Consider the following 576,716-nt stretch of genomic DNA (forward strand, 5'->3'; position numbering starts at 1 on the left):
TAAACCAGGGCCTTCAGTCTCGCGCGCGAACGCTTAACATACTGGACTACTGTTGGTGTCTAACATCAACCAATCCGCGAAATTGCGCGACCATCTTCCATTGTACTGAGGTAGATACCTTTCTATGCTCGACACGTATTATACTCAGAATAAAAATTTAAGTATCAAGTAATATGGATAGATAACTTCAGCTGTTCAACAAAATGGGAACAGTATAGTATAGTGATGAGTTTAGAACAACTACAAATTACGAGAGGCTTTTTAGTTAATCAAAAAAATAGCTTTTATAGATGAAGAGTTTAGGAGAAATAAAGTAATAATATTGTAAAGTGATAACAAATTATATAGAAGTAGCTAATCTATTAATGTATTCTATAAGTTATTCTGCTTATAAATCGAAAGAATAAACTTGGTCTGATGGATGAGCATTGTTTATATTCTCGAATCCTTAAGAATACACAAACACATTTTGAACAGTACCCACATATTTCCGAGTTAAGGACAGGATTTTCATCATGAATTGACATTAACTAGAATCTTAAATCATTCCCAAGTCATTAATGAATAAAATCCATTGAAAAGTGTGAGAGGTGACATCTGATTAGTTTGTTGATAAAATTGAAGGCCATCAGGTTAAGGTTTTCTTCAGGATTAATTAAGGGTTTAGAGTTGATATTTAGGGATAGTGTCAGTTTGCCTGTTATGTACAATCTGTAGGAACAGAATTAGACACTTGATACATTAAACACTATCATTATTCCACTCTATGATGGTTGGAAATAATTGTTCGCTATCATTTCAAACGTTTTAATTAGTGTCCAGAAGAATGTTTAATGGTTGATGTATGTGGTGTGTTGAATTTCGCGCACCAAACCAAATGCTCGCTTCTCGATTCTGATTGATCCTTGAAGCATACTTTTATCAATGAAGTAACAATGTTTTGTATCTAAACATTCACAGTTCAAAATAACGTGGATACACTGTTCATAACTTGTCCGTAAGTTAGTATATATCAAGCTCGAAATTTTAGAGTAATACCAATCGATATCTCTAATCAGGGAATATGCATCTCCGAGCATGGTTCAGACCAGCAGTCAATAAATCCATGAACTACTCTATTTATATTTTTTCCAATCTACTTGTATAACAGACAATGTTGGTCATCTGGACAGATTGCGGCTGAATATGCATAACATATACTAAAATTATGTAGGTCAGGGAAGGTTTATAGTTTCATCGATCGACCGAATATCTTTGCTCAGAAATATTGAGTTCCAAAGTAGAAATAATACTTATAGTATGAATGTTTTCCATATCATAAATGACTCGTTATTGTGTGCACTAACTGACTAAATGAAGTTCTTATCAGCCGGTTCCATAAAATCGATTACCTGTTTACAAGTTATCGTTTAATTATAAATCAACAAGATAATTCCATTTACAATTGAACGATCACTGGGTGGTGATCAATGTCATGTAAGTCAAGTCCTTCTTAGTGTAGATTGAATCCTATCGACTAAGTTGCAATGTGGCCACCAGTCTAGGTGACTCGACACTGCGTGCACTATGTTGAGATCAGATGATAGTAGGAGGTAGCCAACAGGAAACCACATTGCAACTTGGTCAATAGGACTTGATCTACACTAAGAAGGACCTGACATACATGACATTGATCACCACCCGGTGATCAATCAATTGTAAATACATCTCAGTCCTACAAACCAGTTGCAGCCCAGACAGCTCATTGGTAACGTCTCTGACTGTGAAGCTGGATGACAGGGGATCGGATCCGTCAGGGAGCATCAGTTCCCTCAAAATTACAGGTACACCTTGCTGACGACTGCTAAGTAGCATGAAACTTAGGTCCAGAGTTCCCTGTTGACTACCTCCATCAAGTTTCTACTAAATGAGGATCATTGAACTCAGTTGAAGTACAATATGTTTATTTACATAGCTAATTATTTTCAATTACAACTTCTATACATGATTAACAAGACTGCTTCTATCTTTTTCATCATTGTCTGTTAATTAGAGTAAGACGTTCAAGTTTATATAAAAGCTTCAGATAAAAACTTCAGAAGAATTGGATTATATCCAAGTTAGTTCAATTATATATCCATTATACAATGGTTATTAATTACAGAACTGGGCAACTATTATACAGTACGAAGTCACAGTGAATTAATTAATACAAGGCAAAAATGCATTGAAAAGTAAATAATTACAACTGAAAAAAACACAGGTTGCTAATGAACAGAATTTAATGTGAATAAATTAATACGACGAAATCGCGTTGACAGCTGACTGTACAGAAATCACCTTAAAAACAATATGTGAATCTTAATATTGATTTTCTTTTTCATCTGTTGCATTTGAGAATGCCGTCTCCACAACAAATGTGATGAATGGGTCCAACGTAATAACTAGTCTATAGTGTATACTTAGATCGTTTATGGGTGTTAACTCATATCAGTAACAAAATTCCAGATAGATTATAGAAGTCTTCGTACGAACTAGTAACAGATAGAAACCGAACATACCGGAAGTGATACACGTATCATTGATGAAATTGGATGATCGTTATTATAAAATTGAGGATGTTGCTATGTTTGGACAGATTACTAGTTCACCTAATCTGAAAACAGAACGAAGACTGTGACACAATGACAGATGAGCTAGCTATCCCGACGCGTCCCAGCCCCGCTAACTAGAGGGAGACGTTCAAGTTCGGAAGAAGGAAATAAATTCCACAAGCAACCAGAAGCACGAACAACAACAGCAAACACAAATCAAGCGTATGATATACAGCATAAGAATGTCCTTGGGAAGCGCCACAAAATAGCGTACTAAAGGATACAACGAACCAATAGCGTTTAAGATCCTCCCAAGTAGGAAATACGACATGAAGGTAAAAAATAAGCGCTTTTGGCGCAAAAACAAGAAATTCAAATTCTTAAAATGGAATTACAAAAATAGGATATTAACCAAGTGAGCTCTGCGGATCTAACACCCCCAACAGATGCGAACCACAACACACTATTTAAACTTAGTTATTCTGATAGTCATTCAACCTGGAGGTCCTAATTTCCATTCCAAATAATTTAGTAAGGTGTTTATAGATGAGAAACTTAAAGTTAGAAAGGAATATATACAGAGCTACATCTTATTTTAGCTGGTTTTCTAGCTGACATTAAGGTGTAAGAATGACTATCTTAAAATGGATTTTCTAAATTCAATGTTAGGTATTCCAAAACTTACATGTATTATGATTAGAAGGCTGACAATACTGTTCAATCATTTAGGTTGAAGAAGATAGATTATTTTAGATGAAGTGGTCAACTAAAACGTCAATATCAGAAGGGGTTTTGTGGAGATTTTAGTAATTTCAATAGTTGAGATCATGAGTCAATTGAAGCTAGACCACCATGAAAAACCTTAAAGCACTTGACGGCCATTTCGTCCTAGTATGGGACTCCTCAGCAGTGAGCATCCACGTTAATACTCTAATGTATATAGTTCATTGAACTAACCAACCACTTTGATTATGAAAAACAAATATGTGTAGAAATAATGTTCAATAATTTACAAACTTGTATAACAAACAATTCGATAGAAATAATTGAACACATAATACTATTTACATAAATTATTGATAATTTTAGGGTGAATTTACATATGGTGGTACAAGTTTTTCTGTATAATGCTCTATAACTGTATCACATAGTTGATCTGCTATTTCTAAACTGATGCCAACCATATCTTCTCTCCAAGATGAACTTTCCATTCGGCGTATATCACGAATTAAATAACTGGATTAAAAAAGTAGAAGATTATTTGCTGATATTTACAAATTTCTTGAAACAATACCACACAATACTAATTGAATTTGAGGAAGCAGTTATATAGATGTTTCATTTTAAGTACTTGCTTACTTACTTACGCCTGTTACTCCTCGTGGATGAGCAAAGGCCGATCACCAGCATTCTCCATCCATTTTAAGTAACAGTTACTTTATAAAAGAGAATGTTGATTTTTATATCGTTCAGATAAATATATGGAAATGTGTTACGAGTAATTGATGGTTTCAAGCAATCACAGGAATTACATTATCTTATTTCTTTAAATATCGATGGTAAATGTTTCACTTTACACTTTACTAGGTTGTCACAACACACCACTGGAGAGGGAAAGTTGATGAAAGTCCAGGTTAGAATATAGAAATTATAGCCATTGAAGTATGCTGTATTTCATAAACTCTTCTTTAATGGTCCAAATTACCGAGAATCCACCTCCTATTTTCTGGTTATAAAAGTATATTTTATGTCTCTTTATACAGGAACAATATGGTATCAGTATTGCGTTGGGTAGATACTAGTCAATAGCTGCTGTTTTGCTGGGATAGATGACTCGATCAGGGTAAAAAGTGAATGCCAAAGGAAACAATGTTGACACTGGATTAGATCTTAGATACAACCAATGATATATACCAGAAATGAACACAAACATACTTGATGTTATGGTGCTGTTCTGAAATTTAAATGTTTAGATTGTATTTCCAGGCATAAAAGATAAGCGTCTGCGTGATCAACCACGAATATCGGTGAAATAGGAATTATCTTTTGTAAACTTATGCAAATCAACCTCTCAGTCAATCAGAACGTAGAACCTGGTACGTATGTACATCCGTTCAACCTCTAGATAACTCACATTTGTTCCCAAAAGTCAGTGTCTATTTGCTACTCAGTAACTCTGTGTTAACTTAAGTATGAATTTGAGTACATAACATAAAAACCAGATGCTAATACTCAAAACATCAAAAAAATCGATTTCACATGAACGCTTAACCTCTATATCACGGCCAAGGAGTCTCGTACTAGGACAAAACAGCCGTACAGTGCTCCCAGGTTTTCAGTGGTGGTCTAGCTAAGATCGACTCATGAACTCGGCTGTTACAATAAATAATATTAGTTTGAAAATGATGTATGGTGTATGACTCCATAGATTTGGATTCATAACTGCTAAATTTCCTAAAATAATTTAGGTGATGACTGTAGATTTTAATTAGCCATAATACAAATATAAGTAACAAAATAAGATGTAATATACGTTAAGTTCAAAATTACCTATCATTTTGACGCCATTGTAGTCGAGTATCATACACTCGTATTAGTCCACCATCAATACGTAAGAAAAAACGTTGTAATAAAAAGAAACCAGAAGACATTGCGCGAAACTTTATATTCAGAATAGATACACCATTATCACCTAGTTCATCTTCATATAGCGTTGTATTGACAAAAAAGCGAATAGGATCTTTCCGACGTAAATACTCCATATCTAAACCCTCAGAAGTTGGAGATATACTCCAGGGACCTATAATGAAAGTAATTTACCAATCACGAAATCATTGTCAAGCTATTTAAACTGAGTGCACATTGTCATATAACCAAATGGAATACTATCGTGCTATTGATTACAATCCTATAAGTTGATATACTTGGGTGAAAAATGTAAAACCACATCAGTCACATCTGAATTGTGTGGTGAACAACACAAAGTAGGACTTGGAAAACACCATGAGTTATCTTCAAATTTACGTAACGTGCAAGAATTAAGCCCGACAGTAAGATCATAATTTTATTAAGCAGAGTGACCATCTATACATATCCCTCGATGATTTATTTGCTAACAGAAATCTCATTACGTTTATCCTTGTATATAATATTTTATAAACGACCATGTTTTACAGATAAAAGAACTGTTCCTACTGGCTAACATTCTTGTCTTTTGATAACCATTTACTTGAGGGAGGTTGCACCAATAATTTGGCCTCATGAAAAGTTATCGTTTGAACACATGGTGTCATCTGTCAGTCAAAATTTCAATAATTTGCTTTAGAAACCCCAAAACGTGATCGTTATTCACGAAACTTTCGAAACAATTCCCTAGAACGGTGACGACACGGATGCTATGACGGAGAAGAGTATATAAACGTAAACAAAACTCACCAGACAAAGTGCCTGTATACGGAGTAGTGAAAGTCCAGTCATATGGTTTATGTGGCAGTATGTCTTCTTGATTAGTAATTCGAGAATCTCTCCAGTCCTTTGCAAATGGTACCTTCGGTGTGTTGAGATTAGTATTAAGTAACTCACCTCTATAGTTATATTCTTTGGGTCGACTAATTTAAGAGCATCAAGTGCATTAAATTCAATTTTGCATATTTGTTCATTATTTGGTTGACAGAAACAAATTGATAAGGAATTTTGATCGAATATCATTTCAGGAATCGTTGGAAGTTCTAAACTTCTTTCAAACGCCTCTCTTTCTTCGCCAAGAGATTTTAAAATATGATGTTCTTTGAGAATAATTAACCAGTCATCTAGACGGTGCTGAGAAGACTTGACACAAGCTTGTTCCATTAGGGTTTGACAAAATAATCCTATCAAATAGGTTCTGAACAATACAGGATCAGTCAAGCCCGGTATAAAATAAGTACAAGAGTAACACGATCAATATCTACAAGATATACAAAGAAATTATTTAAAAAGTTACGAATTGTAAGAAACACAAACATACTTATCTTAATACATTACTATAATAAAGTTAGTACGTCAGAACCAGGTATTGCAATAAGTAGGAGTAACAAAACACATACAAGAACTTGTATAACACAAACATCCGATAACAATATATAGTTTACCAATATTACAAAAATTTTGGTATATTACATCAAAAAAGTGTATTAAACAAGGTGGGATGGTAGTATTGTGAAAGACAGAGGGTTACAAAATCAATGAATAAGTAGGTATGAACGGTAGCTAGTGAGAGATGCACTTCAATTGGGAGATTGATTCAACTTTTACGAAGAACATAGTAAAATACAACCGCAAGATTCTAGCAGGCTTCTATTTTATGTCATCCCTGTTAACATTCAACACTACTAAGATGCAAAATTAAAAAAACCAAACCAGAAAGTAGTGATGAATCTATAGATGCCAGTTTTATACAGTTATTGCCCAGAACACTAAATGTTATCAACAATTCTCCCACTTCGAACCAAACAAGATATAAATACTTTAGGAGTTTCAAAACTAGTTTGCGATGAGTATGAAATCACTAAAACTCTTACTAAGGTTATATCGATGATGTTACTTTTCAACGCTTGAATCAGCCGAAATTAACATAGAACTTAAGATAAAAATGTATCAGTATACGTTCACAAACTATATAGATACAGTGAAGAGGAATCAACAAGATAAACAAAAAAGTCAAAATAGTAACCCCATTGACCATACCTACTCACCTTACTTGCTCGTTTACTAGGTATTTAGGTGTGTTACTCTTTAAGTGTGAGGGCTGGTAACACATGGTTACTAAAACAGAAGTACGTGAAACGGGGTTCGAACCTGTGATTTAGGAGGGGAGCATTAGACGTCCTAATCACTAAGCCACTGGTCCACTAGAACTTGAGGAAATATTTTTCATTTATTCACTCCATGAAGATTGATTACTATCCACAATTGTAACATACTTATAAAGAATAAGTTCTAAAATGTACGAATATATTTGTGGAATAGAAGGTATGAAACAACGAAACCCGAAACCCAGAAAATAAGGAATGGATGCGTCTGAGCCACTTCACTACGAGTCCAATTATTGATCAAAATTACTGGCAGGACTTCGCCTTCTCAAACACAGGGAGACGAGTTTCCGGATATTTGTCATTTCAAAACAGACAGCGAAAATAAATGTTTTCCCCAGATTTTTTAAAGCCACACTAGTATATCTGAAACGATGATCGGCAGACAGTTCATTTTGTATTTAAAAACTGTTATTTCCTAGAAATGAATACTGGAAGAAAGTTACTCCAGGTCTTTATCAGACTTGCAAACCATATACCACATTCTAATACTGCTTGGTCTACTTTTCTTTATACGAGCGTTGCCAATAACGATGGTTAGTAGTCAGATAATAAAACTTAGAATTACAGGTAACTGATTTCCTTCATAAAAAAGAGACTGGAGTTTATATGTAAAATATCATCCGCTTAGATTTTAAAAAGCATACAAAAAATTACTACGCTGCCAAATATTACGGTCGAGATAATGATTTCTTAGGATATCTTAGTCATTCGAAACTACAACCTATTACGTCGAACTACACGCCTGACATAGATAAGACCAACCATGAAAGACTTGATTCTGCACAAAGGAAAATATCAACAAGGGTAATCATCGAATCGAATATATTTGATTTAGTGACTATAAGTAGGATTTGTTCACGAAGGATACTTAAAGCACCTCACGCCGACCAGAGTCGTTTGAGTCGACGTGAAATTAAAACGGCAGTTAGTGTGAAGAATATAACATCAGATCTGAAGGATAATCATAATAATACAAGCTTCAGATAAGTCAAGTTGTCAGCGATTCACCGACTAATAGGTACTATGATGATGTGCAGGTACTGAAACCAACCATCACATCCATTTACATCTTAAAAACACCGTTATCTTATAACACCAGACCATAGCTTGGTGTTTATCGCAGAAGTTATGGAAGCTATGTCGAATAACGCATGAAACCGCCCGTTGAATTCTGAAGCAGTGAGGAGGGAACTGGTAAACATTCATTTGTAAGAGACTAGGTAATAAAGTTACTCCAATCCAAGCCTTGTATATAAACTGAATGCCAACTTCTACAATGAAACCTTCCTGAAATGACCAGTAAGTTACATGTGCCAAGGTCACATCCAGCTAATCAAATTAAGCGGTATATTTTTACTATGAAAATTAGGTTGACCTGACTATCCTAAATACCCATTACAATATTGTCATTTTGGCCCAAACATCAAACTTTGCCGAGAGGAATCGGCAGACTGTTGATTCCTTTTGATATGTATTTCTATAGTATGGAAGTGTTCTATTCGATGTATTCCTTGTTGAAACTGCATGAGCGAATGCAGATTAGGCAATAGTAGCAGCGACCATGGATTAATGCAGGGTAACCACTCACAACCCAAACAAAATCAGAGTATAAGCCAAGCTGTCTTTTAAAAGAAACTTCGTCAGCTGCTATTGCTATCGTCACTGGTCGGGAGTTTCTTAGTGCACTGTTACTAACCTCAAACGTTTGCTTGAGTTTTGGTGCAGGCTTTTTCATTTCATATCCTTGGTGGGTTGACCCTTAATTAGGGGTTGTCACTGAAAACTAGTAGTGTTATACTGCAATAAAGCAGGTCATGTGTCATATGATACATCTGGATTATATTCCACTAATCCCACAGTACTTCATTGGTTATAAACAGAGGGCTTCCAGAAAAGCTAAGTTCGCTTTGTTTTTTTGGTCTGAGTGCCTTTTTAGTTGTTCTTCTGTGAACACGATCCAAGAAAGCAATACATTTTCAGGTTACAGTGACGTAAAACAGAAGTCTTTTTCCAGGTGAGAACCCAAGCAAACACCTAAAAACATTTCCACTAACTCTGAAGTCGACCCACCGAATATTCTTGAAGGAAATCTCTGGCTGTCACGAGCATAATTTAATGACTGTAGAATACCAGTAGACACTGCTAGCAGCTCTTCTAGGGCTACTAGAGGTCCCAGGCCCGGGTAAAGAAAGAGGGTTGGCGTGGGGTCAGCAACCCGTAGAAAAATAACTTGCCAAAGTACGCTAATCAGAATAAACAAATTAAACCATTCGAATTCTGTTCTTCAAGTTGAAGGATCTTCATTCAGAAGAATGATGACGTCTCGTGGTGAAAGCAGAGGTTCTTGGGAAGTCACGAGGTAAACGCCCTTCATACCGACCAGAGCAACAATTATTATAGGTACGTGGAATGTCCGGACAATGTGGAAGAACGGGAGAACCAATCGAATAGCTGGATAAATGAGGAGATACAGCTTGACGGGGCTCGTGATAAGTGAAACCCAGCGTACCCAATTCGGATAGAAAAAGTTAGATTCGGGAGAGATGTTGCTGTATTCTGGTCATGAAGAACAAAATGCTCCACATATCGAGGGAGTTGCTGCGATACTGTCTAAGGAAGCAAACGAAGCACTTATTGGAATGAATTTCTCATGGACACACGATCATTAAAGCACCCTTCAAAACAAAAATGTGGGAATCGAATGAATGTTATCCCGTGTTATTCTCTAAACAATGGTGGCAGTGAAGACGATGAACATCAGTTCTACCCGAGGCTTCAATCGATCATAGCGAAGCGCTCATGAAAGAACCCGACCACCAGGTGAGAGGTTTGAACATCAAAGTCGAAACGCATAACACCGTCCATGAAGATATCGTGCGACTACTTGGATTGGGAGAAAAGAATGAGAACAATGGGAGGTCCCAAAATTTATGTGCATTTAGCAAAATGGTAATAGTTGGCGTGATATTCCCTCACAAACGCATGCACAAAGCTACATGGTCTCATGAGATCACACTTAAGAGAACAAGATCGATCATATTTGCATGGGAAAATTCAGAAAATACATGGTAGACGTGGGAAGCAGAAGAGGAGCTGATATAACTTTGAATCACTGCCTGGTGGTTTCTAAGGAAACATTGGACAACTGAACAGGCAGCATTATAAAGGTCCAATACAGCGTTCCTTCAAGATACTGACAAACACGACAAATTTAAGACAGGTTTCAGCAATACGCTCTAAGACTTACAAGATCCGCTTGCAGAAGAAACTACTATGTAGTACAGTTGAAAAGGGATCTCAGAAGCACCAGCTTGAACGTGTCAGGAGGTTATGGTTCGTAAGAGGCACCAACAGCCGGAGAAATGCGGAGATATCTATGACATGTACCGAATACACATAAGTAAACAAGATACTGAAAAGCAGAATTAAAGATTTCAAGTAGAAATACATGGAAAATATCGCAGTGCTAGCGGATGAATCTGCAAAAGAATCGAATCCGTGAAGAGTTTATGATGCAACGAAAAAACTAGCAGAGAAATATAATAAACTTGAGAGATAAGTTAAAGATAAATAAGGAAAGCCAATCACTGCGATAGGAGAAAAATGGAACAGATTGACAGAACTCTCCGAGGAACTCTTGCAAAGACCATACACATTGAACCCACAAGACAGTGAAACAGCACTTACAAACAAATATCACTTACCAATAAACGAAGAGATCAGGATGGCCATCAAAAAAACCAACAGTGGGAAATCGGTAGCACCAAACAATAAATCAGCTGAAGCACGAAAGTCGGGCACAGAAGTAACTGAAACGTGCTACACGCTATATTCAGGAAGATTTTGGAGGATAAACAAGTGCCACCGATCGACTGAAAACAAGGATACCTCATTTAAATGTTGGTTGCAGGTAGACAACAGGAAACCCTGGGCCGGGTTTTGTGCTCCTTGGCACTCGTCAGCAAGGTGTACCTCTAATCTTAAGGGAACTGGTGCTCCCTGGCGGATTCGACCTCGTGTCACCCAGCTTCATAGTTAAAGACGTTACCACCGAGCTATCCAAACCTCATCAAGATACCAAGTAAAGGAGATCTGAGCAATTGTGAAAGCCACAGAAGCACCACACTACTAACGGTAATATGAAAAAATTTCAACACAGTGCTGTTGAACTTAATGGAACATTTCGTAAACGCCAAACTCCGAGATCAACAAACAGGATTACGTGAGAATCGATTGTATATCGCCCAAACCGCGGCACTTTGGATCATTGTTGAGAAATCAATTGAATGCAACTCGTCACCATACATCATCTTCATTTACTATGAGAAAGCGTTTGACAGTGTGGATAGGAGAACTTTACGAAACCTCCTTCGACACAATGAAGTGAGTAGCTGATTAGATCGTCAACATCATACGGAATGTTTAAGACGGAGTACACTGCAAAGTCGTGCATGGAGGACATCTGACAGATGCACTGCAAGTGTGAGCTGATGTCATGCAACGTTGCTTACTCTCATCTTTTCTCTTTCTTCTGGTGGTTGAATGGATTACGAAGACCTCAAGAACTGAGAAGTGGCTTGGAATACAGTGAACAGCTTGAATGGTGCTTGGTGGCTTCGACTTCGCAGATGACCTAGATCTTTTATCTCATGCACAAAAACAAATGTAGGTGAAAACCACTGGTGTAGCAGTAGTCTCTACATTCGTAGGCCTCAACATACACGAGAGATAAGGGAAGATCCTCAAATACACTATGAAGAGCACCAACCCAAACACACTTGATGTCGAAACTTTGGAAGAGGTGGGGGCTCCCACGTACCTTGTCAGCGTATTTGATGAAGAGAGAGGATCTGATACGGGGGTGAAGGCATTGGTTGCCAAACCAAGGACAGCATTCCTACAATTGAAGAGCATTTATAACTCGAAACAACTGTCTGCTACCCAACAACGATGTTAGAATTTTCAATACGAACATCACAGCAGTTTTACTGTATGGATTTGAAACTTGGAGAACTACATCCGTCATTAAAATTGTACAAGTATTATTCAACAGTTATTTACTCAATATACTGAATTTCCGTTGGTCGGATATCATCGGTAACAACCTTCTATTGAGGAGAACAAGTTAGCTTTCGATTGAAGAGAAATTTAGGAAAAGTTGCCAAAGATGAGTATGACATATATTAAGGAAGTCATCAAACTGTCCCAGGAGGCAATCCCTGACTTGGAATTGTGAATGGTAAAGGGTAAAATGAAGATGAAGGAACGTATTGCGTCGGTAATCGGAGGCGGAAATCAAAAGGGTGAATAGTAACAGGGAAAAACTGGAGATAGGAGTTTAGGACACAAGTGGTTGGAGAATGCTCGTGGCAGGCCAATGGTTGTCCATGAGAGGTAAGTTTGTATTTAAGTAAGGTTCTACATAACTTAGCAAGCTGATTTCTAATCCAACAGGTTAATGCACGACATTTGCAAGAAACTTTGATCCCTAAAGCTCACATGTTCCCGATACACACCGAATACTGGACGGCCGATAAGGCTCTACTTCTCGTATCTAATCAATAATGTAATGTGCAAATCTAATAGAAAGTTTGCCAAGCTATATTACTTCCATGATGATTTTACTATCTTTCCCTTTTCTTCTGATCAGCCGTTTGGCGCTGAAGCCCAACAGTGTTGTCATCTTATTAAAACATTATTCAAGCATCCCAATAACCTTTCATCATTATCCAGAAGCCCTACGAAATGGTTGCCTGCTGGACACAATAGGAGTGTTCGAACTATCAAGATGGTCTTCGCATCTGATAAAGGTTCATATTTTTGTTGAAAAAGACATGGAAGACATTTCCTGTTATCTTTCCTCTCGTTTTTTCTTTTGTTCGTTTTGAAGGCAGACCACATTTCTCCATAAAATTACTTCCAATTCTATCCGAACTTCTGTAACGTGTTGCTCCATGACAGTTTGGAGCTTTCGATACGTAAACTGTTGCTCTAAGTCTCTTAGCTTTCTCATTAATCTGAATAGAATTATTCTGGTGGAACACAAAAACTCACATAGCTCAGCGACATACATGCATCGCATAAGGTTGTAGAAAATGTGGTGACCCGCCAACATAGCAAACATTTTTCGCTAAACAGAAAGCGAAGAACACGAACAATTGTCATTTAGAATTTACCCATTCAATAATGACAGTAGTACGTTAATATCATGAACTATGTTATCGCGTTTCTTGTCATTTTGAAATAGATTGTAGTTTCTAGGTGCGATATCTGAACGCATACTTCACCTCAGTCAGTCTGCAAAGTTCCCCTTCACGAAGGCATTCCACCCAAACTGTCTACGTTCTCGGAAGGAGAGGATACATTTCTCCCAAATAGTTTACATCACGGGGGAAGAATAGAATTGTCACTTTTCTTTCACTCAAGTTTTATTAAATATCCCCAAACTCCAGCTTTATTCGGGTGTGATGAGAAATGGATGGCAGTGCAGAAACAGAAAATAAAGAGAGTCATAAGCAGTGTCTGCTTGGCAGATAAGTCTTTGATAGAATCCGTACTCGGTCACAGAATACCGTGCCAAATTCCTAAAGTACCACTGGACCTAACCCCAGCATACCTGAAAATGGCTTAATCTTACCGAATATTAGAGTGAGTAATTTGTTAGAACCTAACAACCATGGTCTAGAAATTATACATGCACTTGATTCAGAGATCGAAGGATATATTCACAGCACTCTATCAGATAACTACAGGAGTTCAGATCGAAAATTGATAAGAACTCCTCTGACCACGGCTTCTCACTAGAACTCCAAGAAACTCATCTTGAAGCCAGTTACTAGTGAGCACATGACAATTATCAGTGTAGGGTTGTAGAGATTGTTGAGTATAGAGGTTAGGCGTTCGCCCACGAGACTGAAGGCAACGGGTTCGAGTCACAAATGAGGGATCGTGGATGCAAATTTCTGAGGAGTATCGTACTAGAACAAATCGACCGTTCAGTGCTTCTAGGTTTTCAATGGTGGTCTAACATTCGTCCATTGAAACTCAAAATCGATTTGTCCAGAATATATCAGGCAAAACTTTATAAAATAGTTTTGTTAAAAACATATTTTAGATGAATAGCATAGATTCGATTACTGATATATTCATTAATTTCAGTCTTCTAATTATTTCCCTTTCTGTCATTAATTTCATTTAAAAAAGTGTCAGACTATGACATGATAATCAATTATGCATTTCCGGGAAAATTTTCATGATACATAAAGGAAATCTAATCTTATTATTATATCGATTATGAACATAAAAATACTGTGGTGTGTGCTACTTATATCGACATAAGTAGTATATGATGTTAGTCGTGAACAGAATGTCTGGCAAGGGAGAGACAAGAGTATCGAACAGTAACGAATGGAAACAGAATGCAATTTGTATGAAAATGCAGGGACAATGAAGTCTAAGTCATTTTGAGACAAGTGATGGTCGTTTTGCAAATTAAGCATTTACTATATGATTGTTAGATTTAGTTACCAAGTCTTGTAATTTTCTGTCATGTACATTCGATTGTTCTCACCCGTGATATTGTTCACAACAACACTATAGATGCTTTATCGACACCAAATATTCATTATGCTAAAACTACTCCAGCAATAACAATTTATATTTCACTAGCTAAAAATGAATTACGACATGACTAGTCTCGTATTTGATCTTTGAAACATCGGAACGTATGTTCTTGGTTAATTACTCCTGAATATTTAGTCAACAGTTGTAGAAGTACCCTAATTTGATGAAAGAAACACCTTATAGCAACTCATGTGCAATTGAGTTTGTTCACATTTAATTTGGTTAAGCCCTTTTGTTAACTTATTTAGCGGGCAGAGTCTTCCGTACTATAACAACTTATCTATATCATTGTACCTTTATTATTGTCGTGCTTGTATGAAATATGTATGCTTGAGCATTGCTTATATATATAATCCTACACACTCACGACTCGCTAACTTACTCATTCGCCTTTCTGCTTTGTGGTCTGAGTTATCTGTTAATAAAACTGTAGTTGCTGCTTCTCTTTGCTTTCTGATTCTAAACACCGTTGAGGATTATATGATAACGGTTATGAGGGTGATTGGTTAACGAAGCACAGCCACTACAACCTCAATCATTGTTTGACTGTTGATCAACGTCTTTATTACATCCAGATTTTTGAGCAATAGCTTGAAAAGCTTATATGTGTAGTTGGTCTTCACAGTATACATCTGACTACTATAATTGCATAATATTGCTAACTGAGAACTGGTTTTTTTAATGCAAAGGATGAAAATAGTCATCTGAAAAACAACTGAAACGTCTATAATATTAGAGTTTGTGATAATACATGAACCAGTTCAACTGATTATTCATAAGTTTATCTTAAGGAGAGTATATCTGTAGTAAGCGTGGACTTGGTGGGGACAATAGTATTAATATCTCGTTTGCAATTACAGTGTCTTTGTAAATTATGAAAACCATACAATAAATACTTCATTTGCACATCTTCCATCAGTTGTCACTTACATTCTTCATGATTCTTCCAATTCTGATTTTATTCCAATTCCTTTCTGTTCCCTATTCGACTTTTTTTCAGTTCAATCTTCTCAATCCCTTTTTATACAGGCATTCCACCTCTGAATGGCGTTACATACCATTTATATCTGACAACATAAGTAGTATACATCACATATTTATGAAATGTATCTGACTAATCGTCAATTAACTGTCAAATAACACACGGAGTCGAAACATCAGTTCAGTACTTAATGGCTTTTAATATTAATGTTAACACTATTTCAAACCAAATCTCTTATAATGAAATAGTAATATCAGATTTGGTGTATATTTCCATGAAGAAAATAAATATACATAAGCTGGTAATTGAATACCCAGATTTGTAGTTCTATTGTTATGATTGTATCATATTACTAGTAGTGTAATAAAGATACTTTCAAATAGGATTAATGACAAAACATCGGATTTAGGATGTATGTTATTAGTAATACATTACATAGCATCAAATGGTTAACTGATATTAACCACCCCTCTATTTTTTATTTTGTTCATCGGATCTTATAACATGAAGCTATAAAGTCAGTAAAAATGAAATGAAATAATCTAATGAGGGAATCTTTTCTTTCAAAAGTATCATTTTCTGAAGTCATACAATCTTCTTGATGGACACTCAAAAACAGATTAGTCTCTTGAAAACAATATTTAAGGATTTCATTAAATTGTAGCTTGATATATCTAACCATCTTCATTGATAATATCTAGAATATTCTTTGTATTATTTATTGTAAGTTACAGCAATTAACTTCGTGTACAATTACAATATATAAGCTGTGATTTAACTAGATATTTCTAAGTTGATCAAACTGACTCCGCCTGGAGTCCCTCCGTGGGCTACTGCCGTTCTCAAGCCCGGATAAAGGAGGAAGGTTGGGCATGGGGTTATCGGCCCCATCCCGTAGAAAACTAACTCGCTAAAAAACGCTAACCAGAGAAAAATTATTCAATCTGTCATCTTTATCATTCATTGAAGTTAGCTATAACTTATTAGACAACTTTATATAATACTAGAGTCTTTATTAAATCAGGATTGTATCTGGTAAAGGAAAATAGGAAATATAGTATTTTTTCAGTGAGGACTTTTCAACTAGTTGAACATGTATTTTAATGTTGATATTTACAATGGGACTCGAACCCAGTGTCTTTCTCTTCTAACATAAACAAGTATTATTATAAGTATCAACATTGAAATGAAGGTATATTTAATTGATATAGTACACATGCGACGAAAAGCGCTTCCGGTATTTTACTGACACTTACTACGTAACTTTAATTAAACCTTTAGTTAGATTATTATGATGATGATGTTAAGACGGTTCACTAAGGATGCACATATGTCAATGGAAACTAATCAATTACGAACCTAAACATACGGAGCAGTCCTGTGTTTTGTATTCCCAATCATAAAAATGAACATTGAAATCACAATTGTAAATTCAATTTTTAGTGAAATATTTCAATAATAATTATCATCTCCTTTGTCATTGTAAAATTTTCACATGTAGAACATTGGAGTAACTTGGAAGAATGTCCTTCGATTTATCAAAGAAATCAACAATGAGACTATCATTCAAAAAAGTTTGCTTAAATAGTCCAACATCACAGTCAAATAAACTGTGTGAAGAATCAATTATGGAGTTTCAAAAATATTCTACAATGAATAGTGATAATATTGAGAAGAAACAATTAAACTTACGTCTAAGACGCGGACATACAACTCTACTTAGCCTTATGGGATCAGAACTAAGCGATTTATCAAAATCTGATAAAAGTGAAACAGCCGAAGATAGTTATAATGACTTTACAACTATTTCGTTACCTTATGATCAAGCAAATGAATCTACAAATGCATTAATTAATGAATACATCCCAGATGTTTTACCACTAACGACAGCAAATCTTTCAAAGTAAGTTAAATATGTCAGAGATTGTTTTAGCTGTTTTGAGAATATTGTTGATGTATTTGGAAATCATATACTTCATTTTATTGATTATGATTGCTGATCTTCAGTATTAATCCAAAAGAACTACTACTTAAGTTAAATGTAGAATAATGTAAAGGAGTGTATCTCAACTATATAACCATGTTATAATTGACATCATGAACTGATCTTATCAGGTAACCATTGAAAATCAAGAAGCAGTAGACATTTGCCTCACTTTATTACATGTTATAACTTGTAGCCTATGTGCCCTGTTAATGTATAACGTAACGATACCGCCAATTAGAGCCCCACTAAATACTGTTTACTGACAATTATGGATGAGCATGAGAATGAAATATAGGGCATCTTATTGATTGTTTCTTATAAAGCAAACTGTAACCTAGACGTATAATCACAACATAATCTGTCAGATTGTATAACCATTAAGATCCGCCTTAAAAACAATCGTTTCGGGTTATCGTAAAAAATGTGCTTATTAAGTAATCCGTACAATAACTCAACGGATTAAAGTGGCTTAGATTACAAAAGTATCGCATTCGACCATAGTCATCTAGCTTGAGTTTTTATTTATAAACTCTAGTAAAGAAATCTTAAATCAAACAAAAATCTTGTAAAGTCATTTCTGAGATATTAATTAGTGTAGAATTGATTTGTATTTGATCACAGATGTCTTACAAATATTGCTTGCATCTGCTGCGATCACTGGGAAAGTAGTAGTGAGGTTAGACGTAGAGTATTAAAGAATGATGGTAAATCAGTTGAAGAGGTTGTAAGTCTTCATCGACTGAGATGGTTGGAACACGTGTTGCCTATACATAAATACCGATTACCATGACGCACAATTCTGACTTGTATTGAAGACAGTTGGAAGAAACTTAAGGGTGGCCCAATCAAAACGTGGTATCACTGCTTTAAATCACTAACCTCTAGTCTTAGACATGTTGGTAGATGACGAATACTTGGTTAGTGTCCGTGCAACTATCATAACAGAGAGTTGAAGACTGTGTGAAATGGATCAGAATCGGTCACAGTGGTGTACGCATATATATATATATATATATATATATATATATATATATATATATATATATATATATATATATATATATATACGCATATATATATTCTTTGTCTACTCCTTAAACTATGAGATTAAAATTACTTTATACCTTCCTTTTTACCAGTTAACTCTTTCTTTCTGTTTTATTACATCCTTATATGTAATCTTCCTTTTATTACCGTTGAAGTAACTACCTCTATAAATTTGGTGTTCATCTTGTAGGGCTAGTGAAGTATGACAACTTCGACCGATGCATATATGTGCCTGGTCCTACATTGTAGCCGAATGACTGATTGACTAACTGAGAACTGATTTGTAATATCATAACAAACTTTATTAATCAATATTATCGATTGTTGTATTTTATTTTATTTTAATCAATAAAATCATTATCATTTTATTTTATACTTAAATAATTAATGATAGAATTTCATTTACCATTCTGTTTATTAAGGTATATAGTGAAACAGGAGATTGTTTATTGGAATCATGTATTATCTCAACAAATTTCTATGGAATTAATGAATAAATTAAATGATGATAAAAATGTGGTAAGAGTATAATCATTGAAGAAAGTTACTTATTAAGATGGTGGAGATTTGTAGCTCAGGTGGATGATTTTGATGGAGTTTTATACTCTGAGCTGGATGGTTTGGGAGACACAACCAAAACAAAGAAGTAAACAATGAAAAATTTAAGGTCAGTAAGAAACAATCAACGTCAAGGTGTACAGAACAAGCTGTGAAACGCAAATGGAGAAATTCGAACACTTCACTTTTATCTGAAGTTTGTGCTGATGATGTCGTTAAGAAGAACGAATAAAGCTCCACGGCCAAACCATCCAGCTCAGAGAACAAAACTCCATCAAAAGTTACCTATTGTTTTTTTCATTCATTCATTGTTTTATTGTGATATGATCAATATGTTTGATATGCTTGAATATTATCACGAGTTCACCTTACTCGGTAAACGGAACGAAAGTCAAAGATACATTGACACGATAGACTATTCTTATCTGTTTTCCCAGGCTCTGCTAACTAGATCAAAAAGTCTTGATGAGGCGTACAGAATGTATTCTACAAGCACCCAAGAAATACAAGGTCACTAAACGCACGAATCAAGCTTATTTATACAATGGTAGAAACCCCCTTAGGAGAGCGACAAAATAGCGTAATAAAAAAAGTCCGTCAACCAATGACAGTCAAGGATTTCCGAGTGGGAAATGTAAGCTATAGTTTAACTAGGCATCTGTCGGTGTGAAAAAAAACATGAAATTCAAATTTCCAGAATAAAATTACAAAATTACGACCTTCACCAAGTGAGTTCTGGGTATTTAGCATTCCTAACAGTGTTGTATTCGTACTTTTTTATTGTCAACTAATTCATCAACATATGGTAGTTCTTAATAGTTTTTTTTGTTAAGAAAAACAATTGCCAACTAAGTATTGATTATATTTGGTTTCAATATAATTAATTGTATATAAAAAAGTAACTAATACAGATAAATAATATATTTTTAATATCCCAATGAGTTGAAAAATTAGATTTTCTGACGTTTCGTGACTTAGTGTAAGCCACTTCTTCAGAGAATTAAATAACCAAATTAAAAATAATCCAAGTTCTAACAATCAACCCAATGCTCAATTTATTCGAAATTATCAAACCAAACCTTGGTAATGATACCTAAAAAGTAACTAGTACCTTTAACATTCGAAGGTGTTACCTCTTTGATAAATTGAAGAGAATGTTTTCAAAAAAGACATGATCAATAGTCCTTAATTTTCAATTGTTTTCTTGTTGTTATCAATCTTTCATGAAATCCAACTTCAATTAATATTAACAAATCTACTAACTAAGCAATAATCGTATGTAAACTAGTGAATGGTTTCGAGAAGACAACTAGTGTAGTCGCAGCAAGCTCTGCATCAGTAGGCCTCAACATACACAAGGAAAAAAACAACATCCTCAAATACAACCCGGAGAACACCAATCCAATCACACTTGATGGAGAAACTCTAGATGATATGGAATCTTTCACACACCTGGTGATCAGCTGCATCATCGATGAAGAAAGGAAGATAGGATGCAGATGTAAAGAAGAGGATCGACAAAGGAAGGACCGCTTCCTACAATTGAACAAACAACATATGCAACTCAAAACAACTGTCTATCAACCAATATCAAAGTCACATTCTTCTATGAGAACTTCAAGACAGTCGATTCTACTGTATGGAGCTGAAACTTCCACAACTACCACAACCATCATGAAAAAGGTACAATTATTTATCGACGGTTGTCCATGCGAGGTACCAAACAGCAAAATGTCAATCAATCGTCTCAAACTTGACTGTTCCTTCATTTCCACACTAATCATTCTTTGTCCTCGTTCTATTTCTTCTTTGATCTTAACTTTCTGCTTCCAAGTGTTTCACTTTCTATTGACAAATACATACTACTTATTATCGATCAGCATCAGTAGCATATACCACAATCTTAGTTTCAGACTATAATTTGTTTGAGATTAATCCATTAAATTATCAATATCACTAAATGTGTTAAGATTCAATCATTTAACAATGAAATTCTCTCTCTCTCTCTATTTATAATCATTGCTAAATATGAATTATTTCTTTACAATGATGTTATCACAGGTCATTCAAATATTCTATTTCTATATCTGATTTGTTTTAGGGGTAATTTGTTGTATGAACCCAATCAATGTACTGAATGTTATCATTGTCAAACATTCTATGAACCAATCCATTATATATTACTTACTTACGCCTGTTACTCCTCGTGAAGGAGCATAGGCCGCTCATCAGCATTCTCCATCCAACCCTGTCCTGGGCAATCCTTTCCAGCTCCTTCCAGTTCTTATTCATCCTTTTCATATCTGCTTCTATTTCCCAATCCATATATATATATATATATATATATATATATATATATATATATATATATATATATATATGAATGTAATGATACAAACAATATTGCAAAAGATTTGCCAAGGCAATTCAACTAATTATTATTATTATTATTGTCATTGCACAAATACATTTGTAAGCATATTATTAATGATAGTAGTAATGGTCTATCTCATTCATGATGTAATAATTCTGTAGTCAACACGTTACCACCGATTATTGTATAATATGTGAAACTTTAAAGTAACACTAGAAATCCTAATCAAAACAATATGGACTACAATTGTCAATTCGATTGTATTGATATTCATGGAAATAATTGAGATTGAGAAAGATGATTAAATATTGATTCGATGAAATGAAAAAGAAGAAGAAGAAAAAGAAAGCATCAAACCTACATATATCTAACTAATGTCATAATATAGAACCTGACAATCAAATCATACATAATGACTCCAGATCAGAAGGTTGCGTGTTCGAATCACGTCGGGCTCACCAGATAATTGTGGTGGATCATACAATATGCGAACTCAAAAATGATAACAGAGTTATTAAGTACAAATAATAATGTTAATATATATCAATTAAATGTTATAAACACACAAAAAAGAGGGACGTTACTTAATTCAACAGGTTTGCGCGTGTTCTGATTGAGTCTGGTACCAAAAATCTACAATTATAGATGATTGATGGTTCCAGTAAGGTTGATGAACTCCCAGTGTATAACCCAACGTAGATTATGATATATTCCGATTACAGTCTATAAATGTAGACAGTATTTGATTTAGAGTTCAGTTAACACAATCACAAGCGAATGGAGAACGAGAGGTATGTGTGTAACAGTGTATTTGTTAGCAGTTAACTGAGTGTGTCATGCTAGGAATGTAACACAATGGAAGGAAGTGTCCAAGTTCAGACACTTAAACAATACGTACAATCATTTAATGATAAATGTACATGCGGTGAAAAATTGACAAATAGCATCAAAAACTATTTACAAAATTAGTTTGTCAGGCATATCTCCACAAGTGTAAACAATAGAAATAAGAACTGAATAGAGATTCCTATGCATAAATAATTAGCATATACATTAATCGTATAGTATGTACACTTGATTATTAAGACAATTATGTAAGGAATCAAGTTGATAGAATAGTTTTGTAATTAAATAGTTTATCATTTTATTGTTTAACTAGAATCTGTCTATCTATTCGTATAACTGCTTTCGTTGATATTATAGTGTCGGTCATTATGTTAAGCCCATATACCATATTCTGGCATTTGGACAGGCCAATCTATTCATTCTATTTAATCCACATTCTGACCTTGTTAATTATTCGCTTATCAATCTTCACTGTTTTTATATGAGCGCATATTTGTGTGTACATTTCTTATCCCATTCATCATATGTCTGTAACTTATTTTTGTGTGACTATAAATATTGATTAATGCTTGACTAAATGGGGTTGGATTACCCGTCATCTCCACTGCGCGTCGTTTTGCTTCGCTCTATTCCATTCGCTTTATATACAAAATATATGGGTTCAAAAGTCCATTCTCGTTATTTGACATATTTAATTCCGTTATTGACTAACACTATTGAAGTCAATGATTATATACGAGGATAGGTGACATATACATTTCGACAGCCATCATTCATAAAATCTACTTGGAGTCAGATCTCGGGCCACTAAAATGGTGAACCTTTTCAACAACATCATCCGATGTGAATGAATACAAAATAAAAGGCCCCACTAAAATATTGTTATCTATGTTCATCAGTTTTTAGCTTATTTACTGTTGTCTAGGAATACTTATCTCTGTTAGTTTTTTTGATAAAGTTTGATATAGTGAGTACTGTGTCAAATGGAAGATCAATGTTCCTTAATGAACATTAACTAAATACATTTGAGATGGCAGAGAAGATTTATAGCTCAGGTGAATGATTTTGATGGAGTTTTGTTCTCTGAGCTGAATGGTGTAGTCGTGAAGAACAATGAAAGCTACACAACTAAACCATCCAGCTCAGAGAAAAAGACTCCATCAAAAACTGAATACATTGCTCATCAAGTGCCGAACTGTTCTCTACTATATTATCTGGTAATGTAATAAACTTGCAAATAGATTTTGTATTCATTAATGACGAGACTATAATTTATGGACGAACCAATTGGATTTACGATAACAGATCTTAGGTTTTGGCGAGATATTCATTCACCCATTTGACTAAACAGAGTCTTGGTCTTTTAGCATGATGTCAGTTCGTGATGAAAATCCTAAATCTAATTCTTGACCCTAACCATCAACTTTTAAATCATAATCTTTCTTCTTCAAACTGCTTTTTAACCCTTATTTATCCCTAGTAGGTAGGTAGACATTCTCAAGGTCATTTTACTGTCTCTCAAATTGTCATCCATAAATTATAGTCTCACCTCATGAATTTACTCTATGAGCTTGCTTGCCAGTAAAAAAGGTAACAACAACATCAATATGTGAACAACTTTAGTTAGTGGTGTTAAGGTATTAATTCAAAGCTTCTGATTTATCGTGAACTTATTTTTGTATAAGCTTGATATTATAATCGTTAGTGTTGGATACTTTTGTTCACATATGTTATCTATAAGTCTGAATTCTCTGTTATATTGCTACTTAATCGTCTTATATTTCGTTGTTTAGCTTTGGTTAAATATTGTCTTAAATTACCGAACAACAAATGTTGTGTTTTTTTTTGGGCGTGATATGATCGCCAATCAGAATACGACTTATACAATCTTAACACTGTGCCAAACCAATGACGTGTTGACAAGATCCAGTAGACTAGAATCCTTACTAGACCTTCGCGTCTGGCTCTGCATGTTGAGTCAAGAACAGAAATATCTTCTCCTAATATATGCATCATATATTTCGGACATACTTGGTTTATATGCAAACAACCCAGACCGCATCACACCATAAAATAGAAAATAACAATTGTACAGGATCAAGCTAAAAGGTGACCGTGATTGTAGGAGACTGGAAGTAATATATTGGGAATATCTTAGGCTACTAGTATTTGACCACAGATCCCTTAGAAATATTGCTGGCGTCTGTTGGGATCACCGGGTAAGTAATAGTGAGGTTCGACGCAGGGTACTAGGTAATGATGGTAAATCAGTTGATGAGGTTGTTAATCTTCATCGACTGAGATGGTTGGGCTACGTGTTACGTATGCCTGAACACCGATTACCACGACGCGCAATGCTAACGGGTGTTAGAGATGGTTGGAAGAGAACTAGGGGCGGCCAAACCAAAACGTGGCATCAGTGCTTGAAGACACTAACCTCTAGTCTGAGCCATGTTGGTAGATGTAGACTACTTGGTTGGAGTCCGCGTGACTTTCGTAACCAACGGTTGGAGACTCTTGGTGACATGGCTCAGAATCGGTCACAATGGCGTCGGTGTATTCACTGTCTGTCTTCCCTTAAACTAAGAGATTAAAATCACTTCATATCTTTCTTTCTACTAACTTATTCTTTTTTACTGTACTATATCCTTATGTGCAATCTTTCTCCTATATATTACCACCTTTGACCAAACCACTCCTATGAATCCGGTGTTCATCTTGCTGTGCTAATGCGGTATGGCAACCTGGACCGATGCATATATGTGCCTGGTCCTACGTTGTAGCTGACTGACTGACTGAATATCTTAAGAATAGTAAATCGTATAATAATAGTCAATAGATCGAATAAAAGCTTATGATAAGAGGAATATAGATATATATAAACTAGTTACTTAACAGTTACGCAATAAGAATATATATAATGACAGTCTATGAATAATTCCCGAAAGTTACCCATAGTTTAATCTTCTTCGGATATGACAACAACAAACCCAATCCTGTCTGGATATTATGGAATTTAAATATTTTTGATTTCAGAAGTTTGCATGCTTTCTATTCTATTGTCTTCATTTAATTATGCGGTAATAGCCTCTTCTAAAGAATTCTTGTTCATTGATCTCGTCTTAATGGTAATGCAAATTAATAAGGTGAAATAGGACATTCCGTACTTCAACTATGTCGCTTACGACAAATAGTCTACCTATTTTAATTGAAAAAGCCTGATTCTCAGGAAAGGGCTATTGACAACTTTAGGACACTGAAGATTTATTATATAATTTTCTTGGCACTCATTTAATAGTTCAACGGCATTACTAAAATATTGTCAAAATGTTGCAAAATATTGTATTTCAGCAATAAATATGTGGGCTATATAAATCCTAAGGATTACCGGATAGCTAATATCCAAGTGGTCGTAACTTTGAGCTGATATAAAGACGATTATCAAAGAAAACTGAATTTATAGGCAGAGATGAATGAGATCTAGAAGTGGAATCAAGGATTCGCGTTTCATCCGATTTTGGACTCGTCAGCTGGAAACGCGTGACCTGGATTCCACTGCTAATTACCATTCATTTGTAGTTATAATGCTAATGGCTTAAAGTAATATTGAGGCAAACACCACAGGATGTACATACACTAAAAGAGATAGATCAGTTGCAGTTCGGAAGTTTCGAACAACTAATGAAACCGAATTTACTTCCAAATTCACCATCTATCAAATATAACAAACACTAAGAATTCAATTGCACAAATTCTATTTAATCTAATAGGTATAACTGATTTCTATCGATAACTGCTTCAGTGTGTAGGAAGTTAAATCAATTATTCATTTTAATGATCATAAAAACATCGATATTCTTAACATAAAGTACATCATATTAATGGTAAACATAAGATAGCTTTTTGTGTCCCCCTGATTTGAATCTGATTTGGATAGACGTATGAATATACTATGTGCAGAAATCTTCCATTTAACTTCGTCTATTACCTAGGCGGTAGTAAGAAACCATACACGAGTCACATTGGAGGAATTTATTTTATGCATTAGTTTATCTAAACAGACATTCAAAATAAACGGCGGGAAATCGAAGCGAAGATGGCGAGTGAGTCGTCTTACCTTGACAAAGCGTGACTCAATATTTATAGTCAAACAAAAATAAACTGCAGACATGCGATGATTAGGATAAGCAATAAATAAACATCAGTCGTTCGTCTACAACGTAGGACCAGGCACAGATATGCATCGGTCAAAGTTACCATACTTCATTAGCACAATAAGATGAACACCGAATTCATAGTAGTTACTTTAAAGGTAGTAAAAGAAAGATTACATATAGGAATGTAATAATACAGGAAGAAAGAGCTAACTCGTAAAAAGGAAGGTATGAAGTAATTTTAATCTCACAGTTTAAGGGTAGACAAAGAATATGTACAAAGACGCTATTGTGATCGATTCTGAACCATGTCACACAGAGTCTCCAAACATTGGTTACAATAGTCACGCGAATCTGAACTAAGTAGTCTGCATCTACCAACATGTCTAAGACTAAAAGTTAGTAACTTCAAGCATGAGTTAGCTGAAGCGAAACCATCATGGAAAACGTGGAAGTACTGAACGATCGTTTCGTCCTAGTGTGGGACTGCTCATCAGTGCACATCCACGATACCACTCCATTGGAATTCGATTAATAACTTCCTAGTAAAAGATATTTTTAGTAAGCAACCCCCCTTTAATAGAACATTTTATTGAATGGATTCATCAAGAAAACTAATGCTGATCTCAATTTGGCCATTTAATTTAATTCAGATCTGAACTCATTATGTGTTAATGACAGTTTACTCATTGGGAAAGTATTATTATATTTTTCATCACTAAGACCTAATATATCAAAAGTCTTCTAAAGAGTAGATTTTCAAAAGGTCCTCAGTTGAGTTTAAATGTAGAATTACGAGTAAATACGTTGACTCCAGGCTAAAAGGCAACTGACATACAAATTTATTTACTTTCAATATAAAATATATAACGAAAGTTTCCTCAGAATAAGCAAAATAATAGTTAGCGCTTGGATATCTTCACATCTCTTGATAAATCAAATTAGTTAATAATGAAATCGGCGAGACGATAATTTATGGACGAACGAAATGGGTTTACAACAGCAGGTTTTAGATTTTGGCGAGAAATTCATTCATCCATTTGGCTTAATAGAGTCTTGACATTATAGCTGATATCAGTTCGTGACAAAAAACCCTAAATCTAATTCCTAACCGTAACCATCAACTGTAAATCATAATTCTAGTTCCTTGCACTGGTTTATAACCCTAATTTGATCCTACTTATTAGGTGAACACTCTCAAAGTCACTTTAGCACCGCTCAAAGGTCGTCCATATATTATAGTCTCATCACAAAATCAATCAAATTTTAGCCATTAGGTAACAGTTTCGAATCCGTTACATTTATAACGATTTAAGTAGAACAGTATTATCGCTTTTACCTTCACTTCTGTCTGAAGTTTATTGTAATGATGTCTTTTAGAAGAACAATGAAAAAGCTTCACGATCAGACTATCCAACTCATAGAACAAAACTTTATCAAAGTCATCCACTTGAGATACAAATCTTCACCATCGCATTATCTCTAACCTTCACATAGTATAACACAAAAGATGATTACACTATCCTATACTTGGAAAGTAAATTACGTACCCAGAATAACTAAAACAAAATAATTTACAAAGAATGTTTAACATCACATATATAGTATGTAGTTGATTGACTAAATGATATACGTATTTTCTTTTTATCAATTAATGTATTTATTATAGATCACAGTACAAATGAAACAATCACAATTACAATATAAGTAGTATAGAAGGAAATCGGTTAAAAATAAAATGTCAATGATAAGTAGTCGATAAAATAAATAAATAAATAAACAAATAAATAAATAATCGATTTTCAATTTCATTTTGAAAAATTGTTTTACATCAATTTGAGTAAAATTAAATAATAATAATAATAAGATCACAATATATATATATATATATATATACTAATTTCAGAAATAAGTAGTATAAATGTTTAAACTAAAATCGAAGATTATCATATTTTAAGAGAGTACAAATCAAACTATTTTTTGTTTGTTAATAAGTCATTCATGACCATTATGATCCAATGTATATTGATTAACAAAGAGAGAAAGAGAGAGAGAGAAAATACTAAGGATTATTTAAGAAGAAATTACTGAAGAGAATAACGAACTTTCGTAGATAATATTATGTCATTATTGTTTATAGGAAATGCATTTGTTTTTATTATATTTTATAATTTATTCAATCAGTATTGACATTATATAATAGATCATCATGATGTAGGTGGTTTTGGTTTAGCAAAACCCAAATTACTTTGATTGAATACAACACTACCTAAATTACCATAACTTTCAATGACAATTTCACCATTGGTAAACTATGAATAGAAAAGAATGAAGTAAAAAATAATTGAAATAAAGTTAATTTGTGCAAATATTTTTGATGAGAAAGGGCTTTTGTGATGATTGTAGTAATTTAATAGATGAATTCGTGAGTCAATTAAACCTAGACTACTATGAGTTCGAAAGATCGGGGATACGCACTGCTGAAGAGTTTCATACTAGGATGAAACGGCCGTCCAGTGCCTCCAAGTTTTCCATGGCGGTCTAGCTTCAATTGACTCATGATTTCAACTATTGAAGTTATTAAAATCTCCACAGAAAACCTTCTGATAATAATCATCTGATCACTTGTGACTAACTTCAAGAGACATTTCCTGGAGTTCTAGTGAGAATCAGTGACCAGTGGAGTTCAACCAGGTCTGTTGTGAGATATCAGCTCACTGAAGACAATGGTGGACGGTGGTGCAATTTCGTGGACTGGTTGAAGTTAGACATTAACACCGTTGGATGGTGGTAGGCTCAGTGATCTAGAGGTGAAACGTTCGAGCGCGAGACTGATAGGTCCTGAGTTTGAATCTCGCGGGGGGATTGTGGATGTGCACTTCTGAGGAGTCCTATGCTAGAACGAAACGCCTGGCTGTCCAATGCTTCCAGGTTTTCCATGGTGGTCTAGTTTCAACTGACTCATAATTTCAACTATTAAAGACTATATGTGTAAATGTAGACCTATTTCATCGCAAGTCGGATACTACACAAATTTACATTGATATTAAGTCATCAATGATCCTTGTAACTGAATGACAATAATAATTTGCTCAAACTAGTATTTTTATGTGATTTATGAATGGAAGGTGTAACTATCCTCACGCATCCCGATTCTTTAAGAAGATTAGTCAGCAACATCGCAGAGAAGTTCCTGAAATTTCGTGATGCCATTCACTGATGAGCCTATTTTATCAATTTAATCAACTTTTTCAGTAAAAATAGCTCTCCTCCTTTGCCTAGCTTACTTTTGATTAGAGTATACACTTCTTTAAGCTCTTGTAAGGATTCTCATTTTTATTTGACCAGTAGATACTTCGTGACGTATTCACCATTCTCGTGTCATTAACAGCTATTAACGAACATGGTTTTAAACCTTGATTGACGTTGGAATCATATCTGTTGCTTGTAAAAATAAATCCTCAAAGGATACGTCTGTTTTCTCAAATGTCTCGAGTCCGGACTTTCTCTTTTGCTAGCTTATATATGCATACAATTCTCCGTATCATAAATAAACATATTAACTAAAAGTACTTTGTAGTTTAAACCACCAATTGACCTCAACTAGATCCTCACTGAAAACTTGTTAGAGCTAGATGGTTGTTTTGTCCTAGTACGAGACTTCAATGCTCTCAGGTTTTCAATGTTGGGCCTGACTACGATTAGTTCGTACTTGAACTATAAAAATTCTACATTTTCCACAAATCCTCTCATACTAATAAAAAAAAGATAAATAAAATCATTTATTTTACCTGAATATTCATACCAGAACAAGCTTCACGTAATGCTGTAAGAAAATTATTCACATCGTATACAGATACTGGATTAGATAAATCTTCATAACCGGCACCTGGTACATTCACTTGTTTTGATGGTAATTGATCACGTTTAGAATAAAGTGGATGATGAGTTAATGTAGCATAAGGTAAACTACGACATAATGGATTCCACTTTTGTGTAATTTTTACATCATTTTCATCACCCCATTTTAACTGAACACCAGGTGAACTACGTATACTAAATACATAAACAAACAACGTTGTGTACAAATTAGTTAAAAATGGGTATATTGAAAATTATTATTATTATTATTATTATTATTAATGGCTTTATTCAATATTATCTTTTTGGTACAATATAGAATTCTCAGCACAGGGTATTTCAACAAGTTGCTTACTGAACAACGAACAAATCGATTGATAGAATACATAATGAAATAATGTTAAAAACTGGCTTACATAGTGTTTCAATACTGGTAAGTCATTTGCTTATCTATAACCCAACCGTTGTTGCTACCTTGACGTGATGGTCGGGCTCGCCTATCGTGACGAAGCAACCGAACTATACTGGCTGGAACAATCGTTTCTCAAGGTCCTACCATGTCAGACAGGTCAGTTGAAGAGCGGTAAGACTAAAAGCAACAAATTCAAGGTCCGAAGGCGAAATCGTACCGCTGACTGCACAGAGGTGTGGCAGCAGTAAGGTGTTTCTTTCAGACAACCAGCATGACAGCGATGCTGCCTTCCCACAAGGAGGGGTGGGGTTAGAAAAGGTCGACCCTAACAATACATACCTCGCCTTATCCCACAGATATCCGTCTCCAGCGGTAAGGTTTCAACAAGTACGGAGCTAACACAAAAATTACTCATAAAAAGGTCGTGTGTGACCGACCTCATGCAGTTGTCCCTTGGGCGCTGCGGTCACGCTCTCAGATCACTAAGACCACCTCTAATCCACCTCTAATCTAACAGCACTCAAGACCACTGTTGTTTCACTATAATACACTATGAAATGTTAGGAAATACTAAATTTGTACCATTCCATAACATAAATGATAATCTCTTGGATGATAAGTCAGATCTTAACACAGTATATAAAACAACGTACTATAAATATATATATATACCATAAATTTCTATTTAGAATTAGTTATTCGTGATGGTCTACTTAAATATCTCGGCTACTTGTTTCTGTTATAGCAATTGAGTTTTGTTCACATTTAGTTCGATTAAGTCATCTTGTTAACTTATTAACGAACTGCAGTTATCCGTACAACAACAACAACAACTTATCTATATCATTGTATCTTTATTATTGTTGCGAATGTATGAACATGTTATGCTTGAGCATTGCTTACTGCCTACGCATATATTTAATCTGCTAGCCTTACTTATCAGTTGCTTAATTGATTCGACGATTCATTCATTTCACTATGTATATATATGTCCATATTACTCATATTCATTGCTCTCTCACTTATTAGCACTTGCTTATTTGTACTCGCTTACTCGTACTCACATTCGCTGACTCACTCGCTTGCTTGCCTGCTTGCTTTTCGGCACAACTCTTTCATGCTAGCTTAACGCACCTGTAATTTTGGATATCTGTGTGTGGTCGCATAATAAACGTAATCAACACTACGTATTCGCCTTCTGATTAATATACCGTTGGGGCGTTATCTAGTGACGGTTATCAAGACGAACTGTATGCGAAGTTTAAGTATTATATTGAATACCGACCACCACACTGTCATCTAGATATTTCAACAAAATATCTGTTTCCTTGTTTGTTTTAACAAATCATTATGTCAATTAATTGCCTTTCGTATTCAATTGCATTTGTGAAAAGTTCACGACCTTTCACCGTACAATTTACAAAAATGTACAATTAGAGACATCGTGGTTGTTGACATTATACATCGAAAAGAATATACATCATTCAGATATCGATTCCTGAACTACTAACATCTAACTGGTGACTACTCAATATATTATCGTCAGGATGGATCAAGAAGTAAGAAACGGAAACTCTCTGGAATACTTTGTGCTGAGAATTCTATATTGTACCAGAAATATGATATTGAATAAAGCTAATAATAATGATAATAATGGATTCATTTCAATGTGTAACACTCGTTATAGTTGTGTACTAAAAATGGTTAACTATCATTTACATTCAGTAATGATAATATCACAACTGTTATCTATAGTTAGCTTATAACTTATGAAAAGTGCCTGAAAATCCTCAACATACTTTCGACTAAGCTTTTCTTTCAAAGAAATCACTGTAAATGAAGTCGTAACTTTCATCCATATCATAATTAACACTTAAAAGAAATATGTTTATTGTTGTGACTTTAAATCTGATTAGTCATTATGTGATTTATTCGCCGATCGAAATACGGCTTAGTCAATCTTAGTAATGTGCTAAACTAATGACGTTCGACCGATCTGATCAGCCTAGCGTCTTTATTGGTCCTTTGATCGCTCAGCCCGTCCAACTGAGTCCAGAACACCAATACCAGCTTCCATTATGCCAACCACTTATTTCAGACATACTTGGTTTATATACCAACCAAACAGCCCGCATCACACCTTATAATAGGAAATAACAATTATACAAGATCAAGCCAAAAAGTGGCTGTGAACGTGGGAGAAAGTAATCAATAAACTGAAGATATCTTATGAACAGTAAAGCATATAATAGTAATCTATATGTCAAAATGAAGCTTATAATAAGAGGAATATAAATATACATATTCTAGTTACTGAACGGTTATACAACAGGAATATATGTATATAATATAAATCCATTAATAAGTCACAGAAGTTACTCGTAATTTAATCTTCGCTAGGATATAATATGTATTTCTTTTACTGTTTGTTCGAATTACTCATACTTTGTTAACTAAAATCTCTCCTATCACAAATCAAGATTCAATGTTGAACATTTACCAAGTTTTCCTATCATCGACTTCTCTGCTTTAGATAAAATATTCTGAACTATTCATTCAGTAAAAATTTACAATCACAGTTTCAAGTTAGTGTGGCAATAAACATATTTTAAGCCGTAACCAGTGGAGTTCGATCCGCGTCGCCCAATACCATGGGTCAGACATTAAGATCGTTGGATACCGGCCCAGTGGTCTAGAGGTTAGGCATTCGCGCTTGAGACCGAAGGTCCTGCTTCAATTCTCGTGTGAGGGATCGTGGATGCACAATGATGAGGAGTCTCACATTAGGATGAAACGGCCATCCAGTACTTTCAGGTATTCAATGATAATCTGGCATGGATTGGCTCGTGAATTCAACTGTTAAAATATTTTAAGTTATTTATATACACACAATTACAGTGTTCAGTTAACCAAAAGATAATTTATCCTTATTTATGTCTAGATACTTAATATCCGTGGGCCGGATACCATCATCAACAGTCTGCTGTGGGAGAGGATAAACTAGCTTCGACCTGAAGATGAAATTAGGAAAACACTTTGGAAGTGGATAGAGCATATATTACGGAAATCACTAAACTTCGTCACGAAACAAGAGCTAACTTGAAATCCTGAAGGGAAACGGAAAAAAAGGAAGGTCGAAGGACATACTTGGTCGAGAATCGGAAACAGACATTAAAAAGGTGAATATTAATTGGAGAAAAAAAACTGGAAAGGATTGTCCAGGACAGAGCTGAACGGAGAATGTTTGTAGGTGGCCTATGCTCCTCCACGAAAGTTAACAGGTGTAAGTAAGTACAGTATCGTTTTATCAACAGTTCATATTGCTATTATTATCCACAGAATACAAGAAAAATCAATGTGTCATTTAATTAACAATGACACCAAGTTAAATTTACCATGATAAGTTATTTTAATAAACATTTAGGGATTTCAGATACTTAGAGAATAAAACTGATTTAACCTTTATCGATTGTTCAATAAAGTAACTTAATAATATGATTGTATTTTCTATTACAAATTGATATAAACTGAAGAAGCATTAGAAGCGAGACTCTAATTTATGGACGACCTCCGAACGAAACCTGAGCGAGCTTGAGAAATATCAGCCAATCAGCAAACACTCAGTATAGAGTAAAAATATATTATACAAAACCAAGGAAACAAAATGGATACACTTCTTATACGTGGATCAAAAACTTGTCAAGGTTAGAAAGAGGTTCAGTGGTTCTAAAATCGTAATGCATGCAGTAGAGGAAATCATCCATATGGCTACAGAATAGTCGACCTCTGGAGTCATGATAAAGTCTCAAATACTCTTTCAGCCTCGACCACATGGCTTCAATAATGTTTATGTGCACTCCGGTTGTTGAGTGAACAAAATGCTACTTGTGAATAACGACACGATGAACATAACCAAGCCTATTTAGGAGACTGTACGCTCTCCAAACATTTGTATATATTGTAGTACCTGGCTGCAGCCAGTGTTACTGGTGCTTTTATTATCCAGTTCGCATTAATTGTCGTAATTTGCCTTAGTTAGGAATTATAAATGGGGTTTTCATCACGAACTGACATCAGCTATAATCCCAGAAATTTATTTAGCCAAATGGATGAAAGGTTTTCACGTTAAAATCCGAGATCTATTATCTTATACCTGATTGATTCGTCAACAAATTATAGTCCCACCGTTTTATTTGTTATAGCTACTCAATTATCACGTTTTGTACAAAATTCCTTGTGAACCGATCGTACATTAGCATTAGGCACTAAAGTTGGCGCCGTAACCTTGAAATCTCTAAAACGCCTCTGATTGGCTCGTCCATAAATTAGAGTCTCGCCGCATTAGAAATTAAGAAACACCGGTCAACTGTTTTGTCTACGTTTGGTACTTGTAATCGTCTGTATAGAATGATACTCACTATATAGTGAACTGGCTTAAATTGAAACCATGAACTAATAGATCCTAGTAAATTAGTTCAAAGGTGATAATTTTATTATGATTCATCAATATCCTAAGTTCATATCCTATCACAGTCATGAATGAAGACTATTAATGACCTATTCCTTTAAAGAATCATCCATTCAGTACTCATCAGTTTATTATAGTTTTACAGATTGATGAAAAACATCTTCCCATTGAAATAATTTTCACAATTTACTCAATTCAATCTAGTTTCATCGAAGCAGTACCCAAGGTCCTCCTAATCAATGTTGGCCCACCAACAATTGAAGAAATCAGCAGGACCAGACAACATTCCAGCAGAGGCACTGTAAGCAGACGTAGCGGTTACTGCAAGGATACTCCGCATTCTCTTCAGTAAGATTTGGGATGAGGAACAAGTACCAACAGACTGGGAAGAAGGACTTCTGGTCGAAATACCAAAGAAAGGAGATCTCAGAAAGTGCGATAACTACAGGGACATCATTCTTCTCTCAATACCGGGAAAAGTCTTCAACAGGGTATTGTTAAACAGAATGAAGGACTCCGTAGACGCCCAACTTCGAGATCAACAGGCAGGATTTCGTAAGGATAGAGTAACAGACGTAAGTAAATAAGTCATTTGATTTGAAGGATAAATTAAAAATATTAAAAAAATTAAAAAAAATAGAAAATCACTTACGGCATTAATGATTTTGCTGGAAATACAAGTGGTCCAGTTATAACACTAATCAATTGTCCAAGACCTACACGACGACTATCACGTACACGACATTGAAGAAAATCATATCTTAATATATAGAAATTTCTTTCAGTTAATACAATTAAACGTTCATGTTCATTATTCCAATGATCAATGCTACAAAATTATATTTGAAATACTATATGAAACATTTATAGTAAATCTTTTTTTTAAAAATTGTTTTGGTTAAGTACCATATTCTCATAATAGCCATGGTTACATTAAGGGAATAATTGTTTATCCAGTGATTTATATATTAAATTCAAGGTTACGACAAATTGTTTTTGTATACATAAAGGGGGGGGTAAATTTACGAAAAGCCAAGGCTTCAATAAACTTGAGAATTCGACCTTGACAATTTCTATACAACGTTCTAAAAGCTGTATTAATGTCAATTTTGTGCCCCGTTTCAATTATATGTTTCGCTATCGATGAACTTGGTTTTCTACCTCCCACATTGATCGGCTCATTTGACACACATTGATTTTGAAGCCATCTAGGCACATGTTCAGTGATCCTTGATTGCATTGTTCGATTACTCCTCCCTATGTATGTGTGTCCACACAAACATGTAAATTGGTAAATACAATGGGATGTGACGTAATCATTAGTGCATTGTTTGATTCTATTAGGAATCATGGGCTTAGACTTTTCAATCACAACCAAATGACCAGCATAATACGTATTCTCAATGGCTGCTTTCAATCTCTGTCTTAAAACTATGCTGTTGGATTTGTCTCTTTATGGTAGATTGATATAAACTTTTTTCTTTGGAACAAGAGGTCTTGGCATTAACTGACTTTTGCACCTATTAATAAACTTTAGTGGATAACCATTAGCTATTAATGTGTCAGTCAGTAACTTTTCATCTTTTTCCACCGTGTCAGAAGTACGAATTCTTTGAGTCCTCTTAAAAAGACACTTAACCAGGCCTCGCTTGTATTTCAATGGACAAAAACTATGGAAATTTAAGTATCGTCCCGTCCAGGTTGGTTTCCTATACACTGACCTTTTAGAACGTCGTATATAAATTGTCAAGGACGAAACCTTAAGTTTATTGAAGCCTTGGCTATTCGTAAATTTGTATATTAGTTTAGTGGTTCTTTGTACCTGACTCCAGTGAGATAGTATGAAATTCTAACTAGTAATCCTATGAGGATATATGAACAATCAATAAATATGATGTAATAGAAAGATAATAATAATAGATTATGCAATGTATGCAAATGAAAAGCCTTGTAATAATTTGTTAAAGTTTTGTTCTCTGAGCTGGATGGTTTGGTCGCGGAGCTCTCATCGTTCTTCTGAATGACATCAACAGCACAAACTTCAGATAGAAGTGAAGTGTTCGAATTTTTTCACATGTGGTTCACAGCTTGTGTTGTACACCTTGATGTTGATTGATTCTTATTAACCTCAAACCTATCACTGTTCACTTATTTGGTCTGGTTTTATCTCCTATTGGTCTGATTTTTGTTCCTATGTTTGTACATAATTTTCTTGATTGATTGATAAATTGGATCGATTTCAATGTGCTTGTTGATTGTTGAGTGCCAAGCTTCTAAAAATTCTCTGGTATTTTTTAAATTGCCTCTATTCAAAATTTCCACATTTTTCTTGTCCAATGTGTGTCCGCAGTTGTCCAAGTGCATTAATATAAATGAGGACATGTTATGGTGTTTGACTGTTAATTGATGTTCATCCAAGCGAAGATGAAGAGGGCGTTCGCTTTGTCCGATGTAGTGTAATACCGATGAGTTAACAACAGACTATCATATAAATGTGGTAAGATAATTAGTGGTTTTTGTCACAATAATAAAAGACAATAGAAAGGTTAAATAAAATAAGATGTTATTAGAAAAACATTATGAATAAACTCATGGGGATAAGAGAAATAATTGAGAAGAGAGGGGGGATATATTCAAATCCGTAGATTAGTTGAAGTTATATATATAGTCAATTCTTGTATATAATTATCAACTTAGGCCACGTTAGTGAATATAACGGAATTAAATAAGTAAAATAGGAGGATGAATTTTTAAATACATTTGAACAGACAATCGGAGGAATGAAGCGACGAAAACAGAACGAAACGAGATAGTGCGCAGTAAAGACGGAGTGTGAGCCAACTCCATTTAACTAAAAGTTAATTAATCATACAAAAATAAGCTACAAACATGAGATGAGTAAGATAAGATGTACTTACACATGCCTATATAAAAACGATCAAGATTGATAAGTGAATAATTGACAAGGCCAAAACATGACTTAAGAAGAACAGATAAATTGACCTGTCCAGAAGCTATAATGGGTAACCATTGACCTACTAAATGTACTATTGATAATATAAGACTCGTTGATACGAAACAAACTGTCAAGTTAAACTTCTATACAAAATGTTAGGGGGGCGGCCAAACGAAAACGTGGCATCTGCTTGAAGTGACTAACTTGTGGTCTGATCCATGTTGGTAGAAACAGACCACTTGGTTGGGGTCCGCGTGACTATCGTAACCAATGGTCGGAGACTCTGGGTGACATGGATCAGAACCAATCACAATGGCGTCTTCCCTTAAACGATGAGATTAAAATTATTTCATATCTTTCTTTCTGTACTATATCCTCGCATAAAATCTTTGCTTTATAAATTACAACATTGAGTTAACTGCTTCTTTGAATCCGGTGTTCATCTTGCTGTGCTAATGAAGTGTGGTATATTGGACCGATGCATGTATGTGCCTGATCTTACTTTGTAACTGACTGACTGACTAGGCTCAGTTAGCTAGATCAAACTAGATTTTAGAAAGAATTTCATTTACTCAGTTTATTCAACTCTCGATAAGATGATGTTACTAGCCAAAGAAATTCAAGACCCAACGTCATTCATTCATGTTGCTAAGATTTCGTAAATAATGTTTTTATGCAAGAAACAGGAATGTACACATATAGAGGATTGATAGGGCTTCCGTTAAACTTTGTGTAATAGTCACTGTAACGACTTGAACTACTACTTATATTTGTCAACATAAATAGCATACACCACAATAGGCATTAGATATGTATGTAATAAACATATTAACTTTCGATAATCGTTTAGGATGATGTAGTTACTCAAAGTTGCTTATTAATTAATCTGTCAACTCAACTTCTGATAAACACATCAAAAGAGAGGCATTAAAATAAATGACTTACAGAGTAAGAATCCACAATGCAATAAACGCTCCATCCTCTGGAATAAGAACAGATTCACCAATGTAATGAATCAATTGTTGCATATCCTCCTAATTTATCAATAAAAAAATATCAATCAGAAAAAAAATGTAGAAAAGCTGAACAACAATTATCAAAAATGCAAAACAAATTCGTAATACTGTCAAGTGAATAAACTGTTAGACGGTAATCACACCACAATTCGTGGTTTTAGTAGTATGGATAGTGTAGATCATCGAATACCAGCTCACTAATAGTGGAATAGTGACACGAACACATCTACGTTTGAAATGTCTGGGTTTAATAACTATTAGTTTTAATATAAATTCCATTCTCAGACTAAACATGGGTCATATGCATTATGGTTTTTGATGACTGTCTACTTAAAGTTAGTTTATGGTTTCTGTAGCCTCAGAAATGAGGAGTCTTCATAAACCTCACACCTAAGGGAATCTTATGGACAGAAAAATCAGCAAGTCTCTTTACCGTTTTTAGAGAACAGAAACTCCTTCGTCACATATAGAGAATCAGACCTGAGTTACTGAATGATAAAAATAGTTCCTATTTATACAAAGAGGACACAACTTTCCACGAATCTGTTATCATTAAACTCTTCATCTGACATATAATCTAATTTTCATTGACAGTATTTTAGGTGAGTAGCTTGTAAATTTAAAGAAACAAAACGTCCATATGTGCTTGACATATGTCGGAGTGATATAAGGCTAACCTCTGCTAGTCAAATGATCAATCCGTAGGACTTAACTTTTCAGCCAAAGTTCGGTTTGAAGTCTATTTTCGGTAATTACATTTTGGCCACGATAGCTCAAAGGATACCAATTTCGGGTCTACAACTAATGATACACACACTTATATACTACTGTAAGGTTTGAAAGTAGTTAAATAATACAAGCTAAATTAATTCAAAGTTGTTCACCACGCGAAACAGAAGTTCAGATCTAATTTGCAACAGTTTGAATTATCCCGTTGTTGGTATTCTTGACTGAACTGTGATCAGTGTTAGTTGGTATACATGCGGATCGCTTAAGTAGGCACCTGAAACGGAAGGCATGGTGTTCGAGTTCTTGTAAGAATACAGGACTTGGGTATAGGTATGTCCATATGGAGAACCCCAAATAGGACGAAACCCGTGTTTTCAACCCAAATGTTAGCCACAATTCATGCATTCTAAAAGTCCATTTTATCTTTTGTTGACAATTATAAACACTATGGTACTTGGAAAACCCAGTTTAATCACATGAATATTTTCTATAATTTCATATCTCTAATGCTGTCTTCACAAACCTCTTAGTCAAAAAAAGTCATATTTCTCATCAAAGTTTGTTAACAGAAACATTACCATAACCTCAAATTTCAAGTTTATAGTATAAAAAAACCCTCAAGTAGCTTAAATACCTACAAGTATAGTGTGATAAAGAGTATAGGGATACAAATAAGACTCAAAAGATTTGATAAGATAGTACAAATAAATCACATTGCCAAGACATAGTAATAATAAAGTATTTTGGGGTTTGTGATAACTAATTAAATGACTTGAGAAATAAACAAATAAGCTGATAACAATTAAGAAATAATATGCCTGAAATGTAATGATCATCTCTGGTTAAGTAATGTTACAATATAAACCATAGAGGAGTTAAAACTCGGCTAGATCCTTGATGAATAGCCTATCTTCAGTTCTTAAATATTTTCTAAGACATTCCTCATTATTGAGACCCAGTATGAACATCAACACTCGGATGCGGCTAAATCCAGTTTACGTGACCTGAATAGGACGAAACCCTCATCTTAGATTGTGCTTTTAACCACAGCCCATCTATTTTTGAAATCTTTATCATGATCACTTAATGTTATCAAATGTTTGATGTAGAAGATCAATTCCTAAATATCTAATTATGAATAGAGGTTTTTGGAGATTGTAATGTAAGGAATAGTGAAAGGAATAAACCATATTTATTATCCTTCAATACTTTTAATTGTCCTCTTTCGTTGAACAAATACATGTTTTCAGTTAATATCGTATCTCTAGTTAACAGGATGGTTAAGCATAATGTACATATATAATGGAACATTATTGAAACATTTAATATCTGCCGATATCAACTTAAAGGTTTTATATAATATTTCCTTGATGAAAGTGTTATGTATTTGATAAGGTAACCAAATTCACTGAACATTCAATAAGTACTGAGATAAACATCATTCATTGGTCACTATAATTTTTCAAATGAATGTTCAGTCAGTCAGTGGGCTACAACGTAGGATCAGGTGCATATATGCATCGGTCCAAGTTGCCATACCTCATAAGTACAACAAGATGAACACCAAATGCCTAGAAGTAGTTACTTCAGTGGTGGTAATATATAAAAGAAAGATTGCGTGTATGGATATAGTACAGAAAGAAAGAATTATTTCGTAGAAAGAAAGATGTAAAGCAATTTTGATCTTATGGTTTAAGGGTAGACAAAGGGTATATACACCGACGCAATTGTTATCGATTCTGAGCCATATCATCCACAGTCTCCAACCACTGGTTACGATAGTCACTCGGATCTCAACCAAGTAGTCTGCATCTACATTAACGTTAATATTCAAATGAATATTAATGTTATTTCATATCCAAGGTAATAAATATTGATTCAAAACTTTGTTGTTAACTCCGCCTGGAGCTTCTCTTGGGGTGCTGCCCGTCCGAAGCCCGGATAAAGAAGGATGGTTGGGCATGGGGTTAGCGAAGCCATCCCGTAGAAAACTAACTCGCTTAAAAAACGCTAACCAGAAAAAAGTATCCAAACGATAACCAGTTGTTAGGACAGTGGTTAAGATTATTGATCTATAAGAACGATTAGAAAAAGTCTATTCACTGACCAAGTTATGTCACGAAAGAAAAGATTAAGGAACCTTCAACCTAACCAATGGGGCATAAATAGTAATACGTTTTTTCATACACATATTTCCTTCAATCACCTTAAAGAGAGCAAGGACGAAGATTAGTGCATAATAGTAAATGGATTCATTTTATTTCGTTAGGTTCTCATCAGCTGTTTATAACCTAAAATATATGAAAATCAACGTTATTATCGATATTGACATACTTATTTATACATAAAAGGGTGATCAAAGATGTACCATGATGTGGTGAAGATTCCGATAGAGTTAATGGGGTCATAAAGATTGTTTGTTTTGGATAAATAAAGTTTAGGGAGGAAAGTTCCAGAACATTGAACTAGTGATTAGAACTCATGGAGGTAACAAACATTAGATGATTATGTCATGAACTGAAAATAGATTAATGATAATAAAGAAGGATATGAATTGAAATCATTTAGTTATGAGTTAAAGAAAAATGACAATGATGCAAATAAACTTCAGAAAATGTTAAAATAATGAATGACGTAAGGGGGTTTAATGTTACCAGTGTAAAGAAAGATTTATTACTTTCTCTTTTTGTATACACACATCTGGTTTTAGACGTTTGATTGCTATCGCTTCGGCAAATTTTAAAAGACTGGAGTTTGATTGTTTGTTAATCACCTTGAAGGACTTCAATGTATCGATTTCACGTCGTGTGTCAAGGAGATGTCGTACGATGGCACTGCTGACCTTATTAACTCTGTTGAAGTCTTCGCTACATCATGATACATCTTCGATCACCCTCTTATGTATAAGTATGTCAATATCTATAATAAAGTTGATTTTCATATATTTTAGGTTGTAAGCAGCTGATGAGAACCTAACGAAATAAAATGAATCCATTTATTATTCAGCACCAATGTTCGTCCTTGCTCTCTTTAAAGTAATAAATTAATTGATAATACTTATAATCATTATACTACTTATTATCAAAATCTATATTTCAATAGTTGAAATCATTAGCCGTATCGTCCTAGTATGGGACTCCTCAGCATTACGCATCTACGGTCCCGCCCCTCACGAGATTCAAGCCCAGGACCTATCGGTCTCGCGCGCGAGCGCTTAACCATTAGACCACTGAGCCGGTGTTTCCAAGTTTTCCATGGTGATCTAGCTTCAACTGACTCATGATTTCAACTATTGAAATTTCTAAAATCTCCACAAAACCCCTTCTGATATATAAATGACATTTTTCACAAAAAATAAAAGAATAAAAAGATAAACTAACCTGTGTCATATTCATTGGAGCTTTTCCTATATCTTCTTTATTATTGTTTATTCCGAATTTACTCATTTGTGGTATTTGTGGCATCGAAACTTGTGGTGTTGGAATTTTCTTTAATACTTCAGTGAAATTCATTTTCTTTGAATTTATTAAAGTAAAAATTATTTTCAAAAAGAAAAAAAAAGAGATTTTTCCCCCCTCTTTTTGTGAATTTACTTCTATAACACAAAACTTTCTGTATTGATTATGTGTAAAATATATTTTGAGAGAACCAAAAAAAATAGGGAAATAAACAAACAAACAAACAAATCGATCACTTTCAACTTGAACCCTTCAATATTCAATAAATAATGGGTGTATACGGAGAAAATCTCGATTCAGCTTTTTTTTCTTCCTTGAAATGATTTTTGTATCTTCTTTTCAAACTCATTTGACCTTTAAAAAAATTATTGATTAATTATTATACTCTATTTATGATTGGTTAGTTATTTTTTATGCTTCATTATTAGAACCAATCATTGATAAGCTTGAATAAGTTTTAGTTTCCTAAATAATTTGTTACCCCCCCTTGTATTATTGATTTAAAAAGAAGTACAAATATTGATTAATGAAATAATATGAAAATTAATAAAAAGGGAAATGAATAAAGAGGATCTAAAATATTTTTAGGTTTTACATAGAGCAAGAACAAACATTCTAGTAGAATAGCATGAATTCATTTTTATTTCGTCTAGTTCTCATTAACTGCTTACAATCTGTGATATTTAAACATCATAATTACATAATGGGTTTCAAATTACTTTTATGAGAGGGTTTAGTTGGAAGTTAATATTGAAGACACTTTAGTAGAGTATAGCAACGGTGTAAATAAATTGAATAGACTGCGGCCTGCTTGAGCATCTGGGCTACCTGTTCCTGCCATTTAGATATTTCAACAAGTTATCTATTTGTGTTTGTCTTAATATATCATTATGTTTATTGATCACATAACCTATTCTGCTGCGTTTCTGAAAAGTGTACAACCTTTCGTTGTCAAAGTTACAAAAAACTCAATAAGAGACAATGTGGTTGCTGGCAATATACAGCGAAAAGAATGCACATTATTCAGATGTTCATTTACTGAACTGCTAACATCTAACTGGCGATCACTCAATATTTATCGCCAGCACCGACCAAGAAGAAAGAAACGGAAACTTGTTGAAATACTTTGTGCTGAGAATTCTATATTGTACCAAAAATATAATACTGAATAAAGCTGATTATAATAATAATAATAATATTGTACCTTATGTAAAAGAACATTCTACAAGATTGATTGTGACAACAGTCCAAACGGCTAGAAACAATTGATTACATAATGAGTAAACATGGGTAGGAATATAATGAGTAGAGCTCAGTTGATAAAATATGATTACAAATTTGGTAGATAATCAAAATAAAATTCAATGATATGATAAGTGCAAGAAAGAGTTTAAAGAAAAAGGAAAAAAAATATTAAGATACAGCAATGGAATATTAGTCACCATCTCCTTTTGAACACATAAATCAAGCTTTTGGCGTCTGATAACAACTGTTTCAGCAAATGTCAGAAGTTTGGCTGCTTACTAATCACGTTGAATGATTGTAGGGTATCGACCTGATATCCTGTATCAAGGAGATATTTGGTGATTGCACTATTTAAAGTCTTAATTTCTCTTGTTTTGAGGCTTTTTGGAACATGTTCAAAAAGTCTGAGACATGCCCTTATTTCTGTTCGGCCGATGTAGCTGCTTTGGAAGGTACACGTAAATTTATAAATACAATTGGCGGTAACATGAAAAGGATGCTTATCAACCTTTGATTGAGTTATTGAACATGTTGTTTTATACAGAATTAGAAGTTCATCATTATTATGATATTATCAGAAGGGGTTTTATGAAGATTATAGTAATTTGAATAGTTAAGATTATCAGTTAATTGAATTTTTCCAGTTTTCTATAGTGATCTAGCTTCAAAACAACTCATGATCTCAATTATTGATATTATGATATTTTATAAAGGCTAAAGTAGGGCATATATTAATGAATTTGATAACGTTATATTGTTAACAATGTTGAACGTTTGTATTTCAAAATTGTATTATTTGTAAATTAGAAAGATCAGAATGATTTGGAGTAAAGTGTCAAGTGACAATCAGTATTATAGTAATATAAAAAAATGAAAAAGAAATGGGATCACCCTTAGGCTAGATTATTACTGTCGATACATAGATGAGACACTAAATGCATGTGATGAAAATATTGACAAAAAAGAGATGTTGAACTTTTTTAATAACATCCATCCAACTATTTAATGCACTAGTGAAGAGGAGAAAGACAATAGTATAGCTGTCTTAGATGTCGTACTTTCTAGAAGGATAGATGGTTCCATAAAAAGAAATATATTTAGAAAAAATACATGGACAGGTCAGTATACTTATTTCCATAGCTTTACACCTGTTCAATACAAAATAGATTGGGTTAAATGTCATAGTCGCAGAATCAAGCTATATTGTACTGAGGATAGCGTAGATAGCGAAATAAATATACTAAAGAATACATTACGAAATAACGGATGTCCAGATAATTTTGTCAGAAAATTCCTCGTAGAAGATAGTAAAAAAAAAGAAGAAATTGTGACTTGGTCAGTAAAAAAACCCATACCTGAAACTAGACTTTAAAAGGGAAATAGTGGGTTACATTTTAACGCATCGACCCAAAATATTTGTTGAAAGGACTTTTCACACCGCCAAGTTACACATAATTTTCTCGATTAAACTAGTACTTACACGACAAATCAAGGATAGGTTACCGATAATGAGTTTCTTCATATGTGTATACAAATCCAACTGCTTCTGTGGAGCTAGTTACATAGGCCGTACTCAGAGGGCTGCGTCCTTGAGTATTCATGAACATGTACCAGAATAGTTGGAAAACAAGTTATTAAATCGATCAAAAGTACTACTCTTTCTCTTTCGGTAGATAGTGAACATCATATCAAAATAGAGGAAGCTTTCCCTGTTTTATATCAAATTCCAAAGGATATACCTCAAGGAATTAGATGACGGTTACTCTATATGGCCGAAGCCATCTCGATCAACTCCAGAAAAACAAAATTATGTATCCAGGCCAACGACTGGAGCACCGGATACCTAAAGTGTGTATTATAAACCCCCTACCCCCTTCCCAATTTTTTGGTTACATCCTAACCTTCACATTCGTCTGTCCCAATTCACATGAATTCTTTTTTATCGTAACTACCTTCATAACACTCCTCTTATTATATATTATGTTCACACACCAATATTATTATTACGATTGCTATTATCATTATTACCTCAATTAGCAAGATTAAATTTTTCTACTGCATATTGTATTCATACGATTTTTTTTCCATTTTTCCTTCTTCTTATATTATTATTATACTGGACTCCACCTGTAGCTCTTCCAGAGTTACTGCCGTTTCCAAGCCCGGGTAAAGGAGGAGGGTTGGGCATGGGGTTAGCGTCCCCATCCCGTAGAAAACTAACTCGCTAAAAAAACGCTTACCAGAAAAAATAATTAAAACCATTTAAACTCTGCCCTGAAAGTTAGGTCTTCATTTAGAAGAATTATGACGCTTCATGGTTAAAGCCGAATTTCTTCGGAAGCCACAAGCCCGATGCCCCTTCTAACAATCAGAGCAAAACTTTTTATAGGTACATGGAACGTTCGAACAATGTGGGAGATCGGGAAGACCAGTCAAATAGCAACGGAAATGAGGAGATACAACTTGGCAGTACTGAGAATCAGCGAAACCCACTGGACCTAAACTGGACAGAAAAGGCTAGCTACGGGAGAGATGCTGCTATACTCCGGTCACGAAGAAAACAATGCTCCACACACTCAGGGAGTCGCTCTAATGCTGTCCAAAGTAGCACGAAATGCACTTGTAGGATGGGAATCTCACGGATCCAGAATCATCAAAGCATCATTCAAAACAAAGAAGGAGGGGATCTTAATGAATATTATCCAATGTTATGCACCCACCAATGATAGCAACAATGACATTAAAGGTCAATTCTACGAGCGGCTGCAGTCAATCATAGAGAAGTGACCAAGAAAGGACCTCACCATTCTGATGGGAGATCTAAATGCCAAAGTCGGAATAGACAACGCTGGATATGAAGATATCATGGGACGACATGGACTGGGAGAAAGAAACGAAAATGGAGAAAGATTTGCAAATGTGTGCATTCAATAAGTTGGTCATAGGAGGCACAATATTTCCACACAAACGAATACACAAAGCTACATGGATCTCACTGGACCACACTACAGAGAACCAGATAGATCATATCTGCATCAACAAAAAATTCCGAAGGACAATGGAAGATGTAAGAACCAGGAGAGGTGCTGACGTAGCTTCAGATCACCTAGTTGTAGTCAATTTAAAACTGAAGCTAAAAAAGAACTGGACAAGTGGACAAACAGCACTATAAAGGTTCAATACAGCCTTCCTTCGAGATACTGACAAACTCAATGAATTCAAGATAGCTCTCAACAACAGGTTCCAAGCCTTACAGGATCTACTGAAAGAAGAAGAAACTAGTATGGAGGACAACTGGGAAGGCATCAAGGAAGCATTAACTTCAACGTGTCAAGAGATTCTGAGTCTAAAGAAGCACCATCATAAGGAATGGATCTCTACAGAAACACTGGACAAGATCAAAGAAAGGAAGAACAAGAAGGCAGCAATTAACAACAGCCGAACACGAACGGAGAAAGTCCAAGCACAAGCTGAATACATAGAAGCAAATAAGCAAGTGAAGAGGAGCACTAGAGCCAACAAGAAGAAATACGTTGAAGAACTAGCAACGACGGCAGAAAAAGCTGAAAGGGAAGGAAATATGAAACAGCTTCACGATACAACGAAGAAACTAGCAGGGAAATACAGTAAACCAGAGAGGCCGGTCAAAGACAAAGAAGGCAGGAAAATCACCAAAATTCAACAACAGCGTAACAGATGGGTAGAATACTTCGAGGAACTCTTGAATAGGCCGGCTCCAACGAATCCACCGGACATCGAAGCAGCACACATAGATCTTCCTATAGATGTCAATCCACCAACTACGGAAGAAATTAGAATGGCCGTCAGACAAATCAAGAACGGGAAAGCAGCAGGACCCGACAACATACAAGCTGAAGCACTGAAATCAGACATCGAAGCAACCACAAGCATGCTTTATCTTCTATTCAAAAAGATTTGGGAGGAGGAACAAGTGCCGATGGACTGGAAAGAAGGACACCTCGTCAAGATTCCAAAGAAAGGAGATCTGAGCAAATGTGAAAACTACAGAGGCATTACACTACTGTCAATACCAGGGAAAGTCTTCAACAGAGTGTTGCTGAACCGGATGAAAGATGCAGTAGACGCCCAACTTCGAGATCAACAAGCTGGATTCCGTAAGGATCGGTCGTGCACAGACCGAATTGCGACACTACGGATCATCGCCGAACAATCAGTTGAGTGGGACTCGTCACTGTACATCAACTTCATTGATTATGAAAAGGCATTTGACAATGTAGATAGGAGGACATTATGGAAACTTCTTCGACACTACGGAGTTCCTGAGAAGATTGTCAATATTATCCGGAACTCATACGACGGACTACAGTGCAAAGTAGTGCATGGAGGACAGCTGACAGATGCATTCCAAGTAAGGACCGGAGTCAGACAAGGCTGTTTACTCTCTCCCTTCCTCTTTCTTCTGGTGGTCGACTGGATTATGAAGACCTCAACATCTGAAGGAAAACACAGAATACAATGGACAGCTCAGAATCAATTAGACGATTTGGACTTCGCAGATGACCTAGCCCTCCTATCGCACACACATGAACAAATACAGATAAAAACAGCCAGTGTGGCAGCAGTCTCTGCATCAGTAGGCCTCAGCATACACAAAGGGAAAACCAAGGTCCTCAAATTCAAAGCGGAGAATAGCAACCCAATCACTCTTGATGGCGAAACTCTGGAAGACTTAGAATCCTTCACATACCTGGGAAGCATCATCGATGAACAAGGAGGTTCAGATGCAGACGTAAAGGCGAGGATCGGCAAAGCAAGGGTCGCATTCCTACAATTGAAGAACATATGGAACTCAAAACAACTTTCAACCAATATCAAAGTGAGAATCTTCAATGCGAATGTCAAGGCAGTTCTACTGTACGGAGCTGAAACTTGGAGAACTACAACAACCACCATCAAGAAGGTACAAGTATTTATAAATAGCTGTCTTCACAAGATACTCAACATCTATTGGCCGGATACCATCAGCAACAGCGTTCTCTGGGAGAGAACAAACAGCCTTCAAGATGAAGAGGAAATTAGGAAAAGACGATGGAAATGGATAGGACATACATTACGCAAATCGTCAAACTGCATCACGAGGCAAGCCCTAACTTGGAATCCTGAAGGAAGGCGGGAAAGAGGAAGGCCAAAGAACACATTACGTCGGGAAATCGAAGCAGATATGAAAAGGATGAATAAAAACTGGAAGGAGCTGGAAAGGATTGCCCAGGACAGGGTTGGATGGAGAATGCTGGTGATCGGCCTATGTTCCTTCGCGAGGAGTAACAGGCGTAAGTAAGTAAGTAAGTGCTATTATACTGATTGTGACTTGACGCCTTATTATCGGAATAGGGTTTTGTTGATATTGTAGTAATTTTTAATAGTTGAATTTATGAGTCGATATTAACAATAATCATCTGCTCACTAGTAAGTGGCTCCAAGAGGTATTTCTAGTGGGAAGCCGTGGTCAGTAAAGTTCAACCGTGCCTGTTTTAGAGGTAATTACTCACTGAAGACAATGTTGGACGGTCGCGAAATATCGTTGATTAGTTGAAGTTAAACATTAACACCAACAGGATCAGCGGTCTAGAGTTTAAGCATACGCGCGCGGGATCGTGTATGCTCACTGTTGAGGGGTCCCACATGAGGATGGAAACGGCTGTCCAGTGCTTCCAGGTTTTCCATGGTGGTCTAGCTCGAATCGAATCGTGAATTCAAATTGACGATTTACTCCAAATCATCCTGACCTTTATTCAGTGACCTTCCTAATTTACAAATAACACAATTTCGGAATAATTATGTCGTAACGGATGTAGACGTTCACCATTTTTAACATATAACATTGTCATATTCATTAATACATGCCCTACTTTGGCCTCTGTAAAGTATCACAATAATTATGAATTTACGATTGTATAACCTGATGATGAAGTTATCGCTCAAATATTCTTCATTTTTTGGACAAAGAAGATATTAATAAGGGCTCCACACGGAATACTTTTAAATTTAATCAAGATAAAGTTTACTTATAGAAACAACATTCTATACATAATTGTAGAATTAAAATACAGAGAAAGTATGGAAAACTATTTTTGTTTTATTCATCAATTTATTTAAGTGATCCACGAAATTGCGCGACCATCTTTAGTTGTCTGAGGTAGATACTTGTCTCTGCCTAACACAGATTAGCTGAAGTTAGACGTTAACACCTTTGGATGCCGGCTCAGTTGTCTAGATGTTAAGTGATCGTTCACAAGACCGAAGCACCTGAGTTTAAAACCCCACATGAGGGATCGTTGGTGAGCACTGACGAGGAGTCTCACACTAGGGTAAAACGGCCGTCCATTGCTTTCAAGTTTTCATTGGTGGTATAACATCAGTCGATTCATGATCTTAATCGAAAACTTAACAATCTCCACAACCCCATACTCATAATAATAATTGAAGAGTAAAGAAGATGATGCGGCGAAGAAACTTTTCTTTCCAATAATTTCGTTTACTTAAGCTATACAACCGTGTTTATAGTTAGTTTCATTTGCAAACATAATTGTCTGTAATAAAATAGAATATTAAAAAAACTCGGAGTGGTATCTTGTTATCAATTGTTAACGAAAATCAGATATTGAAGGGAAGTTATGCAATAATGGACTAGTGAAAAGCAGTATGATGAGGATAATTGTTTTAAAGCTAATCTGATAATGAAATAATAGTAAATCTTCTCAGTGACATTATCTATAAACTTTATAGCTCAGAATATTCTCCAGACAGTTAGATAGCATATCTATAAGTTCCCTTGAGTTTTATTCAGTATTCACATATTATACAAATGAAATTGGCTAATAGTTTTAGACTATGGTGTACTAAGCTTATTTGTGAAACAGCTAACAATTAACTAATAACCACTCAAATAACAACTATCATGGGTTGTTTCCCTTATCTTCTTTATTTACATTGCTTAGGTCATGACCTGATCAAATAATGAAGCATAAAAGAGATCAAGTGATCGCTTAATATAATTCTATTTATTCTTAATTCATTAGCTCAATATCAACTAATTTACACTAAATAATAATAATAATAATAATAATAATAATAATAATAACGATAACGATAACGATTACAACATTGTTAGTATTCCTACTATTGATAATAATAATAATGATGTTACTTACTTACGCCTGTTACTCCTAATGGAGAATAGGCCTCCGACCAGCATTCTCCATCCCATTCTGTCCTTGGCCTTCTTTTCTAGTTCCATCCAATTCTTGTTCATTTTTCTCATATCCATCTCCATTTCCCGGAGTAACGTGTTCTTTGGTCTTCCTCTTTTCCTTTGGCCTTGAGGATTCCTTATGAGGGCTTGTCTTGTGACACAGTTGGGTACTTTACTCAGTGTGTGTCCTATCCACTTCCAGCACTTCTTCCTGATTTCTCCCTCCACTGGGATCTGGTTCGTTCTCTCCAACAGTAGGTTGTTGCTAATAGTGTCCGGCCAACAGATCCGAAGTATTTTGTATAGACAACTGTTAATAAACACCTGTATCTTCTGGATGATGGCTTTCGTAGTTCTCCAGGTTTCCGCCCCATACAGTAGAACTGTATTGACTCCGCCTGGAGTCCCCCCGGGGGCTACTGCTGGTTTCAAGCCCAGATAGAGGAGGAAGGTTGGGCATGGGGTTAGCGACCTCATCCCGTAGAAAACTAACTCGCTAAAAAAACGCTAACTAGAAAAAATTACTCAATAACGTCACTACTACTATTATTAATAATGATCATAATCATAATAAAGGAAAATTTGTTTTTAAAGATTCCATGAGTTCATGAAACTTTATAATGTAACTATTCAAAAGATATCAACACAATGCTCTTAAACTAATTTGCAATTGGAAAAATATGTTCTTTTAACTAATGTAATAAAATGAAAAGTCTATATATTGGCATTAAGAACTGCAAGAGGTATTTCCTGAAGTTCAACCTGGTCTGTTGTAGCGGCATTTACTCACTGAAGACAATGGTGGACAGTGGCTCGATTTCGTGTATTGGTTAAAGTTAGATACTAACACCATTGGATGCCGGCCGGCTCAATGGTCTAGAGGTTAAAAATTCGCGCGCGAGGACGATAGGTCCTGGCTTCGAGTCCCGTTTTTAGGATCATGGATGCACACTTTTGAGAAGTCCCATACTGAGACGAAAAGGCTGTCCAGTGTTTCTAGATTTTCTTTAGTGGTCTGGCTTTAATTAACTCATGAATTCAACTATTAGAAATCAAAGTTGTCCGATAAGGTCAAACTTGAGATAGGCTCATGATAAACTTGAACATTTTATGCTCTTCATTAGACAGTAGATATGTAAAAAATATGGACCACTATGGGCTGATATTATGTCAAGCCCGCATAGGTTATTCTAGCCTCTGAACAGAGCAATCTATTCATTCTTCTCAAGCCATATTTTTAACCTGTCACTTATTCGCTCATTAACCTTGACTGTTTTTTATGTAAGCGTGTGTGTGTATTTCTTATCTCCCTCATCACATATTTATAACTTATTTTTATCTGACTATAAATATCGATTCACTCTTGGTTAAATCAAGTTGGCGTACTCATTTTCCCCACTGCTCGTCATTTAGTTCTGTTTCTCTCTTTCTCTCTCCTCTTCGCTCCTTCACTCCGTCTTGCTGATTGTCTGTTCAGATCAATGATTGTATGGAATATACACATTCAAACTTTATTCTCGTATTTGACTTATTTAATTGCATTATTCACTAACGCAAGTTAATATCGATAATTTTATACGAGGGTATTTGGGATGTATAGTTCAGTAACAATCATTCATATAACAATCACACGACCAAATTGGAATCAGATCTCGGTACGCTAAAGATCTTTTGTTCTAAACGTTAAGAATCTTAGTTTATGCATTTTCTAAGTTTTGAAATTAAAGTATACTTAGTTGTAGAATTCATCTAAATAAATACAACTTCTGTCTTATTGGATACTTTATAAGGTTAGTTTCATAAATAGATTCCGGTGATTTTCATATTGTATATGAGTGTACACATTAATGGGTTAAGTTAATTGCATTAATAGATAGTGTAATGAATAAATGTATAACTAAGGCATTTTTTATATGATTTTGAGTAACAAATATGTAACTATCCCTTTAACTGTTTAACAGCAGATATTGGTAACATGGGACAGTAGTTTCCAACTGCGTCGCAAGGCACGTTTCCCGTTTAATAAACATTTGGCACGTGATTTCTCAAAAGGTATTCATAAAACGTCTACATACAGTTTTTATCAACCTTTCATACTCATTCATTCAAAGCTGAGTAAATCTCTTATGTATGATAATGATGGAAATTTATTTCAGTTTAACCCGGATAAATATGTATCAAATTTATCAACTGTTAGGCTTTCTGTATTCGAGAAAGAAGCTCTATCACTCGGATTTAATTTCTCCATTGCACATACCAAGATTTCTGATCTGTCGATAGATGCTCAATTTGAAAATCTTTATGATCAGTTGAACCCTCTTGTCCCAACCACCCTGGATAGGAAAACTTGGTTAAAGGTGAAATTGGTTGACGTTGCCCACCACTTTCACGGATCTCAAGTCAGACAAAGAAGTATTTTGACTCCTAAACATTCCGCTGCGTTAAAAAACCTCCAAAGTAGGTCAGATATTGTGATCCTCAGACCTGACAAAAGTTCTGGGGTGGTCGTTATCAATAAATGTGAATATAAAGACAAAATGTTATCTATACTGGGTGATCAAAGTAAATTCTTACAGGACGTTTCTTCTAATATTAATGTTAGAAAATTGGAATCCAAAGTGAAGTCCAATCTATTAAAGCTTCTTAAAATGAACGTCATAAACAACGAGGAGTTTAATATACTAAAACCCTCGGGTTCAGTTCTCCCGAATTTATATGGATTACCTAAAATTCATAAACCTAATATTCCATTACGACCAATTTTGTCTATGCGTGGTTCTCCCACACACGAGCTAGCTAAATGGTTAGTAAAACTGTTAAACCCTATTCGTACTAATCTATGTAAGTTCTCTTTAAAAGATACATTTGAACTAATTGACTTTCTTGGTGATATTAATATTAAAGATAAATCTTTGCATTCATTTGATGTAAACTCCCTCTTCACGAATGTACCGTTAACAAAGACGGTGGATTTCCTTTGTGACTATATTTCAAAAAACTTTCCCCTTTTTCCTATTCCGTCACCATTTTTGAAAGATTTACTTTATTATGTACAGCTAATGTTCAATTTACATTTGATGGTGAATATTTTCGACAAGTTGATGGTGTAGCTATGGGTAGCCCTTTAGGGCCTCTCTTAGCTGAGGTATTCATGTCATATGTGGAAAATATGACGAGCGACCTCATTGGTGAGACAACTCTATATAGAAGATATATGGACGATATTCTAATTATATGTGATAAGGATTTTGATGTTTACCGATTACTGGATAAACTCAATGGTGTTCAAAATGATATTGTGATGACACATGAACCAGAAAGTAATGGCCAATTAGCCTTTCTAGACATACTTTTAAGTCGAAGGGATGATGGCACTATTAGACGGTCCGTGTATAGGAAACCAACTTGGACGGGACAATACCTAAATTTCCATAGTTTCTGTCCATTGCAATACAAGAGAGGTCTAGTTAAGTGCCTCTTTAAGAGGACTCGAAGAATATGTACCTCTGATATGGTGGAAAAAGACGAAAAGTTACTGACTGACACTTTAATAGCAAATGGTTATCCACTCAAGTTTATTAATAGGTGCAAAAGTCAGTTAATGCCAAGACCTCTAATTTATTCAGTGCCAAAGAAAAAGGTTTACATCAATCTACCATATAGAGGCGAATCAAACAGTATAGTTTTAAGGCACAGATTGAAAGCAGCCATTGAGAATACGTATTATGCTGGTCATTTGGTTGTGATTGAAAAGTCTAAGCCCATGATTCCTAATAGAATCAAACAATGCACTAATGATTACGTCACATCCCATTGTATTTACCAATTTACATGTTTGTGTGGACACACATACATAGGGAGGAGTAATCGAACAATGCAATCAAGGATCACTGAACATGTGCCTAGATGGCTTCAAAATCAATGTGTGTCAAATGAGCCGATCAATGTGGGAGGTAGAAAACCAAGTTCATCGATAGCGAAACATATAATTGAAACGGGGCACAAAATTGACATTAATACAGCATTTAGAATGTTGTATAGAAATTGTCAAGGTCGAATTCTTAAGTTTATTGAAGCCTTAGCTATTCGTAAATTTAAACCCCCCTTATGTGTACAAAAACAATTTGTCGTAACCTTGAATTTACCTTGGTAATCCTCAAGTCATTCTATGGCCTAGGATAACGCGACAATTTCTTATTCTTTCTCCCCCCTTAGTTATTTTAGTTGTACTTTTATTTGTTTGTTTGACCTTTATTGACGTTTATTAATTTTCATATAAAAATGCCTTGACAAGTATATGTGTGACTAGATTGTTCGAAATGTATAGCGCAAATACATCACATTTTTCAGATCAACTCCGTCTTCTCATTGTTCTATCGAAATCATTCATTAACGTTTGCGGTTAATCTTACTCCTATAATCCCTTTCGATTGATAACATATTATATGTATGAATTTTAATATAATCACCAATTGTTTCTTTTAAAGAGAGAAGATGAAAATATACAGACCACTGTGATGATGCTTCATGTTTTCTTAGCAACTTACTTCCTTATTTTATCTGGTTAAGCTTTTTTTAACGAGTTAGTTTTCTACGTGATGGGGTCACTAACCCCATGCCCAATCCTCCTCTTTTATCCGGGCGTGGGACCGGCAGCAGCCCCAAAGGGGCTCCAGGCGTTCTTTTATGTCAGCAACTGGATTCGTAATTAATTTTAAGCATTTTATGAAAGTGCGTAAGTACCTGAAGATTGTTATACATCACAAATGGATTGACTGTATTAAAAAATTGGATTTGTTTCTATATGGGGTTAAGACTATATTTTCTTTATCATTATTATTCCGTTTACTTTATTAATGGTAATTTATTTTGATTACAATCTACACTAACGGTAGCTACGTTATTTAATAAACTACTATTTCTGACTGATTTATATGTTTATTTGTTATATCATCCACTCTAATGTACTTTTGCTCTAATTGTGTATGTGCTAACTGATCTGTCCTGTATATAGTTTAACTTTTGTTCTTTTATTAATCATTACATAATACAGTGAGAATTATCTTAGTTTGATTAAACTTATATTTCACTCTATTGTTAAGGTTATCTAACACATTCATTAAATCATCCCGGAGATATCCTCCTTTTTTACTTATTCTAAAAGGAGGATCAATGAACTGTAAGAAAGTATGGCAACTCACGTGCATTTGAGTTTGTTCACATTTAATTTGGTTAACCCCTTTTGTTAACTTATTTAACAGATAGAGTCATTCGTACAATAACAACTTATATCATTGTACCTTTATTATTGTTCCAATTGTATGAATATGTATGCTGGAGCATTGCTTACTGCCTATGCACATATTCACTCTGCAGCTTTTAATGTTAGTCGATGATTCATTCACTTCCCTATGTATATATATATGTACATTTTTAATCCTGTTCATTAACTCGCTCATTCACTTGCCCGCTTGCTTTTCACCACTACTCTTTCATACTTGTTTAGTGTACCTGTAATTTTGGTTATTTGTGTGTAGTGCAATAATAAAATTAATCAGCACTTCGTATTCACCCTCTGGTTAGTACACCGTTGAAGCGTTATCTAGTGACGGTTATCCGAATGAACTGTATACGATGTTTAAGGGTTATATTGAATATCGACCACCACAGAAGAATGAAGCACTTTTGAATATCTGAAGAAAAAACAAAGTGTATTTTCTCCCAGTAGCAATAAATGCAAAAAATACAATAAGCTTATGATGGAACATTTAAAGTAAAAGAATCAGATAAAGATTAATAATTCCAAATTTCTATATAAGAGTGTTATAGAGATTGTTGAATTGAACGTGCTACATAACAGATTAACTGCAACTAAAAAATCAATCAATACCGAAGAGCATTAGACAGCTATCTCGTACTAATATGAGACTTTTCAATAGTACACATCCACGAATCACAATAGAGTTAGATCACTGGAACATCGTCTCTCACGGTAAACAGTTATAATTTAGACCGTTTGTTTGGTTTACATCAATTTAATGGTCTCAGTATTCTATCAGTCATTAATTTTCATATTATAGAAGAGATTTAGTCATGAGAATCTCAGTTAAATATTAGTAGTAAAGAATTACTACAGTCTAAACGTATTATTATATTCCCTTTTTAAATGTGTTTTGCAAGAAAATTATGAAGGCGATATCCCTGAATTGTTATGAATGTCACTGAGTGATTTCTCAAGTTTTAGTATAGAGAAATAAAGAAATGTTGACATGTATTCATCTTGAAATGCTTTTTCCGTTATAGTAGGTAACAAGAAATTTCAACAAACATACTCCTAGATATAGAAACACAAAATTCCACAAATTATAACCTTTGCTGCTACATTGACGTAGTGGTCGGGCTCGTTTATCGTGATGAACCCATTGAGCTACACTGGCTGGAACAATCGTTCCTCAAGGTCCTACCATGCCAGACAGGCCGGTTGAAGAACGGTAAGATTAAAGGCAACAAACCCAAGGCCCAAAGGCAAAGTCATACTGCTGACTGTACAGAGCTATGACGGTAGTGAGGTGTTTCCTTCAGACAACCAGAATAGCAGCGATGCTGACTTCTCACAGGGAGGAGTAGGGTCAGAAAAGGTCGACCCTAAAAATGCACACCTCGCCTTATCCCGCAGATATCCGTCTCCAGCGGTAAGGTTTCAACAAGTACGGAGCTGAGACGAAAATTACTCACAAAAAGGTCGTGTGTGACCGACCTCAAGCAGTTGTCCCTTGGGCACTGAGTTCACGGTCTCAGGTCACTCAGACCACTTCCAACCCAAAATCCTTTTCAGTTACCTCCAGAAGAACCCTTTCATGGTGTGGATAACGGGGAAGTGATAACTGCCCTCATACCTCTAACAGCACTCACGATATAAATAAATTACTCTATAAGCCAAAGAAAATGTTAGCTGAAATGGAAAGAAAAATAAATAAAAATATGTCGTCTTCCAGGCGATACAGATCACAACCTAACTTACATAATATATAAACCAAACAACACTAAAAATCAATATACACATATGATCATGACTGAATCCAGATCTCTAATTAATCACTGAGTTAAACTTGTATCTTGTACCAAAGTCAGTCTTTTTTGGCAAAAATTCAACTCAGGTTTGTTTATAGTAAGATTTTAGAGCCCCTATAATAAGGCCAGCTCAAAATGCAATAACTGTGATATGATAATGAATGTTTAATTAATAAATATATGAGAAATTCAAATGTAATGGTTGGTTATTATGTCAGTCTCCAATGTTAGATCAGTAAATCAGTTGATAATATATGTATTTGAGTATTTATGTATGACTTGCAACACCGTGGACTCCGAAGACGCCCAGCTTCAAGACCAACAGGCTGGATTCCGTAAGGATCGGTCGTATAAAGACCGAATTGCAACTCTATGGATCATTGTGGAACAATCAATTGAATCGAATTCATCACTCTACATCAACTTTATTGACTAAAAAAAAGCATTTGATAGTGTGGATAGGACAACACTATGGAGGCTTCTTCGACACTACGGCGTGCCTCAGAAGATAGTCAATATCATACGGAATTCATATGATGGATTAAACTGCAAAATCGTGCACAGAGGATAGCTGACATGCTCGTTCGAGGTAAAGATCGGTGTCAGGCAAGGTTGCTTACTCTCACCCTTTCTCTTTCTTCTGGTGATCGACTGGATCATGAAGACATCGACATCTGAAGGGAAGCACGGGATACAGTGGACATCTAGGATGCAGTTAGACGATCTAGACTTCACAGATGATCTGACCCTTCTATCCCAAACGCAACAACAAATGCAGGGGAAGACGACCAGTGTGGCAACAGCCTCAGCAGCAGTAGGTCTCAATATACACAAAGGGAGAAGCAAGGTTCTCCGATACAACACAGAATAAAACAATCGAATCACACTTGATGAAGAAGATTCGGAATATGTAAAAGCCTTTACATATCTGGGCAGAATCATTGATGAACAGGGTGGATGTGATGCAGATGTGAAGGCGCGGATCGGCAAAGCAAGAGCAGCATATTTAAAGCTGAAGAACATCTGGAACTCAAAACAGTAGTCTGTAAACCAACACCAAATTCAGAATTTTCAATACGAATGTTAAAACAGTTCTACTGTATGGGGCGGGAACCTGGAGAACTACGAAATCCATCATTCAGAAGATACAGGTGTTTATTAACAGTTGTCTACACAAAATACTTCGGATCCGTTGGCCGGACACTATTAGCAACAACCCACTGTTGGAGAGGACAAACCAGATCCCAGCGGACGGAGAAATCAGGAAGAAGCTCTGGAAGTGGATGGGGTATAGATTGAGGAAAGCACCCAAGTGCATCACAGGGCAAGCCCTCACATGGAATCCTCAAAGCCTAAAGAGAAGAGGAAGACCAAAGAACACATTTTGTCGAGAAATGGAGACAGACATGAAAAAAATGAACAAAAATGGATAGAACTGGAAAGGAAGTCCCAGGACAGAGTGGGTTGGAGAATGCTGGTTGGCAGCTTATGCTTCATTGAAGATAACAGGCGCAATTAATTAATTAATTAATTAATTAAGTAGAGCAATGCCGTAAAGGTTATGTTAATGTAATCGGAATGTAAACAAGGAGTTTTTATAGTGGGTAACATACTTAGAAAATAAAATGGAATGTAAAAACGGAAATTTCGAATCTTCTGAATATGGATTATGTTTGGATAGATTAGGTATGTTGAATGAGGTGCTATTAATAACGGTCGTTTAAAAAAAATGAACTTGTTGTAACGGTTCATCAACTTGTCACATAGTATTTCAACGTAAGTTTGATAAACACCATCCAATTATAAATAACTCCGATTGTTTTACTAAAGTATTAGAACTGTACTTATAGGAATATTTAATTATAAATATGAGCTGAATTGGAAAATTTTCAGTCAAGACTGTTCAAAACTATTTGTCAGGAAGTGTGCCAATTGTTGAGTAGTATCAAGGATGAGAACTACCAAAACGAGTTACTTTGAAATGAGAAGATCTACCCCATTACCAAGGTTTAGATGAGTTGTGTCATTAAATCAACCAAAGAGACTAGTCGGTAGTGAAAACGTTTTTCAAGAGTGCTTTACGAAGCACAAAACAGTACAGTCTGGGATATGGATTGCTGAACTGCTAACTTCCAACTCTTGATCAGTAATTGGCAAGGTGGACTACTTACTAAGTTCAAACGTGTATTGTGATTGTAGTGTACTCATAGTTCTAAAATCCTGGTTAATTGATTTACGCGACAGTTGTTTAGCATCATCACACGAACTCAGTATTTATCATCTGGATCTATCAAGCAATAAGAAAACGTGTGGCGGCGATGTATCTAGATGATATGTCTCTCATCTGTGTTATCTTTATCTTGTTAATGGATCTGTAGTGACTCACTTTTATCACAAGAACACGATTAGTTTAATGAAAACAATTATTATTATTATTATAAACAATTGTACCTGTACTTGTTTAATGTGCTCTATGTTTAACTGCGCTAATGGCAGCTATATTATGCTTCCATTATTATTCTCACACTTTGATTGTGACCTCGCGCTAATTTGGTTACGTTCTGTAACTAGGTTTGTATCTTGGCACGACCTCGGTATCCTTTCGATACCACGAGATCGCCAGCGAATACATCTCGATTTGGTCCATTAATTGCCTTCTGATATTTGGCTTCCGGGGGATTTTATGGATACCCTGGCACACGTTCCTTGGTAGCGGTGTTCATAGTCAACTACGACTCGACACCACGCTACAGATTCACCGACTTTGCTGTTACCGCCTTTAATGGTTCACTTTCAGCTACATGTAGCGATTTTAATTCATGTAATGATAGCTTTTTTCATCTCTAGGTCACCAAAACGTAGTAGATTTCTGCACTTGCTCAGATCGGCATTTAGACTTAGCTTTTACCAACGATATGGGAATGTATGTGAACCGTCAACCTGATACATTATTTAGTCCTGATAACTGTATTATTTGTGTTCTACCTAAAGTATATGAAAATCTTGGAAAAAGTACACTCTTAAATCAGACAAAGAAAGTTAAATACAATGGTGTGGTAAGCAAATCCCAAAAACTAAACAGTTCTGTAAGTCTTCGACATTCATGCTAACCTCATTAGTTTTACTGGACACACTAGCTGATGGAGCTCGGTCATGGAACCGTACAAGATCATTAATGGGTACGCCGTGTTGTATATTTCTCGAAACAACTAGCCGACTTAGATTAAACACTTCTTGACATATCGAATACCTCTCAAATATATCTTGCAACTCCTCCACTCTGAACTTTTAGTTTGACTGGGTTTGGTATCTTTCGATTAAAAAAGTGCTACGTACAAAAGCGTTATCAAACTCTAAATAATCGTGACATGTTTAACAAGAGTTACTCAGAAGATAATATCCAAGATCAGACAATCATGTTTCGTACGACAAATTGAGATTTATTTACAAATTACTCATTAGAAAACACAGTGTTGCCATCTGCCATCTTAAATTAGAATTTGATTTTTATTGTCCCACAGAAACCACTTTTGTAAGAAAGCAAAGTAAAAGGGGAATAGCTCAACTAAATTTTGGAATCTAAATTGACCTAATAAACCAAGAAATTTAACATCTGAATTCGATGTTTTATTTTTACGATTTGTAAACTCTTTTATGTCACCTATTGTTCTTTACAGTTCCCTATTATTCTTTCCTGAGCTTTTGAGAGATTTTTCATGTCTCAAAGTGTTGAGAGCAGTTAGTAATGTATGTGAATAATCTTTCGATATCATTATGAGTATAGTGTAGATAGATATTTGAAATTTTACAGACTGTCTCAAAGTTTCCTTTGATCATTTACTCATCGTCCACTCCATTCATATCTTTCGCCCTGCATATCTTCTGATAGAACAAGACATCGACATATTAGAATCCGTATGTGCAGGCAAATTATCCAAGTGCCACAATACCGCGCTTATCAAATATACTATACGACGAACAGGTTGCAAGAGCTGATCCAATCAAAAACGTGTATTCTTCAACATGTTGCTAATTGAACGTTCTATAGATTTTAATCTTCTTAAAACAATTTTGTTGAATTCCAGTTAATTTGTTTACTTATTTTATGTATATATTTATGAAATTACCGACTGTTGTTTTTGTTTTTGTAAGAAAAACTTGCTGAATTGTTGAATACTGTGAATTCCAGATCATAAACACATGATATTCAGTACAGACAATAATAATAATAATAATAATAGTAATAATAATAACACTGTTGCGAAAGTCTGTCTAATGGACTGAAAGCCATGTGACTATTACTTACTTACTTACTTACGCCTGTTACTTCCAATGGAGTATAGGCAGTCGACCATGTGACTATTAGGTGTGTCATTTTCATCCTGCTAATAATCCTTCATTTATTTTTTTTTAAAAGTAGTTAAAGAAGTACACTTTACATGAGTATAGAAAGTCTTTATTGCATTCATTGTCATAACTTATATAATGGAATAAGTCTATGGTGTTATAAACACAAATAGAAGACCTTTTTTCTTTCTTTTTAAGGTTCTGTCTTTAACCACATTCATACCTAATAAGTATTATTAATTTTTATCAGTGGTGAAATTCTTCCAAAGGCAAAAATGGCCGAAAATCTAACTAATAATAGCACATTGTGTTATACATCACTATGTGATTCTTCGTATGCGTCTTACGTAGGTATGCGTCAGTCAAAAGTCTCTCATTTATTCCTTCCAAATGAGAGTAGAATTTATCGTCTCTTCAAACATGAAGGTTCAATTATCAACTATTTATTCATATTATACAATGTTTGATTTTTGATTAAAGATAACGTAATTACTTATATGCATTTGCTATTGTGTTTTTTTTTTCAAATACATTACTTTTATTTCTTAGGGTTTACTGGCGAGACTATAATTTATGAACGGACCATTCAGAAATAAGATAACAGGTCTTGGATTATGGTGCGAAATTTTTTGTGAGGCCCTTGATCTGATTCCAACTAGATCGTATGAATGTTTGTTATCTCCTATCCACGCATATAATCATCGACTTTAATCGCGTTAGTCAATAACGGATTTAGATAAGTCAAATAACGAGAATGGACTTTTGAATACATATATTTTGTATATAAAGTGAATGGAATAGAACAAAGCAAAATGACGTGCAGTGGAAATGGCGGGTAAGCCAACTCCCCTTGAACCAATATTTTTGGTTACACAAAAGTAAGTTACAGACATGTGATGAGTAGTGAGATAAGAAATTTACACACACCTACGCGCCCACATAAAAACAGTGAAGATTGATGAGCGAATAAATAACAAGGTCAGAATGTGACTCAAGTAGAATGAATAGAATGGGCTGTCCGAAAGCTAGAATAAGGTATATGGGCTAAACACAATAACCCATACTACAAATTCACTCATCCATTTAACAGAATAGCGTGACTTTGTGATGAAAACCCTAAATTTAATCCCTAACCCCAACCGCCAACTGTAACTCATAGTTATAATCCCTCACATTGATTTATAAGCCTTATTTAGTCCTAGTTAAATGAATATTCTCAAGGTCACTTCACCGTCTCCCAAAGGTCGTCCATGACTTATAGTCTCACCTCATCCCAACCTATGAGTGAATTAATTTAATCTATCTTTATCTATGATAAGTAACTAGCACATGCTTCTAAAAAAACTAGTTATTCATTGTCTTGTAGTGTATTTAATTTAATATTTGTACGGATTTCCGCCTGTTTCAACCGGGAAAGCTATTATTCATGGATTTTTGTGTATTTTACATATCAGTATAGGGTTATGAAGATTGTTGAGTATCGATTTAGATCATGACTGGACAAAGGTAAGACTGCCTTTGAAAACCTGGTATCACTATACGGCTGTTTCGTCCTAGTGTGTTCTTTCCAGCAGTACGAACTCACGCGAATGCTTAAACTTTAGACCAAAGATCCTGAGTTCAATTTCCACGTGTAGGATCGTGGAAGCATAGTGCTAAAGAGCCCTATATTTTGCATATGTTGTACCTGTTTTTATAATGACAATACAACTGATATCCCCTATTATCTACAGGATCTTGTGTTCTGGCATATCTGAACGAAGAAGCTTACTACTGTACAGTCCAGCTTTATGATATAACTGGGGTTCTGAAAATTTCGATTTTTAACTCAGGGTAATCACAAGAGCCTCATCTAGAGCCTTTCAAGAGTTACTGTCCATCCCTGGTCTGGATAAAGGAGGAGGATTGGGCATGAAGCTAGTAATTACACCCACTCAGGAAAGAACATCTCCAGAAAAATGCTAGCCGGAAGAATCTTTTAAAGCGCTTAAACTCTGCTCTGAAATCTGGAGAGTCTTAATGTAGAAGAGTTATTAAGCCTCAAGGCGAAATCGGCGTTTCTTCAGAAGGCACAAGGCCGACTCACATTCTCACAACCACTGCACTAGCTGACGTACATGGACGACGAATGAAATGTCTGCCAATGTGGGGGGGGTGACCAGGACGACTATTCATGTAGCTAAGGAAGTGGGAAAATATAATCGGGTTCTGCTTGGGATAAGTGCAACTGATTGACCACAGATCGAAAAGAACAAACTAGCTTCTGGATATGTACTCATCTATCCTGATCATGAAGGAAATCTCCCATACACACAAGGCGGTGTACTGATGCTCTCCAAAGCAGCTCAAAAGGAGCTTACAGGATGAAAAACACATTCCACGATGGTCATCGAAACATCCTTCAAAACAAATAAAGAAAGGATTACAACAAATATCACTCACTACTACGCTCCCACCAATTATGTCAGCAGAGGCGATAAAGATCAGTTTTATGAGAGGCTGAAGTCCATAGAAGGTAACTGAGCGGGAAAACACTTGATCGTCACATAACGAACTTCAACGTCAAAGCCGAGGTGGACACAAATCAGTATGATCACATCATGGGGAGAATAAACAATAACGGTAAGAAACTAATAGATTTATGGGCTTTCCACATGGTTATAGGTGGTATTATTTTCTTCGGAAAACGCATAATAAACGTTGCACGGGTTTCACTAGTCAAACTGCAGAATATGAGATCGATCACATTTTTACCAATATGAAGTTCAGGCGATTCATGGTAGACGTAAGACCAAAGAAGGAAGCTGACAGTTGCCTCACATAACGACCTATTTGTGACCAAGATGAAACGTAAACTAAAGAAGCACTGGATAAACAGAAAAGAGCCATTATGAAGGCTTAACATGGCCTTCCTTAGCGACACTGGCAATCTCAACGATTTCAAGTTAGATATCAGTAAGAAGTCCCAAGCCTTATTAAATCTACTCAGAGAAGAGAAGTTTACTATGGAAAACCACTGAAAAGGAGTCAAAAGAGTAATGGCTTCTAAGTGCCATGATGTGCTGGGTTGTAAACAATGGATCCTCAATGATACTCTTGGGAAGATTTACAAAATGAATCACAAGTAGACAGAACTTAATAACAGCCAAATAAGAGTAGCAAAAGCCAGGGCACAGACCGGATACAGAGAAGCAGAAAAGTGAAGGAAGAGAATAACCGGATCTAGTGTTACCTGAGAAATTATTACTATTGAATATGTATAAAACCTAGCAATAGCAGCGGGAAGAACGTCAGGAGGAAATATTGGGTAGCCGTATGATAAAACGAAAATGTTGACAGGACAATGCCATAAACTAGGACGGTCAGAAAAGAACAATGAGGGAGGACCAATCGCTAAGGTTGACGAGTGCCTGGACACATGGTAATGCACTCTGAATAGCCTTCGTATGGAAATACGCGAAGAGAAGGGCAAGATCCTAGGATACAACCACAACGATCACCTGGACACCATGCTTCGTGACGAAGGTCCCAAGGATGTGAAAGCATTTACGTACTTAGGTGGTATTATCGGCAAATAGGGAGCACCCGGTGCACATCAGGCGTCTGTTGTTTTTCCTCCATAGCTGAATGTGCTCTAGTATAAAGGCATTAGCTGGGCAAATTATACTACGATAGACGACATCAATCATAGCTGTACAATACTCAAAAATGAGTTTGTAATGGCATTAGACCATAACCACACAATCCTCAAAGCTAAACACGAGATAATTCGGAAAATAGATATTCAATATTTAACGCGGAGAAGTGCCTAACGATGGAGAAGGCGGGAAGAATGAATTGAATTAATCGGAGTTGATCGGATGGCATGGCTCGGCCATGCAGGACTACAACCCCTTTCCCGCATCTATTCTTACTATTCCTTAAGTAATTTTATCCTAATAACTATGGATTGGCGTTAGTGTCATGGACTTAACAAGTTTCGGTAACAGCTACAATGGGTGTCTTTAATCTATCCACTAATGTTCCTAGTCCATGTAATTTGTTGAATAAAGAATAAGGATTTGTACATAAAACTTATAAAGAGAATAATCCATCCATACGGACGTTGGTAGGCTTCGCTTTCAAGACCTGTGTTGTGTCTTTACGGCCCGTTAGTTATCACGGAATCTATTCTCCGATCAAAATATGACTTATTACTTCTCACCTAAAACTAAGCCCTCGAAACATACACTTAGATTCAGTATATCACATGCAACCAAAAAAGTCAGTGTATTGTAAATGAAATTTTTAAAAACAAAATTAAGCCAGACATAAAAATAACTTTTCCTGATACTACCCCGGATCAAAATAATCCTTCTGTGAACACAAAAATTACAGTAATGTCCATCTGCCATATCTTGTTAAACAACTGTCGACATAAGATGGGACTTGCGGCTATATTTGTCTATACTGTGCACAACCTAAAGAACAACAGTGAAAACTCGTCGCTTTAAATTAGAACATATATGTTCTGCTGCCCTTCGACGATACTTCCGTAGCTTCCCACATGTCCTGATAATACTATTCCGTAACGATGCCATGAAGTTTAGCAAGCCATTTCTCGATGATGAATGACGATAAGAACTGTGACGTCAGTGTTCCTAATAATAAAAAAGAAGAAACATTTTACTTCTCCTGCTGCCATTAAACCTCTACTTCTGAAGCGCTCTTTTCAATGAAGTCCCAAGTGGTGCGGAATGGCTGACGACCTCAGTTTTTTTAATCAGATGGTGAGATACAGCGCCCGGAAGTTTTAGAATCAACTTCGGCTAACCGTGTCACCAAGGGAATCTGGAATGTGAAGCAATAATTCAATGAAGTTGATATACTTACAAATTCGTCCTTCATGCCTTCATCCAAAGGTCATGCTTCTAACGTTTGGCGCTCCTATCAGATGACAAAAGAAACAGCTAAGTTGACTGTCAGATACCCAATCATCGTGAATGATCACTCTCATCAAACCTAGGCACTAGCTGAATAATGTTCTCACTCAAGTCTGAGATGGCTGGTGGTATTTTCTGTCAAACAGCGTGTAGTTTATCAAATCTTAGGCATTGAGTTAAATCCGAAATGTGACTTAATTGGTCGCTAAGGCACTGCCAACATGCTTCAACGAGGAAGTTGAGGGCGATTCAGCTAACTGTATTGGACGTATTTATTATCATCAAATAAAACCGTTGTATTGACCAGTTAACGGGAATACACTTACAGTATACATCGTTAATTGAAACCCATATGTTCATGAATAACTACCGAGAACATAAATATACCTAGTGACTAGGATGGAGTGGTTTCGTGAAGTAACCACGTGGGTTAGTGAATGCCCCAAATTTAGTTAATACTATTTCCCCAGGTCAGTATATAGCCTGGGCTTACTGTGTACTTGTATTAAATTATCAGGTTCGAATGAGACTGATCTAGTGTTATTACGCATTATCATTTTTGCTTATAGTCAGACCTGACGCAGGTCTGTACAATAGTTGTTCGAATGATAGTGTGAAGCCTATCATAGGAAGAGGTCTTTTCTGCATAGCGCTGGGCTATTAGCTGTGCTATAACTTGACTACTCTGCACCGATTTCTCAATCTACTTCATATTAGACTCAAAGAATCTCGAGCTCCATGTGAGCAAACATCATCAGAAAGATGCTTCGACGAATGTACATGACAACTTATTTTTCTGTCCATAACTTTATTTGTATCCCGCAAAAATTTTTATTACATCACTCCTAACAAAACAGGTTGCTCTGCTTTGCAATCCAGGATGCCCGAAGAATATATCAAAAATGCTAAACGCTATTACTTTAGGTACAACAGTTGTGGCAAACAATGTTTAGGAATGATGGAGCCTAAATAGAGAAGGAGCGGTTAACACTGTCACTTTCCATACTGCAACAAAGTTTAATGTACGACATTTATGCTGAAAGTTTGAACACAACTCAAGATTAACTTACTTATGTCCATAATCATAGATTTGTCCCTAAGTCTTTTTCGAGGGAAATCAAGCTGTTTATTGATAAGTTTCTTTTTCTCATCCAAGTATACCTTGTGGATTGGGCCTCAGGGGAATCTTTAAATAATATTAATTTCAAGTGTTTCGAAATCAGTATGGCTCTGGTGGTGAATTGGTTGGATCTGGTGATGAAAGATGTCATAGGTTCGTGGTGCATATCTATCATTTGTAAACACCATCTTTCTTTAAAGATGACCCACTACAACACACCTATTGTGGCCTGCTTTTCCATAGTTATCAGGTGTATATCTAACATATGAACGAGCAGGTGAACGAACAGATTACAGCTACTAGTTTAATAGCCATAGGACTCTCGTTTCTTTTATTACATAAATGGTGTCCGACTATAATTCATTAAATCTAGCCAACTTAGTATTCCCTCCACAAACACCAGTCATGAACAACACTAAACCTACGGGCAAATTCACGTTCTTATATAAGTCATAACTGTTGATTAGGATCAATCGAAAAGGTTAGACTGTCCACATTAATATACAAGTTTAACGTGTCGTAATTGAAAGTGCCCAACCAAAGTTCATTATATCTTATCAGGTTAGCTTTTAATCCTGGATGGTAGTAAACACCCATGCTGATGTACTTAAGTTTAACGCTTAGACACGTTCGTAGGACCCCTTTACGGCCCCTTGGTAAATCCGGGATCAAATCTCAAAACGCACTTTTCGTGCGGTCAGCATCTCTGTTGGCCTGACAGCTGATTGTCATCAGTTTCATCAGTGCAATATATTATTATAATAAGGATAGAAACAAGCAGTAATTCTATTAGTATCAATTAAGGACAAGATTTTCAATATGACTACTGCCAAAACAATACTAAGCAAAGCGAAAATGGACAGTAGTCAGAACCCTGAAAACATCTAAGAAATGACCACGCTTTGTAGATGTTGAGCGATATGAGAATATGTGCAAATAAATCAAAAGGAAAACAAAATCTGTGTGGATATAGTCGACAAAAGAAACGACAGTTTAGAAGAGAAAAGAAGAGAGTAATCATAGGGAAAGACACATGAATTTTTTCTTGTACTTCCTTGAAAGAACATGTAAACGAATTCCGAACACTTCCCTTTAGTCCGTTGACTAACAGAATCTCTTTGCCAAGCACATACGGAACTCAACGTGTCGCCTCCCCATCTAAAGTCTAGTACCTGAGAACGCACCAGGAATAAGCGGCATGTCTAAATTTAATTGCGTCTCTCCAACGGCACAAACAACCAGCCATATCATAAAGCATTGCATAATAAATGCAGTGAGACAGTCAAATGGCAGAGAATAATTCCCTGATCTTGTCTGCATAACTTACTGGAAAACAATTGAATTATGACTTCACCACTATAGTAGGTGTGAGTCCCTCCAATCAGTCCCTACTAAAAGTGAAAATTAGTTGTGCGAAAGCTTTGATTGCTTCAGATGTGACCAACTGAAGCTACTGAAAGTCGTAAGCGAGAATTGGGGATTGGAATCAGATATTTGACTCTTGATTCCTTCCATTTGGTGTAGCGCCAGTTTTGGTCCTAAATGTAAGTTATCCCGTAAGCCTTGAATAGGCTTGGGCTCAGGCCGGTTTTGTTTTCTTTTCTACCTTGTAGACTGTTCACATCTATCCAGAAAGTTACTTCCTCCAGTCACTGACCAAATATCTATCAACTTCGCGATAACGATCATCATACATACACTCAGTCATCTTCAAATCTTGAAATCCTCATCTAGTTGGATATTCAGTCTACTAGTGCTATTGGTGTTCACGAATTCACGTAGTGAACCAAACGAATTTTGTGGAACCTCCAGGCACGTGATTATGGATTCAGTTAGACAAGTTGTTACACGTACTGCTCTTGGACTTGCCGAGTATGTAACACCTATACTAAGAGAGTCTAAATTCCGGGAAACAGGAGTCATCACTCCTGAAGAGTTTGTAGCAGCAGGGGACTTTTTAGTTTATCATTGTCCAACTTGGCAATGGGCAACTGGCGATAAAGGTACTCGTCCTTATCTTCCCAAAGAAAAACAGTATCTGATTACTCGCAGTGTACCTTGCTACAAAAGAGTGAAGCAGATGGCAGATCATAACGAAGAGTTTGAGGAAGTGTTAGAGGAAGAGGATGGTGATGGTGGTTGGGTAGACACACATCATTATGCGACTAAAAGTGACAATCCTGAGATCGAAAATGCAAATGAAATGACTGTTTTGAAATCGGATGATATATTGAATCATCAGCAAACTAACACAGTTTCCGATTGTGATGAAGAAGAGGATGAAGATATGGAAGCTTTCCTGCAGAGTGGTATGTTGGATGAATGCGATCCAGCAGCTGTTAATGCCCGTACAAAGGTACTCAATACATCAAGCTCAAACCAGAAGGCAAATTGTGAAAATAACGGAATTCTGCAATTAAGAACTTATGATCTGTATATCACCTACGATAAATATTATCAAACACCACGTTTATGGTTGTATGGTTACAATGAACATCATCAACCGTTGACGGAAGCTGAGATGTATGAGGACTTCAGTCAGGATCACGCGAGGAAGACTGTCACGACTGAAGCACATCCACACTTGTCCGGTCACATGATGCCGTCGATTCACCCATGTCGACAGGCTGATGTAATGCGGAAATTAATTGAAGCTGTAGCTGATGGTGGGGCTGAATTAGCTGTTCATCAATATCTTATGATATTTCTAAAATTTGTCCAAGCTGTTATACCTACAATTGAATATGATTATACACGAAATTTCAATCTCTCTTCATTTGCTTAATGTCAGTCCTCTTCATGATTTATATATTCTGGTGGTTTTATTGACCCATTGGACTATTATGGTTAAAGCTTCTTCATAGCTCGCTTGTATTTCATCTTTTTATTTTTAAAGAAATCATAATGCTCAGATGTTATACTCCAATGCCTTTAAAGTGGATCATTTGTTGACTTTAATGATTAATATATACGGTTTGTGTAAATGCTCTTTTTTTAAATTCCAAATGAAATCCCCTACATAAATACGGTTAGCACTGCTCTATTTGTCTATTTTGTTCTTGGTTACTTGTGGACATGTGTTCCTCTCGACAAAAAACATCTGAGTTGGTTCTCGATGGATCATGTGCCGATTGGCCTCTCTTTTAAGGAGTGTAAAAGTTGGTCAACTCGAATGATCTTACTGGTCTTAAAATGACGCTGGTTTTGTCCCCTGTTTTATAGACCACCCTGAGCCCAAGACCATTTTCTTTAGTCGCTTACTGATCATCTTCCAGCTATATATTGACTTGGATTGTACATTATTAGCTAGTTCGCCAGATTCTCACGCTTGTGCCACTCAGTCTTTTATTGGAGTACATCCTAACGGTGAACATTACGGTCGCTTCTCTACAGATGAGTCATACAGCGTGCAGTATTCTGGACAGAGACCACATTAGCTCACACCCCATGATTCTTTCCGTGCTTGAATTAGTGGTTTCACCATCCTCATACTCGATCGTAGTGAGAACAATGTTCTTTCTACAGGGAATTCTGCGTACGACTTAGTCGTCTATATAAGTTTTAAATGTGATTCCAGATGGCCTTACTAGGCTTCAGCTGACTCCAGTTTTATTGTTTTCTACCTTGTAGACTATTCATCTCGGTCTGTAAGATCACTTCAATTGCTGACCGAGTACATATCAACTACGTTGAACTCAATATCTCACAATTCGTATTGCTCCTAAAAAATGAAAGGTGGTTTCCGGCCGTTACTCAATATTTCGCGTTCGTATAATCCTATTGTAATTCGGAATCCAGATAGAATGTCTAGAATAGTAAGTCAACAACTATTCATCTTATTATTTTTCAGAGGCAATTAGGATTTCTAGCCTTCTTTATGCTCCCAATGGCCGGCGCACTTGCAATAGCCACAACCTTCAAAAAGCATTCAAAGGAGTACAAGGGTCCAGAAATAGTGGAATAATGTAGTGTTTGTCAGTCATTATTTTATATAGTTTAGAAGAGACTAGTGTTTATTTGTTCGTTTATATGGTAAAATAACCTTGAGCTGGTGAGAGTTTGCGCTGAACATCTTTCATTAGTGTCCTACGTGGTTCACTAAATTCAATAATTGAAAGATAAGTTCCCTGGACAGCATTCTCCCGATATACATTAAAGTCGAAGGTTTGTCCAGTCATTAAAAATAGTATATTAGAATCTAGTGGTTTGCAGCAGGTAGCGAGTTTCACTGCATAAAATTCCCTTATATGTAATAGGGGATAGACGCGTTACTCATTTTCACGAGAGTTTAATGTTCTCGAGATTTCATTTTACACCTATTGATCAAGGATTGACAAGTCATTAATGCAGCTAAACTTTGGTCCTTCATCTTAAATTGTTTTAGCTTCTCAGTGAATTCCTTTTGTCATCTATAAGATCCTTATCCAGACTTACAAACCGTGCGTAGTTTGTCAGTTTCATATGAGTGATTTCAGTTTTCCCATTTCTAGTAGATGGCGTATAAGCGAGTCTGTAATAACTACTATTGTTGCAAACACGAATGGCCACTATTTGTAATTTTATTATTCCAGAAGAGGTAGCCACTACATAAAGTTACTTCCGTTTGTTAAGTCAAAATGTTTATGCTTAAGGCACTCTGTAGACATCCAGACATCGCACATGGCAGCTCCCGAAACCAGTCTAGCCATGTACTCACAATGACAATCCCACCAACTATCGTTGGATCGAATCAGTATAAGACTCATTCTGTTGCGTGCCTGTCCGTCATACTGGATGCAAAACCACAACAGGAACATTACTTAGAGTTCAGCTTAACAGTGGGAAGTTGACCAATCATAAAAGCGATATTCATCCCTATATAATTTGAGATAATGTCCGAAGTGCATAGATATTTATTAATGACGAAACAAAAAGCTTGAAAACATGAATTTAGGTGGCATCTATTGAAGTGGTAAGTGCTCAGAAACTTACCAGTCAATCTTCGAACACGAGGAGCGAAGGCAACATGGAGATTAACAGGGAGTTTACGCAACTATCGTTTGCTTCTTGTAGCAAAGGTAAACATCTGTTCACTCAATTAACGAAATGACCGTTTTAATCTTGAATTTCCAAGTACTAGTTCATTAAAACATTTTGAAAGGTTAAGTGGCCATTTTGGACATCTAGAAAGAATATGATTTATTTACTTTCAGTGACATCAGATTTTCAGAACTCACTAATTTGTATCGCAAGAAATTTGCCTTAGTAGCTTTCATCGTAAGAGTACCAAGATCTGATTGGAGGTTACCTTCGAATTTTTATTGGTTGAGTGAGAACACTATATCGGCATTCGGAACTGGATTGTAGTTTATAGTTTGTCTGTTTCATCATGAAAACCAAACATGCGGAGCTAAGAGTTTTTCTAGATTTAAACGTAGCAGGCGTTATATACTGAAACGACCTAGTACATACCACTTGGTCAATAGTATACAGACAAAATAGTTCACATCAAGACTTTAAGTGGAACTATATACAAAATGCATTTTCTTCCACCCAAGTGATAATTTATTAGTAGTTTCTTTTTAGATAGGAAGGACCTACATATGCAAGTCTGATTATTTACATCGAGCCGACCATATATTTATTACCACTAATAAAGACCTTAGACTTTCAAACTATCCATTAATCTACCGTAGTTTAAAAACTATATCCCTAGCGTCTCAGTCACTTATTTGTCTTAATTAAATGAACAACTACAGCAGATTACAGATATACGTGAATGTTTTTTAAAATATCCAGCTTACATCCATCCTAAGCGCGTAAAACGTCAGTAGTGTAACCTGGCTATGAATGTTATATTCTGAAAAAGTATCGACAATTCAAAAGAAAACTTATGAATATCGAATTTCAACGAGATATGGCTGCCAAACTCTTGAACAAACGGATCTCGAAATCCCTGAATAAAACGTATTACTCAGCTAAGCTCTGTATTGTTTCCTCAAGCCGGTCTACCATTCACGAATTTTCGATTTGCATCTATAAATTTAGTCGCTACCGTGGGGCATGTTACACTAGCCACAAATTGGTCACTTCCAAGCGCATTTTAGAATACTGGCCGGCGCGGCTTTTAGGAAGGGTGCAAAACAATCAGTTCAGTATATGAGCATCTGACCAACTCATGGCAAGTCGCTTCGCGAGAATCTTCCCTCAACATAATACACACTCAGAGAAACTGAGCCAAAGCCAAATAAAAAACACACTGGGGACTTACCCATTGATCTCCGAACTCTATGTGCAAACGCGAGACGTCCAACCTCTCATCCTTTATTTGCGTTAATGCCCTTATTAGGTTTGCGATTTTGGACTGTAATCAGTCATTACTTACCTTTAAAAATCCTTCAAAATTATCGCTCAGTTATTATGAACTTTATAACTCCGCCTGTAGCTCTTATAGGGTTGCTGCCGGTCCCAAGCCCGGGTAAAGGAGGAGGGTTGGGCATGGGGTTAGCGTTCCCATCCCGTAGAAAACTAACTCGCTAAAAAAACGCTTACCAGAAAAAATAATCCAAACCATTTTAACTCTGCCCTGGGAGTTAGGTCTTCATTTAGAAGAATTATGACGCTTCATGGTGAAAGCCGAGTTCCTTCGGAAGCCACGAGGCCGATGCCCTTCTAACAACCAGAGCAAAAATTTTTATAGGTACATGGAACGTCCGAACAATGTGGAAGACCGGGAAGACCAGTCAAATAGCAACGGAAATGAGGAGATACAACTTGGCAGTACTGAGAATCAGCGAAACCCACTGGACCTAAACTGGACAGAAAAGGCTAGCTACGGGAGAGATGCTGCTATACTCCGGTCACGAAGAAAACAATGCTCCACACACTCAGGGAGTCGCTCTAATGCTGTCCAAAGTAGCACGAAATGCACTTGTAGGATGGGAATCTCACGGATCCAGAATCATCAAAGCATCATTCAAAACAAAGAAGGAGGGGATCTTAATGAATATTATCCAATGTTATGCACCCACCAATGATAGCAACAATGACATTAAAGGTCAATTCTACGAGCGGCTGCAGTCAATCATAGAGAAGTGACCAAGAAAGGACCTCACCATTCTGATGGGAGATCTAAATGCCAAAGTCGGAATAGACAACGCTGGATATGAAGATATCATGGGACGACATGGACTGGGAGAAAGAAACGAAAATGGAGAAAGATTTGCAAATGTGTGCATTCAATAAGTTGGTCATAGGAGGCACAATATTTCCACACAAACGAATACACAAAGCTACATGGATCTCACCGGACCACACTACAGAGAACCAGATAGATCATATCTGCATCAACAAAAAATTCCGAAGGACAATGGAAGATGTAAGAACCAGGAGAGGTGCTGACGTAGCTTCAGATCACCTAGTTGTAGTCAATTTAAAACTGAAGCTAAAAAGAACTGGACAAGTGGACAAACAGCACTATAAAGGTTCAATACAGCCTTCCTTCGAGATACTGACAAACTCAATGAATTCAAGATAGCTCTCAACAACAGGTTCCAAGCCTTACAGGATCTACTGAAAGAAGAAGAAACTAGTATGGAGGACAACTGGAAAGGCATCAAGGAAGCATTAACTTCAACGTGTCAAGAGATTCTGAGTCTAAAGAAGCACCATCATAAGGAATGGATCTCTACAGAAACACTGGACAAGATCAAAGAAAGGAAGAACAAGAAGGCAGCAATTAACAACAGCCGAACACGAACGGAGAAAGTCCAAGCACAAGCTGAATACATAGAAGCAAATAAGCAAGTGAAGAGGAGCATTAGAGCCAACAAGAAGAAATACGTTGAAGAACTAGCAACGACGGCAGAAAAAGCTGAAAGGGAAGGAAATATGAAACAGCTTCACGATACAACGAAGAAACTAGCAGGGAAATACAGTAAACCAGAGAGGCCGGTCAAAGACAAAGAAGGCAGGAAAATCACCAAAATTCAACAACAGCGTAACAGATGGGTAGAATACTTCGAGGAACTCTTGAATAGGCCGGCTCCAACGAATCCACCGGACATCGAAGCAGCACACATAGATCTTCCTATAGATGTCAATCCACCAACTACGGAAGAAATTAGAATGGCCGTCAGACAAATCAAGAACGGGAAAGCAGCAGGACCCGACAACATACAAGCTGAAGCACTGAAATCAGACATCGAAGCAACCACAAGCATGCTTTATCTTCTATTCAAAAAGATTTGGGAGGAGGAACAAGTGCCGATGGACTGGAAAGAAGGACACCTCGTCAAGATTCCAAAGAAAGGAGATCTGAGCAAATGTGAAAACTACAGAGGCATTACACTACTGTCAATACCAGGGAAAGTCTTCAACAGAGTGTTGCTGAACCGGATGAAAGATGCAGTAGACGCCCAACTTCGAGATCAACAAGCTGGATTCCGTAAGGATCGGTCGTGCACAGACCGAATTGCGACACTACGGATCATCGCCGAACAATCAGTTGAGTGGGACTCGTCACTGTACATCAACTTCATTGATTATGAAAAGGCATTTGACAATGTAGATAGGAGGACATTATGGAAACTTCTTCGACACTACGGAGTTCCTGAGAAGATTGTCAATATTATCCGGAACTCATACGACGGACTACAGTGCAAAGTAGTGCATGGAGGACAGCTGACAGATGCATTCCAAGTAAGGACCGGAGTCAGACAAGGCTGTTTACTCTCTCCCTTCCTCTTTCTTCTGGTGGTCGACTGGATTATGAAGACCTCAACATCTGAAGGAAAACACAGAATACAATGGACAGCTCAGAATCAATTAGACGATTTGGACTTCGCAGATGACCTAGCCCTCCTATCGCACACACATGAACAAATACAGATAAAAACAGCCAGTGTGGCATCAGTCTCTGCATCAGTAGGCCTCAGCATACACAAAGGGAAAACCAAGGTCCTCAAATTCAAAGCGGAGAATAGCAACCCAATCACTCTTGATGGCGAAACTCTGGAAGACTTAGAATCCTCCACATACCTGGGAAGCATCATCGATGAACAAGGAGGTTCAGATGCAGACGTAAAGGCGAGGATCGGCAAAGCAAGGGTCGCATTCCTACAATTGAAGAACATATGGAACTCAAAACAACTTTCAACCAATATCAAAGTGAGAATCTTCAATACGAACGTCAAGGCAGTTCTACTGTATGGAGCTGAAACTTGGAGAACTACAACAACCACCATCAAGAAGGTACAAGTATTTATAAATAGCTGTCTACGCAAGATACTCAACATCCATTGGCCGGATACCATCAGCAATAGCCTTCTGTGGGAGAGAACAAACCAACTTCCAGCTGGAGAAGAAATTAAGAAAAGACGATGGAAATGGATAGGACATACATTACGCAAATCGTCAAACTGCATCACGAGGCAAGCCCTAACTTGGAATCCTGAAGGGAAGCGAAAAAGAGGAAGGCCAAAGAACACATTGCGTCGGATAATAGAGGCAGATATGAAAACGATGAATTATAACTGGACGGAGCTAGAAAGGATTGCCCAGGACAGGGTTGGATGGAGAATGCTGGTGAGTGGCCTATGCTCCTTCACGAGGAGTAACAGGCGTAAGTTAAGTAAGTATTATGAACTTTATGCTTTTCTTTTTTTCTTCATATCTGTCAAGGGGATAACTATCAAAAATTTAACCCGTAAATTACTTCCACTCTATTCTTCTCTAACCCCCGGATTATTGCGCACCCTCCCAGACCACTTTATGATACGACCCTTTCTATCCTTCTATAGAATTTTATTTACCATACAACTATAAATGCGAATGTACAACTTGAGTAAATGATTTCATTGTAAAGAAAATTCCTTCGGTGGATCTTTTTTATTCTGCCTACTAATTGTCAACCGACTTTGTTTTGATGTTTCTGAAAAGAATTCTGCATGATGGTAAAACCTAGTACTGAATAATGGATTGAGAAGTCAGTTGCATAGTTAGGATAACGGAGGGTGGGTTTGGAAAACGCTATGGCATCTTCTGGAGACATCCATTCCTAAGGCAATTGTGGACCATTCATTTGTGACATTAATAACTAATGTACTATGAAACTTGTAATACACTGAGCACACTAAATTTATTGAATTAACAACAAAATCGTGAATGATTGGTGATATTATATTCATAGTTTACGGTGCAATGAACTACGAACGGCATTTTGCTGCTCAGCTGTAGTTTCCAGTCAGCGAGCGTTAACTAAGCAACCACACACAGCAAACTTCAGGCACTACATGACGAAATAATGGTTGTAAATTCATAATTATCAAGAGCGAAAACAGATCAATTTGCTATTTGTAGTACTCTGTTGAATAGTTAAACAAAGTAGTGATTTCAAATGCAGTAGAAAACGAGATTTACAAATATCTGAGTTTGGCTTTCATGGTAAAGGTTCCACGTAATCTGGATAAATGTCGACTTCTGAATTCGGTAATTTAGACCATTCCATAAGACGATGAAATGTCGTGAAATGTGTAAGGAATGCAGATGGAATAGCCACACCTTGAACACGATAGACAACGTTACTTGAAGATCCTCGAAGATGACCTATTCGGGAAAATGAACTGATGGATATTTTTCCAATAAGGCCAGTTGATCGGATTAATGGGCCATTAGTGAAACACTAAAAACGATAAAGTAAAATTGTTGTACGATCAACAAATTTTGTGTCTAACGAATCGCCAAAAATACTATACATTTCACACAATAAAACAGAATAAGATAAATATTCCACATAATTTTAGACAAATCGCATATAGAGCATATCTTACCTTTTCGACACGTAACAAACTGTATTCAGCCTGGTGTCTAAATGAGATTTGCATTTACCGATGCATTCGCTTATTATTAACATATATGTGGTATAAGCTTCGCGCATTATTACATTGGCTGCCAAATGCCCTGGTACGGCCGAGAGTGGGAAGAGTTAGGTTTCTCGAAATGCTCTCACATGACAGGGAAGTCCTACTCACTACCTTATCGTAGCGGGAGTGTTTACGAAACTAAGGAGACGGAGAGTCCACCTGGCAGAGTTGGAAAACCCTGATTCCAAACCATTGGTGCACATGGGCTCCAGTATCTTGGAGGAACAAATGGTGTTTGAACCAATTATTAGTCACCGGCCGCAACGGGACTGCATCTCCTTACGTTGCCACACTGTCTTTTGGATTAGATCTCTAGGTCGAAAGCTAGAAAATTGCCTCTGGTCTGGGTACCCCGGCAGTATCACAGCACACACACAAGCCAACTGACCTATGAGGCACATATGTAGTCGGTGCTCCCTCGTATGAATATTTGTGTTCAAATAAAATAAATAGCCTCAATGAATGCTTTTCTATATCTGCATTTATATATATCATCACAATATAGAAAGAATTATGTCTTAACTAAACTATCCTTTAAAATATTTGTAAATAAATCAATCCAAGCTGTAAGATAATTATTTAATAGGGAATGATGATACTAACTGGTTAATTCACTGACAGAATGGTTCGGGCTTAGCAATTGATTGTTTGGTGAACAAGCTCGAAATGATTATTCACAGCTCTACGAATGCCTAAAAACTTATTTCTTTTTCTTGAGAAAATGTAACAGTACGTTACGATTGAAATGATGGGATATTTTACATTAGTTTTTTAGATCCATCCGATAATTATGACCTACATTTACTAACGTGTGACTCTATTTTGAATTAAGTCGATAGACCTAAATCAGTAAGAACCTTCACTACTTAACGGCACAGTAACCATTTTATGTCAATACAATGTTATGATAATAGGTAGAGTTTGATGTCGGTACCTCAACAAATTTCCCCACTCGGTATACAGGTAGGGTGGACCTTTCTGTAAATCTATCCTTGTTTGAAGATAAGTCAAGTTGTAGTGTATTACTACTGTCTTGATGTTCGTTGAATACATGACTAATCTGCTGTGATCTTAATGGATTGTCAGAAAATAACTTCTGAAGTAGTTCACTGTGAATTGATACATCTAAAGGTTCAAAACTTAAGTCGTCCGCAGCCATCCGTTGAATATGTGTATTTAATGCATATAATTCTTGAGGTGAAGGCGTCCAATTCTCTAAAGATTGATGTCCTGGATTAAATGAAATATCACATACGAATCCACCACTTTTTGGGTTAAGTAAAGGGAGATTGATTACACGAACATTATGTTCTTGATGAAAAGCTGTTTCTAAAGTGGCGGCTAGAAGGAGTGTACATGATTGCCAAAATGCGTTATTTGCAACTGTCGGATCATAATGAGGACCCTATCAAATAAATATAAATAAAATAGTGAACAATTGTATAATATTATTGACGGAATCCATATAAACGGAATACACCCATTATGACATTAAGTGAGGAAGAAAGATTAGTTCAGCGAAGAGTTCTCTTTTCGGCGAATTCATTTTCAAAGCTGTACAATCGCAAATATATATACTTATTTTCACAAGGTGATAATAATAATCCATATATTACGGATAGACGTTGTGTATATTACTACTTTGTTGTCTAGGATTTTTTGGAATCATCCTGTCAGTATTGCTTGCATGAATGCATTCATCACGAACTGACTCCATTTAGCGTAAACGTAAAAACTAACTAGGAATGGATATTTGTAGAGGCTTTTGTACCACAGTTCTGACATTCAGGACTACAAGTGACCGTCTTGGGTTCAGATACAAACTGATTATCAATAATTTCATACTGATTGCACAAGTTAGTGACCAGTAGCGGGTTGACATTCAAAACGAAAGACATTAGGTTCGAGTTGTGGACGCCTAGACTGAGACCCAAGCATATCTTGCTAACGATTAGTTGCTTCTTTATTTACGCAGTCTACATAAGTGTTCTTTAACGAATTCAGCTTAAGCACTGAAAAGTGTGTTGGGGATTTGTTAATCCACTAATACAACTTATGAGAAAGGAAATCAACTTAAGGTTAACTTTCAGCACATTTTCGTTACATTCATTTACCAACTTTCAGTGTTTAGTTACAATTACTCAGGTAATAAATCCTAGTCATTGTAGCTCATATATAGCCGACTAACTTAAGCGTACATTTTAACTTCCCGTTCTAGTTAGCGGGGTGGGAAAGAAAGGGATAGAAGTAGTATCGTCGGGTTTTTGAAAAATTAACCTAATGCATAAAGTCACCAGAGCAAATTGAAAAATCCCATTTCTATGCCATGGAAAATAAATAGCTTTCTAACATAAAGGGTACTATGACAGCAACTGCATGTAAACGCTTTTAAACAATTACAACAATCTGGAACGAACCTTGAATTGCACAAAATCAAGTGAGCAATCACATGACAGTGGCCGATTCATATCCCATGGATTATTGTTAACCATAGCAATAACACTTTCTTTGACCAAGATCTCAGACAAATGCTTTGCACAATCTAGAGGTGTTGATATACCTTTAGTCATTTCCAAAGTTGATTCCCCTAAAAATCCACGATATGTAACTATGACTTTCTCAACACGTGGTGACAAGTAAAGGTTAACTTGTTGTTCTTTAATTTCGTTCCATAACTGTAAACAATCACGATGGCGTGAAATTTCAGACACTTCTTTGTTCATACAAAGATTGCTACATAACCTAACACTGAGAAGCAATTTTTGTCTCCACATTTAGTAAATGGTAGTTGGAGAATCTGAAACATTCAGAAAAACAACAATCTCAGATATATATAGGGAGAGAGAAAAATAAAAATATTAATGGCATGAAAAACTGAAATTCGTCCAAGTCCACATTTAATAGTTCCAGAAGAATTACTTCACACTATAAACTAATTTCATCATCAACTACTACATTCTTAGATAATGCAAAGAGAAAACAGCGTTTAACCACATGATATATTAACGCAATACATTCTAAACAATCTGATCATGTATTTACTTGTCGAGACATCAGAAAAATAAATGCTAAACTAGACATATTGGAATACAGAGGTGATAATAAGGAAAAACGATATGAATCACGGCATTTTGAACGATAAGTTAGTATTATCAGCGTACATTTAGTGTAAATGAAAATTATTTTCGAGCATAGGCAGGTTTCCGTATGACTAACGCTCTAACAAACCCAAGTATTTGCCTTAGATAACTTCTACACAAGACTAAGTATGCTGAGTTAAGACCTATCTTATAACCTGTTTTAACCATGAGTTAGGCAATGGGAGATGTGTTTGTCATTCACCTGTTTTTATTTATTTATTAAAACATGAATAATGGGCACCTAGATACACGCTTCACAATAAGAAAACGACACTGTGACGATAGAGAAAGGTATGACGAAATATGGGATAAAAATAAGTGAGTAGTGAATAATAGAAGGAGCAGTTTAGTTAAGAAAAATACAACCGGGAAGAATCCTAATAGTTAAGGTTCTGCTTGTTTTTTATGAAAAAGTAAAAAAAAATACAACAGGGCCGCCACTAGATTCCTTTCTGAACTTTGTCTGATAACGTCTCAAGCCACTGAATTGCCCTGTATTTAGGACCCTAACCATGAAGCCGTGAAGGACCGATAGGTGTCAGTCTTGTGCAACTTTCTTTCATATCCTGTACCGTGTCCATCATCCCAGCGCTGGCTAAACGTAAATCAAAGTAGCTGCAAAAATGAGGAGTCAAATGCCCAAACGTATAGGTTTAAATATTTGCTGTAACAAAGCATTCCTCATCGCAGACATAAGAAGACTACTATCGAGCACACTGTTGGGTCCCATTGGGGATAAACCTTTCCAATTTATAACAGGTGCATTGAAATCCTCCAATATCAGGCACTGGTTACTTTTACGCCAGAGCTTAATATGTTCTAAGACGAAATCATCAACTGAGTAGATAAGGATACGATAGATGAAACATAAAAGTTGATTCACAACTAGTAACCTGCTAAGTTTCACCATCATGCGTCTTACAAGCAAAGAGATGTAAATGCAAACTCTTTAATATAATAGGAGTACTTCGCTTTCGTATCATTTGTTCTAATTATTTCTTAAGTACGTGCAACCTAAAGTGGTGGAGTAATATCAATCACACACTGTTTCAGTCACACCAGTGATGAGTAGTTTTGATACATTTGATGATGAAATTTGTTTTATAAACTGCGAGGATCAGTGAACAAAAATTCCAAAAAGAACAATTTAAGCCTTAGTAGCATCGGGTTACAGAACCGTACCACTCAGAAATCCTGAATTTCCCATATTTTTTCCCCAGATTTTGTTGGGTTACTAGCTCACTAAAAACCTCTTCAGACAGTGATTGAGTGACCAGTCCAAACGGTTAAGTTTCTTAATTATAAACCTTGTGTGCATTTTTTAGCATTATACTTCCATCCTATGTACTACCTAAAATCAACTTTAAAATTATCCTAGGCTGGATTTTACTATCAACCCTTTTTGTGAAATATGTATTGCTACTGTCATTACTGATAGAACACGCCAGAGAACAGATACTGTTAGGATCAATAGAATGGGATTTGATCGGCTCTAAGATGCACTCTTGCATATAATCAGACTAAAAGACAGTACTTTCGAAGTTTGTACTTAGTTTCCCATTGTTGACAAATTATAACTGGAATCATCAAGGCCAAGGGAAAAGAGGAAGACCAAAGAACACATCATCTTGAAAAATGGAGACAGACATGAGAAACATTTGATAGAACTGGAAGGGAAGGTCCAGGACAGAGTGGGTTGGAGAATGCTGGTCGGCGATCTGTGCTCCATTGGTAGTAACAGGCGTAAGTAAGAAGAACCTTCGCCTTCTTAAGTTTTATCAACTTTCTTTTTTAACTTAACTATTTCAATATGGGATTAAATGCAAAATACCTGGTTTCTGCACATCAATATTTTTCATCCTGACTCTCAGTTTGTACAGAGGATGTACTTTATGCGAATGGTATTTCCAATCTGGCAAGTGTCTTACACCTTTCGATTTTACGTATGACTAACCAGTACGGGTATTTTTCTCTTTCGCGACGATACACAAGTAGATGTGACTATTTGGGGTCTAATTGTATATATTTGTTGATTTATGTATCAACAAAAACTGTCACCAAATGTTCATGCTTATCGACATATTTCTCAGTGCGATGCGTAGTAACATTCATAAACGGAATGGCGTCGAATATAAAGTGATATGCATCTGAGTAACAATGTGAATAAAGCAGTACGCAAATAGGTTTACCGAACTTTTCCTATGTGCAGTTGGTGTGAGATTTGTGTTGACCGTGTGTTAAAACCTTTGGGTTCAACATACTGAATACCATTCACCATAGGGTGACAATTCATACTTTAGCGGACATATTTATAGCATGAGTCATCTGCAAAACGAAATGTGCTTTTAGAAGTGTAGATAAAGATGTGGAAATTTTCGTTACTGTTTATCGCACCTTAACTCACTAGAACTCAATGTAAACAAAGAAGATAGGATGTAATGCGTCATTAAGACCAGAGTCAACAAGGTTGCACAATCACTAAAATGGCAGTCTTCTTTAAATAGCACCTTAATAAACACGTTAACAACTTTCAAGAGAGAACTCGGAAACCAGTGTAGTTCTTATAAACTAAATATTTTGGTTTTAAGTGCAAGACAATTTGAAAATAATGCTTAGCCAGTAACTACATCAAAAGTACATACATCACCACTTCTAAGTGGTGGGTGTCTATTTAAATCAGCGTACATTTCAAGTGCTTTATCATTTGTCTCAATCGACTATAATTATATAATATAATACTATACTTCTTATTCATTTCCTATTGCTGTTTTTGTTACTGCAACAGCGTCATTGATACTTAGAAAATTTCATATTCAGTGTTGGGCTTATCCTGGATCCTAATAATCTTGAAACCCAACATACCGAATTGTCGCCGAGGGAAGGCGAATATTACCTAGAACGGCTCAACGCCTGATATTTATCAAATAACCTAAAGAAAGATGAGATTGCCGCGGATTCCATGGCTTCTATACGAAGTACATGGTTTGCTGGAAATTCCGGAATTTTTTTAGCTAACTTTGCTTTGGTTCCACAAACTAGAACGATTATTAACTGGTCTTCTTGTAATATCGTATTAAACCCGTGATAGTGCGTAACACAACACATTATTTCATGCTTAAAACCAGGGATTTAATACTATTACTTAAACTAGGGCTTCTAAGTATAATTTTGGTGAGCAGCTAAATACTGAACACATTATTCGTCTAATCGCTTGTATGAATGATCCCGAGCCTGGGAAGTAGCTCATTCAGATATCTTTCTCTGCGTCCTCAACTGTCAAAATGTTAATAATGAAACTGCTACGAAGAACCTTGGTATGCTATTGTCGAGCGTAAATAAATCTAACACTGAGTGTTAGACTTCTGTGGATCCACAGACAAATTGTTTCGAATCATGAAGTCTGATGGATAAACCTAAATTTAAATCGAATTATTGATCGAGTATAAGGTCTTGTTTTTTTCGTGTGTTAGAGAACACCTTCCCAGTTCACATCGGTTCTGTTATGCTCTTAATGCAAAATGTGAGAAAACTGAATACTGCCAGTCGGCTTATGAAAAATCTGAAACGCTATCGATGAATGCTTCGGCCGTGTTGTCCACTACATATGAAACAAGATCTAATACTCGACCAAGACATCGATTTCAGTTTGGAATTACTTATCAAACTTCATGAGTCAAAACGATTTCTCTCAGAAGACATTTGAGACTTCTATGTTGTGTTAGATTTATTTACACTCGACAATAACATATTACCCAATCTCCCTATTTTGTGGGAAATTTTGTCCTTTTTTTAGGAAACTTTAGAAGAGCAGTTATAGAAAATTTTAAGGAAATGGCACAAAACTCCAAAATAGGGAGATCGGGAAGTGTTAAGATAGGTCCATTATTAACAGTTTGACAATTGGGAATGCATAGGGGATGGTCCATTGTTATCGCCGTATCTGTAACCAACGATTTATTTAAACTACGAAACTGACAAGCCAAGAAGTGATGGACTAAATGACTTCACCAAAGGAAGAAACTTGACGTAAAGCACTATTCGAAATCCCGCCTATGATTAACAACTTCAAATGGTTCAAAGGGTTGTGGACGGAATAGAAGAAGCTTTCGCTTAACAGGCTTCCGTGTCTAGTAGTAGGGGATCACCAAATCCTCCAGGCAAGAACCTAGGTATGTTAACAATAAAAGAGGAAAAGAAATTGGTAAATCATAGTGTGATGCTGTCCTTGGTCCTTAAGAATAGGTCAAGTTGCCTCTTGAAGGACTCCTGAGAAGTCTCTTGGACTAGCTCGGCTGGCAGCGAATTCCAGATTTTGACAACTCTTAAGGAGTAGAAGTTGTGTCTACATTCCGTCTTGCTATGTTGTGTTTCCAGTTTCTGGGTGTTACCCCTTAGGTTATTATTCGAACTAAGCTTAAGTAGGTGTTTAAGAGGATGTCCAGAAGTGTTAAGAATACTATAAGCCATTAATAAATCACCTCTAAGACGCCTATACTCTAATGGGTAAAGGTCTAGTGAATGGAGGCGTTCTTCGTAAGGTTTAGATTTGAGTCCTCAAACTGATTTCGTGGCTCGACGTTGGATACGCCCCAAAGTGACCTTGTCCTTTTGGAGTGAGGGAGGGAGTACTATGTTTCCGTACTCTAAATGGGGGCGGATGAAACTAATGAAGATTGTATGGAAAGTTCGTCCGTCAAACTGTCCAAAAATGCGCTTCAACGTTACCAGTGCAAGGTTTGCTCGGAAGGCATTTTTGTCACAGTTAGCGTAAGACTTTAAATCATGGAGCACCAGGACTCCTAAATCTTTTTCGACTTGGGATACTACTAGAGAGGAGTTTCCTAAGCTGTAACTGTAGTTTGCAACATGTCACAGATGGACTACTTTACACTTTGAAGTGTTAAAGGTAAGTCCGTTATCGTCTGCCCAACTTTGAAGTCGAGTCAGATCCTCCTGAAGTGCCTGTATATCGTCTTGGTTGCGTATCTCTCTCCAAAGTTTCACGTCGTCGGCAAAAAGTAATAAGTCTGACGTTACCTGTTGAGGAAGATCATTTATGTAGATCAAGAAGAGAAGAGGCCCTAGTACTGAGCCCTGGGGGACCCCACTAGGACATTCCATAGCCTGAGACAAAGTGAAATTAACCCTAACCTTAAAGTGTCGATTTTTTAGGTATGAAGTAAGCCAATCGATTAAAGGTGGTTTGATACCTAGTCGTTTGAGCTTATTGGTAAGACACAAGTGGTTAACCTTATCAAAAGCTTTTGAGAAATCAAGGTAAATGATATCAACCTTTTCCTTGCGATCGAGGATGCTTGTCCATCTGTCCACCGCAGTCAGCAGGTTGGTTATACAAGAGTAACCCTTCCTGAAACCATGCTGTTGAGGTGAGAAGAAATTTAAGGACAGTAGATAGTCGTTTAAACCTTCGCATATCAGGGACTCCATGAGTTTTGAAGGTAATGACAATAGATGAGTCTTCAGTGATAAGGAGAGTAGGTTGGTGAACCTGTGTTGATCCTGACAGATTGCTTTTCAATGAAGGTCCAGCTTCTCTTTGAAAATATTCACTGGTGGGCGTTATACCATTTGTTCGGGTAAGGCGTTCCAGTCATTGACTACTCGATGAGAAAAACGGGAACCCACTTTAAGTTTATTAGATCGCGGTTCGTGAACCTTCTTGCTATGACCTCGGAGATTATTGGTGCTGGAGGGAGCAAAAAGATAAGACATATTAACACCCAAATCATAATTAAAGATACGAAATGCCAGTATAAGGTCACCTCGCGTCCTATGATAAGACAAGGGGAAAAGGTTCAGGCGTTTTAAACGCTCATCGTAAGGGAGTTTAGAAAGACCCTTCACTAATTTTGTTCCCACATGCTGAATATGCCCAAGTGAGTTAGTATCCTTTATCAGACATGGACTAGCTGCTTGGATACAGTACTCTAAATGTGGTCTTACATAGGTGGAATATAGAATTCGAAACATTTCCTCTTCAAAGCATTTGAATGCTCGGCGAAGTGACCATAACGCACGAAAACCTTTTACAGAGGCTGCGTTGCAATGCGTAGTTGTTTTCAAGTCATGACCTATTATTACTCCTAAGTGTTTATGTTCTTGAACGCATGGAAGAGGTGTACCATCAATAGTATAATGGTAACTATTACCGTGACAGATGTGCACTAGAACATTCTTCCTAGACTTGATTTCTAAGCCCCAACCCCGATCCCATCTAACTAAATCCCATCTAACTAAAGTCAGCCTGGAGATCCAAATGATCAGCCTCACATTTTATTGTTCTCCAGATTTTTACGTCATCCGCAAACAATAATGTCGACGACGTAAGCGACAGCGGTAACTCGTTAACGTAGAGAAGGAAGAGCAGAGGGCCTAAGATGGTGCCTTTGGGTACAGCACTTTTGACTGGCTTCCAATCGGATAGCGTTCCGTTGACCCTCACTCTCTGTCTGCGGTCACATAGAAAATTTCCTATCCACTCATGTACAGCACCTATTATTCCGAAGCTCGTGAGCTTCTGCATAAGACCTACGTGTGAAACCTTGTTTAATACTTTGCTAAAATCTATGAATATCACATCGACAGACAGACCGTTATCTAGGGCTGCTGTCCAATCCTCCCTCGCAATAAGCAATTTAGTCAAGCATGAACGCTTGTTACAAAATCCGTGTTGCTCAGGAGCTAACAGATTGTGTAAATCTATGTGGCTTAGCAACCTAACTCGAATTATCTTTTCAAGTAGCTTAACGACTATGCTAGTTAGACTGACAGGCCGACAGTTAGATACGATCTGTCTCTGACCATCTTTAAAAATATTACTGACTAGTGAGTTGAGCGAGTGAAAGGGGTATGTTGAAGAGTGTCGCGAGCGGTCGTGAAATAATGTCCGCAAGGGATGACAGCAGCCGTGGATGTAACCCGTCAGGGTCCGGTGTCTTACCAGGTTTGAGGTTAGTTATCAACTGAAGGACAGTTTCCTCGGTCACCTGTACAGATTCAATGGCTGGTATCTCGGTGTGATTGGGACGATTATTTTTAACAATACACGTAGAGTAGACTTCGCTAAAATAGTTTGAGAAAGTCTCAGCTTTTGCCCGATCTGATTCAGCTAGTAAATCTGAATTTTCGCGTAACAGTAGCGGGGGAATACCATCACTACATTATATTCGCCGTTTAACATACGAAAACAATCGTTTTGGAGAGGTACGGCTATCGTATGCCAACTGTCGTTTATAAGTAGTACGGGATTTAGCTATGGTTTTCTTACAAATATTACAAATACTCACGCTTAAATAATGCGTGGCTTGTCAAGAAGAATAAGTCACAGAAGTGTTTCCTACGCTTTAACAGCTTCCGGATTTCCTTGTTAATCCATGGAAGGCAATGTGTTAGCTTACGTGCTGACCATGGGATAAACGGCGACGTTACGGACCCGAATGTAGCCTTAGACTTATTCCATTCATCTTCGATCAGTCCATCCGCTTCGACCGACCAATCAGTCGAGATAGCACAATTTCTGATCGCCGGAATATTGGCTCGTCAGATATTGGGACGGGGTGGAGCAGATACGAATTGTAATACCATGTGTCCTAAACTTAAAGTAAATTACGACGTGATCACTGTTCACTAGTGGGGGAAGGTGCTGAATATCAAAGACATCCTCTCAATGGTGGGTGAGGGCGAGGTCCAGCAGTGACGGATCATGTTGCAAATCAGTATGTGTCGGTTTTGTGATACATTGTACAAGTGCACACTGAATGACGGTAGATTAAAGGTCGCTATCGAAACCACTACATGGAACTGTAAGCTATATCCAGTTGATATGCGGTGCGTTGAAGTCCCCAATGATGAGACAACATTCTGCCATACTCCAAGAACAGATGTGTCTTGGGATAAAGTCGTCAGCAAGACAAGACGGACTACGGTATACTCCCCCTATAGTCACTGACCCATTTCTAGATTTAATCTTACAACATGCAACCTCACATGTGCCACTGATATGAGCCTCCGATATGGTTAATTGTATACGAAAATGATCCCTAACGTATAATATTATACCTCTCCCTTTGCGACTTGAAACTCTATCACTTCTAATACAGATATAACCAGCAATGAAAGGAGAAGAGTCTATATCAACGGTGAACCAAGTTTCCGTAACAACGATTATATCGGGACATAATTCTTCCACCATCAAACTTAGCTCGGACGTTTTATTTCTAAGACTACGAGCGTTCGTGTAGCACACACTTAAGGTGTTTTGGCAATCAATCGTTCTACCCATACAGGCCTCGAAAGCATTGGCTTCCAAGACCTGACTACCCGAAAACCCTTAATGGTAAGTGTAACGGAAAGAGAACAGTGAAAATCCCTCTGCAGCTTCTTTGTTGAACAGTATTTTCATTTATTTGTTCCTTCTCCCTTTTGTGTATTCCAACCTTTGTTTCGATCTCGTTTAACCATGTCTTTTGTTCTTCAGTCTTCCCCGTTTGAGCCTTTATTACGTGATTTTGATTAAAGACTTATTTTTGTTACCTAATTTTCTATTGCACGTTGCCGGACCATTGACAGTAAGGTTGTGTTTGACTAAGCTCAAGGTCACGGCGTGGTTTAGTTTGTGACTGTTAACCTTCTGACTGTCTGCTTGGGAGAATTGCTGCAATCCCTGCAGATAGATATTTGATCCCATCTGATTGGGAATATTTGTATTGATTCTCAGGTATCAAACCCTTTAGTATTAACTGTCTCTTTCATTGTTTAGCGCGCTACTTTGCGTTAGAGAAACTTCTGACTGTATAGCACAGGCTGTACCGTTTGAGGTATTTTGTATTTTTGATGTAATTCGTTCTGTTTTCTTAATTAGAACCGTTTATATTGAGCACAGAGTTTGTGTTTCGATATAATATAATACGAGTATCTCAAAGACGCGTTGTGGGCTATACAGAGGAACTTGGTCTGGTCTAATCGAATAAATTTTGGGTTCGTCAGTCCGTAGTTCCAACCGAATATTGGCTGTTCGGTCGTTACAGTAAGGTTATTTTCGCCATTTAATTTGCGAGTTCTCAACTCCGTAGGCGCATTCTTCCACTTGATTCGATCCTCAATCGGCCAACCTGGTCGGATACGAATATTTGAATCACGAGTTTTTGTGCGTTATTCAATATTATATTTCTTTCTTCAAAATTCCCGAAAACCAACTTCAAGATCCTTCTTGGTTGGGTCTCGCCTCCAACCCATTTACTGAGTCGCATTACTTTTGTGATATGTACCCCTGAAACTTCTTCAGGTATTACATATCTTATCACAGATCCCACTAACTGCAGATTGCGTGCATGTCTTTTAGAAGGGTCATTATCTATCGACCCCTCTAGATTCCAAATAATTAAACTAGCAAGTGGTTCAGCTTCTTTTGAAATCGTATTCACGGCTTTCGATCGTGATGTTAGATCCTGTATATTAACTATTATCTTCTTACAATTAGTTTTCATTGTAACAGAATCATGGTAATCGAGCGAGTAACTCACAACAATGTTTGACGAGGCTTTACTTTTGGACTTTGGCGGAGTAGTCTGTGAGTTCACCAAGGACTTATCGAGTAAACAGACATTAGTTTCATCTATCTTTCCTACTCTTCTGCGTTTCCGCGTCATTCATTTTCCATCAGTCGTAGCATCTACATTAGAACTACTCGGGACAGTAGTTGTTTTGTCTGGGTCACCGGTTGCTGCTGTAGAAACATGGCCACCAATATCTAATGACGTGTCACCCATTGGTTATTTCAGGGTAGAAGGTTCGATTGCACGTTGCGCAGTTGGATGTCTGGCCTGTGCCGTGACAGTACTTACGGGACTGACGCAATCTTCGCCATCAGTACCAATGTTACCGATACGGCCCTCGTCGACCTTCTTATCAGCCAACACCAGAAGGCTAATTGCTTCCTGGATGAGTAATGTTTTGCTCGAGCGACAAGACATACAAAGCCAATGGGAGTTGGGCTTTGGGCACCTTTTATATGCAGTAGGGCTTGATCGGGTACACACCTTATGGGACCACTTATTACACTCATCACATTACATCCCTTCCTCCACGGCGAATAAGCAATATGGTTGTCCACATTTATGAGCAGAGCTGGCCATCTCAAAAATCAACTAAGATGGTGACACAAACAGGATATGTGAAAGAATTGTCAAACCTTAACTAAATAAATCGAGTTAAAGTCAACCAAGTATGCTTCGATGCAATAAATACACAAATGCAAAATCGAAACACTCAATACGATATCACTTTAACTGGAATAGATTCAACTTAAGTGTAAACAGTAGTTCTGATGCGTAATTTCGATCAAAACAGTAAATTAACTCAACGAGAAACAATACCACTGTCCTTTTAAATAACGCGACAGTGTAATCACTTTATATACCATGTAATGTCCCGAAACAGCATTAGGTCTGTGAGGGATATTCTGTCCGCTGGTTTCATAAATATTACTTATGAAAGTACACAATAGTGACATGTTTATTCAGTGACTTTTGTGACGAAAAAAAGCGTTTTCGTTTATTCGTAACGCTTTACATGTAATCCCATGTACACCCAATATCCATTGTTTCTCTACAAAAGTGGTAAAGGGCGGATATAATTTTTTTCGTTGTACGATATTCAAAAAAGACAGTGGTGTTTTTCCTCTGAGTACATTCTATAGTATCGATCGGTAAATCACGCATCAATACTAATGTTTCTGCTTTAGTTGAATTTATTTCAGTTAAAGCAATCCTCAAGAGTACTGGTTTTTTTCTAAAGAAGTTTATCATTTTTACTTTATGAGTACAGATATAAAAAAACTAAGGGCATTGGTACTTATCCTTCATCGTTGCGTATATCTTTGAGTATTGTTTGTATATATAGGTGTTAAGGTCTTTTTGTAACCACTTGAGTCAGGTTTTTTTACTGTTGTTAGGTCTAGTTATATACAAACCTCTGTTATAGGGTGCATACATCTGTTCACTGCTCCCAGACATCCTTGTTCTAATGGTCATGCAAAATATTTTGTCAAGACATTAATAAATGCTATCGATTCTATTGCCGCTTCAACATTTAATGAGCTGGATAGGGGAATAGGTACTTTTCTATAGCAATATAGAAATGCCAGACATTCGGTGACGAAAGAGATTCCATCAAAACTATTAAAAGGAAGAATTCTTCGGTCGAATATGAGATGTCTGGAGTCTGCAGACGTTACATATTATCGTGGAAGTTATCTTCGGCCAATCATGGGGGTTGTGGTGAAGAATGTCGGAAAATCTATGATGCGAATTCTAGACATCAATGACTTAAGTGCACACAATCGACATGGTGATCAAATACAGTTCCAGGAACCACGTGAGTCTGTTCCAATTTCGGCTGTTAATTCTATTGGTGATGAGTATATTCTAGATAATACATAAACCTTATCCAATACACTGTCCAACAGACACAGGGTGAACCTGAGAAGAAGACGTACAATGGATTACAGACACTTAGACTCCAAGTTAAGCTATGGTGAATGTGCTGTTTAAATGAAATAATGATGCCTTTGTACTTTTTGAATGCTTGATTTTGAGTTCCAAATACAGTACAATCGTTCGTGTTTATCTAGTACTTTTTGATCCAATTGCGTTATTTCCGGGGTTCTTAATTAGTACATAATTCAAATACTCTTAATCATCATAGTAGTACGTCGTGACATCGGGCTATAAAATCCCTGACGAATGAAGTCCTTAGGTTGGTTTCCGAACCAGTTGGTTATGCTGTGTTAAGTTATTCATGCGTCCTGATGAACTTATATATATAATTCATTGAGACAAAAACAGATTTTCAAGGGTATTAAGACTCTTTCAGATAAAACACCATGCCAGCGAAAAGCAGGAAGAGATAGCTACAGACCACCAGCGTCAAACTCTCAAACGCATCATAATCCTAATGGTCGTAAAGTTAAGTCCGATTCTAAGGGGACGTTTAGCTTTACAAGTATGCCGCCATCGAAAAACTCTTCTGAATCTCCTAAAGTTCAAAACCCAGAAGAAAGTAATCCCGATGTAGGTGGTGTCCATCCTCTTAATAATGTTGACTTAGATTCAACCCGAAGTAGTTGTGCTCATGACGAATGGGATAACACAGTCCAAACCCCTGTTAGTGCAACACCCAGTTACAGTAACTGTGCAACGGATAACAGGAAAACTAATCATAACATTCATATAACTGACCACGCACTTAACGTTGATATATTCGAACTTCGCAAGTATGTTTAACAGCACACAATCCTCTCCAACTTATGAAGAAGCCGAAATCAACCACAAACCTTGGAAATAAACGCCTTAAACACGTTACCCATACGTCAGGTATAAATAGTTATCTGAATTGTAATTGGCCACTTGGTCGCACACATAGACCTGATAGCCTTCTTGGTCCGGCTCCCAATATGTACACTATGCCTTTATCAGATGTTATATCCAATAGCAATGAGAAGACATTTTTTGTAATTACGCCGGCTTTCCTGCCGGCAACGGTAAACATATTTCACATGATGACAAAGTAGTTGAATCTATTTCCCCTCGCAACACAACTCTTCCCTTAGCTAATCCTATGAGTATTCATGGAACTACCAATTGCGATTTATACTCTAACCTGCTTCATTTGTGGATGGGTTCAACAGGTCCGAAAACCGACCAGGGGGAATAATAAACTTGATTTAATGTTCACAATTAGCATGGACTCTATCTCAGTGCATACCAGTCATGAGTTTTTTATGAGTGACTATAGAGTTGTATTGAGTATTATTCACTCTTTAAACACCATACAATTGAACTCTAAAGCTTCATTAGTGTACCAGAGCAGACATTTTGATCAACAAACATGGAAACGGACTGGAACTCTCATTCAATGTTGACAATGGGAAACTTATTTTACCACAAATAATGTTGACATTGCGCTTTCCAATCTATACCACAACCTGATATATTGCCTTGACTGCACTGCTCCAGTTATTGTCCATGTGGCTTATAATGCTAATAGGGGCCAAAATAATTTTAAAAGAAAGTTGAGAAAATTAAAATGCCGCTACTACGAGCAGAATGATGTGCATGCACTTCAGAGTATACTTAAATTAATCGACAGAAATGCTTCATCTAAACGTAAGTATTTTATGAATATAGAAAATAAAGCTCTACGTAGTAAAAGCCCAAAATTATCAATACTTCGGCTTTTTAAATCCCGTGTAAAGTCAAATTCCCTTGGCACGACTAAATTCTTCATACTTAACGGAAGAATTGTTAACGATTCAGCAAGCACTTCTCGCAGTGCTACAAAACTGGAACTGAAAACTCCATTACATTTCCAATGCTGACATCAAGACATCTGTCAAAAATTGATTTTACACCCTCCAACATCAGGTAGGCCATAGCTGCCCTGAAAAAGTCTTATGATGGTGGACCTGACAGGATACCTTCATCATTTGTGAAATATGGAAGTAGAGAATTTCCACTATTTTGTTTGAAACTTTTCAATCTATCTATGGAATATGGGACCTATCCATCTGTATAGAAAACATCCTTTATCACCCATAGATTCAAAACAAGACCACGTAGTGATATTACTAACTATAGGCCAATTAATTTGACATCCGTGCTCTCAAGAACCATGGAAAAAATCATCCACAAACAGCTATTATCATTTTTACTTTCGGCTAGTCTGATCAGCCCATCCCAACACGGGTTTATGACTAAACGCTCATGTTTCACATCGCACCTGAAAAGTTTTGATCAAATTACCTAGAAAAGAGATGTTGGTCAGTCAATGATAATTCTTTACTTCGATTTTAGTAAGGCTTTCGACAGTGTCTCACACAAACTTCTTTTAAAACGCTCTTGATTTGGCATACAGAATCCCCGTTTTATCTTAGCTCGAATCTTTTTTAGAAGAACGTAGTCAAATCGTTCGCTTTGGATATTGCTACTCTAAACCTGTGAATGTAACCAGTGGGGTTATACAAGGAAGTGTGGTTGGTCCATTACTCTTTCTCCTTTTTATCAATGACGTGTGTTCCCTCTTTCAATATGGTAAGTCTTTCCTTTTTGCTGATGACCTGAAAGTAGTTTAGTCATTCTCTTCTCCTACGAGAGCTATATTTCAGCGGTAATCCAAGAGGAAACAAACAAGTTGTACGAATGGACTGTTTCGTGGAATTTGCCACTTAATGTTGACAAAAGTGGATTTATTCACATTGGTCGCTGCCTTAACTTAAATCTGACTGTACACACACATACACTCAAACCTCTCAACACTGTTCGTGACCTGGGTTTAAGATATAGCAACAGTCTGAACTTTTCTGAACACATTATATCTCAAGTATACAAAGCTAGAAAGCTCATCGGATTGATAATGATAAACTTCAATAATATCGAATCGAGATTGTTACTATACAGAAAATGTATCTTACCCATTCTTGAATATGGTATTTTAGTTTACAGTAGTTGCAGACATAATGACCTGATTAAAATTGAAGGAGTTCAAAGAAAGTTCACCAAAGCTGTTCTGGGGTATTCTGATAACATAGACTATCACCAAAGATGTCAACAACTCAACTTAGAACCTCTTTGGATCAGACGTATCAAATTAAATCTTGTCTTTATCTACCGGCTTATTAACGGTATTTCCTACTCTTCGGTATCCATCCCTTCATACCTTATGATATCATCCCACAATCTACGCAATAAGGAGAACATTCTAGCGATTCCAAGAACCCACACAAACTTACGTCAGAATTTTTTCCTTATTCGCTACTCAACGATGTGGAACAGACTGCCAGTGAACCTTCGTTACAGTGAAACTACAACCCGGTTCAAAAGTCTCCTTGACGATTTTCTTTCCGAAAGTGGATTATTTCACCTATTGAATATCAATGTATGCAATAATGATTTATACAAACAAGGTCCGTCATCCATTTAATTGCCTGGAAGGCAAAATAAAACCTTTAAATCTTTCCACGTCTATTTTATTTTATTTCTATTTATCTCAATATATGAAGTCTGCTTATGTTCGTATCTATAGTTATTACTGTTATTAATATCATTATTGTTCCCCCGACACATTAGATATTCCTTTTATATCTTCTTATCCTTCTTAACATATTTAATTCCTGACTGTCCTTTGAAATTAATTGTGACTTTCATAGCATCATTCTTAATTATTATTGCACAAATATTTATACTAATATCCGGTTTCACTCTGTATACTATTACATAAATCTAAATGTATTCATCCGAGTGCATTAAAGGATTTTTATTTTATTATTCTAAGTTGTTGGTTTCCTTCTGAGGTTGATATTAATTACGCAATTATAATTCTTATCATGGATGAAACTTTTCACTAGGTGTTCACTTCTTTTCTCTTTTCTTTCCCTCTAAATAAATATTCTTAAGATTACGAAGTTTGTAATTAAGACAATAACTTGTGTTACACTTAAATTAACTTCTCAGACCCGTTTTATCTTCACTATGCATGTATGACTCATACATATTGATATTTCATTATCCTTTTCACTCAATTGAGACTTTCATCGCATCACTCCAAACTATGACTGCACAAACATTTATTCTAGCGTCATATCTTACTACAATAATAAGTTGTTTTTTCTTAATTAGTTTTTGTTACTAATTTGACGATATATATATAGTCGTTTGTTCCTGTTTTATGTTCATAAACACGCCAATTAAACTGTTTGCGTATTTCACGTCTCCTTTCTTTCTATTCCCTTATTTTCTCCATTTACTTCTTTAAACTCAATTCAATATTCTTTTCAATTGCATAGACCCGATTTATTATTATTAATATTCTACTATTATTACTCTAAAATTTTTTTAAATATGGCAAGTATAATGCTAACATTATTGAAAATTGTGTATTGTTGCATTTTTTGAAGAAGCCCGAAATGGTTTCTTCACAACACTTATGTTCCCATAAGGTGTTTGTGAATAATAATAACAATAATAATAATAACATTTCTGTCACTAAAAATCCTAAACACTACGCACCCTTTATCACGAGCGGTAGCGGACCGTAGTAATACATATGTTATGAGAACTCCAGGCCCTTTATCACGAGCTTAATTGTAGCATCAATTTACGCTTGTAAATCTACAATAGGTAAGAATACAACACCGAAGTAATCTTGCTTGCAAATAAGTCATTTATCTATACTATTCAATGGGCTTTAGTTTGTTAATCATTTAAACTGTTCTTCCTGACATTATATAAATGGAATTCTGCACTCAGCATCTCTATTTCAACACGAATTTATGCAAGGATATCAATTCCGTCTAGGTTTGTTTCTGCAGCAAAAATAATTTTAATCTTAAGATTAATTTAAAGAACGAGATCCAGAAGTAATAATACGCTGTACAAATCGTCATTATCTTTCATTCCCATCTGCCTGGTTGCTAAAATTGCTGGACAAAAGCCCAGTTTATAAGAGGGTTCTTAGATTGATAACTTAGTACTTTCGCACAAAAGAGTCGATCTGTGCTATATACTGCCGACGAAGTTTTGTTACTTATAGTGTTATTATTATTGCGTAAGACCGTAAGATTATTGTCTAAGTCTATGGAACTAGGATAATCGACCGATACGGTGTGACTACCTGGTCTACAAGAGCCTACGTGAAAGTCACATCATTATCTATGCTGACTTGCTCAGTCATAACAGACAATGGTTTGTGCCAGGGATTTCTGAAGAATACATTTGTGGTAGCTAGAAATGGCATAATTAATCAGACGAGCAAAATGTTACATAGAGTGACTACACCTGCCTTGCCATACCAATTAAGTGTCTCTGCGTTCATCACCTTTGACCTCTTCTAAGTGTTAAATGTAGAATGTAAACCTTCACAGATATCATATGTTAAGTATTGAAGATCGTGTGGTTTTTGATCCATACTACTTTAAGACCATCCTCTAAAACAAAGCTTATGTTTACTGAAGGGACTTGTTGTATTACTTTTGGAAACCAATGGATAGATGTATTCACATAGTACACCGCAAGATTTAAATTCTCAACAAAACTCGGTTCAGCGTCTTCACATTCTGAAGACATACTAAATTTTACTCACTTTTCTCGCAACTCCATAGGCGGCCTCTCAGCTACCACCTTTAATATGGTTCAGCTAATATCATAGGTTCATTGACATTGGACTGTTTCTAGATGCCATTCATAGAGATATCAGTAAAATGACTGAAGTCTAGTGATCACTCTAAAGGTGCATGAATGCATTCAGCTTGAATGGAAGTTCAGCAAAATTAAAGTGATACCTAACAGACCGTACAATACTTTCAATACAAAACTATGCTTATGAAGAGACCACCTTACAGTATGAGTATATGCAGAAGTAAATCTGATCGAGTCCAGAACTATATAGCTCACCAGCTGGAGAGATAATGATAGCACCTAAGAATGAATCTTTCAACACACTGAACATTAACTTCCGTTCTAATAAAAAACTTGGAGGTATTCTAGGAGTTTTATCAACCATTTCTCCTAATACCAGTGGACGATTCGTCAGAATGACTAAATAGGCGATTTGGAACAGGATAATATTGGTCTCAAGCATCAGTCAACGGTTTCTCATAAAGAAAAAAAGAGGAAGTTGACAAATTTTCAAAGGAAAAGTGTCTTTACTTGTGGAATGGGGTTGGGAATAAAAAAGTCGTTTAAGATAAATAACTTGAGTACTGGAAGGGTTCTACCTTGATTAAGAGGGTGGACAGGTAGTGATTATTTTTCGAGCATATTCAGCTGTTAATGTCCGTAGAAATCAACGTGTTTACAACCAATGCGCATTGTTTGGAAAAGTGATTATTTTAGGGAGTTATTTACCAGTTTAGTCCTTTTTCGCCACATATAATTTCGGTTAGGAGTCATTAATCTACGCAAAGAAGAAAAATTTTCAGCAGCGAATAGTAAGCAGGCTCAGCAAATTCGGATATATGAAGGTTCAAAACTGAAGAACTACAAGCTCGCTTATTATTTAGCATGATTTTTTAAATGTTGAGGCTACGAAATTTCGTCAGAAATATCTTTAAAAAATTATTGAATGTAGACAATAGTCACGTAACGTAACTGGGTCTCTACCAGATTTTATCTGTGTGTTAAAATGAATAAACGTTGATTTACTTTCTTGGACAAACAAATAGCGGCAATATAAATGCACGTTGGAATTACGAGCTGTTGCTTTTCAAACCAATATATAACTCGTGATTCTATTAAACTCATGTTTCAACACAAACTGAATGAGTTCTTTCAAGTGTCTTTGAGGTCCGGTCGAACAATATTATTGTGAATGCCAATAATTAAATCGTAGAAATAATTTATTCTGATTAACATTTCCACTGTCACGAATTATGATCAAAAAGTTGAAAACTATTGCGATTAGACTTGGGATAAAGCGTCCTCCTCAACCTTCACAAAGATTCATCCCAGTAGGCCCAGTCTCCAAAGAGCTCTTTGCAGTTGAAGGATATCCCTTGAGCAAACTTTATGGTAGGAATAAAGTCACAACCACAAAATACACGTGGTATGGTTTCTTTTTTCAAAATCTTGGGGAGCAAGCCCAGAGGATCGCGAACTTTTATTTCATCAGTCTTGCTATAATTCAGTTGTTTACAGATTCCCCAGTATCTCCAACTACATCGATAATTCCATTATTTTTTGTGCTCTCAGTGACTATGATCAAACAAGGCTACGAAGACTTCCTGAGACTTAAGGCAGATAGAGAGATAAATCATATTCCTATTGAAATAGTTACTGAGAATGGTCACTTAACGACAGTAAAATCTATGGAACTTGAAGTTGGGAACATAATCTTATGCAGAAATAACTCATCATTTCCTTGTGATATGATTTTGTTAAGTTCAAGCGAACCCAGTGGAGAATGTTTCGTTACAACTGCAAGTTTAGATGGTGAGACAAACTTGAAAAAGTTCGAAGTGGCTGGTCATACAAATAAATTTGATACACCTGAATCACTTGCTTCGGAACTAATAGGTTACATATGTTGTCAACAACCGGTAGAAGATCTATATACCTTCAGTGGCCGTATTTGCCTGAAAAACTCAGTTGAAGATACGATTACGAAGGATTATCCGCTTGGACCTAAAAATTTACTACTGAGAGGAGCGTGTCTTCGTAATACTGATTATATATATGGTTGTGCTGTCTACACGGGCCGTGATACAAAACTGGCCCTTAATTCAAAGGGAAAAACCACAAAATTTTCACAAGTTGAAGGGAGGCTGAACTTCTACCTCTTCTTTATTTTGGCGTTTCTGGCTTTCAGTGTGATCGTCTCCATTATTCTGAGTTCAGTCCTAGGTCATCCTAACGTCTGGTACCTTCCACCAGAAAAGAGAAATGCTTGGAACGTTTTTCAAGAACTTTTAGGATTCGTTGTTCTATACAATTATATAATCCCAATCTCTTTGTATGTTACAATAGAAATGCAAAAATTTATTGGTTCTTTATTTTTTGAATGGGATTTAAACTTATATGACGAGAGGATAAATGAAAGAGCTAAAGCTAACACTTCAGATCTAATTGAAGAAATGGGTCAGGTAAGCAAATTTTTTCACCAAATAACAATCTTTATTTTATGCTTATTTTATATTGTTTTATATCTTTAATTGAACTTCTTATATTATAAAGTGAAATCAATTAGGAGGATTGTAAACACATTTTTGTGTTACGATCAAATAAAATTGATTAAGGAAAATGTTCAATCCAACATCAGACTCTTAAACAGATATCTCGTTCAAATTATGCTGTCCTTAAAACTGCACTTAAAAACTAAGGTTAAGAATAAGGAGTTACAGAATGGTTAACTGTTTTACTTGCTACAAAGCAATTATTTGGTATAATCCTGGTTTATAAAATGACTAGATAGTTGAGGAGTAACAATTATGTCCAGTAGGATATTAATACCTTATTTTCAGTAGAGGACGATTTCCCTTCAAAAATTAACTAATTGCTTGAAAATAAGTGACTCCATTTGACAAAATCTAGATAGCATACTTATGTATGCTTTTTGACAATGCATTATAAGTCCCCTGTAAATTTATAAACAAGTTCAAAGAACGTGAACAAATGTCTCAAAATAATGGTAAGATTTTGTTGGTCTTGATTAAACTTATTTAATTGTTTTTGAGTTTTAAACTTATCTCAAAGTCGATGGATATGTGTTTTTTTAACGTAATAAAAAACCTTTACAAAAATGAACAAACTAGTGTACCTTAGTGCTATTTAGTAAGACGTTTTTTTACTTTTGGTGACTAGATATTAGTCATAAGTCCACGTGTTCTGATTTTTTCTCAAGTATGCAAAAATGGGTACATAAATCTTATTCTAGTTCTAAAATACTCTTAACGAGAAAAAAACAATAATTTTTTTGTACTATCAGTTTGATTACAATTTTAATATTAGAGCGAAAAGCATATAAAATTGATTATTTTTAAGCATAGTTGAAGTTATATCACTATACTTGCCCATTTAAAACAATTTTATGGGTTATATTTTGTTGTAATCAGATTGTTTGAAATGTTTTGCGCTAATATATCACATAGATTTGGAAATCCTCTTCTTCTTATTGGACTATCTAGATTTATCAAAGGGACTAATTGCTTCACTATTTAATGTCAAAACACGCAGATAATAAGATTTATACTATGATAACAGTTAGAACATACTAAGGTTTCCTTTACTTCTCTTCATAAAGTTTTGCTTATCTTTTAAATTTGTGATACGAAAACTTCTGAGGGTAAATTTACTGCTTTTTCATAGAAGGTAACATTCTTATCTTTTTTGTAAAACTCTATAAAATCAACTTAGTACCAACAAATATATATTTTGATCATTAATTTAAGACGATAATTTCTAGAAATCAGAACTTTTTAGTGAGGATTTATGCAGAAAATCGAGAAAGACATAATCCTTAGTTTTTCATGTATGTTACTTATGACCAAATTGCTACTGTGATTGGGTAAGGCCAACATTAACTTATGTTCTCAACATGAATCCCTAGTATATTCAGAAAGTTAAAACTTCATGGGCTGGACACGTTAACTAACAGTCAGTATTTTTTTGAAATCTCGTAGAAAATATACCAAACTGCGCTTATAAAACTTGAATAATACCGACTCAACATCTGATTGCTCATTTATATACAACCAGTGCTATGTTTTACTAACATATGTTATTCTTTTTTACCGTTGAGTTGTTTGAAATAACTATAACATTATTCATATCCCCACGATGATCAATGTGGTCGGCTTTGAGTTAAATGTTTTTGTTTAGAAATTTTATCAAATCCGTTTAGTCATTTAGTTAATTATAACTGAAAACAATTTAACATTTTAAGTATTATTGTAAGCTTTTATAAATTAAACATCAAGTCTGATCAATGTAAACGCAGCATATTAAGCTGTTCTGCTAAAAGCCTTGATACGTTTATTTGTCGGATACTCGTTACATTGGAAACGAGAGATTAAACTTGAAAACGAATGAATTAATTGTAGTCCTCATCCATATATATGTATATCTTTCAGATTTATAGTTCATATCTCGATATATCTTGTTCAAAATGTTCATCAGTACTTTCCTAAAATAAACACAACAATACTATACAAAGAAAAGTGTCAAATACATAACTACATTCATGTCAAAAATACTTTGTAACTCCAGCCTGTTGCCTTCTTTTACACTATGGTCACGAAAGCTGGGAGGTTGAACGTGTTGCTTTTGCATACAGAGTTTGGGCTTGAACTGATGGATTATCTACTTCACAGAAGTGCACGAGCTGTTGTTATGGCATTTTATTTTGATAGAATTCTTTTGACCATGTAGATTGTTTTAAAGGAATGTTCTTGTAGGGCAACGTACTTAGAGTTGATGATATATTCCCACACTGAAACAATATGAAGTATTTTTCTCAAGGATTTTGTGAGTCAGATTTTCAGAATTTTCACTTTCGTATCCCCTTTAAGTGTTCATAAAGAGAGTTTTCCTTTGAACTGTAGATGATTTTCCAGATTGTAGTTTAGGCTTCAGATTTCTTTTTATGAGCTTTCATGGATAGTTTTTTTTGATGAGTATTTGTTGGGGTTAGAACAGTTTATTGTCTATTGTGTCTTCGATATATATTTGTTTAGCTCTTAAGAACTAGATTTCTCTTTCTGCCCAGTTTAACTCAACTTTGAAAATCCAAGTATTCACCATTGTTTGTTGATATTCTGTGATACAGAACGTTGTGATGAGCTTTTAAATGATCTTATAGTCTTGCATTAATAGTCAGTTAAATATTAAGATACTTTGATTAATAGGTTAGAAGAAAGCTAGGGGAGGCCAGAATAAAACATGGCACAAAACCATGAAGTCATTGACAAGTGGACTGAGTCATGTTCGTAGGTGTAGACTACGTGGTTGGGATCCGCGAGACGATAGCAACTGATGGTTAGAGACCCTGAATGACATGACTCAAAATCGTTTACAATGACGCAGGTGTATCCACTCTTTGTGTTTTCCCCAGTTCTAATCTCCTGAATCCTTCTTGTCTCTTTTTCTCTTTTCAAATTTATTTCACTGAATTATATTCCTTGAATAATATCTTCAAACCCTAATGTTTCCTATTAGTGCTTATACTCTTAATACCTCTACTACTATGGGAATGAAAACAGCTTTCAAAAGATAGGAACTTTTAAAGATGCAGAATTGTTACGTCTTTATCCGTCTCTCCAATAACATACAAAAGAGAATCTGTTTCGATCTGGTTTAGGGCCTTGACACGATAGGGTAGCTAAATCAACCTTGGACTGTGAGTCCGAATTGTGACTAAACGTTTTTGGGGCAAAGTGATGAAAACAACTCTACAACCTGAATGGTTGACAAGAGAGAGAAAGAAAAAAAGTCAACTGAACTACTTCTTGATCTATCCTTAGTTCAAATGAATGTAAAAAGACGTCAATAAATAGATGACTAACATGACTACAATTCACAAACAATTAGGAAAATACAATAATGTCCAAAGTGAGCCTTGCGATAAAGAAATGAAGTACAAAAGGTTACGTTTAAATTACAATAATTTTGAAATAGGAAATGGTATAACACTAAACTATACATCAAACGAAAGATTATGATTGATGAAATAAGTAGTATTTGAATTCAGTCAAATAATATTCCTAAAACAATAGCTTCCATTGATTGTTGTGGCTTCTTTATTTCTCTATTCACATTAAGAATAAACAAGCTACAGAATATCAGATCATAAGTAATTGAGTGATCTGTTTCTAACAATAGAGCATATTTAGTTAAACTAATATCAACCAAGTTGTCATGGAAAGAACGACAGAGTGAATTAGATGATTTCTAAATTATTTATTGAAGTAACTTAATGTACACCATCAAAGAGCTAGACAACAATTCAGTTCCTTATTATTTGATAATCATGAAAGACATATTTACTCAACCATGAAGTAATTCATGTTAATCTACTTTGTTCGCTTTGATCATCATCAGAGTTAAGTTTGTGAGGCATAGTGGACTGTTTTTTAAAAAAAATCGATTGTACACACTCAAATGCCATGTATTCGGACTAAAAAAACCTAGTCACTTTCTGTTATAACTTATGGGTTTGTGCCCCTATCAATGTATGACGTAATGATACCGCCAATTAGAGAACAGTGATTTATCGACCGGACCAATAACACATATAACCCATACGAGCAGTCTAGAGTCTTTACCGGTCCTGCTTCCTACCTAGCCCTGCCTCTTAAGTTCAAAACATCAACCTCAGTCTCTGAGATATGAATCATGTATTTTAAACATATTGGCTTTATGTACAAACCAAACAGATCACATCGTACCATAAAATAGTAAATAACATTTGTACAAGATTTAGCCAAAAGTGGCTGTGAATGTGAGAGATTGTAATTAATAGACTGCTCATAACTCAAGAACGGTAAATTGTATAATAATAGCCTATAGGTCAAAGTAAAGCTGATAATAAGAGGAACACGAATATACTTAGTTTCAAGTTATTAGGTGAAATCTCTCTTTTTTATATTATGTTATTATCCTTTGAACTATCTGATCATCTTCACAATTAGACAGTGCAGCTATAGTGTGAAAATCTTATATTACTTTTTAATCCATTGTACATTAAAACAAAAAAATAATCAATGGCTAATGCTAAATTCACTTGATATTGTTTATTACTAATATAGGGGTTGTGGAGATTATTAAGTTTTTGACTGAGATCATGAACCGATTGATGTTAGACCACCTTTGGAAACTTGGAAGCGCTGGATGGCCGTTTCGTCCTATTGTGGGACTCCTCAGCAGTGCGCATCCACGATCCCACAAGCGGCAGTCGAACCCAGGGCCTTCAGTATCGCGCGCGAACGCTTAACCGACTAGACCACTGAGTCGGCATCCAATGGTGATAGTGTCTAACATCAACCAATCCACGAAATTGCGCGACCATCTTCCATTGTTTAATTAAATCGTCCCATTGATGTTTAAGACTGCAATTGGTCAGTATTAAGTTCAAATCCTAGAGTGAATATCCAACTCTGAGATGCAGGTAAATCCAGCTAACGAGTTCGAAAATAGGCTAAAACAATCATCTTATATTCCAATGCTAGCCACTATCCATCTTTGTTTAGAATGGCTAATGCTGTTTTTTTGTTTATTTTCAAGAGTTTTATCTATAAACAATACTTGATGTACCCTTCTATTAGATCTTGCCATATCAAAATATGACGACAATTTATTAAACCGTCTAACTGTTTAACTGATTCATCTAAAGGACGATATTTTTCTAAATTGTAATGTTCATTGTTAATGTAACTTAATGATTACAAAGTTTGATTTAAATTAGAATTCAGTTCTCATATGAACTCGATGCAAAAACATTCCCTTTGACCAGTGGATTATTCTATCTCTAAGTGAAGGATCAACAATCTGTTTTATTAAAATGATATTAATATTCATTTACAAAGTAAACTTTCAAATATGCCAACAAAAATTATAAAAAAAATCCAAACTTAATCAATAATAACATGGGGATAATTCAAACACTATAGAATGAGTTAGTGATTATCTAAACCAAACAGTATTTTAGCATAAAGCATAGTGTTATTTTGATACAACGGATATCCTATTGAATTCTTAATAGGGAATATCTACATGGATTTTGATGGAGTTTTGTTCTCTGAGCTGGATGGTTTGATCGTGGAGCTTTCATTGTTCTTCTGAACGACATCATCAGCACAAACGTCAGATTGAACAAAACTCCATCAAAATCATCCACCTGAGCTACAAATCTTCTCCACCATCTCACATCTACATGGAATTATGAATTGATTTTGAGTAAGATGAATGTAAGTGTCTTGGATAATAATAATGAAAGTAACAAATTAAATATGCTAAATATTTTATTCATTGTTATTTCAATTCTAGTTTTACAATTGACAGGTATCATTTAGATCATGTGTAAGAATTCATTCACAATAAATCAATGTTTATTCATTCATCATACGAAATAAAAATGTAAATATTTCTTTTTTGTTAAATTTTTCAACAGTCCAATCATCAAATAAGATACAAGTGATAAGAATTGTATATTTTTGCCAATTTGAGTCCTTTATGGTGCAGGCGAGATATCCGTCTATCAACCAAAGGACGGGTTTACTGCGCAGCAGTTCGTTCCGTCCTACATTATGGCAGTGAAATATGGCCGGTAAGAGTAGAGGATATTCGTAGGTTACTACTAATCGATCATAGGTATCTTCGAAACATTAGTCGTATATCCTAGGACCAGCGAGTAACTAATACAGTTGTTAGGAAACGGGTACTAGGTAAGGATGGGAAATCGATTGATGAAGTAGTGAAACTTCATCAGGTTTTCAATGATGGTCTAACATCAATCGGTTCATGATCTCAATAAAAAAATCTGATATTATTTTGAGAGCATATATATGTATCACAGTATGTTTACATTGTTGTCTGCAATTGGGTTGAATGTCTCTTTGCACTGTTTTTATATGAATCTCTGTACATGCACAATTATGTGCATGTACATTTAATACATTTGCTACAATCTTGTTTTTTTAATCACGAATTTAAATAAACTGAGTTGTTAATTGCTACGAATCAATTACATGTAGTATTTTATTGTTTCATCATGAATCATAATAAATAATCATTCCACCCTAAAGATATTGAATAACCATTGAGCTACTTTCATCCGTTCTGTGATAAGATTGTCAACTTTAGGGTTTATTGAGAGAATAATTTATCATTAGTCATATGATCTATTACATTATAGCATAAATCTTAAATGATTTCTGATAAAGATCACTACTTTTATAGGAAGTGATAACTAGAATTTCAAAATGTTAGAGTATGATAAACTTTTGTTCGGTTTCAAACTCAATGAATTAAGTTATTAAAAATACCTAGTTCATATATTTATTATGGTAGATCAAACTGCATCCCAGAGTTGATGTTCACTCTAGGACTCGAACTCAGTACCATTCGCTTCAAACGTCATCACGTTATCCATTCAGCTACTGCGTCTTGATAGCCACTTACTTGTGCAATAGGGTGAATTTAAATTCACTTGGTATTGTTTTGCTTGTATCTCTAAGATGCAGGTACATCCAGCTGACGAGTCCCAAATAGGACGAAACAACCGTCCAGTGCTTCCAAGTTTTTCATGATGGTCTAGCAACAACTGACTCATGATCTCAACTATTGAAATAACATTATGTTTATATCCAATAGAATATGAACTCACTAACTAAAATAGGACCACTAAATAGATTGATTTCATAAGTCAAGGAATCCTAACAAAACTTCATACTATTAATCTTAAAACAGTTTACTATTAAATGCCCAATTAATATTTGGTAGAATAAGGAATAGAAACTTGATTAGGTTACAAATCCCTATTTATTATTTTTAACTACTATTAGATATTGATGAAATTTTATTGTCTAAGTTGAAGTTTGATTGTGAAATTTTCATCATTCATCTAAACAACATCATCAATACAAACTTCAAATGTTGAAAGCTCCACAATCAAACTATTCAACTCAGATAACTTCATTCAAATCATCTAATTGAACAATAAATTTCACTGGTTGAAGTTATCAGTCAATTGAAGCTAGACCACCATGGAAAACCTGGAAGTACTGGACAGCTGACCGTTTCGTCCTAGTATGGGACTCCTCAGCAGTGCACATCCACGATCCCACACCCCTTGGCGAGATTCGAACCAAGGACTTATCAGTCTCGCGCCAGGCGTTTAACCAACTAGACCACTGAGCTGGCCGGCATCCAATGGTGTTAATGTCTAACTTCAACCAATCTATGAACAATAAATCATTTTCATCATCTTATTACTAGTTATTAACCAGAAAGAGTTAAATATTTTTTCTTTATTCATGTTTACAATGTTACTCTATTCATTATTTAACTTTATTCTCCTTCCCCCTCCCTAGGTCCCTTTTTTTGTAATTTTATGTATTCTAATCAAATATTTTGATATTGATGTTATCATTTCTAATATTGATCAATATTTAACATAATCACTAAGATAAAAATGAGTTAAATTGTGATTCTATTTATTGATTTATTTTTATTGATTTATTATTATCATCATCATCATTCATAATCATCAAATATTATAATTGTTTTCAACTGATAAGGTGAAGTCACGAATATTTAATTTTTCTATGTTATAACATTGATTTTATTAAATATTATTAAAATTTTTTATCAGAATGGGGGGGGGAAAGTTTCTTTGTGTGGATATTATAGTAATTTTTTTAATAGTTGAAATCATGAATCAATTGAAGCTGCTAGATCAGTATGGAAAACCTGAAAGTATTGAATGGTTGTTTCATTCTATTATAGAACTTTTTAGCAGTGTACATTTATGATCTCACCTTACAAGATTCGAACTCAAGACCTACCGGTCTCATACGCAAACGTTTAACCTCTAGATCACTCAGCGAGTCCGATAAGAATTGTGGATATACGCACGACTGAGTTCTATATTGGGATGAAATGGTCATCCAGTGTTTACAGGTTTTTCATGTTGGTCTAACTTCAATTGACTCATGATCTCAACTATTAAAAAATTTTATGATTGAAATATTAGAAGTTTAAATTAGATTTATGAATTATGTATTGGGGAGATTAGTAATGACGTCTAACCAATAATAATAATAATAATAGTAATAATAATAATAATAATAATAATACAAAGATTTGTGAATAATGATAACAGAGACAATTATGTTTGACTACGAAAGGTCGTAAGTATAATAGTCATATTAGGTCATTCAATAGTTAATATTTATTATTAATTAATTGGCCAGGGTTGGAGGAGTGGTTCAAGATATTTCTTATCTACACATGGCTCCGGTTTCTTCATTCGGATGGCTTCTGCTTTAGAACCTGAAAAGAATTTATCGAAAAGAATATTCTTCTTTCAAATATTAGTCTTTTAATATGATGGGGATCTTTAAATGAGAAAATATATTCACTGCCCATATAAACTCTATGCGTTGGCCAGAGTATAACCAAGAAGAAGCAGTTACTTCATAGTGTTCGGGGGGGGGGCGGTTGTCAACTTGTTTACAGCTGTAAATGAGAATGAAATCTTAACATAAAACTCTTGTAATACATATAGCCAAAACTCTTCAATTGCACTAGCTAGTATCAGCTGAATCATAAAAAACTGTTTAATTTGTTTGTAAGATTGATAATTAAGTTATTTATTGTTGGGGTGATCCAGAAATTGCTTGCAAAAGACAAGCAAGCATCAAGAAACAACAAAAAGTGTTTCGTCAAATCAGCGTTCACTTGGGGTCTTGGCCAGAAATATCAAGGTAGTGAAACGTCACATGCGGAAGCTCTGATTGGTTGGCTACTACAGTGCTACTATGTTTAGTAGCATTCCAGAATATTCCGGCAACCCAAGGACATTTAGATATATTATAAAAACCCTATATTTTCTGTAATAAAAGGAACCTCGGAGTAAAGTATTTTCCCCCATACTTGCGTCTTCTCTCTGGTGTTCAAGTCGCTGTGCAGTTTTAGCTTTCGGGGCACCAGAATAGCTTAGGAAACTAATATAGCGTTCAATCGATAAGACTTATCATTTATCAACTTAGTTTGTATTTTGAAGAGTATCTATTTAAGATGATTCTGGTCTTCATCAGTTGTTGATGTTCATTGAAGAATGAATGACAATCAGGTAAATTGTTTACTTTTCTTTAATATGTAACATGACTGAAGTTTACTTTTTCATCTATAAATCTCTTCACAGTATACAGACATACCAATTACCATGACGCATAATACTGACTAGTGTTGGGAATGGTTGGAAGAAAGTTGGGGGCGGTCAAAACAAAACGTGGTATCATTGATTGAAGTTATTAACTTCTAGTCTTAGCCATATTGGTAGATACAGACTACTAGGTTGCGGTCAGCGTGACCATCGTAAGCAATGGTTGGAAACTATGGGTGATATGGTTCAGAATCGATCACAATGGCTTAGGTGTATACACTCTCTATATTCCCTTAAACTATGAGATTAAAATTATTTCATATCTTTCTTTCTACGAACTAATTCTTTATTTCTGTACTATATCCTTACATAAAATCTTTTATATATTACCACCATTGAAGTAACTACCTCTAGGAATTTGGTGTTCATCTTGTTGTGCTAATGAGGTATGGCAACTTGGACCGATGCATATATGTGCCTAACTGACTGAAACATACACATGTTAAATAAGATATTTTAACAAATTAATTTTATTATCAATATAGATAGGGTTGTGAAGACTGCTAAGTTTCTTCAAAATCATATACCAATCAATGTTTTACTATCATCAAAAATTTGGAAGTACTGAACGATAATTTAGTCTTAATACTCAACTCTTCAACTGTGTTACATTTGTGATCCCTCATGTGGTAATCGAACTGAGGACCTTTAGTCTTACATGTCATGAATACAGTCAGTCAGTCAGTCAGTCAGTCAGTCAGTCAGTCAGTCAGTCAGTCAGTCAGTCAGTCAGTCAGTCAGTCAGTCAGTCAGTCAGTAACAAAGTAGAACTTCGTACGTACGTACATCAATTCGAGTTTCCACACCACATTAGCACAGAGATGCACTTGTCCATTCAAATCCCATAGTGGTAGAGGTAGTAAGAGTATAAGCACTAATAGGAAACATTTGGGTTTAAAGATGTTATTCAAGGAGTATAATCCAGTGAAATAAATTTGGAAAGAGGAAAAAAGGGACATGAAGAATTCAGAAGATTCGAATTTTGGAGAACACACCTGAACCTGTACCATTAGAAACGAATTTGAACCATGTATTTCAAGGTCTCTAACCATCGGTTGCTATCATCTCGCAGATCCCAACCACGTAGTCTACACCTACCAACATGACTCAGTCCACTTGTCAATCACTTCATGGATTTGTGCCATATTTTGTTCTGGCGTCCCGTAACTTTCTTCCAACCTACTCCTACTACACCATTGAACATCACACGTCGAGGCAGTCGGTGGTTGGGCATACGTAACACGTGTCCCAGCCACCTTAACCTTTCTTATATTCAATCATTTTGAAACCTATATTTATCTAACTTTTCTATGACCACTTTATATTATACTTACTATCAGTATTATTCATACATATATTTGTCAATTATTAGAGAGAGAGAGAGAGAGAGAGAGAAAGACAAATGATGTACGTGCCACCCAACTATATACATCGTGTACACTATGACTATGTATGTTTTATTATGTACGATTAATAGAGAAACATTTAATAATTTGACATTCATTTCACTCATAGATACTTTAATTGAATTTATATTTGTCTATATGACTGATGATTACATAGTTACTAATATCATTGTATTCTCACACCTAATAAACCATTTCTATAGAATGAGAAAAGAAAAAACAAAAAATAATAATCGATTAATCGTGACTCAAATATAAAGATTATATTATAATATTCCCATTATTGATACATTATTACGAATTCTTTTATAATATATTGACAATGTTTTATCATTGTTATTCACTATCTCATTAACTGTCTCATGAAGAAAGGTGTACCATAAGGAGTCATTCTTTCACCTCTTCTTTTTTTCCGCATGATCTGCCATCTTTCACAAAAAACACTTTTGTGAAATATGCGGATGATCTCATTGTATGTATACCGATTTCTACTTCTTTACATCCCATAGAAATGAATGAGTTTTTGTCTCGTATTGATTGTTGGTCTGTTGTTAATGGTCTCATACTTAATACGTCTAAATATCAAACTGTTAACTTTAGCATAAGTCATGAACGGCACCTAACCACCACTTCGGGATCCCATAAAGCTTGTTCCATCGGAGGTTATTTGGTAAACACAGTGTCAAAGATCAATTATCTTGGTGTTACTTTTTCCTTTGATCTCTTTTGGTCTTCCCATGTTTTATTCTTATCGAAAAAAGTTTTCCGTCTAACTTACTACAAAAAGCGACTGCATACTCTTGGGATTACTCGTCATTTACTCTTACGATTTGTCAATTCTTGTATATTACCTATTGTTCTTTATTTTTCTCCATTACTCTTTCCCGGGCTTTTGTTAAAAAACTTTGCTGTATTGCAGAGAGTACTGAAGGTAGTTAGCAAGGTGTGTGGTGAACCTTTCGAGGTCATAATTAATATGGTGGTGGATAGATATTTAAAGTCATGCAAGCTCCTGGCAGGTGTTATCTTATCAGATACTAACCATCCCCTTCACTCATATCTTAATCCTTGTATCTCCTCTGGTAGAACGAGATGTAATTAAAATCCATGCGCTCAAATAAAAGTATAAAAGTTCTATAATGCCTTACCTAGCCATAATAATAATAATAATAATAATAATAATAATAATAATAATAATAATAATAGTAATAATAAGAGACTGATCAATTTCAGTCCTAAAACATCAATGGGAAGATTCAAGTAAAACAGTATCAAATGAATTAAACTTCACCCCATTGCACAAGCAAGTGGCTGTCAGGACTCAGTAGCTAAGTGGATAACGCGATGGCGTTTGAAGCGAACGGTACTGAGTTCGAGTCCCAGAGTGAACATCAACTCTGAGATGCAGGTACATCCAGCTGACGAGTCCTAAATAGGACGAAACGCGCGTCCTGGATTCCACTACTAGCCACTATCCATCTTTGCTTAAAAATGCTTGTAAATCAAGGCAATATCGAGGCATACGCACAGTATGCACATATGCCAATAAGAGACTGATCAATTTCAGTCCTAAAACATCAATGGGAAGATTCAAGTAAAACAATATCAAATGAATAATAATAATAATAATAATAATAATAAAATCATTAAATACTATTTATTTAAAATCAATAAGTAAAATTAGTAGTTTCATATTAAGTTTTATCTTGAATTTATTGAATCAATGAATTCACATTAATTGAATGTTATTACTTTTTGATCTGGTTCCACTCACACACACAAATGCATAGTTATCAATTTTTTTTAACTTATGGATTAAAAGAAAGAGTTAAGTTTAAAGTAGAAGATATTTTAAAATATAGGATAAGAATTTGGGATTGTTAAGTAAAATAATAATGTGAAGGCGAGGATCGACAAAACAAGAGCAATAGATTTACAATTGAAGAACATCTGGAACCCAGAACAATTGTCTGTCAACCAACACCAAATTCAGAGATTTCAATACAAATGTCAAAACACTTCTATTGTATGGGGCGGAAACTTAGACAATTATGAAAGCCATCATCTAGGAGATGAGAGTGTTTATTAACAGTTGTCTACGTAAAATACTTCGAATCCGTTTACCACACACTATCAGCAACAACCTGTTGTGTGAGGGAACAAATAAGATCTCAGTGGAGAAAGAAATCAGGAATAAGCACTGGAAGTGGAAAGCACCCAACTCAGTCACAAGGCAAGCCCTCACTTGGAATTCTCAAGGCTAAAGGAAAAGAGGAAGACCAAAGAACACATTACTTTGGGAAATGGAGTCAGACATGGGAAGAATGAACAACAATTGGATAGAACTGGAAAAGAAGGCCCAGGACAGAGTGAGTTGGAGAATGCTGGTTGGCGGCCTTTGCTCCATTCGGAGTAAGTAAGTAACTAAATAAGTAGATAAATAACATTTGTAAATTTATAAAATTGACAGGTAAGTAAAGTATTACTTTATTTGGTTACTTATGCTTGTTAATCACAATGGAGTATAGGCCGCCGACCAACATTCTCCAACTCACTCTGTCCTGGGTCTTCCTTTCCAGTTCTGTCCGATTGTTGTTCATTTTTCTCATGTATGTCCCCATTTCTCGACGTAATGTGTTCTTTGGTCCTTCTCTTCTTCTTCGGCCTTGAGGGTTTCATGTGGCGGCTTGCCTTGTGACGCAGTTGGGTGCTTTCCTAAATCTGTGTTCTATCCACTTCCAGCACTTCTTCCTGATTTCTTCCTTCTTCCTTCATGGAATCTGTTTTTTTCTCTCCCACAGTAGGTTGTTGCTGCTATCGTTTGGCCAATAGATCACAATAATAAACATATTTTTTTGCGAACAGAAAAATTGTATTTCTGACGCTTTATAACCTAATGTAAGTCATTTCAAAGTAAATAATTGTGAATTCGGCTACATATTTACTCTGAAGAAGTGGATTACATCAAGTTACGAAATGTCAAAAATACAACTTTTCTACTCATTAGGATATAACAAAAAATATATATTTATTATTGTTAACTTTCTATCTAATACTCAATTTATTTGAAACTATCACATCCAACCTTGACATTGATGATACCCATAATTAATAAATCGATTAGAATTGTTTATTCTCATTTCTAAAATATTTCGCTAAAACTTGAGAATTCTTTTACAATAATCACTTATGCATATAATCTATTAAATATCACAAAGAAGTACATTCAAAGTATCTCTGTACTAATGTGATATGGCAACTCAAACTGATGTACGTACGTACGAAGTTTTACGTTGTTACTGACTGAATGACTGACTGTTTTCGATAAGATTTTTTGATGAATCTATTACTACAAGCAAACCATAATGTTCTATATACCTAACCCAATCCTAATGTGTTATTTTTTATGATTTGACAGTTCATACTATTAGCTCTTAGTACTTCATTTAATAACATAAATGATACTGAATATCCAGTTTCCAGTTTTATAAACCATCACATTTTATACGTCGGCGAGACTATAATTTATGGACGAGTCAATCAGGTATAAGATAGCAGGTCTCCGATTTTGGCACGAAATTCACCGATCCCTTTAGCTAAATAGAGTTTTGGCATTATAACTGATGTCAGTTCGTAATGAAAACCCTAAATTTAATTCCTCACACAGGTTTATAACCCCCATTTGATCCTAGTTATTAGGTGAACACTCTCAAAGTCACTTTGGCGTTGTCCAAAGAGCGTCCATCAATTATAGTCTCATTGATTTCTCTTTTAACTTAAATTATTTTCAAAGATTAACTGAGTTTCAAAATATACATCATTGAGTTCTAAATCACTTATCTAAACATATTTTAGTTTCAGTGATAGCTGAGGTTTTTAAGTTCAATTTTATGCTGGGATTTGTACGAACTAGATTGAGGAGTTCTACACAATGAAATAGTTATTCAGTGTTTTAATATTTAAAATTATTCTTTCAGCTAGTATAAGTATTTGGAGAAGATCAGCCTAATACGTTAGATTTTTTTCGTAAAGTAACATTTGTTCATTAAACATCTCCAAAAAATATTGAATCGATTTGCACTAAATAAGGACTTGACACACATGACATTGACCACCACCCAGTGATCAAACATTTGTGATTACATCTCAGTGTTATGACCTTGGATGCTGGTTTTTCTATCGCACGATTTATCTACCAATCCGAATACGACTTATACGAATCTTCACACTAGGTCAACCAATGACGTTCAACCGGTGTGGGCAGTTTAGCGTCCTTATTGGTCCTATGTCCTACGAGCCCTTCCACTTGAGTACAGAACACAATACCAGCTTCCTAATCAGAGCAGATCAGACCAGATCGTCTATTTCAGGCATACTTGGTTTATATATCAATCACACAGACCGCAACGTACCATAAAATAGGAAATAATATTTGTACACAAATAAACCCAAAAAGTGGCTGTGAATGTGGGAGGCAGTAGTTAATAAACTGAACATAACTTAAGAACCGTAAATCGTACAATAATAAATTATAGGTCAAAATAAAGCTTATCATAAAAGGAATATAAATATACATAGTGTAATTGTTGAGTAGTTATACAATAAGAATGTTTATAGAATATTAATCCATGAATAGTCCTCGGAAGTTACCTGTTATTTAATCTTCACCGGATATAACACTCAGTCCTACAGGAGGTCGGTCTCGGCCCGGATAGATCAGTGGTAACGTCCCTGATTGTGAAGCTGGGTGACACGGGATCGAATCCGCCAAGGAGCACCAGTTCCCTCAAGATTACAGGTACACCTTGCTGACGAGTGCCAAGTAGCACGAAACCCGGGTCCAGGGTTTCCTGTCGACTACCTCCAACCACCATCTAATCACAAATTGCTTCTTATTTAACGGCTTCAAAAGAAGTCAGTATTTCCAATTTCTTTAGATGTTGTTCTTAGAATTATCATATTGTCATCAGACAAGTTTACATATTTCTAGATTACGATTATATACATTTAGAAGTTATATTATATTTATTACTGATTAAATGCTAAAGAATATATTGTTGATTACATGTCCTTATGAAGATTTCTGGGTCACTTTACTATACCGGAACATTGGAATTATTTAAAATTCAGTTATTGAAATTACTCAAGTATAGTTTTCATATTTATTGTCATCCATCCAATAATTGGCACCAAATTGTTTTTAAAAACTATTTGTTCTGTTGGTTTACTTAGTCACAAAATATCTCTCTTTGTTCATATTCATAATATTATACATATGAATTAAAATTCACCCTATTGCAAAAGTTAGTGGCTATTTGAACACAGTAGCTAAGTAGCTAATACAATTGTATTTGAAGTAAATGGTATTGGATTCAAACACCGACTCTTGGATTCAAGTACATTCAGCTGATAAATTTAAGAAAGAAAGGGAATATACGTCTTGAATTTCTACTACTACATATCACCCATCTCTATTTAATATTATAATTACTTTATGATAAAACAAGGATAATTTTGTTACAATATATCATTAACTTCAATAGTTGAAATCATGAATCGATTGAAGCTAGACCAACATAGAAAACCTGGAACTACTGAACCGTCATTTCGTCCTATTGTAGGAATTCTCAATAGTGCTCATCCATGACCTGGCCTCACGGGATTCGAACCAAGAACCTATCAGTCTTAATTGTTCCAGTCCTTTCAGGTTATCCACGGTGGTCTAACTTCAATTGACTCATGATCTCAACTATTAAAATGACTACAATCTTCCACAAAACCCCTTGCTGATACATTATTAACTATTATTATTATTATTACTATTAACATTATTATTATTTATTACACAATATATATAATATAGTTTAAAACAGTTTGTATGTTTCTTCTTTTTATTCAACATGAGTTTATATTTATTACTAAGCAACGAATACTATTTAAATAAGGAAAAGTGAATAGTTCATGGTATGTTTTAAGTAAAATTCCTCCTTAAAAAACGGGTAATCTATTATCAAGTATGTTTATTCAGTCTATTGTTTCATTGTACTACGTTAATATAAGGAAAAAAAAACAAAAAAAAACAAAACAATTTAATAAAGACCATTCAGTTCATCTAATCGTCATGGAAAACATTCATAACTTGATAATCTTTCTTTTTAATTGTTGTTATTATTGTTAAAACCGAATGAATTGTTTGTGTAAATTATATTGTTTAACCATATGACATTAAATATAAGTGAAATTGAAGAATCTATGCATATATATACCTATATATGATTGAAGAAATTTCGTTTAGCTTAGTTCTTAGGTTTGTATAAGACTAGAAATGTGTAACCTGTAGCTCTTGTGAGATTACTGACGGTCTTAAGACCACACAATTGTAGGCATAGGATCAGCAACCCCATCCCGTAGAAAAAAACTTTGCTAAAATAAACAAAAACAAATGCGAGAGATGACCAGTGTAACAGTAGCCTCAACAGCAGTAGGTCTTAACATACACAAAGGAAAACGCAAGATTCTCCGATACAACACATCATGCACCAACCGAATCATACATGACGGGGAAGACTTGGAAGATGTAAAAACTCCTACATATCTGGCCAACATCATTGATGAACACAGTGGATGTGATGCAGATGTGAAGGCGCGGATCGGCAAAGCAAGAGCAGTAGATTAACAATTGAAGAACATCTGGAGCTCAAAACAATTGTCTGTCAACCAAAACCAAAGTAAGAATCTTCAAGACAGTTCTACTGTATGAGGCGAAAACCTGGAGAACTACGAAAGCCATTATCCAGAAGATACAAGTGTTTATTAACAATTGTCTACACAAAATACATCGGATCCGTTGACCAGACACTATCAGCAACAATATATTGCGTGAGAGAATAAACTAGATCTCAGTGGAGGAAGAAATTAGGAAGAAGTGCTGGATGTGGATAGGACACAGATTGAGGTAAGCACCCAACTGCGCCACAAGTCAAGTCCTAACTTGGAACCGTGAAAGGAAAAGAAATAGTGGAAGACCAATTAACAAATTGCATTGGGAATCGGAAGCAGACATGAAAAGAATGAATAGTAATTGAAAACAACTGGTGAGTATTTTCCAGGACAGAGTTCGATAGTGAATGCTTGTGGGTGGCCCGTGCTCATCCACGAGGGGTATCAGGCTTGAATAAGTAAGTAAGAAATGTAGCCTGTAGTTCATTTATTCTAGCTTGTATTTCGTAGTTACAAGATAAGTGATACTAATGCCGAAGATTAAAAAGGCGTATCATGTTTAAAGTACATTAGTAATATTGCCATGTATTGCTGACAAACAATCGGTTAATCATTATTGACATACTGTTTAATCTTCATCTCTGATAGGATTCCATCTAATCTCATCACTCTAGGTTTGATTGTTGGATAAATCTAGTTATGTGATGATAAACCCCCTCGCCAATTACTTTAAATCAATCAACATTTCATTTTGTTGGTATATAAAATAAATCTGCTGTATGTAGTTCGCTATTGTAACACACATGTACTTAATTTGTTGACCATGATTTTAATGGTTATTTTTACGTAACCTTTTGATCTATGTAATAAGTACATGAACTAAGGTTGTAGAAGTTTCACTTGGTAAAACTTAAAATATTATAATGTCTTATTCTTTCAAATTTCTCTCACTTGTACGAATAAACAAGTCCCATACGCGTCTCTAGTTTTTTAAGACATCTCTGAAAGCTTTAGGTATCCAGAGTTTTCTTATCTTCATTTAATTAGCAATAATTTGGATAATGAATCCGCTAACCAGAATCACGAGCCACTGCTCCTCTTTGTTATTCTCATCAACGATATTTGTGGCTTCACATAATCTTTTCGGTGTTGGAGAAGATTTTTGGCTCAGGTGGGTGATTTTGATGAAGTTTTATTCTCTTAGCTGGATGGTATGGTCGTGGAGCTTTCATCGTTATTCTGAACGACATCATCAGAACAAACTTCAGGTGTTGAAAGCTTTACGACCAAACCGCCCAGCTTAGAGAACAAAACTCCACCAAAATCTTCATGGTTGTCATAGCATTGGTTCACCACTGATGATTTGGTTAGATGTGAAGGGAAATTTGTCAAGCAACCAGTTAGTAGTGACTTTGATATGCTAGGCTACTTTATATTACGTTGGGATTGTGAATACATCTTTGGCTTGTAACTAAGTTATCTTGAAGAGAGAGAGAGAGAGAGAGAACTATCTATTTTCTGACTAATGGTCTGCTACATGGACAGTAATTGGTTGACATGACAAGTAAGAAGACGACTATAGTAAATACATCTATATTTTAAATCATTTTAATCCCAAAGAGAACATGACCAAATATATGAATAACTGACCTTAAACTCATAATCAATCACAAAAAAATAATGCAAGCTCAATATTAATTTACAATGATTTGATAAAAGATGTTAATGTCTTACTTCAATCAACCCACGAAATTGCGCCACCATCCACTGTTGTGAGCTGGTTCAACAGTCTAGAGGTTAAGTGCTCGTGCGCGAGATCGAATCCTACGAGCGGGATTGTGGATGTACACTGATGAGGAGTTCCATACCAGGACGAAACGTCTATACAATGCTATCAGGGTTCTTATAATGGTCTAGCTTTAATTGATTCATAAACTCAACTATTAAGTTTATTTCATCTACAACAATTAAAATGTTGAAATCATGATGATTAGTTTTACTAATGAAATATTCTTGCCTTTTTTTCTTGTTACTAAGGTTTCTTTTTTCAAAAAAGAAAAACATTTTGCTTTGTCTAAACAGCTTTAATTACATCAATTAAGGAATGTAGATCTATTTTTAGTTTGAATGTTTTTATTATTTGAGTGTTAAAATAAACGCGAATAAGTTAGCAATTAAAAGTATGTAATTGATCAGTTGATAAAAAGTACTTAAATAGTAACATAATCTCATAATGAACATCATGGGATAATATTAGCGCTGAATAATTGTTCTTTTCTACACATTGAGGAAAGCGCTGAACTGCGTCACAAGCCAAGCACCCATACGGAATCCTCAAGGACAAAAGAGAAGAGAAAGACTAAAGAACACATTACGTCGAGAAATGGAGACATACATGAGAAAAATGGACAACAATTGGATAATACCAGAAAGGAAAGCGTAGGACAGAGTGAGTTGGAGAATGCTGTTCAGCGGCCTATGCTGTATTGAGAGTAACAGGAGTAAGTAATCAGTAATGGGAATCCAAATTGTAATCCACATCCACGATACTATCATTGGGGATCAAGCCAATGTTAAGGATTGAATAATGGATTATTGGCCTAGTGGTTAAGCATTCGACTGCAAGACTGTGGAAGTACTGGGTTCTATCTTATAGGATTCATGGATATGAACTGTTGAGGAGTCTCACACTAGGATGAAATTTGATGTCTAGTGCTTCCTAGTTTTTAGTGATTGTTTAACTGAGATTCTTTCATGATGTTAATGGTAAAATTGACAAGTCTTTGTAGTAAGTAATGTAATGTTTTAATAAATCCTACTGAACAGATTAAGATTTATATGATGACAGTTGTTTTTTTGTTTGTATAAGAATGTAGAGTTTGTGGCTTCTATAAAAGTAATGCTAATATGTATTACACATTGTTCTTTAAGTTAAATGGTTTAATAGAAGTGCTTCATTATCATTTTGGACATTTTCAGCTTACACTTCATATAGATGATAATTTTCAGAAATAAGTTCATAAAAATCAAAGAAGTGTTTACTAGATTACATGATTCATTCATTTGAAAAGATGCAAATTGTTTTCATCTTTCTTCTTATTTATTCTTTTGTAATTACTATGCACCTAAATTTAACTGGAAAACAAAGAGGATTACAATGAAAACTATATAAAGGTAAATATTAGGATATGTTTTCATCATTTCCAGGTTTTCCATGATGGTCTAGCTTCAATTGACTCATGATTTCAACTATTGAAATTTCTAAAATCTCCACAAAACCCCTTCTGATAATAATCATCTACTCACTAGTGACTGACTTCAAGAGGTACTCCTGGAGTTCTAGTGACAAGCCGTTACCAGTGGAGTTCAACCAGGTCTGTTGTGAGATATCAACTCACTGAAGACAATGGTGTACGATGACGCAATTTTGTGGATTGGTTGAAGTTAGACATTAACACCATTGGATGCCGGCCGGCCCAGTGGTCTAGTGGTTAAGCGCTCGCGCGCGAGACTGATAGGTCCTGGGTTCGAATCTCACGGGGTGTGGTGGGATCGTGGATGCGCACTGTCGAGGATTCCCATACTAGGACAAAACGGCCGGATGTTCGGTACTTCCAGATTTTCTATGGTGGTCTAGCTTTAATTGACTCATGAATTCAACCATTAAAGACGATTATTTGTTTTAATTAAGTGAACGATTTTTTGTTGAATGCTACCGACAAGGTGTTTCTATACCAGGATCCACATGACTTGTTTATAACCTAGACGTTAACTTATAAATGCGGTCAAGATTCAAAATCACCTGTTAGTCATGAATATACTCTCATGGGCTCAAATGGAAGCCCTCTAAATGTGATACTGAATGGTTTAGATTTAATTTATTTTGAAGTCTGTGTTTACAATATACACCATCCTTGTGAAAAAGCATAGGCCTGTTCCTACCATTTGGATATTTCAATAAATTATCTGTTTTCTTGTTTGTTTTAACACATCAATATGCCTATTAATCGCATAACTTATTGAAGTGCGTTTATGAAAAGTTTATGACATTTCGCCCAATCAAAAACATGGTGATTGCTGGCAATATACATAAAAAAATTGTACATTATTTAGATGTCGATTCTTGAACTTCTGTCATCGAACTGGAGATCACTCAATATTTATCGTCAAGATCGACCAAGAAATAAGGAAAGGAAACTTATTGAGATACTTTGTGTTGAGAATTCTATATTGTACTAAAATATAATATTGAATAAAGCCACGAATAATAATAGTTAGATGAGTCATATATTTCCTTATCCTTATTATTATTTATTATTGATCGTTGTTGGATTGTGTCGGCTTGTTGCCGGTATTTTGGTGTGGAAATATATTTACGATGTGGTCTGTCTAATCACATGTTCTTGATCTGAGTTGTGTTGAAGTCCTGTAGAATAGACACTAGGAGGGAATCTATTGTAGATATTCATCTAAGATAAATTAACGTCCCATACATGTAAACGAAGTAAAACTGAGCGTTATAACAATAATGTAGATTCTTCATTCTAGTCTTTAAAAACGTAATAGAGGGATGTATTAAGTTGAGATGATATTCAATTAAATAAACAAAACAAAACGTTATATTAATTTCATTTGTAAGCGATTTTTAATATAATTAGGAAAATACAAGTTCTTGTTTTGTTTTATAAAACACTAGTCATTCCAAGAGTTGAAACATTCAAAAACAAATTTTCTCTTTAAACAGATTAGTTTCTAACAGTCAAAACACTTTAGGGATCAGTTCAACTGGCGTTCAGTCACACTTTGGTTTCCCACGATCTCCACTCGACCTGAATGGCAAGTTAATGTAAGTCTTCCAACTCTTCACGAGATTGGAAAAGCTATAGGAAATCTGAAGCGAGGGAGAACATCAGGCCCTGACAGGTTTACCCCTGAGAGGTTTTTTTAGGGTGGCGGTCCAGTGTTAGCAGCGACATTGACTGAGGTGAGGTCTTAGGTAGAATCTAAAAATCACCATTGTATACTTTTGAAATTAGCTTTCAGTCAATAATTATTTCATTTTATAAATAACTACTGTCATTAATGAGAGACTTTCTCTTTCCAATTCATTTGCAAACTTTATCATTTAAATCAATTTACTGATTTGTAGGTTTGATAACCAAGATTTGACTTGATCATTTCGAATAAATTGAGGATTGGATAGATTGTTGTAAATAAAATATTTGTAAATTAGATTTTCTGACGTTTCGTAACTCGGTGTAGGCTACTTCTTCAGAGTAAATAAGTGACCAAATCAAAATTATTCTAAATTCAAATAGTTCAAAGGAACAAAGCAAGAATATTAAGTATGATCGATAAAAAGGCAAGTCTGAACAAATCAATGTCGTATCATGTTTTTCCGATTACAAAGAAAGGAGAGTAGCTGAAACGTTCCACATAATGTTTAATCCTACTACTCTTAATAGAGAAGTATGCCTTACTATACATCCTAATTAGACTATCTATCCTAGCCACCTAGTCTGTTATTATTCACAATTCACACAATTGTCGTACATACAAATTAAAGTCTATCCTTTCTCACCATGGTGGTCACACATTTTTCATCCCCGACCTTGCACACATACACACACACAAATTTACATACATGTTGCTTATAACCCACCTTGAACGAAGTGACATGACATTGACTTGTTCAGACTTGTTTTTTTAATGATCACAGATAATATTCATGCTTTCGTCCTCTGTACTATTTGAACTCGGATTAATTATGATTTGGTTCTTTGTTCTCTGGAGAAGTGACGTATACTGAGTCACGAAACTTCAAAAAATCTAATTTTTCTACTCATTATGATATGACAAACATATTAATTCATTTACAACTTAAAGATTGTTCGAAGGAAAACAGTTGACAACAATTCTTCATCAGGAATTGTTTTTCTTAAACGATTGTATTTGACATTTCAAATGAACATTTGTATCTTAAAAATTTTGTCAATCAATGATACCTTGATAATATTATTTTTTTATCAGTATAGGGTTGTGAAGATGATTAAGTTTTTGATTAAGATCTAGAACTGGAAGCACTGGACGGCCGTTTCGTATTATTGTTGAACTCCTCAGCAGTGATTATCCACGGTGTCGCTCGCGGGATTTGAACTCAGAGCCTCCAGTCTTGCGCGCGAACACTTAAATTCCGGACCACTGAGTCGGAATCCAACGGTGTTAATGTCTAACCTCAACCAATTCATGAAATTGCTCGACCATCTTCCACTGTATTGAGGTAAATACTTGTCTCCACCCGACATGGATCAGCTCCACTGGTCACGGCTTCTCACTAGAACTCCATGAGTCCCCTCACGAAGCTAGTCATTAGTGAGCACATGCTAATTACTAGTATAGGAGTTGTGGAGATTATCAAGTTTTTGATTGAGATCATGAACTGATTGATGTTAGACCACCATTGATACCTGGAAGCAATGGACGGCCGTTGAGGTTAGACATTAACACCGTTGGATACCGACTCACCGGTCTGGAGGTCAAGTGTTCGCGCGCAAGACTGAGGGCTTTGGGTTCGAATCTCGCAAACAGAATCGTGGATTCGCACTACGGAGTAGTCCCACAGTAGGGCGAAACGGTCATCTAGTGTTTCCAGGTTTTCAATGATGATCTCATTTTGACTGGTTCATAATTTTTCATAAAAACGTTCCGACAATTATCTTGTTTATTATGTATTATTCTTCATGAATAAAGATTTCTAAATGTCCTATGATATAGACTAGTTTTTTTGTATATGAAGTTGATGAACAAACTATTGTTTGTTAGTAAGAGGCATGTTTAATTAAAATGAATTATAAATTAGCTTTATCTGGCAAATTATGAGTTTAATAGCCTTTATTTATCAACAAAATGCTTTTAGGATCTAATTGTTAAAAATTTATTAAAATCAAGGTTTGTTATGTTGAGAACGTTAGATCCCCAGACCTCACTTGGAAAGGATCCTAATTCTGTAATTTTATTCTGAAAATTTGAATGTTATATTTTCGCGCCAAGAGACACTTAGCTGACCAACAGCTTACATTTCCCACTCTCAACTCCCTGACTGTAATTGGTTGACGGAATTTTTTAGTATGCTATTTTGTGGCTCTCCCAAGGGCGTTCTTATCATTGTATAAATAAGTTTGATTTGTGTGCTTAGTGACCTCGTATTTTCTGGGTGCTTGTAGAATACATTCTGTACGCCTCATCAAAACTTCTTGATCTATTTAGTAGAGCTGGGGACAACGGATAACAATAGTCTATCGTATCACTGTATCTTTGACTTTCGTTCCGTTTACCGAGTAAGGTGAACTCGTAATAGCATTCAGGCATATTATATTAAGTCAATTATAGTAACACTATAAATATTGATGTGCTCAATATTTTCAAAAATTGTTAAACATTATTAATTATATTTTTTAGGTTGAATATCTCTTCACTGACAAAACTGGTACATTAACAGAAAATTCAATGCAATTTCGTCGATTAGCTACATCTATGGGTGTTTTTCACTTTGAAAATAACGGTTTATTTCGTTATACAGATTCACCCTCGAGTATATATGGTACTGATATAGAAGCTTTTAGAAGTCCAGTTAATCAAGAGAATCAAGAAGAATTAGATGAATTATCAGAAGCTGTACATTTAAAAACAATAACTGACTCCTCTAGTCAATCACCTACAGTAAATAGTGTACAAACATTATTACTTTTACTTTCATTATGTCATACTGTACGAGTTGAAAGAAATATACCAATGGATTTATTTTCAAAGAAAGAATTCAATAATTTAGATAATGATAAAACACCACGTCGTAGTAGTAGTGCACTGAGACGAGCATCAGCAGCGCATGCAGCAAGTATAGCATTTCGTGCATCTAGAAGAGGACGTAAAGTGAAGACACAAGATTATGAATATCAAGTATGTAGGTTTTATAATATTTTTTTAAAAGTAGATTTATGAATATAAAAACCTGATAACCTTTAACTCTGAGAAAGTAGTTTGTTTTTTTTAAATTCCGATAAGTTTTATCAGGGGTCAGAGTGATAACATTCTTGTTAACAACATAGAAATTGTGTTTGTTTAATGTAAGAGATCTTAAATCAATATACATTAATTTCATTAAAGTATACAGTTATAATTTTATATTGGGTCAATTATTTGAATCACCACATTCCTAGTTAGATGGATTGAAATGAGTTAACTTTACAAATGATAGAAAACTACATTCATTCGGTTGTAGTCATTTAACACAATCATTGATTTCTTATGAATATCTTTTATTATTCATTTCTACTTCATAATCGTAATCAATGGTTGGAGACTCTTAGTGACCATGGCTCAGAATCGATCACAATGGCGTCGATGTATACACTCTCTATTTTCCCTTAAACTAAGAGATTAAAATCGTTTCATATCTTTCCCTATTGCAATCTTTCTTTTATATATTATCACCTCTGAATTAACTACTTTTGTCAATCCGGTGTCCATCTTATTGTGTTAATGATGTATGGCAACTTGGACCGATGCATATATGTGCCTGGTCGTACGTTGTAGCTGACTGACTGACTGACTTCATAATTATATGTCTTAAATAAAATTTTATGGAAGTCAAACAATCATTAAAATTTTGATCAATATGGGGATTTGTGGAGATTGTAGTATTTTCAAAATTAAATTCTTGAGTCGATCTATGCTAGACTATTATTGAAAACTTGAAAGTACTGGATAGACGATTCGTTTTATTATTGGGCACCTCAGTAGTATGTGGTCACGATCTCGAACGCGGGACTCTAACTTAAAACCTTTGGTTTCACACACAAATACTCAACATCTCAATCACTGAGCAGGTATTCAAATAGTGTTAATATCTAACTTCAACTGATCCATAATCTTGCTCAACCCTTCATCCATTGTCTAATGTGGATAACTATCTTACACTCGACATGGATTGGACTCCACTGGTCATGGTTTCTCACCAGAACTCCATCTATATTTATCAAGTACATGAGTTAACAAAGATGGATAGAACTTCGAACTTCAATTGTATTCATTCGTATTTATAATTTTTCGAGAAATATGAGTTCACAGGATGGATAGAAGAGATTGAATTATAAAATGATCCGAATTTTTTAAATATCTCAAGGTAGTTGTTTAATGATCAAGATATTAGAGAATAGTTTGAGGATGAAAGTAATTTATAGATCAGAAATATGGAAGATAATTATCCACTCGACAGACATGAAGGAAAATTGAAACCATTAAGATTATGATAATAATAGAATAGTAATGGTTAGAAGATAATAATAACGGATTAGGGTTTCTAAAGTACAAAGACCAAGCATGACCGAAATATACTGGAAGGATTTTTTGCGTGCAGGTTTCAGGCTTGAATTTGGTGGATCATCAACGCCTTAACATGTGAATGAGTTTTTGATTCGACTTCCCTTAGCTGCCTATTTATTTAATACATTATCAGACTTTTTAATTGTATATCATTTATTGATTAATTCTTTATTATGAAATTGACTAATTTTCTAGAGAACAATAATATACTGCCATATGTCATATGTTACTTATTTACTTCCTTACGCCTGTTACTCACAAGGTAGTATAGGCCGCCAAACAGCATTCTCCAACTCACTCTGTCCTACTCCTTCCTTTGCAGTTCTATCCAATTGTTTTTCATTCTTATTATGTCTGTCTCCATTTCTCAAAGTAATTTGTTCTTTGGTCTTACTCTTCTCCTCTGTCCTTGAGGATTCCAAGTGAGGGCTTGCCCTGTGACGCACTTGGGTGCTTTCTTCAGTGTGTATCCTGTCCACTTCCAGCACTTCTTCCTAATTTCTTTCTCCATTGAAATCTGGTTTGTTCACTCCCACAGTAGGTTGTTGCTGATAGTGTTTAACCAACGGATCCATAGTATTTTGCGTAGGCAACTATTACCTAGAAGTGTTGGTTAGACTACATTAAAATTTAAGTATTTACTAAAGAGTAAATCATATAAACAAATAGTTTGTAAATTCTCATTCTCACTAGTAATTTATTCAATACCACCACCACCAACAACAAAAGATGGTCGTTTAATATGGTTTCTTTACGTGTTAATTCAAAACAATTAGCTTATGTTCTATGAAGGAAATCATAAGTATTTATGTCCTATAATGTTAACATTTTTAACTACAAAAGAATATATTAACTATGATTTCTGAGATGGTGGAGAAGATTTGTAGCTCAGGTGAATGATTTTGGTGGAGTTTTGTCCTCTAAACTGGATGGTTATGGAGAAAATATAGTTGTTCTCGAGTGGAAGCCTGCCTTTTGGCAAAATTCTCCCATTTTCGAACAACGACCAAACCATCCAGCTCAGAGAACAAAACTCCACCAAAAACTATGATTCCTATTATATAAATGAATATCAATTGAACATTTTATTAAAGCTATAGTGAAATAAACACTTTTGAGTTGATATTAAAGTAATTTGATTAGTTTATTTTTGTGTTTGGTTGCTTAAATCTTCTCATTAATGTTTAAAATTGCGGATTGCCTCGTTACTGTTTGAATTAAGGAGCTCTTTGTGGGTGACATAATGAAGCTTGAAGCAAATATCCTTGAGTTTGAGTCCTGGAGAGTGGGCATCAACTCTAGAATACAAGTCTCAAATAATATGAAATGCTTGTCTTTGATTTCCACTACTAGCCATTATCATCCATCTTTGCTTATATTCATTTCATTCGCTTGTAACAGATATTTGAAATTGACCATATTGAGAATGTAAAACCGTTATACACATTGATTAAATGAAATAACTGCTGAAATAATATTATAGATTATTTAAAGTTAAGAATGATGACAACTATCTTGGTATTAAAAGATTACTTAGTATATTTTAAGTCATGAGTTCTTAAGTTCCATTGGCTTATGATTGACATAGCTGTTTAATATGAATAAGGTTTAAACTTGTACACAGAACAGTTTAACTATCTATATCTTTCTAATAGTTCTCATTATATAAATGTATTTCCATGATGTAAACCATGTAAACCAAACTCTACAGAAATCTTTCTTTTTTCTAATTCATAGAATATACATATATCATAAATCACTGATAAAGAGAATAATTGGTACAATCAATAAGGTATACTACATTCAATATAGGTTAGATATACTCAAATTTAAGTGACTCTTTATTGAAATCATACTACTTAATTTAACTTGATTAGTACTAAATTACGAATTATATTAAATCAATCAAAGCGATTTGGGTCAATAATCATAATGAAATAGAATACATCACCGTATATAATAGGTAAAATTACAAGTTGATAGTAAGAAGACAGATGTACTGATAGTAGGTAAGAATAATAAAATACGATAACAAAAGTCTTGTCAATAGTTCAACATTGTGGTTGATAATATATTCAAGAATACGTTCTCTGTTTCTGTGATAACATGAGAAACGACAGAGTTTAAACTTCGTACATAACTATCGCCCATAATTTGAAGACAATGTGCTCTGTCGACAAGTACTGACATTTTATATCAGTTTTAAGAAATAACTGACCAATTATAACGAACTTTAAACTAGTCATTTATTTGATATCATGAACTGATTCATGTTAGACCACCACTGGAAACCTGGAAGCACTGGACGGCCGTTTCGTCCTATTGTGGGACTTCTCAGCAGTGCGCATCCACGATCCCGCCCCCCGGCGAGATTCGAACCCAGGGCCTCCGGTCTCGCGCGCGAACGCTTAACCTACTGGATCACTTCCAGGTTTTCAATGGTGGTCTAACATCAATCAGTTCATGATCTCAATCAAAAACTTAACAATCACCACAACCCCTAAACTGATAACTAGTCATTTAATTGGACGAAACGGAATGAAAAATATTGGAAAATTGTCCGGTCGTTTAATGATATTCAAACATTGGGAATAGAAGGTCAAACATGAGTAAATAAACTTAGAATAATCATCATAAAACATTAAAACCATTACTCAATAAGAAGTGTATAAATAATTAGATAGTGAATAATACAAACGGAAAGAGGCAGAATAGTACAAACAAATGTCGGATATTCACTTGGTATTGCTTTTTACTTGAATCCTCCCGTTGATGTTTGACACTACAATTGATCAGTCTCATATTGGCATATGTGTATCTTGTGCATCTTGCTTCAATATAGCCTTAAGTCATAAGCTTTTTATCTGATATGAAAATAATACTAGCGCAATGATACATTCCATTTCATTATGATTATTGACTCAAATAGCTTTGATTAGTTTAACATAATTCGTATGAATATTCATGTATATTAAAGTAAAGCCTGATGATCATCTAAGTGAACACAATAGTGTTCGATTACATGTCTTGTTGTTCTATATTTTATACATCAAAACAAAGAAGAAAACAAAACGAAAACAAACAAAAAAATAAAAAAAATAATAATAAACATTCATTAGTAAGTAAAAACTGTTGTCAACATTTGAAAAGTTAGTAACATCATTGACATATTAAATGGTTAATAAACTACAAAACAATAAACTAATACAAATGATAAATATTTACATTGTAAAATGTTCTCTTTGTTATTATATTAAATATTGTAAACAATTCATTTGAATTATAATAGTGATCTATCTAGAGTTCTAATGAGAAGCAGTAATTAATGGAGTTCAATCGGTTCTGTTGTGAGATATTAACTCACTGCAAGTTGTTGCTTCAAGACTGGTCTGCGTCAACACCTGAACTAAGGATAGAGAGTGAAGTAGTCAGACGCGTTGACAACTTCAGTTATCTTAAAAGTCTGATCAGCCCTAATGAATTGGTGTCTGACGAAATCTCAGCACGGATTCGAATAGCTCGTTTGGCTTTTGCCAACTTGCGTCACCTATGGCGAAGGCGAAATATCCGCCTATCAATAAAAGGACGAGTATACTGCGCGGCAATCCGTTCTGTTTTAATTTACGGCAGCGAAACATGGCCATTAAGAGTAGAAGATACTCGTAAGCTACTAGTATTTGACCACAGATCCCTTAGAAATATTGCTGGCGACTGCTGGGATCACCGGGTGAGTAATAGTGAATTTAGACGCAGGGTATTAAGGAATGATGGTAAATCAGTTGATGAGGTTGTGAATCCTCATCAACTGAGATGGTTGGGCCACGTGTTACGTATGCCTGAACACCGATTACCACAACGTGCAATGCTAACGGGTGTTAGAGATGGTTGGAAGAGAACTAGGGGCAGCCAAACCAAAACGTGGCATCAGTGCTTGAAGTCACTAACCTCTAGTCTGAGCCATGTTGGTAGATGAAGACTACTTGGTTGGGGTCCGCGTGACTTTCGTAACCAATGGTTGGAGACTCTTTGTGACATGGCTCAGAATCGATCACAATGGCGTAGGTGTATACACTCTCTGTCTTCCCTTAAACTAAGAGATTAAAATCGCCTCATATCTTTCTTTCTACGAAGTTATTCTTTCTTCCTGTACTATATCCTTATATGCAATCTTTCGTTTGTGTATTACCACCTCTGAAGTAACTACTTCTATGAATTTGGTGTTCATCTTGTTGTGTTGATGAGGTATGGCAACTTGGACCGATGCATATATGTTCCTGGTCGTAATTTGTAGCTGACTGACTGACTAACTCACTGATGACAATGATGAATATGCGACTCAATTTCGTGGATTAGTAGGAGTTAGACATTAACACCATTGGATGCCGGCCGACTCAGTGGTCTAATGGTTAAGCGTTCGCGTGTGAGACTGATAGGTCCTGGGTTCGAATCTCGGGAGGCGGGAACGTGGATACGTACTTCTGAAGAGTCCCGTGCTAAGACGGAACGGCTATCCAGTGCTTTCAGGTTTCCCATGGTGGTCTAGCTTCAATTAACTCATGAATTCAACAATTAAATGACTTTAATATCTACGAAATCCCTCTCTGATTATAATTTTCAATTTGTAGCAATTTAAAATGCTTATACTCACTATCATGAACAATTTTAACTGCATTTTTTCTTTACAAAGAAAGGTGTATATATCTCGAATGGTTGAATCTATGAGTTAATCCAACCTAGATCATCAATGAAAACCTGGAAGCACTGAACGGATGTCTTGTTCTAGTATCGGACTCAACATCAGTGCAAATCTACGATCCCACGTGAGGGATTCGAACTCAAAACTTTCGGTTTCAAACGCTAACGCTTAATCTCTCAACCACTGAACAATCATTCAATAGTGTTAATGTTTAACTTCAATGGATCCATATATTTCTGTAAAATCTCAGATCGTTTTAGATCTCAGAGCAGAATTAAAGTAACTGATTCAATAATAATAATAGTAAGGATAGTATTTGAAAGCTTGTTTGCAATTTTCAATCTCATTTATGTTTATGGAATGAAAATGTTTCAACTATTCAAAATCTAATTTTTTTCTTCTTAAATATTCATTCTAATCAATTCTAGATTATCAATACGGTATATGAAACATAGATGAAGTATTCATTCATTATATGATAGGCTATTATTCTTTAAAGAAATGAGTTACCTTGAATTGTTAAAAATCTAAAATCTGATATCCTACCCATTGTAAGATTACATATATATATTACTATTTTATTATTATAAATAAGAAACGGCGGCAATTTGGAAGACTCTCCTGGTATCCCACATTGTACGAGCATTTCATGTACCTAAATAAATGGTTGTTCTGGTTATCAGAAAGGGCATCAGGCTCGTGACTTCCGAAGATATTCGGTTTTCACCATGAGGTGTCATAACTCTTCTAAATGAAGACCTTCTGTGTCCCAGGGCAGAATATAAGTGGTTTGAATAATTTTTTCTGGTTAGCGTTTTCCTACCGAGTTAGTTTTCTACGGGATAGAGTCGCTAACCCTATGCTCAACCCTCCTCCTTTACCCGGGCTTGGGACCGGCAATAGCCACAGAGGGACTCCAGGCAGATTTTGTTACTGTAGAAGAAACATCATTGAAATGAAAAGATACAGTTTAAAGTATATATGTACTTTTTAACTCGATTATATTTAAAACTGTCCTCTCTTTTTCTTATTGTAACCATACCGTTTAATATAATAATGAAAGTCAAGAATTTTAGAAGTATCACATTTTCTTTTTGTTTTTCAAATGATTAGTTGAAAAATAACAAAGTATATCAGTTTGAAAATGATTAAACTACTGAAAACATAAAGAATCTGATAAATCAAACTACATAGATCATTACATCCTGTTATGATTGTAACTATTTATATTTATTTATTTTAAAACATAGATATTGGTACAAGGAGGCACCAAATACATATGTGCCACACAAATCTCATTTGATATGTGTGAGGGCTGTGATACTGCCCGGGTGCCCAAACCGAAGCAGGTAGTTTTCTTAGGGGGCCACTCCCTGAGCCTTCAAACTGAAGGTCTGATCCACAAGGCAGTGGAGCATCATAAGGAGATGCAGTCCGATGGAAGCCGGTGATCAACAATTGGTTCATACGCCATTTGTTCACGCAGGATACTAGAGCCAATGTGCACCATTGGTTTGGAATCCGGTTAAAGCACTGGACATTCGCTTTTCATCCTCTCGATTTCGTAAACAGCACCCGTAGTGCGAGAAGGTAGTGAGTAGAACTTCACTGGCAGAGGCTGTATACGCGTTGCTATGTGAGAGCATTTGGAGAGGGAGAGCTGACTCACCCCACTCTCGGCCGTACCAGGGCATTTGGGGGCATGAATGTAACTAATGATTAACAATCTATGTCCCATTGTGTTTTACGGCAATATCTGAATTCAATGTTTGTTTCCACTAAATAATTCATCCAGTTTTATGGTTTTGTTAGTTGACAAAAGTAAATTAATATATCCGGATTCCTAAATATATCAAAATTTTAGTCTTCATCATTTGTACATACTTGCACATTTATAGTTGTAATCAAAATACTTTATATTTTGTAATGAATTTTCTCATTACAAATCACTATTCACATTAACAGTTGCTGATACATTAGTAAAGTTTAGACATGTCTGATATAATGGTATATATAAATTACGGTATATTATTTTCCTAATTTAAATCAAGAACTGGTCTGAGCTAGACAAATAGTGAAAACCAGGAAGTATTGTATAGCTGTTTCGTCCCCTAATAGGATTCCTCAGCAATACCCATCCATGGCAACACCTGGGATTAAATTACATGACTTTCTGAGTCAATTATGTAAATTTAAACTACTGAGTTACTATTCAGTGGTTTATATTTCTTATTTCATTCTATTTACTATATTGCGAAACCACCATTTAAAGCTTCTTCAACCTCAATATGGTTGGAGACCATTAATTATAGTTTCTTACTAGAATGTCCATAAAATGTTTGCTGTTTTGAATTTATTCTCTGTAACTGTTATTGGATTAACATTTTTTGTGCGTTATTTTTTTTAATGGAATCAATGAAATCGCCAAAAGCTAATTATATTTCTTGATACTACTTGTTGTGACTTTATGTCCGGCTTTTTATCATGTGATCTATTCATCAATCAAAATACGACTTTTACAATCTTAGCACTGTGCCAAACCAGTGACGTTCGGCCGGTATGAGCAGCCTAGCGTCCTTATTGGTCCTATGTCCGCCTAGCTTGTCCACTTGAGTTCAGAACAACAATACCAGCTTCCACTATGCGAATCGAATCGAATAATTTATTTCAGACATACTGGGTTTACATATCAACCAGACAGACCGCAACGCACCATAAAATATGAAATAATATTTGCACACAATAAAGCCGAAAAGCGGCTGTGAACATGGGAGTCAGTAGTCAATAAACTGAGCATGCAGGTACATCCAGCTGACGAGTCCCAAATAGGACGAAACGCGCGTCCTGGATTCCACTACTAGCCACTATCCATGTTTGCTTAAAAAGCTTGTGACTTAAGGCTATATTGAGGCAATCCGCACAGGATGCATATATGCCAACATGAAACTGATCAATTGCAATCCTAAATAACAATTGGAAGATACAAGTAAAACAACACTAAGGGAATTTAGTAGGAGACGTACTATTTAGTTCATTTTCGTTCTGTATACTGATATCATTCAATAAAGAGGTTGTGCAAATTTCTTTAAAATATAAAAATCCGAACTCTTGTTACAGAAATATCGGAATCATTATTTGAGTGACAGATTCCTTATGATTGTTCAACTTAAGTAGAGTTTACAAATTATGAATGATTTCAACCAGTTGACCATTATGAGGCGATAACTGAATGTCCTGAGTTATTTAAGTTTGAAAATGTAAACTAGTGATTTTTTCTGTTCAAAAGTTTAAAGATACCTCTTTCTTACTTCTTGAACTGAAGATCTTGAATGAGATCACATGTGTAGCCTTGCTAACATATATTAGAATAGACGACAAATAGGGTAGATTTTTCAATGTTCCTAAATTATCGATTGTCATCTAGATAAGACCAATCTGATACTTAATTGTTCAGGTCTAAATTTCATGTGTTTTCTCATAGTGATATCATATTCATTTAATGAGTTAAGTAGTAATTATAATCTTCATAGAAAAGATTACTGATCAGTTCATTTCAAGTTGATATTGAGAATTCAATTACAAATTTTGGTTTACTAATCCAGATCAAATAATTGATCTCTTTCTAGTTACCTTATTAACTACCATAAGACAATATTAAATATTTATACGAATTTATATGGTTTATAAGAAGAAATTGAAATCATTAACATAATCTCTTTGGTATCATTTTAAACACAAACTGTCCAGTTCGATACAATGTAAATATTCATAAAAGTTATGAATAATGTTTTAACAAACAAAATCATCCATTGATTGATTTTGATCATAGGTGTCTTCGAAACATTGCTCGTATATCCTGGGACCACTGAGTTACTAATGCAGTTGTTAGGAAACGGGTACTAGGTAAGGATGGCAAATCGATTGATGAAGTAGTGAAAATTCATCATTTGAGATGGCTTGGACACGTGTTACGTATGCCCAACCACCGACTGCCCCAACGTGCGATGTTCAGTGGTATAGAAGTAGGTTGGAGGAAAGCTAGGCACCACCAGAACAAAATATGGCACAAATCCATAAAGTCATTGACAAGTGGATTGAGTCATGTTAGTAGGTGTAGACTACCGGGTTGAGGACCGCAAGATGATAGCAACTGATGGTTAGAGACCTTGAATGACATGACTCAAAATCGTTTACAATGGTGCATGTGTATCCACTCTTTGTGTTCACCCGAATTTGAATCTTATGAATTCTTCATGTCCCTTCTTTTTTCTCTTTCCCAATTTATTTCATTGGATTATACTCCTTGAATAGCATCTTCAAACTGTAATGTTTTCTATTAGTGCTTATACTCATACTACCTCTACCACTATGGGATTTGAATGGACAAGTGCATCTCTGTGCTAATATGGTGTGGCAACTCGAACTGATGTAAGTACATACGAAGTTCTACTTTGTTACTGACTGACTGGTTACATGAAGTTTATTTTTGCTCTGAACTGTTGTGACTAGTTTTAACAAAAAAATTATCAGTTTTCTAAGAGTAATACATTAATATGATTTATAAATATCCGATTGATTGAATCAATTGTACTAATAAGTAGGGACTATAAAGAAACAGATTAAACGAAAGTTGTACTGAGAATGCTCTGGTACGACCGAGGGTAGGGAGTGTCCACTCTCCTACTCAAAATGCTCTCACATGATCTCGCGTATACGGCCACTGCCAGGGAAGCGATACTCATCGCCTTCTCGTGGCGGGGATGTTGTCTACGAAATTAAGAGGAAGAAAAGCGAATGTCCAGGTTGTTGGATATGGAGGATCTACTTAGGAGAGTTGGAAAACCCTAATTCCAAACCAATGGTGTACATGGGCTCCAGGATCCTGAGAAAACAAATGGCTAATTATTCTGCTGTCGATCACCGACTACCATGAGACTTCATCTCTTAACGTCGCTTCACTGACTTTTGGATCAGACCTCAAGAAGTGGCCTCCTTAGTAAACCACCTGCCTCAGTTTAGGTACCCAGGCAATATTCCAGCCCTCACAAAAATTGAGTGACGAAGTGTGGCGCATATGTATTTGGTGCCTTCTTGTGCCAATGTTTATGTGTTTAAATAAATCAGTAGTTTCAGTAAACAAAGTAAATTTCGGATTAATTTATAACTGATCTAACACCCTGTATATATAAATATGTCAAACTAATGCAAATATTATTGTACAGCTGTGTAAATGATGACTTCAAAAGAAAAACCCATCATTGTACAGTTTAATTGTTTCAATTGACAACGCGATAGGTATCATAAGTTTTATCTGTTGTTATGTACAGTTTTTTTCTTCATATATTTAAAATACCGTCTTTTATTTCTTATTTACTTTGTTTTATACACTGTAATCTTTCTGTTTTTAGTTATATGTCTTTCATAGTCAAAGTTAAAATTGCAATCTTCTAAGTCCTTACTTATTCCACAGGTTGAAGTCATGAGTCGATTGAAGCTAGACCACTATGGAAAACCTGGAAGCACTGGACAGCTGGCCGTCTCGTCCTAGTATGGGACTCCTCAGCAGCGCGCATCCACGATCCCGCACCACGCGGGGCTCGAACCCAGGACCTAATGGCTTCGCGCGCGAGCACTTAACCACTAGACCACTGAGCAGGCTGGCATCCAACGGTGTTAATGTCTAACTTCAACCAATCCACGAAGTTGCGCCACTGTACACCATTGTCTTCAGTGAGTTACTATCTCACAACAGACCTGGTTGAACTCCACTGGTAACGGCTTCTCACTAGAACTTCAGGAGTTTTTCTTGCAGTCACTAGTGAGCAAATGATTATTATCAGAATGGGTTTTATGGAGAGTTTTAGAAATTTCACAGGTTGAAATCATGAGTCGATTGAAGCTAGACCACCATGGAAAACCTGGAAAACCTTACTTATTTCTTGATAAAGTTTCTTTATAAAAAGGGTTATTAAAGTTTTTCAACGTGTATGTATGTTTAAACTTGGATTTTCATACTCTACTATTGATATGAAGTGATTTTATTAAATCTAAAACAAAAATGTGATTGATTAGAGCTTCTATACAATTTTTTTTAGACTGATAAGTCCCTGGTTCGAATTTTGCGAGGCCATTTCGTGAATATGCGATGCTGAGGAGTCCAATAATAGGACGAAACGGCTGTCCAGTGTTTCCAGGTTTCCCATGATAATTTAGCTTCAATTGACTCATAATCTCAACTATTGAAATTACTACAATCTCCACAAAACCACCTACTGATACTAATTTCTTAGAAGTTTGAAAATTTATTATTACTTATTACTGAGATACTCTTCACTATAAGAGGCTTAAGCATGTTCCCGACAATTGTTTTTCTTATAGGATCGATAAACTATGGTTGCCAATGGAATCCAAGTCATCTAACAGTTCCCATTTGAGACACTTTAGTTGGATATTTCTATATCTCATTGTCAATTCGCTATCTACTGAACTAATGAGTCCAGATAGTCAGTGACTTATTTGAGCTTGCATAAATATGACTAAGTAAAAACGGCAAGACTATAATTTATGGACGACCTTTGAACGAAGCTTAGATGACCTTGAAAAATATTAGCCAATTAGAGGACACTTAGCATAGAGTAAAAATAAATTGCACAAAACCATAGACTTAAAGTGGATACACTTCTTTTACATGGTTTAAAAACTTGTCAAGGTTAGAAAGAGGTTCGAAGGTTCTAAAATCATAATACATACATAAGAGGAAGTCAACCATATGACTCCATAATAATCAGCCTCTGGAGACATGATAATGTCGCATAAACTCAGCCTTGACCACATAACTTCAGTGTTGTTAGTTTGTACTCCGTAGTTGGGTTCACAAAATGGCGCTTGTGAATAATGACATGGTACACATAAGCAAGTCTATGTAGGCACCTGTACGCTCTACAATTATCTGTTTATATTGTAGTGCCCGGTTGTACATATCTCCGTATAATCGGTATTACCGTTGTTGCCTGTCAGTTTCTAATCCGTTGGAAGTGTCGTATATTTCAAGGACCTGTAGGGTATATTTACGGAAGTGCTACTTACCCAGTCTTTTTTAACACTACTTCCTCTATTGAATTTTCGTTTTCTGACTACTGTCTCATCATTGATTCTCCAAACTCCTCCCAAACGACTTGTCTAAGCTTGTCATTTTTATTGCACATATATCTCGACAATACTCGTACCATTGAACTGCTGAATCTTTGGTAACACCTGCAAAGGTTGCAGCCAATGTCACTGGTACTTTTATGATCCAATTCGCAACAATTATCATGATTTAGCATAGTCTCAATCTGGATCGAGGTAAAAAAATGAGTTCCTGTTCTAGAAGACTTCTTCCTTCAATATAAATAACACTGAAATACAACATTACGGCAGTTTACATATGGTACAGCAGTCATTTGATTACCGCAATCATAAATAAATGAAATCCTTAGTAATTTCATATATTGTAGCCTCTTAATTATCATGTCTTCTCTAAAATCCTCTGTAAACCGGTTGTACGTGAGTATTAGATACTGAAATTGGCACCATGACCTTAAAATCCTTTAAACGTTTATAATTAGCTCACCCATAAATTATAATCTTGCCCAGAATACTTCGAATTTAATTTTTTAATATTAATAATATATATTACACAGATTTTAAAAAAAATATTTCTTACATATAATAATTATTGTTAGGACTTGTGAACCTGTGTGCCCTGTATATTGGATAACGCAACGATACCGCCAATCAGAGAGCAGCGAATTATCAGTCGAACCAGTGACGCATAAAACACGTGCAAGCAGCCTAGAGTCCTGATTGGTCTCGCTTCTTGTCTAGCCCAGCCGCTTAAGTTCAGAAGACCAACCTCACCCTCTGCAATATGAATCATGTATTTCAAACATTCTCGGTTTATATATCAATCAAGTAGACCACATCGTACCATAAAATAACATTTGTACAAGAATTAGTCAAATGTGGGTGTGAATGAGGGAGATAGTAATTAACAGACAGGGGATAATTCATGAATGGTAAATCGTATAATAATAGTTCATAGGTCAAAACAAAACTCATAATAAGAGGGACATGAATATGAACAGTTTAGTTGCATAACAATTACACGATAAAAATATACTCATAGTATTGGTCCATAAATGGATCCCAAAAGTTACCATTTATTATTCTTATCAAGATATAACAATTATCAATATGAAATTATATACTGATCATTAAATCATTTTCAGTAGGAAAGTTTTATTCATCACTAAAAAATGTACTTAAAAATAAATTATTTAATTATATCAGAAAGGGTTTGGTGGCGATTGTAATAATTTCAATAGTTGAGATCATGAATCAGTTGAAGTTACTACAATCTCCACAAAACCCCTTTCTGATATTAATCAACATATGCTCACTAGTGACTGGCTTCAAGAGGTATATCATGGAGTTCTAGTGAGAAACAGTGATCAGTCGAGTTCATTCGGGTCTATTGTGAGATAGTAATTTACTGAAGACAATGATGGATGTGTCGCTCAATTTCGTGAATTAGTTGAAGTTAGACATTAACACCGTTGGATGCCTTAATAGTGGTCTGATGGTTAAGCACTCGCGTGCGAGACTGATAGGTCCTGGGTTCGAATTCCGTGAGCAGAATCAGCCATCTAGTGCTTCCAAGTTTTCCATGGTGATCTAGCTTCAATTGACTCATGATTTCAACTATTTAATTATAGTAAGTAAAACGTTTCGTTTGATTAAACCTTTTTCCTTTGATTTCAAAAAAAGTTTTAAATTATAATAAAACATATAAATAATTTGATATCAGATGGGTTTTTTGTGGATATTGTAGTAATTTCAGTGGTTAAGATCATGAGACAGTTGAAGTTAGACATTAACACCGTTGGATACCGGCCGACTCAGTGGTCTAGTGGTTAAGTGCTTGCGCGCGAAACCCGTAGGTCCTGGGTTCGAATCTCACAAGGGGCAAGGTCGCGGATGCGGACTGCTGCAGAGTCCCACAGTAGGACGAAACGGCCGTCCAATGCTTCCGGGTTTCCCATGCAAGTCTGGCTTCAACTGACTCATGATCTTAACCATTGAAATGTAAATAACTATTGTTACTAAGATTGGTTTGACTTTTATCTTATTTTTAAAAAAAAACAGAAAAAATTCTTTTTTTCATTTCCTCATCTTAACTAGACTAAATTTTAATGCACGTTTGGGTGTGAGTGTGAGTGTGCCTGCGCGTGTGTGTATGTATGTAATTACTGAATAATAATGATTAGCCTACATATCGTACATCATATCTACTGAATAAATATCATCAAAATATCTTTCAGAAATTCTTCTTCTTCTTGTTCTTTTTCGATAAACTACCAAACAGTTTGATGAATATTTTCTTCTTTTTCTTTTTCTTTCTTTGACAATGAAGTTAACATGTGATACATTTCTAAAGGTGGATCTGTGTTTGTTTGTTTGGTTGGTTTCTCACTAAAAAAATAGTATTTTAATGTTAAATATAGAAAATGATGAGTATTTCAGTGTAATTATAATCAATCATTTAATAATTGAAATGTAAAACATATTTCAATTTGTATTCATAATGAAAGACAGTTTTTACATAGATGATACTTTGATTTAAAATTCTTTGACAACCCTGATGGAGGAGTATTGTTTTATCGAATTCTATCTTGAACAATCTTTTCCAGTTGTTTCCAATTTCTGTTCATTCCTGTAATGTCTGTGTGTTATTTGATCTTCCATTTTTTTCGTTTCCTTTCAAGATTCTAAATTAAGACTTGTTTCATGATTCAGTTTGATGATTTCCTTATCCATCAACTGTATATGAACTAATAATGTAAAGGATAAGTGTTTTCGCGCAAAACCGAAGGCTCTCATTTCGAATCTCTTGAGAGGGATTGTGAATGTGTGACTACTGAGGAGTTTCACAATCGGACGAGATGACCGTCCATTGCTTTCAGGTTTTCAATAATGGTCTAACATCAATCGGTTCATGATCTCAATGCTAAAAGATTATAAACTCCACAACCCTATATTAAGAAATAGTTAAGACATCTAAATGTATCTACCATGATTTATAGAAAACTGAAATGAGATGAAAATATGTTTTTTTTACAGTTTAGTAATTTTTCTAGAATTTTGTAATTCATATCAACGGATTAATCAAACCATTTTGAAACTTCTGGATTGATAAAGGTCAAAATAATTAGTTCATTACTTTGAAACAAACAAAAAGATATCTGATTATTTACACTCGTTTTTTTAAAATGTAATTCATATCCGGTCTATGGGAACTAACCATTTGAGTTTGTTTTTTCCATGATTAGTAGATTTTAATGTTGAAGGAAGATGAATTAATATTTGAGTATTAGGTGATTGATATTTTACCATGTTAAATGATTGTTATCTACTTAATTGAATACAGTGGTCTTGAGTGCTGTTAGAGGTATGATGGTGGTTATCACTTCCCAGTTGCCTACACTGTGGAAGGGCTGTTCTGGAGGTACCTCAAAACGAAGTTGGATTAGAGGTGTTCTTAGTGACCTGAGAGCGTGACCGCAGTGCCCAAGGGACAACTGCTTGAGGTCGGTCAGGCACGACCTTTTTATGAGTAATTTTTGTGTTAGCTCAGTACTTGTTGAGACCTTACCACCGGAGACGGTTATCCGTGGGATAAGGCGAGGTGTGCATTTTTAGGGTCGACCTTTTCTAACCCCCCCTTGTGGGAAGGCAGCATCGCTGTCATGCTGGTTGTCTGAAGGGAACACCTTACTGCTGTCACACCTCTGAACAGTCAGCAGTATGACTTCGCCTTCGAACCTTGGGTTTGTTGCTTTTAGTCTTACCGCGTGACTATCGTAACCAATGATTGGAGGCTCTTGGTGACATGGCTCAGAATCGATCACAATGGCGTCGGTGTATACACTCTTTGTCTTCCCTTAAACTAAGAGATTAAAATCGCCTCATATCTTTCTTTCTACGAAGTTATTCTTTCTTCCTGTACTATATCCTTATATGTAATCTTTCTTTTATATATAACCGTCACTGAATTAACTACTTTTGTTAATCCGGTGTTCGTATTATTGTGTTGATGAGGTATGGCAACTTGGACCGATGCATATATGTTCCTGGTCGTAATTTGTAGCTGACTGACTGATCTACTTAATTGATTTCTAAGTGATTAATTATTTTAGAAAATGTATCAATCAAACACCGTTAGATGCCGGCCGGCTCAGTGATCTAAAGGTTAAGCATTTGCTCTCGAGACTGATAATTCATGGGTTCAAATCTTGCGAGGTGGGATGCGTGATGAATGCACAGTGTTGAGGAGTCCGATACTAGGATGAAACGACCAGTCAGTGCTTCCAGTTTTTCCATGGCGGTCTATCTTCAATTAACTCCTGAATTCAATTATTAAATATTTTTATTGATTGTTATTTGGACTGAACCTTAAGTTGTTTTTTTTCTAACAGAGCTATATTTCATCAAAACTTTTTTACATGCTATTTTTGTTAGAACTTTGCAACATAACTAGCTGAAACATTCCATCTGCTTAATAAATTGGATATAATATAAAGATTAATTTCGAAATGGATCAATTACATATTATCTACAGCTTGTAACTTTCATGTAAAATTTTAGTGGCTCTAGGTCTGACTCCAATTAGATTGTACGAATGATCGTTATTGAAATAAATATTCTGACTATTCTCGTATATTATTATCGACTTAATCATCGTTAGGTTTATAACGGAAATAAATTAGGCCGATTACAAGAATGGATGTTTGAATACATATATTTTGTACAGTCATTGATCTGGGCAGGCAATCAAAAGGATGTAGCATATAGAAGAGAGTGAAACGAAATGACGAGCAGTAGGGAAGCCGTCTGAATCACCTCCATTTAATCAAATCTTAATCTATATTTATGGTCAGATAAAAATAAGTTACAGATATGTGATGAGTAGGATAAGAGGTGCACCCACGTACGCTCCTATAAAAACAATCAAGGTTGATGAGTGAATAATTAATAAGGTCAGAACGTGACTCAAGAAAAATATGTTAAATAAGCTTAACATAGTAACCAACCGAAACTATAAACTTTCTACTGAATATGGTGCGAAAAATTATCGAATAATAATTTTGCATTCATATATAATAGACTCAATGTTTAGTGAATTATTTGAGTAGGCTGTTAACTATTAAAATCTGAATGAGTCGTTTTATTATTGACATGGTTCTTTTTCGAGTCATTAATTCATGAAGGATGATGTTATGGTTGGTATGAGGATTGTTACAATTAAACGACAACCAATTCAGTCCTTATTGTAACACCAAACCATGATAAAACTGACAGGACAATGAAAAATGCAAATAGACTTAGTTTATTCAAATAAGTCAAATGAAAATTTCATTTTCATTGTGAACTAAGTGAAATACTTCACTTGTATACAGCACATTATCTTAGTTTGTTTGAATGCATTTAACATTATGAATCGTATGGTCAATTCTTTGCTTTCATCCTATCCTATCTATATAATAAACAAAAGTATTGAAATAAAATACGGGTCCCAAGTTTTATTTTATTCGAGAGGTGTCAGTTGGATGTACTACGTATAATTGTTCACACTAAGACTTAAAGCCATTATCTTTCACTTCAAATACATAACGCATTATCCGGTAAGAGTCCAGATGGCTAATAATATATCTAGTGGATATTATGTTCAATCACAACAATAGTCAGTCAGTCAGTAACAACGTAGAACTTCGTACGTACGTACATCAGTTCGAGTTGCCATACCACATTAGCACAGAGATACAGTTGTCGATTCAAATCCCGTAGTGGTAGAGGTAGCAAGAGTATAAGCAGTAATCGGGAAGATTAGGGTTTGGAGATGTTATTTAAAGAGTATAATCCAGTGAAATAAATTTGGAAAGAGGAAAAAAGAAAGGGACATGAAGAATCCAGAAGATTAGTATTTGGGAGAACACAGAGAGTGGATGCACCTGCGCCATTGCAAACGATTTTGAGCCATGTCATTCAGGGTCTCTAACCATCGGTTGCTATCATCTTGCGGTCCCCAACCAGGTAGTCTACACCTACCAACATGACTCAGTCCACTTGTCAGTGACTTCATGGACTTGTGCCATGTTTTGGTTTGGCCGCTCCTAGCTTTCTTCCAACCTACTCCTATACCACTGAACATAACACGTCGAGGCAGTCGGTGGTTGGGCATACGTAACACGTGTCCAGGCCATCTCAAATGATGAATTTTCACTACTTCATCAATCGATTTGCCATCCTTACCTAGTACCCGTTTCCTAACAACTGCATTAGTAACTCAGTGGTCCCAGAATATACGAGCAATGTTTCGAAGACACCTATGATCAAATACTAGTAGCCTACGGATATCCTCTACTCTTGCCGGCCATGTTTCACTGCCATAAAGTAGGACGGGACGAACTGCTGCGCAGTAAACACGTCCTTTGGTTGATAGACGGATATCTCGCCTACGCCATAAATGACGCAAGTTGGCAAAAGCTAGTCGAGCCTTCTGTATCCGCGTTGAGATTTCGTCACACACTAAACCACAAGGGCTGATGAGACTTCCAAGATAAGTGAAGCGGTCGACACACTCAACTACTTCACTCCCTATCACTAGTTCGGGTGTGGATGTAACCCAATCCTGAAGCAACATTTTGCATTTCGAGGGAGAGAATCGCATCCCGATCATGCTTGCATTGTTGCTTACAGTGGTCAGAAGACTCTGCATTTTGTCAGCGTCTTCACCAAATAAAACTATGTCATCTGCATATTCTAAGTCAACAAGTGAACCTCCCGGTAGAAGTTCAACCTCTGGAAATTTAGACGAGGAGAGTGTTATCTCTAAAAGTACGTCGACCACAAAGTTGAACAAGAATGGGGAGAGTGGACAGCCCTGACGAACACCACTTGAGGTAATCAATTCTGATGACAGTTCGCCATAAGCTCTCACTCTACCAGTTGTGTTCGAGTAGAGAGCCTTTATAAGGTTAATGTACTTCTTTGGTACTCCTTTCAGTGACAAACACTGCCATAGAACCTCACGATTAACAGAGTCGAATGCCGCCTTAAGGTCGAGAAATACTACAATTGTGGGGCGTCTGAATGTGTGTCTGTGTTCTAGAACCTGACGTAGTGTGAATATCTGATTTATACAACCACGTCCAGGTCGAAAACCGGCCTGGTTTTCTCTAATCTGCTCTTCACGAGCTTTGATTAGGCGTCGAAGTATTATTGAGGCTAATATTTTAGACACTATATTAGTCAAACTGATTCCTCTGTGATTGTCACAAGAGGACTTTTGTCCTTTCTTATAGACTGGCACAATCAGTGATTGAGACCAGTCAGATGGGATTACGTCCAGTTCCCAAATTCTACCTAAGACCTCGGTTAATCTCATTGCTAATGCTGGACCACCATCCTTAAAAATCTCAGGAGTAAACCTGTCAGGGCCTGCTGCTCTCCCTCGCTTCAGATTTCCTATGGCTTTTTCAACTTCGTAAAGTGACGGAGGACCTACATTAACTTGCCATTCAGGTTGACTAGAGATCGTGGGAAACCGAAGTGTGGCTGAAGGCCAGTTGAACTGATCCCTAAAGTGTTCTGCCCATCGATCCAATCTCCTGGATTGAGAATGAATGATATGTCCATCTTTCTCTGAGATTGTTTCGCTAACGGTCGGGTTCCTAATTCCGGTAAAATCTTTATTGTTAATTAATTCAAAAGTATTGATATAATAAGAGATAAATGGTGGCTAGCAGTTGAGTCCAATACGCGCGTTTTATCCTATTTAGGACTCATCAGCTAGATATACCTGCATCCCAGAGTTAATTTTCACTACAGGACTTGAACCGAGCACCCTTTACTTCAAAAGCCATCACGTTGTTCACTAAGCTACTGAGTCCAGCTAGCCACTAGCTTGTGTAAGAAGGTGAAGTTTTAATTCATTTTTATATTGTTTGTTTGAATCTTCCCATTGATATTTAGGACTGCAATTGATCAATCTCTTATCGGCATATGTGAATCCTGTTCAAGACACTGATCAACTGCAGTCATAAACATCAGTGGAATGATTTAAACAACCAATACAAAAGTGAATTATTGAAATAATCGTTCAAATTACTTTGAAATACTTTCAAACAAAAGGGACAAACATTTTGAAAGTTCCGCATAATATCTGAAATCTTTAAATTTAAGTATATATAGTTCAATAATTATTGCCGAAGTAACCAAACGTGAAAATTAATGAAAAAATTCAATGATATCAGAAGGGGTTTAGTAGTTGAGATCATGAGCCAATTGAAGCTAGACCACTATGAAAAACCTAGAAGCACTGGACGGCCATTTCGTTTTATTGTGAGACTCTTCAGCAGTACACATCCACGATCCTGCCTCCCGAGATTTGAACCAGGGATTTATTAGTCTCTTGTGCGAGCGCTTAACCATTAAACTACTGGGTCGGCATTCAATGGTGTTATTGTCTAACTTCAACTGGTCCACGAAATTAAGTGACATATTCACCATTGTCATCACTGAGTTAATATCTCACAACAGAACCAGTTGAACTCCACAGGCCAGGCAGGATCGTGGATGTGCACTGCGAAAAAGTCACACCGTAGAACGAAACGACCGTTCAATGCTTCCAGGTTTTCTATGGTGGTCTAGCTTCAAATGACTCATTATCTCAACTATTAAAATCCAATAATAATAATAATAATAATAATAATAATAATAATAATAATAATAACATCTGAATATTAAAATTATCAACTTTATTATTGATACATTCACATTCAAATGATTGATTTTCAATACTTTCATAATGTACATCATAAATCAATTATTTAATCATAGAAACCAAATTATTTAATCATCAATTAACCTTATTAATAATCGATTTTTTAAAAATCAGTTTGGAAAAAAAGAAAAGCTTATTATTATTACTATTAGTTTAGTAGGTAAAATCTGTTTCATTATACTATCAATGATAGATATGTATTAATGTATATATATGTACATGAACGTATTCTGATTGTTTCCATGTCATCAAATGTATTTTAATAACTGTCATCAACAAATTGTTTATTCATATCGGATTATAATGAGTAAATTAAAAATGAAATATACAACAAACAAACAAAGAAAATGTTTGAGATCAGTCAGTCTTATATTGATAGATTAAATGTAATTTGTTTAACTTATTGTACTAAGAAGGGTATTATTGATAATAATAATAATAATAATAATAATAATAATAATAATAATAATAATAATAATAATAATAATAATAAAAAATAATAATAATAATAATAATAATAATAATAATAATAATAATAATAATATTAATAATAATACAAATTTGGGTTTCCAACGAAATGCTATATTAATTGAAGGTTGAAAACAGTGATTATTATCAAAATGGGTTTTGTGGAGACTTTAGGAATTTCACTGATTCAAATCATGGGTCGACTGAAGCTAGACCACCATGAAAAACCCGGAAGCACTGGACAGCTGGCCGTTTCGTCCTAGTATGGGACTCCTCAGCGGTGGTCTAGTTGGCTAAGCGCCTGGAGCGAGACTGATAGGTCCTGGGTTCGACTCTCGCGGAGTGCGGGATCGTAGATGCACACTGTTGAGGAGTCCCATACTAGGATGAAACAGCCAGCTGTCCAGTGCTTCCAGGTTTTCCATGGTGGTCTAGCTTCAATTTACTCATGATTTCAATCAGTGGAACAATGATTATTGTATGAAAGTTTCAATAGAATCATTAAACTGTGATAACATAGTGGCAAGTTGGATTATGTGGTTGAAATCAAATCAAATCCGGTATTTTAGGTTTCTTCGTACATATCCTTTTTAAACAACAGTTTATTTTTCTTTGATAACACTCATCCGTATCTAAGTAGTATCTTGTGTAGTAGTAAAAGTAGTAATGTGAATCATTGGGACTCTTAAGTAAGACTTTTTTCTGCCGAATCATCAATCCAATGATTGATTGTAATGCATATTTTCTCATGTAAATGGAAGTTGTTACTGCAGGACTGGCGTGCGTCAACACCTGAACTTCAGATATCTCGTAAGTCTCATGACCTTTAATGGGTTGGTGTCTGATGAAATCTCAGCACAGATTCCGAAAGCTCGTTTGGCTTTTGCCAACTTAGATCACACATGTCTCAATTAAGGGACGAGTATACTGTGTAGCAGTTTGCTCTGTGCTACTTTATGGCTGCAAAACGTAGCGATTAAAAGTATAGGATACTCACAAGCCACTAGTATTTCATCACACATATAATAGAAATATAACTCGCATCTGATGGAATCACTGGACAAATAATAGTGAAGTAAGACTCAGGGTATTAGGGAATGATGGTAAATCAGTTGATGAGGTTGTATATCTATATCGACCAAGATAGTTGGGTCACGTGTTGTGTATGCCTGAACACCGATTACCACGACGCACAATGCTTACTAGTGTTCGCGATGATTGGAAAAAAGTTAGGGACGGCTAAATCAAAACCGGGCATCAGTGCTTGAAGTCACTAACGTCTAGTCTGAACTATGTTGGTAGATCCAGCCTATTTGGTTGGTGTCCGCGCAACTATTATAACCAATGGTTGGATACTCTGAGTGGCATGGCTCAGAATCGATCACAATGTTGTGGGTGTATCCACTCTCTGTCTTCCTTTTATACTGTGAGATTAAAATTACTTTATACCTTTAATTCTACGAGCTGATTCTTCTTGTATTATATCCTTATACGCAATCTTTCTTTTATATATATACCACCACTGAATTAACTACTTTAATGACTCCGATCTTCATCTTGTTGTGCTAATAAGGTATGGCAACTTGGACCGATGCACATATGTATATGTTCCTGGTCCTATGTTGCTGTAGCTGACTGACTGATAATGATTGATTATGTTTAAGATCTAATACTGAGTAGGTTATTTTTGAAATATTATACTTGAAATTTGAAATTTAGAATTAAAATTTCATAGGATTATTATATGTGAAAATTATATTTGAAATATTCTCAGCGATTGAAATTTAAATAATTCCAATGTTTCGTCCAGCTAATTTGTCTGGACTTCTTCAGGGTGATAACCAAAATATAATTTTCACATATAATGACTTCTCTATACTCGGCGCTCAATTACTGTCAAACTATTGGTTTTAATCTTGATGAATATTCGTATAAATTTCATAGGATTAGTTATGATAGATTAAATATTAAGTACCATATAAAGTGTACTTTTAAACGAGACTTAAATTTGTGTCCTCTCTTAAATTTTTGATGATTATCCTTCGAAAATCGATGTCTATCTGACTTAACAAATTATGTGATTCCCTATTGACAGTAACTGATTAGTTGATCAGTTGAGTAGGTAATTACTCAAAATTAGTTTTCTTTTTTTTTTCTTTCGGATTTGTAATAATAGTGTGACATAAAGTCTGTTCTATGGTTATAATCAGACTTTAAAAAATTGGTAAATATTCTTCATAATATTTACTACTTAAATAAGGTTAAGGTCGTTGCCAAAACAATAAAAGTTAGAAACAATTTAGTAAATTTAAGATAGATTTAGTTAATTATAAGTTTCAGTTTCTTTGTACTATAATATAATGAGCATATGATTCATGTGTATGTATAAACAGTTGAATTTTTAAATAGTTGAAATGTAGTTACTAAGATTATGTAATGTAAATTTGATTTTCTGGCTTTAATTATACTCTACATCAACTTCATTAACTATGAGAAAGTATTTGATAGCGTGGACAGGACAACATTACGGCGCGCCTAAGAAGATAGTCAATATGATACGGAATTCCTATGATGGGTTAAACTGTAAAATCGTCCATGGAGGACAATTGACGAACTCGATCTAAGTAAAGACAGGTGTCAAGCAAGTTTACTTACTCTCACCTTTTCTCTTTCTCCTGTTGATCGAATGGATCATGAAGATGTCAACATTTGAGGAGAAGCATGAGATACAGTGGACAGCTAGGATGCAGCTGGACGATCTAAACTTCGCAGATGATCTGGCCCTTCTATCGCAAACGCAACAACAAATGCAGAAGAAGACGACCAGTGTAGCAACAGTAGGTCTCAACATACACAAAGGAAAACGTAAGATTCTCCCATACAACACAGCATGCAACAGTCCAATCACACATGATGAAGAAACTTTGGAAGATGTGAAAACCTTTATACATATCTGGCCAGCATCATTGATGAACACGGTGGATGTGATGCAGATGTGAAGGCGGGGGTCGGCAAAGCAAGAGCAGCATATTTACAGTTGAAGAACATCTGGAACTCAAAACAACTGTCGGTCAACCAACACCAAATTCAGAATTTTCAATACAAATGTCCAGGCAGTTCTACTGTACGGGGCGGAAACCTGGAGAACTACGAAAGCTATCATCCAGACGATACAAGTGTTTAGTAACAATTGTCTACGTAAAATACTTCGGATCCATTGACTAGACACTATCAGCAACAACCTTTTGTGTGAGAGAACAAATCAGATCTCAGAGGAGGAAGGACTACTACCTATTTTCTTAACTAACTATTGTAAAATGTTTAAGAACAATTCAATTTCGAGAGTTAACTTGTTTATCTAAGCAATAACCAATGGGGCAGTATTTCAAGCTTTAGCAGTGAAAAATAGTGATGGGTAATAACTTTTAGATAAGTTATTTGTAATTAAGATAAATAGTGAGTATTCTGGCAAACAGTTTGTGTTCGTCCTCACTTTTTTATGTACATCTCATAAAAAAGGTTGATTCTATCAAATTTCTCACTTCTAAAATAGACATTTGCGGTAAAATACCTCAAAATAGATCAGGTAACCTATCAAAGTAAATATTACGGTCACTAATTCAAGTAAAATTTAGAAATATGAGAGCAGACGGCAATATTGCATAATATTATCCTGCGAAATGGAAAAGATATATTCATTTACGTGTTTCTTTATGATTCTTCGAACACTGTTATCTACTGAAAAGTAGCTAGACTGTTGTTTCTAATGTCCACAGTAATGCCAGTTCATGATCCTAAATATCGAACTTTTACTTACTCTTGTTACCCGTCATGAAGGAGCTTATTCCGCACATCAGCATTCTTCAACCAACTCTACCCTCGGCAATCCTTTCTAGTTCTTTCCATTTTCTCTTTATTCTTTTCATAACTGCTTCCAATTTCTGGCGCAACGTATTCTTCAGTTTTCCTCTTTTTTACTTCCCATCAGGATTCCAAGTTAGGTCTTGACTCATGATTCAGTTTGATGATTACTGTAATGTATTTTCTATCCACTTTCAACGTCTTTCCCTAATTTCCTCCTCATCCGGATGCTGGTTTGTTCTTTTTTACAGTAGATTGTTGCTGATGGTATCCAAGCAACAGATATATTCAGTATCTTACGTAGACTCAGTGTATACTATTTACACGAATTACATGGTTTTATACAATTGTTTAGTCAGATCCCTAGATTTTATTTGTAGGCATTATATGGTTCAGCATTTCAATATATCGATTTATATCGGTATAGTGAAAACTGTCAATCAAACTAGATATTCAAATTTCATATTAAATTACTGCTATTCATATTAGACTTTTATTTAAACGTTTTATCAACTATACCATCTTAATAGTTATCTTTTCTTGTTTTTCTCTTCATATTCTTCTTCCTTTTATAGCCATATGCTTCCCCTTCCATCCGCTCCTTAAATCTTCTACCCCCAACTGGTTTATTTCTGTTTCTACGATCCTCCTGATTACATTTAATCTCAATTTTGACATTTTATGTTATCATGCTGAGCCATCCTTTCCAAATGATCATTTCCCTATTTATCATTTGATGAATATTTAAACCATTAACAATCAAACGATAATTAGTTTAAATAAAAACTTTCGTCTAAATTTGATCGAATAGTTTCACAGTATTTGGGCATCGAGTTGATATGAGACATTAAAATGGAAGAATGTGTTTGTAAAATCTAAGTGAATGAATTTAAAGTAAATCCAAAGTTTCAGCTGGCAATCTGGTTCAAACTTTTTCAAGGAAATATAATCAACCATCAAAATTATCGAATATAAGTACATGGTTCTCCAGTTCACTGTATACTGAATAGGTCATCCAGTCAACGTTAACAAGAATTAAAGCCTTTTTGAAGGATTCTTGTGCTGTTGAAATTAATTGTATGACTCAATTCTATTGAGTGTAATGCTATCGCTGATTTGTTCTCGAGTTTTCCAACCTCAACTGAAGAGTTAGGAATGTGTTTTAAGTACAGTTTGTGTTCCTTCAACCTCACATTCAGTTTTATCATTTTTAAATCTTGTTTATTTATCTTCATTTTATGCATTCTGTGATTCATATCATATATATAAATTATATATTTTCTTAATATTCACCCACCGAAGACAATATATAGTGAATGAAATTTCTTCTCACATCACTTAAGTATATACACAATCTGTTATCATAGCACTTCGTTTCACACCATATGTCTCTTACACACTGATGCAAATACCTACTTTAGACATTGTTAACGAGGATTGGACGACATATTCAGTATACAGTGAACCGGAGAACCATGTACCTATTTATATTCGATAATTTTGATTTTTAATTATATTTTCTTGAAAAAGCTTGAAGCAGATTGCTAGGCGAAACGTTGGATTTACTTCAAATTCGTTCGATTAAATTTTACGAATACATTCTGTAAGATTTAATTTGTCCTTCAGATATACTACTAGAACTTTAAACGTGATACTGGCGATCACACAGTCTATGTGAAAGCTATAGTCAGAACAAGGATAACTTGGCTTTAAACTTGTTCTATTTCTGAACGTAAAAACAATTAGGACTAGTACAATAATTAAGAAAATTACAGTTATTCAGTGAAAAGCACAAACATACCAACCGGTATTACGCGTCTTCTCGAAATGAATGAAATTATGAGTCACATTAATATAATAGGATAATAATGTCTTTCAATTGGGTAGGTCACATGCAACAGGGTTAGTTTACAGACACATCAGACAAGATCAACATGGTGGTCACTTAAACAACGATTTGATTAATTAGTTATGGACAAAACTAACACATTCATCCTTTTTAATGTCTCACATCAACTCGGTGACTGACTTCAAGAGGCATTTTCTGCAGTTCTAGTGAGAATCAGTGACCATTGGAGTTCAACCAGGTCTATTGTGAGATATCAACTCACTGAAGACAATGGTGTACGATGGCGCAATTTCGTGGATTGGTTGAAGTTAGACATTAACACCGTTGGATGCCAGCCTGCTCACTAGTCTAGTGGTTAAGCGTTCGCGTTCGAGACCGATAGGTCCTGGGTTCGTGGATGTGCACTATTAAGGAGTCCCATACTAGGACGAAACGGTCAGCTGTCCAGTGCTTCCAGGCTTTTCCTTGGTGTTCTAGCTTCAACTGACTCATAATTTCAACTACTGAAATTACTAAAATCTTTACAAAACCCCTTCATATATATTTGCAAATGTACAGTTTTGAAATTGAATTCACCGAAAACAGAACTCTTCATTGAACCAGTTTTTCTTCTTTTTTTAAAAATAACTCTAATGTTTAACACCGATAGTAAGTTATTGTTTATTCATTTTAATTTATAATTAGTTTCTATGGTCTTAATAAAACAACAAAATTGAAATACAATATTTCATAGAATCATAATTATTATCTTTTATTAAAATAGAACTATGAATATACTATACACTCTCTATATATGTGTGACAAGACTATTCAAAAGTATCGCTATACATCTAAAGTGTTAAAACAAAGTAATTTGTTGACAAGAAAGAAAAAAAAAGAGAAAAAATAAAGAAATACAACATAGAAAATAATAAAACGTTCATCATGTAAACATTAATGTTTTGAATTGAATGTCGAAAGTAGTTTAATATTATTGAGTGTAATTATAGTTTGATTGCTTTGAATATTAATTGTTTATTTATGTACACGTATTTCATAATGATAATAATAATAATGATACTAGTAATAATAATACTAGTAATAATAATAATAATGGTATTAGTAATGATAATAATAATGGTAGTAATAATAATGATAATGATAATAAACAAGTAGACAATTAGTAAACAAGTGAACTGATGACTGGATATATATTTTACAGATAATTGTTTATTTATAATGGTGTTAACAATAGAAACATAAATGAAAGAATTATTGTTGATGGATTAGATATAATCATCAAATGAATATCAAAAGAATTGGATATTTCTTTATGTTTAGAATAGATCCAAATAAATTTTTGTATAGAATATATTACGGAATTGAGCATTATATATATATATATATATATATATATATATATATATATATATATATATATATATATATAAATGTCAGAAGAGGGTTTTCTTGTGGATATTATAGTAATTTTTAATAGTTGAGATCATGAGTCAATTGAATCTAGACCATCATGGAAAACCTGGAAGCACTGGATGGCCGTTTCGTTCTATTGTGGAACTCTTCAGCAGTGCACATCCAGGATCCCACTTGGCGAGATTCGAACCCGAGTCGTTTCAGTCTCGCGCACGAGCGCTGAGCCTTTAGACCACTGGTAAGGCATACAGTGGCGTTAACGTTTAACTTCAACTAATCCACGAAATCGAGAGACATATATGCTCAGTAATGACTGGCTTCAAGAGGTATTTCCTGGAGATCTAGTGAGAAGCAGTGACCAGTGGAGTTCAACTGAGTCTATTGTGAGATAGTACCTTACTAAAGACAATGGTGGATGTGTTGCTCAATTTCGTGAATTAGTTGAACTTAGACATTAACACCGTTTGATGCCGGCTCGGTGGTCTAGAAGTTAAGCGTTCGCGCGCGAGACTGATAAGTCCTGGGTTGGAATCTGGCGAAGAGGGAACGTTGATGTGTACTGCTGAAGAGTTCCACAATATAATGAAACGGCCATCTAGTGCTTTCAGGTTTTTAATGGTGGTCTAACATCAATGGGTTCATGATCTCAATCAAAAAGTTTAATTTAGTCTTGGCGGCCTATGTAAAACTTGAAAAGCAATAATAAATTAAAGTCTACGAGTATAAAGTATCTTCTTTTTTTTAAAAAATATAGGTAATTCTATTCTATTGTAAATGAATAAGTCACTTTTAATCAAGGATAGATACTAATAATACTATTATCAACATGATGTATGAAAAATAGCTTAAAATGTCATTGATAATCTTTATATGATAAGTTGATTTTTAAAAAATAAATAGTAGATCATTAATAAGAAAAAAACGAAGTGATTTCAATGGCGAGACTATAATTTATGGGCGAACCAGTCAGATTTTAAGATAACAGGCTATGGATTTTGGCGCGAAATCCACTCACTCATTCGTCCTAATAGCGTCTTGGCATTTTAACTAATGTCAGTTCGTGATGAAAGCCATAAATCTAAACTCCTAACCCTTACTATGAACTATAAATCATTGTCTTTATTTTTCAAACTGTTTTATAACCTTTATTTAACCCTATTAAGTAGGTAGACACTCTCAACGTTACTTTGGAGTCGTTCAAAGGTCGTCCATAAATTATAATCTCAACATTTCAATTAGTTTTGATATGATACTTACTCAATTTTGATTATAATTTTGAAGTTGTTTTAAGTATTTACGAGTAAATGGTGCATTCAAGATGAGGTAAAATACTACCAGGAAGGTTTTTATAATATAAAAACACTACTTTGTTTGAAATTTAATCGTATGATACTTTTGTGACCCTGAATGTGATTCCAATTAGATGTTATGAATGATTGCTGTCAGAATATATATGATCATCGACTTAAGTCGAGTTAGTGAATAACGGAATTAAATCTGTTAAATACGACAATGGATTATCGAATATATATATTTTGTGGGATCGTTGATCAGAACTGACAATTAGAATGACGAAGAGAATGAAGCGGAAAAGAGGGAGCAGGATGAGATGGCGCACAGTGGAGATGGCGTGTGACCATTTAATCAAGCGTTAATTCATATTTATAGTTAGATGAAAATAAGTTACAGACATGTGATGAGTAAGATAAGAGGTGCACACATGTATGCTCATATAAAAACAATCAGGACTGATAAGTGAATAATTAATAAGGTCAAAATGTGACGCAAGAAGAATTGATATATTGGTTTGTCCAGAAGTTAGAATTTGCTATATGTGCTCGACATAAGACCAGCCCCTACAGTACAATAATGAAAAAAATCTGTGATTGTCAATGATATTAAATACTGAGATTTGTGTTACAGCTTTAACGAAAATCCCAACGTTATAGATGATGATTCACAACTTTCGTGTTTATTTTAAACATCATTATAGATATTAAGTATAGTGTAAAAATGCAAATTTTGCGAGACTGTTTTTACTGTGAAAATTTAGTAACCCTCCTCCTTTATCCGGGCTTAACACCGGCAATAACTCGAGAAAAGCTGCAGGCGGGATTCGTAAATGTTTTAGAAATATAGAAACAGAATGAGAAATTTGTAATAAACATTGTAGAATATGGAGAAATCTAGAAAATCTACCCATGACCATTGTTCCTATGAATGTAATCCATTTCTTTAAGACATCCCTCCCAGAAATAACCACAAATTATTATAGCTCGCATCACAAAATGATATTACTTGAGAGATTGTTGTGAAAAAAGAAACCCTAGATTGCCAGTTTGTTCTACTATATTCCTCCGAAGTTTACATTCACATCATCATTGGGGATCGAACTCAAGAACTTCCGATTTCGCGGTAAGCGCTATCCAGTTAGGATACTGAGTTATCATTCAGTGGTTTGCATTTCTCTGATAAATTTAAGATATTGTACGGCTATCATTCAATACCATTGGTGGATAAGTGCCCCACATTCAACTTGCTTGAACCTTATTAATCACTTCTTCTTAATAGAGCCATGGTAATCATCTCTCAAATTAGTCACTACTAAACACTTTATACTAGAGCTGTTTGATTGATTCTTTTAACTCTATTTCTGCTCCAGTTTTTGGTATATTAATTACTTGTGTAAAGCGAAATTATTTATCATCTAGAGGTCATGTCTATTACAAAGCTTTATGGGTGATTTTAAGATTTTGACATTTATTGTACAATTAACAAAACTGACCCTTTGGTGGTAGACATGAAACAATAAATTTTGGTTCACATTGTACGTTACAAAATAATAATTTCAAGTGACTTCTATTCGTTTTTTTTCATCACTAGGTGTGACAAACTGATCATAAATGTCATAAATCAGGTTACTTGATAGTGAACCAAATAGTATTTTTAAGATAAGGCATATCTAGCTACTGGTATAGTTGAACAAGAACACGAATGGGGACAATCGAATATATTTGACACAAAATTACAGAGCATCTCAATAAAATCTGAGAACCATATAGTACCGATTACGTTCTGTTCCCATTCTTTCCCCATCGATCTTCTACTGAAACACATTGTATGCGTGATCACCGTTATATACAACTTGTATGGATATAAGTAACCTATACCATACTGGTTTCGATTAGTGAATTGTATTCTTTTATCTTTCAGTAATTGTGTTATGTCTAAAACTACTTCATTTTTACAATTATATTTTACTATGAAGTGAATTGATTTATTTTAATTAATGATGAAAACTAGAGCATGAAATTTCAGTTCATATAAACCAATAACTGTGTAAATTCTGCTTAGAAACTATTAGTCAATCTCACCTGATAATAAAGAGACATATGCATATGTAATAGATATAATCTTGTATATGTTCAATAAAAATGATATGCACAAAGGTTGATAAATTACGCGTGGACTTAGAAAATGGCTTTATTTCATAAATTAAGATTCTTTCATATCATAAATTCACTTGATATTGTTTGCTTGTTCCTTCCTATTATTGTGAAGGCCTATAATTGATCAGTCTTTTGTTAGAATATGTGTATACTGTGTGGATTACTTTAAGTCACAAACTTTATAGGTAAAGATGGATAGTGGCTAGGAGTGGGATCCAAGAAGTGCGTTTCATCAATATTTGGAACTCGTCAGCTGTATGTACCTGAATCCTAGAGTGGATGTTCAATCCGGGACTCGATGGCGTTTGAAGAGAACGGTACTGAGTTCGAGTGAACATTCACTCTGAGATACAGGTACATACAGCTAACAAGTTCCAAATAGGATGAAACGCGCATCCTGGATTTCACTACTAGCCACCATCCATCTTTGTTTATAATTCTTTAATATCGGTTTATACATTATACTGGGTAGAATTATCGTTTTCTAGATAACTGGTTATGAAGGTAGAAACTTTAAACACTGACTAACATATAAGTTAATACAATTTTCTGATTAAAACATCCATATCTTTTTGTAATATCGTAATGATACATTTAAATGTTGGAAGATTTTCATTATCCAATATTATAACTCGTTAAATTTATTATGACTGAAAGAGACATTTGCCAGTATAGGACTTACTTACTTACGACTGTTACTCCTCGTGGAGGAGCATAGACCGCTCACCAGCATTCTCCATCCAACCCTGTCCTTGGCAATCCTTTCCAGGTCTTTCCAGTTGTTATTCATCCTACTATTTCCCGACGTAATGTGTTCTTTGACCTTCCGCTTTTCCACTTCCCTTCAGGATTACAAGTTAGGGCTTGCCTCGTGATGCAGTTTGATGATTTGTGTAATGTATGTCCTATCCATTTCCATCGTCTTTTCCTAATTTCTTCTTCAACTGGAACCTGGTCTGTTCTCTCCCACAGTAAGCTGTTGCTGATGGTATCCGGTCAATGGATGTTGAGTATCTTGTGTAGACAACGATTTATAAATACTAGTACCTTCTTGATGATTGTTGTATTAGTTCTCTAAATTTCAGCTCCGTACAGTAGAACTGCCTTGACGTTCGTACCAGTATATGACCGACCGTATTATGATCAATAAAAACGTGAATTACTTAACTTGGTTTTTTCTAGGAATTTTCCTTGAACATGTATAAAGTAATCAAACGATATTTAATTAACCCGAATTCCCAAAATAATTAGTAATTTACCGTTTATTATGGTTAAAAGGATATCGAATGAACTATTTTAGTAAGTACATATAAACTTTGCTAAAATTATTATTGTAGAAAATTTTGGACGTTATATTGATACGTTGTTAGTTTTCATTACCAATTGCCCTCAAATGCCCTGTTACGGTCGAGAATGGGGAGAGTCCGCTCTCCCTTTCGAAATGCTCTCACATGGCCACGCGTATATAGCCTCTGCCAGGGAAGTCCTTCTCATTGCCTTCTCGTGGCGTGGGTGTTGTTTACGAAATTGAGAGGACGAAAAGCGAATGTCCGGCGCTTTGTCAAGGTTGGTGGACATGGAGAGTCCACCTAGGGGAGTTAGAAAACCCTGATTCCAAACCAATGGTGCACATGGGCTCCAGTATCCAGAAGGAACAAATGGCGTATGAACCTATCACTGGTCACCGGCTACCATGGGACTGCATCTCCTTCGATGCTCTACTGCCTTGTGGATCAAAGAGTACTGAACATAGATCTCATCCTAAAATAGATCATTTTAACTTACTCAAAAATTCCAAGATCAAAATATATATATATATATATATATACAATTGTATGAACGAAGAATATTCTTTTCAACAATTTCTCATCACGTTCTACAATTATAAATCTAGATTAATAATCCATAAAATTGGCCAGATTTAAGGCAAAGAGCACATCATTTGGAAATTGTAATATGTAAATCAGTAATTGTTTGTTATATAAATAAAATTGTTAATGTTGGGGCTGACTAATATGAAGTTGTTAACTTGAATCAGTTTATAAGCGAAATGAAATTGTGAGATAAATTATCAGAATAAATATGGTCAACATGGGGTAAGAGAGAGGGAGAGAGAGAGAGAATATTGTGATTACAAATCCGAATAGCAATTGCTTCAGCCGTCTGTAGGATTCGCAGTCTGACGGAATTAGGTAGACTGCTGTTGACACGATAGACTATTGCAAAAGATTGCTCCATGTTGGCTGTATGTCCTGTTTGGACTAAATGGTCTAAGATGGAGCTGTTAACAGTTTTGACAACACCTTTGCTTAACCACACGGGTAGGTGCTCACGAGCCCGAATGTACAAATTCCTAGAACATCTGCCAATATAACTTGCTCCACAGGAGCAGTTGAATTGATAGATACAGAAGGAGGTGGCTAGTCTAGGTAATTTATCTTTCAACCTCGGAGTGATTATTGGTCGTGTGGAGAATACTAGTTGTAGTTTAGCTGCGTTAAAAGTCCTTTGAATTGATCTACTTAACTTAAGTCTTAACATTTCACTCGGCGCGTCGCCTCTGAATTGTAAGCGTATATATATAGAGGCTTTCTATTTACCGTTGGACATTCTCGACGCTGTCTTTTATTGGCTAAGTTTTTATTTATAAATTTCTCTGGATATCCATTTTCTTTCAGGGTTGTAAACAATGTCTTTGTTTCATCTTCAATCGTATCCATAGTGCATATAGTCTTGATTCTATGATGTAGTGTCTTGATAAGGTTCCTTTTTTGTTGTAGAGGAACGAAACTGAAAAAGTTAGTATATTGACCCGTCCAGGTCATTTTCCTGTTTGTGTTTCTTTTTAGCAATCCATCTTTTCTCCTTGTAAGCAGAACATCTAGGAAGGCTATTTTACCCCCATTTTCTTTCTCACATGTGAACTTTATGGACGGGTGAGCTGTATTGAATTGCTCGAGTGTTCTTATCAAGTCCGTATGCTCGTTACAAAGGGTAAATGTACCATCCATATATCGATAGTACAATGGAAACTTATCGATCTCTTGTGCCAGTGGGCCGTTTTCTAGTTTAGAAAGGAAAATGTCTGCCAATATGGGACCCAGGTGTGAACCCATCACGACGCCATCTATTTGTCTGTAGATTTCCCCATTGAATTTGAAATGTACATTCATAGTGCATTTTAGTAATAATTCTTTGATGATCTCTACAGGGATTGTCGTTTCTAGTTCCTGTTCTCTAAGTTGTTCACAAATATATTCTACAGTTTCTCTGAGTGGAACATTTGTGAACAGTGATGCTACGTCAAAAGAAATCATCGTCTGGTCGTTCGTGTTTATGTTTTTAATCCTGTCAACGAATTGGAATACGTCCTTAATACTATGTTTTACCAGGAGATTATGGAGTGGTTTCAAAACAGTTACTGGCCACTTTGCTACAGTATGATATGGGGAATCATACATGTCCAAAATTGGCCTTAATGGGATATCCCGTTTAAGTATCTTTGGCAGTCCGTATAACCTAGGTAAGACTATAATTTATGGACGACCTTTGAACGAAGCTTAGATGACCTTGAAAAATATTAGCCAATTAGAGGACACTTAGCATAGAGTAAAAATAAATTGCACAAAACCATAGACTTAAAGTGGATACACTTCTTTTACATGGTTTAAAAACTTGTCAAGGTTAGAAAGAGGTTCGAAGGTTCTAAAATCATAATACATACATAAGAGGAAGTCAACCATATGACTCCATAATAATCAGCCTCTGGAGACATGATAATGTCGCATAAACTCAGCCTTGACCACATAACTTCAGTGTTGTTAGTTTGTACTCCGTAGTTGGGTTCACAAAATGGCGCTTGTGAATAATGACATGGTACACATAAGCAAGTCTATGTAGGCACCTGTACGCTCTACAATTATCTGTTTATATTGTAGTGCCCGGTTGTACATATCTCCGTATAATCGGTATTACCGTTGTTGCCTGTCAGTTTCTAATCCGTTGGAAGTGTCGTATATTTCAAGGACCTGTAGGGTATATTTACGGAAGTGCTACTTACCCAGTCTTTTTTAACACTACTTCCTCTATTGAATTTTCGTTTTCTGACTACTGTCTCATCATTGATTCTCCAAACTCCTCCCAAACGACTTGTCTAAGCTTGTCATTTTTATTGCACATATATCTCGACAATACTCGTACCATTGAACTGCTGAATCTTTGGTAACACCTGCAAAGGTTGCAGCCAATGTCACTGGTACTTTTATGATCCAATTCGCAACAATTATCATGATTTAGCATAGTCTCAATCTGGATCGAGGTAAAAAAATGAGTTCCTGTTCTAGAAGACTTCTTCCTTCAATATAAATAACACTGAAATACAACATTACGGCAGTTTACATATGGTACAGCAGTCATTTGATTACCGCAATCATAAATAAATGAAATCCTTAGTAATTTCATATATTGTAGCCTCTTAATTATCATGTCTTCTCTAAAATCCTCTGTAAACCGGTTGTACGTGAGTATTAGATACTGAAATTGGCACCATGACCTTAAAATCCTTTAAACGTTTATAATTAGCTCACCCATAAATTATAATCTTGCCCAGAATACTTCGAATTTAATTTTTTAGTGTTAATAATATATATTACACAGATTTTAAAAAAATATTTCTTACATATAATAATTATTGTTAGGACTTGTGAACCTGTGTGCCCTGTATATTGGATAACGCAACGATACCGCCAATCAGAGAGCAGCGAATTATCAGTCGAACCAGTGACGCATAAAACACGTGCAAGCAGCCTAGAGTCCTGATTGGTCTCGCTTCTTGTCTAGCCCAGCCGCTTAAGTTCAGAACACCAACCACAGACTCTGCAATATGAATCCTTATATTTCAAACATACTCTGTTTATATACCAATTAAACAGACCACAACGTACCAATAAAATATGAAACAACATTTGTACAAAAATTAGCCCGATCTGACTGTGAATGAGCGAGGTAGTAATTAATATACTGGGTATAACTCAAGAATGGTAAAACGTATAATAATAGTTTATGGGTCAAAATAAAGCTTATAATAAGAGGAATATGAATATGCATAGTTTAGTTATTTAACAATTATACAATAGAAATATACGTTTAGTATTGGTCCATAAAAGGATCCCAAAGTTACCATTCATTATGTTTATCGGGACCTAACAGACCAACAACTAATGTTTTGAATGCTAAATATTCTAATCAGCAATGAAATCTGAGATCAATTTTTGTTGTTGTTGTTTTAGCGCATCCCAGAGTTGTTCTTGTTGATGTATCCTAGAGTAAAATAAAACACCTGTTCCATAATAATAATAGTTACTTAAGTATAACTATTAGAAGTCATTTCATCACTATGATCATAAACTTATTCTTTAATTGACCTAATTTACACCAATTTTTTTTCAATATTTCAACAAAATCTTGTTATCACATGAATGACTTTCAATGTATTACAGATGAATAAATCAGTGGAATAAAAGGCATTTTCATTTACATTTTTCTCATTTCCTATTTATGCTAGACTTATTTATAAGTTTAAATTTCCCATGAATAAATGATACGCTTAACATACTCAGGATATTTCTATTAATACATATGTGATGTCCACCATTTATACGGACAGATATAAGTAGTATGTAGCACGAATACAAAGTGCTTACCATCAGGAGATTGAAGTAAAAAGAACAGGAAGAGAAAAGGAGAACAGTCGGAATAACAACAGAATTAAATGAATGATGGAGTATGTAAAGGACAACTAGTGACTGACTTCAAGAGATACCCCTGGATTTCTAGTGAGAAGCCGTTATCAGTGGAGTTCAGCTCACTGAAGACAATGGTGTACGGTGGCGCAACTTCGTGGATTGTTTGAAGTTAGACATGAACACCGTTGGATGACGGCCAGCACAGTGGTGTAGTTGGTTAAACGCCTGGTGCGAGACTGATAGCCATTGGGTTCGAATCTCGCCGAGGTGGGTGGGATCGTTGATGCGCACTGTTGAGGAGTCCCATACTAAGATGAAACGGCCAGCTGTCCAGTGCTTCCAGATTTTCCATGGTGTTCTAGCTTCAGTTGACTCATGATTTCAATCAGTGAATTTTCTAAAAATCTCCACAAAACCCCTTTTGATGATAACTAAAAGATTACGTTCAACTAGTGTATTTTATGTATGGTTTTCATATTTCGCAAAGTCACTGTGTAATTGTCAGCAGCAACCTACTGTGGAAAAGAACAAAACACCTTCCAGCTAAAGAGAAAGTAGATAAGACACACATTGTGTAAATCATCAAACTGCATCATGAGGCAAACGCCAGCTTGAAATCCTGAAGGGAAGTGGAAAGGTGGAACATCAAATAACACAGTGTGTCAAGAATTGGAAGCAGATATGAAATGAATGGATAGCAATTGGAAAGAACTGGAAATGATTGTCGAGGATAGAGATAGATGACGAATGTTGGTGAGTATCCCATGCCTCTTCATGATGGGTAACAGGCATAAATAAGTACTGTGTGATTTTGCGTAAAACAATAAATTGGTTTACGGTGTCTGAGTTTTCGTTCACTACACATATAATTGTGTACAGTGTTTTGTAACGAAAAAACTAATTTATAAATTACCATAGTTCATAGTACTGACTAAATCTCACTTTGATTTTCAAAAGTACCACGGCTGAATCCATTCCGTAGCAAAATAAAACACACACATGTCTGACACTTTCACTCCTAACCACATTAATTTCATTGATGACTATCATTGTTAATGATTGTTGGAAAAATAATTTTTCTAGGCAATATAGATCCATTCAATGAGTTAAAAAAATATCTGAAATATGAATCAGTCTGTTAGACTTTATAAACAAAGGAAGACACTATTTTGTTTCAATCATGTTTAATGAGTATTATCAGGAGCATCTAGACGTTCAAGGCAAACATTTTTAAACTAAGCTTTAAATAGAAAACATTTATAAGTAATAGGAAATAATAGCCATTTATTACTGTAATCTTATGATATATCTATGAAACTTTTTGCAAGCAATGATGGATAGTGGCTAGCAGTAGAATCCAGGATGCGCGTTTCGTCCTATTTTGGACTCGCCAGCTGGATGTACTCTCATCACAGAGTTGATGTTCACTCTGCGACTCGAACCCAATACCATTCGCTTCAAACACCATCGCGTTATCCACTCAGCTACTGAGTCTTGATAGCCACCTGCTTGTGCAATAGGGTGAATCGAATGGTACTGGGTTCAAGTCCCACAGTGAATATCAACTCTGAGATGCGGGTACATCCAGCTGACGAGTCCCAAGTTGAACGAAACGCGCATCCTGGATTTCCCTACTAGTCACTATCCATCTTTGCTTAAAAAGATTTATAATGTTTTAATGAAATTACCATTCATCATTTAAATTGTAAATGTTCACTGGAATGAAAAATTTTTTTACATTTTTTTATCCGAAAATTTGTTTTTTTTGTATTACTTCTCGAATTTGGGCGTTCCCTGTATAAAAAAAATAAAAAAATGGAATACCATTCCGAAGATTTTTTTGTTTTCTTTCATGATGTTAATAGGATATTAACATTAATATTTTTTTATTTTGAAAAGAGATTGGAATCAGTTATTTATTGAAAACTTGGAAACAAAAAATCCAACATTATTAGTTTTTATATATGTGAAAATTATATTTGAAATAATCTCGACGATTGAAATTTAAAATGATTCCAATGTTTCGTCACACTAATTTGTTTGGACTTCTTCAGGATAATAATCAAAATCATCGCTCGATTTCATGGATTAGTTGAATTTAGACATTAACACCGTTGGTTGTCGGCTCAGTGGTCTAGTGGTTAAGTGCTCGCGCACGAAACCAGTACGTCCTGGGTTCGAATCTCGCTGGGGAGCGGGATCGTAGATGCGCACTGCCGAGGAATCCCACAATAGAACGAAACGGTCGTCCAGTGTTTTCAGGTTTTCCATGGTGGTCTAGCTTCAACTGACTCATGATCTTAACCATTGAAATTACTATAATATCCACAAAACCCATCTGATATAAATATATATAGCTTTTTAAGAATTAAAACTATACGGTGTTAAATCAATTATACTTAGATGTTGATTTTTGTAAAATAGGATAACATGAGTCAGTTTACATGGTAACCGTATGAAAACATGGAAATAATTGACTGAAAACGAATTTTATGTATGTACGTATGTATGCATGCATTTAATAACCTCAGATGGATCTAATGAGCAACGTAAATTCAAATCTGAATCAGATTAGTTCTTTGTTTTATTTACATTTGAAACACTATAAATCTCATGTTTTTTTATGATGCTGTTTATTATTGGACACCATATTTCAATTACAAATTTTTCTTTCACAAAAAGTTTCACGGTTTATTGAAATAACATATTCTAGGTATCATTACTTTAAATAGAATAGTTTCTAACAGACAGAACACTTTAGGGATCAGTTCAACTGACCCTCCGCCTGTAGCTCTTCTAGAGTTACTGCCGGTCCCAAGCCCGGGTAAAGGAGGAGGGTTGGGCATGGGGTTAGCGTCCCCATCCCGTAGAAAACTAACTCGCTAAAAAAACGCTTACCAGAAAAAATAATTCAAACCATTTAAACTCTGCCCTGAAAGTTAGGTCTTCATTTAGAAGAATTATGACGCTTCATGGTGAAAGCCGAATTCCTTCGGAAGCCACGAGGCCGATGCCCCTTCTAACAACCAGAGCAAAAATTTTTATAGGTACATGGAACGTTAGAACAATGTGGGAAACCGGGAAGACCAGCCAAATAGCAACGGAAATGAGGAGATACAACTTGGCAGTACTGGGAATCAGCGAAACCCACTGGACTCAAGCTGGACAGAAAAGGCTAGCTACGGGAGAGATGCTGCTATACTCCGGTCACGAAGAGGAAAATGCTCCACACACACAGGGAGTTGCTCTAATGCTGTCCAAAGTAGCACGAAATGCACTTGTAGGATGGGAATCCCACGGATCCAGAATCATCAAAGCATCATTCAAAACAAAGAAGGAGGGGATCTTAATGAATATTATCCAATGTTATGCACCCACCAATGATAGCAACGACGACATTAAAGATCAATTCTACGAGCGGCTGCAGTCAATCATAGAGAAATGCTCAAGAAAGGACCTCACCATTCTGATGGGAGATCTAAATGCCAAGGTCGGAATAGACAACACTGGATATGAAGATATTATGGGACGACATGGACTGGGAGAGAGGAACGAAAATGGAGAAAGATTTGCAAATTTGTGTGCATTCAACAAATTAGTCATAGGAGGCACAATATTTCCACACAAACGTATACACAAGGCTACATGGATCTCACCGGACCACACTACAGAGAACCAAATAGACCATATTTGCATCAAAAAAATTCCGAAGGACAATGGAAGATGTGAGAACCAGGAGAGGAGCTGACGTAGCTTCAGATCACCACCTAGTTGTAGCCAATTTAAAACTGAAGCTAAAAAAGAACTGGACAAGTGGACAAACAGCAATACAAAGGTTCAATACAGCCTTCCTTCGAGATACTGACAAACTCAGTGAATTCAAGATAGCTCTCAACAACAGATTCCAAGCCTTTCAAGATCTACTGAAGGAAGAAGAAACCACCATGGAGGACAACTGGAAAGGCATCAAAGAAACATTGACTTCAACGTGTCAAGAGGTTCTGGGCCTAAAGAAACACCATCATAAGGAATGGATCTCTATAGAAACACTGGACAAGATCAAAGAAAGGAAGAACAAGAAGACAGCAATTAACAACAGCCGAACACGAGCAGAGAAAGTCCAAGCACAAGCTGAATACATAGAAGCAAACAAGCAAGTGAAGAGGAGCATTAGAGCCGACAGGAAGAAATACGTGGAAGAATTAGCAACGACGGCAGAAAAAGCTGCTAGAGAAGGAAATATGAAACAGCTCTACGATACAACGAAGAAACTATCAGGGAAATACAGTAAACCAGAGAGGCCGGTCAAAGACAAAGAAGGCAAGCCAATCACTGAAATTCAACAACAGCGAAACAGATGGGTAGAATACTTCGAGGAACTCCTGAATAGGCCGGCTCCAATGAATCCACCGGACATCGAAGCAGCACACACAGATCTTCCTATAGATGTCAACCCACCAACGACGGAAGAAATTAGAATGGCCGTCAGACAAATCAAGAACGGGAAAGCAGCAGGACCCTACAACATACCAGCTGAAGCACTGAAATCAGACATCGAAGCAACCACAAGCATGCTTTATCTTCTATTCAAAAAGATTTGGGAGGAGGAACAAGTGCCGATGGACTGGAAAGAAGGACACCTCGTCAAGATTCCAAAGAAAGGAGATCTGAGCAAATGTGAAAACTACAGAGGCATTACACTACTGTCAATACCAGGGAAAGTCTTCAACAGAGTGTTGCTGAACCGGATGAAGGATGCAGTAGACGCCCAACTTCGAGATCAACAAGCTGGATTCCGAAAGGATCGGTCGTGCACAGACCAAATTGCAACACTACGGATCATCGCCGAACAATCAGTTGAGTGGGACTCGTCACTGTACATCAACTTCATTGATTATGAAAAGGCATTCGACAATGTAGATAGGAGGACATTATGGAAACTTCTTCGACACTACGGAGTTCCTGAGAAGATTGTCAATATTATCCGGAACTCATACGACGGACTACAGTGCAAAGTAGTGCATGGAGGACAGCTGACAGATGCATTCCAAGTAAGGACCGGAGTCAGACAAGGCTGTTTACTCTCTCCCTTCCTCTTTCTTCTGGTGGTCGACTGGATTATGAAGACCTCAACATCTGAAGGAAAACACGGAATACAATGGACAGCTCAGAATCAATTAGACGATTTGGACTTCGCAGATGACCTAGCCCTCCTATCGCACACACATGAACAAATACAGATAAAAACAGCCAGTGTGGCAGCAGTCTCTGCATCAGTAGGCCTCAGCATACACAAAGGGAAAACCAAGGTCCTCAAATTCAAAGCGGAGAACAGCAATCCAATCACCCTTGATGGCGAAACTCTGGAAGACTTAGAATCCTCCACATACCTGGGAAGCATCATCGATGAACAAGGAGGTTCAGATGCAGACGTAAAGGCGAGGATCGGCAAAGCAAGGGTCGCATTCCTACAATTGAAGAACATATGGAACTCAAAACAACTTTCAACCAATATCAAAGTGAGAATCTTCAATACGAACGTCAAGGCAATTCTACTGTATGGAGCTGAAACTTGGAGAACTACAACAACCACAATCAAGAAAGTACAAGTATTTATAAATAGCTGTCTACGCAAGATACTCAACATCCATTGGCCGGATACCATCAGCAATAGCCTTGTGTGGGAGAGAACAAACCAACTTCCAGCTGAAGAGGAAATTAGGAAAAGACGATGGAAATGGATAGGACATACATTACGCAAATCGTCAAACTGCATCACGAGGCAAGCTCTAACTTGGAATCCTGAAGGGAAGCGGAAAAGAGGAAGGCCAAAGAACACATTACGTCGGATAATAGAAGCAGATATGAAAAGGATGAATTACAACTGGAAGGAGCTGGAAAGGATTGCCCAGGACAGGGTTGGATGGAGAATGCTGGTGAGCGACCTATGCTCCTTCACGAGGAGTAACAGGTGTAAGTAAGTCAACTGACCTTCAGCCACACTTCGGTTTCCCACGATCTCTAGTCAACCTGAATGGCAAGTTAATGTAGGTCCTCCGTCACTTTACGAAGTTGAAAAAGCCATAGGAAATCTGAAACGAGGGAGAGCAGCAGGCCCTGACAGGTTTACTCCTGAGATTTTTAAGGATGGTGGTCCAGTATTAGCAGCGAGATTGACTGAGGTAGAATCTAAAAGTTACCATTGTATACTTTTGAGATTATCTTTTATTCAATAATTATTTCATTTTCTATTTCACTACTGTCATTAATGAGACATCAACGAAAGGGAGACTTTTTCTTTTCAATTCATTTGTAAACTTTACCATTTAAATCAATTTACTGATTTGTACGTATCAAGACTTGACTTGATCATTTCGAATAAATTGAAAATTGTAAATTAGATTTTCTGACGTTTCGTAACTCAGTGTAAGTTACTTCTTCGGAGTAAATAAGTAACCAAATCGAAATTAATCAAAGTTTAAATAGTACAAAGGAACAAAGCATGTATATTAGGTATGAATAATAAAAGAAAGCAAGTCTGAACAAATCAACGTCATGTCATGTTTTTCCAATTTCAAAGAAAGGAGAGTAGCTGAAGCGTTCCATATAATGTTTAATCCTATTACTCTCAGTAGAAAAGTAGGCCTTACTATACATCCGACATGGACTATCTATCCTAACCACCTAGTCTGATATTATTCACAATTCACACAATTATCGTACATACAAATTAAAGTCTATCCTTTCTCACCATGGTGGTCACACATTTTTCATCCCCGACCTTGCACACATACACACACACAAATTTACATACATGTTGCTTATAACCCACCTTGAACGGAATGACATGACATTGACTTGTTCAGACCTGTTTTTTTTTAAGGATGACAGATAATATTCATGCCTTCGTCCTTTGTACTATTTGAACTCGGATTAATTTTGAGTTGGTTCTTTGTTCTCTGAAGAAGTGACGTATACTGAGTCACGAAACTTCAAAAAATCTAATTTTTCTACTCATTGGAATATTACAAATAGATTATTTTATTTATAACACGTGTTCTGTTTCCAGAAGAATATTGCTTCACTTTACTACTGCTTCTGTATTGACTAAGTAATTTGAACATCATCAACGCTGCAAAACTTGATTTTTCTAGTTTCTGTTTTTCATGAATTAATCAGTAGGCACTGTTTAAGAGTCCTGAAACTATATTGAAGTAACTCTTTAGGGTAATTAAGTTTTCACTACCTTTTTGGATAATCACTTTTCATAATTTAAAAAACTTTTTCTAGATTAATATGATCTATACAAACACTTTCATTTATTATCAGGATGGGTTTTGTGGATATTTTTAGAAATTTCACGTGTTGAAATCATGAGTGAATTGAAGCTAGACATTAACACCGTTGGATGCCGGCCGGCTCAGTGGTCTAGTTGGTTAAGCGCCTGACGCGAGACTGATAAGTCCTGGGTTCGAATCTCGTAGGGTGGGAGCGGGATCGTGGATGCGCACCGCTGAGGAGTCCCATACTAGGACGAAACGGCCCGCTGTCGAGTGCTTTCAGGTTTTCCATGGTGTTCTAGCTTCAATTGACTCATGATTTCAACAAGCGAAATTTCATTTATGTCATCGTCAATAATGATTACATTTGAATGACCGAATATGCTGCACATGATACTTCATTTTATTTATCTGGAATAGAATAAATAATCGTTTCAGACTATCGATTACTGAGCAAAAATTAGTTTTGTCTTTCTTTGCAAACAAAAATAAATTACACAGGAAAAAGTCTATTTACTCGTTGTCGTTTTTTTATTGACTTGAAAATAGAGTAACTGTGACTTCTAATCCATTCATATAATTTGTGCCATGTGTCCTACTAATGTATAACGTAATGATACCACTAATTAGAGAATAGTGATTTATCACCAGGACCAATGACGCATAAAACCCATACGAATAGTCAAGAGTGTTTACTGGTCCTGCTTTCCGGCCTAGACTTGCTTGTTAAGTCCAGAACATCAATCTCAGCCTCTGCAATATGAATCTTGTATTTTAAACATATTAGGTTTATATACAATCCAAACAGACTATATCGTACCATAAAATGGAAAATAACATTTGTACAAGATTCAGCCAAATGTGGCTGTGAATGAGTGAGATAATAATTAACAGACAGGGAATAATTCAAGAATGGTAAATTGTATAATAATAGTTCATAGGTGAACATAAAGCTTATAATGAGAAGAACATGAATATGAATAGTCTAGTTACTTAACAATGAAACGATTAAAAATATACATATAATATTGGTTCATAAGTGGATCGCAAAAGTTACTATTCATTATTCTGATCGGGATATAACAGATAGACGACAATAGTAACTAAATAAATATTCTAAACGAAACTAAATGTGAATTATTTGTTTTGTAGTTTTGTACTTAATAGAATCTTTTAATCTTCCTTGATGTTATAAATCTTTTGGAATTGGTTAGATTATATATTATAATAACCAAATTATTTGCCCTGTGAGTATTATCCTAGTCATAGACTAACATTTGTTAAATATCCATTAAAATTTCGGTTCTAGGTGAATTATAGGTACTTGGAAATGTGAAATAGCACAATTAATAATTGAATGAAGTTGATGCATTAGCATAAAGATCACACTAATAAAATCAATATGCCAAGGAGATTGATGAAGCATTCGATGTATATACTATTATGCTAGTTAGAGGGACGATGGTAAAAGAGCAATAAGTAATCAAGAAATTTAAAATTTATCAGGGAACAGCTCACAATACCAAAGTTGTTCCCATGATGGTTAGATATTCACTTACAAGATGATATATATTAATTGAATAAATCAAAGTTATTGCGTAATAGAAGTAAATACTGTGGATTGTTTTCTATCAATGAATATAATCAACTATTGAGTTATTGCTTAGCCAAAGTGTATCTGTTTACCTAATTTAAAACTTTTTAAAATGAACCATTTTATTCTACGTACTTTTACCCACGAATTATTTTCCTAGTTCTAACAAAAATTAGAGTTTAAAAACTAGCATCCATCTATAATGAGTGTAAGGATTCTAGTAGCTAGATGGCTGAGTCAGTTATTGTTATGTCCCGACAAGAATAATGAATGGTAACTTTTTGGGATCCATTTATAGACCAATACTAAACGTATATTTCTATTATATAATTATTATGTAACTAAACTATGCATATTCATATTCCTCTTATTATAAGCTTTATTTTGACACATTAACTATTATTATACGTTTTACCATTCTTGAGTTATACCCAGTATATTAATTACTACCTCGCTCATTCACAGTCAGATCGGGCTAATTTTTGTACAAATGTTGTTTCATATTTTATTGGTACGTTGTGGTCTGTCTAATTGGTATATAAACTCAGTTGGTGTTCTGGACTTAACTGGTTGGGCTAGGCAGGAAGCAGAGCCAATCAGGACTCTAGGCTGGTTTCATGTGTTTTACACGTCCTTTATCCGATCGGTAGTTCGCTGCCCTCTAATCGGCGGTCACAAGTTGTAACAGTTATTCATTTAAATTGTAGACAGAAATTGATGATAGCATTCAAAAAACAATAACTGATAATTAAATATGTCGGTAAAGTATAAATAAATATAAATGATCTCCACCAAATTTGATGCAATTATTCAATGTACAATATATAATCAGTATTACGAGTTCGAGAATTTAAATGAATTACACACTTTAGTATCATGATGGATCAAATGTTTAAGTTAGAGCTTAAAATTGAAACATGGTGAAGTTGATGCCTGACCTAGTTACTAATCAGTATAAAATTATCCTTTATCTGTGTATTTTGTAAGAAAAAATCCTATTTCAACTTGATTTTGATTACATATAACTACATTAGAGGTTGAATCAGTAGACTTTAGGTCATAATACGATACGTATGAAATCCTTAGACCTCCAAGTTAGAATCAAACGGTTCGCAATAATAATTTTTACACATTCTGAATATAGCGAAATAATAATATATTACTGTCGGTGATTACTATCGTATTCTTAACATGATTGAATTTCATCAGTCAAGATTTCTTTCCAGAATACCGGAAGCCGATTGAACTGACAAGGCCATGTTCATTGGACCAATTTGGGATTTGACAGTCCTGGTTTTCTTCGTGTATATGACCTTACAGTACTTAATCTAATTAAAAATGTGACCTATTTGTATGATCACCTAATATAGATTTTTCAAATTTTCTACTGATTTTAGTCAAATTGATTGATAATGTGGTTCCATTCATATGTTTTACAAACAGATTAATATCAGAAGGGGTTTTGTGGAGATTTTAGTAATTTCAATAGTTGAAATCATGAGTCAATTGAAGCTGAAGTTGAAGTTAGACATTAATATCGTTGGATGCCGGCTCAGTGGTATAGTGGTTAAGCGCTCGCACACGAGACTGATAGGTCCTGGGTTCGAATCTCGCGGGGGGAGATCGTGGATGCGCACTGCTGAGGAGTCCCATACTAGGACGAAACGGACAACTGTCCAGTGCTTCCAGGTTTTCCATGGTGGTCTAGCTTCAATTAACTCATGATTTCAACTATTGAAATCGATTAATGTTCAAAATATTTAGTTATCCTATTTGTAGAGTCTTTAAATGGTATCATTAACATTTTACCATCGTTTTCATAAATAAACATAAATAAATAATAATAATAATAAACATAAATAACAAAACTTAGGTAGAGATGACCAATCAATAACTTTCTGTTCTCTATAATTCTATCTTCTCAACCTTCTGCTGCCAGGCATCCCACTCATGATTAGTGTTTAATACTACTTATGTCGACAGACATAAGTATTAATTTTATATTCAATTATGAAGCGTTTATAAGAAAGTAGAGAAAATGCAAGGAGTTAACTGAAATCAGTTTTTAAAAATGAAATCCAGTTTATTCAGACGATTCTTACTTACTTACCAATAATTCGGAACCATTTTAATTACTAATGAAATGTAACCACATAACTTTAATTCATTATGCAAATTCTGATTAACCGCTTACTAAGTGCTTCAAATGAATAAAATGTGTATACTGGATTTAAAGAACACATAACACTATTTTTACTAAAACTGTTACTTAGGAAGTTATGAATGATGGTAAATTATGGTTAATGAAGTGGTAGTCTACATGTTTAATCACAGGTTTACTGATGTTGATTGAATAATAGTTGTCAAACAAGTTTAATCCAAATTAACAATAAGTAGTATAATCAAGTTTTGATATTATTTTGAAACTGATATGAAATAAACAAGCATTTGAATAAATGGAATGATCATAATAATAACTAACTACAACTTGTTCAGGTTTAACGCTTTCATTTTTGTTTAATCACCTTAAGCTTATCAGATCAGCGACTCTGATCATACATTAACGTGTCATTGTTCAGTTCAGTAGGAAATCAAGAATAAATTGTTTTGACTCACTTTCTTGTTCCTCTGTAAATTTAAGTGATGAATTAGAAGTTATTTTGAAAGACTCGAGGCTGGTTATGGGAACCTGATTGTGAAGTTTTAATCAGTTGTGCGTTCTAATTAGGGTGTCTGTATATAGATCTTTGTATCGATTAGAAACTTAGTAACTAACCTTTAATTTTTTTGAAAACTTTTGATTCATTACTTCGATTTACAGTTGAAAAAGAATGTAAAGTAAAAGTTTTTATTTTTATATGAAATTAAAATGAAAATAATTTCAAGACTGATATTAAAGTTGATGTGATAATAGTGTGGTACGTGCTACTTATATTGATATAAGTAGTATATGACGCGAGTCAGGAATGTAATGTCTGGCAGCAGAAGATGAGGAAGATCAAGAAAGGAAGAGAGGGAATAGAAAGCAATTAGTATGAAAATGCAATAACAACGAAGTTCGAAACAATTATTGAGCATTTTGCAAATTAAGTATTATAGTATGGTTGTTCTATTTTACCAAATAACTCTGTAATTTTCTGCTGAGTATGATTCGATTGTCCCCACCCGTGTACTGTTCATTACAATAGGACATTAGGATCGAAAAAAGTAGTGAAACTACGAAATGGTAAAGATCATCTACCCTATTTACTGTTTACAAGATATCGAAAATTTCTGAGATAGTTTCAAGTCAGACGAAATGATTATTGAAGGCTTTTCAATTAATTGGAAAAATCAACACCTACCTTGCATAACATAGTTTATTCTTTAACTCAAAATGTTACCTAATTTGTAAAAAAAGGTAACTTTGACTTTTCAAAACATGAGTTGAACATATGCGCTTACCTATCTCCTAAAAATCATTGTAGGGGAAATTAATTGTTTCATAGAACAAATGATGAAATAATTTTAGCTAGAAATTCATTAAAAACCAAATAACATTGGACAGATTTTTCATCACAGTATAAGACACCTTAGCAGAACTCAACCACGAACTCACCAGAGGAAGTAGTCTTTCAAGAAACTATGATCGGTTGTGTCCTACCGTATCAATAATAGTCACTAAGTTACTTGATCACTCCTCAACATTACCAATCGATTGGAATTAGAAATACAAATCAACGCGTACCAGCTCAGTGGTCTAAAGGTTAATTCTTTAGTGCAAGACCTGTTGGTCCTGTGTTCAATATCAAGTTAAGCTGAGACTATTTCATTACTGAGCACTTTCATTGTACAACGATAAGATTATGTATTAGTTTTTACTTTTTAATAGTTTTAATACCAAGATCAGATCATGAGGGAGTTTAAAAAAATTCACCAACCTTTACAAATTCTCTACAGTATAAAGTAATTCTAGTTTTCACTGGTTGAAGTCATGGGTAAATTGAAGCTAGACCAACATGGAAAACCTGAAAGCACTGGACGGCCGTTTCGTCCTAGTATGCGGCTCCTCAGCAGTGCGCATTAACGGTCCCGCACCCCTTGGTGAGATTCGAACACAGGACCTATCAGTCTCGCTCCAGGCGCTAAACCAACTAGACCACTGAGCCGGCCGGCACCCAGCGGTGTTAATGTCTAACTTTAACCAATCCATGAAGTTGCGCCACCGTACAGCATTGTCTTCAGTGAGTTCCTATCTCACAAGAGACCTGGTTGAACTCCGCTGGTAACGGCTTCTCATTAGAACTTCAGAGGTATCTCTTGAAGTCAGTCCAATGCTTCCAGGTTTTCCATGGTGGTCTAGGTTCAATTGACTCATGATTTCAACCAGTGGAATTTATAAATCTCCACAAAACCCATTCTGATAATTCTAGCTTTATTTAAAAATAAAATGATTTCTTATCCGTTAAATTTATGACAAAAAACTAGGTTGACTATTATCATTGCTCCTACTCCTCCTCCTCCTCCTACTACTACTACTATTTTCAGGACATAATTTGTTTACTATAATTTCTGTACAAAGAAATAAGTTGAATGATCAATAACGTTTTTAATGGTTTATTGAAAAACTATCAATTAATTCTGTTTTTATTACTGGTGACAGATTTTTTGTTTATCACAATTCGAGTAATCTTACTAAACACATTCAAATAATGTAGTCTATTTACAGGCAGACTGTGAAATCCTAACGATCATCCATCTTTACTGTTAATGCTTGTGGTTTAAGGCAATATCGAGACAATTCATACAGGATGCACATATATCAATAAGAGGATTGATCGATTGTAGTCTTAAACATGAATGGGAAGATTCAAACAAACAATACAAAAATAAATAAAAGCTTCACCCCATTGCATAAGTTAGTGACTATCTGAACTCAATAACTAGTTGAATAATACAATGATGTTTGAAGCGAACGGTATTGGGTTCAAGTCCCAAAATGAATAATAGCTCTAGAATGCAGGTATATCCAGCTGATAAGTCCTAAATAGGATGAAATGCACATTACTGATTCTACTATCAGCCATCATCCATCTTTGTAAATCATCAATATAATTCTTCATTATTTTGTTGTTTCATTTTCTCTGTAGTTTTAATTATTTCGAATCAATAAATAAAAAATTTACATCGTGACATTACTTACTTTACTTACTCCTGTTACTCCTCGTGGAGGAGCATGAGCCACCCATCAGCACTCTCCACTCAACGCTGTCCTGAACAATCCTTTCTAGCTCTTTTCAGTTGTTATTCATCATTTTCATATCTGCTTCTATTTACCGACGTAATGTGTTCTTTGACCTTCCTCTTTTTCGTTCACCTTCAGGATTCCAAATTAGGGCTTGTCTCGTGAAGCAGTTTAATGATTTCCGTGATGTATGTCCTATCCATTTCCGTCGTCTTTTGCATCATGGCATAATTGGTAATAAAATTTTATTTGTCATACAACTTTTCACCCATTCACTCATTCTGCTTACTCTTCCTCTATATTAAAATTATCAATCCCTTCGAATGCAATATTATCGTCATTACTACAATTACACTGTAAACACTTAAACCATTTCATCATATTTTGTTTTGTTCAAGTTGATACATCATCCTATTTGCATGAATTACAAACTTACGCTGAATTTTCTGTTGTTCTAATATAAATTATTTGATTAACTTTGCTGAAACTGAAGGTTCCGAATTCTAGTTTTACATGTAGGATCGTGAATGCACACTGCTGAGTTCCATGCTAGGATGAAATGACTGTCCAGTGCTTCCAGGTTTAAAATGGTGGTTCAACTTAGATCGAATCGTGATTTCAACTATTAAAAAAAATTAGATTTATCATTTCTCTCTCTCTCTCTTAGCACCATATCAAAATAATTTAGAGGGGATTTAAAGCGATGAGAGTAGCCGATGCGTTCCACGTGATACTAAACCCTTCTGCTCTTAATTAGAAAGGAGGTCTGTATATTCATCCAACCTGAACTATTTATTCAAACAAAGACATTTGACATTACTTATTTTCCACAAAATTTATATATAAACACACATACCTTATTACAAGCTCACTACTACATATTACAAATGCAAACTTCTCCATACCCACATTGCGATGCACAAATTAATGCAGATCATACAAATTCACCATAATCAAGAATAACTTGAGATAGACTTATCCAGACCTATTATGACTTTGGTTGTAATAAAAATATTCCATAGTGTTTCTTTTTTGTACTATTTAAACTTGCGTTCATTTAATATCGATTATTTATTTTACTCTGAAGAGGTAGTCTATATTAAGTCACGAAATGTCAGAAATACAATTTTACTACTCATTGGGATAAAGCAAAAAAAAGAAAATACATATATTTATTATCAATTCATTCTATCTTACATAGGCATTTATAAGTATAAATTCCTAGATTTGATACCTAATTTAAATAACAAAGAATACATGCTTAAGCCTGTTACTCCCAGTGGAGCATAGGCCGCCGACCAGCATTCTCCAACTCACACAGAATATTAGATAATAATCCATAGATAAAATAAAATAAACATAACTGATTGATTAGATAATCATTACTGATAATAAAATCAATGTTCTAATCAATTATATTTTATACTCCCGACCGTTGTTGCTACCTTGACGTGATGGTCGGGCTCGCCTATCCTGATGAAGCAACCGACCTATACTGGCTGGAACAACCGTTCCTCAAGGTCCTACCATGTCAGACAGGTCGGTTGAAGAGCGGTAAGACTAAAAGCAACAAACCCAAGGTCCGAAGGCGAAGTCGTACTGCTGACTGTTCAGAGGTGTGATAGCAGTAAGGTGTTTCTTTCAGACAACCAGCATGACAGCGATGCTGCCTTCCAACAAGGAGGGGTAGGGTTAGAAAAGGTCAACCCTAAAAATAGACACCTCGCCTTATCCGTCTCCAGCGGTAAAGTCTCAACAAGTACGGAGCTAACACGAAAATTACTCACAAAAAGGTCATGTGTGAGCGACCTCAAGTAGTTGTCCCTTGGGCACTGCGGTCACGGTCTCAGGTCACTAAGACCAACTCTAATCCAATTTCTTTTTCAGGTACCTATGGAAGAACCTTTCCACGGTGTGGGCAACCGGGAAGTGATAACTGCCCTCATACCTCTAACAGCACTCAAGACCACTGTATTCATAATCAACCTCTCTCTTCAATTCCTGTATTCATATTTTATATTAGGGTATCATTTTTTATTCAATCAATTTATTCTATGTTTTGAAATGTGATGGTAGAGAAGATTTGTAGCTTAAGTGGATAATTTTGATGGAATTTTGTTCTTTGAGCTAGATGGTTTGGTTGTGGAACTTTCATTGTTCTTTTGAACGACGTCATCAGCACAAACTTCTAGTAAAACTCCATCAAAATTTTGAAATGTATTTTGATAAGTTGTAACATTTAGTCGTTTATTTATAAATGACTGTGCTTATGTAGACAATATTGTATCATGTGTTCAGCACATTACAAATCCGGTCTATTATTTACTTTTTATCGGTAAGTTATTGTACCATACAAATGTAAATAATATGTCAGTAAACTATTCACAAAAAAAGATTATAAGTGTTTTAGTGGCCCTTAATCTGACTGACTTTGGGTTGTGTGGATGATTGTTATTGAAATATACATAACGCCAATTTTCGTATTTAGTTCCGTTATTCTTTTGTGGCCCTATATCTGACTCCATTTAGATCATATGATTGGCCCTATACATGTCTCTAATCCTCGCATATAATCATCGACTTCAATCGAGTGTTAATACAAAATATAGCATCATGACTGTAACTTAGTGAATACCTAGTTATTATTATAATTCAGTAAAAATAATCAGTACGATAAGGAAATATTCACACTTTTATTTCAATGAGTAAAACATCCGTAATTCTCTGTTTGGTTTTAAAAATTGTTGTGCGTATAGGTGCCTTTTTATTGAAGGAACTATTACATTACATACAACAAGATAAATTTAAACAAAATAAATGGGATTCATTATAATCAGAATGGGGGTTTTTTGGAGATTGTAGTAAATTTAATAGTTGACTTCATAAGTCAATCTAAGCTAGACCACCATTGAAAACCTTAAAGCACTAGACACCGTTTTCTCTTAGTATGGGACTCCTCAGCAATGTGCATCCACGATCCCACACGCAGGATTCGAACCAAGGATATTTGGTCTTCGCTCGCGAACCTTTAGATCATTGAGCCAGCATCCAATGGTGTCAATGTCTCCACCTGACATGGATTGGATTTCACTGGTCACGACTTCTTACTAAAATTCCAGGAAATTCATCTCGAAGGTAGTCACAAAAAAATGTAGTAATCTTGAGTAGAAGAGGTAATCTTTTAGTTGCCAATAACTACAATAAAACAAATTATGGAACTACATAATAAATGTTTACACTTAAGTTAGATTGGAAATGTTAGATCTATTGCAAGTAACTAATACAATCAGAAAAGTTCAATAATTTAGATATAAGAAGAAACATTTCCCTCATAATATGCATTAGCGCCAATAAGGATATTCTCTTCAGTTGACTTGATCACGTTCTTAGCTTAATATTCAAACAAAAAAATTCTTTGTTCCGCAATGACTGAATGGAACAAAAAGAGGTAGAAAATAATCGTAGATTTAAGACAGCTGAACATCAAGAGTATATACCTTCCGTACTTATATCTGATTCAAATTATCTAATGTTATAGAATGATTATTCAGACCACAATCAATACTATGGTCAAATGCAAATAAAATATATTACTAACCCTAAAAGAATTGTTATAACATCTGAATCAACAATTTCAATGACGTATAGATCTTGTTTAGATCAATTAATTATAAACACTGTTACGTTTATTTTTTTCTTATGACGATCAAATTTTATTGACAAAGTTGCTATGTGATCGTCATTTTACATTTGGTGAATTTGATTCAATGCTAGGTGACATAATGCTCCGTACCTAGATTTCGTATTAGTTACTACTTTGTGGTAAAGTATATTTACGATCATTTTGAATAACTAATTTCTTCAAGAATTCTGATACAACGTAAACTACATAATACTAATAACGTCTTTGATTGTGAGATTGAATAATATGGGTTCGAAACAAACAGAAATCAGTGGTTCCTTGCAAAATACTGATTTTCCAAACTGATGAGTAACAAATGAGAGAAATCTAGGTCAGGGGCCACTTGTTAATTGCCTACGATTACCTTATATCATAGCTTTATTGAGCATTAGAATATACAGTGGTGCTAAATATAAGGAACTGTGTAATTGAGATATTCACCAGTAAGTCTTATAGAAACCTTTAGTTTTAACTGTATGGCTGTATACAATTGTAATAAGATAATTTGTTTAGGATGTTCTGAACACAAATTATACTGATTCAGATAAACTAACAAACTGAACTTCTGATTCTATAATTAAACTTTGCTTATCAAAGATAATTTGTATTTTTTCTGCTTCTTTTATATTGGTTGTTTGAATCTTCTCTTTTGTGTATATGATTGCAATAGATCAGTCTATTTTGACATATGTACATCCTATGCAGATTGCCTCACACATTGTTATTAAGTTACAAGCACAATAAGTCGAGTTGAATGGTGGCTAGCAATAAAGTTCAGGACGCGCATTTTATTCTGTCAGAATGAACACACCTCAACAAACTGATTGATTTCAGTCTTAAACACCAATAGGAAAATTCAAACAACCAATACAATGGAATTAAAACTTATCCCTTCGTACAAATCAGTGGCTACTCAGACTCAAGAGTTAAGCGTATAATACTTCAGCATTCAAAATGAACGATACTGGGTGTAAATTCCAGAATGAACATTAATTCTGAGATCTGGTCAATCACTCACAAAGAGAAAGAAACTTACGTCCTAGATCTTACCATCATCTACCAATCAGTTCTACTTAAAATGTTTGTTATTCTCTCTGAACATTGTTTTTTTTCAAATGTTTTTAGTTATTAAGCTTTATTGTTATTACTTATGTTATAGAACTAAAAGTATTCTTTCTTTAAAAAAATGCATTCTTTTTTCTAGGCTTCATCTCCTGATGAAAAAGCATTTGTGGAAACATGTCGTGATTTAGGCGTAGTATATCATGGTTCAGATGAAAGTGGTTTACTGGTAAGTTAATGAAATTAATTATTCATTGTTTTTTGGCGAGACTCTAATTTATGGACGACCTCCGAACGAATCTTAAGCGACCTTGAGAAGTACTGGCCAATCAGCAAATAGAAAGTATAGAGTAAAAATATGTTATACAAAACCAAAGAATTAAACTGGATGCACTTCTTATACGTGGTTCAAAAACCTGTCAAGGTTAGAAAGAGGTTCAGAGGTTCTAAACTCGTAATGCATACGGTAGAGGAAATGACACGATGCACATAACCAAACCTATGTAGAAGTGTATTCGCTCTCCAATCATCCGTATATACTGTAGTACTTGACTGCAGCCAGTGTTACCGGTGCTTTTATTATCCACTTCTCAATAATTGTCGTAAGTTGTTTTAGTTAGAAATTATATATAGAGTTTTCATCACGAATTGACATCAGCTATAATGTCAGAAATCTATTTAGGCAAATGGATGAAAGGTTTTCGCGCCAAAATCCGAGATCTGTTATCTCATACCTGATTGATTCGTCCACAAATTATAGTCTCACCGTTTTATTTGTTATAGCCACTCAATTATCACATTTCGTACAAAATTCCCTGTGAACCGATCGTACGTTAGCATTCAATACTGAAGTTGGTGCCGTGATCTTGAAATCTCTCAAATGCTTCTGATTGGCTCGTCCATAAATTAGAGAGACATTCAATGAATTGGATCTAGTAAAATTTTGAATAATTCACCAATAAAATGTTTCTGTAAATTGCTCACCATATATAACATTGTTCTATGTCATTGGAAAAAGAAAATAGGAAGGATGATAATGTATTTACTAAGTTATTTCATTCAATATTATATTGAAAATTATGTTTAGATTCTATAATTAGATAGATCATGGATGCACACCGCTGAGGAGTCCCACACTAGGACGAAACACCCATCCAGTGCTACCAGGTTTTCCATAGTGGTCTAACTTAAATTGACTCATGATTTCAACTATTCCAATATAAATGTCAAAAAGTCACTCTTTATGTAGAGAATACGTTTATCATGAATTACAAGCAAATTAAAAAAAACAAAAGCAAAACTCAAGATCAATTTCATTGAATAAAACAAAAACTTCTACGAAATTAGAAATGACTGATTAATTTTTAGACATGTTTGATAGTATCTGGATTCATGATCATACTGTAGTGTCGGTTGCTGTGTTAAGCCATTCTTCTTGAGTCACATTTTGATCATGTTAACTGTTCGTTTATCGAAGTTAACTGCTTTTATATGAGCGTATTTGTGTGTACATCTTATGCTACTCATCACATGTCTGTAGCTTATTTTTGTGTGACTATAAATATTCATTAACGCTTGATAAAAGGGGAGTTGCTTCACACATTTTCTCCACTGCGTGCCGTCTCGTTTCGCTCTCTTCTCTTTGCTTCGTCCCTCTAATTGCCTGCTCAGATCAATGAGTGTACAATATATATGTATTCAAAAATCTATTCTCGTACTCGCCTTATTTTAATCCCATTATACACTAACACGAGTTAAGTCGATGATTATATACGAGGATAGCCAAAATGTGTATTTCGGTGACAATCAGCGTACGATCCAATTGGAGTCAGATATAGGGCCACAAAAGTGGTGAGCCTATCGACAACATCATCCGATCTAATTGAAGTCTAAATGTATGGCTCCACTAAAATACTTTCTACAAAGTATAGATCAACTAACAGACGCTAAATAGGATTAGATTGTTATTTTATACTAAAATTCGTTGTGATAACTTAAATACGCCTGATTCTTTCAATCCATTCTAGTTTCATTAAAGAATAAATTACTGTAATAACATTAAGGTTATATTTATGTATTTTTCATTTAAAGAAATCATCATTTTATGAGATATGTCTACAATTGATTGATCACTAGGTGGTGATCAATGTCATGTGTGTCAGGTCCTTCTTAGTACAGAAAGAATACTATCGACCAAGTTACAATGTGGCCACTAGTCTAGGTGACTCGACACTGCATACACTATGTTGAGATAAGATGGTAGTTGGAGGTATTCAACAGGATACCCTGGCCTCGGGTTTCGTGCCATTTGTCACTCATCAGCAAGGTGTACCTGTAATCACCACCGAGTGATCAATCAATTGTGAATACATCTCGGTCGTACAAGAGATCTTTTGAGGCCTGGATTTTGAAGCTGAGTGACACGGGATTGAATTTGTCAGGGAGAATCAGTTCTCTCAATATTACTGGTACATCTTCATGACGACTGCCAAATAGCACGAAACCCGGGTCCATCGTATCCTGTTAACTAGCTCCAGTCACCATCTTATGGGATATTTCATAAAGACCATACAGAACAATATTGATCAAACTTATCTAAATTAACTAGTTAAAAAAAATAGTTAATTTATATTTTAAAAAAGTACTGCCATTGAACCACATAAAACATTTTCTTCTCTTTTGATTCAATCAAACTATAAAAACTAAATAGGTGATTTTCGCTTTCAAAAGCAAAACAAACAAACAAAGGATAATCAAATTAAATTGTTCATCAATATTACATGTTTTTATGATCTATAAAACATTAAAACTTGATCATTCAGGTATTGTAGCTATGGCAACTATTATTATGTATTAAAATGAATCTCCGTCGGGTACATCATACAAAATATTTTATTCATTACCGCTCTAAGTTTGTAGTGTTTTTTTCTCATTACTTTTATTATAAAAATCAAAATTAAAACAATCAGTCATAATCATCTTAAATCTTATCATTGTTTGTCTATTTCTCTTTTGAACATAGAAATTAATGTTGAAATTAGTTAATATTATAAGCATCAGTTTAGGAGTGGTGGAGATTATAAAGTTTTTGATTGAGATCATAAACCGATTGATGTTAGATCACCGTTGGAAACCTGGAAGCACTGGATAGCCGTTTCGTCCTATTTTGGGTCACGCAATTTCGTGAATTGGTTGATGTTAGACACTAACACCACTGGATGCCGACTCAGTGATCCAGTAGGTTAAGCGTTCGCGCTTGAGACTGGAGGCCCTAGGTTCGAATCGCGCGAGTGGGATTGTGGATGCACACTGCTCAGGGGTCCAAAAATAGGACGACGCAGCCGTCCAGTGCTTCCAGGTTTCCAACGGTGGTCTAACATCAACCGATTCATGATCTCAATCAAAAAAATAAAATGAGAAGATCAGTTTTTTTTGTTTTTCCCCTTTAAATTATTTTAAGTATTTTATTATCATTATGAAATATCAAGTGGTAACTTTAAAAAAACCTATTGTGTACTGATGTTGCTTAACAACCAGATTAAGGCTATCCTATTATTACTTTTTAACAAATAATGTTCTTTTAAAGAATAAACAGCTGGAAGTAAAGTTGTTATTGTTGTTTTTTGTATTCTAACCAAGTTTATTTGACCTTTTTAAAAACCATATTGTTTTAGGGGAATAACATAAATGTTCTTTTAGTTTCCAATGTACAAATTCACTATACAATGAATTACATGTGCGCTCTATGAAATCTCTGGATAGGATCAAATTTTTATGATCAAAATATATGAAGTAAATGATTGTTTATATTCTTCTTCCAGTAAAGTCTATGATGGCATCACTAACTAATCAATTTTTCTATCAGAAGACTTTCTTTGTTAATGTTACTGAGATATTAATATGAAAATGTGGTACAAAACACTATTGAAAGCCTTCTATTGAAGAATTCAATAAAACTAAGACATTCAATAAATCTTGCAGCAATATCTCACATCAAATCAAATGTACTATTCTTATTGACTAACACTGAGATTAAAGTTAAGAGATTTTACAATTGTTTGATACACACAGTAAGTATTTAAGTGTATATAAGAATATTATAAGCAAAGATAAATGATGGCTAGTAATGGAATCCAGTACATGTATTTCATCCTGTTCGGGACTCGTCAACTGGATATACCTGCATCCCAAAGTTGATATTCACTCCGGGACTCGAACCCAGAGCTATCAACTATCGAACACTTAATTATCGTACAATTAGTTTCCCTTTTTTGTTGGTTAAAAGAAGAAAAATAAAGATAACAGAGTAATATATGTTGATTTATTCTATGGGTGATGGTAAATCAGTTGATGAGGTTGTGAATCTACATCGACTAAACGGTTGGGCAACGTGTTGCGTATGCCTGAACACCGATTACGACGACACGCATTGCTGACTAGTGTTGGAGACAGTTGGGAGAAAGTTAGGGGCGGCCAAACCAAAAGGTGGTATCAGTGCCTGAAGTCACTTACTTCTAGTCTGAACCATGTAGGTAGATGCAGACTATCATAACCAATGGTTGGATACTCTGAGTGACATGGCTCAGAATCCATCACAATGGCATCGATATATACACTCTTTGTCTTCCTTTAAACAATGAGATTAGAATCGTTTCATATCTTTTTATCAACTAATTCTTTCTTCCTATACTATATTCTTATATGCAATCTTTCTTTTATATATTACCATCACTGAATTAACTACTTCTATGAATTTGATGTTCATCTTGTTGTACTTATGAGGTATGGCAACTTCGACCGATGCACATATGTATATGTTCCTGGTCCTACGTTGTAGCTGACTGACTGACTTATCATTAAAAATCAATATACTATTCGAAACATCATTCATAAAGATTAGAAAGTATTAATAATATGTTTATTAATTCTACAAGTTAAATATATGAATATAATAAAACAGATAGTTGAATGGCAACAGAAATGTAATTGATTAGAGTTAGAACACAAAATTTGAAAAAAAAATTGGAAATTATAATTAAGGTCATTAAATAAGGTAAATTTCATGTGATGAACATAAATGACAATGAAACTATCAAGGTAAAATGATTTTAAATTACATCTTTTCAATAATATAAATTCAGTTTACATTCATTTCCAGTATAGGGTCGTGAAGATTATTATGTTTTTGATTGAGTTTATGAACCGATTGATGTTAGATCATTATTGAAAACCTGAAAGTGCTAGACGGACGTTTTGTCCTATTATGGGGCTTCTCAGTAGTGCGTATCCAAAATCCCGCTCGTGGGGTTCGAACCCAGGGCCTTCAGTCTTGCGCGCAAACACTTAACCTCTGGATCATTGAACCGACCGGCGTTCAACGTTGTTAATGTTTAACTTCAACCAATTCCTTTATTGGAACGCTTTTGGCAAAGTATAATCAATTTGAAATTCATTGTTTACTGAAAAATATTGAATGATTTTTTAAATATCAACATCATGTACACTGTTGAATAAATGATAAATGATAGTACTGCTGAGAAAAAATGCTGCCTAATCTTTTGTGGAATATAGTCAATGACACAAACACCTAATCTTTGTTTGTCTTCTTCGAATTTACAGGCTTCAACGCATTCATGTAAAAACTTGCCTCTTAATTTCTGTATCACACTATAGTCAGATATTTTTCTCAGCAATTAATCAAGAATTTTGACCCATATTGTCTTCTTGACTAAAATTACACCAAAAATCATTATCAGGTCAAAGAGTATTAATAGTTTTCATTATCCTTTAAGTTTCGTAATGTCTTTTGGTAATCATTAAAGAAACTTTATTATCACACAGTTACCTGAAAAATAATTCTTAAAACTCTAGTACTAAAATGAGTTGAATTCACTTGGTATTGTTTTACTTGTATCTTCCCATTGAGGTTTAAGACTGCAATTGATCACTCTACTATTGGTAGATGTGCATGTGGTGTTTGAATGAACTAATGATTCCTTTGTACTTGTTTAATGCTTGATTTCGAATTCCAAATACAGTACATTCGTTCTTGCTTATCTAGTACTTCTTGATCGGATTACGTTATTTCTGGGATTCTTAGTTCGTACTATAATCCAAGTACTCCTAATCATCATAGTACATACTGTGTATATGCCTCGATATTGCCTCAATTCACAAGCTTTTATAAGCAAAGCACATATGCCAATAACAAACTGATCAATTGCAGTTTTAAACCTCAATGGGATCAGTAGCTAAGTGGTTAACGCGATGGCGTTTGAAGCGAATGGTACTGGGTTCGAGTCCCGTAGTGAACATCAACTTTGAGATGCAGGTACACCCAGCTGACGACTCCTAAATAGGACGAAACGCGCGTATTGGATTCCACTGCTAGCCACTATCCATCTTTTCTTCTAAAATGAGTTGGTTATTTTAAGAAAAAAATGTGTATATAATGACGTAGTAATGCGCAAACCTTATGTAAACATTCTTTTATGAGTCATTTAGCCGGTAATACATCAGTCGGTTTATTGGAGTTTCTTCACTTTAATATAAAATTCACAGAACTAAAAGTTAAATAAAACGGTACTTAAACTATACGATACTCAATTATCAGGATACATGAAGAAAAATTACAAAAATTTGTAAAGTCCTACATAATTTTATAATAATCAGCTGCTTTCTTGGCTGAAGATGAAATCGTGTAAGTAGCTAATTAAAGAAAGATACTAAATAGATTGAAAGGAAAACTCGTTTTCTATTGTTAGCCTACACTTGTAATTTTTTTTCTTTCGGATAGTCAATCAAAAAGATTTATGTGGTAGTAAATTAGCATATTGATGAATAAAGATGTTCAGTTATGTCAGTTCTTTATATGATAAAGACGTTTACTGACTAGTATATTTTTTGGCAAAGTTCTCTTTTACAGGATAGAGTTGCTGATTTTACTCCCAACCCTCTCCTTTTTTACCCTAGCTTGGGACCGGCAGTAACCTTAGAATAGCTGCAGTCGGTGTGGTGTAATAAAGAGTAAATACATATGTACCTTATGTTCAACACTTTTAATACCACTTGTTGAAATCATGAGTCAAATGAAGCTAGACCATTATGGAAGGCCTGGAAGCACTGGATGGCCGTTTCGTCCTAGTATGGGATTCCTCAGAAGTAGGCATCCACGATCCCGCACCCCGCGGGATTCGAACCCAGGACCTATCGGTCTCGCACCAGGCGCTCAACCAAATTTTAATACTTTTTATTTAGACACACACATTTTTTTGGGAAATTATACTTTTTAAAGCGCTGGTAACTCTATATCTCAATTATCATATATAATCTGATGCAAACAGTATCATTACGCAAGATTTTCACTTGAATGTATTACTACTGCTTGACGTCTACTTTGTGATTTAAAATACAGTAAATGGTATGGACTTTGAAGAATATCTGTCAGTTAATTCAAGCAGCTAATATCATTCAATATCGTCATCCCTAAGTGTTCTTTTACTGGAGTAACTTAATAAAAATGTATTCTTATTAAAGAGTGATTTTCCATTCATTTTTTCAAAATACAAAGTATATTGGCCTGGCAAAACAGATCTGAAATAGAGACAAAAAAAGCAATGATAATCTTTTTGATTGAGATCATGAACCGATTGATGTTAGACTCCTCAGCAGTGCACATCCACGACCCAGCTCAGTGGTCCAGTGGGTTATGCGTTCGCGCGCGAGACTGGAGGCCCTAGGTTCGAATCCCGCGGGGGGGGATTGTGGATGCACACTGCTGAGGAGTTCTAAAATAGGACGAAACGGTCGTCCAGTGCTTCCAGGTTTCCAACGGTAATCTAACATCAATCGATTCATGATCTCAATCAAAAACTTATTTATCTTCATAACCTCTATGCTGACAGCGATTATCTATTTTATCTTATGTTTTTAAATGCTTATGGATACTTTTGAAACTTCATATGATTAACTATTATTATCAAACATCTTTATAACAGTATCAATGCACACCAAATACTTGAATAATGTGCTAGAGTCTTTAGGAGTTCATGTACAAATGTACACCTTAAATTTTTATCAGAATAAGAATTTCATTTCAAACGTTTCACAATTCAAAGTAGCATTTTTATTAATTAGGTTACCATTGCAAGCATATATTTATGAAATGTGAACTTCTCATATATTGACTAATTTATCAGATATCCATAATACCAGCCAAAAATGTCAGCCAATTTTAGGAAATATTATAATTATTACAAGTGATATTATGAAATACAATTACATTGTAAGTTTTATAAACATTTCGCAGTAATCTTTATTAAAGATGGATACAATGCCAATTTATTACGTTACCGAGTAATTACGTAACCAAATTTTTAGTTTAGAGTATTTATAAATGACTGTATATATTTTTTCTGGATACATAAATATGGTCTTCTGGAGTTGATCCAGATAGCTCCGGCTTTGTAAAGCAGTCGTAATCTAGCTCTGTGAGGTAGATATTTTGGAACTTGATATAAAACAGAGAAAGCTTCCTCTATTTTGATATGATGTTCACTACCTACCAAGTGAGAAAGAATGGTGCTTTTAATTGATTTGGTAACTCTTTTTCTCAACCAAGCTGGTACATGTTCACGAACACGCAAGGATAAAGCCCTCTGAGTACGGCCTATGTGACTAGTTTCACAGGAGCAGTTGAAATGGTATACACACGTGGAAGAGCCCATCTTCGGTAACCTATCCTTGATTAGCTGTGTGAGTACTGGTTTAGTTGAGAGAATTATGTGTAGCTTGGCGGCGTTTTTGAATATTCTATGTGGATTTTTAAACTGCTGAAATGACTGTATATTAATGAATGTTAAATCTCTTTACTTTAATGTAGTATCTGCTCTTACTCAAACTATCAGCATAGGATTCGGAAGAGACCACTTGAGTTAAGAAAAAATAACTAAAAAAATGTACATAAATTTTAAACCCCTAATTTGAAACTCACTACATATATAGTGTAACATAAAATTTATTATTGTTCATTAGTATGAATACATCACTGAAATCTCCGTATAAACCAGTGTATTTCGATAATGAATGCTCACTGCTGAGGAGTCTCACAATAGGACGAAACGGCAGTCCAGTGCTTCCAGGTTTTCCATGTTGGTCTAGCTTCAACTTATTCATGATCTCAACCATTGAAATATAATAAGATGAAGATTATCAGAACTATGCGATGATATATTAGCGCAATACATTTCGAATAATCTGATCACACATAATACACTTGCTTAGAACATTTATAAATATGAAAAATAAATGGCCAACTAGACTGGAAATGGGGTAACAGGAAACAAGGATAATAATAATAATAATAATAATAATAATAATAATAATATGAAGACAATTCGGAACCTAATCACTCTGGATAACAAGCCAATTTTACTAGGGTAGGTTTAAGGTGATAACAAACTGTTTTTGAATACACAAAGGAGGTCTGGATTTTCCTATGACCAATGCTTCAATAAACCTTAGTATACGCCATTTTACATTTTTGCACAACATCACGAAAGCCTAGTTATGATCAATCTTATGTCCTGTTTCGATTATATATTTGGTAATAGGGAATGATGGACATTTATCCTCTACTGTTATTGCGTCATTTAATTCTATTGTTTCTGCAACCATTTCGGTACATGTTTACACATCCTAATTTTGAGATCACGATTGCTCCTCCCTATGTATGTGTGACTACACACACTTTTAAATTGGTAAACTTAGTCTATGTCTTTATCAAAAATTATAATATTTCAATAATTACATAATTTTCTTGTGTTTCAGGTAATCACAATTCAAGGTGAAGCAGTAAGATATCGTTTATTAGATGTACTTGAATTTGATGCAACACGAAAATGTATGTCAGTAGTTGTACAATTTGTGCCCAAAGAGAATAATGAATCTGAATCATTAAATTCTCCAGTTCTTATTTTGTGCAAAGGAGCTGAAACAAGTCTTTTGAGTCGAGTAAGTAATTTTCAAATTTAATATTGATAAGTCTTGTTAATTTGAATGCTTTATTCGGTTTCTAACCTATTCTGGTAACCCGCAATCTACAACTATACAGCCACCTGAACTCGAAAGAAAAGACGCAGAGAAACACGGGCATTTATAGATGTTAACATTTGTTAAATCAACATCATACTTTGGCCAATCCGCTAAAAACATTATGCTACTGATCAATAGTGGCACGCCACGTTGACATTCTAGAAAGTTCCATCATGCTCTGATTGGCTAGGACTCTTCGTCTCCTTTAGGGCCTCTGGAGGCTCCAGTGCAGTTCTCGGAAAGCCGACTCAACAAATTTAATTGCTATTTAATTTATACTTTCATCAATTAGACTTTTTGTGTTTCTAATTCCTGTCTGTTCTTGTATTATTAAATTAATTAATCAAACAAATATTCTGATTTCATTTTAAACCAAGATAACTTGCTTACAATTTTTTTGAAACAAACTATGAAGTAAAGGTTAATGTTAGTTATGTTCATAACTAACTGATCAAATCGTTGTTTAAGCGATCACCACATTGATCTGGTCTGATCTACTTGTAAACTAACCCTGTTGCATGTAACCTCACCAATTGAAAGACATTATTATCCTATTATGTTAGTGTGACTCATAATTTTATACATTTCGATAAGACACGTAATACTGGTTGATAAATTTGTGCGTTTCACTGAATAACTGTAATTTCCTTAATTACTAATCTTAATTGTTTTTACGTTCAGAAATAGGTCAAGTTTAAAGCCAAGTTGTCCTTGTTCTAACCATAGCTTTCACATAGACTTTGTGATCTCCAGTATCGCGTTTACAGTTCTAGTAATATATTTGAAAGACAAATTAAATCCTACAGTTAACGAATATCATTCTTTTGATAATAACGTCTTCAGTTATTTAAAATTAAACTAGTTGGTAGGTAATCAGACTAAATGTGGTGTAGACTCAGCTTGATTCAACTGAAGTGACTAATTTAGTATGAACAATACCATTTTACAAATCGTAACTGTAATTGATATATGTATATGTATATATAAAGAGAGAGAGAGAGTCGCATTGTGGTGTGTGCTACTTATGTTGACATAAGTAGTATATGATGTTAGTCGTAAACAGAAGGTCCGAAAGTAGAGAGACAAGATGATCGAACAGTAAAGAATGGAAACAAAATGCAATTTGTATGAAAATGCAAGAACAATGAAGTCCGAGTCATTTTGAGACAATAGATGGACATTTTTGCAAATTAAGCATTTACTTTATGATTGCTAGATTTTATTAACAAGTCCTGTTATTTTGTGTTACATACATTCGATTGTCCCACTGGTGTTCTTGTTCACTGCAGTATTACTACGACATGACATATATTAATCAACTCTTTTTAATCACCAGGCCATTTTTATTTATTCATGTGGTGTATACTGTGGCCTATGAAAATATGAAATACTTCGACATAGGTGTTTATGATCTTAACACGTAAACACTTCGTGGATTTGCATCGTTAATCAATTACTTCGATAACCATTATAATATAAATCTCAACGGTGTTTGAAATCAGATGGCAATAAGATGCGGCAACTACAGTTGATTAGTGGATAGCACGGATAACAAAGCTATAAGCATATCGAGCGAATTTGAAGCAAAGGGGCAAATAAGTATATGCGAGAAATTATATAAAAAAATTTATAGCCAAATCGCATAAGGGCGCAGCAACGAAAAGCAAAAGCTGATAATAGGATTTGAACATATATATGCATGAGAAGGAGGATGAATCATCGAGCAATATTTAAGCAATCAACATTTTAGCTAGAGTCTGTTATGTTCCCTAATGATCATAACGGTACAAAGAAATATGCGAATTGTTTTTAATTCAAATAACATTGTCTGTTAAGTAAGTTCATAAAAAGACTTAACCAAAATTAACCATAAAGGAAATTGGATGTAGGATAGTTGTTATTTACTGTTACTCGGAAAAGACGGTTAAGGAGTTTCAGCCTATGAATGGTCAAGTAAATAATGACTGTCATCTAATTAATATTATTGATTTAGTGCAGTTAATATCTATGTGTACCAATTTAATCCTGTCAAAACTAATATATAGCCGATGAAGTGTGAAAGCAAACTAGCCATACTTATTACAATGATTGGAGTTATTATTATTATTATTACACCATCATTCCATGAGAGTGATCAATACAATATTGATTCTCGATATTTATTAAGGCGCACAAAACAAAATTTCCTTACAATTATAATTCATATTCAAGTTATTGTTTAATTGGAATGTTTATTTATTAAAATAAATTATTCACTTACATTTTTCTTCTATTAAGATTATTAAAATAGGTCATTATGATAAGTAAATTGATTACTTTATGCATTTGAGATGATTTAAGAAGTTAATTTTAGAAATATAAAGTGATGTATTAGAAATTTCGACGTGACTTTAATTTATGGACGAGCCAATCAGAAGCATTTGGGAGATTTCAAGGTCACGGCGCCAACATCAGTATTGAATGCTAACGTACGATCGGTTCACAGGGAATTTTGTACAAAACGTGATAACTGAGCGGCTATAACAAATAAAACGGTGAGACTATAATTTGCGGACGAATCAATCAGGTATGAGATAACAGATCTCGGATTTTGGCGCGAAAACCTTTCATCCATTTGCCTAAATAGATTTCTGACATTATAGCTGATGTCAATTCGTGATGAAAACTCTATATATAATTTCTAACTAAAACAACTTACGACAATTATTGAGAAGTGGATAATAAAAGCACCGGTAACACTGGCTGCAGTCAGGTACTACAGTATATACGGATGATTGGAGAGCGAACATACTTCTACATAGGTTTGGTTATGTGCATCGTGTCGTTATCCACAAGTGGGATATTGTGTACTCAACAACCAGAGTGCGCACATACAATATTGAAGCTATGTGGTCGAGGCTGAAAGGGTTTTTAAGACTTTATCATAGCTCCAGAGACCGACTATTCCGTAGCCATATGGATGATTTCCTCTACTACATGCATTACGACTTTAGAACCTCTGAACCTCTTTCTAACGTTGACGGGTTTTTGAACCACGTATAAGAAGCGTATCCACTTTATTTTTTTGGTTTTGTATAACATATTTTTACTCTAAACTTTCTGTTTACTGATTGGCTAATATTTCTCAAGGTCACTTAGGTTTCGTTCGGAGATCATCCATAAATTATAGTCACGCTGAAATTTTTTCTTTTCAAAAAATTAATCCGCTAAAACCATTGAATTCAAATAAAACAAAAAAATTGGAATAGTTGAATTCATGAATCAATTGAATCTAGACAACCATAGAAAACCTGGAAGCACTAGACGGCCGTTTCATCCTAATATGGGACTTTTCATGAATTCAACTATTAAAATTACTATTATATCCACAAAATCCATCTCTCATTATAATCATCATATGCTCACTAGTGAGATATTTCCTGGAGTATTAGTGAGAAGCCGTGTCAATGGAGTACAACCGGGTCGGTTGTGGGATGGTAACTCACTGATGACATTAACACAGTTGAATGCCGGTAGGCTCAGTGGTCTGGAGGTTAAGCGCCTGTATGCAAGTCTCATAGGCCCTGGGTTCGAATCTCGTGAGGTGGGATCGCAGATGCGCACTGTTGAGGAGTCCCACACTTGGACGAGACAGCCGTCCAGTGCTTTCAGGTTTTCCATGATGGTCGTGCTTTAATTGACTCATGAATTCTATTATTAAAATTACTATAATATTCACAAAACCCCTCTATGATTAAAATAAATTAGAATTCAAGAGGATATCGGTCAAATTATGATTTATTTTAATTTATATTACATAATACTTCATGAAACTGTATTGATGTAGTTGTCTTGAATGATAATAAAATGTTTCCAAATTAAAATACTAATTTGAATATTTAAGAAATAAATAAATAACCCGCAGTTTTTGTACAGTCATAAAATGAGTTTAGCTCTTACAGGTTAAGCGTCCACGTATGAGGCCGAAGGTTCTAAGTTTGAATCTTGCGTGCAGGATCAAGGATGCACACTTCTGAAGAGTCATGTATTGCGACGAAACAGCTGTCCAGTTTTTTTGGGTTTACTATGATGGTCTAACATTGATCGGTTCGTGATCTAAATTAAAATACTAAAATAGTTGGTCAGTCACTCCAACTTCAACATAAGTATAAGCTTATGATTTAAACAAACGTGTAGAATATAAATTTTGTTTGGTTGTATAAATAGTTCTGTCCGAAACGGTGATAGAACCTTTATTAATACAAGTCATCATTTAATAAGAAATAAAAGTTGATAGATTTCTCGGCAGGAGTAAGATTCATAGACGAGTAATCAGATTTAAGTTGATGAACTTTGAATGTTGTCTCTGAATTTACTCAACTGTATGAACAGATAGCAGCTCAATCTTTAATTTCCAACCGTAACTTTGAAATCTAATTTTTAATTCTAATTCTTTACAATAATTTATATCCTTATTGTGGGACTAGTAAGTAATTGAAGTCTCTCATGATCACTTTAGTGTCGTTTAAAAGTCACCAATATATTACAGTCTGACCGATTTCTTATAAAGATACTGCTGATCAAAACCATGATGTTAAACATATATCAGTTGAAGCTATTAAATCAGTATAGAAGTTAATCACTTTCGAAAGCTCTTCAATCTGTTTCGAAGAAAAAGTTTCAATACAAATAGATTGTCTTCCAAACTTAAATTTACTCTAACGATCTTTCGCACACATAAATGAGTTGAGTTGTATGATACTTGATTATTCTCTTATTATTATGTAATCCTTCCGATTACCATTGCTTTTACTTGGCCTTAAGTTTAATTGGTTTTCAATAGTTTACAAAAATCAACATCTTTATAAGTAGGAGAGTTCACACAACTCGGTTCATCATAATCAAGTATGTCTTTAAAAAATTGTTGCTTTATCTCTTAGAGATTTTCTTCTTCAAAGTGAATATGTAGTATTTATTGAAGGCTTCATAAAAGTAAATTCATCTGAAGATTATCTGTATAGGGTTTTGGAAATTGTTGAGTTTAAATTAATATCATGGATGGATCAATGTTAGATCACTATTGAAAACCTAGAAGAGCTAGACAGTCGTTTCGTCGGAGTATGAGAGTCCTCAGCAGTGCGCATCCACAATCGCGCACACAAACTGTTAGATAACCGATTTTTTATTAAGTTTCATAATTAAAAACGTCTGTTCTTTATTTCATGTTATTACATAAACTAACTGTGAATGTTTTTTGTAAGCAATGATGGATAGTGGCTAGCGGTGGAATCCAGGATGCTCGTTTCGTCCTGTTTGGGACTCGTCAGCTAGATGTGCCTGCATCTCAGAGTTGATGTTCACTCTGGGACTCGAACCCAGTACCATTCTCTTCAAACGCCATTGCGTTATCCAAATAGGGCGGAACGCACGTCCTGGATTCCACCGCTAGCCATTATCTATCATTGCTTACAAAAAGCTTGTGAATTAAGGCAATGTCGAGGCATACGCACAGTGTGCACACATGCCAATAACAGACTGATCCATTGCAGTCTTACACCTCAGTAGGAAGATACAAGCCAAACAATACCAAGGGAATAACTGTGAATGTATTTATATCGACATAGTTTCAGGGGGTTTTTTTAACAAAAGTACCAGACTTTAATTTTGTTCAAATTAATAATCTTTACTGTGTTTTTTTTATTAACATTTTATAGTCTAATTAATCAAAATTTATTATTATATTGACGACAATTTAGATTGATCATATGGAACAACCTAACACATTCAATGCATATGGAGATCCTTTAGGTGATAGTTTCTGTGGTACAGCTGGATTAAAATTACGAATGGATTCTGAACAAGTTATGAAACAAGTGACTGAATTTGCAACTTTAGGTTTACGTACATTAGTTATGGGTATACGATTAATCACTATTAAAAAATGGAATGAATTAAAAACTAAACTTGATAAAGCAAGAAGTATAGTGAATGAAGGACGTCAAAAAGAATTAATTGCAGCTTATAATGAAATTGAAAAAAAGCTTACATTAATTGGATGCACTGGTATAGAGGATATGCTTCAAGATGGTGTTCCTGAAACTATAAAAGCACTTCGAGAAGCTGGAATTAAAGTTAGTTTGATGTTGTTTTTTTATTGTTACTTCAAAATTAAATCATATTTTGTTTGTTTAGGAATACCTTCATATTCTATCTTATATTTTATACAAGTAATGTTTTAGGAGTTAAACGAATATTCTCTAACAAGCATTATTCTTTTTCGAATTTCATTCACTCACAACTTACGTCTGTTACTCTTCGTAGAAGAGCATAGACCATCCACCAACACTCTCCATCCAACCTTGTCTTGGGCAATCCTTTCCAGCTCCTTCTAGTTGTTATTCATCATTTTCATATCTGCTTCGATTTCCCGACGTCATGTGTTTTTGACCTACCTCTTTTCCGTTTCCCTTCAGGATCCCAAGTTATGGCTTGTCTCGTGATGCAGTTTGATGATTTGCGTAATGTATGTCCTATCCATTTCCATCCTCTCTTCCTAACATCCTCTTCAGTTGAAAGCTGATTTGTTCTCTCCCACAGAAGGCTGCTGCTGATGATATCTGGCCAATGGATGTTGAGTATCTTGCGTAGACAGCTATTTATAAATACTTGTACCTTCTTGATGATAGTTTTTGTAGTTCTCCAAGTGTCAGCTCCGTATAGTTGAACTGTCTCGACGTTCGTATTGAAGATTTTGAAAATTCCGCCTGTAGGTCTCTTCTAGATTTACTGCCGGTCCCAAGCCCGGATAAAGGAGGAGGGTTGGGCATGGGATTAGCGACCTCATCTCGTAGAAAACTAACTCGTTCGAAAAACGCTAACCGATAATGGTGTAAATTGTGAATAATATCAGACTAGGTGGTTTGTTCCCTCCCACAGCTGGCTGCTGCTGATGATATCTGGCCAATGGATGTTGAGTATCTTGTGTAGATAACCGTTTATAAATACTTGTACCTTCTTGATGATGGTTGTAGTAGTTTTCCAAGTAAACAAATCATATAAAATAATAAATATATTTTTTGATATATCCTAATGAGTAGAAAAATTGTGCTTTTGACGTTTTGTTACTTAATGGCATTGATACCTTAATAAAAAATGTTATAAAAATATGAAAATTTCATTTCTAAAAGTTTGTTGGATTTTAAATATCTAAAGTTTAAAACTATTAATTACTCGTTTGTAAAGTATTTAAGTTTTTATTTGAGATCACGAACTGATCAATGTTAGACCGCCATTGAAAATCTAGGATCCTTGGATGCCCTTTTATTCTAGTATGGAGCTTCTCAGAGGTGTGCATCTACAATCTCACACACGGGATTAAAGATTTGAACCTCCGGTCTCTCGCTCGAACGCTTAACCTGTAGACCTATGAGTCGTTATCCAATGGTGTTGATATGGTATACCGTATCAATAACAGTAAAATGACTAACTGCTATAATAATAGCGGCAAAATAATACTGACAATTATCTCAAAGTAAAATGTTAATTACAACTACGTTACTTTTAAATTGGTATATCAGTATTTAACTTTTGTTTAATTGCCAAATTCTTGTGAATTACTTATTCTCTTTTAGTTAAACAATATTTATTAACTTTGTCTTTTTGTTAATAGTTTGAAAAACAACTCATAGAACATTAAAACTTAGCTGAAAACCTTCATTGTTTTATTTACTAGACTGAGAATATTAGATGTGATAAGTGAACGTATTATGGTACCCTTTAGACTTAGATCTCATTTCATTAGAGCAGATGAACAATCCTAAAAATTCTAACCGAATGTTAGATGGGTCAAAATAGTTAGTGTGAAACCCTGGACATAAATTTCGTGCTGATTGACACTCTCCACCAAAATGTTTACATGTAATCTTGATGGAATCGATCGATTCGTATCTTTGTCACTTAATCTCACATTCTGAGATGTTACCACTAAGTTCATTCGATATATTTACACTTTGAAACTAAAATTAGTATGGTTGGACCATTTTAATCAACACTGATTCCCACGAATGTCCAGATTACATTATTCAGTTAAGTGCTGATTACATTAACGAACATTATATTTTTCAGGCTATTAGTTGAATAATAGAATACTTTCAGTGAGCCGAATACTGTCAAGCGTTTTTTCAGCGAGTTAGTTTTCTACGTGATGAGGACGCTAACCCCATGCCCAACCCTCCTCCTTTACCTGGGCTTGGGACCGGTAATAACTCTAGAAGAGCTACAGGCGGAGTTAGTGAGCAGAATGATAAGAAATAAATAAAGCAATATGCTACTATACGGTGTACTGAAGTTTGTTTGAAAGAAGCCAGTTATATTTAGCTCCCATTTGAACTGATAGTAACATCATCTTAATTAAAACTTTTATTTATCATTGTTGTTTTATTTAAACAAATTATTTTTAGATATGGGTACTTACAGGTGATAAAGAAGAGACAGCTGTTAATATTAGTTATGCAGCTGGACATTTTTATCCTGGTATGCAAGAAATTCGTGTTACCAATTTTGATGATACAGTGAAATGTGGAAGTTTTTTAAAAAGTCAAATTGAACGTATCAAAGAATCGAAAATTTATGATGCTGACACACAATTTGGAGTTGTTATAGACGGTCAGTCATTAAACTATGCTCTTGTGGTAAGTAAACGTATTAACAGCATCTTTATCTTAATGTAATTAAAATAAAAATTTGTTTATTGTCTGGTATTTTAAGTATTAAAGCCTTGACTTTACTCCAATTAAGATTAAAATTGGATTCTATCAAACGAAAAAGAACATCATACTTAAGTGATGTATATTAGTACTGTGGTGTGTGTTACATATGTCGACATAAGTAGTATATAATATCAGCCAGGAATAGAATGTCTGGTAGTAGAAGATTGAGAAGATCAAGAAGGGAAGAATGGGAACAGAAAGCAATTGGTATGAAAAATGCAGGAACAATGAAGTTTGAGAAAATTAATGATCAATTTGCAAATGAAGTAGTGGAGTATGGTTTTTTTTATTTTATCAAGTAACTCTTTAATTTTATGCGAAATATAATCGGTTGTACTCATCTGTGTTCGCCTTCGCTACAGTACTTTTATTCATAATTAAATTATTTGTGATGAATATATTTTGTATTAATATTGAACAGGATGTAAGAATAAATAATTCAATACATCTGTATAGTCAGAGAGGGGTTTTGTGGATCGCATAGTAATATAATTAGTTGAATTCATGAGTCTATAGAAAATAGACCACCATGGAAGACCTGGAAGCAGTGGACGGCTGTCTCGTCCTAGTGTGGGACTCCTCAGCAGTGCGCATCCATGATTCCGCCCCGCGATATTCGAACCCAGAAGCTATCGGACTCGCACGCGAGCGCTTAACCTCTAGAACGCTGAGCTGGCCGGCATCCAACAGTGTTATTGTCTAACTTCAACCAATCCACGAAATTGCGCCACCGTATACCATTGTTTTCAGTGAGTTACTATCTCACAACAGACTCGGTTGAACTCCACTGGTCACTGCCTCTCACTAGAACTCCAGGAAATACTTCACAAATGAGCATATGATGATCATAATGAGAGAGAGATTTTTTGGATGTTATAGTAATTTAATAGTTGAATTCATGAGTCGGTAGATGTTTACTACTGAGGAGTCCCATACTTGGAGGACTCGGCCGTCCATTGCTTCCAGGTTTTCCATGGTTGTCTAGCTTCAGTTCACTCATGAATTCAACTATTAAAAATATGTATAAGCTAATATCTCATTAATATGGTTCTTTGTAGATACATTAGTATATGTTAATCCTGATTTTTTACAGCTCATCAATCTTGATTTCTAATTTAGTAAACTGGTTTATTTTGATTGCGCCATAATCTTTTATTTTAATTAATTTAGATAATTCAACATTAATCATTTCAGTATTCGTTATAAGAAATCAATAAATAGGCAGTAATTTATGAAGTTTATCATCTGTCCCCTTATTTACAATTTTATTAAAATTTCTATACTTTTTCTGTACAAGTTACCCTATGTCACTGACAATCAAAGAGGTAAAATAGACTATAATTAAGAATCCTAATTTCTAAACATTAATCCGTTTCAGTAGTTGAAATCGTGAGTCAATTTAAGCTAGACCATGATGGAAAATCTGGAGGCACTGGACAGTTGGCCGTTTCGTCCTAGTATGGGACTCCTCAGTAGTGCACATCCACGATCCCGCCCTCAGCGAGATTCGAACCGAGGACCTATATGTTTGTTAATATTTGATATATTGATTACAGACATTTATTTAAAATCATTGGATGATCACAGTGTAGTAATCCAAGTGGTATTTGTCTAATGTCTTGTGTTAACTAGATTCTATCAATCAATAGTAGTAATGATCCAAGTGAATTAACCGTAACCTAAAACCTATTTTAATGATTTGTATTTAGAAAACAGATGGAAGAAATTGTTGAATATAGGTTAATTAACACTCATTAGTAAGATGTATTAGAGATCATGGGTGAGTTAATAACTCATATGGGATCCGAGTCAGCTGATACATAACAATGACAAATGCTAACTAGTACGAAACCTAGACTTAGAGCTTCAAAATAATTGTCTTAAACTATTTTAAATCAGCTGCTGGAAGTACATAACACGTTAACGTATGTATGTACAGATGGATGGATCGATATATATGTTTTCTGTATGATTTACTCTGAGAAGTGTGTAATGATACTTGTCTGAATGAAATCATCTGTATTTATTACTAGATTTAGTTAAACTCGAATATGATTAATCTGATGAATATGATCATTTACAGAACCAAGACATGAGATTTCAGGAGGTGTGTAAAAAGATCACATACTGAGGTAGACAATCTTTACTTTTTCTCAAATGAATCAAACATTTCTATAAGGGTTGTAAAGATTACAAAAATGATGCAATTCTAAGATGAACGTCAATCTCTCTAATGTTGATAGAAACATCATCAAACGCATTTGATCTCATACACCGTATCAATGATTGTCAGTAAGGTGAATTGAATAAAAATCGTCTATGCACACAATTCTATCAAATTATTTATGGTTGTGGAAAATTGTGTTTAAAAAATGATAGTGACTAGTAGTTTGCTAAAAAATAATCAGACTTCCGAGTACTTTCATAGATGTATTAAACGACTGAAACTATAACAATAAGACGTACTTCTTTTGTAGGCATAGTTCTAGTTTAAGCTCCTGGATGTTAAGAGCTTCGGCTATTTTTAAGAGCTGGATACGAAGAAATCTGGGTAGATTTGAATGAATCATATAAACAATCCAGGAGCTTAAATCAGAACTATGCGTACAAAAGAAGCACGTCTTATCGTTATCGTTACCTTGGCCTTAATTAACTGAAACTATGTTGGAAATATTAATAATGTACCATAAGTTTTGTAACTAAAGTATCCATAATCAAATCCCGTGTAATAATTGGATAGAATGGTAGAATAGATAATAAATTCTTTTATTTATTTAATGAAGATAATAAATCATTTGGTAATTAGATTATTATTATAATCAGTAACCTATCTACTTCATGGTTGTATCGATATTGAACTCAAACATATTTGGAAGTAAAGATGGATGGTGGCTAGCAGTGGAATCCTGGACGCGCATTTCGTCCCATTCGGAACTCGTCAGCTGGATGCACCTGCATCCCAGAGTTGATGTCCACTCAGGGTGTCGAACGCCAATGCTAACCACGAACGATCTTTGCTTAAAGAGCTAGTGGCTAGGCTATATCGAGGCAATCGGTAGAGGATGTACATATGCCAACAAGAGACTGATCAATTGCAGTCCTAAATAACAATGGGAAAATACAAGTAAAATATATTTAAAAGTATCAACAACTTCACTCTAAGGTAGTGTAACATATGATTGTGTTCTCTAGTTTATAAGTAACATACAATACTTAAAACTATCATTTTTAATTATTTAAGTTAATACTGTTCATTCAGTTTGTAATTTATTATTATAATCTCACAGTGAATTTCTCATTGCCCAGAAAAAGTGTATAAATACTATGCATAAGTTATTTTAGTAAATATAGTATATTTCAGATCAAAATATTTTGATTTTTGTGGCCCATTGATGATCTGACGCTGATTTGATCGTATGATGATGTTAACAAAATATATACATGTTGTCAACCCTTGTATATAATTATCGACTGAATTCAGGTAAGAGAATAATAATTACTTACTTACGCCTGTTACTCCCGATGGAGCATAGGCCACCGACCAGCATTCTGCAACCCACTCTGTCCTGGGCCTTCTTTTCTAATTCCATCCAATTCTCGTTCATTTTTCTCATGTCTATTTCCATTTCCCGGCGTAATGTGTTCTTTGGTCTTCCTCTTTTCCTTTGGCCTTGAGGATTCCATGTGAGGGCTTGTCTTGTGACGCAGTTGGGTGCTTTCCTCAATGTATGTCCTATCCACTTCCAGAATAATAATGGAATAAGTCAAATACAAGAATGAATTTTAAATATTTATATTTCATACACTCATTGTCACAGACAGACAGAGAAAAGATGCTGAAATTGACACTGGAGAAGGCAAGTGTGTTGACTAGTTTTGATCAAGCATGACTCAATATATTATAGCCAGATAAGAATAATCTCAAGACATGTTTAATAGGGTAAGCGATACATACATAAATATTCATATAAAAACAGTCAAAGTTAATAAGAGAATAATCTACAGGATTAAAGTGTGATTCAGGTAGAATGGAAAAAAAGATCGATGAGACTATGATTTATGGAAGACCTTTGAGCGACACTAATTCGACTTTAAGAACTGTCACCTACTTACTAGTGTCACATGAGTGTTAAAAACCAATGTGGAGGATTATAATTATGATTTATAATTGATGGTTTGGGTTAGGAATTAGATATAGGGTTTTCATCACGAATTAATATCAGCTAAACTGTCAAACGCTATTTAGCCAAATGTATGAATGAATTTCGCGTCTGTTATCCTAAATCTGTTAGGTTTTCATCCATAAATTATAGTCTTGTCAAATATTCGGTTCGAAAACTAAAATAACCCATATGAGCTTGATATAGTACTAGACACGACATAACAACACATATAAACGAACAATATTGTTTTCAATTAGATCGTCATCAGGCCTTACTTTAATGTACATGAATATTTATACGAAAATGAAAACCAATCAAGGCAATATGGGTTAATAATCACAATAAAATAGAATAAGTCGCCACACATAATAGATAAAATTACAAGTTGATAGTAGGAAGACAAGTGTACTAATAGTAGGTAAGAATAATAAAATACGATAACAAAAGTCTTATTAATAGTTAAACGTTGAAAATAGAAGGTCAAACGTGGGTAAATAGACTTGGAATAGTCATCATTACGTAATAAGAAGTGTGTAAATGATTAGATGGTGAAGAATACAAACGGCAAGAGGCGGAAAATTACAAACAAATACTAGATGTGAAAATAAGGCAAATGATAACAAAAATAGAATAAAATAAATAAATAATAATAATTTAAAAAATCGTTAGTTAAGTTATAACTGGCCATGGAAGGGATAGGGGGGTTACGAATTTCTTCTGCACACATAAATTGGGGTTATATGTACGAATTCCTATGGCTTCAGCTATATGTAGGATGAGGGAACGAACTACATTGGGAAATGATGGAAGTATACGATAGATCACTCGAAATGATTTCGATTTATCTACAGCATGACCGCTATCAATGAGATGTGCCAAGATAGAATTGCGAATTGTTTTTACCTGGCCCTTTATATAAACCAAGATGGTAAATGTTCACAAATTCGTTGGTTAAGTTGCCTGGTAGTACGCCCGATATAGCTATCTCCACAGGAGCAGCTAAATTTCTAAATGCACATTGAGGAGTCAACTCAGGTAACTTATCCTTCGTTTGTGTAGACATCAGAGATCGATAAGAGAAAGTCAACGCAAGATTGGCTGCGTAGAATGTCCTTGTGATTACTTTCGTTAACTTATATTTCAGAGTATCACTAGCCACATCCCCGTTGAATTGTAGTTTCATGTATAAAAATTTCTTACGAACAATCGAAATCTCCGACTTCTTTATTTTATCATACATGTACTTCTTAATGAAAGCACTAGGGTAGCCGATCTCAGTCAGCGAGTTGTTGATGAATTCAAGCTCCTGACTTAGAGTGTCTACTGTACAGATCTTTTTTAGTTCTGCTAGTGAGACATCTAACCATATTTTTCTTGTAGCATAACAAATCAAAAAGTGATGTTAAATATAATTATTTTACTATTTTAAATACAACCAAACATTCAATCAAATTCCTTACTCATTTTTTTAAAATATTTTCTACTTTGTCATAGGAACCAATGTTGTCTTGAATCATCATCAGCTAAACTATCAAAATTCTATTTAGACAAATGTATGAATGAATTTCGCGTCTGTTATCCTAAATCTGTTAGGTTTTCATCCATAAATTATAGTCTTGTCAAATATTCGGTTCGAAAACTAAAATAACCCATATGAGCTTGACATAATACTCTAGACACGACATGACAAATCCAAAAGAAGTGATGTTAAATATAATTATTTTAATCTCATAATAGTGCACGCAGTGTCATGTCACCTAGGCTGGTGACTACATTGCATCATGGTCGATAGCATTCAATCTGCACTAGATAACGACTTCACATACATGACATCATTGATCACCACCCAGTAATGAATCAATTGTGATAATTATTTTACTATTTTAAATACAACCAGCCATTCAATCATGTTCCTCACTCATTTTCTTTGTGTTTTTTTTAAAATATTTTCTATTTTATCAATAGGAACCAATAAGATCATTACTTACACAATGTTGTCTTGAATCATCCACTGTATTATGTTGTCGTTCAACACCATTACAAAAAGCTGAAGTTATACGTTTAATTAAAGAAAGTCGTAAAACAATACCAATTACAGCTGCTATTGGTGATGGTGCAAATGATGTATCTATGATATTAGAAGCACATATTGGTTTTGGTATTTATGGTAAAGAAGGTCGACAAGCTGTACGTGCATCCGATTATGCATTTGGACGTTTTCATTATTTAAAAAATGTATTACTTGTACATGGACATTTATATTATCAACGTGTATCATTATTAGTATTATATTTTTTTTATAAAAATTTAATCTTTACATTACCACAAATGTTATATGGTTTCTATTGTGTTTATTCACAACAATCTATATATCCACAAATTTATTTAATTTTATTTAATTTAATTATGACATCATTACCAATATTTTTATATGGAATCTTTGAAATCTCTATACCGAAATCAATTTTATTAGAATTTCCTATTTTATATCAAAATATAGCTAGAAATTATATTTTATCTAAGAAACATTTTCTTATATGGATTAGTTTAGCTTGTTGGCATGCATTTATTATTTTTTTTGGTACATATTTTTTAAGTTTTCAAGGTCATGCGAATGATCATGGTTATTCTAAATTAAGTAATCTTATATGTTTTGGTAATTTTATTATTTTGGTCATATTTCTTGTTGTAAATATTAAAGTACTACTGATAAGTTACTACTTAAATTGGATTATATTATTAATATGGAATTTAGCAATTATTATAAATATTTCAATCTTTTTAATATGTAATGATGTATTATTTCCTACAGAACTTGGTAAACAATTATATGGTACATATACAATTATGTTTACTGGGTCTGGTTGTGGTTTAATATGGTTTAGTATATTTTGTATAACATTATTAGCATTAATACCTGATTTAATTATACGTACTATTGATGATCAAAATTGGCAATGGAAATTAAATCATTTAAGAGATGAATTAAAAAAGAAACAAGGAGAATCGAAAATGCATACAAGAACATCAATTCGAGTATCAATTATGTCAAAACAATATGATGAATTAGATGATATTGAAGAAAAAGATGAAGTGAGTTTATTATTATGGATTGTTAATATTATTTTTTTGGGAATTAGCATTCGGTCTGCACTAAATAAGGACTTGACACACATGACATTGATCATCACCTAGTGATCAATCAATTGTGATTACATCTCAGTCCTATAGGAGGTCGGTCGTGGCTCAGATAGCTCGGTGGTAATGTCTGTGACTGTGAAGCTGGGTGATACGGGATCGAATCCGACAGCGAGCACCAGTTCCCTCAAGATTACACGTACACCTTTCTGACAAGTGCTAAGTAGCATGAAACTCGGGTCCAGGGTTTCCTGGTGACTACCTCCAACCACCATCTAATCTCAATATATAGTGCACGCAGTGTCAAGTCACCTAGACTGGTGGCCACATTGCAACATGGTCGATAGCATTCGATCTGCACTAAATAAGGATTTGACACACATGACATTGATCACCACCCAGTGATTGAATTAGTTAATAATAATGTAATACAATATAACATGTTTATAACATCGAACTACTGTATTTCACATGAACGAATTTGATAACACATAACACAAATGAATATATTATGCAACAGACTGAATACACTAGATCACTATACTAGATGATAAAATAAACAGTTAGACTACTAGAATAGATCATGTGATACACAATTCTGATCCAACAGTTTACGATCATATAAAGCTGAATAATGGTTTATAAAGCAACACGTTACGTTTAAAAAGTAGTCTATATATATTTATTAGAGCTGGAAATGACTTTCTTTATTCAGTCATCTATCACTGCTTGGAATATAATCAATCACGCATAAATAAACACTTTTATTTTATTAGAGTAATGATCATTATTCAAGTTATAGTGTTGGGTTCTAACTTGTCACGGAATATATCATAGATTGAAGCTTGTTAGACAACAGTTGAAAGCCAGGGATCGTAAATGGACACTTTTATCCTGAAGGCTTGAGTTATACGGAGAAAATCGAACATCGTAGTTGGTAGATTTCCATTCATCTTGTAGATGACTTTGAACAGTGAATCTGTTTTGATTGAAACGACTTACAAGGTAGTTAATTATTAAGCTTCTTACCCATTCACTATTGTCTTTTTTCAACTGTTATGGATAATATTTCTGAACTCTCTTGGATAGAAAACTTATTGAAGGGCTGATATACCTAAATCCACAAAGACAAATGAATTATTAAGTATACACGTAGTGAAAAACGAACACAATTTATTCTTTAGGTTTTCGTAAAATATAACTCGAGTGAATAATTATAACCCAAAGGTTGATCTGCACTTTTGTCACCCTTAAAGTCAATACTCTTATAAATCATTCTCTTTTAAACATAACTTATTGATTATTTTGGAGATTTGATGTTCATATTCTCGTCAACAAATCTCGACGGACATCTAATTTTCCTCAAGTATTTTTTTCTTACAGGGGTAGATTTTTCGTCTATGATATCATGACTGCAAATTCATTGGCTTTACCTGACAAGACATAAATAAATTCCTCTTTCTATTAATAAGGAATCCATCTGTAGAAGCTTGTTATGTGGTTCGTTTCATGAAAATCATCAAGCTAACCCAACTCATTTCACTAAGGATTTTCGAGTCTATTTTTACATGATAAATAATCCCTCAATTTCCTCTTTATTTCTTTTCTTTTTGTTTTTGTTTACAGAATATCTATGATTATACAAACCAAATCGTTGATGAATTACAAAGCCATCAAATAGATGATAAGTCAATGTATTCATTACCAAATAATACATCAACTAATAAACCATCCATGACATATAATGATGATGATGATGATGATAAACCAACTAACATTTTAAGTGTTTATAATGTAGTTTCATCGGATACAAGCACATTGACAACAACTAATCCAAACCATATTAATACTACTATACCAACAATTTATTATAATAATAATAATAATAATAATACAAATAATACAATTCATAATTCTAAAAGATATTCTTTAACAAATCATGTTACTATGCCTAATCCTATACAAATTAATCCAAATGCATTAAGTGTACCTAGGTTATATGAAAATAATGTTGACACTTTAAATGATAATAATCTTTTGACAAGATTTTAATTTTCCTTTTTTTTCTTTCTTTTTCTTTTTTGTTATTTTCAAAGTTTTTCTTCTTATTCTTATGTCAATTGAAGTACATTAAAGTGTGATAAGAAATGCATTTTTATTTTACATGTTATAATAGTACTAACAACAAACTTGTTTTATTTTTTAATTATCCTCTCAGATTATTGTTACTACTAATGACAATTATTATTATTATTATCATCATTATTTCTTGTTCAGGGATCTAATACATACACATATTACAGACTAAATAATGAATAATTTGTAAATCTAATTCTATTGTACAAAGAAAACATACTACTAATACTACTACTACTAACATTAATACTGATATTACTACTACTACTACTACTAATCCTACTTCTACTACTACTACTACTACTACTTCTACTACTACTACTACTACTACTACTACTAATACTGATACTACTACCACTAATACTGATAGTGCTACTACTACTACTATTTTATTTTAGTAACCAATATGAATTGAATAAAAGAATTTATATGATTTAACATTGTTTAACTATTCACTCTAATTCTATTTCAAGATTATATCCTTAAAACTAGAATACAGAGAGTAAGCGAGTGCGCGCGCAAGACAAAAAGAGACATGTTGAATCGTCTTCTTTTTTTTTTTTAAAAAAAAAAGCTCAATTGTTTCCCATTTCAATATACAGATCTTATATAGTAATCATCGTGTATACAAAGAAAAGAAAACTAAAACAACAAAAACAAACAAATCGATCATTGTGATACTGAATTCAATGTTCAATTTTCAATGTCATTTATTTATATATTTAATTATTATTAATAATGATAATAATAATAACAGATATAGATATCTTTTTACTGTATTGTTTGTTTTATTTTCCATAACATTTTTTTCTTTATAAATTATTCTTTAATTCATGTATATTATAACGTGTATAAATGTTTTTATCGATGTATGTGTGAAAGTTTTTTAGTAAATATTATTTTGTAAATTGAAATTTCATTCATATCAGAAGGGGTCATTGTAGATATTCTAGTAATTTCAATAGTTGAGATTATGTGTTAACTGAAGCTATACCACCATGGAAAACCTGGGAGCACTAGACGGCCGTTTCGTCCTATTGTGGGGCTCCTTAGCAGTGCGTATCCACGATCCCGCCTCCTCGGCGAGATTCGAACCCAGGGCCTGTGAGATTCGCGAGCGAGAGCTTAACCATTAGACCACTGAGCCGGCTGGCATCCAATGGTGTTAATATCTAACTTCAACTAATCCACGAAATCGCGTGACACATCCACCATTGTCATCAGTGAGTTACTATCTCACAATAGACCTGATTGAACTCCGCTGGGCAGTGCTACGCATTACAACTCCAGGATATATCTCTTGAAGCCAGTCACTAATGAGCATATGTTGATTCATATCAGAAGGGTTTTGTAGATATTACATTAATTTCAATAGTTGAGATTATGTGTCAATTAAAGCTATACCACCATGGAAAACCTGGAAGCACTAGACGGCCGTTTCGTCCTATTAGGGACTCCTCAGCAGTGCGCACCCGAAAATTTACTTATCAAATAAGATCACGTAACAATCAAAGAATAAAGAAGGAATGGGGGAAGATGAATATAAATGTATAGTTTACGTAAATAAATTCATTGAAAAGCAAAATTTCTATTCTTTCCTTGTCACTTGATTACTGAGTAATCTCATTTAGTAACTAAATTATTAAGAGTTAAAACTCTTAATTTTCATAAAGTCTATTTATTGTCTGTGATCAACTTGATGATGAGCTTTTCTTTTTTTTAAGTATCGGAAATAATTTGTTTCTAAGTGTAACAGTTATTTTTCTCTTTTTTTCTCCGTGTAGCCATTATTTGTACTCGAAATTATTGAATTCGTTAGTAGTATAGGTGATTACCATCTTTAAAGAATATATATCCTTAGATTTTGGTTAATTCATATACTGAGATTTATTCGTTTGAACAGATTTCTCATTATACACAATAATATTGACTAACAATTAGTGAGAATAATTGAGGATACTGAGTATTTGAATTTTATATGATTTGGTTCGATCTACACTAACAAGGACTTGACACACATGATATCGGTCACCACCTAGTAATCAACCAACTCTGATTACATCTCAGTCCTACAGGAAGTCGGTCTCGGCCCAGATAGCCCAGTGTTAATGTCTATGACTGTGAAGCTGGGTGACACGGGATCGAATCCGTCAGGGAGCACTGTCACCCTCGAGATTACAAGTACGCCTTGCTGACATGTGCTAAGTAGCATGAAACTCGGGTCCAGGGTTTCCTGTTGACTACCTCCGACCATCATCTAATAGAGAAGTGATATTATGGCGTGCGCTACTGATGTCGATGATAAAAGTAGTATGTATCATAAATCGGAAGTGAAATACCTGGCGGCAGAAGGTTAAGATGATTGAAAAAAGGAGAAAGAGAACAGAGAATCATTGGTGTGGAAACGAAAAAAACAACAATGTCTGAGACGATTGGTTGATATTTTGCAAACGAATTATTTACTGTATGGTTCTCAGATTTTACTATGATGTTCTGTAATTTTGTGTTCATATATATTCGATCGTGTCCAATTGTGTTCTCGTTCGCTACAATATTTCTTGAAAAATTTGGAGTTGGCTTAACCCAATATTATAATTAGTTCACTTAGATTTATGATAATATTCCAATGACATTGATAAAATTAGACTTATACTTAGCATCAGATATACACATTATTGATTGCTATTAAGTAGTCAATTAGTATACAATGAACATTTATTATTTCATGTTCGAATTCTAAAAAAAAATACACTTTGATATAGGAAGTATGGTAATTGTCATTATGAAAGCAAAAAAGAAATTGAATACGTGGTTAGGATTAAACTATCATAATGATATAGGTAGAAATGGGCGTTGGCTAGCAGTGGAGTTCAGGACGAGCATTTCGTCTTGCATCCCCGAGTTGGCGTTCACCTTAGGACTAATCAATTACAGTCCTAATCATCAATGAGAAGATTCAAATAACCAATACAAATGAAGTATCACAATGATAGTTTTAAAAATAATGTATATACAAAAGTACAAAACTTGTCACTAAGCACAAAATCAAACACAGAAGCCAGTAAGCTGATAGCCTTAACCTACATGAATAACTTTTCGGGGATTAAAATCTGTTTTTTTAGTCTTTATAAATATTTTTTGCATCATAGGTCTACAAAATCTCTACAAATCATAAAACATAGCATCTGCAGAGAATAAACCAATTATCACTGTCATAACGCTCGGTTTAGCTTAGTTTAAAGTTATAACGGTTGGTTTTCCACGTTTACATGTATGGGACATTAATTTACCTTAGATGAATATCTACACTAGATTCCCTCCTAGTGTCTATTCTACAAGACTTCAACATAACTCAGATCAAAAACACGTGATCAGCCTGACCACAACGTATATATATATTTCCACACCAAAAACACGACACAATCCAACAACAATGAACAATTAATAATAAGGATAGGGGAATATATAACTCATCTGACACCTGTCGGACTATCTACATTTCTGACTAAGCAGACAACCAATCATTATCATTCTTGCCCACACATCAATCACATATAACATAAGATGTAGGGGTGAACAACTAACTCTATTCTCAAAATATTTTGACTATCATAACATAATACGCTGGCATTAAATAGTTTTAGTGAATTGTACATCAAAACTATATCACCTTGATTACATGATCTAATTAAAGAATTGAAAAAGATATTTAGAATTTCAATCATTTTATTATTTTTTTAAAAGAAACTTTAATCGATTAGTTCATATCAAGACTACTGTTACACATACTTTTATACAATCATCCTGTTGCATAACCTGGTATATACTCTCTATTAAATTTGTCAAATAATGGAATCGGTGGTAATATATTACGAAATTTTGGTTGTTTATGTATTGCTGAATTATTTTCATCTTCTGACGCACGAAAATGTTTTGTACCATATGGTATTGAACCGTACACAGATGTTGTCCATAATGAACGTTCATATGGTTTTGATGGTGGATGACCAGTGTAGAAACTAATTTAATGAACAATAAAAAAATGTAAATTAACATAAGAATATATAGAACTGTGTCAAGTCATTTTATCTCATGTCATTTCAGTAACAATGTAGAACTTCGTACGTACGTACATCAGTTCGAGTAGCCACACCACATTAGAACAGAGATGCAGTGGTCGATTTAAATCCCGTAGTGCTAGATGTAGTAAAATTATCTAACTAACAATTATCATTTCAATAAGGAAACCTTCCGCCTATATATATATATATATATATATATATATATATATATATATATATATATATATATATATATATATATATATATATATATATATATATATATATATAGGGTACTTGGAAGCCAATTGACGGAGTAACCAAGAATCATGTTCAACATGGTCTGTTGATAATTGATAACTATCAAATATTCATAGTTGTTCAATATTTTCTTAAGGAATCAGGTATAGATTCTAGTCAAGACGTTCAAATTGTAATATATATGATTTGATGGTTTATATAAATGCGCGACAGATAATGTTTACTCAGCTAGTGCTCAAAATGCTTAAGTGTGTTGACTTTTTATCTTGTGAATATTGTATAGCACGCTATGTTGTTCGTGTACTTATTGTTTCATGATGTAGACACGACTAACAATCACTAGCATTCCATTTACAGACTACTTGATTGGGTTTTGAACAATTATGTCAGTCAATAGTTGAAAATGTGTAACATGAATTAAAACCGATCAAAATGATGTAGAAGTATCCATTTTTATTTTTCCATTTCATCCAATCAGCGTTCACTTGAAGTTTTAGCCAAAAATATCAAGGAAATGAAACGTCACATGCACAGGTTCTGATTGGCTGGTTGCTACACTGCTACTATATTTAGTAGCATTCCAGAACCTTCAAGCAACCCAAGGACATTTAAAAATATTATAAAAATCCTATATTTTCTGAACCCTGGAGTAAAGTACTTCCCGCATACTTTGCATCTTCTCTCTCGTTCTTCAGATCGCTGTATAGTTCTAGCTTGAGGGTTACAGAATAGTTTAGTAAACGAATATAACATTCAATTTGCAAAACTTATCAACTATGTCTAGTTAGAAAAATAATCCTTGTAACTTACTTATTATCATGTAATCTATTACTCCATTCTTTAGATTTCCAAATTTGTTGAGATTTTTCTAATGAAAAATAATCTGTTGATACACGTAATGATAAATTTATTGGTTTATTTATCCATTTTTTCACTTCTTCTGGATTTCTAAATGGACCTTTGATTTTTGGCAATTCTTTATTCATTGAATTTATTTGATATAATGTTTGTTCTGTTGATAATTTCTTTTTTTGTTTATTGTTAGTTTTAATTAATTCTTGACGAACTACTGATAATAGAAGCTTCTCTTTGTCATTTATTCTATTACCAAGATGAAAATGTAATTGATTTTTTTTTGGTTTTCGTTTTAATAAAAAAATATTGAGAAATAATTATGTTCAGAAGGGGTTTGTGGGGATTTTAGAAATTTCACTGGTTGAAATCATGAGTCAATTGAGGCTAGAACACCATGGAAAACCTGGAAGCACTGGATGGCCGTTCCATCCTAGTATGGGACTCCTCAGCAGTGCGCATCCATGATCCTGCACCCTGCGAGATTCGATCATCTGCTCACTAGTGACTGACTTCAAGAGATACTCCTGGAGTTCTGGTGAGAAGCCATTACCAGTGGAGTTCAACCAGGTCTGTTGTGAGATATCAACTCACTGAAGACAATGGTGTACGGTGGCGCAACTTCGTGGATTGGTTGATGTTAGACATTAACACCGTTGGATGCTGGCTCAGTGGTCTAGTTGGTTAAGGGCTTGGCGCAAGACTGGATTCGAGTCTCGCGGGGTGCGGGATCGTGGCTGCACACTCCTGAGGAGTCTCGCGCTAGGATGAAACGGCCAGCTGTCCAGTGCTTCCAGGTTTTCCATGGTGGTCTAGCTTCAATTGACTCACGATTTCAACCAGTGAAATAATTATCCAATAGATACAGAAAATATGTTGTATGAAGAAGAAAATCTTGCTATTATATTCTTTAAAGTAAATAATTTGGTCATCATTGAATAAAAATCAAAATGTGTCAATATGGTTATGCTTATGACTATTGCTTTGTAATTTGTAGAAATAAAGTCGATCACAAGTAATATTTTTCTCAAATTATGGTGTAGGTTACTTATATCCAAATAAGTAGTATGTAACGATAGTGAGGAATAGAATGTCTTGCAGTAGATTGACAAGGAAAGAACGTGAACCGAAAGCAATTAGTATAAATATGCAGGAACAATGAAATCTGAGATGATGGACTGATATTTGCTAAGGAAACAGTCAAGTTTGAGACAATGGATTGGTCACAATTGATTGATCAGTGGGTGGTGATCAATGTCATGTGTGTCAAATTCTTATCAGTGCAGATCGAATACTATCGACGAGGTCACAATGTGGCCACCAGTCTAGGTGACTTGACACTGCGTGCACTATGTTGAGATTAGACTTGACACACACAGTACACAATAATATTGACTAGGAATTAGTGAGAATAATTGAGAATATAGAGTATTTGAATTTTATGTGATTTGGTTGATAGCATTCGATCTGCACTAAGAAGGACTTGACACACATGACATTGATTGGTCACCACCCAGTGATCAATCAAATCTGATTACATCTCAGTCCTACAGGAGTTCAGTCGCGGCCCAGATAGCTCAGTGGTAATGTCTGTGACTTTGAAACTGGGTGATACGGGATCGAATCCGTCAGGGAGTATCATTTCCCTCAAGATTGCACGTACACCTTGCTGATGAGTGCTAAGTAGCACGAAACCCAGGTCCAGGGTTTCCTGTTGACTACCTCCAACCACCATCTAGTCACAATGGATTGGTATTTTGCAAATTAAGTAATTACTGTATGGTTCTCAGATTTTAGTAAGATGTTCTGTAAATTTGTGTTCAAATACTTATGTTTAAACACTTATGTTCTCGTTCGCTACAAAATTACTTTATGTTATCATATATTTATAGGTTATAAGTGATTTTCACAAAAGATCAACATCAGCTAAAGCCTCGATGAATTACATAGAATATTGGAGCGTTTTATGCAGTGAATATATTTACTAACAAAATAAGTATACATATATATGAAATACTTTTCCCTTATTTACCAAAATATACAACAACTATATGTCAAAATTACTTATTGTTGGTAGAATACAGAAAACGTTCGAAATTTTGATGATTCGTTCAAATTATTAATGTAATTGAACTAACAAAATGACGTAAATAGATATCAAAGCTTTTGAAGATTTAATGTAAGTTAAAGAATACATCTTTTTATTAGTACTGACACAAACTTTTAGAATGTCAACTAAACTTCATACCACTACATCACTAACTTCTATCACTAATCATTCATACTTCGATTATACTAACTATCAGTTACTTGGTTTCAGGATTGTTATTCTAAGAAAAGTTGTTATTCCATCTTCAGTAATCATAATAGAAGGAATGCAGTCCTAATTGTATCTTCATGACGTTAAGAATAATTAGTGAATATTTATAGTTTAAATCACAAACTGATGTGAATTAGATTACTATTCAAAAACAGAAAGCACTGAACGGCCATTTTGTCCAAGTATGATGACTGAGAAATGAAAATTCATGATCCCACCTCAGCGGATCGAAATCAAGACCTTTCATCTTGCGCTCGAACTCTTAATCTATTGGCGACTGAGCCGGGTGTTTAATCAATTCAAGAAATTACTGAACCCTTATCCATTGCCTGGGATAAATAACTGTCTCACATTCAATATAGTTGAACTTTACCGGTCACGGCTTCTCAGTAGAACTTCAGGAGTTGCATTTTGAAATGAGTCATTAACGAGCATATGATTATCATCAGTATAGGGTTTTGTGGAAATTGCTGTATCTTCATAGTTTAAACACGAACTTATTTTCATTCATTGAATATAACCATGCTACTTATAAGGCAGAAGTAATATCATAGCATATCATGATTTACTTACGTTTTATCCATTGGATTTTGATATATTCCTGGTTGACAACATGTTGAAACCAGAAAATGATGTGATTTCGCCCAATTAATTATTCTATCTCGTTCTTTTTCTTGCTTTTCTTTACGTTCCACATATTCCATTTCTTTTTCATATTCAGACAATTGATTTCTAGTTTATTGTTTGAAATATTTGGTGAGCATTATCGAGAATTAATTACTTTAAAATCACTAATATCATGACCTGACTCTAATTAGACAACCATTTAAATCAGGGAGTACTAGATAGTGGTTTTGCCATACTATTAGACCCTTCTGAAATTCACACCACCAGCGATTAGTCCATGATAATTGGGGTATCATGATGACTGTGCTACATTTAAATCATTAAGTTAGTAATCAATATTTTATTATTTCAGTGGTTGTCAGATGGAGTTCAGTTCATGATATGAAATATTTGCATACATTTAGTTTTTTTTTGATGAAGTTTTGTTCTTTCAGCTGGATGGTTTGATCGTGGAGCTTTCATCGTCCTTCTGAACGACATCATCAGCACAGACTTCAGATATCATGCATACATTTAATTCTCAAGTAAAATATTCGGTAATGATCAAAATTCTTACTTGACAAATTCTCCTACATCAACTAGTGCAGATAGATAAACTTTACGTGAATAAAAGTTGAATATATATTTACGGGTTAAATAACCTTTCCACGCACTTTGAATCTATCATAGAATAAAAATAAACAGATAAATTATTGATCTTAACAGAATTAACTGGATTACTTTTGCTGCAGCCTTACTAAATTTATTTCGTCGATATTCTATAACAGTTTTAGATAATATAAGCCGATATTGTTTACGGCCTATATAGCCTCTCCAAGTTTTTTGAATGATGATTGTACATTTTTCGAGAAGTCTATAAATAAAAGGAAGTTTAAAAAAAGATATTCTTTTAAACATTTGATAATAAGTGAAAGTATTCTGATAAACTAATCCTAGACCACCATGGAAAACATAGAATCACTGAACCACCGTTTCGTCCTGTTGTGGGACTCCTCTATTGATATTTGCTAAGTTAAAATGGTTCTATCATAGTTAGCATAGATAGACAATATCTGCTTGGTGAGTTGTTCTCTATTCGGCTAGAGGGTGAACAAGCGCAGAAAGCTGCACTCCGGACCAATTATTATTTATTGTTACAATTGGGTGTTACCTCGCATTTAACGTATCATTGATTACTGAAAGATCATTGGTACCGGATAGAAAGTCTAGGCGAACTAATCAATACTCAGACTGGATCAAGGCATTTGCTCTCCTGTCTTACTATCGGATCTCACAGGCCCCAAATAGATACTCAAGGAAATCTGTTTATTCTCATTGACACATCAATAATGTGAACAGTAGAGATAATATGATACACTGAAAACCTCACTCGTCATCCTGTGTCACAGGTTGCTTGCTATTTCATCTTAGTTTGTTTGACAGTTCATGATTTCACAATGTAGCCTCTGAAAATCTCTAAAAGTGTTTTTACAGATCTTGTTTCGTTTGAAGGGGGTTCTTGTTACGATTTGAAACCAAGTAAAGACATACAAAAATTGAGTAGCACTAAAAATCCCTTTCCCTAGCTCGGTACTTCTTAAAAGTACATACCTTGTATTATTCATGACTTTAAGTCATCTATTTTGACCGTGAGGTATGAACTCATTGATCCGTATTTACTAGTTTAGTTTTAAACCAGATTTACAAAGTCAGTCGGCTCGCTTGATCCATCTCTACACCATAAAGTATCTTTGCATAAGAAATGCAGCCTGACTGTTAGAGTTGTTCATGAAAGTAAGAGAAAAACCTGGCTTATGTTGAAATTAGAACTATTTAATGTCACAAATAGACAACATTTGTTGTCAATAATTTATATGAAGGCTAAACCCAACATTCAATGGGTGATATTATCGTGATAGCTGTCTTCTTATTTCAGATTAAAACTCAGGTGTCGCAAGTTGAACTATCTGCTTCTCGCTCGAATTCCAAGATTGTCTTAACATGAGGCTTGTATTACCTCTGATGACTATCAATTGCATCTGTTATTAGATGAAAGTGCATTGTGTGCGCTAGCTGGGTCGTCATATCACCCTTTTCTTTCGTTCTTCTTTCCCAACTCTCGTCACTCACTGTAATTTGCTTGCTTCCCCAGTACACAAAGTACCTTCTGTCTAGACGCGAACCGCTACACAAGGATATTTCTATTAAAATTTCAAAATGGCAAAGGATTCTCTTAATTTCAGTCATAAATCGTTCAATACTAAGTGTTATATCCGAGCGAAGATTAAATCACGAGTAACTACTGAGACATATTAATTGACTAATATTATCTATACATTCTTATGGTATAACTATTCAATAATTAGATTATGTATATTTATATTCCTCTTATTATAAGCTTTATTTTGACCTATAATTTATTATTGTACGATTTACTGTTCTTAAGCTATGTTAAGTTTATTGACTACTGCCTCCTACATTCACAACCACTTTTTGGCTTTATTGTGTACAAATTTTATTTCCTGTTTTATGGTGCGTTGCGGCCTGTTTGGTTGATATATAAACCCTATATGTCTGAAATAAATTATTCGATTCGATTCGCATGGTGGAAGCTGGTGTTGGTGTTCTGGACTCAAGTGGACGGGCTAGGCGGATATAGGACCCATGAGGACGCTAGACTGCCGATACCGGTCGGACGTCATTGGTTAGACACAGTGCGAAGATTGTAAAATTCGTATTTTGATTGGTGGATAAACCATGTGATAAAAAGCCGGACTTAAAGTCATAACACTAAGTATCCAAATCAATGGAAAAAACGATTACAAATTCGAAGAGCTCTACAAGAATTGTTGAGACAGACTCAGAGTCTACAGAACTAGATGAAAGTAAAAATGTCGGTTATTAATGTAAGTGAGGAAAGAACAGCTCCTTGTGGCACACCTGCTTGAGACAGTAGGAATTTCGAACGCTCTCCTTCCAACACAGCGTAGTATTCTCTTTCATGGAGGTAGGAGCATAGCCAGTTGGTCAGCCAGCTGTCTGTGTTGACGCTGACTAACTTATTTGGTAGACGGCGTCTTGAAATGAAGTCAGAAGCAGAAGTATAGTCCAGAAAAGCACATCAAACACACATAAACATAATTGTATTGATTCAAGTTTTTGGACGGCAACTTAAAGTTGGATAGTCGATAAAGTCGTTAGGAAACTTAAAACATGTAAAGATATATCGGCACTAGTTCACGTTTAAAAATGTAGCTGCAACGCTGCCATAACTTTTCTTATTTCTTGGTCGATCCTGACGACGGATGTTTAAATTTTGTCCTGAAATTTTTTCATATCCACCCCTTGACTAGTTATGCGATTAATAGACATAATGATGTGCTTTAATAGAATAGAAAATAACTTTTCGAGATATCTAGATGGAAGGAACAAGTAGCCCAGTTATTCAAGCAGGCCGCCGTTGTACTAATAATAAGAGTCTGTTTCAGATACTTGAAGATAATTAGTTTCGAGTGATCTGCACCAATCACTTTAAATGAATGCACTTACTAAATCATAGTCTTTTTCCAACTCTAACTGTCTTATTTTGAATTTATAATAGTTGACAAATTATTTGAAAGTATTTGAATTGTCCCTTCGTTTATATTCAAAACTGAATTTTGGTCAATCCTAATTGTGATAGGATGAAATGTGACTTCTGGATTCTGCTGTAAACCATAATCTATCAATTCTGAAAACTTGTGACAAAATAGCCATATGAAGATAACCTACTGAGGGCACACTTACGCTAAGATTAATCATAACCCAGTCCTGAACATTAATAACGGCATAATTCAAACCGATTCCAATAACATCAGAAGTATCATAGCAGTTGAAAACGTTTGTATCGATCCTGATTGGTCATCATAGTGTAGGCGTTTCGATTGAAAGTTACTGGGTTTGAGTTTTATCGTAACCATCAACACTGGGATGTGATTGCATCTAGCTGACGAGACGCAAACAGAACAAAAGCCTTGTCTTTGATTCCCCTGCAAGACAAAACTCATCTATTCTAAAAGTTGACAAGTGTTTTTATTTTCCTGAAACCTTAACATCGATTTTAAATAAAAGCAATACAATAAAATGTAGACTGACTAATGATGTTATGACATCACTTATATAAAACATAGTAACATATATTTAACCAACTTTAAGTAGCACCGTATTCGAATACCACGAAACCATGCTTGGATTTTGACTGCTGCATTATACTCAGTAAGGCGATATGTATCACAGTTTCTGAAATATAAGGTATATTAATTTTCCGAAAAGTATACCAACTCACCTATACACTTCTTTTAATTTTAACTCATAGTTATGTACAAATTTCTCTAACAAACTTTGATTCATGATTTATGAAGTTATTTTCAATACATATCTACTTTTATTGATATTATCTTTTACAAAAATGTCACCTACAAAAGTATGGTTTTAAACACTCTCTTTATCATTTTTCTCTTTTAATGACAAAAAGAACTGGTCAGTTCTAACGTTTTGTTACTAAAATCAAAGTTTTGTTTCAATGAGACGAAATAAGTGTGAGGTTATGAATAATTAACAAGCAAATTTGATCAATGATTTGATTTCGAATCATTTGATGACAATACTACGTAGAATTTAGAACAAAAAAGGGAAACAGACAGTTTGACTAATACTTATCCAATTTTCAACCACTGGTCTTGAATAAAATACATACACAATTCGACGTACTAATTATTGAAGAGGGTAAAATTAAGTTGTAAATTAACGATCTAGTACGTCTGTTTTTTATAGACTTATATCTGTCATATTAACTAGCAAGATACATATGTTTACTTTGCATTTGATAAAAGTCCATACGACTTACAGTGATCGTGAATTGATTTGTTTTGTTGAAAAGAATACTTTCCTAGACTATGAGTGTTCAAAAAGTTATATGAAAGATGTCTCACCACTAATGCCTCAGATAATATAGCGAGAATGCTTTGAGCTTGTAATTATACTTGTGGGAATTTGTGTAACGAGATGTGCAATCTTTAAGACTTGAAAGATCCAATATAAACTGAGCTATTGTTATAGATTGCGAACTATATCATTTAAGATTTCTAGCCAGTGGTTTTTGACATAACGAGTTCCTACTTCGAGGAGTTCGTAGTAGCAATAAGCGAATCTAAAAACTGATGTAATGTTAGGTTCTGGTGACTCAATTTTCCTCAGTTCAATGGATCTTGATGTACGACTATTTCGTATGCATAATATAGTATCGAGTTAATTTACTAGTTAGAGTTACATAAGATCATTAGTTGTATTAACTTACTTACCTTGCACTTGCCAATCAATGATTTCATCGCACTCGAACTATGTTTCAAATATACGTGCGACTTTATCTTTAAAATTTAGGTGGATAACTTTTCATGTGTTTAACTGTAAACACATTTTGATTTATCAGGAAGTTTGCTAGCAACATGTTTAAGCATCGCTCTGTTTAAATTTGTAATCGTATGTCCTAACATACTTGGAGCAGCAAGTGGTATGACAGTAACGCCAAGCCAACCCGTAATAGCTGTACCTAAAACTTAACTATCCCGATTGTACTCAATGAAGTCGAAACCTTCAAGTAGTTCTGCACTAACTTGATCGTCATAACTATGGCAAACGCATTAGGAGGTGGTTTGTGGAATTCGCTATGTTCGGCTACACCACTAACGGTTACGTTCTCTAATTTATATTTGTTTTACGAATCTGGCTTACTAAATCATTCACCCTATGGTTTAGTGATGACATTATATTTTTGGTAGGGCATAAATAACAGCAAAAGTAAGATAGAGTTACAGGGAAACTTGGATGCTCTAGTTGAGTGGAAAAATCCATCGTCGTTAGTAGTAAATGATATGTAGTATCGTACTCCTAAATTTTCATTACAGTAATCTACATCACAATACAACAAACGAAACACCTTTATCCAAGATTATTGATTGTAAGAATTTAGGAGTCGTAACAGACGGTTTCTCAAGAAATATAGCTAAGTGCAAAGTGAGTAGTGTTAAAGACTTATAGGTCTGTTAGAAGCTGTGCATAACTCATCATAAGTTGAATGAATGAACGTATGTCAAGAACATTTTACCTGATACATATCAGATTACAAGTCATAAGAGTTCGTCTAATTTTTTTCCGGCTGTCAAGAGGAGTATCACCAGGCTCCATCCTTCCAATACCCAGGATGCACCTTAGATTCACAAACAATCCTACATCCAGATAGTATTAAGATGTGGAAGGAGATAGAAAGTCTCTCTGATTTCCCAACATTTCAAAGCTTGAATAAAATATGCTATTAGACTGTCGGAGATTTCTTTCTTCTGAGCACTAGTAAACGCAATAGACTGACAAAAGGTTATAGAAACAACCAACATATTGAACTAGGATTGTTGAAAACCTTTTTCGAATTACTACACTTTTAGTTTAAATGGTTCAAATGGCCCATCAATAAACTTTGGCCCTCATAACGTAACCGCTCGAATAAGCTATCAGAATATTTCATTACAAAATAGCCACAGTTAGAGTTCAGACATTTCGCAACGTCCTTATTAAAAGATGGAATACGCTGCCGGCCGAGTTAGTCCAAGCAACTTCCCAGGAGTCCTTTAAGATGCAACTTGATCTATTCTTAAGGACTAAGGATAGTATCACACTATGATTTACTAATTTATTTTCCTCTTTTATTGTTAATATACCTAGGTTCCTGCCTGGAGGATTTGGTGATCCCCTGCTACTAGATACGGAAGCCTGTTAAGCGAAAGCTTCTTCTATTCCGTCCACAACCATTTGAACCACTTGAACCAGATGGATGCCATAGCAACCAACTTGAATTTCCGCCTCACGTTTAACGTAACCTTCCATCACGACAAACATTTCGCGAAATTTCCCTGCTGACACATACTAATGACAACGATAGCCTGTGAACATAGCCGCCTTTTATCCATTACCGATATTCTGACAAGAATTCGCCATCTATTCGTTACTGGCTCGAAAGTAAACATACTTCCCGCCGATGCAAATAACAGTCTACAAGATTGGGTCTTCAAGTTACAGGCTGAAAATGGAAAACCGATCACCAATTAAAGTAAAGCGGCTAGTGCAGACCCATACGCCGGGCTTTCGTTGTTACGAAAGTATCAGTGCCAATCAAAGTTATGGACCCGCTACAATACCATAGGGTCAACCCTTCTTACGACTTGGTACATACATTTTCGTACGTCACGATTCATTACTCCGGAAACTCAAAGCTGCGTACGAAATACAGTATAAAATTGTTAACCGCGAATCTTAGTATCGTATTACTGATCAGAACGAAATAAAAGGTGACATCAACATCCGTCGGCTAAGATTCCCTTACATAGAATTCAACTGCATTTGTATTGGCTTTCCCACTAAGCAGTCGAACGACACAGTGCGCACAACTAAGTTCAAACCTTCAATAGTTATTGGTCACGACGAAACGCGGATGGTATCCGATAACCAGTCTAAAACGATTAACTTTGGAAAGACGTATAGCGACTCACGTGCAATTGAGTTTATTCTCATTTAACTCAGTTAAGCCCTTTTGCTAAATCATTTAGCGGACAAAGTTATCCGCACTATAACAATTTATTGTACCCTTATTATTTTGTGCTTGTATGAAATACGTATGCTTGAATATTGCTTACGGCCTACGCATTTATTCACTCTGCTAGTCTTACTACTAACTGCTTATTTGATTCGATTACTCATTCATTTCACATGGTATATATATGTCCATGTTATTCAAATTCAACACTCACTCACTCACACGCTCTCGTCTCGCTCTTGCTCTGGCTCTCGCTCGCTTGCTTGCCTTTCGGCACAACTCTTCTATGCTTGTTTAACACATCTGTACATTTGGATATATGTGTGTGGTCTCGCAATAAACGTAGTCAACACTTCGTATTTGCCTTCTGATTAATATACCGTTGGTACGTTATATAGAACTGTTATCAAGACGAACTGTATACGAAGTTTAAGGTTTATATCGAATACCGACCACCACAGACTCTGTTGTTTCCAGAACACTTGAACACTTACTGCTGAAAAGGAAATACATGAGTTTTGGTCTCATTTTTCGTGTTCTACAGGTAGTTAATTACATTCTCAGATCTTCTAATGCTTTAAAAGCATGCAAACCAATAAAACTGACTTTTAAATGTGATTAAATTTGTGCTTTCTGACAAAAAGTCCTAGAAGACCTCTTTCTGTAATGTTTTTTTCGCTGTCTCATATTTATTGGGTTTTTTTCATCGTAAGCTTATTTTGAATACGTAACTACGAGTGTGTTTCGACATGCACCAATACTTTCAGTGTTTTTATTTTCCAAGATGACTGTAAAATATAAACAGCTGACCACAAATACGATGAATCGAGATTTTCATTCTACGCTATTTCTTTTCAGTATTCACCACGTAACACCCTGGTAAAATGAAATACGGTTAGATGCCTCTGAAATATCAAGTTATCAGAACGTCGTTTACAGATGACACACTCTTTGAAATCAAATTCTTGCTGGTTACGTTTAAGAGTGGTCGTTACCCCACAAAGAGGAGTGAGCTGTTGCCAAAAGTAAATATTCGAGATAAGTAAATCTGCGGTTCTTCAACAGTGACTATGACCCTATGAATTTAACTGGACACACTCTAGCTGAAATCGTTTGATCACATATCCTCTATATTGAGCGTTTGCTGAAGTCATATACATCTTGACGCATTGAATATCATCTAACCTCTATATTCCTAGTTTCTAATTAGACTGACTTTTGGACCAGGGGTTAGGAATGTGTTGCAGACAAAAACGTTTTCTAGCACTGAATATCCGAAACATCTCCAAATGTGTAGTCCCAGCTAACCTTGTAACCGACAATTAAATATACTTCACTTCAAGGCAGTGCACCTACTATTACATTTGTCTCGATAGAACAATGAGAAGACGGAGTTGACCTGAAGAATTTGATATGTTTACGCGATACCCACGAAAAACCTGGTTACATATATACTTGCTAAGACATTTTATATGAACATTAATGAGGACTAATTAAATAAGAGTTCAAGCAAACAAATTGAGAATTGCAAATAAGGGAGAGGGAAAAGCTGACATCGTATGGAAAGAATAGGAAATTGTGTCACTACTCTAGGCCATGAAATGACTTAAGGATTACCAGGGCAAATTCAAAGTTAAGACAAATCGTTTCTGTACACATAAGGAAGGTCTATATTTGCGAATAACCCGGGCTTCTATAAACCAATGAATTCAACCTTGACAGTTTCTACATGACGTTTTAAAATCTGTGTTGATGTCGGTTCTGTACCCAGTTTCAATTATGGGCCTTACTAACAATGGACAGCGTTTTGCCTGAAGTCACAAGCTTTATAAGCAAAGGTAGTGTCTGAGTTTGAGTCGCAGAGTGAACATCAACTTTGAGATACAGGTACGTCTAACGTACGAGTCCCAAATAGGACGAAACTCGCGTCCTGGACTCCACTGCCAGCCACAAAATTTCATGTCAAATTAAATACTCGTGAATATACAGAGCGTTGACTATAATGCTGTATACAATTTAGCAGTTATATCCACCGCATATTCACTTTTTAACACAAACTTCTTGAATTGTTCTCATAAAAAGTTCGCATCCATAAGAGCGGAAAATATGTGTAAATTATACAAGTTCGGGTCTCAGTAAATATGAAGTTCATTTGGGTGGATACTGTGAACGCTAAGTGAAGAAAAAATACATGTTTTATTGTTATGTAGTGTTCTGTTTGTCTAACAACAATACCACTTATAAAATTAAACATACTCATTGCTGTCCACCAAGAAGCCGTAAACCCGTCAAGGTTGATCGTTATTATTGTACTGTGAAGCGCAAAAAGACACATTGAGTAGAAAAGAAGCCTTTTTATACCAATAGTCACTATTATTAGCCCGATATATGACTCTGGTTAAACCGTATGCTGATTGTTATCGAAATATACGTGACGCCAATCGTCGACTTAGTTCGCGTTAGAGAATAATGGAGTAAAACAAGCTAAATATGAGGATGGAATTTGAGTGCATAAATTTCATACATTAATCGATGCAGACGGACAATCAAAGAAACGAATCGGAGAAAACTACGAGAAATGAAGAAAAGTGGCGCGGAGAGGAGAATGAGGGTGAGCCATTTAGCTTTGGTAAAGTGTGACTCAATATTTGTATTCAGATAAAAGTACATTACAGACACGTGATGAATAGGACGAGCAATTAACACACATAAGGCCATATAAATACCGTCAGAGCTAATGAGCGAATAGGTGACAAGACCGAAATGTATTTTGATAACAATGAATAGATTGGTTTATCCAGAAGCTGTAATAACCTGCGTGGGCTTGGCATAAAGACAGCCACTACATCTTTAGGTACTTGGTAGTTGTATTGTTATCTCAGGGAATATCACAAATATGTACTTGGAAGTTTGTCAGATGAAGTTGGTCCCATTTACAGTTATTCCCTTTCTCATTGTTATTGCCAACCGGTTAACTCCGGTATTCTCAGATCTTTAACAGTATCCTACCAATTACAAACTGAAGTAGGCTGGTGCCTTGACAACATGTCTAGTCATAACTTGACAGACGTCCAGCTATTCAGTTGATAGAGTAGAGGTCGTTTAGGATGGCACCAGAGAAGCAACATTGCAATTTTCAACATTATGAAATATATGTGCATCTTAGTAAACCTTAAATCTTGGTAAAAAGCACCCTAACTGAAACAATGTACTGAAGTCTTTTACAAGATGACACCAAAGTAAGTAAGAGAGAAGACGATGATGACTGAGTGAAAATGTATACTTGGATTGTAGGCAGAAGGATGGTAACGTATGACCATTGAGTTAGGCAGTTAAGTCAAGAGATTCATTCCATGGTAGGCTTATACGTAGTCCATTGAGAGTGCCTGGTCAGCTGTTTTCGGTTAGTGATATACTCAGTGTAAATAACCCGGCCAACATCAATATCCAATCGATATGAAGCTATATACCTTAGGCAATTATTCGATACTTAACTCTTGTGTTAAAGAATAGCAGGCCCTTCGAACCATCTTTAAGGCTGAAATAAATCGTCCATTTTTACCTTTAATGTCTGACAGCTTTTCGATTGATGAGATTGCTTGTTTGAACTTAGCAAATATTGACCTACAACTTACACATGCCAAGGCACTTATGTGACTTCTGAATCTCAATATCGCTCTTGTCGACTAGTAATGAGCCTATTACTACTTAAATGTTGCATCATCCTCATCGCAGTAAAATTCGCGAACTTACAAGAACCATTTGATACAAGATGGGTCTCAAGTGAATGCGTAGATATTAACGGGAAACCACAGATGTGCTATCCTCCATTTACTAGCGTTGCTGCTGACAGAAAAGTGACAGCAACTAACACATGCGGAGAAAGAGGAAGACAAAAGTATTGCATACACATGTCGAATTCTGGAATGGCTAGCAGGTGTCAATATTGTGACGCCCGCAACCCAGATGAGAGTCATCCCCCGGAGTATATGACAGATAAAAATCCAAATAACTGGTGGCAGTCAGAAACTATGGCAGACAACAAACTTTTGCATTTTAGAGACTCTGTAAACCTTACGATAGATCTTGGTAAGTAATGTTGCTTTTTCAATCAAAATATCGAAATTTAATTTTCATTTTGTTGATCTTTTTGGCGAGGCTATAGTTTATGGACGAATCAATCACACATTCTCTACCAGAACACGTAATATCGACACCCCTTTTTATGCATTTAAAACGTGATTAGACCTCCACAGTGTTTAAACTGCGAGGTTTAATGTAGGTCGACAGACCTCCTATCCTTACTACTGAAGAATGAAAAGTTAAGGTAGCAGATCTTTGAGTTTGACGCAAAATTCACTCACTCATTTAGCTCAATACCATTTTAGCATTATAGTTGGTGCCATATTGTGGTGAAAACATTAAATCTAAATTTCTGCACTAACATTCAACTGAAAATCCTAATCCAAATTCCTCACACAAATATATAACCCTCATTTAACCTTGGTAAGTGTTGGAAAACTCTAAGGTTATTTTAGCGTTGCCGAAAGGTCGTCCATAAATTATGGTCTTATCGGTTTCTGTACTTTTTAAAAGGAATCCGGCCAATATTTAGCATTTACCTGTCAGTGATAAACGGTCAGAGTACTTATTTTGAAGAGATTTAAAATCGATTATGCTATTTCTTTCGTAAAATGATAGGTTATCAAGTTATCTAATTACTTAGTTTGAGTAGCGATTGATAAAAGTATTGGTACAAGACTTCTACACACTGAGAGATAATGAGCCTTTTGATTTCGATCTAAGTGTTCTGAATAACTTTATGAGATTTGTTGACTCAGTCGCTCCTATTACATTCTCATTAAGGGTCAACCAAAAGGCATTATAAAATAGTACAACCACATCAACTACTGTGACTAGATAGAGTACAACCAGACCTATTCTAACCTGCGAAACACTTATTTCCGACTTTAGAGTTGCCACATATCATAACTGGCTTGATTTTCACTTAAACGTCGTTCACTTTCATATTTTGTTTCTTTCTTACATCAAAATGAACAGTATATTGCAGGCATACAGGTCACTTGTAAGAGCTGACGCCTTTACCGAAATTGCTTACCACTTTATTTTAGTCACCTCAAAATGCTGTCAACAGGGATTAAACGATATCATTAATTTCCATTTTCATCCGAATACGAGGTGTTGTCACGATTACAATGTGATTTAAATAGTATCAGTGGACAAAAATGTTTGATAACTTTTATCTAAGTCAAGTCGTTGTTTGAACCAAGTTTGTCAAAACAACTGATTGTTTTACATACAGATAATAGTTTTGTGACACATTCTACTTCACACAGAATGGAGTTTTGAATAAATAATAAAGTGCCGCTGAAAGCGTGTGTCTTGTTGAATTTATATAGAAAGCCATCTAAATGTTAAACAAGTAGATTTTACGAACGTCTACCCTCATTTGCCACGAAAAATTTAGTTAGATATAGGGCAAGGTACGTATTAAAAAGCTAGGAAAAAGATAGGGCATATTATTGAGTTCCTGTGCCATATGTTTTGACTGAAGTCCAAACTTTTTCCCACCGAGCTGTCAAGACTGAGATAAAGAAATAAATAGATGAATAGCTCATCTCATTGATTCCGCTTTAATATCTTACTTTCAGATAATAAGACAAATTTTGACTAAGATGCACATTTTCACATTTGTTACAAAATTGTATTGTATCCCTTTTGTTTTCTGAACCAACCGTACTTTCCCATTCACTTAAGCAGTGTTCAATGGAAGAAATGTGCCCCCAAGTACTCATGAAATGTTACCGAGGAGTATTTTATCGGATTGATAGTTGATGAAGTTCAGCTATGAGAATTACTAGCAAATTGACTTGATTACGCACAAAAATAATTTCGATTGATCAAACGTTAAACCAATTAACAAGACATTACTTTTTAAGTAAACGTTTGTCTACAAAAATAACAAAATTTAGTACTCAGTGCTTTAATAAATTATATGGTTCCCAATAGACGGAGGCTTTACAAACTCTTAGTCTCAAAGAACATACTGTTTTTTTACATAAATAGTTTACTGAATCCGATGGACATGCAATGTAATGTATTTTTATTCATTTCCGTTATACAGCAGTACAACCTAATATCTACTCCAAGTTTCATATAATAACTATTTCCAATCAAACCTTTATGTGATTGAATAGGTAAATAATTCGTTTAAAAAAATTTGTGTCTAATCGATTTTTATCTGACTTTCAAATCTGATACACATGAGGCATTCTTTAAATCTAAAAAACAAAAATACGATAAACGTTTTTTGCTTGCTGCCTGTTCAACATAAGTCATAACTGGTAGAAGTTTTGCTTACTTAAGCTTATAAGGCTGCTCAGGCGAAAGGTACGTAAGAAGTAAAGTTATTATAAATTATAGCCTAATGTATTACAAGGTGTTGTTTTGAAAATAATAAAGTGTCCAAGGTTATGAAACGGCTCATATATTCTTAAACTGACATGTGATCTCATGTGTATGTGCATCAAGCTTTTCGTCATGAATTAACGGTGGAACTGTATGGTCTAAAAATGGTGCTAATGAATTGAACTGCAGGATTATGACTAATTTGTCTTAATGGACTGTGAATGCTGAAAATCTAAAATTTTAAAATTCCGTCTATAAGAAGTAACAGACTGTTACAAATTATTTATTCACCGCTTCTCCGTTATCCTTGAATCTCCATACATTGTCAGCCATTTCAATTATTTGCATTAATGGGTTCAATTGTATGAAAGATTCTGATGAATTTTACACAAATAATAAAGCTTTCAGAAAGATGTACATGGTATGTTTTCATTTTCTACCAAATCATGTTGTAAGTCTCAGACACTGCAAACATCACCCTGATCCACAACTTTCCAGACGTCTAGTTTCAGTGTAAAATACAGAGGGAACCGGAAACTGCCTCATTATACCAGTTATCGACCAAAAGTTTTAGAACTCACATGCAGAATAAGATGAAAAATAAAACGCTTTAAGCACCATAAAATAAGCTTTTCTATCAAATTACTCCATTTAAACAGAAATTATTTCTGTAATTTTATCACACAATAAAAATGTGTCTGATACATGAACGGATTAAAGTCAAATTATTTTGTCAAAGTTAGCAATATATATAACCATTTAAAGACGTTTTTATTCTTTACTATCTGTCATATAAATTCTGCAATAATGTTATCCTTTAGCAATGCTTTTGGCTTTAAGAACTTACACAAAGTAAAGAGTGAATTGAAAGATAAATGTCTTGATTTTCTGGACTAGATAATATGGAATTAACCTAAGTAACATTTTTAATGATTACACCAGCATAAAGTTTGTAAGATATGTACTTTGAGTAAAACCTTTAATGTACCAAGTCAACTATCATCAAAAATGCATCTAGACATTTAGTATACGGTCTAATATTTACCAGTTTTCAGATATGTTCTGAGCAAATCAAAATACGAATAAAAATCACTATGGAAGAGCGAATAGTTCATTAAATTAATTGAATATCTTATTGGCTTGGTACAAACAACAAATTGTCTCACATGTTTAATGAATAATTAGTCAGATTATGTAAGAATTTAAAATCGATTACCATTAAACTAGTAATAACACCCGACAGTATGACTTATATATATATATATATATATATATATATATATATATATATATATATATATATATATAAAGTATATTACGATGTTCATGTGCGTCCCGTTTATTAATAATCCAAAACGCTTGGAGTTCACATTTGAACGATTGTCTGATCGCAAGAAGCTGGATTTGGGCTATGCTGACTCACCGATTAGTTTTGGTCAAATAACCCTTCGAGATGATCACCAAGGTCACGAAATTTAGCTTAGGGCATCTTTTATTTGATAAGCGTCTTATATGAAGAGGTAAAAATACCATAATTACAGCGCGTTTTTAGTCAGTAGCTATAATTAATTTATATTTTATATGGTACGTTTTATATAGCATTCAAATATTTAGTTCTATCAGATTAAAGCTATCATTCTGACATAATGATTGCAACAAACATGAACTGAAGGAGTTTTAATCTAAACGCCAGTGATTCTAAAGAGGTAGTAATTATCAGTGACACAGAACGTTTGTGAAACACAATTCAAAACATGGTTATTATACTTTTACTCTTGTAAAATTCATCTTGCAGAATAAAAGTTGTTCTATCTTGAACCGAACAATTTGCAAAATGTTACTTTGCTTTAGATAAATTGTAGGGTATTCAAATTTTAACGTTCAAGCTATATATTTCTATAGGTCACTACATCATTGCACATTAGATTTAGGTACAAACATAGATCGGTCAAACCACCCCTGCGTAATTTTAGATACCCGTCAGAAGAGCTTAAATCCTATTTTAAAATCTTTAATACACAGAATATTTGAACGTAATTAGACAAGTTTTGTCGTCAAAGAAGTCTAACACTAATCGACTATTTCATCTGAGACTGCTTTGTTAATGACAATTCAACGGTTTACGTACATGTATATCTTTAAGATCGATTTAAATCAGACTTCATCATTCAAGAACGTCATAAGAGTTTAAATTACTCTACTCAACAATTACCAAAACCTAATGCTGGTCAAAGTTTATCACAATGAAGTTTATACTGTATGAAACGCATTGATGCTTGTTGATCGGAATTTGTTTGTAACTCTTGATAGAAATAAAGAATTTAGCTTGTTTGCTAAATAACGGTACTTTTATTTCAAAAAACTTTACTAATAATGTTGTCTTTTGCGGTGATGAACAATTGTAATTGATAATGTAAGGCTTTCGCTACGAATTTCACTGTTATAGATGCCATATACATTTTTTAATCTATAACTGTACTACTTTGGAATTTAAGTTAACATTCATTTACTGATAAACCATTATTAAGTCCAACTAAGAGTTAGTTGCTATGTTGTAATGGACAGTCAAAATCCCTAACAGCAAATAACAAACTTAACTGATTTAAAGAAAGAAAAAAACTTTTAGTTATTCGGGATGTAACCCCCTAAGGAAACCACCTGCTATGGTTTTGGCGCCCGGGCAGTATTCCAGCCCTCACACAAATAGGATTATTTATGTGGTGCATATCTATTTGGTACCTCCTTGTACCAATGTTTATATATATATATATATATATATATATATCCGATTCATCAAAAGAACATTCAATTTGCAAAAACAACAAATGTCAACTTTATTTTGCATGCATGTACTAGTAAACTACATTAGTTATTGTTTTCTTTATCACAGATAGATTATTATCATTTATGGCTGATAGACAGTAGCACTATCACTTTTCATTATGTCTGTATACATACATATACAAATGATACATTAAATATAAAGATAAAATCTATGCAATAAATTTTTTATAGATGTAAATTTATAACATCTGATGACATGTTTAATGAGAATAATTACCACCGATGGATAAATATTCGGTTGTCATTCTATTACATTTAAGTAAATAATAATAAATAGCCGAGAGGGAGAGAGCGAAAGAGGAAAGAAGATGAATAAATGTTCCACTGCTTACTTACTTACTTATTTATTTAGGCCTGTTACTCTCAATGGAGCATAGGCCGCCGACCAGCATTCTCCAACCTACTCTGTCCTGGGTCTTCCTATCTAGTTCTATCTAATTGTTCCACTAATCGTTTGTAATATTTAATATTATGATGAAGTTTTGATCTATCTATACAAATATGTAAAAATTCCTAGAATGACAGTTATCATGTGTACAACAGTAGCTGATTTCTTAATGTAATATACAAGATTCTAGTGAGAAAACTTTATGAAATTTAGCCGTATCAGTTATAATCCAGTTACCAATTGAAAATAATAAAATATGGTTGTGCAATTAGATGAATTAATTCAAGGTAGATAATGTGAACTTTTGAGTGTTATACGCCTAGAGATTTGCTGGCTTTTGATGATGTTTGCGGAATTTCGATGAATTTGTAATTGAATTTATGTGTATGTATGTCAAAAAGAATGAGCTGAAAAACACTTACAAACTGATCAACAACGTTTTCGATGACATCAAGTTCACGATGAAACAGGAGGCAAATAATAAACTATCATCCTTGGATATATTGATCACTAGAACCGACAAGGGAAAACTGGAAACTCAGGTATATCGGAAACCGACCAATACATATCAAATCCTCAACTACAATAGCAACAACCCAACAGCTCACAAAATCAACTGCGTACATACTTTGTTCAAGAGGGCGAGGACACACTGGCAGCACGAAAAAATGAGGAGAAATACCTGAGGGATATATCTCAAAAGAACAGCTACCCAATCAACTTCATCAAAAAACACCAACCGCACACAGCATCCGAACCCAAGTCAAGCAGAGAAATCAACAAAAGGATCACCCTGCCATACATACAAGGAATATCAGAAACCGCAACGAAACTGCTGAAAACCTTCGGGATAGGTGTGGCACACAAACCGACAAAATCACTACAATCAATCCTATGCAAACCAAAGGATGAAATAACAAGGGAAAACAAATCAAACATCATCTACAAAATAAACTGTGCCAACTGCGAAAAACACTACATCGGATAAAGCGGACTCCCCCTCCCCCTTCGCCTACACGAACATCAATTAGCAGTCAAACGCCATGATATCTCCTCACTCATATCAATACACACGGACAACTGCGGCCACTTATTCGATTGGAAAAATGTAGAGATCTTAGAAAGAGGAAACTCCAAAAACACCAGAGAATTTTTAGAAGCCTGGCACTCAGATCAATCAGCAATCAACAAGCATATTGAAATCAATCCAATTTACCAACCAATCAGGAAAATCATGCACAAATATAGGAACAAAAATCAAACCAATGGGAGACACAACCAAAACAAAGAAGTAAACGATGATAAATTTAAGGTCAATAAGAACCAGTCAACATCTAGGTGCACAGAACAAGCTATGAAACACATATGGAGAAATTCGAACACTTCACTTCTATCTGAAGTTTGTGCTGATGATGTCGTTCAGAAGAAAGATGAAAGCTGCACGACCAAACCATCTAGCTCAGAGAACAAAACTCCACCAAAAAGTGCATGACTGTTGACTTACACTCATAGTGCGGTGTGAGCTACTTATATCCACATAAGTAGTATATAGCGGTAGTCAGTAATAGAATGTATTTTAGTAGAAGATTGAGAAGGAAAGAACGGGAACGGTAAGCAGTTGGTATGAACATCCAAGAACAATGAAATCTGAGACCATGGACTGATATTTGCTAAAGAAACAGTCAAGTTTGAAGCAGTTGATTGATATTTTGCAAACTAACTCTTTGCTGTATTGTTCTCAGATTTTATTGAGATGTTCAGTAATTTTGTGCTCAAATGCATTCGGTTGTCTCCACTAGTGTTCTTATTCACTACAATATCAGTTATGATATGTCATTAAAACTTCAGCTTTAATTTTATATATTAGATAGAACTAAACTAACGCTTGTGGAATACTGAAATAGTCGATGACATTATTCCAAGACGGTAAGAGATTCCAAATTTAAATGTTTAGCTTGTAGAGCATAGGCCACTGACTAGAAATCAACCTGAGCAGTAAATATACTCTATCGCTTTTATTTATTATTTATTTTCACTACTTATATGTGCGCAATTCATTATTAAGACCGAATCAATCAATAATTATAATAAAACACAAGTACGATCAATCAACTAGTCTCAAATAGAAAACTCATGTTTACTTTAACACTATTAATCACCAATTAATTGAAACATTTAATTTTCCAATATTTCAAAACTGTAAAAATGCGAAGAGATATAGTTTTAATGTAAGTTTTATATGCTAAATACAAAAGTATTTCGTAATCATCATTGCAGTTATCACATATTATTTTTCTTAATGATTTTATTCAACATTATGAAACATATCTCTATTATGGTAACTAAATAAGTTGGCGAGACAATAATTTATGGACTACCCTTGAGTGACGCTAAACTAACCTTGAGAGTGTTCACCTAATAACTAGGATCAAATGAGGGTTATAAACCAGTGTAAAGAATTAGAATTATGATTTACAGTTGATGGTTAAGATTAGGAATTAGATTTAGGGTTTTCATTACAAACTTACATCATTTATAATACTGAAATAATATTTAACCAAATGAGTGTATGAATTTTGCGCTAAAATCCGAGACCTGTCATCTTATACCTGATTGGTTCATCCATAGATTATAGTCTCGTCAAGATAATGTATCACTGTGGGAAATTATATTGAAAAAATATATAAATAAACAGATCAAAACATGAGAAAGTGATCTACATTAGTAATATTAAATATTCGAATATAATATAGATAAATAATAACATTGTTGGGAATGAGATATTTGTTCGAATAATTAATCTCAATATTTAAGACATAATCAGTTTACATAAATGTTCCGAATAGCTGATTATTCACTAGATTAGTCCAGTATATTAACTTTAACCAACAAATTGATGGGTTTATTTGTAAAGCCGAAATGCCTGAGGAAAACATACAAACAAACAAACGAAAGGATTTCATTATTTGTTATGCTTTATTAGCTAATTCCCTCTATGATCGGTCACCTTTATTACACTGTTCATAAAACTGTCTTAACGTATATGCTGATAGATTTAATTCATGTAGCTTTTTAAACAGAACACTATGTGGCGCAAGACTTGATATAAATAGCACTGGTCAATCCTTAATGAGGATTTAACTATTCGATCAATGAGTTAACATTTTGAAGGTGTTTGATTCTTCAAAATTCTTGTCTTAAGTTAAAACTATTTTACATACTTTTCAAAGTTTCCACTGATACGAATATTCGTCAAGATTATAACGAATACTGTTTGACAGAAATTGGGCGCTGAGTATAGAGAAGTCATTATATGCGAAAATTATATTTTGATTATTACCCTGAAGAAGTCCAGACAAGTTAGCTGGACGGAACGTTGGAATTATTTAAATTTCAATTGCTGAGATTATTTCATGAAATATAATTTTCATATATAAAGTTTCCATTTGTTTACCGGCTTGTCTTTTGTATCTTATAAGAAAATATCAGTAAATTTAGGAGAATATATGAACTGAAGTCAGGGTCAAACTGTCGATCCAAAAATTACTCATCGATTAATCTTTTTATATTAAAAAGCTAGAGATTGCTTTCACCTACATTTTTATTTATCTTTGGCCATAGAATAGTTTCTGAAGATCGACGGTAATTCATGCTTTTTTTGTCTCGACTGTTCAATAATTGAAATAACTGATATAATGCATTAACTACCGATACCAGTTCATCTTTAGTCCAAACCCTAGGACAGAGTGGGTTGGGAAATGCTGGTTAACGGCCTATACTCCGTTGGGAGTAACAGGAGTAAGTAATTTTGGTCCAAACTTTCTATTACATAGATTGAGAACATTCGTTTTCAAGATTTTATCATATATCCGCATATATCCAATATGCGGTTTATGTAGTATATGCATTTACTTAAATTGTTATCTTTCTATTTAAATGAAAAATAAAACTCTAGGTACTAAATTTCATGTAAATTATGTGTATTTACAATTTAAATCACCTCGCCCACATGCTATGGTTATACACAAACGATTTGATGATAGTTCTGAATGGACACCATGGGCATATTTTTCGAGTAATTGTTATACATACTTTGGTATGGCCTATAGTCCTAGACCTGTATTTAATAAACCGGATGAATTGATATGTTATGAAGAATATTCAACATTACAACCATTATATGAAGGGGAAGTAATTTTTTCTGTTATAAATGGACGTCCGAACTATGACAAATTCTTTAATGATGTAGATTTACAGGTAAGTTGAGAAACTGATAGTTGCATTCTGTATTTTTTTTTAAGTATCAAATAATGTTTATATTGATGTTGGATTCGGAAGTTAGTATTGTTTTAGACTTAGAATTTCTATGGTGCCAGATTCCTGCAGTATTGTCAGAATTCTACAAATCACTGTAACATTAGTACTGAGGTTTTTGGTTTAATTTACTTATCCATTCAATTGATTAACATCGTTTTGACGAATGATATTTCGAATTAAATGAATTGGTTAGTGATATTTTAGATTTCAAAGATGCACATATGTAAGTTGTTATACTTTGCAACAGCATAAAATAATCGGATCTTATGGGTGATCTGATTCTTCTCCAACTATTATTGTATTTCAGAGTACGAGGAGATTTCTGAACATAACATGTTACTTGTGGTCACAGTCAGTGTTGGTCATTCAGTTGTAAGTAACTATGAGTAGAAATTTTAGGAAGAATATTCCTAATAGCTAAGATCGATGATTGGCCTATAAGTTATTAATAGTCACTTTTTGTCAATGTAAAACACTGATGTATTTGAAGCACAGTCTCCACGACTTTATACGTTTCCCTGATATTGTCTTACTGACAAATTATTACAATAGGTTTTATCTATCACAAAAATCAAAAAGGCTAGAACAACGGAATTTCTATTATATTATAGAGAACTTAAAGTTTCCTGTACCAAAGCATACTGCTCCTTACCTTTTTTGAACAGTTTCATAATGAATTTACGTAAATCTGGCCATATAGACAAGGAAGAATGATAAGATGCCATCAATCATCCACCTTCACTGATCAACTAATGATATCAATAATAATCATATGTGCTTCAATCTTGTTAACATATTCTATTTGATAAGTTCTTTGTTAATTGTATGCATTTACCGCAATAGATACAGCATTTATCATTAATCCTGAAGGTTGGTTTCATTTATTATATTCGTCATCAAACATGTTCACAAATTTCAAAGTAATCTTGTTCGGATATTTCTTAACATTTATTAGAACTAAAAATGTACACTAAGCTGATCATACTAATTTATTCGGAAAATGTCAGTAAAAAGCAGCACTTTTTATGTGCTTTATGACTTAAATAGTATTCACTGATCACATCTTTAATTTCAACAATGATCAAAGTAGATTCGATTTTTTACTAGATAAGCATCACTCCCGCAGAATAACCCTTGATAATAAGGAATTTAGAATCATGTTCAAATAGAAAAGTTCCACTTGATCGAATCTAACCAATTATCATTTAGTACAGCATCAATTGATTTGACTCAACTTCAATGTGTTACATTCTATTACCTTTTAAAACTATACTATAAAGTATTTTAAAAAGTATGTATTTTTGAGAAAAGGAAAATTTAAATGATAAATATGAGGTGAATTACAATTATAGAACATTTTGTTCTTGAAGGAGTTTCGTTCTCTGAGCTGGATGGTTTGGTTGTGGAGCTTTCATCGTCCTTCCGAACGACATCATCAGCTCAAACTTCAGATTCCTACCTGAAGTTTGAGCTGATGATGTCATTCGGAAGGACGATGAAAGCTCCACAACCAAACCATCCAGCTCAGAGAATGAAACTCCATCAAAATCATCCACCAGAGCTACAAATCTCCTCCAACATTTTGTTCTGCTTGGTCATAACTATGTAATAGGTAGTTTTGAAGAAAATGGTCAACAAAATAAAAAATTACTCAGTTCAATGAGGAAGTTCTCTTGTTTTAATATAAATTTTCTTACAGTTTAAGGTATTATCAACAAGGTACTAGAAAACATAGCTTCTCTGCATTTTTCAGAACTCCAAGTTTAGTTAAGAATTAAACTTGATAATAATTTTATCTACATAATAAAGTGCTCTTACTTAGTTTTGCTCATAATTGGTTGATCATTAAAGTAACAAATTTCATATTTGTCTAGTCCTTTATTGTTGTTAGAATTTCATCTATCGATTGCGATATTGTCATTAGTCTGAGTATCTTGACGTCACATGTACTATGTTGAAAAGTTATGTGGTTAGGGGTAGTTAAGAGGAAAGTCTATAAAGTTGGGTGACATGTGTTCAACCCCACAGCGGGTACCAGTTTCATCAAGGTTGGAAATACACTTTGTTAACAAGTCCCAATGAACGCGAAATTTCAGTCAACAGTTTCCTATTGTCCAAATTTACAACCAAAAAACTAAGTTTGTATCATAAACTGTGAATGATACTAAATAATAAAGCAAGTAACCTCAAACCATTATGTTTAACGTTGGAATCTACTGTTGATTATTTTGGTTTAAGTTGCACGGTAATATCATAACTTGTCTGTCACTTATGATGTCTAGCTCAAATTATATGTATCTGTGATCAGTTATTGAGCTGCATTAACGTTAAATGAATAATCATACTTAAAAATGAAATGCTAGATTATAGGTTGTTTTTGTTCAGACCTAAAATTAGAAATGGATCACAATGGCGTTGGTGTATACACTTTTTGTCTTCCCTTAAACCATGAGATTATAATTGCTTTATATCTTCCTTTCTACGAACTAATTCTTTCTTTCTGTGCTTTATCTTTAAATACAATCTTTCTTGTATATATTACTACCAGTGAAGTAATTACTTCTATGAATTCAGTGTTCATCTTGTCGTGCCAATGAGGTGTAGCAACTTGGACCGATGCATAAATGCGCCTGGTCCTACGTTGTAGCTGACTAACTGAAAATTAAAATTTTTTATTCATTTTTTGAATCATTTGTTTTAACATTCATTCAATAGCGTTGGAGTACTGCCAGTCAAATCTTAATAGAATTAAAGAAAATGCATACATTTGGTGATGAACGTGGAGCTGAAAGAGATACTCTATTAACATATTATTTTGCTATACAAAAATTGACCGTAGGAGGAAGGTAGGTTCATATTTGTTATGCGTAAGAAATCTAAACACAATGATTGTTTGAATTGATGATTAACAACTAATAGAGATTTTAAGATGATCGTTACTGTCAGTTTAGACTAAGATTTTGTTTACCAACCTACTTTGTGGACTGAAAATCACATTTATCAAGTTCCATCTTGACCTAGAAATTTGGCTTTAAACAGATTTTTATAAAAGCATGAACCACGTCATTAAGTCACTTTTCAATAATTATCATTCAAATGCTTTAAAAAAGTAATTATCATTCCATCAAATACCAGATTACTGACTAGGACGGTTGAAACAATTGAAAAAAGGTGAGTTCTGAATATAGTCAGTAAACCTGTCGGCTAAGGGAACATATCCAAGTCATCAAGGTCAATCACTACTCTCTTTTCAAGTTGGGAGTGTAAACCATAAGATTTCAATTTCAACCCATTGCACATGCTAGTGGATATCTAAACTCGGTAGTTAAGTAGATAAAGCGATGGTGTATGGGTTCGAGTCCCGAGTGAACATCAACTCTGGGATGCAGATACATTCAGCTGACGAGTCCAAAGTAGGATACAACACGCGCCCTGGATTTCACTGCTAACCACTACTCATGTTCTCATAAGATTTTAGTTCAGTGGTATATTGGTGACAAGTTAATAGCTCTATCTAAAGGTTATCATTTTGATCGCATGTAGAGTCAACGCTACAAAATGTTCTGAAGTCTTATCCAGTTTTCCCTGATTTCAGATGATTCTTTGAAAAATTTCCATGCTCGACATAAATTACTTTTACAGTGTGTAGATAATTTACTTTGTGAAAAGTATAAGAAAATATACATTTAAATAAGCAGAAAATTCTTAGTCATAAACATGAACTGAATTACAGAATGTATAAATAAATAACAGTGGGCAATCAGGCACTGAAAATAATTAAGTGTTATCCTGGATAATTTATATTCTGCCTTGATAACGTTTCTTTATTTACTTAGACGATGTTGAAAACTTCACTTCATTGATCTACTTTTAAGCTTATTTTAATTATACTGAAGGATATTGGGATTGATGTTAACAAAATCCTTCTAGATATGGTCCTGTCACCCGAATTTCATAGGCCAAATATATGTACTGAATTCTTCGTTCCAATATCGAAGCGATATATCCGGGATGTAAACAAGCATTCGGAAAGCGAATTTCTTTGTCTCCTTAATTCAGTTAGTCTTGCAAAGTGAAACCTGACAAATGTGTTTAAATTATTATACCCCATTAGGACAGCAAGATGAAATTGTCACAGAAAACCCCAGAGTAATAGATGTAGTAATAGTATTAGTGATAGTAAAGGAGATCAAGCATCGAAAATATATAAATTAGTGAAACGAGGAAGTTTAGGAGAAACTTAGAAATTTAGGATCTAAGGGAAAACAATACGTGAATGCCCCTGCACCAGTGTGAGTGATTTCGAGCCAAGTCACCCACTGGTTACAATGATCACGTGGATTTATATCAAATAGTCTCCAACTATTTTCATGGTTCTTGTCGCCACGCATATATACAAAACATCATAATAATAACAATTCTTATAAAAAATATGTGTCTTTACATTAGTCAACTTGTATGTATCTACTATAATCTGTCACGCTTTCTAACAAATATGCTCATATAGCCAGATCAAGGTAAATATAATTGTTTAAAAATGTAAAATAAATCTATTTCAATAGTTGAGATCATGAGTCATTTGAAGCTAGACCACCATGGAAAACCTGGAAGTAATGGACGACCGTTTCGTCCTGTTGTGGGACTCCTCAGCAGTGCGAATCCGCGATCCCGCCTCGCCGGATTCGAACACAGGGCCTATCGCTCTTGCGTGTGAACGCCTAATCTCCAAGCCACTGAGCCGGCGGGCATCCAACGGTGTTAATGTCTAACTTCAACTAATCAACGAAATTGAGTGGCACATGAATTCACTAGTGACTGGCTTCAAGAGGTATTTCCTGGAGTTCTGGTGAAAAGCAGTGACCAGTGAAGTACAACCGGGTCTGTTGTGAGATAGTAACTCAATGAAGACAATGGTAGACGGTGGCTCGATTTTGTGGATCGGTTGAAGTTATACATTAACACCGTTGGATGCCTTAACAATGGTCTAGAGGTTAAGCATTCGCACGCGAAACCTTTAGGTCCTGTGTTTGAATCCCGGGAGGCGGGATTGTGAATTCACACTGTTGAGGAGTCCCATACTAGAACAAAACGGCCGTCCAGTGCTTCTAGGTTTCTCACAGTGGTCTAGCTTCTACTGATTGATGATATCAACTATTGAATTTACCATAATATTCACAAAAAGCCTTTATGATATAAATATATTTCCTTAAACAATTCTGTTTAGCGCAAATATAAATACAAGCTACAGTATTACATAGTCATTTGTATACACCATCAGCCTCTATAAAGTTTTCTTTACAGACAAGAAATGTAATGATCAAACAACAATTTATGGTAATTATTTAGTCAAATTTTCCATATAAGGAAAGATTAAGTGCTTAACAATAAGAAAATTAAACAATCAAGCATATGTTCGATATAAAATAGGTGGAATGTGGCCAGCAACGGAATCTAGGAAATGCGTTTCGTCCTTCCTGGGAGTATCTTTGGTTGATGAATTATGATACAATTTTATTGATTCTCATTAGCTGTTCTTATAACCCGAAAAAAAACGTTAAAAAAGAAAACTATCCAACTCTAGTGTTTCAAAAATAAGCACAAGTCTCTAGTGACCGATCATCAAGTCTAAGATTTCACTTTGTTCACCTCAGGTTGTTTCAATCTATGGTGTAAACGAATGACAAACAGTTTTCGTCACTGATGTTTACTTCATGTAATCTTTTTTTTACTAATAAATCATGAAATATTGAGTAACCTGAATGAAATACATCTTTTTTGTTTATGTAACTGAAGCCAGTAGAAGTAAACATTCGATAACAGCACGAATAGGACCTATGTAAGATCAATAACGTTACGTGATAAGTTATTAGAATATAACGAACTAAAAGTAAAGAAAAGAATTTCTTCAGTAGGAAACAACTCGTAACATTGAATATTTACAAATTAGATTACAAAAGGAGATAAATGTAACTAGGATTCAAATGATCAATATTGCCTCACTACATAACATTGAAATAAACTCATCCTGCTAATGAAAAACGTTGAAACATATATTTCTGAGTGAATAAATAAGATGGATTACTTAGTTCAAAACCGTATCCCCATTTCGAGTGAACCCAAGGGTATGTTTAAAACCTGATAAAACGATCCGTAATGTTATTTCTAGCTTACTGTTACCACCATTTTTTAAGCTACATTTAAATAGGTCGATAGTTGACATTTCCATGAAATGCGTTTGTTAAATCATGTTAGAAGATTTCAAGACGTCTACAGCTATCTTGATCAAAATGTTAAGTGAATATTAAACAATACTGTATACACGAACACTACTGCACTACAAGTACAGCAAATTAGGTTCAGAAATGCATAATTTTGGTTGAAATTAACTTTTTAAATCTAGAAGGTTAGATTTGTGTTGAAGTGAAATTTTTATTTCTCAAGTAGTTCTTCGACTAGTTCTGCTTCTGTATAATTAAGCTGTCCAATAGACAAGACCAATATAGTATTTAAGAAAAAATCACATATAAACTGGAGTTCTATGCAATGTTGTATCTTTATTTCTCTATTTCGTTTTCAATAAACTGGTCAGTATTTTATGTCATACCTCTCTCTTTTCAGATGTCTTTGTCATGGTCATGGTAATGAATGTAGAAAAAGTTCTGGGCCAGGACAAAAAGAAAGATTAGTATGTGTTTGTGATCCAGCTCATCATACATCTGGTGATAATTGTGAACAATGTCAATCAGGTTATCATGACCGTCCATGGCAACCTGCTACTCCACAAAATGCTAATCCATGTGTAGGTATGTAATATGAACAGAAGCATCTTTATTTTTATTTGTACATGGTTTTGACAAGTGCTCATTTTCAGTAGCATGTTCAAGAATGTTTTCTTTACAAAGAGTTATTCTAATTGTAAACATCACAAAGAGTAAATATTTTACAATCTTCTCATTGAAGTTGGGTTCCAACTGGTCACTTGAATCTACTTATCACTGAGTAGGAGTACACGACAGCTAAGTAAAATATGAAATGAATAAGCGAGGTAATAAATAAAAGTCTCAAGTAAGTTTGTATCACTGTAAAACACAACTGCCTTAAATCAGAACTGAGTTTACCTTATTCTGAAAACATTTGAATTGTTACTTAAACCAGAGTGATAAGGAATTATTTATTTGATATTAACTGGTAATGGAAACCAGGACGTATGCTACCTATACTATCAAATTCTAAAGAGTTACCCATTAAACTATTGTATTAAGATATATATCACGTATTCGAAGGGTATATGTATAAGCGTTATTACTTAATAAAGTCACACAGCGCTTTAGGTCTAAACGCTATAAAGTCTCATATTAACACACTGATTATAAGTACTATAAGAGGCTTGATACTCGCATAATTACATAACTACATCATCATGAAAATCATTTTAGTGATAGTCTAATTAGGTCTTCGATTAATTTTACTACTACAAAGGCAGATTACAAATTATGAATCTTATTAACGATAGCCTTGTCGAATGCTAGAAGTAGACTGTATCATCATATACTGAAAACAAAAGCGATCGCTTTCCAAACCCATTTCCTAACATTATCTCATGTGGCTAATGAAAGGTGAGTTTAAATCAATTACTTTTCAATATTAGAACATTTTGTAAACTCTGGTCACATGGCCTCATCTAGAAAGGCTTTAAAAATCATCTATACAGTCAAATAACTTAGGTCTCTAGAAGCGCAAATTAATAACTCATACACTGCAATGGGCATTAGCAACCCAACTTTTTAAACCTGAACTCTATGTGCAAAAAAGACACATACAAGCCACCATTCTTTCATGATCTTAACACTTAATTTTCATAAACACGAATTTGATTTTAATACATCCTTTTAATGATTTTATTCATTTTAGTTTTAATCATTAGTTGTTATTACATTCACGCTTTTGACTTATTTTTCACACGCTTTTCAAAATCGTCAAATGAACAATTATCGTTCAGACATTTGATTTCATTTTATTATCTCTCTTCAATTCATGTATATTATTGTCAGAATGAGAGTTTGTGGAAATTGTAGTAATTTAATGGTTGAATTCATGAATTGATTGATGCTAGACCAACCCGGAAAACCTGAAAGCACTGGACGGCCGTTTAGTCCTAGTAAGGGACTTCTCAACAGTGCAGATCCACGATCCTGCATGCGAGATTCGAACCTAGGACTTACCGGTCTCGCGCGCGAATGCTTAATCACTGAGCCAGCATCCAACGGTGTTAATGTCTAGTTTGTATATTAAGTAACTTTCTTTATTACATAATATGATGTAATAGTCATCTTATTTTTCAGTGGACTATTTTATTTGTGAATGAACTGTAAATACGATCATACAACTTGAGTAAGCGATAATATCGAAAGAAAATTTCTTCGTTGAATTGTCCTAATTCTTTATCAATTATATCATAGGTTACTTTCATTAGTTTAGAATCACTTTAAATCCATAAACTCAAAGAATATCCCTTGGTTTAATATCAATAATGGATCAGTACTTGTCGAAAGTATTAGTTGGAATTTTTCGAACTGTTTTCTGTTCAGAATAATAAACTTATTAAAAACTAAACAAAATGACGATACAATTTTTGCTAGTCTTTTAGTTTACATATAGTTCAATTAGAAAAACGTTTGTTACAATTTTAATACTTTTGTCAGGAAACATCGTCTTCTGAAGTTACTGAGAATATCTCGATTTTGTTTCACTAACATAATAAGATTATTATCAACCAATATTTTGGTGAGTAGATTTTATTTAATCATAAAAAGTCAATTTACGTACTTACTTACGCCTGTTACCCCTCGTGGAGGAACATAAGCCATCCACCAGCATTCTCTATTCAACTCTATTCTGGACAATTCTTTTCACTTGTTTTCAATTGCTATCCATCCTTTTCATGTCTGCTTCCAATTCTCCACGTAGTGTATGTGTTCTTCAGTCTTCCTCTTTTCTGTTTCTTTTCAAGATTATAAGTTAGGGCTTGCTTCGTTATGCAGTTTGGTGATTTCCATAATCTATGACCTATCCACATCCACCATCTTCTCCTAATTTTCACTCCAAATGGAAGCTGGTTTATTTTCTCCCACAGTAGACTGTTGCTGATGGTATCTAGCCAATGGGCGTTGAGTATTTTGCATAGACAATTATTTATAAATACTTGTATATTTTTGGTGATGGTTGCGGTAGTTGTGGAAGTTTCAGTTCCATACAGTAGAACTGTCAAGGATCTACATAAATCAGAAAACCATGGAATTCTATTGCAAAATATATCCACTGCTTCATCATACATTTAAATATTTTATTATGGAAATTGGACTAACATCGTTTATATTTCCAGAAACAAACGTATTATTTGTTGTGTTTTTTTGTAGCATGTAATTGCAATGGAAACGCTCATCTATGTGAATTTGATCCGGAATTATATAGTCGTACTGGTTCCGGTAGTCGATGTATTGATTGTGGTAATAATACAGAAGGCATAAATTGTGAACGTTGTAAATCAGGCTATTATCCTAATCCGAAACAGCCAACAACATGTTTGCCATGTTCGTGTGATCCAGTGGGTACTATTGATGGACAGGTTGAATGTAATGCACAAGGTCAATGTCAATGTAAACCTGGAATCGGTGGTAAATCTTGTGATCATTGTTTAGAAGATCATTTTGGTTTCAATGCTGGTGGTTGTCTGTAAGTGAATTTTGTTATCAAAAAGTTATTTCTGTCAGTGAATATACAATGATCATTGCGGTGTTTATCTTAAAATAAAATAAATAAGAGCGTCCAACAGGTCTCAATCTAGCATCCTCATCCCTTTAGGGTACTCCACAAAAGTATTTATGGATACTTGAATTATTTTTTTCTGATTAGCGTTTTTTAGCGAGTTAGTTTTCTACGGGATGAAGTCGCTAACCTCATGCCCAACCCTCCTCCTTTATCCAGGCCTGGGACCGGCAGTAGCCCCCGAAGGGACTCCAAGCGGAGTTATGGGTACTTGAATAGGTTACGTAATAATTGATAAATAAGTATTATACTGAAAGAATAGTATACTGTATGTGTGTGAATATGAGACATTTTCCTGGTTGATTAGTAGTATGAAAGAGGGATGACTAATTAATAACGATGAATGATCTATTTAGTTTTGCCATAAATTCTTTTTCTACATAAATGAATGTTAATTATATTCAAATAATTTATTATTCGCCATTCTTTGGTTATCCTCTAAACTTAACTACTTAAATCAATAACGTACAATAGATCAGTATAGTATATTAATCATTTCTTAATAGGAAAAGTGGGGTTTTTTATAGAGAAAACTGTTTATCATAAAATTACTCCCAGTACTATGGTAAGTACGACATAGTAAATTATAAAAAACATTGAATAAAGATAGCTTTATTTCATATGTTGACTAAAGTCTAAAGTGTCACTTGAGTAAATGATACTATATTATCATGCTAACTATCAGGATCTAGTCATGATTTCGACATGTTATCGGTGAGACTATAATTTATGAAAAACCTTTGAGTGACGCTAAACCGACCTTGAGAGGTTCCACCTAATAACTAGGATCAAATGGGATTAGAATTATGATTTACAGTTGATGGTTACGGTTAGGAATTAGATTTAGGGTTTTCATGACGAACTGACATCAGCTATAATGTCTTGACTGTATTTAGCCTAATGTATGAATGAATTTCACACCAAAACCGAGACCTGATATCTTATATCGAATTAGTTCATTCATAAATTGTAGTCTCGTCCTACAAACTAGATTACAATGTCAGTCTCCTAGAATAGTGTAGAAATTATGATAATATTCTCTTTATTTTCAAGCAGTGTATGCTTTCATACTTTTTAAAAAGTAAAAATCATAACTTCATTGAATTCTATTTTAGACCATGTAATTGTAGTGAAGGTGGTAGTTATGAAAATCGCCCTGCTTGTGATTCTCAAACAGGTCAATGTATATGTAAACAAAATGTAGCTGGTAAACAATGTGATAAGTAAGTCATTTTTGTACGTTTACCGATATAACAAATAAATTAATAACTTTTTGATTTATTTCATGGTTTTCTGATGATCTTGATACAATTTGGAATCAGTTTACATTAACGACTGAAATTACGTGAAGATACATCAAAGTCAAGGAACGCATGATATCTGTTGTGTTAGTTTAGAGGTTTACATTAATGTCATGTTTGGTCACAGATTGAAATTAGATAACAGAAAACCATGTTTCACTTAGATTTCATGTTAGTTGTCACTCGTTACCATTGACTGTCTACAGTTTTTCTGGAATTGGTGTTCTCCGTGGAACTCAAACTCACATCACCCAGTTTCACTGTCTGAGACGTTGTCACCGATCTATTTGAACAGAAACTGATTTCCTATAGGACTGGGTTGATTCCCTAATAGATCATTGCCTAGTAAAATTATTCATCCTTATCGAATCCTTCGTTGCTTTTCGAACTATATTGATCAAGTTAAGCTAAGAACTAGAGAAATATTACTGTAGCCACAAATAAATATTCAGTAATAGAATCGATTGGCAGTCTGGTTGACTTGGACATTTTTAAATATTTGTTGAAAATGAACCGAATAACTGCTTTTTGATTTCTCCTTTTAGACAGTAAGCATCTAACGGTTTTATTTTGTTTAATTCGTTTTTTTTTAGATGTAAGATTGGACATTATGGTCTCATGTCAAATGATCCATTAGGATGTAAACCGTGCTTATGTTCTTTGCACTCATCAGAATGTAAACTAGACGAAGAACACTTAAGTAAGGTAGCTGGTAGACCTGGTAAGTAGAACATATCAGTTATATATTATTCAAAAGACAAAAGTTATTTGAAACACTTATCATTATATGGTATTATGTGAAAAAGCTTATGGAAGTTAAGTCATTTGAAATTATATTAAGTGAATATTGGGGCTTCATTTTAAAAGCTTTTAACGAATATTATTTAATATGTTGCATAGAGATTTGATTTATTTTCATTCCTTCAATTAAATTCTACTTGGTCAGGCAATTGTAATTATAATGTGCTTATTCCACATGAACTGACCATTAGTTGCCAGGTTTCAGCTCTAAAGAATGACTTTTTACTAAGTTCTGGAGATTTCAATATAGTTCAACCACAGTTCATTTCGTTGATTGTTCCATTTCTCTTTACATTTTCTCCGTTAATTAATGATTTTCAAATGTAACTAATAGAACTCTAAGCTTAGAAAAGCTTGAATAAATGACTTATGCATGAAAAAATTAACTGATTTTAATTCGCTACTGATAGGGAATATGATTTACAATTTTTTGCTGGGAGGGGGTCTACTTACAATTGAAGTTTAACTAGTCACAATTCAGATCTCAACTTCAAAACGTAAATCTGTAGTCAGTATTACGCATTCAAATGTACTGTATGATGACTGATTACATCACTGGTAAAGATAGAGTAGTTGATAACAATTGCATCAAGAACATATCAGCTTTACCAATAAATGACAAATTGAAGAAAATTATCAGAAGGGGTTTGGTGAGATTTTAGAAATTTCACAGATTGAAATCATGAGTCAGTTGAAGCTAGACCACCATGGAAAACCTGGAAGCACTGGACAGCTGGCCGTTTCGTCCTAGTATGGGACGCCTCAGCAGTGCGCATCCACGATCCGCACCCCGCGAGATTTGAACCCAGGACCTATCAGTATCGCGCCAAGCGCTCAACCAAGTAGACCACTGAGCCGGCATCCGACAGTGTTAATGTCTAATTTCAACCAATCCACGAAGTTGCGCTACCGTATACCATTGTCTTTAGTGAGCTGATATCTCACAACAAACCTGGTTGAACTTCACTGGTAACGGCTTCTCACTAGAACTCCAGGAGTATCTCTTGAAGTCAGTCACTAGTGAGCAGATGATTATTATCAGAAGGGGTTTGTGGAGGTAAGTAAAATAAAAAAGTTGCTTATTAGAAATGTATTCAATCTAGAGTATAAAACACAATAAGAATTTATGACAAAGATAAACCCACTTCAGTGTTGTTATTCTGTCAATGAATAACAACTGGAAGGAGCTGGAAAGCATTGCCCAGGACAGAGTTGGATGGAGAATGCTGGTGAGCGGCCTATGCTCCTTCACGAGGAGTAACAGGCGTAAGTTAGTAAGTAATTCAAGTTTCCAAGTGAAAAAGTTTTCATCTCACACTTTCTTAACAAATGAAATGTAGTTATGTTGAATATTTAAAAAAAGAAAGAATAGTCCGATTTAATTTCAAACTTTATTCATTCATTTTTATAGGTGAAATTATTGAATTGGAAAGTTTAGTGAAACCAGATCAAACTATTATTAATTGCCCAACGAATCAGAAACCATGTTATGCATGCTTACAAAAAGGTAACGATCAATTCATTCAGTCATAATAATTTTATAAAGCTTATTTAATTTAAAATATATCTGACAATTAGTAAATATCAGAAGGGGTTATGTGGAGATTTTAGTAATTTTATAGTTGAATTCATGAGTCAATTGAAGCTAGATCACCATGGATAACTTGGAAGCATTAGACGGCCGTTTTGTTCTACTATGGGACCCCTAAGCAGTGCCCATCCACGGTCCCGAACTCAGGACCTATCGGTTTCGCACGCGAACGTTTAACCTCTAGACCACTGTTAAGGCATCCAATGGTGTTAATGTCTAACTTCAACCAATTTACGAAATTGAGTCACTGTCCACCATTGTATTCAATGAGCTACTATCTCACAACAGACATGGTTGAACTCCACTGGTCACTGCTTCTCACTAGAACTAATAGTAAATGTCTTCGAAATAGAAAATTTCAATGAGTCTTTGGGAAAAAACAGCGATGATGATATAGTAAGAGTGTCTTATTTTCAATATGATTATTCATTGAAGTCATTGAAGCAGATGGAAAACGGAATATAATTTTGTCATACAGTGTTGAGGCATTTCAAGTATTAAAAAGATAGTGTGTACTATTAATATTTAAGTGAATATATGTGAATTTTCCGTTGATTTAAAGGTAGTTAAAAAATAGTTAGACAGGAAATAGTTTACCTTATCCTTTTTAGTGTCTGATTTTAGGAGGTAATTATGGAATTCTAGTGGGGAGCTATGACCAGTGAAGTTCAACAGTGTCGAGTTTGAGATAGTTATCCACCACGGTCGATGGGAAATTATTGCACACTACCATAAGTTGACTGAAATTAGACCTATACATTATTAGATTCCTGCTCAATGGTATTGAGGTTTAAGTGTTCGTAAGAGAAACCGGAGGTCTGAAATCCTCATACTAAACTACGAACATTCTCCATCATCTCTTCATCTTAACTCTTTTTCTTTTCATATCGTTCCTATCAGTGATTATTATGTAATACTAGAGAATATACTTAATAATTTTTGTCCTGTAAATGACTGAACTTAGAAGGAGATTGTCAATATTAGCAAGCTGGTCAGAATGTCTCATTGTAATTATAATGCAAATTATTCACTTTCTAGATAGACAACATATTCAAGTTGGATGCAATGGTACAACAGAAGGTCATTTACATTGCTTGTGTGAAGAAGATCCAAATCAATGTCCCTATTGTCCATCAGGTAGGCCCATAATTCATTACATTCATTTGATTGTTGATGAATCATTTATTTGATCATTATATATTATTAGTGAACTGTTATCTATTTGCTAACCTTTTTCTTTTGTTGTTACTAATATATTGTAGATTTTTTCAGAGGAGTATATGTCTGCGTCTGTACAACTTTCAAATTGAATCCCTCTGAAATGTATCTCTTCGATGAGCTGATATTTTTTGTTTTTGGTTTCAAAGTATCATTATCTATTTCATATATTCTTGTACAAATTAAAACTCAATAAATTTTGTTATTTAATTTTTCAGGCTGGCGTACGCCACAGATTGATCCTCGTTCTGAAATATGTACATGTCCTCCACAATATACTGGTAAATCATGTGAATTTTGTGCAGATGGACATAGACGTGATCCACCTGGTGGTCTTATTACTGATCGTTGTATCTTATGTACATGTAATAATCATGCTACACGGTGCGATCCTGAAAGTGGTAAGTATCTAAACCAAATTACATTTCAGTATATCCGTATTATATATATATATAGCATTTGTCATCAAGGCGTGACTGCAGTCTTTAGGGAACTGATGTCCCCTATGTAATTTTGACCCGATTAACTCAACTCTCCAGTATGAGATGTGACCATTGATCTATTCGGTCAGTGATTAACAACGTAAATGACTGAATTATTTATGACTGATCGATTTTTTTATATATTTATCATTAACTTGGAGGTTTTAAAAAATATATTACTGTACTATATATTTAGCTTGAAAATGTTCAACTAAATTATCAAAATGTCAACTGAAATAAGCACTGAGTGATTTTTTACATTTATTCGTATTCTCATTTAATTGTATTCATCTTGAAAAGATTAAGCTAAATTTTTCACATTAGTTAAGGTATATTAATATAATTAAATAAAATAGATAAATTGACAGAACCAAGACGTTTGTGAACACCCTGGTATGGCCGAGAGTGGGGTGGGCCCTCCCTCCCTCTCGAAGTGCTCTCACACGGCCATGCGTATACAGCCTCTGCCAGGGAAGTCCTACTCACTACCTTCTCGTGGCGGAGGTGTTGTTTACGAAATTGAGTGGACGAAAAAGCGAATTTCCGGTACTTTGACCGGATTCCAAAACAATGGTGCACATGGGCTCCAGGATCTTGAGGGAACAAATGGCGTATGAATCAATCGTTGGTCACCGGCTACAATGGGACTGCGTCTCCTTGCGTTGCTCCACTGCCTTGTGGGTCAGATCTTTAGGTCGAAGGCTCGGGGTGTGGTCCCCTAAGAAAACCACCTGCTTCGTTTTGGGCACCCGGGCAGTATCCCAGCCCTCACACAAATCGAATGATTTATGTGGTGCATATCTGTTTGGTGCCTCCTTGTACCAATGTTTATGTGGTTAAATAAATAAATAAAGTGTGCATCAAACTACTTACTCATGTGATTATAGAAGGAGTTGGTATAATATGGAAGTTATTAATATTTCTTTTTCTGTATCGAGTTGATTTGTAATCTAATGTAATCCTCATCATGTGTCATTGTTCAGGCATCTATCCTGACTCCTACTTACTTGGATTTAAGAATTAACGCTTTAAATCAAAGCCTCGATGTATGAAATATTATATTGATTGATCTATCAATTTATATACCTCTAAGTAAATAAAAGTCTTGAAATCAGTAAAGTATCACGTCATTTATGATCTATCAAAGATTTAATGATAGAATTCATGGAAATATTCTTTCACTATCGACCAAGTTGTGCTATCACAGACTTATATGATGGAAAAGAGACAACCATGATGATTGTTCTATCCATGATGCAGAATAGAATTATTTGATTGATTTCATAAACGGTATAACTTCACTTGGATTCCATTTGGATTATGAAGGATTTGATTAGATAATCATCAAACTAAATCATATGTAAGTTAGAGTTGAAATCGCAACACTGAATACCGAATAAATCGTTCTAATCGTTGAATGTTGGCTGAGAAACCTACAAGTTCTAGGTTTTATTCTTAATAGTGGTTCATAGATGCCTACTATTTCAATGTCCCGTGTTAGGATGAATCAATTGTTCAGTGCTCTTTGGCTTTCAATAGTATTAGAATTATGATTAGTCTGTGATGAATATTACCTACAAATTTAATAAAATATTTGATTGACAATTCAAAGTATGTTCTATAAGTTGTTTTAAGTAACGATAATAACGATAATAATAATAATAATAATAATAATTAGTTATTTGTTTTAGTTGTGGCATGAGTATCGGGAATGACCTTATACTGATAAACGTTGATCAGTGGTTAATAATAACAATAATAATAATGGTAATAATAATAATAATAAATGTAGTATACAGACAGTTGTCAAACAATAAAAGTAATAATAAAAATAACTTTTTATTTTGCTATCAAAACAATAGTAATCTTAATGATTAATAATAATGACAATAGTTATAGCAATAGGGATACTGATTATTGATGCTTGATGTGTACCTTCATATTCATTAGGATAGTTATTCAACATACATTCATATATGTATACATACAAACATTTGACCAGATAACAATGATTAAGGTCATACATAATGTTTACTTCCGGTCTATGTTTTCTATATTTGAATAGTATTTAACTTGTCTTACATAATTCACATATTAATGCTATTTCATTCACTTCTTAATGATAAAATAAAGAATATTCTCCAATAGCCATTATGAGCTTGAAAAGTATTCAAATTTTGTACTATACATAAAATTAATCAGTTAAATAAGTAGTACATTAGGTATAAACAAACATATTTTTTCAGCCGGTTAACTGTACCACACAGTTACATGTATATATATATATATATATACATGTACACACGTTATATGTAAGTTGTTTTATACATAAAGATGGTACTGTAATATCTGAAATATACACTTAATGTATATTTAGAACAAATTATCATTACTTAGTATAATGGATAGATTAATCTTAGTTAATGAAGTGAATATAATCATATTAGTTTTTATAGCGTAATCGATAAAAACTCCTTAATTAAATCTAGAAAATTTATATCATTAGTATTATGTTACATATTGATGTTGTAATTGTTTGATTATGTACATCGTAATGGTAGTAATACTTACAAAATTGACAGTGCTGGGATGCGTGTTACGTATACCCTAATACCGACTGCTCCGACGTACGATGTTTTATGGTGTAGGAGTAGGTTGGAAGAAAGTTAGGGGTGGTCAGACCAAAACATGGCACGAATCCATGAAGTCACCAACAAGTGGACTGAGCCATATTGGTAGATGTAGACTATCTGGTTGGGATCCGGGAAATGATAGCAACCATTCGTTGAAGATCTTACAATGGTGCAGGTGCATCCACTCTTTGTGTTCTCCCAAATTCTAATCTTCTGAATTCTTACTGTGCCTATTTTTTTCTCTTTCTGAATTTGTTTCACTGGATTATACTCCTTGAATAACATCTTCAAACCCTAATGTTTCCTATTAGTGCTCATACTCTTACTATATCTACCACTATGGGATTTGAATCGATAACTGCATCTCTGTGCTAATGTGGTATGGCAACTCAAACTGATGTACGTACGTACGAACTTCCACGTTGTTACTGACTGACTGAATGAATCACTATACAAAACTTTAAAAGTAGCAATTCATCTTTTTTTGTTGTTCATCCATATAACAGTCTGATGTGATTTATGAAACTAAAGACTGTAGTTCTATACACTTAAACATTAGCTTATTCAGAATAGATGGATTTTGGTTAGCAACGGAATCTAGAACGAATATTTTGTTCTAGTTGAGACTTGTCAGCTGGATACAGCTGCATCCTAGTGTTGGTATTGATATTGAGACTTTAACCTAGTCTTTTCATCTCGAATGCCAAGGTATTAACTTGTTCAACTAGTATGATATTTATATCGCCACTAGTAATTGTTTGAACTATCCAGTTGTCGATATTCTTGACTCACACACATTAGCCTCTCTGGTGCAATTCGCTCGATGTGCTTGTAATATTGTTATCTATTCTATCCGCTAATAAACTGAAGTCGCAATCTTGAAAGGAATAGTGAGCAATTCCAGTTCACTTTCAAGGTTCACATAATTATCTATATCTAGAAAGAAAAAAAAATTAAAAAGTATAGATCACTTGACAAAAATATAACTGTACTATGTTTTTCTTTCTTTGATTCCGTTTTAAAGTACTGATTTATATATATATATATATATATATATATATATATATATATATATTATTACACTGAGTGATATAAGTCGATTAAAGTTCATGAAGAATCAAGCTTTAATGTAAGGAAGCCTTAATATAAAGTTGTAACAATCTGTCTGTTATATCCTAGTGAATATTAAATTATGGGTAACTTCTGGGAACTATTTATGGACTAATACTGTACATATATTCTAATTGTATAACTGTTAGGAAACTAAACTATACATATTTATGTTACTCTCACTATAAACCCTTAATTGATCTGTCGGTTACTGTTAGATGATTTACTGTTCTCGAGTTGTTTTCAATCTATTAGTCACAGTTTCTCATAATCACAGCCACTTTGGCTTGATCTTGTACATATGTTACTTTCTGTTTTATAGTGTGATGTGGTCTGATTTTGCTTGTATATAAACCAAGTATGTTTGAAATATATGATTCGTGTCGAGGAGGCTGAGATTGGTGTTCTGGACTTAACATGTAGGGCTAGACAGAGAAACGACCAATCGGAACTCTGGGCTGCTCGTACTGGTGCATGAATCATTAGTTTGGTCGTATAGGTCAGCGTATCTCAATCGGCAATCGTGCTTCATGATAATCGTATAGCTAAGGATATAAAAGTGTCAATATAATATATTTCTATTTATTTATTTACCTGAACACATAAATATTGGTACGGAGGGGCACCGAATAAATATATGCCACACAAGTCACTTGATTTGTGTATGGGCTGTGATACTGCCCGGGTGCTCAGACAGAAGCAGGAGGTTTTCTTATGAAGCTACACCAGGAGCCTTTGACCTAAAAGTTCGATCTACAAAGTAGTGGAGTAAACTTAAGGAGACGCAGTCCCATGGTAGCCGGTGACCAGTTATTGATTCATACGCCATTTGTCCCTTCAGAATCCTGGAGCCAATGTGGACCATTGGTTTGGAATCAAGATTTTCCAAATCCCCTAGGTGGGCCCTCTGTATCCACCAACCCGGTTAAAGCGCCGGACATTCGCCTTTCGTCCTCTCAATTCCGTAAGCAACAACCCCGCCACGAGAGGGCAGTGGGTAGGACTTCCAGTCAGTCAGTCGGTCAGTCAGTATTTACACTTTTAATCTGTCTATGATTTAGTTAGTAGACTGTGGCACAATGCAAACATTAATTTAACAGTAGTGTTAGAAGGGTCAAAATGATCCATGTGTTATACATGCAATGGCAATGGATCTATTTCGAAGCTAAAATTTTAGGAAATTTTCGAGATTCTTAAAAATTTACTTGTAAAAGGGAGGGGGATTTATGATTAAACGTTTATATTTTTTAATATTGACATTTGGATGCAGTCATTCAGTGATTTTGCAAGCTGTATTGAATTACTGCATTGAAATAGTAATTTATTTAGTATCTCGAAGAAAATGATTGTATTTAGTTGAAGCCACTGTTTCCTTTGTAATTATTCAAATATTTAGTTTATAAATGCTTTTTAATTATCATTATGTGCCATTCAGCATTGATTATGAAGATCTTTTGTCAGTTCAGTTGTAACTGTAGTGAATGAGAACATAAGTGGAGATAATCGAATGTATATGAATGCGAAATTACAGAACATCTTAGTAAAATCTGAGAACCATACAGTAAATACTTTATTTGCAAAATGTCAATCACATTGTTTCAAACTTGGCAGTTCCTTCTGCAAATGTCAATCAATCGTCTCAGACTCCATTGTTCTTTCCATTCCACACCAATCATTCTTTGTTCTCGTTCTCTTTTCTTTGATTCTTTGAACCTTCTGCCGCCAGGCATTTCACTTTTGATTGATGATATATAATACATATATCTGTCGAGATCAGTTGCACACACCACATAACAACCACTTTCTGTAAAGGCTAGATTATTAATAAAATGTGCCCATAGTTTCGGTATTTTAGGTTGATTTCTCTGATATTCAGTAGCATCATAAGTTCTAAAATTTTGCTAAGATTACCTGAGTTTATACGGTTGTAATCCATGTACATTTATTAGAAATTGGTCTCAAACTTAAAAAAATATGAAAGTATTGTCTGAGCTAAAACACTGATAACCCAAACGCTTAAGCAGACCACTTGGAAATATCACTATAGAGGTCTGCAGAGATTAATGATTTTTATTCATATTATGGATCTATCTAATTTGGACATCCATTAAAAACCAGGAAGAACTGGGCAGACGTTTCGTCTCAATATGGGACTCCACAGCCGTAAATATTAACAACCCACCCGGGATCGAACGTAAATGCAGTTAGACATATACACCATTGGATTTTCGCCCAATGGTCTACAGGCTAAGCGTTCACACATGAAGGTTGTTTGATGCCCTGTGATGGGGTTTTGAATGTCCAGTACGGTGTGGTCCTATACTAGGACGAAACATCTGTTAAGTGCTTTTCGGTTTACAAAGCAAAACGCCTTTTTTCATATTCGTACATAAATAAATAACTCTTTTCTAAAACTGGCGAATGCTTTATCTTATCTATACCACAATAAGCTTCGATATTGCCTTCTAATGTGCAAATACAGATAAACAGAAATATTTCAAAAGTACTCCCTAACCTCTCGTCATTGAATAATAATTCATTTTAACTGAATACTACTTACAAGTAGTTAAATGTAACCACCTACATTTTATTAGACATTTTATCACATTTATTTATTGGTCATCAAATATATAGGTGACATAAAAATGTAGATCTTTTCCGAAAACTAGTAGTACAGTAACTAGAATCAAGTCATAGAAGTTATATATCTCATATGATTTTTGTGAAGAATCCACACATATATTTGGAAGTGAACGATAAGGGGTATTGAATATCTGTCTCAACATATTTTGATGGAATATGATAGAGGAAGTTTAAGTTATTTATTTACTATCAGATAAATGGATTCAACTAACTTAAGATGCCTGTTGAACAATAATAAAAACAGAAGTCTAAATGCTTCATTTAACACTAAATTTTTATTACTGCATGAAATACGCAAAGATGGATAGTGGCTAGCAGTGGAATTCAGGACGCGCGTTTCGCCCTATTTGGGACACGTCAGCTGGATGTATTTGAATCTCAGAGTTGGTGTACACTCTGCGACTCGAACCCTGTAGCGTTCACTTCAAACATCATCGCGTCATCCACTTGACTACTGAGTCGCTTGCTTGTGCAATGGGATGAAACTTAAATTCACTTCTGTATTGTTTACTTGAATTTTCCCACAGTACACACAATATGCCAATAAGAGACTGATCAATAGCAGTCCTAAACATCAATGGGAAGGTTCAAGTGAAACAATACTAAGTGAATTTCTACATGAAATACGCCAAGATAAATCTCTCTTCATGTATATATTAATTTATGTAATTACAGTATATTCCAGAACATAATATTTAACAAAATATTGTTCTGTACCAGTGAATAACACAAATTTTCTTTCAGACACAAATGTTTAGTTTATTTCTGTTATTCTTTGAATAATACACATGCTAAAAAAGTGTTTTAAAGCTTTTGTATCTTATTGTATGTGAATGAATTTTACAGCACTTGCAGCTTGTTTTCCTGGAGAATATAAGGATAGACAATTACTAGCAAGGCAAAAGGTTTATGTTAGATTAAATAACCTGTAAGTTTATATCACAAACTGATCCTGATTAGAAAACCATTCGAAACTAGGAAACACTGGATAGTTGTTCCGCTTAAGTATGTGACTACTCCACCAAGAACTCAGGACCTCAAAGGCTCGCAGGAAGCGTTTTACTTCTAGGCCACTTAGCTATCATCTATTGGTTTACATATATTACATCAGGCGATTCACAGTACTGTGAAAGTATCTTTTCACGCCATTGGTGGGTAACTGCAGCACACTGGATATAGCTGAAGTCCGTTGGTCACAGTGTCACATAAAATTCCGGAAATCAAATCTCTAAATTAACCACTAGTAAGCACATGATTATATGTTTAGAAACATATGAAGATTGTTAAATTCTATATTTGACATGACTTACTTGCATTGGATAATGTAAGGAAGTTATCTGCCACTAGTTGCGTGATATTGCAAACTGATTAAAATTAAATACATAAACGTTTCAGTCCCAGACCAGCGGTCTAAAGATTAGGCATTCGATGGTAAAGCAGGACGTTCTAGGTTCAGTCTCTAATAAAGTCGTGGATATGAAGGAGTCCAATACTAATGCTTGTCTAACCTGGTTTATTTCACGAAGTAAACTATAAAATCTAATTATATTCAAAAGCCTTTAAACTAAATCTAAAATAACACTGACTAGTCGCATGTAAAATTTCAGACGTCTATCAGCAACTCTATTCATAAAAAAACTAATACTAATGTTTTGCTCAACCTAGCTTAGTTAATTTCTTGAGAATACAAAGGAGAATTATTAAATATAGTAACCAACACTGAGTGATGCACAAAAATTGATAAACCGTAAAAGTGAATTTTGCCAAACCATTAAGATATGTAACAAATCAAACGATAGAGATTTTCATTACTAACTTACTTACTAACGGCTGTTACTCTCAATGGAGAATAAGACGCTGACCAGCATTCTTCAACCCATACTTTCCTGGGCCTTCTTTTGTAGTTCTATCCAATTCTTTTCATTCTTCTCATGTGTGTCTCCATTCCTCGACGTAATGTCTTCCTTTTCTCTTTTGGCTTTGAGGATTCCAAGTGAGGGCTTGCCTTGCAGCACAGATCGATGCTTTGCTTAATGTGTGTCCTATCCACTTCCAGAACTTTTTCCTGATTTCTCCCTCCGCTAGAATGTGGTTTGTTCTCTACCATTGTTAATAAACACTTGTATCATCTGGATGATAGCTTTCGTAGTTGTTCAAGTTTCCTCCCCATACAGTAGAACTGTCTTAACATTCGTATTGAAAATTCTGACATCGGTGTTGTTGGATAGCTGTTTTTAGTTCCAGATGTTCTTCAGTTGTAGATATGCTGCTTTTGCTTTGCTGATTCGCGCCTTCACATATGCATCTGTATAATCAATAATCCATAAATAACCTACATTTATCTTTTCTTTGATAAATTCACTATTAATTTTCCAAAATATTTAATGTAACAACTGTGAAAAACGAACGTGAAACATGAAAACATTGAAATTAACACAAAATACGGAAGTAGACAAAAAAACTGGTGATAGACATAGAGTTTATTCACCTTCCAGATAAAACATGACAATTTATCAACTAAATATAGTCATTTAGCTACAGACTTTACTGAAAAATAGTCATTTCAATGGTTGAGATCATGAGTCAATTGAAGCTACACCACCATTGGAAACCTGGAAGCACTGGACGGCCGTCTCGTCCTATTGTGGGACTCCTCAGCAGTGCGCATCCACGAACCCCGCCTCTCGAGTTTCGAACCCACAATAGGTCTAGTTTCAATTGACTTATGATCTAAACTATTGAAATTACTATAATATCCACAAAAACCCCTCCTGGAAATTAATAATTAATCAGTAAATGTCATTCATCACTAAAATAGTGAAAATAGAATTGTATTTTATGCTAGAACTATGTAACTAAATGTAACATTAAACGAATGTTACTTTGAATTGATGTTAAATAAATGTTGAATGACGTACTAACTGTACTAAATTAGTAGGGAAAAAAGTTACAAAATTATTACATTGGATTAAAACAAATGTAACACTGAACAAATATCATAGTGAATTCAAACAATGGTGAACGATATTGAGACTAAATTAAAATATGATTTTGCATTTTATTCTCTCTTAAAAATAAGTAACTAGGATCAGTACAAATTAAACGAAGTTATTTGTAATGGTGGAGGCGATATGTAGCTCAAGTAGATGATTTTGATGGAGTTCTCTGAGCTGGGTGGTTCGATCATGTAGTTTCATCGTTCTTCTTAACGAAATCATCAGCACAAACTTCAGGTAGAAATGAGGTGTTTGAATTTCTCTACATGTGGTTCACAGCTTCTCCTGTAGATCTCGATGATCAACAAGAACCAATCATCATCAACAGAACAAAATACACTGTAGATTTACAACGCTTACTGTTTAGTCAGAATAGAATACACATGCACTCTTTAAATTGTATGGTTTAACATTCTTTCTTTTTCAAACAGGTCAGTGTGAATGTCAAGATAATACTGGTGGTTTATTCTGTGATCGATGTGCTGATGGTTATTACGGTGATGCAATTGCTGCAATCAATTCATCTGATGCTTGTAAACCATGTCCATGCCCTTCAGAAGCAAAATGTGAACAAGTTCATTGGCCAGACCGTTCAATTAAAGTTGTATGCAAAGATTGTCCAGATAATAGATCAGGTATTATAAATAAATATATACATAATAAACTCTTATTTTTGTGTTTGCGACATATTATCTTTGGTTATATCAAGGTATTTATTCTTAACCTGCTTCGATTTTGTCGCCTAGACAGTATTCCAGTTCTCACACAAATCGAATGGTTTATTTGGCGCATATTTGGTGCCTCCTTGTATCAATGTTTATATTCAGAATGGATTTTGTGGAGCTTTTTTAGAAATTTCACAGGTTGAAATCATGAGTCGATTGAAGCTAGACCACCATGGAAAACCTGGAAGCACTGGACGGCCGTCTCGTCCTATTGTGGGACTCCTCAGCAGTGCGCATCCACGATCACGCACCACGCGGGATTCAAACCTATTGGATGCCGGCTCAGTGGTCTAGTGGTTAAGTGCTCGCGCGCGAAGCCAGTAGGTCCTGGTTTCTGGTGTTTTCACCATAAAATGGTTTGAGAAAATATAGCCGATATGATCTTGGTTTAGTTAAATCAATGAAAATTACCTGATTCTATAAAACTTCAGGATGACTAATACAATCTCCTGCTTGATAATTTGGTCACCTCATCTTGAAATCCTATAGAACCTCGCCTACAATTAAGTTTGTTTACGGTTAACATTGTCAAGCCCTATAGTTTACTTGTTTAATAGATAGTGTTTTTCAAACAATAACAATTTGTCTATGTCTTTGTACTATTCTTATTATTTTCATGTCTCCATGCTCATTTATGCTTGATCACAAGTGACAGCTTACGCACCTACTTCTCAGTCTACCTTAAGTGTTAGTTGCTTAAATATCGCTCGATAAAACCATGTATATGCTTGAATCGAATTAGTTTATTCGAAATTGAATTTGCCTATGTATTCGCTTGCTCACTCATATTGACGTTTCTGCTCAAATTCGTTCGGTGTGCTTATAGCTTTGTTATCTAAATTTATACACCAAACTCTTGGTATGAGGGTCACTGGTTAAGATCAACTCATTGTTGGGATAACTTCTTACAATTTTGACCACTATGTTTTGAATTTGTTACCAATCAAAGATCATACGATATTCCGAGTAACTGCGTTAACGGTAACAATATTCTATTCATAATTAGCATGGTCTGATCACTAGGAATTATCAGTATAGGGTTATGGAGAATGTTGAGTTTTATGATTAAGATCATGAACCGATCAATTCTGGACCGCCAGTGGAAACCTGGAAGCACTAGATGACCGTTTCGTCCTAGTATGGGATCCTCAGCATTGCGCATCCCTGGTCCCACACGCGGGATTCGAAACCGAGACTTTCGGTCTTGCACGCTAACGCCTAAACTTTGGACCACAGAGCTGTCCGGTGCTTCCAGGTTTTCAATGGTGGTTTAACACTGGTCGGTTTACTAGTTCCAGTAAAAAATTACTTTGTCCAAGGGGTAAGTAAAATTAACAGTTTCCGAATAACCTTGTCAGCAGTATTTTTTGAAACTATTCATGCAATCAATTTTTATTTACCAAGTCTAAGTTCTTCAATTGAATTTTATTGTTTCAATATTCAGATGACGCGGATGGATTTGAAGTTATCAGTCTGCCAATTTTAGGCAAACATAATACTTTTATATTTACAAGATTCACTTTCATTGACTATTATCTGACCCTTAAATTTTGTTCTTCCTTACCCCTTGATTAGTACGTTAACCTCATTTGTTATTTATTGTCGAATCCATTTTTGTGATACAATCCATTCTATCCTTCTATAGACATACATTTTCCATATAACTATATATACGAATGTACAGCTTAAGTAAATGATTTCGTCGAAAAGAAAATTTTCTTCGCTGAATTCTTCTTTTTCTTATTCAGTCATAATTAATGAGCATAAGTGGAAGTTCACCTATTATGATCTCTTAGAAGCGACTGAAAAGTTATATTGGTTTAGGAAAAATAATATTGATAACCAACTGTTTATTTCTAATTGAATCATAAAGTCATTCCGTATTTTCAAAACTTTCAGACCATTATGATATTTACTTCAGTTCTTTGAATTTAAATTATGATTAACTCCCCTAGTGAAAGTTATTTCTGTGGGTTTTTCCTCCACGTTTGTTAAATCAAAGATGACAGTATACATCTTTTCACGTTTAGAACTAAAACTTTGACAATAAGTTATTATCATTGTGATTAAGAGCTGTATCTTATGAAGAAATGACAAATTATTTGTGATGGCTTATTCTATTTCATTGTGATTATTGACCCAAATTGCCTTGATTGGTTTAACATTTCCGTATAACTATTCATGCATATTCAAATAAAGCCTGATGACGATCTAATTGAAAACAATTGTTCGCTTATATGTGTTATTCCAAATGACAAATTGCAAGAACTCACTATTCAAAGATGAATAAATTGAAACAATGTAGATAGCATAAGTACTCTAGCTTTTTTATGGATTTTTGAACCAATATTTTATAAAAGTAGTTTAATAAATTAAAATGATCATTATGTTATCAACATTTCTTTTATGTTATCAGGTATTCGATGTGAACGTTGTGCGGAGAATTTTTATGGTGATCCAGTGAAAGGTATTCCATGTAAGCCATGTGACTGTTCAAATAATGTGGATCCAAGAGAATTTGGAAATTGTGATGGGTAAGTTGTATGTGTTGCATGACGTATATTGGTAGTTAGTTAAAGCTTAATATGGATAAATCATGTGTTTAAATTTTTTTAAAACTACACTATCTGTAACTAAGATATGAAGACTGAACAACCAACAGTAGAGTAGCAAAATGAAGGACTTGTCCTGTATTACTATATTGCTGCAAAACATGTTGTTCTGAGGTTACAAACATAAATATTAGTGAAACATGACAGACATCATATTATCGATTGATTTTCAAATTATTATACTGACGATGTTATGCAATTTTTGTTTACTTAAGTATACGAGTAATGTGCTGTGAATGTTAAACTAAAAACTACTCTTAATTGCTGAAGTATACTCAGTTAGGAAATGAAGCAATGAGTAACCAGAAGGAATTTCTGTCATCTATCCATAAAGTCATTAATTCTTAAATTGCGTCATATTGAAGCGTATTAGGTTTTTAGGTATCTCCAAACTGGTTGATGCATGTTATATTGTTTAAATGGTGCATATACATTCATTTTGCGATGTTTCTAAACTGTTAAATTGTACACTAATCTATGTTATTAACTTCAAATCACCCATTCACTTTGTATGTCGGAAAAGTCTCTTTCTTTATATTAATTCACCACACTTTATTGTTCAGAATAATATTCAGCGACTAAATCCCATTTCTTTGTATTGACAACTACCATAACTAGGCAATCAATGATACTTAGGAAGCTCTTGAAAAGTGGTTTATTTCAGTATAGAAATAATCGTAAGTACATATCTACGGCCCAATCACGGATTAAAACTGAAAGGTTTAGGTCTAGTAGTGAATGCTTAACCTTCAAACAATGAGTTAATATTCAATGGTTCATAATTCAAACTTCTCGAACATTGATGATGATAATCTGGCTATACTCCACCAAGTCATAATGGCGCGATTTTAATTTATGGAAGACTTTTGAACAAATCTTAAGTGACTTTGAGAAATATTAATTAGTCAGAATAAAGTTAGTATAGGATAAAAATACATTCAGCAAAACCAAAGAACTAAAGTGGATACACTTCTTTTACGTGGTTCAAAAATTTATCAAGGTTGGAAAGAGGTTCAGAGGTTCTAAAACCATAATGCATACGGTAGAAGAACTCATCCATATGGCTACATAATAGTCGGACTCTGGGACCATGATAAGATCTCAGAAACTCTTTCAGCCTCGATCGCCATAGCTTAGATATTGCTTGTGTGCACTTCGGTTGCCGGGTCCGCAAAATACCGCTTGTGGACAACGATATGATGCACATAATCAAGTCTATGTAGGAATCTGTAGTACCCGGCTGCAGCAAGTGTTACTGGTGCATAGAAAGACGGTATCATCACTGTAGTCTGCATAAGTCATGTGATTACCACAATTACAAATAAAGAAACTTCTTAGTAGTCCCATTTATTTTAGTCGCTCAATTATCTCGTTTTCTCTACAATTCGCCTGTGAACCGATCGTATGTGAGCATCAGGTACTGAAATTTGCACCGTGACCTTGAAATCCCTCAAACGCTTCTGATTGGCTCGTTCATAAATTATAGTCTGGCCTTTAACTTGAGAGTGAAGTAAAAAGAATTAAGTTTCATTTAGTCTGTTATCTATTAAAATGCCTCGTATTGTCTCATAGTGTATACAAGTATCAAGTGTTTATGTGAACTTTTGAGTAAAGAATATTTTTTCCATTTAGTAAATTTCTTTTACTAAATTAATAAATATTATCTATTGCAGAAAAACTGGTGAATGTTTAAAATGTTTATTTGGTACAAGTGGGAAACATTGTGAACAATGTTTACCAGGTTATCGTCGTAATTTAAAACCAATTAATATAAGTGATTTAAGTGATTTAATTCCAGCACGCGGTTGTAGTCCATGTGAATGTAATCCAATTGGAACATTAGCTAATTATGGATCACAAGGAATTGGTGTTTGTAATCCAGAAACTGGTCAATGTCCATGTAAACCAGGTGTTGGTGGAGTGAATTGTGATAAATGTTTTGATGGATTTTATGGTTTTCATACTGGACAGGTAAGTCATTTTGTTTTATTGAAATAAATAGATGATGGTATGCTTTTATTATTATTATTATTATTATCATTACTATTATTATTGATGCTATTATCATTATTATTTAGCTTTATCTTTATGTCATAACTAATAAGAAATTACTTGACAGACTACCTTACTAAATGACAACGGTTGAAAATCAATAAGCCATTTTGAAGCACTATGTGACTCTTTAGCGGTACCCATCCACTACTTCCCCGATAATCTACTCCATGATCTTTAGAACTCATGAAATTCAACAATCTGTGTAAACCACCTTTACCAATAATAGTAATAATAATCATATGTTCACTGTGAACTTATCTCCACAGGGGATTCGTGGATGTTTTGTAAGAAGCTGTAATCAGTAGACTTCAACTATGTTGAATATAAGGTTCAATAATGACATTATGCGATGATTTTACAATATCACAAACTGATTGAACATAGACATGTACGCTATTGAATGATGGTTTATTGGTCTTCACAAACTCCCTACAGTAATGATAAAATAAAATACTAATGAAGTCAAAAATTAATTCATCTTCTTCAAATTTACTACCTCTGATAAATTTGAATAAAACACAAATAAGAAATTTGACAGACTGAAATGAATTCACATTCTATTATAAAACTTTCATTAATCATAAACAATCTAAATTTACCAAGACTAATCTGGAAGTTTTATATCACTTAAAACACCCATCAATTTTAACTAGTACATTTAGTATCTATTGTGGACCGCGGGGTAACTACTCTAATTACTACCGACTGACGAACTTCAGATATCCCAGTACGACCCCAAAACTGTTCCTCAATCTCCAATATATCAGAAAACGAACCGTAGATGAAAATTGTTTATGGGGTCAGGAGAAGAATAAGAATAGGATTCGGAATGATACTTTACAGACAAATGCATATTTATACAGTTTTTAAGCCTGAACCTCTATGTAATGATCTATTCAAAACCAGAATTTCATATATTTTACTGGTCTTTAATTGTTTTTAAATGCATATACGAATGTTATTTCTTTACTTACACCTGTTTCCCCCTCGTGGAGGAGCACAGGCCGCCTACCAGCATTATCCAACTAACTATGTCCTGGACAATCCATTCCAGCTGTTTCTAATTATTATCCACCCTTTTGATGTCTGCTCACAATTCCAAACCCAGTTTGTTCTTTCGCCATTTTTGTATATCTACATAATATGATTTTAATTCGTTCAGTATTTCAATATGTTTATATTTGTATCTCATTGGTTCTTAAAATTTTCCTAAGGGATGTCAACCATGTGACTGTAATTCGGTGGGTGCAGTCCAAGAATCCTGTGATGATCGAACCGGTCAATGTGAATGTCGTCCAAATGTTATCGGACGTCAATGTGATCAATGTCGACCTGCATATTTTAATATGACTACTTCAGTAGGTTGTCAATCATGTAATTGTCATATTTATGGTGCTGAAATTAGTCAATGTGATAAAAATGGTCAATGCATTTGTAAACCTTTTGCTGTTGGAGTGAACTGTGAACAATGCCAAGTGAGATTTATTTGATGAACTATTTTAGATTAACTTTAATTTTGTGTACACCTTTATGGAATTGGATGATTTGTTATTTAATTAGATTTAAAGATGATTTTGACTTGCTTGAAGTTTGATAGCGAATATCAACCTTTGTAATGGATTGATCATTGAATAGTGATGAATGTTATGTTTGTTCAACTAACTTAACACCGCATACACTAAGTTGAGATATCAAGCTAAGTAGTAAGCTCAGTGGCAATGTTTCGTACTGTTAAACTAGGTGACATGGATTTAGATCTCATTTCTTAAACCTCAAGTATCTCCAATAAAAAGTGTCAACTTAGTACGTATAAATGCGTACTAATTGCTTATTGCGATCAGTTAGGATACGAAAATCACGGTTTGTAGATTAGGCAATGTTTCCCTATTTGACTTAGATGGTTTAATTTACAGACATGTCGTTCTTTGGCTGAACAACATTGTCATCTTTTTCAAACAGGAGTTTCATGATTATTATCCAATAGGAGCTTATTCGTCGGTTCTGATGGGTATTCGTGTACTTAACCTTCATAACAGATTAAATAAACACCTTGAGAAATAATTATGAAACGCACAATTCCATTTGAATCAAACTCTGTTAATGTTGTACATCAGGACAGTAAGATGTACGTAATTAAATAATTCATTTCAGGTATTTCAACATTCCCTAAATTTACCAATTTAGATACATATCTTCGTCATTGTTTAGTATACCTTTTTAAATCTGTCCAATTGTAGTTATCTTGCTATATCTTACAGTTTTATTACTTAATAGCAGTAATTAAAGATCCATTCATAGTGTAAACTCTTAGTCAGAAACAGTTTGTGACATTTCTAATATTGTTTTTTCATAACATCAACCTCAGAATCCCTACCTCAACAGTTTTTTTAGTGTTTTCTTACTTCCAAAACTATAAGACGCGTTTATGCTACTTAAATTCTTTCATTTTCACAGGAAAATCATTATAATTTACAAGCCGGTTGTTTACCATGTCCAGCTTGTTATAATTTAGTTCAAGCTAGAGTTGCAAAATTATGGGGAATGTTAGAGTCAGTATTTGGACCAATTAAACAAGGACCATCAACAACATCATTAATAACAAGAGAATCAACTGAAACATTTGATGACAAAGAATTATTTGAAGAAATCAAAAGATTAAATGATACAATTGTAAAATTATATCAAGACATTTTAGGTTATGAAGGTATGATAAACAATTTAGTTTTAAAATTGTAGAAAATTACATGTTCATTATATATTGATGTTAATTTAATCTTTCCCTTTTCAAGAATACTACAGTCTATCTCAAACCCAATTAATCGATCTTTAGAATATATTATTTGATGTAGACGGTCTTTAGAAGTTGCAATAAGTCTTATAATAAGTTCATTAAATGGTTTATATATCATTATTTTTCATTGATTTATATATATACTACTATTTTACAGTTAATTGAGTAAATTATCTTACTTCCATTTCATTGAAATATTCTCAACACAATTACACAATGGCCAAGATCATGAGTCAGTTGAAGCTAGACCACCATGGAAAACCTGGAAGCACTGGACGGCCGTTTCGTTCTATTGTGGGACTCCTCAGCACTGCGCATCCACGACCTCGCCCCCTTTCGAGACTCAAACATAGGACCTACTGGTTTCGCGCGCGGGTACTTTACCACTAGACCATTGAGCCGGCATCCGACGGTGTTAATGTCTAAATTTAACTAATCCAGGAAATTGAGCGACACATCCACTACTGTCTTCAGTGAGTTACTATCTCACAACTGACCTGGTTGAACTCCACTGGTCACTACTTCTCACTAGAACTCCAGGATATACCTCGTGAAGCTAGTCACTAGTGGGCATATGTTGATTAATATCAGATGGGTTTTGTGGATATTATAGTAATTTCAATCTCGCAAGGAGCGAGGTCGTGGATGCGCACTGTTGAGGTGTCCCACAATAGAACGAAACGGCCGTCCAGTGCTTCCAGGTTTTCCATGGTGGTCTAGCTTCAACTGACTCATGATCTTAACCATTGAAATTACTATAATGTCTACAAAACCCATCTGATAACAATTACACAATCTCAACAATTTGAATTTTATTTCACATTACATGTAACTAATCCCGAGGTCAAGGCTAAGTTACTTATTAGAACCGGTAAACCTATTGATGAAGCTGTATAATCCTTTAGAATCAGTTGATCTGGTATGAGTCTGATGGATCCTGGGTTCGAATCTCGCGAGATGGGGTCTTGGATGCGCACTGCTGAGGAGTCCCACAATAGGATGAAATGGCCGTCCAGTGATCTAGCTTCAAGTGACTCATGATCTCAACCATTAAAAATTGTCTTATAATGGTTGAGTATCAGAATATAACCATAAAATTATCACGCTTAACATCATATAATGTTCTTAGCTAGACCAGCAGTGAAAACCGATAACCATTGGACATCTGTTTCGTTTTAGTATGAGATCTCTTAGTAGTCAGCAACCACAACCTAAACGACAAACGAACAAACCCAGTACATTGAGTCTCACGTGTGAGCGCTTAAACTCTAGACTAGTGAGTTGGAATCCATTAGTGCATATGTTTAAATTTGACAAGTCACGGTATTAAGGAACAGTTTACCACTAACTGCGGTATATAACTGTCTCACACTCAACATAATTGAATTGGCAGGTCACGGCGTTTTACCAGGATGATCGATTAAAGCTGACATATAAATTTACAAACTTAGTTGATAAAATACATTTTTACCAGATATACAGACAAGTTACTAAATTAAACATAAGATAATTCGATATAACGATACTCATACATGGACTATGATTACAAATACTTCAGTAAATACAGTTATATAAAAAAACTATTTCCATTTCATTTGAATAGATAATATTAACTCAACTTCAAAAGAATAACCTGACAATTACCAGCAATTTATATCGAAAAAAGAAAACCAATTTCACTTGTAAGAATCCACATAAATTCACAAAATTGGGTTCAGTCACTGGTGAGGACATGATTGTACAATGCTAGGAGGTTTCTGTTTGAACGAAACAAATGTCTAGTAATTCCTTATTTCCATTGGTTGCCTAACCAACGTCTGCTTATGATGTAAAAATATAAATCCAAAAATCTCTACGATACTCTATAATTCTTATCACTTGAAGAATAAGTGAACAAATGTTCCTTTCTAGTCACTAAATTGATAGATCCCTACTAATAGTACTAGATTATATGAAGATTACATAACGAATCAAATGAAATTAAATAGCATAGATCATTGTATTTTAATTTGAAAACTGAGCTTTCGCGTGTGAGACCAAAGGTCCTGGGTTCAAGTCACGGGTGTGTGATCGTGGATATACACTGCTGAAGATTCCCATACTAGGACCACATGACCGTCTAGTGCTTCAGGTTTTCAATCGTTGTCTAGCTTACATTGAATCGTGAATTCAGCTGTTAAAAATACTACAATCTTCACAAATCCCCTTACTGATAAAAAATATATTTCTTTGAGACTCCAGATAATTCATGTCGATGCATGATATCTAAACATAAATCCCTTCTAATTTTATTTAATTTAGACAAATTTTCACATTACTATTCGTTTGATAAATGAATAATATTAGCTTTATTTGAATAACTCAATACAAGCATATGCTCATAAATTACTTATTCATATGAAGTAAAGTTTCACTTGATTATTCAAAGTTTCTACAATTAAATGGTAGAACAAGCTTCTGTAGATAACATAACATATTTTTTTCATTTCAGACACCAGCTGTGAACAATCGACTTAATTTTTTATTTGGGTTCTTCTTGGTCAATTGATATTTAACGAATTCCTTTAAACCAGACAAACATTAAATCGTCAGTAATGGTTTGAATTCTACCTCTGTTGATATTTAGCACTGAATTTCGATCAATCTTTATTGATATAAAAGTCATGTGTGTCTAACAAATTAGTGGTTACATGAATTCATTAGCTCATCGGATAATGAATCTGGTTTGAATCCCAGTTTAAGAATTAACACTGAGATTTAGGTAGATCCATTTGATCAGTCTTAAATATGATGAAACTCATATTCTGGATTCCACTTATAGATATGATCCATCAATTCCAAAGAAATTTACACCTACTGAAATACAGGAAAAAATTCGGCATCTATGATATCGCCCTCCCCCCTATTTTTCCTCAGGTGACTAATATATTAGCTTAGTTTAATTGTTAACTACATCAAACCCTTATAATAAAGACGTTAGTATTGAAAACAGTTCTTTAACAAACTAATTATTGAATTGAGACAAGAATATTTCTATGATATTTTGTGGCTACTTATAAGTAGCCTAACAGCAAATAGTGAAAAGTGCAAGGTCTACATTTTATTTAATACTGCACACAAGTATGGTCCTACAGGACATTTGTGTAAAATCTAGTGCATGACAGAATGACAAGATGATGGACAATAGGTCATGTCCAAAAAAAAACACATTTCAAAAACTAGTAAATGAATATTGTTGTTTACAAAAATTAGCATTAGACAGATGTATCACATTGATAAGCATGTATGCAAATACAGGCTCACATACCCATAAATATGCATACTTATTTAAACAAGACTAAAATAATCATATATATATACTAGTTGTTGTCTTTTTATTCATTATACTGTTTTTCGTATCTATATATTTGGCAGCCAGAATAAATCGCTTATTCATCAAGTCTAGTGTGAATATCTTCTTTTCTTGTTATTATGTATTTGTTTCCTTTTTTTGTATTGAAACAAAATGTCAGTGAAAAAAACAGAGATGAATTAAGTCTAAAATCTTGGTTTATAAGTTACGTAGAGATAAAGGAATTGATTAACCATGATATATTGACATGGTGTAAAGTAGTAGTAGTAGTACTACTACTACTAATAATAATAATAATAATAACATATTAACCTTTAAGTGATTTATGAATACATCACGTCTTAAATGATTTACATACAATTAGATTAACTGTCAGATTTGTATAGATTGAACTGAACTGTCTTTAATAATAATCATTCAGTAACTGTATGGACATGCTTTAACTAAATGATCCAATTAAGTATCTGTAATCCTTTACAAGATGTGAATACATGTCATACATGATTGGAAAAGTCATTCTTAATTATTATCCGCATTCCTATTCATTAAGTTATTACCCGCTATATCAGATGAAGAAAGCTTATTAGCACAGTAACTCTGTTTTTGATAGAGTTTTGTTATCTGAGCTGGATGGTTTGATCATGGAGCTTTCATTGTTCTTCTGAACGACAACATCAGCACAAACTTGAGGTCGAAGCTCCGTGATCAAACCATCCAGCCCAGAGAACAAAACTCTATCAAAATCATCCACCTGAGCTATAAATCTTTACTACGGTAACTCTGTTTTTGACATTTCGATACCCATTGAAAACGTCTAATTGAAAAGTTTGGCACAATTTCCGATCTGTCAGGGATTTTGATTGAAGTCGGCCTACTGAAGTCCTCTTTTTATTTTCTATCTTTCAAGCTTTTACTATTAACAAAAATTTACATAAGGGAATAAGAATACAGTAATAATTTTGACTAACAATCAAATAACTTTAATCTGTAACAAATTGATGATCAAGTTGAATTTGGTTAATACTAAAAACCAAACGAATAAGACTACTTGTGGTGTGTGCTATTGATGTCGAAAGATATAATTAGTATGTATCATTCCTGGTAGCCAAAGGTTGCGAAGATCGAAGAAAAGAGAACAAGAACAAAGAATGATTGCTATGGAAACAAAAGGACAATAAAGGCTGAGACGATTGATAGACATTTTGCAAATGAAGTATTTACTGTATGGTACTCAGATTTTCTGTAATTTTATATTCAAAAATAGGATTGGTTGTCCCTACCTGCGTTCTCCTCCACTACACTACTAGTACGTTTTTTTATATACTTGAGCGATATCTTTGAAAGTAATTTCCAATACAAACTGATATTGTAATGAACAAGAACACCAATGGGGACAGCCGAATATATTTGAATAGAAAATTACAGAATGTCTTAGTAAAATCTGTGGAACATAGAATAAATACTTCATTTGCAAAATGTCACTCAATCGTTTCAGACTTGATCGCCCCCTTATTTCCATACTAATCACTTTCTGTTCATGTTTGGCGGCCTGCTTCTATATCTGGGCTACCTGTTCCTGTCATCTAGATATTTCAACAAGTTATCTGTTTTTCATTTTGTTTTAACACATCATTATGCTTGTTAATCGTATAACCTATTCAAGAGCGTTTATGAAACTTTTATGACCTTTCGCTGTTATAACTTACAAAAACGTACAATCTGAGACATCGTGGTGGCTGACAATATGCATTGAAACGAATCAACATTATTCAGATGTTGATTCCTTAACTGCTGCTTATCTAACTGGCGATCACTCAATATCTATCGTCAGGATCAATCAAGCATTAGGAAAAAAAACTTGTGTCGAGAATTCTATATATAATATTGAATAAAGCCATTAATAATAATAATAATAATAATAATAATAATAATAATAATGAGTATTCATAAAATATAAAATAACCACGTTCTCATTCTACACGTCAGTGTCCCTATAAATACCTCGTTACGATTATCGCCAAAAGTTGGATATTTAAATATCATCTAAGAAATAACATCATACGAAATAGTAAATTGTTTTTTTCTTCAAATAACTACCAACATGAATGGTACTTGTGTATGATTGATTGTTTCATCATTCTTTTTTCCCATAGTTCTCAGTTTATTCCTAATTTTAGTACAAGCTAAACATTAGCACTTACATATATGCACAAAAATGTAAATATTCACAAGTTATTATTTAAAATAAAAATGAAATCATTCATTCTCTATTTAACTAACAAATATATATATATAATTGAAGCTAGAGCATCATGGAAAACTTAGAAGCACTAGACAGCCGTTTTGTCCTAGGATGATACTTTCAGCAGTATGTATATACGATCCCGTCTCGCGAAATTCGAACCCAGGACCTATCGATCTCGTGGGCAAACGCTTAACCTCTAGACCACTGGACCGATATCCAACGACGTTAACTACACTAGGACAAGACAGTTGTCCAGTGCTTCAAGGTTTTCCATGGTGATCTAACTTTAATTTACTCAAGAATTCAACTATATATATTTGTTTACTACAAAGCTTAACCCTAATATTGAATTAACATCTAGGCTTTTATTTCATTCAGTTCAATAATAACTCAACATTTAACAAACAGCATATTATCAGACGGGGTTTTGTAGAGATTTTAAAAATTTCACTAATTGAAATCATGAGTCAATTGAAGCTAGACCACCATGGAAAACCTGGAAGCACTGGACGGTCGTTTCTCCCTAGTCTGAGACTCCTAAGCAATGCGCATCCACGATCCCGCCCCCCTTGGAGAGATTCGAACCCAGGATCTATCAGTCTTGCGCCAGGCGCCTGACCAACTATTAAATTATTTCATATAATAATTGTTTCTATTTATTTACCTTTCTGGCTTTTTTTCATTTCTAGTTTGTTTTTTTTATTATTATTTTCGATAGAAATCCGTTAACTTTTAGAAAAACTAATTTGTTTATAAAATAAGCATCACTTTTGTTTTTTTGCTTTTCTAAATTTGGCATAAGTTTGTTTCATTGCATAGTGACAGAAAAAACAGCAACAACTTGAAATTTTAAAAAAAAATGGACCATAAATAACAGAAACAAAACAAAAGAAAGAATTTCAATTCTATTTTTCGCGCTTAATAATTGTTGATTGAATTTAAACTTCCCTCTTAATTTTTTTAAAAAAAAAACAATCTACTTTTTCTCCCCTTCACCCTCTCTCTCTCTCTCGTTCTCTTGAATTATTTACTTTCAATGTTATTGATTTATTTATTTGTTAAACAGCTGATAATTCAATAATTGATCAAAAACAATTTAAAAACACATTAGACAATATTGCCAATCAGATTGATATGATTGATAATGAATTAAAACAATTGGCCAATAAACCAGTAAGTGTTTTATTTATTTATTTATTTATTTCTAATAAATAAATAATTGAATTATTGTTTCTCCTTTATTTTAGTTTTATTCTTTAGGTTGGTTTCATAGTGAATATGATTGTTGATGAATAAAATAAACTTGATAATTTTTCAGTATTTTTTAAAATTTTTATTCGGTTTTCATGATCTGGATTTCTTTCACTTGTAGTGTTCTCATTTTCATGCTAATACTCGCTCTGATTGAAATGCTGAATACTTACTTACGCCTGTTAATTCTCGTGGAGAAGCATAGGCCTCTCACCAGCATTCTTCATCCAACCCTGTCCTGAACTATCCTTTCCAGCTCTATCCAGTTGTTATTCATCCTGCTTCTATTTTCTGACGTAATATATTATTTGTCCTTCCTCTTTTCCATTTTCCTTCAGGCTTACAAGTTAGCGCTTGGCCTGTGATGCAGTTTGGTGATTTGCGTGATGTATATCCTATCCACTTCTAACGTCTTTTCTTAATTTTCTCTTCAGCTGGATGTTGGTTTGTCCTATGCCATAGAAGTCTGTTGCTGATAATATCAGGCCAATGGGTTTTGAGTATCTTGCGTAGACAACTCTTTATAAATACTTGCACCTTCTTCATGATGGTTGTAGTAGTTCTCCACATTTCAGCTCCGTAAAGTAGGACTGCCTTGACGTTCGCCTGTAGCTGTTCTTGAGTTACTAATGGTCCCAAGCCCGGGTAAAGGAGGAGGGTTGGGCATGTGGTTGACAATCCCATCCCCTAGAAAACAAAATCTTGCTAAAAATACTCTTACCAGATTAAACCCTAAATACTAACAATGAGAATATAGTAATGTTTCTATGGCCATTGATAAGTTAGTGACTTACTTGACTCAGCTCAGGTGATCACTTGTTGGTCATTTTAAGTGGAGGATATGTAGTTCGAGTCCAACTATGGACATTGACACTGTGATGCAAGTATATCCAGCCAAAAATTTCTAAATGAATCTCGTGGATTCAAACGCTAGCCAAATATAAAATATCCATACCTTAGCGCTATATCAAAGCACTTATCTCACGATCAAAAATATGACAACAGAGACTGATTATTTGCAGTCCTGGATATCAACAATAGGAAATTAAAAACCCTTCCTAAAATAAATTTATGACTAAAAACAGATAAGATGATTTATTTTGTTTGGTTGGTTTCGATGAACTCGGTATTGTGATAGCTAATATTTGATGATAAACAGTTGAAAAAAATACAAGACTTACGAAAACAATACAAATAACAGATTAATAATGATTTCTAGAACGAGAGTTAGATCAATTTCGATTTTCTTATTTGTTCTTCTCAATTACCACAAGGCAAAACAGAACTTACCAGAGTAACGAAATTCCTAATACACATGTAGTGGCTGGCCACATGTCGAGTTTACATGGGTTATTCTAGTTTCTGGACAGACCAATCCATTTATTCTTCTTGAACCATATTTTGACCTTGTTAATTATTTGCTTCACTTCGATTTGGTTTGGCTGAAAATAGTGGGTAAAGTTTAGCTAAAGTCAGTCGGCTCACATGCATTTTCCACCGCACGTCATTTCGCTTCATTTCGTTCATCTGATTGTCTGTACAGGTCAATGAGTGTACGAAATAAATGTATTCAAACATCATTTTCGTATTTGAGTTATTTAATTTAACGCGAACTAAGTCGACAAAAATATACAAGAATTGACAATATGTATATATTGATAGCAGTCACTGAACGATTTAAATGGAGTCAGATATTAACAGTTATTATTGAATGAAACATACTTTCAACTGATCTTGTAAAAATGTACAAGATTAATTATCTTCTACTTGTTTTTCATTCAGATAGTCAGATTCGATGCTTCGGGACTGACTGAACTTGAGATGATCTTAAGGAAATTTATCTACAGTTAGTATTCCATTGTCATGTCTTTCAGATGTGATCACATTCTATCGACCAAACTATTGGTAGATGGTAGAAGTATTGATTAAAATCCTGAATGAAATATTTACATATCATATGTTTTGAATTGAAGTGTTTCGATACTTAACTCAATTATCCCATTACAGATTCATGTACTCAACTTTAAGCTACTTAAATTAGAACAATTTACAGCTCATCAAAGCTGAGTTGGTTTAGTGATGTTCAAATCCTACAACTTTCTGAATAGAAGATGAGTGCTTTAAACATCAATCTACCGCTCGGAATCAACTGATAGGTTTTGTCCATAAATAGAAACAGATCTTTGTTGAATGTTGCACATCAACTAGTTTATTAAGACGTTTTCCGACCGATCGTGGGTTATCTGAATTCGATTAACTGTGTTAAATAATTTGTTTACTTTTATACATCCATTACAATTGATCAAATCGATAGAAAAAATCTGGTATATTTTGGTTAGAGTTAGTCGAAACACTACCCTGATTCTAGTTATTTAAAACCTGTCAGAGACGTATACGTTTAATTTTGAGGAAACTGGTATTTTTCTGAGGGATTGTATCATTGTTCACTCAGTTTCACAGTCTGTAACGTTGCCAGTAAAATTATTCAGGACTGAGATGTATTTACAACTAATTGATCACTGAGCAGTGATAAATATTATGCTTTGCTAATCATTTTACAATGCTGATCAAATTCTATCGACCAAGTTGTAATGTGATCGCTAGTCTAATTAACTTGATATCGCATATACAAACATCTCAACATGATGTACGCGATGTTGAGTTACTTGACCAATAAAATTCGATCACTACCGAATTCATGACATTTGTCACTGCTCAGTAATCAACCAACTGTATATATTAAGCCTATTTATATTCTTCTAATCCCCAGTATGTAAATAAGTTTCAAGTATGGCTAGTTGGGTTATTAAAATCTATCATTAATTTGTATTTCAATAAACTGACTATATTACGCATATTTAAGGATAATTTCGTAAAATAAGATCAACAGTTATTCTAAAGTAAAGATAGATATTGGCTAGCTGTGGAATCCACGACGCAGGTTTCGTTTTATTTGAGACTCTTCAGCTGAATGTACCTGCATCCCAGAGTTGATGTTCACTCTGCGACTCGAACCCAGTATCGTTCGCTTCTAATGCCATTGCGTTATCCACTTAAATACTGAGTCCGCATAGCCATCTTCTTGTAACCACTATTTATCTTTGCTGAAAAGGCCTGTGACTTAAGGCTATATCGAGGCAATCCGCACAGTATGCACATATGCCAACATGGAACTGATCAATTACAGTCCTAAATAACAATGGAAAGATACAAGTAAAACAACATCAAGTGAATTTAAGGTCAACAATTGTTATGTTTCTTTTTTTTCATGAATGTATCATAGTTTGTAAATATCTAAGTAGATCCCTTTATTTTAATTTCATATAGAAAATATTCAGAATATATCTATCATATGAAACTGAGTTTTTAAAAAAAATAAAAATTGGGAACTTCATCGTTATTAGTGAATAGTTACTTGTAATTGCCTCATGTGAATTACTTGTGATATTTTGGTAAATGTTCAGCTGATCTAAGATTATAAACTAATTTAACATTAATCGGAAGTATACGAAATTTACCCGTTTTCTAATAGTAATCAGTTTTTTTTAAGTGTTTTGCTTATCATATACCGTTCTAATAAAGAATTATATGACTTAAGTTATTTAGTTTATTAATGTTACACAAACAACGGAATTTCAAGTTGATGTTTTATCATATTCGTGTGGTCTCAAATACTCTCCGGGCGTTATTTCACTATCCGTATAAATGGTAGTGAAATGAATTCTATGAAATCATCTGTGGATACGATTTTAACGAAATGGTGGAGAAGATTGGTAGCTTGGATCGATGATTTTGATGGAATTTTTCTCTCTGAGCTGGATAGTTTAGTCGTGGAGCTTTCATCGTTCTTCTGAATGACATCATCAGCACAAACTTCAGGTAGAAGTGAAGTGTTCGAATTTCTCTACATGTGGTTTACAGCTTGTCTTGTAGACCACAATGTTGATTGGTTCTTGTTGACCTTAAACCTGTCATTGTTTACTTCTTTGTTGTATCTCTCATTGGGAAAGACTGAATTATCATTCTACGATTCCAAATTCGTACTGAAATCACAACAAGGACTAAACGATCAAATGGGAAACGACGAGTTAACCCCAAAGGCTAATTTCTTAGGATCTCCAGAGTAGTTTTGAAAAAAAAAGCATAAATGTTTCGAATAGATGGATTATGTTTATCAGTGAAATCCAGGATAAGTGTTTCCTCTTATTAGGGACCTGTTAGCTGAACACCATTGCAAAATATTTTCGAATGCGAACCCATCATTCAGTAAGCTATTGATTCCATGTATTCTTTAATCTACCCAAAAGGATTAATGTTAATATTTCGATTATGAAATGCTTCAGTTATCCCAATATTGATATAAGGGATTGAATCCCAACCAGTTTGGGATGATTTCCACAATATATATCCTATCCACCTCTATCGTCTTTCCCTAATTTCCTCTTCAGTTAGCTGCTGGTTTGTTCTCTTCCACAATAGGCTGTTGTTAATGCTATGCGACCAACAACGAATATTGAGTATCTTGAGTAGACAATCGTTTATAAATAAATGAAGATGTATGGTGATGATTGTGGTAGTTCTTCAAGTTCCAGCTCCGTACAGTAGAACTGTCTTGACGTTCGTATTGAAGATTGTGACTTTGATATTGGTTGAGTTGCAGGAATGCTGTCCTTGTTTTGTCAATCCTTACCCTTACGTCTGCATTTGATCTTCCTTGTTCATCAATAATGCAGCTGACCAGATACATGAAAGATTCCTCATCTTCTAGAGTTTTCCCATCAAGTGTGATTGATTTGATGTTCTCCGTGTTGTATTTTAGGGTGTTGCTTTTTCCTTTGTGTATGTTGAGTCCTAATAATGCAGAGGTTGCTGCTACATACATGATATAACATTATAATTTTACTGGTAAATTAAAATTAAATAAGTTCATAGAGCTGATTGTTCGAATCCTACCAGATTTTATTTCAACTTTAATCATCATTACTTTATGTTACTTACCTAAAGCTATAAATCCAAGAATGATATTTACTCTTAACTTTTAAATGTTTTTTATATATTTTATATTATGTGTTATTTGTTTATCATGTTACTCCCAAAGGAGAATAGGTCGCCGACTAGCATTCTCAAACTCACTCTGTCCTACTACTTCCTTTATAGTTCTATCCAATTCTTGTTCATTCTCCTCATGTTTGTTCCCGTTTCTCGGTGTAATATGTTCTTTGGTCTTCCTCTTCTCTTTTGGCTTTGAAGAGTTCAAGTGAGGACTTGCCTTGTGATGCAGTTCACTGCTTTCCTCAATTAGTGTCCTGTCCACTTCCAGTGCTTCTTCCTCCGTTAACTCTCAGGGCAGATTTTAACTGGTTTAAATTATTTTTCCTGGTTAGCGTTTTTTAGCGAGTTAGTTTTCTACGGGATGGGGTCGCTAACACCATGTCGAACCCTCCTCCTTTATCCGGGCATGGGAACGGCAGTAGCCCGAGGGGGCTCCGGGCGGAATTACTCTGAAGAAGTGGCTTACACTGAATCACGAAATGTCAGAAGTACAATTTTCTGCTTATTGAGATATAACAAAAATATGCTGATTATTGACACTCTATCAATCCAGTGCTCAATTTATTTGAAAATATCAAGTCCAACTTTGGCATTAATACCTATAATTTCATTGATTCATTCTACTCAGCATTTCTTCTTTAACTATTTATGCATTATAAGCAAAGATGGATGTTGGTTAGCAGTAGAATCTAGGACGTCCTATTTGTGACTCGTCAGTTGTATGTACCAGATGAATTTAAACTTGACTCGATTGCACAAACAAGTGGCTATCAGGATTCAGTATCTAAGTGAATAACGCGACGGCTTTTGAAGCGAACGATACGGTGTTCGAGTTCCGGAGTAAACACCAACTCTGAGATAGAAGTACATCCAGTTGACGGGTCACAAATAGGACAAAACCTGCGTCCTGGATTACAGTGCAAGCCACTATTCATGTTTGCTTAAAATGCTTGTGACTTAAGGCAATATCAAGACAATATGCACAGTATGCATATATGTCAATAAGAGACCGATCAATTACAGACCTAAGCAACAATGGGAAGATTCAAGCAAACAGTATCGATTGTGTTTTTTTATGTATTTTATCTTTGTTTATCACAAAATGAGATCAGTTTGTAATAGAGAGTTATTACAAATCAGAATGAATTCAATAACTTCCTATTAATATGAGTTCTATTTTGTTTACTGTTTATCATTTTGTTTAATTTAGAAAGATATACGTTTCATTTTTTGAGATAACACTTAAACTAGATATTCTGTTGGATTTAACATCGACCGTTTGACTTGAGCTAAAAAATTATTGAAAACTATACGGTGTTGGTTAGTAGCTATGATAGATATGTAACAATGTGGTGCGTGCTACTTATATTGATATAAGTAGTATATAACGTGGGTTAAAAGAACGTAATGTCGGGCAGCAGAAGATGGAGAAGATGAAGAAAGGAAGAGCGATAACACAATGGAATTTGTAAGAAATCCCATGAACAATGAAATGTGAGACAATGGATTGAGGTTTGCATCAGCGACAGTCCGGTTTGATATGATGGAATGATATTTTGCAAATTAACGATTTACTATATGGTTTTTCTATTTTACCAAGTAATTCTGTAATTTGTGCTAAATACAGTTTGGTCGTCCTCACCCGTGTTCACCTTCACTACAGTAACGCTGATTGGAGTTGAATAAATAAATTAATGGATACCAACTTAGAATTTGGAAGACAATAATCTAGACTTTAGGTTCTTAAGTTCCATCCTAGCAAAGACTACGTGCTCACACTCCTAATGAATTATAATGACAGGTACTATGTCAAACCCACATAAGTTATTCTGAATGCTGGATAGACCAATTTACTCATTCAAGGCACATTTTGACCTTGTCACTTAATCGCTTATTAGCTCTGACTGTTTTTATATGATCGTATATGTGTTAATTACTTCCCCAATTATCTGGTGTCTGTTACATATTTTTTTACCTGAATATAAATATTGAGTGACGCTTAATAAAATCGAGTTGGCTCACTCACCTTCTCCTCTTCACCTCAATTTCTTTCGTTTCACTTCGTTTCTCTGATTGTCTGTCTGGATCACTGAGTACATGAAATATACATATTCAAAATTTATTTTCGTATCTGGCTTATCTTACTCCGTTTTTCATTAATGCTGATTAAGTCGATAAAAATATACAAGGGTTGATGACATGTGTATTTCGACAACATCATCATCCTATCTAACTGAAGTTAGATAAAGGGTCACTAAAGGGTTTTATACTAGGACAGTATAATTACCTAGTATTCTCTGATTTTCAATAGTTTTCAAATATAAATCCAGTGGTTTTAAATTTTCATAAGGTTAGGGTTCACTGAACCACATGGTAAGACTTGTCGTATTGAATACTGTCAGAACGGGGACTTTTTGGAGATCGTAATCATTTTAACATCCAAATTCATGAGTCCATCCGGGTTAGACCATCATTGAAAATGTGGAAGCACTGGATGGTCATTTCATCCTAGTATGAAACTTCCTAACAGTGCGCATCCACGATCCTGCATGCGCGACTAGAACCCATAAACTTCGACTCATGAATTCAACTGTTAATACTGAATATCAATTGATAATGAATAGAAGTGAAGATATTTAAGAAAAGAAATTAATAATCATCTCATCATTGTTTTTAATTCTGAACCATATCATTCAATATCTTGTGATAATTAGAAGTATTTGAATTATAGTACAAACTAAGAATCCCAAAAAAATAACGTAATCTAACCAAGAAGTGTTAGATGAGCACGAACAAATGTATTGTATTTGAAATTCGAAATCAATCAGTGATGAAGTATAAAGGAATCATTAGTTCATACAAACATCACATCCGTCACAGCTTAGATGAGAATCCAAATTTCTGTAATCAATTTTGCCTCTTCTGCTTAAGGTTCATCGTGTCTCTCTGACTGTATATTGGATGTAGACTCTATATGATCTAGAATATGCTCATTAGTATTAAAATCAACAACTAAAATTGGAACAAACTTACCTGGGACCTGGAATTGTATACAATCACTATGTCGATTGTATACTGAAATCACTAATATCTAGAATTTGAACCATCGATTTTCCAACACTATCCTTCCCCACGAAATAATATTCGATCTTCATATCTTCAAGTTATGAATAATATGACTTCATATTTCTTACACTGACTAGATTATTCATCAGAATTGACTTCATAATAAGTAGAAACAATAACTGATATGAAATCATCAAAATTGTAATTAAGATCGAGTACATTTATTACTTGTACTTTACATTGAACAAATTTCCCACACAAGAAACAAATGCATTATGTGAGGAAGTAATAATATATGATCTAACATCAGGATTTGATTCTTCTGAAATAGAGCTCATATTTAATTGATTGACCTTAAATTAACCTATCATTCCTTTATTTTTTCGTTTGTTTGTTTCCAGTTAACATGTTTAGATAATGGATATAATAGAAATATGGAACAATTACAAATATCCATTAATGAAAATATACCAAGATTATTAACTGATGATGCTCAAAATATATTGGATAATTTAAAACGTACTATTGATTTATCTGAACCAGATCCAATTTTATCAAAATATGCAAATGAAGCTAATGAATTAACTAAAGAGTAATTAGAATAACATTAATCTTTATTTTGAAAAAAATTTTTTTTATTTATAATCAGTAATTTAATAATTGAATTCATAAGTCAGTTAAAACTAGATCAACATGGAAAACCTGGAAGCACTGGACAGCCGGTCGTTTCGTCCTATTGTGAGGCTCATCAGCAGTGGGCATCCACGATCCCGCCTCTTGAGATTCGAACTCAGGATCTGTGAGTCTCGCGCGCTAGCACTTAACCACTAGACTACTGAGCTGGTCGGCAACAACGGTGTTAATGTTTAAATTCAACCAATCCACTGCTTCCAGGTTTTCCAAGGTAGTCTAACTTCAATTGACTCATAATCTCAACTATTGAAATTACTATAAATCCACAAAAAACCATTCTCATATTGAAAAGAGCAAGAACAAAGATTCTAGCAGAATAGCATGAATTCATTTTATTTCGTAGGTTCTCGTCAGCTGCTTACAACCTGTGATATTTAAAAATCATAATTACATAATGGGTTTAAATTGCTAACTGAATATTGTAAATATATACCTAATGTGAAAGAATATTCTACAACATTAATTGTGACAACAGTTCAAAAGTGGGTTAGAAACAATCGATTACATAATGAATAACATTGAAGGAATGTAGTGAGTAGAGTTCAGTTGAAAGATTATTAATTTGAAAGACGGTTGAAAAAATAAAATAGAGTCAATGATGTAATAAATGCAAAAGAGAAAAATAAAATAAAATAAAATGAAATTTTATGGTGTAGTGAAGGAATATTTGTCACCAGGGCAAGGAAAGATTAACCACTGTCTCCTTTTGAATACATAGGTCAGGTTTTTGACGCCTGATGGCAATGGCTTCAGCAAACTTCAGAAGACTGGAGTTTGGCTGCTTACTAATCACCCTAAAGGATTGTAAGGTATCTACCTGATGTCCTGTATCAAGGAGATGTTTGGTGATTGCACTGTTCAGAGTCTTCCTTTCCCTTGTTCTAAGACTTTTTGGAACATGTTCAAAGAACCTAAGATATGCTCTCCTTTCAGTTCGGCCGATGTAGCTGCTTTGGCAGGTACACGTAAATTTATAAATACAGTTGGCGGTAACCTGAAAGGGTTGCTTGTCGATCTTTGATTGAGTTATTGAACATGTTGTTTTATAGAGAATTAAAAGTTTAGCAGCCGGATAAGTTCTGGTTATCGCTGTATTCAGTCTCTTGTTGATAATTTGTGCGACATCATCACCTTTAAAGTTAAGATTTATATATACTGGTTTTTTATTGACCATAGTTATTTCCGTCTTCTTTTCTTTGGGCCTTTTATATTTGTCAATAAACTTTTGTGGATAAAAGTTTTCTTTTAGACATTTTTCTACGTTCATTAATTCTTCTTCCAGTTTGTCGGTGGTACAAATCTTTTCTGCCCTGTAAAATAGTGTTTTAACCAACGCCTTCTTGTATTATTATTAGTCATTTATTACTACTGACCATTATAAAAATGAATATTTCACAAAATTCCAATGGAAAGCCATTACATATAGAGTGCACCAAATTGAAATTATACAGTGACTTACTAACGATAATAGATATTATACTGAACTATATTACATAATAACTAAACTTCTAAAATGTAAATTATTCAAATCCAGGATCTTCATGATTTCAGTTTATCATGAGTGCATATTTCTGAATCAATGAAATTAAATGAAATAGGTAATCACTTTTCTATGATATATATTACCTTGTTTCATAATGAATGCATTTATTAAATGTAGATCACTTGTAGTGTCATTTGCTTGGTTAAGCCAATATACCTTATTCTAGCTTTCGGACAGGCCAATATATTCATTCTACTTCAGTCACATTTTCACACTGTTAATTCATTATTCACTTATCAATCTTGACTGTTTTTATATGAACGCATATGAGTGTGCCCCTCTTATCTCATTCATCACATGTCTGTAACTTATTTTTGTATGACTATAAATGTTGATTAATACTTGATTAAATAAAGTTGGCTCACACTCCTTTTCCACCGCATGTTATTTCACTTCGCTTCATTCCTCTGATTGTCTGTTTAAGTCAATTTGTGTACAAAATACACTGATTCAAAAATCCATTCTCGTATTTGACTTATTTAATTCCGTTATAGACTAACACGATTTAAGTAGATGATTATACACGAGGATTGATGACATGTGTACCTTAAAAGCAATCAAAAACAATCAAAATGGAGTCAGATCCCGGTCCATCAAATACTTTTTGATGAATTTGACTATACAAATGAAAGGAGAAATGAATATAAGTACTTCGAATTTGATAGTACATAATCCAATTTACTTTTTGTACCATAACCTTTCGATTAATAATACTCAAATTTATTTCATTTATAAATATCTCAATTTCTAAGTATTTTACTTAAGACTATGTAATTTCGAATGTGGACTCATTCTTGGGATGTAGATTGTTCTGCAAAATATTTCAATCCCAATATTATTCTCAATAGGTCACCTAATGATTTAATGTATTATTGAATATTCTAGATTTTCATTGAGTACTACATTAACATATCATAGAGTAATAATAATAATAATAATAATAATAATAATAATAATAATAATAATAATAATAATAATAATAATGGTAATAGTCAGTCAGTCACCTACAACGTAGGACCAGGCACATATGTGCATCGGTCCAAGTTGCCATACCTCATCAACACAACAAGATGAACACCGAATTCATAGAAGTAGTGGTGGTAAGAAAGATAGCATATAAGGAGATAATACAGGAAGAAAGAATTAGTTCGTAGAAAGAAAGATATGAAGCGATTTTAATCTCATAGTTTAAAGGAAGACAGAAAGTTTATACACCGACGCCATTTTGATCGATTCTGAGCCATGTCACCAAGAGTCTCCAATCATTGGTTACGACAGTCACGCGGACCCCGACCGTGTAGTAATGATAATTATAGTAGTAATAACAATAATAATAGTAGTAGTGACTGTAATAATAATAGCTTTACTCAAAATAATTTAATCGTTTATTCAATCGAAACATTCGTAATAAATAATTACGTGCTTTATTTAAGATAATTCTACCTCACGTATATAAAAAAGAGAGCAGAGGGGGGAAGTGGTGGAAAGTATTTCTATTGTGTTTTTTCTAAGTGTACATGTCTAACACAAGTAATTCCTTTTATATTCACCAATAAAATTATAAAACTAGAAAATAGTGAAAAACATGAAACAATTGTAACTCTTCTCTATTCCCTTTTTGTAGTTATGTATGCTTGTATAAGTGTGTGTGTGTATATATATATATATGGTCAATGTTATAAAGAATAAAACCCTATTTAATATAATTATTGTATAAATGAAAATAAACTATAATGCATATTTAAGTAAATTAATATGATATTATGTCAATAGGATTGTAGGTATTTATTAGTGAAATGTTAAGACATTGTACAATAGAAACAAGACCATATGCTCTCTAGATACGGTCGAAGATGAAACAAATGCACTATACACGACCCTGAGAAAAATGGATATTCTGAGAAATTTATAAATAAAAACAGTCAACAAAAGAGAGCATAAAGAATGCTTAATAATGAATAAAAAGCATCTTTATATACGCTTACAATTCAGAGGCGATGCATATAGTGAAATGCTAAGACTGAAGTTAAGCAGATTAATTCAAAGACTTTTTAATGCAGGTAATTTACAATTATTGTTTTCCACACGTCCAATGATCGCTCCGAGGTTGAAAGATAAATTGCTTAGACTATCCACTTCTTTCTGTATTTATCAATTCAACTGCCCCTGTGGAGCAAGTTATATTGGCAGATGTTCTAGGAATTTGTATGTTCGGGCTTGTGACTACCTCCCATTGTGGTCAAGCAAAGGTGTAGTTAAAGTGATTGACAGCTCCATTTTAGCCCATTTAATTCAGATGGGACATACAACCAACATGGAGCAATCTTTCGCAATAATATTTCATGTTAAAAGCAGTCTACTTAATTCCGTCAAACTGAAAATCCTGCAGATAGCTGAAGCATTTGTTAAATGGTCTTAAATCTTAATTAGATTGGTTTTGCATTATTGAAAGATGAGTGAATTTTGGCAAAGGTTACATGAGTTTCAAAAAAGTAATAAACAAGACCGAAGGTTCCAAGTTTCAGTCTCACTTACGCGGTTGTGGACACGCATTGTTGAGGAGTCCCATACTAGGACGAAACGGCTATACAGTGTTTTCAGGTTTTCAGTAGTGATCTGGCTTAGATCAACTCATGAATTCAATAATAAAAATAAGTGACTAACATTTATTATTACTATTATAAAGATTTTTTTGCAAGTAAATTATATAATGAGGTTGTTGTATTTTAGTGGGGCTCTTCATTTTGACGTCAATTAGATCCGACGATGTTATCGCCGGACTCACTACTTTAGTGACCCGATGTCTGACTCCAGTTGGATTGTATGATTGATTTTTATTGAAATAAATATGTCTGTCATCCTCGTATGTAATCATCTACTTAAATCGTGTTAGTCTATAACGGAATTAAATTAGTCAAATACGAGAATGGATTTTTGAATCAGTGTATTTTGTACACGTATCGACTTAAACAGACAATCAGAGGAATGAAGCGAAGTGAAATAACATGCGGTGGAAAAGGAGTGTGAGCCAACTTTATTTAATCAAGTATTAATCAACATTTATAGTCATACAAAAATAAGTTACAGACATGTGATGAATGAGATAAGAGGGGCACACTCATATGCGTTCATATAAAAACAGTCAAGATTGATAAGTGAATAATGAATTAACAGTGTGAAAATGTGACTGAAGTAGAATGAATATATTGGCCTGTCCGAAAGCTAGAATAGGGTATATATTGGCTTAACACAGCAACTGACACTGCATTTATGATGTCAACCAAATTGACATGCTTGTGATAAAGTTCTGTTCTCTGATCTGGGTGGTTTGGTCGTGGAGCTTTCATTGTTATTCAGAACGAAATCATCAGCACAAACTTCTACCAGTTCAGAGAACAAAACTCAATCAAAATCATCCACTTGAGCTAAAAATCCTCTCCACCATAACATGCTTGTTTTACGTTCAATAAAATAAAGTTTTATTTTTATATACCGACTAATGTCTTCTACTTAATAATGAATTGTATATACTACTAAGTATTCCCTGACTTGATGTGACCTAACTAAATGAAATCTTTCTATAAAATACTCACAGGCATGAATGATTCGATGTAGTTGAGAAAATGTAGATAATTGTAGATGTATTCAACATAGTAAAAATAAGATATTCACTTACCGAATTAACTTTAAGTGATTAAATTTATATAAATTTAATATAATGTTATGTCGCAGTACCATATTATTTTCTTACTGTATAAAAATATACTACTTAGATAACCAGTAGGTTACTGATTAAAGTATTCAGATTTCAATTGTTAGATTTCAAGTTGCAGTTATATAACACTAAAATCAGTTTAGACATCCCAATAGTATTACTATTATCCAAACATATGGTTCAGCTTCAAGTTGAATACAGTTGTTTAGTACTTGATAAAAATGAATTACATAATGTTCAATCTATTATAATCTTCCTAAGAAGATACTGATTTAAATCAATGATCATAGAAGTAAAAAGGAGTTATAGAGTTTATTTACCATTTAATTATATTATTGTTACTAATAGAAATTAAGAAAATAGTCATTTATATTAGTAATATAAGATTGTATGGAAACTAATAGATTTCAATGCTATTCTTATCGTGTTAACCTTATAGTACAGCTCATTTTAACACTAGACCTTCAAGATCTTATCATGGATAGAATTCATATAAACACAAATAGATTTCAAATACACAATCCAATGGAATATGGTTGAAATTAACTATCGTATCAACTTTGAATGATCTTGAAACGTTCAGGAACTTTATATTTTTCTTTTAAATAAAATTAGAACTGAATAACAACATTCTACATTAACCATTAATCTAATCTTTTCTAGAAAAAACAATCCCAAAAAAATAAATTAGCCTTTCCCCACCCCCTACTATCTAATCACATGGATACGCGTGATAAGTTAATAAATCTTTTATAAACATTGTTCATTGAAGGTCATATGGAAAACGTCGTTCTTTTAAAAAACAAAAAAACAGCATTATTGTTTCTACGATTAAAATAAAATAATGACAATATAAGACATAAGTAAAGGGGGAATGCAGTAATAATAACAATAGTAATGATAATAATAATCGGATAATCAAAGTAATTAAGGCTAAGGTAACGATAACGATAAGACGTAATTCTTTTGTACACATAGTTCTGGTTTAAGCTCCTGGATGGTAAGAGCTTCGGCTGTTTTCGTATCCAACTCTCAAAAATAGCCGAAGCTCATACCATCCAGGAGCTTAAACCAGAACTATGTGTACAAAAGAATTACGTCTTATCGTTATCGTTACCTTGGCCTTAATTACTTTGATTATCCCATTATTATTATTATTATTATTATTATTATTATTATTATTATTATTACTGCATTCCCCCTTTACTTATGTCTTATATTCTCATTATTTTATTATTGTTTTTGTTATTTGATATTTCATTGGAAATTCTCTTTGTAAATCAGACTATTCAGCATACAATTAAGAAATTATTTATAAAGAAATACTCAATTATTTGATCCGATAACAAAAATGAATTACATTTTCAATCGATATTATACTTGTTGATAATATGAGTATCGTTTAGTCATAAGTAATTTATCACGGTCTTAGTAACTAGGCCACTAAGTTTGACTAATGTAAATCATTTTTTTTCTATTCGACGTCGAAATCAATTATTCTGATTTATATAGTTGACAGTAAAAAGCAGAATGTGCATTCCATCTTACTTGGGATGTAATTATATTGTAGAGTTGGTGTGTTACTCTGGCATTCGGACTCAATAACGTTTGCTATAAACTTCCAATGTGTTATTCTAGAGTGAGCGTCAACTTTGGGACACAAGTAAATTTAGCTGATAAGAACCAAACAATCATTTTGAATTTTATTCTGAACTACATTCTATCTATTTTATATAAATATGTAACTTAATATTTATATCTATGGAATCTACACAGGATGTATAAAAGCCAACTATGATTGATCAAAATTCAATCCCAAATGCCAACAACAGGATATTCCGAAACATTTTTCCGGCATCAGTGTTAAAAATTTTCATAAGTTTGTTTATGTGGTTTTGAAATGAGAATATTTATCGCTTTAAGGAAATATTCATTATGCTTTGACGTTAGCTGAGGTACTGTTTAGAAATCGGGAGGACCGAACGTCGGAACCCCTCGATAACGAGTAAAAGATGAAGCTCAACAAATAAAAATCTGTTATAGAACACAATCCAACTGAATTATTGAATTTGAACTGTGAGTACAACTACATTGGAAGCCTTGATCAAATAACACAGGACATATACTTATTTTGATTTCAATATTGTAAAGTGAGAGATTTGTAAATAATATACTGTCTGTGTACATATACTACTATCTTTTCAAGTTTAAGGTTGTGTAGCTAAAAAAAGTAGATACCACAAATAAGATTTTCATTAGAAAACAACCTAAAATCTTGACATTATGGTGTTTACACTGAGAGCGATTGTGCTTAATATGCTCAATTAATGATTTGAAATTAGTCTATTTTATAGTTTCCCCTGAACACACTCCTTGATTATTACATGACTAGCTTGTTTATGAGACATTGTTCTCATATTTTCAATGGTAATAGAAATCATATCAATCAAAAGTAAAAATTAACCAAAAATTACACTGACCACCATGAACATAACAAACAAACAATATTAAATTTAGTTTTCGTATTGTTTATATTACCACTTTATAGTAGTAGTGGTGGTACGCACCCAAAACTTTATCAGAGGTAGAATCCATCAACATTATAGTCTTACAGATAGACTATTATCTTTCAAAGTTGAAATCCATCAATCCACATTCTTAACTTCAGTCAACTGACAATAGATTGGGATAATTATCTAATTGTTTCAATAATAACTGTTTCACTTTCTACACATCTAATGAACTCAACTGGTCACAAATCATCAGTATAAGCATGTAGACATTGTTAAGTTCTGATTCAAATTATGAACTGATCCCTCACGTGGGATCATAGATGTATACTATTGAAGAATCTCATACTAGAACAAAACGGCTATCTAATGCTTCCAAATTTTCTAATGGTAACTCAACATTGATCCATTCATAATCTCAATCAAAATAGTCACAAATCCTTGGCGTTTATTTTTTCTTTCAAAAAAAAGTTCTTATGCTAAACATTGAGTTTTGTCTCCACTCCTCTTCAATAACCCAACTCTTTTCTTCTTTATCTACTTCTCTTATCTAACTTTCTTTTCTCTTTTTAAATTCTGTTTAGATTAAATCAAAAAAGTGAACAATTACAAAAACAGATGAATCGTATTACAAAATTATTAGCTAATTCTACAAATAAATTAACTGAATCAAAAGAATTAATTAAAACATCAAAAGATACATTACAGAAAAATGTAAAAAAGTAAGTTGTTTTTTTCTCTTCTTCATTCAATTGATCAAATATTTATAAAAATAGAAAGAAAAGTAAAAAAAGAAAACACAACTTACAATGGTTGAGATCATGAGTCAGTTGAAGCTAGACCATCATGGGGAACCTGGAAGCAATGGACGGTCGTTTCGTCGTATTATGGGACTGCTCAGCAGTGGGCATCCACGATCTCGCCCCTCGCGAGATTCGAACCCAGGACCTATCAGTCTCACGCGCGAGCGCTTGACCACTAGAAATAAATCATGAATTAATGTGAATAGAATAACTTTAGTGTTTAGTATTACATAAATCGAAACAGGATGACTACATAACACGTGGTAAGAGTATTGGATCTTTTAGTTAACTAATTAGTGGTTAAGCTTTGAGAAGTTCCACAATAGGACAAAACGGGAGTCGAGTGCTTCTAAGTTTTCCATGGTGGTCTAGCTTCAATTGACTCATGATCTCAACTATTGAAATTACTATAATATCCACAAAACCCCTTCTGATATTAAAACACAACTTTCTCAATTGTATCAAATAAATATTACTATACTTAGGTCGTCAATCAATCCATGAAATTGCATGACTATTTTTCATTATACTGAAGTAGATACTTGTCTCTACCTGACAAGGATTAGCCCTATTTGGTCACAACTCAAACAATTCCCTCAAGAAGTTTCAGTGAATCACTAAACTTAAGTTTTGTATATTAATTTTCAGGACGAACTATATATATATGTTCCATTGGGTCTCAGAATTGTAGTACAAAATTTGTACAACAAAAGCTTCAGTACATAGTCTACAGTAAACGTTCAAAGGATTGAATATTGCCAATTTTTCAATGGAATGGCGATAGAGTAAAAGTTTATAGGAAGGATAGAATTTACCTAGTTAAAAAAAGATGATTTGTGGACGATTGACCGCTCCATAATAATTATTGGACTGATCAGTAGTTGTCTATTAAATCATGCTGCATTGTATCAGTTACGTTTTCCCTTGGATTGTTTTGAATCTATTGTATGTTGTGGATATTTAAAGAATTTCAGTAGGGTAATTATATTCATTACACAACACATTTGTATTCTGCTGTTTGACGTCATTCTCTACTTCTTATAGCCCAGAAACATATTTTTTATTGTTAACAAAGTATGGCTATTCACTATGAGATATAGAATGAAGTAATTACGTAAAATATATGATACACTTTATGTTCTTCAGAACCATCATCCAGAATTTTTTACAAAAATCCAGACAGTATTCGTATTCTTTTAGATCGATTGTTTAATCGTACAGCACAATATAGTAAGCGTAGAATCCTTCCCATCATCCAGATAGTAATCAACATCAAACAGTCGAATCCCGAGGTTATCGATATGCCATCATACTATTTTATTCATAAAAATACAAACTCAATACGAAATACTGATTTTATTAATAACTTTCACGGATCTGGTGGAGTTTTGTTCTCTGAGCTGGATGGATTGGTCGTGGAGCTTTTATCATTCTTCTGAACGACATCATCAGCACAAACTTCAGATAGAAGTGAAGTGTTCGAGTTTCTCTAAATGCATTTCACAGCTTGTTCTGTACACCTCGACGTTGATTGGTTCTTATTGACCTTAAATTTATCATTGTTTACTTCTTTGTTTTGGTTGTGTCTCCCATTGGTTTGATTTTTGTTCCTATATTTGTGCATGATTTTCCTGATTGGTTGGTAAATTGGATTGATTTCAATATGCTTGTTGATTGCTGATTGATCTGAGTGCCAGGCTTCTAAAAATTCTCTGGTGTTTTTGGAGTTTCCTCTTTCTAAGATCTCTACATTTTTCCAATCGAATAAGTGGCCGCAGTTGTCCGTGTGTATTGATATGAGTGAGGAGATATCATGGCGTTTGACTGCTAATTGATGTTCGTGTAGGCGAAGGGGGAGGGGGAGTCCGCTTTATCCGATGTAGTGTTTTTCGCAGTTGGCACAGTTTATGTTTTAGATGATGTTTGATTTGTTTTCCCTTGTTATTTCATCCTTTGGTTTGCATAGGATTGATTGTAGTGATTTTGTCGGTTTGTGTGCCACACCTATCCCGAAGGTTTTCAGCAGTTTCGTTGCGGTTTCTGATATTCCTTGTATGTATGGTAGGGTGATCCTTTTGTTTATTTCTTTGCTTGATTTGGGTTCGGATGCTGTGTGCGGTTGGTATTTTTTGATGAAGTTGATTGGGTAGCCGTTCTTTTGAAATATGTCCAGGTATTTCTCTTTATTTTTTCGTGCTGCCAGTGTGCTGCAGTGTGTCCTCGCCCTCTTGAACAAAGTATGTACGCAGTTGATTTTGTGAGCTCTTGGTTTGTTGCTCCACGACCAAACCATCCAGCTCAGAGAACAAAACTCCACCAGACTCATCCACCTAAGCTACAAATCTTCTCCACCATCTCACAATACCGTAGTATTAATGTACTAATGATCATCAAAAAGATAAAGTCTATTCAAACCATTAAATAACAATCGTTTCTCTTCTTCCTCTCTCACATCATCTCTCTCATTTATTCAACATATATGTATAGATCTGATGAAATTGAACAAAACAGTATTTTATTAAGCAGTCGTATTGAAGGATTAAAAGATCTAATGCAAAAATTGCGTGATCAAATTTATTTAACTAATACTAATATTGATCGTCTACCAGATATTATGACACAATTACGTCAATTAGACAGTGTGGCGATTACATGGAATGAAGCAAAACAAATGGTAAATTAAAACTTTTTTTATTGTGATTATTACTAATAAATGAAAAAAACATACATTGTCAGTTTATTACACACATTTTGTGGTATCTTTATTATTTCTTATCTCTTTCAAAGAATGACTATCTATACTTCTATCATAGGGATAGGGTCGCTAACCCTATGCCTAACCCTCCTACTTTATCCGGGCTTGGGACCGGCATTAGCCTCCGGAGGGACTACTGGAGGAGTTGGTTTATAATCAATGACGTTAAATTAATGCAATTTGCGATTTCTTTAAAATATTGGTCTTATAGAAATTGTAGTGGCTGGTACTATGTCAAATCCACATAGGTTATTCTAGATGCTAGACAGACCAATTTACTCATTCGAATCAATTCACATTTTGGCCATGTCACTTAATTCCTTATTAGCCCTGACTGTTTTTATATGATCGTATGTGTATTAATTGCTTGCCCTATTCATCACGTGCCTGTAATTTATTTTTGTCTAAGTATAAATGTTGAATGACGCTTAATGAAAGTGAGTTGGCTTACTCACCTTCTCCTCTTCACGTCATTTCGTATCGTTTCGTTTCGTTTCGTTCCACTTCGTTTCTCTGATTGTCTGTCTGGATCACTGAGTATATGAAATATACATATTCAAAATTTATTTTCGTATTTGACTTATTGCATTTTTCAATAATGCGGATGAAGTCGATAAAAATATACAAGGGTTGGCAACATGTATATTTCGATGACAACCAACATATGATTTACCTACAGTCAGCTATATGGCTACTAAAGTGGTAAATCCATCAATAACCTCATTGATAACATTATCAAATCAGAAAGAAATCACGACACCACTAAAAAATATTTTAAGTCGAACAAATTAGAATATGATTAACGTTTTAATATTAAGATTAATTTGTTAAAGAACAACATCTATTAGTAATCAGATATCTTATAATTGTGAATCTAACCGGCAATCCACATTTTCCTTTCAACATTAATCATTGTGTGAATAGATTTATTAACAATAAATTAATTCAAATTCACTTGATGTTGTTTTACTTGTATTGTCCCATTGTTATTTAGGACTGTAATTGATCAGTCTGTTGTTGGTATATGTGCATTCTGTGCGGATTGCCTCTATATAGCCTTAAGTTACAAGCTTTTCAAGCAGAGATAGTGTTTGAAGCAAATGGTACTGGATTCGAGTGCCAGAGTGAACATCAACTCTGGGATGCATGTACATCCAGCTGACGAGTCCCAAATAGGACGAAACTCGCTTCCTGAATTCCACTGTTAGCCATTATCCATCTTTGAGCAAATTAATTCAATTTTGTTATAGTACAAGTTTTCTTCTATCAGATTAAAGAAATACACTGGACTAATAATTCTTGTTGTAATAAAATTATGAATAAAAAACATACTTAGGAAAAACGAATAAATCTAACAGAGACAATACAACTACTCACTGTAAATCTAGACAAGATTTTTTTGTCTGAGTAACAAAAAAAATTGTCGATCATTTTGTCAATAGACAAATGTGTACTCACTCAGACAGACAACCCACGCATTCAGACATATCAGTCACATGCGGATATATATATATATATATATATATATATATATATATATATATATATTTGTTGCTAAGGCGTAGATATAGGCTAGAAAATATAGGCAATAATAAATAATAATGTTTAAATAAACTCGAATTCGGACATACTTTCCTATTAATATTGAATGCATTGAAGTAGTTTTTTTCCTCTTTTTTTCATGTGTGGAAATTACAATTTTCGTATTTCACTTTCATTTCAAGCTAATTATGTCGAATAACTAACTAACTTGTAGCTTATTTTAAATGTTGCTTAATTCAAGTGTAGGATTTATAACAAATAATTGAGATTCTATGTGAATATTAGTTTTAAGGTAGATATATGTGACAGGTTCCAAACCTTACAAGATCTACTGAAGGAAGAAGAAACTACTATGGAGGACAACTGGAAAGGCATCAAAGAAGCATTAACTTCAACGTGTCAAGAGGTTTCGGGCCTCAAGAAGCATCATCATAAGGAATGGATCTCTATAGAAACACTGAACAGTACACAGTAGCAAACAAGCAAGTGAAGAAGAGCATTAAAGCCGACAAGCAGAAATACGTGGAAGAACTAGCAACGACGGCGGAAACAGCTGCAAGAGAAGGAAATATGAAACAGCTTTATGATACAACGATAAAACTATCAGGGAGATATAGTAAACCAGATAGATCGGTCAAGGACAAAGAAGCCAGGAGAATCACTGAAATTCGGGAACAGATGAACAGATGTATAGAGTACTTTGAGAAACTCTTGAATAGACCAGCTCGACTGAATCCACGGGACATCGAAGCAGCACACACAGACATTCCTGTAGATGTCAATCCACCAACAACCGAGGAAATCAGAATGACCATCAGACAAATCAAGAGTTGGAAACCAGCAGGACCTGACAATATACCAGCTGAAGCACTGAAGTCAGACCTCGAAGTAACTACGAACATGCTCCACCTTCTATTCCAGAAGATTTGAGAGGAGGAACAAGTGCCGATGGACTGGAAAGAAGGACACCTCGTCAAGATTCCAAAGAAAGGAGATCTGAGCAAATGTGAAAACTAAAGAGGCATTACACTACTGTCAATACCAGGGAAAGTCTTCAACAGATTGTTGCTGAACCGGATGAAGGATGCAGTAGACGCCCAACTTCGAGATCAACAAGCTGGATTCCGTAAGGATCGGTCGTGCACAGACCAAACTGCAACACTACGGATCATCGTCGAACAATCAGTTGAGTGGAACTCATCACTATACATCAACTTCATTGATTATGAAAAGACATTCGGCAGTGTAGATAGGAGGACATTATGGAAACTTCTTCGACATTACGGAGTTCCTGAGAAGATTGTCAATATTATCCGGGACTAATACGACGGACTACAGTGCAAGGTCGTGCATGAAGGACAGCTGACAGATGCATTCCAAGTAAGGACCGGAGTCAGACAAGGCTGTCTACTCCTTCCCTTCCTCTTTCTTCTGGTGGTCGACTGGATTATGAAGACCTCAACATCTGAGGGAAAACACGGAATACAATGGACAGCTCAGAATCAATTAGACGGTTTTGACTTCTCAGATGTCCTAGCCCTCCTATCGCATACACACAAAGAAATGCAGATAAAGACAACCAGTTTAGCAGCAGTCTCTTCATTAGTAGGCCTCAGCATACACAAAGTGAAAACCAAGGTTCTCAAATTCAAAGCAGAAAACAGCAATCCAATCACACTTGTTGGCAAAACTCTGGAAGATGTAGAACCCTTCACATACCTGGGAAGCATCATCGATGAACAAGGAGGTTCAGATGCAGACGTAAAGGCGAGGATTGGCAAAGCAAGGGTCGCATTCCTACAGTTGAAGAACATATGGAACTCAAAACAACTTTCAACCAATATCAATGTCACAATCTTCATTATGGACATCAAGACAGTTCTACTGTATGGAGCTGAAACTTGGAGAACCACAACAACAACCACCAAGAAGGTACAAGTATTTATAAATAGCTGTCTACGCAAGATACTCAACATCCATTGACCGGATACCATTAGTCACAGTCTTTTATGGAAAAGAACAAACCATCATCTAACTGAAGAAAAAATTAGGAAAACACGATGGAGGTGGGTAGAATATATATTATGGAAATCATCAAAGTGCATCACGAAGCAAGCGCTAACTTATAATCCCGAAAAGAAACAAAAAAGAAGAAGACTAAGAAACACATTGCATCGGGAATCAGAATCAGATATCAAAAAGATGAATAGCAACTAGAAAAAATTGGAAAGGATTGTCAAGGACAGAGTTAAGTGAAGAATGCTGATGGATGGTCTATACTCCTCTACGAGAGGTAACGGGTGTAATTAAGTAAGTAAGTAAGTAGACAATATAATATCAACACATCAGTCTTTGAATTCGGTATCTTCTTTTACTAAATTGCATTTTTCTTTTCTTTTTTTGTGATAAATTTCTCTCAATCAACTCATCTACCTCGTTTTTTTCTTTTCTTTTTTTCTCTTTCCTATCCTCAATTCCCCACTATTCCTTTATTCATACGAATAATATTTTATTATTAATAAATAGTCAAAACAATTACAAAATCGTTTATTCAATATTGAAAATGAATTAAATAATCAATTAATTCAATTACAACAAATAAATAATCAATTAATCGATACATTAAATAAACAAGAAAATGAAGCGAAATTAATTGAATTAAAATTTAATGAAATCAATAATTTATTAGAACGTGTTATGAATGCAATCAATATGAGTTGGACAATGGTTGACAATGGTAGAATATGGTTACAAAAACTTGAAGGTATATCATCATTATTATTATCATTATTATTATTATTATTATTACTATTGTAAGATAATACTGTTTAAAGTATAATGTCTTCTTTTAAATAGAAAGAAATTATCAGAAGGGGTTTGTGGAGATTTTTAGAAATTTTCACAGATTGAAATCATGAGTCAGTTGAAGCTAGACCACCATGGAAAACCTGGAAACACTGGACGGTCGTTTCGTCCCACTTCACAAGATTAAAAAAACCAGGACCGATCAATCTCGCACACGAAGACTTAACATTTAGACCATTGAGCCAGTATCAAACGATGTTAATGTTTAATTTCAACAAATCATTTAAAAAAAGAGAGAATTAAAGATAATTCTATAATGTTGTTTACTTGAGGTAGATTATCATTGTATTTACACTGATTTAGCAAATATGACGATCTATTAAACAAAAATAATAACATGTTTTGATAGCTTTATGTTCTCTATACGAGACAGTGTAATTACAAACTTTTCACTGTCATTCTAGATAACATATTCAGTGTTTAAATCAATATTCAAGGAGCTTTCAGTGTTAAGAGGTTGGTTGAGTCACAATCAAGGGCGAAACTATAATTTATGGACGAACTAATCAAGTATAAGATAACAGGTCTTGGATTTTGACGCGAAATTCACTCATCTATTTGATTAAATAGAGTTTTGGCATTATAGCCTAAATCTAATTCCTAATCCTTAACCATCAACTCAAAATCATTTGATCCTAGTTATTAGATAGACAGTCTCAATGTCGTCCATAAATTATAATTTCACCCAATCAGAAAGTTAAAAGCGATATGAAGATGAAATCAGATTTGTAAATGTCAATTAAATACGGTTATACACTTTGAATAAATAATAATATATTAATAATTAGGGGGCAACTCTAAAGATAGAATTGTAGTATTATTAACTGTAAAAGGTGACGGAGATTTGTAGCTCAGGTGGATGATTTCGATGGAATTTTGTTCTCCAGCTCAGTGAACAAAACACCATCGAAAACTCTACAAGGTAGTAAGTCAAAATCAAAATTATGGAAAAATATATAACGTTTAAATATTCACTGACAATTTTGGTTTTGATTATTATTATTATCCTGAAGACGTTCAGGCGAAATTAGTAGACGGAATGTTCGAATTAATTTAAATTTCAACTTATGAAATTATTTCAACTATAATTTTTCACATAATAATGTCTTCTACATACTCATCGCTTAGTTTCTATGACACTAGTTAATAATAGCAACTATCCTACAACCAATTTCGATTATGGTTAATTTTGGTTAAGTCCTTTTATTCACTTACTTAACAGACAATTTTATTTGAACAGTAACAATTCGTCTATTTCTTTGTACCGTCATGATCACTAGATCACATGACAGACTCTAGCTCAAATGTTGATCGCTTAATTATCACTCGATGATTCATTCTCTCTCTATGTATATATGTACTCAAATCCTATTATTAGTCTTTGCTTTGCCTTGCTGTGCCCTTATGCAATTTGACTATAAATTTGCCTATATATTTGCTCGCATAAACATATATTCGCCTCTCCGCTCCCAATTCGCTTGACGTGCTTATAGCTTTGTGGCCTGTGCTATCCACTAATAAACTTTAGTTGCCGCTTCTCATTGCCTTCTGATTTCAAAAACCATTGAAATTTATATTATAACGGTTATTGGGGTGATTGATTAACAAAGCAACGACACTATATATATATATATATATATATATATATATATATATATATATATATATATATATATATATATTGAGTCCAGGACCTTCATATCTTACGGCCAGTGCTTAGCATTCAGACCACTAAGTTGGGATCTAATGGTTTACATTTTTATTATCAAGTAATTTATGATATTCTTGAATCGTCTCACAAAGCTGTTGGTATGTAACAGTCTCACACTTAACATAGTTGAACTTTAAGTTTCAAAACTTCTCACTAGGACATCGAGAATTACCTCTCAAAACCATTATACTATGTATAGATACTATCCAATGTCTTTGATGGGCTTTCGATCAATCGTTACTTGGTAATCTTCGCAAATCTTCGTGAAATACGACAATAATCTCTATAAGTTCATCCAAAAGTTGACATGCAATCAATATTTATTCAAGGGGTTTTGTGGAAATTTTTTAAAGCCTGAAGTCAAATCCTGGAGTAAAGTAGTGAATATGGTTTAATAGTTACCTTGGAATGATAATGAAGAAGTTGTTTTTTTATTCCTCATAATTGAAAAGCTTAGCAATGGATGATTAGTTCATACATAGAAACATGTCCACTTTTTAGATAATATTTACGTTTTCATTAGTAACAATAAAACTATATAAAACAACTGATCCACTCTAATTTTCTCCTGTAACCTAATTTGTATACTTATGTTTAGACTATAAAGAAACTTATTTACATGACCATTGAGTAGTGGTCTGTCTAGTCCCTAGAGCCAATTAAAGTGTATAGAATAAGTTAGAAGGTGACTACTAATTTAATTGACTTGATGTTACCAATTGATCAATAGAATTAAACCACCACTAAAGAACTATACAAATATGATATTGACCAGTACTTAGTTATCATTTCATGCAAAAATTTGACAGTTCTACCAAGTGGAGTGATTCACTAAATGGCTAATATCAATGATGACATCTCAGACTAAGGAACTAGGTAATGTGATTTAGGATCCTTCAAGGAATAACAATTCCTTCAAAGTTTTTGGGCATAGTTTGCTGATGTTTAACAATAAGTATGAAACTTAATTCCTGAGTTTCCTGTTGTTTCGCTCCAATCACTTAACATGAAAAAGTATTTATTATTTATTAACCTTAAAGCTAACCATTATGGCTCGGTAAGATATGACTTTAATCACGATTTTTTTTTACATATCAACTATCTGAATATCATAATTATTATTTGTTAAAGTTATACGCATAATCGATAATTTAACATTTATGTACTTTGAATGTAACATTGAAAAAATATTGATCAGTCTAGCACATACACACACATACATGCGTACGTGCGCGCAAACAGCCACAAATTTTCTACGAAACAGAAAGAAGTGAAAACAATGTGGGGGGGGCGGAGGCAAAGTGTGTGTGTGTATGAGGGTAAACTGAAAATAATAATCGTTTTTTCAATTGTTTCTATATTCTATCAATAATTATACGTTTGTTACTTGGGTAACATGATTGAATATGTTTATAACAAGCGCTAATAGTAATAATAATAATAATAATAATAATAGTAATAATAAGGAGTATTAATGATAATAATAGCAAGATATTATTTTGAAATTCCCTTTTTATGACTAAAATAAAAACTAAACAAGCAATGTGTTTCAACTAAACAGAGCGGTAGACACAAATTTGACAAGTGTAAATGAACGTGTGTCCTTTTTGTTGTTGTTGTTGTAGTTGTTGCTTTAAATGGACTAGATATTATTTGATTTCATTTTTTTTATCTCTTATGATAGTTGATTAGGGTTACCGCTTGATAAATCAAAAAATATTTATGAAAGAAATCAATATTTTGAAAAGCTTTTTTTAAAGAAATGTTTCATGGTATTTTACACATAGTTTCAAATAGAGTTCTAATGGAGATCATGAATTGATTAATATTAGACAATCATTGAAAGTTTAGAAGTACTGAATAACTGTTTTGTCCTAGTATGAAACTCTTCAACAGTGCTCATTCACGATCATATAAGTGAGATTTGAACTCAGGATTGTTGGTCTCGCAAGTGAACACCTTTATGATCTTAATCAAAAAATTTAACAATATTCACAACCCCATAATGATAATTACAAATAAATTGAATGTTATTAGAACTGTTCATTATCATAAAATAAATGGCTTTTTTCATAGATTTGATCTTAGTTAAGTCAACATTGGAAACCAAGAAGCGAATGGATTCGGGTTTTGTGATTTAAAATGTATGAAAATTCTACCTTATACGGATAATTTTTATATGCTCACTAGTGTTTAGCTTCAATTAGCGAAATCCGGGAGTTCTGATGAGACAGTTATTCACAGCTGATAATGTATGTGTATTGAACAGTATGATGAATTAATTGAATTCATATATTAGTATCACTAGTCCCCAAGTTTTGAGATTAGACGTTCGCACACGAGACCGAAGGTTTTGGGTTCAATTCCCTATTTCAGGATCATGAATGTGTACTTCTGAAGAATCCCATATTAGAATGGAACAACTGTCCAGTACGATCAGATTCTCATTGGTGGTCTAGATAAGTTCAGTTAGTGGCTCAAAGCACATGAAAATTCTTTATTCTTCATAAAACCTTATACTGATAACAATCTATTTGTTACTTACCTACGCCTGTTACTCCTCGTGAAGGAGCATAGGCCACCCAGTAGCACTCTCCATCCAACCCTGTCCTGAACAATACTTTCCAGCTCTTTCCAGTTGTTATTTATCTTTTCCATATCTGCTTTTATTTCCCGACGTAGTGTGTTCTTTGACCTTCCTCTTTTCGGCTTCCCTTCAGGATTCCAAGTTAGGGCTTACCTCATGATGCAGTTTGGTGATTTCCGTAACGCTAACCAGAAAAAAGTAATTCAAATCATAAATCTGTTCGTTATTAAACTCGTACACTTTTGAAGTTAAGTGTAGGTCGTTTCTTCAGAAAATGAATAAACAACAGAATTCAATTAACATGAATCTTAACAGACAATTGAAACGTTTGTCTATTTCATTTGAATACTTGCTTAATTTTTTTAATGAAACAACATACACTAAATCTTGGAATATCAGAATTTCATTATTTTGTTCATTAGGATGTCGGAAAAAATTATAATTTAATTATAGTAATTCATTTTCTATATTCTTATTTTGTATTTAAAAGCAATCTTAGTAATGTATGTAGTCAACTGGTTTTCAGTAGAATATTCACTGTTCTTTTGGTAGCACTGAGCAATAATGCCAGGATATCTGGGATGCGTGTTCTAGAGGTTAAGCGCGAGTAAGAGAGACTGATAGGTATCGGGTTTGAGTCTCGCGAGGTGGGATCGTGGTTGCGCACTGGTGAGGAGTCCCACAATAAGAGGAAATGGCCGTCCAGTGCTTCCAGGTTTTCCATGTTGGTTTCACTTTAATTAACTCATGATTTCAATCATTAAAAATTACTATAATATCCACAAAACCTTTTCTGATACTAATACGTATTTACTTCTGAAATCATAGAACCAATTTGATGAAAATTACTCGATCTGATTACTGTAAAGCAACTACCTTTATTTGTTTTGTTTTTTTTACTATACATAATGGGCCAATAGTTTGTCAGTTTCTAATTTTACATTGTTCCTTAATTTTGTAATAGAGAATAGAGAGGGTGATTTGAAAAATAAACTCAAATAATTCTTAGTGATATATTGTACATTTCTGTCTGGAGTGACAATTGAAAACTAGTCAGTATTGTTTTAGATGATCAAAACTAGAATAATTTCAGTGTTGTAATCCTGAATTGAAATAAAACACGTAGAATGTTCATGATCTCAATCAGAGTTAATAATCTCCACAACCCCTATACTGATAATTAACATGTGCTCACTAGTGACTAGCTTCGTGAGGGAATTCTCGGAGTTCTAGTGAGAAGCCGTGACCAGTGGAGCTAATCCGTGTCGCACAATTCCGTGGATTGGTTGAGGTTAGACATTAACACCGTTGAATGCCGACCGACTCAGCGGTCTAGAGGTTAAGCGATCGCACGCGGGACTGAAAGCTCTGGGTTCGAATCCCGCGAGCCGGACCGTGGATGCGCACTTCTGAAGAGTCGCACAATAGGACGGAACGGGAGTCGAGTGCTTCCAGGTTTCCAACGGTGGTCTAAAATCAATCGGCTCATGATCTCATTCAAAAACTTAATAATCTCCACAGCCCTTATACTGAATGTTTTTTTGTTGATGACTATTCTTTCTTTACCGACCACCTGCACGAAACTAATTTATTGCATTTTTTCGAAATCAAACACTTCCTCGTTATTTACCTGTGCTACTAATATATATTACAGGTGATTACACTAAAACGTTGTATGTTGTTGGGTAGACCCGTAAAATTTCCCGAAAAAAAAACCTAGAGGGGTCCTGAATACTCTGAGACACATTCTATCCGATCAACATTCAATAGAAGTTTCTCAGCGACATCTAGAAAGTGAAAAGTAATGTGTCTTCTTTCTGATTAGATAATTATCTAGGGCTGATGTTCAGTAGGGTTCCAGGATTTTCAAAATAGCCAATATCTTCTGAAATTCTATACATACACTCAATTTTATGTACATAAACTAACCTTGGAGTAAAGCATTCTTTCCATAGTTTACATCTTTTTCTGTCGTGCTCAAGTTGTTGTACAGATTTATCATAAGGTTATTAGAAGAGCTTAGAAAATTGATACTGGCGTTTAGTCGGAAGATTCATCATACCATCTCATGAATTAGGTCATTAAAAAAATATTTTGTAACTGGACTGCTCACTTCCTCTCTCTCTCTCTCTCTATTCTGTTTAAATGACTTCCGGTTAACTCAAAGCATGAAGCAAAAAGAAGCAACTTTTCAAGCACTTGATTTATCGAAACTTTCGATATTTCCATTTACTTTCTATTTAGTGAATGCTTTCAGTTTCATTATAAGATGTTAGGGCTAAGAATGTAAATCAACTTTTTTTTTCATTATCGGTTTATGATTTAGCCAAAGTAATTCATTCATTGAAAAATAAGTAACTCAGTAACGAAAGAGGTAACTGGAAATATAGCTTATGAAGTTAATGCTGAATATATATTATTTCTAATGAATAAATTTCAAACTTGTATTCGGTCATATGATTAATAGAAGTGTATGAAAAATCTTATTTTCATTGTTTACATTTTTACTACTCATATGCATAGTAAGTAGTCCTTCATTGAAATCTTTAGATAAAACCACAGGTTGATGGTATGTTGATTTGACATTAGATACTTTATCATGTGACTTTACTATGCCTACCATAATAATTTAATGGGATATTAATGTTGGAACTAAAATGATGTGTGATGGAGTCAATGAACCTCAGGGGTACTATATAATGCACCGCAAACCTATTCGTAAAGAAATACTAGGTGATAACAGCATTTAGTAAATAAATCTTAAAGTTTTGTCTAGATCAGATCACAGAATTTAAAACCAGTTAACATAGATCGACACGTTACAGTCGAACCCGATTTTATCATCCGATAGCATTAGTACTCTACTGTTTTCTGACTGATTCCAAACAAAGTTTACTTTTGAAGTAACCTCATAATTAATTAATATCTTTACATTTACAGTTTATATCGAAAAATGTTATAGTGTGATGAAGCACTAAAATTCAAACAAATATTACCTTCTAGTACAAGATTCTTGTGTATAACACAATTCTGATCGTAAGTAACATTGACTCTAAGACATATGAAGTTTGCGATAAGTAACTTCCTATTTGTTCTGAAGTGAAATTCATCGTCTTAATTTTTCTAATTTTAATTTGTGATATAATATGACAGTTACCATGCATTTCCAATAAGTATCTTTTCTCCATCTTCACCAACTTACATTTGAATAAAGTATTAGTCTTTACATAACACCAACTGCCAGTGACATGGAAGTAACCAAATTCTAGACTATACTCATGACTTGTGGACTTAAATTGGTTATCTGAAGTGAGATACAGATACAACAAGGAAATATTTATTATCAGTAGAGAGAGGGTTTCAGAAGTTCCTGAGCCACTATCAAATAGATCACATGCTGTTCCTAAGTAAAATCGCGATGCTGTGCAATGGTTTCCCGTAGTCTTCAGTGAGCAATTGATCAGTGTTCTACGCATTAAATGATTGCCTTGAAAATTGTAGGTTCTGGTTTGGATCCCCACCAGGTTTGTAGGTGAGCTTAGCGGTGGAGTCCTATACCAGGACTCAATAGCTGTCCAGTGCTTCATGGTGGTAGAAAGACGTCTAGCTTTTGTCAGTTCGTGATCTCGAAAATATTATTTTTTAAACTAATTAATATGCGAAGATATGAATGACTTGGAGGTCGTTTATCAGAGAATTCAACATTAGGAAGCACTAAATATGATTCATTTTGTGCGCTCACCTGGTAATTTTGTTTCCATGATCCCAAATCAAAATCACCTTATAATTTTGTGTAGTATGGTTGAAGATGACATTTGAAATAAAATCTAGATCGTATAAAGTTTATCCAAACTAATGTCACTTGGAAATAATTGAAAACAAAAACCGAGGACAAAGTTTATTGGAGAATCCTAATCGACAGCCTATGAACCACGAGGGGTAACAGGTATGAGCAAGTAAGTAATGTCATTGTTTCGTAACTCAACTAGGGTTAACTTTACTTTAACACCTATCAATAGTTTACATTTTTTTCAGACAAACAATAAGTATCAGAAGGGGATTTTGTGAATATTATAGTAATCTTAATAGTTAAAATCATGGGTCAATTAAAGCTAGACCACCATGGTAAAGCTGGAATCGCTGGACGACCGTTCCATCCTATTGTGGGACTCCTCAACAGTTTACATCCACGTTTCCGCCTCAGTAGTCTGAAGGTTAAGCGACCGCGCACGAAACCGATAGGTTCTGTGTTCGAATCTTGCGAGGCGGGATCGTGAATGCGCACTGCTGAGGAGTCCCACAATAGAACGAAACGGTCATCCAGTGCTTCCAGGTTTTCCGTGATGATCTAACTTGAACTGACTCATGATCTCAATTATTAAAGCAATAAATGAACAACTTTTTCATATTTCTTGTAACACAAGTCAAATTTATTTCGTTAGCAATGTATACTTGATTAAATTGCTCCCACTTCTTCTTTTAGGCAAAGCATAACATACTATTTTTATTTACGATTACAATACAGTTATCTTATATAAGAAAGATTACCTCATTATAGAAATAATGGAATTACATAAGAATTATATGGAATAGATTAGATTATTATTACATATTTCAGATTTTTTTATAATATCTAAAATTAAATCAAAGATAACATACAAACACTTGAACAATACTACATCTATATTTCAATATGTATTATCTAAGAACAACTCCGCCTGGAGTCCCTCCGGGGGTTACTGCCGGTCCCAAGCCTGGATAAAAAGGAGGGTTGGGCATGGGATTAGCGACCCTATCCCGTAGAAAACGAACTCGCTAAAAAGACGCTAATCAGAAAAAAATATTCAAACGTTTTAAACTCTGCCTTGGGAGTCAGAAGGTCTTCATTTTTAGAAGAGTTATGACTCGTTATGATGAAAGCCGAGTTCCTTCGAAATTCACGAATGGATGCCCCTTCTGACAAACAGAGCAACCATTTATTAAGGTACATGGAATGTTTGTACAATGCGAGAGACCAGGAGAGTCTTCCAAATCGCCGCATTATCTAAGAACACTCAGTAATGAATATAGCAAAAGAAGAAGAAGACGATGAACTAGAAGTACTAGACATTGAAATCAAATGGATTGAATTCAATTTAACATTATTCTTTCTCTATTTTTAGAACTAAAAGCATATGTTATTATAAAATATTTTCAACATAATTCATAATATTAAACTTATATAAATGTATACAGCTGTATTCTTCGTTTCCTTTTTTTTCTTTCTTAATTCTTGTCTAGACAATAATCTTACATTAAATGAATCTTGTTTGTATTAACTATAGTACTAAGTGAATATTGATAAGTTTTGTTCTACTATTTCCTTCTTTGTTTCTTTTTTTTCTCTTGTTTGAATCTAGCGATAAAAATTAAGTAGTTGAAATAAAACATAAAGGTGATTAGTAAAGAAAAAAATTCTAAAAAAAATAGAGAAGGACAATAGGTAACTATGTACCTGGTCCTACTGAGCAATATAATTTATTTGGCTTATTTCATTGATTCTATTATTAGTTATGTAGTATTAACTTTACCTTATTATTATTATTATCTATTATAGCTGATGAATGTAAGGAACATGTATCATATCAAAATAGGTAGTAATTGGCTAAACGTAAAACATTTCGTAGTAATTTCAATAACTGAAAATTTGACAGACTCGTTATAGTCTTCAGTGAGTAACTGCATAGTGTTCTATATATTAAGCACTTGTCTCGAGAAGTGTAGGTTCTGAGTTCGATCCTCAACAGGTTCGTAGATGAGGTTAGCAGTGGAGTCTCACACCAAAACTTAGTGGCTATTCAATGCTTTTTTTGGTTTTAGAAAAATGTCTAGCTTTTGTCATTTTTTAGTGACTCTATGTCTGACTCTATATCCGAAGGCTGGGGGTTCGAGTCATATCGGACTCATCACTTTAGTAGCCTGAGATCTGAATCCAGTAATGTTGCATGATTGATCGAAACGTGAAACATTTCGTAGAAATTTCAGTAGCTGAAGAATGACAGTCTCGTCAACTGGTTTGTCATCTTTACCTGGTATGTCGCCACTATCTTTGGTATGTGAGAACGCAGAGTGTACAATGCTGAAGTTACATTCAGAATACTATTTAACCATCGAAGATTAGTTACTGAGGTGTTAAATCTTCATCACCTAAGATGATTGGGTTATATATCATCTGTACTTAACCAAAACCTACCTCGTTACGTCATGTCAACTGCATAACTAGTAATGAGAGAACATTGATAACTTTTAATACAAATTTGTTCTACTATTTCCTTCTTTTTTTCCATAAAAATCAAGTAGTTCAGTAAAACAAGAATTAGTACCCATATTGTTATCCGGTTTCGTTTTTGTAAAATGAACAAAATTACTGGCTACAATTTCTTTTAGATTAGTGGTTATGCTACAGTTGAATAACCGAGTAGGCGATACCGTGGTTCTATTATTCAGTCAGTCATACGCAATGTAGAACCTGTCATATATATACATTGGTTCAAGCTTCCATAACGGTAACAATATCAGTAGCAGAAAAAATCAACTATAGATAGTATGATTTTGGGAGAAAGGACAAATTTGTGGAATAAAGGAAATATAAGATAATTTCAAAGCTCAAGATATAGGGGAAAACAGTGAGTAAAAGCATCTAATTTATTGTTTTCAATTTTGAATCATGTCAACCAACGCTTCTAGCCATTAGTTACGATAATCGTACAGACCCCAACTAGATAGTTTACATTTACTAATATGGCTCGATTCAATTTCCATTCATATCATGAACTGATATCATGGAATTGTTCGATCACATCTAGCTTTCTTTAACCTACTACTAGGTCAGTTGACGTCACGCACTGAGGTAGGTTTTAGTTAAGTATAGATGGTATATATTCCATTCATCTTAGGTGATGAAGATTTAACACCTCATCAACCAATTTCCGATGCTTAACTAGTATTCTGAATGTAAATTCAGCATTGTACACACAGTGTTCCTAAGATACCAAGGTTAGTGGCGACATACTACGTAAAGATGACAAACCAGTTGACGAGGTTGTCAATCTTCATCTATTGAAATTACTACGAAATGTTTTACATTTGGCTAATTACTACCTATTTTCATATTGTGTATGGGTTACTTATATCCATATAATTAGTATATAACGGTAGCTAGGCATAGAATATGTTTCGGTAGAAGGTCAAAGAGGAAAGAACGGGAACGGAACGCAATTGATATGAAAACGCATGAACAATGAAATCTGAGATAACGGATTGATGTTTGCAACAGGACTAGTCAAGTTTGATATGATGGATTGATATTTTGCAAATGAACGATTTACTATATAGTTTTCAGATTTTACTGAGATACTCTGTAATTATGTGCTCAAATACATTCGATTGTCCCCACTAGTGTTCTTGTTCACTACAATATGATACCTATTCTTTACATTCATCAACTTTAATAGATCTCTCTATTTTGATCATTAATATGAAATGTTATTATTACTCTCGATTATTGATTAAACTCATTCTTTATTAATACTTGTAAAAACTTGAATTGAACAAGAGTAATAGATATATATACTCAATAACATAAAAATCTCTGAAATATTGGACAAAGAATTTTGAATGTAATACAAATCTACTTATTTTAATGATTCAGCAGTATATCATCAATATTATCTTTACATTAAAACACTTTTAATGATGAATATTGAATTATACAGGTTTCTTCACTATATCATAGATGTCTATTTCACCTTTAAAATAATATGATTTATGGTAACTCGTTCCATTCTGAAAATAATTGAACATGTATAAATCATTAACAACTGAAGTGTCATCAATAAACTATCTTGTCTTATCTACTTTTATTAATAAATAAATTCAAACTATTTAAAATCTCAATGGTTAAGATCATGAGTCAATTGAAACTAGACAATCACGGAAAACCTGGAGGCACTAGACGGCCGTTTCGTCCTAGTGGGGGACTCCTCAACCGTGTCTGCTGGGAGACACTAACTCATTGAGGACAATGGTAGACGGTCGCGCAATATCGTGGATTCATTTAAGTTAGACATTAACACCGTTGAATACCGTCTCAGCTCTCGATTTTAGTCGATACAAGTTCATAATTTTATTGAGTACTTATCTGTGAATATTCTATATTGAATTGGTTTTCCTAATGAAGTTATCCATACATATTTATTGCACGAGATATATATCCGAATTTCTTCTAAGTTAATTGGCAATAAATCATTAGAACAAAGAACTTGTTTCCTTTGAATAACTTCTCTAGTTGGCGTTTTTTTAGCGAGTTAGTCTTCTACGGGATGGGGTCACTAACCCCATGCCCAACCCTTCTCCTTTATCCGGGCCTGAGACCCGGCAGTAACCTCAGAGGGTCTCCAGGTGGAGTTAAAGAACTTATTTATCAGATTAAAAGTTACACTCACAATACAATTATTCATTCATTATACTTAAAATACTCAAAGAATGTTTTAATCAGCTTTCTTTATGTTGCATATAAGTTACTTGTTTGATTACGTCATATTAAAATCATTTGCCTGATTCTATTAAAAAACTTTTACGATATATTATATAACAAACCACTATCGAAACTAAATATATTATAGTATTTCCGAAGAAATATAAATTAATAAAAGTAATCAGACAAAGAGAACATAACATCTTATAATATGTAAATGAATGAATGAATGAATGGTTTCATGGAAGATTTCCTTTTCTCTTATAAATATTAATAATCAGAAGGGGTTTTGTGGAGATTTTAGAAATTTCACTGGTTGAAATCATGAGTCAGTTGAAGCTAGAACACCATGGAAAACCTGGAAGCACTGGACGGCCGTTTTGTTCTAGTATGGGACTCGTCAGCGTTGCTAGTTCTTCGACGTATTTCTTCTTGTCGGCTCTAATGCTCCTCTTCACTTGTTTGTTTGCTTCTATGTATTCAGCTTGTGCTTGGACTTTCTCTGCTCGTGTTCGGCTGTTGTTTATTGCTTCCTTCTTGTTCTTCCTTTCTTTGATCTTGTCCAGTGTTTCTGTAGAGATCCATTCCTTATGATGGTATTTCTTTAGACCGAGAACCTCTTGACACGTTAAAGTTAATGCTTCCTTGATGCCTTTCCAGTTGTCCTCCATAGTAGTTTCTTCTTCTTTCAGTAGATCTTGTAAGGCTTGGAACCTGTTGTTGAGAGCTATCTTGAATTCATTGAGTTTGTCAGTATCTCGAAGGAAGGCTGTATTGAACCTTTGTATTGCTGTTTGTCCACTTGTCCAGTTCTTTTTTAGCTTCAGTTTTAAATTGGCTACAACTAGGTGGTGATCTAAAGCTACGTCAGCACCTCTCCTGGTTCTCACATCTTCCATTGTCCTTCGGAATTTTTTGTTGATGCAGATATGATCTATCTGATTCTCTGTAGTGTGGTCCGGTGAGATCCATGTAGCTTTGTGTATTCGTTTGTGTGGAAATATTGTGCCTCCTATGACCAACTTATTGAATGCACACATTTGCAAATCTTTCTCCATTATCGTTTCTCTCACCCAATCCATGTCGTCCCATGATATCTTCATATCCGGTGTTTTCTATTCCGACTTTGGCATTTAGATCTCCCATCAGAATGGTGAGGTCCTTTCTTGGTCACTTCTTTATGATTGACTGCAGCCGCTCGTAGAATTGATCTTTAATGTCGTCGTTGCTATCATTGGTGGGTGCATAACATTGGATAATATTCATTGTGATCCCCTCCTTCTTTGTTTTGAATGATGCTTTGATGATTCTGGATCCGTGAGATTCCCATCCTACAATTGCATTTCGTGCTACTTTGGACAGCATTAGAGCGACTCCCTGAGTGTGTGGGGCATTGTCCTCTTCGTGACCGGAGTATAGCAGCATCTCTCCCGTAGCTAGCCTTTTCTGTCCAGCTTGGGTCCAGTGGGTTTCGCTGATTCCCAGTACTGCTAAGTTGTATCTCCTCATTTCCATTGATATTTGACTGGTCTTCCAGGTTTCCCACATTGTTCGAACGTTCCATGTACCTATAAAAAATTTTGCTCTGGTTGTTAGAAGGGGCATCGACCTCGTGGCTTCCGAAGGAACTCGGCTTTCACTATGAAGCGTCATAATTCTTCTAGATGAAGACCTTCTAACTCCCAGGGCAGAGTTAAAATGGTTTGGATTATTTTTTCTGGTAAGCGTTTTTTTAGCGAGTTAGTTTTCTACGGGATGGGAACTCTAACCCTATGCCCAACCCTCCTCCTTTACCCGGGCTTGGGACCGGCAGTAACCCTATAAGAGCTACAGGCGGAGTTATGATTTTAATCAGTGAAATATTAATAAGTTATTCGTGAAAATTGATAAATATTAGAAATGAAATTTGTCTATAAATGAAAACTAAACAAGTTTGATTAGGAAAGACAAAATGAACCAAAAGTTAATGCCATACCTTGTTGTAATAACAATAATAATAATAATCATTATTATTATTATCACTATTTTTATTATTGTTATTATTATTATTATTACTACCCTGATATGACCTATAAAATAACAAAAAAAATTATAGGTACTTCTATTTCTTTTGATGATTGAGTCTAGTATGCAATTAGTCATAACCGACTAATGTCATTTGCTTTATAGTCCGACAAAAAGAAAAATATGTAGTGTATAACTAATGACTAGACTATTTAAATAACAAAAAAAAATTTTTTTCTATTAGTCAAGTACATTCTATTGCTTCGGGTTTTTTTGTTTTGTTCCTTTTTACATACTGACATTTTAGTAACCAGGATTTTTTTCAATTATTTGTTATCTATCGTTGTTTATTTTAATTGATAAACATTTTGTGTTGCTGGTGTTGTTGAGGAGGAAGAAGAAGAAGAAGAAGAAGAAATGAGGTTCCATGATTTGTATTGTATCCCTTTCTTGTTTATATCTAAATGAATGTATCCAATTACTTTGTGAATTGTGTAATACCATTAAAACAATTCATTTCATTTGGTTTCTTGTAGTATAATTAAGGGGTTTCTTTGGGGTTGTAGAAAAAAATTAATTAATAGGTCCTACATTATGGCAGTGAAACATGGCTGGTATGAGTAAAGGATATTCGTAGGTTACTAGTATCTGATCATAGATGTCTTCGAAATATTACTCGTATATCCTGGGACCAGCGAGTAAGTAACTCAGTTGTTAGGAAACGAGTACTAGGTAAGGATGGCAAATCAGTTGATGAAGTAGTGAAACTTCATCAGTTGAGATGACTGGGATACGTGTTATGTATGCCCAACCACCGACTGCCTCGACGTGCGATGTTTTCTGGTTTAGGAAGAAAGCGAGGGGCGGCCAGAACAAAACATGGCACAAATCCATGAAGTCACTGACAAGTGGACTGAGACATGTTGGTAGGTGTAGACTACCTGGTTAGGGGCCGTGAGATGATAGCAACCGATGGTTAGAGACCCTGTATGACATGGCTCAAAATCATTTGCAATGGCGCAGGTGCATACACTCTTTGTGTTCTCTCAAATTCTAATCTCCTGAATCCTCTTTGTCTCTTTTTTCTCTTCCCAAATTTATTTCGCTGGATTATACTTTTTAAATAACATCTTCAAACCCTAATCTTTCCGATTACTGCTTGTACTCTTACTACCTTTACCATTATGGGATTTGAATCGAAAACTGCATCTCTGTGCTAATGTGGTATGGCAGCTGGAACTGATGTACGTACGTACGAAGTTCTACGTTGTTACTGACTGGCTGATAATTAATAGGTGGTTAGTTGAAGGTAAAAGATAATAAGCCTGGGACCTAGTTTTTGTGTTGGATAATACACGTTAGCAAGGTATAACTCAAAGCATACTTCTTGTGCCACAGCCAGAGATGTTGGTTTGAATCTTGGTGGATAGGAAGATCATCTACCTTAAGACAACGGATATGTCTTGATGACGAGTGTTAACTAACATAAAACCTTGATTCGAAATTTCTTATCTACTGCCACTAATCACCTGATTCTTAAATATATCGTAAGCTACATATTATTTCTGTGTTTGGATTTACCTATAGATCTCGGTTAATATATAGTATCAGACAAACTTCATATTGTTAACTAGTCAGGGATCAAATAGAGTACAATATCATTGATTTGAAAATAGCTTTTGTTAAGAATTAATATCAGCTGAAAACACAAGAAAACTAGATAGCTGGTTTGTCTCAGTTTGGGATCTTCAGGTGGGGCTCCGAAACGACTCTACAAATGATGGAACTCAAGAAATTGAATTTTCTCTCATTTCATACAGTTTTCAGTTTATATTAGTGAGTCTAGTGAACTTACTCTCGAGATTTATAAATCTCAATAAAATTGTCAAGTAAAACTGGAATATGGACAGTAGTTTAATTTTTTTGATGTCAGTTACTTGAAAGTAGTTGGTAGAAAACCGTGAATTTATGTTTCATGCTACTTGATTCTAGTCAGCAAGATGTATCTGAAATTCTTCAAGGGACTTGCGCTCCGGATGCTGCTACTCGATCAATAATATTGACTAGGCAACCATATATTTGGTAAACATCTCAGCCCTACAGAAGATTAGTCAGGGTCTGAATCATTTAGCGACACTGTCTCAGACCGTAAACCTGGGTGCCCGGGGTTCGAATTCCATAATATGAATCAGTTCTCTCAACTTTCAGGTACATTTCGCTAACAAACGCCAACTAGTGCAAAAATTAAGTTCATAGTTTTCCAGTCGACCACCTTCAAGTATCGAAAAAATATTTAACTGTTCTAACTTATCTAACCAATAAATTTAATTGACCAATGTATTTTATGGTTAAACCTTTATACTAGTGACTCATATGATGCAATTTTGGACTGTGATAATTTCATTGTAATATACTACAAATGTTTTGTTTACACTATAATGGAAAGCCTTACAATGACATTTAAAAAAGAGTAAGATGAATGAAATGATATTATTCTTACCAATTAATCTCTCGTATCATAGATTTACACTTAAATTATTCACTTACTTCTTATCAATCGATCAAGTGAGGATGAACTGTCTTAAAGTAATTTTTACAGATTTAGATATCAGAAGGGTTTTTGTTGATATTATAGTAATTTCATTGGTCGAGATCATGAGTTAATTGAAGCTAGACCATCATGGGAGACCTAGAAGTACTGGACGGCTATTTCGTCCTGTTGTGGGACTCTTCAGAAGTACTCATCCACGATCCGGCCTCACGATATTTCCGACCGTTGTTGCTACCTTGACGTGATGGTCGGGCTCGCCTATCGTGATGAAGCAACCGAGCTATACTGGCTGGAACAACCGTTCCTCAAGGTCCTAACATGTCATACTGGTCGGTTGAAGAGCGGTAAGACTAAAAGCAACAAACCTAAGGTCCGAAGGCGAAGTCGTACCGCTGACTGCACAGAGGTGTGATAGCAGTAAGGTGTTTCCTTCAGACAACCAGCATGACAGCGATGCTGCCTTCCCACAAGGAGAAGTGGGGTTAGAAAAGCTTGACCCTGAAAATTCATACCTCGCCTTATCCCACGGATATCCGTCTCCGGCGGTAAGGTCTCAACAAGTACGGAGCTAACACAAAAATTAGCCATAAAAAGGTCGTGTGTGACCGACCTCAAGCAGTTGTCCCTTGGGCACTGCGGTCACGCTCTCAGGTCACTAAGACCACCTCTAATCCAATTTCCTTTTCAGGCACCTCAAGAAGAACCCTTCCAACGGTGTGTGCAACCGGGAAGTGATAACCGCCCTTATACCTCTAAAAGCACTCTCACGAGATTCGAACCCAGAACCTACCAGTCTCGCGCGCGAACGCTTAACCACTAGAAATAAACCTTAAATTAATGTGAATAGAATAACTTTAATGTTTTGTATTACATAAATTGAAACAGGATGATTACATAAAAGCTGGTAAGAGTAATGAAACTTTTTGTTAATTAATCATCTAAATCCCTATCCTCTATATTCAAAAGAATTTTGTACAGTGACTTGTAATAGAATAACTATTAATGTAGCTTAAACTTTTGTATCAGTTTGTTTAAAATTTTAACATATTAATTGCTTTATTTATTATATAGTAGAAGTTCATTGTCTTTTTAAATGGTTTAATTTAGTCCTTAGGAAATCCTGTTTGACATAAGTTTTGTGCTAATTTTAATCCTTATCAATATAGCATACTTTCAATCTTTAGAGAACCGATGCTATTCGTGATATTCGAACACAGAGTTATTTTGTTTCATGATTTGAAATGTCATTAGCAAACTATGTAAACGTCAAAAGAACCTACATAAGTCCAAAGTTTCTCTTCAACTACCTATAGTTACCAAAAACAAATCTTTTTTTTCCTTGTTATTGTCTTTAGATAGAACCAAAACCTACTTCACTGACATTATTTTCAGACATATCGACTTTAAAGAAGTTAGTTAAATTGTAGTCGATAACTGAGTGTCAGCTAAAGGTAATGACTTTATTAGGACATGACTCAGAATTGATCACAATGGCGTCGGTATATACACTCATTATCCTCCCGTAAACCATTAGATTAAAATTAATTTAGACCTTTATTTCTACAAACTAATTCTTTCTTCATATACACAATCTTTCTTTAATATATTACTACCATTGAAGTAACTACTTCTATGAATTTGGTGTTTATCTTATTGTGCTAATGTGGTGTGGCAACTTGGACCGATGCATATATGTGCTTGGTCCTACATTGTAACTGACTGACTGATTATTAAGACATTAATTTATTATGAAATTCAAAAGTATCATAAGTTTATATGATATCTGTGATGTTCACCTTCAAGCTAGTTAAAGTCACTGGAATTGTTTACACATTCAAACCTACTTACCTAAGTATTGTAATGAAACCAACAAGTTTAATGATTTGAAATCACGATATTTTTTTTGGTCAGTATTATGGTAATGGCAGATTCTCAAGAGAATCAATGGTTACTATTCCCATTTAAAGTATGCATACCATTGTGAATTTATTCATTATACGTATTGATTAGAAGTAAATCATAAATAGATAGATACTAAAACGTCTAGATTTACAAGTTTCTGTCAACTATCTTTAATCATTCAGTATCCAACTTGTTTTCACAATTTTTTTTCAAAGTTCTTTTGTGTTTTCAAGTGCTACAAATGATAAAGACTAATATGTTTTCTCCATTCCACATAAGTGATAATCAGTTTCTTTTACTTAATAAACTGTTTCTTTCCAAACAAATATATAATTTCAATAGTTGAAATCACCAGTCAATTGAAGCTAGACCACCATGGAAAACCGCGAAGCACTGGACATAAACACAATTGAATACCGGCTGGCTCAGTGGTTTAGAGGTTAGCGTTCGCGTGCGACCGGCTGTCCAGTGCTTCCAGGTTTTCCATGATGATCTAGCTTCAATTGACTGATGAACTCAACTATTAAATTTCAATAAATATTGTTCTGCAATCTCTTATTTATTGTGTTCAATCACTGAACACTAATATGGAACTTGATAACTAATCATTTAACTAAACAGTTAAATTACAGATATGATCAACACATAGACTTCAATCAATAAAAAGTCGTTCAACCACTCTATACGATATCATCTATCTTTTTTTCTGGTTAGCATTTTTTAGCGAGTTAGTTTTCTACGGAACGGGGTCGCTAACTCCATGCCTAACCCTCCTCCTTCATCCGGGCTTGGGACTGGTAGTAACCCCAGTGGGGCTCCAGTCGGAGTTATGTCATCTATTTACTAACCAATAACTAACTATAATATCCCTAATAACAATCACTAATCTTTTCATTACTTTCAACTATTATTTATTTATTTAAAGGATTTGATGAACATATTATGAATACAAAGGAATTACTACCAAATATATTAAAAATGGAAGATGAATTACATAGACGTTTAACTGATTTAGCAACAAATGTTAATGATTTACATGATCAAGCTAAAAAAGAATTATTAGCTGCACAATTTTTACGTAATCAAACTAATGAAATTGAGAAAATTCTTAATGGAATTGAAAAAAGAGTAAGTTTCTTTTGTGTATATTTTATGTTGATCAATATATATATATATCCATATATGATTGATGTGATGTTTTGTCTTGTCCCTTAATACTGATTGAATTCCATAGGTTAAGTTGAATTGTAGTATCTGATTTATTAAATAATTCGATATCGTATGTATTATGTTTTGTCTACGCAAAATACTTTGGATCTGTTGACCAGACACTATTAGCAACAACCTACTGTGGGAGAGAACAAACCAGATCTCAGTGGAGGAAGAAATCAGGAAGAAGCACTAGAAGTGGATAGGACATACAATGAGGAAAGTATCGAACTGCGTCACAAGGTAAGCCTATACATGGAATCCTCAAGGCTAAAGGAGAAGAGGAAGACCGAAAAACATATTACGTCAAGAAAAGGGGACAGACATGAGAAAAATGAACAAAAATTGGATAGAACTAGAAAAGAAGGCCCAGGACAATGTGGGTCAGAAAGTGCTGGTCGGTGGCCTATACTCCATTGGGAGTAACAGGCGTAAGTAAGTATGTTTTGATGTAAGATGGTTGGAGCTAGTAAACAGAAACTTTTACTTGACATAGGTTTCGTACTAGTTGGCACTCGTCAGTAGATATACCTATAATCTAGAGGAAACTGGTTCTAATCGTGAGATTCTAACCAACATCACCCAGTCTTACAGTCTGGGACAATACCACTAATCAATAGGAGCTGCGAATGACAGCCTGTAGAACTGAAATGTTTACATCCATTGACCATTGTGTATCGATCAATACCTTGTTTGTCTAGTCCTTAGTGGTGATTGAATTCAATCAATCAAATAAGTTATCCTAAATTTACATATATATATATGTAACATTTGCTTTTTTCAACTTTGTTTTATCATCATGAATCAACTGAAGCCAGACGACGATGGAAATCCTGGAGGCATTGGACTGCCCTTTCGTCCTATTATGGGACGCCTCAGCAGTGCGCATCCACGACCCCGTCTCATGGGATCCGAACCCAAGACCTATCAGTCTTACGCAGACTCTAACCAAGTCTGTTACATAAGACAATTGTAGAAACAATCAAATAGTGAATGAAGAACTAACCTAAATGCACAAGCATTTTATTGTAGTTTAATAATCTTAAACATTTCTCAATGATTAGCACGTCTGAGCCAAAGTTGATATGAAAATGATGAAATACAATAATGATTAAGATGATTATTATCAACTAATAAACTAGAATATAAATCATAAATAATTTTCAAACTCAATAAAATGATAATAACAATGTTATTGTTAATCAAATCTATCCATAGAAACAATTCTTTTGTACTTAACCAACATATATTACTTTTTTTGCCTACTTAAATAACGGTGTTGTTGTTGTTGTGTTCCTTTTTCCATTCTACGACTATTATTCTAATCTATATATTACCTATTTAATTAGATAAATCACTTATCTATTTTACCTAAACAATGTTTCAATGGTTAAGATCATGAGTCAGTTGAAGCTAGAACACCATGGAAAACCTGGAAGCATAGGACGGCCGTTTCGTCCTAGTACGGGACTCCTCAGCAGTGCTCATCCACGACATCGCCCCCTGCGAGATTTGAATCCAGGACCTACTGGTTTCATGCGCGAGCACTTAACCATTAGACCACTGAGCCGGCATCCAACGGTGTTAATGTCTAACTTCAACTAATCCACGAAATTGAGCGACACATTCACCATTGTCTTCAGTGAGCTGATATTTCATAACAGACCTGGTTGAACTCTACTGGTCACTACTTCTGATATTAAATAATGTTTTTTGTCATATAAAAAATCTTATATATAATGAGATTTCATTCTCTATGTTGTATGATGAAAATCAAGAAGATACATTATCTTTATGTTTAAAAGCATAATGATGCATTACAAATGTAACTCTATTAAATTATCTATCTAAATTAGAAATCTTTATTATCTTATCTGAATAGAAAGTTTAACTATTCCCTTTTAAGATTTGATCTTGACTATAAAGTTTAATTCATCTTAACTTGTTACTATTGTTTACTAATTAAGATGAGTTAATCATGTAAATCTTGTAAATGATTCTATAAATGATATTATTTAAGAAGAAGAAAAAGGCTATATAGAGAGGCCTGATAGAAGAAAACTTGTACTACAACAAAATTGAATTAATTCACTCAAAGATGGATAATGGCTAAGACTGGAATTCAGGACGCGCGTTTCGTCCTATTTGGGACCAGTCAGTTCGATGTAACTGCATCGCAGAGTTGATGTTCACTCCGAGACTCGAATCCAGTACCGTTCGTTTCAAACACTATATTTGCTTAAAAAGCTTGTGACTTAAGGCTATATCGAGGCAATCTGCACAGGGTGCACATATGCTAACAACAGACTGATCAATTCCAGTCCTAAATAACATTGGGATAATACATGCAAAACAACACCAAGTGAATTTAATAATGTTATTTGTTGGTCTTTTTCAGTGTTTTCAAGTATGAACTATATAGAACTGAAAAAATACAATAGTTCTGTACATTGTAATGTAATCAAGGGAATAATTACTTTTCTTAAGTTCTTAATTGATTACATGATAAAAGTTTACACATAATAAAAATGTTCAAATAAAACAGTTTATTAAATTAGAAGGGGTTATGTGAATGTTATAGTAATTCTAATTGTTGAGATCATGATTCAGTTAGAGCTAGATCATCATGGAAAACCTGGAAGCACTGGATAGCCGGTCGTTTCTTCCTGTTGTGGGGCTCCTCAGTAGTGCGCATTCACGGCTCCGCCTCACAAGATTCAAACCCAGGACCTATCGGTTTCGCGTATGAATGCTTAAGCACTAGACCACTGAGCCGACTGGCATTCAACGGTGTTAATGTCTAACCTCGACTAATCCACGAAATTGAGTGACACATCCACCATTGTCTTCAGTAAGTTACTATTTCACAAAAGACCTGGTTGAACTCCATTGGTCACTGCTTCTCACTAGGACTGCAGGAAATACCTCTTGAAGCCAGTCACAAGTGAGCATATGTTGATTAATATCAGAAGGGCTTTGTAGATATTACAGTAATTTCGACGGTTGAGATCATGAGTCAATTGAAAATAGACAACCATGGAAAACCTGGAAGCACTGGACAACTGTTTCATCCTATTGTGGGCCACCTCAGCAATGCGCACCCATGAACCCGCACCCCGCTGGATTCGAACCCAGGACCTACTGGCCCACAGGTTTGTTGTTAGATATCAGCTCACTGAAGACAATAGTGAATGTGTCGCTCAATTTCGTGGATTAGTTGAAGTTAGACATTAACACCGTTGGATGCCGGCTCAGTGGTCTAATGGTTAAGTGCTCGCGCATGAAACCAGTAGGTCCTGGATTCAAATCTCGCAGGGGGCGATGTCGTGGATGAGCACTGCTGAGGAGTCCCGTACTAGGACGAAACGGCCGTCCTATGCTTCCAGGTTTTCCATGGTGTTCTAGCTTCCACTGACTCATGATTTCAATCTGTGAAAATTTCTAAAATCTCCACAAACCCCTTCTAATAAAAATATTGCTTAATCAAATCAAAGGGATACCAAATAATCAGAATATCGATTCAGTCACTTAACTGGTAGTTGTCAAAGGCTTTATTGTTTATTTGTTTTGTAAGCTCTTTTAATTCGGCTTTACAAAAAAAACGCATAGCATGCACGATATTGAAAAGTCTAAAATATTTTCAGAAGAGCTAGTGAATTCTCCTGGGTTCACACTGGTCTTCATCGGATATCACTTTATCTTTGAATAAACGAATATGATATAAGGTCTTTAAAAACTGAAGTTTTTCTCTTTTAATTTGGAAACTCAATGATCAGTCTTCTTCTAATAAAATATTTTTTGATTTTCTGAACTAAACGACTATTCTTGTGCACAAAACGAATGCTCCCTTGTTGCTTTCTCACTATTAATCAAACTGGATTTAATAGTTCAATTCATAAGTCAATCTAAGCTAGGCCATCATTGAAAACCTGGAAGCAATGAACAACTGTTTGGTTCTGTTATGCTAATCCTTAGCAGTGACCGGTGGATTTCAATCCGTGTCGCGTGAGAACAGTTATTCAACTCAAACAATAAATAAAGGGTTAGACATTAACACAGTTGGATACCGTCTCATTCGCTCGCGGGGCTGAGGGTCCTAGGTTCGAATCCCAAATGCAGGGTCGTGGATGGGCACTGCTAGAATGACATAGTCATTCAATGATTCCAGATTTTCAATGGTAGTTTAGCTTACATTGACTCATGAATTCAACTATTAAAATTACTACAATCTTCACAAATCCTCATTCTGTGATAAAACTGGATTTATAAACATTTAATCCAAGAGACTACCATTAATTTTTATAAACATAATTAGGTATATGATCAATGGCCTACATTTGGATTCCTAGACATTTAATGAATCAGACAATACGTTCTTATTGTTAAAATTATTATTACAAACATTGCTAATATACATTCGTCTAAGATTGAGTTCAATGGACTTAAATGGGTATAAACATACAAACAAACACCCACACCCACACACACACACACAGGGAACTGTTGACATATATAGATGGAATGAGACAGAAAAAACTAGGTCAGTAGTTTAATTGATTCGTTAAATTGGTGCTGATGTTTTGCATAGATTATTATTATTATTATTATTATTATTATTATTAGTAGTAGTAGTGGTACAATCTAGTTAAATAACGACACTGCCACTGGGTTTATTTTTAAAATATGGACTGAATAAAATATTTATTTTTTATAAAAAGAAATGAAAAGAGGTAAAATGGATTATTCAACAGCTGCAATAAGAAAATATACACAATTGTTTTTGTTGTTGTTGGTACAAAACTATTCTGTATCATGTAACCGGGTCACTTATGACAGAAAAAGAAAAATCTCCCTCCCCCCACCCTTTGTCTATTTTATATAATAAATGAATAAAAGTTATTTCTTATATGATATGTTCATTTTAAAATTGATTAGTTAATTTAAAAGTCAGATAAAAATTGTAAGAAAATTTAAAAAAACAAAAAAAAATTTTTTTCAATAAAATTCTAGTTACTGATTTACTAGTTTAAAAAATATTTTTTTATTTTTTTGGAGATAAGTATTTTATCAGAAAATGGGGTTTTATGAAGATTTAAGTCACTTTAATAGTTGAATTTATGAGTCAATTGAAGCTAGATTATCATGGAAAACCTCAGTCAGTCAGTCCGTAACAACGTAGAACTTTGTACGTACGTACATCAGTTAGAGTTGCTACCCCATACTAGCACGGAGGTACAATCGTCGATTCAAATTCCGTAGTGGTAGAGGTAGTAAAAGTATAAGCAGTAATCGGGAAGATTAGGGTTTGAAGATGTTATTCAAAGAGTATAATCCAGTGAAATAAATTTGGGAAGAGAAAGAAGAGACAAAGAGGATTCAGGAGATTAGAATTTGAGAGAACACAAAGAGTGTATGCACCCGCATCATTGCAAACGATTTTGAGCCATCCCATTCAGGGTCTCTAACTATCGGTTGCTATCATCTCACGGTCCCCAACCAGGTAGTCTACACCTACCAACATGTCTCAGTCCACTTGTCAGTGACTTCATGGATTTGTGCCATGTTTTGTTCTGGCCCCCCTAGCTTTTTTCCATGGAAAACCTGGGAGCACTGTATTGTTGTTTCATCCTAGTATGAGATTCTTCAGCAGTACGTAGCTATGATCCTGCTCCCATGACATTCGTGGATTGGTTGAATTTAGACATTAACATCGTTGGATGCCAGTTGGCTCAATAGTCTAGAGGTTAAGTGTTCACATGTGAGACTGATAGGTCTTGGGTATGAATCTCGCGAGGAGAGGAGTCTCATAATAGGACGAAACGGTTGTTCACTGCTTCCAGATAAGTATTTGTAACTTTTTTGTAGTGTATGTTTTTCGATACTCAATATGTGTGTAGAGAATCAAAAATTTCTATTTTAAGAGGAGGTGCATTTTCTCGTTCATTTAACAGGTAAATGATGCGTATAAGAATATAATTTTCATTGTGAAATTCGTTTTAAGGTCAAAGTCCCAATTTATTGATTGTTTTTCATACAGAAAGTTGGAAATCTTTATATATGATGAGTTTATAGAAAACATTTGTAGATAGTTTTAAATGATTGAAGTAAAATCTACAGTGAAAATTATTTTTTGATATGTAGCACCAGCCTGAGAAATAGACGAAAAAAATGATCGGAAACGCTAGATATTGAGATTTTATTGAACACTCGAAGATGATTATCTTTATATCTTTACAATAATTATCTTATATTCGCAGTCGAGTTAACGAGTTTATCTAAGCTAGACCATCATTGAAAACCTGGACGCACTGGACATTCTATAAGAAAGTTTAACATTAAATTACTTACGCCTCTTACCCAGAGTGGAGGAGTATAGCATTCTCCATCAAACTCTGTCTTCAACAATCATTTCCAGTTGTTTCAAGTTGTTATTCATCCCTTTGATGTCTGCTTCCAGTTCCCAAGGTAGTGTGTTCTTCGACCTTGCTTTTTTCTGTTTACCTTCACGATTCAAAGTTAGGGCATACCTCATGATACAGTTCGATGATTTCCTCAAATTATGTCCTATCCATTTTCAACATCTTTTCCTAATTTCCTCTTCAGATAGAACCTGCTTAATTCTCTTCCACAGTAGACTGTTGCTGATGGTTTCCGGTCAACAGATATTAAGTATATTGAGTAGATAATTGAGTTCAATAGAACCACTCCCGAATCTATCCTTTTCTGTCCAGTTTAGGTTCAATCGTTTTCACTGATTCCAAGCATTATCAAGATTTATCGCCTCATTTTCTTTGTTATTTGATTGATACCCTCTATCTCCCAAATTATCCAGACATCCCAAGTACCTATACTAATTTTTGCTCTGATCAGCCTCATGATTTACAAAGAATCTCGGCTTTCACCATAAGGCGTGATAATTTCTCTGAATGAAAACTGTTCAGCTTAGAGGACAAATTTTAAATGGTTTAAATTGTTTATTATGGTTAGCATTTTTTAGCAAGGTTGTTTTCTACAGAAAAGGGTTGATGACTACATACCCAACCCTCTTCCTTTACTAGGACGTGGGACCAGGAGTAACCCCTCGAAGGACTACAGGCGGAGTTATAAATTTTACGTATCATATATATATATATATATATATATATATTGAAAATCTTACAAATATATTATGATCATTTCAAAACTTGTAGGCTATCGATCATAAGTCGATGTAACTTTGTAAGTAAATAGTTTCGAGTAGTATCAAAATAGATTGAAACAATAATCCAATGTTTCTTGATTTTCAATAACCTTCAATCTGATTTCAAAATTATTTATTAGATATTCTTCATACTGAATAAATAATTTTAACAGCCTATTCTTACTTACTTGCTTATTTACGCCTATTACTCCCAATGAAACATAGGCTGTCGACCAGCATTCTCCAACCCACATTGTCCAGGGCCTTCCTTTTTAGTTCCATCCAAATGTTGTTCATTCTTCCCACGTCTATCTGCATTCCTCGGCGTAATGTGATCTTTGGTCTTTCTCTTCTCCTTTGGCCTTAAGGATTCCAAATGAAGACTTACGTTGTGACGCAGTTCGATACTTTCCTCAATGTATGTCCTATCCACTTCCAGCAATTCTTCCTGATTTCTTTCTCCACTGGAATCTGGTTAGTTCTTTCTCACAGTAGGTTGTTAACAATAGTGTCTGGTCAACAGATCCAAAGTATTGTGCGTAGACAGCTGTTAATAAACAATTGTATCTTCTGGATGATGGCATTTTACAGCCTATTCGACCTAAACTTATTTAATACTATTAAATATATGTGTATAGATTGTAATTCAATATTTCAAAAGATTATTTAATTGTCATATATCAATCTTTATTTATTTTAACACATAGATATTGGTACAAGGAGGCACCAAACACATATGCACCACACAAATCTCATTTGATATGTGTGAGGGCTGTGATACTGCCCGAGTGCCCAAACCGAAGAAGGTTATTTTCTTAGGGGGCCACACCCGGAGCCTTCGATCTGAAGGTCCAATCCACAAAGCAGTAGAGCAACGTAAGGAGATGCAGTCCCATAGTAGCCAGTGACCAACTATTGGTTCACACGCCATTTTTTCCTTCAGGATACTGGAGCCCGTGTGCACCAATAGTTTGGAATGAGGGTTTTCCAACTCCCCTAGGTGAACTCTCCATGTCCACCAACCCGGTTAAAGCGCCGGACATTCGCTTTTCGTCCTCTCAATTTAGTAAACAATAGTAATGCCAATGAGTAGGACTTCCCTGGCAGAGGCTATAAACGCGTGGCCAGGTGAGAGCATTTCAAGAGGGAGAGCTAATTCTCCCCACTCTCGGCCGTACCAGGGCGTTCGGGGGGCATATCAATTTTTAGCATGAATTGATATTCAATCTTGTATAATAACAAGGTTGAAATATATCTGAATTATATTTCGTTTTCCTCATTGATTAATGTGAACATCTAAAAAATAATACACTTTATGATCGATTCGTACTCGTATTCAAGTTGATTCTGTATAACTAGCTACTTCGCAAAATTCAATTATCTAAAACAATGTGCCAGTCAAATAACATTTTTGTTATTCTGAGGTTTAAATCCATTTACAGTTTTACGAAATATTTAAAATGAAGCAAAGATGGTTGGTGACTAACAGTGGAATCCAGGATGCGCGTTTCGTCCTATACGGGACTCGTCATTTAGGTGTACCTTCATCGCAGAATTTTCGTTCATTTCGAAACTTGAACCCAGTACCATTCGTTCTAAACGCCGTCGCGCTATCCAGTTAGCTACTGAGTTCAGATAGCTGTTAGCTTGTGCAATGGGTTGAATTTTTAATTTACTTTGTATTGTCTGCTAGTATCTTCAGATTGACGTTTAAGACTGGAATTGATCAGTCTGTTGTTGGCATATGTGCATCCTGTGAGGATGCCTCGATATAGCCTTAAGTCACAAGCTTTATAAGGAAGTGACACTGGTTTCGTCCTATTCGGAACTCATTACCAGGATGTACTTGCATCCCAAGGTTAATGTTCACTACCGTGACTCGTCCTGGATTCCACTACTAGCCACTATCCATCGTTCCTCATAATGCTTGTGGGTTAAGGCAATATTAGGGCAGTCCACAGAGGATGCACATATACCAATGAAAGATTGATCAACTGCAGTCCTAAACATCAATGGGAAGATTCAAATAATTTTGATGGAGTTTTTTTCTCTGAGCTGGATGGTTTGGTCATGGAGCTTTCATCGTTCTTCTGAATCACATCATCAGCACAAACTTTAGATAGAAGTGAAGCATTCGAATTTCTCTACATATGGTTCACAGCTTGTCCTATACACCTCAATGTTGATTAGTTCTTGTTGGCTTTAAACCTGTCATTGTTTACTGCTTTATTTTGTTTGTATCTCCCATTGGGAGAACAATACTCCATCAAAATCATCCATCTAAACTACAAATCTTCATCATCTCAATATGTTACATAATTTTATTGATTAATTTTCTTTTTAGATTACAAATGATAAATTTCTTCTTGATAAATTCTATGAAAAATTAACTGATTTAAAAACACAACATGAATTACAAATTTTACCTGAAATACAAAAAGCATCACAAACAGTTAATGGAATTAATGATGAAACTATGCGTATCATTGAAATGGCTGATATATCACATCGTAGTGGAAGTAAATTAGTTGAAGATATTAATGAATTATTAAGACGTATGAAAAAACTTAAAGAACAATTAAGTAAGTCAATTATAGTAAATTTGTAAATGTTGAATAATTTATTTTCATTTATAGTTTGTATTACAGACTGACCTTATATAGATTAAAGATGAATAGTGGCTAGCAGTGGAATCCAGAACGCACGTTTCGTTCTGTTTGGAACTCGTCAGCTAGATGTACCTGCATCTCAGAGTTGATGTTCACTTTGGCACTCGAACTCAGTACTGTTCGCTTCAAACGCCATCGCATTATCCACCTAGCTACTGAGTCCTAATAGCCACTTGCTTGTGCAATGGGGTGAAGTTCAACTCACTTGGTATTGTTTTACTTGAATCTTCCCATGAGACTGATCATTTTCAGTCCTAAAACATCAATGGGAAGATTCAAGTAAAACAATACCAAGTGATTTACAAAAATCGGTTTTGATAACCAGGAAACTCTGGAAAGTTATAGAACCATTAGGAAGCTCCTTACTACTGTGTATTAGCGATCCAACTCAAGACCTTCATGTCTGTATACTAGAGCTTAAGTTTTATACTACTGAGTTGATATCGAATTGATTACCGGTTTAATTATCTCATATATATCACATTTGATTGGGGAACTTTGAAGATGTGAAATCTTTCACGTACCTGGACAGCAGCAACATCGATTAACAAAGAGGATCCAATCAAAACGAAAAGGCAAGGATTTGAAAAACAAGGACATAATTCCTATAACTGAAGAACATATACAACTCAAAACAACTGTCTGTCATCCAACATCAAAGTCATACTCTTCAATATGAATGTCGAGACAGTGAGTTCTACTGTATGTAGCTTAAACTTGGAGAACTACCACGACCATTATCAAGTTAAAGTATTTATAAACAATTTTCTACTTAAGATACTCGATGTACACTGACTGGAAATCGTTAGCAACAGTCTATTGTGTTAATGTCTAAGCTCAATCAATCCAGGGTATTGAGTGGTGAAGATTTGTAGCTTAGGTAGATTATTTTGGTGGAGTTTTGTTCTCTGAGAACACCCCATATTATCCACATTTATTCTGATTATGAATTCTAACATATAAACATATTCAAATTATCACTGGATATTAGTGATCTTAACATTATCGATTATATAGACAATCCTGAACTCACATATTATAATATTTAAACGTTGTATTTTGCCTTGAGCCCGATCACTATTCGGATTATTCATTTTGGATATGAGAAAATCGTAGAACTTGAAGAGAAATATTGAAATGAATATCCTTTATTCATATATATATTTGTGTGTGTGTGTGTTTATTTATGTTATCAAAGTCTATTTCATACCCAGTAATGTTTTAATCGCTGAACATTCATTAGACTCTACTTATGATGATAGAGATTTGCAGTTTGGGAGTTTACTTTGTCTGTATACATTATGTTCTCTGAGATAAATGGTTAAATTTTGAGTCATTTATTGTTAACATGTACAAAATTATCAGCATCTACTTCATATAGAAATGAACCCTTCAGTTGTTTCACAAGTGTTCAATTCATTCATTCAAATGGGGTACTTTGTGAATAGTTGTGTTTATAGTTTGTGTTGTATTCATTTATTTTAATAGTTATGTTGACTTTTTTTTCGGTTAACAATGAAAATTCATCGTTACAGATGAACAAATGACATTACATTTCTCTATAGAGATTAAGAGGAGTAGATAAAGCAGTAAAAAGTTGTATGGAGATGGGTTTACTAATGTCTCATAACAAAAAGAACAACTTGAAAACCTCTTTAGTACCATCTATCTATAGACAAATGGTTTTCTAATTTCAGCATGATTTGTACTTGATTCAAAAGTCTCAAATGCTTTGAATGTATTTCTTCCGACTTGTTATCTCTTAATATAATAAACTTCAACATAGAAATCGATACGAATAGTTCACTAGTATAGGGGTTGTGGAGATTATTAAGTTTTTCATTGAGATCATGAACCGATTGATGTTAGACCACCTTTGGAAACCTGAAAGCACTGGACGGCCGTTTCTTCCTATTGCGGGACTCCTCAGCAGTGCACATCCGCGATCCCACTCGTGGGATTCGAACCCAGAGCTTTCGGTCTCGCGCGTGAACGCCTAACCTACTGGACCGCTGTAATGGCCGACATCCAATGGTGATAGCGTCTAACATCAACCAATCCACGAAATTGCGCAACCATCTTCCATTGTACTGAGACAGATACCTGTCTCTACTCACAATAGGACGAAACGGCCGTCCAGTGCTTCCAGGTTTCCAAAGGTGGTCTAACATCAATCGGTTCATGATCTCAATCAAAAACGAATAGTTCAGTTCGATCTGAATAGATCCTATCATAACTGTTTTATTAATGTGAGAAGGGGTTTTGTAGACATTATATTGATTTCAGTAGTTGAGATCATGAGTCAATTGAAGCTAGATCACCATGGAAAACCTGGTAGCACTTGACAACTTTTTCGTTCTATTGTGAGACTTATCAGCAATGCGTATTCACGATCTCGTTTCGTGAGATTCGAACTCAGGACCTATCAGTCTCGTGCTCGAGCTCCTATACATACTAATAAATTTACATGATTACTAATATTGCATAAGTAGTCATCTTATTCTTACCATTCTCATATATTCACTTTTTATTTTAATTTATAGCAGAAAGTACTAAACCTGGTATTGGATTAATCAGTAAACCAATAATCACTTCAGAAGATGCTACAATAAGATTTATTAAATTAAAAGATGATTTTAATAAAATTCAATTAAATCAACGTTTAATTTTATTAAAACAATTAAATCATTCACGTACCATTGAATTATTTTATCTTAATAAACAAATTAATGAATTTAAATTACATTATGAACATTTACAACGTATTGATTCATTATTACCAAGTATTGAAGCTGGTTGCTTTTATACTGGTAAAGGTATTGAAGGTGATCAATATGAACGTAGAAATTCTTAAATAGAATTCATGTAAACAACAACACAAAATCAAACAACAACAACAATGTTTTATTATTTCTCTTCTAATATGCTTTTTTTCTTTTATTATTGTTGTTGTTGTTATTATTGATTATTATTCACTCTATTGTTCTCTTTCACATGGTAACATATTAATTTACATCGAAAATGTTATATGTATAGGTGTGTGTGTGTATGTGTATATGTGTGCGTGCGTATGTGTGTAGGTTTTCTTTTCTTTCTCTTCTATCTTGGATTATTTGCTCAATATTTTTGTTTGTTTATTTTAATCCATTTATTCCATAGTTCCTATTTCATATGAATTATGTTCATAAATAAATTTAGTTTTTTTCTTTTTCCAAAAAACAAAGTCTATTTCATAGTTTTAATCTTTTTTTAATTTTTTTTAGGTTTTTTTTCGAAAAAAAAATAAAAAAAAATCAATTTTGTCTTTATACCTTAACAATTTTATCTCTTTTTTTGTTTTTTCCTCTTCTTATTTTTACTCATTCAAATAGTTTCTATTATTCATTAGAAGAAAAAAAGAAAAAAAGAAAAACAACTTTATTTTCCATCGTTACTATTATTATTAATTAGGGATAATAAACAAAACAACAACAACAAAAATACGGTTTTTAATTAAATTGAATTTGTCATTCGATTTTTTTCTCTTTTTTTCTTTTTTTTTAAAAAAAAATGAATAATCAATATATTTCATTTATTATGATGAATATCAACTCAATATTCAATGGGTATGTTTCCTTGTTTCGTAGTAAAAAAAAACAAACAAACAAAGAAAATATACAAACACATGCCAACTGATTTACTTTTGTTTATTTATGATTGAATATTCACACAATATATGGTATACTATGGGTATATGTTACAAGTTATAAAGATATATGTATCAGCTGATTGTGACTATATGTATTATCTTAATTTATCTTATTATTCAATTACATTTAACTCAATCATTTCAAGATAGGTACTATTATGTAATGAAAAGAACAAATTTATTCATTATTGATTATGCATAGTGTATACTTGGTCAATTCCACTATTATTATTAATTAAATAGGATCTTAAATGATTTCACCAATCTGTGTTTTGTTGTTGCTGTTGTTGTACTATTCTATTAAATATATTCATTACAACAATTTTCTATTGAATAACCTTTTTTACTAGTCATAAACAAACTACTTATTACTACTATTTATACTACTAGTAGAAATTATTTCTATTCATTAAAGAATTATGTCTGAATATATATATATATATATATATATATATATATATATATATATATATATATATATATATATATATACATGTATGTGTGTGTGCTTGTATGTGAATGTGTCATGAAATGTAATGATTGTAAACTAAATACTACTAATTATGAATAATCGTTTTAGTAGAATTCCATCATTTAATAACATTATGATTAGTGTATTTCATTTTGATCATCATGTGTTCGAACGAATTGATGAAATCGAAAAAGAAAGAAAAATAGACGATTTATCATGGATGAGATAGAAATGTTTGTTCTTTTTTGATGGATGATACAACTGTTCTGTTGTTTTTTTTGTTGTTTATGTTTTTTTAATGTTCAATATTCAATTATGTGAATATTAAAACTTGATTTATTTATAAACCGGTACATTGACTACTGTTAACTCTTTTATCAATACTATACGTATTAATACTTAAATACAACTGTTTCCATGGTAATTGTATTAGTATTGAATATAATAATAATAATAATAATAATAATAATCTTTTGCTTTGTTTGAAAAGATTAGGAGTTCACCTCATCTGAGAACGGTACGAAGATCCTGTGATACGATGATAAATAGGCTAGCTATTCGGACGTGTCTCAGTTTCGTTAACTAGAGATAGAAATCCAGGTTCAAATAAGGAAATATATTCCATAAGCAGCCAGAGGCACAAACAGCAACAATAACAATAAGCACAAATCAAGCGTATATATACAATATAACAATGTCCTTTGGAAGCATTATAAAATAGCATACTAAAAGATACAACGAACCGATAGAATTTAAGATCCTGTCAAGTGGGAAATAAGCTGTAAAGGTAAAAATGGGCGCTCTTGGCATAAAAAACAAGAAATTCAAATTTTTAAAGTAGAATTACAAAAATAAGGTATTTACCAAATAAACTCTGGGGATCTAACATCCCTAAAATCTTCATTGCCCTATTCTCACATATTGTTCTCTTTGAGTTTTCTACAAAGTATCTGCAAGAAAACTTTCCTTTTAAGTTTATATTTCTGAAATCATCCATTATTAATATGTTATTAAGCGTTCTGACGAGACAATGAAAAATAGTATCACGAAGGGAATGCAAGTTTATTCAGAATATTATTTATTTTATTTTAACACATAGATATTGGTACAAGGAGGCACCAAATACATATGAGCCATACAAATCTCATTTGATAGGTGTGAGAACTGTGATACTGCCCGAAGTAGGTGGTTTTCTTAGAGAGCCACACCCAGAGCCTTCGACCTGAAGGTCTGATCTACAAGGTAATGGAGCATCGTAAGGAGGTGCAGTCTCATGGTAGCCGGTGACCAATAATTGTTTCATACACCATTTATTTCTTTAGGATCTCGGAGCTCATGTACAATATTGGTTTAAAATCAGGGTTTTTCAACTCTCCCAAATGTCCACCAATCCGGTTAAAGCGCCGGACATACGCTTTTCATCCTCTCAATTTCGAAAACAACAGTAATGCCACGAGAAGGCAGTTAATAGGACTTCCCTGGCAGAGGATTTATTCAGAATATGAAAATACGGTATATCAAATCATTACGGTAACATATACAATAAAATTCACATGGTCTTGTTTGCTTATAACTTCTGATTGTTGTTTAGAACTACAGTCGATCACTCTCTTGTTGGCATATATGCATCCTGTGCGGACCGCCTAGATATTGCCTTACGTCGCAAGCTTTATAAACAAAAATAGACGGCGGCTACTAATTGAATACAAAACGTACATTTCGTCTTATTTCGGACTTGTCAGCTGGATGTAACTGCATCATAGAGTTTATGTTCACTTTAGGACTCAAACCCAGTAATGTTCGCTTCAAATTTCAACGCGTTATCCACTTAGCTACTGAGTTCTGTTAGCCACTACCATGTACAATGGGTTGAAGTTCTGAATTCACTTGGTATTATTTACTTATATCATCCCATTGTTGTTTAGGAATGTTATACATCAAACTAATCATCAGCCAACCATGAAAAACCAGATATTCCTATAACAAATATAATTTTAGAATACCTACTGTCGCAACAACAAAAAATAGGTGAATAATATTTCAGTAAGAAATAAAAATATAATTTTCGTTGTTAATGTCTACATCAAACAGGGGAAAAAGGAAACTCATATGGTTGTCATATTGTTTCCATGAAACACAGATGGTTAATCAAATCACTAAGGTAAATCAATTTTTATTTTAAAAAGAAACGGAGTTCTCAAAAATCATTACACATGCAAAACAAATCAAAAACTGATATGATTAAAAATTCATTAAGTGAATACTAAATATTGGCCAAATATATTGAGCTAGTAGAGAATGAAAAGTAGCGGTGACACGGTATATGTGCTTGAATGTATACTAGATCCTGTCAAGTATGTCAAGTAGATTATTATCTACACAATAATTTATTATATCACAAAAATACATATCATTCATTCATTCATTCATTTCATAAACAAAACACAAACAGAAGTCAACAAGCAGATTATTACTTAAGAGTTAAAATCATGAGTCAATTGAAACTACACCACTAAGGAAAACCTCAAAGTACCGGACGGCCGTTTCGTCCAACTATGGGACACAACACGAATCACATTACCACATCAACAAAATCATTATCTGAATTGTTCAATGTGTTAAAAAAAATGAGTAGAAGAACAACAATACACATTTCAAAATTATACCTCACGTTTCTGCTGATGATGATGATGATGTCGTTCAGAAGAACAATAAAACCCCCACAATCAAACCATCCAGCTCACAAACAAATATTCTCAAACACCTACAATTACTTCATTTAAACATATCTAACTATAATAAACAAAAACAACATATTTCTAAATTATTCAACGGTATCAAGATGAGTGTGTGTGTGTGTGTGCGCGTGCAGGTGTATGTATATGTGGATTTCAGTTCAAGTAGATTCTAACCGTATTTTGATTATTTGATAGCATTTCGGTTATTCATGACCATCGCATGTTGAATTACCACGTATAGAAACATCATGATGTATCTCAATCTACACATATCAATTATGTTTTAATCAGTAATTCTTCTCATCATCTATACTGTGTCTGTCAAGTTAACAATCATGCAGCATTCGATTAACACTTTCGGTAGAAACTCAATCTGTTAACATCATACTCACATGTTTGTTTGGATGGACATCTCTTAGACAAACATCGTTGTTTCTACTTAAGTGTACAACGTTCCATCATAATCAACTGCTTATTTATGCATTGAAATATTGATTTGTCAATAAACAACCAAATCTACTCTCAAATGTTTCACAGTCGACATTTCGAACAAACTCAATATATGATTCTATTGACGCACAATGTGGATGATAACGGTGAACAAAAATAGTGCATACGCAAACAGCTAAGCACATCGATATTCAAATATGGAGGATTCTGTCAGATTTTAACAATAATTTCACATCTATTACCACCAAAACATCATCACCATCATCATCATCATCATCAACATCTATATGAGATCACTGTATCCTCATCTTTACACTACTGTAAGCACATCCAAATAACATTCATTCTTTCATGAAATTCCTTCAACAATTACTCATTCACTCATCTCTTGTGAAATATGACCTTCGATTAAAACAAAAAACAACAATTTGTCATTTGTCATCAAATATAAAATTGATTCCAATATATCATCCGTATATTGTCATTTTATAGATACACATTCACAATGAAGTAACTATGCATTCAGTCAATTATTGAATGGTGTGAGTAAATCATGGGATCACTAGACCGAAATATCTACCTCACATAAATCAAATTATTCGTTCTATTGTGTTTATACTAAATGATTAAACAATTCAAAGTGTTTCACATTCAATTGTATGTATGTAGATTCTGGTCTAAAATCGATCAAGTCCATTAATGCCATTCCAATAACAGTGATGTTAATATTTGTATTGATCATATAACGAAAAACAGTAAACTGATCTCTCTTTAATCCTTCATCACACTAGAATCAACATAACAGTGCAATAAGGCGACAATTACTTCAGAATATATGCTCTAATTGTTGCAATGACAGTAATCATTGTTGAATTAGATGAGAGTTGACGACCAGCTACTCACTCCTCCCATCACCTTCAAAATCACATTCCACAATAACACTTTGATGAGTGTCAACAACATGTGAACAGACGTAAAAACAACGATGGTGTGTAATCGCTATCAAACGACAGTCGCGAAATCGACTGACCAACAGATCACCACACAATCGATGATTCATACGTAATTATAATGGTGACGAGTGTGTAATCACTGTATGAGACAACCGCAAATGCTGAGTCAATCAGTCAATCAGTCAGTCAGTCAGTCAGTCAGTCAATCGACAATCAGAACGGTTGTGTTCAGTGATCGTAATGGTCACTAGGAGAGAATACGATGAAACAACATTCAAGTAATCACTAATTTCACTTCTTCTCAAATACATTCAATTGCAGCACGTAGAATGCTTGAATTTCAATAGACGTCTTGTATCATACCCACCTCAGTATTTCACATACTGTCATCTGTGGTTAGTCGACTCGTCATTCGTCATCTCCAAAATATTCGAACACGAATTAGAAACCAATCACATAACAGTCAGTAAAGTGATGAGACACTGATCATCGTGTCAACATATTCCACTTATTCAATTCTCTCTCATCCCATTATTAAACACTTGTTAATATGACACAACACACTACCCTATTCTTCAATATCAGAATTTTATCCGTTTGTGACAACGAAAAGTGTAATTATACCAGTCTGAAACACGATATGGTGAAAAGGATGAACACATTCCACATGATCCGTTTCGTCAATGGTGATAGACAATCCAATTGTCAACATAATTCAGTACATTTCAACGCTACTCACATAAATGACAATCCACAAACTCGAATTCTGTCATCAACCACACGAACATCACAACACATGTTACAATACTTTAATTCCTCACAGAATAAACTCACTTTCAACATTCACAGGATTTCTAGTAGTGAAAGCAACAAATCAATTTGAGATTTTTAGTGCAGACAGCGAAATCCGATTATGTTCCGATTGTGTACAATCTAATCAATGCTCAGTTTGTGTGAATAATCGATAGTGAGTGATATTGACTACTTAGTGTGGTTGCGAAAATCGTCGTCGTGACACTGGTGGATTAAGTACACACTGGAGCAACGGCATCTCATTCTATCGACATTATTGAATAGATTGAGCATCAATTGTGAGAAATGTCCACTGAACAGAATAACGAAAATTCTCATACTCGTATTCCAATCACATTTCGAATCCTTTCATTCTGTTGTGAATATTGAGTAGTGGTAGTGACATTTGATGATAGAAATGTGAGTGAGAAATTATGTGATTTCTATGGAATGTGATTGTCAGTTTCGTATGTGCAATATTACCGCATTACGTCCTGCTGACATTTGACACATTACATCCATTCTCTTCATTCTTACTCTTCCGATACACAGTTGGTTTCCTAGAATTCGCTCCACCATACTCAGTATTCAAACAATAGCATCATTTGTTCTATCCAATTTCAATGTCAGTCCACATTCGATTTCTGTTCATTCTACAATCACGAACAACATTTTCCGGTTTGTTTTATTCAGATAGTTCATCTCATATAGTATGGGGTTTCTAGCCCCATGCACAACACTCATCGCTCATCCGGGATCGAAATCAGTAGCGAATATAGAAGGGATGCAGATGGAGGTAATTAGGAAACACACTGGTAGTGAGTAGCACACACATTGAGAAAATCATCGAACTACATTACGAAACAACCACCAAATCGGAATAGTCGAGGATGAAGAAAACACACCGTGTCAAACAACACAATAAACAGAGAGGTGAAGACAAATGTCGAAGGAATGAATAGAACTCGAGAACAACTGACAAGCAGATGACAGGATAGAGTAGGTTTGACATTCATGAAAACAGATACAAGTAAGTTAGTTAGTTAGTTAGTTAGTACAACTACAAATTCTACAACCATTTCGTACACGTCGATGTGTTCTTAGTCACACAGTCAGTTAGTCGTCATTGTTTCAGATGATCGGTGTAATTGTTCAGCCACGTAAACAAGAATATGTTCACATACACACATACATACCTACATACATTCATACATACATACATGCATACAATGTAGTTAATTTTCCATTGAGACTACACTCGATTTGTGTTAAAATGTTGATTGAATAATTATGTTGATCGGAACTAAACATAAGAACATTCAACTGAGATTTCCACAAACACTCAGATAATTTCAACTCATCATGATTAGTCCAATACTTGTAATGTTGGTGACCGAATTTCCTTTTACTGAAAATATCATTCTATTCATAATTTACAATGTGGATGTCAGACAAAAGACGTTTAATTACGGACATTTACAAACATTTACAAAGAAGCACAGAGAGGAATTAAAACAAAGAAAGGAAATGAGTCAACATACAGAAGAATAACTGTCTAGGCATAATTTATTTAAACACTGTTTAACTAGCGACAGTGAACTGCATATTATTCACTTCATATAATATATGTTATCAGGATAGAAACAATAATTTATTACTATATTTCCTATCAGACATTAAGTTACCGATGTAATAGTGAGTTAATGAAGTAATTATTATTGTTTTTAAAAAATATGTATGAAATCCCCGACAATTCATCATCAATCGTTTACCGTCAATAGTTCGGTTACAATCGATTGGAAACTAAGACTACGAAAACTTTATGACAAACAATAAATAAGCGCATGTTATAAGCAAAGATGAATAGTGGTCACCAGTGGGATGCATGGCGCACGTTTCGTCCTATTTGGGATTCGTCACCTGGATATACCTGCGTATCGAGGTTGATGTTCACTCTGGGACTCGAACCCAGTACCGTCCGCTTCAATTATTTATTAACTAGACAATGTATAAAACAGTCTCATCCGATTATATTATGCATGTTCAACGTTCCTTGATGTTGTGTCAATTACTTTGGTTGATCGATAATATTTACATTCCAAAATGCTCAAAACTCCCGTTTTCTATATAATGACGGCGACAGTTAGTCAAATAGAAATCCATGGTTGAATATCTTACAACCAAATTCTGTTGAAACTCAACAATTATTTTGTGTGACTTCAATACACAGGTATATCCATCAAGGAACGTTGAACATGCATAATATAATCGGATGAGACTGTTTTATACATTGTCTAGTTAATAAATAATTGAAGCGGACGGTACTGGGTTCGAGTCCCAGAGTGAACATCAACCTCGATACGCAGGTATATCCAGGTGACGAATCCCAAATAGGACGAAACGTGCGCCACGCATCCCACTGGTGACCACTATTCATCTTTGCTTATAACATGCGCTTATTTATTGTTTGTCATAAAGTTTTCGTAGTCTTAGTTTCCAATCGATTGTAACCGAACTATTGACGGTAAACGATTGATGATGAATTGTCGGGGATTTCATACATATTTTTTTAAAAACAATAATAATTACTTCATTAACTCACTATTACATCGGTAACTTAATGTCTGATAGGAAATATAGTAATAAATTATTGTTTCTATCCTGATAACATATATTATATGAAGTGAATAATATGCAGTTCACTGTCGCTAGTTAAACAGTGTTTAAATAAATTATGCCTAGACAGTTATTCTTCTGTATGTTGACTCATTTCCTTTCTTTGTTTTAATTCCTCTCTGTGCTTCTTTGTAAATGTTTGTAAATGTCCGTAATTAAACGTCTTTTGTCTGACATCCACATTGTAAATTATGAATAGAATGATATTTTCAGTAAAAGGAAATTCGGTCACCAACATTACAAGTATTGGACTAATCATGATGAGTTGAAATTATCTGAGTGTTTGTGGAAATCTCAGTTGAATGTTCTTATGTTTAGTTCCGATCAACATAATTATTCAATCAACATTTTAACACAAATCGAGTGTAGTCTCAATGGAAAATTAACTACATTGTATGCATGTATGTATGTATGAATGTATGTAGGTATGTATGTGTGTATGTGAACATATTCTTGTTTACGTGGCTGAACAATTACACCGATCATCTGAAACAATGACGACTAACTGACTGTGTGACTAAGAACACATCGACGTGTACGAAATGGTTGTAGAATTTGTAGTTGTACTAACTAACTAACTAACTAACTTACTTGTATCTGTTTTCATGAATGTCAAACCTACTCTATCCTGTCATCTGCTTGTCAGTTGTTCTCGAGTTCTATTCATTCCTTCGACATTTGTCTTCACCTCTCTGTTTATTGTGTTGTTTGACACGGTGTGTTTTCTTCATCCTCGACTATTCCGATTTGGTGGTTGTTTCGTAATGTAGTTCGATGATTTTCTCAATGTGTGTGCTACTCACTACCAGTGTGTTTCCTAATTACCTCCATCTGCATCCCTTCTATATTCGCTACTGATTTCGATCCCGGATGAGCGATGAGTGTTGTGCATGGGGCTAGAAACCCCATACTATATGAGATGAACTATCTGAATAAAACAAACCGGAAAATGTTGTTCGTGATTGTAGAATGAACAGAAATCGAATGTGGACTGACATTGAAATTGGATAGAACAAATGATGCTATTGTTTGAATACTGAGTATGGTGGAGCGAATTCTAGGAAACCAACTGTGTATCGGAAGAGTAAGAATGAAGAGAATGGATGTAATGTGTCAAATGTCAGCAGGACGTAATGCGGTAATATTGCACATACGAAACTGACAATCACATTCCATAGAAATCACATAATTTCTCACTCACATTTCTATCATCAAATGTCACTACCACTACTCAATATTCACAACAGAATGAAAGGATTCGAAATGTGATTGGAATACGAGTATGAGAATTTTCGTTATTCTGTTCAGTGGACATTTCTCACAATTGATGCTCAATCTATTCAATAATGTCGATAGAATGAGATGCCGTTGCTCCAGTGTGTACTTAATCCACCAGTGTCACGACGACGATTTTCGCAACCACACTAAGTAGTCAATATCACTCACTATCGATTATTCACACAAACTGAGCATTGATTAGATTGTACACAATCGGAACATAATCGGATTTCGCTGTCTGCACTAAAAATCTCAAATTGATTTGTTGCTTTCACTACTAGAAATCCTGTGAATGTTGAAAGTGAGTTTATTCTGTGAGGAATTAAAGTATTGTAACATGTGTTGTGATGTTCGTGTGGTTGATGACAGAATTCGAGTTTGTGGATTGTCATTTATGTGAGTAGCGTTGAAATGTACTGAATTATGTTGACAATTGGATTGTCTATCACCATTGACGAAACGGATCATGTGGAATGTGTTCATCCTTTTCACCATATCGTGTTTCAGACTGGTATAATTACACTTTTCGTTGTCACAAACGGATAAAATTCTGATATTGAAGAATAGGGTAGTGTGTTGTGTCATATTAACAAGTGTTTAATAATGGGATGAGAGAGAATTGAATAAGTGGAATATGTTGACACGATGATCAGTGTCTCATCACTTTACTGACTGTTATGTGATTGGTTTCTAATTCGTGTTCGAATATTTTGGAGATGACGAATGACGAGTCGACTAACCACAGATGACAGTATGTGAAATACTGAGGTGGGTATGATACAAGACGTCTATTGAAATTCAAGCATTCTACGTGCTGCAATTGAATGTATTTGAGAAGAAGTGAAATTAGTGATTACTTGAATGTTGTTTCATCGTATTCTCTCCTAGTGACCATTACGATCACTGAACACAACCGTTCTGATTGTCGATTGACTGACTGACTGACTGACTGACTGATTGACTGATTGACTCAGCATTTGCGGTTGTCTCATACAGTGATTACACACTCGTCACCATTATAATTACGTATGAATCATCGATTGTGTGGTGATCTGTTGGTCAGTCGATTTCGCGACTGTCGTTTGATAGCGATTACACACCATCGTTGTTTTTACGTCTGTTCACATGTTGTTGACACTCATCAAAGTGTTATTGTGGAATGTGATTTTGAAGGTGATGGGAGGAGTGAGTAGCTGGTCGTCAACTCTCATCTAATTCAACAATGATTACTGTCATTGCAACAATTAGAGCATATATTCTGAAGTAATTGTCGCCTTATTGCACTGTTATGTTGATTCTAGTGTGATGAAGGATTAAAGAGAGATCAGTTTACTGTTTTTCGTTATATGATCAATACAAATATTAACATCACTGTTATTGGAATGGCATTAATGGACTTGATCGATTTTAGACCAGAATCTACATACATACAATTGAATGTGAAACACTTTGAATTGTTTAATCATTTAGTATAAACACAATAGAACGAATAATTTGATTTATGTGAGGTAGATATTTCGGTCTAGTGATCCCATGATTTACTCACACCATTCAATAATTGACTGAATGCATAGTTACTTCATTGTGAATGTGTATCTATAAAATGACAATATACGGATGATATATTGGAATCAATTTTATATTTGATGACAAATGACAAATTGTTGTTTTTTGTTTTAATCGAAGGTCATATTTCACAAGAGATGAGTGAATGAGTAATTGTTGAAGGAATTTCATGAAAGAATGAATGTTATTTGGATGTGCTTACAGTAGTGTAAAGATGAGGATACAGTGATCTCATATAGATGTTGATGATGATGATGATGATGGTGATGATGTTTTGGTGGTAATAGATGTGAAATTATTGTTAAAATCTGACAGAATCCTCCATATTTGAATATCGATGTGCTTAGCTGTTTGCGTATGCACTATTTTTGTTCACCGTTATCATCCACATTGTGCGTCAATAGAATCATATATTGAGTTTGTTCGAAATGTCGACTGTGAAACATTTGAGAGTAGATTTGGTTGTTTATTGACAAATCAATATTTCAATGCATAAATAAGCAGTTGATTATGATGGAACGTTGTACACTTAAGTAGAAACAACGATGTTTGTCTAAGAGATGTCCATCCAAACAAACATGTGAGTATGATGTTAACAGATTGAGTTTCTACCGAAAGTGTTAATCGAATGCTGCATGATTGTTAACTTGACAGACACAGTATAGATGATGAGAAGAATTACTGATTAAAACATAATTGATATGTGTAGATTGAGATACATCATGATGTTTCTATACGTGGTAATTCAACATGCGATGGTCATGAATAACCGAAATGCTATCAAATAATCAAAATACGGTTAGAATCTACTTGAACTGAAATCCACATATACATACACCTGCACGCGCACACACACACACACTCATCTTGATACCGTTGAATAATTTAGAAATATGTTGTTTTTGTTTATTATAGTTAGATATGTTTAAATGAAGTAATTGTAGGTGTTTGAGAATATTTGTTTGTGAGCTGGATGGTTTGATTGTGGGGGTTTTATTGTTCTTCTGAACGACATCATCATCATCATCAGCAGAAACGTGAGGTATAATTTTGAAATGTGTATTGTTGTTCTTCTACTCATTTTTTTTAACACATTGAACAATTCAGATAATGATTTCGTTTTGGTGGTATTATGTTTGATTAAATATACTTGTAGCTAATTCGTGTCGGTTTGAGACATATATCTACCTCGGTTCACTGGTAGATGGTTGCGCAATTTCACGGATTGATTGATGTTAGACATCAATTCCGTTGGTTGCCGGTTAGCTCAGTGGTTTTTAGGTTAAGCATCCGCTCGCGAAACTGAAGGCTCTGTGTTCGAATCTCGCGTGCAGGATCGTGGATGCGCACTGCTGAGGAGTCCCACAACAAAACGAATCGGATTTCTAGTGCTTAAATGTTTCCAACCGTGGTCTAACATCAATCGGTTGATGATCTTAATCAAAAACTTAATAATTTCCACAACCCTGTACTGATAAATGAACTTACATTAAGGATAAGTTTACTAATTAGTCTGTTTTCATCAAATTAATAAACAGAATGGGAATAAGGAAAATTTGTCAATATGATTATTTAGTTCCTATTTACTCCTTATTCAAATCTCAATCTGAACTAACCTTTTACTCAATATACCACATAATATTTATGAATCATTATACAAATATGCAGGTTTAAGCAGATTTATATTTGAAGGGTAAATTTGCCTTATTTTATTGTTTATATTTTTTCCTCTATATATCCGTCCAGTTTACCTTATCACTGTAACCTGATATAAACAATTAATGAAGCTAATATTGGCAGAGGATTCATCATATAAATACTTTACAGCGAGACTATTATTTATGGACGAACCAATGAGATTTATGATAATAGGTCTTGGATTTTGGCGCGAAATTCATTCATCTATTTGGTTAAATAACTGATGTCAGTACGGAATGAAAACTTTAAATCTAATTCCTACCTATTTGCCTACCTTTCTAGTTCCATCCAATTGTCGTTTATTCTTCTTATGTTTGTCTCCGTTTCTCGACGTAATATATTCTTTGGTCTTCCACTTCTCCTTTAGCCTTGAGGATTCCATGTGAGGACTTTTCTTGTAATGCATTTGGATGCTTTCCTCAATGTATGTCCTATACACTTCCAGCTTTTCTTCCTCCGTTGGAATCTTGTTTGTTCTCCGCCACAGTAGTTTGTTACTGATAGTGTCTGACCAACAGATCCGAAGTATTTTGAGCAAACAGTTGCAACAATAATAAATGTACAATGGTATAGATAAGTAGTTATTGTACGAATGACTATGTCCGTTAAATAAATTAACAAAAAGAGCTTAATCAAATTAAATATAAACAAACTCAATTGTACATGAAATCTTATAGATGGAAGACAGTATTTAGAAAGTGTTTTATTGTGTATAACAATCTAACTTTCTGGTTAGCGTTTTTTTAGCAAGTTAGCTTTCTACGGGATAGAGTCGCTAACCCCATGCCCGACCCTCCTCCTTTACCCGGGCTTGGGACCGGCAGTAACTCTATAAGAGCTACAAGCGGAGTTAACAATCCAACTTAGTTATATCTATATTAGTATAACATTTGTTAACAAAAGTATTTCGTCTATTCATTAACCAAATCTAAAGTTATTCAATTCACTATCATATGGAATCTTCTTTCTCCTTTTTTTCTTCTTCTTTTCACTTAATTAGTCTAACCAAAATGTATTAGTTAATTGATTTGAACAAAAGAAATCAATCACAAACAATTTTCATACTCTTTAATGATTAGAAGTTTTAATTATGTAATAGTGTATATGGAAATCAAGTAGAATTCCATAGATCTGTCAATATACTTTGTTTCATAAAACTAGTTCAATTAGTAGATATGAAAAGAAATAAGTAGTCTGAATAATTTATCTTTCAATTTACGAATAACTATCAATGCCGACTAATGTTGGAGATGGTTGGGAGAAAGTTAGGGGTGGCCAAACCAAAAACTGGCTTCACTCATTGAAGTTACTAACTTCTAGTCTGAGCCATGTTGGTAGATGCAGACTACTTGGTTGGGGTCCGCGTGACTATCGTAACCAATGGTTGGAGACTCTTGGTGACATGGCTTAGAATCTGTCACAATAGCGTAGGTGTATACACTCTCTGTCTCCCCTTAAACTAAGAGATTAAAATCGCTTCATATCTTTCTTTCTACGAACTAATTCTTCCTTCCTGTACTATACTTTTTCATGCAATCTTTCTTCTATATATTACCCCCATTGAAGTAACTACGTCTATGAATCCAGTGTTCATCTTGCTGTGCTAATGCGGTATAGCAACTTGGACCGATGGATATATGTGCCTGGTCCTACGTTGTAGCTGACTGACTGATCAAGTAAGTAGCTTTCCTGTATTGCTCTATGTATAATTCATTAGGTCCATCATATATAAATTGTAGATGTATAAACAGAGACATTTTATTCACATTAAGGAGTTCGGAAATTTATAGACCATCATAGTGAACAATATATTTGTCCAAAATCCTGTTCATTGTTTGCATCTTTCATTTGGATATACTTTAGTGACCCGAGATCTGACTCCAAGTAGATCGTATGAATGATTCCTGTCGAAATGTATACGTCGCTTATCCTTGTATATAATCATCGACGTCAATAGTGTTAGTCAATAATGGAATTAAATAATCAGTTTAGGGGTTGTGGAGATTGATAAGTTTTTGATTGAAATCATGAGTCAATTGAAGCTACACCACTATGGAAAACCTCAAAGCACTGGACGGCCGTTTCGTCCTAGTATGGAACTCCTCACCAGTGCGCATCCACGATCCCGCACCCCGGGAGATTCGAACAGGTGTTTACCTCAGTACAGTGGAAGATGGTCGAGCAATTTCGTGGATTGGTTCAGGTCAGACATTAACACCATTGAATGCCGGCTCAGTGGTCTGGTTGGTTAAGCGCGTAGTGCGAGACTGATATGTCCTGGGTTTGAATCTCGCGTGGATTTTGTTACTATAACAGTTAAAAATAAAATTACATAATTAGCAACTGACGCTTAACAATATAAAAATATAATTTACAATATATAATAATCTATTCAGTTAGATAATAATTACAGTACTAAATTCAAATGATGAAATGCAATATATTAAAATAAAACGTGTATTATTATCCATAGTCTGAATTGATATACATGAACATTCGCATTAATTATTGAAAATGTGAATAAATTAAGTTTTTTTTACTAGGTATTGTTTGTTTGTATCTTCCCATTGATGTTTAGGATTGTAATTGATCAGTCTCTTATTGGCATATGTGCATACTGTGCGGATTGCCTTGATATTGCCTTAAGTCACAAGCTTTATAGGTAAAGGTGGCAGGTGGATAGCAATGGAATCCAGGACGAGCGTTTCGTCCTAGTCGGGACTCGTCAACTGAATGTACCTGCATCTCAGAGTTCATATTCACTACAGGACTAGAACCCGGTATCGTTCACTTCAAACACCATCGCGTTATTCACTTAGCTAATGAGTTCTGATAGACACTCGCTTGTGCAATGGGATGAAGTTTAAATCCATTTGGTGTTGTTTTACTTGAATCTTCCCATTGTTCTTTAGGAGTGCCATTGATCAGTGTCTTATTAGCATAGGTCAATAAGATGAAACGAACGTTCTTGATTCCACGGCCGGCCACGATCCATCATAAATTTATCATTATTATTAACTTATTCAATTTGTCACTAGAATCTACATTATTAAACTTCCTATTTGCTTTTTCCCCCCTCATTTTAGCCACAAAATCAACAGATCAGATCATAGTTGACGTTATTATTATTTTGATCATCATGAACTATGTGATTCTGACAATCGTAAAAAGTACATTATGATTATAATAATATACTCGTTTATTTATATATCTAGTCTATACAGAAAATCTAAACATTTAGTGTTAGATTCACTTTGTATTGTTTACTTGAATCTTCTTATTGATGTTTAAAACTGCAATTGATCAGTCTCTTATTGGTATATAGTACATATCATGCATATTACCTTGTTATTGTTTTAATTCACAAGCATTATAAGCAAAGATGGATAATGGTTAGTAGTGGAATCCAGGACATGCGTTTCGTCTTATTGACATATGCTAATAACAGACTGATCAAGTGCAGATCTAAGCAACAATGGGAAGATTCAAGTAAAACAATACCGAATGAATTTAAACTTCATCCCGTTGCACAAGCGAGTGTCTATCAGAACTCAATAGCTATGTGAATAATACGATGGTGTTTGAAGTAAACGATACTGTGTTCGAGTCCCAGAATGAACATCAACTCTGGGATGCAGGTATATCCAGCTGACGAGTCCTGTATAGGGCGAAGTGCACGTTTTGGATTCCACTGCTAACCACTATTCATCTTTGCTTATAATTCAGTGTTAGGACCTTTGGTCTGACGCTCAAACGCTTAAACTCTAGACCACTGAACCGGCATCCATTCTTGTGTATGTTTATCTGCTTATTTATTAGTTTTTATGCTTTTTTTCTTCCACTTATCGTTTAAGCATATAGAATGCTTCCGAGTACAATATCAAAAGAATAAAAACATTCCCAATACTTTTCCTACCAAACATTTTTACTGATAAATATTTTCAAAATGGGGATTTGTGAAGACTGCAGTTGAATCCATGAGTCTATCTAAGCTAGACCACCACTGAAAATATTTGTCTTCATAAATTGAAATTTGTGATCACTTGACATATAATAATCTATATTGTGCTGGAAGTTAATCACTTTTATCTTAAATTTTAACAACCAGTAGGTTGATTCACTGTAATTAGTGCATTACTTTAGGGTATTAAAGTACCTTAGACTAGTAGTCACTGGATGGCTGTTTCTTCCTAGCACGAGATATTAGATGATGATCGCGCAATATCAAAGATTTATTAAAGTAAGACTTGTACACCATTGGATGATGGTTCACTGGTTTACAGGTTAAGTGTTTGCATACGAGACTAAAATCCTTTTGTTCGGTTACGGCTTGCACAATCGTGGATGCACACTGATGAGGAACTCCATACTGGAAAGAAACGGACGTTCAGTGCTTCAAGGCTTTCAATGGTTGCCCAATATAAGTCTGTTCTTAATTTCAACGAAATATCATAACTGCTTGGTCGTTGATGTATAGATCTCATTACAAGTGTAAAAAACACTTAATGCATTTTCAGAGGAGCAGTATAAATCAATGCGGCAAACAAAGGATTGTATTGATTCTATCTCATAGATAGGTTGATGTAAATTATTCTAGAGTTTGGAAAATTTACTGATTATGTAATTCATATAGAGAGATGATTTAGAATGTGATTTTTTTCAATAAGAGTTACGGATGCTGTAACTAGGAATTTCTGTATATTGAATTACTTCATTGGATGTAAAGAATAGTTTATCAAGGATTTTGAAGAAAAATATTAAATTTAGTTTGAGTGTCCTCTTCTTTAAAGGGTCGAGTTTAAGTTTATCATATCTCGGTTTATAATTTAGGGTACAATCAGTTCCATAAAATACGAAGTGTATATCATCTCTGAACGGATCCCAACTTTAATTTATCCTTTATACCACCACTACTAAAAATAAACATTCAGTATCCTAACAATGATCAAACATATACATTGTACATTAAAATACGTGAATCTTTGTTACAGAGGTTAAAAATTATGGAACCCAAATGACTTTGTAACTTGGATGTTTATTTCGAAATCAAGTACTTTTCATTCATTTCAATCCATCACTCGTATTGTTAGATAACTTAAGTATAATATTATTACTTAACACTCCCTGTGTGATTAGAATAACTCAGTGCTAATGTCCCAAGCTGTGACTCACAGGGATCACCAGTCCTTTGGAGATTTCCAGTAAGTATTATTGACAAATGTCCTACGGACTACTTCTAACCATCTAACAAAGTATTTCTATTAAATTCGGTTTACCATTCGACCTCCTTTCATTAGAACGCTACAGTAACTGATTCAGTCACCACGTAACATACACACATCATTAAAAATGATCCTTTTATTTGAATTCTATTTCATTTGGCACTTATCATTATGTTGACCACTTTATTATACAACAATATGATCAACAAACTTCACTCATTATAGGCAAAGATAGATAGTGGTTAGCAATAGAATGCAGGACTCTGTTTTCGTCCTATTTAGGAGTCGTCATCTGGATGTAACTGCATCTCAGATTTGACGTTCACTCTAGGACTCGAACCCGGTACCATTCGCTTCAAACACTATCATATTATCCACTTAGCTACTAAATATTAATGGAAAGATTCATGTAAAACAATAACAAAGTGAATTTAAACTTCCCTCAGTTTTTTAAAACTCAAATAACTATTCTAGAAAACGATAATAGTTGTCATGGGAATATTCAAACATTATCTTGTGCATATATGTACATCCCAAGTAGTAAGCTTACATCGATCAGTTCAACATTGAAAATTATATTTCCCATTCATAATACGTTAATATGATAAATTTTATTTTAACAAAATATATTTACATCCTATGGGAATATTGTGTTACATTTTACATTAAATTAGACGAATTATTCTGAGATTAATTAAACATAGGAACTAATATATCCCAATTATAAAAAACATGTGAGCATATACATGATTATCGAGTTTCTGAGGGTCATTGTTAACATCTATTCATGATTAGTTGTACTATGGAGGCCCATTATTTAATCGTCATTTACATCGGACGATGTTGTCGGAAGGGCTCTCCACTTTAGTGGCTCGAGATCTGACTCCAATTAGATCATATGAATGTTTGTTATCGCCTATCCTCGTATATAATCATCGACTTTAATCGCATCAGTCAATAACGGATGGACTTTTAAATACTTATATATTGTGTACGGAGCAAATGGAATAGAAAGAAGAGAAACGACGCGCAGGGAAGATGGCGGGTAAACCAACTCCACTTTAGTCAAGCGTTAATTAATATTTGTAGGCACACAAAAATAAGTTACAGACATGTGATGAATGGGATAAGAAGTGTACACACACCTACGAGCTCATATAAAAACAGTCAAGATTGATAGGCGAATAATTAACAAGGTCAGAATGTGACTCACGTATAATGAATAGAATGGTCTGTCCGAAACCTAGAATAAGGTAAATAGGCTTAACATAATAACCGACACTACAGTACTGTATAATCAGTCAATGAATAATTAAAAGTTTTTGATGAATTTTTGTTCTCTGAACTGGATAGTTTGGTCATGGAGCTTTCATTGTTATTTTGAACCATATCATCAACACAAACTTCAGATAGAAATGAAGTGTTTGAATATCTCCATATATGGCTTACAGCTTGTCCTATAGATCTTGATATTGATTAGTTATTGTTAAACTTTAACCTATCATTGATTACTTTTCTATTTCGGTTGTATCTTCCAAAATATCTAACTAATAGTAGTAGAAGTAATCAATGACAGGTTAAAGATCAACAATAACCAATCAAAATCGAAGTCGACAAGATAAGCTGTGAGAAATTCGAACAATGATGATATCGTTCAGAATAACAATGAAAGTTCCATGATCAGACCATCCAAATCACAGAAAAAAACTTCATCAATATCATCCACTTGAGCTACAAATCTTCTGCACTATTTCATAATTAGAAGTTATTACATGTATACAATACATATATACGTATTATCAGAATGGGTTTTGTGGAGATTTTTGGAAATTTCACTTGTTCAAATCATGAGTCAATTGAAGCTAGACCACCATGGAAAACCCAGAAGCACTGGACGGCCGTTTCGTCCTAGTATGGTACTCCTCACCAGTGGGCTTCCACGATCCCGCCCCTGCGAGACTCAAACCCAGGACCTATCAGTATTGCGTGCGAGCGCCTAACCATTAGACCACTGAGCCGGCATCCAACGGTGTTAGTGTCTAAATTGAACCAATCCACGAAGTTGTGCCACCGTACACCATTGTCTTCAATGGGTTCCTATCTCACAACAGATCTGGTTGGACTCCCACGGGGTGCGGGATCGTGGATGCGCACTGCTGAGGAGTCCCATACTAGGACGAAACGGTCGTTCAGTGCTTCCAGGTTTTCCATGGTGTTCTAGCTTCAATTGACTCATTATTTCAACAAGTGAAATGTATACGTATACTTTTTAAGCATTTTTCTTATGCATTAGGCAAAAGATTTCTTATGATTTAGCGTTTAAGTTAATACTTTATCAACAGTATTATATTTCAGACAGACAAAGATAGTTATGCGTTATTCACTAGTTAACATAGATGAATATGCTTCATCCAAAAAAATATGCACAGTTTAATATTTAAACGATCTTAGTATAGAATGAAATATGAAAGAAAACAAAAAAGTTCTATCTTAATATTCATTCTCATTGTACAGTTTTATATTAGCCAACATTAATCATGCCGAAATTCCAGTTAACCAACCAGTTATTGAATATTCCATAAGTTATTTGTTATAGTCTATGAATGAAGTGATGATTTTGAAAGATTAAGGATTAAAGAGAAAGAGAGTCATTAAGACCAGTATCCATATTTTAAGGTATATATAACAATTTTCATGATAAAATAAGCAAAATTGTGCGTTTCATCCTATTTAGGGCTCGTCAGCTGGATGTAACTGCATCTCGGAGTTGATGTTCACTCTGGGACTCGAATCCAATACTTTTGTGGAGTGTGCTACTTATATTGATATAAGTAGTATATGACGCTAGTTAATAGCTTAATGTCTGGCAGCAGAAGATGGGGGAAGATCAAGAAAGGAAGAGCAGGAACACAATGCAATTTGTAAGAAAACGCATGTACAATGACATGTGAGACAATGGATCGATGATTGCAACAACAACAGTCCGGTGTGATGTGATGGAATAATATTTTGCAAATTAACGATTTACTATTTGGTTTTTCTATTTTACCATGTAGCATTTGACTGTCCCCACCCGTGTTCTGTTCACTACACTATCAGTGCTATCAGGACTCAGTAGCTAAGTGAATAATGTGATAGCGTTTGAAGAGGGTAGTGCCGGGTTCGAGTCCCGGGGTGGACATCGACTGTAAGATGTAGGTATGTCCGTCTGACGAGTCCCAAATAGGAAGAAACAGGCATCCTAGATTCCACTGCTAACCATCAGTCATCTTTGCTTATAAAGCAATATCGAGGCAATATGCATAGTATGCACTATATGCCAATAAGAGATTGATCAGATGCAGTGCTATTCATCAATGGGAAGTTTCAAGTAAAACAATACCAAGTGAATTTAAAGTATTCACTATTATTAGAATCCTTAAAATTACCACATTTTTGTGAATATTACGTGATTATAGGTGGTGTACAAGAAATCCTATTTGACCTACATTTCATTTTATTTACTGCTCTTCAGTAAGATGTACTTTTAATCATAGGGGAACTAGTGCTTTCAAATAACAGTTAATTATAATCAAAATGGTTTTGTGGAGACTTTTAGAAATTTCACTTGTTGAAATCATGAGTCAATTGAAGCTAGACCACCATGGAAGACCTGGAAGCACTGGACGGCCGTTTCATCCTAGTATGGGACTCCTCAGCAGTGCGCATTCACAATCTCGCCGCCCGCGAGATTCGAACCTAGGACTTACCAGTCTCGCGCCAGGCGCTTAACTAACGAGACCACTGAGCCGGCCGGCATCCAGTGGTGTTAATCTCTAACTTCAACCAATCCACTAAGTTGCACCATCGTACACCATTGTGTTCAGTGAGCATCCACGAACCTATCTCAGAGGACCAGACCCAGAAACTTTGGTCACTTTCCTGAACTGTTAATGTCTTGACCACTGAGCCGACAGACAATCGTGGTAACATCCAACTTTAATCAATTTTACAATCATATACGATTATCTTCCATTACCTGCAGTGAATAACTGTCTCACAACGGACATAACTAGACTTTCCTGATCAAGGCTCTTCAATAGAACTCTAAGAATTACATCCTGAAGCTAGTCACTAGTGACCACATATTTATTGTTAGTATATTGCTTCCTGGTTTTCAATGTTAATTTAGCTAATATCAATTTATGCTTCAAACTATGAACATTCTACAGTCTCCACTAACTATCCTATACTTATAAGTAAACTGTTGTTAGTATTAGGAAAACAAACTTTTGAAGTTGCATTAATTGTCAACAAAAAAATGTTAGTATCAGAAGGAGTTTTGTGGAGATTGTAGTAATTTAAATAGTTGAGATCATGAGTCAATTGAAGCTAGATCACCATGGAAAACCTGGAAGCAATGGACAGAGGGCCGTTTCGTTCTGTTGTGGAACTCATCAGTAGTGCGCATCCACGACCTCGCCTCGCAAAATTCCAACTCAGGATTGCGTGCGAGCGCTTAACCACTAGACCACTGTTGATTGATGTATATAGTTTTGAAATATACTTGTCATTCAGCTAATTATCAAACCGAAAGACTATTTATTAGCTTCTGTATCAATTTCTAGAACTCTTCAGAATTGCGCATCAGTGTTTTTTTATTAGTGATAAAAACTAGAATCTATAGATCTCAAAAGGTCATTGTGTTGATATCTGATAGTTACCATTTGTGACTTCCATCATTTCATGGTCTTTTACGACTTTAGATTGATCACTAAGCAGTGACTAACGTCACGTACATCAAATCCTTCTTAGTGCTGATCGAATTCTATCGTTAATATGAAGTGTGACCACTATTCAAAATGATCCGAAATCACATACTTTATACTGATATAAGGTGATATGTTGGAGGTAGTCAACATGAAACTCTAGATCTAGGTGTCATACTATTTACTGCTCATCAACAAAACAAACCTGTAATCATGACGGAACTGATGCATCCTGTCGGATTCAATCTCATACCATCAAATTTCACAGTTAGAGATGTTATCACTAAGCTTTTCAATTTGTAATTGACCTGAAATATATTTACAAATGACTTATCATTATTGAATAAGTATAAATATTGTCTTCATATGTCTATGTGTATTAATTATTTCAAGGATCGTTACTATTACCGTCAATCTCACTTTCTTTATTTTTAGACTTACACATATTTTAATAATGATTCATTCAATGCAAATTCCTACAAGTTAATATAATTAAATAAGCATTTGCATTATTACTGTTATTATTGTCACTATTATTATTATTATTATTATTATTATTATTATTATTATTATTATTATTACTGTCACCATTATCGTCCCTCAGTACCAGTAGTTCTAACGGACGGAATACTTGTAAAGCTTTATGAGAACTTGTCAAACCTGGATATTGGGTTACATTATTATTATAATGTGAATTTTATAAGTTCCTGCTATTGTGATGCCTCAAAATAAGATGGAATATAAGTCAAGTAATCGTCAATAATTATCAGTCTTTCATTGGTCTAAAGGAAAAATCATCTTCAAATCTGATTCCTTTTTAGTGGCCCGTGGATCTGACTCCAATTAGATCGTATGAATGTTTGTTATCGCCTAATCCTCGTATATAATCATCGACTTAAATTGCGTTAGTCAATAACGGAATTAAATAAGTCAAATAACGAGAATGGACTTGGGAATACATATATTTTGTATATGAAGAGAATGGACTAGAGCGAAGAAAACCGACACGCAGTGAAGATGGCGGGTAAGCCATCTCCCATTTAACCAAGTGTTTGTAGTGACCTACTTCTATCAACAGAACGTGATTGGTGTTATGGAAACAATTATTATTATAACCAATTGTACCAGGGATTGTTTTACCGTACTTGATTGTTTAACTGTACCGAAACACATACATTCTTGCACGAATTCGGTTACGCTCAGTAACCACACTTGTAACCTGGCACGATCTCGGTATTCTTTCGATACGAGATCGCCAAAAAATAAATTTCGACTACAGCCATCAACTGCCTTCTGATATTTGACCTACGGAGGATCTTATCTGTTAACTGGCACGTAGTCTTCCTGTGGTGGTGATCATAGTCAATCGCGACTCGACGGCACACAACACGATAATCAATGGTTATAGTTGCACAAAAGTAAGTTACAGACAAGTGATAAGTAATGGGATAAGAAGTGTATACACACCTACGAGCTCATATAGAAACAGTCAAGATTGATAGGCGAATAATTAACAAGGTCAGAACGTGACTCAAGTAGAATGAATAGGATGGGCTGTCCGAAACCTAGAATAAGTTATATGGGCTTAACATAATAACCGACACTACAACTTGAAACGTTATATATTTAAACCCTTTGTTCTGACTATTAAATACTTTCTAATTTCCCAGATATCTTTTATACTTAAATCTTGAATGAAAGACAAAAGTTGGAAAGTATAAAATGAAGCTTATTTGTAAAGTTAATTTACACACAGAAAACAAAGATCTTTATTGATTTACTTGTGATCTTGATACTCTAGGAGCTTTTAGAAAAAAATTTAAAATTTAGGGCTAGAACAAGACAATATAATTTGAAGGTTTTCTAAAACTTTCTTGAAAGCATCTTTCGCTTTGTTCGAGCTTCTGAAGGTTTCTTCGAAGAATTCTTGAAGATATCTAACACGAATGTTCATTAAACCTCTTATTGTGGTTCAACTCAATCTGAATGATCATTATATTTACAAATTTCACATTTTGATGAGAATGACTCTATTTTATTGTTTTCCAACAAATCAATACACAAAATTGATATAGATTATACTGGAAACTCTTTCCTCAGTTGTGTTTTAGGTGTTTCTGATGAAATGTTAGGTAGAAAACAGTCCATTATTCAATCAAGTAAAATAAATGTAAAAAATAATTATTATCATGTGCTCATTAGGGACTAGCTTTACGAGATAATTCTTGGCGTTTTAGTGAGAAGCCATGACCAGTAGAGTCCGATCCGTGTCAGGTATGAGGCATTTACCCACCGAAGACAATGGAAGATGATCGTACAACATCGAGGATTGGTTGAAGTTAGCCATTAACACCGTCAGATACCGGCTCAGTGGTTTAGAGGCTAAGCGCTCTGCAGTGAGACTCTTGAGCAGTTCACACTCACGACTCCGCACACGGAATTCGAACTTAAGACCTTCGGTCTCGCATGTGAACGATTAACCTGCAGATTACTGAGCCGGCATTCAACGGTGTTAACAATCTCCACAACTCCATACTGATAATTTTATAAATGTTATATACAGATAATTATTTAACTTGAAATAAACAACATCATAGAGTTATTGATATATGAAACTTCAATTTACGGTCTTATTTACTTTAAGATAATCGGAGTTATTAACTGGGATCACTAAAGTAATCATTAATGGCTACTTACTAATAGACAACAATTTTATCTTGTTATGGGACACTTTAATTAAGCTCACCCAAGATAACCAAACCAAGCGTCATTAAATCTTCCATTGATTGTAAAACACTTGAATCAATCAGTTTAAATTCAGTAACTTCCGTAAAAAATTCGGATGAAGTCACCATATATCGTGATTATCATTCAATGTGGATAATTGACTCATTCCAGATAAAGATGGTTACACAAGTTATAACTTCTCAGTGAAGTTTCAACAATCCATTACTGATTGTCACTAAGTAAACCGACTGACAGTTAACCACTGATTATAATGAAAGACGGTTGGTTAATAGCATGGACTGGTTTCAGTTAAACATATGAACCATTTGTTCTCTAGTCAGTAGTCTAAAGATTGATTCTATCCCTAGTGGTTTTGTAGACGTACGCTACTAAGGATTTCATGTTCGAAAAACAACAAGTATCTAATGCTTCTGGATTTCCAATGTTCCACTAACCACGATCACGTTGTAATGTTTACCATAAAATCGATTAAAGTTGGAAATGCAAATAATTGAATTTCCTCTGATTACTCGAGAATGATCTTATTCGACATCCAGTTTGCATGTCTTAGTCTCTCTTCTACCCAGATACTATCAGCAAAAAACTACCGTGGGAGAGAACAAATCAGATTCTAGAGAAGGAAGAAAACAGGAACAAACATTAGAAGTGGATAGGATACATATTGAGGAAAGCACCCAAATAAGTTACAAGGCAAGTCCTTACATGGAATCCTCAAGGCCAAAGGAGAAGTGGAAGACCAAAGAACTTATTACACCATAAAATGGAGATAGACATGAGAAGAATGAACAAGAATTGGATAGAACTAGTAAGGAAGTAGTAGAACAGAATGAATTGGAGAATGTTTGTCGGCGTTCTACGCTTCATTGGGAGTAACAGGCGTAAGTAAATCTCTAATCAAGAAGATTCAACTATCTTGTCACAGTTTATGTAATCAAAATTAACTTCATATAAAATAACTATTCATTATATCATGTAAGAATTTACGTCAAATGTTTGCTTCATTTTGTTTACAATTATGAAACTAATCAATGTAGACATTTTAAATTAAATTAGATTAAATAGGATAAACTAAAAAGAATTTAGATAACAGTAAAAGTCGGCATGATTTATCCACTAGATTACTGACTTACTAGTCTAGTTAAGTCTAACGACTACTTCATGTCGATACTAGTTAGTGTTTATAAAGTAAGTGAATAATATGAAGTCAACTATAACTGACTGATAGATACTGCTGATAAACAATCCAATCTATGTAATGATATCAGTTGTAATCTGAAAGAGATTAACTATTATACAGTTTTATTATCTTTATTGGAATGTAGTTAAGAATGGAAAAGAAAGCCCAGGACAAAGTGTGTTGAAGAATGCTGGTCGGCAGCCTATGCTCTATTGGGAGTAACAGACGTAAATAAGTAAGTTAAGAATGGAATCTATAACATGTATTTCGTCTTAATTGTAAAGGTATATATGTCTGTCATCCTGATTTGTCTGACTCCAATTGGATCGTATACTTATCGTTATCCAATTGTATATAGCGCCAATCTTCGTATACAATTATCGACTGAAATCGTGTTAGTGGATGATTGAATTATATAAGTCAAATATGAGAATGAAGTTTTGAATACGTATATTTTGTACAGTCATTGATCAGAACAGACAATTAAAGAGATGGAGCAAAGGAAGCGAAGAAGATAAAGCAAGGCGAAACGAATTGCAGAAGGTATGTTAGCTAACTCGCTTTAATTAAGCGTAACATACAATTTTTTATAATCAAATCGAATCGAGGCGAAGCGAATAATTAACAAGCTCAAAATGTGATTCAAGAAGAATGAATAAATTGGTCTGTCCGAAAACTAGAATAAATTATGAAGTCTCGATGTACTGTCAGCCAGTTATACAAATTACTGAAACATTCTTTTAAGATAAAGACATTTTAAAATTATAATTAGTAATATATCTAACAACGCATTCATAATCCATTCTAGGGATTCCATTCAATCACAGAATACATCAATAAAAGTTGAGAGTGAAAAAAGTAATACAAGTGAGGTTGAATTCTTGAGGAAGAAATACACGTTATGGTAACAGTTAAACCATTGTGCAAATGTAAATTGTTTCTGTCAAAGAATTATGTTAATTAAATGTTCAACTATTTGAGTTATTCTCAAATGAATAAGGTTCTCTATGAATTATATCAATAGTGATTGTATGATTTCTATGTAGGTTCGTTTACTTATAGAAAAATACCTTAGGAGATCTAATATAAAGACATGAATAATGAAATCTATATAAAGATGTTTGTCTATGAAATCGAATTATTATTACCTATAAAGTAATCGTTTCTTGAATTTGAATAAGTATACTACAGTAATATCTTCTGGTGAATTATGAAGACATTGACAACTGAGGGAAAACACGGCATACAGTGGACAGCTCAGAACCAATTAGACGATTTGGACTTCGAAGATGACCTAGCCCTCCTATCTCATGCACACAAACAAACGCAGATAAATACAACTAGTGTAGCAGCAGTCTCTGCATCATTAGGCCTCAACATACACAAGGGAAAAACAAAGGTCCTCAAATACAACACGGAGAACAGCAATCCAATCACACTTGTTGGCGAAACTCTGGAAGATGTAGAATCCTTCAATTACCTGAGAATTATCATCGGTGAACAAGGAGGGTCAGATGCATACGTGAAGGTGAGGCTCGGCAAAGCAAGGGCGGCATTCCTACAATTGGACAACATATGGAACTCAAAACAACTTTCAACCAATATCAAAGTCACAATCTTCAATACAAACGTCAAAGCAGTTCTACTGTACGGAGCTGAAACTTGGAGAACTACTACAACCATCATCAAGAAGATACAAGTATTTATAAATAGTTGTCTACGCAAGACACTCAACATCCATTGGCCGGATATCATCAGCAACAGCCACCTATAGGAGAGAACAAACCAGCACCCAGCTAAGAAGGATATTAGGAAAAGACGTTGGAAGTGAATACGACATACATTGAGGAAATCACCAAACTGCATCACGATACAAGCCCTAATTTGAAATCCTGAAGGGAAGCGGAAAAGAGGAAGGCCAAAGAACACATTACGTCGCGAAATAGAAGCTGATATGGAAAAGATGAATAACTGGAAGGAGCTGGAAAAGATTGCGCAGGACAGGGTTGGATGGAGAGTGCCGGTGGGCGGCATATGCTCATGCGCGAGGAGTAACAAGTGTATGTAAGTTAGTAATACTACAGTAATTTAGTTCAGTAGAATTATTATTATTCATCAAAGTTTATGTACTCAACTGTTATTCAAATCTTATGTGAAAAATAAGCTGTACTATCTAACTGACCAGGTTTTTATAGAAAATCCTGGCGAGTGGCTTATGCGTATTTGTCACCAAGGCAAGGAAAGATTAATAACCCTCTTTTTTCGAACACATAAATCAGATTTTTGATGCCTGATAGCCCTCCAACCAAACCTCTCATGTAAGTAATTAAAACCCATTATGTAATTATGATTAACTCGTTTTTCTATCTAATCCAATAAACTTTTATCACTTAGCATTGTTAATTTGTTAACTGATAAATACTTAACAATTTATTATTAGTACCGGGTCAGTTGTGAGAGAATAACTCACTGATGAAAATGGTGAATGTGTCGCTCAATTTTGTGGATTAGTTAAACTTATACATTAACACCGTTAGATGCCGGTCGGTTCAGTGACCTAGTGGTTGAGCGTTCGCACGCGATACTGATAGGTCCTGGGTTCGAATCGTGGATGTGTACTGCTGAAGAGTTCCACAGTGAGACGAAACGGTCGGCCTTCCAACGTCTTCACGTTTTCTATGGTGATCTAGATTCATGATCTCTACCACTGACATATTTAAATGGTAAGATTAAAAGTTTGACTATGTATAAGTCAAATAACCTTTTTCCTAACAATGAATTATGTTATCCTTTGAATATTACATAACACATTTGTTTGTTAGGAGTAAAAGCAAATTCTAACAAACAAATACATATAAATATTCAGACAACTATTTTTAAGAATCCCAACTATTTCAGTGATAATAGTTGATTAAAGTACAATTTTTATGCTTAGATATGAAATATTTGTCTGAAGTTTTGTTTAAAATAATAAATTTGTGAAATTAAGGCGGTTTTACCTTTTTGAAGAAAAAAAAATCGAATAATTATACTTCCAGATGATTGATCAATTTCATGTATGGTAAGTTCTTCTTTAGTGCCGATCGGATTCTATCGATCAAGTTACAATGTAGCTACTATTATCAGAAAGGGTTTTGTGGAGATTATGGTAATTTCAACAGTTGCGATCATGAGTCAATTGAAGCTAGATCACCATGGAAAACCTGGAAGCACTGGACAGAGGGCCGCTTCGTCTTATTGTGAGACTCCTCAGCAGTGCGCAGTAGCTACTACTACTAGTAGTCTAGATGACTCGATATACTTGTATCCACATAAGTAGTATATAACGGTAATCAGACATAGAATGTATTTCAGTAGAAGATCGATAAGGAAAGGACGGAAACGGAACGTAATTGGCATGAAGTGCATGAACAATAAAATCTGAGACAATGGATTGACTTCACTGGTTGAAATCATGAGTCAATCGAAGCTAGGCCACCATGGATAACCTGGAAGCACTGGGCGACCGTTTCGTCCCAGTATGGGGCTCCTCAGAAGCGCGCATCCACGATCCCGTACCCCGCGAGATTCGAACCCAGGACCTATCAGTCTCGCGCCAGGCGCCTAACCAACTAGACCACAGAATCTTCACAAAACCCATTCTCAAAATGGATTGATGTTTGCAACAGGAACAGTCAAGTTTGAGACGACGGATTGATATTTTGCAAATTAACTATTTACTATATAGTTCTCAAATTTTAGTGAGATGCCCTGTAATTTTGTGCTCAAATATATTAGATTATCCTCACTCGTGTTTTTGTTCACTACAACAGTAGTATCATCTATTAACACCTACTTAATTTGATCAAATTATCAGTATTCTTCCGATTTGTCTATCTTACTTAAAACAATCGTCGACTGGAAATTCTGAAACAGTAAAGCAACAACAAGAACAACAACACAATAATACATAAAAGAGAGTTTCTTTATTTTGATTTTTGTGTTCATTACAAAAAAAGCAAACAAAAAAACATTATTAAGAAAGGGAGAGAAACCAAGAGAAATGAAGCAGAAAACCAAGAAGAGAAAAGTAGTAATAATAATAATAACAACAACAACGGCAACATGTCTATTACTAATAATACTCTTAGTAATCATCATGAACTAACCAATATAATCTAACAAGACTTACATGAGGTGCTTATTTATTGTTGTTGTTGTTTGTTTGTTTTTCTCGTTTACTCAAAACAAAACAATATTTGTTACTGCCTATATTTTGTCTATGTGTTGCTTATAGTGAGAATATGAAGAAAAAAAAACAAGGAGAACAGAGATAAACAAACTGGCCAAATAAGTGGTTTATATATATATATTCTAGGATAGTAAAATGAAATGAAACAAGTACAAATTAAAAATGTCCCTGGACTGAAAAACTAATAATCTTGTCTTGTGGGTTTTCTTTTTTGTTTTTGTCTTTGTTTTTCTTTTATTTAAGAATCAACGAATACAAATATAGAGGGCGCAGTAAAAGTAAATGAAATAGACAAAATATAAATAAATCAAACAAGAATCTTCTTTAAAGAATTCAAACTCAAAGAGAAGTTGGTATGTAAAAAAAAAGGAATAAGAAGTAGGATAGAGGCGCTTCGAACAAAACGATGATGATAACAATAATACTACTAATAATAAGGATTATTATTATTAGGATGATCGAAGTCGGAAAATTAAGAAAAGAAGAACCGAGTTGTAACATTTAGAAAAGAAAAAAGAAGAGAGAAAGAATGACACTGAATCCGGTGTCAGGATAAGGATGAAGTGGGTAAAAAGTACATAAAACATGTATTCACTCGTTAATGTATATGCAAAAAAAAATTCATAAATAAAACCTGAGCACGGGATTGGATAGTTTATTGTATTGATTCTTTTTTTTCTCTTTTCTTTTTCTACAAGGAGTACGAATGGATAGGTAGGTTAATTTGTATCATCATCCATATAGGTTAGGAGATAGAAATCAATGTGAAAGAAGGAAGGAAGGAAGATCACTGTTTAGCTAATTCTTTCTACTGATTTTGGTTAGATTTGCTTAGTTTAAATGAAACATAAAAGATTCAATTTTGAGAAAAGACATAGAAACTAATGAATATGATATTTTTCTTCTTTAAAAAAAAGAACTTTTAAGCCAAATAAACATTGTCTAATATTCACAGACAGAATAAAATGGAAACGAATAGAAGTCAATAAAAAGAACAACAGATGAATGGGGCAGGAGAATAATAAAACGCAACCAAATAACTGTCAACACCCTAATTAGGTAGTATTTGTAGTAGTAATAGTCATAGTAGTAGTAGCGGTAGTAATAGTAGTAGTACTTTTTATATCAATAGTGGGTAATAATATTCACAAAAATTTATAAATATTGCCATGTTCAACAATGACAGACAATTCACGATATGATATACACATGAGCACATATACACATATGCATGCGCGTGTACAATACCATAACAGTAAACACATGTGGACATAAAGCACCTGATGTTGAGTTTGGCAAAGACAAAATTCGAATAATTTCTTGAATAAGAAGATGTGAATAGGCTAGATCATGTTGAAGATAGATGAATAATAATGATAACAAGAATACTCTTTGCCTATTTGTATTATGAAGTAAATTATACAAAAGTAATTTAGAAAAGTAACAACAACAGCAACAACATCGAGTAACTGGTGACAAAAACAAACCAATATAAACGACAAAGATGAAGTGAAATATATTTTACAATAACGACATTTACAGTTATTGTATTACCATAGAAAACCCTGAGAGAGAGAGAGAGAGAGAGAGAGAAAGAAACAGAAACAGTCATTACAAAGTAAAGCAATTGGAAAAAAAAGAATGAAAACGGTTGTTGTTTTTTTTCTTTCTATGTGTTTAACGCGTACCTGATCATCATACAAATACAGACATGAATAGACAGATGATACCTGAAGAGAATTTTTTTAAAAAAAAGATAACAAAGAACGTGGACTAGGTCAGTACTGTTGACACACACATACACACACAAACATACACACAAAGGGAGAGAGGTAAAAATAAAGAACGAGCACTAACAAGAAACCACATAGAGGAGATAAATTGGGAGGATTAAAAAGTGGCAAAGTATACATATTAAACAAGTGTTTATTTGTAATAAACAACAAATAGAAAATAAACACCGAGAAAATGACAAATTGACAACTGATTCATAGTAATACATACAAGAGAATCTCACTAAAAAGAACCGATCAATAGAAATTTAGTAGGTAAATAATAGAGGCGCTTTACTGTCAACAATCAATAATACGATAAAGAATATCTTAACAATGATATAAACAATAAATGTTATTAGTACAATGGTATCATTAATAATAATAATAATAGTAATGTTAATAGTAATAATAATAATAATAATGATATATCCCTGTGTTATTGAATCTACACTGGGTTTATCCTTTATAGTTCCATGCTTCAAGGACAAACAAAACAACCAAATGAATAAACAAACAATTAAGCAACAAACAAAAAATAAGATAAATAAAAAGTTTTGTTTTCTTTCATGAATGCAATAATAAATAAGAGGCACATAAATAAGATGGAAGAACATACAAAATGAAATTGATCATTTGCTTTGTACGATGGATTCTCTTTCGACAGACGATAATCTCCTGAGATGAATTATAATAATTAAAGGTAATAGACAAACCATTTGAGATACAACACACAATAACATATTCACAGAAATACTATTAGGGACAATTGTTTAATACTCTCTATCTATAGAAAAAACAAAGGACAATAATGACGATAGTTATAAATAATCCATTTGGCGCTTGAATTAAAAGAATAGGCAAGTGTCAATAAGTTAGAAATATGATAGAGATGGAAAAGAAAAAAGAAAGTCTAAGATCATTTTAAGAGAATAAAAATAGTATCAAAGATATATTGTTCCGACTAAAAGTCTTTGTGTGTGTGTATGTGTGCGCATATATATATATATATATATATATATATATATATATATATATATATATATGAAGACGTATACATCGGCGTGTACATTATGACAGATATTTGTCAGACTATCTATCTCTATCAATGTCCAACATTCATTTTATAAAAGATGATAAGATTGAATAGTAGAGTACAGTAACTGGAGGAAAACAAATAAATTGTGGCATCATATAAGATGACAATACAAAACATTAGGAGAAAAGTCTTTCTTTTTGTTAAAACAGGGAGAAATGAGAATGAATCAGATTTCTTTGACAACACTACATACATACATAAATATGTATACAACTGGTGAAAAAAGATAGAAAGAAATTATTAGTTTGAACTATGTTCTACTTTACCAATGAAAAGTAAAATAGATAACTGATCAAAATGAAACCATAAAAAGAGATTAATAGAAAGATAATATAAGATAAATATTGTAATTATACCAAACTGTTGACAGTATCCAACGCTGGACAAATGAACACACACACACACATACACAAGTTATCATAACTGAAAATTACCAATCCAAAGCATAAAGGGATTTTTAAATTGAAAAGGATAAATTGCCAGGAGTATAAACAATAAAAAGACAAACAAACAATATAACTTGACTTAAAAATAAACAATCGATATACATGTTAATATGGATCATAAATACTTTCTAAAATTTGTCCTGTGCGTTCATTTATGGAAAAGAGAAAAAAGAAAGAGTCCAATAGTAATAGAAAGGAACATACACACACACACACACAGAGAGAAACATCAATATGTAAAGCATTTCATTGAAGGAAAACAACAATGTCTACAAAGAAGAAAACAGGAGAAAAAATAGTTAGCAGAAGAAATGAAACTGATGATGATCATAGTAATAATAACAGTAACAATCATGTAAATTATATGTTGAACCCTTGATAGATATTGATACTTGATTTTCCCTGAGTTTAACAATAACAACAACAACAACAATGAAGATAAACGATTACCATCATATTCACTATATTTGTATAATTTGTTGTTGTATTTCTTTTGATGATTATGCTTATTACTTAATTATTCCAAGACGAACAAATCAAAATGAACCATTCTTTAAAGTATATACATCTAATTGTAGTTAGTGTACGTACTTACTCGTATGCTTTTGTTGTTTTGTTTGTTTGTTTGTATGTGTGTGTATTAAATTAAAGAAACAAATACAAAAAAAAGATCATTATTACTCTTCAGTTACCAATCCATAGGATCATTCATTGTTTAATCTATCAGTTTTGTTACAGAAAAATATAGTGATATAAAAGTGTTTAGAAAGGGTAAATAATAGTTCAAGATTAGACAAAAAAATTAGTTTGGTGAATGGTAAAACACAAATACATACATATATACGTAAATAAATGGGAAAATATGAATGAAACGGTTGCACATTGAGTAGTTAGGGTGTATATTAAACACATACACACACATAAATACATACATTCAAGTGTAAGTGTACATGAATATAAATGTAATAGAGTACAGAGTTATACACAATCAATAAAGGCGCTATAATTTAAGAATTTAAATGTAAATATTAAACAAATAACGTGCAAGATAACAGTAATAATAATAATAATAATAATAATAATAATAATAAAATACCATAATATAGATAGAAAATGTAAAGAAAGTAGATAGAAATTGAAAACAATCCCTATTGTCGTGTTACTACTCTATTACACATTGAAACAAAAGAAAAGAAAACTCTTTCATTAATTAATACAAATTAACAAACAGTAACCTGAATAAGGGTTAATAAGGGAGAAATAGAATGATTTAGAACTATACCAGTTTGTTTTGAAATTGTTGTTGTTACATATTCGTTCATTCAATCACTTACTCACTTAGTCACCCACCTATCCTACTCATACACATGAAATAACACACACCGGGACATACAAACTATTCATAATCGGGAATAATAGTTGTAGTACCAGTAATAGTAATAGAAGACAAAAACAAAATCAAATTAATAAATGTACAACAGATACTACTACTACTACTATTATTATTATTATTATTACTACTTCTAACTAAGATCATATTTTCATTTACCCGTAATAAACAATGTGTACATACATAGGATCAAGTGAATAATAGGTCAAAATAAACTGTAAATCATGTACACCTTTTAAAAAGATGAAGTTCCCAATGTGAAATTAACGTGACAATAATAAATACATTAATAATAATAATAGTAAAGTGAAGAAAAGAAATGCTTTTCATATCTATAGAGTACAGTTAATTATCGAATACATAGATGGATATTAAATAAAAGTTATTAGTTTTTTGTTTAACAGAAAATACACATATAAACATACAATGAAGCTGTGCAGTCATTCATTTCATAACATTTTCCATATGGAATTCAGGCGCTTTTCTTCAACAGTGATCATAAGAAATGATAAGAAGCAAACTAAAATCAATTCAATGTGTGCAAATAGACAACATGATCCGAAGACAATGATGATGATCATGATCATGATCATGATGATAATAATAATAATAATAATAGTAATACAATAGAAATATTCTGTAATCATGCTGTAGTTTAGTAGGTGAATATGAAGTATCATAGTATTATTAAGTAAGTAAACTGTAGGATTAATGTTTGCTTTTTATTCCACAATTCATTCAGTTATAAATGCCTCTTTCATGAGATTATATGTATTATATTTAAAATCTGCCTGTTCGCAATTATCGATTATCATCAGATGGATCATAATTAGTAGATTTAAGATCACGTTGTTCTTCTTCAGTTAATTGAAACATTTCAAGATATAATTGCGGAAATTCTAAATCTGGTCTATCTTGACGTAATTGAGCAATTACTTCATGATGTTCAATATTTAATTCTTCTAACATTGGGGAAATAAGTGATAATGCAGCACAACGTTCTTCTAATGAATATCCAACTAAACATAGAAAAAGAGACAGAAAAGCAGATAGATAATAGAACCAATGAAAAAGAAATCTATCGTTTAAATATTTCACTTAAAGATACAAGTTGAACGAGCAAATGCTACTATCTACATTGCTCTTTGTCATGGTTCTACCACGAATGTATGGATTAAACAATTAAACATAGAAACAATAACCATTTGAACAGTGATGAATTAATTCAATAGTGATCAATTAGTAATACAATGGATACAAAGTTGAAATCGGGGAGAAGTTACACAATCGATTAGTTATCACAATTAGTTACAAAAGAGTAAGGATAGGAATTAAACAGGTTTGATATTAAACAATTTGAAATATAAATGTTTGGTGTAATTCATGAAATGGAGGTAGGGAGAGATAGAGGTAGCTAAAACGGTATGATATTAAATGATAATTGCTCAATGCCGTGAATTATTCAAAATTAGAAAAGGAAATGGTTGGATACTGACCCAAAAGCCCAAAGGTTAAGTGCTTGGTTTGAAGCTTAAACTCCTTTAGGTGCATTTCTCAATGAGATCGTAGGAGCACACTAGTGAGAAACTCCATACTAAGATGAAACAAAAGTCTAGTACTTATTGGTCCTTAAAGGTTTTCTATTTAAAATCAGTTTATGATTTAATGTGGTGAACTTATTCCACTAATTATCAGAAATATAGCTACAAATCATTCTTGGACATTATAGTTGATACTTAGCCTAATTTCCTTTTCTATCTCATTATTATAGTTAGAAAACATACTGTTTTAAAAATATACAGCGTTATCTTTATACGAATTGTACATTCATCATCGATTTACCACTTAAGTTTACCTTTATCAAAAAATTATACAAGAAATATATAAAATATCGACTATAAAATATTAATAATGAATACGATACAATTTGTATCAGAAGGGGTTTTGTGGAAATCGTAGTAATTACAATAGTTGAGGTCATGAGTCAATTGAAGCTAGACCACCATGGAAAACCTGGAAGCACTAGATGGCCAGCAAATTCGTCCGATTGCGGGACTCCTCAGCAGTGCGCATCCACAATCCCGTCTCATCAGATTCGAACCCAGGATCCATCAGTATCGCGTGCTAGTGCTTAACCACTAAACCACTGAGCCGACCGGCATCCAACAGTGTTAGTGTATAAGTTCAACTAATCCACGAAATTGAGCGACACATCTACCATTGTCATCAGTGAGTTACTATCTCACAATAGGACAAAACGGCCGGCCAGTGTTTCCAGGTTTTCCATGGTGCTCTAGCTTCAATTGACTCATGATCTCAACTATTGAAACGATATAATTTGCTAATATTTATTCATGCAAAAGTCAACTGCACTACTTACCAGAAATAATATGTTCAGTAAGAGCTTGTCCAACTAAATTAAATAAATATGCTGGTGTCACAGGATCATCTAAACCTTGACGATCTATTTGATGTAAGATTAAAAGTTAAGAGAGAAAAGATGGTAATAAATTATGTACACGAATTATATAATAATTGAATAATTCCATGTTAAACGATCATTGTAAATTGATTCAAACACTACGATTTACAGTTTGTAATTGATAAAATTTATCTGAATGATGTAATAGTAGATTGTTGGGCGAGACTATAATTTATGGACGAACCAATCACGTATAAGATAACAGGTCTTGGATTTTGGCGCGAAATTCACTCATACATTTGGACAAATAGAGTTTTGGCATTATAACTGATGTCAGTTCCTGATGAAAACCCTGAACCTAATCCTTAACCTTAATCATCAACTATATATTATAATTATAATTCCTCATACAGGTTTATAACCCTCATTTGGTCCTGGCTATTAAGTGGACACTCTCATGGTCACTTTAGCGTCGCTCAAAGGTCGTCCATAAATTATATTCTCACCGATTGTTGCTATATAAGAGATATCTATTCGAATCATTCACTACTCAAATATTATCTGTCAAACTTTTTAGACCATATCGTCGTGGTAGTAACACTGAGTGAAACACTAATGAATGCAGCAAATATAGATTCCTTTAAAATGATACAAGAATATATTGATGACAAATTCTAATTAGAATGAAATATAGGTCAAGGAATTCCTATTGAATGGCCTTAACCACTAAAAAGAGAATTATGCCGTCATATCACATAATATATTTTTCAGGTTGTAATCAGGCTGTAATCTGTACTACACAAGATATTACGTAATTGATGATTAGTATGAAGAAATAAATTAATGAATATATATTTGTGTTATAATATTCCCTCTTAAGATACATTTCATGATTATACTGAATTGAAACTCTTCATTATTAAATGACAACAAATGAATTGGTATGATTTACTATGACAACGGAAAAAAAATCAAATTATATTATAAACGGATTGTCCCCACCAAAAATATCGATCATAGACATGGCAACTTGATGCCATTAGTTTCTTTTTTTTTTAATGATTAGATCTATCCAACATATATATATGTTACAAGACCAAGGATATAACATTTAACCCCAATTTATGTGTACAGAAGAAATTTCCTAACCCTCCTATCCCTTCCATGGCCAGTTATAACTTAACTAACGATTTTTCAAAATTCTATCTATTTTATTTTTATCATTAGCCTTATTTTCACATCTAGTATTTGTTTGTAATTTTCCGCCTCTTTCCGTTTGTATTCTTCACCCAGGTTTTCCATGGTGGTCTAGCTTCAAGTGGCTCATTATTTCAACCAGTGATAATCTAATTGAAAACAATATTGTTCGCTTACATGTTTTGTTGTTCTAATTTTCACAATGGGAATCTTTAATGATTAGTAATCCATGGAAAATGTGCTCATAGTTTCGTCAAATATTTAGACGATAGTATTAGTATACGGATAAGCTCAAAACAACTACAACATCATTTCAGTTAGTTTTAAGCCAATCAGAGAACACGGTAGTTTTTTTATGAATAAATAGTTGATGGAAAAAAAAAAGTAATATTGAAGGGTGTACACACCCGAGCTCTCAATTTTGGGGAAGCTGCTATAGTAAATTTTGGGGAAATGGCACTAAAAACCCGAAATTCCCCTTTAACCTTGGTCAAGGTCATTTGGCTTTGGGAGTTTTCCCAAAATTGGAAGCTCGGGCAGATTTTACATAATTAATTAATTGATTAATCTATTAATTCCTTCTATAGGTTAATAACAGTAAATTTGAAAAAAGAATAATGGATAAGTTGATTTTAACGGATATAGATTGTTCAGGTTCTCGAACACAAATAGACTTTTAGGAGTCTTTATACTGTTTAAAGTTATGGCTAAATGTCTGGGGGTTAGGACTGAGGGGTTTAGGTTAGGGTTTTTATCACCAACTGACATATGAATGAATGGACTGCGCTCAAATATATAAGAATCTCTTTGTGATTAGTTCATCCGTAGAGTGTAGCTCCATCAGGTGAAGGTTTGTTTCAGGATTAAAGATTCCATTTTAGGATTTAGGGACAGTGTCTAAAGAGACAGAATTAAAGATTTTATACATTTACCATTACAATAATTATTATTCGTTATTGTAAACGTTTTAAGTAATATATAAAGGTGAGAAACCTAATGTTCATGATCTTTCATTTTTGCGCAAAAACCTAGAAATCCAATTTTCAATTATGATTGGCTCATTCATCCTTATACTAAACTTTTATCAATCTTTATATGTAACGTAAATAAATAAGTAAATAACATGACCTTCGTTTTTATCCTTAATCCAGTCATTCTATTTCCATCGTCTACAACTATAAACACACATGTATACACTAATAGGATTTAATAAAACAACGTAAACAGTGTCTGATTTGCTTACTGACCTTGACCGAGAAAAATCCCAAACTGTTGTTGTGTACTGATAAATGAAAAAACCAATACAGATAGGACAAACAAAGGACAGATGAAATTGAGAGCAATGGAGAGTGTGAATATGTAAAATATAGAAAAAAAAACAGACGGCACAACAACAACAACAACAAAAACAACCGTAATGTAACACGTGCATAAACATAAATTCATAGTCAGTATTGACGTCAATTAGACTAAATCCATGTCAAGGTCCTTTTAGCAATGAAATAATACCAAACACATGAAAAATCTAGACGTCTGACCCCAATGAAAGCCATATTGTATTAGTTAACAGAATTAGAAAAAAATGAAAACAGATTTAACTGAATAAACTAATTTACAATTACTACATTCGAAGTTATTAAAAATATGATATGATATACACTTAGTTTTTGATTGCGATCATCAACCGATTGATGTTAGGTCACCGTTGGAAACCTGGAAGCACTTGACGGTCGTTTCATCCCATTTTAGGACTCCTCAGAGGTGCGCTTCCGCTCAGTGGTCCAGTCGGTTAAGTGTTCGCGCGCAAGACTGAAGGCCCTAACTTCGAATCCCGCGAGCGGGATCGTGGATGCGCACTGCTGAGGAGTCCCGAAATAGGACGAAACGGCTGTGAAGTACTTCCAGGTTTCCAACGGTGGTCTAACGCCAATCGGTTCATGATCTCAATCAAAAACTTGATAATCTCCACAACCCCTATATTGATGATATACATTTAGTGTTGGTGTTACATTTTGAAAATACATATATATTGTACGTAACAGGTTCAGTATAGTGAGTTATATATTGACTCAAATACCCATTGGAGTAAAAGAACTTTATTTAGATACATTCACATATATCGTATTCAAGATGCTCAACGATTTGTTATTCTTGTAGAAAGCAAGAATAAATATTTGAGCAGGATAATATGGATTCATTTTATTTCGTTTAGTTCTCGTCAGCTGCTTACATCCTGTGATATTTAAAAATCATAATTACAAAATGGATTTCAATTACTTACAGTGAAAGATTTTAGTTGGAAGGTACTTTGAAGACACATCAGTATAGTATAGCAAGGGTATAGAAAGGAATTGTACAACCGACAAACTGGAAGTAGAATTGATGGACGTGGAAAAATGCCTAAGAGAAAACTGCTATCCATAGAAATTTTATGACAAATATAAATAGTCTATAGAAAACAAGACGAGTGTGACTACAGTCAACAAAAAAATCAATATTTATAAATCTCAACTTGATAAGTGATGTCACAAGCCCAATCAACAGGAGGCTTAACACTGCATTAGTCAGAACGTACCCGGCAGCCAAACTATTAATACAATATAAAACAACATGTTCAATAACCCAGTCAAAGGTTGACAAACGCCCGTTTCATATTACCGCCAACTGTGGTTGTAAATTTACGAGTACCTGCCAAGGCAGTTACATTTGCAGAACAGAAAAGAAAACATTTCTTAAATTCTTTGAATATATTCCTAAACATCTCATGAATACAGGGCATAAGGTCGATGCCTTGGAATCTTTCAGGTTAATTAATAAGCAGTCAAACTCTAGTTTTCTGAAGTTTGCTAAAACCTGGTTTATGTGTTTTAAAAGAGATGGTTGTTAATCTTTCTTTACCTTGATGATAAATATTCCTTCATTAGATCACAATATATTGTTCGACTCTTTCCTTCAATTAATTACATTATTACGTCTTTTTATTTCCACTGTTTTCTAGATTAGTAATCTTATTTTAATTAACTGTGCTTTATTCATTTTATTCTTACTTAATATCAGCGTGTATTCATTACGTAACCAATGCCTCATTTGATGCTATACACTGTGTATATAAACTGAATGTTATAAATATCAGTATAGGGTAATAAATATTGTTAAGGTTTGATTGAGATAATGTACCGATCAATGTTAGGCCATCAATGAAAACTAGTGAATTTCAACTGTGTCGAATGTGAGACAGTTACCTACCGAAGACAATCGAAGATGGTCGCGCAACATAGTGGAATCGTTGAAGTTAGAAATTAAAACCGTTGGATACCGGCTTATTGATCTAGAGGTTAGGCGCTCGCACAAGACCAAAAGTTCAGGGTTCGAGTCCCGTATGTGGGATCGTAGATGCGCACCGTTGAGGAGTCCCATACTGGGACGAAACGGTCGTCCAGGGTTTCCAGGTTTTCAATAGTTATGTAACATTAATCGGTTCATGATCTTAATCAAAACTCAAATGAATAAGTTGGTGAACCATGTGTAGAAGGGCTTAAGATAGTGTGCATTCCTTATGAATCGGGATAATACAAGTCTTTAGTGCACATTTATTTACAGCGCCTCTGTATTACTGGTATCACTTTCTAATAAATAATATCATTATTTCAACATAAATATTTCTATTTATTTTATTAACTGTGACGAATTTAATAGGTGTATACCGGTAAAAATTTTCTATTTCTATTTATTAGTGATAGTAACAATTTACGATTAAGTAGTTATGTAAAATCACAAAAGAATAACTCCAAAGAGGTAAAATACGTCAGCACAGGACTTCCACACCTTAAGACTGTATTCAAATGATAATTAAACTATCTAACAGTTCTGTAATCAATCGGGGTTTAGTTTTCTAACTTATTGGATGAATAGGCAAAGATGGATAGTGGTTAGTAGTGGAATCCAGGACGCGCGTTTTGTCCTATTTGGGACTCGTCACCTCGATGTACTTGCATCTCAGAGTTGATGTTCACTCTGGGACTCGAACCCAGTACCATTCGCTTCAAACGCCACCGCTTTATCCACTCAGCTACTGAGTCCTGATAGCCACTTGCCTGTGCAATGGGGTGAATTTAAATTCACTTGGTATTGCTTTGCTTGAATCTTCCCATTGAGGTTTAAGACTGTAATTGATCCATCTGTTATTAGCATATGTACATTCTATGCGGGTTGCCTCAATATTTCCTTAATTCACAAGCTTTATAAGCAAATAGGATGAAACGCGTGTCCTGGATTCCACTGCTAGCCACTATCTATCTTTGCTTATAAAGCTTATGAATTAAGGCAATACTAACAGTATGCACATATGTCAATAACAGACTGATCAATTGTAGTCTTAATCTTCAATGGGAAGATTCAAGAAAAACAATACCAAGTGAACTATTGGATGAATAATTCAAAAATTGCTGGCTTTAATCTAATTCCAGTTCAACATTTTCTTGTATTACAGAGAATATGCATCAATGACTGATATTGTGATCGATATTTATTGAATGATAAGATCATCCTCCGTTCTAGGAAGATCTAGATATTTTTAGACCTTCATCATATGTAAAGTCATAGATGAGCACTACATTGAAGTGTGATTTAAACAAGGAGAAAACAATTATTAATCACTGTCTACTTTCTCAGTCGATATCAGTTTATGACGAAAACTCTTTTGCCCTTTCTACATATATATATAAATCATTGTCAAAAACAGAATATTAATCAATGTTACGCAATCGTTTATAATTAGATTCATTGTCTTGAGGAAACGTAACCACAGTATACGTCACAAGAAGAAAGACACACACAATAGAAATGAACTGCATATTTCATTTCTTAAAAGTAAGTGAAGATGCATGTATATATATATATATATATATATATATATATATATATATGGCATTCTTCCGTTTTCTTATTAAGGAAAAACGAATAATAATGGTTGAAACGTTGTTTTTTTTCTTTCCTTAAAACATGGAACATATTGATTTTAATTCATTTATACTGGTTATTTGAACTCTGTAGCTAAGTGGATAAAGCGATAATGTTTGAAGTGAAAGGTGTTGCATTCAACTTCCGGAGTCAATATCAACTGTAGGATGTAAATATATTCAGCCAATGAATCTCAAATAGAATGAAACTGACATTCTGGATTACATTGTCAACCACTATCCACCTCTCTACTTAAAATAGAATGTACTGACAAGTGCGATAGAAAGTGGAGTAGGTATTTATGTAGTAGTAGTAGTAGTAGTAGTGCTTGATAAGGACAAAATATCACATAAAATATAAGGTTATCAATCATCATACAAGCACCTATATGCATGTGAATGTACAGCACACAGGTCTTCTGTATCTATCAGTATGTGCTTTAGTAAATGTTCATATTAATAATACTGGGAATGAACAAAAACAAAATAAACGTACTAACTATTTATTTTCCTTATTCATTATCTCTTGTTACATAACTAGTAAAAATAACTGACATACAATGTACATAATTATATATAGTGACAATCGAATAGATGTCGATAGGTAGATATGAAGGTAGATGAATGAAGTGGTTCTAAGAAAGGCAATGGTTAATTATATTAACCAACAATGGTAAACAAAACAAGACATAAAATAGAACTAATGAAGGAGAAAAAGATTTAGAAATGGTAAGTACGAATAATGTTTACGCAAGTAGATTGTTTTTCTATAGAATATACAACAAAAATCTTTTAATTAATCAAAAAAAAAAAATTTAGGTGAAAGTAGGAGAAAGAGAGAGGGAGGGAGAAAGAGGCAATATCACTAGGAAGGATTAAAAGATAAACAGGTATGAGCAAAGGAAAAAGAAAAGGAATAATGTAAACCAGTAGAAAAAATAGTTGTCCCTTTTCAATTCAAAGAGAAACATTTTAATCAGCAAACATAGTGGAAAAAAGTATGGATAGCTAAGTAGAATATATTGACATTACACTGACCACTACTCAATGATTCATCATTTTTAAATGTCCCATAGTAGAGGTCATTCAGTGTCTGAATATCTCAGTGACAACATCTCAGACTGTGAAGCTGAATGATTTGGTTTCAAATACTATGAGAAGCATCAGTTCCTTCAAGATTATAGGCACATCCTTCTAGTGAGCGTTAACTAGAACGAACCCTATATGTAATGTTTCCTATGAACTTTAGAATTAGATCCATGACAGGTTACTTAGATAATATCAGTCCATATTAAGAAATACAAATAATAATGTCATGTTAAATCCATAAACTTATTAAAATCATATCAACCGAGTCTTGCATCTAGCAATCAGAGTAACTGGTGAATAGATAATATGGTACACTTCAATTGACGGTTAAATAGTTTATCATTATTAATTCACTATCGGGTATAGATTTGTGTAAATCACATTCTAAATGAGAGAACTAATGATACTACTCGATTACATAAACCGAAATAGACAGGATGAGATTCAAACATAGAACACAATGTCTAATATTAGAATCAGAAAGGGTTTTGTGGAGATTTTTAGTGCGCTTCCACAATCCCGCCCCCCGCGAGACTCGAACCCAGGACCTATCAGTCTCGCGCGCGAGCGCCTAACCATTAGACCACTGAGCCGACATCCAACGGTGTTAATGTCTGCTGAGGAGTCCCACAATAGGACGAAACGGCCGTTCAGTACTTTCAGGTTTTCTATGGTGGTCTAGCTTCAACTGACTCATGAATTCAACTAATTCAACTAATATTAGAACGCTTTAACAAATAAGCCACCTTACTAATAGTTTATATGAATACAGGCAAACAATGTATATAATAAAAAAAATCAAGTACATAAAATGGAAACATATTCAATAAGTACAATAAGCAATATTTATTTACCTTTAAATACTTCCTGAGCACACATAAGTGTTAATTCAATATTATCTAAATTTAATCGAGTAAGAAATTCACCTGAACGTATTAAATGACCAGATATTTTATGAAATGTTGGAAAATGACTAAGTATAATCGCATGTTCTTCAGGACTATAAAGAAAAGAAATTAAAATAACAAATTATGAAACATATTAATAATTGAAGGGGTTTTTGTGGATATTATAGTAATTTCAATAGTTGAGATCATGAGCTCATTGAAGCTAGATCATCATTTGAAACTTGGAAGTAATGGACGGCCGTTTCGTCCTGTTGTGAGATTCCTCAGTGGTGTGCATCCACGATTCCACCACGCGAGATTCGAACTCAGGACTTATCAGTCTCGCATGAGAATGCTTAATCTCCTGACCACTGAGCCGGCATCCAATGGTGTTAATGTCTAACTTCAACTAATCCACGAAATTGAGCGACATATCCATCATTCTCATCAGTGGGTTACTGTCCCACAACAGACCCGGTTGAAGTCCACTGGTCACTGTTTCTCACTAGAACTCCAGGATATTTTTTATTTTTTGAATGGTGTTTACTCATGCATTTACCCTTCTGATAATAAGGATTTAAACTTAATAGATTATTCAAGGTGCGACTATGCACATAAGTTATGTATACATACATATATGTATAGGAAGTATTGATTAAACTTCTGGGACAACTGCTTTACAAATTTGTACACATTGAAATGTATCTTTCCATTCTTGATTCATTTTATATGCGACATGGTGGAGATTTGTAACTCAGGTGAATGATTTTGGTGGAATTTTGTTCTCTAGGTTGAATATTTTGTTCATGGTGCTTTCATTGTTCTTCTGAACAACATCATCAGAACAAACTTCAAATAGATGCCCAATGTGTTTAGGAGTGTTAGGTCCCGATAAACATAATGAATGGTAACTTTGGGATCCTTTATTGGACCAATACTAAACATATATTTTTATCGTAGAATTCTTAAATAACTAATCTATTCATATTCATGTTCCTCTTATTATAAGCTTTATTTTGACCTATGAACTATTATTATACGTTTTACCATTCTTGGATTATGCCCTGTCTATTAGTCACTGCCTCCCACATTCACAGCCACATTTGGCCAAATTTTGTACAAATGTTATTTTCTATTTTTATGCTAAGTTGTGGTCTATTTGATTGGTATATAAACTCAGTATGTTTGAAATATAATGATTCATATTGCAGAGGCTGAGATTGGCGTTCTGGACTTAACTGGCTGGGCTGGGCGGAAAGCAGGGCCAATCAGAATTCTAGGCTGCTCACACGGGTTTGCGCGTCATTGATCCGATCGATAAGTCACTGCTCTCTAATCGCCGATCATAAGTTATAACAAAGAGGTTAGACAAAAAGTTTACAATGTATTGTAAAATTATTTATTCAACATTTAAGCGGAATTATCAAAGTGGTCAATATGATTTATTTTTCTTAAGAATAAGGGATGATCAGGTATGACATTTATGAATCAAGTACATTGCAAGATGATAAAAATATCGTATAATAGCAAAATTGACTGAAAAAAGACGTTTACAGATAAAGATGAGTGATAACAAATTGCTGGTGAACAACATAAGAATACACATACTATTTCTCTAAAGTATTTCGAATGGTTAAACAGTCTTTATCGTAGACAAATATATGCTAATTAATGACGAGGAAATTATGATCATTATTATTGCCATGTAATGTGTGCTTGTGAAGATATTCAGTTCTCGTTACTGCTCCAATAACTGAACAGAAACAGATAGAGCCGAAGGTCAAATCTTCGTCTCCAAAATTGAAAGTTGATTGTGTTACCAAATAAATCCACTGTATTATTTACAAAACTTTAACAAAAGCCCTTTAGGGTTACTGTAAGACCCAATTCCCTGTAAAAGAGGAGGGCTGAATAGAGTTTTAACCATACCCCGTAAAAAAAAAACCTCGCTTAGAAAACCCTGAACAATATAAACCGATTTGTCAATTTAAATTCTGCCTTGAGAGTTGAAAGGTCTTCATGATGAAATTCGAGATTCTTCGAAACCTGCTAGACCAATATATGTTTTGACAACTAGAGCAATTTAAGTCGATGACCTTTGTTCCAAGAAAGGTAACAGGTTTAATGAAGTACATAATTATTTACAAATAAATTATATGTGTATATTTATAGATATGTACAATTGACTAATCAATAAACTTACGTAAAATCGAAATAATTATACCGTGTTCGATCTTCATTCACATAATCTCGGCTAAGTTCCAATAACATAATCGGATACATAGCACTTCGAACAAGTTGACGTTGATCACTAATTTTTAAGTAACAAAACCCTACAATAAGTAATTGAAAAAAAACACATTAACGGCAACAATGTAGAGTTATCAGCATGGTAGTAATAATAATAATAATAATTCAATCGATTCATAATGAAGTAGTTTGAAACGAAACTTATTTAAACTACAATAAAATGATCTAGGAATTGAATGGTCAAAAAAGGAAAACCGCCTGCTTGAATATCTGGACTATCTATTTCTGTCATCTAGATACTTCAAAAAGTTATCCGGAGTATTTTTAATTATTTTGTTTTAACACCTCGTTATGTCTATTATTCGCATAACCTATTCAGGAGCGTTTATGAAAAGTTTTAAGCCTTTCACTATACGAATTACAAAAAAAGTACAAGCAGAGATAGAGACGTTGGTACAAAGAGGCACCAAATATGTATGCGCTATACAAATCATTTGATTTGTGTGAGAGTTGGGATACTGTCCGGATGCGCGAATTGAAGCAGATGGTTTTCCTAGGAAACCACTTCCCTCAAGATCTATCAAGTAATAGAGAAAGCCAACTTGTTGAAATACTTTGTACTGAGAATTTTATATTGTAGCAAAAATATAATATTGAATAAAGCCATTAATAATAATAATAATATACTTCAGCATAATCATGGTTGGATTTCCGCTTAGAATAATTAATATATTGTGGAAGCGATCTAGGTTATTCTAATGCCCCAAATGCCCTGGTACGTCTGAGAGTGAGGAGAGTCAGCTCTTCCTCTCCAAATGCTCTCACATGGCCACGTGCATACAACCACTGCCACGGACGTCCTACTCACTGCCTTTTCGTGGCACCACTGTTGTTTACGAAATTGGGAGGATGAAAAGCGAATGACCGGCGCTTTAACCGGGTTGGTGGACATGGAGAGTTCACCTAGGGGAGTTGGAAAACCCTCATTCCAAACCAATGGTGCAAATGGACACCAGTATACTGAAGGAACAAATGGCGTATGAACCAATAATTGGTCACCGGCTACCGTGGGATTGCATCTCCTCACGATGCTCCACTGCCTTGTGGATCAGACCTTCAGGTCGAAGGCTCCGGGCGTGGCCCCCTAAGAAAACCACCTTCTTCGGCTTGGGCACCCGGTCAGTATCACAGTCCTCACACAAATCAAATGAGATTTGCGTGGTGCATATGTATCTGGTGCTCCATTGTACCAGTATTTATGTGTTCAAGTAAATAATAATAATAATAATGATAATAAAAGATTATTTTAATACGAAAGAAGTCTAATGTGAACTTGACTTCATGCCACTTAACACACCCATGTACACTCCTACAACAATAATGAACGATGATGAAATCCAAAAAGAGGTTAGTAGAAATAAGGAAGAAAATTGATATTTATCACAAATATATATATATAGTAACCAGGACATGACCTTAGGGTATACAGAGAATTATTAAGCTAAAATTATCTATATCCGATAAGATAAGAGAATAAAAACCAAAAGAAAATATTCAATTATTTAAAAAAGAGAATATTCATGGCTATCTGTACAGGTAAGAACTTAATAATAACATTTCACAAAACTAAATCATTTGGAAGTCTTCTGAATAAATTTAAATAAAACACCATCAAAAGTAGTATTACATAAAAGAAATTATCAGAAGGGGTTTTGTAGAGATTTTAGAAATTTTCACTGATTAAAATCATGAGTCAATTGAAGCTAGACCAGTGGAGTTCAACCAGGTCTGTTGTGAGATATCAGCTCACTGATGACAATAGTATACGGTGGCGCAACTTCGTGGATTGGTTGAAGCTAGGTATTAACACCGTTGGTGGTCTAGTTGGTTAAGCGCCTGGCTCGAGACTGATAGGTCTTGTGTTAGAATCTCGCGGGGTGCGGGGTCGTGGATGCGCACTGCTGAGGAGTCCCATTCTAGGACGAAACGGCCGTCCAGTGCTTCCAGGTTTTCCATAGTGATCTAGGTTCAATTAAATCATGATTTCAATAAAAGAAATTGTACAAAATATACATCGATTTTTTTCCGGTAATGAAGTACAGATTTGAATTTTAGGGTAAGTAAATTAAAAAAACCTCATGGACATTGAAGTATCAACAAGAAGCATATGGATATAGTGTTTCATAATAGGATAATTAAGTAGTATATTATTAATTGTTTTATTCAATAATCTTTTGTATGCTTGAAGAATTTGTTTTATTTTAGCCAATGAGATTTGTACCTTCAACTGTGCAAACTATTTTTCCAAATTAGTGTAGTGAACGAGAATATAGGTGTGTGTGGGGGGGGAGGAAACCTATTTATTGTTTATTGCAAACTCCCACAATGTCTTTGTAAAATTTGAAAAAAAATCATACATCATAGTGTGTACGCTACTTATACTGACAGGCATAAGTAGTACATAACATTACTCGGAAGTGGAATGCCTACCAAAAGAAGATTGAATTAAAGAGAATAGGAAGAGATACTGAGAGCAATTGAAATAACAACAGTGTTAAAACAATGATGGAGTATGTAAAGAATAACTGATGGAAGATGTCAAACTAATGTATTTAATGTATGATTTTTATATTTTACAAAGGTACTGTGGAAGTTTGCAATAAACGATAAATTAGTTCCTACTACCTGAGTTCTCGTTCACTACACTAGTTGTTCTATTTTCATCGTATAATATTTGTGTTAAGTATTGTATTTTCTCTTTTTTTTTGGTATTTCTCTTTACCAGTATAGATTATATAATGTACTTGTATTGCACCCTGACTTGAACAATAAAGCAATAACAAAATTGGCAGTAAAGTGAATGATTCATGTTTGATAAAATCAACACTTGTTAATGTAATCCTAGCGGTGCTTAATCAATACAGTATAATCTTACTTTCGATAGTTGAAAGAAAGGTATAGTAGAAAATAATGTAGAAGAGTAGGGAATATGCAAGGATTTACAAATTTGAACAGTAATTGTTGAGGTGGTGAAGAACATTTATAGCTCAAGTGAATGATTTTGATGGAGTTTTGTTCTTTCAGATCAGAGAACAAAACTCCAAATGTTGTTAAGTAAAAGCATAGGATTATCAACTGGAAATAAATCTAATGTAATAAAATCATCAATTTGAAATGATGGAGAAAATCTATAGCTCAAATGAATGTTTTAGTAGAGTTGAGTTCTCCAAGTTCGATGGTTTAATGAAAGAGCTTTCATTGGTCGTGTTAAACAACATATTCAGTATCTATTTCATGTAAAGTTCAGTCAGTCAGTATCAACATAGAAGTTCGTACGTAAGTACATCAGTTCGAGTTTCCATATCACATTAGCACAGAGATGCAGTTGTCGACTCAAATTCCGTAGTGGTAGCGGTAGTAAAAGTATAAGCAGCAATCGGAAACATTAGGGGTTGAAGATGTTATTCAAGGAGTATAATTCAGTGAAATATATTTGAAATGAGAAAAAAAGGAGCATAAAGAATTCAGAAGATTAGAATTTAGGAGAACACAAAGAATGGATGCACCTGCGCCATTGCAAACAATTTTGAGCCATGTCATTTGAAGTCTCTAACCATCGATTTCTATCGTCTCGCGGATCCTAACCATGTAGTCTACACCTACCAACGTGGCTCAGTCCACTTGTTAGTGACTTCATGGATTTGTGAAATGTTTTGGCCGCATAAGATAACTTATGAAGCTCACTTCTACACAAAGTAGGAGTTTAAGGTATTATTCAGAATGACAATAAAAGTTTAACTTAACACTAAAAAGAATTGATTGAAAGGACATTCAAAGTATACGTTTAGTTTAATGTACGCTAACAGATTACATACTTCATAATAGTTTTTGTTTTGTTTTAAATGAAGAAGTAACAGTCTCATAATAAGAGATAATATGTGTGTGTATGAACTCCGCCTGGAGCTCCTTTAGGGCTACTGCCGGTCCCAAGCCCGGATAAAGGAGGAGGGTTGGGCATGGAGTTAGCGACCCCATCCCGTAGAAAACTAACTCGCTAAAAAGAAACGCTAACCAGAAAAGATCATTGAAACCATGTGTGTGTGTGTACAGTGTAGACTTTTGGTGATGATTAAGCTAATCATCAGTTATCATTGAGAAGAATATATAACAATTCTGAAATGATGAAAAAACAAATTCCGAAAAATTTATCTTTAAAAGAAATGTTGTATTATTATTATAACTATTTTGTCGCTATTGTTATACAGTTGCTTTATTGTTAAAAGTGAATCCAGGAAACAGGGAAAAAAACAAAAGGTGTACCGGTAAAGTACATTTGATCTAGTTTGACAGATAGCGCCTAATCTATATTTCTCTTTTTCTTTTTTAAAACAAAAATAAGGGATAACATTAGATCTTTATACAATTGCATTACTTGATAAATTCAAAAGAAAGAAAGAAAAAAATAGTCAGTCAGTTAGTCATACATAAAACAATGTAGAACATAACAATGATAACATAGACCATTTAAAAATGTTTACCACAATTTAAAATGAAACACATAGAGATAGTGATAAGTAACATAATGAATAGAACTATATATGATAAAGGATGAATAGTATAATCTATAATAATTATTCTAAACTAATCAACCTACCACTTTTCAGTGTTAATGTCAGTCAGTCAGTTACAACGTATCACCAGGCACATATATGCATCGGTCCAAGTTGCCATACCTCATTAACACAACAAGATGAATACCGGATTCATAAAAGTAGTTAATTCAGAGGTGGTAATATATAAAAGAAAGATTGTGTATAAGGATATAGTACAGGAAGAAAGAATGAGTTCGTAGAAAGAAAGATATGAAGTGATTTTAATCTCTTCGTTTAAGGGAAGACAGAGAGTGTATACACCGACGCCACTGTGATCGATTCTGAGTCATGTCACGAAGAGTCTCCAACCATTGGTTACCATAGTCACGCGGACCCCAATCAAGTGGTCTGCATCTACCAACATGGCTCAGACTAGAAGTTAGTGACTTCAATCACTGATGCCAGTGTAAATGTTCATAATAGAATTCGAATTCAGATAATAAACAAAATAGACAGTGATAGAAAAATAAGTAAAATAGAAATATTTAGCTAAGAATAATATATACAAATCATTAAACATTTATATATATGTCAGTAAATAATGTATTTTAACTAACTAAACAAACAACTAGTCATATTATAATCAATAAAGACCAGTGACTTTCAATCAATAGGAAACAGGTATTCATGCCCCATTTCATCTACTTTCGTTTAAGCATTCAGATGTAATGTAGTGTCATTATACCTCATACAAACAATATAGCTCAAGTTAATGTGACATTTATCTAGGTATTTGGTGATGATTCAGGTCTATGGATTAAGTTGAACAAATCTCTGAGTAACTAGACATCAAGTGCATTGTGTTGAAACTTAAGGTAGTTGAAAATAGTTAACAGAAAGCTCTGAACCTATTTTTCGTACTATTTGGCACTTATCGCTAAATTGAATCCACTAGGAAAAATCAACACCCTTAAGATTACAGATATGTCTTGCTGGGAGGTATTAACTATCATGAAACCAAAGTCCAGAGCTTTCTATAAGCTTCCGATCACTTAACAATAAAACTAAAGATCAAGTACATAAAACCTACACTTGGTAAGTGAATCACTTCAAAGTTACTCAATATCGAAATAAAATGAGTCGTAATGCACCACTTTCATTTCTGTAAGTGTGCTTTTGTTGCTTATAAATCAAAAGTAAATTATGAAAACATCAATGAATTAATTTAATAGTAGTGAATCTTGACAAAATCTTATCATATTGCAAAAAATCGCTAATCATTTCTAATGTCTCAGTAAATATATTCAATACGGTAATTAATTTACAAAAAAAGCAACTTAATCCTAAGTAGGTTAGATGGGTTTCGGACCTATGAAGCAGAAGAACGATCTCTTTTCTTCACTCTCTCGCTATATATATCATGAAGTTTTGTGGAGTCCTGAACCGTCTGTAATAATAATGATAATAATAAAAGTTTCAAGCGTTAGTATACAGATTCATACCTTACTGCATCCATTTCGATTTAACAACTCGAAAATCAGATAATGTCATTCACACATATTGTGCAATTATTCAGTCAATTATTAGAATATATGCATCCTGTGCGGATTGCTTTGATGTTGCCAGTAAATCACAAGTATTATAGGCAACGATGGATGGATTAAACTTCATCTCATTGCACAAGCTAGTGGTTGTTAAGACTCAGTAAATAAGTGGATAATGAGATGGTATTTGAGACAATCGGCACTGAGTTCGAGTCCCAGAATGAACATTAAATCTGGAGTGCAAATGAATCTAGCTGACAAGTCCCAAATAAGATAAGACACTCGTCCTGGATTCCATTGCTAGCTACCATCCATCGTTGCTTAACAATGAACCGATTATTACCACTAATCATTTTTTTGTACTTCAACTTTTCACTCGCCCCCAAATGCCCTGGTATGGCCAAGAGTGAGGTGGGCCCGCCCTCCCTCTTGAAATGCTCTCACACGGCCGCGCGTATACAGCCTCTGCCAGAGAAGTCCTACTCACTGCCTTCTCGTGGCATTACTGTTGTTCACGAAAACAGGAGGACGAAAACCGAATATCCGGCGCTTTAACCGGATTCCAAACCAATGGTGCATATGGACTCTAGTATCCCGAAGGAACAAATGGTGTATGAACCAATCGTTGGTCACCGGCTACCATGGGAGTGCATCTCCTCACGATGCTCCATTGCCTTGTGGGTCAGACCTTAAGGTCAAAGGCTCCGGGTGTGGTCCCCTAAGAAAACCACCTGCTTCGGTCTGGGCACCCGGTCAGTATCACAGCCCTCACACAAATCGAATGATTTATGTGGCGCATATCTATATGGTGCCTCCTTGTACCAATATTCATGTGTTTAAATAAATAAACTATAAATAAAACAGCTTTTCACTCAGATCTATATGAGTTTCATATAGAGTGAAAAGTTAGAAGAAAAAAAGAGAATAAAATATTCGAAGATGATTCCTTTTTTTTTCTTTTAAAAAAGAAAAGAAACGAAAACAGTTTGTAATATTTACACTTATCTTATAGGCTATTTAATGAGCTTTCATTAAAACCTTTAAATAAATGGTAATTGTCGGTAGATTTGTCTCCATATCTACTATTTTTTTATCCTAGTGAAATTATAACAATATAGGTGACAATCATCATTATTATTATTCCAATCAATTGTCATTAATTTAATTGGGAAAATATTTCCCATCTATAAAATAATTCCAAGATGTATCCCTGGTTATATGCACATATCTATATCTATATACATAAAACTATTATAATTGCTTTACATATTCCGCTTTTTTATAATTTACTAAAAAACAAAACAAAAAAAGAATAACTTCACCTATCTTACTTGCCCTTAAAATATGAAACAAAATCAATATACTTTATATTATATCTAATAATCAAAACATTTTTTTTCATTATTTAGGGAAAACACAAAGAAGAGGAAGAAGAAGAAGAAGAAGAAGAAGAAGAAGAAGAAGAAGAAGGAAGAGAAGAAGAATGAATGAATGAATTGTTAGAATTGTAATGAAAAATACAAAAAAAAGGGAAACATAGTTAAACTCTTTAAGCAATACAGATTTGTGAAGGAGATTATTTAAGGTGAAGAGAAATATATTACATATCCCTACACATATATGTATATACACACACAGTAACAACAACAACAACAACAACAACAACAAGGATGAAACCGAAACAAACCTAAATTCTTTTGCTTTTAATTTTATATGAAAATTGAACATTAATAAAATGTGTCACGAAAACAAAACTATAAATAAATGAACGAAATAATGTTGTTGTTGCTTCTTTCGAGTAAAAACAAAATAGAAAGGAGCTTTGGTAAAGTATACATACAATAATATATTAATAAGATATAGGAGAGAATGGGAAAAAAACCCAATAAAATTTAACAAATAATGACTGGTAGTTGGATCAATTGAAATAAGACATTGACAGCGTTAGATCCCGAGGATCAATGGTCTAAAGGTTAAATATTTGCACACGAGACCAAAGATCTTAGGTTTAAGTTCTCTATGTAGGATCATGGTTACGTACTAATGAACAATCTTATTACTTACTTACTTAATTATGCCTGTTACTCCTCGTGAGGGAGCATAGGCCGATCACCAGCATTCTCCATCCAACACCATCCTGGGCAATCCTTTCCAGCTTCTTCTAGTTGTTATTTATCCTTTTCAAATCTGATTCTATTTCCCAGCGTAATGTGTTCTTTGGCCTTCCTCTTTTCCGCTTCCATTCAGGACTTCAAATTAGGGCTTGCCTTGTGATGCAGTTTGATGGTTTGAGTAATCTATGTCCTATCCATTTCTATCGTCTTTTCCGAATTTCCTCTTCATCTAATCTCCATTTTTGTTTAACTTCACTATAGACCTACTAATGGAAATAACATTCTCGTCGACTGAATTCTCGGGTATTGATCTCCTTCCAGGAGGTCCACTTATCGACTTAGAATACGCAGATGACATAGTCCTGTTCGGTGAAGACGCTGATAAAATACAGAGTCTTTTGGTAGCACTAAGCAACAATGCCAGAATGTTTGGAATGCGCTTTCTCTCCCTCTAAATGCAAGTTGTCGCTTCACGACTGATCTGCGTCAACACCTGAACTAAGGATAGGGAGTGAAGTAGTCGAACGCGTTGACAACTTCACATATCTTGGAAGTTTGATCAGCCCTAATGGATTGGTGTCTGACGAAATCTCAGTACGGATTCGAAAAGCTCGTTTGGCTCTTGCTAACTTACGTCACCTGTGACGAAGGCGAGGTATACGTCTATCAATAAAAGGACGAGTATACTGCGCGGCAGTCCGTTCTGTTTTAATTTACGGCAGCAAAACATGGACATTAAAAGTAGAAGATACTCGTAAGCTACTAGTGTTTGACCACAGATGCTTTAGAAATATTGCTGGCGTCTGCTGGGATCACCGGGTAAGTAATAGTGAGGTTAGACCAAGGGTATTAGGGAATGGTGATAAATCAGTTGATGAGGTTGTGAACCTTCATCGACTGAGATGGTTGAGCCACGTGGTACGTATGCCTGAACACCAATTACCACGTCGTGCAATGCTAACCAGTGTTGGAGATGTTTGGAAGAATGTTAGGGGCGGCCAAACCAAAACGTGGCATCAGTTGTTGAAGTCACTAACTTCTAGTCTGAGCCATGTTGGGAGATGTAGACCACTTGATTGGGGTCCGCGTGACTATCGTAACCAATGGTTGGAGACTCTTCGTGACATGACTCAGAATCGATCACAGTGGCGTCGGTGTATACACTCTCTGTCTTCCCTTAAACGAAGAGATTAAAATCACTTCATATCTTTCTTTCTACGAACTCATTCTTTCTTCCTGTACTATATCCTTATACACAATCTTTCTTTTATATATTACCACCTCTGAATTAACTACTTTTATGAATCCGGTATTCATCTTGTTGTGTTAATGAGGTATGGCAACTTGGACCGATGCATATATGTGCCTGGTGATACGTTGTAACTGACTGACTGACTGACTTATCACTATTCATCTTCTCTACTTATCAATAATTATAATTTAAAACAATATCAAGGCAGTCCGACCAAAATGTACCTATCACTAATAAGTGATTAAACAATTGAAGTTCTAAACATCAATGAGAAGATTCAAACAATCAATACCGAAAAAAAATGGACACAATAATTATGTTTAAAATGAATAAAATTCTTCTTTTTTTTTACAAAAAAAATAAAAAAAGAAAAAAAGAAAAAAAGACACCTTAGATATTATTTAACCGCCCACTTCACTCTATAAGTGGATATATCTATATACATTCATCAAATAACTAATTCAACCATGTAATAACATTCAATATTTAGTTTATTCTTTTATTAGACAATTTTTGATTAGTTAAAATAAATAAATAAATAATTGTATTTTAGTTAATGGTTTTATATTGAGGAAAATTCCGACTTGACATTCTTTGTCTAGTTATAAAAACAACGATATAGAAATAATAATTGATATGCATGTTATAAGAGAGAAAGAAAAAAGAAACAAAAAGGAAAAAGGAGAAAAAGAAAAGGAAGAAGAAGGAGGAGGAGGAGGAGGAGAAAAAACAACCATTATTCTTTCTCCAAGATAAAATTGGCTTAAAACGATTTGCTACTCTACGTACCATGATATATATATATATATATATATATATATATATATATATATATAGAATACAAGACATATTAGTATATATCATAGTTACATATGTTGGTTTTATATATATATAAACAGATACAAATGTATCTATGTACGCAAGTTTACATTTAAAAGAAAAGATTATTAACCATTAGTATTACACAACCTAAAGAAAAAGACAGATGTTAACATATGATAGTTTATTCAAGATAAGAAACCACGTGCATAAGAGGTATGAGTGTATATATATGCGTGAAGGACACGACCTATTAAAGTGATAAATTAAAAGAGTTAAACCTGTAAGTGAAATGTACTAAATGAAAGATAATGATGATAAAATAATTCAGTATATATATATACAAGAATCTATCAATAAGATATAGAAAAGAATGGGAAAAAATTAGACATTAACATCGTTGGATGTCGACTCAATGGTTCGGAGGTTAAGAGTTCGTGTGTGAGATCGAAGGTTCTAGGTTCGAACTCTGTGTGCGGGATTGTAAATGCGCACTGCTGAAGAGTTCCGTACTAAGATGAAATGGTCATCCAATGCTTCTAAGTTTTCAACTCATGAATTCAACTATTAAGATAGAATAATTTACTAAAAGAATAATAATGGTTACAAAGATATCCGCCGGAAACTTAATAACCAGGTTGTCGCTACAACCAGGATCAATCATTTATAAACAGAAAAAAAAGAATAACCTGAAATCTTTCTAACATCAAAATAAGTAATACATTTTTCTCAAAATGTGTAATTAACTCTGTTATAACTTGTGCCCTGTCTTATTAATGTATCACGTGATGATACTGTCAATTAGAGGACAGTAATTTATCGATCGGACAAATGACGTATAAAACACGTACGAGCAGTCTAGAGTACTTATCGGTTCTGCTTCCCGCCTAGCCCAGCCTGTTAAGTCCAGAACACCAGTCTCAACGTCTACGATATGAACAATTTATTTCAAACATACCAGACAGACCAAATCGTACCAATAAAATAGGAAACAACATTTGTACAAGATTTAGCCAAATATGGCTGTGAATGTGGGAAATGGTAATTGATAGACAGAGAATAACTCAAGAATGGTGAAACATATAATAATAGTTCATAGGTCAAAATAAATAAGTTATCATTCATTATTCTTATCGGGATATAACAAACTCAAATACAGATTATTACATAGAAATAAAAACATAGAAATTGTTGATCCTTTATATCTAAATGTAGGTAAATAAATTTATAAAAATTCAAAAATAAGACATTCAGGACTTATTATATACAAGATAAAAGTCATCTATCATTAATTTAACAAGCTTATACGAAAACATACATTCAACAGTGATTCAAAAGAACATCTATTTGGACCAAGGAAAATAAACTGTGGATTATTTTGTATTATGTTATTTACCATTATTACTGTTATTATCATCAGTATCATTATTATCAGTTTAGGGGCTGTGGAGATTGTTAAGTTTTTGATTGAGATCATGAACCGATTAATGTTAGACCACCATTGAAAGCCTGGAAGCACTGAACGGCCGTTTCGTCCTATTGTGGGACTCCTCAGTAGTGCGCATTTACGATCCCGCTCGAGGAATTCGGTTCATGATCTCAGTCAAAAAATTAACAACCTCCACAACCCCTAAACTGATAATTACCATGTGCTCACTAGTGACAAGCTTCGTGAGAAAATTGTCGGAGTTCTGGTGAGAAGCCGTGACTAGTTGAGCCAATCCGTGTCGGGTAGAAACAGGTATCTACCTCAGTACAATCGAAGATAGTCGCGTAACATCGTGGATTGGTTGAGGTTAGTCGTTAACACAATTGGATGCCTGCTCAGTGGTCCAGTAAGTTAAGCGTTCGCGCGCGAGACCGAAGGCCCTGGGTCCGAATCCCGCGAGCGGGATCGTGGATGCGCACTGTTGAGAAGTATTATTATTATTATATTCCAAGTAACAAATGTTCTTATGGTTGGAAAATTTCTATTAATATGCTATCATGCATGGATATTTATTTTGACAGTATACACACATCGTATTTGATTGATTTTTTTTCTGTTTTCGTTTCTGATTATTTCCTATTTATACTCGGTTACAAAATATGTAAATTTAAAATAATGCACTTTTGAATAAGGGTTGGTGTTTCTAAGATAAAATGGTTGTGTCTATCTATTAATCGATTCACTTTTACCTATATAAACTATAAACATTTAAAAATGATAAACAAATTTAACTGAATAAGTACGACACAAACACACCCCCCTTTCTTTTTTCTTTCTTCTAATATGATGATAAGTAAATTTATGAAAATCTTTTTTTTTACATGTTGATCAGTAATAGTTAGATGATCTCGAATAAATAAAGGTAAGATTGATAAGTATAGATTAGAGAAAACATGTGGATACGAAAAAAAAAGAGATTTGGTGGAGGGAGAGAGAGAGAAAAAAAGTTCATTGCTCAATGAAATTAATGGAAAGTGTAAAACTACACATGGATTGAATATTAGTCAATATTCAATTATATCAAATCTAAACTCTTATATCTATATTCAAAATTATATCATGTTTATTACTTAGGTTTTAAAAAATATAGTGAATTTACACTTTTAATTAGTAAATAGTCAAAATCATAATAAGAATAATAAGAAAATGACAGCAACAACAAACGGTGAAACTCTCATTTACGGACGAGCCAATCAGAAGCGGTTTAGAGATTTCAAGGTTACGGCGCCAACTTCAGTGTTTAATGCTAACGTACGATGGGCTCACAGAGAATTTTGTACAAAACGTGATAATTGAGCGGCTATAATAAATAAAACGGCAAGACTATAATTTGGTGGACGAATCAATCAGGTATAAGATAATAGATCTCGGATTTTAACGTGAAAGCCTTTCATCCATTTGGCTAAATAAATTTCTGGCATTATAGCTGATGTCAGTCCATGATGAAAACCCTATATATAATTCTTAACTAAAGCAAATTATGACAATTAATGCGAAACGGATAATAAAAGCACCAGGGACACTGGCTGCAGCCAGGTACTACAATATATACGGATGTTTGGAGAGGGTACAGACTCCTACAGAGGCATCGTGTCGTTAACCACAAATGATATTTTGTGTACTCAACAACCGGAGTGCACATAAACAATATTGAAGCTATGTGGTCGAGGCTGAAAGAGTTTTTAAACTTTATCATGGATCCAGAGGCCGACTATTCTGTAGCCATATGGATGATTTCCTCTACTGCATGCATTACGATTTTAGAACCTCTGAAACTCATTCTAACTTTGACAAGTTTTTGAACCACATATAAGAAGTGTATCCAGTATATTTCCTTGGTTCTGTATAATATATTTTTACTCTAAACTTACTGTTCGGTGAGTGGCTAATATACCCAAGGTCACTTAAAATTCCTACAAAGGTCGTCCATAAATTAGAGTCTCACACAACAAACTAAACATAAAACCACCGATAGTTTATTCATACAGTATGTGATGCGAACAGAATAAACCTGTGATAAATAAATACGTATTTACGGTTAAGATGATGGTAACATTAGTGGGTTGCAAAAATAATCTCCCTTAATATCGAGTTTATGAACCAGTATTTGGTAATTAGTAATCTTTTCTACTACCACCGTTAATAATTCTACTATTCTCATATTTGTCTCGATAATTTCATTTCATTGTGATGATTTCAATCGTTTCACAGATATGTCAAGTTCTACGTTGCTTATTACCGACTGAAACAGTTTACTGTTAATTAATTAACATTTAAATTACATTAATATCCCATTAGACTTATCTACCTACCTATTTCTAATGAGAAAAACATATTCCATTAACAATGTTCATACATTAGTTGGGTATATTTTACAAAACGGAATTCCGTTTTAATTTTCAGTCCATCATTTTTTCATTACTGGATAACTTCATTACATTTATATGATAGAAAATGTTCAAGGAAATATTGATTTCGATTATATTGGAGATAATTTATTGTAATATATACATAAATAGTTGGGTTCGAATCTCGTGAGGTGGGATCGTGGATGAACACTGCTGAAGAGTCTTACAGTAGGACGAAACAGTCGTCCATTGCTTCCAGGTTTTCCATAGTAGCCTAGCATAGATCGACTCATGATCTCAACTATTAAGAATTATTATGTCATCCACAAAACCCATCTCTGAATATTTGTATATGATAATGATAAGACTCGAATTCCTGAAACTTAAATAAAAGAGAATCAAGTTGAAAAATACAATCGTGATCGAGTACCGGAAATAATAAACTGTAGTATTTAGTTATGTATATGTATCATATTCAAAAATGATTTTATTTTTGGTTCACAAGAAAGTGGTTATTTGATGATGACAACAACACCAAAATCTCTCTTTTTAAATCATCAGAAGGAATTATTCAACACTAAGGAAAAGTATTCAACAATTTCAGCAAAAAGTCCCCCCCCTCAAAAAAATGAACAATTGACTTTCCGAATATAGTTCAGCTTCAATATATCAGTCATATGACAAAAACAACATCATAGAAAGTAGCTAGTTTGTTAAAATAGCCAAATTATGTTATAGTCTATTTGTCTGGCTATTTATCTATCTATCTATCTGTTTATACGTATATCTATCTCCAGCTCATACACACATTCACAAATATAGATACATACATAAACATAGAAGATAATGTCATCACATAAGAAAAAAGGATCCAATACCGAAATGCAATAATATTTCACAGGTTGAAATCATGAGTCAGTTGAAGCTAGACCACCGTTGAAAACCTGGAAGCACTGGATGGCCGTTTCGTCCTAGTATGGGACTCTTCAGCAGTGCGCATCCACAAACCCGCCCCCCGCGAGATTCGAACCCAGGACCTACTGGCTTCGCGCGCGAGCACTTAACCATTAGACCACTGAGCCGGCATCCCGCGGGGGGCGGGTTTGTGGATGCGCACTGCTGAGGAGTACCATACTAGGACGAAAAGGCCGTCCAGTGCTTCCAGGTTTTCAACGGTGGTCTAGCTTCAACTGACTCATGATTTCAACCTGTGAAATTTCCTAAAATCTCCACAAAAAACTCATTCCGAAATAATATTTATCATTCATGATCCATTTAACAACTCAAAATAATCAATCTGACCTTTATGGATAAATAAATGAATGTTGACTTTGGGTTAAACAAATAAACAGATACTAATGTCATTACTTATTATGTTATTTTGATGCGGTTTACCTGAATTGATTTTTTTCTTCCAAATCTTATGTTATTATTATTATTGGCCAAATTTATAGAGAGTAGAAGAGAAGTGAAAGAGAAAAAGAGTAGGTAACATAGTAGGATATTGAAAAAAGTTGACAAGATTCAATGGTAATACTAGTTAAACATGTTTGTCATTGATTTGTTTAACATTAACTACAAAAAAACCTTTCTGATTGGTTGGTGAACAGATTCCGGATAGATGTATATTAAGTAACTTATGCTCAATAAGAAGGTTGTTAAATATGTCCTAATGTTAGTGAATACTGTTACGTAATATAATCAAGTAGTAATAATGGATAAAAATAAATGATTTGCAATTCACATGGTATTATTTACTTTGGATAGGACGAAACGTGCGTTCTGAATTCCACTACTAGCTACTATCTACTATCTTTGCTTATAATGATTTGGAATATATTTGAATTCATTACAACGTTATGATTATTACTGAATTCAATGCAGAGTAAAATTTAGTCAAGATGTATCAATTTAATGATTTAAAAGGGAATAGGATAATAGTTCATTAGAATTTCGTTCTCTCCTTACACTACTTGAAGTTGTGAATCCATACACTGCTGAAGAATAACTGATACTAGAAGAAAATATAGATATTCATTGCTTTCTGGGTTCTTTAGTGGTTATTTAACCAAAATTAGTCCATTTAATGTTAGACTACCTGTGAATAAAACAATTTTCACAGATTTCATATCCTGATATAAAAATTATACGTATTAGTATGGGAGAGAGTTTGTGTAAATTATTGGAACTCAACTTTGTCAGATGTGAGGCACTTATTTACTAATCGTATCGGAAGATCGTCAATCAATATCGCGAATCGGTTGAAGTTAATAATATAAATCATCAAATGTCAACTCAGTAGTCTAGAAGTTAATCATTTGCTTCAAGACCTGATGGTCCTGAGTTCGATTTTCAATAGAGTTGTGGAACAAGTTTTTTAACGAGTCTAATATTAAGACAAAACAGCTGTTTACTACTTTATTCATTCTATTAGTTATCAAACAATGACCAGTTCGTGATGCAGACCATAATTTTTAATTAAGTTAACGATTAATATTTTAGATCAACACATCGAAAAATGCTTTTCCGGCAATCCCATTTGTGTTTGTTTATCAGAGGAAATGATCAAACATAATAAAAATATCGACAATAAAATTGGAGTACCAAAAAAAACTTATACAATCATCTTGAAGTTTGACTACTGTTTCTTTATGTAAGTACAAATGTAAGTCGTTTCACGTGAAATGTGTTTTTCACTGCAATAGATCAGGTAATGTATGTATTAGTGATTGCCAATCTGACTGTACATTTAATGACCATAAAGAAGTTTTAGGTCATAGTTGGAGTTCTAAATATATAATTGATGTTTGGTGGTTAGAGATAACCAGTGTAAAACTATATTGGTCGACATTTATCAATAAGGTGTAATCTTGCGGGAACCGATACTATATGTGGGAATCGAACTCAGATTCATAGTCTGAGACATTGGATACGTAATTATTAAAAGTCAAAGATACAAAATTAATTTCATTCTCTATTATTTATTTTAGGAATTTTATAAAGATAAATGATTTGATAGATAAATTGACTCATGATCTCAACTATTGAAATTACAACAACTTCCACAAAACTTCTTCTGATACTAACCAACATGTGCTCACTAGTGACTGCCTTCAAGATGTATATCCTGGAGTTCTAGTGAAAAGCAGTGACCAGTAGACTTCAACTGGGTTAGTTGTGAGATAGTGACCCACTGATGACAATGGTGGATGTGTCGCTCAATTTTGTGGATTAGTCGAAGTTAGACATTAACACCTTTGGATGTCTTAGCAGTGGTCTAGTGGTTAAGCGCTCGCGCGCGACACTGATAGGTCCTGGGTTCGAATTACGCGGGGAGATCGTGGAAGCGCACTGCTGAGGAGTCCCACAACACGACGAAACGGACGTCCAGTGCTTCCAAGCTTTCCATGGTGGTCTAGCTTCAATTGACTCATGATCTCAACTAATGAGATAAATATAAGTCAATAACAATGTAATTAACCATAAGTGATTAGTAGAATGATTCACAAGTGAAACAAATCACAAACAAAAACCGATGAACAGACTTCTTACTTGGTGGTAAAAAAAGTCAATTATAACCGAATTTAATGTTTCCATAGTGATTAAAATCTTCACAAGTAAATAGTAGTATATAATAGCACTCATATAAAAAAATTGTGGCGTTAAAATTAACTTCACGAATGTAGATTAGACTTCATTTTTCGGAGGACATAGTAATAATCTTATAATAATATCATCTTGATGAAAAAGGAAATGATAAACAGTAAAAAAACTATTCCACATGATTACCCACAAAACAATGTAGCCTACTTTTCAATTTTTAATGATGATGTTTGACGAAATAATGATAATATATTTACATAAATGTAAACAATATAAACACACACACACAAACAAGTACATTACAATCTTATAATTTATTTATAAAATATAGATGAATGTCATGAATTGAATGAGATTCAGCCATTCTCAGTGGCATACATATGGCAACAACAAATGAAAATAGAAATCACAAGTCTCTAAATTCTATCGATCAAATGGATAAAAATATAAACAGATTCGGCTATCCCATCCCCTTTCCTTTGAAAAAGGGTAGGTGTGTTTATAGTTTAAGTCACAAGCCGGTCTTAGATATATCACTCTTGTAAATCTCTGGACGACCGTTCTGTTCTAGTATGGGACTACAAAGCAGTGCTCATCTATAATTATACATTCAAGAATCGAACCCAGGATTTTCGGTCTGACGCGTGAACATTTAATCTCTAGACCACTGAGCCAGCATTAAATAGTGTGAATGTTTAATATTATTCAGCTTACAAAATTGTCCAACCCTCATCCATTGGTTCGGGTAGATAATTGTTTCACACCTGATACAGTTAAACTCCACTGGCCAAGGCTTCTTACTAGAACTCTAGCTAAGATTAGCCCGTGATTTAAACTGTGAAAATCCTATAAACTCCAGAAATCCCCCTATACAAATAATAAATATCTGTTTGATTTTCTAATTTCCATATCATTAATAGGAACTGATTGAATTGCTATTTTATAAGCGTTAGATTTTAATGAATGATATAACAGTCATTGAGCAGTGTGCAACCTCTCAGAGAAGAAGATGTAAGTGGACAGCAAATTGTTGATTATGTATCTTCATTGACAGTTATCATCAAGACACATGTAATGTGATGAAAGCCAGAAACTATCTCAACAGATTATCCTGATTAGTGTTAAACATGCTAAAAAGATTATGAGTGTCCAAACCCAGGCAATGACGTAAAGTAGACTAGAATTTCATATAATCAACTCAGTCAGTCAGTCAGTAACAACGTAGAACTTCGTACGTACGTACATCAGTTCGAGTTACGCCACCACATTAGCACAGAGATGCACTTGTCCATTCAAACCCCATAGTGGTAGAGGTAATAAGAGTATAAGCAGTAATCGGGAAGATTAGGGTTTGAAGATGTTATTTAAAGAGTATAATCCAGTGAAATAAATTTGGAAAGAGGAAAAAAGGGACATGGAGAATTCAGAAGATTAGAATTTGGGAAAACACAGAGAGTGGATGCACCTGCGCCATTGCAAACGATTTTGAGCCATGTCATTCAGGGTCTCTAACCATCGGTTGCTATCATCTCGCGGTCCCCAACCAGGTAGTCTACACCTACCAACATGACTCAGTTCACTTGTCAGTGACTTCATGGACTTGTGCCATGTTTTGGTCTGGCCGCCCCTAGCTTTCTTCCAACCTACTCCTATACCACTGAACATAGCACGTCGAGGCAGTCGGTCGTTGGACATACGTAACACGTATATTCCAGATAGATTAAGGCTACATCGCTTCTATTATAGAAGTATTTAATGAAATGAAACAAACCACAATCCCAAACTACTTCATTAGCATTTGCTAATGCAAAAAATATCTATAAACTAACATCGTATTGAAAACATTCCACTTTTAAATTACTCTAGCTACAGTGAAATCATTAAAAAAGAATCTTTTTTTTCCATCTATAATCTCTAGGGTTAAACAAAAACCATTAATTGCATTCTCTTCCATTATTGAAATATGACTGATCAAGATACTATTTACTATCACTACAGGGCAATGAACAATATAATAATAACGAAGTCCAACTTATTATCCACAGTAGAGAAAAAAATACAAGTAGACAGATAGATAGACAGACACGATGAAAATAGAAGCAGGAAAACAACATGATAAAAACGAGAGAGAGAGAGAGAGAGAGAGAGAGAGAGAGAAAAAGAGAAAGAGGGGGGAAATAATCTCCAACGCATAAACAAGAAATGTTGTGAGGCGAATATATAGAGAGAGTAATAACTCTTCTATTTGACTAGACATTGAAATATTCGATATAACACTAAATATTGCTTTACAGGTTAACAAATGTCAATTATAGAGAAATAGACAAATACTTAATATAATGGATTTTGTGTATATAAGTATAATCCATTCACATATGAATATAATAAGAGACTTCATTATTAGCACATTGAATAAATAAATACAACAACAACAACAACAACAACAAAACTGAGTTCAACCAACAATAAGAGAGAATAAAACATATGAAGTAATTAGAGTATAAAATGTGTAGATAAATGGATACGATTTTATAAGTCTAACATTTATTGCATAGTTATTGTGATTCCTGAATTCTAATGATGATGATAAAGGGAGGGGTATGATTTTAAAAGGATTCTAAAAATAAGTGATCGGTTAACTTGTTTTGTTTTTTTAAAAAATGTGTATTTGTGTATCCATTCACACAAACTCTATCAGATATAACCTATTCAAGAACAGGTGGTTATCGATATCCATGACAACGTTCGAAACAGTATCACTGGTATTTTCTTTTTTTTTTGTAAATGATTTACGTTCATCGTTGAAAGGAAAGGTGATTATTGGATAAAATGGGATGACAAAAATGTTTATTAGAACGAAAAAAAAATACAAAAAAGTAGCTATGAGATAGAATATTCGTCAATATTAAAACGAATAGTAGGATAAAAATTAGGCGCCCAGTATAAAGAAGTTCATTTATAGATGAAAATTATATTTCGAATAATCTCAACAATTGAAATCTAAAAAATAATTCCAGCATTTTGTTCAGTAAACTTATCTGGATTTATTCAGGGTTATAATCGATTCTTTGAATATCAATCATTGAGATTATTTCAAAGATAATGATATACATTTTTATTATTATTATAATTTAATAGTTGAGTTCATGAGTCAATTGAAGCTAGACCATCATGGGAAACCTGGAAGTACTGAACGGCCGTTTCATCCTAGTATGAGACTTTTCAAAAGTGTCCATCCACGATCCCGCTTCGTGAGATTCGAACCCAAGACCTACCGAAGCAGGTGGTTTCCTTAAGGGGTCACACTCGAAACCTTCGACCTGAAGATCTTATCCACAAGACAGTGTAGCATCGTGAGGAGATGCAGTCCCACAGTAGCCGGTGATCAACGATTGGTTCAGACACCGTTTGTTCCTTCAGGATGCTGGAGTCCATGTGCACGATTGGTTTGGAATGAGGGTTTTCCAACTCCCCTAGGTGAACTCTCCATGTCCACCAACCCGGTTGGTGATGTCAATTCGTACAAAAAACGATGAACCCAATTTGTAAACCCAACTCTAAGCTCTAGTTTAACTTTTAATAGCTATCCCTAAAAGTTTTGCGTTATAACTAATGTCATTTGGCGACGAAAACTCTATCGGGTGATAACCTAACTATCCCGACTCCTAGTATACAGGTATATATGTAAACTTTCTTTTTTTGTTTACCGGAAGGGACATTTTGACTTGTGAGGATTGATTATTAAGATCAAAGATATTATTCCACTGTTATTCTATTACTTCGTACTGCTAATTGTTTTATAACTAAGCAGCGTTTCCTGATTGGCTGATGAGTGGCCTAAAGTCGTCAGTATACTATACTTTTACTCTGATCCTCTTTCTATCTTCGTCTTCTAATTGATCATTACACTAGAAAGAAATCGAAGAACAGTAAACGTTGAGGTCCTCATTGTTGTTCATTAGTCATTGTATCAGCTGGTAATTAGATCACTAGTCATACTTGCAATATATATGAACTAACCGATAATTGAACTACAGAGAGGTCGTACAGTTGTCATTGCAGCCCGATCGCACGAGACCTAATACAAACTAAACCCACAAAACACTTTACTGTTTACTTTCGACATAACAGTGATCATTTCAACCTTAAATGAATTCAACTAAAGCTGGAATTCGTCAATTGATAACATTGCAACTGTTTATGTTACTGAGTAAAAAACAATTACATCTCATAATGACAATAATCTACTAGTAGGACAGTTAATTCGTCTTGTAAAAAAAGTACCAGTTAGCACGAAATCTAGAATCACATCATATAGTTACATTACTTCCAACTAATCACCATATTCATTCACCATACGATCACTAATTATAATTTTATGTATTGTATAGAAAATATTTTTGTCAATTCTATTTCTTATTAGAATGGGGGTTTGTGGGGATATCTTGGAGTTATAATGAGAATTCGTAACTAGTGTAGTCCAATTCATGTCGGGTGTGAAACAGTAATCCACCCTAGGCAATGGATGAAGGGTTGCGTAAGATCATGAGAAGATTGAAATTAGACATTAACACCGTTAGAAGCCGGCTTAGTGGTCTAGAGGTTAGGCGTTCATGCGCGAGATTGAAGGTCATGTGTTCGGATCAGGTGTACGGGCTCTTGGACGCACACTGCTGAGAAGTCCCATTCTAAGGCGAAACGGCTTTCCAGTAATTCCAGGTTTTTTAGTGATGGTCTAGCTCAAATCGACTCACGAATTCAACTATTAAAAATGATGTTTCTATCTGTTAACTAGTTAAGGATATTAATCAAACTTTAAATGACTAAAAACCAATGCGATCTTTGTTTACGCTAATTTAAAGATTGTAATTCAATCATAAAATGGCAGATTATCAATACACAGTAAATTTAGCGTAAGTCAACCAAACATTTATATATATGTTACAGATTATTGAGCTTGGATTCTTAAAAAAAAATAAAAGTATTTACATATACAATATAACAAAATCTAACTACAACAAACGAGGATTTGGTTGTCTTTTCTGTCTGTATTTACCATCATCCTCTTTATGATTATCGTCATCATTTCGTGTATATAAATCCAGTGAGGATCATGTGAAAAATATTGAAACGTTTGTAATTTTTTTCCTTCCCCGCTCTCCCCCCCAGCAAAAATCCCATAGACAAAATGTCTCCTTTTTATTTGCGTGCCTATCTATCTGTCTGTCTCGAGACATGATGTAATCATCGTTATCACATACTTGAAAATGACGCTACAATTTAGTGATTAATTTATTGAGTGTACAGTGAAGTAAAAAAAGTGGACGGAAGTATTTGACATTTAGAAATACAAACATATACTACTATACACAAACATACTTATCTATCCAAAATATTTTAATGAATGGGGCACGATGAAAGAAGCTGACCTCATAATTGCATCATTAAGAAAAGAAAATTAATAACTTGTGTGCTTGTTGTCACGAGTTGATATCAGTCAACTACCATCGGAGAACAAGAAGCCTTAGATAATTGTTTCCCCCTAGTAAGAGACTCATCAACAATGTGAGACTATAACCCTAACTCAAGGATTGGACTTAGGTCATTCAGGTAACATGACCAGTGTTTAACGTTTTAAAAAATTCATTTTTGAATTCAAAGATTCATATTGTCGAATTCAATTAATTTACGATACAATAGAACAGTCAGCGAATATGCAATGTTATCATGAATGAGAGATGTTATAGTTTAATTTGCAGGCAGTTTTTGACATGGATCAATAAGCGGAATTTGCATTACACAACATATTTTAGTCATAAGAATCAAATGGGGCTGTATTTGTAATCCAAAATGAAAGATAATAGAAAAACATGAACAACATTAAAAAATATATAACGAGAATGAGAGAGAGAGAGAGAATAGAAGGAGATCAATCGACAGAAAAACAAACAAAGTGAAAATGGCAACAATACACTTACCTGGAATGTATTTAACAAACTGTACAATAAAACGTGAATGTGTTTCAAAGTGTTTCATCATTTGACCCCAAATATCTTCAACACAATCGGATGCCTGAATTAATCTACATGGTTGGGGTAAATTACTTCGAATGTTCTAAAGATAGAAACAATAATGAAAACAATATTTCAAAGGTGGTTGTATAGAAAAAATAATATTTAGAAAATAAAGCGAATAGTAGGACATGTATGAAATATTTTGTTGAATCAATACATGATCGACCAGATCTATATCCTAATGTTGTATTTACTATAATAATAATAATGGTAACAATAATAGTGATAATGATAGTAATAATAATGGGCGAGACTACAATTTATGGACGAACCAATCAGATTTACGATAAGAGGACTTGCATTTTGGCGCGAAATTCATTCACCCATTTGGCTAAATGGAATCCTGGTATTATAGCTGATGTCAGTTAGTGATGAAAACCTCAAATCTAATTCCTGATCCAACCATCAACTATAAATCATAATCCTTATTCTTCAAACTGCTTTATAACCCTCACTTAGCCCTAGTAAGTAGGTAAACACCCTCAAGGTCACTTTAGCGTCGCTCAAAGGTCGTCCATAAATTATAGTCTCACCATAATAATGATCAGTATTATTTGTATCAGTGCTAAGATTGGACCTGATAGTTTCAAATAAATTGAGCATTGGATAAAGAATTAATTATAAATATATTTTTTTGTGATATCCCAATGAGTCGAAAAGTTATATGACTGACATTTCATGACTCGATGTAAGCCACTTCTCCAGAGTAAATAAATAACCAAAATTAACACAAGTTTAAATAGTACTATTTAAACTTTGAATTTTTAATGGCTTATATTAAGTCACTAAACGTCAGAAATGTAACTTTGCTACTAATAGGGATACAACAAAAAATGTATCTATAATAAGTATTATTCATATAATATGGTCTTCAAGTGATAATTCTTGTGATCGTCAACAGTGTAGACTGATAAACGGTGGCAGTAATAAGAAAAAAACTGAACTCTTGGAATATATTTACGAAGTGATAAAGGTTATTTATATAAATAATGCACTAAAGAAAATAGACTGCTTCATGTAAATTAAACGTTTTAATGAAGGCTATAAAAATAGGATAATCACTAGCGAGATAGTTGAAAAACATGAAAAAAATATACTTTTTTCTGACCTAATATCGCGTGTTTATTGGATAAAGCAGTATATATGTATGTGCATGCATATATATATGCGTTGAAAAGAATGAACATTATTCAGATGCCGATTCCTGAACTGTTATCATCTAACTGACGATCACTTAAATATTTATCGTCAGGATCGATAGAGAAAGAAGAAAAGGAAGCCTGTTGAAATACTTTGTTCTGAGAATTCTATTTTGTACCAAAAATATAATATTGAATGAAGCCTTATAATGATGATAATACTAATAATAATCTAGTAATAAAAATGGAAAACAAAACACAAAAAGTATAAACACACAACATTTCTTCAAAGAAATTAACACAACTAGAAAGAATTCACTGAACAAAAACAAGACAGAAACAATATTTTTCAACGAACTTGTCAATAATTTCTGTAAACTAGTTTAAAAATCACTACCGGTGTAGTTCAACCAGGTCTGTTGTGAGATATCACCTCACTGAAGACAATGGTGTACGGTGGTGCAACTTCGTGGATTGGTTAAAGTTAGACATTAACACCGTTGGATGCCGGCTCAATGGTCTAGTTGGTTAAGTGCCTGGCGCGAGATTTCATTTTTGGTGAAATTTATATTTGGAAAACAAATTACAAGTGTAATAACTGATTACTAAATAGTAATAATAATAAAAGATGGATAATGGCTAGCGGTGGAATCCAGGACGCGCGTTTCATTCTATCAATTGCAGTGTTAAACATCAATGGGAAGATTTAAGTAAACAATACTAAGTGGATAATAATAATAATAGTAATAATGATAGAAATAGTAGTAGTAATGTAGAGAACAAGAATATAGGTAGGGGACAACTAATCCATGGTTTAATACGAGATTACAGAGTTCTTTCGTAAATGGTAGAAACTATACATTAAATACTTTATTTGCATATCCTCCATCAATTGTTTCGGACTTTATCTTTCCTTCATTGTTATAACAATTATTCTCTATTTACATTCCACTTTGTTTCAATTCAATTTTTATAACCTTTTGCTGTCAGACATTCCACTTCTGATCGGTTTTACAGACTGCTGAGGAGCCCCATACTAGGATGAAACGGCCGTCCAGTGCTCTCAGGTTTTTCATGATGGTCTAGTTTCAATTGACTCATGATTTCAATCTGTGAAATTGTTTTAATTCATTAGATTTTCTTTTTTATAATTAACTTGACTCAAATGATTTTATTCTTACTCATTATTAAACGTTGTTGATAACGTAGTCACCATTTCTTTAAAATTAGAATATATATATTTTTCTTTCGAATCTATTTCCGAACATTATCCCGTGTGATTTTAAAAAAGGGTAAATGTAAATATTAATTACAATTCAATATTGAACTTTGATCATATGATCCTATCTGGAAAGCCTTTTAAAAGTTATCTATACAATCAGATGATTTAGTTAGAAAAAAAAGTGCAAATGAATAACTTATGCATTGTAGAAGCGTTAGTAACACTTCTTTGAAAAAGATTAAATTATATATGTAAAAGTAATATGTTCAAACGATCATTCTTTCATGGTTGTAATACTTAATTAACATAAATAGTGATTCGATTTTACTAAATCCTAATGTTTTTTTTATTGTTTTTCAATTTTAATTATTTATCATTATTATATTCACCTAACTCCACCCGAAACCCCCTTGTAGCTGTAGCTAGTCCCAAGTCCGGATAAAGGAGGAGGGTTGGACATTGGGTTAACGACTCCATCCCGTAGAAAACTGACTCGCTAAAAAAACGCTAACCAGAAAAAATTATTCAAACCACTTAAACTCTGCCCTGGGAGTTAGAAAATCTTCATTTAGAAGAACTATGACGCCTCATGGTGAAAGTCGAGTTACTTCGGAAGTCACGAGGCTGATGTCCATTCTGACAACCAGAGCAACGATTAATTTAGGCACATGGAATGCTCATACAATGTGGGAGACCGGAAGAGTCATCCAAATCGCTGCAGATATGAAGATACAACCTGGAGGTGCTTGGAATAATAAGTGAAACACATCGGACGCAGGTTGGAGAACAACGACTAGCTTCAGGGGGGGCTCTTATACTCTGTCCATGAAAAACAAAATGCTCAACAAACACAAGGAGTTGTGCTGATGCTACGTCCACCTGCTTTTCCAAATCGTCAAGTGGAATTTACCCTTTAGATATTTGATTTTATCTTATTATCTCACGTAAATTCTCGTATACTAAGCAACTTTCTCTGTTACATAATATGATCTATTTTTCAGTGGACTATTTTCTTTGTAAATTGACTATAAATACGATTGTACAGCTTAAGTAAAAGATATTGTCGAAAAGAAAACATTCTTCGTTGAATTATCTCAATTCTTCAGGGAAGAATAGTATTTAGTCACTTGAATTTATTCACATCTTCCCTATAGTATACTGGTATGTATTCACAATCGCATCCAATCACAGTTCTTTAGAAATCATTTTGTAATTTTGATTATGTAACAATACGGATCAGTAGCAGATAACGAGAATCTCATAAAACAAAATAAATTTATGTTTTTATGCTTGAATCTTTGTTTCTTTCTTTCTATTAAGTCAAGAATGAAATGACTGCCAATCAATAACATTGGATAATAACTGCGATACCCATACATAAAGACTAAAACTAAAAAAAAACAATGTGTACTACTGAACTCTAGGTTCAGTAGCTGAGTGGTATATCACAGTTCTAGAAAGATGAAAAGTTTTAAATTCAGTGTCCTGTTGAGTTTATTGAAATGCTTTCACATGGTCATGTGCATACAACCACTGCCACGGAAGTCCTACTCACTGCCTTCTCACGGCATCACTGTTGTTTACGAAATTGAGAGGACGGAAACGAATGTCCGGTGCTTTCACCGGGTTGGTGGACATGGAGAGTTCACCTAGGGGAGTTGGAAAACCCTCATTCCAAACCAATGATACACATGGATTCCAGTATCCTGAAGGGACAAATGGCGTATGAACCAATTATCGGTCACTGGCTATCATGGGATTGCATCTCCTTACGTTGCTCCACTGCCTTGTGGATTAGACCTTCATATCAAAGGCTTCGGGTGTGGTCTCCTAAGAAAACCACCTGTTTCGTTTTGGGCACCCGGCCAGTATCCTAGCCCTCACACAAATCGAATGATTTATGTGGGGCAAATGTTTCTTAACGGACTAAAACAATATTAAAAGATCAAATAAAGTTTGTAACATAAGCTAATCATGTGATCTTCTTTTTTGTACTCAGTTGTAAAATTACATTAAGAATGCTTTAATAAAAATATCAACAACGACAACAACAACTTGCCTACTCGTTATACCATACATGTGAAAGCCAGTAGTAATATCAAGTTGTTTAAACTGAAATAAAGTAGAGCGTGATTCAAACCTGTGACTAAGAGGCTAAAATTCAAACTTTTCAACTATTGCACAATTGACCTACAACAAGTTTAAAATCATATCTACCTACAAAGTATAATCAAAATTAGATTAAAACTAAAAACAATAAGAATACCATCAAGGGATTCTAGTAGTTTCCAGAAAGAGGGAAAAAACTTGAACAGCCTGATAATCTTTAATGGTAAGGCATATTTGTAAAAATGTCATGTGTGACCACCCTAAAGCAGATGTCTTTTGGGCTCTATGGTTGTGCTTTCAAGGTTGCTAAGACTATTTCTAATCTAGTTTTCTTTACAAGTATTTCAAGAAGAAGCATCCTTCAACGGTGTAGGCAACCGGGAAGTGACAACTGCTCACACATCTTTAATAGCACTGTAGTTAGATTAGTTCATAAGCATTTTAAAACTCTCGTCTATATACTGGCGTATAAACTATATGAAATGGGAAACTATAGGTAGGTAGGTAGATGAGACTGGTTTAGAAACAGTAACTAAATTAAAATGAAAATTAATGAAATCAGTAAAGGGCGAGACTGTAATTAATAAATGAGCCAATCAGAAACAAGACAACAGGTTTTGGATTTTGGCGCGAAATTCATTCATCCATTTGGTTAGAGAGAGTTTTGGCATTTTGGCTAATGCCAATTCGTCATGAAAACTCTAAATCTAATTCATAGCCCTAACCATCAGCTAAAAATCCTAATCCTAATTCTTTACACTGGTATATAACCTTCATTCAGTTATAGTAAGTAGGTGAACATTCCCAAGGTAGCTTTAGCGTCGCTCAAAGGTCGTCCATAAATATAAACGCCAACAATGCCCATTACTCAATCTGATTGTAATACAAATGTAGTATGTACCGAAAAAACTGAATGTTTAAATTTTGTCCGGTAGTTAAAACAATTGATTGTAATATTCCCGAATTTCAAAACACATCTGTACTCCTTGCTTTGTTTGTTTCAACAACTCAAAATCTACTTACTACCTACTATTAATTCCATTACACATTATTGGGGAGCGGTGATTTTATGATTGAAATACTGATCATTTAACGGAAAGATCACATTTTTCCGAATTTTACTCAATCTGAATGTTGGCGATTCAGAGTAATTTATTAGTAGAACCATAACTAATGCATAAACAGTTTGGTTTACAGTAGAGTATATTACAAATCTATACTTCTTAAATAATGTATAGTATGCAATATGAGTAAGTGTATAGTGAAGGGACGAACTATGAGCAACCACAATGGATTTTCAGCTAATTCTTAGCCAATTTACAAAGTAGCATTTGTACAGGGATGTATAATTTTGAATCGATTAAACTTTTCTACAGGTTACTCTGATTGTAAATCTAAAGATATCATCCTCAGATTATTCTTGGTTAAAATCAGGTATTTAAGGCTACGATTAAAAGTTTAGACATAAGGTTTTATTATAAACTGACACTAGATATAATGTAGAAATCCTTTGTAGGCTGTTCGAATAAACCGATTTTGAATAAGTCTAATCAGTCCCGCCATAAACTATACTGTCACTGGGTTAAGATTCATTTCAAGATAAAATGTTTAGGGTGGGGTGGGGAAGAATTCCGTGGTAGTGTTAAATACAATTTTTCGTCTCGATTCTGATTGGCTCATCTGTGTACTTTAACTGAAAAATGTGCCATTAAAATTTCTAATAAAAATTATAAATCCATAAACAAAATACAATTGATAAGTAGTGAAATGAAAAGAATACTGGGAAAAAAATGGATATAGGAAATAATACTGACCTTTCTTTCAGTCATCATATATTTGGCAGCAACATGAATGCGTTCAGCAAATTGTTGTACTGTTATAGAAGTCTAGAATGATAAAAATAATAAGATATCATTGAAAGAAAATGATAGAATCATATGTTCTCTCATTAGTACTACTATGTTCATTATTATTATTGTTGGGATCGAGAATAAAACTTTTCGATGCAATTTGGTTGAAAGTAATCGATAAGAAAATCTCAATCTAGATTCCATACTGGTTTGCATCCATCCCTCACCTCTAGTGAAATTCGAACCCAGATTACAGAGGCAATATCATACAACGTCAATGCGTTACACTGTGGTGATATTGGAAATGATGTACACTTTTAAATGTACTCTACTGGAAGAGATAAAATTTAGTGCACTCAATCGAAAGTGTTGTAAAACGAATTATTTCTCAAAAACGTTGATCTAAATTAAACAAATAATGGTAATTTTGATGAATGCAACCTTTGATTTTCGAACTATGGTTGTACCATTGAATCAGGCACTATGAAATTCACACTCTAAACGACTAGTTCCCAAGGTCACGCAAAAAGTTTTATAAGCAGACATATTTTTTTCCCGGAGTAAGAATAAGCCATTCGGCTTCCGATTATCTTCTTAGTCATTAGGAGAGGCGAGAGCTCAAAAGTCATCTAGGGAGTAAGGAGAATAGTTTAATTTCAGTTGAAGAATAGATTTCACGTCGCATTCACAAATTATGATAGCATATCAATACGTACAACTAAAGTTGGGTCATAACAAAATGTAATCAGTGGAATGACTGATTACTAAGTCATAAGTAATATCTAATCAAAGTATCGAATCTGATTGATATTGCTAAGCTCAATTATGCTATAGATAAGATAATAAAATTCTTCAAGAGTTTGTCTGAATCGTATACTGTATTGAGGAATGTGCCAAATACAAATTTAGAACATTTTAACTTATATATTACTAATTTTGATCATAATTTTACAAATCCATATGATACACAACTATGAAATGATCATCAGATCGTCTTCAAGGCATTTAACTGTATTTAAATTAAAAACACGAAATTTAGAGAAGGGATCTCTTTTCAACGAATTACATATATATAGAGTACTGGTTCCGTCAACACATATGAACAAGGAATAAACATGATAAGATTCTGTTATCCTAGTGAGGTTCTACAAGGATATAAAAAACAAGTTAGAAGTCCCATTCTTGAACATCTAATCGACTGTATTTATTTTACCTTTCCACAGGTTGATTTCAAGTTTATTTACATAATTCATCCGAATCTACCTAGGTTTCTTCGTATCCAACTCCTTAAAACAGCATAAGCTCTTAACCATTCATGAACTCAAGCCAGAACTATATGTACATCTTTTCGTTATCATTACCTTGTACTTTATTATTATTATCATTGCATTTCGTATTGGAAAATATCCCCCCTCTCTCCTTACTTATGTCTCATGTCTTCATCATTACTTTCATAATTGTTTCTGGAATTACATCATTTAGTTTTGCACATCCATTACATTTAATTATTGTAACAAAAACATTTTAATCAGCTTATTTTATTCACATTATAATCTATTTGCATATATACAATCTTTTATTGTTATTGTTCATATTACGTAATCTGGTATTATAATCTTTCCATTTGATTATCACGTTTACTCCCTGTTCATATGTTCGCACGGGACCATATATATATATACTGTACAGCTTGTTAATAAATTTGTCGAAAATAGATCCCCTCTCTGAATTTCGCATTTTTAATATTTTAAACGGTTTAATGATAATATGTTGCAATAACATATCGAGTAAACTGACCTCGACTCTTGAAATACACAAGGCTATTTTTACCAATGTAGTAAGATATATGGAATGTGTACTGACAGATTTCCATTAAATATTCTAAAATATCATGTAGTCTACAGGAATAAAGTTAGCAAAGATTTAAAATGGAGTCAATGTAGCTTCCCCATCCATTTGATCCCATTTCTGACCAATCAAAAACATATCTCCAGATGCACAATGGAGTGTCCAATTTCAGAGTAATAAGAGCAGTATGCATTCAATCCTACTAACAACTTGCAATTTTTATTACTACAGTAATATTATCCTATATGCCTACATCGACAAGTTAGTTCGATACTACTTCCTGAGAGATTTTTAAGAGTATCGAGTTTCCAACATCAGGTCGATACCTTGTAATATTTTAAGGTGATTAATAATAAACAGACAAAATCTAGTCTTCTGAAGTTTGTTGAAGCCGTTGCTATCAGGCGTCAAAATCCTGATTTATGTGTTCAAAAGGAGATGGTTATTAATCTTCCCTTGCCTTGGTGATAAATATTCCTTCATTGTATCTTAAAACGTTTCTTTTTTTCGTTTTTTTTAACTCTTTCTTGTATTCATTACACTATTATGTCTTTTTGTTTCGTCCGTCTTCCAGATTATTAATCTTGTTTTATTAACGGATCTTTACTCATTTTATTCCTATCACTTGTTTCTGGACCTTTGAACTCAAGTCACAATTTCCTTTTACATAAGATACATATTTACAATATTCAATCTATTCAATTTATTTACCCCCTTGCTATATTATAAGAATATGTCTTCAATATAACTTACAACCAAACCCTCTCATGTAAGTAATTTGAAATTCATTAGGTAATGATGGTTTTTAAATATCACAGATTGTAAGCAGCTGATGAGAACCAGACGAAATAAAATGAATCCATGCTATCCTAATAGAATCTTTGTTCTTGCTCATTTCAAAATGATAAAGGGAACTATGTGTATAGAGATTATAGTTTACTGAGTAATTATTCTGATGTTTAAACAACTTACTTTTTTTATTATAAATTTAATGTTTCAAGCAAAATGATTAAATAAATCGATAATGGAGTTAACCTCTGGCCAAATTCCCCTTTGTCAAATGACAATTACAAATGTAAAACATTACTACTTTTAACAAACTATTATTATTCATAAAGTGTATACAAAATAGATACTACTTAAATATTGAAAAAAGTGAATGTAGATATCAGCGGAATTAATAAACTCACCGGTCTAATACCATTCTTTAAACGTGGACTAATTTCTTTATTAGTTATAACTGGTACAGTAATCGATGGTAATGTAGTATTTACAATGGAATGATTAACAGGGAAATTATTCACTGTTGATGACAATAATAATGAGGAGGAGGAGGATAATGTTGATGATGATGGATAATCCAGATTATTAATCGGTTGAACATTACGATCTAATGATGTTGAATACATTGAAAGATTTTCAATAATTCTACCAAAATTACCCATTATTGGTGGTGATGATGATGATGAGGATAATGATGATGGTGTAGTTGATGTATAACAATTATTTGGTAATTCAGGCAATGAATTAGAAATGCTGACACGATTTAAATTCGGATAAATTTCATCAGATAATCCACGTACACGACTATTGGATAGAACTAGACCAGCAGCGGTAGCAGCTGCTGCTGCTGCAACAGCCGCTGCTTGCATAGCAGCTATTGTCGACGGATGTGTAACATCAGATAATGATGATGCTACTGATGATGTTGATGATGATGATAATGATGGATGTAAGGAACGTAATGTATCATTTGATTCATATTTACCAATTTTCAATATATTTTCATTCATATGACCACTAGTAGTATTACTATTAGTATCATATGGATTAATATTATAAGAATTTGACAAAAATGATCTACCAGAATGTTGATGATCTAAAACAGTTTCATGTAGACCTAATTTGAAACGTTGCTTTCCATGTGAATAAGAATTATAACATGAAAGAATAATTGATATATTATTTGAAAATTAATTTCTTTTTAAAACATTATTAGTAGTATAGATATACATAAATAAATAAATCATAAAAATCAAATCTTCACAATCTACAATATTTAGTGTTCAACAATATCAAACTGAAGTAGAATGAACACTATGTATATGATAGATGATCAATTTACTCTAACCTTAACCGAATGTAACACAGTTATCTCATAGGTGTTGATCACATCTCCAAACCCTAATCTTTCCGATTACTGCTTATACGCTTACTACTTCTACCACTACGGCATTTGAATCGACAACTGCATCTCTGTGCTAATGTGGTATGGCAACTCGAACTGATGTACGTACGTACGAAGTTCTACGTTGTTACTGACTGACTGACTGATCACAAACCATTCATTTACAGTTTGATTAAAACTGATAATTAACAATGTTCAGCATAATAGATTAATTTACACATTATCTTCATTGGAAGTGGATAATGCATAAACATGAACAATCATATATAACTGTTATATTTCACAGTGGGCATAACACAAATTAGTTACATTATAGTGAACGAAGATTTCGGTGGGAAAAATCAACTTTTTACTCAGTGCAATTTAATTTATTTCCATCGTAAAATATGAAAACCATACATGCTTTATGATTCTTTCCATTCTGTTGTTATTCTAATTGTTCTCTTCTCTTCAACTATTTGTTTGGTAGATATTTCACTTTTGATTGGTGCTACATACTACTTATACTTGTCAGCATAAGTAGCATACACTACAACATGATTAAAATATAACATGTTGAGTGAAAAATACATTTTTTCTACTACCAGCTAATTATTAATAATAACATTTGTCTGTTTTTCTTTTCTTAAAATAATTGAAGGATAAATTCAAGCAGATCTCTTCAAAATATACCCTTGGTATAACCTTATTGTATTTTTTGTTTAGAATAAATTTTGGAACATAGAGTACTTATATAATATGAAATGTGCAATGTAATGAATATCGGATTTGTCAGTCAGTCAGTTACAACGTATGACCAGGCACATATATGCATCGGTCCAAGTTGCCATACCTCATCAACACAACAAAATGAACACCAGATTCATAAAAGTAGTTAATTCGGAGGTGGTAATATATAAAAGAATGATTGCATATAAGGATATAGTACAGGAAGAAAGAATTAGTTCGTAGAAAGAAAGATATGAAGCGATTTTAATCTCTTCGTTTAAGGGAAGACAGAGAGTGTATACACCGACGCCACTGTGATCGATTCTGAGTCATGTCACGAAGAGTCTCCAACCATTGGTTACGACAGTCACGCGGACCCCAATCAAGTAGTTTGCATCTACCAACATGGCTCAGACTAGGAGTTAGTGACTTCAACAAATGATGACACGTTTTGGTTTGGCCGCCCCTAACATTCTTCCAAACATCTCCAAAACCGGTTAGCATTGCACGTCGTGGTAGTCGATGTTCAGGCATACGTACCACGTGGCTCAACCATCTCAGTCGATGAAGATTCATAACCTCATCGACTGATTTACCATCATTCCCTAATACCCTGTGTCTATCAAATTTGTAATCAATTATAATTTGATATGAGATCAGGAATCGATTAATATTAAACTACAATAGAAAATCTGGAAGAACTGAATGGCCGTTTCGTCCTAAGATGGGACTCCACAGAGGAGCGCATTCAATCAGAAATTCAACAACTTCCACAACCCCATACTGATAATTTGATATGTTGACTTCTCAAAGAATAAATTAGACTTTGTATTCAATTCATTTATATTTTATGAATTATGTATTCACTTGACTAAGGAGTTTATCGATAATTTCTTTCAGAATTCAGTGAGAGAAAAACGTTTGTATGAACGAAGTATAGTCTTTTCAATAATTTCTCATCAGGTTCTGCAATTATCATATCCAAATTAATAATCTGTAAGATTGGCCAGATTTAAAGCAGAGTACATCCTTTGGAAATTGTAATAAGTGAATCAAGAATTGTCGTTTGTCATATCAAATCAAATCAAATGGTTAATGTTGAAGCTGACTAAGATAAAGTGTTAACTTGAATCAGTTTATAAGTGAAATGAAATTGTGCGATAAATCATCGGAAAAAAATATGGTCAACATGGGATGAGAGAGAAATCTGGCCTATTTTATGGATTATAAATTTGAATATGATAATTGCAGAACCTGATGAGAAATTATTGAAAAGAATATTCTTCGTTCATACAATTGAGTTTTAATATAACGGGAATTTTTCAGAGAGAAAAACTTTTATTAATTTATTTGAGCACATAAATATTGGACGCTCCGTGTCCACCAACCCATTTAAAGCGCCGGACATTCGTTCTCATCTCCTCAATTTCGTAAACAACAGTAATGCCACGAGAAGGTAGTGAGTAGGACTTCCCTGTGGTTGTAAACGCGCTGCCATGTAAGAGCGTTTTGACAGAGCTGACTCTCCCCAACTTCGGCCGTTTCAAGGCATTTGGGGGCAAATGTAGAGAATTATTTAAATAATTAGACTATTTTTGCAAACTTCCAAAAAAAATACTAGTAAATCCATAATGCTTATTTGATTGTAATTCGACAATAGTAAAATTCTAATTCATTTTCGTATTGCATTTATCAATTGCAGTATTGAATATCAGTGACAAGATTCAAACGAACAATAGGAAAATGAATAATAACTTCACCCCATTGCACAAGCTAGTGGCTATGTGGGCTCAGTAGCTAAGTGGATAACGCGATTGAGTTGGAAGTAAAGGATACTGGGTTCGTGTCCGGGGTAAAAATCAACTCTGGGACGCAGGTATATCCAGCTAATGTGTCCCAAAAAGGAAGAACCGTGCGTCCCGGATTCTACTGCTAGCCACTATTTATTATTGCTTATAATAATAAAATCCGCTAACAAAATCTTATCAATACTTTTTCTATTTTTCATAGTTTAACCTTCACAGTACAGCTTTTTCTATACGTTCTGCCTTTCATTTTTTGTTCAAGTTTCAAGAACCGACTACTTTAAAAGAATAGATAGTTAGTGTTCGGAGCGTTCTCAAGAAAAAAATGTATCAGTCTTCTAATGTTCCACTTTGTGACACATACCAGATGTGAGGAACTAGTGTAATCATATAATTACACAAATCGAAGTACCTGCTACCTATAAGATGTAGGCGACTATTATTTTAATTGTTATATCAGGACATTTAAGTCTTCGTAAACAAATGTAAATAATAATCATTTTATCCAATACCTAATATATAGGTTTTCGTTATCTAACATAGATCATTTAGAAACAACCAATACAAAAGTGTTCTGTTACAAACTGCTTCTGGTGCCCAGTTGGGTTGAATATTTTATGCCTACTACATATTGCAGACTCGATTTCACAGATGACTTACGCTATCCTTTGTTTAACCATCCTACTGAATACTCCAGAATACAATGAAAAACTTGCCTCGATAAACAACCTACAAATCATGATCCACTAGAACAAACAAACACAACACACTAAGTCTCAGATTTATTAATTTGACATTATTAACACAGATTTTGATTCATAATCAGAGAAAACAGTCCATTCATCAATTATCTTATTCTTACCTTTGAAAAATTAGTTGTATTCACTGGAACACGTCGATTATTTACTTGATTTATACCTGAATTATTATTATTAATACGGTCATTGATTCCAAAACATTCATTGAAATTTGATGATACTGTATATGGATCTAATAAAGCGGAATTAGTTGAGGATGATGATGATGATTGAGATGCAGCCATAACAACAGCTACAGCTGCTGCTGCGGCTGCAAACCACGGTGTAGTAGTTGTTGATGTTGGTTCAGTCTCAGTTAATCCAGTTATATCAATAACATTACGTCCACCATTGAGAAATCCTAATGAATTTGAATCTAAACAATTATTGGCATTCTGATTATTATTATTATTTGAACTTATTAGTTGATTATTAGTTTGTTCATTTGGTAAACTCCGACTAGATTTAATATATCGTTGTTTTGGTAACCATACTTGATTATTATTATTATTGTTATTGTTATTATTATCACTAACATCAGCAGATAATTGGTTATTGAAGTCAGAATAGTCTGATATCACAGATGAACGTGGACATGATGTAGTAGTTAATGTCGATGATAATGTTGGTGATGATGATAATGAAGATGAAAGATAAGACAATGAATAGGATTCATCAGGTAAATGTCTTCCAGTTGTTAAATTTAATTGTGTAGGTCGTAAATAGGATTGATTTAAATGAGTAGTTACCGCATGAGAATCTTTTGACTGAGTTTCAACAATAACTGATGATCTATCCATTAATGGATAGCTGGCAAAAAATATGTAAAAAAACATATATTTCTTTTAATGGACTATAAAAAAGTATAGAGATAATTAAAAGCAGCCTTGAAGTTCAAACACGAAATTTAATCTGTCCATAATAAATGCCCTTGTACGGCCGAGAGTGGTGAGAGGCAGCTCTCCCTGTCCAAATGCTGTCACATGGCCACGTGCATACAACCACTGCCACGGAAGTCCGATCAACTGCCTACTCGCTATATTACTGATGTTTACGAAGATGAGAGGACGAAAAGCGAATGACCAGCGCTTTCACCGGGTTGGTGGATACAGAGGATCCACCTAGGAGAGTCGGAAAACCCTGAATCCAAACCAACGATGCATATAGGCACCAGGATCCTAGGGAAACAAATAGCGTATTAATCTACAGTTGGTCACCGGCTAACATGGGATTGAATCTCCTGACGTTGCTTCACTGCCTTGTGGATCAAACCTTTAGGTTGAAGGCTCTGGGTGTGCCCTCTTAAGAAAACCACTTGCTTCGGTCTAGGCATCCAGGCAGCATCCCATCCCTCACATTAATCGAATAATTTATGTGGTGCATATGTATTCGGTGCCCCTTTGTACCAATATGTATTTGTTCAAATAAATAAATAATACTCAAGAATAAATTCTGAAATGAGAACATCCGAAGTGTTTGCTAACATGAGAAAGAAAACTGAAAATTGTTATAATAGACTAATGTTATCACATTACATAAAAATGGGATACTTTAAATATTCTTATCGAGTTAATCACTGAAAAAGTTCAACACATATAAATCAAGCAGTCATAGTTACAATGTAAAATTGTAACATAAAAAACAATCAAAGAAAAAAACAACCCACTTGGTGTTGTTTTATTTGTATCCTTCCATTGTTATTTAGGATTGCAATTGAATCAGTCTTTTATTGGCATATGTGCATCCTGTACGGATTGCCTCGATATAGCCTTAAGTCACAAACTTTTTAAGCAAAGATGGATAGTGGCTAGCAGTGAGAATACAGAACGCGCTTTGCAGGTACATCCACCTGACGAGTTTCAAATAGGACGAAACACTCGACCTGGATTCCACTGCTAGTCATTATTCATCTTTACTTAAACAAACAATCATTTACAATGAACTTTTTATGATCTATACACCACACATATATCACATGATAAAGTAATAATATTAGCGAAACGACGAAAAAAAGAATGTGATTATATTTTCTTACAATTACATAATTATGTAACATGAAATTAATACATTTCATGTAATGAAATGTGACATTTATGATATTGCAATTTAAAAAAAAGGATACTTTTTACAGTCAAATGAAATCTTTGAAAAGTTAATTCTAGACAGATCTTTCTATACATACTTTCTATGTTACGGTATACTATTCTGTCATATACGAAAATGCACATTCTCTCTCTCTCTCTCTCTCTCTCTCTCTCTCTCTCTCTCTCTCTATCTATCTATCTATCTATCTATCTATCTATCTATCTATCTATCTATCTATCTATCTATCTATCTATCTATCTATCTATCTATCTATCTATCTATCTATCTATCTATCTATCTATCTATCTATCTATCTATCTATCTATCTATCTATCTATCTATCTATCTATCTATCTATCTATCTATCTATCTATCTATCTATCTATCTATCTATCTATCTATCTATCTATCTATCTATCTATCTATCTATCTATCTATCTATCTATCTATCTATCTATCTATCTATCTATCTATCTATCTATCTATCTATCTATCTATCTATCTATCTATCTATCTATCTATCTATCTATCTATCTATCTATCTATCTATCTATCTATCTATCTATCTATCTATCTATCTATCTATCTATCTATCTATCTATCTATCTATCTATCTATCTATCTATCTATCTATCTATCTATCTATCTATCTATCTATCTATCTATCTATCTATCTATCTATCTATCTATCTATCTATCTATCTATCTATCTATCTATCTATCTATCTATCTATCTATCTATCTATCTATCTATCTATCTATCTATCTATCTATCTATCTATCTATCTATCTATCTATCTATCTATCTATCTATCTATCTATCTATCTATCTATCTATCTATCTATCTATCTATCTATCTATCTATCTATCTATCTATCTATCTATCTATCTATCTATCTATCTATCTATCTATCTATCTATCTATCTATCTATCTATCTATCTATCTATCTATCTATCTATCTATCTATCTATCTATCTATCTATCTATCTATCTATCTATCTATCTATCTATCTATCTATCTATCTATCTATCTATCTATCTATCTATCTATCTATCTATCTATCTATCTATCTATCTATCTATCTATCTATCTATCTATCTATCTATCTATCTATCTATCTATCTATCTATCTATCTATCTATCTATCTATCTATCTATCTATCTATCTATCTATCTATCTATCTATCTATCTATCTATCTATCTATCTATCTATCTATCTATCTATCTATCTATCTATCTATCTATCTATCTATCTATCTATCTATCTATCTATCTATCTATCTATCTATCTATCTATCTATCTATCTATCTATCTATCTATCTATCTATCTATCTATCTATCTATCTATCTATCTATCTATCTATCTATCTATCTATCTATCTATCTATCTATCTATCTATCTATCTATCTATCTATCTATCTATCTATCTATCTATCTATCTATCTATCTATCTATCTATCTATCTATCTATCTATCTATCTATCTATCTATCTATCTATCTATCTATCTATCTATCTATCTATCTATCTATCTATCTATCTATCTATCTATCTATCTATCTATCTATCTATATATATATATATATATATATATATATATATATATATATATATATATATATATATATATATATATATATATATATATATATATATATATATATATATATATATATAGAAACCACATTCTTAGACAGATAGATACCTACCACTTTATCATATTCACAAAAATGATATTACGACTAATATAATAGTTAATAAATACACCACCCCAATTAATTAATTAAATGATATACTGGAAATAATTACAGAATGCATACCGATTTACAGATATAATCAAATTGTTTTAAAAGAGTATTTATTCCATAAATTTGAAATAACAGTTGAAAACTAGTTATAGTTAATAATAGGACTAGAACATCCTGTTGAACTAACTGTTATTAAGTTTATATAATAATTAAGTGTTATGTCCCGATAAGCATAATGAATGGTAACTTTTGGGATCCATACTATGCGTATATTTTTATCGTATAATTGTTAAATAACCAAACTATCCATATTCATGTCCCTCTTATCATAAGCTTTATTTTGACCTATGAACTATTATTATACGATTTACCATTCTTGAATTATGCCTTGTCTATTAATCACTACCTCCCACATTCACAGCCACTTTTGCCTAAATCTTGTATAAATGTTGTTTCCTATTTTATTGGTACGATGGGGTCTGTTTTGGTTGGTATATAAACCTAGTATGTTTGGAATAAACGATACATATTGCAGAGGCTGAGATTGTTGTTCTGGACTAAAACAGGAAGCAGAACCGATAAGTACTCTAGACTGCTCGTACGGGTTTTATGCGTCATTGATCCGATCGATAATTCACTCCTCTCTAATTGGCGGTTTCGTTACTTATACATTAGCAGGGCACCCAGGTCACTAGTTATAACACCAAGAATATAACATTTTGGAAGAGAGAGAATAAGAGTTCAAGGATTTGCAGCTCATATGTTTTTTAATGTTCAATATGTATGCAATACCAAGACATAAACAACATTCTTCCATTTAGTTAATGGGTGAGTGCTGTATATGATTGCATAGTTTTGACTGAGAATTTCAGTTCAAACTAGAAAGTTAATTATTTCATCCGACAATTTTTCAATATTCAACATGTTTAGATAAATTTAGATGCTTGAAATGAAATCACTACTGATAATTACGATTGTATATGTACCGTTCACCCAATAAATGAGGAAAAAATATTACAAAGTGCTTAATACCGTATATTTGATATTGAAGAAGGATGAATAATCTCATAGTGTTTATGAAAAAAAAACTTGATATTCATTCCTCTTCTTCAAGGAACAATTTCATCCCTATGTAAGCTAACCTGAACTGATGTACGCATGTGCCAAGTTCTACGTCTCATTTGATTGACTAATTAATTGATCAAAACAGAATTTACTTATTAAACTAAAATCAAGCTATACTCTCTTAATAATCCGAATTATCAATGAAGATTACACCGGTTGATTATTTCCTATTAGTCCACAGATATGACGTTAATTCATAGTTGAGATATTGTCATATAGATATTTAGTGGTTGAAAATATTCATCTATGTTTCGTCTTAGTGGACATTGATCAGTGAGTTAAACTGTAGTCCTGAAAGGTGTAATATTTTGTATAAAATTTAAATCCATGTCATTCAGTGTTACATTTAGAAAATTTACTACTGAGCTATTCATTCTCACGACTGGTGGACTGACTAACTTATGTAGGATTGTGATTTTTACATTGACACGGATGTATAAATAATAGCCGATATTATAATTGGATAGAATTTTATTGATCAAGTTGTTAACTTTTTCATATACAGTGTTCTATATGATAGGAAAAAGACAGTAAGTGTAGTTGATAATTAGTATGATCACCAACCCGGGATTGTTCAAACTGAAGTAGGTGTAGTAGTAAAAGAATCTGGACTTACAACCCTTATTGGTTGAAAGTCACATGGTTTAAAGAATAAACCTTTTCTCTTTTCCCATGAAATAGTGACCTGCGAAAATTCCAATTAGAAGCTCATGTCTTTATAAATCATCCAAACCTTACGACTTATGCTTACTTACTTACGCCTGTTACTCTCAATCGGACATGGGCCCCCAACCAGCATTCTCCATCCTACTCTGTCCTGGGCCTTCATTTCTTGTTTATTTTTCTCATGTCTATCTCAATTTCCCGGTGTAATGTGTACTTTGGTCTTGGAATTCCATGCGAGGGCTTGTCTTGTGATGCAGTTGGGTGCTTTCTTCAATGTGTCCTATTCAATTACAGCGCTTCTTCCTGATTTCTTCCTCCACTGGAATCTGGTTTGCTCTCTCCCACAGTACGTTGTTGCTAATAGTGTCTGGCCAACGGATCTGAAGTATTTTGCGTAGACAAGTGCTAATAAACACCTGTGTCTTCTGGATGATGGCTTCCGTAGTTCTCCAGGTTTCCACCATATACAGTAGAACTGTCTTGACATTTGTATTGAAAATTCTGACCTTGGTGTTGGTTGACAGTTGTTTTAAATTCCAGATGTTCTTCAGTTGTAAATATGCTGCCCTTGCTTTTCCGATCCGCGCCTTCACATCTGCATCAGATCCACCCTGTTCATCAATGATGCTGCCCAAATATGTAAAGGTTTTTACATCTTCCAAATCTTCTCCGTCAATTATGATTGAATTGGTGCATGCTGTGTTGTACCAGAGAATCTTGCTTTCCCCTTTGTGTGTATTGAGAGCTACTGCTGTTGGGGCTGCTACTACACTGTTCGTCTTCTTCTGCATTTGTTGTTGCGTTTGCGATAGAAGAGCCAGATCATCTGCGAAGTCTAGATCGTCCAGCTGCATTCTAGATGTCCACTGTATCCCGTACTTCCCCTCAAATGTTGACATCTTCATGATCTAGTCGATCACCAGGAGAAAGAGAAAGGGTGAGAGTAAGCAACCTTGCCTAACACCGGTCTTTACTTAGATTTTTCAGTTCAATCCATCTTACGACTTATATGGAACTATGAAATATCAATTTTAATGAATTTTGCCAATAATTCAAAAGGAAATAAGATGCATACGATACTTTTGTAAGGTATCATCAATACAAGTACTAATCAATATCTGTTACTTTATAATTACATGTAATTCAATATTAAGTGTTAAATGCTACAAGAGAAACAACCTTCAACTAATAAAGTGCGTCAATTCAATGAACAAACACATTAATTACATAACCTTGTCAAAATAAAGATCGGTCGTCATCATTAGAAAAAAATATATCACATGATCGTGATAACAGAAACTGTAATCTGGTTACATAATTTACACTTAGTATCTTTAAGAGATAATAGCACTATCTTCAGGTTATCTATAAAAAAATAATAGTAGTTGAGTTCATGAATTCAGTAGACTTATTAATAGTATCACATTAAACTATCAGTTGAAATAAAAACAACAACAAACAAATAAACAAACCAACCATTTGTATACTGCAGAAGAAAAACATTTCAAACATTTTTTTAAACCAGAATACTCAAAAATAGATAAAGCAATTCACAAAACTCACTTTCTAAATTGTAATTGTTCAAGTACAGTGGAACAATTCTCATTATTATTAATGTTTATATTATGTTCATTATCATTTGGCAAGTTAATTTGATTCGATAAATGCCTTGATTGATTAATAAATGAGAAATTATCCACTGATATGTTATGAATTTTCCCATTATCTACAAGTTTCTCATATCTACTATTAATTACACTACCATTATTATTATTATTACTTCTACAACTATTACTGATATCCAAATCATTATTAACAGAACCGATAACATTATGGATATTCTCTTCATTCAAACTTGTCAAGTCCGCGTTACGACGGTTTTGATGTTGGTGACGATGATGTACAGCTTGGTGTACAGGATGATGATATTGTTGTTGATGTCTATGACTGTAACGTTGATTTAAATGTTCATTACCATTAGAACCACTAGTAGAATTGCCATTTTCAACGTCCTCAACATTGTCATTAACATCATCAATATCATCATGATCGCAGCCTTCATCATCAACGTCATCATCATCATCATCATGTATGTGTACTGAATTAATAGGTGTTAATTTTGAAGATGTAATACTAGTATCAGAGATCGCTAAGTTAACATCTATTTCAGACGGTATTGTTTTACGTCGTTTAGTAATATTTCTTGAAGGATCAATTAAAAGATAATCACTACCATGACTAGCACCATTGGAAGTGGAAGAAGGTAAAATTGAATCCGCACGGCCAGAGAGGACGACACCATTAGCAATATTATTATTGCTACCACTCATACCAACATTATTGTTATTAAAACAATTGTTCTGAGAAATAGATGATTGTGCAGGATGATGAGGCGGCGGTGGTGGCGGAGGATAATGATGAAAAGGACGTGACTGAGAATTAAGATATTGTGGACGTGTATCTGTCTTATACTTTATATGACTTTTAATCCCTGACGATGGTGATGTAGATGAAGACGGTGATAAAGATAATAAAGATCCATTTTTCAACGAATCACCACTATTTTGTAACTCGTTATAATTATGATTACCGTGTTCAATGAAATGATTTACTGTAGATGTTGATGTTAAAGGAATACTTGATGGAACTAAAGATACGCCAGTTGTTGATATTATTGTTGTTGTTGTTATGGAGATGGCGGTCGTATTGGCGATAGTAGTGTTATTAATTGAATCCAAATGATCAAGATTAGACATCATACGTTTAAATGAAGGCCAACTAGATGATGGATAATTTGATTGACCTAATACTGATCTACAATGTTCTTCAGCAATTGACAATAAATCATGTTCATTAAGATTATTATTCTTACTGTTGCTATGATTATTATCATCATGATTAGCAGTAATATTATTATTTTTATTACCATTATTGCTGATGTTACAACTTAGATTTGTAGTACCACTACTAGTACTACTATGACTAACTGAATTACGTCGGTTAGATTCATGTTTATTTGATGAACTTGAAGATGGATTCATAGTTGTGGTTGCTTCACAATCATTAGAATTAGTTAATTGGGAAATTTCTCGAGCACAATAATATTTAATTGCATTAGGTTGTCGACCAATACGACTTCCTGTAATTAAGAAATAACACAGGAAAATCTAGTCAACATATTCAGCGTAAATAAATAGGGGAATAGATTGAAATACATTTGTAGGTGATATTCGTCACGAATTAACATCAGTTGTGGATAACCATGTGGACCGAAACCACAAAAAAACCATAACAAAAATAATATAGTGTGTTTGCTAATGACTTGCTTCAGGGGTGTAGGTGAAAATTCGTGACCAATAGAGTCTAGACATTACAATGTTGAAAGATGGTTATGCAATATCAAAAGATGGTTAAAGTTAGAAATGTAAATCGTTTGATGCGAACTCAATGATCTAAAGGTTGAATATTTGTCTCGACATTTGAAGGTCCTGGGTTAAACCGCTAGCGAAATCGTAGTGTGTACCGTTGAGGAGTTCCATACAAGAGAGAGGAACAACTACCGAATACTTCATGATATTCATTGCCTGCCTTATCTACGGTCAGTCCGTAATGTAAACCACAAAATAATCCAATGATTGATTACTCATTCAAAATCCCGTCTATGCAGTACACAAAATAAAATCGAATAATTCAATTATACACCTATTACTAAGTTGGTTCAATGTTTAACATAATTTCTATTAATAACCTTGTTGTTTACTATAACAATGGACTACAAAAAAGCCAACATGTACATTGAATAGCATACACATATATATATACATACGTACACTATAGAATGATCAAGTATCAGAATACGAAAACAACAATAAGAGTTAATAAGAACTTAAAAAGCTGTCCGATAACCCGACCGTTATTGATTGACTTAGTTAAAAGTTCCAATAACAATAATAATAACAAACTTTATTTGATTCCTTTATTAGGAACATATAAGAGTTAGAACACAAAAATAAAACAACAACACCAATACTACTTACTACTACTACTAATCATAATAATAATCAAAGAATGTAAACTAACTTAAGAATGCCAAAATGTGCGTGTAAGTAAGCATGTATACGTCAAATTTACTAAGTGTGTTTGCATTTCACAATGAATTATATATACATATACATATAAGCTATAATATACTTTGAAATTATTAACCTCAATAAAAAACAGTCATAATATTAACCAACATACACAAAAGTTTCCATATTCTAGTTTAAAAACACATAATACTCGGTCAAGGTCAGTTTTAAAATAAGTAATACACAAATGTTCCATTGAAATGAAGAAGAAGAAGAAGAAGAAGAAGAATAGAAAAAAATAAACACAATAAACGGAAAAATAAATAAATAAATAAATAAGAAAAGCAGTTCAGAATAAACACATAGAAATGTGATATTTTTCAGTCAGTCAGTAACAACGTAGAACTTCGTACGTACGTGCATCAGTTCAAGTTGCCATACCACATTAGCACAGAGATGCAGTTGTCTATTCAAATCCCGTAGTGGTAGAGGTAGTAAGAGTATAAACAGTAATCGGGAAGATTAGGGTTTGGAGATGTTATTTAAAGAGTATAATCCAGTGAAGTTTGAAATTACTACTGAAGATATTTGTTAACATCCATTTACTGAATTGGAAGAGAAGGAATTAATAACCCAAGATTATAGATAAAAGGGTAGTCTCAATAGGATACATAAATAGCAGTAGTAGTTTGATTTAGTTCATTATGAAATTGTTAACTTTGTTGATGATAAACATTAACTTGAAGATGGTAAAAGAAGAAATTCATTTACCAAAAAAGCATGAGCTAGTGGCTATCTTGACTTAGTAGCGATGGCATTTGAAGAGCAGTGAATATCAACTCTGGGATGCATGTATATCCAACCGATGAGTTCCAAATAGGACGAAACGTGCTCTTTCTTCCAACCTAATTCTATACCACTGAACATCGCACGTCGAAGTAGTCGGTCGTTGGGCATACGTAACACGTGTCCCAGCCATCTCAACTGATGAAGTTTCACTACTTCGTCAATGGATTTGCCATCCTTACCTAGTACCCGTTTCCTAACAACTGCGTTACTTACTCGATGCTAAAGGTAATATCTAGGCAATCAGCACAGGATACACATATGCCAATAAGTGACTGATTAATTGCAGTCTTACACATCAATAGGAGGATTCAAACAAACAATACAAGAGTGAATTTGAGTAGCACTATCTATTTGTGATGGCTGCTTATACCGAACTTGATAGGGCAAGCTTTTGGTTGAAATCCAAGAGTTTAAAGCACTAAGATATATTGATTTAACAAAAATAAGCAAAAGTCAAACCATGCTAGCCATTATTCAGCCTTTATTTTTGACCCTGACTAATTCCTTATCACTTGATAAGTAATTCATAAAACATTCTATATATTAATGAAAATTATGATTCTGTTAGTTGTTCAGTGATTTTTTGTATCCTGGAGCCTCAGTCAATCAGTTATACTGAGCAACTCTAGTCAATGTTGTTTGTGAGTAAACTGGAAGGGTTGGACAATACAAGACATTTACGAAGTACATGGCTTTAAACCATGATACTTGTATATGACAAACAGTGACACTAACTGGTTGATCAATAATAAGGTGTAGAGGGCTTGAAACCTGTGATTTATTGACCAGGTGTTTTAACTATTAAACCATTGATTCACATTACACTTTGTAATACTAAGAAAGTGTATAGGAAATGAAATTATTCTTTTATAGACAAAATCTAGATATTTGAAAATGTTTAGATTATAATATTGATCAGAATTAAGAATTGTAGTTCATTCAATAAAACTTTCCATTTTGAAACATCCAATAATCAGTTCAAAATTATTCAATGAACTTCGATCTCCAATAACTAGTTACTATTGAAAGATAAGTCAAGAAAAAGCTTTAGTTTATATACTATTGTCATTATTACATAAATCTCTACAATATCAGCCTCATAGTAAACAATGAGGCATTAACCTTATTATAATGGTTAACCAGTTAAAAAGGGATACAGGTAAACTAGTTTAATTTAGATATTAACAATTAGTAATTATTCCAAGTACATTTCAATAGTTCATTTATAAAGGACAACTGAAAGACGAATTCAAAGTGAGGATCGGAGTTAGACAAGGTTGTTTATTCTTTTCCTTTATCTTTTGGTGGTTGACTGGATTAGGAAGACTATCATAGCTGACGGGGAACACGGAATACAATCGACAGCTTGGATGCAACTAGACGATTCGAACTTTGCAAACGATCTAGTCTTTCTATCCGATACACACCAACAAATACAAGTCAAGACAACCAGTGTGGCAGAAGTTTCTGCATGAGTAGGCCTCAACATACACAAGGGAAAAAGCATCATCCTCAGACACAACACGAAGAACACCAACCCAATCACACTTGATGGATAAACTCTGAAACGGGTGGAAACTTTTAAATACCTAAAAATCCTGAAGCGAAACGGAAAAGAGGAAGACTAAGGGACGCATTGAGTCGAGAATTGGAAGCAACTGGGAAGGATTGTCCAGGACAGAGTTCGATAAAGTATGCTAGTGAACTCCGGAAATTTCCCTTGAAAGTAAGTCACTAATGTTCACATGATAATTAACAGTAGGATGACTTATAGAGATTACTGAATTTTGTTGAGATCATAAAAAGACTTTCCGAATCCCCATTGTTAAGGATTCCCATACTAGGACGAAACAGCTATTCAATGATCACAGGTTTTCAATTGTTGTCCGGCTAGGTCAGTTCGCGATATCAAAAACCAAATAAATAAGTTAGAAGACAAATGCATATAACAACCGAAATGAGAGCCTTAGATAGTGTTTGTATAGGTGATTTCATATGAATAGTAATTGCACTGTGACACTTTGTTCGGCTTCATTACATACCAATAAATTAGGTTGTACCAACACACACATTATGAAATAAAGCAAGATTTCTATGGTGATTTGTCAATTAATATAACACATCGGTAGGTTATAAGTACTGTCTGACATCCATAATATAACGCAAAATTATTATCCTGGTGGACGACATATGGTTTTCCAAGAGGAGTAACAGACGTAAGTAAGTAAGTAAGTAAGCATGATAACGATAGATAATGCAATATGATTTAAGATACAGATATCTCAGAACGGAGAGAGAGGGAGGAAGAAACAGTATAAAAATCTACATTATATATAAAGTTATCTATTGTTTAATTTACTAAGGACCAAGCGTAATAATGTTATTTAACAATGACTAACCAGTAAATGTAATGATGCAGTACTATAATGTGTTAAAACCATAATGTTTAAAACATTTAGTATTGTGTATCCATACCTGAACAAAGAGACCAATATGTATTGAGAAGAAAATGCACGCACATATACATGTCTATAGTAAGCTAAACTTTTGGAACAACTAGAGCACTTTGAGTTTAGTAACATTCTTCTTTAAAAGTAAATTTCTCAAGAAAAACTGTTATAATATATCTACTGAAAACATACTTGTCTCGATCTGTTATTATATGAAACTAAGGATATGTAATTATTGTATTCAACTTTTAGAGACTAAGTGTCGGTTTCGAATGCCACTCCATCTATTACAAACTTACATGTATCTGCCAAAGCAGTTACATTAGTAGAACAGAAAGGAGAGCGTACGTCAGATTCAAAGAACATATTCCGAAGAGTTTAGGATCAAAAGTACTAAAAGCATTCAGCATTCAGCCATCGCAAGAAATCTCCTTGACACAGGACACGAAGTCGATAAACTGAAGTCCTTCAAGGTAACTAACAAACAATCAAACTCAAACCTTTTGAAATTTGCCGAAGCGATAGCAATCAAACGCCTAAAACTAGATCTATGTATATAAAAAGAAAAAGTAATAAATCTTTCTTTGCCAGCCCCCAAATGCCCTGATATGGCCGAGAGTAGGGAGAGTCCACTCTCCCTCTCCAAATGCTCTCACATGGCTACGCGTATATAGCCTCTGCCAGGGAAGTCCTACTCACTGCCTTCTCACGGCATCACTGTTGTTTACGAAATTGAGAATACGAAAACGAATGTCCGGTGCTTTAACCGGTTCGGTGGACATGGAGAGTTCACCTAGGGGAGTTGGAAAACCCTCATTCCAAACCAATGGTGCACATGGACACCAGTATCCCGAGGGAACAAATGACATATGAACCAATCGTTGGTCACTGGCTATCATGGGAATGCATCTCCTTACGTTGCTCCACTGCCTTGTGGATCAGACCTTCATATCAAAGGCTCCGGGTGTGGCCCACTAAGAAAACCACCTGCTTCGGTTTAAGCACCCGGTCAGTATCACAGCCCTCAAATAAATCGAATGAGATTTGTGTGGTGTATATGTATTTGGTGCCTCCTTGTACCAATATCTATGTGTTAAAATAAAAATAAATAAATAAGCTTTCTTTGCCATGGTAACATTATCCCCCCCTTATTTATTTATTACGTCACTCACTAGTCCAACTCTTTCTGAATTTTTAAAATTACATCATTCATAAATGACTGATTTCAATTCATATCCTTCTTTACTACCATTAATCTATTTTCAGTTACTTCATTACATAATCATCTGGGTTTCTAATTCCATGAGTTCTAATCACTATTTCAATGTTCTGGAACCTTCCCTCGCAAACTTTATTTATTTGAAACAACATTTTATGACCTCATTAACTCTATCGGAATCTTTGCTACATCATGATACATATAGGCATCCATAACCACACTCTTATGCATAAGTATGTTAATATATGTAATAACTGTGATTTTCAAATATTTAGGTTGTAAACAGCTGATGAGCACCTAACGAAATAAAATGAATGCAATTATTATTCTGCACCAATCTTTGTTCTTGTTCTCCATCTATTACAGTTTGAACAACAAAGTACCATCCACTAGCCTTCATACTTGAAAGGTAACTGAAAGCTAGTGATACAAAACTAAAACTATCTAGCTCTTAACACACACACACACACACAAAAAAAACGGAAATTCATCAGATTCAATACATAATAAACTGTTCCATTGTCCTATATTATTTTAAAATTTCATATTAAAGCAAAATATGTTTTTACTACTTTTTTTTCTAGTTTTCAATGGTTCTTCAAACAAATAAACAAACAAACAAAAAAAGGAGACAGAAAAGAATGAAAAAAAAAGAAATGAAACTACAGACATACTACTACAATTCGATCAATGACACTTCTATACATATTGAGAAATGATAAAAGACTACACACATAGTTTATCCCAATATACATTCCTACATATATACCCCATCTAATAGTTAGTCGATCAAGCCAACTTTATTTGTGTTTATTCCCACATGTTTGTATAACATGGTTTAAATTGTTGACGGAATATGTTTGTTTTTTTTTTAGTTTTTTTAAGACAATATAATAATTAATGAATGATACAACTAGTAGAATAAAAGAGAAGAAGAAGAAGAAGAAAGGAGAGAATAAACTATCCGACATTAAAATGTCTACACTTCGAATCTATGTACCTATAGCTACATACAATAACCTTATTTTTCCTCTATTCTATATAAGAAAAAAAAAGTATATGGATATATATGTAACAAATAAGAGTTCTCATTTTATACTGATACAGTAAAAACATTCAGTGTAACAAAATGTATTTGAAAAATGTTATCTTCTATATGATTTAGTTGTGTTTAAACAGAATATTGTGTGCATTTCTTTCTTTCTTTTTTTAGAAAAGTTTATTTGGAAAAGGCTGATATTACAGTCTATAAACTGTAAAACTGAAACAGTTAACAAATATGACTTAGCAACTAGAAATTTAGTTAGAGTGTAATCTTTAGAAGGGTAAATTAGTTTATTTAGATTTGAGGCATCAGTATTCAATGATGATTGGTTATATATATACAGCTGACGAACAACGGTAGCCAACTAGGATGAAATCTTTTTATTGATTATATTGAATAAGCTTGCGTGCATTAACAGTAGTAGTTTATAATGACAGCTGATGAAACAGACTAGAAATTTAAATATGAGGAGTGGACTAGAATCTATAGTCTGTTAATCAAGTAACAGAACCAGGAAAAAAACGATGTCTATCGTTTTCAGTAATTTTGCGTTCTCTTAGTTTCGTGTTTGATTGGAAGTAAGAAGTAATGATGGTATCCAGAATGATAACAAAAAAAATTTCAGTGAGGAAAACAACCGACTGAGTTACAATACTTTCCAGTATTTAACTTAGTCGTTGGAGGTAGTGTCAATAATTCCTCACGGAATTAGTACTTTTACAAAAACAAAAGTCATATATATACGATTGTACAGCTTGATAATAAATTCGTTGAAAAGAGATCCCTTCGCTGAACTTCGTGTTTTAATTTTAATGTTTAAATGGGAATTATCTGTCAATAAGCTGTACCTTTAATATTGAGGGAAATGATATTCCCTGCCAGATCGGATTCCGTTTCACTCAGCTCCACAGTTAGACGTTACTAATGAGCAATTCAAGCCGCGACTGATCTCCTGCAGGACTTAGATGTATTTGAAATTTGTTACATGTACACCTGACTGACGAGTGTCAAATAGTTAGAAACCTAGGTACAAGGTTTTCTGTTGATTACCTCCAATCACTACCTTAACATCTCAAAATAGTGCACGTGATTTCCAGTCATGTAGTCTAATGGAACATTGCAATTCGATAGATAGAATTCAATCTGTATTAAGGACTTGAAATAAATAACATTGACTACTACTCAGTGATCAATCTGTTGGAGTGATCCAGAAAACTGCTTGCAAATGACAAGCAATCATCAGGAAACACTAAGATGCGCTTCATCCAATCAGCGTTCACTTGAAGTTTTAGCCAAAAATATCTAGGAAGTAAAACGCCACATACAGAGGTTCTGATTGGTTGATTGCTACACTGCTACTATGTTTAGTAGCATTCCGGAATCTTCGAGCAACCCAAGAACATTTAAAATACTGTAAAAACTCTGTATTTTCTGTATTGAAATGAACCTTGGAGTAAAGTGCTTCTCGCATGTTTTGCGTCTTCTCTCTCGTTGTTTAGGTCGCTGTATAGTTCTAGCTTGAGGGTTACAGAATAGCTTAAGAAACGAATATACCGTTCAATCCGCAAGACTTATCACAATCAATTGTAATCTTTTCAATATTCCAAAATCCCCATTATCGATTATGAAGAAGAGTAGAATATTATTTTGTAAGAAAATTTTGAAGGATTACCATAAGGTAACATAATCAATACAATGTTACATCGTTCCTACAAGTTTATACAATAAAGTTAACATGTAAATTGATTACCAAGTGCAAGTTAATTTTATCAATTAATAGTCATATCATTTGTCAATCAGTCAGTGACAACGTAGAACTTCGTACATACGTATATATGACAGATATATCATATCTGTCATATCATTTGTGAAAGGTCTAGAAATACTAATCAGCTGCGTATACTTGACTATATATGGAGGAAATACGAACTATTTAGCTAAAATTTCATTACATAAGCAATTGTTTAATTACTAAAACTAGAAAAAATAATCATAGAAACAATATACTATCAAATTTAATTTCTCATAGTTTCAGTTATCTTATTTTTGATTGGAATTTGATCAGAGTTTTGATTGATATATATGCATCCTGTGTGGATTGCCTCAATATATCCATTATTATACGTGTTTGTATAGAACAAATAAAGAGTAGCTAGCAGTTGATGAGACCCAAGTAAGACGAAATGCACACTTTGAATTCCACTACTTACCACATTCCATCTATTCTACATATATTATAAGATGTTAAAAAGTAGGTAAGAGAAAATATATTGTTCATAATCTGTTCTAAGTCTACGAATAATTAATTCAATTATTGATTTCAAATAAATGGTCATTCATACGTAATTTTCACATTTTTTTTCATTCGGTACAACAGCATGATATATATATATATATATATATATATATATATATATATATATATAAAGTGAAATAACAACTAACCAGTTTTAGACATGCCAACTGCTAGACAACGTTGAAATCGACAACTTTTACACATATTTCGATTAGCTGGTGTAATTGGACAATCATTATTGCCAAGACATTCTAAACGAACATTGGATAAGACAGTTCGTCGAAAGAAACCCTAAAAATAAGAAAAAAATGTATTAGAAAAGTGGAAATGAAAATGTAATGAAACAAACTTAGTGAAGTTTATGATTCTTGTGCAAAAACAAGTATTAGACAACATCACTATTAAGTAAGTAGAAATCTATATCAAATTGTTCATTTATGCAGAGGATTATAAAAAAGGAAATGAGAATTGAATTCAAGTATGTAAACCATTGAATTATAAATCACTAGTCTTAAACTTAAGCATTCGCCACGAAACTTGAAGGTTCTAGGTTCTATCCTCGATAAGGTTGTGAATTTGGATCGTTGATGAGTTTCATGCTAAGATGAAACAGCTATCAAGTGCTTTTTGATTCTCAATGATTGTATTACTATTGACAAAAAAATGTATGTCATAGAGAAATTCTGAACTGATATCGAATTGTGTGACAGTTAAAAAAAAACTTTACTGTTAAACAGAAACGATGGCTCAGTTGTTAATGTGTCTGACCTTCAGCCATTATCTCAGGTTCGAACCCTAATCCACCAACTTGTGTTGGACTGAGAGATTTGAAATCACGATGTATTTTGTTCGATGATTAGAGGTAAATCATAAAATTATTAATCGTTAGAATTCGTCTAATGGTAGTAGTAGATATTCCACAGCATAATATTTCTCACAATTAGTTATATTCGTCTTCTCATTCATATCTTATATTTTTCTAAAAAGCTCAACTACACTTATCAATAATGAACATGACGGCAGGTAAGAGCATATACTAAAGCTATTAGTCTCCAGGTAACTTACTATAAATATTTTAAAAAGAAAAACATCTAAAACAATGATACATATATGGAGTTTAAAAAATTATGTAAAGCAATATCATAAGGCAAAATACAATTTGGTTATATTTGACTTGATGTTTATCGTCTTAAAAATAATTTACTAAGCATGATACTTCAATGAAAGATTTTTACTAATGTCTACATGAACAAAAACAACTACTATTGCTACTATGAATGCTTTCTAAATAGTAACAAATGCGCTAACACAACAACATCAATACCCATGACGCTGACTGACGTTGGAATTGTGGATCACTAGATTCCAAACAAACAGTTTGAAGTTTAGACAGTTACCTTGAAACATGAAAGTGCTGAGGTCTACATTTGCTGGGATTGTGAGTGTCCACTATTAAAGAGTACTGAACTAGAGCAAATATAAACAAGCTGAGAATTGAAAGAAAGCTAAACAAGAGAGATGAAAGTATGACTTAAAATTGACAAGTATTAAAGTAGGAGAAGGAATATAAAGAATGGATGAATCTCAGCGACTGTAACAAACCATGAGTTATGTTATGACATAATCGATTACAGTTATCCCATAGATTCGAACCAATTGATCTGAACCTTCTGTAATCTTTTCACACCAAAATTCAATAACATTCACGGAATGAGACTATGTCTTGATTTACTCATTCCTAGACTTTTTAACAACCTATTCAACATTACAATACCATGAATTATATATAGGCGTAAATAATAGTTAGACATGTGTACTACCTTGAAGTGGTGGTCGGGTTAGCCTATCGTAATGAACCAATCGAGCTATACTGGACAGGTTGGCTGAAGAGCGGTAAAATTAAAAGCAGCAAACCCAAAGTCTGAGGGCGAAGTCGTACTGCTGACTGTACAGGGTTGTGATGGCAGTAAGGTGTTTCCTTCAGACAACCAGCTTAACAGCGATGCTGCCTTCCCACAAAGAGGGGTGAGGTTAGAAAGGGTCCACCCTAAAAGTGCATACCTCGCCTTATCCCAAGGATATCCGTCTCCGGAGGTAAGGTCTCAACAAGTACGGACCTAACACGAAAATTACTCACAGAAAGGTCGCGTGTGACCAACCTCAAGCAGTTGTCTCTTGGGCACTGAGCTCACGCTCTCAGGTCACTATAACCACCTTTAATCCAATTCCGTTTTCAGGTACTTCCAAAAGAACCCTTCCATGGTGTTGGCAACCGGGAAGTGATAACCGCCCTCATACCTCTAACAGCACTCAAGACCACTAACTGACAATTTATCTAATATTTGAATTCATGAGTCAACTGAAGCTAGATCACCAATGAAAACCTGGAAGCCGTTTCGTCCTAGTATAGAATTCCTCGGCAGTGGGCATCCACAATCGACTCATGAATTTAACAATTAAATGACTACAAACTCTACAAACTCCCTTTGTGATAGAATTGATTTGTTTGTTTTTCATTTCGAAAGTTGAAATATTCTTTACTAAGTAACAAAACCAATGATGCAAAACGTAAATAGACAAAATAATTCTATTTAATCGTGCGTAAATTAAATAACCAAATCGATTAATTATTTCATAATGATTAAAATAAAAAAAATAATTATATAAGTGAGATAAGAAAAGAAAAAAGTGAACATTTTCTACTTAGGGATTATTGATGAAATTTTGTCAAGTTTGTGAATGTTCCGAGAACGATTAATGATATGTATCCGTTTCACTTCATGACCACACTATACTACACTACACTACACTAAGAACAATTTCATTAAGTTTGGACACATTGATTAACTTAATTCTATGGTTGAAAATTTGAGAGAAAATTCATATATTAAAGTATATCACACAAATATAAGCTACAAATTATAGTAACTAGGTAACACGGATTCGAACCCTACAATTACGATGGTCTAAAAAATCATTATAAAATATATCTTCATAGAGTGATTATCAATGAAAATTAGGCGAAAAGATTTCCTTTTTAAACATCTATAATAATCTAACATTAAGAACAAAGTTCAACGTGGTATAGAATCATTTAGATCTGTGAACATATACAATAATTCGATCAAGAGGAATCAATCACCATGGAGGATTAAACAACATAACATTGTTTATTATAATTAAATTATGAATTAGTATAAATCCATCAGTTGTTTGGCTTGTGAATTAATTGATATAATTAGAAAAAATCTTCTACTATATAAAAGAAAATACAAGTACACGACAAAAATCATGTACATTGGAAAGATAGGTGTTTTACTGAACATATTTTCAAGAACTTAAGCCTCTGAGAAAATAGTCCTTGTAGTTTGACAGTATGTCACTTGCTAGACATGGAGCATAAAGTGAATACAATTAATACATTCGAAGTAATTAACAAACAATCTAACTTTAGGCTAATATTACCATTTGTTGTAGGCATGGCAATTAGAAGAAATCAATCTGACATTTGTTTTAAAAAAAGTCCATGGTTAATCTTCATTTAACCTTTGATAACAAAGGGTGAAAGTAAATATTCTAGTCTATTTTTTTATACACATAGTTCCCTTCATCATTTTGAAAAGAGCAAGAACAAACATTCTAGTATAATAGCATGAATTCATTTTATTTCGTAGGTTCTCGTCAGCTGCTTACATCCTGTGATATTTAAAATCCATAATTACATAATGGGTTTAAATTGCTTACATGAGAGGATTTCTTTGGAAGTTATATTGAAGACATATTCGTAAAGTATATCATGGGTGTAAATGAAATTAATAGACTGAATGTTGTAAATATATACCTAATGTGAAAGAGTATTCTACAGCATTAATTGTGACAACAGTTCAGTGATGAAAACCCTAATTCTAATGTTCAACAGTAAACTCTTACCTTAATTCCTTGTATTAATTTATAACCTTCATTTAGACCTAGTATCAAATTGAATCCCCGTAAGGTCACGTTAGCGTCGCTTATAAGTCACCCATAAAATATGGTCCCATCTTACTGATGCATTTCATTAATTCCAAAGCATATTATTAATTCAAAATACTTAATCTTATGAGTTGGTACTTAAGTGAAGAAAATACAATGAAATACTCATTGAAATTCAACGTATTGTGATTGTTTAGTTTAAACAATTGATCACGACACTCTTCAATCTCATTGGACAATTATAATATTCGTTATTTCTTCCAACCTCAGATCCGGACTCATTATCAATACAAGGTCATGATATTTATCAGTTCAATCCTAATGAATTCATTCATAACGAAAGTACATCTAACCACGATAATTTACGTAGAAAAAATCTTTCGCCTGGGTCAAGGTTATGTCAATTATCTAGTCTCTTTGTCTATCAGAACAATGAAAATCTACTCCATATTTTTCACAATGAGTTCATTTATTGACCCAGATAATAAGACAAATTGATGATAAACAACAACTATAAAACATTTAACGACATATACAAACATATAACCATACAAAGGCACAGTTAAGTCATAAAAAGGTCATCATTAAAGCACAAAGGTCATGTTTTTGCACTAGAAACGACCTCAAGAAAAAACCATTAGTACATAAAGGATAAAAATAGAACATAAAAGTTCATTTGATGGAAAACTGAATGTTATAGTTAACATCAAATAATGATTATCATTAAACAACTCATCTATGTCATTTGTTTTCACTCTATCTCAATGCAAAAATTCTATCACACTTTTTGGTTTGTAAGCAGCTGACGAGAAACCTCGAAATAATATGAATTCATACTATTCTGCACCAATATTTGTTCTTGCTTTATTTAAACTTATAACCAGTTGTTTCGTTCCAGTATGAGACTACTCAGAAGAGTAAATTGATGACCTTGAAGACTTGTAACCTTTAGATCACTGAGTCGGCATTCCATGGTTTAAAAAAATTAAAAAAATAGTACCCAAACTATTTCAAATAACAGTCATAATAATAGAAATAGTAATAATAATAGTACTTGAAAGAAATCGACGCTCACCTTGCAGCCTTCACATGTTAATGCACCAAAATGAAAACCGGAAGATGGACCACTGCATACACGACACGGTATTTGGGAAATATCACAGCCAGCTTCACCACCGGGAGCTGTAGATAACATCATAGAGTAAAATTAGAAAAAAGAAACAAAAAGGTAAGGATTCAGAAATAGGAAAGAACATTGATAACGATTGCATTATCAAAATAAAAGAACTCATAACTGTTGACGTTAAGTCATAACTATTAAGTAAGATTCTAATATAGAACAAATCTATTAATTAAATATAACCTTTAAAATCTGAAACTAAGTTACAGTTCCATGAGAAAAACTAGTATTATAAGACGAATAAAACCATATCATAATGCTTTCATATCGTTCAACGTGAAACTGACTAATATAACTCTATTGAGCAACAATATAAAATAAGATAATCCAAAGTTCCATGGATTCCTAATAAGATGAATCAATAATTGATGATAAGAAGAGCAGAAATCTGTCTACAATGAGTAAATTTAATACACAAACATTCAGAAGGGATCGAAATAAAGTAACGCTAATGAAAAGAAAAAGAGATTAAATATTGAGAGAATGCAAACGTTCATCATTTTTAACACATAACATTGTCAAATTCATTAATACATGCCTTATTTTTGGTCTTTGTAAAATATTATAATTATGGACTTATAATTGCAGAGGCTGATGATGAAGTTATTGAAAACAACTGTTTGCTCAAATATTCTTCATTATTGAGAGAATGGTTTGAAAAGAAAGAATTAAAATAGATGTATGAAGGAATAACAGAATTCAATATCTAGATAAAGGTAAGGAATGAGTGTATTCATACCAATGCGGGCGATTGTAAAACACATGTTTCAAATCACTAAGTGTAGTACTCATGAATAAAACAACCAGGTAGTCTTCTTTTCTTAAAATACCTTAGACCAACAATCAGTGGCTTCAAGGTAAATAATACCACATTTTGGTATGGTTGACCCTAAGTTTTTTCCAATGTATTCCGACATCAATCAACCAACACCGCCCGTAGAAGAGGTAATGGTTAGGAACACGTAATACATGTACTAACTACCTCAGTATGAGTCTTTAGACTTATTACCCCATCAGCCGGATTCACATCTTTTTTAAAAATACCATTTGAATAATCTCAGCACTATTGACTCAAATATTTCACAATACCCAAAGAATGTTTCGAAGATACCTGCAGCCTAAGTATATCTTATCTTATAGGGTATACTTTAGTCATAGAGTACCACAAAATAGGTCTACTGTGCAGAATATTAGCCTTTTGATTAGCAGACAACTATCCTGTCTACGCCACAAATGAACTGAATTAGAAAGCCTCAATCGTAGCTCTCTGAATTAGTGTCAAGCATCAACCCAACAGAACTGATTAATCATCTAAGATGAAAATAAAAGCTGAAGTATACTTAAATCTGGAATTACAAAACACAATATCTTTGTATGATAGTTAATAAAATTGAGTAAATCACAATTCAAATAAACACAGCATTTCAACTAAATAATTCAATAGAGACATGTCTATTGCATGACTTTAGAACTGATACACAATCTTTTCATAATTGTGTTTACTACAGGATCTGTATAAAACGAAACAACATACATTCATTGAATACTTCATATTTCTGTCAGTTAATATCAATCAACCTATGATTAAATAATCAATCAATCAATCACTCAAAATAAACTAAGGCCAACATATATTGTAATGTATGTGTGGTATATGCCACTTGTGTTGACAGATACAAGTAGTAAATAACATCAGTCAGAAGGGGAATATCTCACAACAGAAAGTTGAGAAGATCAAATTGACGTAAACAAAAAAATGTAAACAGAGAGTAATTGTAATAAACAACAGGAATAAAGGAACGATAAAGTTTATAAGATGGAACTGATGGAACATGCAAACTGAAGATATTCAGGAATGTTGCATTAAACAATCAATTGATTGTCCCTATCAAGTCTTCGTTCAACACATATGTACTAATCTTAGTATGTACAAAATGTGTATGTAACTAATGTTTTACATAATATCTAACAACTGACTAAATGAAGAAAGGATAATTCAAATGATGACTGTTATATATTAATGAAACGTGCATGCTACATTCCATTGTTAATCACTAAATTCATCTTTATTTAAAAATGATTATGACTTAACCGTAGTATTAAAATTATTTCGTACAGGATATAAATATGCTAAAATAGACTGATAGATAACAGTCCTAAACATCAATAGGATCATTTAAACAAGCAATACTTATTTGTTCATTTATTTGAACATGTAAACATTGGTACAAGGAGGTACCAAATATATATGCGCCACAGTTCTTTATTCGATTTTTGTGGGGGTTGGAATATTGCCCGGATGCTCATACCGAAGCAGGGAAGTACTGAGTTGTGATTATATTACAGCCTATTTAACCAAGTTTAAACAAGCAATACATAGAAACTAGTACGACCCAATTCAATAAGTAACCCCATAAGTTCGTGTAAAATGCTTCCCTTCAAACTTATTATACGATACATAAAGATATAATCAGATATGAACAGTAGAAAGGAATTCAAACTTGAAACCTCTAGTTAGATGGGAACTGAAGACATAATAAATCAACTAGGTAGTAATTTTATTCAAATAAATGAGTAATTGTTTCTCGGTTAATTTGGGTAGTGAACTGATAGTTTAGTCGTTCAACATTCATGAATTAAGATACAAGATTAAACTTCATTCTGTATACTCTAATTTTTGCAACCTTTCTGTATTAAAAACAAGAAATTGAAAGTGGTTACTAAAGTGAAAAAAAGAGGTATCTCATTTATGAAACCAGCTTTAAACTACACTTTGATTGTCTAATAGCTAGCAATACTATTAGCCAGATGATTAAGCAAAAACAAGTAGTTTAAATGGGTTTCGGACCTGTGATCTACTTGTCGAAAGTCAAGCATCTTAAACCACTACGTCATGATTTTACATTCAAGACAAAACATAGGAAAAAACTAATACAAACATGTTTTATAGAATGTTTTTCATATGTGAATGAGCCAGTCATTAGTGAATAAATATTGTCTTTTCATGCGATGGTGGTCGAAGGTAGACGACAGGAAAACCTTGGACCTAGGTTTCGTGCTATTTAGCATTCGTCAGTAGGGTATACCTTTAGTCTTAAGGGAACTGATGTTCCCTGATGAATTGGATGCCGTTTCACTCAACTTCACAGTCAGAGACGTTGCCACTGAGCTATTCGAGCTGCGACTGACCTCCTACAGGACTGAGATGTTGCACTAAGAAGGATCTGACAGACATGACATTGATTACTACCCAGTGATTAATCAATTAAAAGTTGTCTTTCCATGGATTAGGGTTGTAAAAAATTAGAAAATAGTAATGACTAAGCAACAAGACAATACTGAATTTATAATTTGTAATAACCTAACTATTTTATGAAGAGTAATTTTAGACATTTAAATATTACTTTTTATTATAAATTATTATGTAATATTAATAGTGTTGTGATTATATGAATGTCTATTTATCCAAGTTCAATCCACATTTACCATTAACTAAAAGCTCTGGTGAGACTATAATTTATGGACCATCTTTGAGTAACGCCAAGGTGACCTTGAGAATGTACACCTAGTAACCAGGACTAAATGAAGGTTAAAAACTAGCTTGAGGAAATAAAATTATGATTTACAGTTGATGGTTAAGGGTAAGAATTAGATTTGGAGTTATCATTACGAACTGACATTAGCTAAAATGCCAAAACGCTATTTAGCTAAATGGATGAACGAATCTAAGACCTATTATCTTGTATCTGATTGATTCATCCATAAATTATAGTCACACCGACCTTTTTTTCAAATTATTTTTATCACTACTAGTACATTTGTCTTTTTATAATCAATTTGTACTTTCTGCCCATTATGTATTATTATGCGGTCTATTTCATTGTGATCATTAACTCAGATATTGACTTGATTGGTTTAGTATATTGATGTACCCATGTAAATATTCATGTAGATTAGAGTAAAGCCTGATGAAGATCTAATTGCAAAAAAAAACAAACAACAATATTGTTCGCTTATATATATTTTGTTCTGATTATCATAATGGGAATCTTTAATATTCTAATTAAGAATAATTATTTTTAATTCATTCAGTAAATACCGATAATGATGTATTCAATTGTGAAGTTTGAGTCTTACTACCGTTTAGCTATTCAAATCAGATTTTAGATATTGTGTGCTTAGAAAGATTTCACATTAACTTATATCTCTTCATCATGTATTAACAACCTAGTTACAAATATATAATGAAGTATCTCGCGAGGTGGGATCGTGGATGTGCACTGCCGAGGAGTCCCACAATAGGACGAAACGGCCGTCCAATGCTTTCAGGTTTTCCATGGTGGTCTAGCTTTGACTGACTCATGATCTTAACCATTCAAATTATTTTATTATTATTTAATAAAAGAACAGTTATAAAAAAAACCTGTAGCCTCAGGTATCCTGGTGATATCTTAACAACAATGAATTAATCCGTTTACAATGTTTACAAATGTCTCATTACGCGTATCATCATTATATTTGGAGAAAAAAACTTAAATACACTGGTTCACATGTATTTTATGTGAGTGGGTGAGTGAGTGAGTGAGTGAGTGAGTGAGTGAGTGAGTGAGTGAGTGTGTGTACATAATTAAAACCAAAGAACCGGCATCAATGTAAATAATTAATAGTGTATAATAAAATAAATACAGTGTTATTGATAAGATTCAATTCAACATAACCATATACACAAATACGCATATAAGTGAAACCACATGTAAACAGGTACACAAATATGTATTACAAAAAAATATAAATCCAAGTGTAATAATACATTAAAGAAAGCCAAAAAATATGTCAAAATATAATGACTTTCAATCAATAATATGATAAGAGAAAAACAATCAATACCAGTGCCACTGTTACAACAACAAAAAACAATAACAACAGCTACCACCATTATTATTATTATTATTAGTAGTAGTAGTAGTAGTACTAATGTCCATGATCTAGTTCGTAACCCTATGATTTACAGGACGTAAATAAACATGAAAACAAAAGATGGAATGAGTATGTGTGTGCGTGCGTGTGTGTGAGTGAGAGAGAGAGAGAAATGAATAATTAGATACATAAGGAAGAGTAGGACAAATAAATAAGCAAATAAATCAACAAACGAAATGCTAAAGTAATAAGATTGGTAAATAAACAAAAAAAGGTCATAGATAAATAGAGCAAGTAAACAGATGGAAAAAAAAACAAAACAACAAGCAATCAATAAACAAATCATGATGATAATACTATTGATTATTTCTTTTCTCCTTATACTCGACATGTATTATCGTCTATGCGTTTGTGAGAATGGAGCAATGAAATAATGGGAAAAAGATTTTTACTAAAACTTAATAATCCCTAAGCAAACACACGGGACATGTTATGTTATTGTTCCTATTAAGTGTATTGGGCTTTTGTAAGGTTAGCTTAAGTTGGCTGTTAACTTTTCTTTTTAAACATAGAGGTCATTGTCAAAAATAAAGTTGGATAGTGGATAGCAGCGAGATCTGAGAAAAGGGTTTCATCTTATTTCGAACTCGCTAGCTAAATATACTTGCATACTAATGTTGATATTTACACCAAGACTCGAGCTCAATACATTTCTCTTCATTAAGTTGTTGTGTCATGACAGCCACAAGCTCGTGCAACGGGTAGGAATCTTGTTTTCAAGAATGTGAATTTTTAATCAGGGGTTCGGTGCATAATATGTTGGCGTTTAAAGAGAGTCCCAAGTAGAATGATACACGCATATTAAATTCCACTGATAGCTACTAACTATTTATGTAATTTTAATAGTTGAGATCATGAGTCGATCTATGCTAGACTACTATGGAAAACCTGGAAGCACTGGACAGCCGTTTCGTCCTACCGTGAGACTCCTCAATAGTGCGCATCCACGACCCCACCTCGCGAGGTTCGAACCCAGGATCTATCAGTTTCGCGCGCGTACGGTTTATGTATACATTAAATTAAATTATCTTCTCCATGATAAGCGAAATCAATATTTCCTTGAACATTTTCTATCATATAAATGTAATGAAGTTATCCAGTAATGAAAACATGATGGACTGAAAATTAAAACGGAATTCCGTTTTGTAAAATATACCCAACTAATGTATGAACATTGTTAATGGAATATGTTTTTCTCATTAGAAATAGGTAGGTAGATAAGTCTAATGGGATATTAATGTAATTTAAATGTTAATTAATTAACAGTAAACTGTTTCAGTCGGTAATAAGCAACGTAGAACTTGACATATCTGTGAAACGATTGAAATCATCACAATGAAATGAAATTATCGAGACAAATATGAGAATAGTAGAATTATTAACGGTGGTAGTAGAAAAGATTACTAATTACCAAATACTGGTTCATAAACTCGATATTAAGGGATATTACTTTTGCGACCCACTAGTGTTACCACCATCTTAACCGTAAATACGTATTTATTTATCACAGATTTATACTGTTCGCACGACATACTGTGTGAATAAACTATCGGTGGTTTTATGTCTAGTAATGGTGGAAATAGAGAAGAATAAATAGAGACTACCATTCATGAACAAAATATGGATTCAAGGAGTAGAGGAATTTTTCAAAAGATTAAGAAACTTGTGAGCTAAAGGAGGGAAAAGATGAATACACCTGGGTCAATGATTCCGATTCTGAGCTATGTTACAGATTGTCTGTAGGCAGTGGTTACAATAATCTAGAGGATCACAAACAGGTAGTCTAAACTTATCTACACGGATCAGTTCAAAAGTCACTAATTTCATAAAATGAAGCTACATGTTTATTTGATCGCTTCTATAACATTCTTCCAACGTACTCTAACATCAGCCATTATAGTGCTTTGAAGAAGGTTATGACTGTCATCTACATGTTATGATATTCTTTCTAGGCCCTCACACGTAAAATAAATTTATAGCTCTTAGATTAAAATTTCCAACTAGTCGAAAAATTTCTATTTTGTAAACTATATACAATAATCTTTGCTTATCCCAGTATGAACTCCACCTGGAGACCCTCTGGGGGCTACTGCCGGTCCCAAGTCCAGATAAAGGAGGAAGGTTGGGCATGGGGTTAGCGACCCCATCCCGTAGAAAACTAACTCGTTAAAAATACGTTAACCAGAAAAATTATCCCAGTATTACAACACAGTCATTATCTAATAACACTAGAAAAACAAGTCAATGTAACTAGACGTTTTTAAACAAAATCATCTTAATCCGACGAAGGAGAAATAAAAATTAATCATTCATTTCGTCGTTTTTTCTATAAAAAAAATAAAACGTTTTGTCAAATTTAACTAGAATTTTATGTTCATAGATCACACAAAAGTTATATCAGTTATAATTATAGTCTTGAAATGACAACTCAATTGATCTGAACGGACCATAACATAAAATATATCTAAGTAATTAGTGTTATATATATGACTTATTTTTCTATTTGAACACTTAAACATTGATACAAAGCTGAACAAAAAGATATATGCAATATACAGAGTAGTTTTCAATCAATTTATGTATGGTTTGGGACATCATCCGGGCGCCAAAACCAAAACAAGTAGTTTTCTTAAGGGTCTACTCCCTGAATATTTGACTTGGTGATCTAATCCACAAGGCAGTAGAACAACGTTAGGAAATGCAGTCTCATGATAGGTTCATACTGTATTTGTTTCCTCAAGATCATGTGGATCATTGGTTTGGAATCTGGGTTTTTCAACTCCCTTTGGTTAATCATCCATATCCACTAACCCGATTAAAGCGCCAAACATTCATTATCGCAAACTCATTTACTTAGTACAAATTTATGAACTTTATTGTAAGCCACAATGTATGTGTGGTAGCTAGTGATTATATGCAACTAACCAAACTGCAGTAAATAAAGATCAATTTGAATATGAACTTAAATAACTGAAGGTTAAGCAGTTTAGTCCTCATACCCCCTGGTATGGCCGAGAGTGGGATGGGCCCGCACTCCCTCTCGAAATGCTCTCACACGGCCACGCGTATACAGCCTCTACCAGGGAAGTCCTACTCACTGCATTCTCACGGCATCACTGTTGTTTACGAAATTTAGAGGACGAAAAGCGAATGTCCGGTGCTTTAACCGGATTCCAAGCCAATGGTGCACATGAGCTCCAGTATCCTGTGGCAACAAATGGAGTATTAACCAATTGTTGGTCACCGGCTACCATGGGACTACATCTCCTCACGATGCCCCACTGCCTTGTGGGCCAGACCTTTAGATCAAAGGGTCGGGATGTGGCCCCCTAAGAAAACCACCTTCTTCGGTTTGGGCACCCGGTCAGTATTCCAGCCCTCACACAAATCGAATGATTTATGTGGCGCATATGTATTTGTTGCCTCCTTGTACCAATATCTGTGTTAAAATAAATAATAATAATCATACTGAGTATAGGACTTAGACCTATAGGGTCAATTTCATATGAAGTCTTAATTGGGTACCCATCAAAATCTCAAACTAGGGTTAAACCATGACCAGATCCATCTGAGTTTTTTTGGGTCCTCCAACTGAGTTTTACCTAAGGCAAGAGCCTTCAAATGCAGTGGTGTGCCCGTGAATTGGGTGAGTCTCCTCTCTCTCTCTCTCTCTCTCTCTCTCTCTCTCTCTCGAATTCTTCTCATGAGGACACATATCTAAACATTTTGTCAGGGAGGTTCTACCCACAGCCTTTGTATGTTAGGATTTTTGAAATGATCTGTCCACGGATCTATGATCTTCACTTACCCAATCCTTATAACTCATGTAACCTCGTCAAACGTGACACATAAGTATGTAATCTTACGCATATGTAGTCATGATAATCTTCGTCATCTTTATTTTTTCGATTATGAATGTTTACTAGGGAATATTATGTCATGTTTCAGCATGAATACGGTTGTGAGCAGTTGATGAGGAATGATGAAATAAAAGGGAGAAATTCATATTATTTTGATAGTAGTTGGATTGATAGTAAGTTCAATTATGAATAACCCGGTGCACGATCATAAAAAGAATGTTACAGTTAAATAACAAAAGAAAGAGAAGAACAATACAATAAACCATTGTTTAACAAGTTGTTTGTTGGAAAAGGTAAAAGGAGCGTTCGTAAAAATCAAATGTAGATACAAAAACCAGATTTATTGAGTGATATTGAGGGTTTCTGCTATATAAAAAAGAATTATGAGTAAACTATGCGGTATATTCGGTGGAACCCGATAGATAATTTGAAATGATTTGTTTATTAACTGTCCCGATGTAATCCATTATAAAGCTCTTAATTGATAATACTTTCTGTTGCCTAACTAAATAGGATGATGCTCGGAAACAAACTGACAGACTTGTATAATCGTCCAATTTCTCCCACTTTTATATTGTACATATTCTCAACATTCATTCACTGACTCTTACATAACTATATCATTAAAATATTTAGTTAGTTCTTTCTTTTTATATATGTTATGCAACGTAGCAACTATTTGATGTCTTTAAGTAATTACTTTATTATAATTCCTTTTGATAAGTCTTGCAGATTGTACGCTATATTCGTTTCCTAAGCTATTCTGTAATCCCCAAGCTAGAACTATACAGCGACCTAAACAACGAGAGAGAAGACGCAAAACATGCGAGAAGTATTTTACTCCAAGGTTCATTCCAGTGCAGAAAATATGGGGTTTTTATAATATTTTAAATGTCCTTTGGTTGCTCAAAGATTCTGGAATGCTACTAAACATAGTAGCAGTGTGGCAATCAACCAATCAGAACCTCTGCATGTGACGTTTCACTTCCTTGATATTTTTGGCCAAAAACTTCAAGTGAACGCTGATTGGATGAAACGCATCTTAGTGTTTCCTGATGATTGTTTGTCTTTTGCAAGCAATTTTCTGGATCACTCCAACACCTTTGCTTCCAGTTATTCAATATTCTTGTATAATCAATATGTCATTATGTAATTATTACGTAACGTGACTACTCGGTAAGTGTTATTTCATTGTTCTAAATCATATATATATATATATATATATATATATATATATATATATATATATATATATATATATATATATATATATTACAATGGTTGAGATAATGAGTGAGTGAATTGAAGCTAGACCACCATGGAAAACCTGGAAGCACTGGACGGTGGTCTACCTTCAATCCACTCGTGATCTCAACCATTGAAATTACTATATAATATTCACAAAAACCCTTCTCTGAATATATACATATATTATTGTAGAGCCATAGTGAAAAACTAATTATAAAGAAAGTTCCTCTCTATATATCGGTCCTTTTAATTACTTATATGTTGTTTAGAATTAACTTAACCTCTCTACTTTGACAGACAAAAAAAGGTCAATCATCATTATTCCCCAATATCACTATAGTTGTTAATGTCACTCAATAACAAAGTTTTATTATTTATTTAAACACATGAACATTGGTACAAGGAGGCAACAAATACATATGCGCCACATAAATCATTCGATTTGTGTGAGGGCTGGAATACTGACCGGGTGCCCAAACCGAAGAAGGTGGTTTTCTTAGGGGGCCACATCCCGACCCTTTGATCTAAAGGTCTGGCCCACAAGGCAGTGGGGCATCGTGAGGAGATGTAGTCCCATGGTAGCCGGTGACCAACAATTGGTTAATACTCCATTTGTTGCCACAGGATACTGGAGCTCATGTGCACCATTGGCTTGGAATCCGGTTAAAGCACCGGACATTCGCTTTTCGTCCTCTAAATTTCGTAAACAACAGTGATGCCGTGAGAATGCAGTGAGTAGGACTTCCCTGGTAGAGGCTGTATACGCGTGGCCGTGTGAGAGCATTTCGAGAGGGAGTGCGGGCCCATCCCACTCTCGGCCATACCAGGGCATGTATTTTTAAAGTTAAGTGATTAAGTGATACGGTTTAAGCTAGTAATAAAAAGTCTTAAAATGAAATGATGAAAGGCAAATGAACACAACTTCACTACAATAAACTAATATCATTATTACCACGACTACTAATACTATAATTATTACAACTCAATTATTTGAAAATTGAACACCATATTACTTAACATCGTATTTATAGTTTGATAATAAATATTGTATACTATTTCGTGTATATGAATGGACATTCTAGTGTTGATTAGAGTACACATTCTAACTAGAATATTATTCATTAATGTGTGCTCATTGCTTTGGTATTTTTTCTCAAAACAAACAAACAATATATTTATATCCAAAGAATTATTTATCCATACATATTTTTGTAATTGATAGTATATAACAGTAAAACATAAAGAAAGAATGAAAAGAATAGAGGGTTGGGGCACGGAATGAAACATTACCATCTTCACTCATTCTAATTACAATAGAATTGTTATGGTATAAATAACCACTATATATATATATATATAGTCCATATGGATGTTTAGGCAAAACATTTCCTAATTCTATGTTGTTGTGGTCTTTTTGTTTTCATGACAAAAGGATCATTATTTAATTTGCTTTTTTTTTAGAAAAAATCTGTAAAACACAATTTAAAAAATAACTAATTAATTAATAGTGTTGGGAATGGTTGGAAGGAAGTTAGGGGCTGCCAAATCAAAACATGTCATCAGTGTATGAATTCACTAACTACTGGTCTGAGCCATGTTGGTAGATCCAGACTATTTGGTTGGGGGTACGCATGACTATTATAATCAATGGTTGGAGACTGTGGGTGATATGGCTCAAAATCGATCGATCACAATGTCGTAGGTGTATACACCCTTTGTCTTCCCTTAAACTATAAGATTAAAATTATTTCATATCTTTCTTTCCTTCTTTCTGTACTATGTCCTTACATAAAATCTTTCCTTACACCATTGAGTTAACTGCTTCTATGAATCCGGTGTTCGTCTTTCTGTGCTAATGAGGTGTGACAATTTGGGACGATGCATGCATGTGCCTGGTCCTACGTTGTAACTGACTGACCAAAGAATAAGAGATCTGTTGATTACCTTTAACAGTAGGGTTAATTAAATTCTTTTTCAAATGAAAAAAGAAAAAAAGACCTAAGGGATAAAAACATAATCCAATTGACTATGATTGAATCCATGACATCTCTTACTGACTCTCAATCTCTCTTAACATATGATATTGATTTAAAATATAATTATTTTGTTTAGATTAAGATTAGTTCATTAAAGTTATTCATTATGTGATTAAGATAGTAATGACTAACTATACCTGGATCAGTAATATTGAAATATACATGTATATTAAAATTTAATAAGAGGAAAATACTATATAAAAGTTTTATCCATGATAATGAATTAGTGATTGATGTACTCTTGACTTGAATGCAATGAAATTGATCAATAATGGCACATAAATGAGATATTTACCTAGATAATAAGGCGTAAAGAATGATGTGGAAATGTTTGTTCTATGATTGTTTACTATACTATTTGTAAAGCAGTTGGATTTCGAAAACATTTGTCAAAATATAAATGAAAAGTACATTCTAACTTTTAGGTCCTATAGTTCATTAAATATCATATGACAAAATCGCCAATTTGAACACTGACTTTTATGACCTTGTCCTTGTACTAAAACAATGATGTGTTAATCAGCATAAGCAGTCTTGAGTTCACTCAGGCCTTATTGGTCCTCTGAAATAGTAACTTCTCGTTTAAACCAATCCAGTTCAGTTCAGAACACAAATATCATTTTCCGATTTATGAATCGTATATTCCAGACATACACGGTTTATATATCAACTAACCAGATCGCATGACGCCATAAAATGAGAAATAGTTATTATACAAGATCAAGCCAAAAGTTTCTATGGGTATGAGAGTAAATTGTATAATAGTAGCCAACAGATCAAATGAAAGCTTACAATAAGAGAAATATCAATATATAATCTAGTAGCTTAATAGTTACGAATATATATATATATATATATATATATATATATATATATATATGTAATAACAGCTCATAAATAGTTCCCAGAAGCTACCCATGATCAAATCTTCCTCGGACAGAACACTAACTTATAATCCTAATGTACTGGGTGTAAATGATTAATATAAACTCATCATAACTAAACGAAGGATAAATAACATAGAATATGATTCCTATAGGATAAATAATCATAAATGAATAGAAATCGACCATAAATACAATCACATTTCAACATTTGTAAGATATGAATAAGAACTAAAGTGAACCGAAAGGAATACTTTGCACTATTCATTGTTATTTATACGTATCCGCTTAGGATATACGCATATTGTTAGCAAAAACTGATCAAAACTCAATTCTGAATATCAATAACAGGATAATATACACATATTCTTAGCAATAAACAGTTTGGTAAGTTAATTTCCTAATATGTACCAAGCTTTTATATGACTGTCAATTGGTTTCACTCAAGGTAAACTAAGGAGTATGGACGATGTCCTTTGTAAGTCATCCACTTTGACAGTATATATCGAGGTGAGAAATCTGAGAGACAGTTACTCGAAACAATAATAATAATCTATAGTTTAAATTTTTTTTACAGTTGAATTCAAGAGTCGATCTAAGCTAGACCATCATTGAAAATCTGGAAGCACTGAACGACCGTTTCGTCCTTGTATGGAACTACTTTGCAGTGCACATCCACGATCCCGAGACTCAAACCCAGGACTTTCGGTTTTACTAGCGAACATTTAACCTCTAGACCCCTGAACTGGCATCCAACGATATTAATGTCGTGAATTGGCACTTCTGAAAAGCCCCACACTATAAAGAAACGGCTTTCCAGTACTTTCAGGCTTTCAGTGATGGTCTAGATAAGATCAACACTAATGAATTCAACTGTGAAAATACTACAATCTCCATAAATCTCTATATTGATAAAAGAAAAAAAACTTTAAACTAAAATAGAAACATTGAAGAATTCTATTAAATAGAATTACATATAAAGAATTAAGATCAAAGTATGCTATAATTATAAAACTCTATGTAATTACAGTTCAATCTGATCTCTTCCTTACTGAAGGAAATACATGAATATTCAAAAAAAAGAAGGAAAAAGAACACAGGAATACAATAATGAGAAGTTATAGGAACAAATTGTATGAATTACTATAATATAAGTCGAAAAATTAATACTTTCCAAATATTTAAAACTTATTCACTAGGTGTACAATATGTATACTCAGTTTTAAATCTTACATTTTATATTCTGGATTATAATAATAATAATAGTGTTAAAATTACTTCAGGTGCACAGTATGTTATTATTCGTTTAAAACAAATGCGTGGAGTAGTCGCTTAGGTGAGACTATAATTTATGGACGAACCAATCATGTACAGGATATCAAGTGTCGAATTTTGGCGCGAAATTCACTCAATCATTTGGTTAAATATAGTTTTGGCATTATAGCTTATGTCAGTTCGTGATGAAAACCTCAAATCTCATTTCTAACCTTAATCATCAACTGTAAATCATAATTCTAAATCGTCACATGGTCTTGGTTATCAGGTGGACACTCTCAAGGTCACTTTAGCGTCGCTCAAAGGTCATCCATAAATTATAGTCTCATCGTCTATTCATTAGAATTCAGTCTCTAAATTAACATGAACAACCTTATAATATAACATAACAACGTTAAAAATCATATAGTTCATTTTTTTTAATGGCTAAGGGTAGACTACCTCAATCAGTCATTCATAATCAACGTAGAACCTGCCACATATCAGTAACGGTTCAGGTTGTCACAACATATTAGCATAGTAAAATGAAATTGTCAAGATAAATCTCAGAGTAGCAAAAGTAATGACAGTATCAAAGGTAGTAAAAAAAGATTAGACTCATGAAGAAGGAATGGATTCGTACAATAAAAAAAATATCTAAAATAATTCTAAAGCTTAATATCAAAGGGAAAACAAAAAGTAAATACACTTGACTCATTGTGACGAATTCTGAAACATGTTGCTCAAAGTATCGAATGTTATTAGGCATATGTAATACACATTCTAACCACCTCAATCGACAAAGCTTCACTGCCCCAAAAACTAATTTACTAAACTTACTTAGCACTGTGTTCAATAAGATTTAAGTTGAAGGACAAGTACCAACAGACTGGAAAGGACTTCTGATCGAAAAACCAAAGCAAGTGTGGTAACTACAGGGGCATCACTCTTCTCTCAATACCAGGAAAAGTCTTCAACAGGGTATTGTTAAACAGAATGAAGGACTCCGTAGACGCCAAAGTTCGAGACCAACAGGCTGGATTCCGTAAGGATAGATCGTGTACAGACCAAATCGCAACTCTACGGATCATTATGGAACAATCAATTGAATGGAATTCACCATTCTACATCAACTTCATTGACTACGAAAAAGCATTTGATAGCATGGATAGAACAACACTATGGAAGCTTCTTCGACACTACGGCGTGCCTCAGAAGATAGTCAATATCATACGGAATTCCTATGATGGGTTAAACAGCAAAATCGTGCATGGAGGGCAATTGACAAACTCCTTAGAAGTAAAGACCGGTGTCAGGCAAGGTTGCTTATTCTCACCCTTTCTCCTTCTCCTGGTGATCGACTAGATCGTGAAGATGTCAACATCTGAGGGGAAGTACGGGATACAGTGGACATTTAGAATGAAGCTGGATGATCTAGACTTCACAGATGATCTGGCTCTTCTATCCCAAACGCAACAACAAATACAGGAAAAGACGACCAGTGTAGCAGCAACTTCAACAACAGTAGGTTTTAATATACACAAAGGGAAAAGCAAGATTCTCTGATACAACACAGAATGCACCAATCCAATCACAATTGACGGAGAAGATTTGGAAGATGTAAAAACCTTTACATATTTGGGCAGCATCATTGATGAACAGGGTGGATCTGATGCAGATGTGAAGGCGCGGATCAGCAAAGCAAGGGCAGCATACTTACAACTGAGGAACATCTGGAACTCAAAGCAACTGTCAACCAACACCAAGGTCAGGATTTTAAATACAAATGTCAAGACAGTTCTACTGTATGGGGTGGAAACCTGGAGAACTACGAAAGCCATCATCCAGAAAATACAGGTGTTTATTAACAGTTGTCTACACAAAATACTTCAGATCCGTTGGCCAGACACTATTAGCAACAACATACTGTGGGAGAGAACAAACCAGATCACAGCGGAGGAAGAAGCTCTGGAAGTGGATAGCACACAGATTGAGGAAAGCACCCAACTGCGTCACAAGACAAGGCGTCACATGAAATCCTCAAAGCCAAAAGAGAAGAGGAAGACCAAAGAACACATTTTGTTGAGAAATGGAGACATGAAAAAAATGAACAAAATTGGACAGAACTGGAAAGGAAGGCCTAGGATAGAGTGAGTTGGAGAATGCTGGTCAGCGGCCTATGCTCCATTGGGAGTAACATACATAAGTAAGTAAGTAACTTAGCATTGTGAGTTTAACTTCATCATTACTCACTAAGCGATTTTAAAATATACGAACGATGTTTCGAAGGCATTTGTGATCAAATATTACTTAAGTATGAATATGCTCTATAGACCTATAACAGTTCTTACTTTATTCAAACAGTACTTATATAATACATGAAATAAGTACAGTTTATATATGTAAATTTAAGTGTAAAAAGAAAGAAACTTACGTGTTAAAGTCATTCCCAACTCTAAACATTTTCGATAACGACAATGTGGGCATTTACCACGACCGGGACCTTCAACACGACATCTACCACCCATTGGACATATTGATTCAGAAACTGTAGATCCAATTTCAGAATTTCGTAATCTGGCAGCTGTATGTCGCATGAAAAATTTCTATAATCAAAGAAAATTATTACAGTAAATTAATTTGTGTTTCTATTTTGTCAAAATATTAAATATTAACATTAAAGATCATATAACTCAATAGATCATGGAACCCAATTATTAAGTATAAACTTTATGTAATTAACTTTCGTCTATTAATTTGGTATTAGTCTATCACAGAAATCAAGGTGAGTGGAACAAAGATCAAATTTGTAATTTCATAATTGAACTACTAATGTCTCAATCATCACGCTATCAAATATATATGGAGTATCAGAAGTGGTTTTGTGGAGATTGTAGTAATTTCAGCAGTTGATATCATAAGTCAATTGAAGCTAGACCACCATGAAAAACCTGAGAGCACTGGACGACCGTCTCATCCTATCGCCGGACTTCTCAGCAATGCGCATCCACAACCCCGTCTCGCGGGATCCGAGCCCAGGACCTACCGGTTTCGCGCCAGGCGCTTAACCAACTAGACCACTGAGTCAGCATCCAACGGTATTAATTTCTAGCTTCAACTAATCCACGAAATTGAGCGACACATCCACCATCGTCATCAGTGAGTTACTATGTCACAACTTGATGCGCACTGCTGAGGAGTCCCACAATAGGACGAGGTGGCCGTCTAGTGCTTCCAGGTTTTCCATGGTGATCTAGCTTCAATTGACTCATGATCTCAACTGTTGAAATTATATGGAGTAATCCTTTTTGTTAAAAAAACTAATACAAATTTAATGTAAAATGAATTAAATATTATTTTCATTTCATTCCTACCATTCCCTTTTATTGATTATCTCTCATTGTACTTATGGTAAAGTGTTACATAACTTAAGTCAATATTACAATTTTAAGATTGTTTATATTTCTATAACTAACTATTCTTGATACATTGAAAAAAGCATCTTACCAAATGTTGCGTGATTCAGGCCAATGAACAAAAAAAAGAAAGATTTTCTTTTAACTAACCGAATGGAAATTTATGTAAACGTTCTGGATCTACATAAATGTTAATGTAGGGAATGATTAAATTCATTAGTTGTTTAAATCATGATAAATATGAAAATTAAGAAGTGAAACACTCAGATCACAATTGATTTCTAAAATGAACTGAACTCAAAATTAGGTCAGGAGAATGTTGTCAACTTAAAAACTAGTTTACTCTAGATTACACATTAAAGTTTATCATCATCATCATCATCATCACAGTAATTGTGAGAATAGCCTAATACATATTATACATTTCATTTCATTTGTAGTTACATTTAACATAGTCAAATCAAAAGATTTACAGACATCATGAACATAATTGTAATAATCAAACACTGGATAGGATGTCAACACCGAATACTTTCTGTTCTCCTTTATTATGATCATAGTAATGTAACTACTCAATATGGAAATATGATTCGATTGGTTAGTAGTTGAACTATTTAGGATTTATTAATTAATAGGTCATTGATTCGACCCCACATGGCACCTAGGTCTAAGCAGCTGGGTAGTAATACTAATCAAGCACATAACCTACTACTTGTCAGATGAATTACAATATTTATGACAGTAATTAAGGGCATAGATTAGTGCTTTGAAGTTTATAAGCTAATGATCTAACCGAAATACATAAACTAAAGTAGATGAAGTGATATTAGAGGAGCATATAGCTATGCACAACATTCAAGTGTCCTGATAATTAAATCATTGGTTACATTACTTAGTGACAAACATATTATTATTTGAGATTACAAGTCAATGATAAATTTTTAAATTACAAAAGGAAACTTTCAGGTAACCACACCCCTTTATCTATTATGACTAAATAATACAATTCAACTTATACATGAAGTTAGTAACCATGTAATTCAGTAAAAAGAGTAACACGACCACCACAATTAAATTGCATATTTGTCATAAATTCACATTAATCAATGAATTTTCTTTTGTGTTTGTGCATATATATATATATATATATATATATATATATATATATATATAAGAGAATGATAAACATGTGATTCTGTTCATTTGATTCTACAATCAAATCAACTAGATTTATATGTAATTCAAATAATAATAATAAAGTAATGCTGAATATTACAAAGTGATTAATCAAATGTTTAAGGTGATTGTTGTTCAAGAGAGAACTTTGATATATACATATACTTAAATAGATTGTCCTATACATACATCATGAATAGTGATGTTGTTCATTTTGTCTCAGGTTTTATGTTTAGACTACAGTATTTATTACAACATATACAAACTACATTTTAAACTTTCATTTGCTGTAATATCATGCAACTATCGGTAATGTTAATAATAATAATAATCGTAATAGTAATAATAATGGTAATCATAATAATACATAATAAAAACTAATGTATATCATATCAGTGAATCATATTAAGGTAATAATATCTTTATGAAATTGTTTAACTATTCATTCATTTGAGAAGAAACACAATGTAAAAGAGAAATACTTCTGCAATTAGGATCTACAATGAAATATTACGAATAATAATAATAATAATCATCTAAATATGAATAAATAGTTGAAGTACAAAGAATATAAGACAAGAAAGTTTCCCTCGTTTCTTTTTCTTTTTTTTTCTTTTTTTTTGTTAGTATTAAATGTCAACTTCATTGTTCATCTTTTTTTATTTATTTGTATCTATGTATGTTTAATTATGTGAACACGTATACACGTACATACACCATAAAGAAAAACACAATTTTGAATAATAATAATATCATTTATAACAATAGTTGCTTTTAACTTACCTACCCCATACATACATGTAAAACACAATAAGAAAAGATATAATTTATTCAATAATTGATAGAATATACATTTTCATTTATACAATTGCTTAATCTCTAAAATTATACACAATAACATTTTGAAGTGGTCAAATAATGATGACTGAAGACATGAAATAATATTTACAAATGATATTCGCTATAGATTGACTTAAGTTAGGGTATCATTAGAAACTAGGAAATACTGGACACTAACAATCTCCACCTCATTAAAGATCGAATGCAAAACCTTTAAGCCTCATAACAAATGAGATTTGTGGGGAGCATATGTATTTAGTGCCTCTTTGTACCAATATATATGTGTTAAAATAAATAAATAAATAAAGAGACATGTATTTACTTGAGACAATGGATAAATGGTTGCGCAACCATTCATGAATCGATTGAAGTTAAACATTAACACTGTTGGATGCCTTGACAGTGGTCTAGAGGTTAAGCGTTCGCGCGCGAAACCGATAAGTCTCGGGTTCGAATCTCGCGAGACGGGATCATGGATGCGCAGTGCTGAAGAGTCCCACACTTTAACACATAGATATTGGTACAAGGAGACAACAAATACATATGCACCACACAAATCTCATTTGATATGTGTGACGGGTGTGATACTGACCGAGTGCCCAAACTGAAGGTGGTTTTCTTAGGGGGTCACACCCGGAGCCTTCGACATGAAGGTCTGATAAACAAGGCAGTGGAGCATCGTAAGGAGATGCAATCCCACGGTAGCCGGTGACCAATTATTGGTTCATACGCCATTTGTTCCTTCAGTATACTGGTGTCCATGTGCACCATTGGTTTGGAATGAGGGTTTTCCAACTCCCCTAGGTGAACTCTCCATGTCCACCAGCACGGTTAAAGCACCGGACATTCGTTTTCGTATTCTCAATTTCGTAAGCAACAGTAATGCCGTGAGAAGGCAGTGAGTAGGACTTCCCTGGCAGAGGCTATATACGCGTGGCCATATGAGAGCATTTCAAGAGGGAGAGCGAACTATCCCCACTCTTGGCCATATCAGGGCATTTGGGGGCAGTCCCACACTAAAACGAAACAGTCGTTCAGTGCATCCAAATTTTCCATAGTGATATCGTTTCAATTGACTCATAATCTCAATTATTAAAAAAATATGTTTTAGTTGACTTTGACTCTTAACAAATAATATTCAATCTCTAATTCATGACAATTTCAACTTGAATAAAAGAACAAAATCTCGTAAGATTTAATAATTTCAATTTTGTTAAGTATTAAGCTACTAATCCATTACTGTATAGTATTGAATTGGACTTAAAAATGGTTCTTTAATAAAAATTTTAAAAAAATTACCATATACAATTCAAACACACATTATTTATCAACTATATGTTGTGATTAGTGAGATGTTGGAGATTTGTAGCTCAGGTGGATGATTTTGATGGAGTTTTGTTCTCTGAGCTCAGAGAACAAAACTCCATCAAAAGCTGTGATTAGTATTAGGATGATAGTGATATAGGAGTTCAGTAATTCGTAACTGTAGATAAGTATTTATTTAACAATGATATTTTACATTTGGGAGAAAGAAAAGTAATTATGTAAGTTAATCCGGATTAAACATTGTTGAAATTGATTATCATGAAAGTATTATCATTTGAAATACTAATTCGATAAAAAAAATAAACGGTTTTGAGGTAGTAAAGAAAGTTTATCATTCAGGTGGATGATTCTGGTAGAGTTTTGTTCTCCTAAGAAGGATTGTTTAAACTATGGATCTTTCATTTTTTCGTCTGAACAACGTCATTTGATTTGAATATATATATACATATCTTATATGGTTTAAATTTCATGTTTTGTTATGGTCGAACATCTGTTTTATACCGACCCACTCTTTAAAGCGAACAGTTCAACATAATAATATTGTGATCATGTACCAATCAATGTTAGACCACTATTGAAAACATGGAAGCACTGGATGGCCATTTTGTCCTAGTATGGGACTCTTCGACAGTGCGCATTTACGATCCCGTACGCATAATTCGAACCCAAAACCTTCGGTCTCGCTCGCGAACACTCAATCTCTAGGCTAATAATGCTAACTGATGAAATAGGATATGAATCATCAACCAGTGATAATCTCTGAAGAATTTGGTTCGCATTTTTGTGTTGGTTTACGTTCTCATTTCAGATTAACATGACGAGAAAAAATTACCAAGATCAAAAGTGGAGGAGTCGAAACAATGTAGTAGCAATAATAATAATAAATTGAACGTTTAGAAAGTGGTTAGAAAAGACAGAATGAAAGAAGATCTATGAAAAAAATGTCTAAACTCAAGATTTAGAGTAGGATAGAAAACAAATCTACTTGTGATATTTTGACAGATTCTGGGAGATTGTGATCTGTCTAGCATAATGTCTTCAGGCATTGACGTTAGTCATTGCCCAGACCCTAAACGAAGTAGTCACCCTCTACTATCGTGGCTTAGATCAACAGTTACTGACTTAATGAATTAATGCAACATTGTGGTTGGGCCGCTCCTCTCTTTCAACCCACTCTTACGTGAACTGAAATCGCGGTTGGGTACACGTAGTATCTACCCCAAGCATCTCAGTCGATGAAGATTCCCATTTTTGCCTAATCACATATGTCTAACTTCAACATTGGCCACTTCATCGTTACATGATATTCGGAAATATAAGCCAGTAAAACAAAACACTGATTCAAAAGTGAACAATAGTGTATTCAATAAATGAAACAATGATGAAAATCTGTATTTAATACTCAAACAGCTCTAATAACCAAGTACACGTTCGCTTATTAAGTTTCCACATACACTAGCAATACAATTACCTAGCACTTTAGGTTGAAATAGATCTAGAAGAATCTAAATCTGCAACACAATTGATAAAAAGCAATCAAGCACATTAATGATTAACTTACATTTTGCATCAAATATATCTAACAAAAACTGACTTTCAAACACGGAAATGTTTAAACAGTGTAGCTGTCTTCTCCTTTTCAATCAAACTATATATTATTATTATTGTAGTTTAGTGGAGTAACAACTTATATTTGAATTATAGACTACTCTTACTACAGTTTTTATGGTCATATATCACCACTAACAGTTCTCAAATACATTAAATTTCTCCTGAAACTAAGTACAACCATATATTGTTATCTTGATATTAGAATTGAGTATATTAGTTAACCAGTCAAAGTAATGAAAAAACCCTAGCATAAATGCGAACCGAACCAAGTTATCATAATGGATTGAATTAATATGATGAACAGCCACTATATCAAGATTATAATAATGTGTATAAAATGAGTAATAATAACAGTAATATTCCTATTAACTCATTTAATAGTTACAGATCAATATATATCCCGGCGAGACTCTAATTTATGGACGAGCCAATCAGAAGCGTTTTGGAGATTTGAATGTTACGGTGCCAACTTTAGTGTTTAATGCTAACGTACGATCGGTTCACAGGGAATTTTGTACAAAACGTGATAACTGAGAGGCTATAACAAATAAAACGGCAAGACTATAATTTGGTGGACAAATCAATCAGGTATAAGATAATAGATCTCGGATTTTAACGCGAAAGCCTTTCATTCATTTGGCTAAATAAATTTCTGGCATTATAGCTGATGTCAGTTCGTGATGAAAACCTCATTTATAATTCCTAACTAAGGCAAATTACGACAATTAATGCGAACTGGATAATAAAAGCACCAGTAACACTGGCTGCAGCCAGGTACTACAATATATACGGATGTTTGGAGAGCGTACAGACTTTTAAATGGGTTTCTTTATGCGCATCGTGCCGTTATCCACAAGTAGCATTTTGTGCACTCAACAACCGAAGTGCACACAAGCAATATTGAAGCTATGTGGTCGAGGCTGAGAGAGTATTTGAGACTTTATCATGACTCCAGAGGCCGACTATTCTGTAGCCGTATAGATGATTTCCTCTACTGCACGCATTACGATTTTAGAACCTCTGAACCTCTTTCTTACCTTGACAAGTTTTTGAACCACGTATAAGAAGTGTATACACTTTATTTCCTTGGTTTTGTATAACATATTTTTACTCTATACTGACTGTTTGCTGATTGACTAATACTTCTCAAGGTCACTTAAGATTCGTTCAAAGGTCGCCCATAAATTAGAGTCTAGCCTATATCCCTACAAATCACACTCTTAATGTAAAGTCTAATGATATACTCAAGTTCCTTAAATTAAAGTAGATAAAACTGAGTTCAAAGCTAAAGAAAAAAAGATCAAACAACTTAATCAATAAACCAACACTCTACTCTAGTAATATTCATAAAACAATTACTAACTATTGACAATTATCAATTGAGGAAATGGTATAAACAAACAAACAAAAAAAGAAAACAGCGAAAAAAAAGAGAAGAAAAAATTAATTCATATATGCTGTATGCATATAAGAGCACATCAGTCAGGACACTTGTGATGACAATCACATTTAAACTATGATAGATAAAATGATGATGATGATGATGATGAGGATGAAAATGTGATAAACATTTGTTTGTTTCTTTATTTAAAAAAATAAACTAGCAATTAAAACAAAGTTTTATTCTGATAAATATTCACGTGTTTATGTATTTACAACAACAACAACAAAATTGTTCTTTTAATTTACAAGTGAATATTATATTGGACGATCTAGACTTCGCAGATGATCTGGCTCTTCTATCGCAAACGCAACAACAAATGCAGGAAAAGACGAACAGTGTGGCAGCAGCCTCAACAGCAGTAGGTCTCAATATACACAAAGGGAAAAGCAAGATTCTCTGATACAACACAGAATGCACCAATCCAATCACAATTGACGGAGAAGATTTGGAAGATGTAAAAACCTTTACATATTTGGGCAGCATCATTGATGAACAGGGTGGATCTGATGCAGATGTGAGGGCGCGGATCGGCAAAGCAAGAGCAGCATGTTTACAACTGAAGAACATCTGGAATTCAAAACAACTGTCCACAAGCCAACAACAAAGTCAGAATTTTCAATACAAATGTCAAGACAGTTCTACTGTATGGGGTGGAAACCTGGAGAACTACGAAAGCCATCATCCAGAAGATACAAGTGTTTATTAACAGTTATCTATGCAAAATACTTCGGATCTGTTGGCCAGATATTATTAACAACAACATACTGTGGGAGAGAACAAACCAGATCCCAATGGAGGAAGAAATCAGGAAGAAGCGCTGTAAGTGGATAGGACACACATTGAGGAAAGCACCCAACTGTGTCACAAGACAAGCCTTCACATGGAATCCTCAAGGCCAAAGGAAAAGAGGAAGATCAAAGAACACATTACGCGGAGAAATGGAAATAGACATGAGAAAAATGAACAAGAATTGGATGGAACTAGAAAAGAAGGCCCAGGACAGAGTGGGTTGGAGAATGCTGGTCAGCGGCCTATGCTCCATTGGGAGTAACAGGCGTAAGTAAGTAAGTAATTCTATTGAATTTACACTGAGTAGTTTATATGATTACACTATTACAGTATTTCAAATAGACGATATGTATAGTTATGAGTGCTTATTGACTAATAGCACAGATATATATACACACACATACATACAGATAGACAAATATAAAAAGAATAGTAACCATAAACAATGATTGGTTAATAGATGAGTATAAAATGATGAGCTTTGTAACTGAGACAACTGATGTAATAATGTCATTATAGTATACATAATACTTATATATGTCTATAAAGTATTTACATCACTATAGACTATATTTATCGAGTATCAATTTTCCATTCAATTACAATGATCTACAAGTTATATTCATGTTAAATACAAACTAAATGACGTCATATAAAGAGCTATATAATGTAATAAATAAATAAATAAATGAAGAGTCCATTTGTTTCTTTAATTACAAGAGTTCGTTAATTACTAGATAGCAACACATTGTAATAATTAAAAGAAATGTAATTTATTAGTTAAAAGATTATTAGGTTACTTTGGTAAACCCTTTTTTTAGTTATGTATTATTTATGGACTATAGTATATCTAAATATATAACATAGTTACTCAGATAAAATGGATCCACATATTCATTTGAATAATTGTAAAATGAGCGCTATATGAAAACTTTATATTTATGCTTTATACTAGCTGATAATAATTAGTTGAAGTTGGACATTAACACCATTGGATGCCGACTCAGTAGTCTAGTGGTTAAGCGTTCGCGCACGCGAGACTGATAGGTCCTGGGTTCGATTCTCGCGGAGGGCGGGATCATGGATGCGCACTGCTGAGGAGTCCCACAATAGGATGAAACGGTCATCCAGTGCTTCCAGGTTTTCCATGATGGTTTAACTTCAACTGACTCATGATCTCAACCATTGAAATTATTTTTTTTGTTTGAAAAATATCTACAATCTCTATTAAAGGTTGGAGTTCACATTACTTAACAATATAGTCAGAAATGATATTAATGAGTTACTCAGATTGTAGATAATTTTCAACAAAGCAAAATAATGAGTATAATAAGAATAAGTTAATGAACAATAACCATTAAACAAAATAAAACATGAAAAAGTTTCATATATGCGATCAATGATGTATTTACATTATTAATTTTGTACAGAATATGACAGATTAGGGTTTGAAGATGTTAGTCAAGGAGTATAATCCAGTGAAATAAATTTGGAAAGAGAAAAAAAGAAGGGACATGAAGAATTCAGAAGATTTGAATTTGGGAGAACACAATATAGCAGAATAGAAAAGAAAAGTTTGTCAACTCTTATTGATACAGTATATGTTTGTGTTAAGTCGATTACAGAGACGGAATTCTCCAGATCATAATTTTGATCATTTGTTGGATTTTAGATAAATGAAAAGCAGTTAGTCAAGTTGTATTTTAAGTTCGAATCAAAGAAAGGTAAGTTTCGAAGTTCATTATACGAACATGTATTATATAGTTAGCAAATTTTTTCTGAATAACGATCGATCTAAAATGATGTTGTGTGGATACTATTTTTTGCAAATTTAATTGTTTCAAGTTAATAACAAATTGTTATCGTACTCACAACTACTAATCCAGATCGAACAGAAAAATACAATTAAACCTAAAATCTAAGTTTTATTATTTTATTTCAGCATACAGATATTGGTACAAGGAGGCACCAAATACATATGCGCCACACAAATCTCATTTGATATATGTAAGGGCTGTGATACTGACCGGGTGCCCAAACCAAAGCAGGGGATTTTCTTAGGGGGCAACACCCGGAGACTTCTACATGAAGGTCTGACCCACGAGGCAGTGGAGCATCGTAAGGAGATGCAGTCCCATGAAAGCCGGTGACCAACAATTGGTTCATACTCCATTTGTTCCCGCAAGATACTGAAGCCCATGTGCACCATTGGTTTGGAATTCGGTTAAAGCGCCGGACATTCTCTTTTCGTCCTCCCATTTTCGTAAACAACACCCACGCCACGAGAAGGCAGTGAGTAGGACTTCTCTGGCAGAGGCTATATACGCGTGGCCATGTGAGAGCATTTGGAGAGGGAGAGCGGACTCTCCCCACTCTCGGCCGTACCAGGGCATTTGATAAGACATTTAAAAAAAACTTAAATCAATATTGTGTTTTCATATTTAAGTAACGTTTATAATGATTTTTTCATACATAGTTTTAGTCAATTGTGAATGTGAATCAAGAATGAAGAGAACAAACTCGTAGATGATATGGGAAAATATGTCATGATACCGAAATAACATAAATAACCAATCAAATTTCATTTTATTTAACTGGATCAAACTGAGAAATACATACTACATCTCTTCATAAGATATTAAACTCTATAATTCTCAGAAGAAGTTCAAAATGAAAAGCAAATCAAAAGGACAACTGTGAAGAAATCTTGGATCGAAGAAGTACTAAAAACATTAGAGAATTTTTAGAAGCTTGACGTTCAGTTGGCTAATCAGCAATTAACAAACATATCGAAATCGACCTAATTTAGCAACGAATCAGAGAAATCATAGACAACCTTAAGACTCAGAACACGAACAAAACGAGAGATAATAAAAATTAAGATACACAGAATGACAGATTAAGGGGTGACAACAACAACAACCAGTCAAGATCGAGATCGACAGAATAAGCTGTGAGTCATATGTAAAGAAATTCGAATACATCACTTCCACCAGAACTTTGTACTGATGATATTTTTCAGAAGAACAATGAAAGCTCCACGATCAAACTATCCAGCTTTGAAAAGAACACTTCAGAATCAGTATACCCTATAAAATTAAATATACTTAGACTAAAGGTATTTGATTACAGATGTCTTTGAAACAACCAACAACTACAGAATAACAACACGAATCTATTTAGGTTACTCTCCGAAAATGTGTATTTCCTTCTTTGTTTATATAGTTAAATGAATTTTCTAAGTAAATAAATCTAACTATAAAACGCATTATAATTTACAAATATATAAAAGAGTATTTCATATTACATTAACAATCTTTACTTTATTTGTAGTTTCAATAAATAAAACTACTTAGAAACTGTTCTGGTTTATCAAACATTTCACAGCAGTATAATAATCAAAATAATTAAATAAGTAGCTAAAACACACTTGGTAAACAAAACTTTGGTTCAATTTAAACTTTCAGAAAGAAAATTCAAAACGTGTGCACACATACATGACAGAGATTAGACATTGAACGGTAGAAATGTTAGAAAGTATTTAAAACGAAAGACGATGATATGGTGAGCTGTAATAACGAGTTTCTTCTCTCTCTCGCACACACACACACACACTTGATTGAATCTGATGAGTTTAGCAAGAAAAAAACAAAACTGACCAAAACCAATCACGGCATCTTTTAATATATTTTAGTTAAAATGGTTTTGTACATATTGATCTGAATTCTAGGTTGTATTCGTCACAGATAGATATCTTACTTAAAGTATTGGAGAAAATTAGAGGAAATAGGATAGCTATTTTGTTCTAGTATGATACTTAGTATTAAGCACCCACCAACTCATCAGGGACCGGAACTAAAATCTTCAACTATCGTGACAAGCACACAACCATTAAGAGTAAGGAGTTAATACCCAATAACACAATGTTGACTCCGATCAATTTGCGATATACCTCGACGATTGTTTAATACCACTAGTGATTGGTAGGGTTCAGGCAAGCCGAGGATGAAACAGTTTTTCTATCAGTCACATTAGATGATCATAGTGCTATTTTACTGATCTAATTGAAGTTGAAAATGTACCAATGAGTCCGAAGTCAGCGATTTTAAAGGGTAGGCGTTTGCTGCGAGAACTGAAAGTTCTGACTTTAATCCTGAGTGAAGTGCATGCGTATTGTTGAGGATCCTCATACTGAGAAGAAACTGTTGCCTAGTTCTTCCTGATTATAAATGCCAGGTAGATCAGTCAAACGCAACATAGAGATGGCAAATCACACAGTAATAATAGTGGTAACAGTATTAATGGTAATAAAAAAGACTGTACATTCAATACACAATTCGAGATTTAGAAACTTAGGACCTAAAGGTAGGAAAGGAATGAATGCACCTGTGCCATTGAGAACGATTTCAAGCCGTCATTCAAAGTCTCTAACTACCGAACATGCAACCGTCACATTTGTTGATGTGTTTCTTTATTAATACAACTTAAAACAACAAGTCACAATTTGTGTGAGTTTATGATATCATACAACCCTTCAAATCAAAGTGAGTTCGAGTCAACAACGTGATGGTTGAAAATCGAAAGTTATTACTACCAAACCACTGACTCATACAAGCACACACTACTGACTACCTAGCACTCTAAACTAAACCCTAAAATGGGATAGTCTATCCCATTGTATATAACTCTTTTGTAGCATAATAGGCTTAAGAATATCTACCGGAAAAGTAGTTTTTTAAAAATTTGCAAACATATACTTTTTAGAGAATTTCTTCAAGGAAATCGAAAATTACTCTGTAAACTTTAAAATGGCAACTGCAGAATAGCCCTGTTTGCCATACTTATCAACACTGAGGCAGGGAAATAAGCTAACATACAGAAATAATCAGGCTATAAAAGTAGTAACCAAAAAGAATGTGAAAATAGGACAACGAACATTGAAAATTCATCGTCTTTCATAAACGTTATATTTACAGTCACGGGTTTTATGCACCGCTGTTATGCATGTCTATTTTGAAAACTATTTTAATGTCTCAGTCAAATAATAGAACACTTACCAGAACCCAATCAATCATTAAATAAACTTGACTAATCCTCAGATTTCAGGTGAGATTGAGGATGTATTAGGATATATCTATTCCACAAGAAATGTACTACCTTGATCATGAGATGAGAAGAAACCAACTACATATAAGCCAGAATCACAGAAAACTTCAACTGTGTCTTAAGGTTAGAAAACACATATTTAAATAGTTCACAGGGATATAACGTCGGAACCTTTCAAATCAGTAAGGTACCATCACGCCCATGTAAAAATCAGATCCTATTAGATACCCTACAACTAGAAAGAACGCAGACAAAATGAAGATTATATGATGAAGTAGTGTGACTGAAAATATATGGATGGATTTATACACCCCGTATTTTTGAATCTGTAGAATCATAAACTACTTCTTGTCTATTTGTGATTATTAACAGAGCTAAGAATTTATTGCTGAATAATATTTTATCAGTCGATGTCTTAAAAAAGGTACTGCAGTAATATGATATAAGAGCGAAGACTAAAAATAAATTGAGTACGCTTTTAGATTTTCAAGTAGTATGCTCGGAAATAATAGTGAGTGAAATAACAAGCGGCGGATCTTAGCGAGTAGTAAAGTGATTTTTTAAACTGATATTTTATGATACTTGTTAGGAGCCACATATCAACCAAAAGCACTTACTATAACTTTGGTACAGTTAAAATGGACATGACCGAAAAATTTAAAGGTTTAACTATAAGCACTTGACGTGTTGAGTTTGAAAAACCCCACCTCATAATATTGCTTATCTAAAAGAAACATAATAATTTGAGTTTGTGACACTATTTAAAAATGGTGAAAGATTGCAAAATATTCATTGGAAAACTTCATAAACGCTTAAATTAAGAAAAACGCGACTACGACTATTTAGCCTTGATCACGGAATTAATGATAGTAAAGTATGGCCATATTAAAATTACAACATAACAGCCTGTCTATCTAAATGACTTTGTCGAGCTTAGTTCAACTCGAAGTGCGATTTTTGAGAAGAGACTGAGGACTACTGTAAATTTAGTCCAAAACGCTATGTTCGTATGTGACATATTATTATGTAGGTGGGACTTAAATGAGATTCTTAGTTTGAAAATTTACTATTCAGTTGATCAGGCAAAGTGTGGTTCCGAAACATGTTCAACTCTAGCCAACAACTGATGGCTTAGTAAAATTAAAATCAACAGTATATACAAAAACAGAATCGATTCCGGAGTGTTAAAAACTAAAGTTGGTAGATGTGTTTTCTGCAAGTATCAACAACAACAACAGGAAAAACAACATACCGAGAATTCACTGGTAAAAGTGGGTTCGCTTGTACCAAAATAAAGTTCAATTATTTAAAGTATGACTACTACAAACTATTTATATGGCCTTCACATTTTATAGCTAAGATGTAAATCTAAAAACAGAATTACTCAACTTGTCCAGTTTTCATATCTGCTATCACAGAGAAACAACACAAAACACTTCAGATTATCCATCAAAACTGCTACTGATCAGATATGCAGTGAGGGTTATGGAAACGCAATAATCTTCACAAGTGAGGACAGATCTCTATGGTCAAATATTTGTTTGAAATATGGTAGGAATCAGTACACAACAATGAAGTAATGGATTTAAAGTAATGTCACAATGAATTTACTTAGGAAGAGAACAAGTCAGCACATATATTTTCACAAGTATTCAAATATATACTAAATTAAATCTTTTAAAAATAAGTAGTCTGTTACGGAGTAGTCTTAAAGCGTAACACTGGGATTAAACACACACAGAGAGGCAAATTTGCGGATGTTACGAATCTGAAGTACTGAGGCAAATTAAGGTTCTTAAACGGCTACAAATTAGGCATTCACTCAATCAAATTAGTCCAATATCTGTTCATTAAATAGCATGCAAAAATAAAGCGAACTAAAAAGTGTGTATTTGTCAAAAAGCCTCTAAAACCTAGAAGTGAGGTAATCCTATGTTTCATTTTCATTGTTAGAGTTTGTATCCCAGATTGTGCAGGTATGTTTTGAATCTTCTTTAGACTAGTACTGAGATTTTTAAACAGATATTTGGGGAATGACTGGAAGTCAGGAAGTTTACAGTAATCCAATTTGAAAATACATCTGCAATTAAATAATGTGCACTATTTCGCTGATGAATGAACACTCTATTGATGAATATAAGGATAGATATTAGTTAAAGAATCACTAGGTAACTAGATTAATCTCAACACATTAAAATAATTACCTTGCAGGCCTCGCAAACGTATGCCCGATGGTGGAATCCGACAGCTGGCTGACCACAAATCTGGCAGGCTTGGTCTTCAGACCGGGTTTGATACTGTACAAAGGCATGTTCAGGAGTGAGAATAGATCCATCGTCATCAGGTAGATAAACTCCTTGACATAAGTGTGTTTTACAAGCAGTGGATGACGTCGGAAGAGAGTTATTGTTGTGGTGAGAGTCAGAGCACGTTTTGTCAAATGTTTTAGAAGTCACATTCTCAAGTTTACCGTTAGTTGAATCAGGGGGAACGTTGACGGTTATGTCCATTTATGGTTCAAATAAATTTACACATAAGTGCGGCAAAATACACACTGTATAAATAATTATAAAGGGTGCAGAGAAATTTATATAACGTATAAAACTCTGGAAATAAGGTCTTCAAGCCAGATATTAAAGCATGTGATAAATATTAGTAACAATTGTATGTAATTATTACTCCTTCTATTAGTTTTAAAAAAATAAGCGAATTCTTTAGGTAGGTGTAACACAGGGAAATTGAAGTAACATCATTTCCTGGAGATTTTATGTCCAGTAATCTGAGTGAAGCGAAAAGTTGAAGAGGACCTTGAAGAGACCTTGGAAAAAGATGTACTCGCGAAATTTAAAGCAGGCGCTTTTGAAGGTACACATCTAATAGCACGAACGAACTTGCGAGGTATTGAAGTCATTAAAACTCTTTTTCACTTTAAAACTTGTGCAAATTTTCTATGAATTACATTGCCAATGATAGTAAAAATGTCATTTTCCAACATCATTATAATTTTTGATATTTAATATGAGTGCATCAAATAGTTTTGGATAAAAACAATGAAGTTCACTCTTGACAAACACCGTATTCAATAACAGTAGATCACTTAACCGTCTAGGCAAAGATTCCGGTTAATGAGACTTGGTGAAATATATTGGTGAACCTGTGTTAATCCTAACAGTTTGCTTTTCAGCGAAACTGCTGCTTCCCTTTGAAAGGATTCACTGGTATAGCTGAAACTGCGTGTTTGGGTAATGCGTTTCAGTCGCTGACTACAGGACTTCACCCTGTCTTTATTAGATTTCGGTTTTCGAACAGTTGCTCTAGATTCGAAGATTACTACTGATGGAAGTAGCAAAACGTTACGACATATCAACACCCAAATAGTAATTAAGGGTACAGAATGACGATGTAAGGACTCGTTCCTTTCTGCAACATGACAGGAGGAAATACTTTAAGCGTTTTAAGCGCTCATCGTAATAAGGTTTGGAAATACCATCCAATAATTTTGTTTACCCACATTGTACATGCTCACGTGAGTTAATATCCTTAATAAGATATGGGTCAATGAATTCGATACAATACTCTAAATGTCTCACTTTCAGTTTCAGTTTGGGAAGGACAGAAGGCCTGATGGCCTGTGTTAGTCCTGGCAATGGTGGCCTCTCAGTTGATCCAGCTTTCTTTTGAATGAGTCGACGGATGGAGCCTCAACCACGTGCTGAGGTAGTGAATTCCATTCGTTGATGATTCGATAGGAAAGTCGATAGTCAGCTGACAACTAATTTGTTCCTGGCTTGTGAACTTTTTTGGAGTGTCCTCGTAAATTCTCTGTTTTGGAAGACAAGAAAAATGAGGGCATATTAGGTTCAAATTTAGCACCAAGCAATTTGAAAACTGTAATCAAGTCGCCTCTAGTTCTGCGATTTGACAACGGGAAAAGGTTCAGCTTGGCCAGTCGAGCTTCATACGGAAGCTTCGCTATTCCGGGAATCAGCTTAGTTGCCGTTCTCTGAACCTTTTCCAGAAGCTCACTGTCTTTTTTTAAGCAGGGGCTGGCCGCTTGTATGCAGTACTCAAGTTTAGGACGTACGAACACTGTATACAAAGTCAAAAACGTCTTAGCGTCGACATGACTAAAAGCCCTACGTATTGACCTTTGGAGTCTATTGCACGGAAGTGTGCAGTAGTCTTTAAGTCTAGGCTAACGATGACTCCTAAGTCATTATATGTCTGGACGACAGGTAGCTCAGTGTCATTCATCGTGCATGCATCTGTACCTTGATGACCGATATGCATCACAACACACTTGGATGTATTAATCGGCAAATGCCACGTTTGAGACCATTCAGATAACTTCTTCAGGTCATTTTGAAGTTCTAAGCTATCACTCTTATATCATATCGTTCTCCATATCTTGACATCGTCAGCATATAGTAAGACCGAGGAAGGTCAGTTACATACAAGAGGAATAGCACTGGCCCCAAAACTGTACCCTGGGGCACTCCACTAAGCACAGTTCCTCAGCTAGATAACTTTGAGTTCACCTGAACTCTTTGTTGACGCCCAACTAAGAAGTCTTTTATCCACATCAATAGATTGCCTTTAATCCTGACATTTCCTAACTTATATAACAGCCGGTTGTGCGGAACTTTGTGAAAAGCTTTACTGAAATCAATGAAGGCTACGTCCACAGGTAGCTTTTGGTCCTTAAGAGCGCACAAGATTTCACGAGCCACTAGTAAGTTAGTGAGACAAGAATAACCTATTCTGAAACTGTGCTGCTTCTCCGAAAGGATCCGGTTTTTATCGAGATACTTAAACAGCCCCTTCCGAATAATCTTTTCTAAGATTTTAACAACCACACTAGTTAGGCTAACGGGGCGGTAATTCTCAGGCTTGTGTTTCGTACCTGTTTTGAAGGCAGGATTTACTATGGCGTTTTTCCAGTCTTTTGGTAAACGACCCTGCGTAACGGATGGGTTAAAGCATGTACCTAAAGGGCTTGCAACGAAGTTAGATAATTCCTTCAGTAGCCTAGGATGTAATTCATTGGGCCCCGTGGATTTACCTATGTCAAGCTTATTTAGCAGACCAAAGACATCGAGTTCTTTAATGGTCACGCTGTCCAGTGTATGTGTGGGGGATCTGTATGCGCTGACGGGAAGGGCGCTTCTATGGTATATACGTTGCTAAAGTAGTTCGAGAACACTTGAGCCCTACCAAAGTCGTCCTCCACTAATGATGAAGCAGTACTGTCTCCCCATAGAGCAGGAATATTTCCTTTTCTCCTTGTCCTTTGGTTTATATAGGAATACAAGCGTTTAGGACATTCTATGGATTCCTTAACAAGTTTTCCTTCGTACAATTTTCTAGACTTACGGAGGGTCGAGGCACAAGTATTCCGAGCCTTTCGATACTGAGATTTTGACTCATCAGTCCCCAGTAACCTAAATCTATCCCACATTTTCCTTTTCTTACGGAGAAGGACACGGACCTATCTACTGAACCATGGTGGTGAGTTTTTCGGCCCCTTTGGTATAGTCCAAGGGATATGAGGTGTGGTAACTTGGAAGTAAAATGATCAGAAGTACTTCTTATTGTTTTCCAGATTTTTACATCACTCGCGAACAATAATGTCAACGTTTTAGGCAGTCGCGGCAATTCATTGATGCGGAGGAGGAAAAGTAAGGGAACTGGGTTGGTGTCTTGAGGTATGCCACTTTTTACCGGCTTCCACTCAAATAATGTTTCATTTACCTTCAATTTGTCTTTGGCCACACAAAAACTTTCTTTAACATACGTATACAGCAAGTAAAGCAAGTAATAATCTATTTACAAGGGCGGGTCGGCAGTTAAGCACGTTCTGTTCCTGACGATCTTTAAATATGGGACTAACCATACCATCTTTACAATCCCTAGGATGTTGAGTATGGGAAAGGGGCATGTCAGAGAGTGTTATGGGTGACCTTTAAATAATGTTTGCGAGAGATGACAACAATCGTGGATATAACCCATCAGAACCCATTGTCTTACTGGGTCTGAGATTAATGATCAATTGAAAAACAACCTCCTCATTCATATCTACAGGTCTTAAAGTTGGTATTTTAGTGGTGTGCATATGACAAGTATTGTTAACGCTACTGCAGATCAGGCTTCGCTGAAATAGTTTGATAAGGTCTCAGCTTTCACCCGATCGTATTCAGCTAGTATATCTAAAATGTTTTGCAGTAGTAATGAAGAAATACCATCAATACGCTTTGTTCTTCGATTAATGTACGAGAACAATTGTTTTGGGCAGGTATGGCTATCATATGCCAACTGTCTTTCATAAGCCGTGCGAAATCTGGCTATAGTCTTTTTACATATATTTCGGAGTTTTTGGGATTAACATTAAAATGATTCGTGGCCCGCTGACAAGAACATGTCACAGAAGTTTTTTCTACGCCTCGGTATTTTTTGGGTATCCTTGTTGACTTATGAAGAGCAATGTGGTAGTCTACGTGTTAACCATGTGATGTACGGTGATGTTACAGACCTGAATGTGGCTTTAAACATATCCCATTCGTTTCTGATCAATCCATGTGCATAGATCGCCTGGTCTGTTGAAATAGCATAGTCTTTGACTGCCGGAAGTCGGATCACCGGATATTAGTACGACTGGAGCAGATACACACAGTGGTGTGTAAAGACTAGGTACAGCAATGACGGTCCATGTTCCCGCGGAAGCCAAATATCAGAAGACAGTTAATGGACCAAGTCGAGATATATTTGCTGGCGATCTCGTGGTATCGAAAAAATACTGAGATCGTGCCAGGATACAAGCTTGGTTACAGAACGCAACCGAATTCGCGCGAAGTCACAATCAAAGTGTGTGAATAATGGATGCTTTTTAGCACAGTTAAACAAAAGCACATTAAAACAGTCACTGGTACAATTGGTTATAATAATAATTGTTTTCAATAAACCAATCGTGTTCTCGTGATAAAAGTGAGTCACTACAAGACTATGGAAAATATTATACATTCTATTAACAAATAGCGTACTCCACATTTATTAACATATTGAAACGATGGCAACTGGAACGTTTATACTTCCGGTCCGTGCTTCATCAACTGTTCCCAGAACTCTCGTGCAACGCTGAGGCGCTTTGTTATTCACCAGTGGGTGATGCCGATCCTAACAACCTTCGATGTTACACACGAGATGTATTTTACAACCCACTGATCTGTGGCTTCTTCGAAGACAAGAAAAACATAAGACTTTCTCTTCAGCCTTCGCTCAACTATCATTGACTACTAATGTAGAGAATCGTGAACATTTATCAATTATGTGACTTTCTCCGCATATTACACGTAATGGATTAATACCAATTTTATGGAACGACAGCTTTTATGTGAAACAGACTACCTTGCTAAAAATTCGTTTTCACTAATTCTATAGTTCTAACCACAAATTAAAATTTTCAGAGCAACCCACTGTGTCCGACTAAGGTGACTTGGAATTTTAGCTTTTCTTAAAGACATCAGTATTGTGCTTACTGTAGGTAACATTATACCACAGGTTTAAGTTACATCTGATCCTTAAGCTGGGAACAACAATTAAATCTACTACTTTGATGAGTTACATCAGCCTCTTTTATCGATAGATTTACACAAACGAAAAGGTTATGAAACTTAAAAAGACAGTACTCGTATACGAAAAACGAGAGTTAGATTATCTAAAAGTAACTACTTTTGTTAATAACTAAAATGTTTGTAAGAAAAACTTCTGTTAGGATGTTTTTATTTAAAACGCACTTGATAGCTTTAGTTACAGGTAAAACAAAATACGAAGATTTGAAAAATACCACCTCCTTCTAAATTTGCTGTGGTTGTTTGACAAGAACAAAGCCAAAAGGTTACTTTTAGTTTGGGCAGTCAGAATCGCAGTTAATCTAACTCCCTTGTGAATATGCTATTTTAAAAAATCGTATCCATGTATTATGTCAACGAGTCTTGCTTCTTGTTTGGTAAAATGATTTACTCCATAAAACATCTCTTGAGGGAAAATATTTTGGTAGCTTTAGTCAATAGTTGATAACTTGACAACAACTTGTTGTCTTAAGATGTCATGGATATACAGGGCTTGACAACGATGTTATCTCAAACCCATCCAAATCAGAAGTCAGAAATTAAGATGTTTGAAGATATGTTTGTAAGACGGTCGATGCGTCGAGAAGTATATAATCTCAGCCGATTAGTTGTCGTGAGGAATGCGTTGCCCTGAGTACTTGGTTGTGATCTGATTCGGATGCGTGACCTAGCGCCACTAGCTAGGGTGTATCCAGTAAAACTAGTGAGGTCAGCACTAATGTGGAAGACTTACAGAACTATTTATTTCAGGGATTTATTAGCCGTAACATATCCTTTAACAAATGTGGTCGTTTAATAATTGTGTAAAGGGTAACTTGTCTACCACATTATTTTGCTTTCAGTCATATTTAAAATAAACGGATAAAGAGGAACGAGGGCTGAAATTTGATAACGTGTTTATTTGTCGTTGCTGTTGAAGAAACACCACCATTGTGTTTAAGACGATGAGTAAGGTAGATTACTAGATGGTCCACAGTACAGAGGTTCTCTTTATTGAATAGAACTCTCAGAATGATAAAACTTACTACCGATAATGCTGTCAGGAGAAATTGTGCAATTTATAGTAAAAGACAACAGCTCCAAGGTTATATCATTACTGCACTGTCCTACAACATGGTTATATGTTTGTCTTTTCGTAGCTTTGATAGATAGTGTAGTTTATAAAGGGAGCTCTATCAAGCATTGACACGGAAGCAAGTTTTAAGATGGTGAGTTTATTCAATGGTTGATATATGGTCACCGTCAGAAGTAAGAGCTTTTATATAATTCAACCTTTTTCAAGTGCTTCATTCGAAAACAAAATAGTATACTCCCTTAGTGGCCTTTCATTTTGACGTCAATTTGATCGGACGACGTTGTCGACGGGCACACCACTTTTGTGGCCCAATATCTTATTCCAAATAGATCATATGAATGATTGTTGTCGAAATATACATTTTGGCCATCCTCGTATATAATTATCGACTTAACTCGTGTATTTTGTACAATCATTGATCCAGGCAGACAATCAATTGAACGAAGCGAAACGAAACGATGCGCCGTGAATGCGTGTGAGCCAACTTGATTTAATCAAGCGTTAATCGATATTGATCGTCACACAAAAATAAGTAACGGACATGTGATAAATGAGATAAGATGTACACACACATACGCTCATATAAAAACGGTCAGGTTTGTTAAGTGAATAAGTGACAAGGTCAAAATATGATTTAAGAAGAATGAATGAATGAATGAATTGGCCTGTCCAGAAGCTAGAATAAGTTATGTAGTAGTCGACACTACACTACAACCCAAGTGGTATGTTAGTTGGCCTATGACTTGAATCACTAGTTTTATATATGAAAAGATGAATTCAGTATATACATTAGGAAGCGATAGTGTGGACTACCAATATAGAATTAATAACAGCCCCTATGAAAATTCGATAGGTCGTTTTGGAATTTAAGAGAATGCATTTTACCTTAAGGCAGTTTAAATAAACTAATATTTATTGTATTCAGAAGAAACATATCAAGTCCGAAGTATAGAGATTGCAAGAAAGATTGTATAGGCTCCTAATAAATGATAGGATGTTTCAGGATGATCACTAAATTGTTAAGAATCATCATTTGTAAAGGTACAGAATGGGAGTTCTAATCATCGGTACTAGTGTCAGGAAAAATCTCAGCCTCTGTTGCATGAAACATGTTACAGACAAAGTAGACTATACAAATCAAGCTTAATAATTGGATGATTACATATTTGATGATATACTTGGTGAAAAGATCAATTGTAATACGTGTTTTAACCTAGTGTTCATTGAACTATTCAAAGGAGGATCTTGTAAAATCTATGCATTTTTTTTAAACATATCTAACTTTATAATCAACCGCTTAATTACTTATTCAGTTTGCTAGACCACATACTCTACGTTGCTCAAAATAATCGAACGACTCACTTAACAGTTTATTGATCCTCTGAAAGATTTAAAAAATGATACACACCATAAACTATAATATTAATAAGATACTGAACAAATGAATAAATAAAGAAATAACTAGTGACGGTCTTTAATAGGTATTTCCTAGAGTTCTAGTGAGACACCGTGAACAGTGGCGTTCAACCAGGTCTGTGGTGAGATAGTAACTCACAGATGACAATAGTGGATGGTGGCGTAATTTCGTGGATTATTTGAAGTTGGACATTAACACCGTTGGATGCCTTAACAGTGATCTAGTGGTTAAGCGCTCGCACTTGAGACTGATATGTCCTAGGTTCGATGTCGTGGATGAGCCCTGCTGGGGAGTCTCACGATGGGACAAAACGGCCTTCCAGTGCTTCCAGGTTCCTCATGGTGGTCTAGCTTCAATTGATTCATGAATTCATCTACTAAAACTGCTATAATATCCACAAAACTCCTCTCTGAAAACAAATATAACTTAGAACAACCATCTTATTTTTATCATTATAGGGGTTTTGGAGATTATTCAGATTTTAATTTAGATCATGAACCGATGGATGTTAGACCAGCGTTGGAAACCTGGAAGCATTAGACGGGCCATTTCGTCCTATTTTGAGCCGGCATCCAATGGTGTTTGTGTCTAACATCAACCAATCCACAAAATTGCGCGACCATCTTCCATTGTACTGAGGTAGATACCTGTCTCTACCCGACACGGATTAGGTTAACCGGTCACTGCTTCTCACTAGAACTCCGAGAATTCCTTCACGAAGCTAATCACTAGTGAGCACATAGTAATTATTTTATTTTTTTCTTCCCCCTAGTCCAATTAGAGCTATAAACTGGAGAATGAAAGAGTGTATCGCACTCAAAATGTAAATGACGTGATTATTATTATTATTATTATTATTATTATTATTATTATTATTATTAGTAGTAGTAGTAGTAGTAGTAGTAGTAGTAGTAGTAGTAGTAGTAGTAGTAGTAGTAGTAGTAGTAGTAGTAGTAGTAGTAGTAGCAGCAGCAGCAGCAGCAGCAGCAGCAGCAGCAGCAGCAGCAGCAGCAGCAGCAGCAGCAGCAGCAGCAGCAGCAGCAGCAGCAGCAGCAGCAGCAGCAGCAGCAGCAGCAGCAGCAGCAGCAGCAGCAGCAGCAGCAGCAGCAGCAGCAGCAGCAGCAGCAGCAGCAGCAGCAGCAGCAGCAGCAGCAGCAGCAGCAGCAGCAGCAGCAGCAGCAGCAGCAGCAGCAGCAGCAGCAGCAGCAGCAGCAGCAGCAGCAGCAGCAGCAGCAGCAGCAGCAGCAGCAGCAGCAGCAGCAGCAGCAGCAGCAGCAGCAGCAGCAGCAGCAGCAGCAGCAGCAGCAGCAGCAGCAGCAGCAGCAGCAGCAGCAGCAGCAGCAGCAGCAGCAGCAGCAGCAGCAGCAGCAGCAGCAGCAGCAGCAGCAGCAGCAGCAGCAGCAGCAGCAGCAGCAGCAGCAGCAGCAGCAGCAGCAGCAGCAGCAGCAGCAGCAGCAGCAGCAGCAGCAGCAGCAGCAGCAGCAGCAGCAGCAGCAGCAGCAGCAGCAGCAGCAGCAGCAGCAGCAGCAGCAGCAGCAGCAGCAGCAGCAGCAGCAGCAGCAGCAGCAGCAGCAGCAGCAGCAGCAGCAGCAGCAGCAGCAGCAGCAGCAGCAGCAGCAGCAGCAGAGCAGTAGTAGTAGTAGTAGTAGTAGTAGTAGTAGTAGTAGTAGTAGTAGTAGTAGTAGTAGTAGTAGTAGTAGTAGTACCTGCATGTGCACTTGTCTTACGTTTGATTAATTTATCTCAGTGTAACATATTTCAACTTCACAAAGGTAATACATGTATATGCATAGTTATTAAAGAAAGCCTAATTGCCTTTGAAATAAAATTATATCAGAAGTTTTTAGAATACATACAGAATTAGGGGAGAAAATAATTCAATATTACAAGAAACTACTCATATGATTCAAAGTAGTAACATTTAAATTTCAAAAAAAGCGAATAAAAGAACAAATTGAATATTATTGTTAATAGGGTCTTTTTAACTGGGTTTTTTTTAAAATAGTTTTTAATCATTCAATCATTATGAGAATAAATTAAGCAGAACATGGTGTTTTCCATATTAATACAGCGAATCTACCTAAACAAAAATGAAATAATGTATTTGGTTCATAACTAAATCTTCCCAAATGTTGATTAACCGATGTTATAATATGCCATGATTTACCATAACGTGTATCAAAATATTCTTTTAAACGTTGCATAGCTTGATCTAATTTCTCCATATCAATATTTGTTTTACGACCAGATTCACGTAGGTCATCAATAAATAATTCCATAACTTTAACTTTCATTTCTAAATCCATATCATCGTATATCGTTTCTAAATCACGTGGCATTAATTGTTCTAATAATACTGTTGTACGTCGTCTTCGTATCTCGCGCCTTTTTTTTGGGGGGGGAGATAATAGTAAAAATAAAAAAATTGATCAATGGTAGAAAGATAAACTTAAAAACTAAACGTTTCTTTATATACGATGAGCGATGAAATCCAAATGCCTTCGTGTCCTTCACACAAAGAAGTGATATTCTGAGTTGAATAATTTAGTAAATAATGTGTTTTTTAAAATGCTTATAAGCGTTAAAATGTAGGCATATTCTACTGACAAGTTATAAATACAACGAAATATGCATCGTGGTTTCTAATTATCTACTTACTAACTTTACTTATGTCTGTTACTCCCGTAGAGGAGCATAGGCCGCTCATCAGCATTCTCCACTAAACTCTGTCCTTGACAATCCTTTCCAATTGTTTCCAGCTGCTATTCATCTTTTTGATATTTGATTCCAATGCCCGATGCAATGTGTTTCTTGGTTTTCTTCCTTTTTTGTTTCCCTTCAGAATTATAAGTTAGCGCTTGCTTCGTGATGCAGTTTGATGATTTCCATAATATATTTTCTACCCACCTCCATCGTGTTTTCCTAATTTCCTCTTCAGTTGGATGATGATTTTTTCTCTTCCATAAACGACTGTGACTAATGGTATCCGGCCAATGGATGTTGAGTATCTTGCGTAGACAACTATTTATAAATACTTGTATCTTCATGATGATGGTTGTAGTAGTTCTCCAGGTTTAAGCTCCATACTGTAAAACTGCCTTGACGTTTGTATTGAAGATTCTCCCTTTGATATTGGTTGAAAGTTGTTTTGAGTTCCATATGTTCTTCAATTGTAGGAATGCAGCCCTTGCTTTACCAATCCTCACTTTCATGGCTGCATCTGTTCCTCTTTGTTCATCGGTGATGATTATCTAGTAATTGAAGGATCCTATATCTTCCAGACTTTTGCTAACAAGTGTGATTGGATTGCTGATCTCCGTGTTGTATTTGAGGACCTTGGTTTTCCACTTGTGTATGTTGAGGCCTACTGATGCAGAGACTGCTGCTACACTAGTTGTCTTTATCTGCATTTGTTCATGTGTATGCAATAGGAAGGCTAGGTGATCTGCGAAGTCCAAATCGTCTAATTGGTTCTGAGCTGTCCATTGTATGCCGTGTTTTCCCTCAGATGTCGAGGTCTTCATAATCCAGTCGACCACCAGAAGAAAGAGGAAGGGAGGGAGTAGACAGCCTTGTCTGACTCCGGTCCTTACTTGGAATGCATCTGTCAGCTGTCCTCCATGCACTACTTTGCACTGTAGTCCGTCGTATGAGTTCCGGATAATATTGACAATCTTCTCAGGAACTCCGTAGTGTCGAAGAAGTTTCCATAATGTCCTCCTATCTACACTGTCAAATGCCTTTTCATAATCAATGAAGTTGATGTATAGTGATGTGTTCCACTCAATTGATTGTTCGACGATGATCCGTAGTGTTGCAATTTGGTCTGTGCACGATCGATCCTTACGGAATCCAGCTTGTTGATCTCGAAATTGGGCGTCTACCGAATCTTTCATCAGGTTCAGCAACACTCTGTTGAAAACCTTTCCTGGTACTTACAGTGGTGTGATGCTTCTGTAGTTTTCACATACATTATAGATCATGCATTATGTCTTTCGACATATGTAGCATACAGCACAATATTAACTTTAATGAAGATTATTTCTATTATATTAAATTTATTGATGCCTCGGAAAAATTGATATACTCTACATGCTATTCATAGTTTTAATCCTTATTAATTTTACAATAGCCTAGATAATAAACCAGTATTTGATTGAGATCATGAATCGGTAGATTTTAGATCACCAACACTGAGGATTCCTATACTAGGATGAAACGGCCGTCCAGTGTTTCCAGGTTTTCAATGGTCGTCTAACATCCATCGATTCATGATCTCAATCAAAAACTTAAAAATCTTCACAATCCCATACAGATAAACGAGTATTTAGTAACATTAATTATACTGATCAATTATAATTTACTTGAATGGATGTAACACATGTGAGTTGGCTGGCAACAAAGATAAGGAGTCAATTCTGGAATATACTTCTAGAAAGTAGTATGAATCGAAGTTCCCTCAAAACAAAATTTTGAAATGGATCTTCTATTTTATGCATTTAAGTGCACGTTATAGTCATTTGATTTTATTATTATTCCTACATTTGAATAACGAGAAATCAACATGAGTGATATAAAATAACAAAGATTGTAGTGGATAGGAGTAGATTGCGTAATACCTCATAAAATTAAGATCATGAATGATGATGACGAAGAAGAAGAAGAAGGAGAAGAAGAAGAAGAAGAAGAAAAAGAAGATGATGATGATGATGATGATGATAATTTGCTTTCTATACAGCGAGGAATACCAAATCAACCAAATCCAGTTTAATATACAACAATTTATTTGCTTTGTTTTAAAAAAACTTACGCTTGTTTCGGAACAAGACCTAATGCTTTACAATATTGTTCTAATGTTATAACACCAGTTTTCTCAGCATCAAACCGACGAAGAAATGTCTGAAAAATTTTGTATGAGAAGTTTAATTATACATATATTCAAAATGATAGATATCATATATTAGGGCACCAATAATGTCTTTCAGAACGATAATAAAACTATTCAATCCATAGTATATAACACTACTGAAAAATACTCTGTTGCATTCTACATCTATTGGTACTACTTTGTTCGTCTGTAAGTTAGTACTGGATTGTGATTTCTGAAGTACTTCATTTATAGAAGTATTGATAATCAGGCAAAATCATTGGCCCTAACATTACGGGTGTGAGTAAATGAATATTCACTTATCAAATGATACTGCTCGCTTATCAATAAAATTGACAGAGACTATTACGTGCTCCATCTCATCTCATATAAACCAAGCCAATCTGGTTTGAAATATTTATCAAAAAATACTTGAAAGATAATGCATTTTTACTGTTGATGATAATGTCGTTCAGAAGAACGATGAAAGCTCCACGACCAAACCATCCAGCTCAGAGAACAAAAATCCATCAAAATCATCCACCTGAGCTACAAATCTTCTCCAGCATTTTTACTGTTGATTGATTAAATATAGTGTCCTTGGTTTTAGTGTCTCTTACTGTTAATTTCTGAAAGTGTAAGATAATACAAAACACTGTATACTTGAAAGTTTGTCTTCGTCGACGACTTTCAAGACACTTTCAGAATCTTTTTTCAGTTTACTATATAAGTTTATTTTATTATTAATACCACGCAATGATCATAGTTAAACAACTATGGAAAACCAGGAGGATCTGGACAGATATTTTATTTTAGTATAGGACTTCCCAACAATCCATATTCAGAATCCTACTAAAGATCGAAGCCATGACCTTCAGGTTTTACGGTAAGTAATTAGCCTTTAGATCAGCAAGTCACCACTCAATGGTCTATACATCTAACTTTAATTGATATACGACGTTTCACAACCTGATTTTATAGGTAAGTAACTGCTTCGTACTGAACATGGTAACCAGAGGAGTACAATTATGTTATCTAATTCTAAGATTAATAAAATACAGAAATAACTAACTACTGATTATGACAATAAGTAGTACATACAATTCTAAATTTTACGCAAGATAATAACAGGAATTGAAATTACCAACTGTAAAAACATCATTTATACTTACTTCTGGAAAACTATCTTGTAGACCATGTTTTTTATTATATGAACTTAAGTCATTCAATGATATCACTTCACGATTATCTGTATCCAGAGCGAAAAATGCGTCCAAAAATGAGTCCATCTTTGGAAAAACAAAAGAATGGAAAATGAATAACACAACAAAATGATTTGAAAATTTAATTAGTTTCGTTATCCGCTATTTGTCTTAATCATAATTGGAAAAAAATCAAATGAAATTAGAAATCCATAGTTGAATTCATGGGTCGATTAAAGTTAGACTACCATGGAAAACTTAGAAGCACTGGACGGGTGTTTCGTCCTAGTACAATACTCCTCAGCAGTGCATATCTGGGTTTTCCATAGTTGTCTAGTTTTAATCAACTCATGAATTCAACTATTAAAAATTACAACAATATCCACAAAACCCTGAAAATGATCATCATGTGCTCACTAATCACTGGATCCAAGAGGTATTTCATGGAATTCTAGTAAGAAGCGGTGACAAGTGGATTTCGACCATGTCCGCTGTGTAGTAGTTACTCACAGGAGACAATAATGGGAGGTGGCTCAATTTTGTGGATTAGTTGAAGGTAGAAATTAACGCCGTTGAATACCGGCTGGCTTCGTGGTCCTGGGTTCGAATCCTACCGTGCGAGATTTTGGGCGCGCACTGCTGTATCGTCTCACAATAGGAAGAAATGGCCGTCTAGTGCTTCTAGGTTTTCCATGGTGATCTAGGTTTAATTAACTCAGAAATTCAATACTACCGATCTGGACGACTATTTATAGGCTTTCGTGAAAAAATCTCCCGAAGCTGATTTTAGCCAATCTGAATTGGAAAATACTGTTCATTAAGAAATATGACAGCCATCTTACAATCAATAATCTATAGACCTAGATGAATAGTATTGTGATGTATGCTACTTATGTTTGTCGACATAAGTAATATGTAACACCAATCAGAAGTGGAAAACTTGGCAGCAGAATGCTAAGAAAATGGAGTTGAAGAAAACAGAAAAGGAAATAGAAAGGAATTGTGAATCGGAAGAATCACACAGAATGTGAAGGACAATTGATGAAATATTTTCAAATGAGTTATTTAATGTCTGGTTTCCACATTTTACCAAAGAGCTATATATATATATATATATATATATATATATATATATATATATATATATATATGACTTAGTCGTGAAGCTTTCATTGTCCTTCTAGAAAACGTCATCATTAGATACTTTATAGAGATATGAACTAATAGAATTTCTCCTATTGACATGAAATCTGAATGATCGTTATTTCTGACTTTACATTCTGGATAACACAACGCCTCTAAAATATTCCTACCTGAACTGCAAATAATCTTAACCACTTCATAAGCATAGTTTGCATCACAATTTGACTTCAGTCAGATAACTTGCCAAAAATTAAGAAACACTGATCAGCTGTTTCGTCTTGATTGAGCACTCTTCAGCCAGTCGGCTGCAACGTAGGACCAGACACTTATATGCATCGGTCCAAGTTGCCATACCTCATTAACACAACAAGATAAACACCGAATTCATAAAAGCAGTTACTTCACTGGTAGTAATATGTAAAAGAAAGATTGTGTATATGGATATAATACACGGAGAAAGAATTAGTTCGTAGAAATAAATGTATGAATTAATTTTGTTCTCATGGTTTAAAAGAAGACAAAGAGAGTATACATCGACTCCATTGTGATTGATTCTGAACCATGTCATCCAGAGTCTCCAACCATCGATTACCATAGTCACACAGACCCAAACCAAGTAATCTGCATCTACCAACACGGCTTAGACTAGAAGTTAGTGACTTTATGAACTGATGCCACGTTTTGATTTGAGCACTCCTCAATAGTACTCTTTCACATGATCCAAAAACATAGTCTTGTTGATCTGTGTAAATGATAGTTAATCTTATATAAAAAAAAACAGTCAACCAGCTAAAACTTATTGTTGATTATTTAGTTACTTAGGGTATACAACAAAGCTAGTAAGATTATATGTGCTACAACTAACAAATATAACTGATTTACTAAATTACATAAATGATTCCTTCACTAACATAAACATTAATCATAATCATTCATTATGACATATATGTAAATTTAAGGAAATGCATGTTTCCAAATTGAATTGAACTTATGTATTATGCAAATTACTACTGAATGTTTAGGGTAGTAAAATACAACAACAACCAAAACATGATGTCATAGATGTTCATATAGCAGGAGATCAGCTAATATTTAATAAAACATTTTGTTTGATTGAATATTGATATATATTCACTATCCAATAAGACTCATATTCACAATTAAATCACTTCATATACATAAACTCTGGGGAGTAAAGTCAATAAAATTAGTGATTTACATATTTTATTTCGATTTATTACTCAATTCTTATCAGAAGGGGTTTTGTAGAGATTGTAGTAGTTTTAATAGTTGAAATCATGAGTCAATTGAAGCTAAATCACCATAGAAAACCTGGAAGCACTGAACGGCCACCTCATCCTATTGTGGGACTCCTCAGAAGTGAGCATCCACAATCCCGCACCGTGGGATTCGAACCCAAGATTCACCAATCTCGAGGGCGAACCCTTAACCTCTAGACCGCTGAGCCACCCGGCATCCAACGGTATTAATGTCTAACTTCAATTAATCCACAAAATTGGATGCGCATTGCTGAGGAGTTCAGTACTTGGACGGAACGGCCGTCCAGTGCTTCCAGGTTTTCCATGGTGATGTAGCTTCAATTGACTCGTGATTTCAACTATTAAAATCACTCATTTATTAATTAGTAATATGTAAATATGTATGTAACTAAATATTGGATGATCAATACAATCGAAAAAAAACCCAGATTTAATCAATGAATAGAATATTTTATTGCAAACTATGAAATGAAATTCACTTTGATCTCATACAGTGTGCACAGTGTGCCAAATCAGTAACTTAGCAACGTTACTACTACTACCACATTACTAGTAGTAGTATTAAGGTTATACTATTAGTCGTATTGATATGTATCCTAAAATATCGTTGAATTATGCTAATTATTATCATTTTCACAATAATCTTATTTAAACTTGTTGATTATTGTAGCTAAACGAGGAGTCGTAAAGGTAGATATGGTGCTTTAATGAAGTAAACTGCAAATAAATCTGCTGAGTGGTTAAAGTTAGTTAACAGCAAATGCTGGATATAGGTTACTTGATATTTAGCACTCCAAATTGACAGTGAGCTATTCGGGTCGCGACCGACCCCCTATATTACTGAGATAATCCAAAGTTGCTTGGTCGCTGCTTAATGACCTGTGTAATATTTCCCTAATAATTTCAGTATTGATCGAATTCAATAGATTAAACTGCAATGTGTCTACTAGTCTAAATGATTCAGCATCGTGTGGACTATGATGAGATACTAGGTTGTTGAAATTGACTGACAGGAAAATCCATACATAGATTTTAAGCTAGTTACTTAGTAGGGATTAGTAAGAAGGATCAGATTGGTACCTACTTGGTGATTAGTTAGTTTTAGTAGATCCTTGTTGTTCGTTTCTACATATGATATGAGATTCATGCAGCATAGACTATAATTTCAAGTTGGTGTGCACAAAAGGCCCTATAGACTTCATTTGTATTCAGTGCGGGACTGATAGATCCTGGGCTCGAATCTCGCAAGGCGGGATCGTGGTTGCGCACTAGTGAGGAGCCCTAAAATAGGACGAAACGGTCAACCAGTGCTTCCAGGTTTTCCATGGTGGTCTGGCTATAACTGACTCATGATCTCAACTATTGCAAAAACCTTCTTATAATTACATTTTAGCTTTTGCTAAGCAAATACTAATCTTAAAGATTCCCATTGTGAAAATTAGAACAACACATATAAGCGAACAATTGTTTTCAATTAGATCGTCATCAGGCTTTACTCTAATATACATGAATATTTATACGAAAATTTTTAAACCAATCAAGGCAATATGAGTCAATAATCACAATGAAATAGAATAAGTCACTACACATAATAGGTAAAAGTACAAGTTGATAGTAGTAGGAAGACAGGTGAACAGATAGTGGTAAGAATAATAAACTACAATAACAAAGCTCTTATCAATAGTTAAACGTTGGAAATAGAAGGTCAAATAAACATGGGTAAATAGACTAGGAATAGTAATCACAAAACATTAAAAATCATTACGTAATAAGATGTGTGTAAATAATTAGATAGTGAAGAATACAAAGAGGCGGATAATGACAAACAAATAATGGATGTGGAAATAAGGTTAACAATAACACAGATAGAATAAAATAAATAAATAATGATAATAATAAAATTTAAAATAAAAAATAAAATAAAAATTGTTAGTTAAGTTATAACTGGCCATGGAAGGGATAGGGGAGTCACGTATTTCTTCTGTACACATAGATTGGGGTTATATGTACGAATTCCAATGGCTTCAGCTATATATAGGAGACGGGAACGGACTCCGTCGGGAAATGATGGAGGTATACGATAGATAACTCGAAATGATTTCAATTTATCTACTGTATGACCGCTATCAATAAGATGTGCTAGTATAGAACTGCGAATAGTTTTTCTCTGACCCTTTATGTACCAAGTTGGTAGATGTTCACTCATTCGTTGGTTAAGTTGCTTGGTAGTACGCCCTATATAGCTATCTCCACAGGAGCAGCTGAATTTGTAAATGCACATGGAAGAGGCCAACTCAGGTAACTTATCCTTCGTTTGCATAGACATCTCTGGTCGACAAGAGAAAGTCGACGTAAGATTGGCTGCGTAGAATGTCCTGGTAATTACTTTCGTTAACATATAATTCAGAATATCACTAGCCACATCCCCGTTGAATTGTAGTTTCATGTACAAAGGTTTCTTACGAACAGTCGAAATCTCCGACTTCTTTATTATATCCTGCATGTATTTCTTAATGAACGCGCTGGGGTAGCCGATCTCGGTCAGTGAGTTGTTGAGAAATTCAAGCTCCTGACTTAGAGTGTCTACTGTACAGATCCTTTTTGCTCTGCTCGTGAGACATCTGACCAAATTTCTCTTGTAACGGATGGGTGTGAAACTGCAGAAGTGAGTATATTGGCATGAAGAGGGGTTTCTTCTATACACGCTTCTACTTAATGTGCCGTCACTTCGTCTGCTTAGTGTGACGTCAAGGAAGCTCAGCTTCTTATCATGCTCGCTTTCACCAGTGAAGGTGATCGCTGGGTGAACACTGTTGAATTGGTCTAGGAGTTCCTCCTTACTAGTGTTTTGGTCTACGATAATGAATGTGTCGTCAATGTATCGACAATATAAATCCAGTTTCTTAATAGTCTCATTGAGAGGTCCGTTTTCTAGCTTTGCTAGGAAGAGGTCAGCTAAAATCGGGCCTAGAGGCGAGCCCATGGCTATCCCGTCTATTTGTCTATAGTAAGTATTGTTGAAGACAAAATGTACATTCAGAGTGCATCTTAGGAGCAGTTCCCTTAGGCTATCATTAGGCAGGCCAATGTTGATTTGTTTCTTTGATATTTGCTCGCATATAAAATCAATAGTCTCTATAAGTGGTACGTTGGTGAACAAAGATTCTACATCCAATGAGATCATATTTTTCATACTGACATTAATATTTTCTACTTTGGAGGTCAAGTTGAAGACATCTTTTACACTATTTCTAACAACTGATTTGTGTAAAGGTTCTAGGATTCGTACTAGCCACTTTGCGATTTTGTGGTAAGGAGAATTGTACATATCTAGAACTGGACGTAGAGGAAGACCCGATTTATGTACTTTAGGCAAACCATACAATCGTGGTGTAAATGATCCAGTCGGCTTAATTGAATCGTAAATCTCAGTCGTAATTATTCCCTTTTTCGTTAGATCTTTAAGGAAATTGGCCAATTGTCTTTCTACTTTATTATTAATGTCACAATTACTAGTAATTTTCTGAAATTTGCTAGAATCGCTAAGCATTGTTTCCATTTTTCCGATGTAATCATTTTTATTCATGAGAACTATACCTCCTCCTTTATCTGGTTTGGTTATGGTCAGGGTTTCATCTTTTCTTAGTTTCATTAAAGAGTCACGGTGCTGCTTGGTTAGTAGGTGATTTGTGGTACCCTTACTATTCTTGTATTGTTGGCTCATATTGCCTTGATTGGTTTAAAAATTTTCGTATAAATATTCATGTATATTAGAGTAAAGCCTGATGACGATCTAATTGAAAACAATTGTTCGCTTATATGTGTTGTTCCAAATACTAATCTAACTTTAACATTATTCATTGGTTCATATTCAGTGTTTACCTTGGACCACATACTGTTTTGACCTCAAAGACCATTCACTAAACTTAATAGCTTAATTTTTATGTTGTTTTTTTCGTGACCGACTTTAATTTAATCAATGTGAATTAATTTATACATACACATAGTTCCCTTTATTATTTTAAAGAGAGTAAGAACAAAGGTTGGTGCAGAATATTCTGCACCAACCTTTGTTCTTACTCTCTTTAAATTAATTTATACAATTAAATATTTACTACCTTGAGTGCAGTAATAGTTCATAGTTCAATACTGAAACTAATCAACCAATTAGAAATTAGAAATTAACACCGTTGAATACCAGCTGGCTCAGTGATCTGGTGGTTAAGTGCTCACGCGAGAGATCAATAGGTCCTAGGTTCGAATCTCGCGAGCGAGATCGTGAATGCGCACTGCTGAGGAATCCCACAATGGGACGAAACGGCCGTCCAGTGCTTCCAGGTTTCTAATGGTGGTCCAACATCAATCGGTTCATGATCTCAATCAAAACTCAACAATCTCCACAACCCCTATACTCATAATGAAAACATCAAATCTAATTATTAACTTTAACGTCGTTCGATTATAAATCCTAATTCTAATTCATTCACACTAATCCATAACCTTCATTTAACCCTGGTAAGTAAGTAGACATTCCAAGAGCATTGGAGCATTTCTCAAAGACCATTCAGCAATCAAACTAATGAATGAAATGATTTAATGATCATCATTCAGCACTACATTAATGTAATTTCACTGATTGAAACCATGGGTCAATTGAAGCTAGACCACCATGGAAAACCTGGAAGCACTGAGCAGCTGGCCGTTTCATCCTAATATGGGACTCCTCAACAGTGCGTACCCACGATCCCGCCTCACAAGATTCGAACCTAGGACTTATCAGTCTTGAGCCAGGCGCTTAACCAACTAGACCACTGAGACGGCCAGCATCCAACGGTGTTAATGTCTAACTTCAACCAATCCACAAAAACCATTCTGATAATATTAATGTAATGTATATTTAAAACTTAAACATATTTGATATAGATATATACATAAATAAGATAAAAACTTACTTGATCAGTCATTAGTTCTCCTTATATTCTTAAGTCAACTTTACTAGTACAGTATAACTTCTCCCTGAAGTTCGACTATATATATATATATATATATATATATATATATATATATATATATATATGACAAAATATGATATGAATGAAAAGTTCATTATACTTTATAAAAGCTATTCTATTAATTCTTTTTATTATCTTCCATTCAATTATAATGTCTATTCTTTTCATCATAAAGTACATCAAACTATCAACTGATTAGTTAGTTCTATTATTCATTATTACTAAATAAATAGTTTGATATATAATGGTAATAAAAATAGTTCCTATCAGAAATCATTATAAATTTCCCTTAGATTTATTTATAAATTATAATAATACTAATAGTAATGATAGTAGTAATAATAATAGTAATAGTAATAATAATAATAGTGGTAATAATACTAACAATAGTAATAGTAATAATGATAATGGTAATAATAATACTAATAATAGTAATAATAATAATAGTAGTAGTAATAATAATGAATAAAGTGGTCTAATGTGTTCTATTAGTTAATCAACCAATCTCTTTTCTTAAGGACAATTTTAATTTTTATTACTGTGATTATAAACTGATTTGTTGACTTGGTGAAAGAGATTAAAAGTTTAAATGTTCACTATTTAATGGTTTTTAATATAAAAAAACAAAAAAAAAAGAATTCATTAGTTTATAAGCAAAGATGGATAGTGGCTAGTAGTGGAATTAAGGACTTGCTTTTCATCCTATTTAGGATTCGTCAGCTGGATGTACCTGATTATAAAGTTTGTGACCTAAGGCAATTCTGAGGCAATCCGCACAGGATGCATATATACCAATAAGAGACTGATCAATTGCAGTCCTAAATAACAATGGGAAGATACAAGTAAAACAACACAAAGTGAATTTAAAACTTCACCCCATTGCACAAGTAGGTAGCTATCAGGACTTAGTTGCTAAGTGAATAACGTGATGGCGTTTGAAGTGACCGGTACTGAGTTCGAGTACCGGAGTGGACATTAACTCCGAGATTCAGGTACATCCAGATGACGAGACTTATACTGTGATACTCATTAATCTATTACCAATATGTAATATGCAATATGTAATATCTAAGAGATAACTACTTGTACATATGTTTTAGAGAATAATGCTATTGTCAACTTTTTCATATACAAACGTTTCAATACGAATCCTATCATTCATGGATGTGTTAAGGATAAACTCCCACTTTAAGCCATTTCAATGTGCATCTATAAATTTACTTGTTCATATGGGGCAGGTTACATTGACCGCACAATGCGATGATTTTTCAAACGCTTCTTAGAACACTATCCAGCATGGCTTTTAAATGGAGAATTTAAAACAATTACTAGTTCTATACAGGAGCATTTAATCAACTGTGGACACATTGCTCCAAAGGAATTTTCTTTTAAAGTAATCTATACAGTCAAAGAAATTGGATCTATGGGAAGTCGAAGCAATATTTTATGCATTACTGAGCCATTGGCAATCCACGTATTCAAACCTGAACTTTACGTGCAAAAACGATTCGTCCTACCTCTCATCCTTCATTGGCCTTAATTGCCCTATGTAGTATGTTTCGTTTATTTTACCTTTATTATTGATTTTCCAAATTAATGTTTTGTAATTTTAAACTGTAATCAGTGATTATTGCCCTTTAAATAAGTTTTCTTGATTGTTATTCAGTTTCAACAATTGATATCATGAGTCAATTGAAGCTAGACCACCATGGTAAACCTGGAAGCACTGGAAGGCTGTTTCGTCCTATTGTGGAACTCCTCAGCAGTGCACATTCACGACCCCACCTCACGAGATTCGAACCCAGGACCTATCAGTCGAAATTACTACAATCTCCACAAAACCCCTTCTGATGTTGTTCAGTTATTATTATGACCTTTATGTTTGTCGTTTTTTTGTTTTTACATTTGACAATTGGACCCATAAACAATTTTTTTCCTTACCCCCTTATTATTGCGTAACCTCATTTAATAATATGAGTCTCGAATCAACTTATGATACAATCTTTTCTATCCTTCTATAAATATATATTTTCCATATAACTATAAATACGAATATACAGCTTAAGTAAATGATTTCGTCGAAAAGAAACTTTTCTTTGCTGAATTTGTATTTAATGATACAATGGGTTATTATAATTATCTGAATGCAGATGTCTTAGAAAACACAAAGCGTGATAAATTATCTACCAGCTGAACTGCCATTAATTACAACTACACTGGTTTAAGCAAAGATTGAGAGTGGTTAGCAGTGGAATCGAGGATACCAGTTTCGTCCTATTTGGAACTCGTCAGTTGGATGTACCTGCATCTCAGAGTTGATTTTCACTCTGGGACTCGAACCCAGTACTGTTTGCATTAAACGCCATCGCGTTATTTACCTAGCTACTGAGTCCTGGTAGCCACCTGCTTGTGAAATGGGGCAAAGTTTAAATTCAAGTAAAACAACACCAAGTGAATTTAAACTAAACTGGTTGTTTTGACATTAAAAAACAGTGGGAAATGTTTATTGATCCGTTTTATAGTATCTATGTTAAGAAATTAGACAATGTTTCAGTGAAATTTGACCATAACTCTTCAGATATTTAACACTGTCTTGGCTTGTTTACCAGTCCTAATCAAACTTCACATATCAGAAACTATATTGTAATAAGTATAAGTAACTAAACATTAAAATAGTGTAATATATTAGTGAATTCTTGTATGGTTAAGTGTAATCATCAGTATTCTACATTGTTTAACATTATATTACGTAACTTTCAAGAGGAAAATCATAACAACAAAGTTGCTCATTTACAGAAAATGTATTTTTAAATAATAAAAATTCGTTCAACCTTCACTGATAATCTTTATAATTTGAGGTTACATTGAACTAGTTTCAGGTATCAGTTATTGTTTTAAGAAAAAACATTTTTACCACATGAATTAGTTGAAGTTAAACATTAACACCGTTCGATGCCGGCCGTCTCAGTGGTCTAATGATTAAGCTCTGGCGCACAAGACTGATAGGTCCTGGGTTCGAATCACGTGGGGTGGGATTGTGAACGTGCACTACTGGGGAGTCTCATAATGGGACGACACAGCTGACTGTCCATTGCTTCCAGGTTTTCTATGGTGGTCTAACTTCCGTTGACTAATAAATTAATACGAATTCTTTTTGATAGTAAATTAACTTATAAAAGAAAGCAAAATACTATTTTGTTTAAAAATTCCTAGAATTCGACTATGTAGACAATTTATGAAGGACTAGTCAATTTGACGGTAATACTCATTGATAAATCAATACCATTCATTTAATGAATTCAATAGAAAACAGTATTCACTTAGGTTTAACGATCAAAAAATCTCACTTTAAAATCTTACACAGTTTATTAATCACCATGGTACCACTAGTTAATAAAAATGTTCCAAATGGTTTGCAATATGAGAACAGAAATAAAAAGGTGTATTTTTTTATCGATTAATAATCGAATATGCGAAATAAATAGTGGAAAAACATTTTTGTTGTTGGTTGAAATTCATATTTATGTATCAACGAATAGGTTGTGTTTTGTTGCTACTTAGTTTCAAGTTTTCAATTAAATCCTGTTGAATAAGCTAATTGAAAAGAGTAAGAACAAAGATTGCAAACAGAATAGCATGAATTCATTTTTATTTCGTCTAGTTCTCATCAATTACTTACAATTTGTGATAGTTAAAAATCATAATTATACATAATGGATTTCAAATGACTTTCATGAGAGGGTTTGGTTTGAAGTTATCGTGAAAACATATTCTACATTGTTTAACATTATATTACGTAATGTTTCAAGAGGAAAATCATAATAACAAAGTTGCTCATTTACGGAGAATGTATTTTGAAATTGGTTGAAGTTAGACATTAACACCGTTGGATGCCGGCTCAGTGGTCTAGTTGGTTAAGCGCCTGGCCCAAGACTGATAGATCGTGAATTCGAATCTCGTGGGGTGGGGTGAGGCCGTGGACAGGCACTGTTGAGGAGTCCCATACTAGTACGAAACGGACAGCTGTCCAGTGCTTCCAGGTTTTTCATGGTGGTCTAGTTTCAATTGACTCATGATTTCAACCAGTGAAAACATATTCGTATAATATAGCAAGGGGGTAAATAAATTAAATAGACTGAATATTGTAAATATATACCTTATATAGAAGAACGTTCTACAACATTGATTGTGACAACAGTTCAAACGGCTAGAAACAAGTGATTACAACATAATGAGTAAGCATTGATAGGAATATAGTGAGTAGAGCTCATTTGATAAAATAAGATTACAAATTTGGTAGATCATTGGAATAATAATCGATAATGCAATAAATGCAGGAAACAGTTAAAAAGAGTGATTAACGGAACTATGGATATGAACAAGCAAATTCATAGAATTTATGATAGATAACACTTAACAATTAGAAATTCAAAGTGACCTGTAAGAAGTATCATTTTAATTGTGTTTAATATTGTTTAACATTTGTTAATCAGAGTTCCATTCTATTTTATACAAACTTCTTTAAAGATTCTACTGATTCTACATAGGACAGAGTGGATTGGAGAGTGTTAGTCGGCGGCCTATACTCCATTAGGAGTAACAGGCGTAAGTAAGTAAGTAATGACTCTAGCTAACAGAGAGGTTAAACATCACCAATAGATTCATGACTAACTAAACTTACATATTAAACAAACTATGAATGGAACCCTAACTAAGAAAACAGGAACTACTATTAATTCCAAATTCTTTTACAGTCCTCCCAAATCCAACTACATTAACATAAAATACAAAACTTTTTTTTCAAAAAGTATATCACTTACAAATAAATTAAGATTCATTCATTCTTTTACTTACCGCTTTACCTCCTCTATTGACCAATGAAGGTCCTATTAGATTATGAGGTTGTGGTCCACTTGTCATTCTTTCTCTTTTTGCAATTCAACTTATTACTGTATAATTGTTAACTGATAACAATGAATAAAGATAATTAAAATGTAAATATTCGATAGACTACTATTATAGATAATAATTTAATTTTTACCACCATATCTCATTGGTTATTTAGTCAACTTATTAATGATTGGCTCATCTTTATTTCTTATTCCGTATGTTTGACAAATTTATAAATACAAAGTTGGGCCGCCATACACCATTGTCTTTAGTGAGTTGATATCTCACAACAAACCTCGTTGAACTTCACTGGTAACGGCTTCTCACTAGAACTCCAGGAGTATCTCTTGAAGTCAGTCACTAGTGAGCAGATGATTCTTATAAGAAGGGGTTTTGTGTAGATTTTAGAAATGTCACTGATTAAAATCATGATTTAATTGAAGCTAGAACACCATGGAAAACCTGGAAGCACTGGACGGCTGTTTCGTCCGATTGCGGGACTCCTCAGCAGCGCTCATCCACGATCTCGCCCACGCGAGATTCGAGCCCAGGTCCTACCAGTCACGCACACGAGCGCCTAAGCATTATACCACTGAGGCGGCATCGTGGATGCACACTGCTGAGGAGTCCCATCCTGGGACGACACAGCTGGCCGTCGAGTGCTTCCAGGTTTTTCATGGTGGTCTAGCTTCAATTGACTGATGATTTCAATCAGTGAAATTTCTAAAATCTCCACAAAACCCCTTCTGAATATTTATAAATAGTTGAATTCATGAGTCGATTAAAGTTAGATCAATTTGGAAAACCTAAAAGTACTGGATAGCCGTTTCGTTCTGGTATGGGACTTCATAACAGTTAGCATTCATGATCTCGCTCGTAGAATTCAAACCCAGGTAGTGACTCACTGAAGACAGTGGTAGATGGTGTTGCAATTTAGTGGATTGGTTGGAGTTAGACATTAACACCGTTGGATGCCGACTGGCTCAATGGTCTGGAGGTTAGGCGTTCGTGTGTGAGACCGATAGGTCCTGGGTTTGAATCCCGTGAGCGGCATCGTTGATGCACACAGCTGAGGAGTAGCACAGTAGGACGAAACGGTCCTCTAGTGCTTCCATATCTTCTATGATAGTCTAGCTTCAACCAACCCATGATTTCAACTATTAAAAACTTACGATAATATCCACATAACCCCCTTTCTGAATATTTACAAATAATCTTTTTTTAAATAAATACGTGTTCATAGGTAAATCATATGATCTGCCCACTAATTAGTCTAAAGTAAAATGTTGTTGTCTAGTTACACTAGTTTCGAATTACCCATCATACAACTGTAAATAGTGAAGAATGTGCAAAAACTTTCATTTCATAACCTGTATGTTATACTCATACATATTCAGTGAGCTAATAGTTGTATAGATGAGTCGTTACATATTAAGAAAGCTTGTAATAATCATTTATCTGGTGTACTCAGTAGCTAAGTGGATAATGCGATGACGTTTTGAACGGACGATACTGGGTTCGAGTCTTTGAGTGAATATCAACTCTCGGATGCAGGTACATCGAGCTGACAAGTTTCAAATAGGACGAAACGCATGTGCTGGATTTTAATGGTGTGCACTAACACCAAACAATTAGAACCTTGAAGAGATTCAAGTATAAGTCTTGGGTTTTTAAGTATAGCATACACCTAGAATTATTTGTATGTCATTATATTAAGAGGTAAAACATCTGAATCATTAATCTCACAACTAGACCTTCATGAAAAGAAACTAAAAATCGAAGTTAATTATCTAATATCACATGTCTGGTTTTCATTTTCTCTTGATGACTAGCTGATATGCTTAAATGCTATTACGAGTTCACCTTACTCGGTGAATGGAACGAAGGTCAAAGATACAGTGACACAATAGACTATTCTAATCCGTTGTCCCTGGCCCTGCTAACTAAATCAATAAGTCTTGATGAGGCGTAGAGAATGTATTCTACAAGCACCCAGAATATACGAGATCACTAAGCACACAAATCAAGCTTATTTATACAATGATAGAAACGCCCTTGGAAGAGCCATAAAATAGCGTACTAAAAAAATCCGTCAACCAATGACAGTCAAGGATTTCCGAATGGGAAATGTAAGCTGCAGGTCAACTAAGCGCGAAAATATAAACTTCAAATTTTCAGAATAAAATTACAGAATTAGGATCTTTTCCAAGTGAGTTCTAGAGATTTAACATCCTCAACACTAGCACATATTCTGATCTTTTGTTTGAATCTAGATCAACTCTCTCCAACTCAAATTATTTTAAAGATTTTTAAAGGAAGTTCAACTATAATCTTTGTAAACTGACCTTACACTAAATTTTATATAAATCTCAAATGGCTAACCTTAAACATGAAAAGTAATTTTGAATACAATAACAAGTGACCTTACTTTAATTATCTTAATAATTCTGTCTCAATGAAATCATATCATCTTTCAATAGTTTCGATGTAAGCTTACTCTCTGAAACTCTCATCATATTGACCCTGTTATTTCAATAGCCAAGCTTTTTCTATGTATCTTAGTATAAATCAAAGTTTACTTATTTATTCTTCAATAAAATCAATTCACACTTTGTACTATTGTGTACTTTCTTTTCCTTTTGGTCTATAGAAAAAGAAAAAGAGACTATGTTGTTTTTCACGTGCCTCTAACTAAAAGTTTTCGTAACGGTTGACACTTTAAATCTCTGAAAAAAACTTTTCAGGAAGAATTGTTTGGTGAAACATAAGCTATCTAATCCATCGATGATTTCATTGTTATTTATAGGCTTATTGATTAAGGAATAAGGAAGAATTTCACGAAAATGATTCGTTTTACCTGATACATATATTTACGCCTGCTACACCTCGTGGAGGAGCATAGGCCGCCTACAAGCATTTCCATTCAACTCTATCCTGGACAATCCTTTCCAGTTCTTCCCAGTGGTTATTCACCCTGTAGTGACCTACCTTTATCAAGAGAACGTGATTGGTGTAATGGAAACAATTATTATTATAACCAATTGTACCAGGGATTGTTTAACCGTACTTGTTTGTTTAACTGTACCAGAATACATACTTTCTTCCGTTGATTGTGACCTTGCACGAATTTGGTTATGCTCAGTAACCACACTTGTAACCTGGCACGATCTCGGTATTCTTTCAATACCATGAGATCGCCAGCAAATACATCTCGACTACAGCCATCAACTGCCTCCTGATATTTTGCTTACGGGGGATATTATCGGTCAACTGGCACATAGTCTTCCTGTAGTGGTGATCATAGTCAACCGCGACTCGACGCCATACTACAATCCTTTTGATATATGCTTTCAATTTCTGATGCAGTGTATTCTTTGGTCTTTCTCTTTTCCGTTTCTCTTCAAGATCCCAAGTAAGCGCTTGCCTTGTGACATATATATACATAACGTGTGAGCATGTGTTTGAAGAAAAGATTGGTAAGGCAAAATCAAACCAAATCAATGACTGGCAATTACTGTTATGAAAATGTCTTTTAATAAACAGCATTTGAAATGTTCCTTATATTCCATATTTATATCCAAGATTCTCTTACTATTTCAAATAAGCAATAATGAATCTAGTAATCATTCAATAGAATAAAGACAATGAAGGAAAACTTTCGTTCAGACATTATGATTTACTAATGATGTTCATTTATTTTTCTTTAATCCCTCCCATCCCTTTCCTTTTCTTAAATATTACGCTTCACTGTCCAATTATCTTGTTACGTAATCTTGTCATTTCTATGAATGTTAAGAATGTTTCAGTGTCTATATTTTTCTAATCATTGACCATTACGAAACACTGATTCAAGCCTTTATTATTCTTATCACAACTAGTACACTTGTCATTACACAAACAAGTTGTACTTTTCACTTATTTATGTAATCTATTCCTCTGTTATCATCATCGACTTATAAACTACCTTGATCGGTTTAATAATTTCGTATATACATATAAATATTACTGTATATTAGAGTAAAGCCTGATGAGTATCTAATCGAAAACAGTAGTATTCGTTTATGTATGTTGTTCTAAATAAACATTGTGTTCATAATAACAGTATACCTTGTTTTCGTTGAGTGTTTATTGTAGTGATTTCAACACTTATTGGATGTTTGATAGATTATAAAAGACAAATGGTATGAGTGATTTTTATAAACCATAAAATATTCATTGTAAGAACATGAATTATATTTGAAAGTATCAGCCAGTACAACCCATCATTAAGAATAGATTCCATAAAAAGTTTACATTATACGAGAATATTCACAGTTAATGAGATAAGCCTCGTTTATTTAGTTCTTCATCTTAACACGCAGAAACACATAAAGGTTATTTAACTGAGGGATAACTATAATCCAGAGAGTATTCAGGATCTATTTGGTCTTCATGTGAGATACTTCAGCAATGTGTACTCAAAAAAATTCTCCGGATATGAAACCCAGAAGATTACGATCTCACAGCTTGGTCGTTATCTTTAAGAAATCTAGTGGATGATGTCTCCAAGGTGAGCTAATTTGTTATACTGTTCATTGTCAGCTGGTAACACCAGTGCACAACTTTCGACTTGCTTAAATCCTATCAATCATGTTATCTTACTAAAAATTCAATAAATCATCTTAAACTCAGTGACTGTACAATTAACGTTCAGTTATAAGATTTGTAAAAACAAAATAATGTCAGTTGGATTTAACCCCTAGTTTCCAATGATTTTCCACTTCATATCATTACTGAAAGGAAACAAATTTCAGTAACAATTAGTCTCTAAAAGCATCTGAAGTAAAGGTTGTTTAGTTTAAAATTAAAATTCTTACAACAGCATAGTAAAATAATAGATTATACTCTAGTCCTGACATATAACCTAGGAAATTGGGGATTGTTGTGACTTTAAGCCCAGCTAATCGTCACATGATTTACTCGCCAATCAAAATACAACTTATAAAATCTTAGTGCTATGCTAAAGCAATTACCTTCGACCGGTATGAGCAGCCTAGCAATCCTTATCTGTCCTCTGTTCTCTTTGCCTCTCCGGTTGAGTTCAGAACGCCAATAACAGCTTCCACTGTACGAATCATTTATTTTAAACATTCTTGGTTTGTATACCAGAAAGACAGACCATATCACACCATAAAATAGGAAATAAAATCTGTACAAGATCAAGTCAAAAAGTGACAATGAATGTAGGAGACTGTAATCAATAAACTGAACATAACTTAAGAACAGTAAATAGTATAATAATAATAATCCTTAGATCAAAATGAAGCTTATAATGAAAGGAATATAGATATACATAATCTAATTACCGAATACTTATACTATAAGAATATATATAGATAATATTAGTCCATTAATAATAGTTCACAGAAATTACCCGTAATTTAATCTTCACTATGATATAACATGAACCACTATGAACTCTCGTTTTTTCTGTAGAGAGGGAGAAAGAAAGAAAAGTTAAAACACTGATGGACTCAATTTTGTTTAACTATAACCATAAGTAAATTTCTTAAAGAAAATTACAAATACTTAATAAATGTTCAATAATCATTACTTCACAATGTGTTATAACTTGTGGGTTTGCGTCCCTATCAATGTATAACTTAATGATACCGGCAATTAGAGTACAGTGATTTATCGACCGGAGCAATAACGTATAAAAACTGTACGCACAGTCTATAGCCCTTACCGATCCTACTTCTTGCCTAACCCTACCTGTTGAGTGCAGATATGAATCATATATTTCAAACATGCTGAGTTTATATACCAATCAAACAGACCACAACGTACTATAAAATGAAAATAAACATTTGTACAAGATTTAGCCAAATGTGACTGTGAATGTGGGAGGTAGTAATTAATATACTGGGTATAACTCATGAATGGTAAATCATATAATAATAGTTCATAGGTTAAAATGAAGCTCATAATAAGAGGGACACGAATATGCATAGTTTAGTTACTTAACAATTATATAGTAAAACTATACGTATAGTATTGATCCATAAATGGATCCCAAAAGGTTACTATTCATTATTCTTATCGGAATATAACACAATGAATATCAAAATGACATTAAGAAGAAAAAGAAAAAGGAAAGAATAGAATAGAATAGACAGAAAAAAATACTCCACTATATTCCTTATTCATTATGCATAATTTATTTTGAATAAATTATTTTTAAATTTATTCAATTACAAAAAGAATTCCAAAAAGAACAAAACAAAAAAAAACAAGAATGAGATCATTTCTACCTAGTAACAAAAACTGATCTAAATCAACAAACATTTACATAAAATCACATCAAACAATATTTTAATTATTTTTAATTATAAATAATGAATAAATTGAAGAAAATAAATAATAAATAAGTCAAATGATGAATCGGATGCCGGCTCAGTGGTCCAGCGTTCGCACGCGAGACCGAAAACCCTGGGTTCGAATCCTGTGAGCGTGATCGTCGGTGAGGAAAAATGCTGACGAGTCCCAGCATAGGACGAAACGGCCGGTCGTTTATTGCTTCCAGGTTTCCAAAGGTGGTCTAACATCAATCGGTTTATGATCTCAATCTTCTAATATGAATCATTAATTCTAAATTCAATTGAAATCAACAAACATTTACATGAAATCATATCAAACAATATTTTAATTATTTTTAATTATAAAGAATGAATAAATTGAAGAAAATGAATAAGTGAAATGATGAAATCACTGATTTGAATTCATGAAATCATATGATAAGTTAATTCATTAAAAGTATAAATAGATAAATATAAATTGAACTTTAAATCATTTATATATATATATATGTCCTTATTGATTTATGTAAAGTATTTGGCGCTAAATTTGAAATGAACATGAAAAAGAAATTTAACTTTTAATGATCATTCAGTAGTGATTTGATTTATTTCATTCATTCATAATTATAATGAACTAATAATTGACAATGAATTTACCGAAAAGAGAACTTTTTATTGAATGTATTTTCATTTAGTAAAATACAATGAACATTGAATACATTTGTTTGTTTGCTTTTTTCATATGATTTTATGAATTCAACTAATTCAATTCATCATTTCATTTATTTATTTTCTTCAATTTATTCATTATTATTTGTAATTAAAAATTATTAAAATATTGTTTGGTGTGATTTCATCTAAATGTTTGTTGATTTCAATTGAATTTAGAATTAATGATTCATATTAGAAGATTGAGATCATAAACCGATTGATGTTAGACCACCTTTGGAAACCTGGAAGCATTGGAGGACCGACCGTTTCGTCCTATTTTGGGACTCGTCAGCAGTTTTCCTCACCGACGATCACGCTCACAGGATTCGAACCCAGGGTTTTCGGTTTCGCGGGCGAATGCTTAACCTACTGGGCCACTGAGCCGGCATCGAATCCCGTGGGCGGGATCGTGGATGCGCACTGCTGAGGTGTCCCACAATAGGACGAAACGGCCGGTCGTTTAGTGCTTCCAGGTTTCCAAAAGTGGTCTAACATCAATCGATTCATGATCTCAATCAAAAACTTAATCATCTCCACAACCCCTATACTAGTAATATCAGAAGAGGTTATTTTTGTGTGGATATTATAGTAATTTTTTTCAGTAGTTGAGATCATGAATCAATTGAAGCTAGATCATCATGGAAATCTTGGAAGTACTGAACGACTAGCCGTTTTGTCTTAGTATGGCACTTCTTAACAATGCGTATCCATGGTCCGCTTCGTGAGATTCGAACTCATGACCTATCTGTCTCTCTCAATGGTCCAGAGGTTAACCTAAATATCTTGAGTTCAAATCCCAAGGTGCGGGATCGTGGATGCTCACTACTGAGGAGTCTCACAATAGGACGATGTGGCCTTCCAATGCTTCCAGGTCTTCCATGGTGATCTGGGTTCAATTGAATCATGATATCAACTATTCAAATTATTATGATACCCACGAAACCCCTTCTGATATAATTTCTTTCTAAAATATAAGTTAATACAAATGGTACAAAAATGCAATACAATGTAGTCAGTTATAAAAAGAAGTACAAACACATTCTTGTCGAACACTGAAAGTGGTACAAAAAAATAAAGTTTAGTCATGTTTTCATAAAAACTAATACAAATTTATCATTACTAGCCAAATAAACATGACCCTAATAATAACTAGTTTGGGAATAAACAAGTCTTAAACAGTGTACATTTTACTCAAATATTATTGGTTGATTCACTGTTATGGATCCAGTGTAAATCATTTAATTTGAATTTGAGTTTCCCTAATGAACTGACATCATATAGATTACTTACAAGTTGTAAAAATTTTTTTTCCAAATCTCTCCAATGAACATTACTATTTGATTAAGATCGTGAACCGATTGATGTTAGACCACTATTGAAATGTTAGACCATCATCTCATATGCACTACTAAGGAGTCCCACAATAGAACAAAACAGCCAGTCGTCCAGTGCTTCAAGGTTTTTTTCAATAGTGGTCTAACATCAATCGACTCATGATCTCAATCAAAAACTTAATCATCTCCATAACCCTATACTGAACATTATTATATTTATTAAGTTCCAAATAGAAGACATTTTGTTTAAGTTCTTTCAATATACATATGTTAATTTCTATTACATGAGTTTCATATTATTATAGAAATAATTAAACTTGATCTAATTTATACAGTTTCAATGTACTTTTACAGTGAATCCTTTTTAAAGTAAACTGAAAAATTACAATGAGTAGACAAAAGTTCAATGATCAACATTTAACTGTATTTCTAATCCATTATGCATAATTTGTTTGAATGAATTATTTTTAGTGAGACTATAATTTATGGACAAACTTTGAATGAATCTAGACTAATCTTGGGAGCATCCACCTAATAATTAGGAATAAATGAGGGTTATAAAGCAGTTTGTAGAATAAGGATCATGATTCACAATTGATGGTTAAGGTTAGGAATTAAATTTAGGATTTTCATCACAAACTGTTATAAACTGAAATGTCTTAACCCTATTTATCAAATCGATGACTGAATTTCGCGCCAAAATCTGAGAACTGTTGTTCATCCTGTTAGTTCATCCATAAATTGTCGTCTTGCTATTATTTTAAATCTATTCAATTACAAAGAGAATCCAAAAAAAAACGAATGATATCATTTCTATTTAGTAAACGGAATACATCCATTAAGATTGGTTCAGTGAAAAGTTCTCTTTTTGGTGAATTCATTTTCAAAGCTGTGCAATAGCAAATATAAATACATATCTTTTTTCCAGGATGATAATAATGATAATAAACTTCTATTAGACATGGTGACATTGAGGTAGAATAAACAAAGGTATTCAAGAAATTTTTTCTTTAAACGGGGAAACTAATAATCATTTGATTGTTAATAGCTTAAGTATTCATCAAAAGATAGATAAGGAAATTATCATTGGGAAATAATGGCTCAACATGATAAGATAAAATGTTGAAATTGAAATTAAATGTAACCAGAACGATCATAGAAACAGAAATAAACCAGTTGGGGGTAGAAGATTTAAGGAGAAGATGGAAGGGGAAGCAAATGGCTAAAAAGGAAGAAGAGTATAAGAAAAAATTCGAAGACATTAAAACTGTGGTAGAAGAAGAGTTTGTACCAATCTTTTTTAAAGACACAATTCTAGTTTCCCCAGATGTATAGCTATTGCTTCGGCAATACTAAATAGATGCAATATAATTACCTTTGGGAGATTTCTACTTACCTTGTAGGTGACTTTGAACTCAGAGTCTATCTTGATTGGATGAATTATGTTCATACTTACTTACTTACGACTGTTACACCTAATAGAGCATAGGCCGCCGACTAGCATTGTGTTCATAAGGTGTTCAATTATTAAACTTCTTATTGAACCGTTTCCTCCTCTTCTTAGCCATGCCAGATAATGTTCTTAAATTCTTTTGAATAAAGTAGGCATCAAACGACCTCTATACCTAGCTTCACATGAACAGATAAATTAGTAATCATCAATTTTAATAGTTGAGATCATGAGTCAATTGAAGCTAGACCACCATGGAAAACCTGGAAGCACTGAACCGTCGTTTCGTCCTATTGTGGTACTCCTCAGCAGTGCGCATCCACGACCCAGGACCTATCAGTCTCGTGCTCCGTGGTCTAGTTGGTTAAGCGCCTGGTGCGAGACTGATAGGTCGTGGATTTTAATCCCGCAAGGTGGGGTCGTGGATGCGCACTGCTGAAGAGTCACACGATATGTATTATTTGTTTTATAAATTGTTTTGAACTATACTGACTGAGAATTTACTTTGGCATCAGACAGAAGTTGAAGTAGTATATTAATAAATGATCTGTCTGAAAATTGACCATCTCGGAAATCATAGAAATTCACTATAATAAAATATCCCTACATATTCCATCTAGAATACAAAACAAAACAGTTTGTACTACGAATTTCTAAACCAAATAACAGTTGCGTAACTTAATCACATTTGAGTAAGAAGGGAGAAAATTGAACTTTACAAGAAAATTTTTACATCCCAAGCAAAAACAATGGACATTCTATCTTAGTGTGAGTTGTTTTAAGCTATACTCTACTTTTCCAGCTTTAAATTACCATCATACCATATTACTGTTCGCTGTACAACTGATAATATACATAAGAATTGCTTACAAGTTAATAACCTTAAATATTGGTCCATTTCAGCAACTTGACTGTATGTCGTTAGACATTAATTCAAAGTCATTCATTTGAGATCTAATGATCGTAAACCATCGCAATTAGTGAGGCTAGTAGGTTGTTATACTGTGTTGTGTGCCACTGATGTCGACAGATGTGAGTAGTATGGATCACCAATCGAAAGTGTAAAGCCTGACGGCAGAAGATTGAGCAAATTGAATAGGAGGAAACGAGAACAAAGAGTGGTTGGTATAAAAATGAAGGAACAATAAACTATGAGACAAATGATGGACATTTTGCAAATAAAATATTAACTGTATGGTTCTCAAATTTTAGTAAGAGTTTCTGTAATTTCATAATCAGATATATTCGGTTGTCCTCACTGGTGTTCCCGTTCACTATAGTAAAATTTATTTTCAGTTGAATAATGACTTTCACAGGATAATAACTTGTATTCATCATACTTCATAATTGCTAAACATAACTGTGAATTATGATAGTGTCGATGAATCAAGCAACTTTTGTTACAATTAAGTATTGTTAAAACATCATATTGTGTTACATAACAAACCATCATATACAAGAGTTTCAATAACATTTACATAAAATCCACAATATATTAGTAGGTTTTGAATAATTTACCAGGATGTTAATTTAATATCAAAAGGTAAATATGAATGTTATTGTGGTGTTTGAATGAACTAATGATTCCTTTGTACTTGTTGAATGCTTGTTTTCGAATTCCAAATACAGTACATTCGTTCGTGCTTATTGAGTACTTCTTGATCCAATTGTGTTATTTCTGGGATTCTTAATTTGTACAATAATTCAAATACTCCTAATTATCTCATCCATTCTATTCAGAGAGCAGTTTTCAGTAGAGCTAGGAAAAGTATTCATGAGGATCCTGTTGTTACCTTTATTCAACAGTGATTTTTCTAGCCTTCTAGAGTTTTCAGTCCATTGCAGGTTATATGAATGGTTAAACAAATTACGTGCATGCTCTGACTCGTAGTAAGTGATAACCAGTATCTCCATTTGGATTATGACAAATACTAATCACCAAGACATAAGTAATTACGTAGAGAATAATATTGAATTGTCTATTATCAGACACAAAGTGGGTTAGGGAAAAAATTTTAATTTACGTCATAACAAAGTAATTTTCTAATGTCTTCAGATTCTTTAGGTGATAAATAAAGCATCTGGCTGTGTCGAAACAATGGAATGATGAAAATGCATACGGTTTCTGTCATCCGGTAACTTACTTACTTACTTACGCCTGTTACTCACCGTGAAGAAGTATAGACCACTCACCAACATTCTCCATCCAACCCTGTCCTGGACAATCCTTTCCAGCTTCTTCCAGTTCCTATCCATTCTTTTCATATCTGCCTCTATTATCCGACGTAATGTGTTCTTAGGCCTTCCTCTTTTCCGCTTCCCTTCAGGATTCCAAGTTAGAGCTTGCCTCGTGATGCAGTTTGACGATTTGCGTAATGTATATCCTATCCATTTCCATCGTCTTTTCCTAATTTCCTCTTCAGTTGGATGATGATTTTTTCTCTTCCATAAAAGACTGTGACTAATGGTATCCGGCCAATGGATGTTGAGTATCTTGCGTAGACAACTATTTATAAATACTTGTATCTTCATGATGATGGTTGTAGTAGTTCTCCAGGTTTAAGCTCCATACTGTAAAACTGCCTTGACGTTTGTATTGAAGATTCTCCCTTTGATATTGGTTGAAAGTTGTTTTGAGTTCCATATGTTCTTCAATTGTAGGAATGCAGCCCTTGCTTTACCAATCCTCACTTTCATGGCTGCATCTGTTCCTCTTTGTTCATCGGTGATGATTATCTGGTAATTGAAGGATCCTATATCTTCCAGACTTTTGTCAACAAGTGTGATTGGATTGCTGATCTCCGTGTTGTATTTGAGGACCTTGGTTTTCCACTTGTGTATGTTGAGGCCTACTGATGCAGAGACTGCTGCTACACTAGTTGTCTTTATCTGCATTTGTTCATGTGTATGCAATAGGAAGGCTAGGTGATCTGCGAAGTCCAAATCGTCTAATTGGTTCTGAGCTGTCCATTGTATGCCGTGTTTTCCCTCAGATGTCGAGGTCTTCATAATCCAGTCGACCACCAGAAGAAAGAGGAAGGGAGGGAGTAGACAGCCTTGTCTGACTCCGGTCCTTACTTGGAATGCATCTGTCAGCTGTCCTCCATGCACTACTTTGCACTGTAGTCCGTCGTATGAGTTCCGGATAATATTGACAATCTTCTCAGGAACTCCGTAGTGTCGAAGAAGTTTCCATAATGTCCTCCTATCTACACTGTCAAATGCCTTTTCATAATCAATGAAGTTGATGTATAGTGATGTGTTCCACTCAATTGATTGTTCGACGATGATCCGTAGTGTTGCAATTTGGTCTGTGCACGATCGATCCTTACGGAATCCAGCTTGTTGATCTCGAAGTTGGGCGTCTACCGAATCTTTCATCAGGTTCAGCAACACTCTGTTGAAGACCTTCCCTGGTATTTACAGTAGTGTAATGCCTCTTTAGTTTTCACATTTGCTCAGATCTCCTTTCTTTGGAATCTTGACGAGGTGTCCTTCTTTCCAGTCCATCGGCACTTGTTCCTCCTCCCAAATCTTTTTGAATAGAAGGTAAAGCATGTTTGTAGTTACTTCAGTGCTTCAGCTGGTATGTTGTCCGGTCCCGCTTTTTTCCCGTTCTTGATTTTCCTGACGGCCATTCTGATTTCTTCCTTCGTTGGTGGATTGACATCTATAGGAAGATCTATGTGTGCTGCTTCGATGTTCGGTGGGTTCATTGGAGCCGGCCTATTCAGGAGCTCTTCGAAGTATTCTACCCATCTGTTACGCTGTTGTTGAATTTCGGTGATTGGCTTGCCTTCTTTGTCTTTGACCGGCCTCTCTGGTTTACTGTATTTCCCTGCTAGTTTCTTCGTTGTATCGTGAAGCTGTTTCATATTTCCTTCTCTAGCAGCTTTTTCTGCCGTCGTTGCTAATTCTTCCACGTATTTCTTCCTGTCGGCTCTAATGCTCCTCTTCACTTGCTTGTTTGCTTCTATGTATTCAGCTTGTGCTTGGACTTTCTCTGCTCGTGTTTGGCTGTTGTTAATTGCTGTCTTCTTGTTCTTCCTTTCTTTGATCTTGTCCAGTGTTTTTATAGAGATCCATTCCTTATGATGGTGCTTCTTTAGACTCAGAACCTCTTGACACGTTGAAGTTAATGCTTCTTTGATACTTTTCCAGTTGTCCTCCATACTAGTTTCTTCTTCTTTCAGTAGATCCTGTAAGGCTTGGAACCTGTTGTTGAGAGCTATCTTGAATTCATTGAGTTTGTCAGTATCTCGAAGGAAGGCTGTATTGAACCTTTGTATTGCTGTTTGTCCAGTTGTCGAGTTTTTCTTTAGCTTCAGTTTTAAACTGAACACAACTAGATGGTGATCTGAAGCTACGTCAGCACCTCTCCTGATTCTCACATCTTCCATTGTCCTTCGGAATTTTTTGTTGATGCAGATATGATCTATCTGATTCTCTGTAGTGTGGTCCGGTGAGATCCATGTAGCTTTGTGTATTCGTTTGTGTGGAAATATTGTGCCTCCTATGACCAACTTATTGAATGCACACATTTGCAAATCTTTCTCCATTATCGTTTCTCTCACCCAATCCATGTCGTCCCATAATATCTTCATATCCGGTGTTTTCTATTCCGACTTTGGCATTTAGATCTCCCATCAGAATGGTGAGGTCCTTTCTTGGTCACTTCTTTATGATTGACTGCAGCCGCTCGTAGAATTGATCTTTAATGTCGTCGTTGCTATCATTGGTGGGTGCATAACATTGGATAATATTCATTGTGATCCCCTCCTTCTTTGTTTTGAATGATGCTTTGATGATTCTGGATCCGTGAGATTCCCATCCTACAATTGCATTTCGTGCTACTTTGGACAGCATTATAGCGACTCCCTGAGTGTGTGGAGCATTGTCCTCTTCGTGACCGGAGTATAGCAGCATCTCTCCCGTAGCTAGCCTTTTCTGTCCAGCTTGGGTCCAATGGGTTTCGCTGATTCCCAGTATTGCCAAATTGTATCTCCTCATTTCCATTGATATTTGACTGGTCTTCCCGGTTTCCCACATTGTTCTAACGTTCCATGTACCTATAAAAATTTTTGCTCTGGTTGTTAGAAGGGGCATCGGCCTCGTGGCTTCCGAAGGAACTCGGCTTTCACCATGAAGCGTCATAATTCTTCTAAGTGAAGACCTTCTAACTCTCAGGGCAGAGTTAAAATGGTTTGAATTATTTTTTCTGGTAAGCGTTTTTTTAGCGAGTTAGTTTTCTACGGGATGGGGACGCTAACCCCATGCCCAACCCTCCTCCTTTACCCGGGCTTGGGACCGGCAGTAACTCTAGAAGAGCTACAGGCGGAGCATCCGGTAACTTGAGCGTTATTAAAATGCGACTACATCAACTCCAAGGTAAGGCCAAGATTGTTCATAAAATGTCCAGAGAACCGTGACAGGTCTAACTTCTGAGTATGTAAGAAATTCATATGTGTACGATTATACAATGCTGATTTCCGAGCCCCTTTGGACAAAATGATCTTGAAGTCAACAGTAGCACGGTCGAGGATAATTGGACAATATATTCTATATTGCAGTCATATGTGCCATAGCGTCTAATGTCTAACATGGTTAGTTATTGAAAGTGTGTTAATTATGTACAGAAATGTGATCTCGTATCGGTGCTTGACCTACTCCTTAAAGCTAACCATGCATCCAGTAAAACTGATGGAGTCAACATCAATACTGAAGACCTACAGAACATACTATCATTTGAAAATAAATTATTATTTTCACAACTAATAATCACTAAAATGCGTTTTAGGATTTCCTCAAAAAGATATGTACATATATTAGCGCGTTAAAAATTTAATTTCAAAAAACTGATCTTTTCTAAGCATTTCTGATGCACCAAAAGTTGAAAATGCAATCAGTTTTCTGTAGGTCGTAAGGAACGAGATGAAAACGGGACTAGCTTTAAAAAGATGCGATAAGCAGAAGTCGTTCATATATTCTGTGAAGTTCATTGTTCCTCTGAGGTGTATCTTTTTAGGCCGGTTATCAAGTATCAGAGGGGTTCAGGTTTGGTGGTTAACAACCAAGGACTGGATCGAAATAATAGGGAGTGTGTCGTTCCGCATTCTGGTGATAACGTCGACAAAGGATGGACTTCCTCTAAGTAAGCGTCTTTTAGCCGGTCGGTTCTGATGTTATTTCTAGTTCCATTCCTAGTAGTGGTAAAGTGCTTAGGTTCATGATAAATAATTTTATACAATCCCTTTTATACGGCTTCGAGGGACCAGTGTGATGAATAGTGACACATGAAAATGTGTGTACTATAATATAAGGCGGGTTGGAATAAAACGTCTGTTGAATGAGGTAGAGAGGAGGCAAGTTTGACTGAATGAATCGCTCTTCTAAGCCCGCATTTATGAGAATTGAGATCCACATCAGTCGAAGAAGAGGAAAAAAGGTCGATAAATTCTCCTGGAGGTCTAGGCGTCCTGCCTTAAACGAGTTTGGTTGCAGTACACACGCGCCAGCTATCAAGTCTGCACTTGAAGATATTGATGCGAATAACAACTAGTAATAGACACACAGATTCATCAAATTCTATACCGTCTACTGTAAATGAGGGACTCGTCTCGCCTAAATCAAGCGATAATACAGACACGAACACACAATAGACAAACAATCTACTACGCACATGTGTGGAACAATTAGGACTTACACCAGTAGACCTAACCGTTCACCTGTCATTAGAACACCTGGAGGATATCTCACTAGCCTGGCTCTGTGGTTTAACTTAATACGGCAGTCTTAGTTCACTCACCATATCGAGGTACCTTATGCAGCCTAATCAAAATCAAGTGCAACATGGAGTTTGACGAAACCGAGGACATGTAACGAACACAAACGCAAAATTGAGGTACTGCAATATAAAATATAAAATTATGGAACAGTGATGCAGCAGATATGGCAAATTTTCGAATCGAAATCGGGCATGCGTTGATGAAGTGCCTAATCACTTGAACCATGTTGTACTACACCATGGGTGGACGATTATTACTAATTAGGAAACTCATTTGATCCTAAAAGGTCACCCTAACAACAAATAGCCCACATGCGCAAATGGGTAATCACCTTTCTTCGATCTCCATTCTGGAGTCGACACCGTAATCTATCACCCCATAGAAGCATTTACTCTTCTGAAGTTCACATTTGTTACTTATTGTTCTCACAAAAGTCCCACATTTGCGAATCTATTGTTTTGACCGTACGCTGGAAAAAAACATGTGTGAAGCCAAGGCGTACCCCAGACGCATAATGTCGTAGTATAATTGGGGATGAAACCGGATGTCTAGGTGCAATACTTTCGAAGTTTTATTGCAGAGTTAAGGCTTCCTCCTACTCTAACTATTTCTTCGACAACCACTGAATTCAGGCACGTATCGCCACTGACTCTTGTGGGTCGTCTCCTTCATTTGTGCTACTCTTTTGGCAACGAAATAAACATATCGAGCGAACTCGTTTCCCAAGTAGTATATCATGATCGTACAATCTATCCAAAATATGGTAATGAATAGTGGATTCTCGAACTCCCCAATCACTACCGTACATACTCAAACCACAAGGGTATCTGCACCCAATTCAAGAGGAGTTATCGTGGCAGACCTCTACAGGTTGACTCAAACCTTAGCCAATAACGATCTTACATCTGTTCAATAACTCACCATTTGACGTAAATATATTGCTACTTTAAGCCTCCTTCCCGATGAACCATAGAATATATGTAACTTCAACCACCGGTTGCTTGTTTGATAAACTAGACCATCCTGATCCACCTAACCCCAACGCAAAAAAATCTATACAAAACTAACTCTAGTGGAAATCAAGTGTATTTGTCTAATAACAACACCGAACTAGAAAACCACCCCAAAAACAGACATACATCCAGAATTGCATGAACAAAGTATAAAATAAATTAGGAAAGTTTTAAATTACATCCAAGAATTGTGTTTGGTTCACGCTCTGTGCGGGTCTCCACACCAAGCGCTCCAGACCAATATCCCTGTTGAGGATGGATAATGACTGCCACACAAACGGGACTAAATATAAACAGACATCCAAAGTTATTGATGATGCTAATATGAGTTGAACTTTGACATCAGCTTTCACTGTATTTTGAATTCTGAGTAACGCGACTGGAAGAGAGTTGGTTAATTGTGATATGTTTGAAACTCAAAATCTGACTTTCAACTGTCACTGAAACCGTTCTAACATCCCATTAGCTTGTTGGTGGTGGGAGGTCGTTTAGAATCATGCGACTCCTAGCAGTGTAGTGGTACAACTAAAAAGTCCAGATTCGAGCTGGCGTTCACGGTCTGTTGTGATAGTTGAATGGCAGCCGAAGTTTGCTAGCCACCAATCGACGAAGGTGCAAGTCACTGTTTCAGCACTGATGTCCTTGTTAGATACTGATTCTAACAATCGTATGAAATGATTCACGTATTTTAAGAGATAAGAGTGTCCATTCCGATCAGGTAAGGGTCTTACTGAATAATGATGAACATGGTCGAAACGAGTGTCGAGAGTTGCGAAAGTACCCAGTGGGGATTGGTTGTATCTAATCTTTTTACATTTCTGGAAGCTTACGCAAGAGCGTGATCACTCCCTCATGCATTTATTCATACCAAGCCGACAAAATCGTTCTACGATGAGCTAGGTGGTAGTTCGATCACCTGGAAGAAAACGGTTGAGTTACGTATTGACGACATTGCGTCCATTATATCTCGGTACGATTTTGCGATTCCTACCTACCGACACATCACATAGTAAAGTGTCCTTATCCGTTCCCATATGTTTGATCCGTAGATTCGGAGGTATCAAGGACAAATCGTGCAGAAAACCAGTGTCTACTTTCGAAGCCGAGCCAATTTGGGTGGACCAAACTCTCAGAAACCATCTAATAAAATCGTGCGAGACTGGGTGTCTGTGACCGCACCGTTCTCATTAGAAATGTATATATATATATCTGAAGTAAACCGTGTAATATAGTCTAATTCTCGATTCCCTCGAAGGGAGTATGGTTTTGAAGACGTGGTTGTGGAGAAGGTAAGAGGCTTGTGGTTGATAAACAGAATGAATCCTCGGTCTTCCACGGAGTGCCGGGAGTGCCTCTCAGCACGAAATGTGGCTTGGAGTTCCCCGTCGAAAGTGCTATACCTCGACTGAGTGTCTTGTTACCGTCTCTGGAAGAACATCGTGAGTTCCGAGTTTCGTCAACCCAAAGTTGTCAGACTCCATCAATTTCTGAAGAGGATGATCCTATAGTGAAACTAATGGTTGCTTTGGTGTTGAGGTGTGCCAGTATAGCTGACTTACCGATACCCTTTTTCACTGTGGAGAGTCAATTCTTCGTGTTTTCATCCAAGTTGCTGACTTTTGTATTTTCGCAAATTTGGCCTGTTAAAAGTCTCATGAGTATGTGAGTTTTTGTAAGAACTATCTGTAGAAACGTACTAGTCCATTAAGCGTGCGCATTTACCTTGCTACTGTCAGTTCTGAAAAGATTAGAATGGTCGCCGTCTTATCTTCTGGAGGGCGAATAATTTTGGAATCAAAAATATGCCCGAGAAGATCGACGGAGCCGCTTCCAATCTAACATTTCTAAATACCTGTAATGTCACGTTTTGTGATTCGTTGTATAACAAGGTCCAGGTGCTGGCTGTGAGATTCCTAGGTAAACGTCATCAAAATATGAGAGCATAATTTCCAAATCCTTAAATCCAATGTCAATGAATCATTGGAAACTTTAAGCAGTTTTTCTTGAACTGAAAGCCATACTCAAATTCTGGTAGAGTTCAAAGGGAGTGGTAGCATTCGTCTTTGACTGTCGTTAGCAGAATTAAGAATTGAGTTACACTCTTTAAATAGGTCGGTTTTGGAAGAGATAGTCCTACCTTTCAAGTTATCTCTCAGCTCGTTGGTGTGCAGCAATAAAGAGCGAACTGGAGTGGTCTACGCAATAAGTCTCTGGTAGTCACCAGTTGGACACTAATTAATACCATCCATTTTAGTGACCATATACAACAAAGGTGCCCATGAGCTGTTTGTTCGCTATGTTATTCCCATATTTACCAGGTGATCGAACTTGTTTTCAACCGATCTCGACTTTTCGGGAGGTAGTTCGAGCGCCTTTGGAAATATGGGTGGTTCAGTAGTCGTATTGTGATATGTAACATTGCAGGCTATACACGGTAGTTACGGTTGTACTTTGTATAGTTCAGGATACTCATGGAATATTGGCTTAAAGTATAGACCGTCCATCTAAAGAGGCCCCCGTCGAAAGTTATTCTACCAGTGACTCTCCCTATACATGGCGAAATGTCTGTTGTTGAACCGTGTTGCAATTCCATTACAATTCTATGTTTGAGAGTGGACTTTACATAATGTCGTGAGGTTCATAAACATCAATAATAAACATACTAGGTGTAAGGTACCTTTTGAACTGGCGCGGCATCGCCTTCACTCCTGCGAGGAACTGTACACGTAGGTCTATCACAATGCGTCTGTTAGAGTCAATGTCTTCAAAGCAGGACTAAGCTTCGACATGTTTATATGCGAGGGAACACAAAAAGAATACCTTAATATGCAAAAATATATGTAGAATGCTGCAACGAGGTACTGACTAACGACTTATCGTTTTGTGTACCAGTACTGGACCTAGAGCCTTCAGGTAGAATGTGTAAAATAAAACTAGCGAGTTCTGTATCCATATCAGAGACTTTTTTATTGTTTATTTCCGAGACTTACTTTTCCACTACAAACTGTCTGTTCCTTTGGAACTACATCTCGGCAGATGGAGTCTTATAGTAAACCCATAAATGATTTGATTACAAACTCGTAACTAATAGGCAGCCATTTATCTTTCATAAACTTTGCAACGAAAAACTTACTAGAGTATATGAAATGTTCACGAATTCGAGATCAGTGTGCGATCTGACTACTGACAATATCAAGATGTCTGAGTGAAACTCAGGCTAAATACACGGTGACAGTCTCTTACACAGAGCTATTCATAACAACATTCGATGTATGAGAAATTTATTATCAGTACAAACTCAAGCCCTTATGTCTTTCATCCATACTAGAACGTAACTAGGATTACACAAACCCACATTATCTCCTCTTCATAAATTGTGGGGTTACTTGAATCATGTCTCAAGATTGGTTTGTATTAGCTTAAGGAGCACATATTTTTTAATATTTATTTTTACAGTAGGTGCTACAAAAATGCTCGCGGCCTACTAAATAAAATGGCGGAGCTCAAGCCAATGGTGGATAAAAAACCGGATGTTTTTGCTGTCTCAGAAACTTGGCTAACATCAGAAGTGTTAGATAATGAAATTCGGTTGAGTGGTTTTTTAACAAGTAGGCCTGATAGATTAAACCGTAGGGGAGGCAGGCTTATCCCATAAGCAAAAAGTACCCTAACCATAGGAGTAACTGTGACAGTGGAGCATGTTTCGGGGACATGTGAACTGGTGCGATATAAGCTGAAATGTAGACGGAAAGATATTGACTTAGTTGTAGTATATCGCAGTCCAGAATGTGTAGCGAGTGATTGTCTCCTAAGTAAACTTAAGTCCTGGTGTAACAAGGGTAAAAGCCTTGTAGTAGGCGACTTTAATGCACTGTATATAAACTGGGTTAACTTAGAAGTAGGGTCATCGATAACATCGTTCGATCGCAAACTGTTAGAAACCTCGATTGAATTAGCTTTATTCCAACACATTATAAATCCCACAAGATATGACTTAAAAACTCTTCTTCGTTTTTAGATTTAGTCTTCACATACGGTGATAACTTTGGTCAAATAACTTTCCTCCCACTACTAGGAAGAAGTGTCCATGCAGTTATCTTATTCAAATTGATGGCTGAGATTGCATGTCGAACAGTTGCGCCGGCCCGTCCTAATATATGGAAGGCAGATATGGAGGCAATCGACTCAAAGGCACCGGCTGAAAACTGAGAAATTGACTCAAGGATGTCAGTAAGAGAGGCATGTACTTATTTCAGGCAGTTATAAAATCGGGTAACCATATATACCCTGGACAGTCCCAAAGAAAAAGAAGCACGGACATCCCTGGATAGGCCAGGATATTCGACATTTACTAAGACAAAAAAAGAAATGTTGAGATTTTGCCATCCGCCTTGGTACAGCAGGTACGATTTAACGCTACAAATCGGTAAGAAACAAGTGTATAACAATAATTCCAGAAGCTCAAAGAAAATATGAAATGCAGTTGACACAATCTGAATTCAAGCAGCCTAAGAGAATATTCTCGTATATAAACTACAGAACAAGGATGCATTATTGGATTCCCAACCTAATTAAAGATGGCAGTGAATCTGAAATGATAGAGGAAGATCAGGAAAAAGCTGAGGTTATGGCTGACTACTTTGGGGCAGTTTTCACTCAGGAACCTCCTTTAGAGAAAGAACCAGACCCAATTACAGAGTCAACAAACCAGCTGCTCACCGTGGACTTCGACCAAAACGATGTGCTTAAGGCTCTTAGCACCCTAAACATGGAGAAGTCAACAGGACCAGATGAACTACACCCCAAAATCTTGAGACATATTGCCCAATATATCGCAGCCCACTGACTGTGATATTCAAAACGTCACTTGACCAAGGTGTGTTACCTATGGTCTGGAAGGACGCAGTCGTCACTCCTATACATAAAACAGGTCCACAACAAGTTCCATCGAATTACAGACCCGTAAGCCTCACCGGTGTTGTAATTAAAATACTGGAAAGAATAATGAAACGGACCATAACGGCATTTATGGAAACCAATAACTTGCTGAACATGGCACAACATGGTTTTAGGAAGGGTCTATCCTGTACAACGAACCTCCTTATAGCTAGGGAGTTCTGGATTAATGCGCCAGACAACGGAAACTCAGTGGATGTTGTTTGCATAGATTTCAGTAAGGCTTTTGACAAGGTGCCAACTTATAGACTGCTATTGAAGTTGGAAAACCTTGGTATTGCCGGACCTCTCTTAAAATCGATTAAGGATTTCCTAGTAGGTCGTAGACAGAAAGTGAGAATAAATTCCAAGTGCCCCATCTGGAGACCAGTACCTAGTGTGGTACCTCAAGGTTCCGTCCTAGGTCCTTTACTTTTTATAATGTATGTTAATGATCTTACAAGTATAGTACAGTCTCCAATGTTATTATACGCTGACGATTTAAAAATCTCGCGAGAAGTAACTGGAGACACAGACGCATGTGCTCTTCAGGTAGACTTAAATAAAATGATTAGCTGGTCTGAAGAGTGGCTGATGCCTATAAACGCGGAAAAGTGTGTCTAAATGCACTTTGGGGATTCGGAGGTTAATAGGTACAACATAGGGGAAGTGCTATTCCCTGTGGTCCGGTCTCATAAGGATCTAGGGGTGACAGTGAATCATGATCTTAAGACGACGGCCAATTGCCGGAAGATCGCAGCTGAGGTTTTCGAACCCTCTGGGCTGTAAAACGGACGTTCGTTAAGTTAGATACTACCATGTTCACCACAGTATACACATCCTTAGTGAAAACTAAGCTTGAGAACCGGGTTCAGGCTGCAAGCCCCTGTTTAAAAGGTGACTCGGATATCCTAGAAAAAGTGCAGAGGGGATTTCCAGAACTTCAAGGTTTACCATACAGAGAGCAGCTTGAAAAGCTGGACCTCTTTAATCTATCCTACCGCAGATTAAGGGGAGATCTAATTTTGATTTACAGAATACTGAGAAATGGTTTCGGACCTAACTTGTTCCCTCTTTTTCTTCCCACTAGATCGGAAATTCTCAAAGGACATAGCAGGCGAGTAGAAAAGCCAACAATGAACAAACTACCCGTTGCATACAGGTTTTCACACCGAGTCATCAATACTTGGGACCTGCTGCCCGAAGCAGTGGTGTCCGCACCCTCAATTGACTCTCGAGAGAGAAGACTTGACACTCACAGAAGCATACTAGAAAAAGAATAACATAGGCCGTAGACCTTCTGTCCTTACTACACAAATCTGAATCTGTGCTAAACTAATTTCAAATGAAATTAGGTATTGAACACTCGACACTCGTTTAAACTAACAAAGGAACTGCGGATCAGCTGTTGACCGACAGTTTGCCCGTATATCTTATATCCTATTTCATTAGTAGGGCTCACCGTAGTCCACCATAGGTTGAAGTTATGCTGGAGCAAAACGGTGATATTCTATATGGCCAGTTCAATGGCGTTGCTGCAATTAAAAACGACCTCATTATTGCTAGATCAAGGAGTCTTTCAGTTCGTGATGAGGAAATGCTACGCCTTATAGGCCAGTATCTTTGTGACAAGGGATTTAAGTATGATATTATTATATATTAACACACTTCAGTGGCACATATACACAGCTTTCCAGAGAGTCTGGGATCACCTTGGAACACAATGATGCAACAGAGTTGCGTCATGCTATTTTGGAAGGTAGATGGCTTGATGTAAGTCATTCTCCCGCGGTTTCCCTACAAAACTCGGCTTTTGTTCTGTTAGCTTGATATTTTTTATAAATGGTGAAACCCAATTAGTCAAGTTACTTGTATTAAACTGGGAATATAACCGGTTTATCATTGTTCTATTTTCCCACTTAGATTAGTAGTGGTTTGATTATTTGTAACCCCAACAATAAATTTGGTACGAACCTTAGACAACTACTTGATGCGATCAGTAGGTATAAGATGGAAAACTTCAGATGCATTTTATCGTCAATTCTACTTTGGAAAAGTGTATTTTTCAGTAGACTCCCCTTTATTTACTGTGCATTTCATACATTATCTTTTGTATTTCAATCTAAGAATAGCATGAGATGAGAGAGATCAAGTTGGGAAGGATAATAATCTAGGAGAGTCAGAGTATTAATTCGAAAGTTGCGTTTTCAATCGTTGTGATCCCCATAGTATTCTATGCAATGAATGCTACTAATGTACATGTAAAATCACTGACAACAGCTTTAGCACGTTCGCATATTTTAGTTGGGTTTCTGGAGAAAGTTACAACTTTGTGTCTTAATTAAACTTCGTCTAGTTAGATCATGTACTTTAATACAATTGTTACACCATATCCTGGTGATTAAGACTACTTAGTATCTGTTGTAAGGGAATTTAGAGAACCATTAATAGAACATCGGATAATTAGGCTTTGGGATGCTTGTAACCACCACATTTTTCTAAAACAACGCATTAATACTCATAAATTAAATCTAGCAATTATCAACAGATTTTTTCCTTTAATTACAATCATGATACTTACGTATAAAGTTTGTGACGCCACTTGTATTTCTCACTTCTATAATTGTATTCATAATGAGCATTCCAGTTCAGAAACAGTTGTTCTGTTTGGTTGTGAATCTAATCAGACCTAACATCTCAATCACACTGATCTTACTAGCTACACTCGTAATGCCGAAAAAATTAGACGAGTCCTGTTAATTTTAAAGCCAATGATTTTAAACTTGTTTTTAATCGATATAAATATGGATATCATTCAATAAATCAAGCTATATTCTCGGGAAATTCGAGGTTAAGTAAGTGTAGTTATTTTGTGTGTGGGAAACTATTTCCTTTGGATGTATAAGACAACAAAGCATTGCACTGACCATCTTCATCTCTTACGGAGACCTTCAGTAACACTCATCACTAAGTTCGGCTCAAAGTTTCTGTACATTTTCAGATGTTTTTTCAATACTGACTCAAGAGCTTTCGTTTTATTCTAGCAAACTAATTATCTGGATTGATGAATAGTCGTAGGGAAATCTTCATTAACTTAATCGCAGAGATTCACGGCAGTGTTAAATTGTGTTGTAAACAGCCCTTCATTAGTTTCCAAAGTTAACTACCAATATTTATGTAGCCGAGTGTTATCTTTAGTTTAAAGTGATTAGTGGTAATAAAGGAGCAAGGCACAGCTTTTTTCTGTTTGGTTATTATTTCGACTTATAAAAAAGCAGCTGTACGAAAAAATTCTTTTACACCAATTATCCCTTTATCATTTAAATAGGCTGAAGCCGCAATAGACAAGTTAGCACCCATGATAGGGGATCTAAATAGTGTTGAAGAAGTCCGATTTTTGATATTAGAACAACAGTTTCTGGAAAATTTGGAAGCCAATGAAGTAATGCCTGCCGTTACTCTTCTACGTAATCGTATTACACCTATGCAACGTAATACAGAGCGAGTACATACTTTGGCCAGGTAATGGGGATATTGTTTTACATATTAAAAATTTAGTTTCTCGCAAAATATTTAGCAACTTTTCAAATGCTTGTTCATGTGTTTTAGTTGGCATTGCTATTGAACTGAGCCATATGGGCAGGTGCAGACTACCTGGTTGTGGTTCGGGTGATTATCATCACCATTAGTTGGAAACTTTGGATGGCATGGCTTAAGATTGTTCACAATGATCCAAGTGCATCCTTTCTTTGTCTTCCCTTAGATCCTGAAATGGTATCTACGATGCCCAAATATTGACACACCATCGTCGGAAGATATCAGTAGGACTTTAACGTCTCTTCTAGGGTTCATATTTGAAAATCCATCATGCTTCCGTAAGAGCACATCCTTCGCCTTACTAGGCAGAAAAATCATATTTGGGTTATATTGAAAAGAATAAATAGTGTAGCACTTACTAAATTTGTAGAGAAACTTGCATCATGAAGTATCTTGCCATCTTTTCTAGTTTGTCGTAAAAACCTTAGTAACAACTTTTAGCTAAAAACCAGAAGAGGTTAGATTTTGATAGCTTCAGAATACTTGCAAACTCATCCCAGTAAGCCTTGATAATGTTGGGTAGTAAAAGCGAAAGCAATACAAAGAACCAAGAATAGTTATTTTATTTCGGTCTAAAATGTAAACATTAGGTGAAACCGTTAAGATGGATCAATAATTCATTCCGAAACCAACCAACTGAAGTGCTCATGAGAACACATTAAAGAGTAGTTTATCTGAACATTAACCACATTTTACTTCCCTATTATTCACAAATAACCTAATCTAAAGGTTGAGATCAGATTGTAGCTTTGGTGCATAAATTATAGTAATATTTAAGATTGAAGATCTAGAGTTATTATTCAAATTGACTGGGATATTCACTGAAATTCGGGAACTTCAAGTGATTCTACTCAATTTATTCCGATCGCTGTTTGTAAGCAAAACGTAGACATGCTATTCTGGTTAGCGTAGACGTGATGAAGAATAAGATCCATCAGGATATGAAGTCAATAGTTATTTAGCTGTGAGGGGAGGTGAATATATTCCACTTGATACCCTTAACATAACGTTGATCGATTAATAAAGGAAAGAGGTCAAAAGCCATTCACAATAGTAGGTCATATACATTCGTTCCCTGTATCTTAAAAGTTGTCAGTACAATATTTCCCCATATTTTTGACAATTTCGCAGGATCGATTTTTAAGAAAATCTTACTTCCTTTTTAACCATTCTCTGCTACTAGAGATTATCCTCTTGTTGATTTCCTCGTTTTGTTAACAGAAAGTGACAAATCGGACCGATACATATTTTTAATATAGATTCTGCTTTGTTTTTCCCTGTCTGTTGACTATTTTTTCCCTTGACTTATCAAATGCTAGTTTTAATATCTATGTGCTTACTGCTTGTATAACTGCGTTAGTCAATAAGCGTATCCACATTTGATATGTTTGTTTTGTACTGGAAACATGTCTACATATTAATTTTCTGTCTTATAAAATGTAGCTAAATGTTTTTTTTTTCAAGATTTATGTCTGTCATCCTAATAATTATGTCAAACTATAAATATCTGCGTTTCTGAAAAGTATTCCTAACCTTTCGTTTTGTTTAATGAGATTATTGTGTATATATGAGGCTTCTAAGAATAATCATAGGTTTTTTTTGAAGAGGAAATGTCTTCTGTAACTCGTCATTGTATTGAATTGATTTCGTATAAAGGCTACTATACATCCATGAAGTTCCCCGAATATCCAATGACATTCTAAAGTAGTCCAGAACAAGCAATAATGATCAATGGTGAAAGCAAATAGCACATCTACAGCTAAAGAACCTGAGTACCTAATTAAACGCAATTCATATATTGAAATAAAGCGACGTAAGTCAACTTCAAATAAAAATGAGAAATAACATTAAAAGTGGTCAAATACATATAAGCATAGTAAGTAAGGTTGGATAGATGATACTAAACACAGGGAACTTTAAAAGTAAAATGAAGAATTAAGTCAGTCAGTAACAACGTACGTGCCCCCAAATGCCCTGGTACAGCCGAGAGTGGGGAGAGTCCTCTCTCCTCGCAATGCTCTCACACGACCACACGTATACAGCCATTGCCAGGGAAGTCCTACTCTCTGTCTTCTCGTGGCATTACTGTTGTTTACCAAGTTGGAAGGACGAGAAGCGAATGTCCGGCGCTTTAACCGGGTTGGTGGACATGGAGAGTTCACTTAGGGGAGTTTGAAAACCCTGATTCCGAACCAATGATACACATGGGCTATAGGATCCTGATGGAACAAATGGCGTATGAACCAACTATTGATCACCGGCTACCATGGGACTGCATCATCTGACGTTTCTCCACTGCCTTGTAGATCAGACCTTCAGGTCGAAGGCTCTAAGAACACCACCTGCTTCGATTTGGGCACCCGGTCAGTATCACAGCCCTCACACATATCAAACAAAATCTGTGTGGCGCATATGTATTTGGTGCCTCCTTGTACCAATATCTATGTGCTAAAATAATAATAAATAAATAATCGTACGTACGTACATCAGTTCGAGTTGTTACACCACATTAGCACGGAGATGCGGTTGTCTATTCAAATCCCGTAGTGGTAGAGGTAGCAAGAGTATAAGCAGTAATCGGAAAGATTAGGGTTTGAAGATATTATTCAAGGAGTATAATCGAGTGAAATAAATTTGGAAAGAGGAAAAAAGGGACATGAAGAATTCAGAAGATTAGAATTTGGGAGAACACAAAGAGTGTATGCACCTATGCCATTGCAAACGATTTTGAGCCATGTCATTCAGGGTCTCTAACCATCGGTTGCTATCATCTCGCGGTCCCCAACCAGGTAGTCTACACCTACCAACATGACTCAGTTCACTTGTCAGTGACTTCATGGACTTGTGCCATGTTTTGGTCTGGCCGCCCCTAGCTTTCTTCCAACCTACTCCATCAGAAAGCATCGCACATCGGGGCAGTCAGTGGTTGGGCATACGTAACACGTGTCTCAGCCATCTCAAATGATCAAGTTTCACTACTTCATCAATTGATTTGCCATCCTTACCTAGTACCCGTTTCCTAACAACTGCGTTACTTACTCGATGGTCCCAGGATATACGAGTAATGTTTCGAAGACATCTATGGTCGAATACTAGTAACTTACGAATATCCTCTGCTCTTACTAGCCATGTTTCACTGCCATAAAGTATGACGGAACGAACTGCTGCTCAGTAAACACGTCCTTTGGTTGGTAGACGGATATCTCGCCTACTCCATAAATGACGCAAGTTGGCAAAAGCTGGTCGAGCCTTCTGTATCCGTGCTGAGATTTCGTCACACACCAAACCACAAGGGCTGATGAGACTTCCAAGATAAGTGAAGCGGTCGACACGCTCAACTACTTCACTCCCTATCATTAGTTCGAGTGTCGATGCAACCCAATCCTAAAGCAACATTTTGCATTTCGAGGGGGAGAATCGCATGCCGAACATGCTTGCATTGTTGCTTAGAGTGGTCATAAGACTGCATTTTGTCAGGTAGAAGTTCAACCCTTGGAAATTCAGATGAGGAAAGTGTTATCTCTGAAAGCATGTCTACGATAAAGTTAAACAAGAATGGAGAGAGCGGACAACCCTGACGAACACCACTTGAGGTAATCAATTCTGATGACATTTTGCCATAAGCACTCGACCAGTTGTGTTCGAGTAGAGAGCCTTTACAAGGTTAATGTACTTCTTTGGTACTCCTTTCAGTGACAAACACTGCCATAGAACCTCACGATCAACAGAGTCGAATGCCGCCTTATGGTCGAGAAATACTACCATTGTGGGGCGTCTGAATGTGTTCCTATGTCCTAGGACCTGACGTAGTGTGAATATATGGTCTATACAACCACGTCCAGGCCGAAAACCAGCTTGGTTTTCACTAGTCTGCTCTTCACAAGTTTTAGTTAGGCGTCGAATAATTATGGAAGCTGATATTTTAGACACTATATTAGTCAAACTAATTCCTTTGTGATTGTCACAAGAGGACTTTTGTCCTTTCTTATAGACTGGCACAATCAGTGATTGAGACCAGTCAGATGGGATTACGTCCAGTTCCCAAATTCTACCTAAGACCTCAGTCAGTCTCACTGCTAATACTGGACCACCATCCTTAAAAATCTCAGGAGTAAACCTGTCAGGGCCTGCTGCTCTCCCTCGGAGGACTTACATTAACTTGCTATTCAGGTCGACTGGAGATCGTGCGAAACCGAAGTGTGGCTGAAGGCCAGTTGGACTGATCCCTGAAGTGTTCTGCCCATCGATCCAATCTCCTGGATTGAGAATGTATAATATGTCCATCTTTCTCTGAGAGTGTCTCGCTAACAGTCGGTTTCCTAATACCGATTTCCTTAATAAGTCTGAACAATTGTCTGCTATTACCTATTGCCGCTGCCTTTTCCATCTCTCTTTTTTTCGCTACCCACTACTGTTCACGATCATTGCGTAGGCTTATCAGCTTGCGCTTAAGCTGACTCTGCTCTTCCTTATGTTCAGAGCCAGATGGAATGAGTTTTTGAGCATCTATCAGTGCGGTAGATGCTGCTGAGATCCAGTGTTTCTCCCTGACCTTGTGGTTTACCGTACTAGCAGATATCATTGCCGTTTCCACATCTTTTCGGATATCATTCCATGCTGCCTCTGGGTGGACATCACATACATGGCTGCCTAACTGTTTTCCTAGTTGTTCCTGAAATATACTCTTAGCTTGACTATCATTAAGTAGGGCCCTAAGGCGTTTCCTTGCAGCATCTTTCCTACGTCCAGTAAGACGCAGACAAATACGCGCTCACACAAGAGCATGTGCTCCAGAATGAGCGACAGTCTTCTATTGAGCCCCTCCATCGGTGGCTGATAGCGATGTGATCTATTTGGGTCCAACGTTGGGACGAATTAGGGGGTTACCGTGTTAAAAGATGTTTTTACTTATGCTTAAAGTTAGTATTTGCAAGAAACAGGCGGTTATCTGAGCATAGCTGCAACAGACGGCCGCCATTATCTGTTCTTTGAGCCACGACACTATAAGATCCACCCAGATGTCTTTCCCTTTCGCCTAGTTTACCTACTTGAGTATTAAAGTCACCAGCCACTATTACTACATCAGAGCGCCTAGCTTTTTGGAGAAGGTCGGAACGCTTTTTGTAAAACTCATCTTTTAAATCATGTGAGCTTCAGTCAGTGAGAGAATGGGCAGAGACGACGAAGAGTGTCTCTATCTTTCCGAGTCTTTACTGTTCCGTTCAGTCGGACAGCGCACAAACGATTGTCTACTGGGATCCAGTCTAAGAGAGCTAGTTCTGCCCTAGGACTCGAGTCGTTTTCCCTAGTGGTGAGAGGTGATAAACGGACGTGAGAAGGGTTAGTCATGAAGATAAGAGAGTTATTAGTAGGTGTAGGAAGGATTTGAATGTGACCAACTTGATCTTGTGTGGTGTTACGGGTATGAGGGCTGATGTCACTTCCCGGCTGCCCACACGGTGGAAGGGTATTTCTTGAGGAACCTGAAAAGGAAATTGGACTAATGTCGGTCTTAAAGACCTAGGAGCGTGACCACAGAGCCCAAGGGACAACTGCTTGAGGCCGGTCGCGCACGGCCTTTTCGTGGAAGGTTTTTAATGTGTTAGCTCCGTTCTTCAAAGGGCCTTACCGCCGGAGACGGAAATCCGTGAGGTAAGGTGAGGTGTGACATTTTTAAGGTCGACCTTTTCTAACCCCACCCCTCCTTGTGGGAAGGCAGCATCGTTGTCATGCTGGTTGTCCAAGGGAAACACCTCACTGCTGTCACATACCTCTACAGTCAGCGGTAAGACTTCGCCCTCAGAACTTGAGTTGCTGCTTTTAGTCTCCAATCGACCTGCCTGGCATGGTAGAACCTACAGGAACATGTTTTCCAGACAATGTAGCTCGGTTGGGTCATCACGATAGGCAAGCCGACCACCGCGTCAAGACAGCAGCAGAATTAAACATAAACTAAGCCAAAATCGCGATAAGTTCTGACATGTTTTCTTTACGCTTATTCACTTTCTCATAGACATGGTGCTTCTTGTTGCTGATGACACTCAGATAAACTTAAACACTTCATGGAATTTTTTAGTTCTATCGCGTAGGTCAAGCTGCTTGTCATTAATTACCTATAAAATACTTATTTTTTTCAGTTAACTGTAGTATCTTGCACTAAGCAATGTTATCTAACCCTTTAAACCACTTAGTTTTGTATCAGTTCAATCTGTGTCACTCACTAGACGTCTCAGTTATTCGGTCGGCCTGTAAAGTATAAGTTGTAATCTCCTAATCTCAGACCTATAACAATCAGCTATATTCCTTAACTGTTTTATATCTTTAACTTATTTAGTTTTTTTCGACGATTTTCTTCAAATTTTAGTTGTTTGATGTGTAGAACTGCTGTTGAACTCCAAGCACAAGCAGGTGGTTGGGCTGGAGTAGATGCTGGGAGTCGTTTACAACTTATCAATCGAATACAAGCCTTTATACCAGCACAGACAATGTTACCACCTGGGAGACTAGAAGAGTTGATCAATGAATCTGTTCGTGCACAGTTGGCTTCATGCATATTTCATAATCCTCCGATGGGTGTCCAAACTGATATACATAATATATCATTACTACAGCGTCATTCGTGTGGCATGTAATTATTTATACAAACCGTTTGTTTTATTGCATAACAACGTTATCGCCCGATACTTAGCTATGAATGGTATCAGAAATACAGTGATTGACTTTTTGAACAATGTCTAGTGGTTGAAAACCCCTGACTGATCCAGTAAAGTGACGTGAAACGGGTTAATTCACGGCTTTTGTTCCCAGACACTAAAGTAGTGTAGCCCACCGTCTGATTTATTAGACTAGAGATAGTTCGTTATGTTATATTTACTTTGACTGTCTACCGCATTCACTAATTTTTATTTAATGACTTCAAAATAAGCAAACCATATTCTTATTAAACATCGTAATTCAGTAGTGTTTTTGGTACGTTTTCAGCATAATTTTTCTCCAATTTTCTAAAACGTTCCATTTCTTCCATCATATCTATCAATAAATCAGTAATCATGTACACAGTCGTAAAACCAAATATCAACTGAATTTATTACATAAAGTTTAATGACACTACCTAACTATTCAAAGTGGAGTCCGTCACATATTAGGTAGAATTCGACGCCCCTAATCAGTGTGCAATATCTGTATTAATTCTTCATAACATATAAGGACATTTATTAACTTAAACTATTGCCATAAAATGACACATTTTATCATTATGTAATTGCCTTCAGTAATTACTTTTTATAAAAGCTCACATTTAATAACTTAATCAAGGGAAAACAGTTCTATCTATAATTTAATCCATACTATCTTGTTCTCGGTTGTGCAATGACTCAGTAACCGAACCTCGAATAGAATATTCATACTCCTCCTCACCTACTGTGGTTTGATTAGCCGGATGATTTCAGTTGCCTTTGTCTAGTAGTAGCCTATTGATAAAAACACTACCACCAATCATTTGATCGTATGTTCAGACTCTGTTGCACCTAATTGAGCTTTGTCAGCTAGCTCTTACAGCTTATATTCTACAGAAGGCCAAGTACATAAAGCTATACCTGGTTAATGAATTATATTAAGTTACTAACACCTCACTTGCTCTAACAGAAGACTCTGCCAACAAATTACAGAGTCCTATAACTATCTTAAGCAACATACAATCGTGTTTGAGATGAGATTCTCTCCTTCAAATTCAAAATTTCAATTCAGTGTTGGCCTGCATCAGAGCCCAGACTAATGATACTGAGTGAAGTAGTCGAGTGCAGCAACCGTTTCACCTATTTCGGAAATTTCACCAGTCATGATGGGCTGGTGGTTAACGAAATTTCAACACGAACTTAGTACACTAAATTGACCATCAACAACTTGCGTCACTCGTGGAGTAGGTGAGATATCCATATGTCAAACAAAAGATGGATTTGCTACTCAGCAATTCGCCCTGTTCCGCTTTACAGATGTGGAACATGGCCATCAATAATAGAGGACATTCGTGGGTACTAGTATTTGGCCATAGGTATATTCGAGGCATCGCTCGTCTATTTCGGGACTACTATCTTGGGATTCATCTTAAAATAATTTTATCTCGCTGTGCTAATGAATTATGAGAACTTGAACAGATGCACGTGTCGGGTTTTATGTTACGTATGACTGGTTGACAATGACATATTTGGTAGGCCTTGAAGAGGAACGAAGTGGATAATAGAAACATCTAATTGACGCATATCCTTGATTCTAACGCTAGCCAACGATCAAATATGCTACTAGTGTTAGGTTGTTACAGTTTGGCAGTAAGACTTCTGGATATCTTTCAGTAGGAAATTCATAGTTGGTTACCTTAATAAAGTTTTTCAGTGTTGCCTTTTATTCGAAAGTTCCAGCCAAAATCATTATATCATGAGCCCTAACAGCTCATTGTAATATAATCCTATTTTTCACTCTTAATCTCAATTTAGGCAAGATTTCCCAGCATTTTGTATCCAAACTTTGGACCATCAAAGAGATTCTGATCTATGGTTTTGTCAGTTTTCTCCAGACGGTAGCTATTTAGCAACTGGTGGCAAAGATGCAAATGTTGACGTTTGGCGTGTAGACTCTGTACGACACGCTGTCTCATTTTTCCGAGTATTAACTACACCTGCATATATTGGCTGTCTGTGTTGGTCACCTGATTCTAAAAAGTATATAATTATAATACTTTTTTATTTCTTTAATATGCTATCATCTCATTGTATTTGTTTAACCAGGTTGATATTTGGCTATAATGTAAACTATGCACCGAAATTTAATATGTTTTAGTCAAAGTTAGCGTGATATTTTAAAAATATTTGTTCAGCATCTGTAAAAGTCTCTGTAAATCATAACGTTGATGTGATCTATAGTATTCTTCCCAATAAATACATGAACTGAGCCACCTAAGTTGCTAATTCCGAAAAGTCATCATGTTGACTAAAACTTTCAAAATGTACCATCTCTTGTGCCTTTCGGTCGCTCATTTGCTGTCCAGATGATCACAGATAATGTGAGTTTGGGAAAATCGTCCTTGCATACGGTTCTAACAAAGTATTTGGCATCGGAAAAATTATCATAAAATCGTTCGAAAGTTACTGATACTTAGCCATATGTGTTGCAAAAAACGAGTTTGGATTCTAAGAGTACAAGATAAAATGTGAAACTACTAAGCATGCAATGGATGGTAAGACGTAGAACAATATGTCAACTGATGCGTCTGACATCTAATGACTTTCATGGATGTCTGAAGCAATAAAAACTGGAAAGAAATCGTATTGCTGCAAACAGTGAATATTTTGGAGAAGAAACTTATATATCATACACTATGTTGAAATCGTTTTTATAACTTCAGTTCCCTTATATTTGTGAACAGATTACGTGTCACATATTAATGCAAAGTTATTTGGGATACGTATTTGTTTCCATTCATTTTTCACTTTCTCGATGTTTTCTGGAATGACTGTATACGCCACCACCTAATACATGTTTTGTGTTGAGATAGGTGATATATCACCAACAATGGATGACGTTAGTTTTTCGAAATTTGAAAAATCTACTGTATCTGCCAAAGTAAATTTTATTTCTATACACTTCTGACCAGCTAGACCAAGGAGATATCAAACTATGGAGTCACTGACGGTCTTTTCTCAAGTCCCTAGTTATGAATCACTCAATGACTTTACACTCTGATTAACATAACTAGGGATTGATTCATTTATATCTTTATTAATCTCAATCTATCACTCTTTTAAAGTTAGTGAATTGTCATAACATCACATTAACATTTGTCTGTTTTCATAGCGATTAATTTTTATGTGTCACAACATCAACACCTTGCTATCATCCATAAAATATATACTTTTATCCTACAAAAGGCTCCAGGGATATTTTTCTTCCAGCTCTCATGGGTAAATCCATCTCTTTGATTATGTACTAGCCGATTAGAAAACATGTCATCTAGTTGTGTTAGCTCACTTATCAAGTTCCATGATATAGTATAATTTTACAGTGGGAAATAATGTTGATTAGAAGTGATGACAGCAATATACTCATTGAAGTCTTGTAAATCGTGTCACTTAAATCTTACGTGATTTTAATCGTTCTTTCTGTTTGTTCGTCCTTTTAAAAGGACATAAACGTTTTCTAAGCCTGTTGTCCGCTCATAGTAGGTCATGAATATTTCATAAATCAACGACTGTCCTGTACTCAAACTTCACTTGAATAGCTCATTTTCTTTTTATCAGATTGGCAGCCTGTTGTGGAGAAGAACAAAGTTCCGTTCTAGTATTCGATGTATTCAGTGGTCAACAATTATGCAGCCAGAAGGTAAACGATGAAGATGTCTATTCAACCGCCTCATTTTTCTCTGATAGTCGTAAACTAGCTTTTGGTGGTTTGAAAGGGAGCTTCTATGTAATGGTAAGTTTGTAAGACTGGTTAACTTCACGAATATTTTATAAAATAAATTTCAAAATCTGTTCGTTATATTACGCATCTTTTCCCGCTACTCATTCAAAATCTGATAGAATATTGTTGAACACAACGTGTGAGGTATCATCTGTTTGTATTATAAGTATTTGCTATAACTCATTTATCAAGTAAACGTTTTTGTACTTAGCTTTGAATTACAGTGTCTGTATATGAACACTAGTGGTACTATCCTGTCTGGTCGGACCGAAATAAGTGAGGGGTTCTCACCCACGACCTAACGATTTAAAGGCAAATACTTATTATTATTTGTTTGCTGATAGATGAGATAGATGTGGTACTTTTTAATGCGTGATCTCTGCTAACTTGGACCTTTAGCTTGCTATTTATTTTTGTTCTAACAATCAGTCTTTAGCTATTTTAACACCCATCATTAGTACTGAGCGACTGTACTATTGTGCCATGTTTCTTGTAAGTTTTTAAACTTCATATTAGTCTGTTCTTTTTTGTATACTTATTGTTACTAGGATACGGAAGATCAGGGTCGTGTACTTGCCGTGGTTGAAGGTTATCGTGTACAAAGTATGGCGGCTATATTCCCACCGATACCAAGTATGCTTTTGCCTAATGGCACAGAATCTGTCCAAGTTAACCCCCCACCAGATAGATCTACTCCAGGTGCACCAGATTCGCCAGCAAATGGATTACTTCAAAATGGTTCGACAAACGATGCAGTGAATAATCGTTCAGAAAATCAAATTGACCAATTGTTAGTTGCAGATAGCCTACATAGAATTCGATTATTTAGATTTGGTTTAGTTTGTTCAAATACGTCATCTAATAATACAAATACTACAGCGGATACTGCTGACATACCACTAAGTACAGTCACCACACCACATGAAACTAGTACCACATCTATATCGACTGTAACCATTTCGACTCTGTCTGCTTCATCTTTTGCTCATGCACCTGGTGAGGAGATTACAACCAGTACAACTATCGCAACAACAACAACTACTACTAGCAGTAGTAGTATCAGTACTACTACTGCATCAGCATTAGCTGCCTATTTATGTTCAAGTGGGAGTGCACCAGGTGCTCCAACTTCAGTTAATATTTCTACATCAGCTAGCACTGGTACAACTAATCCGGGTAATGTTAGAAGTAGTGATAGTAGTGATAATAACAATAATAGTGTAATTGCCACAAGTACTACAGGAGAAAATCCTGGTGTAGCGACAGCATTAGCTGTTGCACGATTAGCACAACAACAACAACAACGTTTATTACAATCGTCGAATCCTATGACAACAACAAATCCGGCATCAACATTAACTGGTAATTTATCTTCATGGTATCAACAATCTGGTGCATATCAAGGATCAACAAGTCTGGCGTATACATCAAGCTCTTCTACATTACCACGTAAGCATTACAAATAGTATCCAATCAAATAATAGTCAATATATTGGAGAATATCTATAGCTCAGGATGAGAGTTTAGGTGTTATATTCTCTGAACTGGATGATTTAATAGTGAGATTTTCATTGTTTTCCTAGATACCAGATTCATCAGCACATAATTTTGAAAAATCATAGTGGATTATCAAAATCTGTATTTATTTGTTTAAACACAAACATTGGTACAGAATAGCACCAAAATATATGTGCCACACAAAATAGTTATCATTCAGTTTGTTACTACCTCTACTATTTTGGTAATTCACCTGACAATTTCGTCTCCGTGCTAACGGGCTATGACAACAACAACCGATGTACATGCGGTACCAAGTTCTACGTTGTGACTGACTGGGATGGGATACCGTCCGAGTCCCTAAAGCAAAACAGGTAGTTTTCTTAGGGATCTGCTCCCCGAACGTTTGACCCAGAGGTCTAAACCACAAGACAGTGGATAAACATTAGCAGATGATGTTCCATGATAGTCGGTAACCAAGATTAGGTTCAAACGCCATTGTTCTCCCCAGAATTCCGGGTCCCATATGGAACATTGGTTTGGATCCATGGTTTTTTAGCTCTCCTGGGTTGGATCTTTCGTAACAACCAACCCGGTTTAATCGGCGGACATTCTCTTTTCGTCTTCTCGATTTCGTAAACAACAGTAATGCCGCGAGAAGGCAGCAAGTAGTATCTCCCTGGCAGAGGCTATATATGTGTAGCCATGTGAGAACATTTCGAGAAGGGGAACAGACTCTCCTCAGTTTCGGTCGTACCACGGAATTCTGATGCACTTGACAGTGAACAAACCATAATACAACTATACGCCATGTTATTTGGAATATTAGTTTTCCGGATCCTTTACTGTTAAATCAACTATTTTGTATTGAATTGATGTACATAAACTTTAATCATTTTATGTCTATGTGATTTATTGGTTTTAACGCGTTTTTTACTTAACGCTTGAGTATGATTTGTAAACGACCTCTCCTCGCTGATATTCTCAAGTTGAAAAATGTCCATTTCATATATCTGGTATCTATCGTTAGAATGTCAAATACAACAAGATAATAATGACCGGTTTTACAACTGTATTCGGATTTATGATGAATCAGCTCTTTATAACTGATTAATATCGTCAGGTTTGTGTGGGCTTAAGATCTTTCCATGTTATGATAGTAATAGTAATGTCCTATACTGTAACGGTAGCAACAATGTTTATATATATATCCTTCAAAATTGTCAGCATATACTCAAGCTCCTTTTTATTTCTCTTGTTGAAATGTGACTAATTAGTATGAATGTTTAGTTTACTCAAGACAATGTATTGTATCATCAAACCGTACTTCACATGTAGATCCAACATATTCATCAGTTTTTGAAGATCCCGACCATAACAATCATGAGAAATTTACAGTCAAAATGTAGTAGAATCTCCTAATGTGATGACTCGTTTCTAGCTATGCAACAAGCTCATGGAACTCAAAATACTTTCTAAATGAACTTTTGATATGACCTCAATGACATTTTACCCGCTCCCAAACTTTTCAGAAGACAAAAGAAAGTCAAAGGTTTGTTTCTGCTTTATCTGACAATGATACAACATGAAGCGCATTTTTGAAGTTTTAGTGTCCGTAGGAATCAATCAGGATACAGTTGTCATAGCACCTGATTCATCGGTACCCCCCCCCGTTTGAAATTTTCAATCAGGGGCCACTAAATTCTTTTCAACTGATTTTAGTCAAATTTTTGAAAATTTAATGAATTTTCGGTTACTGTAGTTCTATCTCCGTAACTGGTGAGTTATATAAGTTTCGTAACTATTGATTATTACTGTTTCAGCGGGTATTTTGTTGGATATGCCTATACTGCCTGTCAGTTTAACTCGTCTTGGACCACCCACAACTCAGGGTTTGCAAGCTCAATTAGGTCTTCAGCCTATATTGCATCCAGCTGGTTCTTTGCATGGTTCAAATCCATACACAGTTGTATCATCATCTGGTGCAAATAGTCTAGGCACTACTGGTAGTAGTCTAACTATTTTATTCGGTGCTCCTTTGGATAGAACTTCAGCTTCTTATGCAACTACTCCAGTTGGTACTTCTAGTTCAGTAACAACCAATCCGACAGGTGTACGAGCTTTAGCTGCTGCAGCTGCCGCGTTAGCCAGTGTAAACAGTCGTCAAGTTCATTCTGTCTCCAGTGGTACAACAATGTTAACAGTGTCTACATCACCTGATAATAGTGGAGTAGCTACAGGTCGTTCATCTGTTTCCGTAACAAATATTGGCTCCACTGTGAGTACATCTACTTCTACTATTGGTACTACTACTGGATCTCCAATTAATCCGACTACAGTTTCAGCATCTCTACCAGCGACTGGATTTTCTACATCAACAACCAGTACAACTACAAATGCTCATGCTAGTAGCCTGTCTACAAATGGCAGTAATTATGGCTTAATAGATCATAGAACTCTTTTTAAAGAAACTCATCCTGTTCAATCAATTATGATTTCACGCTCAGGAACTATGGCACTTCTTACTATACATAAAATGGTAAGTTCAATCAGTCAGTAATTTATATTTTCTTGTTTATAAAAGGAACTAAAATTAACTGTTATTTTAATCATAAATTAGTTTAGTAGAAACTGTGGGGGAAAAATGAAGTGATATAAAGAAATTTTAATATTTCCAGTTAACATGTGAATAGTTATGTGATTACACTAATATAGAGTACACAACTAATTTTTTTGGATTTTTGTCTAAAATTCCTTAAATGATCAATATTTATACTGCAACTTCATCTTTCTCAATAAGAATATATGATTGTTATAAATTGTTAAGAGTAATCAATCAGATATATCTGATAGAAAGAGGCATTAGGTGTTGAGTTATGCAATTTTTGTATCCATTCACAAAACAAAACGTTGTTTTATAGCGTGACCGTTTCATTTTATCTATTTCATTGGGTTAAATTGTTCAAATTTCAGTTAATAAGTTCCAGATTTGAACCTCACTTCACCTACAATGATATAATCTCTCTTTTCATAATCAATTCCATAAATAGTCACTTCAGTCAGTTATTTATAACTTGGGGTATAGGACAAGTAACATGTACTAGTCCAAATCGTCCACACACACACACGCTTCACATCGCAGTACATCAAAAAGAAACTGACCAGATTGAAGGTTAAATTTATATTAACCTAGTTGATAATTCATGAAATTTTACAATCCACCATTAATTAGATGCTACCTTATCTCTTGATAAAATGTAAGTCTACTTTTTTAGAATCGAATATTGAACACTATTTGAAAATGTTCGTCAGCTAACTAACCAAGGAATATCACGATAGTGATTCTCATTATTATTTACTCTACACTCTTTATCACTATTATTATCATAAAGTAACTTATATCAATATTTTAATGGCTTTTCTTTCACTTATCTCCAATGTGAATGATTTTCTTTTCCTTCTATGAAAGTATGAATCAATTATGGTCCCGCATGATAAAGTTTATCATAAACAAATTATTTTTCGATTACTCTTCTCTCTTTTATTGATTATTGGTATATAACTAAATTTTCCTTTAGTATGTCCACCATATTTTCATGAATTATATTTCCTCGATTAATTACATTACGCGCCAGTAGACATTTGACCAAGAAAATATAATTCCTGAAAACGTGAGCCATTTATTGATTGTTAGCTAGGATCAGGTAATAACTACTTGTTCAACAAACTGTGGAATGATCATAGACCAGATAGGTGTTCTAAAAGGAGCAACAATCTTGTACGTATTCATGTCAGCCGTAGCTGGTTGCAATACGACCAGTCCAAACCCGGGTTTGTGTTGCAAAAGGGAGACTCTCAATAGCACATTGGCGTTGACTGTGGCTCTGGAAAGAAACAGTTTATTTTCTATTAGATCTTAAGTTTATAAATTCTTCATAATCTTTTGATTTCACCAAATTATATTTTCTGCTCGAATTGTATCTTCGACGCCGAACCTCTTATTACCGCTAATCCTCTTACTACTTCTACTACTCTGAGGTTTCTCCAAACAATTTCATCTCTCTGTGCCAATGAGGTGTGGTAACTTAAACTGTACGCATGTACCAGATCCTACGTTGTGTTTGACCGACAAAGCCGTACGTTAAAGTCACCGTTTTCTGGTCTGTAGCCATCACGTCCTAATTAGCTATCCAACCGTTTCTCGTCTATATCTAGACACCTGAATTTATCATTCAAATCTCTCGAGCTAACAGCATAATATTTGTCGAATGCGTTTTCGTAAGTTATTGGTTTGATTATTTGTAGAACTCATCTTTGTTTCATCGGTGTGTATGCGGAGACTGAAAAGGTTTTTGCAAGGGCAGCTAAACCTATCAGCTCTCCGACATGCATCAAAGTACAAACATCGAGTGAAGTAGGTATAAATGACATGCGTAAAATTAGGGGAACTATCAGATCCCTTAATCAATGACAGCATTCATAAAACCGATAGTCCAGCAATTTAAGACCGTTTAGATGGGTTAGAACTCCGAATAAAGTTGAGCTGTAAATAGAATGAAAATAAAAAAGAATAGAAAGTTGAAGCAATACAAACTAAATTAGCATGTAATAAAATGATTACGAATGTCGTTTTAAAGAGTAGAGTGGCGGAGCGATAGAACATTTTCTTCATAATTATTCATTACCATATTTTTGTGTGGGCGTTGATACTACCCCGACTCCAAGACCGAACCAGATGATTTTTAAGGGATCGACCACTCATTGAGCCTTTGACTAGAGGTCAAACCCTCAAGACAATGGAGCGACGTCAGGAAATCTAGTCTCATCACAGTCAGTGACCACATCGAAAGTGTTCGGAAGCTTGTTCACTGAAACTTCTGTGCATCATTCATGAATTTTATTATCCATCGTAAAGTAGCAAAAGATATGAAAGTCACGATATTAATAGTTAGGTTATTCAAAGTTGATGATACTGAATCTGGTAGATGGGTTTGGGATGCAGCAGAAGGGTAAAACGCAAGCGTTTACATCCTAAATGCTTCATCGTCATCAACTTAATTAGGCTTCGTGCAATATAGACCACCTACCAGGATTCTTCAACCACATTTATCCTGGACTTTCTGATTGTTGTCAAATGCTATTCATTCTTTTGGTATCTACCCCTGACTCCCATCGCAACGTGTTTTTTTGGTCTTCCTCTTTTCCTTTTATCTTGAGGACTCCAAGTTAGGGTTTACTATATGATATAATTTTTTGATGGTTCGATAGTTTCCTCAATGTTTGTCCTGTCCACCTTCATCGTCTTTCCTGAAATTCCTCTTCAGTTACATACTGGTTTGTTTTCTGCAAGTCGGTTGTTACTGATGATATCTGGTCAATGGATATGAGGCTAAGTATCAAGTTCTCTACTTTTTTTCCTTTTCAGTCTAAACTCTTCTCAAGTGGAATAAACTTATTTTAACAGTTTTCTATTCAACAATGAACGTAAATTATTAAGTTTTATAATTGAACATATACATGCTCACATTATACATTCATTCAGATATTTCATCGGTTGTTTTGTTGTATTCTAGAAAATCAATTCCATTGTAAGTGGTTAACATGTGAATGTATACATTTATTATATATAAGATCTTAAGTGTGTGTGTGTGTGTGTGTGTATGATTATGTTTTAAACACTTAATATTGAAAATGGAAATCTGCAATATACAAATTTAACCTTGTTTTTTATGGATTATGATCTGATACATTAAACTTGCATTGCATCAATTCGACTTATTCACTAACATACTACTATTTAATAGAAAATATTATTTTTTTGGATCATTTTTGGCCAACCACATTATAATGCACAATATATATTTATCTGATAGAAGTACTTCTACAGATTTTAAAATTTTAGTTATTAAATATAACCGCTAAAGTACTTTTATTCTTTTGTATAAGTTACACATGCTTGAACTGATTAATAATAATCAGTGAAATTTCTAAAATCTCAACAAAACCCTTTCTGATAATAATCATCTGCTCACTAGTGACTGACTTCAAGAGATACTCCTGGAGTTCTGGTGAGAAGCCGTTACCGGTGGAGTTCAACGAGGTCTGTTGTGAGATATCAACTCACTAAAGACAATGGTGTACGGTGGCGCAACTTCATGGATTGGTTAAAGTTAGACATTAACACCGTTGGATGACAGCCGGCCCAGTGGTCTAGTTGGTTAAGCGCCTGACGCGAGACTGACAGGTCCTACGTTCGAATATCGCATCCAACGGTATTAATTTCTAGCTTCAACTAATCCACGAAATTGAGCGACACATCCACCATCGTCATCAGTGAGTTACTATGTCACAACTTGATGCGCGCTGCTGAGGAGTCACATACTAGGACGAAACGGCCGTCCAGTGCTTCTAAGTTTTCCATGGTGATCTAGCTTCAATTGACTCATGATTTCAATCAGTGAAATTTCCAAAATCTCCACAAAACCCCTTCTGATGATTAATAATTAAAGGTTACTAAATTGTAATTTATCAGTTGACACTTTTCATGAGTAAATGGATCTGTTTGTTGTTGTTGTTTTTTTTACTTCATACACTTGATGTCACTGCTCACTGAGAAATGTAACAAAATAATAATAATAATGATCAAAAATTACTGAGTACACTTAGTCGTTAATTTTAACGAGAGATGGGAAGGCAACATAAGTTGTGATTTATTTGTGTTTTATACTAAAACATTGTGGTAGCTTGAAGATTAAAAAAGTAATTGTTGTAACGTGTGTGACTGCAGGTTTTGATAAGCAGCGTTTATATCGATCGATCGATTACAGTGACACGGAAACGCGTACGGACGACCTAGTGCCCTGATTGGCCCTGCTTCGCTGTCTGTCCCCGCCAGTTGAGTCAAGAAACACAAGTCACAGCCTCTGAGTTATGAATCATTATATTTCAAACATACTTTGTTTATATACCAATCAAGCATACCACATCGTACCATAAAAATAGAAAACAACATTTTGTACAATATTCAACAAGTGAACAAATATCGACCAATAGGAAATGTCCATTTAAAGTCCAAGGACACCATTGGACTTAACATCATAATTATTGGTCTATTCCTCCGCATCCACAACAGTAATGAAACTCATTTACCAGATAGGTTAGCTTTGATGTACATTTTAATTATAAAGTCTATTGATATTACCTAGTTATTTAAATGTGTTTAAATGTAGAGCAATGATTAAAGGGATCTATTTCCTCTGATAATGTTGCTTAGTTTGAATCTCTCTTTTCATTTGCTTTGGTCTAGAAGAGAGCCAGGCACCATCATCAACCCTCAACCAAAAGATGTGATCTTAAGCTACTGACTTTACCCTGCGCCTGATTTTAATTATGCTTTTTGTATATGTATTTATCAAAACATGTTTTTATACTTAAATATATACATATTCTCATAAACGTTATTGTGTTTGTGCGTTGGTCTCAGATGCTGAAATTAGATTGATCATAAGATTTTATTGTCATTTTTTTAATAGAAAAATAAAGTGATCAATTCAAAGTTTGTTATCCATTCTGTCGGCAAATACTTTTAGCTTGGTCATAGATATAAAGTTAACCTAGTTTTGATGTTCAGACTTATGTAACATGTCTCAACCATATAAGTTATTAAAGATTCATAATCTACTAATAGTTTTGATCAACAATTAAATCCTATTTTAAACTTGCATATTCTTCATTTAATTCGTAGATAATTTTCATCACAGATTAACATCAATTTAGATATTATTTCAGTCAATAACAACGTAGAACTTCGTACGTACGTACATCAGTTCGAGTTGCCATAGTATTTAGAACTAGGAAATATTTAACAACTATTTCATCATAATATGGAACTCTTCATTGATTTTATTCATAATAACTAATTTTCTCATATATTCTTGAATGATTTCTTATTCTATCTCATTACTTACTTACTTACTTACGCCTGTTACTCCCCGTGAAGAAGTATAGGCCACTCACCAGCATTCTCCATCCAACCCTGTCCTGGGCAATCCTTTCCAGCTCCTTCCAGTTCCTATTCATCCTTTTCATATCTGCTTCTATTTCTCGACGTAATGTGTTCTTTGGCCTTCCTCTTTTCCGCTTTCCTTCAGGATTCCAAGTTAGGGCTTGTATCGTGATGCAGTTTGATGGTTTGCGTAATATATGTCCTATCCATTTCCATCGTCTTTTCCTAATTTCTTTTTCAGCTGGAAGCTGATTTGTTCTCTCCCACAGAAGGCTGTTGCTGACGGTATCCGGCCAATGGATGTTGAGTATCTTGCGAAGACAGCTATTTATAAATACTTGTACCTTCTTGATGGTGGTTGTTGTGGTTCTCCAAGTTTCAGCTCCATACAGTAGATTTGCCTTGACTTTGGTATTGAAGATTCTCACTTTGATAATAATAATAATTCTATCTCATAGTTTTATCAATAAGATTTTGGTTAGAAAAATGTCACTTTAAAACTACTTTTATAATGTTTTCTAAATTAATTAATGCTAGTTTGCTTCAAACAGTGTTTTATTCAATTCATCTGAGCTATTTACTTACATCTGACATGATGTTATGTAATGGGTCACCTGTTTGCCTTGGTTCATATCTTTTCAAACAAAATTACTTTTTCCTTTCAATCAATAATCATGAATATCTATCTCTGTAAAACAACAACTATAGAAACAGTAATGAGAAAGCTGATTTTTAATTGACAAAAGATAATATGTACTATTTCACTTATTTAATATTGTATTTTCTGTTAAATGTTTTTTACATCACATACAAAACACTATTAATTTTGTTCTAATTATTTACTTCTTTTTTTCTTAAATTGAACATAAAAAAGGGATTACATTTATGGGATTTAGAAGCTTGTGCTATTCTACAACGATTTGTTGGACATAAACAAGATACTTTTCGTTTGTATTCTACATTTGGTGGAGCTAATGAAGATTTTGTAGCTACAGGAAGTGAAAGTAAGTTGTGGTTTGTTTTTTCGTTGTTGAATACAATCTTACGGGAAATTTTTTTTGCGTTTCTAAATAGATGATGGTTTTTGCCAACTTATGTTTTTATTTATTTATTTTAACACATAGATATTGGTACAAGGAGGCACCAAATACATATGCGCCACACAAATCTCATTCGATATGTTTGAGGGCTGTGATACTGACCGGGTGTCCAAACCGAAACAGGTGGTTTTCTTAGAGGAGCCACACCCGGAGCCTTCGACCTGAAGGTCTGATCCACAAGGCAGTGGAGCAACGTAAGGAGATGCAATCCCATGGTAACCGGTGACCAACGATTGGTTCATACTCCATTTGTTCCCGCAGGATACTGGAGCCCGTGTGCACCAATAGTTTGGAATGAGGGTTTTTCAACTCCCCTAGGTGAATTCTCCATGTCTGCCAACCCGGTTAGAGCGCCGGACGTTCGCTTATAGCGCAGGCGAGATATCCATATACCAACCAAAAGATGAGTTTACTGTGCAGCAATCCGCTCCGCTCTACTTTATAGGTGAGAGACATGGCCATTAAGAAGAGAGGATATTCATGGGCACTAGGAGTCGATCATAGGTGTTTTCGAAGCATTGCTCGTGTATTTTTTGGATCACGGAGTTAAGCCATGCCTGGGTTAGCAATAAGGTAGTAGGATGGTAAGTCGGTTGATGATGTAGTAAGTCTTCATCAACTAAGTGATCAGTCTTGCAAATTGAACGCTATATTCGTTTCCTTAGCTATTCTGTAACCCCCAAGCTAGAACTATACAGCGACCTGAACACGAGAGAGAAGGCGCAAAGTATGCGAGAAATACTTTACTCCAATGGTTCATTTTAGCACAGAAAATATAGGGTTTTTATAGTATTTTTATATGTCCTTGGGTTTCTCGAAGATTCTGGAATGCTACTAAACCTAGTAGAAGTATAGCAATCAGCCAATCAGGACCTCTACATGTGACGTTTCACTTCCTTGATGTTTCTGGCTAAAACTTCAATTGAACGCTGATTGGATGAAATGCTTTTTAATGTTTCCAGATCCTTGCTTGTCTTTTGCAAGAAATTTTCTGGATCACCCCAACACTGAGGTGTTTGGGACATATGTTACATATGCCCACCTACCTCGAAGGATGATCTTCGGTGTAGAAGTAGGTTAAAAGAAAGCTATGGGCGAGCAAACCAAAACATGTTATCAGTCCATAAAGTTATTGGAAAGTGTACTGAACCACGTTAATAGGTCTTGACTACCTGGTCGGGGTCTACGTAATTATCTTAATCAATGGTTAGAGACTCTGATTGACATGGCTCAGAATCATTTGCAATGGTTCAGGTACATCTGTTCTTTTTCTTCACCCACATTCTTAGCTCTTTAATTCCTCATAACTTTTGTTTTCGCTTCACTAAGATATATTTTCTTGAATCGTATGTTTTCAGTCACCACTAATACTGTTACTACTTCTACTATTCTGGGATTCAGTCTGACAATTTCATCTCTCTGTACTAATAGGGTATGACAACTCGGATCAATGTACATACGTACCAGGTTCTACGTTGTGACTGGCTTGCTGACTAGATATGAATTCAATGATCCAACTTTCGCGTAAATTTCATATCTTAGCGACTGAATAATTGAGCTTATTCGATTTGACTTATTCTTGAGTAACTATACCTTGATATATCAATGGTTACATCAAATAAATCACCTATTGTACAAAAGAAAAATGAATTGTATTTTGATGTTACAACTCAGTAGGTTGGATGTAAGTATATTGAACAGAAAAATATTTTGGAATTCAATTGTTCATATTCCCGAATTCGCTTAATTTGCAATGATCATGCGGTTTTATGAATGATACCTGTTCCATTCCCTATGTGTTTTGACTGCACGAGTTCTGGTATACTTTAATGTATGAAATTATAATCATCAATTCACATGCCAAGATTGTTATTTCTTAGCTGTTAAATAAGATAAATTACTTAGAAAAATCATTTCTAGTAACACTTTTTAATCATTACCTTTTTTCGCAGAGTTTATCACCCTTATTTATTTAAAATCTGATCACCTAGGACACAATGAAGATACTGAATTTTCGTGAATGTATTTATTTGTAAGCTACTGGACATTATGGCTTATTTTGAAGTCACAGAAATCATGATTTAATCAGTTGCAAATGTTGTTTATTCCATAACCAACGCGTCTAATTATCTGTCAATAATAAATGCTGATAAAATACTATGGTTCTACTCTACTTTTTGAAATGAGCTATGTTGTTAAGTTTGTTTTACCTGACTGGAGTTTGTGCGATTGTCGTAACAAATGGCTGGAGACGTTAGATAATATCACTCAGAATTGGTTACATTAGCGCAGATGAATTTACTCTTTGTCATTCTTTGGGTTTTAAGAGGATTCATTTTTTCTTCTCGAATCATATGATAACAATAATATATTCTGAAAATAATAACTACAGAATTCATCCCAGTTTACAGGCATCGTCTATACCGAATATCTTCTATTACTCTGATACTTGTTTTGGTATTTTCATCTCAATATTCTAAAGTGATATGGTAACTTAAACCGATATACATTAGTGTCAGGTTCTATGTTGCATATTACTGACTGATTTTATTGTTTAATATCATTTGACTTTAATTAATATTGATAACGTAAATGCAACAGTGATGATCATTTCAGCTAGTCAATCAGCTACAACATAGGACCAGGCACATATATGCATCGGTCCAAGTTGCCACACCTTATTAGCACCGAATTATTAACACCAAATTCATAGAAGTAGTTACTACAATGGTAGTAATATATAAAAGAAAGATTGTGTATAAGGATATAGTACAGAAAGAAAAAATCACTTGGTAGAAAGAAAGAATGATGACCATTTATGTATTCTGATCAATATAAGAACTTAAAATTATTCGATCAACACGACCCTCAACTGTAGAATTTCACATTTTCAAAGTGAATTTGGAAAGACTGTTTTGTAAATTATGTGTAACAATCTAATTTCATTGAATTCAGTTTTTCCTTATGGTCGAGTAAAATGAATCATTCGTTTGTACTATTCATAAACTACAAAATAGGTGTTGTTTTCGCTTACACAGATATTGATCTTCGTTCAGGGTCATCCAATACATGAAGTATTTCCTTTCTGTTTTTATGTTTGTCCACTCTTCCCTCCCTTATTATGAAACATGTACATTACATTATGTTATTACTACTACTACTAGTACTTAACATTTTTCTGTTTCATACTGTATTCACATGACTATGATTTGTCAACTGACACTATATGCTTACTGCAAAATTAATACATACGTGCACATACAGTTAGTATTATCTTTAATTTATATGACCTTATAAATATACAGATATATACATGTTTAACCCACATGAAATCCATTATTTTCTGTTTCATGTTCTACGTAACTTTTTATCATTTAGCATTTGCTGACTCAACTAGATTATGTCATTAAGATCACAAACCAACCTAAGTTAGATAAGCATTAAGAACCCGGATGCATTGAGCATCTGTTCAATTCTATTATGTGGCTCCTCAAGCAGTGTGTGTTTACAACCCCACCGAAGATCGAACCCAAAACCTTCAGGTCTTGCGGCGAGAGCATAGGCTTTAAACCAATTATCTAGGGTTTACACGTCTAACTTCAGTTAATTCTGGCATTGCATGATCATCAGTAGGTACCTGCCGCATTTTCCATACGCTGATCACAGCTTCTGACTAAAACTCCCGAAATTTTTATCTTGAAGGTAGTCATTAGTGAGCGCGCAATATCGGGGATCGATTAAAGTTAGACATCAATGCCATCAGATACCAGGTCAGTAGTCTAATAGTTAGGCTCTCCCCATGAGGCCTAATGGTTCTGTGTTCGTTCCTCGGTAGGGTTGTGGATGCTCATACTAAACAGCTGTCCATTGCTCCTGGGTTTTTGGTTCGTAATTTCAATAGTATTCCGTAAATCCCCCTACTGATAACTTATATATATTCTTTGCTAAAACTACATATTTTTCACAGGGGGAGTCTCCTAGTTGAATCGAACGTTTAATGATGAAATTAAGTTTAGATCCTGGTTCAAGTATTGTTGGGTAGCATGAAACTCTAACTTTTGTAAACTCACATATGGTGTATATGAGAGAAGTTTAAAATATTTTTACGACTATACTATGAAATAAGTGGGTTGTTTTTTCTGTCGAAGAAAAGACCACATAAAGTACATAAGTCACGTTTTGAAAAAAAAGGAACACTTGAAAATATTATGCACTAACTAAACGTTAAATGTTCGATTTTTGTGTGGATATCCCTCAAAATTAAAACTTTTCGATATCCTTCTTATGTGAAGTTCATTTATTGAAATGAATTAAACCAACTACATTCACTGTTTATCATATTCATCATAAATCCGACGTAAAAAAAAATTGTATATATCCATATCAATGTTGATCTGAATTAATTGAATTTTGAACAAGATAGAAAGCCTGTTATCTTCAAATAAAATAAATGCTGAACAGCCAATCTGTACTTAATATATGCATCGCTACAATGTGATTTTGTTACCTGAACGCTTGTTGACTGTTCAGTTGCGATGGTATAGCTCACTACTTTCAACCACTAATTTCTAATTTGATCACCAGAACCCCCTAATTCAAGCAGTTGTTCTACCTTCGTTAAATTAGTTGCATACCTCATCATTTAGTACACTCTACGTGACTACCGCGTAGTTACATTACCAAATGTCTATCTTATGTGTAATCCGAACTTACTCGGAAGTTTGTGCATAACATATAATTTGGGAAGTTATTAAACTTTGGTCAATAATAATGAACATCATATTTGGTAAGTTTCTGAACTGTGTATTACATGTCCTATTGTTATTAATATTGCAAATTACTTCTATTTATTTGATCCCTTTATCTCTTTGAACATGTGCTTGCCTGTATTATTGCGTCTAAATAATTATTTTTCTTAAAGATGGTCGAATACACATTTGGCATGTCGGTAGTGGTAGTCATCCTATACATTCATCGCCTGGTACAGGAAACAGAGATCCAATCACATGTGTTCATTGGAATCCTGTATTGCCTACAATGATCGCTTCAGTAAATGATGCTGGTGAACTATGTATTTGGGGACCACAACGTAAGTGATCCGTTTTTCATTTTGCCTTTTGCCATCTATATGGTAATAATTAAGAATTATGGCATAAGTATATTGCACGGTCGAACCAATCAAATTCATGATAACTACTATCAGATTTCAGTGCTAAATTCGACATCGAATGATGAACAGCTTGTAAATTGTTTAGGACTATGTAAAAGCTCAGCGAAATTTACCGATATTTCTTTACTGAAAAGACTAATACTCGTCACAAAACTGATAACTAATAACGAATCTTAGAGTACCAATGAGAAATTTATTAGTTTTCCACGAAAACCGTAGAAAACAAATAGACCTAAAATACATAACACATTGATGACAGGATTTTTGGATTTTTCAAAACAGACTGGAAGTTTTTGAAGTTGTGCTATACTTTTTATGGACGAGCCAATCAGATTTAAGGTAGTACCTCGTATATATTGGCGCGAAACTCATTCATTTGGCTACGAACGATTCTTACATTATAGTTGATGTCACTTTGTGATGAGAACCCTAACTCCGGCATCTGTTATAAGTTAACTGGAACAAACTCCTTTCATGTATTGCTTATTATTTTTTACGGGCTTGGTCAGATATCAGGTCACCTATTTTTCAGCTGTGCAATAATTACAATACGTTTCCCTGGTTTAGGTTTGTCTTTGACCCACTAATTAATGTTAAACATTTGTATCTAGTCAGTTTCATTTTCGAAAACTTATAATCTATCGTGAAAATGAAAACCGTCAAGGTTAGTACATTACCCTCATATGTTGTTTGCGAAAGTAAAAAGCGATCAAATTTGGAATTCATTTGTGTGGTCTGCGGTGAAAATAAATTTCACGAGAGTAAAACAAATTGTAAATCTTAGCACATGGAAATGAATGACTGTTGAGCAACCTTGATATGTATATGTATGTATTCCTATTAATCATTTACTTATTTTCTTCGTGAATTTACTTACGACCAGTTTTTTGTACATTTTTTACAGGTTATGCATTAGGTAACGGGCAACCGATGGATTCGTCAACTTAAGTCTTCCACATTTACATACCTATCAAACACAAATCCATACTTGATTTTTTGGTCTTTTAACATTTACTCTTCCCCTTTTTCAGTTAATATTTACCGTCCACGACTGTTTTGTTATTGGAAAACAAGCTCCTCTGGAATCAAGCGTCACTCAATTATTATTCCTCCACATAAGTAAACAGCTCCCATAATCTTTTGTTTTACATATATCACTACTATTATTAGCAGTATCACTAATAATAATAATAATGTTTACATTGCCTATTTTGAACTGTTTGTGGAAACTCTACGGATGTGTGTGTTGTAATAGCCAAACGTCAATATTCTACATGAACTTAAAAACTGGATGGTATTCTGAAACGACCAATTTTTCCTACTATAATAATATCTCAAACTTTGTGTCCGTGTTTATCTGATTGAATTCCACTGTACAAGTGTGCTCAAACCCAGTTTTCTAGACGTAGTAATTTCGGCTGTTTTATTTATTTTGTTGTTGTTGTCGATTATTACTAATTTGTACTTTTTTTTAGAGTTAAAGCACTAATTTGTTTCCTTTGGCGACACTTTCTCACTATTCACCCTCTTCTCAATATATGTACCTATATTTTTTTGTTCTACTTCTTAATAAGCAAAGTTTTGTTGAAACAGAAAAAAGTTAAAATTGCACTAGATTTCTCTAAAACTTTAATGTACACGATGTTATCTTGTTTGCATGGATCAGAAAGACATGTTTTCACTAGTTCTATAGTTTCATTATTTTCCCTTGTAATACTCTACTTGTTCAGTATTTAAGCCAATTCCTTCTTTGAATTAGACACAGATATTTTTCCATAGGTAAGAAATTTTTCTTTTAGGTTTGTTCTTAATATGTAATTTCAGCGTATTGGTGTTTAGGATTGCAGGTGTAGTGAAACACTTGGATTCTTTGTTAGTGCTACAATGAATTAAACAATTCTTTTTCTGTTAGTATGTGTTGTTCATTTTTATTCAATCTCTTAACGGACACTATATCCTCCTTTCTTTAAGCTAAAATTATAACTTCTTTTTAGAAAAAAAATATATGAGAAAAAGTCATTAGAAATAGGTTAAAAGTCATGCTTCAGTAAACTTTGTTAACTGATAGGAGGACTTATATTTCAAAAGAGGAAAAGTTGTGGTACACACATAAACAATTATTATACCATCCGAATATATGACTGTATTCGATAAGATGATAACTTTTTTGTATTCTTCTTTTCTTGAGGAAATATTTGATGTGATTATTTTGCCAATATAATATATTCTATAGTGAATCAATTATTTATTAGTATCACTAAAACTATTATTATCATTCTAACTTTTATTTATATCACACTAGTTTATATAAGGTGCATATTTTTTCCGTCTTGTGCATTAAAATATATATATACATATAACTATCAGTTTCATTTGTTTGTTCTTTTTCGTGGTTCCAAATACTTTGTTTTCCGTATTCTTTTATTCCAAATAACTTGGATTATACTATAATCACTACTGTTTTTTTTAATATTCTATATATAAATATATGCAAATACAAAATATTGTTTATTTCAATTTGTTACGTATGCCTGAACACCGATTACCACGACGTGCGATGCTAACCGGTGTTGGAGATGGTTGGAAGAAAGTTAGGGGCGACCAAACCAAAACGTGGCATCAGTGCTTGAAGTCACTAACTTCTAGTCTGAGCCATGTTGGGAGGTGCAGACTACTTGGTTGGGGTCCGCGTGACAATCGTACCCAATGGTTGGAGACTCTTGGTGACATGGCTCAGAATCGGTCACAATAGCGTCGGTGTATACACTCTCTGTGTTCCCTTAACCTAAGAGATTAGAATCGCTTCATATCTTTCTTTCTACGAACTAATTCTTTCTTCCTGTACTATATCCTTATATGCAATCTTTCTTTTATATATTACCACCACTGAATTAACTACTTTTATGAATCCGGTGTCCATCTTGTTGTGCTAATGAGTTATGGCAACTTGGACCGATACATATATGTGCCTGGTCCTACGTTGTAGCTGACTGACTGACTTTAAAAATTGTAAGTTTTTACTCCTATAGCATCAAATATTATAATATCAAGTTTAGTTTAGCTTGAATAGTTCTGGTTAGCGTTTTTTAGCGAGTTAGTTTTCTACGGGATGGGGTCGCTAACGGGGCTTGGGACCGGCAGTAGCCCCCGGAGGGACTCTAGGAGGAGTAAATAAGTTAGTTTAGCTACTCACTTATCTAAGGGTTGTTGTTCCGTAATTTCATCAAAACACATCATCAGATTAGATGAATCGATAATGGTGTTGGATTCAAATTTATGTTCGTTATCGGGTTTTATAGTACAATTGGTGCTTACCATTAGTGAAGGTCATTTAATTCAATTCACGGTTTCCGTATTATTATTATTATCGCTGAAAATCATTATCTTTAAATTTCAATAAATAACAAAATGTCTCGAATATGATAGCATAATTCGTATTGAAAATTGCATATTCATCTACATATATAGTCGTTAGTTCACTCTGTCAGTTATTAAGACAGTACATATAAAAAGTGTGAGGTATAGATATTATATAATTAATTTGATTATCATAACTTTTAAGATGAATAACCGTCTAATAAAACTTCATTAATCATTTGGAGATGTGTAAATAAAAGTATTGTAACATAATGAAACCAGTTATTTGACAAATCAAATGGGAATATGAGAAAATCAATTACAACAAAAGTATCTTTCGAGAAATTAAGTGTTATGAATGAAGAAAAAAATACATAGAATATTTATGTGATAAGTGTATGTTGAAAATAATTCAAGATGATGTTTCATAGTTTTGACTTCTGTATTCAATAACAAGACGCTTAGCTTCGTCGCATACTTTTTTACTTTTTGCTTCCAATATATCTAAGCACTTTGACAATGCATCCAGTTGAGCATTCAGTTCATCATACTCTATTCAAATGATAAATCCATAAATAATGATTTAAAAACAGATACAGTAAACATATTTCAATCGCATATATACGGAATGTTCTACGACGGATTATTGATATACAACCTAATGGCTTTTTAGAAATTTATGATAGCTTAGAAGCGTTTGCTTTTTACCATGGGTGAGACTAGTCATATCACTTGTGTTTAATAACATTAAGACACAATGTGTTAAAAGATTTTCTTTGAAGACCTCATGTATGTTCTAACCACTGACATAGAGGTTATTGACACAATGGTCGATTAAAATTACGAGAGCCAAAAGTTATCAAGTTTTTCAGACGAAGACACTACACCAGAATTCTGTAGGTCTGTGGCAAAGACTATTAACTGAAACAGCCTAAGGTTAGTATTAAAGATTTATAAAATCCAAGTACGCCCAAAATCTTGTGAATTTTATTACTGTAGACATACATAACATTGGTCACTATCCGGTGGTCAACCAACCTTGAATACGTCTCAGTTCTACGACAGGCTATTTCCGGCTGACATAGCTCAATGGTAATATCTCTGACTAAAGTTAAGTGAAATGGGATCGAATCCGCCAGAGAGCATTAGTTCCCTCAAGATTACAGGCACATCTTGTGACTGAATAGCAAATGGCGCGAAACCTAGGTCCAACGTTTCCTGGTGACTATCTCCGACCACCACTTTACATCTCAACATAGTATACGAAATGTCGAGTCACTTAGACTAGTGCCCACATTGCAACTTGAATGACAGAATTCTATCAGCACTAAGAAGGACTGACATACATGGCATTGGTCACTACATGGTGACTAATCAGTCGTAAAACCTCATATGTACATGTTTTCATCCATTATATCATTTTATACGTTCAGTATAACGGTTTGGGATTTTACGTAATCTTAGTTATTTTTGAGCTGAGAACATGAATGTCCACCATATTATTACTTAATTGGAGGCAAATACGAAATAAACTTATAATCCCACCGAGGAAACCATAAATTACGGCTTAGATCAGAATCGAAACACGACGATATATCAAAATAGAGAGGAAAAAAGTATTTGAAATACAGCAAATGGGATACCTTCTTCAAAATCAAACTGTGGTTGTGGGTTACCGTCGTATGGTGACGGGACAGTCATTTTCAATATAGAACGCTGTTGTGTTAGTATCTATACACCAATCTTGTTAAATGAACACCAATGGCCATTTTTACCACATTCTACACAGGGTATCAAAAAGCTTCTTTCAGTTAATTGCTGTAGTGACAAAAGATAAAACGGTTCTCGGTTAATGTACAATGAAAATAGTAATATTTACCATCTCATTCACAAAATAACCAGCCACAACATATTGTGATCAACAGTTTTAAGTAGCTACTATTAATATTCGACTACTTCATGGAAAGACATAAGGGGAACCAGATGTATTGACTTAGAACCCCATACATCAAGCCATCCCACACTGAAACAACATAAAAGAGAATCAAGAAGGCAAAAAGCGTTAATAACAACAAGGTTTCAAGAAGTAAAACTACTTCCATTTGAACAAAGATTGGTAGTGGCTAGCAGTGGAATACGGGACGTGCGTTTCTTCCTATTTGGGACTCGTCAGCTGGATGTATCTGCATCTTAGAGTTGATGTTCACTCTAAGACCCGAACCCAGTGCTGTTCGCTTCAAACGCCATCGTGTTGTCCACCTAGCTACTGAGTCCTGACAGCCCCTTGCCTGTGTGAACGGTACTGGATTCCGGTACCGTATAAAAGACTTGACACTTATAAAGGGAACACACAGCGATCGATGCTCTAGCATCTATCTACTATTCGTAATCTTGTACAATATGACGTATTTTCCTTTCAATAAATTTCTTTAAACATGTACCATTTTCAATGTTGTCGGTTGCAGTTGCCGTGTGGTTTGTTATGGAAATAAAGGCGAACACATCAGACACTTAGGATTAAGCAACAAGTCTGTTAAAGATTTCATCGAAAGTAGGTAATTCGACCTGAATTTACGAGAAACGTTGACAGTTGGGCGACATTTGTAACAGAGCGACAAAAAGAGGGAAAACCCGCATCATTTCCCTCTGATAGGCGAAAAAGCAGACATCCTTGTGTGTTTTCCCATTATTTTCCCCTTGTTCGCCTTTATTTCCTCTTTATTTGTTGCTTGGGTTGGATGTGTTTTATGCAAAAACCCAAGATCCTCAGTTATGAATCCGAACTCTCCCGTAAGTCACAGTTTTTCTGGGGTTTCGTATTTGCAAATTTAACACAACACCACAACCTACTTCGATTATTCCGCCAGCGATCAATGTCGTAACTCAAATACTGAAATGCGCGCTTCCGTTAGTCCTCAGTGGTAAGGGGAGGATGTCTATAAATCTATATTCATTCTTACAATTTGTAACGTTGTAGAAATCCAATCTTGTTTTGAGTGTGTTAACAGAAAATGCTGATATTACGCGTTCTGGTAGAGAATTGTAGTTATTCACTTCTCGGTGTGAGGAATGGAACTCGAGTCGTAAACGATTAGATCTAGGTTTCCGGACATTCTTAGAATTTCATCTCAAACAGTAAAATTTACATGGGAAGAAACAAAACACCAGTAACAAGGCCATTGTTCAGTATACGATAAGCCAATATTAGATCACCCCGTAATCTACGGTGTCTCAGTCTTTCTTCATAGGATAGGTCGGAAAAACTTTGCCATTTTGATCCATCGTCGTTGGACTCGTTCTAGCATGTCTGCCTCATAAACGAAGCAAGAGGTGGCTGCGTGAATCTCATATTCCAAATTCGGGCTCACAAAAGTCCTGTATAGTACTCTAGACATCTCTTCGTCCAAGTACTGAAAAGACCTACGAATAGCCCATAATACCCTAAATATTTTGGCAGAAGCAGCTCATCAGGAGCTCGCAGCTTTTAGGCTTCTGCTTATTATAATCTCTAGATCTTTACGATCCATAATTTTGGGTAACACAAATCCAAGTATTTTGTAGTTATATGAATCATCATAGTTAGATGCATCAGTATATTTTTGTTAGAATTCGCCTCCAGTGACCACCTTCCCATCCACAGGGCCAGCGAATTTAGATACTCCCGTGGTAGTATGTTATCGGATCGTATTTTATCGTGTATGGGTCTCCAAATCCTTATGTAATTGACGAAGATAAGAATGGATGAGTTCGCTACATTGGGTAGATCATTTACATAAAGTAAAAAAGATGCCGAGGATTGTACCTTGGCGAACTCCAATTTTTACGGATTCCCACCTTGACAGAACATCATTTTCCGTTACCTGCTGTTTTCTAAATTATTAAGCACTGATTGGAGTTAAACATGTGGACCACTGAATGCTGGCTGACATGTTTAGAGCTTAAGCGTTCGAGCATGAGATCGAAGGTTTTGGGTTCGATTCTTGATTGGATTATGATTTTTACACTGAACAAATCCAGACAAGACCGTTGGATAAAACGTTAGAATTATTTATATTTCAATATCTGAGATCATGTTATATGTAGCTTTTACACTTACTATATTCATATGATAATACGATAATAATTTTATATTTGATAAATTACTGACATAAAGATTATGGTGACTGAGAGGTTTGAAAACAGCAGCTTAGCGTCCCATTTGTTGGGTGGTATCGGTATGATTTTCATATAGTTCAAAACGTCCAGTTGTTATGGGGGAACTGAAGACATTTGGCTGACTAAAAGCTTTGAAGGATGACACAGGTATTCAGTGTTTGACAACGCTTTTACCAGCAACACCTAATATAATTTGTACCCACCGAGAGAAATCAAAAGACAGAGTCGAGGAGATCGGAAGAGTGTATTTGGTGATAACCAATATATCGGAATTCTTTGATCTAATCTGGCTAGCGATTGCAGTAGCAGTTGAGCACGGCGTAACCACACGTGATCTAGTGCGTATGCATGACTGAGCGCCTTCAGCTAGATGAGTCCACTAAAACATATGGTCAGCATGCAATGTCGAAAACTTACAGGGCTATTTATTTTGGGGATTTATTTACCGCTACAGCTTCATATTGAATATTATTAATTTCACTGTTTTTGGCTGGATCTGTATTACTCAACTTCTGAACTTGTTTGTTTATATCCTTATTTTTGAACATTTTGGTCACTCTTTGTCCTTAGTTTGGCATTTGGGAGTTTTTACTCCGAGAATCTACAAAATTGGAGAATGACATTTGGGTCGAGTATTTTTAGATTACGAATAAACTTTGGTACCTAAATTGGGGATTGGTTCTGTTGTTAATTTAGGTTCGTAAATTGCAAATAGATCGACACACCGTACTTCAATAACGCAAGCGAACAAAAACTTGAACGTAACACAGTTTTTGCGACCAATAACATAAATATCTAAAAATAGTTTAATATTAAAGAACTTAGAACAAACAAACCGATTTTAAATAGAAAAGCTTGTGACTATCCATTTCAACTGAGCATAATAAAACAATAGATAAAAATGGATTGCCATGATGTAAATTAAATTGGATTACATGCAATAGCGCGAAAAACTTCACACAACGAAAATGCAATGTACAAACACATTTACGAGTATTGAAAAATTGGTTTTGTCATTTTGACACAACAATGGGACAAAACAAAAAGCCATTCAATATAATACGCGCAGTAGTCGTTTAAGTGTTCTTGAGACCTTACTCTTCTTACGTAGCGCGTTGTTTTATCCCATTTTTCGGATTTCAGCAAAGCTTCGTGGTGTTTATCGATTGTCAGGGAAAGCAAATGACTATGAGGTCGTGGGGCTCAGTTTTTTAGCAAGAAAATCAACGGGATTAGGGTTTACTTCACAATATGCAGCTTCAAGACGTCAGTGCCGACGTTATCGTTAGTTCTATTCTTATCGATGATATAGTGTTGAGTGTAACGGAGAACATATAGCATTTCATTCGACAGTACTGTTATTAGTTTGTTTCTTTTTCATGTTCTGTATTCTGACTTTCATTCAGGTCTCTTTTAACCACACTTTGTGTTCTTCAGTCTTCCCTGTCTGAGTTTTTACTAATTAACTTTGGTTGAAGATTTACCTTTCACTAATTAAGTTCATTAACTCCGCCTGGAGTCCCTCTGGGGGCTACTGCCGGTCCCAAGTCCGGATAAAGGAGGAGGGTTGGGCATGGGGTTAGCGTCCCCATCCCGTAGAAAACTAACTCGCTAAAAAAACGCTAACCAGAAAAAATTATTCAAACCTTTTAAACTCTGCCCTGGGAGTCAGAAGATCTTCATTTAGAAGAATTATGACGCCTCATGATGAAAGCCGAATCCCTTCGGAAGTTACGAGGCCGATGCCCCTTCTGACAACCAGAGCGACCATTTATTTAGGTACATGGAATGTTCGTACAATGTGGGACACCGGGAGAGCCTTCCAAATCGCTGCAGAAATGGGAAGATACAACCTAGAGGTACTTGGGATCAGTGAAACACATTGGACACAAGTTGGACAACAACGACTAACTACAGGAGAGCTCCTGTTATACTCCGGCCATGAAGAAGAAAATGCACCACATACACAAGGAGTTGCATTGATGCTGTCCAAACAAGCACAAAATGCGCTTATAGGATGGGAATCTCATGGACCAAGGATCATCAAAGCCTCGTTCAAAACAAAGAAAGAGGGTATTTCAATGAACATCATCCAATGCTATGCGCCTACCAACGACTACAATGAAGACGCTAAAGATCAATTCTACAATAGGCTGCAGTCAATAGTCGAGAAGTGCCCAACAAAGGACCTGACCATTCTGATGGGAGATTTCAACGCCAAGGTTGGAACGGACAACACTGGATATGAAAACATCATGGGACGACACGGACTGGGAGAAAGAAACGAAAAATGGTGAGAGATTTGCAAATCTATGTGCCTTCAATAAGCTGGTCATAGGCGGCACCATATTCCCACATAAACGCATACACAAAACCACATGGACTTCACCGGATCACTCTACACAAAACCAAATCGACCATATTTGCATCAACAAAACGTTCAGGAGGACTATAGAGGACGTGAGAACCAAGAGAGGAGCTGATATAGCATCAGATCATCACTTACTGGTCGCCAAGATAAAATTGAAACTCAAGAAGCACTGGACAACTGGGCAGACAGTATCACAAAAGTTCAATACGGCCTTTCTCCAGGATACTAACAAACTCAACAAATTCAAGATAGACCTCAGCAACAAGTTCCAGGCCTTTCATGATCTACTCAATGGAGAAGGAACTACTGTGGAGAGCAACTGGAAGGGGATCAAAGAGGCAATCACTTCAACATGTCATGAGGTTCTGGGTCACAAGAAGCACCACCACAAGGAATGGATCAATGTTGGTACACTGGATAAGATTCAAGAAAGGAGGAACAAGAAGGCAGCGATCAATACCAGCCGAACAAGAGCAGAAAAAGCCAAGGCACAAGCTGAATACACGGAAATAAACAAACAAGTGAAGAGGAGCATCAGAACCGACAAACGTAAATATGTGGAAGATTTAGCAACGACGGCGGAAAAGGCTGCAAGAGAAGGAAACATGAGAAAACTGTATGACACGACAAAGAAACTCTCTGGAAATCGCCGCAAACTAGAACGACCAGTGGAAAGCAAGGAAGGCGAGGTAATCACCAACATTGAAGAGCAACAAAACAGGTGCGTAGAACACTTCAAAGAACTCTTGAATCGACCAGCCCCACTGAACCCACCCAACATCGAAGCAGCACCCACGGACCTCCCAATCGATGTTGGCCCACCAACAATTGAAGAAATCAGCATGGCCATCAGACAAATCAAGAGTGGCAAAGCAGCAGGACCGGACAACATCCCAGCAGAGGCACTAAAAGCAGACGTGGCGGCAACTGCAAGGATACTCTACATTCTCTTCAATAAGATTTGGGATGAGGAACAAGCACCAACAGACTGGAAAGAAGGACTTCTGATCAAAATACCGAAGAAAGGCGATCTCAGCAAGTGTGATAACTACAGGGGCATCACTCTTCTCTCAATACCGGGAAAAGTCTTCAACAGGGTATTGTTAAACAGGATGAAGGACTGCGTAGACGCCCAACTTCGGGACCAACAGGCAGGATTCCGTAAGGATAGATCGTGTACAGACCAAATCGCAACTCTACGGATCATTGTGGAACAATCAATTGAATGGAATTCATCACTCTACATCAACTTCATTGACTACGAAAAGGCATTTGATAGCGTGGACAGAACAACACTATGGAAACTTCTTCGACACGACGGCGTGCCTCAGAAGATAGTCAATATCATACAGAACTCATATGATGGATGACACTGCAAAATCGTGCATGGAGGACAGTTGACAAAGTCGTTCAAAGTGAAGACCGGTGTTAGGCAAGGTTACTTACTCTCACCCTTTCTCTTTCTCCTGGTGATCGACTGGATCATGAAGACGTCAACGTCTGAAGGAAAGCGCGGGATACGATGGACATCTAAGATGCAGTTGGATGATCTAGACTTCGCAGACGATCTGGCCCTTCTATCCCAAACGCAACAACAGATGCAGGAGAAGACAAACAGTGTGGCAGCAGCCTCAGCAGCAATAGGTCTCAATATACACAAAGGGAAAAGCAGGATTCTCCGATACAACACAGAATGCACCAATCCAATCACAATTGACGGAGAAGATTTGGAAGATGTAAAAACCCTTACATATTTGGGCAGCATCATTGATGAACAGGGTGGATCTGATGCAGATGTGAAGGCGCAGATCGACAAAGCAAGAGCAGCATATTTACAACTGAGGAACATCTGGAACTCAAAGCAACTGTCAACCAACACCAAGGTCAGGATTTTCAATACAAATGTCAAGACAGTTCTACTGTATGTGGTGGAAAGTTGGAGAACTACAAAAGCCATCATCCAGAAAATACAGGTGTTTATTAACAATTGTCTACGCAAAATACTTCAGATCCATTGGCCGGACACTATTAGCAACAACGTACTGTGGGAGAGAACAAACCAGATCCCAGTGGAGGAAGAAATCAGGAAGAAGCGCTGGAAGTGGATAGGACACACATTGAGGAAAGCACCCAACTGTGTCACAAGACAAGCTCTCACATGGAATCCTGAAGGTCAAAGGAAAAGAGGAAGACCAAAGAACACGTTACGCCGGGAAATGGAGATAGACATGAGAAAAATGAACAAGAATTGGATGGAACTAGAAAAGAAGGCCCAGGATAGAGTGGGTTGGAGAATGCTGGTCAGCGGCCTATGCTCCATTGGGAGTAACAGGCGTAAGTAAGTAAGTAAGTAATTAAGTTCATTGTTTCATATTACCAGACCAACGTCAATGAGGTGATATTTGACTAGAGGCATGGTCACGGCCTGTTTGAGTGTGTGATTGATAATCTTTGATTATCTGCCCAGAAGGATTACCAGAATCCTTGAAGATAGATGTCTGACCCCATCTTGATGGGAATATTTTACTGATTTTTACGTATCGAACCATTATTTACCAGGAATTCCTTTTGCTGTTTTACGCGTTACTTCGTGAAAGAGAAACCTGCAGTATCGTTTGCTATGTTAAGCCAATATACCTCAATCTAGCTTCACGACAGTCCAATTTATATCTTCTTACTGAGTTACATTTTGACCTTGTTAACTATTCACTTACCAATCTTGACTGTTTTTATAATGAGCGTATGTGAGAACACTTATTATTCTATTCGTCACATGTCTGCAACTTATTTTTATCTGGCTATAAATATTGACTAACGCTTGATTAAATGGGATTGGCCAACACTGTGCGTTATTTCGTTTCGCCTTCTTCTATTTGCTTCATCCCTCTGATTGTCTGTCTAGATCAATGATCGTACAAAATATACGTATTAGAAATCCTTTCTCGTATTTGACCTATTTTAATCCCGTTATTCACTAACGTGAGATAAGTGGATAATTATATACGAGGATAGAAGAAATATATATTTCAATAGCAATCATTCAGTGGCTGCCAACACATGGTCTAATAGGAGTCAGATTCCGGGCCACTGAAAGACTATGACTGCATAGCATAGCTGTACCGTTTGAGGTATTTTTTTACTTACAATATAATACGTTTTGTTTCGTAAATTAGAGCCGTATTAAATTAGACAGTTTTTATTTTCTGTTATAATTCATTTTGAGTCACTCAAAGACGTTTCGCATTCTATACAGGAGAACGTAGTTTGGCCCAATCGAATGAACTTTGATTCGTTAGTTCTACGTTTAAACCGCATATTAATATTTTGATCGTTGCAGTCCTTGAACGAGCAGTAATCGCCAAATGACAAACACTGAAATGCCTGGCAAACGCATCAAAGCCACCGTAAGCTCACTTTTCGACAAAAAAGAAATACAAGCAAATGCACCCACAGATTTATGGAAGGTCCCTTTTAATGTAATTTATTTAGTCTACAGAGTAAAACCGGTTCTAGAATTATCTTAACACAACTAAAAAACAGATGGAGAGAAAAACAGTGGAAATTAGAGAATTGAAGGAAAGACAATGGAAACAACTACCATGCCTCCAGAGGAATTTCAAAACCTTAAAATCGAGAGGGAACATGAGTGGCGAAGTATCTTCTGCTTCCAATCGTGATCAAAAACGACAAGATTATGTTCACTGTTTCGTCAGCTATTCTCATTATGACTTAAGAATAGGTCGTCGCCAGAAAGAACAAAAATGTTGGACTGTCCAGAAAGAAAGAACAGGTAAGTAACCTTCTCATCACTTAATTTGGGTCTTGAGCTCACAGAGGTAGAAATAAGTAATTAACAAGCGAATTACTCGGAATTCATCAGTTAGTTTGAGTTTCATGTTGTGTTCAAGGTTGAAGATGATGGAAAGGAGCCCTTATTTTTGTTACGCTATTGCAAAGAGAAGTCCCGAGAGGCGAACGATACAATGACGAGACAGCTAAATTAGTCCAATGAGTCCCAGCTCCGATTACCATAGGAAGAAGACCGGCTTCATATGTGGGTAAATCTATACACAAGCAACCACATGCACAACTCAAGCCTATATATAGCATAAAAATGTCAGTGGAACTTGTCTTAAATCAACAAACTAAAAGAGACAACGAACGAATGATATTAAGGGTCCTTACAACCGAGAAATACAATCTGGGTGTAGAAATGGGTTCTTCTGGAGCGAAAACAAGAAATTCAAGTTTCCGAAATAAAATTACAAAAATAAGACGTTTATCAAGTGAGTTC

The 576,716-nt window shown here is 34.5% G+C and overlaps 12 protein-coding genes across 19 annotated transcripts; 6 read left to right on the plus strand and 6 right to left on the minus strand.

The window, feature by feature from the left end:
- Positions 1-2,365: 2,365 nt before the first annotated feature.
- On the minus strand, positions 2,366-8,786 carry MS3_00004451 (uncharacterized protein). Its single transcript, XM_051212371.1, has 4 exons — positions 6,156-8,786; positions 6,009-6,120; positions 5,124-5,373; positions 2,366-3,809 (listed from the first exon to the last, which is right to left on the minus strand). The coding sequence occupies exons 1-4, from the start codon at positions 6,420-6,422 to the stop codon at positions 3,659-3,661; spliced, it is 780 nt and encodes a 259-aa protein (XP_051072550.1). The 5' UTR covers positions 6,423-8,786; the 3' UTR covers positions 2,366-3,658.
- A 2,243-nt stretch (positions 8,787-11,029) lies between these two features.
- MS3_00010499 (uncharacterized protein) lies at positions 11,030-21,380 on the plus strand (the record flags this gene model as incomplete). Its single annotated transcript, XM_051218876.1, has 15 exons — positions 11,030-11,097; positions 11,150-11,172; positions 11,206-11,218; positions 11,263-11,284; positions 11,348-11,383; positions 11,542-11,560; positions 11,643-11,813; positions 11,854-11,906; positions 12,096-12,131; positions 12,165-12,227; positions 12,270-12,358; positions 17,620-17,934; positions 19,488-19,584; positions 21,250-21,306; positions 21,351-21,380. The coding sequence occupies 15 exons, from the start codon at positions 11,030-11,032 to the stop codon at positions 21,378-21,380; spliced, it is 1,092 nt and encodes a 363-aa protein (XP_051072551.1).
- Positions 21,381-28,238: 6,858 nt separating this feature from the next.
- TPRG1L_2 (Tumor protein p63 regulated) lies at positions 28,239-44,359 on the minus strand. Its single transcript, XM_012939110.3, has 6 exons — positions 44,134-44,359; positions 43,820-43,954; positions 39,640-39,728; positions 36,391-36,567; positions 30,789-31,053; positions 28,239-29,309 (listed from the first exon to the last, which is right to left on the minus strand). The coding sequence occupies exons 2-6, from the start codon at positions 43,949-43,951 to the stop codon at positions 29,205-29,207; spliced, it is 768 nt and encodes a 255-aa protein (XP_012794564.2). The 5' UTR covers positions 43,952-43,954; positions 44,134-44,359; the 3' UTR covers positions 28,239-29,204.
- A 27,002-nt stretch (positions 44,360-71,361) lies between these two features.
- ATG3 (E2-like enzyme) lies at positions 71,362-76,370 on the plus strand. Its single transcript, XM_051212373.1, has 3 exons — positions 71,362-73,651; positions 73,687-74,000; positions 74,039-76,370. Exon 1 carries the CDS (start codon positions 71,659-71,661, stop codon positions 72,619-72,621), a length of 963 nt encoding a protein of 320 aa, XP_051072552.1. The 5' UTR covers positions 71,362-71,658; the 3' UTR covers positions 72,622-73,651; positions 73,687-74,000; positions 74,039-76,370.
- A 1,700-nt stretch (positions 76,371-78,070) lies between these two features.
- MRPL39_1 (54S ribosomal protein L39, mitochondrial) lies at positions 78,071-87,935 on the minus strand (the record flags this gene model as incomplete). 2 transcript variants are annotated; one of them, XM_012939119.3, is made up of 3 exons in its annotated part: positions 83,155-86,024; positions 81,672-82,142; positions 80,254-80,496 (listed from the first exon to the last, which is right to left on the minus strand). In XM_012939119.3, the coding sequence occupies exons 1-3, from the start codon at positions 83,509-83,511 to the stop codon at positions 80,254-80,256; spliced, it is 1,071 nt and encodes a 356-aa protein (XP_012794573.2). In that variant the 5' UTR covers positions 83,512-86,024. The 2 variants fall into 2 exon arrangements, with proteins under 2 accessions (XP_051072553.1, XP_012794573.2); XM_051212374.1 differs by having other exon boundaries at positions 78,071-82,142; positions 83,155-87,935.
- A 5,453-nt stretch (positions 87,936-93,388) lies between these two features.
- Positions 93,389-94,040, plus strand: MS3_00001274 (uncharacterized protein). Its single transcript, XM_051208739.1, has one exon. The coding sequence runs from the start codon at positions 93,424-93,426 to the stop codon at positions 94,015-94,017; it is 594 nt and encodes a 197-aa protein (XP_051072554.1). The 5' UTR covers positions 93,389-93,423; the 3' UTR covers positions 94,018-94,040.
- Positions 94,041-102,319: 8,279 nt separating this feature from the next.
- Positions 102,320-215,229, plus strand: ATP11B (putative phospholipid-transporting ATPase IF; the record flags this gene model as incomplete). The annotated part of the gene is made up of 8 exons (XM_012939109.3): positions 102,320-103,528; positions 128,910-129,407; positions 187,180-187,266; positions 196,866-197,048; positions 202,865-203,239; positions 205,568-205,798; positions 212,005-213,132; positions 214,804-215,229. 8 exons carry the CDS (start codon positions 102,320-102,322, stop codon positions 215,227-215,229), a joined length of 4,137 nt encoding a protein of 1,378 aa, XP_012794563.3.
- A 3,136-nt stretch (positions 215,230-218,365) lies between these two features.
- Positions 218,366-230,316, minus strand: SPATA17 (spermatogenesis-associated protein 17). Its single transcript, XM_051212375.1, has 9 exons — positions 228,753-230,316; positions 227,872-228,707; positions 227,738-227,830; positions 227,602-227,691; positions 224,155-224,287; positions 223,991-224,094; positions 223,381-223,539; positions 220,446-220,736; positions 218,366-219,332 (listed from the first exon to the last, which is right to left on the minus strand). The coding sequence occupies exons 3-9, from the start codon at positions 227,800-227,802 to the stop codon at positions 219,113-219,115; spliced, it is 1,062 nt and encodes a 353-aa protein (XP_051072555.1). The 5' UTR covers positions 227,803-227,830; positions 227,872-228,707; positions 228,753-230,316; the 3' UTR covers positions 218,366-219,112.
- Positions 230,317-234,668: 4,352 nt separating this feature from the next.
- Positions 234,669-344,128, plus strand: LAMC1_25 (Laminin subunit gamma-1). 2 transcript variants are annotated; one of them, XM_051212376.1, is made up of 23 exons: positions 234,669-235,123; positions 244,651-244,952; positions 247,728-247,858; positions 251,631-251,815; positions 254,429-254,744; positions 255,953-256,060; positions 256,732-256,859; positions 258,351-258,446; positions 259,569-259,667; positions 259,967-260,149; positions 270,044-270,247; positions 272,754-272,871; positions 274,623-274,920; positions 276,219-276,479; positions 277,459-277,708; positions 284,459-284,565; positions 293,163-293,353; positions 301,807-301,944; positions 304,513-304,699; positions 308,849-309,086; positions 329,383-329,585; positions 339,191-339,428; positions 342,059-344,128. In XM_051212376.1, the coding sequence occupies exons 1-23, from the start codon at positions 234,961-234,963 to the stop codon at positions 342,367-342,369; spliced, it is 4,455 nt and encodes a 1,484-aa protein (XP_051072557.1). In that variant the 5' UTR covers positions 234,669-234,960; the 3' UTR covers positions 342,370-344,128. The 2 variants fall into 2 exon arrangements, with proteins under 2 accessions (XP_051072557.1, XP_051072556.1); XM_051212377.1 differs by lacking the exons at positions 244,651-244,952; positions 247,728-247,858; positions 251,631-251,815; ... (17 more) ...; positions 339,191-339,428; positions 342,059-344,128 and adding an exon at positions 236,816-237,136.
- Positions 344,129-373,161: 29,033 nt separating this feature from the next.
- On the minus strand, positions 373,162-484,625 carry MS3_00001276 (uncharacterized protein). Of its 2 annotated transcripts, XM_051208740.1 has the most exons (13): positions 483,846-484,625; positions 468,368-468,539; positions 451,570-451,676; positions 446,672-446,813; positions 436,157-437,732; positions 429,029-429,773; positions 424,656-425,381; positions 421,582-421,653; positions 415,202-415,337; positions 391,416-391,545; positions 389,180-389,325; positions 381,040-381,123; positions 373,162-379,678 (listed from the first exon to the last, which is right to left on the minus strand). In XM_051208740.1, exons 1-13 carry the CDS (start codon positions 484,149-484,151, stop codon positions 379,461-379,463), a joined length of 4,560 nt encoding a protein of 1,519 aa, XP_051072558.1. In that variant the 5' UTR covers positions 484,152-484,625; the 3' UTR covers positions 373,162-379,460. The 2 variants fall into 2 exon arrangements, with proteins under 2 accessions (XP_051072558.1, XP_051072559.1); XM_051208741.1 differs by lacking the exons at positions 373,162-379,678; positions 381,040-381,123; positions 389,180-389,325; ... (3 more) ...; positions 424,656-425,381; positions 429,029-429,773 and adding an exon at positions 433,907-435,501.
- Positions 484,626-493,387: 8,762 nt separating this feature from the next.
- Positions 493,388-510,256, minus strand: MS3_00004460 (uncharacterized protein; the record flags this gene model as incomplete). Of its 3 annotated transcripts, none has more annotated exons than XM_051212378.1 (4): positions 505,203-505,338; positions 497,798-497,914; positions 496,569-496,657; positions 493,388-494,143 (listed from the first exon to the last, which is right to left on the minus strand). In XM_051212378.1, the coding sequence occupies exons 1-4, from the start codon at positions 505,212-505,214 to the stop codon at positions 493,795-493,797; spliced, it is 567 nt and encodes a 188-aa protein (XP_051072560.1). In that variant the 5' UTR covers positions 505,215-505,338. The 3 variants fall into 3 exon arrangements, with proteins under 3 accessions (XP_051072560.1, XP_051072561.1, XP_012797728.2); XM_012942274.3 differs by lacking the exon at positions 505,203-505,338 and adding an exon at positions 510,117-510,256 and having other exon boundaries at positions 493,795-494,143; XM_051212379.1 differs by lacking the exons at positions 496,569-496,657; positions 505,203-505,338 and adding an exon at positions 510,117-510,256 and having other exon boundaries at positions 493,570-494,143.
- A 23,834-nt stretch (positions 510,257-534,090) lies between these two features.
- WDR26_1 (WD repeat-containing protein 26) lies at positions 534,091-565,041 on the plus strand. 3 transcript variants are annotated; one of them, XM_051212381.1, is made up of 11 exons: positions 534,091-534,359; positions 534,392-534,491; positions 536,047-536,240; positions 542,680-542,943; positions 544,805-545,029; positions 546,605-546,779; positions 547,316-548,216; positions 550,088-550,803; positions 557,144-557,273; positions 562,291-562,458; positions 563,444-565,041. In XM_051212381.1, exons 1-11 carry the CDS (start codon positions 534,205-534,207, stop codon positions 563,485-563,487), a joined length of 3,072 nt encoding a protein of 1,023 aa, XP_051072563.1. In that variant the 5' UTR covers positions 534,091-534,204; the 3' UTR covers positions 563,488-565,041. The 3 variants fall into 3 exon arrangements, with proteins under 3 accessions (XP_051072563.1, XP_051072564.1, XP_051072562.1); XM_051212382.1 differs by having other exon boundaries at positions 555,052-565,041; XM_051212380.1 differs by having other exon boundaries at positions 536,047-545,029; positions 550,088-562,458.
- Positions 565,042-576,716: the final 11,675 nt, after the last annotated feature.

Source organism: Schistosoma haematobium, chromosome ZW, assembly GCF_000699445.3.
Source record: "Schistosoma haematobium chromosome ZW, whole genome shotgun sequence".
Classification (NCBI taxonomy): Eukaryota; Metazoa; Platyhelminthes; class Trematoda; order Strigeidida; family Schistosomatidae; genus Schistosoma; species Schistosoma haematobium.

Coding starts and splice junctions, on each gene's coding strand:
- TPRG1L_2 (XM_012939110.3), bottom strand. CDS start 43,951: ATGAATTTCACTGAAGTATTAAAGAAAATTCCAACACCACAAGTTTCG. Junction 39,729..43,819: donor CTCCAATGAATATGACACAG/GTTAGTTTATCT, acceptor TTGATAAATTAG/GAGGATATGCAACAATTGAT. Junction 31,054..36,390: donor CCAGCAAAATCATTAATGCC/GTAAGTGATTTT, acceptor TTATGTATTTAG/TATACGTAGTTCACCTGGTG.
- MS3_00001276 (XM_051208740.1), bottom strand. CDS start 484,151: ATGGACATAACCGTCAACGTTCCCCCTGATTCAACTAACGGTAAACTT. Junction 451,677..468,367: donor GTTGGGAATGACTTTAACAC/GTAAGTTTCTTT, acceptor TGTTATCTACAG/CTCCCGGTGGTGAAGCTGGC. Junction 437,733..446,671: donor AGTTGGCATGTCTAAAACTG/GTTAGTTGTTAT, acceptor TCTTAATTACAG/GAAGTCGTATTGGTCGACAA.
- LAMC1_25 (XM_051212376.1), top strand. CDS start 234,961: ATGGCTAGCAGGTGTCAATATTGTGACGCCCGCAACCCAGATGAGAGT. Junction 258,447..259,568: donor TTATGCATGCTTACAAAAAG/GTAACGATCAAT, acceptor TTCACTTTCTAG/ATAGACAACATATTCAAGTT. Junction 272,872..274,622: donor GAATTTGGAAATTGTGATGG/GTAAGTTGTATG, acceptor TATCTATTGCAG/AAAAACTGGTGAATGTTTAA.
- ATG3 (XM_051212373.1), top strand. CDS start 71,659: ATGGATTCAGTTAGACAAGTTGTTACACGTACTGCTCTTGGACTTGCC.
- WDR26_1 (XM_051212381.1), top strand. CDS start 534,205: ATGCTGGAGCAAAACGGTGATATTCTATATGGCCAGTTCAATGGCGTT. Junction 550,804..557,143: donor TTCTTACTATACATAAAATG/GTAAGTTCAATC, acceptor AACATAAAAAAG/GGATTACATTTATGGGATTT. Junction 562,459..563,443: donor ATGTATTTGGGGACCACAAC/GTAAGTGATCCG, acceptor CATTTTTTACAG/GTTATGCATTAGGTAACGGG.
- MS3_00004451 (XM_051212371.1), bottom strand. CDS start 6,422: ATGGAACAAGCTTGTGTCAAGTCTTCTCAGCACCGTCTAGATGACTGG. Junction 5,374..6,008: donor GTATACAGGCACTTTGTCTG/GTGAGTTTTGTT, acceptor CTTTCATTATAG/GTCCCTGGAGTATATCTCCA. Junction 3,810..5,123: donor CAATGGCGTCAAAATGATAG/GTAATTTTGAAC, acceptor TTTTTAATCCAG/TTATTTAATTCGTGATATAC.
- MS3_00001274 (XM_051208739.1), top strand. CDS start 93,424: ATGTTTGACGAGGCTTTACTTTTGGACTTTGGCGGAGTAGTCTGTGAG.
- SPATA17 (XM_051212375.1), bottom strand. CDS start 227,802: ATGAATCAAAGTTTGTTAGAGAAATTTGTACATAACTATGAGTTAAAA. Junction 224,288..227,601: donor CGAATACGGTGCTACTTAAA/GTTGGTTAAATA, acceptor TTTTATTTATAG/ACTTCTCGAAAAATGTACAA. Junction 219,333..220,445: donor AATAGATTACATGATAATAA/GTAAGTTACAAG, acceptor TCATTAAATTAG/TTTCTACACTGGTCATCCAC.